We start from the raw sequence: 576,716 nt of genomic DNA, 5'->3' as shown, positions 1-576,716 counted from the left end.
ACGGGGGCTCTGGTCTGTGTGCTGTGCATGAGAAAATTTATGACTTAACTGCTTCTTGTCCTTCAACTTTGTCTGACCGTCAGCCCAGAGCCGGAGAACTCAGTCAATGAAAACAAAGCCAAACAAGGGAAGAAGTAAATGAGCGCTGAGCTCTCTGAGGGTCCCCCAGGGGGGAGAGTCAGGTCTCTAGGCCACTCCCTGGCCAGCCGGGGAGGGGAGCGGCCCCCATGCAGGTCCCTCCCAGGACCGGGCAGTTGCTGAGATGTGACCCTCCCCGTGCTGTCCTCTGCTGGCTGAGCTCCCAGGGCTGTGGATTCCTGGCCTGAAGTCTCAAGACAAGGCAAGCCCCCTCCTCTGTGCTGCCGGTTCCCCAGCCGCCATCCCGCCTTGTACCGGCTTTCTCCTGATCGGACCCACGGCCCCAGATCCCCCCAGCTCCTTGCTCTGCAGTGTCTGAGCCCCGAGAGAGCTGAGACAATGAAGTCAGAGAAGAGCTCAACTGGCCAGCTTCCTTGAACAGTTTCAGGGGACAGTTGCTGGCTGTCACCATGGCACCTGTTTCCCCGTCGCCTTTCTGACGTCCCCGAGTTTCAGTTTGGGAATGCCTATGGCCTTAGCGGGGGCTGGCTCTGCGCTTGACTTCGGGTCCGGGCAAAGTGGTGGCGGTGGAATCAGCTGGGGACCAGTCAGCTGAAGGGCTTACCAGAAGTGCTGGACAAAGTCTCTGCCTCTCTTCCCTTCTCTGGGCGTGATCCGTGAAATGTGGGGCTCCCGCGGCTGCTGGCCAGAATTTGGGGATCACAGTAGAAGCCGTTTTAGGTTGACTTAGCAGCGTGAAGACAGAGCTAAACCCCAAAGGAAGCAGCTCTTGGTGAACTGGTAAGCCCAGATCCAATGTTTCATGCCCATACTCACACATCCGAGTGCCTTCTGGATGTTTCCGCCTGCATGGCGCACTGGCTCATCAAACTCACAAGTCTTTCACGGAAAGACATATCTTTTTACCTAAAACTCATTTTCCTCCTGGTTTCCTGTTTCAGAGAAACCCAGTTCTGCTCCCTCCATGCAAGCCACGTCACCTCTTACAAGGGGGACACCAGCAGCCTCCGAACCCCCTGCCCCCAACCCTGCAGGACCGAGCTTCTCATCCATTCTAGAGGTCCGACTCAATTTCCTAAACTGTACATTGGATTACCTCCCCTTCTCTGTGTAAGGCCCTTGGGATACAGGCAAACACCCCAGCCTATCTTACACCAAGACCGCACCTAAGCTGATATCTCTTGGGGTGCCAAGAGCCTTGTCTCAAAATGACCTCAAGGTTTCCCTCTGGGTCACTGGCTGGACCTCTGGGTGAGCTAGGTGGGATCAAGGCCTCCCTGTCTCCCAGCAGGACAGCCTAGACCCTCACTGGCTCCAAGATTCCCAGGTGGGGCAGCCGGCTTTCCCAGAAAAGTTCCAGGGAGCAAGGTTCCTCCCCAGGATGAGAGCCCACGGAGGGCCCTGGCCCCATGTCTCTCCCTGGGGCCTTGCAGGGGGTGGTGCTGTAAGGGACCAGGGCCTTCTCACCTCTTTTGGATCCCTGCATTTCCCCCTCTGTATCTTAGGCTTTAGAGTAACACACGGCACTGTCTCGGCATCCGGAGAAACCAATCCGTCACACAGACAGTGTCATTTTGTGCTGGACCGCAGGCCACAACTTTTGCCACCAACCCCCGTGGGTGAAATGGTATCTTGCTAACGGTTTTCATTTGGATTTTTAATTCGGTTCTAATTTGCGTTTCCCTGATTACTAGAGAGGTTGAACGCCTTTTCATATTTCCTGGCCACCTGGTTTTCTTTTTCATTGAAGCTTTTCTAGCTCTTGACTGTTTCTGTTGAGCGGCTTGCCATTTTCTTACTGTCTTATAGGGGTTCTTTACGTATTTTTGGATATTAATCCTTAGTTGGCCAGATAAATGAAATATATATTTTCCAATAGATCTCTGGCTTTGACTTTGTTTATAGTCTCTGCCTCACAAAACGTTTTATTCTTAACACAGTCAAGTTTTTTATATTTTTAACATAATTTAAAATATAACATTACATCTGTATTTAGCATAATCAAGTTTTTTAGATATTTAACACAATCAACGTTTACACTATGCATTGTGTCTTGCTCAGAAGTTTCTTCCTTATCCTGGTGTTCCACAAGGAGCTGCCTGTATTTCCTTCCAAAAATTTCAGTCTGCTTTCACAGGTAGGTCTTTAATCCATTTAGAATACACCGTGGTGTGTGTGTGTGTGTGTGTGTGTGTGTGCGCGCGTGCATGGTGTAAGGTAGGAAAACAAAGGTGCGATTTTTCTGTAGGACAGCCAATTGTCCATTGAGTGGATGGTTCTCTACCTAATGAAATGCCACTTCTGGGGGCGCCTGGGTGGCTCAGTCGGTTGAGCGTCCGACTTCGGCTCAGGTCACGATCTCACGGTCCGTGAGTTCGAGCCCCGTGTCGGGCTCTGTGCTGACGGCTCAGAGCCTGGAGCCTGCTTCCGATTCTGTGTCTCCCTCTCTCTCTGACCCTCCCCCATTCATGCTCTGTCTCTCTCTGTCTCAAAAATAAATAAATGTTAAAAAAAAAAAAACAGAAAAAAAAAAAAAGAAATGCCACTTCTGGATAACATATGAAGTCTGTTTCTAGACTATTTTCTCCACTGGTTCATTTGTCTAGCCATATTTTAAAAACAAATGCTTCTGAGGATGCCTGGGTGGCTCAGTCGGTTAAGCGTCCGACTCTTGGTTTCTATTCAGGTCATGATCTTACGGTTGTGTGAGTTCGAGTCCTACATCGGGCTCTGCACCGACAGTGTGGAGTCTGCCTGGGATTCTCTCTCTCTCCCTCTCTCTGTGCCCCTCTCCCACTGGTACTGTCTCTGTCTCTCAAAATACATAAATAAAAACTTTTAAAAAATGCTTCGTTAAAACCAATAATACTCTGTTTTTAAGGTTCCATTCGCATGCTGAATGCCACCCACACATGACAGCAGGTTGGGAAATTACACTCTTGTGCCACAATGAATTACCTCTCATTTCTCAGTCTCGCTCATCTGGGTTGTAGAGAGGAGCAGGCGCATCATCTTTTGGTGAGGCTCTGAGTTGCTTGGGAGGTCACAGGACCACAGGACCAGCGCCATTTTCCCTCACCACCGACAGTGATCCCAGGAGGCATCGGGACGCTCCGAGGTCGCCCTTCTAGGCAATCAGTCAGCGACTATTTGATCGATAAGCAGTTTACTTTTATCTGCCAAATGAGATTTTTTTCTTCCTTAAAACCTAAAGGGTGGCAACGCCAGTCTTAAGGAATCTTGTCGTCCCGTTACCTGTTCACTTCCTTTTCTTTCAGAAACTCTCAGCGTTTTCTTAGTCCTGAAACTTAAGCTTGCAACCCCTTGGGCCGTTGAGAAGTATTCCCCTTCTCCAGAATTGTCGTGGGAATCATTGCCGCCAGGTATATGGCACATCTTGGATCCATTCTCTTTTCTTTTCTTTCTTTTTTTTTTTAGAGCTGTTTTATTTTCTGAAATAAGATATACTTGGCAAACAGTTGCTGCTTCTCCTTTTCCTACTTGGTATGTTTTGGGAACGACGTGTGGACAGACCCTCAGGCGTCTGCCCGCCTGTGCTCACACCTCCGCAGGGTCCCCTCTTTCAGGGTGTGGCTTGCTTATGCCAATGCAAATGGTCAAGGGGTTGGCCTGTTACTCTGTGGTCAGAGCGTGTTATTAAAGACTCTGTTGCCGGCAGGCTTGCCCTCCTGTCTCCGCTGCTGGCCTTGGAGAAGGAGACTGCCGTGAATCCTACGGCCTCAGGAGCACCCCCAACCAAGCCTCTGACGGGAACCCAACCCCAGTGGGCACCCCTGTTACCGCCTCTCTGACCTCAGACAAGGACCCAGCTCAGAGCGCCTGGACTTCTGGCCCAGAGACACTGGGAGGTAATAAGTGTGTGTCATTTTAAGCCTGTCTGTAGTGACGTGGTGATTGTTATGTAGCAATAGAAACTAATACATTAACCTGCAGATAATTTCTGAAAGTCACTCCCTGGCTAATGCGTATGCTGTCGATTGGAATGTTCCAACCAATTCCACTGAGTTTGTATTTACCCAGATAAGAGATACGAGAGTGTTTATATGACCTCTCTCCCAGCATAACAGTGCTTCAGAATCACGTAACATTTTCCTAATTTCCCTGCCCGTGAGTCGGGGCTCCGGAGCCGGTGGCTTTGCAGAAGGAAGGGGCCAGCGAGCGCCTGGTGCACAGTAGGCTCCAGAAATCCTTGTGGAATCAGTAGGTAAATGAACAGACGGCTGTCACCACCTTCTTCTTATTACTGTAGTTCTCCGTCTCGGGCTCTGTGATGTGTCCTGTGCGTCATCTTCTGAATCACTGAAATAGTCTCGTCAGGCAAGTGGAGTCACTCCCTTTTTACGAGTGGGGAAGCAGAGGTTCCGAGAGGCTGGTGATCGCCCCAGATCAAACAGGTTGAGTGGCAGATCGAGCTCGGGGTCAAGGCTTCCCCACTGGAAACACCGGAACACGCACACATGCACACGCGCGCGCGCACACACACACACACACACGTCTATGTCCGTGTATAAATTTTGAGTACAACTCTCTTTTATCTATCCCGATCACTCCCCTGGGAAGGGACTCGGGTTTGGGAGCTGGGCGAGCCCGGCCGCCTGTGACGGTCGCCGCGGCCTGTAGGTGGCGCTCGAGGGCTTGTCACCCGCGGCTTCAGCGCTGCTCCTTAGAAATGTGTATTGACTCCCGGCATCCTTGGCTCTTCGGAGAGCTGATTTTCTCACAATTCATACAGATGGGTGGGCCCATTATGGCCGATTCTTCATCTGTGAATTATTTAGTGCGAAGAGAAGTGCTTGCACACGCTTAATTTCCAATCACGATCGGATGCCTCTGTGCAAACCGCTAGGAGGGAGCGAGGGGAGCAGAAAGGTCCTTCGCAAGTCTGCAATTTTCCTCCCGAAGGTAACCAGGGACGGGGTTCGCATTTACAGAGTGCTTACTCTGTGACTTCAAATGACTTGCCTCGCCTCGTTAATCTCGCGGCATCCTTAGGAGGCAGGTACTAGTATTAGTCCTCTCACAAAAGAAGAGGGAGCAGATCGAGAGAGTGGAAATATCCTAAGGGAAGGGAAGGACAGGGTAGCGCGTGGTCCCAGACTGGCCGCGTCCCCACACCTAGTCCTCAAAGGCTACAAGGAGCCAAAGACCCCCTTGGATGACCTCCCCCACCTTGTTTCTGCGTGTTTCCTTTTCATTGTTGACAAGAGCCAGCCACAGAGTCATGGACATGAGCTCAAGCCTCATTTTGGACAGTGTGATCTAAACAACACTGTGTCATGGGGTCCCTGTGGCACAGATGTCCACACCCTGTGGTCACATCTCTCCCTGTTGTAGGAGGAAGGTGGGTGGAGAGCAGGGGTGAGGGGCACCTGGGAGGCAGGTGCTGGTGCCCTTGGGGGACCACGCGATACGTTAGGTGGGCATGGGGGAAGACGGACCGGGAAGGCGTCACGGAGATCCCTGCTGTTGAAAATAATTTCTATGCCATTTAAAGGATCACCCTTGGAAATATTAGATGAAACAGGATCCAACTGAACAGCACGAGCCAATAGGATGTGAGATGTGAGTTGCTCTATTTTAGGTCAAGGCCACCATAAAAAGACGGGAACTCTGGCTTTCATAGAGCTCCATGAAAAAGGGTTGGATAGGAGGAGGAAAGCCAAAGACCAATCCTTCCTGCAAAGTTCAGGGGACAGAGACCGCCTCTCCTAATTCATCCACTTCGGTAAGTTCGGGCTGCCGGGAAGGCTGGGCCGGCCAGTCTTCCCCAGGGCGTCTCAGAAGTCCCGTCAGTCAGCGCTGGCACGTTCAGAAATGCACCAGGATTTCTCATGGAGCCTTTCTCATTAAATCCACGTGTTTGCCAGAGCTAATACAGGTCACACTGAAATGATGAGACAAATGCTACGAATTGAATTACGCTAATTTAGTTGTCATAAAACCGCAAGCTGTCATTTGCAGGATGAAGAAACACGTATCGAGGCAGCGAGGACTTTGCGATTAGCTCGTTAGGTGTGGGGCCAGAGGCCTGACCCTGAAGTCTTCGTCAAGTGTCTGAATCTGATGTGTTGTCTCCCAGGCCCGAGCATTCTCCTGTGAAACCTCGGACTGTCGATCACGTACCCCGAAGAGTCTAAGTGACACTGTCGAGTTGGCTTCAAACCCAGAGTTCGCGGACTGACTCAACCAGGAGGATGCTTTTTTAGCCTCACAGATGTGGCTCCCAAAGGGACTTCCAACCACTTCTTTTCCAGAACAGGTGCCTTAGCACTGCTTTCTCACAGAGCCTTTCCACATGTTTTTGTCTCCATAACACATGACAGGGGCCGACACCCATCGTTTATCTAGCAGATCGGAGGTGAGGACTGTGTCACCGGTGTTCGGTTCGCATTTAGAGAGTGCTCAATCAGTGCGGGTGAGTGAAAATTTGAGATGAGTTTGATAACGTGGCCCAAAGGATAAATGGACCTCATTTTCTTCTGTTCCCGGGCCTGGAGGGCCCTTCCATATGCTTATTAGGATATAGGAGGCAGTGACTTATTGAAACTCACGAATGGGGCGGTACAAACATAGGAGAATCTTTAAGACCCTTTATTCTGCTGATTTTCTGGAAGCACACAGAAACTTCTAGACTTTTTTTTTTATTACTCATCAAATATTTTGTGGGTGTACATGTAATAATGAGCCAGGCAGCTGTGCTCAGAGCTGGGAATGCAGCAATCAAGGGACCAGGGACTGTGTTTTCTTGAGCCCATCAACCCCACAGGGAGGCAGCGACTCAACCAGCACTGAGTGGAGGGAAACCAAGAGTAGAAGAAGGCAGCAGGAGGTAGACCAGTAGTCTGGAGTGGGAACAGGCCTCTCCAGAAGGATCAAGACTTACCCAGGTGGCTTCGGGCCAGCCCCAGGTGGAGATTCCCAGGAGGGAATGAGAAAGGCGGGGGGGGGGGGGGGGGGATCTGAAAAAAGATGAACAAGGCCAAGGGGAGCACAGCCCAGAAGACAGGTCTGGTGAGGGGGGCGGAGAGACTCGGAAGGCCTCGAGAGCCCTGCCAGCCCCCGCCAGCATCACTCTCAGCAGCAGGAAGCTTCCGGTAAGCTTAGAGGCTCCCTAACGCAGCATGACCTGGGCGCATACTCGTGCCCGCAGGAGCTAGGAGGTTTGCAGCCTTATATCGTCCACGAGAGCACGCCCAGGGAAGGGCGCCTTCTCTATCTGCCTCATCTCAGGTTCACAAATGACTCGCTTCGCGTTCTATTGTTTGTCTATAATTTAAATTCATAGAAACAAACTTTCCACAGCTTCACTGCTAAGGTGGCGTAACACCATGTGTTACTTTGCTAGGGACGCCACAACGAAGTGCCACCGACTGGCGGCTTACACGACAGAAATGTATTTCCTGCGGTGACAGAGGCTGGAAGTCTGAGATCAAGGTGTCGTTTCTCCTGAGGCCCCTCTCCTGGGCTGTCGACGGCCACCTTCTCCCATGTCCTCACGTGGTCGTCCCATGGTGCCCGTTTGTGTCCTAGTCTCCTCTTCTTATAAGGACAGCAGTCATCCTGGATGAGGGCCCACCATATGGCCTCGTTTTAACCTAATTACCTCAGGAAAGATCCAATCTCCAAATATAATCACATTCCAAGGTTCTAAGGGTTAGGGCTTCAACATAGGAATTTGAGGGTCAGGGATAATTCAGCCCGTAACACTCCACTTAAGTAAAATGCTTCTTCCAAGATGTTACCGCCAACGAATTTTAAGAAGCAAAGAAGCTAACGAATTTTCTCTTGGGACACTGGAAGCTCAACCAGTCAAATTTAATTAAATTCATTTGCCAGTAAGTGAGTGTCTCGTACACCATGTACTTCCTCTAGAGGAAAGCCTATTGTCACCTAATCTTCGTAATTGAATCACAAAGCATTGCTCTTCCTCCCCACTCCCCCCCCCCCACCGCCCCCATCAAGTCCTTTTATCCCTTTGGAGTAAGGAAAGAAGAGGGCTCTTCTGGGCCTGTCTACAATTTATCTTGAAGCAAAAAGAAATAGAATCAGGCATCGTAGAGTCAGGCCTTGTTACGCGACAATGTCAAACGAAGACCTTCTCGGGCCGACTCTGCTCTACCTGTATGTTCTCGGTGTCCCTGAAATGGAACGTGTGTTTCGACACAAGGAGAAGTTAGGGGAGCCATCATAGTATATTTGTGAGGATAAGGGTGTTGTTACTTAAAAAGCCTTTAGTGCTTGTTATTGAATTTAAAAGGCCCACTTTGTCTTAACTACCGCTTTTCCCGATTTCGCTGTGATTTGCCTCATACTCGCTTACATAAAAATTACTCTCCAGCCCAGAAATTCTTTATTCCGACATCTGTCCAAAAATGTTCCTTCTGCAACTTGCAGTCGTAACTCCTTGTTTTAATACCACCACCTCCTTCTTCCTGCTGTCACATTCTTGCAGAAATGGCAAGTGAAAAGAAAACATTCCCTCCTGGGAGCCCAGGAAATGCAATGTAATTTCTCTGTCGAGTGATTTGCTATATTTATATAACCAGGAGAAAACAAACACAGACATGTACTACACTCAGGAAACTCCTGTTTGCTCTATTTTTAAAAATTTTGGTCTGCTTTCTCGAGGAGAGCCAGCTAAAGCCAGGGTTTATAGATTCTTTATCAACATGGACAGGCCAGGCAATGGTTGTCTTAAAGATTTCTCATTTAAAAGCAGCGACATAAGCTAGTAGACCAAGTGCCCAGTTAGCATGGTACATCCTGTAGGAGTTCATAGCCCTACCACTAGGGTGGAAACCTGGGAAAAGCTGAATTTTTATAATAGAGCAGCGTGATGTGCTAGAAAAAACAGAAGTCACTGAAGAGGACAGACCTGTTGAGGCAGAACTTTATGATCAACCGGTTACATATGAAGTGAAACTCTTCTGATCTTGGAACCTTCATTAAGTATACAGGGCTGATATGTGAACCTAAGATTTTCAGGCATTCTGATATGAGACCCTGGATTACTTACGATTTAGTTACTGAATATTCTACATACCTGGGTCACAGAGTCACCTTACATTTAATCTAATCTCAATGGGGATTTTAAGAGAGAAGTCAACAAGTTTATCCCAAATAGTCTCTGAAAGAGCAAAACATAATAGCCAATATAATTTTGAAAAATAAAGATGAGGAGTGCCTGGGTGGCTCAGTCGGTCGAGCGTCCGACTTCGGCTCAGGTCATGATCTCGCAGTTCGTGGGTTCAAGCCCCACATCGGGCTCTGTGCTGACAGCTTGGAGCCTGGAGCCTGCTTCAGATTCTGTGTCTCCCTCTCTCTCTGCTCCTCCCCCGCTCACTCTCTCTCTCTCAAAAATAAATACACATTAGAAAAAAGAAAAAGAAAGATGAATGGAGATCGCTTTTCTTTAACAGAAGGAGAACATGCTATAGTGACTTGTGCTGGGGAAATGAAGAAGGTGTACATTTCCCTACACTTCCCAATAAATACAACTAAAAACCTTAGAACTTATATATAAAACAACTATAGGATATATATACTCTGATTGGCAGACAGCAGAAGCAGACTGTTTAGGGACCTTGGAACCCGAGAATGACATGATGGTGAATTCCCTGGGTTTTCTCTTTGGCCTCGTATACCTCAGACAGGAAAGGAGCAGCACAGCAAGACAGAACTGTCAGATAGTAACCACTTTGTTCAGACCAAGCACCACAGGAAAGGCTGTGGCCCCAGAGCCATACTCACAGCTGGCAGAGAGGGGAGCCTAGATGTCCACTGTTGACAGGTCAACAAGACGCTCCAACTTCCCACTGGGATGGGGTCAGAGAAGGCAGAGTGAGGAACCGGGACTTTCATTCACACTGGGTGGCCATGAGCCCTTCTCCCACATCCTGTGGTGGCAGTGCAGATCAGATGGGGAGGTTAGACTTCCACCCCCACTCAGGATGCCCCTACTTCTCACAGGAGTGACATCAGAAGAGGCCTAGTGGAGAATTGGGGTGTTCACCACCAATCAGTAGTCAGAAGGTCACCTTCCCGACAGAATCAATGGAGGCCTCTTCTCAGCCAGGAGGGTACCATTAGAGGCCTAATTGGGATCATGAAATCCTGCCCCTGCCCAACAGTAACAAGGAACCCCTCCCTTCCCAGAGTCCATGGAGATCAAGAAGAAAACCTGGAATTCCGTCCCACCTGGTGGTAATGTGATACTGCATCCTTTACTTCACCCACCAGAGTGGTGTCAGAAAAAGCCTTCTAAAACGCTGGTTTCAACAAGATGTCTTATAACATCAAGGTCCAGCTAGGTCTCAATCAAAACCTCTTGGCAAACAAGAAGCAGGAGGATCTGAACTTGAATGACAAAAGACAATCAATAGACACCAACACCAAAGGGCACGTGTGTGGAATTGGATGACAAAGATTTTAAAGCAGACATCATAAGAGTGTTCCAACAAGCAATCACCAACACTCTTGAAGTGAATGGAAAAGTAGGAGTCTCAGCGAAGACATAGATGATATGGAGAACCAAATGGAAATTTCAGAACTAAACATACAGTGACCAAAATAAGACACTCCCCTGATGGGCTTACCAAAAGAATAGAGAGGAAAGAGGAAAGAAACTCGAAGATAAAATGATAGGAGTTAGCTAGCCTCAACAACAGAGAGAAAGCAGACTAAGAATAACAATGAAAGGAGACTTACAGACATGTGGGGCTTTAACAAAATATCTAACACTCATGTCATTTGATCCCAGAAGAGGAGAAAGACAGCGGGACTGAAAAAGTATTTAGAGAAACAATGGCTTTAAAAAATACCCATATTTAGCAGAAAGCATAAACCTATAGATTAACAAAACTAAGTGAACATTAAGTCTGATAAACTCAAAAGAAGTCCACTCAAGAACATGTAACAGTCATATGTCCCCAAATTAAAGACAATGAAAGAATCTTAAAGGTAGCCAGGGAGAAATGACACATTACCTATTAGGGAAAACAATTTAAATGATGGTGGATTTCTCACCTGAAAACATGGAGTCCAGGAAGAAGGGGCAAATTGTTTGATGTACTGAAAAGAAAAAAAAGCCTAAACCCAAGAATTCTATATCCAGCAAAAATATCCTTCAGTAATAAAGATGAAATAAAGGTAGTCTTAGGTGAAAGATTGGACGTTATTTCCCACATTCTTACCTGAAAATAATGGCTAAAGGAAGTACTCTAAACAGAAAAAAATAATAAGAGAAAGAATCTCGGAACATCAAGAAGGAAGGGAAAACACAGTAGAGCAAAATAATGGATAAATACAGTAGACTTTCCTTCTCTTTTTGGGTTTTCTAAATTATATTTGGTGGCCAAAGCAAAAATTACAGGGTTCTCAAAGTATGTAGAGGAAATATTTTAATCAACTATATTATTCACTATGAAGGGTAAAGGGGTATAAAAGGAGGTAATTTTTCCTCACCTTGCTTGAACTGGTAAAATGTCAACACCAACAGACTTTGTAAGTTTTGAATATATAATATAATGCTTAGAGCAACCACTAAAAAAGCAATAGAGACAGTCAAAGTTGTTGTAAACAAAGAAAGATGAATTCTAGAAAAGGTCAAGAAACCCAAGAAAGGCAGGAAAAAGAAAACAGAGAAATTTAAAAAGGGAAGAAAAGCTTGAAAAATAAAATGGCTGACTTAAGTCTTAATGTGTCAATAGTTAATTTAATGAAAATGTCCTAGATGTGCCAATTAAAAGACAGAGATCAGCAGAATGGATTAAAAAAACATGACTCAAGTATCTATTGCCTACAAAAACTCATTTCGAATATAATGATACTCATTGGTTGAAAGTAAAAGGATGGAAAAGATATACCATACAAATATTGATCAGAAGAAAGCTGGAGTGGCCATATTAATATCAGCTAAAATAGACCGTAGAGCAAAGAAAATTGCCAGGGCTAGAAAGAAACATTACATACGATGACAGAGTCACCTCACAAAGAAACAGCAATTCCAAAGGTGAGTGAACCAAAGCGCTGCCAAATATGTTGAGCAGAAATGGATAAAACTGGAAGGAGAAAGACAAATCCACACTGGGGACTTCCACACTGGTCTCTCAATAGCAGAGAACACTCCACTGAATGATGGCAGGATTGCTTCTTTTCAAGAGCCCACAGAACAGACACCAAGACAGATGGACGGCAACCTGGGCTATAACGTAAACTCCACAAATGTAAAAGAATTGAAGTGTGTTTTCTGACCACGGTAAGATTAAAGTGGAAACGACCGGAAGATAACTAGAAAATTCTCTTTTGGAGATACTTTTCTCCAAGTGTTTCTCCAAACACTTGGAATCTAAACAGCTCGCTTCCAAATAATCCGCGGGTCAAAAAGGGAGTCTCAGAGGAATAAAGAAACAAAAACAGAAACACCGCACTAAATGAAAACGAAACACATCTTGCCGACATGTGTGGGACACGACTGTCCCACTAAATGTCTGCAGCGAAAGAGAGTAAAATTCTCCAGTGAGTAATAGAAACCAGAAAATGAAGAGCAAAAACTAACTGAAACAAGAAGGAAGGAAATGATACAGAGAAGGGCAGAAATAGAAGACATTGTGGACAGAGAAACAATACAGAAAATCAATGCAACAAAAGGCTGGTTCTTTGAAAAGGTCAATGAGATTGACAAATCTCTGGCAAGACTGACAAAGAAAAAAAGAGAAGACACAAATTACTGATATCAGGAGTGAAACAGAGGATACCGTGACAGACCCTAGAGACATGAGAAGGGTAATAAGGAAATACCGTGAACAATTGTGCCCACATAAGTTTGACAACTTACATGAAATGGACCAATTCCTTAGAAAATAAGCTGCCACAGTTCACCTAATGTGAAATAGATCATCTGCAGCCATTTAACAATGAAAACAATTAAATGTGTCATTAAAAAGCTCCTGAAAAAGAAATCTCCAGACCCAGATGGTTTCACCGGAGAGTTATTCGAGTATTTAAAGAAGAATGATCACTAATTCTACAGAATGCCTTCCAGAAAATAAAAGCAAAGGAAACATTTTCACGTCATCCTATGAAGCAAATATTACGCTGATAGCAAAACAAGACAAAGATAGTACAAAAGAGAAAGAAAATCTAGAGTAGTATCTTCATAAAGATGCAAAAGCTCTTAATATGAGCAAATAGAATTCACCAACATGTGAAAAGAACTCCCCATCATGTCCAAAATATGCAAGAATGCTAGAAAACTAAAAATCAATCCATGTAATCCATGATATTCCCATGCTCAAGAAAGGTCACACGACTCTATCAATCGATAAAGAAAAGAAGCATTTGAAACATTCACTAATTTATGAGAAAAATCTCTGAAGAAAACTGGGAGTGGTGGGGAACCTCCTTAGCTTGACAAAAAATAAGTAGAAAAAACCCCACAGCTAAAACCATCGACAACAGTGGGTGTTTTCACTATGATCAGGAACGATGGATTTGCAGGAGATCGTTTTTTCAACAGGTAATGTTGAATTGGATATCCACAGGCAAAACACTCAAAAAAGAACCTCCACCTATATTTCACCCTTCATGCAAAAACTGACACAAAATTGAGCATAGATTTAAAAACAAAACCGTGTTTAGAAAAAAAGAATAGGGGGGCGCCTGGGTGGCGCAGTCGGTTAAGCGTCCGACTTCAGCCAGGTCACGATCTCACGGTCCGTGAGTTCGAGCCCCGCGTCAGGCTCTGGGCTGATGGCTCAGAGCCTGGAGCCTGTTTCCGATTCTGTGTCTCCCTCTCTCTCTGTCCCTCCCCCGTTCATGCTCTGTCTCTCTCTGTCCCAAAAATAAATAAACGTTGAAAAAAAAAAAATTAAAAAAAAAAAAAAAAAAAAAGAAAAAAAGAATAGGAAAATACATCTTTTGGGACCTAGGGCTGGGCGAAGCATTTTTAGTTATGACATCAAAAACATGTTGCATGTTAAAAAAAAATTCAAGAAGTAGACTTCATCGAAAATGCAAACTTTTGTTCTACAACGTACCCTGTTAAGAACATGGAAAGACAAAGGGATAAAGAAATACTTGCAAGCCACATATCTGACAAAGGACTCATGTTTAAAATGATAAATTCTCAGAAATCAAAGCTAAAAAAAAAATAATCGGGTCACAAAATGGGCAAAAGGCATGAAGAGAATATATGGATAGTGAACAAGTTCTTAAAAAGATATTTAATACCATTAGCTTAATTCTCATTAGGGAAATGCAAATTAAGACCTTGATGGGATATCATTATACATCTATTAGAACGAAAATGTAAAAAATAGTGATAATCCCAAATTCTGACGCGGAAGCAGAGACACGGGATCTCACATATTGCTGGTGGGGATGTGACACGTTACAGCCACTCTGGCAGAGAGTTGCAGTTTCGCAAAAAATGAAATCGTACGTGTACCAAAGAAACTCAGCAGTTGTACTCTTGAACATTTATCTCAGATCAATGCAAATTTATGTTCCCATAAAAACCCGTAAATAGTTGTTTCTAGCAGCTGTACTTGTAATAGCTCCAAAGTGGAAACAACCGCGGTGTCCCTAAACAGATGAACGGTCAAGCAAAGTGTGATACGTCCTACGTGGGGTAGACTGTTGATAGACACAGCGGCTGGGCTGGGTCTCAAGGGCGTTACGCCGAGCAGTAAAAGCCAATACCAAAGGTCACATACTGTATGATTCCATTTATACACCATTCTTGGAAAAACAAAATTGTAGAGATAGAAAACAGATTAGTGGTTGCCAGGAACCAGTTAGGGATGATGGGGACAGGTGTGTGTGTGCGCGGGGGAGGGGGAGAGGGGGATGCGTAACTACAAAGGGTCACACAGGCAAGATCTGTGTGACGATGGGCTATTTTTGTATCCCGGCTGTAGTTGTTGTGACACAAATTTGCACCTGTGATAACATGGCATGGAACCGTACACACACAGGGTACGATGTCAACTTCCTAGTTCTGAAGTTGCGTTATAATTATGTAAGACGGAACTACCGGGAGAAATGGGAAGGAAACGCAGGCTCTCTCTCTACTGTCTTTGATCTATAATTGTATTTTTTAAAGTTCCCCAAATGACAGAATCCAAAGTTATACCAATTAAAACCACGTGGTAGGGACCAAAGGATCAACAGAAGGGAGTCCAGCAACTCAAACACGTAAATATGGACATTTGGTACATGATAAGAGTCGCATTTCAAATCAGTTTGGAAAATATGGATTATTTGAGAAAATTGGCAATCTAAAACAAAACAAGTGAGATCTCTATGCCAAGTCGTAAGTCAATTCCAGAAAGCTTCAAGAACTAAAATCTAATTCTCAGTGGCAGAAAACATAGATACTTTTTATAATATTCTGTTGGAAGAGTCTTTCTGAGCACGATGTCGAATTGGAAGCCTGGAGGACCACAGACTTCATACTTAGTAAGCCATACCGTAAAGAAACCAGCAAGACCTATGTGAATACTTTTGGAATGATAATGAGTAACAAATCAAATACTCCTATTAACAGGAAAGAGATCGTGTAACTGGAACACAGACCAAGGAAATGAACAGAGAAGAGGAAAACCAAGATGTTCAACAATATCGGGAAAGAAACTCAGCCTTACCAATAACCAACGAAACACAAGTTAAATTAAAATTTAATTTAAGTTTAAATTAAAGATTAACCAGATTAATTGATCAAAGCTAGTGATGGAGCCCTCCGTTCTGAGGATATGAGGACGCGGACGCTCATGCACACAGTTCACAGGCCGGGTCACTATTTGTGTAGAAATGTAAATATGACCCTTGGATCCAGCGGGCTAGATTGTAGAAATCGATCTCATAGAAGTACCCAGGCACGAAGCGTCAACGTACGTGAAGGGAAGTTATTCGAAGCATTGTTTACAATTGTCCGAAATGTGAACCACGTTCCTATCTTTAACTCAATAGTTAATTGGTTAAATAAAATACGGTACTTCCATATATTGGAACATTGAGCAGATTTAAAAAACAGTGAACCAGAACTGTATGTGCTATAAACACTTAAAAATGTAGAAGGGTAGCAGTTCAAATGAAATTTGAATATTAGACAATAAAGGGTAAGGAGCTTTATTTAAGCTTCTACTATATATATTGGCAATTATATATGCTTATATCCATACATATCTATGTCAATATATAAAAAATACTTTTGTATATTCATAGAAGATTTATAAAAGGATACACAAGAAATTGATAAAACTTCCTGGAAAGAACAGTGGAATGGGGGAATTGGAGGGAGATGATTTCTTACCAAAGTGATACAGTTGTGTTTCTAAACAATGTCAAACGGCCCTACAGATTCATAATGAAAACCAGGCTTATGTGTGTGTTAAAGGTCTCCAGTTAAAGATAATTTAAAAAGGAGAAACCACCGCTGAAGAAACAAAATGAAAGAGAAGAAAGCATGGATTGGCCAACTCAAGTAGCCACATAAGCACGGACATACTTACCTTCCTCGTCTGTGATTCTTATGAACACAATACCGTAGACCTTTCATGATATTTCCAAGGTAATAGACCATCTGTGCTGACTTAGGGGACAGCAGGCCAGGTTCTGGGGGACTGCCCAGCATGCAGCCTTTGTCAGTATTTTAGGTATCTCTCGTTCACGTTAACAAGCAGCAGTGTTTTCTTTGTGGAATTAAACTCCGCGAAAACCTCTCTGCAAGCAGATTTGCGTCTTGATGACAATCTGGGGATGACTTGGGCTGAGGCACGCCGATAGAGTGTGTGGATGTCCGGGGAAACTTCCAGCAGATACGCATCAGTGCAGCCACATTCTTCCAGCCTTTACAGCCGTCAGGGCGGTGTCTGACCGTCCTGACAGCCGCCTGCCTCCAGCTGAAGGCGCACGGCGCCTGCGTTTGCCTTTCGCAGCAGTTCGTGGGTTACGATCACGCTCCCGCCTGCCTCAGTTTCTCTGGTGGGTTCCTGAAGACACAGGAACTTTACCTCTTCTTGTAAAAATTTTTTAAATGGTTTTTTTAAGTTTATTTATTTTGAAAAGAGAGTGCAAGCAGGGTAGAGGCTGAGAGAGAGAGAAGAGAGAGAATCCTAAGCAGGCTCTGAGCTGTCTGCCCAGAGACCCGAGCCCAAGGCAGATGCTTAACCGACTGAGCCACCCAGGCGCCCCAGGAAGTTTGCTTCTGAGGGATGCGGGGCTTATTCTGTTCGCCCTCCTTTCTCCAAAGATCCTTCCTGGTTTTGTCCAAGGGGGATCATAACGGGCAGAAGAAGGAGGCAGTATAACCTATGGTAGAGAACACAGCATTTGGAGTTAGAGCTCCATCTAAATCCCGGTGCTACTCTTTACAAGTACTGTGTAACCTGCACATCTGTTTCTTTCTGTGTCAAATGGGGCAACACTATTTTAATAGGAGAGTGTTTTCATAATAATAGAACTAGTAGGACATGTATATGAATACACACACACACACACACACACACACAATGGGGTTATTATAAGGAATTGGATCACATAATTATGGAAGCTGACAAGTCCCAAGATCTGCAGGATGAGTTAGCAGCTAGAGACCCAGAAAAGCCAATGGTTTCGATCTAGTCCAAAGGCCTGCTGGCTCAAGACCTGGGAAGAGGTGATGTTTCAGTTCAAATGTGAAAACGACAAAGGGCTGATGTCTCAATTTAAAAGCGGTCAGGCGGGAAGAACTCCCTCTTACTTGGGAGTGGGTCAGCTTTTTTGTTCTATTCATGCCTTCTACTGATTAGACAAGGCCCATCCACACTGGGGAGGGAGATCTACTTTACTCTGTCCTACTGATTTGAATGTTAAACTCATCCAAAACACTCTCACGGCCACACCCAGAATAATGTTTGGCCACATATCTGGACGCACCGTGGTCCAGTCAAGTTAATATGTAAAATGAGACATCATAGAGACTTTTGAGAATCAGAAGTTAATGTTTGGGAAATGCTTTGGTACAGGGACATGGAATATGGGATTTGGGAAGTTCTTAAATGATTATTTAAATTAGAAAACATTTTATTTATTGAATCATTTGATCCCCATAACAACCCAAGGAGGGGGGAAGGGGAAAGGTATTCCCCTCCTTTTAGAGAGGAAGAAATCAAGGCATCAGTCAGTTGTACAGCTTGATCAGGGCTTTCCAGAACATACCAATCCTTTACCTTCGGAATGGGGTGGGGCAGATGCGGAGGAGTGTGGGAGTGTGGGACGTATACCAAGGCCAGTGGAGCTTTCGAGACTCTGGGACCTCTGAAAGCCTTTGAGGGATGGGGGACTGGAGTCACTGGGGTAGCCAGAGGACTCTTGAACGCCCCTTGCCTGTCTTTTTGTGAGTAAGTCTGAGAATCGATGACTGTTGTAAATCCTCTTGTTACCAGAAGTGGCCACACTGCCGGGATCCAGCATCCGTGCGTGGCGAGCAGATGGTAACGGAAAAGACACACGCACGGGGACTGTTTAATTCCATATCTTGGAATATGTCATAATTCTCCCTGTGGGGGCTGCAGTTTAACTTTGCCCTGTCTTGTAAATCATAGACTCTGGAGATTGGAAGGGACCTTAAATTTAAGTTAATCGGTACAACTACCCATGATTCCATAGTCAGATAACAATACTTGCGTTGTAGTGTCTACATACATGTGGACCACTTTCAGATACATCCTTCCCGATGACCCGGACACACAGCATGACAGGAGATGTAAAGGATGTGCCCAAGGTCTTACAGTGTTTAGAGAAGAGCTGGGACAGAGGCTCCAATGACTCTGTCTACACACACCCCCCGGAGAGGGGGAGGACCAGGTCCAAGGAGTATAACACACTGTAACACCTATCTCCTTGGGTTGAAACTGTTTTCGCTCATTTCTCGTCCACTGGCCGTCAGTTCTTTATTTGAACTATATGTCTGTATAACTCCTGTTGGTGACTCATCAAACAGGACAAAATTCCTCCTCCAGAAGACAGCTCTTCACACGTTAAAGACAACGTCCGTGTGTCCCGTGTGCCCTTGTTTGAACTCGTCTCCTCTAGGCTACAGTCCTCGTTCCATGTGCCCCCACCGTCTAGTTGCTTTACTTGAGATGCGCCCCAGTAAAGGCCTTTATAAAGTGTGTTTCAACAACCACCATGGTGCCCTGGCATGGTCTTGACCTTCAGAGTAGAATGTGTTTGTCCCCGGACCTCTGAGCCCCAGATCCTGGCAAACAATTAGCAGCAGCAGCTAACACGGGTGGGGACGTTCAGCCCATCTCCACCCGAATTTTCTCAACCTCCAATGCTTCACTGTTGGTTTGGCCCCCGGCTTGGCGGCTGCTGAACCCTAGACTTGTTCTCTTCTATTTCGCTTCTCTCTTCCCTCTGCTTGGTAGGCGGGTTTGGGCGTCACCCTCATCTCCTTGGATTCCTGGGACCCTACAGAGAGGGCAGACACACAGGTGGAGGGACCTCGGCCATCTTTATTCTACATACGGTCACCTTACTAATGTATTCATGGCCACATTGATTCTGTTGAAGGGCTATTGATACTGAGTTTATACTCAGTTGAGATTGAGTTCAGCTACGCCCACTTTGTTTACATACTCAGTTTTGTATTGTGTTAATTTCTTGGATCCAAGTACAGGACCCCACGCTTACTCCTGTCACGCTTTCCTGGGTCATGTCTACTCTTTGCCCTGTGATTTAAGGCATTTTAATCTTGTTATCATTAGAGCTTGCCTTTCTTCTTCTCTTTTTAACGTTTATTTCTTTATTTTGAGAGTGTGTGTGTGCGTGTGTGTGTGTGTGTGTAAGTGGGTAAGGGACAAAGAGAAAGGGAGAGAGAATCCCAAGCAGGCTCCATGCTGCCAGCGCAGAGCCCGACTCAGGACTTGACCCCACGAGCTGCGAGATCACCACCTGAGGTGAAACCAAGGGTTGGACGCTTAACCGACTGAGCCCCCCAGGCGCCCCACCTTTCTTCAAAGCTTCCAATCACTCATTAAGCTGAACTCAATTTTATTTTGTTTTTTTCAATTTAAAAAGTTTTTTTTAATGTTTATTTTTGAGAGAGAGGGAGAGAGAGAGAGAGACAGAGCATGAGTGGGGGAGGGACAGAGAGAGAGGAAGACACAGAATCCAAAGCAGGCTCCAGGCTCTGAGCTGTCAGCACAGAACCCGACAGGGGGCTCGAACTGGCGAACCACGAGATCATGGCCTGAGCTGAAGTCGGACACTTAACTTGAGTGAGCCATCCAGGTGCCCCAAGATGAACTCAATTTTAAAAGCCGTCCCGTGGGTCCTTTCTCCTTTTTAATTTCTGAGAGCTTTTCTTATTTCTTCCTGTGTATCCACATGGTCATAAGCGTGTCCCTTTACTTCTCCTACAAGTGCACACACACATACACACGCACTTTCTTCACTTGGGGGTGTAAGAGGCAATGCTGAGGGAGAACCACGAGTGACCAGCCCTGAATTATCCCCAGGAAATTCAGCTGCTATATGAGGATTGTGCAGCCTGCTGGACACCCACCCAGACTCACAGCCCTTCAAGATGTGGACCCGTGGGAAATCTTTGAGGAAGAAGAAAGAGCTGGGGAACTCTGCCACATGAAACCAACATCCCGAAATCAAGGAAGCCTGCTGCATGCCAATCCATCGGGAATATGATGGAAAGGCTGGCGAAGTGGAAAGTTTCCACCAAGTGGCAAGGACGCTGTGTGTGAGATCGAGCAGAGCAATTATCTTCTGAGTTGCTGAGAGATCCAAGCAAGGAGGCAATGTAGGCACAGAGTCTGCGGGAAGCGCGTCTGGAACTTTCTGAGAGCTTTTCTTATTTCTTCCTGTGTATCCACATGGTCATAAGCGTGTCCCTTTACTTCTCCTACAAGTGCACACACACATACACACGCACTTTCTTCACTTGGGGGTGTAAGAGGCAATGCTGAGGGAGAACCACGAGTGACCAGCCCTGAATTATCCCCAGGAAATTCAGCTGCTATATGAGGATTGTGCAGCCTGCTGGACACCCACCCAGACTCACAGCCCTTCAAGATGTGGACCCGTGGGAATATGATGGAAAGGCTGGCGAAGTGGAAAGTTTCCACCAAGTGGCAAGGACGCTGTGTGTGAGATCGAGCAGAGCAATTATCTTCTGAGTTGCTGAGAGATCCAAGCAAGGAGGCAATGTAGGCACAGAGTCTGCGGGAAGCGCGTCTGGAAATTTCTGAGAGCTTTTCTTATTTCTTCCTGTGTATCCACATGGTCATAAGCGTGTCCCTTTACTTCTCCTACAAGTGCACACACACATACACACGCACTTTCTTCACTTGGGGGTGTAAGAGGCAATGCTGAGGGAGAACCACGAGTGACCAGCCCTGAATTATCCCCAGGAAATTCAGCTGCTATATGAGGATTGTGCAGCCTGCTGGACACCCACCCAGACTCACAGCCCTTCAAGATGTGGACCCGTGGGAAATCTTTGAGGAAGAAGAAAGAGCTGGGGAACTCTGCCACATGAAACCAACATCCCGAAATCAAGGAAGCCTGCTGCATGCCAATCCATCGGGAATATGATGGAAAGGCTGGCGAAGTGGAAAGTTTCCACCAAGTGGCAAGGACGCTGTGTGTGAGATCGAGCAGAGCAATTATCTTCTGAGTTGCTGAGAGATCCAAGCAAGGAGGCAATGTAGGCACAGAGTCTGCGGGAAGCGCGTCTGGAACTTGGGATGTGCGCAGCGACTTCTGTCACAAAGGATCCCCCAGAGAATGGGGCTTGCTTGAGACCCAGGACAGAATGTCTGCCGTCTCTAATAGGAGAGGAGAGCAGATTGAGTGAGCATTTCCACATCCACTTTTGAACGGACTTACATTCAATGTCAATGTTTTGAGGATTTCACAGATGTATTTTCTCTCGGTTATTATTCGCCATTTCAAATGCCTCCTGGAGGTCCCTGCTGCACGTCGAGGAAAACTGAGCACCCCCTCTGGGTCATTCAATCCATGTATATGAAATGTTTCAAATATATAGTACGCATTCATAGTTTACCGCATCCAGTGTGTAAGGAAGTGTGATATGTGGCATGAAATGCGTCAGAGATTGGCAAACCACGATCATGGGCTAGCCACCTATTGTGTCAAACAGATTTGTTTTCATTTGGACGTGGCCACATGCATTCATTTACAGATTGCCTATGGCTCCTTTTGCTACAACGGCAGAAGTGAGTAGTGACAACACCGTCCCTGTGTCCCACAAGCCTAAACTTTTTACGATCTCTCCCCTTAAGGTAAAATTTGCCCAATCCAGTAACATACAATATAGTATTTAATGTATAACATCCTACATAATATATAATGTGACGTACCAACATAGAATATACCATACACACTATATGTAAATATAATATATAATATATGACAGCATACATGATCATAATTTGTAAGCAGTCATTATATTTGTCCAAAGTGTGGGGATAAGGTATTTGATGGTTTGTACAATTAAACCATTAAAGCATTTCACTAATTTAGAGCGTTTGTTCTGTTGGAAAATCTGCAAAATCATCCCTTGGGGCTGGTTAGCCTACACAGAAACCGTTCTGCAAAAATAATGATTGATACAGCAATTAACAAACACGGCTTTAGTTGAGGTTTTCCTGTTTTCCAAATAAATTGCTAACAGATGTAGTAACTTCTAAGGCTGGTCCACATCAAGGACAGCGGTTCCAGTTGGGGTTGAGCGATTGATTCTCTGGGCCCTGCAGAGACTACACACGCTGGCACAAAATCAGTAGACTTGAGTATCGTGGCCCAGATGGACATACAGCTTTGGGGTCTAGAGCATTCAAGAGCTAATTTCGAGGGGTGCGCTATAACCGTCTAAATGTGCGGAACAGATGTATGGAGACTTGCGTACGTGTCTCGGACCCATTCGGTCTTGCCCAGTTTGCTCTTCGGCCGCCGTTAGCGCAAAGCGGCAGGGTGAGGTCAATTGGGTGCAGGCTTTATCCCCCAGGGTGGCATAAGACGTCAGGTCACCTAGTTTGCACAGGGCCCTGTGTGTGCCACGCCTCGCTTTCTGCCCTCTGAGTACAGCAGACAGGTGTCCCCGGGCTGACATCAGGGTCACCACGCGGCCGGTTTGCTCTGCTCCACGCGGTCGAGGCAGGGGCCCCGGTTAACACGCGCTGACCCAGGTATATAAACTCGGCCGACGTGCACGCCTGTCTCTGTTGACAAAGAGGTATAGTGTAGGCTTCCTAGAGCCCAAAAGTTCTCATCTGCTCTGCATGAATATTCGCTGAGTGCGCAGGAATTAAATTATAGAGGCCCCTGTGACACTGAGGGACCTAACCGCTACGTCGGGCCCTTCTGGTCTATTTGGAACATCCACAGAGAACCTTTTGTCCGAGTAAGACAATAAACCTCTCACTGTACGTCTGCTAAACTCAGACCATCAGGTTCCACTGGAGTGGCAGTGGGCATCGTGGGCCACCTGTGAGTCCCCTCGGGACAGAGGCCCCACATCAGACGTTGGTGGTGTTTCCTTATGGTTCCTGCTCACCTGCTTATGTTCCTTGCCTTCCTCTTCCCTTATGACCTTGATTCTTTTAAGGCATTTGTTTGTATCACAGAGGGTTGGAGACTGGCTTCGGTGGCCCGGGGAGTCTGCCTGTGACCAGAGGGGCAGTGTTAGAAAGCTTTTGCCAACAGGGCGCCCGGGTTGCTCAGTCTGTTAAGTATCTGACTTCACTCAGGTCATGATCTCGCGGTTCATGAGTGCGAGCCCCTGTGGGGCCCCGTGCTGACAGCTCAGAGCCTGGAGCCTGCTTTGGATTCTGTGTCTCTTCCTCTCTCTGCCCCTGCCCTGCTCACACTCCGTCTCTCTCTCTCTCCCTCAAAAATAACCATTAAACACAAACTTTTAAAGGGCTTCTCTGGGCTCCTCTGTTTTTCCACAGCACGTGCAGGGGTGTCTGTGTCCGCTCTACCTCGTGTCCCTTAGACAGTGGCTTCCAAAACACCTCTCCTAGGACCCTTGCCGCTGGCCCGCCACCCTCTTGGTTCCACAAGGTGGGTTGCCCGTCAGCCCCACCCCTGGTAATGCCCTCCGGGAATCTGTAAGCATGAACAGCTACTGATCTACTGATCGGAAGCCCTCACTCCCTACCCGTGGCACCATGGGCACCGGGACCCCCATGGGTCTATCTGAGGAGGGGAAGGGGGCCAGGAGAGGAAATGCCAGAGGCGGCCTGACCGTGTGGATGCTGTGGCTGCCACCTCGTTAGTGAGGGGACAGGCCGCAACGGACGGGGGAGAAGGATTCTCTCATTACCTGCGGACTTTTCTCTCCTTCCTAATTAACTGTTCTCCCGAGGGGGCAGCACCCGGCTCTCGCTGAGAGAAGAGATAACGATCTGCCCTCCCCGAGCCGTGTGCCCTCGCGCCGTTGGCTCCGGCATCAGAGAGGTGGCGCAGGCCCGGGCACCAGCCCCGCAGAGTGGTTCTGGCCCGGCCTGTCTACCTCGTGAAGCTTATAAAGCCACCGATGTTTCGAAATCCTCTTGAGCTTTGTTGTTCTGCTGTTATCCCCTCATCCCTTGGGGGCAGTGTGTGTCATCCGCTAATTATTCTCGAACGCTTATTATGCTCATCCTGCTGTGATGTAAGGAGGAAGGGGGGGGGGTGCCTCTCTGCCTGGACGTGGCCCAGGACGCCAGCTACTCGGAGTCCTGAGTGATCCAACCTGTTGGCCACTTTGTTTTCATACCCGGTGGGCTGTTTGTTTATCGACTCAGAAGATTTGGAAACTGCTCTTCCTTCTACGGGTGCTGACGGTCCCGGCTGTGTAGACGTGAGCGTCTCGTGCGTGGAGAATTCATCTCTGGTCTCCCAAAGCTGGAGCACGAACTGAGCTTTTCCAAGACGAGAGGGAGGCTGGGGTTGACAGGCAGCCTTTGTTAGGATGGTTCCTACAAGCTGGAGCCAGGTCTGTCTGGGTTCATCCGGACGGTCGTGGTTCGTGCCCATCGGCTGACTGACGATACTTCTCCCACTCTCAAGGGGGCCCCGGTTTGAATGCCACATCCTGTAGTTATCCTGGCTTGCGGTCTTCAGTGGTTCCAGTAGGTGAGCGTCTACACGGTGAGACATGAGGGGAACCAAACACTGTATGTACCCATTCCAGCACTAACTGCCAGCACTAAGTTCCAGCACTAAGCTCCAGCACTAACCTTCCAGCACTAAGCTCCAGCACTAACCTTCCAGCACTAAGTTCCAGCACTAACCTTCCAGCACTAAGTTCCAGCACTAACCTTCCAGCACTAAACTCCAGCACTAACCTTCCAGCACTAAGTTCCAGCACTAACCTTCCAGCAGTAACCATCCAGCACTAACTTTCCAGCATTAACCTTCCAGCACTAAGTTTCAGCACTAACCTTCCAGCACTAACCTTCCAGCACTAACCTTCCAGCACTAAGTTCCAGCACTAACCTTCCAGCACTAACCTTCCAGCACTAAGTTCCAGCACTAACCTTCCAGCTCTAAGTTCCAGCACTAACCGTCCAGCACTAAGCATCCAGCACTAACTTCCAGCACTAAATTCCCTCTTGTGTGGAGGGAGATACTTTAGATCTTAAAGTTTCTGTGTTCAAAGGGGCAGGAGAAGGAGGTAGACCAGTGAGCCACTGGCTTCCAGCTGTCTACACAGTACAATTCAGGGCTCGAACTCATGACCCTGAGATCAAGACCTGAGCTGAGATCAAGAATTAGACACTTCACTGACTGAGGCACGCAGGCGCCCCAGATATACTAAAAAATACCTCTATTAAAAAGAAAAAAAAGCAAGTTAGAAAATTCACGATCTAAGCTTCCGCTAACACAGGCAGTATTGCCACCCCCAATGTACCTTTGGGAAAAGAGGTTAAGAGGTTCTCCCAAAGGTGCAAAGTGAGTGGTAAGACAGGGGTTTCAGCTCAGGTGCGTCTGCTGTGAAGCAGGGCTGTGTCCACGCACTGGGAAGACGGGTTGCACAGGTAAGCCAGCATCAGTTGAACCTTTGAGGGTCGTCACAGGAAAGGGAGCAAAGCACTCCTTCTAGTATCCAAGCATTGTGGGAAGAGACAGGGATGGAGGAGGGCCAGGGACAAGGGACCAAAAGTTGAGAGGACAGTCGGTGATAGAGGTTCAGAGGTACAGCAGATACTACCTGCTCAGGGTGTTCTCGGGCCCATGCTGCTAGGTGGGACGTGGACGTCACTGTGGGGAACTTGGCGAGGGACCACAGGGGCGGGGGGGAGTGACCCTACACACAAAGAGTGGTACAGGTTCCCGGCTGCAGGACCAAAGGCGCAGGTTGAGGATGAGACCACGCTCCCTGCCGAGCATGAATGTGGCAGAGTTATGCTCTTGCGTGGAATGGAGACGGGGAAGGGGGAAGGAAAAACTGATGTCGGGAAAGTGGACACTGATGTCAGGAAGGGGAAACTGAGGAAGGGGCTACCGAGGTCAGAGAAGGGGAAACTGATGTTGAAATGGGGAAATTAATGATAGGAAGCCCTACGGCATTCACCGTATGCTTCGAAACAGGGCGCCTCAAGAGTTCTTAGTTCCGGGGGCCTCGGTCAGCCCCTCAGCGTGGGCCCCTCCAGCCAAGCGGGTCATGCCGTCTCGGGGTCCTACAAGGCTTTGCACTAATGGTCACGCCCATGGTCAGGCAGTAGGTCAAGGGCGTTCTCTCTACATGCCTGAGCACTGCACTAAGTAGATAACAAAGTACTGCTGAAACTCCCCAGTTAGTCTTTGGTTCATGGAGTCATGAAAGTCCCGATTCCTTGGAATTGGAAGAAAGCAAGGCCTTGTGCGGAAGGCAGTGCTAGCCCTAAGTGTCCTAGCTTGTGACTTCCTGTTCAGGAGCCCCACGCTCTGCTGGCAGCCAGTGTTGCCTCCAGTGAGTTGGCTTCCTCAGACTCTGAGAGCCTTTGCTTTTAGATTTAAAAAACCAAAAAACAAAATTGCGTTGAAATGATACTCTCGACCACATTGCAGACCTTATTTGGATTCCTCAGTTGTTAAACATGCACTTCTTATTAAAACGTGTGGAAGAACTCACCAGTGAAACTCTTTGGGCCTACTGATTTCTTTTTGTAGGTTTTAAATTACTAATTCAACTTATTGAATAGTTATGGGACTCTTCTCATGATTTAATCTCAGGTGAGCGTTAGTATGTGTGATTTTTGAGGACTTGGTCGATCTCGTCTAAGTTACTAAGCTTAGGCGTGTAGAGTTGTCCATAGTTTCCCTTACCCTTTTAATGTCTGTGGAATTTTAGTGACACTTCCTTTTCCTTCCTAACATGCGTAATTTTGGGGTCTTCTCCTTTTTAATTTGTCATTCTTGCTAGAGGTTAATCAATTTTATTGATTATTTCAAAAATCAGCTTTTGAGTTCATTTTATCTATTATTTTTCTGTTTTCAATTTCATTAATTTCTGCTCTTTATTATTTACTTCCATCTGCTTGCTTTGGGTTTATTTTGTTCTTTTTATGGTTTGTTGAAGTGAACGCTTACATCATTAATTTTCTAACGTGCTTTTTTTTTCCTAATAGAAGTATTTATTTAGTATTTCTGGGGCACCTGGGTGGCTTAGTTGGTTGAGCATCTCACTCTTGATCTCAGCTCAGGGCTTGATCTCAGGGTTGTGAGTTCAAGCCCTACATGGGGCTCCATGCTGGATGTGTAGCCTACTAAAAAAAAAAAAAAAAAAAAAGAAGAAGTATTTAGTGTTACTAATAGAAGTATTTATATAATAAAAGCATTTATAGAAGTGTATTTATATAATAGAAGTATTTTGTGTTACTAATAGAAGTATTTATATAATAGGAGTATTTAGTGCTATAAATTTCCCCAGATGTGCTGCTTTGGCTGCATCCCACAGATTTTTCATGTTGTAATTTTATTTTCATTCAGTTCAATGTGTTTTCCAATGTCCCATGAGATTTTCTCTTTGGATTATTTGGAAGTACATTATTTAATCTTTAAAGTTTGGAGATTTTCCTTTTTTAAAGTAAGGAAATGATTTTTCTGCTGTTCGTTTCTACTTTAATTCCATTATGGTCAGAGAACATTAATTTGTTAAATTTTGTTTTATGAGCCAGAATATGGTCCATTTAAATGGATGTTCCATGTGTGCTTAAAAAGAATATGTACTCTGCTAATGTTGGGGAAATCATTTTATAAATGTTAATTAGACCCCCTTGGTTAATGGTGTTATTCAGTTCATCTGTGGCCTTGTCGATCTTCTGTCTTGGTATTGTTTTTATTATTGAGATTGGGGTTTTGAGGTCCATAGTCATTGTTGTGCATTTGTCTATCTTTTTAGGTCTGTCATTTTTCTCTTCATGTATATTGAAGCTGTTTTTGGTGCATACACATTTAGAATTGTTACATTTTTTGGTGAAGTAATTCTTTTATCATTATGTAATGTTTCTCTTTATCCATGGTAATTTTCTTTGCTTTGAAGTTTACTTAGTCTAATATTAATATGGACATTCCTTCTTTCTTTCTATCAGTATTTGAATGTTCTACATTTTCCATCCTTTAACTTTGAACATACTATATAACTATATTTGAAGTGAGTTTCTTGAAGACACCATATAGTTAGCTCAAGTCTTTTTTAGAAAGTCCCTTCTGGGGGCACCTGGATGGCTCAGTCAGTAGAGCATGTGACTCTTTATCTCAAGACTGTGAGTTCAAGCCCCACATTGGGCATGGGGCTTATTTAAAAAACAAACAAACAAACAAACAACAAAAACAACAAAAAAACCCATTCTGCTTCTAATCGAGATGTTTAGAACGTTTACCTTTAATGTAATTGTTGCTATGCTAGTTTTTAGGTTGCACATTTTATTATTTTTTTCTGTTTTTTTTTTTGTTTGTTTTTCTTTACTCTGTTTATCTTTTTCTGACTTCCTGTGGATCACTTGGGGATCTTTTAGGATTCTCTTATTATTCATTGATAGTTTTGAGTATTTATTTTTGTATAGTGTGTGTGTGAGATGTGTGTGCGTATGTGTGCAGTCTAGACATTTAAAATCCATCTTAATGCATTACAGTGTCCTGATATCAGTATTTTACTACTTTCAATGAATTTAGAAAGTGACCACTATTTAGGCTCTTCTACCCACCTTCCTTTTCATAATTTTCTTAAATATTGCCCTACACACATTCAGAACAATACTGGACAATGTTACAACTTACTGCTTTGTATGACAATACATGATCTTGAAAAATTTTTTAATTTTTTTAATGTTTATTTGTTTTTGAGAGAGAGAGACAGAGGACAAACAGGGGAAGGGCAGAGAGAGGAAGACACAGAATCCGCAGCAGGCTCCAGGCTCTGAGCTGTCAGCACAGAGCCCGATGTGGGGCTCGAACTCGTGAACCGTGAGATTGTGACCTGAGCTGAAGTTGGCTGCTTAACCGACTGAGCCACCCAAGTGCCCCAACTCATTATTCCCTTTCCTTTCTGTCTGAAGAACTTCCTATAGCAATTTTTTAAAGTGTTTATTTATTTTTGAGAGACAGAGCGAGAGTGGGGGAGGGGCGGGGAGAGAGGGAGAGACAGAATCTGAAGCAGGCTCCAGCACAGAGCCCGACGCGGGGCTCGAACCTATGAACCATGAGATCATGACCCGAGCCGACGTCGGAAGCTTAACCGACTGAGCCACCGAGGCGCTCCCTCCTATAGCAATTCTTTTAAAGCAAGTCTGTGCTATGGATTCTCCTAGCTTTCTTTCATCTGGGAGTGTGTTTATTTTACTTTCATTCCTAAGAAATATTTTTGATGAATATGGAATTTTGAGTCGACATTTCTTTTAACACTTGAAGTATATTGTGCCGCCATCTGCATGGCTTTTCATGATTTATCCAGACTTATTTGAATCATTGTTCTCCTGCAAGTAGCGTTTCCTTTCTTTCTGGCTGCTTTCATTTTGTCTTTGTTTTTGTTTTTAAAGACACTGGATTAAAATATATTTAGGTTCTTTGGATTTTTCCTACCGAGGATTCTCTCAACGTCTTGAATTTGTAGGTTTATGTTTTCAGCCAAGTTTTGTACATTTTCCTATTATTTGGAGAAACCTATTATTTCTCCAAATATTTTTTTCACCCTACAATCTTTCTCTCCTTCTTCTGGAACTACCATGATTTGCACGTTAACTCATTTATTGTTGGTGCACAACCCTGACACTCCGTTCAATTTTTCAATCTATCTTCTTCCTGTAGTTTATTTAAATTAGATGATTTCCGCTGAAATATATTTAATTTTATTCACCGTTTCCTCTGTCATTTTCCCATCCAGCAAGTTTTACAATTTTGGTTATTGTATTTTTCAGTTTTAAAATTTTCATTGGTTCTTCCTTATGTTTTGTATTTGCTGAGGTTTTCTATTTTTCTATTTATTTGAGGGGTGTAATTCCTTGTTGGGGCATTTTTGTGATCACTGCTTTAAAATCCTTGCCTATTCATTTTCACATCTGTGTTACCCTGACATTTGTATCTGTTGATTCTCTTTTCTTATTCAAGTTGAGATATTTCTGGGTTTGGGGATGATGAATAAATTTGGATCAGTCCTGGATGTGTTGGGTATTACGTCACGAGAGTTCATTTCCTATTTAAGTATTGTATTTTTTTCAGGCGGTCAGTCAACCTGCTACCTTTGGAATGCACATCCTGGCTCAATTGTGTGGGCTTAGGTTCAGAGGTCAACTCAGTTTCAAGTGTTTGCAGTGGTATTCTGGATTACTCCGTGGTGTGTTACCCGGAGGCAGTCTGGAACACGGGCAGCATTTCGTGGCGTAGTTCAGTTCTCAAAGTCATTTCACACATTGGCTTCGCAGGCCCAGTGTGGGTAAGAGGGGTGTGACTTCCTTCGTGGTGTTTGGTACAGTCTATGTGGTCTCATTCTACTGAGATGACATACTTCTAGCCTCTGGGTGGAGATAGCAGGTTTGCTTTGGGGCACCTGGCTGGCTCAGTGAGTTAAGCGTCCCACTGTCGATTTCGGCTCAGGTCATGATCTCACGGCCGTGGGACCGAGCCCCACGTTGGGCTCTGCGCTGAGCACGGAGCCTGCTTGGGATTCTCTCTCCCCCGTCTCTGCCCCTCCCCCGCTCTCTCTCAAAATAAATAAATAAACATGAAACTATATACGTTAATTAATTACCAACTGCAGTGACAGACTGCATAACGTTTTTTCCTTTTTTCTTCCATTCTTCTTTGTTTTGTGACAACCCATCCTTCCTTTCATAAAAAGAAAGCGAGAGAAGTTGGAAGACAAAAAAAGAACTTGGGGGGAGCCCCCAAATACATCCTTTTTCTCTTTCGTTGGGCTAAGTTGGGCCCAAAACATTGATCTCTCTTTAGCCTGTGCCCTGGCCTAAGCTCTTTTTCCTTTACTCCTGGTTGGACCTCCCATAGGGAGAGTCTTCAGGAGATTGCTACACGTGGCAGGTGCCTCGAACAAACCAGCACGATGCACCCACCCTTTTCCCACACGTTCCAGCCTTTCCACTGACTTTGTAAGCACAGGGGACACCAGATGAGGCAGAGAGTGGGAAAGAACCAGAACTGTGAGCCAAGAGAGCTGCTCAAGTCACCTGCCGGAGTCTGGGAGGCCCTCCACGTCCCTCCTGGGAACCAGCACTCAGCAAGTGCCATGCAGCGCCATCCGCCAGCCTATGTCCCCTGAAGGCGGGGTTTTTCTCTGCTGCTGGAAAGGGAAGGGGGTCAGGCCTAGCAGGGGTATTGGCCTCAGGTCACTGATGAGACATTTGGAGCAGACACTTATAATTCAGGAAAATAAAACTGGGGAAGGGAGGAGAATTAACACACCTGGTTAATCAATTTCATCAAGAATAGCAAGAAAGGGGCCCTTCCTCCGTGAGAGGTGACGTTAATCTGGAAAGCTTTCAAGGAGACTGAGGACCTGGGGGTCGGTAGCACGGGGTTCTCGTCTAAGGACAATAGCCTCAAATCGTCGACGAGAAAAATCAAAGGGGTGTGTTTGCAGAATGGGGGGGGCAGGCAGAGTGGGGGTGCAGTGACTCACCGGGTTAAACCCCAGGCATAACATGGTAGGTGGGCCGACGCCGGTTGACAGAGTGGAGGCAGCGCCCTCTGCTCATGTCGCGGGATGTTGCTGGCGGTGCAACTTTCTCCGCTAGGTCTCAAGGACACGCTTGTATTTAGGCTTTGCCTTGACCTGTGTGGGAGGTGAGGCGAGAGCAAACTCAGCACCCCCTTCACCCGGGAGATGCACGTGGCTTTGCAGAGACTGAGCGGGTCCTGAAAGCTGGGGTTTGTGTCTCCGGAATGGTTCATTGCCAGGTCTCACAATTCAGTGGCTTGATCCCAGAGAGAAAAACACTGCCTTCCCTGGGAATCCCCACAGCCCCACCTCTGATGTGCACACACATACACACACACACACGCCCATGCACACACAAACGCACAAGCACACGCCACAGAAAACGTGAAGCAGTGGTTCCCGGGGCTGTTACGACTGTCACGTTTTAGAGTCAGCTCACACGTGTGTGTGAGAGCTGACAGAGAGCAGACGCCGTGCGTTTTAACATCGCTGCGCAAGCGTGCAAGGCGTGTGGCTTGATGACCGCCGGGGGGGCTCCCGATTTGCTCTCTGCAGGCATCTATGATTCTGGTAGCAACGCTGATGGGATGCAATTTTCTCTGCTTAATTTCCCCAGTGTGCTTGTAATTATTGATTTGCCAAATGAGAGAATTCTCATTTCAGCACGCAGTCATGACTGCAGCGAATCCCCTCTTGGCTCTGAACCCAACGTGCACCTTCAAAGGCCTGTCAGGATTTTCGGGGTCGCGTTCCTTCGTCCCGGGGCCCTTCCCCCAGGGAGCTGCGATGTTTATTTACCCGCTTACGGGCCTATTCCTGCGCGCGGAGCACGGGGTCTATCTGAGCGCTTTCTGCAGAACTGTAATTAATCTCCACTTTCACCGCGAGGTACCACACCGTGCACCGCGATGTTTGACCTCAGATGGTGTGATCCCCGGGCACGGGATGCGCGGCTTTGCCGCCACACCACACTGCGGGCGGCGTCTGTCCCTCAGCGGTTCTCGAAGTGGGGTCCCCGGCCCGAGGGCTTTAACCTCATCTGGGGAGTTTTCGACATGCAAGTTCCCCAGCCCGCCCCACGTAGGAGTTAGAACCGCAGAGATCTAGGGGCGCCCGGGGGGCTCAGTCGGTTGAGCGTCCGACTTCGGCTCGGGTCGTGATCTCGCGGTCCGTGAGTTCGAGCCCCGCATCGGGCTCTGGGCCGACGGCTCGGAGCCTGGAGCCTGCTTCGGAATCTGTGTCTCCCTCTCTCTCTGCCCCTCCCCCGTTCATGCTCTGTCTCTCTCTGTCTCAAAAATAAATAATCTCTGCTTGTCCACAGCAGAGATCTGTGTTTGACCAGGTGGCCAGGGTTTACTTCTGGAGCTTCTCTGAACCTGGTGGTGAGGCCAGGCAGTCATGTGCTCCCTCAAAGGCCCCCTCAGCTCTCGGAGCCTCATCCCCTCCTCCCAGGCAGGCTTCCTGAGAAGCACTGGCCTGGCCCACACCTCCCTGTCAACTAATATCGCTTCCTCTCTAGTTCCTTCTTCTTGCCAGAGAGCCTCTTGGCTCTTTTTCTCAGGCGTCTGTCTAGCCGGTCAGCTCTTCAGAGCCACCCGTGTCCACTCGCCACATGGCCCGCACGTGGAAGTCCCTGAGGCTGTGGCCAGCCCCTGTGACGAGCATGCACTGCCGACTTTTGCTTGCTGCTCTCTTTCTGCGAGGATGTCATGGGGACAGGCTTGCCCTGCTCCCTGGGAAGCGTGGGCAGGTCCCGGGACTCCTCTAGCCACTCTTGCGTCCGCTTGGAGATCGGAATGTCCTCCTGAGACGAGGATAAACCCCTGCCACACCTTCCACTGACAGGAGGGAGTGAACCGTGACCCGGTGGGGCCCTGCTCTGGCTCCCGCCGTCCAGGCCTGGCAGGTGCTGCCGCTAACTGAGCGGGTTACTTAACACACGAGCTGTTTCTCTTGCGGGGCCCTGTGGAGGTGACAGGGGGTGGCGGTGGGGGCTCGGGGCCCCTGCCTGGCACCTCTGACCCTCTCTCCCTGCCCCGAGCCCCTCCCCCCCCCCCACGGTGGCCTCGGTTCGCCCAGCCCCACTTCTTCTGCCGCGTACCTGCCTGGCCTGATCTTGGGCTGCCGTGGCCCCTTCCCGTGGGTCCTTTTACGTAGGATGAGGAATCGCCAATATTCTAGCTTCTTCTCTGGCTGAGGGTAGGGAATTTCCTCTCACCCCACAGCTGCTACAGAGCCATCTGTCCTGACCTCCCGGGGGCTGTCAGTTGTGAGAGCTGAGGAGTGCGTGTGTGCATTTACATGTCTGGACTTTTCTCTCTCCGGCCACCTGTCACCTGTCTGTCATCTCCCTACCATCTACCTTCTGTTACCTATCTAATCAGCTATTTATCTATCATGTGTCTCTATCTATCTATCTATCTTATCATCTATCTATTTATCTATCCATCTATCAACTATCTATCGATCGTCTATCTATCTCGCTATCGTCTGTCTACTTACCTATGTACTGAAAACCACGGATTTGTCCCATGGACTAGTTCCAAGTCCAGTGGAAAACCAGAGGGTTTGTTCTGGTTTTCTCCCTTTTAACTCCTTTTCTGACAAGTCGGAAACTTGGCTGCCATTATCCTTCATACATTTATGTGGCCGATTCCACGGTATAGAACTAATCTCTCTCTGCCACATCTGCCCCCTGTGATTAGTCTCCTCACCCCACAAAAGTCACCCCCGTATTAGCCGGCAAAAACACTAGCTTCAAATACAGTCCCACTCTGAGGTACAACTAGCACTTGGACATTTCAGTGGGGGAGGGGACACATCTCAGCCTGCAGCACCCACCCTCCTTCCCAACACTCTTCTTTGTCTATGCGCCAGCCCCCTCCTCCAGACTCCCCCCCCCCCCGATATCAGCCCCCGTGGGCAGCGTCCTCACCCTCCTGGGGTTCCGACACCCACTCTGGACCGGTCCCTGTTGGGTGCCATCCCACTCTGCGTGGGGGTCTGGCTCCTGCCCGAGGCCCTTCTAACCTCTAGAGCTCCCGTACTTGTTCTGAGCCCCTGTGTTCCTCTCCTCCCCTCCCACCCCCCTAGTGTGGCCCATACCCTGCTGACTCCACCCATTGACTTTAGGGTGGATTGTTCCAGAAGGAAAGTGAAGGCAAGGAGCAAGAAGAGGAGGGGCAGGGATTTGCGTCACAGGTTGGGGAGTCCAGAAGCAGATGCTGAAACGAGTTTGGGGTGCACGATGTTTTCTTGGAATCAGTGTCTGTGGAAGGAAGGAAGGAAGAGCCGGATGGGACAGGGGAAGCTGTGGGACTGCGATGTGGCTCCTACAGGTCCTTGGTCAGTGCGAAGGGAGCTGTGGACAGGGGCTGCCCATCTGCGCCCTGCGTCTGTCTTCACTTCCCTGCCCCGTCCTGTCAAGGGATCTGCGCTCCCCAGGAAGGGAGTGACCTCAGGGGACAGACCCTGAAGGACCCGCCAGCCTCCCTCCCCGCAGGGTAGCAGCAGGCCCTTCCCTGAGGGGGGTTAGGGTGGGGCACCTCCCAGTCTACAACATTTTGTGTTCATGGGTGCTTTCTATCAATTTCCCGCGGCACCTTCCTGGAGACTTGAAAATGCAGGGCTTCCTTTCAGCAGGTGAAAATAACCCAAAGAAAATTCCATTTCCAGTAATGGTAGTTAACCCTCTGGCTGATTGCAGTCATAAACCCTAGAAACAACATAAAAAGTAACTATTTGAAGAGAGGAAAAAAAACTGCAGTGGATTCAACCCTGAGACAGGACCCCATATGGCCTTTTCCCCGAGGGCACTCTCCAGTCTGCCTGGCACAGGGTTGCAAGAACTCAACAGGCACCTGACGTCTTATCACCTTCAGGTGTCAGAGGACTGGGTGACGGGCCCTCAGAGCAGCTGGAATTGAGCGGTCGCAGAGCGACAACCCCCCAGATCTGCACACAACCCCCTCAAACCCTCTACTTATCCCAGAAATGCTGATGTGTGGGGATGGGAGTAGGGGGGATCATCACTAAGATGGGCAGAAAGTAACATCTGGAAGCCTAAAGGAGCAATTATGTGTTTTTTCTGCTAAAGCTGAGACAGAGCTTGGGGTCTGAGTCTTATTTAGGTTGAGGGGCTTAGTGAACACCTTAGGTTTTTTATTGAAACCTCAGAAAAGGCTAAAATTAGGGGCAGAATCAGAACAGATCTGCCCTAATGAAGCATTGAACCAAATTACCTAGGGGAACAAACTGGTATAGCCACACGGCAGAACACTACTTAAGCAATTAAATAAAATAATAAACTACCAGGAGACACAACAATATGGATACATTTCCGAAACACAAAAGAAGCCAGACACAAAAGGGGACTCACTGTGTGTTTCCCTTAACATGAAGATGGAGAACAAGCAGTGTTTACGGATGAGCATAGACATCAGGACGTTGTTGCCCGAATAGGGTGAGGTGTGGGGGAGGAGGGAAAGGTGTACATCTTCAACAGGGTGGTGATTATGGAACCCCTTTTTAAAAACCACCCAATTTTGGAGCAATGGTAAAAGTGATTGTTAAGAATTGATTCCGAGAGAATTCCTCTTTTCCATCTACAGATCTTCGTCAATTTATAATGGGTTCGTGTCCCAATACACCCACTGTAGGTTGAAAATATCTTCAGTCAAAAATGCATTAATACACTTGACCTCCTGAACATCACGGTTTAGCCCAGCCTACTTTACATGTGCTCAGAGCACTTACGTTAGCCTACAGTTGGGCAAAATCATCGAACACAGAGCCTCTTTAAAATGAAGTGGTGACTGTCTCGTGTAATTTATTGACTAGGGTACTGAGAGTGCAGAACGGAATGGTTGCAGGTGTATGGGCTGTTCACCCTGGTGACGGTGAGGCTGCCTGGGGGGTTCGGCTCGCTCCCGCTGCCCAGCACCAGGAGAGGGGACCATACCGTGTATCACCAGCCTGGGAAAAGATCAAAATTCGGAATATGAAATGCAGTTTCTTTTTTTAAGTTTATTTATTTTGAGAGAGAGAGTGTGGAGGAGGGGCAGAGAGAGAGGGAGAGAGAGAGAGAATCCCAAGTAGGCTCCACACTGTCAGCACAGAGGCCAATGTGGGGCTCGAACTCACGAACTGTGAGACCATGACTTGGGCTGAAATCAAGGGTCAGATGCTTAACCGACTGAGCCACCCAGGTGCCCTTTATCTTCTGGTCTTCAGAGGGAATACTTTTCATTAATTAATCTTCAAGCTCACTTTGTTCAGTCATCTTCAACCCATTATCAATCTGTTCTTTGTATTATAATAACATTTACATCGTAATTGTTATCTCTAGAATTACCATTTGGTTCTTTCTGCTTTTTCCGTTTCACTCTGAAAAATATTTCCATTCATTGAATGCATTCATGTTCTTGAGCATAGTCATAAGAATTGCTTTATATTCCTTGTTTGTTACTTTTGACATCTGGGTCAATACGAGTATATCTTCTTTGATTGTCTTTTTCTTTGAAACGAGGGCTGTCATGTTTTTCTGTTTCTTCTATGTCAGGTAATTTTGGATTTTATGGACATTAGGAATAATATGTTGTTGAGGCTCTGGATTCTGTGTTACCCCAAAGACTATTGATTTGTGTTCGTTTTAGTAGGAGGAGCCTGGATGAACTCAAACGCCATGCTCTGAAGTCTCGGCTCAGTTCATCAGCCTTAGCCAAGCTGCTTGCATTCTGCCCCACACACACGACGTTCAAGAATCTGGGGTGCTCTCTGCAGCCTTCTCTTTTCTTTCATTTCCATGTGCCATGGTTGCTCTAAGCTCTTTTTCTTGTCTTTCAGGCCTATAAAATTGCAGAGTTTTTGTTTTTGTTTCTGTTTCTGTTTTTCAGACTTTCATCCATTCTGTGGTATCCGTTGGGGACTGCCCTCAGGCTAAGAACTAAACCAAATGGGAACAAACCCAGCTCTGTTCCCTTCCTCCATGTGTCCCTCTTCTTTCAGTATCTGTCTGCTCAGAACATTCTTCAGTACCTTCAGGTAGCTCTTTTCATTCAGCTGGTGACTGGTCTGGCTGTTCTTTCTATAAGGAAATTACCCAACGCAATACCAAGAGAACAAATACTATGATTAAAAAGTGGGAAGAGGACCTCATTAGACATTTTTCCAAAGAAGACATGCAGATGGCCAACAGACACATGCTCAATGTCACTGATCATGAAGGAAATGTAAATCAAAACCACAGTGAGATACCACCTTATACCTGTCAGAGCGACTCAAAAAGACAAGAAATAACAAGCATTGGTGAGGTTTTGAATGAAGGGGAACCCTCATGCACTGTAGGTGGGAATGTAAATGGGTGTAGTCACTATGGAACACAGTATGAAGGTTCTTCAATAAATTAAAAATAGAATTGGGGTGCCTGGGTGGCTCAGTCGGTTAAGCGTCCGACTTCGGCTCACGTCACGATCTCGTGGTCCGTGAGTTCGAGCCCCGCGTCGGGCTCTGGGCTGACGGCTCGGAGCCTGGAGCCTGCTTCCGATTCTGTATCTCCCTCTCTCTCTGCCCCTCCCCCATTCATGCTCTGTCTCTCTCTGTCTCAAAAATAATAAAATAAACATTAAAAAAATTTAAAAAAAATAATAAAAATAAAAATAGAATTATCATTTGATCCAGTAATTCCGCTACTGAATACTTGCCCAAAGAAAAGGAAACCACTGATTTGAAAAGATTCATGCACCCCTGTGTTTACTGCAGCATTATTTACACTAGTCAAGATATGGAAGCAACCTAAAGGTCCACGAGCCGATGAATGGATAGAGAAGATGGGGTACATACGCACGATGGAATGTTGCTCAGCCATGACGACGAATGAGATCTTGTCATTTGTAACATGGATGGACCTAGAGGGTATGACGCTAAGTGGAATAAGTCAGACAGAGAAAGACAAGTGCCAAGTGAATTCACTTATGTGTGGAATCTGAAAACCAAAACAAAGAAACCAGAAACAGACTCATAAATACAGAGAACAAACTGGGGGTTGCCAGAGGGGAGGTGGGTGAAGGGTGGGCAAAATGGGGGAAGGGGAGAGGGAGATAGAGGCTCTCAGTTATGGAATGACTAAATCATAGCATGAAAGCTACTGCATGGGGGTAGAGTCAGTGGTATTGTAATAACGTTGTATGGTGACAGATGGGGACGTAGCATACAGACTTGTCACATCACTGTGTCATACACCTGAAGCTAATGTGTAACATTATGTGTCAGCTACACTTCAACAAAAAATAAATTGAATTTTTTAAAAAATTGAAGGAAATTTTTAAGGCTGAAGGACATGAATGGACATGTTGTCTCCTAAGAGTAGTGAATGAGAAAAGACCCCATTTGGGACACATCCTCAAGAAATCTCAGAACACCAAAGAAAAAAAACAGAAGAAGTTCCTAGAAACTCCCAGAAAGAAGAACACAAAAAGTTCCTTTTTAAAGGATGGTATTTAAGTTGGCATTGGTCTTCTGACAGTGAAGCAATGCCTTCAGTGTTTTAAGATCAACTCATTCTAAATTTAGAATTCTATTTCCAATCAAAATTGAGTCAATAGCAAGGATTCAGGAACTGTTCTCTCCAACCAAACTATCAATAAAGTATGAAACAAAAAAAAATCACTTTAGCAAAATGAAAGAGTTGCTACAAAATAGGAAAATTAAAGATCTAACGTGGCTTCTGATGAGAACAGTGAAGGGACACCCCAGGATAACATCACATCTGGGTGATCCAGGACCAGTGCCATCACCCATTTGGGTACCATATTCCTCATCAATAAGATGGGGAGAAGTTGAAAAGACCTCTCACAGTGAGTATTCCAGAAGTCTCTGTTTTGGCTATCTATACCGTGTAATAAAAGGCCACAAAATTAGAAGCTTCCAACAACATACATGTATTATCTCAAAGTGTCTGTGGGTCAGGAGTCTGGGCACAGCTTAGCTGGGTCCTCTGCTCACAGTGAGTGTCACAAGGCTGCAGTCAAGGTGCCATCCAGGGCTGCAGTCTCATCAGGGGCTCAGCTGGGGAAGGAAAATCATGAAAATGTCACATTCTTCTTTCTGGAGCGTGTCTTATAGGCAGAATCTTGTTCAGACAAAGTCTTCATTGTTTTAAGGGGTCGTAACTCTTAAGTATTGTCATGCAAATTTTTTCTTATGCCTTTATTAGAATGAGAATGCAAGCTGATGCAGCCACTCTGGAAAACAGTATGGAGGTTCCTCAAAAAACTGAAAACAGAACTACCCTACGACCCAGGAGTTGCACTACTAGGCATTTATCCATGGGATACAGGTGTGCTGTTTTGAAGGGACACACGCACTCCCATGTTGATAGCAGCACTATCAACAACAGCCAAAGTATGGAAAGAGCCCAAATGTCCATCGATGGATGAATGGATAAAGAAGACGTGGTATATATACACAATGGAGTATCACTCGGCGATCAAAAAGAATGAAATCTTGCCATTTGCAACTACATGGATGGAACTGGAGGGTATTATGCTAAGTGAAATTAGTCAGAGAAAGACAACAATCATATGGCTTCACTCATATGAGGAATTTAAGAGACAAAAAGATGAACATAAGGGAAGGAAAACAAAAATAATATAACAACAGGGAGGGGGACAAAACAGAAGAGACTCATAAATATGGAGAACAAACTGAGGGTTACAGGAGGGGTTGTGGGAGGGGGGACGGGCTAAATGGGTCAGGGGCATTAAGGAATCTACTCCTGAAATCATAGTTGCACTATATGCTAACTAATCTGGATGTAAATTGTAAAAAATAAAAAAAAAGAATGGTTTATAAAGTAAGAGGAAGCCTATTGTTTACTTTTATGGCCTTTTCCCCACATGCTATACAACTTCTTTTCCTTCGCCTTTTTCCTTTCTTTTCTTTTTGTGCCATCATTTCCCTGCATTTCCCACTCAAGCGGCTTTGACAAAGCACCTTTTGTTGCTCAAACCCAGCCTTTTATCTCACTCGACAGACTAGCTGGAGAACATTTGACCAAATGCTCTCTGGAATTAGTCACCAAACGATGAAGTTACATAAAAGAGAATTGCTTTACTGCGACCTCATGTTTTGTGATTCTGCCGTCCAGAGTTTCCCTCTGGGTAAATTTTTTTTTTCAATGAATCTGCCTTTTTCTAGGTCAGTAGCCTATTGAGAACTTTGTCTTTAACACGTTGATGGGATGAAACATACATACAGACTTCAAGTTATAAAATAAACAGGTCTTGGAGGTGAAAAGGACAGCATAGGAAACATAGTCAACGATACTGTATTAATGTTCTATGTGATAGATGGCGACAACACTTATCTTGATGACCACTGAGCAATGCATAGAATCGTCAGATCTCTATGTTGTACCTCTGAAACCAATATAATATGGCATGTCAACTATACCTCAATAAAAGGAGAAATATATACGAATATTTCAGAATTACAAAACCAGAAAGAGAGCCCTAGAGGATACACCTAGAGTCACCAGGAAAGAAACGTGTATCTATGCTTGATAGACCCGATCTGCGCCTTCTTTGTGAAAAATACGAAGTAGTTTGGAAACATATGGCTCCCCTCTAATGCTTATTGGCAAGTGCTAACCTTGTACGAGTCACAACTTACTCTCTGCCTTGTCGCCTCTTGAAGTAGCATTTTGAAGGACAAAACCTTAAAACGTATTCTTGTAAAAAAAATTTGTTTTAACGTTTATTTATTTTTGAGAGACAGGGAGACAACACGAGCGGGGGAGGGCAGAGAGAGAGAGGGAGACACAGGAGCCAAAGCAGGGTCCAGGCTCCGAGCTGTCAGCACAGAGCCCGATGCGGGGCCCAAACTCACAAACCGCGAGATCATGACCTGAACCAAAGTCGGACGCTTAACCGACTGAGCCACCCAGGCGCTCCAAAACACATTCTTCATATTCTTCAAGAGACTGCCTTATGAATTCACATGGTAAAGCCACCGTTGCCACTCTTGGTGGTGTGTGAGAGGGACTGGGGAAATCCTTGAGGATGCGTTAGATGAACACAGCCCTGAGATGGTGTTCTAGTTGAGTCTAAACCATCAAAACGGGTAGCTGGGAAGGGCTGCACGGGCCCACGATCATCAGGAATGTGAGATTGGCCTGCACCCGTCTGATCGTGGGTAATGGAAGTGGACCAGGAAGGAACTAGAGAGAGACCCCCCTCTTCTCCCTTTACCTCTATTTTTATTTCCAACTCTTTGTGGGAGTAAGTAAGCCTGCAAGGATTATTTCATTTTTAGTCCCTGAGAACTCATGAGTCCTCTGTGATACGGTCTAATCCTTCCAGCCAGGTAAACGCATGAGTCAACCTTAATGAAAATCTTTGTAGCAGTCTCTACTTGTTATAGATAACCCGTTCTGTGTATGCAAAACAGATCATAATTAGCGTGTATCAGGCTGGGAAAGGTAGCACAGCCCTAAATGGGAAGGGTGTGCAGGTATAATGATGAGTGTGGGGGAGTCTCAGTCGACAGCAGGCTCTCTATTCCCATCACTCATCCGTCGAAAAGGAAGCGAGTTTCCAGCTAATCTCATCAGGAAACCCAGAGGCTCCTTGACAAGAGCCTTTTGACTGCCCCTCAAATGGACATGCCAGCTCCCACGACCCAGCGTGGCATCTCCCCTCCACCCACTTTCCCTGAAGGTCAGGCCGGCTGCGCTGGTGTGCCGTCGACGCTGGGCACGGAGCACCCGGAGGGGCCCGCTGGATGCCCTGCATTCCAGACCTCCGCCCAACCCACCTCGCAGCAGTGACCCCATCCTCTCGTGGCAGCTGAGGTCAGCACGTCCTTTCGTCACTTGCTGGCGCACGGGCAAGAGCGACCCAAAGCGTCCAGGTGTTTGCACGTGGACCAGGTATCCGTGGCCACAAGCGCAGCAGGATGCTTACTCGGTTCCTCCCGTGGAAACAGTGCCCGATGGAGCCAGGATTTCTCCCACAGCAGAGCCTCAGTTTATAGGACATGGGGCGTTTTTCTTCTCTTCTCATTTCTTTTTCTGCCTCCCTGTACTTATTTTGTGGTGCGATGTATCTGCAATAAAATGCACAGACCTCAAGGGGAGCCTGGGTGGCTCAGTCCGTTAAGTGGCCGACTCTGGATTCCAGCTCTGGTCACGATCTCACGGTTTATGGATCGAGTCCCACGTTGGGCTCCAGCGCTGGGTGGGAGCCTGCTTGAGATTCTTTCTCTTCCTCTCCCTCTGCCTTTCTCTCTTCCTCTCTCTCAAAATAATTTTTTTTTAAGTGGACAAAGGAATCAGAAAGTCCATGGCTGGGCGAGGTAAGGAAATCGGTTGGTGCCTCCCACTCCTGTCCTGCAAAGATGGATTCTGTCCCTGGGAGCGCTGATGTCATTTCTGGATGATGAAGAATCTTCTACTTGACCCTCACCTTTCTTGTATTCCTTATCTGCTCTCAAAAGTGAGATTGCCCTGCAAAATTTTGAAAGGAGGAGGGAAAGGAATCGGGGTTTCTTGTTCTTTAAACTTTTTCTTAATGTTTATGCACTTATTTTGAGAGAAAGAGAGAGATCAGGGGAGGGGCAGAGAGAGAGAGAGAGAGAGAGAGAGAGAGAGAATTCCAAACAGGCTCCGATGCTGTCAGCACAGATCCTGATGCGGGGCTTGAACTCACAAACCATGAGATTATGAGCTGAGCCAAAGTGAAGAGTTGGACACTTAACCGACTGAGCCACCCAGGTGCCCCCCCATGGGTTTCTTTTTCTTAAGTTTGCCTCTTAATCTCCCCACCTGTCACCCTCTGATTTTTCTAACAGCCTCACTTCTGCTCTCCACACTTCTCTATCTGCCACTCCTTTCCTTCCCCAGACAAGGGACCAACAAGGTGGCCCAGGAGGAGCTGGGAACCAGGACCGTCGGACTTTGTGCCGAAGGTAGGACTACATTTGAGGGAACCTTGAAGGAAGAGAGGGATGGATGATCCAGACTGGGGACGTTGCAGGAGCAAAAATGCAAAGATGGACGTCTAAACAGGACAGCCTGACGGCACAGGTCTGGGGAGTTGGACGGGAACTTACCGCTGGTGGAGAGACTTGGGCAAGTTATCTAATCTCTCTGACCATCAGTTCTCACATCTGTAAAATGGGGAATAATTAATGCCTAGGTTGAGGGGAGATGTGAGGAGCATTGCTGACATATGCGGAGTACGTATGATGTGGGTGGTGCTCATGAAATGATGCCACATGGTGACTATTATCATAATGAGACGTGGGCAGGAGCGATGAGGAGACCAGTCCGGTGGAGAGAAATGCAAGCATGTAGAATTTGGAGGATGCAGTGGGATTCGAACCATAGAATGTCATTAACTGATGGGGCGCCTGGGTGCCTCAGTCAGTTACGCGTCCAACTCTTGGCTTCAGCTCAGGTCATGATCTCACAGTTCATGAGATTGAGCCCCAGCATCGAGGTCTGAACTGACCATGGAGTCAGCTTAGGACTCTCTCTCTCTCTCTCTCTCTCTCTCTCTCTCAAAAAAGAATATCATTGACTGATATAATTTCTTTCAAAATCCCTCTCTACTTCTCAAAGCTTTCTAGAAATGGAAGTACACGGAGGCTGTATGGCACCAGCCACCTGCCTTTTGAGGTGTTGAGATAAAAAATAAGCTAAGGAATTAAATGCAGTGCTAGACTATGTTTCTTTGTAATGAATGGGTCTCGCTCTTCCTTATTATGACTCAGGCAGTGGAAGGAAAATGTGCTGAGTGAGTTCTGATCCTAATGCAGTATGACTTCCTGTTGTCATAAAGGGGTATTTATTACGGTTGTGTTGGGAGAGCACTAATGTTACCTAGAGAATGACCCTAGGGGTATGATGGGTACGAAAGTCACTTTCCAAGGGCGGTGGACTCAGCAAATATTGACTCAACAAACATTCACAAAGTATGCAGTGAATGCCAAGTTCTCCTCCTGGCGCCCTGCCCTCATTCTACACGTCTGCCTCCCTAGTTCACGACTGAATTCGTTTTCGTTATTCTGTCTGGTTTCCTCCGTCACTCGGTATATATGAGCTCTTCCTACACTAACTCTTTATTATAAGGGAAATATTTCCCCCTAGTTCCCCACCCCCTCCAGTTTGAGTTTGATTCTGATGTAATTGGCCTATAAGAGGCACGTAGGTTTATTTTGTTTTCAGTTATGTATACATCCATTAAATCATTGTCATCAACATCATGTTCGTCACATCCAAAAGTGTTCTCTTGTCCCTTATAATCCCTTTCTTTCACCCCTCACTGGGTCCTGAGCAAATGCCACTGGGAGGTGGGGGCTGCATATAGAAATGTCACATATATACCACATATTTGTCAATAGCAGCACAAAAGAAGTGTGTGGAACAAACATATATTGGGGTATAGAAATGACCAGAGATGGTAAAGTAATTATTATAACAACATTTGTTGGGTTTATAATGTTAAGAGATATAATATGTATAATAATAATACCACAAAAGGGGGCAGGAGGGAACAGAGATATATTGTACTAACATTTCTATATATCACTGGAAATAAGCTATTATAAATCTGAAGCTGATTCTGATATGGTAAGATGTGTAAGTAAACCCTAGCCTCAAGCGAATCCTATCAGGAAACCCAGGGGCCCCTTAACAAGAAGGCGTTTGACTGATCATCTCAACACACTCAGTAAAAGTATTTGGTAAAGTCCAACATCATTCCATAAAATACCCAGCCAATTAGGAATAGAACTTCCCTAGCTTGATATAGAGCCTCTATGCAGAACCCACAGAAAATATCATGCTCAACAGTGAAAGACTAGATGCCTTCCTCCTAAGGCCATAAGGAAGAAAGCTATGCCTGATCTAGCCACTTTCATTCAATACCATACTAGAGGATCCAGTCAGGGCATTTCGGCAGGAAAAAGAAGTTAAAATCATCTCAATTGGAAAGGAAGAAGCAAATCTTTTTCTAGTCCCAGATGATATGATGTTATATATAGAAAATACTAAAAACCCCACTAAAAACAGAACTGATGAATGAGTACAGCAAGGTTAGAGGGTATAATATTCATATATGGATCCATATACAAGATCCATATTTTTATACACTGACAATGAACAATGTGAAGTCAAAGTAAGAAATAAAACATACAAAAATCACTGTATTTTTACACACTGGTAATGAACAACGTGAAAAATTAAGAAGACAATTTCATTTGTAGCAGCATCAAAAAAAAGTTAGAGTTTAATTTCACAAACGCGGTGCAAAATGTATACTCCAAAAACTATAAAATATTGTTGAAAGAAATTATAGAATACTCACATAATCAGGAAAAAATCCCACGCTCATGGACCGGAAGACAACGTCGTTAAGATGGCAATACTAACCAAGTCGATCTATAGATTCAGTGCAGTTCTTATCAGAATCCCAGCTGACTTAGTTGTAGACACCGACAAGACAATTCTAAAATTCAATAATCGGAAGATGGAAACAACCCACATGTGCATTGACAGAGGGATGGGTGTGGGGAAATAGTTCTACTTACATAAATGGGTTAGAAAAAAGCTTAGGGTGGAAAACCACCACCACGGGGCCAGATACTGTAACGGAATCATGAGTAACTTGTTATATCACCTGCAGGAAATTACTGTCCCTCTGACGCCCACGTACTGATGTACTTTGATCACAAACTCCTCTTGCCCCCCAGACCCTTTGCTTCTTACACACACAAGTTGATGATTACTGTCTGATTGTTTTCTCCACGTTCACCTGTGTAAGATCTTGTTTTCTTCACATTCACCACATGGGTAATGTACTGTGAGCTCAGTAAATACGGAGACAAAACACCTGTTCCGGGCTCTTGTCTCCTCCCGACATTAGCTTCTCTCATATTCAGTTCTGTGTCTGCTCTCTTGCCGGACAAGAGAGGACTGCAGACTCATAGTTTGCGACAGATGGATGAGCGAAGTGTGGTCTATCCATACCATGGGATACTCTTCAGCCAGAAATGGGAATGACACCTGTTACATTGTGGATGAACCTTGAAAACATGGTGCCAGGTGAGAGAACTCCGTCACAAAAGACCATCTATTACACAGTTCCATTCATATGAAGTGTCCAAAACAGGGAAATCACAGAGATAGAAAGCAGATTCTGTTGCTCAGGGACTGGGGTGGAGGATGAGGTGGATATGATGGCAGAAAGCGACGGTCTTTTTTGAGGCGATAAAAATGATCTGTCTTGATAGTTGCATGTATCTGTGAATATCCTACAAACTGCCGAATTATACGCTTTAAATAGGTGAATTGCATGGCTTGTGAGTTATATCCCGATCAAGCTATCACGTTGTAAATATCCAATTATTCATTGGCAGTAAACAGAAGTACAGTTTTTGTTTTTTTGTGCTGATCTTGTATCCTGCGACCTTCCCAAACTCACTTATTGGTTCCAGGTGATTTCGTTTCTGTTGCTTTGGGCTTTCTTTTTCTTTTTCTAGTTTTTAATGTTTCATTTATTCATTTTGAGAGAAAGAGAGGGGAAAGGCAGAGAGAGAGAGAGAGAGAGAACCCCAAGCAGACTCTGCAACCATCAGCACAGTGCCTGACATGGGGCTCGAACCCATGAACCATGAGATCGTGATGTGAGCGGAAATCAAGAGTCAGAGGCCCAACCAACTGAGCCACCCAGACATCCCTATTGCTTTGGGTTTTCGATATAGACGATCATGTTATCTGTGAAGAAAGAAATTTTACTTCTTCCTCTCCAATCTGCCTGCCTTTCGTCTCTTTTGCTTGTCTTATAGCACTGGCTGAATCCCCAGTTGGATGGGTAGGATTGGAGGAGGAAACATCCTTATCTTGTTCCGTATGTCTGGGGAAAAGAATTCAATCGTTCGCCATTAAATACATGTAAGCTGTAGGTGTTTCATGCGTTCCCTTTATCGGGCTGAGGGCAGTTCCCTTTCATTTCTAGTTCTCTGTGAGTTTTTTTTTTTTTTAAATCAGGAATGAATGCAAAATATTGTTTTTATTTATGTTTATTTATTTCTGAGACAGAGAGAGACAGAGCATGAGTGGGGGAGGGGCAGAGAGAGAGGGAGACACAGAATCGGAAGCAGGCTCCAGGTTCTGAGCCATCAGCCCAGAGCCTGATGCCGGGCTCGAAGCCACAGACCGCGAGATCATGACCTGAGCTGAAGCCGGTCGCCCAACCGACTGAGCCACCCAAGCGCCCCTGAACGTAAGGTATTTTCAAGTGCTTTTTCTGTGTCGATTGAAATCATCAATTGTTTTTATTTCTTTTTTTATTGTGTTAACGTGCACCTGCTGCAGATCCCAGGATTCTCTCTGGCCCCTCCCTCCTGGAGCTCGTGGCCACGGCGGCCCCTTGGCATGCAAAACTCAGCATAGCAGGCCTGGCCGCTGTCCTCTGAAAGGTCCGCTTGGCAAGGCTGGCCTCGGGGAGCTTGGATTTCAGGAGAATTCCCAGCACCCTAACTGCTAAGAGCTGCCCGCTGTGCCTCTACTGTGCCCAAAGAGTGTGGTTTATCCTGAACCCCTGGGTTCTTTCTGGGAGTCTGGGATTTGGGCACAGGTGAGGCAGAGGGTTCCTGCGCCGACCTGTTCCTGGTAGCAGCACCGAGCCCCGAGTCTCTAATGAGCCTGCGTGGGCTGCACCATTTCATGTGCTGTCACAACTCGTCGCTGAAGGAATTAAGTGCCTCCTGTGTGACTCTACTGAAAACAGGCCATGGAAGCCTGAGCCTGGTCTCCTGCAGACGCTGTCCCACGTGACATTTCCTTTGCTTATTTTCCTTCGTATCTTTCCACCATATTAGATCATCTCTGTGACCGAATGCTGAGTCCCGTGAGTTGTCCTAGCCAATCATCGAAACGGGGTGGGTGGGGGTGGGGGCTCGGGGACCCCCAACACCCTTGGCGAGGCAAGGAAGAGAGCGGGCTGGGGGTGGCGAGTAATTAGCACAGAGGTGGAGTCCCTGCTTACTGGGCCCCTGGCTCTGGAGCCAAGTCCCTGGGACCTGCTGGGTATAGCGCCAGAGCATACAGGAAGCAATGATTTTAGAAGTTTAAGAAAGTGCACTTTAAATTTTAAAAATCAAAATACAGGGGCGCTCGGGTGGCTCAGTCGGTTAGGCATTCGACTTTGGCTCAGGTCGTGGTCTTGCAGTTCGTGAGTTCGAGCCCCACGTTGGGCTCTGGGCTGATGGTGCAGAGCCTGCTTGGGATTCTGTCTCCCTTTCTCTCTGCCCCTCCCCCACTTGTGCTTGCTCAAGCTCTCTCCCTCTGTCTCTCTCTCTCTCTCTCTGTCTCTCTTTCTCTCTGTCTCTCAAAAATAAATAAATAAACTGGGGACGCCTGGGTGGCTCAGTCGGTTAAGCACTGGACTTTTAGCTCAGGTCATGATCTCGCTGTTCATGGGTTCGAGCCCCACATCAGGCTCTGTGCTGACAGCTCAGAGCCTGGAGCCTGCTTCAGATTCTGTGTCTCCCTCTCTCTCTCTGCCCCTCCCCTGCTCATGCTGTGTCTTTCTCTCTCTCTCTCTCTCTCTCTCTCACTCAAATAAATAGACATTTACAAATTTTTAAATAAATATGTAAATAAATAAACTTAAAATAAAAATAAAAATACAACATTGGGAGCTATAGTTTGATCTGAAATTTTCCATGGATCTTCTTCCTTGGTTTCCCCTCCCACTTTGAAATACGTTTATCAGTCAGAAGTGCTTTCAGTGTCAATAAATTGTTTGAACATCACTGTTGCAAACGTCTCGTAAAATGACAGTTATGGGATTAATTTAGGAACTTTTCTTTAAGGAAATTCTGTGTCATAAATTTAATTATACATGACTTGCGTTTCAAGCAAGCCAGTAAGTACATTAGGCATTTGAGTGATATTGGCAATTTTCTCGGCCCTTGGTATCAACATTAATTCATCTGCACAGCAAATAGCTTTTGCATACTTACTCTGTGATATGCACTGAACTTCATATTTAGAAAATAGCAAACTTCCATTTCAAAAGCAGTTTTGAAACTGCTGGTTTTTGTTAGGAGGGAACAAACATGAGACCTGACAGAATCTGATACTTTTATCCCCTCAGAACTCTCTTTTGAACTGTAGGTGAAAATCTTTGCCTGCCTTTGCAAACATAAACTCTCATCTTTCATATTCCAATGCCCCTGCTTGGTAAATGACAATTAGATTAAATGAAATGCTTAGAGCCAGTATGAACTGTCCCTGAAGTCTGTGCTAATCAAATGCCTTCTGAACTGACCAAGAGGAATGAAAAGTCGTGAAAGATGTGTCTAAGAGAGGTGATACTCCAGATGGTCCAGAGGACATTTGAGGCAAGTACAATTCTGTGGCGTTACGTCTCTGTGTTCCCTGGCTGACAGCGGCACAGGAAGTCCTTGGAAGTTCCAAGTCAGAGGTCACGGAGTCTCTGCCTGTCAATCAAGGGCTTCCCTGTGAGTCTCCAGGGAGCAGAGGTGGGCAGTAAGGGGGCACGACTGTCACGGATGATGGCGTTGCTCTTGGGCACATCCCCCTTGCTGGTATCTCCCGCCTACCACCGTAGGCAACCCTTTGGCTCTTAAATATCCAGGAGGAAAAATGCTGCTAGAAGCTGGCAGGTACCCAGACCTCGGCGTCTTCGTTTTCATTGCCGCTGGAATGTGCAGTGTGTGATCTTGGCCGACTGAATCCATTTTTCCGAGCTTCGAGTTTTGCATCTGAACAATGGCAACAGTGGTGATGACATAACCCGAGTAGAGGCTCGGATAGGCCGCGTAAGTCGATTAATAGTGTGTGCCTTTCTCTACTCTCAGCTACGAAGATCAAAGCTATTGGGACACAATCCCTTGCACGTTACTCAGAGGCCTGAATGAAGACTTAAAACCCCCTACAAGTCTGAAGTTAATGTTTAAAACTTTGGACCATCAGTCAGTGTAACAGATTAGTAGACTCTATTGTTCCTGGCTTTTTTTTTTTTTTTTTTTTTTAGTTTATTTATTTTGAGAGAGGGGCAGAGAGAGCAGGCAGGGGAGGGGCAGAGAGAGGAAGAGAGAGAATCCCAAGGAGGCTCTGAGCTGTCAGTGCCGAGTGATGCGAGGCTCAAACCCACGAAGCTGAGAGATCATGACCTGAGCCGAAGTCAAGAGTCAGACACTTAACTGACTGAGCCACCCAGGCGCCCCTGTGCTTGGTTCTTTACAGAGCTGTCTGGATAGCTTTTCGACGTGCTTATTTAATTTTGTGATCTAAATGTTCAACAAAATCGCGAGTACCGTACAAGTAACTTTTTTTTTTTTCCTGAGCGATTTGAGGGTAAGTTGTGGCCAGGGTGTCCACCCCCCATCCCCCCAAATACTTAAGTACATACACTGATTAACAAGGACATTGTCCTCTGCGATCACAGTGTGACCAGCAGAAGTCGGGATGTTACACTGATGCCTTACTACCGTCCACTCCTTGGATCTCGTTTGTGTTTCACTAGTTGTGTCCCTTAGAGCTAAGCACGCATCCCAGGGTCACGTGCCGCGTTCAGTTAGCGTGTGCCCTCCGTCTTTTTCAGTCTGGAAGCGTTCAGACCTTGACGCTTGAAGGCAGGCATTTCATAACATGCGCCTCACCTGGGTTTGCCTGACACGTCCTCACGCATGGGTGCAGGTTATCAATTTTGCAGCAAAATAGTACAGAAGTGTGCTAGGGTCTCCCTGCCTTCTGCGGGGTGGTACGTGACGTCAGAGTGTCCCGCTCCAGGAGATGCTGTGTGGTCCCCGGGGTTAAGGTGTTCTAGCTTTCCGCTACAACACTGTGCTGTCTTTGTAAGTGGCATTGTGTGGAAAGGCATTTTGAGACGACGTGATTATCCAATATTCCTTATCAAACTTCCATGCACCGGTTTAAGCTCCCGGTGATACTCCTTGGCTGAATTAATTATTACTGTGATGTTTGGCATTGGTATTTATTACTACCATTAATTGTAAGGGAAGCTGTCTTTTCTCCCCATTTATTTGGGTTTTTGTCTCTTTGTTTATATTGTACGGACTCATGATTTCCTATTTTATTCTGAGGGCTATATAATCCTTTAATACCATTATACATCCTGATCAAATCATTCCTGACTTAGCCAGTGGAATCTCTTTGAGTGCTTGCTTCCATGTTTTTTTGCCATGTCTCCATATTTTTTTTAAGTTTATTCATTTATCTTGAGAGAGAGAATGGGTGGAGGGAGGGAAGACAGAGAGGGAGAGGGAGAGAGAATCCCAAGCAGGCTCCGCACTGTCAGTGCAGAGTCTGATGCGGGGATCGATCCCACGAACCATGAGATCGTGACCTGAGCCGAAATCAAAAATCGGACGCTTAACCGACCGAGCCAGCCAGGCACCCAGTCATGCCCCCCGTCTTTGGAAGCCCTGATCCTTGTTAGTGCAGAATGGAATTTTAACCCCAAGGATTTTCCCAGATTAAGTGCAGTCAAGTTGCTCGCTTGTTTCTCTGGATGTCGATGACCATGGGTTGTGAGTTCATACGTGATTGAACTTCACCTGAGAAAACCCCAACGTTACAACAGGTTACTTGGCAACAGACAGCTTTTTTGTGGCTTCTGCTGGGAAACTACCAAGCTCGAGCTGCACAGCCCCTCCTGAGCTCGAATTCCATTCCTAGGCCTGCGTGGGGTGCAAGCCTGGCCTTCTCTATGGGGACGGTCCTGAAATTTGTCTCTGGATTCTCGTGTTTCTCATGTGCTCGGCTCAGACGTCAGCTCACTCCTTCCCCTCCTTTCCCCCTCCTCGTTCTCAGGCTTGGAATTTCCCCGGGCTGTTTCCGGAGCCCAGCATGGCTGTCCCGGTGAGAGAACCCGTCATCGGACCTAGAACCCTGCGGTGCAGAAGCCCCTATGCCTTCATGAAAGTATTCGCAGCTGATACCCACACAGCAGCCAGAGAAATCAGATTACCCTCCTTCCTGGCTGCAGAGTCTCAAATGGGCCTCCCAGCATGCTGAGAACAAAATGCAAACACCTTAGTTTGGTGTCTGTGTGGTCTGGTCCCTGCCTGTTTCCCGGATTCTGTTGCTTACCATGAGAACACACGTACGGTCCAGAACATTCTTTCTAACCCTTCCACAGACCACCCTGGTCTCCACTTCAGTTTTGCCACCGTGTAGCCCGTTTGACGTCCTCCCTGGTTCCCCCAGCACCGGCTCTGTCCCTGGCCAGTCTCTGATGACCGGAGCCTTTTGTCCTCGATCCCAGCAAACGATGCTGTTTCAGCCTGGCTTTGCAGAGAGAGCCGCCCCAACACTGTCCCCCCTCACCTGCTAGTGACCCCGTATCACAGGTTAGCGTTCATCACCCTCAGAAATTCTTGCTGTTGTATTTAACTCTTGTCTGTTAATGTTCGCCTGTTTACTAGACTCTATCACCAGGAGACCAGACCTGCTGAACCCCAGTGCTGACACCTTGTAGCCCCCAGTCGTCGCTCCATAGTTCTTTGTTGAATAAATACATGAAAAGAAAAGGTACGGCTCAGAGATATTGCATCAGAATCCTGACAAAGCACACTCTCTTCTCTTGGGAGCAGGCCTGAGGTGGAGGGGAGGGATGGAATCAGGGAAGCCGAGGGGAGCGGAGGCAGGGCCCTCCCCACTCGTGTTTTCAGCAGGTAGCGGGACCCCACAGTCTGGTTCGTGAATTGACCAGCTCAGCATCCAAAGAGTCCGCGGAAGAAGGTCAGCTTTCGGCTTTTTTCTCAGACCAAAGTCGACCCTTTGTTCACTGACCAAAGTAAGGTGTCCTCCCCCCATTCTATAGGTTTTCTGTTCGTTTGGTGTTCATGACACTGGCAAGACTTTGGACACACACACACACACACACACACACACACACACGAGAGCTAAAAAGCACTTCACAAACACGCCCTCTCACTGACTCAACATAGACTTGCTTCCTCGTGGCAACGTACTAAAAGTCCCTTTCTCGGGATCTCATTCCGAAAACGCTAGGGCTTACCGGACACTCGGGAAATGAAAAATTCATGGCGCTTTTTTGGGGTGAAGCAAAGCTCAACTCTTATTTTCCGTTCAGCAGCACCCCTCGTGTGGCGGGCACACTGTGAATCTTGCCGTGGGCAGAGAGACTGCGGTCCAGGCTCTGTGCGGTTAACGAAACAGTAAAATACTTTCTCTCTGGCTTTTTCTTTTCCTCTCAGTCACCCATAAACTGAAAACGGAAAATATAAACACGTTGCAAAAAACTCAAGCGTTTGGAAATGTCATTGCCCCGGCAGATGTGGTTAGTCTTTTGAGCATGGCCAAATGGTCCTTTCAAAACTTCATGTTAACATTACCAGTGGGTATTTTTAAATGTTTATTTATGAGAGAGAGAGAGAGAGAGAGAGAGAGAGAGAGAAAGAGACAGACAGAGAGAATGCAGGGGTGGGGCAGAGAGAAGGGGAAGACACAGAATCCAAAGCAGGCTCCAGGCTCTGAGCTGTCAGCACAGAGCCTGATGCGGGGCTCGAACCCACGAACCATGAGATTATGACCTGAGCTGAAGTCAGACGCTCAACCGACTGAGCCACCCAGGTGTCCCTTACATTACCAGTGTTAACTGTCCCTGGAGGGGGCTTCTGCTGGCTCCTTCATATTACTTAGGCCTGGAATTTCCCAAGAGTTTTCTAGAACTTCCTGATTACAATCAGGCTTCCAGGAAGTATATGCCTTTCCTCCCCCTTGAAAACTATTTTCTGAAGCCTGGGGTGCCTGGCTGGCTCAATCAGTTGAGCGTCCGACTTTGGCTCAAGTCATAGTCTCACGGTTCATGGGTTTGAGTCCCGCGTCAGGCTCTGAGCTGTCAGCGCAGATTCTGTGCCTCCCTCTCTCTCTCTGCCCCTCCCCTCACACTCTGTCTCTCTCTCTTTCAAAAATAAGTGTCAAAAAAATTTTAAACTATTTTCTGAAGTCTGACTCTCTTATATTTAATGCCTTTCCCTAATTTATCGCCTTTAGGTAGAGTACAGTATATGCCCAAAAAGCAAGATAGACCATTGCTATTAGCTCATGATACGAGAGGCATCAGTAGCAACATCATCTTTTTTTTCCTGCAATACTATCTTTTTTCAAGGAAAAATAATATGTTTCATTGCCACTTAGCAATTGAAATTTTTCATGGGGCAGAATTTGGGGAACTCGTACACCAAAGGAGAAGGTATTTAGATTTATCTGGGCTAGTGAAACAAGATCCTCTCATCTGTGTTGGCGAGTAAGAGTCTCATGATGTAACTATGAGTAAGCTATTAAAGGTGATATAGTACAAAATTTGTCTGGTCTTTGTCACGGGCTCCTGGCACAGAGCTTCTGAGACCCTTGGAACTTCCTGAGTTTATGTTAACGAGGTGAATCGTAGTGGGTCTCCTATGGGTTCAGGGTGGACAGGGTTAGTCTCCAGAAAGAGCAACCATGTGATTAGAGGCTTGGGACTCTGAGCCAGCCTGACTCCTGGAGACGGGAGGGAGGGAGGGCTGGAGATGAGTTTAATCACCAATAGCTAATGATGTAATTAATCGTGTCTATGTAATGAGAGCCCGGTAAAAATTTTGGACGCTGAAACTCAGGGGAGTTTGGCTGATAAGTGTCTTGATGCGGCAGGAGCATGGCGTCCCTTCTTTCCTGGAGATTCTGCACTTGGGACCCTCCCGGACCTCACCCTGTGGTCCTGAGTTGTACCCTTTGTAATAAAGTGATAACTGGGAGGATAGCACTTTCCTGAGTTCTGGGCACCGTTCTTGTGAATTCCCAAACTGGATGAGGTCGTGGGAATTCCTGAATGTGTAGCTGGTTGGTCAGAAGCGTGGGTGGCCGGGCACCCCCTGAAGGTGTAGCTGGGGTCTGAAGAGGGGGCGGTCCTCGGGAGGACGGTGCCCTTAGCTAGTGAGATCTGGGCTGACCGGGGGTGGTCAGCGCCAGAATGGATTTGCAACGCACCAGCTGACGTTGTAATAGAGGCAACATGAAACGATTCGAGGCCGGCTGAAAGGCAGACCTGGTGCTCTGGATAAAGTACTTAAAGGCCTTCTGAGACAGAAAGGGCGATTGGACAGGCTGAATTCGCCTATTGGTCTCATAGAAAGTACCCTTCCTCTCCTCCATGACATGTGTCTGTCTCCACCCATTAATCTACAGTGTATGTGTCTATGGGAGTCTTAAGGGTTTTTAATTAAGGCAGTCGCCGTCGGGAAGAAAAGGAGAGATCGGACGATGGAGGGAATGAATGGTCTGCCCCCCACTCTGCTACTGGGCCGGTGGGGCCTCAGCGGTAGGAAGGGGGTGGGGAGAGCTGAAGGAGCCACTAAGCCAGGCCAATCTTCCTGCTGAGAGTGGGTGATGTCCAAGATCTTTCTCTGCAGTAGTGGAAAGGGGTATGCTGTGCCGTGCACTATGAGCCCCACTAGCCAGCCATAGAAGGCTTTAGAGCCCTTGAATTGGGGCTAGTGCAACAGAGGGGTTGAATTTTTAATTTGATTCCATCAATTTAGTTTTATTTCACCTATAGTTAAGTTTAAATAGCCACGTGCGGCTGGTAGCTACCCTACCACCCATCACGGATCTATAGGTTCCCGAAGTCCTAGGAAAGACGGGACGTGAATGCCGGCTAGGCACAGAGTCACAGGTCTTTCAGGGATGGATTTCCCTCTCTGGGTTCAGTTTCTTCCTCTATAAAAAGGGATAAAGAAAGCCCGCCTTATAAAACTCTTTCATATACGAGTGCCTGCACGTAACAGGCGTTCAGCAAATATTAGATAGAAAAATCTACAGATAATGAGTCGGAAACAACCTACATCAGTTTTGAAAGGTGAGTTTCATTGTCTTCAAAAACAAATACCGACGTGCACGTTATTGAATTCATCTATGCTTTTATTTGCTCTCGAAAACCCATCTGCATATTATCTTCGGAAAATAAAAACATATTTCATAACACAGATACTCTAAAGAAATGGCTTTCTCAGGGAGCTTCGCAAAATTAACTGTATTACTCAATAAATACCTCTTGACTTTACCTTCCAATGAAATGATCTGGGGCAGAAACATTTATTTTCCCACCACTCGGAACCTTGTTTTTTCCTCATGTTTAATAATAAGAAAAGTTAAAGAACAGCCATTTGCACAAAGAAACAGCACGGTGTGGCACACACGGCCTTGGGATGCCACTTTCAGAGAAAGCATCGGGGCTGAAATGGAAGCCATGTTTACTGATCCGTGGATGAGAAAAGATGGTCCCACTTCCCACCCACACGTTAGAAGCTTGCTTCTGATTGTGATTCACACTGGTCACCATGAGACACAAGAAGAACACAGTGTTCAACTACGTTTTATTATAAGAAAAAAATGATATCCTGTTATAATTATGGATGTTAGTGGGGCCGCAGCAAAGAAAGGAGTATCTGCTAACCTGCCGAGATCTTGCCAAAAAATTTCCACGTGTTACGGTAAAGTTCTCTGCACCAGACCGTACCATCCACAATTATAAATGACATTCCTTCCCTTCTAGGAAAGAAGGGGGTGTCTGGGGAAGTCACGGGAGAGGGTGAATGTGAGGATTTTTACCACCACCCGGCCACTTCACCATCAAGGTAAAGACTTGCCATCTTGGGAGTGCCCGATAGCACACCTGTGCTTACCCTTGGGTGCCTGAGAACTGGGGGCTCAAGGCTGGTTGTCGCCAGAATTTGAGTCACAGCCGGGTTCCCCGTTTCCCAGAGAACTGACAACGGACTCCTTTTCCAATGGATAGCATTGAAGAGCAATGATCCAACATTTTGAAGGGTGTCTATCCCAAGCAAAGAGTATATAAGATTAAAAATAAGTTTGTGCCAAGTTATGAAACAATCATAAAAAATGAGAAAAATCGAGACACCTGGGTGGCTCAGTCAGTTGAGTGCCTGACTTTGGCTCAGGTCACGATCTCACAGTTCGTGGGTTCGAGCCTGCTTCAGATTCTGTGTCTCCCTCTCTCTCTCTGTGCTTCCCCCACTTGCTCTCTCTCTCGAAAATAAACATTATTTTTTTTTATTTTTAATGAGAAAAATCATTAAAAATGCAATTTATAAATTCAGAAAAATTATTTTCTAATAAAAGAAAGTGTCACTTTTGCTGTGCTCTGGGCACTGTGATATAGAGTTTTATATATAGGAACCCACTAATGTGTACGAGAACCGTATGAGGGAAGTTCTAGAATCATCCCCGTTGGCAGATGAGGGAACAGAGCCAGGCGTGGTCAGCGACTTGCCCAGGGCCCCACGACTAGTAGCAAGGTGGGAGCTGAGACTCAGAGCCTGTACCTCCATTAGCAGAACAAGCACAATTGATAAAGCACAGCTGATAATCAGGTGCACGATGCTGGGTCTGGTGGTGTCCTGAGAGGACCATTTCCTCTGATGGTCCTCACGGTGAATCCTAGCAAACCTCCTGCAAGTCCTTTCTTTGAAATATTCTTCAAACAAGTTCATAGCAAAAGGAGAAGTTTGTCCAGGTCTGAGCTAGTAAAGCCCAAGGGTGCCTCTGGTTCCACCGACCATGCCCCTTCCAGGGACAGCTGGCCTCGTAGTCTTGGACTCTGAGAGACGCTGCAGAAGTCCATGAACTTCACGGACAGCCCTGAACTTGGCTTCCCTCAGAGGCCCTCGGGGAGCCGTCCTTCCCAAGTCAGTCAGGAGGGCTGCCTCCGCTTCCTCCTCTTCTTCCTCTTCCTCCCCTGGAACCCCCGGGTTGTTCTTTTCCTCCAAGACACTTATTCGTGTCACTGACGGCACGTAGCTCATAGCGTCGGCTGCCGAGAGCTGAACCAAGTCACCACTGCCTTCTGACCTGCCTCACGCAGAGCAACGAGGGTGCATTTTGAGAACTGATCTGGCCCCAACACCCTGACCTTAATCTCCCTTCCCCATGTCCCCTCCTTCTAGTTTTTTAATCTTAATGGTGTTTGCATTTTTGCAAGCTGCCTTGAGTCATTATTTGAACAAGCTAGCTATAAATATTTAAAATATATTTTTTTGTTTTACGTAGGCATGGGTGTCTGATTTTTTTTCCTCTTTTTCTGTTACTGGGTTATTTCCACTTAGGGCACAGACCACATGGGAACACTCCATAAAACGTTGCCACGCAGTTCTGCTAGGTAGGAATCAAAAAAAAATTGTTTTTCTGGGGTGCCTGGGTGGCTCAGTCAGTTAACCCTCCAATTCTTGATTTGGCTCAGGTCATGAGCTCCTGGTTCGTGAGTTTGAGCCCCACGTTGGGCTCCGCACTGACAGAGCCTGCTTGGGAGTCTCTCTGCCCTTTCCCCACCCTCATTTTCTCACCCTTTCTGTGTCTCTCTCAAAACAAATAAATAAACTTAAAAAAGAAAAGAAAAAAGAAAACATTTCTACCCTTGGCATAACTTCTGGCTTGTGGCTCTAGAAGAAGGCTTTTTCACCTGGCCCTGACCAGTTTCTCACAGGTCAGGATGCACCCTGAGCGCCCATGCGTCCAGTGTGCTTTTTACATTCTTAAGTTTGGGGGACTAATTTGAGGATAGGTGTTAATTCTTCTTTATGTGTTTGGTTGAACTCACCTGTGAAGCCACCCGGACCAGTGTTTTCACTCGTTGGAAGGTTTTTGATTATTGGTTCAGCTTTTTTGTTTTGTTTTAATTATTTTTCTTTTTAATGTTTATTTATTTTTGAAAGAGAGAGAGAGAGAGACAGAGCATGAGTGGGGGAGGGGCAGAGAGAGAGGGAGACACAGAATCCGACACAGGCTCCAGGTTCTGAACTGTCAGCACAGAACCCGATGTGTGGCTCAAACCCACGAACCATGAGATCATGACCTGAACTGAAGTCAGACGCTTAACCAACCGAGCCACCCAGGGCCCCAGTCCAGTCTTGTTTCTAGTAATCAGCCTGTTCAGATTTTCTGTTTCTTCCTGACTCAGTTTTAGAAAGTTGTATGTTTCTAGGGATTTATCCATTTCTTCTAGGTTGTCCAATTTGTTGGTGTATAATTGTTCATAGTATGTTCTGATGGCCTTTTGTATTTCTGCACCAATTGTAATTCCTTTTCTTTCATCTCTGATTTTATTTATTTGAGCACTTTCTCTCTTTTCTTCCTGATGACTCTAACTAAAGGTTTGCCAGTTTTATCTTTTTTAAAAAGCCAGCTGTTAGTTTCATTGATCTTTTCTATTTTGTTTTTTAGTCTTTACTTCCTTTCTGATCTTTATTGTTTCCTTCCTTCTACCTGTTTGTTCTGCTTGTTTGTTCCTCTTTTATTAGTTCCTTTAAGCATAAAGTTAGATTGCTTAATCGAGAGTTTTCTTGTTTCTTAAGGCAGGCCTGTACTGCTATGAACTTCCCTCTTAGAGCAGCTTTTGCGGCATCTCAGAGATTTTGGACCATTGTGTTTCCATTGTCATTTCCCTCAAGGTGTTTTTTGATTTCCTATTTGATTTCTTTATTGACCGTTGGTTGCTCGACTGGATGTTGCTTAGCGTCTATGTGTCTGTGCTTCTTTCTTTGTTTTCTTCTTGTGACTGATTTCTAGTTTCATACTGTTGTGATTTCAAGTTTCATACTGGATGTGATTTCAACCTTCTTGAATTTATTGAGACTTGTTTTGTGGCCTACCAGGTGATCTATTTTGGAAAATGTTCCATGTGAACTTGAGAAGAATGTATATTTTGCTGCTTTTGGATGGAATGTTCTAGGTGTATCTTTTAAGTCCATCTGGTCTGTTGTGTCCTTTGAGGCTGATGTTTCCTTATTGATTTTCTATCTGGATGATGTGTCCATTGATGTAAGTGGGATGTTGGAGTCCCCTACTGTTACCGTATTGCTGTCTATTTCTCCCTTCATTTCTCTTAATATTTGCTCTATATACACAGGTGCTCCTATGTTGAGTGCATAAATGTTTATGAACGTTATGTCCTCTTACTGGATGGACCCCTTTATCATTATGCAGTATCCTTCTGTATCTTTTGTTACAGTCTTTGTTTTAAAGTGTCTTTTGCCTGATGTAAGTATAGGCACCCCAGCTCTACTCCCCACCTCTTACTTGAGTCTGAATATCGCTTTCCAGACCTTTTGCCACGGACAGTTGAAGAGATCTGTCAAATCCATACCACCACGGGGATGTCATTCATTGCCACAGATGCAGGAAATAACGCAACATTACACGTAAAAAGGAAAATGACAACACGAAATCCTTTGTATCTTTTTTTAATGTTTTGTTTTTATTTTTGAGAGAGACAGAGAGAGAGAGGGGGGAGAGCATGAGCAAGGGAGGTGCAGAGAGAGAGGGGGACAGAAGATCCAAAGAGGGCTCTGCACTGACAGCAGTGAGTGCAATGTGGGGTTTGAACTCACAAACCGCGAGATCACGACCTGAGACAAACCTGACCTAACCAACTGAACCACCCAGGCACCCCCAAATCTTTTGTATCTTCTAAGACCGCTCCACTAAAGAGTAACAGAGTATCTTCCAAGGCAGACAGGCCAATCTCACTTATGAATGTAAATGCAAAAATCCTGAAACTACATCTATAATCTACATGCTTCAGTGTGCAATATCTTATGCATTAGCAAATCACCCAAAAATCGCAATGAGAGACCTTAGGAAATAATTGCGCATGTTACAGATCAAATAAGAAAAGCATGTGATTCTCAGAAGATGCAGGAAAAAAAACATTTGGTGAAATTTTGCTTTTATTCATCGTGAAACACATTAAGAAACCAGTAAGAGAATGATGCTTCCATAGCCAGGTAAACATCATCTTCTGAAAACCTACAGCAAATGTTGCCACTAAACAGGCAAAGATTAGAGACGGTCCCTTTAAAGTCAAGGGAGACATTCAAGTCTGCTTTGTGTTGAAGGCCTGGCCAGCAGGAGACCCAGGAAAGAGGCACAACAGTTGGAAAGAAGGTCCAAAGCCATTATTCGCAGATGATGTGTTGTCAACACAGAAAATGTAAAAGAAGGCAGAGACAGACATGTGACCGCAGAAGATAGGTATTTTCATAATATATGAGATTCATGCAAAACAGAAAGAAAAAGAAAACGGTCCTCGTCCATTGTGGCTCCCATAACAGAATACCACAGGCTGGGTGGGTCATCGACAGAAAACATCCGTTTCTCACATCCTGGAGGCTGGAAATCCAAAGCCAAGATGCCCGTGGATTTGGCATCTGGTGAGAGCTTCCTTCCTGGTTGATGGACAGCCGTCTTCTCTGCGTCTTCATGTGGTAGAGAGAGCGAGGGAGGCCTCTGGGTCCTCGTTCATAAGGGCACTAATGCCATCAGGATGGCCCCCTCCTCGCGACATAATCACCACCAAAGACCTCCACCTCCTAATGCCACCACATTAAGAGATAAGTTTCAACATATGAACGGGGGAGGGGGTGGAAGACAAACATTGAGTCTATAGCAACACTGCAATTTAAAAAAATGGGGGTGGAGTGGTGCCCGGGTGGCTCAGTCGGTTAAGTGTCCGACTTCGGCTCGGGTCATCATCTCGCAGTTTGTGGGTTCGAGTCCCGCGTCGGGCTCTGTGCTGACGCCTCGGAGCCTGGAGCCTGTTTCGGATTCTGTGTCTCCCTCTCTCTCTGCCCCTCCCCCACTTGCGCTCTGTTTCTCTCTCTTAAAAATAAAGATTTAAAAAACTTTTTTTTAATATTAAAACACATACGATTGCAGGATCATAAACTGGTCGTGGACACGTAATCATGAGGTAAAGGTATAAAAACATGAGTCTGGTAAGTCCCCACACATGTCAGGAGAAAGGGAGCTTCTGGGGAGGGAGGAGCACGGGCTGGGAGGGGTCTGGCCTGCATAAGTGGGGTTCACCTAAGGAAGGAAATAACCCGGCTAAGTGTGCAAACTTACAGTGCTGAGTAAATTAGACACATTCCGTGTCCTTTCGCTTCATTTACTTTCTGTAGAGGAAAAGAGAGAAAGAGACAGACTGAGGGAAGCAGGGAGGGGAGGAAGGTGGGGAAGGGAAGGAGGGAGGGAGGCTGGACCCCGGAGTTCAAGCAGACCTCTCGGGCGGGGGGTGGTGGGGGGGACAGGGAGGGAGGCCTTGCACGGGCTCTATTTCTCTGTAAGAAGAAACGACACAAGGCAGAAAACAAAGCAGGCTGGGGTGTGCGGTCTGTCCGAAGGCCCGTTGAGACTGGCTCTTCCGGGAGCCAAACTCTGCAACCCGAATCCCTAAGCCCATCCCGACAGCAGGGCTTTTCAGATGGAATCACCCAGGAACCTGGTGCAGGGCTTGTCCGAGCAGCGACGCTGGTTCCCGGAGGCCCTGACTCAGCAGGCCCAGGCTGGGCCCAGGGAGGTGCGCTTCTAAGAAGTTTGCACAGAGCGCTCAGGCTGCCGTCCCGGGGAGCACGCTGTAAGAACCACAGCTCTCAGTTACCCCGAAGAAGGCTGGCCTCTGGGGCCAGAGTGACAACACAAAGGGACAGTTCCAGTTGTGTCCTCTGAGCCTTCGGAACTGTTTTGGAATCCAGGTAGTTCAACGTTGTGCGGACTAGAGAGTCGAGATGCACCTACGCTCCCTTCCCCTTTCGGGCTGGGACGGAATAAGAGGGAGAAGGCGGGGGGAGGCGGCCAGAAGGCAGGCGCGCAGGTGTGGGACCGTGGGGTCCCTCCGAGCGATGCGAGCTTGCCCAGGCAGGAGAAGGGGAATCCGGGATTGCAGGCTCAGACCTGACCTCACTTCTGCGGCTTCGCCGTGACCGCCCTCGGACGAGACCTCAGAAGCTCGCATGTGTGAAGCGCACAGCTTTCCTTAAGCCTCCCAGTGTTTACTAGGATAAGCTAGCGTGTTGTGTCTTTCCCTCTTGTTTCTGCCTCTCGGCCAAGTTCTGGCTCGATGCTCTTTCTCAAGAAGTAACGAGATGGTCCCCAGGGTTGGTGGAGCACAGCAGCCAACAAGGAAAGAAAGATAAAAAAAAAAAAAAAAAAAAAAAGGAAGAAAGAAATTGAGCCAGTCTCCCAACCAGCTAGCCCCTCGTCAAAGTGCCTGGCTATTAGGAAATGTGGGGGTTTTGTTTATGTTCTTTTGATTTCCATTTGATGGCTGCCCCACGGGTGCAGAATTTAACTGTAGCCAATTCAATGGCATCTCCATGTCCTTTATCCTGATGGAGTTTCGTGTCTTCGTGACACTGAGTACACGACCGAGGTCCGCCCTGTGAGCCCCCGGGGTGGGGGCACAGGTGCTGGGTCTGTTCCCACCTCCCCGCCGGGTGCCCCTTGAAGGGCCGTGGCTCTTGCCACGCCTGGGGTGGGCGGGCACTTTGGGATGTTTGGAAATGCCCAGCGGAGCTCACTTCTGGGTATCAGAACTGACGTCTGACCCAGCTGAGCCTGGCCAGGGGGCTCGTTCACGGGGACACCGTCTGGCACACAGGGGCGTCGGCAGTCACAGACCCAAGTAGACAGGAAAGCAGTGATCAGAGACAATTCACTGCAACCACGTGTGTGGAACAGGCTGTCCCTTTCAAGGTTCTGCTCCCCTGTTCCCAGGGCGGGCGATGTCATCCAGAGCCCCGTGGGCTCTCCCTCCCTTCTCCGCACTCTGCCACGGCCCCTGCACACAGGCACGTATGTGTGGGGCTCTCGGGGTGATGCACAGGGAAGGGATCCGTAGTCTCCCCGAGGCTGTGACAATGACATCCCCTGAGCTCAAGCTCGGGCTCGAGCACACCTGTGCACTCACACACACATGCTGGGCACAGTGTCATGCACACGGTGCTCCTGGTTCCCTGCGTGTTGAGCCCGTGTGGTGACTAGAAATCGGCCAGAGGGGATCAGTTGTCCCTGTGGTGCCCTGTTCCAGACCAGCAGCCAGGGGTCCGTGTCATGACTGCACACAACCAGACATGAAGAAGAGGTCGTGCTCTCTGATGAGGGGACCCTCCCATTTCAGCAAACCAGCCGGGGGGCCGTGGGTCCCCACCAGTGCGGCCAAGTGGACCCAGAGGCCACACAACCTACGACACCAGTGGTAGACCTGCTATGCTGTTTGCAAAAACAAAAACTCATAGCAGCTCCTGACCTGTCTGCATAAAGATGGCTTTAGTCACGCACCAAGGAACCTCCTTCTCTAAGCAAGGCCTCTTGGTCACAAGGGAGAGAGAGCCACGAGGGGAAGACAAGTTAACCAGGCAAAGGACGCGGAGACCAAGGGGTAGAGGCCAGGGCGGGGAAAGAAAACACGGTCAGGGTAGCTTGATCTGCCACCGACGGGTTCTGACGCACCTGATCCCCAGCCCACGGCCCCCTTGTGAGAGTTAATTTTACATGTCAACTGGGCTGGGTTGTGGTGCTCGGATGGGGTCAAGCACAACCCGGGACATTTCTGAGAGGACTTTTTTGGATGAGAAGGAATTTGAGTAGAGCAGATTTCCCTCCAAAGTGTGGGTGGGCCCCACCTAAGCAGGTGAAGACCTGAAGAGAACAAAGACGGACATCCCCGGAGCAAGAGGGAATATTCTGCCAGCAGACTCCCACTGCAGCTCTGGTCCTTTCCGGGTCTCCTCCCTACCAGTTTGGGACTTGCCAGCCTTCGTATTCATGTCAGCCAACCTCTTTCCCTCTATGGACATATGTCCTACTGGCTCTGTTTCTTGAGGAAACACCTGTCCACCCCCCACCCTGCAGGGCCCGCATCACGCTCAGCCTCAGCCTCAGCCTGCCCTGCTCCTGGCCACCTGGGAGCAGAGCTGGGGGACGGCTAACGGGACGATCGAGGTTGGAAAGGAGGAAAAAACGTAAGGTAAGCGGCTCTTCGAGGCTCCAGCCGATCCCCATGTGTGTTTGTTCATCTTGCTGGGGGGGAGGCTTCATGTTTTGCACTGAATTTTCAGAAGATTCACCTGTGACCTAAAGAAGGTTCACAGCAAAGGTGAAGGACACACATAAGGGAAAGCTTGTGCGCAGGACAAGCTATTGGACTAGTCAAGGAGAATAAGGAGGCAGGGAGCCCGGGGTGCACATTGGAGAAACCATCCCACGTTCAGAGAGGTAATCCTGACTTCATTTCCTTCTCTCAGCAGGTGTAGGAACATCTCGTCGCTTGTTTAGAAACCCAGATCCTTAATCAAGACCGTAGCGGCATTTCTTTTTTGATTTTCTTCAAGTGTATTTATTTATTTTTGGGGGACAGACAGAGATGGCACGAGTGAGGGAGGGGCAGAGAGAGGGGGAGAGAGAGAATCCCAAGCAGGCTCCCCGCTGCCGATGCAGAGCCCGACACAGGGCTCGAACCCACAGAACTGTGAGATCGTGACCTGAGCAGAAACCAAGAGTCGGGGGCTTAACTGACTGAGCCCCCCAGGCGCCCCGTAGCTGCATTCCTCAAAGGCCTCCTGGCAACCCCTCATCTCCCTCCACCTCTGCAATCTGCAGGCTTCATGAAGCCAGGATCTACGGTTTCCTAAAACTGAACTGTTTGGTTTACGCCGAGGCATCCAGCAGTGAAGAGAAACGCCTTTCTCTTTCCCCTCTCCACCCAAACGGGATCAAACCTCCTTATTTTGTCAGTATCACACCTTGAAGCCCATCTGTTATTTGAGTTAATGTTTGGTTGACTAGGCAATACCCACATAAGAGAGATTTATCCCCCCGTCTACGACTGTTATCCGGGGCTCTTACACAGACAGTGAGAATCATCCGCAGAGCAATCAGCAAGACGGTTACTTAATTAAAGTCTCCAGTGAGAAAATGGAATTTAGAGTTTCTTAAATGTCAGATTTGTACCATCGCAGAGTCTCGTCTAAAACACCAAAGTGTAATTTCCATGCTGTGCCGGGCGCTCCGTAAACATTTCGCTGAACTAATGGCAGCAGTCAGTGCCCTGTCGGGACCAGGCCAAGGAGCAGAATGGCAATGGTACCCACAGAATGGTCACGATCCGCTCTCCCCAGAGCTGCACTGGCCAGAAGGATGGAACGGTTTTCTGGAAGTTTCGACGGCCGTGTCTAACCGCAACAACAGCAGCGTTTGCCACGCACGGTGCTACCCGTTGCACGTAAACACCAGTTTGCATTCGCTTTTCCTGCAGAATCTTCCCTAGAATCCCTGGAAACTAGCTCCGTGATGGTGCAGAGGAGGGCCTGAGCTCAGAGCCAGTGGGCAGATGCCCAGGCCCCAGTGGGACAGAGCCCCGAGAGGACTGGACCTGAGCAGCGCACGCCCAACGGAGCGCCCCTCGGGCTCGTGTCCACCACCGATCTGCGTGGGAGCACGGAGGAGAAAGAACCAAAGTGTGGGGCGCACGCGGGCTCCCCACAGGCACTGGGGGAACAAGTCAGAACCGACAGCCCGGCCTCGGTTCCTTCCCCGGGAGAGGCAGCTGCTCCAGGGGCCACAGTGTACGGGTTGGGGATGTAAGGCATTGCCTGACTGTTGCCAGCTTTCAGGTTAATTCCACCGGGTGCGGGGGGGACAGCTCCCTCTAAGACACCCCTTACGGCCATTGCCTTCCACACCAGAGTTTGGACGGCGTTTTCTTAGCTCCTTTCCTGTCTGAAATTGTTCTTTGTTAACAAGGGGGCCCCTTTGTTGAGGTTTAATAGTTAAATTAACATCTTTCGTCACTCTCTGGCAGCGTTTCCAGAATGTTCCGTCAGCTATGTTTCACTCCCAAGGCGAGAATGACACGATGGGCTCGGGCGTGTGCAGATGGTGCTGTTGATACTCTGTCAGGGAGGCAGCCGGGCAGCTCTGGCCAGAGCAGACCACATCAAAGCCGCCTTTGTGACTTGCCGTTCAGATCTGCAGGTCCTTGCCCCACACTGCGACCGCGTCACCTCCGGCGCAAGCGCGACGAGAGCTCCAAGGCGGACGAGCTGGGAGCACGCTCCCACGTCGCGGATTTATGCTGGAGAGCCTTGCTGTGAAGACAGCCCCCGTCTCGTGGACAGCAGGCTTCGGCGGGTCCTTCGGGGATCTGTGATCAAGGAGACCGGGGGGTGGGGCGGCTTATCGACACGGTTGCCCAACGGTTTCTCAGGCTGTGATGCCGTCGCAGTTCCCGTGCTGTCACCTGCACCCACAGCCACGGTCGGCGTCTGCCTCCAGCCCCGAGCTCGGCCATGACACACAGGTGGTCCGAGGTCCCTGTTCAGATCAGCTGTCCAGGGCTGTTTCCTGCGGGTCCTGACCATCAGGGCACCTTCTTTTTCTCCAGCGAATCCAGCACTGGCCGCCAGGACGGTGACAGCGAACCACCAGTCCGTTCTCATGTGTCAGGCCTTGGCTTCAGTCCTTGACACAAACTGAGTCTTGATGACCGCCGTATGAGGTTTAGGGATTTTGCCGTCGCTCCCATTTTATGGAGGAGAAACAGAGGCGAGAGAGGTTACGCAGCGTCCTTGTGTTCACAAGACTAAGCAACGGTAGAATGGCAAGGTGATGCCAGCTCTGATAAACCCAAACCTTGCACCTGCCTTTCTGGTGCCCGTGCCTCTGCCACGCCTCCCCGGGGTGGTGCTGGAGATCGACCTGAGACCGGGAAGTTCTTGCAAGCACCTTGCGAGCTGACCGCGTGCTGGAGAGCCTGTTGACTCCTGGCTTCAACCTTCAGCGGTTCCTTGCTGGCTGCATCTCGAACGAGATAGATATTGGAGGCAACGCAGTGAGCGTAAGCCAAGACACTTTGGACTCAGCCTCAGCTTGGACCCTGGCTTTGCCGCTCATGAGCTGTGTGACCTCAGTGAGTGTCCTCACTGGTAAAATGGGGACAGCCACAGCACTACACCCATAGGGTCGTCATGAGGAATAATTGAGAAAAAGCCCTTAAAACACCCCGGTGCGCAAAAATGGTGGCTAGACCTTTGGTAAGTGGCTCTGTCCTAAAAAGTGAATTCGTCTTGGGCTTAAAATCTTATTTTAATCAACAATTATTTAACATTCAAAAAAGAATGTTTAAAGGACTGTAACGTCCTTGTGACAACCCCATAGTTGTGAGAACTTTTGCAGCACCTCACAGCAAGGTATGGAAGGAAACCCATTTCATGCCTCCTCTGCTCGAATTTTGCTTCGATTTGGTTTTGGCAGGTGCCGCCCAGGGACACGCTCAGGGCTCCCACCCTCTGAGATAGCAGTCGGGGGAGAGCAGGGGACCAAGGAGCTCATGACACCCTCCTGCTCTGAGACGGTATCCTACAGTCACCCTTTCCACTTTACAGCCACCCGGGCAGTTGTCCGAGCCGACACAGAGCCCCTCACTTTGTCAGAGGAGGAAATCAGGTGGGTCAGCCAAACTCAAGGGGCACATACCCTTCTGCAGCAATTTCCCTCGTCAGTGTCTGCCCTCTGTCCCTCCCCTGTGCAAAGGAGCATGGAGGAACCGAGCATAGGAGCCATGACCACTTTTTCCTGCCTCTGTCGAAACCCATGGGTGGCTGCCTTTCTCGTGTGTCTGAGATTGTGTTCCCCGAAATAGTAACCATATGGTATTTTACAATATCCCAGATGACATGTTCCGTGCCTGATGAGACTATGTTTTATAGCACCTGTCAGGGAGGAATGTAAATAGGCCAGGCCAGGGGAGGGGGAACCCTGGAGACAGCAGAGCTCTAAGTGGGGAGGAGGAGCAGAACTTGGGTCAACAACAGAGGGCATTCAGAAGACCGCAGTTAGCAGCCAGGCTCCAATGTCATCAATGGAGGATGTTTGTAAGATCACAACTGGTGGCAGCCAAGGCTCCAGGAGGTAAGACATTCAGCAGATGGTGGGGTCCGAGACCCAGGAATAGGGAAGGCACAGTGATCCAGGCAGGCCAGTGGCAACCTTGGACCTTGGACCTTTGTCCTTTGACAAGGACAAAGCAGGGCCCACAAGTTGGTGGATTGTGGTGCAAAGGTGGGTGCTTTATTATAGAGACAAGGTTTAAGTAGGTCCTAAGATAGGCCCAAGGTCATAAGAGACTAACAACAAATTGATATATCCACTTACCAACCATTCATCCGTCTACTCAGCCATCCACTTATCTATCCATCCATCTATCCATCACCCATCCATCCATCATCTACCCATCTATATATCCATCCATCCATCCATCCATCCATCTTTCCACCCATCCATCCATCCCCCATCCATCCATCACCTATCCCTCCCTCCATCCATCCATCCATCCATCATCTACCCATCTATATATCCATCCATCCATCCATCCATCTTTCCACCCATCCACCCATCCCCCATCCATCCATCACCTATCCCTCCATCCATCCATCCATTCATCCATCATCTACCCATCTATCTACCCATCCATCCATCTTTCCACCCATCCATCCATCCCCCATCCATCCATCACCTATCCCTCCATCCTTCCATCCATCCATCTTTCCACCCATCAATCCATCACCTATCCCTCCATCCTTCCATCCATCCATCCATCCATCCATCATCTGCCCATCTATCTATCCATCCATCCATCCATCCATCCATCTTTCCACCCACCCATCCATCCCCCATCCATCCATCACCTATCCCTCCATCCTTCCATCCATCCATCCATCCATCCATCCCTCCATCCACCCATTATCCATTCATCACTCATCTTTCCATCTATTCATCCACCCATTCATCCATCACATTCTTTTTTATCATTTGGCATAGTACTGGGAATGGAAGAAAAAGAGAAAAAGTAAAATTTAATTTCTCCTTCGTGGAGTTCACAGTCCGGGAGAAGGGCAATGCTGAGTCGTCTGAGCCAAGGAAATAGTCCCTCCTGCGGTGGCTCCCACCTTTTGGCTCCCCATGGGAGCTGTAGGGTCTGTTAGAGTCTAAGTCCTGTCCACTACACTTCAGCAATCACAGAGAAGAAGGCTAGGAGGGTAGGAGCCAACGACTCTCCCTAGTAGAGTGTGGGATCTATGTGATGAGTGTCTTCACTTTTGCTGTCCATTAAAAAAGAAGCACCAGCGTATTGGTTTTCTATTGCAACAAAAAGGAAAATTACTACAAATTTAGCAGCTTAAAGCAATAGACGGTATCTCACAGTTTCCATGAGACAGGATGAAATTTCCTGCCCCATGAGATTCACAGAGCTAATGATAGTATTTCCTATGTATCGATCTTGAATAGATGTTATCTCTGACTGACCCAAGACACCGAGGTGGAAGCGAGGAAGGAAGGAAGATGTGGAGAGACTGCCCCCCTTGCTGATAAGCAGTCTTGCAAAGAAGGCCGAGTGGGTGACCCGTGGGCCCGTGGGGCACCTCGGGCAGTCAGGGATCGAGGGGAGCCAACCATCTTGTCAGGGTGTCGGGATTCTGGAGCCACCAGCCCTTTTACAACCAGTACGGTCAACGCCAATGTTGTCCTTTCTCAACCATTAAAACTAACTCCCTCCTTAAAAAAAAAATTAAATAAAAGGGGGTCACCTGGGTGGCTCAGTCAGTTAAGCGTCCGACTTTGGCTCTGGTCACGATCTCACGGTTCGTGAGTTTGAGCCCCCCATCGGGCTCTGTGCTGACGGCTTGGAGCCTGGAGCCAGCTTGGGATTCTGTGTCTCCCTCTCTCTCTGCCCCTCCCCCTCAGAGAGAAAAATCTCTCTCTCTCTCTCAAAAATAAATAAACGTGAAAAAAAAAAAAAACTAGCTCCCTCTTCCCTTTGGTATATGGATAATTACTACTGTTGTGAGAAGTAATTTGGCAACAAAACATAACATAAAGTGCCAAAGGTGGTAAACAATATTTTCACGGAACGTGTTCTTTCTCAACACAAGTATTTAGAGACCACAGGCAATGTCCTGTGACCTGGGTTCGTATCCTCTCCATGTCTGTAAATTCATGAAATGCGGGTTCGTTTCACCTGCAAAACTTACAGATCTTCTCTGTGCCAGGCTTTTTGAACCCTCTGAAGGGTTCTAACAGGAGAACATAGTTTTGAAGTCATGTTAATACACTTGTGCTTCTTGCCTGCTTTGGTGTGACCTTGTCCCTCTTCAGCCAGGGCCTTCCGTTATCTGGCGATGTGTAGACATTTCTGCACGGAGAGGAAAGAGAAAGGCAGTACTGCTCGGCACAGGGCCGTCCCTCACTAGTGGGCGGGGGAGGAGGGCTCTCCTGGCTGGGGGCGGGCGGGGGAGGTGGAGGAGAGTGAGAGGGGTTTGAAGGGAAGGCCAAGGCCAAGGTGAGGAAGATACAGGCCCAACATGGAGTGAAGGGGAGAAGCAGGCAGAGCAGACTTGCCCCTGCTTTGATGTGGGACTTTGCAGGAACCTTCCTCCCAGAGGTATTCCCTGCACCTCCGAGGGGCAGCCACAGCCAGTCCACGTGGCAGAAAGCGAGCTTCACGTGGGTGCTCGGCCAGGCGCCCCTTCTGTGGAATCAGGGGACAGTGCTTGGCCGAAGATCCCGGGTGGAGGCACACAGGGACCTCAGAGCAGGGGGCTGAGGCGCGGCCGGGCCGGCGGAACCCGGTGCGAGTCGAACAGAGACCTGAGGGTTCTGCACCCCCAGGGGGCCGAGGTGGGGACCTCCAGGAGGGACGCTGAGCCTCATTTGTGCAGCGGCTACAGCAGAGCCAGAGATCGGGGAGAAACCGCGGGGTGAGCAGGTGATCCCTGGACCAGCAACCATGCCACGTGGCCTGAGAGCGCACAGCCAGGCACCCTGGGCAGACGGAGCGAGCTCCAGAAAGAGCCGGGCCAAGCCCCGAGGAGCGGGTCAGACGGAGCCAACCGTGACTGGTGGGCTTGCTGGGGAGCCCAAGTTCCCCGTGACCACTGATTATGGGATCAACCAGGCAAGAAAGACAGTCACATTTGTTTGCTGCACGTGCGCGCCACGGCATGTCATTTTGAGGGGGGTGTGTGCGTCACGGAGAAGGGCAGGGAGGAGGCGAGCGTCCAGCCCTCAGCAGCGATCCTGGACCCCGCTGATGGACCACAGTGCTGATGGACGGTAATTCAGTGCTTAATCAGAGCCAGGACTTAAAGTCAGGTTTCCTGATTTCCCAGCATCTCCTATTCAGATGGCCCAGGCGCTGGGCAGGAGGATTAGGACTCCGATGTCACCTTCTCTGTCTCCCCCACCGGCTTGCTTGCTGAGTGAAGCCTATCCGGCTTCCTTTATCTGCAGGGATGAAAGTCAGAAGGAAACATAGTGTCAGACTTACGACTCCAAAGAATTCTCCAGCTGGTGGGAGTCCAGTCCCTCCGGTCCCTTTTGTAGCAGAAACCTTGTGTATGAAAAGAAACCTCCCAGAATGCAAGTCTGAATCAGCCTCGCCTCTGAAGTCGAGTTCTGGGCCACGGAGAGCCCTACCCGGCTCCTTGGACCAGCGTCTCTTGCCAATCAGGCATTGCTGTGAACAACGAGCTCATAAATGATCCTTGTGCGCACCGTTAATTACCCAGTGGGCGATTTTGGGCAAATGCGGGGATCTGACGTGTCCTCAATGGGAAGCAAGTGTTGGAACTTGCCCCCAAGACCTGGAGCCTGAGCGGCAAGTGAGGGGGGGAGGACAGCGGTGGATTTTTCCAGCCACGCTGCCAGGGACGGCCGGGTGCATCCCTCACGTGGCTGCTGTGCTGTGTGGAACCCTGTCCCGGCCTGCCCAGACACAGTGTCCTCCCGCTGGGGGCAGATTGCCAGGGGGGCAGCTCGTGAATCTGTTGCACCCCAGCTGGGACTTCCCCAGCCCCCCCCCACCCCCAGAAAGGCACAGAGCCCCATTCCGTGTGGCAGTCGGGAGTAGCCCTCACTGTCTTTTCTCTAAGAGAATAAGCACAGTAATACGACCGTGCGTGTTTCACATCATTATTCCTGGGGGCCCGGTGAGCCCTGACAACATTGGTGAAAGGGTCTGTCCTCGGGCCACGCTGTCCCCGGAGAGCTAGGCTCTCCCGCCCTTTACCGTCGAGACACCGAAGTGCCCTATTAAGGGGTGCAGAGCCCTCACATTTTCAAAGACAGAATATTTCCCCCTAAGAATCACTTTCCGGGACTACAGTATTTCTAAACACTCCCGAAACATGACGATTTGTTTGTCAGCAAATAATCGCTGTGTCTTCACATCGCCTCCCTCTCCCTCAAATATCTTCTTCTAAGAGCCACAGCAGTCATGCCGGGTTAGGGTCTAATGACCTCAGCTTAACTCAGTTACCTCTGTAAGGACCTTATCTTTGTGATGTCCCAAGCGGCAGGATTTCCTTCACTTTGTGGCCGAACAACACGCCATTGTATATTTATACCACATCTGCTTTATGCATTCGCCCGCTGACAGGCACCTGGGACGTTTCCATAGCTGGGTTACGGTGAAAAATGCTGCGGGCACCCGGGCGCGGACCTCTGTGGGCATAACGCTACGTGAAATACATCAGACGGAGAATGAGGAATACTGCATGTCATGTCTCATGCACAGGATCTAAAAAAGCCAAACTCGTAGGAATGGAGGGCAGAATGATGGTTACCAGGAGCTGGGGGGGGGGGGGGCGAAGTGGGGAGACGGGTAAAAGGGCACCAGCTCCCACGAACACCTTCTGAGGATCGAATGCACGGCACTGTGATTCCAGCTAACAATACTGCATTCTATGCTTCCACGTTGCTAAGAGAGTAGACCTTAAACGCTCTCAGCACAAAAAAGGAACGGTAATTACGCGATGTGATGAAGGTTAGCGCTGGGATGGTAATCGTACCGCGATACATAAATGTATTCAATTTGCTTGTTGTATATCTTAAATTTTCACAATGTCTTATGTCAATTATATCCCAATAAAGCTGAAAAAAAAAAAAAACCCCAAGAGCTCTCTCCAAATACAGCCACATTCTGAGGTCAGGACTCCAACATATGAATCTGGGGGGACACATCTCAGCCCATAACAGTTTTCTTACTGGGTGCAGCCGGTCCTCAGGACACATGCTCCGTAATCCATGCCAGACAAACACCTGCCGGAATAACGGAAGAGTCTGGAATTCTATCCTCTGTGGGGAGATTGGAATTTAAAGGGGCAGGATCCAGGTGAAGTTTCTGGTTCTAAGGGTGACATAGACTAAGCAGTCTCCTCAGTGTTTATTTTCATACATTTCTGTTTAGTAACATTTTTCCTTTCTTTGGAAAAAAAAAACCATCATCCACTTCCTTTTAGAGTTAGCCACATGTCACGCCACATGTCCCCCAACCCAGTGTCCCTTTCCACACCTTCCTCCTCCTTGGAGGTGACCAAGATCCCTACAGCCTTTGCATTCGGTTTGAACCACACGATTAGCCTTTTCTCTGCTCTTGAATGATGGTTGTCTTCGTCTATTGAGGCAGTTCTAACAGAATAACACAGACTGGGTAGCTTATAAACAACATTTACGTCTTTCTGTTCTGGGGCCTGGGAAGTCCAAGATCAAGGTGCCGGCAGATTCGGTGTGTGGGGAGACCTGGCTTCTGGGCTCACGGACAGCTCTCTGCTTTCTCCTCTCGGAGTCCTTCCGTGGCAGAAGGGGCGAGGGGGGTCTCTGGGGTGCCTTTCTCGAGGGCCATTATCCCCTGTGACCACCTCTCAGGGCCCCCTCTTTTAACACCTTCACCTTGGAGGTTAGGTTTCAGCGTGTGAATTTTAGAGGGACACAAATATTCAGTCTAGAGCAGTTGTCAATCTTGTTCTGTGTGCAAAGCAGGTGCGACTAATATATAAACGGTCTAATTTTCATGTGCTGCTGACAACGTAGTCCTCTCGTTTCAAGACTTGTCCTTTGCCCTTCGTGACACCATTAGCTGCCTATGTTTATGTCCGCTAGTCCAAGCAGGCTATTTGGGTAAACGAATAGTCGGTGTTCAGTAAATGTTTGTGGCCGTTCTCATGTTTTCAGGATCTGTTGTGCACGCTCTGTTTTTGCCACTCGAGGGACAGAAGTTTCTGCACACCGCATGGATCCACCCGCCTCCCACCTCCCTTGTCTGGCATCTGCAAATGTCGCGAGGTCAAGAGGGGAGATGCCCGCCAGAGACCTCATGTTCTGGAAGGCCCTGAAGGTCACTCACACACTCGCATTTAATAACCAACACTGGGCTCCTGGGTCTGGAATCGGTACTTCTGAGTTACAGTCATTTTCTGTAACGTGTTACCGAGTCACGAGAAGTCATACTTCCTAAAATGATCATTTTGTCTCATTTGTTAGGTAAGGGATATGGCTCTGAATGCTGAAGCCAATCCCCCCTACCTTGGACACTATGGCCCGCGTCATCTCTCCCCTTCCGTCTACAGGGCGGTTTCCCAAAGCGGCTTTCGGGTAACAAACAGGAGAACAAATCCAGCCTTAAATGACGGTTCTACCGCAAACACTTTCGTCACTATGGCCAAATGTTCTTGGCCCCCCGTCAGGATGTATTTTCTTTCCACATCTTTCTATCTTGCAGCTACTCATCAAAGCTGCCGTCATCTCTGGCCTCAACTACCGCAGCAGCCCTGCCTCGCTCGCAAAGCTCGTTCCACCTCCAGGAGCCGTGGGCAGTGTCGGCAGAGTAAACATTCGCGCTCCCCACCCGTCACTGCCACCACCTGGCGTGCAGCCCAGGCTCCTTCCCGGGGCCAGCAAGTCTGTCCTCGAGGTGGCCCCAGCCCCCTCTCTGGTCTCAGACCGGGACAGAGGTCCCAGCTCTGCCACCTGCCCCGCGGGCTTCACTCCAGTCCCAGCAGCCTCTGCCGTGTGCACCCGTCGGCCTGGAACTCACCCTGCCCCCTCTCTACCCCTTCACATTCACTCTGCGTGACCAGCTTGTGATCAAGCATCAGGTCTCTGATGGAAGGTGCTTTCCCCAGAGAGGCCCCCGCCTTCCTCGTAGCCACCCCACTCACCACTCCCCTCCTACCGCTCAGCGGTATTTACTTGCTATTTACTGCTTACTTGCTAACTGCCTCTCTTACCACCACCAGATCGTGAGCTCCTAACAGTACTCCTGTGTAACAGGTATTTTCAGAACGAATAAAGGGTCTTTGTTTCGATCTTTATGGCAAGCGTAAAGAAAAGTTGCACGGGCACACACGAACATGTCTCTGTGGGTTAAACAAACTACCTTCCCTGTCCAGTCCCTCCTCTCCTCTCCTCTTCTTCTCTTCAAAGGGAAGGACGGGGTGCCTGGGTGGTTCAGTCGGTTGAGCATCTGACTCTTGATTTCTGCTCATATCATGACCTCAGGATCGTGGGACTGAGCTCCATCTCGGGCTCCACACTGAGTGGGGTGGACTTAAGATTCTCTCCTCTCTCTCTCTCTCTCAAAAATTTAATTCAAAGAGAAGGATTTTAGGAACACTGGAGGTAACTTACTAAGCTCTCACATCTTTACGGTAACTCGAGAACCACCGTTGTCTCTCAGCAGTATCGTGTGCGCTGTGGCGGACGGAACGTTCCGGCATTCTCCCCGTGCTCTGCTCATGAACAACTTTGCTCTCAGGCTCACCGCTAAGTCCCTGTAATAAAAATGATTATTTATCCCACGGCAGGCAGCTCTTTTAAACAGAGCTGCTTCGACCTCTTTGAAAAATGCCAGACATGAGAACCATGGCTTCTGGTTCAAGGTCAAGGACAAAGGCTGGTCGGCTAGTGCTTATTTTGTCACTGGTTCTGCACTGGGGGAGGCTTCGTGGGTATGTGAGAGTCAAACAAATACTTCTAGCTATTTCTCTGTCTGGTCTCTCCAGTCTTTGCACTTGGCACTGACTAGGGGGTCAAATACAATATGGCAGCAAGACAGAAGACAGAAGACGGAATGTCAGAGGCAGGGTGATATTTTCTACTTGTTGATGAACTCGATAAAGGAAAATAACGGATGTGATCACTTGTCCCAGGTTGTAGTAAACACAGGAAACCGGCCTTCTCCTCAGGCCGGTGGTTTATTCAAGTCCATTCATCCTTTTGACAAAAATTCACTAAGCACCAAAAACGTGTACTCTGTAGGTGCCACTCGCCTCTGTTGGCCCCCGTGTGCAGACTCCAATGAAGAGCCATGCTCGTTAGGTGCTGAGTTAGTTTTCAAAAACTGCTGTCATCCTGAGTGTGACAGATGGAGAGAAGTCCCTCAGTCCCTGTCCACTGTTTCTTTGGCAGTAGACTCCCAACTTCCGGTTGAAAACCATGAGTTGTCTTGAATAAAGACCCCACTTCTCACTGTGTTCAGTGCGGCCGTGTGGCCAGGCCCTGGGCAGTAAGAGCAGACCAGCGTGTCAGGTGGGGCCTCCAGAGATGTCTCTATAAAGAGAGGGGGGGTCCCTCCCCCGTGTCCTTCTCTTCCTTGCTGAATGTGGCACAGATATGGCGGCTAGAGCTTCAGCAGTCATTTTGAGCCTGCGGTGGAAGCCGTGTGCAGAAGGTGATGGAAAAACAAGGGGTTTTGACAGATTTTTGCAAGCTAAGAACACAGAGAATAGTTTGGTAACTGATTTAGAGAGGGAAACCCATTTTCAACCTACGGTGCCTGGACAGGACAATGCCAATAGGCAGAAAATCACTTTCTGGGCAGAGTCTGAACAGCTCAGGGGTCTTATATACCGCGTGTGGGGCCGGGCTGGGTCCACAGATCAGATGGCTAGATCTGTGTGGGGACCATTTAGACCCCGGGATGCTCTTCCTCACCCTCCACACCCTCCTACCGCTACCTCCCAGGATGAGACAGCAGTGTTGCTCTGGACAAAGAAGCAGGAAGGACACGGGGCATGGGGAATCGAGGCAGGAAAGCGTGGAGATGGGGGAAGCGTCTGAGAAACAGCGGGGACTGAGACCTGTTTCTCTGCCAGAGCGTGTTCAGCAGAGTGCATCAGGCAGGTCAGCAAGGTCCCTCAAGGCTGTGAGAGACATGTTCTAGGTTCGTAGAAATAAATAAATGGATAATAAAAAAATGATCCTAGGGTGCCTGGGTGTCTCAGTCGGTTAAGCATCCAACTTCGGCTCGGGTCATGATCTCACGGTTCGTGACTTCCAGCCCCAAGTCAGGCTCTGTGCTGACAGCTCGGAGCCCGGAGTCTGCTTCGGATTCTGTGTCTCCCTCTCTCTCTGTCCCCGTCCCCCACCCCCACTTGTGTTCTGTCTCTGTCTCTCTCTCAAAAATAAATAATAAAACATTTAAAAAAATTTTTTTAAATGATCCCATACGTGCGTGCAGACAGTGGCCAAGGAGGACTGAGGTGGCTACCCCAAAATCGGACAAAACAGATTTTGAAATAAGAAATACTAGAAAACCAAAAAAAAAAAAAAAAAGTAAGAAGTAAAAACATCAGAAAGATATAACAATTATTAAGTATAAATGCATCTAACAATAGGGTCCCAAAATGCAAGACACAGGAATTCATAGAATTGAGAGGAGAAAATAGCCAATTCAACAATTAGAGTTGAAGATTCCAATAAAATCAGGAAAGACAAAGGGGCGCCTGGGTGGCTCAGTCGGTTAAGCTCCAACTTCGGCTCAGGTCATGATCTCACAGTTCACGAGTTCGAGCCCTTCATGGGGTCTGTGCTGACAGCTCGGAGCATGGAGCCTGCTTCGGATTCTGTGTCTGTCTGTCTGTCTGTCTCTCTCTGCCCCTCCCCTGCTCACGTGCTGTCTCCCTCTGTCTCTCAAAAATTAATAAATGTCAACCAAAAATTTTAAATCAGGAAGGACACAGAAAGCTTGAACGACACTATCAACCAACTGACCTAATGGACGTCTGTGAAACACCCCTCCCCTCAAAGCAGCAGGATACACATTCCTCTCAAGACCACGGGAACATCCTGTGGGACGGTCCCCCTGCCAGGTCAAAAAGCAAGTTGTGTTGGTTTCCTGTGGCTGTTGTAAGAGGTTGCCACGAATGCCAGAGCCTAAAATACCAGAGGTTTATTCTGTTCTGGGGGCCTGAGGTCTGAAATCAGTATGTCTGGAGGCCATGCTTCCTCCAGAGGCTCTAGGGAAGAATCTGTCCACACGACTTCCATTTTCCCGTGGCCACTGGATGCCTCAGCTGGGGCCTGCCTTGCTTGGGTGTTTGTGTCCATTCACATCACCTCTTCTTCTGTGTCCTCATTTCACAAGGACTTGTGTGACTGTGTTGTCCAGGATACCCTCAGATGCTTAATTTAATCACATGCACCGAGACTCGGTTTCCATTTATAGATTCCACAGATTAGGACCTGGGTATCTTTAGGGGGACCAGTAGCTTACCACACAACTATCACTAAATTTTAAAGACTCAGAAGCACATAAAGGATGTTTTATGACCAAAATAGAATTAAATTGGCAATCAGCCAGAAAAATGAATGTGGAAAAGGGTTTAATATTTGGAAGTTATACTATATCTTTTAAATGATTCACGGATCAAAGGAGAAGTCACAAACCAAATTAAAAATATCTTGAACTGAATGAAAATGAAAGCACAACATATGGAAATTGGCAATCATGTAGATTAACTCGGGTATCAGTGAAAACAATAAAAGATCAATACAGAAAATCAATAAAACAAATGTTTTCTTGAAAAGATCAACAAAATAATAAGCCCTTAGGTAGACTGAATAAGAAAACAAGAGAGAAGATACCAATTCCCAAATCAAGGTTTGTAAAAGTAATGTCACCACCGACTCTAAAGACATTTAACAGATTCTGGATTTATACTATAAGCAATTGTGTGTAAACAAACCCCCAAACCAGAATGAAATGGACACATTACTAAAAAGACATAGTCAACACTGATTGAAGAAGAGATGATCTAAACGGACCCACATCAAGTAAGGACATTTGATTGGCCAAGTGGTGTATAACCTTGTAAGGATACAGGTTGGGTTAGCATCTGAAAATCAATTAATGCAAACTACCATACTAACAGATAGAGTGAATACATACGATCATTCCAGTAGACACAAAGCATTTAACAAAATCAAATACTCTTCCGTGGTAAAAATTCTCAACCAACTCGGACACACAAGAAATTGCCAGCACCTCACAGAGGGTGTCTATAAAAATCCTACAGCTGACACGAGACTGTAAGATTAAATTGTGAATGAGCTCAACATGTAACCATGGCAATAAAGTGGGGGAAATATTAACAGTATACATATTGGGTGGAAAGGTGTCAAATTATCGTTATTGGCAGAAAACATTAAAGTTTATATAGAAGCCCTAGGAAATGTCACTAGATCTAGAAGTAATAAGTTTACCAAGGTTTCAGGATATAAAATCAATATGCAAAATCGTTGCACTTCTGTACAATAATATATTGAAGAATACACTTAACAAAAAAAGCACAAGACAAGCGCACTGAAAACGACAGAACTTTGCTGAGAGAAAATTAAAGTCTTATGTCAGGTTCATCGGTTGAAAGACTCGCAGTAAGAGTTCTGTTCTTCTTGAATTGATCTATTGATTCAATGCAATCGCTACCAAAGTACCAGCAGGCTTATTTTTTTCCATAGAAATTGGCATTCTCGTTCTAAAGTGTACACGAATATGCAAAGAATCTTGAATAAATACAATAATATTAAAAAAGAACAAAGTTCTTTGTGGGCGCCTGAGCGGCTCAGTCAGTTGAGCACTCAACTCTTGATCCCAGGATCCCAGGATCGAGCCCGGAATCAGGCTCTGTGCTGCGCATAGATTCTCTTTCTTTCTCCCTCTGCCCCTCTCCCTCCCTCTGTCTCTCTCTCAAATGAATTAACCAATTAATAAAAAAGAACACAAAGTGGGAGGACTTACATTACCTGATTTCAAAACTTACTTAAAGCTACAGTAATCAAGATAGCGTGGTATTGGAGCCAGAGCAGACATATCATAGATCAGTGGAACGAGATAGAGTATCCAGAAACAGATCCACACAGTATGTGTTCTATTGACTTTCAACACAAGTGCCATGGGAATTTGGTGAGGGAAAGGATGGTCTTTTCTACAAATTGTGCTAAAATAATTAAATGTCCATATGCAAAAGATGTAAGTTGGACCTTTACTTCATACCACACACAATTGGCTGAATATAAAGAGCTAAAACTATAACATCGACAGAGAAAAGCACAAAAAAAATCTTCGTGATCTCAGACTAGGCAGAAAGCTGGTAGCAGGATTCAAAACAGGAAAAAAAAATGTAATTGGAATTCATCAGAGTTTAAAAAGTTTCCTCTTCAAGACGCTCTATGAAGAAAATGAAAAGACAAGCCAGGGACAGGAAGAAAATAGGTGTGACTCATGCATTGATAAAGGACTTGGATTCAGAATTTATGAAGAAGTCTTAGAGCCAGACATAAGAGAAAAAACAACCCAACGAAAGCATGGGCACAGGAGTTGAGTAGATGCTTCGCCAAAGATAATATGTGCCAGTAAGCACGTGGAAAATGCGTCACATCACTAATCACTACAGACGTGCACGTTAACCCTACAGCAAGATTTCCCCAGCTACCTACCAGGATGGTCAGGATTGGAGAATTTCCACTACGTCAACGTGGAGAGACTGGAACCCTCAGAGGACGATGGTGGGAATGTGACATGGTGCAGCCACTTTGCAAACCATGTTGTTAGCTTCTTAAAAGGTTGGACACACTCCCCCGTGCACTCGGCCATCGCTCTCCTGGGTCTGGACACAAGAGAAATGAAAGCATATGTGCACACAAAGATTTGGACCAGCATTTCAGAGCAGCATTATTCAAATAGCCCCAACCTGGAAAAATCTAAATGCCCATTAACTGGTCAGGGGATAATGTGGTATTCAATGGGATACCATCCAAAAAAAAAAAAAAAAAAAAATGAACCAACCACTGAAACGTACAACAATATGGGTGAATCTCAAAGACATGCTAAAATGAAAAAAGCCGGATACAAAAGATGACATATTATGTGATCCCATTTATATGAAATTTCTAGAAAAGGCAAAATACTGAGGCATAAAGGAGGTTGGTGGTTGCCCAAGGCTGGAGTTTGGAGGAACAGCAGTCTGCAAAAAGCAATGAGGAAAATTCTTAGAGTAATGGAAGTTTTCAAAAAATGGATTGTGGTGATGGTTGCACAATTGAACAAATATACTAAAACACATCCAATTTACAGAAGTGTTTTATGGAATGGAAACTATACCTCAACAAGGTTGCTATAAAATATAAATTGAGGGGCGCCTGGGTGGCTCAGTCCATTGAGTGTCTGACCTCGGCTCAGCTCATGATCTTGCAGTCCATGAGTTCGAGCCCCGCGTCGGGCTCTGTGCTGACAGCTCAGAGCCTGGAACCTGCTTCGGATTCTGTGTCTCCCGCTCTCTCTGACCCTCCCCCATTCATGCTCTGTCTCTCTCTGTCTCAAAAATAAATAAACATTAACAAAAAATTTAAAACAAAAATTGAAAAATCCTACTGCTAATTAGGGTATGCGGTCCTCATGCACACCACATGCTTTGACTGGCACTTACCACATTGTACTGTGAGTGTGTGTGTATGTGTGTGTCTGTCTGCAGCAGGAGGACTGTCAACCCCTTGTCTTCCTCGGGCAGTTCCATGCTACCTCAGGCCCTACGGATGCCTGTCGATTCTAGATTTCCTCCTTCATTGAGACTGCCCATCCTTCTTCACTACCTTGGTAGCTCAAATGCCTTTAATTAGAGATCATTAATTATATCAGGTTTACTGAGGTAAAGCTTACATATAGAAATATTAATCAATGTAAAGTGTACTATTTAATGATTTGGGACAATTGTACACAACGTGTAACACGTGACCGCAATTACGATGTAGCACACCAGCACGCCCCTTTATAGCCAATCTCCTCTCCCATCCTCTGGCCCCTAGCACAAACTCTGATCTGCTTTGTATTGCTATAATGTTTCTCTAGAATTCCGTGTAAACGGACCCATGCAGTAGGTGTTGTCTTGTGTCTGACTTCTTTCACACCAATTAATTATTCTGAGATTCACGCCTGCTGTCGTGTGTAACCACGCCCCTTCTTTTCCATTGCATGAGTATGCCACAGTGTGTTTACCATTCCTTGGTTGATGGACACTTGGGTTGCATCTAGTTTTGCGTTATGACGAATAAAGCTGATACGGACTTTTGTATTTAAGTCTTTGTGTGAACTTATGTTTTCATTTATCTGAGGGAAATACCTAGGAATACAATTACTAGGCCGTATATGTATGGCAAACTTTACAAGGAACTGACAAACTCTTTTCCAAAGTTGTTACCATCCTCCACTGCCACCAGCAATGTCTGAGGGTGGGTTGCACTTGACCCCTACCATCTCCGACACTTTGTATTGCCAGTCTTTCTAGCCATTTCAGTGGTTGTGTATCTCATATTTTTAACTCACTGTTCCTAATAACTAATGATATTGAGTAACTTTCATTTTTTTAATTTGCTATTTGCCTATCTTTTTTTGATGGCATGTCTCTTGGGAAAATACCTAAGAGTGCAACTTACAGGTCATAGAAGTGTATGCTTAACTATAACCTATGCCTCTTGTTTGTTTGTCTTTTTATTTTTGAATTGAAACAGTCTTTATATATTTTGGATACAAATCCTCCGTCAGAGCTCTGTGTTGTAAATATTTACTCCCAGGCTGTGGCATGCTTTCATTATCTTAACTCTGTCTTTTGAAAAGCAATGGTTTTTAATTTTGGAGTCCAGTTTTCCAACGTTTTTAGTTTTATGGATCATTCTTTTGCTACCCTATCTTTAAAAACCACTGTCGATCCCAAGGTCGTGAAGATCTTCTTCTCATTTTGTAGTTTTAACTATTAAATTTAGGTCTATGATCCATTTTGAGTTAATTTTTATATATGATGAAAGTGTTCAGGTTCATTTGTGTGTGGGAGGGTATCCACTTGCTATAACGGCATTTTCTGAAAATGTTATTATTTTCCGATTAAATTGCATTTTGTAATGTTGAAGAAACGCAGACCCCATGGGTCTATTTCTGGACTCTCTCTTCTATTCCACACATTTCTGTGTCTGTCCTTTATGCCAGTTCCCCACTGTCTTGATTACTGTGGTAAGTCTTGAAATCGGGTAATGGAAGTCATCCAAATTCTTCTTTTTCAAAATTGTTTTGGCTATTCTAGACCTTTCCATTTCTACACAAACTTCAGGATCGGGATAACCATTACCACAAAAGAGTTTTCTGAGATTTTGGTAAGGATTCCATTGAATCTGTACAATTTGGGAAAAGTGACACCATAATAATGTTGAATCTTCCAACCAATTGACATGATATCTCTCTGCTCTATTTAGATTTTTTTTTTTTATTTTAGAGAGAGATGGACTTGGGAAGACAGAGAGAGAGAGAGAATCTTAAGCTGGCTACACGCTCAGCACAGAGCCTGACATGGGGCTTGATCCCACGACCCTGAGATCATGGCCTGAGCTAAAATCAAGAGTTGAATGCTCAACCAACTGAGCTACCCAGGTGCCTTTATTTAGATTTTTTAAAAATCTTTCTCAGCAACGTTTTGTAGCTTTCAGGGTACACATTTTGCACACTTTTGTCAGATTCATTTTTATTTCATATCTTGATGTCACCGTAAATATAATTATTATTCTGGCACAATTTCCCATCATTCATTGGTAATAAAATGAAAAACAGTTGGCTTTTTAAATTAAGTTCTTTGTTTAGAGATCCTTGTAGATATATGTGCAGCTGTAAGAAATAAAACAGGGATTCTTTCTACCCTTCACCCAGTTTTCTTCAATGGTGACATCTTGCAAAACTGTAGTTATGATACTACAACCAGGATAGTGACAGATATACAACTCACCAATTTGACTGAGATCTCCTCAGTTTTACTTGTACTCGCTTGTTTGTGTGTGGGTGCACGTGCATGTGTGTGCATGCGTGAGTGTGCACATGTGCGTGCACGTGCATGTCCTTGCCGTTTTATCACATATGTAGGTTTGTGTAACCCTCACCGCACTCAAAGGAGAAAGCAATTTTAACAGCACAAGGATTCCTTTGTGTTGCCCTTTTCTTGTAAAGGTTTTATTTTTAAGCGATCTCTACCCTCAACGTGGGACTTGAACTCACCATCCCGAGACCATCAGTTATATGCTCCACCCACTGAGCCGACCAGGCGCCCCTTTTGTGTTGCTCTTTTTTTTTTTAACGTTTATTTATTTTTGAGACAGAGAGAGACAGAGCATGAACGGGGGAGGGGCAGAGAGAGAGGGAGACACAGAATCAGAAGGAGGCCCCAGGCTCCGAGCCATCAGCCCAGAGGGCGACGCGGGGCTCGAACTCACGGGCTACGAGATCGTGACCTGAGTCGAAGTCGGAGGCTTAACTGACTGAGCCACCCAGGCGCCCCTGTGTTGCTTTTTTATAAGCACAACTACCTCCCCTCCCCAACCCTCACACCCAACAACCAGTATCAGTTCTCCATCTCCATAATCTTATTTCAAGAATATTATTTAAATGAAATTATTTAGTATATAACTTGGGGGGGGGTGGCTTTTTAATTATTTTTTAAATTTTATTCATCTATTTTTTTGAGAGAGAGTGGGTAAGCGTGAGTAGAGGAGGGGCAGAGGTAAATTTCGTCAAACGATTTTTCCACGTCAATTGATATGGTCATATGATTTCTCTTCTTTAGCAGGTCAACATGGTGGATTACAGTGACTGCTTTTTAAATACGAACCAGGCTTGCATATCTAGAATAAATCCCACTTGGTTATGGTGTGCAACTCTTAAATGTTGATCAATTCTGTCTGCTAATCCTTGTCAAGAATCTTTGCATCTCTGTCCATGAGGAATACTGGTTTGCGACTTTTCTTTTTCTGAACTGTCTTTGTCTACACTTGGTATCAGCCTCAGAGAATGAGGGGGAAAAGGCTTCCTCTTGTGTTTCCTGGAAAAGAACGTGTAGAATTGGTTTATACAATGTTTACTAGAATTCTCCAGTTAAACCAGCTGGGCCTGAAGTTTCCTTCTTTCAAGACATTTTAAATTATAAACTCAATTCCCTTCATAGTTACAAAACCAAATTACCTGTTTCATATTGGATGAATTGTGGTAGTTTGCACTATTCAGGGAATTGGTCCATTTCATGTAAGTTGTCAATTTTTTTTTTTTAATTTTTGTTAACGTTTATCTATTTTTGAGGCAGAGAGAGACAGAGCATGAACGGGGGAGGGTCAGAGAGAGAGGGAGACACAGAATCTGAAACGGGCTCCAGGCTCTGAGCTGTCAGCCCAGAGCCCGACGCGGGGCTCGAACTCACGGACCGCGAGATCATCACCGGAGCCGAAGTCAGACGCCCAACCGACTGAGCCACCCAGGCACCCCTGTAAGTTGTCAATTTTAACATACGAGTTGTTAACACTGTTCTCTTGCCCTTCTGAAGTCAGCAGGATTTTAATGGACTGAATGTCTGTGTCCAACATATGAATGCCCAAAATTCATATGTTGAAATCTTTGCTCACCATGGGATGGCATAAGGAGGGGAGATTTTGGGGAGGTGATTATGTCCTGAGGGTGGAGCCCTCATGAACGGGTGTGGTGTCCTTAAAGAGACCCCAGATGGCCACCTTGCCCCTTCTGCCCCACGAGGACACAGTAAGCATTCAGCTCTGACGCTGAATCTGCCGGCACATCGTGTTGGTATTGTTATTCTTCATATATCCTTGCTGATTTTTTCTTGGGTAGTTCTATCCGTGTCTGAGAAGGGGACGTTGAAGTCTCCTAGCATAACTTAGGATTTTCAAATCTGTTGTTTTTGCACTATATATTTGGAGGCTATGTTGTTTGGCGAGTGTACATTTAGGATCGCTGTGTCTTCCCAGTGGATTGGTCCTTTAATTATCATGCAATATTCCTCTTTTATATATCCCTCTTCATCTCTAATGATTTTCTGTGCCCTGAAATCTACTTAATTTGGTATTTGTATAATCACCCACGGCTTTTAAAAAATGATTCCATGGTATATCATGTTCCATCCTTTTACTTACAGTTTACCAGTGTTGAATTTGAGATGAGTGTCTCGGGTTTAGAGAGGGTTTGGGGTTTTTTATTCACTCAGTTAGTTCCTGCCCTTTTCTGAGGTATGTTTAGTCCGTTTACCTTAAAGGAAAATGGTTATATACTAGGGATTAGCTCTGCCGTTGTATAGTTTGTTTCCTGTTTATTTCTTCTCTTTTTTCTTTTCATGCCTTCTTCTAGATTACTTAAAATTTTTTAGGATTTCACATTGATTTATTTATAGTGGATCTGAGTGTATTTGGGGTATAGTTTTCTTATTCCCTCGTATAGTTTCCTCCGGGCATTAAAATATACATATGCGACTCATTGCGATCTGCTGGTTTCATCATTTTACTACTTTGGGTGAAGTATGGATATTTTACCTTCATTTAAGCCTTTTTGACTTCCCTGCACTTAAGTTTGATTGTTTAGAATATCGGATGATTTTTGTTTTGACCATTGAATGTAATTTCTAAAAGTCACGAGGAGGAGAGCCTATTTTATGTAGCCATTTTTTCTCCTATTTCTGTTTTCTTTCTTCCTTCCCGATCTTCCAATATTCCTTCATTTATCCTTTCCTTTCTGTTTCAAGAATGCTCCTTAGCCGTTTTTAAGGGTGGGCTCCTGATTGATCCCCCTTGCTGGTGCTTCTGGACTCACCTGGCATTACGGTTGGGAATCCCACTCTAGCCGGAAGAAGAATGGGTCTGCCTCGTGTTATGGCTTGAGGGTTGGGGAACACCAGGCCCGGGGCACTTTGTTTTGTTGGGTGAAGAAGGGGGTCAGGAAACAGCCTGCTGTTGTATTGTTCCTCCAGTCCCAGGGTTCCAAGCCAACATGACTTCTTTTTACCATATTTCAAGGTTCTCTTAGTTTCCCTTTCTGTTATTTACAAGGTCCTGATTGTTCTCAGTGGGCAGAAGCAGAGAGAAAGGAGCTTATCCCTTCTGGTCTGGACTGGAGACCAAGCTGGATAATTAATTTGTGTATACATTGTCCTCGCGTCCTATAATCTTACTAAACTCACTTATTCTGAGGCTCTTTTTTTCTACATTTCTTAAGACGTTCTACAAACACAGTCATGTTCTTTTTAAATAAAGACAGCTATACTGCTCCTTTTCTAAATCGTATGTGTTCAATTTATTTTTCTTCCCATAGTTCACTGGCCAGAAGAGCCAGTGAGGGTTTTAAGTGGTGACAACAGACATCCTTATCTTTGTCACGATGCATTATCCTGTTTTTTAGATTTCTAGATTAATTTTGTAAGGTTTCTTTTTTGTTTGTTTGTTTGTTTGTTTTGTTTTGTTTTTTAATTTTTATTTTTGAGACAGAGAGAGACAGAGCATGAACGGGGGAGGGGCAGAGAGAGAGGGAGACACAGAATCGGAAGCAGGCTCCAGGTTCTGAGCCATCAGCCCAGAGCCCGACGCGGGGCTCGAACTCACGGGCCGTGAGATCGTGACCTGAGCTGAAGTCGGACGCTTAACCGACTGAGCCACCCAGGTGCCCCATTGTTAGGTTTCTTAAGAGCATTTTTCATCTGCGATCATGAGGGAATTTGGTCTTTGGTTTTCTTTTCTCATAACGTCTTTGTCTGGTTTTGTTATAGGGTAATGCTGACCTCCTAAAATGCGTTGGAAAATTTCCCCTAATCTTCCATTTTCTGGAAGCGTTTATGGAGAATTAACATTGTTATTTTCTCAAATGTTTGGTGGAATTCACTAATGAAGCCATCCGGGGCTGGCACTTGCTTTGCCCGAAATTTTAACTACGAATTCAATTTTCGGTTCTTTCCTAGATGTAGCACTATTCCAGTTATCTGTTTCTTCTAAAGTGAGCTTCAGTAGTCTTTTGGGGACTTTTTCCATTTAATTTAAATGGTCACATTTATTAGTAGAAGTTTTCCATAATACTTCTTTATTGTATATTTTCTGACTGTAGAATCTGTAACGATGTCCTCTCTTCGGTTCCTGATGTTGGTAATTTATGACTTCAGTATCTTTTTTTCTTGGTCTGTCTGGCTAGAAGTTTGTTCATGTTTTCTATTGCCAAGTGCTTTTTCTACATTGATTGACATGATCATATCATTTTTCTTTTTTATCTGTTGATATGGTGAATTACATGATTTTCAAATGTCAAATCCACCTAGCGTTTCTGTTTTAATGGCTCACTGATGACAGCTCCCCCACTTTGTAAACACCACCAAGAGATTTTGACCATTTCACATCAATAGCAGCTTTAATGTGGGGTCTCCAAACCCCTTCCACAGTTGTGCATACAGACAGAATCTCTCTAATAAGTTGAAAATTAACAGTGGCCATAATTTTCAAGATTAAACCAAAATTACAGCGCTGTTCAGCAGAGATGACGGGTCAAAATAAAGGGAAGGATTTTCCTCGAGATTGTGACTTTCCTCCCGTGTCCTGCTATGCACAACGGCAACTCATATGAGGGCGGAAGGAAGCAGGGCCACCGACTTGGGGACTGATTCAAGCAGCTTTTATAAGCATAGGGCTTAATGAAAGACAATGGCTTTAGATCCCTGAGAAGAGTCAAGATTAACATATTTGAGTTCTCTAACTGGCGACAAGGATGAACTCCATCAAACATCAATTATCTACATTTCAAAAATCTGTTTACATCTTGGGAAGAGCTCACACAGGCACATTGAATGGCTTGAGTGCGTTGAATGGTAAATTGGAGAAAGGATGTTGCAATTCCACAATCTGGAGAAAAACAATCATCTTGGCTCCTGGGCCTTGTATGAAGTATTTCTTTATAGATGAATAGATTCATTGAAATAGAAGAATCTTCTGTGAATCACTTAATCCTGATTCTAGAAAGAGGCATTGTTTGCATGAACAACTTTAAGCATTCATGCTAAGTGTCTACTCCGGCACTGAACACACAGGCTGTCACCTTCAAAAATTGAATTGATTTGAACCCTTCCTGAATTGAACTGATCCTGCTTTTCATTCTTCTGGGGGAGGAGAAACCAAGAAGGAAGAGTTACATACTTTTCTTTAGCATTGCTAGCTAGGAAATCACCTGAACTTCCCCCTGTGCTAACCCGCATCCCTCTGAATGTGCTGGTCGCGCTATGCTAGTAAATGCTTAACAACCAAGTGCATCGAAAACAATTTGTGTCGTTGTCTACTGATTTCCATGGTGTAAATACCCACCCTGTGGATTACGAGAGCTGCAACCCTGATTTCACGGAGTATGGATGCGGAGAGCCATATGGAGTAGTACACCACGAGGGGCTCCTGGATGGCTCCGGGATGGGTTGAGCGACTGACTTTTGATTTCTGCCTAGGTCATGATCTCACGGTTTGTGAGGTTGAGCCCCGTGTCAGGCTCTGCACTGACAGTGTGGAGCTTGCTTGGGATTCTCTCTCTCCCTCTCTCTCTGTACCTCCCCTGCTTGCATGCTCTCTCTCCCTCTCAGAAATAAACAAATAAACGTGAAAAAAATGGATTCCTTTCCATCTACTTTTTCTCCCCCACCACCCCGATGATCACAGCAACCCTGTCTTACCCTCTGCATTTTAACATGTATGTATTTGTTCACACCTGTTTGGGGAAGCTTACCTGCCTAACGGTGATTTAATGAGACCACTAGGAAAGTAACTGTGCATTTCCGTTAAGTATAATTTGGAAAGGACCTTGGTCCAGAGGCGTTTCGGTGACAAGACATAGTGAGACCAGGATGAGAAGGGCTTTTGTGCAGTTTGCAAAATCTCCTGGGGCACGCACTCTTTAAGCCCCAGGGATCACTTTTGTGACTTGGCCAAATTCCCATTTGCTTTTTGATTCCTTTTCACACATGGGAACTCTCCCTTTGCCCCTGGCGACCCCTCCATCTTCACCCTCTGCCGTCTCTCTCTGTGCCAAGAGTGACAGGCACGTACCACATCGAGTGGCTTCCTGATGGGCTCTGCCTCATCAGCAGGGGCAAGCAGGAGGGGAGGGGACATAGATGCCCCCCCCCCCCGCGCATCCCCCCGCTCCCCAGGACCCCCAGCGGCCACAAGGAGACTTCGTAATGATTTTATGTTCCTATGTTTGCAGATCCCATGTGGTGATTTGCAGCAAACCCTTCATGACAGTGTATTTTCGTGAAGAATCACAGGAGGCTTAAGAGGCTGAACTTTAGTTTAAAAGCCCTTTTGGCGGGGAGAAGGAAGCAGAAATACAGAAAACTAATGGTGACTTCTCTGATGATGAGGGGAAAGCAGTTAGAATCCATTGGATAAGAACCAGAGGACCATCCAACTGGGTACATGCAGTGGCTTTTCTAAAGGGCGCCCTTTAAAAAGTGGGCAGGGTGGGGCGCCTGGGTGGCTCGGTCGGTTGAGCCTCCAACTTCGGACTCAGGTCACGATCTCATGGTTCATGAGTTTGAGCCCCATGTCAGGCTCTGTGCTGACAGTGCAGAGCCTACTTCAGATCCTCTGTCCCTCTCTCTCCAACTTGTGCTCTCTCAAAAATAAATAAAACATTAAAAAAAAAAAAGTAGGCAGGGAGTAGGCAGCATAATCAGTACCTGGGGGGGCAGAAACCACAATCAGTGTTGTCCCTGTGCACGAAGGGAGAGCGACCTCTGTGTTGGGTGGGGTTTCGATTCTCCAATCTCCTCCAAGGCCATTCGGCCGCAAAGTCTGAGAAGCAGAAGCATCACCTAAGGCATCTTCACAGAGCAACTCACCCCCCAGATGAGGAAACTACGCATTGCTAATACATTCTGAAGATCTGGGGACACATTTGTTGTGTCACCATTAAATGTTGTCTACATGTAAAACTGTAATTTCTTTTGTGCATTATTTAACCATTGTTTGAAGACGTCTGTGCGCTGCGAAATGTTTGTCATTCCAATATTTAATTAAATTTCATTTCATGGTTCAAAGCATTCCTTGATTTGACTCGTCTTTTTGCAGAAATGATCAACCCCACTTTTGCTTTCTAACTCAGTTACAACTATGCAAATGTTTTGATTAAATGATAAACTAAACAGTTTTGCCAGAAGCAGCTATTTCCACAGGAGGCGACGCCGCTGAATTAGCCAAGCACAATGGAATGATGCCAATTTCTGGCAGATGTAGGGAATCTAACGGAAGCGTCCAAATGTGACGATTATCCAGCAATCCAAAAAGAAGGAGAAAAAGAACACCTGCCCCCCCCCCAAAAAAAATCCCAAGAACTAAGAAAAAGTTGGCAGGCATGGTCACAGGAAGTCCTGGCCTATTTGTTTTATTTCACTCATTTCCCACCTAAATGGTCGGGCACAGAGGCAGCCTCAGTTTACACATCCCCAGACTGGGATTCCAGATTTGTTCTTTTCCCAGTGGAATTTACTTTCCTATAGAAACAGTGTTAAATTTGGCGGTTGGTGTCTCAGGCCAGCCGGTAAGACATTTTGGCATCCAGGGCACCTAGGTGGCTCATTCAGTTGAGTGTCTGGCTCTCGATTTTGGCTCAGGTCATGATCTCGTGGTTCATGGGTTTGAGGCCCGCGTGGGGCTCTGTGCTGACAGCGTGGAGCCTGCTTAGGATTCTCTCTCTCTCTCTCTCTCTCTCTGCCCCTCCCCTACTCACGTGCTCTCTTTCTCGGTCTCTCTCAAAAAATAAACATTAAAACAAGTTTTTTAAAAAGAAAGAAATTTTGCAACCCATATGTAGTTAAAACACTTCGCGTTTGCAATGAAAAGTATAGAAAACAAAAATGCAGCAACATTGGCAGTTCAGAGAGGAAGACAATAGAAACGAGGAAACTAATGAAAAATGTAAAACGTCCACCATGCTGTAAGTAAATTATACCTCGAATATTTGAACATGGAAGTTATTTCCATTTTTAATGGTAAACAGTGCTAACAATTGATACAGCCCTGTATCTACTTTTGTAGTCTTTTCAATTGTTTTTAAACGTTTATTTGTTATCGAAAGACAGACAGAGACAGAGCGTGAGCAGGGGAGGGGCAGAGAGAGAGGGAGACACAGCATCAGAAGCAGGTTCCCAGGGTCCGAGCTGCCAGCACAGAGCCCGATGCGGGGCTCAAACTCGCAAACCACGAGATCATGACCTGAGCCGAAGTCGGACGCTTGACTGACTGAGCCACCCAGGCGCCCCAACTTTTGTACTTTTTTCAAATCATTTTCCTTTTGATTTTGTAATTAAACATGTATGCAGACAACACAGGAAATCCTGAATGACACATTCCCGTCAAAGGAATTGCACGGCAAAAAAAAAAAAAAAAAAAAAAAAAAAAAAAATCACAAAGTCAAAGGACAAATGACCAACAAGGAAATACATTTGACATATAAGAATTAATATCCACAGCATCCAAAAACCCCTAAAAATTAATAAGAAAAACATTTTTCAATCTCAACGCGAAATAGTCAAAGGATACGAGTAGACCGTCTTGAGAAGAGGAAATATTAGTGATCCGTAAACATAGGTAATACCCAGAGAAAGGAAAACTCAAATAATAGTAAGATACTAATTTCATCTGATACCTGTGTTCAAAAATAAGAGAGGGACGCCTGGGTGGCTCAGTCAGTCAAGTGTCCGACTCTTGATTTCAGCTCAGGTCATGATCTCTGAACAGAGAGCTTTCTGTCTCTCCCCCACTCATGCTGTCTCTGTCTCTCTCAAGATAAATAAATAAACTAAAAAAAAAAAAAAAAGAAGAAGAGAAAGCAATGTCCCCTTCCCCCCCCCCCCCCCCCCCCCCCCCCGCAGTGCTGGCAAGGATTAGGGGAGAGAGCTTCCCCACTTTGTTCATGGGAACAGGAATGACTACAACCATTTCGGGAGGCCATCTGGCAGGACCTACTGAAACTCTACGGTATCGATACCCATTTTAATATCAGTATCCATGAAAGTATTAAAATACACTTACCCTTTGACTGAGCAGTCTCCCTTCCCGGAAACCATACTATAAAAGGAGGGTGTCTCTGGCCACACTTTTTGCCAACAAAGAAGTAGGATAAAAGGCAATTTGCAGACAAATGTATTCAGTACGAGTCCAGTTTTGAAAAACATACAATGGTTTTGTAAAACATCACCTCGAATATGTAAGAACATGGTGAAAAGTGTGGCTGTTGGCCTGGGCGGGGTGGGAGCTTAACTCGAAGAACCCAAGCCTCGATGACGCTGATTTTGACGATTTTATTGTGCACAAAGATCACTTTGTGATTGAATTCTTCTAAGGAGCTGATTAGTGTGGATGTGAACGGTGTGCAGGTTACAGGGCCCGGAGGCTTCATGGTCACCCCCAAAGGGGCACATGTGGACAGATGTGCAGGGAGACCACTGACTGCCTGTTTGCAGAAGGGCCGTGGGGTGTGGGCTGGCACCGCCTCCCTGGCTAGAAGACCTGTTGTCCTACATCCAGGTCCCTGTTCCTGTCCCTCTTCTCCCAGAGTCCCCTGGGAGTCGTCCCTGCTGGTTCCTTTCCAGGGTTTAAGGCTCTGCAAAGGCCACGAGAGGCTCCAGGGGACCCTCCCTCCAGGGGCTGCAGGCACACCAGGTAGGGAGCTGATGCCTCCGCGTCTCTCCTCATCACCCCCTGTCCTGTTTCCCTGACCCGCTCATGACCGCTCTACCGGGATCTGCTGTCGTATGCAGGGCTGGGCCCAGCCCCAACAGGATGAAGACGGAGCCTGGGCACCAAAGTCCTCACCCTACTCAAAATCTGAAAGCCTGGAAGCTGGGGGGGAGGGCCCACGTTCCTCCATCACGGGTGGACACGGCAGGTGCAGGAAGCAGCAGGGACGGGGCACGGTGAACACAGTTGTTTCAGTGAAGACAGGAGGAGTTTGCTTCTTTTTTGTCTGTTTATTATTTTTGCATTTTTATTCACGTTTTATTTATTTTTATCTCATTGCAACGCCAGTACAGGTAATCTTCATTGTAATATTAGTTTCCGGTGTACTGACAGTGATGGAACACTTTCTTTCTTTTTTTTTTTTTAACATTTATTTGTTATTAAGAGACAGAGCGTCAACAGGGGAGGGGTGGAGAGAGAGCGAGACACAGAATCGGAAGCGGGCTCCAGGCTCTGAGCTGTCAGCACAGAGCTCCATGTGGGGCTCGAACTCACGGACCTCGAGATCATGAGCTGAGCCGAGGTCAGACACCCAACAGACTGAGCCACCAGGCACCCCTGATGGAACACTTTCATATGTGGCCCTGTGCTCATCTCACGTGCTCTCCTTAATCCCCATCATGCATTTCCCCCTCCCACCCCCCCACCTCAGTTTTTTCTCTACAGTGAAGAGTCTGCTTCTTGGTTCGTTCCTCTTTCTTTCTGCCCCCTGCCCCCCACCTGCTTCGCTCATTTGTAAGGAGTCAGCTTCTTGCTCTCTTTCTCATTCCCCCTTGGCAGGTGGAGCCCGGCCGCCCGCATGGCTCCGCTGAGTGCAGGAGGGACGCCTGGGTGGCAGTCACTGGAAGCACAATATTCTGGGGTGACATTGGTGACCGAAATTAATTCCCCAGCCTGGACTCTTAAAACTCATGATGCATATCTAAACGAGAGACTCCTGCAGCCTCTGACCTTGAAGTGAAAACCCCAGAACAGCTAGGATGACTCACCCTTCAGAGTCTCCAGCCTGGAAGGAAACAGTGAGAGGCCTTTGAAAGACCCTGAAAGTATCTTTAAATAAAAATGTCTCCTTCTCTGTGTGTCAGCCGTGTGGCTCATCAGCCACTTTTCCTGGAGCTGTGGGGCTGCGGACAGCGGTCCCCCTGACCAGCCACCTCCATCACGCTCCATGAAGGGCTCGCAAGGATGGACCCCAGGCTGAATGAGTGACAAGCGGGACTCTCCTTCTAAAGGCAGGTCACACCCTCTGGAACGAGACCGCACCACTGAGTTCGAGTTCAGCCACAACCGTGATGCTCTGGGCCTCGGTTTTGTCGACTGAAAATGGGCCCAGTAAGCACGCTTCCATGAGTCATCTCCTGCGAAGCACTCAGCCCCAAAGCGTTCCAGGAGCCATTCTTGTTTCTTCACCGGGAGCGTATTTGCCTGCTCATTCGCGGCCACAGGTACCGGATGTGTGTGGCTAGGATGCCCTTGTCATTGCAGGATGTTCCATGGACAGCATCGTGCTCAAGCTAGGCAGCGTGACAGGGCAGGCAGGGAGGTGACCCCCCGCATCGTGGTTTCAGGATGTGGCGGTCTAGGGGGAATGCGGTCAAGGTGATGACCGTGGAGGAGGTGGCTTACACAGAGATATTATATGGATATGCTTTTGTCCTTCTGCAAACGCGTAATACCACAAACGTGTCTGCCTTTGAATACAACTTGTGTTCAGTTGGCATGACTCACAAGCCCTACAATCTTCTTCCTCCTCCTCCTCTTCCTCTTCGGTGTTGCCTCTGTCTTAGGTCATCAGTAGCCTTATGCCCTCTGCCACCGAGCCTCTTTCTGTGGCTCTGATGATCTGCCTGCAATAATGCATAACACAATCGGATGAATGGTGTTCCTAAGTGTAAAATCAACAGGTTCTTTTACGTTAAAAAAATTATACAAATTCTTGAACCTATGTGGGTGTTGTTTCCAGGCACTTTTCTCGATAAAGAACTAATGAGATGAATGGAAATTGATAGAAAGTAAGTAATCGATGGAATAAATACTGGTTTTACTATAACCCAAGTTCCTTTATTAAAAACAAGAAAAAGGGTTGTAGAATAACATTCAAAAGTAAAATATTAATAAATGAATGCATGATGTTTGGTTGGATCCCAGATTTAGAAAAATACAAGAACAAAAAGCAACAGCAGCAAACCCCAGCCCCAAAGGACATTATCAGCACAAATAGAAAAATGTGACTATGGACCATCTATTTAGGTAATGGCATTATTTCAGTGTTAACTTTCCTGAGTGTGGCAATTAATTGATTTTTTTTAAGAGACAGATGCCAAAGTATTCGATGGTGAGGTGTCATGATGTCTGCAATTAACTCTCAGATTGTCCATCAGAAAAAGTACTTATGTGAGCGTATGTGTGAGAGCGTGTGCGTGAGTGTGCGTGTGTGTGTGTGTAATTTTTGCCTGTGGACATAGGCATGTGTGTGTCACATACCGATAGATCTGGAACAAGCTTGGAAAAACATTAACAATTGGTTAATCTAGGTGAAGGATACGTAGACATTCATCCGATTATTTTCGCAACTTTTCTGTAGGTTCAATATTTCATAATAAAAGGCTGAAGAGAGGCTAAGGAATTTTTTAAATGACGTGGTAAGAGTATATTTCCATTTAAAAAAGGCCACGTCTCTAACCTTTCAAAATCAACTGGTGGGTAAACATCACTTTGTATATTTGAATTCCTTTGTTTCCAGTGGAATATTTTCTCCTTCTTTTCAAAATATGGGTCCCAGTTTACTAAACTGGATATATTTTGTGCTTGCATTTAAAGTGTACCGTCCCCTAGTGCTTTTGTATAAACTTATTTGCGAATGAAATCTTAACTTTGGGGATAAAACCTCAGCATGTCCGACTCAGACCCTTGGGCATCTCAAGGACAAATTCCGGTAAGTTCTGTCATCCCCTTCTGAGGGGCCAATGCGCTCCCACAGCCCAGGGGGACTTCCAATATTCTACACACATGCTGAGGGGCACCCAGCGGCGACACGTTTTGGCCTCATAGACAACACTGGGCCACAGGGACTGTGGAGAAGGATCTCTGGTCCTGGTACACACACAGGTTAAGAAGACTTCTCCCTTCCACGTGCATCACTTAGGATTCTTTGCCGCATGTGACGGAAACCTTGGTCAAAACTGGAGTAAGCAAGGACAGGAAAGGAATGGCTCCATTGCTGCAAAAGAGGAGGAGGACAGGCAGGTTCCATTGCTCACAGCACAAGGACTCCCTGTGGTTCTGCCTTCCCTGGAGCTCCATTCCCAGGTCCTTGGCCAAGCATACCAATATGGCGGCCCAGGCCCTGGGGATCCATGGAGGAGCCTGAAGAGCTGTTTCCCAGGGGTTCTGGGAGAGGCCGCCCTGGGTCTCAGGGCGTCACGTGCCCACCTCTGATCCATGAGGGAGGAGGCCGTTGAATAAAAAACACAGCCGTGAAAATGCCCTGAGCAGATGAAACCACTTTGGTCATACAAACAAAGCTTAATTTAGATTATTTTGCAAGACTGACTGGACCTGGGTCAGTCCTTTGCGCCTCTGGAAGTCACAAGCAAAACTTGAACTGTTTCCCAAGGTTGGTATGAGGTAACCACTGACCAATTCCCTATGACTTAAGAAAATTCTAGCGTTAGGACCAAACCCTGGAAGAACACACAGCCACTGTCTTCTCACCATATGAGCTGCTTTATAAGAATCCACCCCCGAGCCTCATGCTACCTTCCGGTTTGAGTGCTCCCGGTTTGCAAACTTCCTTTTTGGTGTGTGCATGATAAACTTTTACTAATTGCTACCACGGTGATTCACTGGTTTTACTTCTGTTATTTCTGAACCTTTGACAAAGTGAACGCTCTCGCTCCCGGATGCCGTGTTCGCTGGAGGAAACGGACGCACACAGTCACCCACTCCACCATCCAGTGTGCTGAGGTCAGGACCCGGCGGTCCCCAAGTGTCGGCCAGCAGAAGTGGGGTGCATGACGTTGGAGTCCCGTGCCTCCCCAGAAATCATCCAGATGACTTAATGGAGCATACGACCTGGGATAGAGAAGGAAGGGAGTTCAAGAAGGAAAAAGAAACATCTTACTGTTCTTTCTCATCTGAAACATTGTCAATCTGCAATAATCCAGATGCCCTCTGGGTGGATAGAGGACCCTCTTTGTTGAAGAGCCTCATCTGGCTTAGAGTTGGAACAAGAGATCTGTTGGAACCTCTTTCAGTGTGGACACACTGCAATAGAAATTCACTAACATTTCTGGTGTCCCACCCTGATCCCTACCTCCTGTGTCCTCCAGGAGCTCCTGATGGATGCTGTCTGGCTGGAACAATAGGTTTCTGGCATGGAAAATCTGAACAGGGGCCCAGGGACGACTGCCCTCAACTCTGTCAACTGCATTCCCTGAGAGAGCCCAGCAGTATGCTGGCTACACTTGGGATGCAGGGAAGGGGGCTTGGGGGGTGTCCAAGGTCAGTTCCTCCCAAGTCCACCCTGAGACTAGGGTCTGAGTCCAAGGAATGTACTAGGCGCTGTTCCCATCAAGCCCTGATAAGGAGCGCAAGTAACACAGAAGAGAAGCAAGCCAACGTGGGGTGTTTTACTGAAGTTATTGCCATGGACAGTGCTGAATCAACCCCGTCGGTCTTGAGATGGGTGGAAAGTGGACAACACACCCTAGCCTTGTCCCACCAGAGGGTCAAAGAGTCCAGGACCTTAATTTACCAACTTCTGTGGGTTCATGAGTTCAAGGTTATGCCTGGGGTCTTCAACTCCCTGCCACTTTGCATCAATCCTATGTGGGGGTCAGGCCCATAGGGTCCTCAGATGGACTGGTGTGGATGCTTCTGTAAGAACCCACCAGGGCACATGGCTTCGGTGACTGCCCGGGAGTAGGGAGGGCTGACTCAGCTGCAGGAGATGTCTTGTTAGGTGCTTGTCGGAAATAGTCTAACAGTCCCCCCACGAAGGGCTCATGCCCCAGGGCTGCCTTTCAGGTCCCCTGAGGGGGCGGGAACACCTGCTCTCACAGGCTCAGATGTCACATAATTCACAAGGAGCCAAATGAGATTAGAAACTGTAGGAGAGGGCAGGACGCAGGGCTACCGAGTACTGTAGCCACCTGGCCGTCTCAGCGGGGACATGGCGACCCTGCCCAGCGTTGGTCCCGAAGAGGTTCAGCCCACACATGGTGGAGAGATCGAACGGCCAAGCTGAGTGAAATCTTGAACATGTTTGCTTTCCTGCTCGACGGGGTTGCTGAGGTAGCAGCCACAAGGGGAAAGAGGTGCTAAAGGCAATACGTTCTTATACAATCGGGGCACCAAACCCAGTCTGGTAAAAGAACTTGGGGCCAAGAAGAAGGAGGTCTGGGTGTCTCTCTATTTACCGTCAAAGTACACAGAGCGGAATACTAGAGCCCTCTAGACAGACAACTGAGTTTAAAGCTCACCTCTTGTACTCACCATGGATCTTTGGGCAAAGGATATTCATCGTCTCTGAGCTTCTATTTTCTCATGTGAAAGCTCAGGATGACACAGCTTATCTTGCAGATTTGTCCTGGGGGTTACACGGGATGGCGCGAGGCACTCACGTTACGGGGACTCGGTCGCGGAGGTATCGGCTGGCTCGGCCCTGCTGTCACTAGACGGGCGCCTCGTCACAGGTTTTATAACTGCGTTACATGTCAATGACCCTGTTATTTCTGTAAGAAGGCCAGGGGAGAGGAAGAACAAAGAGGAAAAAATAGACACTCACAAGGGAAGAAACTTAAATCCCCCAGGGAGACAGTCGACTCTGGGCAAGCTATTAATACAGGAAAGCTCTCAACGTATGTGGAGCGTGTCCATTTTCTTGGCGTGAATTCAATTTGGTGTCCTCTCTAGTGGAATGCTAAGTGGACGGGGTGGGAGAGGCATAGAAAGGCCAAGAAAAAGCTTTTATGGATGAACCCCTTCCCACTTACCCAGAAAGACCTGAGGAACCGTCGGGGCCTGAATCAACAAGCCAGCTCAGCAGCTCTCCACGTGAACGTCTTTGGCTGCGGCCACAAAAATCTTGACTTTGTGCTCAAAATAGAGCACTGATTCAGAAGGCTTCCTGATAAGAGACCAAAATGAAACAGTAAATTGTACTGTCACAAAAGACAAGGGAGGGTTTTAAAGCTCTATTTTGGGGGCCCCTTCTCTCTTCCCTCTGCAGGCTGAAGTCATTATCTGCAGTGTGGGCCTGTGGGCTCCCAGCCCGCGTTCCGGCGGTTCTGGGGGGGACAGGAGCTTACTCACGTGGTGGGAAAGACTGATTGCTTGGTGTGCTTGTTGTTCATGAGGGCTCAGTGGCTGAAGACCTTTATTGTTGTTGCCATGTAAGACCTTCAGTCATTAGGCAAGCTGCGGGCTCTGGAATAATCTATTTCGGGACACTTGATACAGAATGGAGTTATGTGACAGCCCCACTGTCACACCCAGAAATTGGAATTTGGAGGCGAAAGCAATGAGCCGGTAGTAAGTTTCCTTGAAAACTAGCCTTTGTTGATAGGACACAAAGGCTTCGCCTTTGCGAACAGCACAGTAGAGAAATCTGCCTCTTGCCACATATCCCTGCGGGTCTGTTTCTGTCACAATGGGATGGAGCTGACTGTCCTGCAGCCTTAGAATGTCCCCAGAGACAAGACCCCAGGCCACCTTCCCCATGGGGTGCTTGTCAAATACAGCCATGCCGATGTGGCGCCCGGGTGGCTCGGTCAGTTAAGCATCTGACTTCGGCTCAGGCCATGATCTCAAGGTTCACGAGTTCGGGCCCCTCACTGGGCTCTGGGCTGACAGCGCAGAGCCTGGAACCTGCTTGGGTTTCCGTGTCTCCCTCTCTCTCTCTCTCGGCCCCTTCCCTGCTCTCGCTCTGTCTCTCTGGCTCAATAATAAAATAAACATTAATTTTTTTTTTTTTTAATACAGCCATGCCCACATAATCAGGTCATTTCGTATTCCCAGCACATTTTTAAAACTTTTTCATTTTGACGTCATTTCACGTGTGCAGAAATTTGCAAGAGACGTAAAAACGGCCCCCCCCCAAATGCCCTCCACCCAGATCCCCCGGATGTTAGCATTTCACCACACCTGCCATACTATGTGCTGTAGACGCAGAGCATTTCTCCTGGGCCACTTGAGACGGAGTTGTAGCTACTGTCCCCTCTATTCTGAAATGTTCCCGTGTGTCCTGCCTGGAGGCATTCTTTTACACAAGTACACACACACGCAATGACAAAACCAGAAACTTGACACGGACGTACTAATTTCACAGAATATCCAGGCCTTCTTCAAATGTCACCAGTTGTCCCAGCAATGTCCTTTAGAGGAAAGGACAAAGGAATCCTCGTCCAGGATCACACACTGCATCCAGTTGCTGGTTCTCTTCGGGCCCCTTTAATCCGGAACAGCCCCGCAGGTTGTCCTGAGATCAATATTTTTAAGGAATACAAGCCGGTTACTTTGGAAAACGTCTCTCCCTTTGGACCGAAGGAATGAATTACCCAGAACGTCGACTTCCGGCAACGATCAGAGTAACGATGGATTCGGATCGTCATCGGCGGACGCCAGAACGTGCAGGTGACGGTTCGACAGACTTAGCACGTTCACGCTGGCCGCGAGCTTCACCCCAAGAGCCAGCGCTCCTGGGTTACAAGGGGAGGAAGACCAACGTCAGGGCGGGGAAGCCTGGCCCGCCCGCCTGAACTAGGCCACGGGACGGAATCGGGGATGCGCTGACTTCAGGCACCTGCTGATGCGACGGGCTGAGAAAACAGGGCACTTGACTTCGGTCGGGTTCCCGCCCGGAATGCAGAACCTGGATGTGTTCGTGACCGCCCAGGTGAGCGCAGCAGAGCGTGAGCCCGGCGTGAGGCCACGTAGGGCTGCGGGCCCTTCCCGGATGAGGGGCGCTCTCGCCCTGGGGCCCCACTCACCCCGCGAGCTGGGCAGAACCCACCGGAGCTCCAGGCTCAAGAGGGGCCTTCCCGGGCTCCCCCTGCCCGCACGGGGCCCCCTTCCTCTAAACTCAGGAGGAACTCGCCAGCCCACCTATTTCCCAACAATCCTCGGCTTGGACTCCCTGTTTCATATCCTCCTTTTCCCACGGCATCCTGGAGACCATGAAACGCTTACGGTTTAATTAGCACCGTCAGGGCCAGCGTCATCCGTGACCCTGACTCAGCTTCCCCCGTGGAGCTGCGCGACTCCCCACCACATCCTTCCTTCTGTTTTCTCTCCACTGTGTTAAGAAAGAGCGTGCTCTGTTGGCTGAGTGTTAAGGGTTTCTCCCGAGCGAGCCATTGCTCAGGTACTGACTGCTCGCTCCCTCCTCACCGGCAGCTCCGACCCCTGGCTCAGCCTGGTGGGGATGCTTGGGGTCATGGTGGGGGGGGGGGCTCATTTCACAGAGCAGGGGGCGCTACCGGGCTCAGGGGAGGGCGGTTGATGGTCCCAGCCCTCCTGGAATATACTCGGGGAGGGGAGCAAGCTGGAGGTTAGCAGGCAGAGGGAGGTGAAAAGTTATTTGGGGGGTGGGCATGCAGGGTGCCGTGGAGCCCCCCGCGGAGATGCCCTGGGGGCAGCTGGCTGTTTGCACCTAGAGCTCAGAAGGGAGACCGGGCGGTGGGCGGAGGGCGAGGGAGAGCGCTGCTGGTGGACGTCACACGGGAGCAGGTGCAGGATGAGAAGAGCCCTCCCAGGAAGACGAGGTCCTGCAGAAACTGTCCCTGTAAGGACGCCCGGCACCTCATTCCCTTTCTGTGTTGTTTTCCACGGGGCTTTCCAACCATGACCAAAGGGACATGGGGCTTGAGTTGAGCTGAGAGCTCGTAACGTGACCTCCTGAGCTCAGCTACGACGTTCGAGAGCCCCAACTTGGTTTTGAAAGCTCCTTCCCCTGCGTCTGGTTGACTGCTGCTCCTTAATCACGTTCAGAGAATCCGGGACGGACGTTGTGGTCACGTGGACTTTGGGAGACGGAAATAGGACTCTCCGGCTCCCTCACCTGCTCCTCTCCGTTCCCCGTCGTCGCCAGGCCCACGCCTGGTCCACCGGCCACGCACCAGCCACAAAAAAATACGCAGACACAGGCCGTCAGCGCCTCATGTCAGAGGTCTGAGGGCGGGCACGGTCCCCCTCCCCCGCCCCCGGTCTTCTTCTTTGTCGTTTATGCCACCTCCCCCCCGACCCCTTACTAGTCCCCGTTAGCCAACGGGCCGTTTTAGGGTCGTCCGGCAGGAATATAAACATCCAGAGAATTTTCTGCAACAACAAGAAGAGATAATATGTCTGAAGCCAGCAGGCTAGTTGTGTTTAGGAAAATCACCATGGGATTTAAGATGAGGCCTTGATGTAATGCAATTGGTGGTTTATGAAAATTCCTTCAGACGAACCTCGGCCTTATAAACACGACCACATTCCTTGCTGGTGAATAACAGGCAGGGCCCAGTGGGATCATTTTTAAGTGTTCCATTTCACTTTCTACCTCTTATGGGGGGAGGGGGGCCGGGGGGGGGAGGGGGACTTCACAGCCACTGCTTTCTGTGGATGCCGTTTAAGGCTACAAGTAATAAAAGGGAAAATCCAGAAATAATTTGGGAAATTAGTCATCTGTCTTCAAACTGTGCTCAGTTACAGGGTGGTGTTCCATGTAATGTCCTTATGGATCTGAAAAAAAAAAAAAGTAGGAGTCTGGAAGGGTTAATAATCACTTGTATAAGGGTCAGAAAGGTCCAGATTCATGTCCAGAAACAAGGGTGGGGGGGGTGGGGAGAAAGTTCCCATTTGTGCAACTGTCAGAATAATTCCCATGATGGAAAATTATGTTCTGGGAACTGGGAAAACATCTTGACTTTCTCTACGGTTACTAGTTTTATGATGCTAAATGCCAATAATTATGCTGTACTAGATGATGTTTAACGTGGCTTATTTAAAAACAGGAACACAATCTATTGAAAGCATTTCCCAGTGCACACCTACACAAACGTTGCTAATATCCACTAATAAGTGCCTCTCTGATTTTTTCAAAGTGTCTAAAGGAGAATTAAAACGGGAAAAAAGTAGTCTCCAAATGTTTCTTATTTCTTTGCCAACTACTATCATGATCAGTTTAAGACAGTGAATTTTCTCTTTGATGTTCTGTTAGAAGGTACCTCTTTTTTAAAAAAAGTTTTTAATGTTTATTTTTGAGAAGGGCGGGGGGCAGAGAGAGAGGGAGACACAGAATCCAAAGCCGGCTCCAGGCTCCGAGCTGTCAGCACAGAGCCCGATGTGGGGCTTGAACCTATGAACCGTGAGATCGTGACCTGAGCCGAAGTTGGACGCTTAATCGACTGAGCCACCCAGGCGCCCCTAGAATGTACCTCTCAAAATAATAGGGGCTCTGGGAGGATGGGATGGGAGACCTGCTTCAGAAAAGAAAAGACGAAAAGTCTTTGGAGTCCTAAGGAATCGGCATGGTCAGCCCTGGAGAAACCTCGGGCTTAGTTAACAGGCCACGTCAGATTTTCCTGCAAACCTCCCGGCCTCTGACGCCGTGTTCCTCAGGCAATCAAATAGCATTTGGCATCGATGGAAAGTTCTTTTTGTCTGAGGACAGGAGCTCAGAGAGAGTCATGCAGTTGGACCGAAGGGGCTGCTGAGGTTTTAAAGACTAACAATGTGCCGTAGGGAGCAGCTACTGCACGGACAGGCAGACACCCGGGCTGCAGAAACACATCTGTGCGGGTAGGGTGCCTCTGGTCACAAGGTAGGGAACACTCAAAAGCAGTTTAAAACCAGTTGAAGAAGCTCACGCTTGTGCGTGCTCATAAATCACCAAGGCTCGGGGCGCCTGGGTGGCTCAGTCGGTTAAGCGTCCGACTTCAGCTCAGGTCACGATCTCGAGGTCCACGAGTTCGAGCCCCGTGTCAGGCTCTGGGCTGACGGCTCAGAGCCTGGAGCCTGCTTCTGGTTCTGTGTCTCCCTCTCTCTCTGCCCCCTCCCCCGTTCATGCTCTGTCTCTCTCTGTCTCAAAAAAAAAAAAAAAAAAAAAAAACGTTAAAAAAAAATCACCAAGGCTCTGGTTAAAACGCAGACGCCCGCCCAGCAGGTCTGAGCGGGTTCCGGATCCCAAATTTCTAAAGAGTTCCAGACGGTGTGGACACCTGCCGGCCTACGGGCCACCCTTGGAGCAGCAACAGTTTAAAATCCAAAATCCCAATTGTCTTGTACCCCGAGAGGCCTGGAGACTGGACGTTCCCGGGGTGGTTTCCAGGCTTCGTGCCGAGCCCAGACTCACCTCATCGCCCCCTCCCGCCACCCTCCGTGGGGGTTTCTCCCTTCTCGGTGGCAAGTGTCACATCCACACACAGCACCTTCGTTGTTGTCAGAGACCAGTTTTCCCTTCTTCTGCCTCCCGCTGACTTCCCCGTGGCCCCGATTGCATTACACCCACATCCTACCTTCAAGAGAGGCGGGAAAAGCGTCTCCTCGGCATGGGCACCTGTCCGTGGAAGGCAGCCTCTGGCAGCAGAGCCGTGGGCATAGGCCCATAGCAGAGCCGTGGGCCCAGAGCCGTGGGCATAGCCGTGGGCACAGCAGAGCCGTGGGCAGCAGAGCCGTGGGCATAGCCGTGTCGCAGTTGGGTCCCGGACACGCAGGAAGGAAAATCAAAGTCACGTAAAGCATATTTGAGGGGTTTTCTAAATTCTCAAGTTGGTCAACATACAGTGGTAGTTTTGGCTTCAGGAGTAGAACCCGGGGATCCGTCACTTATGTGTGACACCCACGCTCATCCCAACAAGTGCCCTCCTTAGTGCCCGTCCCCCATGTACCCCACCCCCACCAACCCTCAGTTTATTCTCTGCACTCAAGAGTCTCTTATGGTTTGGTTCCCTCTCTGTTTTTATCTTATTTTTGAGATTAAAAAAATTTTTTTTTCTTAACCTTTATTCATTTTTGAGAGACAGAGACAGTGTGAGCTGGGGTGGGGCAGAGAGAGAGGGAGACACGGAACCGGAAGCAGGCTCCAGGCTCCGAGCTGTCAGCCCGGAGCCCGACGCGGGGCTCGAACTCACAAACCGTGAGATCGTGACCTGAGCCGAAGTTGGACGCTTAACTGACTGAGCCACCCAGGCGCCCCCTTTTTTTTTCAGATTTTTAAGAACAGGTGTGCTTTTACCTAGGCAACTGTATTATATATAATGTTACCTAGCAGTTGGAGATGGGCTGCTAACATATTCTCTCTGATAACCACCAGCGTGTGGTTGAATCTCTTGAGATCTGCCACTCTCACCTGCACCAAGAAATGATGCCACCCTCCTCTCTAAATGCGATTAGAGTAAGTCGATTTTCTGTTAAATTATCCAGCTAACATTTTACTTGAAAGAGGGGCACATTTGGGGGAATGTGCCCCTCTTGAAATATTGGACTGGCAAATGTAACCTGGCAAAGTGACAGCAAATATTCCAACTCCTTGCAATAATAGTAGGGTTTTCCTATGGGATATCCTGTATATATCCTATCCTATATTTAGGACACTTAGGTCAGATTCCATGACAACTCAAGTTCGTCCTGTGTTACTAACTGTTACATAAAGAGGATGAAGACCATTAATTAACATTAAAATAATTCCACAATTTTGGCACAGGTCTAACCCGTGAACAAAGACATAAAGCAGGAAGAATTTGGTGCCGCAGGAAAATGGAGTTAATTTTTCTATAACAGCAAATGTGAATTTCTCTCTTGTGGTTTCACCTCTCACTTGGTTAGGTCTTCATAGAAGAACTTTCGATCTGTCATCTCATTTTCCCCTTATGTAAAAAAAAAATCTTATTTTTGCTTCTTTCTACAAAATTATTAACCCCATTTCCCCAACTCCAGAAGCTAATCTCCTTTGCCTAAAGTCAGTTAACCAGGAAGGAGAGATCCCAAAGTCTCCCGTCCTGGAACCTAAGTTATTTACAGCCAACCACCAAGGACTCCTAACTAATGATAACATCTTTCTCTCTATTTAAAATTTCTCTCTATTAGAGGATTTGCAGATCCTCCACACAATAATTTTCTACAGCCAGATCTACGCTGTGGCATTTTTAAAAAAAATTTTTTTTAATGTCTATTTATTTTTGAGAGAGAGACAGAGAGCGAGCAGGGGAAGGACAGAGAGAGAGAGAGGGAGACACAGCATCGGAAGCAGGCTCCAGGCTCTGAGCCATCAGCACAGAGCCCGATGCGGGGCTCGAACCCACGAACCGCGAGATCATGACCTGAGCCGAAGTCGGATGCTCAACTGACTGAGCCACCCAGGCGCCCCGAGGCTGTGGCACATTTGATAGTATATTGTATTAGTAACAAATATTCTCCACATGCCAGTATGTAAGAGTAAGTAGCATTTACTTTTTACATGGGAAAAGCAGTATGATTTGGAGATATGTATCATGAAACAGAGTCCATTTGAAAAGAATTTTATCAAGCTCATCGCACCCAAGAAAGAATAGCTAGAAGCAGATTCTGTTCGGAGAGCAGGTGACATTTCCTGGGAAAAATTGCATCATCACCTCTAATTCTGCTCTCTAGAGATAACCATTATCCACATTTGCTATGTACATCCTTCTGGTTTTTTCCTATGCATGATTTTGTATATATGGCCATTTCTCTTTCCATAAAAATGGTGTTAAACTGTATATACTGCTTTGTACCCTGTGTATTTCATGTAGAGGTACACCGTTAACATTTTCCCATGTCAATAAATATTCTTCTATGGCTTAAAAAAAATCTTATTTTTTCTTACGGTAGACTTGTGTAAGTATACCTGTCAGGAGCAAACAGCAGCCAGAGTGACTCTAAAATATTATTTCCTAAAGAAAAACAATTACATGATGATATTTTTGTAGTTGAAAGCATGGTGTCCTTTAAGGTATTACTTTGGGGGACCGCGTATTTTTCAAACGGTACTGAAATCGCTGGAAATAGGTTGAGTTTCTCTTCGGCGAGTCCATTGATACCGTTTTGTGGCCAATGTCTAGAACTGCAATCACGAAACCAAGATGATTTCATTTTGTTTGCAAATGCTTTGCAAAATAAAATTATATTTGTCCTAACTTTTGAAAGTGTCTATGAAATAAAATGACAGAGCATGTATTAGTTTTCCGGCTTTATGGAAGCATCAGCCATAAATAAAAGTGTATGTTTTAGAAATGTGCAATGTGCTGATTTGATGGTGCCCCTTCTTCCAACCTCTGACCATCCTCCGACCTCTTTTCCCACTGAACCCTTTGGAACCACGTTTTCTCAGGCATCCTCTGCTTCCAGGACCACCTGGTCAACACGCATGCTCCTCCTTCTAGGCTTCTGCTTTGACCTCAGTGATGGGGCTCAGGAGCCCATGGGCCACTTCTTCCTCCATTTGGCCAAAGAAAAGCTCAGGGCACCCGGCATCTCTTGAAGATGCAAAACCAGCATGGCAGCCGTGCCCTCTTCCAGGATGCACCAAAGTGGTCCCAGGATGAGTGGAGTAAAACCTTGGACGCCAGGGAAGCTGCCACGGCCCTAGAGAAAACTGAACCAGACCCCTTTGGATCTGCACACCCAGGGGTCTGCCCGCACAGACCCCCACGTCTGTGACTTCAGAGAACTGCTTTCTGGATAAGGAGGTGAAACTCATCAAGAAGACGGGCGCCACCTGACTCACCTCCACGGGCTGGTGGCCCCCAGGCTGGGCTGGTGGAGTATCTCTTGGAAAGGCTCAGCCTTGAGCATATGTAGGAGCCTCTGATCCTTGAAGTCCCCTCTGGCATCCCCCTGGTGTCAAGGCTCCTTGACACCTCTCCCTGTAGCCACTGGCAGCTTTTTGACCACCCCGGAGTCCTCTCCCAAGCTGTGGACCAAATGAAACAATAAAGCTTTTTCCAGTTAAAAAAAAAAAAAAAAAAAAAAAAAAAGACAAAAACCCGCATATAAGTGGATCCGTGCAGTTCAAACCCATGTTGTTCAAAGGTCAACCGTACTTATTTCCAATTGGACCACTTGCCTATTGGTGGAAAAATTAAGGCAGAGTCTCAAAATTCACTTTATAACACAATTAAGCTCTTAGACCCTGATAATGATGGAAGGTTTGGCATAGAGAATAACGGCTTTCATAGGTGATGTCTCCATCATAACTGCAGGCTGAGATATCCCGAGGATTCCAAGAGAGGCCCACGGGATTGCCGATGGGGGATGCCATTTCCATGAGCACGTTGTCGGCACTTTCCATCAAAGCATGATTCTTCAGGCTAATAAACCAGTAAATAATGTCCTAATGAAAGTTCTCCTAAAGACAGAAAGAGATCGTGAAGGTAAAGAAAACCCCGAAGCTTCTAACTGTACGAAATTATACCTAATCGTCTGCTGAGGGCTTCATAAAATTCACGCCTAAGCTTTCTGTTTACTATTTTTAACTGTACATTACCTGAAATACATTTCATTAACTGGTCTCTTCTCTTCTAGCTGATCGCGTTAAGTAGCCCGGGTGCAGGTGTTTAATGGCTGGTTCAGACCATTTTGCTGTTTACCAGGAGCACTTAACGTCTGAGTGAGTCTTTTCAAGGCTCTCCTGCGCTCTCTTCCCCCGTGCGTGCCAACGCCCCCCAGTTAATCCCCTCCCGACGATCAGAAGCAGCCATCCACCGTGTCTCTTTCTTCCCGTGCTCACCTGTTTCCCTCTTTCGAGCCCAATTACCAGCTCTCCACGAAGACTCAAAGGGCCCTTGTATAGTGACAGCACTTCAGCCTCGGGGAGAAATGACAGCCGACCTCCTAATAGAGCCAGAAGAGAAAAACCGCACGGAGAAAATTGCAAGGACTTTCTCACAGTATCACCTGGGCTTCCGAGCACCTGCTCCGGGGCGGGCACAGTCCCAGCTCAATAGCCACGCCCCCGATAAGCCACGTGTCCGTTGTCCACTGCTGTCCACTGCCGTATCCGGTGACTTAATGATCAACAGCCACTGCGTGGTTCTTGCTCCTGCAATCTGGGCAGGGCTGGCTGGGGACAGCTTTTCCCTCCTCTGCATTACACGGTGGGGGGACAGCTTGAGCGGGGGCCAGAAGACCCGCTTCCAAGATGGCCTGTGGGTGCCGGCTTTTGGCTGAGAGTTCTGCCACGGCTGTCTGTCCACCTCAGCCCTCCTCTGGCGGCCTCCCCTGTGGCTGTAGGGTGGGCTTCTCGCAGCACAGTGGTCTTGGGGTATACGACTACCGACTTCCCTCAGAGCCCCACGTGAAGCTGCCGGGATTTTTTAAGCCTTAGGCTTGGCAAAGCATCACTACCCTCTCTTGGTTAAGGTGAATCACAAGGGCACCAGATTCCCCAGGGGGAAGCTACATAATGGTATAAACACCAGGAGGTGTGACGGTTTCAGACTACCATACCATCTGAATCACCAAGAAAAGGTGATTCAGGCCCACAGGCTACCGGAAAAGGCAGGTTTATGTGTATTATAGTTGGATGTTTTTTCAACCAAAATACATGAAAATTTTCTTTAATGTTTATTTAGTTTTGAGAGAGATATATGGAGCGTGAGCGGGGGAGGGGCAGAGAGAGGGAGACACAGAATCGGAAGCAGGCTCCAGGCTCCGAGCCGTCAGCACAGAGCCCCACGGTGGGGGCTCGAACTCACGAACCGTGAGATCATGACCTGAGCCGAAGTCAGACGCTCAACCAGCTGAGCCACCCAGGCACCCCCCAAATGCTTACATTATTAAATAGAATTTACTGTTTCGGGGGCCACATTTTCAGGACCTTTGTGGCTGAATGGAATAACTCCGCTCTTACTGACTCTGGACGTGAGACATCGCTGTATGCTTCACCCTATGTGTACAGTTTGAGATTTGTACCTTTTGGTTGATTGGCAAATGAGCACAAGTTTCAGTGGAGAGGACCCCCGGCTTGGCCCACCCAGTATCAGGGCCAGACACGGCCTCGGTGGACAGCAGAGAAGGCTAGTGGGCCAACTACTGGAAGGAAGGAGGCCCCAGCACTTACTTCATGTGCTAAGCTCGATAATGCAGGTGGTGTTGGGAAAGACCAATCGGACCAAACTGAGGGTTGCAAGGCAATAAAAGAGGAAGGTGGGGCACCTGGGCGGCTCAGTCGGTTAAGCATCTGACTTCAGCTCAGGTCCTGATCTCACCGTTCGCGAGTTTGAGCCCCACATCGGGCTCTGTGCTGACAGCTCAGAGCCTGGGGCCTGCTTAGGATTCTGTGTCTCCCTCTCTCTCTGCCCCTCCCCCGCTCACATTCTGTCTCTCTCTCTCGAAAATAAACATTAAAAAAAAATTTTTTTTAAATAAAAGAGGAAGGAGACAAAGTGGGCAGCCGAGTAGAAGCAGCTGACTGTTGCTCTGCAGGATAGAAGAAAAAAGAAAGCTATGGATCTTCTTGTCAAATCGAAAGAGCTACACTTCTTTTCCTTGAAGGAAGGGTTTGAGCTTCACGCAAGAAGGCTGATAAGAATTCTTGTGTAAGGGCGCTGAAGCTGTATGTTGAAGGAAAGGCCTGGGCGTTTTATTGCCCTGTGTCCCCAAAGGGGATGCCCCCCACCCCTCATTGAATGACACACTCAGGACTCAGACGGTGGTGTATTTTACCTGTGAGTATCTTGGGCCTCCCAGAGAATTTGTGCTTTCCAAAATTTTCGGGCCCTTTTTTTCCTAGGATGCTCAGTGGACGTTACATTATGGGCGCCATATTTTTGCCTCCTCCAGTTCCACTAATTCCATGGGCCAAACTGGCAAACATAGTTGGGCGAAGATTTAGTACTGTTTCCAGGTTTGAAGCCCTGACCAAGTGGGTAAACTTCTACTGTATATATGTTAAAATGTTAGGGTAGCCAGGACAGTTCCCTCGCTTACAGGGAGACTGAGCCAGAGGAGGAGAATGTTTGAAATAGGGATCATCACCGGGAAGTCCACGCGAGGGGAGCACCTCCAGGGGTCGGCCTAGGAGGGATGAATATAAAGAAACAAATCACGGAAGAAGCATGGGAGTGAATTAATTTTGGGGGGTGTGGGATGTGGGGAGATAGCATCGCTGCCTTAGGCATCCTTCTCTGTAGGGCTGGATCCTTTTGCTCGCCTTCTCCTGATGTAGCCACGAGTCTCTTGTGGATGAGGACCAGTAGGCAGAGAAGCTTCTGGAAGGACTGGCTCTGCTAAGGACCGGCTAAACCTTGACTGATACGTCCTTCAAAAATACAAACGACATCTTAGAGGTGATTTACCTTCAGCAGAACTGCATTACACGAAGCACTAAAGAAATTCTCCAACCTGAGGAGAAATGTCACGACTACAATCCAAAAATGATTTCCTCCAGAAAATAGAGCAGAGGAAACACTCTGGGAAGAGGGAATGACTTCATTTTATGAGGTCAAATAACCTTGATACAAAACTAAACAAAGGCATTGCAAGAAAATTACCGACATCAACATCCCTCATGAGCACAGACATAAAAATCCTTCACAAGAATATCAGCACACCAGACCCGGACGTTTATAAACAGGATGACACATTTTGACTATGTAGGGTTATCTCAGAAACTTAAGGGTGGTTTAATGTGTTTTTTTTTTTTGTTTGTTTGTTTAAATCAACCCGTGTGTTTTACCACATTAATAGGAAAAAAGCAAAAAACAATATAATCAATCTCAGTAGCTGCAGAGAAAGCATTTAGCAACATTCAACAGTCATCGGTGGTGAAAACTCTTCGCAAACGGGGAATCTGTCGAGGTTGAGTTGTAGAAGGAGGGAAACCAAACCTATCCCATAGCAGATGTAACGTTTCTGGAATGCACAATTTACCTAAGCGTGAAGCAGGGTGGGGGGAGGCCTGACAGAGTCCCAGAGCCTGTGACCCCGGGACATCTGAGTTTCCCAGCAATCTTGAGGCAGACCATGGCTTTCATGTATAAGCTCACAGGCCCACAACCCTCCGGAGGGATTTCCAGCCTGTTCCCAGAACGTGCTTGGCTAATGTTTGTAGAACTCGTGGAAGTTCAGTGTGAGGAGGATGGCTATGATTAGAAACCGGAACCTTTGAGGTCGAGGTAGCAGGGTGATTTAACCCAGGCAAGAGTTGAGGACTGGCCTCATAAGGCTTTTCACCGTGGGAGAGGAGCCCAAAGGGGACACTCTGAAGACGAATGGGCTGAAAGGGCACAAGGGGTTGGGTAGTACTTCTCCAAACGGTAAATGTCTCCTGAAACCCTGGTTCGAGAGCCACATGCCCCGTCCCACTGGGCACATCCGCATTTTGAGGTGAGACAATGGCTCCTGTTGGATGGTTGTTACCAGCTAAGTCTGAGAAGCATCGATGTGAAGATACACCAAAAAATACTTACGGCCGCAAGGCTCTCAGAAAGTTTTTAGAACAGCTAAGTACGTTTAGTTATTCTACTGTTACTTACACTATTTGTCTTTGATTTTGATAAATACCCTTTTTGAAGGACAATCTCCACTCATTCTTAGTGTCCTGAAGTGTTCCTTAAAAAAAAAATCAGGGGCACCTGGGTGGCTCAGTCGGTTGAGCCTCTGACTCTTGATTTCGGCTCAGGTCATGATCTCACAGCTCATGAGTTCAAGTCCCACATTGGGCTCTGTGCTGTTGGAGGGGAGCCTGCTTGGGATTCTCTCCCTCTCTCTCTCTCTCTCTCTCTCTCTCTCTCTCCCTGTGCCTCTCTCCCCTGCTCACACACTCTCTCTCTCTCTAAAATAAAAAGCAAAATGGGCACCTGGGCAGCTCAGTTGGTTAAGCATCCAACTTTGGCTCAGGTCACGATCTCACAGTTTGTGAGTTCAAGCCCCATGTCAGGCTCTTGTGCTGACAGTTCAGAGCTTGGAACCCACTTTGGATTCTGTGTCTCCCTTTCTCTCTGCTCCTCCCCTGCTCATGCTCTGTCTCTCTTTCTCTCTCTCTCAAAAATAAATAAACATCAAAAAAATTAAAAATAAATAAATAAAATAAAAAACAAAACAAAATACTTAAAAAAATCAGGATGTTGAATTTTGCAAAATTCTCTTGGTTTCCATAGATATGATCATATTTTTTAAAAATGTTGTGTTAAATTAATACAATAAATTCATTTGTAGAAATTACCAAGACTGAACCATCCCAAAATACACTTGCTTTAAAAAAAAAAAAAAAAAAGGATCTTCCTTTTTTCTTAAATGTGTATTTATTTTTTTTGATATAATGAGAGAGAGAGAACATGAGCAGGGGAGGGGCAGAGAGAGAGGGAGAGAGAATCCCAACTCAGGGCTGTATCTCACGAACCATGAGATCCTGACCTGAGCTGAAATCAAGAGCCTGATGCTTAGCCAACCGGGCCACCCAGGAGCCCCCAAATACACTTACTTGATGGTGGTTTGCTATATTTTTAATAAATAATACATATTTAAGATCTTTGCACCCCTGGCCATAAAGTTGGATCATCTGATGGTTAATTTCCTGTGCTATCCTTCTCAGGTTCTATAATCGGAGTTACGGAAGCTACAGTGGAAACAAAAATCCCCAAACTGTTCTCTGCACAAACATAAGAAAAATTCGAGTAATAGGTTTTTCTAGAACACGTGCCTCAACCGTGTGGGAGCAGGTGTGGGACCCTTCCCGTCTCTCTGCTTCCGGGTCTGACCGAGTTCGTCTCCGGGTTCGGGAACTGTGACAGCCAATGGCGGAGAGGAGGGCGGTGGCTTGGCGGGCAACTCCTTCTTATCACCCAGGAGCCCTGAGGCAGTATTTCTACCCACAGACTTCACGAGCTAAAAGATGACATCTACCACCCGATTGCTTTCATTAAGGCAAAACAAATAAATTCTCCCCTTTTATTAATCATAGCTGAGCACACAAAACTCGGTAGCAGCAGACACGATAACTCACAGCAGTAAACGCAGATAAAAGCAGCATCAGGCTGGCGAGGTCCCAGGCTCGTGAAAAGAAACAGGCCATTTCAGTGAGCCTCTGCGGCCTTATTATTTGTAAATGTTTGGTTCCTATTAAGCTGCGGGAAGCATCGCAAATAACTCACAGAAGGGTTCAGATCACCATCGTGGCACTGTGAAAAGTCGAAAGCCGCCACGTCGGGGAGATTTGGCAATTCTGTTCTTTTAAAAACATAACCTACGCGTGAGGGAGCCCGTCGGCTTCGCAGGAGAACACCCTCCAGTTCCAGCAGGATCGACACTGCTTTGGGCCACCGTGGCTACTTGAATAAGTGACGTTTGCACAGGCTGGGTTCGCGAGGTGCGGCTACAGGTGCCCGACGGGGTCCCCTCGTCCCACGCGGCTCCAGCTGTTGGCTGGTCACCCCTTCGCTGTTCCCACGGACTCCACGAGCAAACCATACCCGTCCCCACGGACCCTGACTCGTGCAGCGCTGACCATCTCCTGCGGCAGGAGAGCTCGGTCCACCGCCTCTGACTGAACCTCCGATACCCCTCAGCTACCGTGATGATGGTCACGACCGACATGACGGCAGGTGTTTCTAGAGGCGCAGTTTTGAAATTGGGCAGAGTTTAAGGGGGGCGAATGTACATCCTTCCTCCCTCCTCCTCTGAAGCTGAGCCTTCCCCAGGGCCAGCCATCCCCCGATTGCTTAGTTGGAAGGACTCAACTGCATTGCTCACAACGAGATTTCCAAAGACGGGAAAGGCAAGTTTACGTGAATGTTTTTACAGCTATGTTTGTTAACTGGAGCCTCCAGGGTGATGGCCATTATTGTGAGCAGTGCATCCCAAAGCAAGCAGTCACCTCTGTGTAGCCAGACACTGCTGTGTCTGTCCCCAAAATGCTCACCCCAGAAAGAGAGTATTTTAGGGGCGCCTGGGTGGCGTGCCCGACTTCGGTTGAGTGCCCGACTTCGGCTCAGGTCATGATCTCACAGTTCGTGAGTTCGAGCCCCACGTCGGGCTCTGAGCTGACAGCTCTGAGCCTGGAACCTGCTTCGGATTCTGCATCTCTCTCTCTCTCTCTGCCCCTTCCCCACTCATGCTCTGTCTCTCTCTGTCTCTCAAAAATGAATAAACATTAAAAAAAAATTAAAAAAAATGCTTTGAACTGCCATTATAATTTCTCATCGGACCTATTGATTATTTAGAAGTATAATTCTCATTTCAAATATACAGGAAGTTTTTTAGCCTTCCCTTTGTTACAGATTTCTAGCAAATGGGACTGCGATCGGAGAACACGCTCTATAATTACACAGTTCTTGAAAATGTGGGGAGACTCATTTTAAGGTCAGCATGTGGGCAATTTTTGTGACTGTTCCGCGTGTGCTTACAAATATTGTATATTCTGGCATGGCTGGATACGGCGTTTTGCTGTATTCTAATGATCTTAAGGTGTATGCTTTGCACAGTTTAATGTCTTGAAAATTAAGAGGCATTTTGTAACCAGAGAGGGGCACGCGACCCTCCGTGATAGTGCTGTCATGGCCTGTGTGTATACATGAACACACGTGTAACTTCCAACAGGCAGATCACGTAAGGGCCGTGTGAGGACGAAATGCGCGTCCATAGTCACCTCCAGATAGGAGGTAGCACCAGGGTCTTAGAGATGGCATCACGGGGTGGACAGTAATGGAGCTCTCTCTCCGGAGCACCATAACCCCAACCCTCCTGACGTCACTGAGGATCCTAATGTGTGAAGAAACGTGAATATTGATGGCTCCTGGTCTTAAGTAGAGTCCAAACAAAAGAAGCCTCAAAGGTGTTATTTCTCTTATGTTTTCTGTTTCACGTATGCATAAGGACGACGTGATTAAATATGAAAGAGCGTTCTCAGGAAGTGTGGAATCACAATTCTAAGTAATGAGGAATCATTGTGCCACAGTTGACATTATTTTCTTTTTAGCGGCCCGTCAACTAACGGTGTGTGTGACAGTCGGCGGGTTCTCAGATTCCAGGAAATGTGGCATACAGGCCTGTCAGGTCAAGGTCACGATCAGATCTTCCCCTTCTGAATTTTCCGGTGGTCACGATTTGGCGAATTGTGTAATAAAATCTCCCACTGTGATTGTGGATTTTTGTAATTCGATTACGTTTCGCTTTACCTATTCTGAGGCTACGTTGTAACTCACGCAGGTGAATTCAGTCTTCTGTCATTCTGCAGTGACTTCTGCTGCCTCGAATAGAGCTCTTCTTCCTTAAAGTACACCTTGTCTGGGGTGGGCTGTACCCACCTGATTTTGTTCAGCCCTAGCTGGCCCTTTTCTCATTCTTGATTCCATGCCTTCTGTACCCGTGTGTTTGCAGGACCTTTTTCTGTTGTCCCACCTGTTCTGTGATTTTTCCTTCCTTTCTTACCCGATGTGTATTGACTGAGAACATTTTGTATTCTAGTTTTCTCTCTGTTGGTTGCAAAGTTACACATCATTTTCTATTCTTTGGATAGAATGAACGGCTCTTACAAAATGACACAATGCTTGGCTGCCTTACCTGAGTCCAACACAAATGGATACTCTGTCTCAATTGGACTCTTCTCCGGGCCAGCGCTGGGACCTCGGAGCACTTACCCCGCCCGCTCCTACCTCTGGCATCACTGGGCTCTTAAGTTTTTCACGAAGTGCTTCAGGAAGTCAGTGTTATTTTAGATTTAACGCTTTGACCTCCCATCCGGCTTGTCCTTCACCTGAAATGCGCTCTACAGAGGGCAGGCTTCTTGGCAGCCGATTCTCTTAATGGGAAATGTCTTCATTCTGGAAGCACCTCTTCACGGGGTGTAGGGTTCCCTGTTGTCACTTCTGTTTTCCCATCCCAGTGAAGCAGACTTTGCCACGGATTCTGCCTCCGTTTTTGCTGTGGGCTCGTCAGCTGGCGGGATCCCCGCATCCCCACTGTGGGGAGAGCCATGGGACAACGGTTCTCGGCTGCCCGCACTCTTCGGGGACCAGCTTGGTTGAAGATACCCCCGGGCCCCAGGTCCGAGCTCTTCTGGAGGGCAGGCCACCTTCACCGACTGATCGATGCAGGGGAGTAAAGCCCAGCCTGATCCCTCCCGCTCAGGCAGCTCCGAAGGGCCATGCTGTGCTGGAGAGAGCTAGAGCAGCTCACGCCTTTGCTGGGACCACTGTCACCCTGTCTCCCCCCCGCTGCCGAGCCCTGCTTCCTGAACTCCGTCCCCCGGGGGCTGATCTCAAGAGCTCCCCTAACCCCCCCCACGTGCCATTCTCCTTCTCAGAGGCTGCTCATGAGGGACCCCAATTTGTGACAGTGGGTATCAGGATAGGGCCCCAAGATGGGACCTAGGAGGGAGTCTCCCGCTGGATCACGCCCTGGCTGGCCAGCAACGAAGCCCGCGTCACCAGGGCAGGCGGGCACAGACAGGGGGGCACGGGGAGGAGCTGTGGGCAAAGCTGGCATCGGGGGTGTAGCAGGGGTTTGAGAAAAGTGGGGGAAATAGTAACTATGGGGAACATGGAATTGGGTCGACTGGCCTCTGGGAAAGAGAACGGAAGGCTGAGATAAACCAGTTTGCAACCAAAAGCTAAGCGAGAAGTCAGAGACTTCCTTCGTCACGTGTGAAGAGGTTCTCATCGCCTGTAGTGGAAGGACCGAGAAGGCCAGGCGTCAGGGCCGGGCTTTGCGGCGAAGAGAGCACAGGCCACATGCAGTCAAGGCCCTGATGTGCAGGACGGGGACATGGGGGGGCACGCTTCCCAAATAGCGACCCTCCCGACTGTCCCCCAGCTCTGAGCCTATGCGAGGGGCTCTCCCCTGCCCGTTAAGGGCTGGCCTGCACCTCTTGTCGAAAATGGTCCCGTCCCCCACGAACCCCGCGTGCCTCCCCCAGGGCTCACACCCACCTTCCCCACTGGCTCCCAGGCCGAGAACTCTGGCTCAGGCTAAGCACCAACAGCCTGGCATTGCCGGACCTGAACGGGAGGAAGGTGGCTGTGCCCACCGAGCCACAGGACCTGATGAGCAGTACCGGCAAAAGCTGACGAGTCCACGCGGGGTTGGGGGTGCTTTCGGGGGAACCAGAATGTGCAGCCGAGTGAAGGAAGCTGCTTGAGTTATTTAGAGTGTCAGTGCTATTTCCCCCAAGGAGTCTGTGGCACATCCTGGACATTGCTTCGGGGAGGATCCAAGACGGACAGAGTGCGTCCCCCCTGCCAACCACACGTCCTCCCCTTTCCTTCCAACGGGCTCAAGGTGTCACTGTCACTGTCACGGGGCTCGCGGAGCTGACACGGGGCTCGATCCCACGAACCACGAGATCACAACTGAGCTGAAGTCAAGAGTCGGACGCTTAATTGACTGAGCCACCCAGGTGCCCCAACTCAGGTGGCCTTTGGGAGGATTCTCTCACGACTCCACATCCTCTTGGTGCTTGCCTGCCCACACTGACTCACCTGCAGTGCCCAGCGTGGATGCCTCGGGCCAGGACCTCGGGTTGGACCCCTTGGGGCTGTGTTACCCCTTTTATGGAAAACCTTTCACGGAAAAGAGCTGTGGGGGGTCGCATACGCCTTTGGGTGTCATGTCTCAGTCCGGCCCCAAATTTGTTATATCTGGCAGCCACCCTTTGTTGGTATTTTCTTCTTTATTGCTCATTATTTTTGTTGCTTTAAGCTGGCCACGAGGGAGGGACATGAACTTGGACCAGAATCCTGAAATAAGTTCTTACCAGCTGGTTACATTTTATTTAAAAAAAAAAAATTTTTTTTTTTTTTTTACTTTAGCACTTCACACACTTGTAGATTTGCTCTATTTGAATTAGTACAAAAGTAACAACACCAATTACAGGAGACACAGCATAAAGGGAAAGGTACTTAAAACGTGAATTAAAATGTAAACACAGACTTCATTTTCTTCTCTCACGCATCAGAATGTGGATTCGGAACAACAAACAGAATCCACTGGGGATTGGCTTAGAGCAACAGGACTGCTTAAAAACACAACCGGTCGGGGCTCTGTTCACAGCGTTCCACACTGCTCATAAAAACTGCCGTCAAGGAGTGGCGATGATGTCGTCCTGGAGGGCAGGAAGCCAGTGGTGAGCGGCCTTCCCCCCCCACGTATGAAGTCATCCACATTGCGTGGCAGGATGAACATCTGCCACATAAACTCTGTGCTGACTGCAGTAAGTCACAAAAACATTCTTTGTTTCTCTCTGACCCTTGCTCTCATTTTGTTACATGCAGATTGGTTCACAAGCTGAGACTTCTCCCGAGGAACTTCGCCGAGGACATTCGATGCAACGTCTTTGCAGGCAATGCTAATATGTAATTCAGTGTCTTTGTCTCGGACGTGTTGTTAATCCAGCGTGATTCATCGCGGATTGTGGGGGAGAGGTGCGGGCGGAGCGGGTAATGGAGCACAGTGTCTCCGTGCTTTCTTCTGTGACTCTTATCAAGCGTCTAAAAATGCCAGCTTGGGATCAGCCCACGCGCCCGGAGATTTTTTTGGACTTTCGCTAGCAAAACGGCCAGTTTACAATGGAAGAACAATACCGGTGACTCAAGCCGGATTCAGTGCCTGGTTTGTAAATGAAGACACAGTTAACTCTGTCCGCGAAGGAGAAAGAAGCGGTGTGTGTTCCAGAAATGACACCTGTACGTTTCACAAAGCTACCAAGTTCTCGCTTCTCTTTAGGATGTGGAAAATGTTTCTGGTGCAACTAAAGCGAGAGCCTGTTCCAAGGACAAAACCCACAGCTGCATAAGCAGCAAAGTCCTCATTTGATTCCTGAACCTACCTCACAGGGCGGACTGAACAGCGGTCTCCAAAGATACCAGGTCCTAATTCCCAGAACCTGTAAATGTGACCTTACAAAAGAAAAAGGGTCACCCCAATGTCCTTTGAATTTTTAAAATTTTTTTTTAAAATTTATTCATTTTGAGAGAGAGAGAGAGAGCACAAGTGGGGGAGGGAAAGAGAGAGAATCCCAAGAGGACGTCGCATTGTCTGTGCAGAGCCTGACGCAGGGTTCGAACTCACGAACCATGAGATCATGACCTGGGCCAAAACCAAGAGTCAGACGCTTAACCGACTGACCCACTTATCACTTAATTAGATCATGGATATCGCAAAAATGAAAACATAAAACCGAAAGCCAATATTTTGTAGAATTTGACTCTTTTATCACTTAAAGCTTTTCTTTAGATAAGTGCATGTAAAAACTGACCTGTTTTCCCCCCAGTTTTACTGATACAATTGACATACATCACTACGAGGTCAGGAAGGTTTGACTCACAGATATTGTGAAATGACCACCACAATACTTTTCATTAACATCCATCATCTCATAGATACAATAAAAAAATTTTTAGAAGTGCCTGGGTGATTCAGTCGGTTCAGCGTCCGACTCTTGGTTTCAGGTGAAGTCATGATATCACGTTTCATGAGTTCAAGTCTGCCTTGTGCTCAGTGCTGCTGGTGTGGAGCCTGCTTGGGATTCTCTCTCTCTCTCTCTCTCTCTCTCTCTCTCTCTCTGTCCCTCCCCTGCTCTCTCTCTCTCTCTCTCTCTCAAAAATAAATAAAATAAACTTAAAAAAAGAAATATAAAAGAAAGAAAAATCCTTCCCCCTTGTGATGACAACACTTAGGATCTACTGTCCTCTACATCCCTCGGCCGTGCTGGCTGGACGCGTCACATGGCACATCCCACCCCTGGTTCCTATTTCTCTTGTGACCACAGATTGTTCCCTTTGAACCTGCCTCCAATGTCTCCTCCACCCCATCCCTGCCTCACAATTCTGACCTCTTCTTCTATGAGTTTGGTTTTTTGGTTTTTGTGTTTAGCTTCCGAATGTAAGCAGGATCATACGGCATCTGTCTTTGTCTGACTTACTTCATTTCGCATAACGGCTTCAAGGTCCATCCGTGTTGTTGCAAATGACGGTACTTCCTCTTCTTACGGCTGAATGATATTCTAGAACGTGCATATCTACTCTGTTTTCTTTATCCGTTCGTCCACCGGACACTTAGGTTTCCTCCATGTCTTGGCCATTGTGAACAACGTTGCTATGAACACGGGGGTGTAGATATCTTTTTTGAGTTAGTGTTTTTGTCTCCTTTGGATATATTCCCAGAAGAGGAGTTGCTGGATCATATGGTAGTTCTATTTTTAATTTTTTGAGGATCCTCCATACCTGTTTCTGACAGCGGCTGCACTCATTTACATTCCACCAACAGTGCACAAGGACTCCCTTGTCTCCACACCCTTGCTGGCACCTGTTGTCTTGTGTCTTTGTGATGATGGCCATGCTAACAGGTGTGATTTTGCGGTTTCGACTTGCATCTTCCTAACGACTGGCGATACGGAGCATCATTTCACACACACGCTGGCCATGTGTATATCTTATTTGGAAAACTATCTATTCGGGTCCTTGAGGATCTGAAGCAGGCTGACGTGATAGCACGGAGCCCGACGCGGGGCTCGAACTCACAAACCATGAGATCATGACCTGAGCTGAAGTCAGATGCTTACCTGACTGAGCCACCCAGGCGCCCCTGGATGAGTTCTTTATATATTTTGCATGTTGACCCCTTATCAGATATATGGTTTGTAAATGTATTTTCCCATTCTGTAGAATATCTTTTCACTTTGTCGATGGTTTCTATTACTGCCCAGAAGCTTTGTAGTGATGTAGCCCCACTTGCTTATTTTTTATTTTGATGCTTGTGCTTTAAAATCATTGCCAAGACCCATGTTAGAGAGGCTATTTTTCCCTGTATTTTCTTCTAGGAATTTTTTGTTTCAGGCCTGACATTGAAGTCTTTAATCCATTTTTTTTTAATTTTTTTTAACATTTTTTAAAATTTATTTTTGAGACAGAGCATAAACAGGGGAGGAGCAGAGAGAGAGGGAGACACAGAATCTGAAACAGGCTCCAGGCTCTGAGCTGTCAGCACAGAGCCTGACGCGGGGCTCGAACTCATGGACCGCAAGATCGTGACCTGAGCCGAAGTCGGACGCTTAACCGACCAAACCACCCAGGCTCCCCTAGGATTGTTTTTTCTACCTCAGTAAAGAGTGCCATTGGAATACAGATCAGGATTGCATTGAATCTATAGATGTCAGTATCAACGGTGAAGCAATACCAACTCTTCCAGTCCATGAATACAGGATGCCTTTCCACTTATTTGTGTCTTCTTCCTTCTTTCGTCGTTTTGTGGTTTTCAGAGTGGGGACATGTCACCTCCTTGGTTAAATTTACTCTTGAGTATCTTATTATTATGTGGTGTCAATGTCAGTTTCCTGGGTCTGACCACGTAGTGGCATTATGTATGCTGTGACCATTGGGGAGAAACTGGTAGACATGTGTAGAGGACTTGTCTATACTATTTTTTACAACTTGCTGTGCGTCTATTATTTCAAAACAAGAAGTTAAAAAAAAAACAACTTTGGTCTGTCTTTTGTTCTTTCACTTTTTATATTGGTCGGCTGCTGATTTTGTTGGTGGTTTCAGAGTTGCACGAGTGAAAAAAATAAACAGACCATTTGCTATTCATGGAAAAAAAATTAAGGAGTGGCCTATAAAATGACACAGGATTTAATATCCAAGCTTTCCAGACGGAACAGAAAAAGGTGGATAGAGAAAAAATACTGAGTGCCACGGAGACGTGTGCTGGTCATGGGGACACAATCCAGTCACGCGGCTCTCCCCAGCTCAGATATCATGGTGGTGACATTCACATGGCAGAAGCCAGTAGAGCAAAGAAAACCTCTCAAGAAGGGGCTGTGCCTTTCTCTTCAGAATCACCAGTGCCTTCCTCGGAAGTGGCAACAGGAAGGGCCTCAGGATGGGATGATACAGTCCCCAGGTATTCTCTTCCTATGACCAGATGCTGACTGCATCACAAAAGAAGAAAGTCTGGCGTTACCAGCCTCCAAGAGCACAATAAATCCAAACAGATTCTTGCCTGCAGAGGTACGGTGCGCTTGAAAGTAATCTGCGGCCCCCTCTCTTTCTCCTTCCTAACTTTGCCAAGACCCAGTCAAGAAGCCCAAACTCAAACAATATCCCATTCTTGGGGAAATAATTGAACCTTTTCTTTTGCGCTAACTTTCAGAAAATAGCCCAATGTGACTTCCCATGGCACCCTTCTTGGTACTGTATGCATTCATTCAGCAATGATTTATTGTATTCCGGAGACTATTTCAGGCACCGGGGATAGTCAGGGAACCAACTGACAAAGAGGTCTGCCTTCTGGAGCAACACGTCTAGTACAGAGAAGCACACAAAAATTATAAGCATAATAAATAAGAAACCTTACACTTTCCTATAAAGTGGTAAGAGAGGGAGGCGATTTGAGCAGGCTTTGAAGGAGGTGAACAAGTGAGCCACGTCAACAGCTAGGGGAAGAGCATGGCAGATGGAAAACCAGTGGGATGGCCTTCCAATGGAAGCGGGCTCTCGGGAGAGTGGCTAATCTACTGCACAAGTTGAAACCTTGGTTGTAGACAGCAACAGGGCAGTTCATCTCTGGCACAGGTTTGCAAACTTTAGTGGACCTCAGAAAAATATGAAGGGCTTGTTAAAACATTACTGGGGGCAGGACTTCGATATGGGGCAGTGAGAAGAGCTTGGCGAATCTTACCCTGCGTTGTCGAAGAAGAAGAAGAGGGAGGAGGAGGAGGAGGAGGGGGAGAAGGAGAAGAAAACTAGAAAAAAATGGTCAAAAATCACTATTTCGAGACTCTATAAATCAACCAAGGGCATACAACAAATTGAGGGAGGTGTATTCAGTAAAACCACCGAACCTTGAGTGTAAGCAGAGAGAATGTGGCACTTTTGCCTGGGACTGGTCCTGTCCCCAGCCCTCAGCTCTGTCATTGCAGCGCCTCTATCGGGGCATGAAAACTTTTGCTACCAGAGGGTGACGGCAGAGAGAGCAGAGAGTGGAACACTCCCTGGGACACTCCCAGGGGCAAAGGAATGAGAAAACCAGCACTCCAGTTAGCCTGAGGCTGTGACTCCGGTGGGGGTGGGAGGTGGGGTGGGCAGGTGACTGGCCGACTAAGCAGAAATTTAACCGGGGAAATACAAGGCATGAGGCAGCCACAGTGGACCTTGGTAAGCTCCCACATGCTTCTGCGGGCCTGAAAGGCTGCGCACATGCCCACGGCTGCGTGCTCACTCAGGAGAGAACGGACGGCTCCCTAGCATCCCCGCCATCTCCGGCTGAACTTGAGGCCGTGCACGCACAGAAAAGGGGACACAAGAAGCCTGCATAAAGAAAGCAAGAGTTAGGGGCGCCTGGCTCAGTCGGTGAGGCGGCCGACTTGGGCTCAGGTCTTGATCTCACGGGTCATGGGTTCGAGCCCCGCGTCGGGTTCTGTGCTGACAGCTCGGAGCCGGGAGCCTGCTTTGGAATCTGTGACTCCCCCTCTCTCTCCGTCCCCTTCCCAGTTCATGCTCCGTCTCTGTCTCTCAAAACATAAATAAATGTTAAAAAAAAAATTGAAAAAAAAAGAAAGCAGGAGTTAGAACAAATTTGTAAATGACTTGAACTCTGAATGGGCTTCTCCAGCCACAAAGAAGCCCTGCTCATTCAGGGTGTTGAACTGTAATCCCCGAGCTATCATTGCATGAGTCCTAAGGTATGTCGGTGCAGTGACTCATAAGAGGTCAAGCATACAAACGAAAGCAACGGTGGAGAGAAAGACTTTGCGGGACCGGTGTACGTGTGGATATAAGGATCAATGGAAGAGAAGGGAATGTCAGGACATAATGTTTACATTTATGGTCAAGTGATTTACAGCCAAGAACGCACAGGCAGTCCCATGGGGGGAAGGGTAATTCAGTCGGTGCCCACACAATTGGATGGCGATATGACCAATTACACAGGGAGTCGACAAGCTTTCTCAGTAAACGGCTAGACAGTCAGGTTTCGGGGTTTGTGTTACCACGGTGACTGCCACCGCTCGACGGTGCTGTTGTCGCGAATCCTTTCGTGTCCCTTTGAGGGGCAGGTGAGATTTCCCTCTCTGTTCATGAGTGATGGCGGTCAGGAAGACGTTTGAACACGCAGGCTTTGGTTCCAGGGCGCTGGAACCACAGATCACAACTGGAAACAGAAAACTAAGACCTCTGCCTGTGGGGGGCACCGCTGTGATTTGAAGACGTTATTTGGCATAACGCGCAGGGTGCATCAGTGCTCGCAAGGAAAGGAGCAGACAGGATCGATGCACTTTTATACTAAAGCAAACTTTAAAAAAACAGCCAAGGGGCGCCCGGGTGGCTCAGTCGCTTAAGCGCCCGACTTCTGCTCAGGTCATGATCTCGTGGTGCGTGGGTTCGGGCCCCGCGTCGGGCTCTGTGCTGACAGCTCAGAGCCTGGAGCCTGTTTCGATTCTGTCTCTCTCTCTCTCAAGATAAACATTAAAAAAGTAATTTAAAAAACCCCCAGCAACTCAGGTTTAATATCTAGTGCAGTGCGCACCTGTAAACAAATGATCAAAGCTCTTTGGGGTCCTCAGCGCTTTACAGGATCATAAAGGGATCTGCAACCAGAAAGTGTTCCAACTACTGGCTTAATCGATACATTCGGGTTCAAGTGGTTACTGTTAGAGGAGGGATGGGCCTCTGTTTTGTTTTCTGTCTCAGATGCAAAAAATGTTTTCAAGGGAAAGAAAGAAACATCAGTTCGGCCAAATTGACTCTGCATGAATATTTAGCACCGGTCAGGACGGATTTCAGAAGCGCCTGCCGCCCCCTGCCGCCCCCTCCCCACCCCACCCCCCGTGGGTGGGCGGGTGGTGCAGCTGGAAAGAACTCGGGAGTGGACAGGTTTTATAGTCTCTCGCACCCAGAGACCAGGCAAGCTCATAGCCGGTCTCCGGAAAGGTAGGGAGGGTCCAAGGGGAGGCCACAGGAAGCTTCTGGAAGCTCCTGATGGGGTCCTCTCAACCAGCTGGTGTCACCTAGCTCGCTGTCCTCGGGGGGACTTGCGGGCAGGCCGTGGTCTGCCTGCCCTGGGTGGACATCGTACGCCCTTTGCATCCATTTGAAGGATCTTGGCTGCCCTGTCGGTGCATGTTCAAGCCTTTCTGTCAACCACAACGCCTTTTGATAAGCACAGAGACTGACACGCTCCATCACAGAGCGATGACCCGCCCTGGGCAGAACGTTTCAGGCAAACTCGAAAACTGACACGGTTTTTGCAAGCAGGCCAGTGACCTCACCCCTCGGATGATCTCTTCAAATGTCCGAGTTCCTCCATCCGGAAAGTGAAACAACCCAGTTGGGATAAGGTAATTTTCAGGAATGCCTTATTTAAACAACAGCCCCGCCGACAGGAAGCCTTACACAACAACTAACAATAGATGGCATTTCAAAAGAAAAAGTGCTGTGGAGAAGCTGGGGAGGGCGGTACACGTGGGCAGGAAGCGAGCTGTCCCCTCCCTGCGGAGCCTCATCGACCCCGGCAGGGGAGACGGAGATAAGATTTCGCAAAGTCAGATCAGGGAAGACGTGGACGTCCAGAATCGCAACCCCCAGACAACTCTGGGTTCTGAGAACAAGCGAGCACTCAACGTGACGAAAAGTTTGGAAATTTAAAGGGACCAAAAGGCAGCAGTGATTGGTTGTCACTGAGCACCCACCACCGATCATCCACGAAAGGAAAATGTACCCCCCCCCCAGAAACACCCACAAGGGAGAGCTCTTGGCCACCAGTCCTACTCCAAGGGACAGGTCTCCTAAAAGCGAGAGCAGGTTGGTGGCCCAGCCACCTGGGTGGCTCAGTCGGTTGAGTGTCCGACTTCCGCTCAGGTCATGATCTCACGGTTCGTGGGTTCAAACCCCGCGTCCGGCTCTGTGCTGACAGCTCGGAGCCTGGAACCTGCTTTGGATTCTGTGTCTCCCTCTCTGTTTGCCCCTCCCTTGCTCGTACTCTGTCTCTTTCTCTCAAAAATAAACAAACGCTAATATATATATATATATATATATATATATATATATAGGCAAGAGCAGGTTGGAAGGTCACTTCTAATGTGTCACAGATTTCTACTACCTAATGGCGATGTGTTTTATCGGGCATTTATTCAGACTCAGAGGTAGCCTGCCCTCGAGGGAGGCTGGGGAGGCAGGCAAATAGACTGTGTGTAACCCGAGGTGCAGAGGCTGGAGGGGGAGACCCGCGAGCTGCTCACCCCTGCTCTGCACCCCGTGTTTAGCGTCCTGCTTGGTGCACAGAGGTGCTCAATCCATATTTCATGCATGACTGGGGACACTGTAATTAAATTGGATTTTACCCTAAAAAGAGAGAAACGGAACAGGTGTGAGGAGATAGAAGAGGAAGAAGGATACATTTAGCAATATTTTATTTTATTTTTTCTAGGATAAAACAGCCTCGAGTTGCTTTCTCAGCATCTAGAATATTCTACTCACTTGGAATATAGTCCCTGTGGCCACTCCCTCAGTCTTCCATGGTGCTCTTGGAATGTTTTGTAAAGAAATTACTTTGATCTCTTTCCTTTAAACTGTTCTCTTTAGGGGCAGCTGGGTAGCCCAGCTGGTTAAGCGTCCGACCCTCGATTTAGGCTCAGGTCACGATCTCATGGTTTGTGGGATCGAGCCCCACGTTGGGCTCCGAGCTGACAGTGCGGAGCCTGCTTGGGATTCTCTCTCCCTCTCTCTCCGCTCCGCCCAAGCTGTCTCTATCTCAACATAAATGAACTTAAAAAAATAAATCGTTCTTTTTAAATGTGTTTAAAAAGCAAAAGCGTCCTAGGAGTGTACGAAAGGAACTTAAAGCCAACTAATGGGTAAGTCAGCCAAATTAGATGAATATTGTGTTTCATAGTGGAGAAGAAGTGGTCAAATGAAGAAAACAGTCCCCTCCTGATTGGGAAAAAAAAAAAATCAGAAGATACACTCACGATGTGTCTGTCTTTCGGTTTCTACTTGATGAGCATCCTGCCTACTGCAATCATTGTGGGGGTTAAATGAGATCAGGAGAAAGTGCTGAGCACACCATTGGAACTTCACGAGTGTGAACGCCTGTCATTTTTTTCTCTGTTGGGAGATGCGGGTGGGGTCCTCGTACGCTTCTTAAAATTCTACCTTGCAGATTTTGTAGAGCAGTTCTGGGTTTAGGGGAAATCTTTACGGAGAGTTCAGAGAGCTCCCCATGTACCCTCTGTCTCGCGGCCACAGATCCTGCCGCTAACATCTTGCGTTAGTGTGGTACGTTTATTATTATTGATGAACTGATGTTGATACGTTATTAGTAACTAAAGGCTACAGTTTATTAGGGCTAACGCTGTGTTTTTCAGTTCTACGGGCTTTGCCAAATGTGTAAATACCACGTGTCCACCATTATGGTATCACACAGAGCAGATTCGCTGCCCTAAAAATCCTCTGTGCTCTGCCTGTTCATTCCTCCCTCCTCCCTAATCCCCAGCATCGCCTGAGCTTTGTACTATCCCCATAGTTTCGGCTCTTCCGGAATGTCATAGAGTCGAAATCATACCGTGGGGAGCCTTCTGAGACCGCCTTCCTTCACTCAGCAATATGTACTTCAGGATTCTCCGTGTCTTTTCACGTCTTGGTGGCTCCTTCCCCTTTTTTGCTGAATAACATTCCACATGCACTTTGAATACCAATCATCCGCTGTAGCTTTAAGCTTCGGAGTTAGGGAAATTTTGTCATTTTAAGCACTATGGTTAGGGAAATTTTGACATTTCAGAGAAGCACGGTAAATATAGCAGGTAAACACATAGCTTTTGCTATGAAACCTACCCGAGTACAGTAATAGTCAACATTCAACACTATTTATTGAGCACAGACTATAGCAAGTGTTGTATTTGAATCTCTCGACCCTGGGGACAAAGCACCAAATGTACAGACTCGGTCCCTGTTGTGTTGCCTCACTGTGTCACACACACACACACACACACACACACCCACAATCTGCTTCACACCCATCTGATACTTTCTCTGCACCACGACCTGATTTAAGTCCCTTCCAAATGTCTGCTCATTGAATCCCACAATGACGGTGTGAGTCAGTACCATTATTAGTCCCATTTTGCAGAGTAAGAACCAGAAGCACAGAGAAGGTAAGCAATGTGTTCCCTGTCCCACCATTACCAGGCAGTGGAGCAGGTGTCCAGACCCAGGCAGTGTGGCTTTGGGTCTAAATTCTTTGCGGTCAAGCTGTGCTGCCGTTAACCACCATCCGACCATCCGGGAGAGAGCAGAGGCCAAGCGAACGATCACAACACAGCAGTGGTGACCGGGGACCGCGTGGTTCCGAGAGTCAGGGTCAACTTCACCAGTCCTGATGGCAGGAGGGCCGGGGAGGTGGCCGGGAAATGCTTGCTTGAGGAAACGGCACGAGCAAAGCTGTCTGAAATGGAAGAAGGCCATGACCTCCACTTCCTGAAGCATGAAGGCGGCTGTTCCTGACTTCTCGGTGCCTCGGGGTCCCGCCAGATGATCAGAGTGGCCCCCGTGGCTGGTTTCGCGAGGTTTGGGGAGGGAATGCACGGTGCCTCTGAGAAGCCACTTCTTAGCCGCAGAGAGGGCAGCGATAGCTTCTGCGATTCCTCCCAGCTCTCACTTGGCCGTGGCCTTGAACCAGGCCATCACCCCTCTGCCCTCGCCTCCGCTCGGCTGCTCTGATCTCTGATGCCGGGGCGGGAGGGGGTTGGGTAGCCACACAACCCGCCTCTGGGAATCGAGGGCTTTTTCCTGACTCTTAACCCCCTTAACCTGTGACTTAACTCTTAACTCTTAACCCCCTTAACTCTTAACCTGTGACTTAACCCCCACAATCGAGCCTTCTTGAGGAAGAAGGAAGAGATGTGGAGAAAGACAGAAGCTGAGAGGCCGACTCTGGGGCTTTGGACTGTCCTCAGGCCGTGTTCAAGAGCACCAGTCTGCTTCTCTGACCAATAAACTGGCTCTGAAGCAGGTGTCCGTGTAAAGATCCAAAGTGGGTTTTGAGCAATGGCGCCCACCACGAAAGCACACACACAGACGTCCAGGACGTGGTGTGGTACAGAGCCCCATTGCCATGTGTTTGCAAAAAGAACAACTACCCGTCTTTGCTTGATTCTAGATTGCATACTAGGTTTACGAAATCACGCATCAAGGAAAATCTGCCTTCTTGCAATGCAGGAATGTAACTCACCGTAAAAACAGGAACCGTTCCCCTCGAGGATTCATTTCTGGTGTCCAGGAGCGATCTCAGCACCGTATGCCTTTGCGTGGGGCCACCTGTGAAGAGACGCCTGTTTACCTGCCCCCCCCCCCCCAATCCGCAGGAGTCCTCAAAGGGGCCTGAGCGTCCCTGAGCATCCCCTCAAATCTGCATGTGGAGACATACCCCCAGCAGTAAGTCTGCTCCCGTCCACCCTGTGATCTTCTGTATTTTATTTGCATGAAACAGGCCTGCAGTTGTCAAGAGGGGCATAACATATCTGAACAGCAATCGATAATGCCGTTGATATTGTTAACTCCTTGTGTCCTTGTGTATTGTGTTGTGTTGTGCGATCAATTCACACTCTGGTAAGCCCCGGACCTAACGGCCACGCCCCTCAGAGGGGAATACGTGGGGGTCCTTTGTGCTGACTCCATGAAGTCGGGCCGTGGGTCCCAAACTGAAAAAGTACAAAACGTTTCCATTAGAAAGACCAAATTTGGTAGGTATTTTTTTTTTTAATTTTGTGTTTAATGTTTATTTTTGAGAGAGAGACAGAGAGCAAGCAGGGGAGGGGCAGAGAGAGAGAGAGGCAGACACAGAATCCGAAGCCGGCTCCAGGCTCCGAGCTGTCAGCACAAACCTGACGTGGGGCTCGAACCCACGAACTGCGAGATCATGACCTGAGCCGAAGTCGGAGGCTTAACCAACTGAGCCACCCGGGCGCCCCGGTAGGTGTTGGTTTGACTTAAACGACTTGGAACCACATGAGCAGGAATCTCAGAAGAGGCTCATAAAGCCACGTCGTGTATGGTGTTGGGTCCTGGGTGGCTTCAGTCAACAGCATGTAGGGGAAACGTGGGTCTTCTCGCTGCCAGGACTAAAGTCTTCTGTCAGACGAGAGGTCTCCTTCACAGGCTGACTACGCACACACCAAGCAGTTCGCTCTCTCTGATTTTAGTGGTTCCCATAGAAAGCCTGTGATCTAGAAAAGTCTACAATTCGAGGTTCACTCAGGGGGCCTGGGCTAGGGGAGAGCAAGGCTACCTCTCCAGAGGCTCCAGAGAGATCACCACTGTGACAGGCAGGAAGTGACATCAACTGGGAAATCTTCCTGGAGCCACCCTGCTCGGCAGCGTCGCCCAGGTACGCTCTGTCGTCCTAATGAGGGTCACATTCTCAGCACGTGGCTGCATCTCACTGGCCACGCCACCCCTCCATGAGGCGATCGTCATTGGAGACCGCCCTTGCAGAGTCAGGTCCCCTATGGAAGCCACGTCAGTACCGATGCATCTTATTATCTTCTGAGACAGGGTCCCCGACGGGAGGGGTGCCAGGCGGCCATTGGGCAGGCATGGACTTGGCCGTCACGGGAGGGTCTGCGCTGACCTGACCGCACTCTCCCGGTGGTGAGGGCAGCCCGCGCCTGGACACGCAGGACCAGACGGCCAAGCTGGGTGGCTAAGTTCATGCCCGCTCTTGTCCCGGCTCTGACATCACTCTCTCCTCCCCTAAAGGTGGACTCAGGGCTTCAGAGGATGCATAGGAAAGCACAACCATTTCACCGGGTACTGTGGAAACAGCAAAAAGGGTAAAAAGATCATTCCAACAAGGGCTGAGGACCACAGTTTGACGAGGAGTGAAGCCAAGGGACTTAAGCAGCCACATTCTTCAGGACCCTGGAAATAATTATTGAGTAGATGGTGAAGACACCGCATCGGGTCACGGCTGGGGACTGCCGAGGCCCGTCAGTGGGAAGGACTCCGGTGACCCTGCAACTCATCATGAGTCCACCCTTGATGGGCCACCGTTGATGGGTGACAAGACCCTTGCTGTGTTTGGCGTCCCCTGACTGAAAATGCGAAGGGGACAGGAAATGCTGGGGACCGCCAGAGTCCCGAGCCATGGGTGTGAAAAGGTTAGCTGGGTCAGAGGGTCACAGTCTCAAATTGCTGTGATCCTGTCTAGACAAAGGGGGTCGTCCTGATGTTAGCAAGGCCACATGGCAGTGAGTACATTTACACACCCGGGGTCAGAGTGCAGGTGGGTGGGGCTCTTCCGGGGCCAGTGTGGCAGTAAGTCTCGGCAGCCACGAGACACTTACCCCCACCCCCGAGCCATTCACACCCAAGAATTTATGGGACACGTGTACAGAATTCTGTTCACTGCTGCGTGACATACGAGACAGAAAAGTTTGAGACAAGGCGAACGCCCAGTAACGTAGACATGCTCAAAATAGATTGTGTACCTCTAATGCTCTGCAGTCCTAAAACATCACATTCCAGAACACTGGATGGGAGAGAATTCCCGTGTAGGGTTAAGTGAAAAGCTTACCCAACGGTACCAGTCTCGATTCTGTTTCTAAATTGCATACGATGCCAAATTCAAGTTTAAAAGGCAAAGTGCTTTAAAATACCCAGACATGTGGTCGGCAGAATTCTAAGCACGTCCCCCAAGATTCCACCTGGACTGCTCAGGACAGGAGGGCGAGGTGCCACTCGGTGGCTCTGTGATGCCATAGACACGGGCACCCTGATAGGGAAAGGGCATCCCCGGGGACCCTTTGAAAGGAGCGTCTTTCAGCTCGGTGCGGAGAAGACGTCAGAGACATTTGAAGGTCCAGCGAGGAGGAAAGAAGACAGGGTAAGGTAAGGACCGAAGAGAGGCCGTTGCTGACAATGGCAAAGAAATGGGGCCCTCGGCCCTCCACACGCGACCAACTGAATTTGGCCAAGGGCCTGAATGTGTTTGGAAGTGGATTCTTGCCCAGGGCCTCCAGAGAAGAGCCCCTGCCTGAGGACAGCTGGACGCCAGCCTGGGAGCCCCTGAGCAGAGCCCCAGTCCGCCCCGTGGACTTCAGACCCACAGAGCCGTGAGGCCACATCCCTTCTGCACGTGTGACGGGTAACGTGCCACACGGCAGTAGAATACGTGTACAAAAACTGCGCCATAGAAAAGGCTGAAAGAAGAAAACCCCAAATAATAAAGCAGATGGGCTCAGCAATAGAACGCTCCTTTTACTGTGTGCTTGTAGAGGGAGAATGAGTTCCCTTTGAATTCAGGGGCGAAAAGATACCTTTAAGGAACAAAACGAAACAAAAGGGTAATCACATATTTGCCAAACAGGAAGGTGTGTGGCGTTCGTTAAGAAAGGCTGGATTTAAAAGGAGAAAACTTCCTTCTCTCATTTAGCAATTACACCCAGGGGGTTCTGATATAAAAGGTGACCGTAATTCGGGAAAACGGACGCCCTTTACGCGTGATGCCACATCGTGTGTGATCTTTTTCGTTGTCCCAAGAGGGGACACAGAGATTACTGGTGCCACCATAACGAAAAAATGTTTGTCTGTCAACAAAAATAATCTGATCAATCGTTTGGTGCACAAAAGAGTTACTTTCAAACACGGCACAGGCTTATCCTCGGGGGTTCCCCCCCCAAAGGTAACTGTAAAAGGGTTCCCCGTTCCTGCAAGGGCACAAGGGCATCCGGAGGAGACCCTCAAAGAGCTGCCCCTCGCCGCTCGCTTGATGGCCGACCTGGCCCAGGCACCACCGGATTTGCTCCCGTGCACACGTGAAGTCATGACAGTGACCCCCTGGACATCCTGGGTCACCGGCATGTGGTTACGGCCATCAGTTGCTCCCATCTTGGTCGTTTGCCCTCAAGCATCTCACTTGATTTTCCTACCAGCACAACTGGAATTAGGCAGCGTGACCCCACAGCTCTGACCCCACAGCCCTGACCCCACAGTGAGAAGGAGGCAGAGCTCCGCTGAGCGCACAGGTGTTGGTCACCCACGCCAGGAGCACATGGCTTGCACACTCCCAGTCGTCTCTCAGCCGGGGTCCGGCTGGGATTCAGCGAGCATTCCTCTGCTCGGGGGCGGGTGCCAGCCATTCCAGGGCGGGAGGGTTGGGGGGCTTTGGGCAGGGGCTGGCTTTCTGCAGATGTACGATGTCCTGGACCATTTCCTAGACACTGAGGTGGACACGGGAAAGACTGAGCACGGCATCTGTTCTCAAGGTACTGATGGTTTTGTCGTATAGAGGGACAGTCACCCATAAAAAATGTCATGAAAGCAGGTGAGCTGGCACGTGAAAGGCAGGGGGTGGGGGGGATGTGGGTGGAACAGGTCAGGGGGTGCTGGCAACCAGAGGTCAGTGAGGGTAGGAACCCGGGGGTCCAGGGGCAGTGGGAACGACGTGTGATCATTTAAAGGTGGGACTAAGCGTCCCAGGGCAGGGAGACTGTGGGCATCCAGTGGAAGGCAAATGTTAGAAACTATGGGAAACGCAAACAGGAATATAAGTGAGAAGAAGTCATCGAGACGGGACAGATGGAGAAAGTGTAGAGTAAACAATTTTCTCCACTTCTGCTGGGAGCTGTTACATGGCACCCAGATCAGATAAATTAGAAAAAAAAAAGTCCATTAAATATATTCATTCATTCACCAAGTATTTTTTTGAGTACACTCTGGGAAGCAGGCACAGTGTGTGGTCTGGGATAGGCAGTCGTGAAGAAAAGGCCAGGTCCTTCCGCAGACTCTGCTCCGTGGGGGCAGCAGACGGCACATAACTGAGGCTACGGTGACTTGGTGTCACTGTGGGAAAGACAACGATGAAGGGACAGACGTACCAGGAGCAGTGGGGAGCAGAGCTTCCTTTGGATTCCAGCATCAAGGAAGACGTCTCTGAGGAGGTAACATTCGACCTAGATCTGAAGGGGGATAGGAGCAACCTTGTGTGGATGTGGGGGAAGAACGTTCTAGAACAGGTGTGAAAGTGCCAGGTGGGGAAGGACTCTCAAGCCTGAGCGAAAGAACAAAGGCAAATGTGGCAAGACCGGGATGAAGGGGGTGATGGGGGTGTGAGTTTGTGGGAAAGATAGTCAGGGGTGAAGATGACCGTATGGTCCTCGTGCAAAGACAGATGCTCTTGAGAGAGGTGCGCTGTCAGGAATCGTGCAGAAGCACGCAGATAAAAGGGGGTGGCCCGGGCTGGGGTCTGGGTCTGGCCGCCTCGGCAGAGGCCTGCCTTGTAGGCAGTAGGGAGGAGTCTCATTCTGAGAATGATCAGATCAGCAAAGGGTCTCACGCAGGATGGCTCTGGCCCCTCTCTGTGCTGGGAATAGATGGGCTTTGGAGGGTAAGCGTATGCCGGCAGGGGAGGGGTGGTTAGAAAGGTTGGGAGGTGCAGGTGCCATGAATGGGGGTGTTTGGCGAGAGGAGAGAGAGAAAGGGACCCAAGTATATTTTGGAGAAGGAACGTAGGATTCAATTTTCTGGACGCGGACAAAGGAGGAACCAGGGATGACACCACAGTGTTTGGCTTTGACAAAGAGGTAGAGAGTGAGCTCTTTCCCAAAGTGTGGAAGAACATGGAAGGAGGGTGTCCGGGCGACAGGGATCCCAATTTGGTTCTGGCGCATCAAGCTCAAGATGCTTATCCAGACCCCTGGTAGTTAATATCAAGGAGGCAGTCGGCTGGCCAGGTCCAGAGCTCAGGGGAGAGACCTCGAATGGAGCACGTACATTCCAAGATAACAGCAACCACGTGAAGAATATAATAACATAAAGATTAGGAGGTAAGGGAACTGTTCGTTTCCTTGCGGGGAATCGATAGATATTGTTCAAGTCGTAAGTGTAAAAAAAACAATGGTTTCGGTAAGTTATTAAAAGTTGTAAGGCTAATCCTAGAAGAAACGAAATTGACTGTAAATCTTCCAAATTATCAAAAGGAAACTACTGACACACTCAAAAAGAGAAGCCATGTAGCAAGAGATAAGGAGAGAAAAAAAAAAAAAAAAAAAGATGTAGAAGACACAAAGAGTAATGAGGTGAAGAGTTAAAGGCAAATATATCTGTAATATCCAGTCACGGACAAACTGCTTTATTACAAGGAAAAATGATTTTCAGATTGAATCAAAACCCTTCTGAAAGCTGCGTATAAAAACAAATGACAAAGAGGGGCACCTGGGGGGCTCAGTCGGTTGAGCATCCGACTTCGGCTCAGGTCATGGTCTCACGGTTCATGCGTTCGAGCCCCGCGTCGGGCTCTGTGCTGACAGGTCAGAGCCTGGAGCCTGCTTCCGATTCTGTGTGTCCCTCTCTCTGCCCCTCCCCTGCTATGCTCGCTCTCTCTCTCTCTCTCAAAAATAATTAAACATTAAAAAGTTTTTTTTTTAAACGACAAAGAGAAAACAAGGCATAACACAAGAAGTTACACGAGAAAACAAGGCATAACACAAGAAGTTACACGACAAAGAGAAAACAAGGCAGAACACAAGAAGTTACAAAAGACAGGCAAAGATATCTGGCAAACACAATTAGAAGAAAGCAAGGTACCAATGGTAACAACAGAGAAGATTTAACCTGAGGCAAGGCTCACTTTGTAACAACACAGGCTACGTACACATGAGCCCTCATCAATTTTTTACCTCCCAAGTACTCTAGTATCAAAGTTCACAAAGCCAAAAAGGAGGAAAGCAGGGGGAGACGACCCACCTGTCAACAACTGAGAAAAGTGTTTTCAAGTAGAGAAAAAAATGAAGAATGTAGCAAATGATTTTGGGCATGCAGCGTGCACCAGAATGATAGGGGATGCTTCGAAGAATGCTGTTCGGAAGACTCTAGCCCTGTAGGTCAGGAGCACGGCTCAGGAATCTGAAGTTAATATGTTCTCCAGGTGATTCTGACACGCAGACCACACTATGAAAGAAAAATGATATCGAAAATCTGAATGGCACTCTGAAAAAGGCAAATCTAATTGATCTAAATACCATGCCAGGGGGTGCGGTGGGGGGGGGGGCGGGGAGAATACAGTTTATCTTGAATTGCTTATGAAATATTTACTGATTATATATAAAGCCCTAAATAAAACTTTAAAAAAAATTCTGTGAAGTAGAAATAATTCAGATAACAGTTTCAAACCAATATGCATTGAGGAGAAATACAAGAAAATTAGCAACCAGAAAAACTCAAGCATTGAAAATGTTTAATTTTCTATCATACAAGAACACAAATTCCGTCTCCAAGAGGTATTCAAATCAAAATTGCATAATACCTAAAAAGTAATGATGTTTTTTAAGTTTATTTATTTATTTTGAGAGAGAGAGAGAGAGAGAGAGAGAAAGGGGGGAGGGGCAGAGAGAGAGGAAGAGAAAGAGAATCCCAAGCAGACTCCCCCTGGTCAGCACAGAGCTCGATGTGGGGCTGGAACTCGTGAACCGTGAGGTCATGACCTAGGCTGAAGTCGGACGCTCAACCGACAGAGACGCCCAGGCGCCCTGGCAGGAATACTGATAATGGATGAAGCTGGGGTCTTTCTCACGTGATGTCCATCGGGCATGAGTCTGCTCCCTGGACACTGCCGTAAGCAGCCTCTGTGCACCCTGGCACACTGTGGGCTGTGGGACGGGCTGCGGCAGGACCGGCCCGGGGGAGACGGTTCCAGAAAGCAGGATGTACCTTGAGGAGGGGGGCGTCTGAAGGGTCATTAGGCTTTTCTAATTTAAGAAGTGTTTTCCAGTTTTCATCATGAAAGAGTGGTAAGATGATAAAAATAATAGTGTGTGGACATTATTTATGGGAAGGCTTGGAGACCCACACGTTCATCCTCACGACGAGGAAAAGCTTGGGCCTGTCAGAGATTTGAGGTGCCAGGGTGGCCCCCCCCCAATCTGGGAAGAGGCAGGTGTGAAGTGTCACAGCCCAGATCCTGCTCCTGACGCGGGAGCCACAGGAGCCCAACAATGGTGAGAAAACCCAGATGGAAGGTGTGATGAGTCCCCAGGGGGCACGTGGGCTGAGCGAGAAGTGTGGGGGGCTGCGGCCTCGGGGCCCACTTTCAAGGGCTCCCCTGCAGGAAGCCCAGCAGGTCCTCGTCTTTCTCACGGGAGCAGGATGTCCCTGTGCTGAGGGCAGGGAGGGAGGAGCCCTCACGGGGAAAGACGCCCCAGCCTGTTCCGGGGCAAGACTTCACGGAGCCTCGGCCTGGCCTTTCTCTCCTTCCCTGCAGCCCCTGCAGCCCTCCTGCCCCTCCACAGCGAGGGTAGCACTTCAGGGGACAGGCGAGGGGTGTGGCGGCCAGGCAAGGAAGCGGGACCGGGAGACAAGACAGCTCGTCCGTCGGGGAGACCCTGGTGAGGGTCACCGCACAGAGACACAGGCCAACTTAGACTGAGGTTCAAGCAGGCAACTGTAGAATACTCACACACACGCTAGTCACGTGCCACAACTTGTGCACACACACTCACACACACACCTATACATACACGTACCACAGACATACACCCCCACACCCCTAAACATATACACACATACCACACACATATCCACATATATACATATATATATATATATATATATATATATATACACACATATATATATATATATACACACACACACACACACCCCACCACACACGTATACATACACACGCACACGCACACACAGATACACCACCAGCACACCAGCAGGACTCCAGTATACCAGTGGGCTCCAATGGAAAGTGCTGTGCGATGTGGATTCTCTCTGAGAAAGAGTACTTAGTGAAGCCCAAAGTGAGCAGGGGAGATAAAAACAAGGACACTAGAGGAATCTGAAGCCTCTGGCACCAACAGTCACAGCAAACACTAAACGCTATTCAGCTTTTGCCCGGATTAACACAACTCCTCGTGCTAGAGCCCACCTACCTTCATTCCTATTGCACAACACAGCGTGTGAGGCTTCTCACGGAATATCAGAAGGCAAGCCAAGAGGAAATAAAAACACAGTGTGAGGAAACCAAGCAAGTGTCAGGGCCAGACTCAGATATGACCTAGAGATTGAAATGATCACACAGGATTAAAAAGAGTTTGATTCATATGCCAAGGGCTCTGATGGAAAAACAGACACCATGTAAGGGCAGGTGGGTAATGCAAGCAGAGAGATGAAACTAAGAAAGTATCAAAATGAAGTGTTATCAATAAAAAAAAAATTACCCCAGCAGAAATGAAGAATGTCTCCGAAGGGCTTACTTAGTGCGGCGAGGACAGAGTCATGCTCAGTGAAGACAGGTTAATCGAAACTCCACAAACTGAAAAGCAAAGGGAAGAAAGAATTAAAACAATAATAAAACCAAAGGACTTCAGGATAATATTGGAAGGTATAATAAATGTGTATTTGGAATCCCAAAAGAAGGAAGAAAGCACAGTGCAGAAGAAATGTATAAAGTAGTAATTGCCAAGAGTAGTAATTGTCAACACTCCTTCCAAAATTGATGACAGACACCAAACCACAGATGCATAACGTTCAAACAACACCAAGTACAATAAATATGAATAAAACCACACCTGGGCGTGTCCTATTCAAACCTAGAAAACCAAAGACAGGGAAATCGTGAAAAAATCCAGAAGAAAGATACATCTCACCTGCAGAGAAGCAAGGATAAGAATTATTTCACAGAAGATAAAACCCTTCTCATCAGAACCCAGAATTGGGAGCAGTGAAATATTCCAGATGCCACAAGAAAGTGCCCACCAGCCCAGAATTTTATACCCAGTGAAACGAGCCTTCAAATTGAACCAGAGTTAAAGACTTTGCAGGAGCAAGAGAAAGCTCATCACTACTCAACTGGCCCTGCAAAAAATACTATAGGAAGTTCTTCAGGCAGAAGAAAATGATATAATTCTTATATTTGGAAGGCTGAATGTAAATAAAGAGTGGAAGTGCATCAGAAAAGAATAAATGACAGTAACATAACTTTGTTTATATTTATGATTCCTAATGGATCTAAGAGAAAACTGTGTAAAGTCCTGGGTTGTCACGGCACCTGGCTAAGTGAAGGGAACAGCCTCAGTGTCACAGGGGAAGGGAGGAAGCAATTGGAAATCCTCCGTTGGGAGGTCCCTGTGTACCCGTGAAGGGGGAACAGCATTACTGAAGGTAGACTTACCTTAGTTTTAAATGTATATTGTTAACTGTGGGGCCACCTCTAAAAATTAATAAATTAATAAATAAATTAATTAATTAATTACAAGCTATAACTGATGTGCTATGAGAGGAGAGAAAATGGGACTATGTAAAAAGCTCAATTAAAACCAGAGAAGAGGGGTGCCTGGGTGGCTCAGTCGGTTAAGCATCAACTTCAGTGCAGGTCATGATCTGACAGTTCCTGAGCTTGAGCCCCACGACGGGTGAGCTCGAGCCCCGCTTTGGGCTCCACACTCTCTCTCTTGCTTTCTCTCTGTGCCCCTTGCTCACTTGCGTGCTCTCTCTCTCAAAAATAAATAAATAAATACATAAATAAATAAGAATTAAAAATAAAAATAGAGAAGAAAGTGGGGGCATGAACAACAGAACCAGCAAATGTAATGCAACAAAGTGGTAGATATTAATTCAACTATGTCCCTACCACCTTAAATGAGGATGGGGTAAGTACACTAGTTAGAAGACAGAAAGTGTTAGAGATGATAGAAAAAACAACTCTGTGCCATTTAACGTCTATTGATTTATTGAGAGAAAGAGAGCAGGGAAGGAACAGAGAGAGAGGGAGAGAGAGAATCCCAAGCAGGCTCCATGCTGACACCACAGAGCCCGATGTGGGGCTCAGTCCCACGAACCGTGAGATCATGACCTGAGCCAAAACCAAGAGTCGGATGCTTAACCGACTAAGCCCCCCAGATGCCCCCTCTTGAGCTGTTTACATAGAGAAATGAGAAGTCAAGAACGGGGAAAGTGATACCTCACTAACGCTCATGGAAGGGAATTTCAGATAAACCACACAGAATTATCAGGGTGAGAGAGGGGCATGACATAGTTATAAAGGGGTCAATTCTCCAAAACAACATGGCAATCCTAAACGGGCACGGACCTGACAACGGACCATCAGAACACGGGAGGCAGAACTGACAGAAAGAAAGAAGGAATGTTCTACTGTGAGTTACAGATGACAACACTCCTTCTTCAACACTTGACAGACTGAGCAGAAAATCATTAAGGACATAGACGATTAGAGCAGCGCTATTAATCGACCAGATCTAACTCACCCTTACACAGACTCTACCCAACAGTAGGACACACATGGACATCCACCGGATAGCACACCTCCGGGGCCCTTCTCAGACCACATTGGAATTAAACCAGTAAATGACAGCAAAAGGAAATCTGGACAGTCCCCAATATTTGGGAGTCACACGGCACACTTCTAAAGAGTGCATTTGCCAAAGAAGAAGCCTCAAGAGGCCTTTCGCGGTGGTGGTCCAGACCCAAGCCTGCAACGTCTCTGAGAGATGCCTCTTCATTTTGCCTTGACACGTCTTTCACCCGTCTGAAGACATTATTTCATTATTTTCTGACATCTAGCTTGTCAACTGTTTTTAGCCTAAGCACTATTCCCTTGTAAGTAGTCTTTGGTTTTTTTCCCAATAGTTTTAGACATTCATCTTTGCATCCCCGAAGCTTTAGATTTCACTCTGTATCTAGGTGGTGTTTGTTTCGTTTATTCCACTCAGTGCTCAGTGCACCTTCTGGGCTAAGCACCCAGGTCTTTCCTCAGTTTCTGGGAAATTCTTAGACTTTAAGTTTTCAAATATTAATTCTTCTTCCCCATTGCTTTGACTCCCTTCGTGTGGAGCTCCTTCCTAGAGGTGTAAACTGGGCCATTCAATGTCACATCGATGTTCCTTAACTTCCTTTTTGTGTACTGAAAATACTCGTCTCTCTGTTGGGTATACAGAATGAATTCTCTACTGTTATCTCTAATTTACCACTTTCCTATGTGTTCAGTGTAAGATGTTGCCTATTCAAGTTCTTCCTGTATTTCAAAATTACAGATCTGATTTTTAGGGCAGTGAAACTGTTCCGTAAGGTATTGTAATGGTACATAGATGACATTATACATTTGTCAAAACCCATAAAATGTACAACACGAAGAGTGAAACCTAATATAAACTAGAGACTTCAACTAATATGTATGTGTTAGTTCAGTTGTAACAAATGTACCACACTAATGCAAGACTTTAATAACAGGGTGGACAGAAGGTAATAGGTGTGTGAGATCTTTGGGTACTTTCTGCTCCTTTTTTCTGTAAACCTCAATATTCTCTAAAAAATAAAGTCTAGGGGTGCCTGGGTGGCTTAGTTGGTTGAGCGTCTGATTTCGGCTCAGGTCATGATCTCACAGTTCGTGGGTTCAAGCCCCTTGTTGGGCTCTGTGCTGACAGCTCAGAGCCCGGAGCCTGCTTCGGATTCTGTGCCTCCCTCTCTCTCTGCTCCTCCCCTGCTCACACTCTGTCTCTCTCTCGAAAATAAATAAACATTAAAAAATTTTTTTCATATAAAAAAATAAAGTCTACTACTTTTTAAGAAGACTATATATCTTGTTTCCCAGATTTCTCATTAATTTAAAGACTCAACACTTACTGTTTCATTCCTGGCTTTGTGTTTTACAATGTCTTGTTCCTTTTCAATAGATACTACTCTTTCATTTATATCTTTAAGGATTCTGACATACTTTTTAAAATTATTTAAAGGGTCTACTAAAAAAAAGTAATTTCACAAGGATTAAATTATTTTCAAAATTTTTGTTGGGTCCATTATTTGATTTCCTAATGTGCTTTAGAATTTTGGTTTGGAAATTCATTTTGATTCTGTATTTTCTCAAAATGTCCTCTGTGCTCCCTCAGTCTTGCGGGGCCCTACGTCTAGAACCAGATGTGATATTAATGATTCTAGCCCCCCGCCCTACAGAGAGAGTGGGGATATTCAGGCCCCTCCCCCTGCCAGTAAGCAGCTTGTGTCTGTAACTAATCAAAAGCCATATCGGGGTTTATGCGCCCGGCACCAGGCGCATACGAGCCCTGGACCAGGCAGTGCTCAGTAGCGGCTCAATCTCTTTTCACACCTGAGGGTGGCCATACAGGTCACCTGTATGGCCTGACATGGACAGCTGACATGGAGAGCTGCTGATATTCCCATGTCACCAACAAGACCAAGCTAGGACTGTCCTGAGCGAGCCAGGATGTCAAGTCTCCCTACCACTCACAGCCTCTTTTCTTTTGCACTCGTATCTGGTAAATATCTCAATTTTTTCTCATGGGTAGCCAGTTACAATTTATTCTTAAGTCCGTTGCTTTTTTCCCTCAATTTGACATGCAGTTTGTAGTTATATTATGCAAAATCCCAAACTTCTATGGGTCTGACTTAGGATTTCGTATTTTCCTCGGCAGATGGATTTGTCTATCCCTCTGTCAATATTAATAGCTCCTTGTGTTTTGTATCAGTTAGCACTGCGTTTGACTGCGTGTTACAAAATTCTGATAACAGCGGCTTAACTGGAGTCCATTATTCTCATGTAATGAAAATGCCAGAGCTGGACGGTCCAGGTCACGCACGGCAAATCCAAGATGGCATCCGTGACCCAGAGTCATTCTTGCTGCTGAAGCGGCCACTTGCCACCTGAGGTTTTGGCCCTCATGGCTGCCAGCTGGCTGAGGAACCCCATATCGTAGACAGAATAAAGGTGGAGGGGACAAGGCAAAGGGACAAACTCTGTCAGTATCTAATCTGAATGTGTCCCTCTTTGTCAGGAAAACTATACTTCTCCCCAAAGCCTCACGTGGCAAACTTTACTTAAATCCGATTGACCAAAACTATGTCACAGGGCCACTTCAAGAGCAGAGGAGATTGGGAAATGGAAAATACTACCACTCCAAATAAATTTAGGATGGTCTTAATAAATAAGGAGAGAGAACGGACATCAGATAGACCGCCAACAGTGTCTGGTGCAGCAAATTTGTAATATTTTTACACCTGTATAGAATCCCCATCTCTTTGTTTAACAGTATCTTGGGTGTTCATGCACATTTATGGTTCCATATGAATTTTAGAATCAGATAGTCAATTTCCAAGAAAACATTGGTTGAGATCGTGATTGTTATTCATTGCACTCAGAAATGAACTTTGGGGATGAACTTTCTCACTTATTAAATTGTCTTCTAGCTCACTCGGTAATATTTTACAGCTTTCTCTGCGTAGATCTTTCCCTTACTGTGTTAGGTTGATTCTTGCGGATATTAAAATTTTGCTACTGTTGATCATGTTTTTCTTCTACGGCTCTGTCGTGGATTATTGCCACCTAGGCAATAATGCTATTGATTGTGTGTATTTATCTTGTGTCTGACAATCTGCTTGAAGTAACTTATTGAAACTAATAGTTTATCTGTCAGTGCACTTTTTCTTAGGCGGAACTCACGACACTGGGAAAGTCATATTGTTAGGTCTTCCTCGCCGATGCTCATACCTGCTCTGGTTGGTTATTGCGTTGGCTCAAATCTCCAGCATAATGTTGAGGAGGAGTAGGGACAGGCCAGTTTTGTGTCTGACTTTCAGCAGAGCACGGCTGGTGTTGCTGCCAGCCCTTACCATCCTTTCCAGGCTTAAGCTGCTTCCTGCTACGACTAATTTTTCCAAAGCACACCTATTCTTTTATCATTAGTGTCAAATTGAAGATAATAAGATTTTGGCTTTGAATAGCGTCTGTATTGAAAACATTGACTGGCATTTTTCTATTTTTGAAACGTTCCCCGCTCCTTCTGTTAATTCCTTTTTTTTATATTCTAAGGACTTCCATCTACGCTGACAGGCAAGCAGCACTGACTTACAGAATTTTATTTCTGATGTTCTTTTCCTGTTTTGATATCAGATTTATGCTGCTGTCATAAACTCGGTTATTTACTTTTTTATCTTTGTTAAAAAGTGAACTGTTTGGGGGGCGCCCGGGTGGCTCAGTCGGTTGAGCGTACGAGTTCGGCTCAGGTCATGATCTTGAGGGTCACGGGTTTGAAACTGAGCTGTCAGCACAGAGGTTGGAACCTGCTTTGGATTCTGTGTCTCCCTCTTTCTCTGCCCCTCCCCCCGAAAATAAATAAACATAAAAAAAGTGAACTGTGTCCCCCCCCCAAATTTATATGTTGAAGGCCCCCCCCATGTGACTATATCTGGAGACAGGGCCTTTAAGGAGGTAATTGGGCTTACATGAGGTATAAGGGGGTGGTTTCCAGTGGGATAGGACTGGTGTCCTTATAAGAAGAGGAAGAGACACTAGAACTTTCTCTCTCAGTTTCTGCATGTACCCACAGAGAAAAAGCCAAGTGAAGACAAGGAAGAAAGAGGTTATCTGCCAGCCAGGTCTCACCAGGAACTGAATTTTTTTTTGGAGCCTTGATCTTGGACTTCTCACTTCTAGAATGATGAGAAAATAAACTTCTGGTTGTTAAGCCAACGAGCCTGTGTTATTTTGTGATGGCAGCTCAAGAAAATGAACACAATTTTTTTTTTCTTTTTGTATTGGAAATAGAGGATAAAATTTTTCTGTTCTTTGAAGGTTTGGTAGAACTCATCTATAAAACCATTCGACTATCTACTCTAGAAGCTATTTGACTACCATATCAAATGTTCTTTTAATGCATGGTCTACTTAGTTATACTAAGACTTTTTGAGCCAAATTTGGCAAACTTGAGCATTTTAGAAAATTGTCAGTATTCTTTAACTTTTTAAACGTATCGGTACACGGCCGTGCATTTTGTTATCCTGTAATTTTATTTTATTCTAAAGAGAATTTTTTAAGTTTATTTATTTATTTATAAGAGAGAGGGAAAGAGAGAGAGACAGAGAGCAGGGGAGGGGTAGAGAGAGGAAGAGAGAGAGAAGCCCAAGCAGGCTCCACACTGCCAGTGCAGAGCCCAATGTGGGGCTCGAACTCACGAACCATGAGATCATGACCTGAGCCGAAGTCAAGAGTCAGACACTTAACCGACTGAGCCCCCACCTGTAATTTTAAATATCCTCCGTATCTATAACCTATAATTACACACTTTTCTTACCCTATTGTTCTTTGGTTGTGCCTTCTTTTTTTTTTTTTTTTTTCCCCTGATCAGACTTGTCCAGGATATGCCTATTTTATGGTTTTTTTCAAACAATGACTGTACCGGGTTGAATGGTGACTCCACAAAGATATGCTTATATATTAATCCCCAGAACCTATGAATGTCACTTTATTTGGAAAAAGAGTCTTTGCAGATGTAATTAAGCACGTTGAGATGAGAAGATCATCCGGGATCATCTGTGTGGACCCGAAACCCAATCAGAAGGGACACAGGAGAAAGGCAGAGGGTGGTTTAAGACAGAAGAGGGGAGACTGAGGCACAGAAGAGAAGGCAAAGTGAGGATGGAGGAGATGGGGGTAGACACTGAAGGGACGTGGAGGACCAGTGACAGCCACCAGGAGCTCAAGAGGCAGGACGGGTCCTCCCTTAGAGCCTCTCGAGGGAGCACAGCCACCAGGAGCTCTTGATTTCAGACTTCTGGCCTCCTAAATTGTGGGAGGATGAATTTCTGTTGTGTGAGCCACCATGTCCGTGGTGATTTGTTGTGGGAACCTTAGGAAACTGACACGATTATCCCGTGATTTTTAATCGACACATTTTCTTCCTGTTTTATTACTTTCGCGTTCTGTTTTATGGTATCTTGGCTTTTTACCTGTCTTTCATGTTTAGTTTACAAAGCTTATAAGGTCAAACTACACTTCATTTTCCTGAGGGTATGATTTTGTTTTTCTGTGTATCAGTTGGAAAATTGTAAAGGTGTGGTACTGACACGGTAACTGAATTCCTTTATCGCTCTAAAGATGACGTAGCTTAACAAATTCTTCCCCATAAGCATCGCTGAGTAAATCTTCCACAAATCGGTGACCAGGAGTAAGTCTGTACCCAAGATACACGAGAAACCACACACATAGCACCGATTACAGGCTTGGAGGGCACAGCATGCGGAAGTTCCCAGGCGGGAAGATGATGAAATCAGTTTACTCATTGCTCTTATGCAGTGTTAACATTTCATTTCCATTCTAAATCTTTCTATATTGCCCATATGCTTAGGATGGGTGAGGTATTTTTGCAGTTTCCAGGATATAAGTAAAATAGTACTTTTGGATTTATGATGCTTTTCAGAGGGTGCCCAATGTACTCACACCATATGCCATGCATAATCAGCCAGATGCTCTTTTTTTTTTTTTTACTTCTCTATTTCATAACTAGATTTGAGTGGTGTTTGCTAGGTTCTTGCACATGCACAGCACAGAAGCATGGAGTAATTCCTCCAGGGAAAACCCTTGAACGATAAGGAGTAGGATCTGGTGGCTAGACATTCCCGCCTCCTGTCCTTCAGGTGGATAATTCTGGCTTCATGAAATGTCCGTTAAGAACCAAGCTTCCTAGGGCACCTGGCAGGGGGTGCTCAGCCGGTTAAGCGTCTGACTTCGGCTCAGGTCATGATCTCATGATTCGCGAGTTTGAGCCCCACGTTGGGCTGTCTGCAGTCAACACAGAGCCCATTTGGGATCCTCTGTCTCCTGTTCTTCCTGCCCCTCCCCAGCTCTCTCTCTCTCTCTCTCTTTCAAAAATAGACAAACAGAGGCGCTTGGGGGGCTCAGCCGGTTAAGCGTCCAACTCTGGCGCAGGTCATGATCTCACGGTTTGTGAGTTCGAGTCCCGCGTCGGGCTCTGTGCTGACAGCTCAGACCCTGGGACCTGCTTCAGATTCTGTGTCTTCCTCTCTCTCTCTGCCCCTTCCCTGCTCATGCTCTGTCACTTTCTGCCTCAAAAATAAATAAAACATTGAAAAAATAAAAAACACACACACACAAAAAAAACAAAAATAAACAAACATTAAAAAAAAAGAAAAGAATCAAGGTTCCTTGCTTAAAGTGGCCACCCCAGCAAAGCACCTTAAATTGACTTTACCTTCTTTCCTGTATACCTCACCCCGGGCCCTCACTCCTGTTCCAGGATTACTTCTCAAACTATCTTCATCTAAGTGCATGCCTCAAACTCCACTCAGGGGTGCCCCTGGCTCAGACATCCTCTTTCTAAAATGTTTAGTGAACAAAGGAACATATACGATCCCAATCTCTCTACCTTCCCCATCACCCTTACTAACATCTTCCTGTCCACACAGAAGCCTACAAAAGAACATCAGTAATAACCCAAACCAGGCAACAGCCCACACGTCCGTCAGCAGGTGAATGGTTTTAACACACAAGGCAGAGTAACACTACCCAGCAGTACAAGGAATGAGCTATTGATACGCACAACAACATGGCTCGATCTCAAAATAATGATACTGATGAAAGAAGCCAGAAAGAAAGTTGTGTGGTTTTCTTTACATAAATTTTAGAAAATATGAATGAATGTGCAGCAACAGAGAGTAGCCTGGTATTTCTCACTGGATATGGGGCGAGGGCAGGTAGGGTCACAGAGAACTTCTGGGGCTGGTATACACGTTTCTTAATTTGAAGGCAGGGATGGTTTCACGGATGCGTCCACCGTCAAAATGTTTCAGACGATACCATTTAAACAAGTGAAGTTCATTATGTGTAAAGTAGTCCGTGTTATCTCAGAAAAGCATTTTAGGGGCACCTGGGTGGCTCAGTCGGTTAAGCATCCGACTTCGGCTCAGGTCACGACCTCACAGTTTGTGAGTTCAAACCCCGCGTCGGGCTCTGTGCTGATGGCTCAGAGCCTGGAGCCTGCTTTGGATTCTGTGTCTCCCTCTCTCTCCCTGTCCCTTCCCCGCTCACACTGTCTCTCTCTCAAAAATAAATAAATGTTAAAAAAATTAAAAAGAAGAAGACTATGTTTCTTCTATAGGATGTCTTCAGAGACAAAACCCCATTTTTTGGTAAACAAACAAACAAACCAAATATTTTTGGGATTAAAAGCCTTCCTAAAAGATGACTTCCATGGAAAAGAAATATTTTCTCTATTCCAACTGTTTTGTTTGTACTTGGGGAACAAAAATTCTGAGTTATTTTAGCTGTTGTATTCTTCACTTGTATTCCTCAAAGCTCATTCACTTGAAATCTCTATTTAACATCAAAGGCTGATGTTGAATTCCACACAATAACAAATCATAATTAATAATAAATAATAAAACAAGACATGAGATATTACAAGCTAAAAGCAAAAATCCCAGGTCAATGTAGACTGTCGTCACGTTGTGATTACTTGTAATGTTTTAATTCTATTGTTTCTCTTGGCTAGATAAATATCTACCAACACAAAGTGTTCTTTATTCCTATGCTTTAATTTCATGGACAATTTTAAATTAATATGTGTAATAAATAATTGCTTTAGTGTAACGTCAGAAATATCTTAGCTGCAAAATACAGTTTCAGATGGTCAAAATGACTTATTAGTGTACCCACTTGAAGAAAGTGCCAAGTTTCAAGAATTTAAGAACAAGTTTTGAAATACCTAGGGAAAAATCAAGTTTGTATCTTTCCAAAATAGCTTTGACATCTTGAAGTTTCATTTTATAATTATTTTTTGTTGATGATTCATTACATACAACAAAAAAGGAGGGGGGAGGTTATGCTGTAAAACCTGATGAATGTCTGTATTCTGCTTTTGTTTATGATGCTTTTATGGGCAGAATTGTGTTTCTCCCCAAATTCATATGTCAGTGTCGGAATGTGACCGTATTTGGAGATAGGGTCTTAACAGAGGTACTGAAGTTATAATGAGGTCATTAAGGTGGGCCCTATTCCAGTATGACTGAGGTCCTTATAAGAAGAAGAAATCTGGACATAGATGTGTACAGAGGGAGGGTGATGTGAAGACACAGGAAGAAGATGGCCGTCTGCAAGCCAAGGAGGGAGGCCTGGAACATATTTTCCCTCAAAGCCTCAGAAGATTTCAAACCTTCCAACGCCTTCATCTCATTTATCTAGCCTCCAGAACTGTGGGAAAATAAGTTTCTGTTGTATAAGCCCCCAGTGTGTAATGCTTTGTTAAGACAGCCCTAGCAAACTAATACAGGTCTCAATTCCAGGTCTTGGTCTGAAAGCTAATAACTATCTCTTCGTGTTGTCAAGGTCAGCGAAGAGTCTAGGATTCTATTTTAGCTAATAAGTTAGCCTGTTGGCATTTTGTGTGCATGCTAACAGAAGACATGAGATTCCTGGATCAGAGATAACAGACTTCATTATCGATGGCAAAAGCGGCAGGTGTACATGGGTTTCCTATACCCCCACCCCCAATTCCACAAGGCCAACACAAAGGGTCCAGAATGGATGCCTGTATGTGCCATGAGTTGTGTTACAAAACAGGAACACACAGAGCTTAGGAGAGTCATCGTTATTCCAGTAAGTGGAAAGAGACCTGCTCTTTATCTGGGAGGAGATGCTACCTCATCTCTCAGGATTACTCACTGTAAGTGGCCCAGATAAACAGTGGCCGAGGTCTTCTATTCTTGCCATAGCCAATAAGAACACGCAGATATTCACGATCATATGTGGCTTGACTCGCCCAACACAGCTATTCTGTGCCAGGCACAATGCTAGAGGCTCTAGTGGTGTAGACCAACACACCGAGAAGTAATCCCGATATGCGGTACTAAGTACTGTGATACATGTCAAAGCACATGGGTGGAATTCTGAAAAAAAGGGGGAAGGGGCGCCTGATTTTGCATAAGGAAGTCAGCACACGCTTCCTGGAGGATTTACTAGCTTAACTGACACTCAAGTGATCAACAGGAATTCTCTACGAGAGGTGGAGGTGCAGAATGAGGGGCAGTCCTCGGCAGCACCAAAAAATTACAGCAAAGTCAGAAGGCTAGAGCAGGAGTGGTGCAAGTGGAAACACGAAACACTCATCACGTCTGGAACTGGAAGTAAGAAGGCAGCGTAAGGAAGGAAGGAAGGAAGAAGACAAAACTAGAGATAGGAAGCAAGGCCAAGTCACGGTGGGCTTTGAAACGACGCTAAAGATTTTGAATTTCTTCTGAGCCCAATGGAGAGCTAGGGAAAATGGTGTCAGGGTGGGAAGTGTTGGGATGAGTGATTTCAAAAAGACCACCTTGGCTGCTGTGTGGAGAACACATTAAATCAGAGTAAGGATGAGGCCAGTCGGATGCCTTTAGGGCGGAACAGGAACAAGTTTGGTGGTAAGGACGGATTCAAGAGCTCTTTGGTATTGACAGAGTTGAGGCGATAAACAGTGCCACAATAGTATTTGGAGACTTCCATACTCTACTTTCGGTAACGGATAGAATATTAGACAAAAGACGAATAAGGATACAGAGGCTTGAACAACACTATAAGCGAGCTAGACCCAACCTCTGTAACCTAGCTGGTACGGAGAACACTCAACCTAACAACAAAAGGATACGTGTTCTTCTCAAGGACACATGGAATATTCTCTAGGATAGACTATCTGACACTAACAAGTATCAATACACTTTAAAATCTTGAAATCATATAAAGCATCTTCAACAACGGTGAAATGAAGCTAGAAATCAATGAGAAGGAAAACTGGAGAATTCACAAATATGTGGAAATTAAACAAAACATTCTGATACCACCAATGGGTCAAAGGAATCACAAAGGAAATTAGATAATTAGAGGCAAGTGAAATGAAAACACAATATGCCCAAACTTATGGGCTATGCATCAAACACAGGGCTCAGAGAGAAATTTATAGCTGTTAAAAAATTAAAAAAATAAGAAAGATCTGGGGCGTCTGGCTCACTCCGTTGGGAGAGCATAGAGCTATTAATCTTGGGGTTATGAGTTTGAACCCCATGTTCAGTGTGGAGATTACTTAAAAATGAATCTTTAAAAAAAAGAGAAAGAAAGATCTCAGAACAATATCCTAATTTGCATCCTTGGGACATGGGGATGGGGTGGAAACAGTGAATTAAACTTAAAAATAATAAGAGGAAGGAAATAACATTAATAGCAAAGATAAATAAAATAGAAAATACAAAAAATATATAGAAAAAATCAATGAACCCAAAAGCCAAAAGTTGGTTCTTTGAAAAGACCAACAGAATTGACAAACTTTAGCTAGACTGACAAAGGAAAAAAGAGAGAATATGCAAATAACTAAAATTGGAAATGAAAATGGGGACATTACTACTGACCATAGAAAAATAAGAAGGATCATAAAAGAATTCTATGAGCAATTGTATAACAACAAATCAGATAATACAGATAAAATGGACCAATACCCAGAAACACAAATTACCTAAACTGACTTAAAAGGAAGTAGAAAATCTCAACAGGCCTACAATAAGTGGAGATTGAAACAGTAATCAAACACCTTCCAACAAAGAAAAGTCCCGGACAAGATGGTGTCACTGGTGAATTCCACTAATATTTAAAGAAGCATTAATCCAATTCTCAAACTTTTCAAATAAAGATGAAGGAACACTTCTTAACTCATTCTATGAGACTAGCATTATCCTGATTCCAAGGCTAGATAAAGACGTCACCAGGAAAGAAAATTTCAGACCAATATCCTTTATGAATAGAAATGCAAAAGCCTCAACAAAACATTAGCAAACTGAGTCCGGCAGCACATTGAAAGGATTATATCCTGTGACCAGTGGGATTATACCAGGAATGCAAGGGTGATATAACATAAGAAAATCAATGAATGTAATATATCACATTGATGCAATGAAAGAAAAAATCCATATGACCATCTCATTTGATGCAGAATAGTCATTTGACAATATCCAACATACGTTCATGATTAAAAAATAACTCTCAGAAAGCTAGGAATAGAAGGAATTTCCTCAACATGATAAAGGGCATTTATGAAAAACCCACAGCTAATATCATAAAAGAAAGACTTAAAACCACCCCCTAAGATCAGAAATGAAGCAAGGGTGCCCACTTTCACCACTGTTACTCAGCACTGTCCTATCCAGAGCCATTAAATAAAACAAAGAAACAAAACGCGTCCAAATTGGAAAAGAGGAGGTGAATTACCTCTGTTTGCAGATATTATTCTACATAGAGAAAAGCTCAGAGAATCCACCAAAAAAAAAAAAAAAAAAAGGCTACTGGAAGTAATAAACGAATTCAACAAAGCTCCAGGGAGTAAGATCAACATACAAAAATCAGTTGTATTTTTACACACCCACAATAAATAATCAGAAAAGGACATTGAAAAGCAATTAAGGAACAATAGCATCTCCAAAAATAAATACCTGAAAATAAATATAACCTAGGATGTGAAACATTTGAACACTGAAAATTACAAAACATTGCTGAAAGAAATTAAGACGTATGTAAATGGAAAGGCATCTCATGCTCATGGATACAAAGACTTAATAGTATAAAGATACTAACTAAACAGATCTACAGATTCAATGCTTGTTATCAAAATTCCAATGGCTCTTTTTTTCGCAGAACTAAAAAATCCAATCTTCAAATTTATATGCAATTACAAGGGACCTCAAATAGCCAAAGCAGTCTTGAAAACAGAAGACCGAAGTTAGAGAATTCACATTGCCTGGTTTTAAAATTTAATACAAAAGCTATAGTAATCAAAACAATGTGATACTCATGAGAATAGACATAAGACAAGGAGGACAGAATTGACAATTCAGAAATGAGCTCATACATCGCTGGCCAATTGGGTTTTGCAAGGGAGCCAAGTGCATTTAATGGGGAAAGAATAGTTTTTCAACAGATGGTACAAAAGAATGAAGTTAGACCGTCTACTTCACACCATATACAAAATTAAACAAAACTTAACTAAAAATGGATCAGTGTTCTAAATGTAAGAGCTAAGATCATAAAACTCTTAGAAAAAGCAGAGGGGTAAATCTTTAAGATCTTGGATTTGGCAATGAATTCCTAGATATAACACCAAAAGCAAAAGTAACAACCATGAAAAAACAGACAACTTGCCCTTCATCACATTTTAAAATTTCTGTGCATCAAAGGACATTAAGATAATGAGAAAGCAACCCACATAATGGAGAAAATAATTTGAAAACCGTATATCTGACAATGGCCCAGTATCCACAAAATATAAAGAATTCTTACAACTCAACAACAAAAAGACAAACGACTCAATTTAAAAAATGGCCAGAGGACTTGAATAAAATATTTCTTCAAAGAAGATATACACATAGATACATACGTGAAGAGGTGCTCAATATCACTAATCATTAGGGAAATGCTAATCAAAACCACGATGAGGTATCACTTCACACCTAATAGGAAGGCTATCACAAAAAAACATGGAAAATGACATGGATGTCGGCAAGGATGTGGAGATATTGGAACCTTTGCACATTGCTGGTGGAAACGTGAAATGGTGCAGCCTTAATGGAAAACAATTTGCTGCGTTTCTCATATTTTAGCTATCTTTAATAGCTAAATATTGAATCACCATATGAACGCGCATTTGCACTCTTAGGCGTACACCCCAAGGAACTGAGAGCTGGGACCCCAACAAATATGTGTATGCAGTGTTCACAATAGCCAAAAGGTGGGGCACCTCAAGTGTCCATCCACAGATGAACGGATGAACAAAATGGGATCTCTCCACGCAGTGGAGTATTATTCAGACATAAATGAATGAAGTTCTGAGGCACACTCTACCAGGGGTGGCCTACACTAAATGAGACACAAAAACCAGCCAGACACAAAAAGACAAATATTGTATGATTCTCCTTACAGGAAATCTCTGGGATAGGGAAATTCATAGACACAGAAAGTAGAGGAGAGGTGATCAGGAGCTAAGGGAAGGGGAAAAAGAGCGTTATCACTTATGATGACAGAGATTCTGTTCGGAAATGGGGATGATGGTTGGACGGCATTATGAGTGTAATTAATGTTACTGAATGGTATACTTAACATGGTGAAAATGGCAAGTTTTATGTTATGTGTTTTACCCCAATTTACAAACGTTCATCATGTAATATACCAAAAAACACTGAAGTGTACACGTTATTTATTTATTTATTTTTTTTGAGAGAGAGACAGAGACAGCACGAGCTGGGGCGGGGCAGAGAGAGAAGGAGAGAAAATCCCAAGTAGGCTCTGCACTGTCAGCGCAGAGCCCCACGCGAGGCTGGAACTCACAAACCGAGAGATCACGACCTGAGCTGAAACCGAGATCTGGTTGCTTAGCCGCCTAAGCCACCCGGGAGCCCTGAATCGTGCACTTTAAATGGGTAGATTTTATGGCAGGTGAATTGTATGTCAGAAACGCTGTTACAAAGAGAGAGGTTTAGGAGGTAGAATTAAGTAGGAAATTGATTCTGGACCTTCTATAGGTAGAATTAGTAACTGAGTACATATGGGGGACAGGGTGAGTATTTGTCATTCTTCATGGTCACACGGCAGCGAAACCTCTTCCTCTCTTGGACAACAGAGTCGGCCTCCTGTCACAGACGTTGAAAACTCATGTATTTATTTTCTAGCCTCCTGTAGCTGGGGCTCAGGCACGTGAACTAGACTCTGCCAGTCAAAACCACCTCTTTATGGCTCCTCGTCCTCAACTTTTAATCAGAAGACGGTGCTAGGAAGCCGTGAAGGTTCGTCCCCTGAAGGACAGCACCTGCGAAGGTGGCTGCGTCCAGTCTGCAGGGCGCAGAAAGAGCCAGCCGTGTCCAACAGTGTAGACAGCGGCGCCTTCAGGAGACCATTCTTGCAGTCTGATTCGGGCGACGGCCTCTGACTCTGTGGCCTCCGATCCGGTTTGCCAACCCTCCCGCGGATTCTGTGAATCGGCTGGTAATATTAAAATAAATAACCATGCTGTGTACATTACCCAGAATTGGTCTCTGTTGCTGGCAACCAAGTCCCCTGAATGATGTAAACGCTGGTCCCAGAGCTTCAGGAAGTTGAAAGAAACGTGGGGTGGAATTCTCTGGACACCACGTCATTGGAGGAAGTAAAACCCTGGCTGGAATCAAGGAGAGGAGTCCTGATGGCCCCTGGCACCCGTGAGTGAAAGGTGGCCCAGACCGTCAGCTGTGGAATAAATACTCACTGAAAACTCGCAGAGGGGTCTGACCGACCACTGGCGGAGACTGGGATGACAGGCACGAAGACACAGCAAAGGCCTAGCACTCCCCCCACCGGGGCAGACCTACCGACCGACACCGCCGAGGTTCCAGTCTGCCAGTGACTAAAACCACTCTGGTGCCAAGCAGGGCGGTCGTCCGGCCCCCTGAGCACAGAGAGATTGGGCCCTGTCTTGAAGGGGCGGAGGGGAACTGGCATTCAGGTGTCATTCCCACCCCTCTTGAGGGGCCCCGCGTGTAACGTGGAGGCTGAACTCTATCTGCATCTACTGGTTTGTCACAACCGGGGTTTTAGATGCAAATTGAGAGAGAATTCGACGGGCGGCGAGGCACATCTTCCTGCTGAGTGAGCAGCTGCCGCAGGCAAGGAGGTCCCCGAGATGTCAGGGGTTCCTGCAGCGGCATTTTCAAGGGCCTGAGGCTTGTATTAGCCTATCGGTCAGCTGTGTCATTGTCTTTCATTCAATCGTCACAGCTCTGGGTTCTGATCCTTTAGAGGACTTAATCCCCACGAGGAAGGTGCTCCCACCAGCTGGCAGGGCAACTATGCCTTTAAACTGGACGTCGAGAAGTCCATCTGGCCATCGGAAGCTTCTTGTGACCTTCAGGGAGCAGGGAATACAGGAAGGGCTAGGCCGTCAGAGGCAGGGGCCGAGCTGATTATCAAGGGGAAGGAGGGACAGTGGCACACTGGCACGGGGGTAAGGCGGAGAGTGTGCACGCACCCGAGGGATTCCCTGGGGATGCCCTGATGCTCCTGACTTCTCTTCCCCGATGACAACTTAGACTGCAAGTCTATAAAGGCAGGGCCGCCGAAGGCTCAGGCACATGAACTAGACTCTGCCAGTCAAAACCACCTCTTTGTGGCTCCTCATCCATACTCAGCCCACAGCAGAAAGGGTTAACTGAGGGATGTTAGGAGACAGAGGGAACAAGAATTTAAGGGGCTACTTGCTAGATTTGCTTGGTAGAGCTACAGGACGGTGAGAAAACAACAGCCACAAAAGCTCCCTGTATTTCAGTCCTCACCGCTTCAAGTAGAAGGAAAATTATCTGAAATAATCTCTCCCTTTTTTCTTCTACATCATTAAGAAGAACTTCTGTCTTTCCATTTTATTGAGATATGACTGCTATCGGGTCCTTAGATTAGAAAATATGGAGAGGTGATCGTTTCAGCAACAAGGGACAAATGGTCATGATACAGAGATCCTGGTTCTCAGAAAAGAGAAGATTCTGGACAGCTCTCGAACGGGCTTTGTTTTATGAGGGAGATTTGCACTATGTCAGACAGGAACATTTTTGAAGAAGCGTAAGCGTGTGTTGAGCGGACAGTGGGGTGGAGGGTGGACCCTGCCGATTCGTTTTCGGCCGCTTGGCATCAGAACCTCATTCCCAGGCTTAAGGCATCCACCGTCTTGTGACGGAGAACGAGGACTCCCATTCCCGAAGCCAAAACCGTTGGATACTTGGGGCGCCCGGGTGGCTCAATCGGCTAAACATCTGACTTCGGCTCAGGCCATGATCTCATGGTCCGTGACTTTGAGCCCTGTGTCAGGATAGGCACTGACAGCTCAGAGCCTGGAGCCTGCTCCAGATCTGGTGTCTCCCTCTCTCTCTAACCCTCCCCTACGTATGCTCTGTCTCTTTCTTTCAAAAATACACAATAAAGATTTTTTAAAAATTTAATGCAGTAGTTTCCCTACCCCCCCCCCAACCCCATCCTCTGTTCTGGGTTGTACACAGGTCATAAAAAGAAGCAGGTACTTAGAGACAGCATTCTGGTGGGCGTGGTAATGATGCATCGTCCGTGATTTCAGCAGAAGTGTCCGAGATCCAGGACCGGAAGGGTGAGTGATGGAAACAGCAGTGTCTGTGCCCAGAGTCGGCACCAGTTCTGTCCATTGACCAGGCATTGGTTTTGGCTCGTCTAAGACGAACTGTTGCCCTGCAGTCTTGCTGTAGAACCTGTGAGCTACTCAACACCCTTTCAGTAAAATCCTTCCCGCGTAGATTAAGCAGAGTTGGTGTTCCTGGCTTGCAGAAAGTGGCCGGAAATGGAGGGTGGTTATTGGTCTTTCCTCTGGAGACTGGAGCACACGAGGTCACCTCCTGGGTCTGAGCAGGGAGGGGATGAGGGAGGAGGTCTGAGGGCAGCGGGGAAAGGTTGTGGTCACCTCCCGAGAGGAGAAGACCGAGCGCTTCTGGGGGACCAACCTGTGGCTGGATGTGGTGACGGGCAGTCATTCTCCTTAAGTCGTCTCTTCTCCTCTCTCCACCTCCAGGGAGATGGCAAGAAGGACAAAGGGGGCGGGAGAGGAACCACCCACTGGAGGCTGAGGGCAAACTGAACGTTGAGAGGGGCTGGCCTTGCGGAGCCGAGGCAGGGCCGCCCCACAGGGGCCTGCAGATGCCAGATCCGTCGAAAGGGGCTCAGTTTCCATGCGCAGGTGCCGGGAGGCTCGGGATCAGTTACAGGGACGTGTGGGTGTGTGAGGAGCTAGTGAAAGCCTGGGCACAAGGTCACGTTCATTCCTCAGCGCTCCGCCTGTGCGGCCACGATGCCACTATTCCCACCCCATTGCTAGGAGGCCTGAAGGGCTCTTCCCCAGGGAAAACTAAAAGAAAGACTTTCACAGCTTTCTCTTTGTTGGACCTGGCGTGGCTTCCCCGCGTGAGCTCCGTGGAGTGTGGGAGGGATGTTTCCACAGAGGGAATGTGGGGTGCCGTCACCCCAAGAAGTACAAATGGGAAAGGATGTGGGCCGCACACCCCCGTCTCTTATTGGGGATGATACTGAAGCTGGATCTCATGAAGGAGAAAGAAGGCCGGACCGAACATTGGGTAGCGGAAACAGCATGGGCAAAGGCCCTGGGGTGGGAGACAGAGTAACATAGTAAAAAACAAAACAAAACTGAAGGAAGATTAGCTGTTTGTGGCACCTTGGGAACAAGAAGAGAGGTGTGAGATGAAGAGACAGAAGTGGGTGGGCTTCGTGGACCCCCATGGACCACGGTTAGCATGTGGCTTCTCCCCTGAGTGTGCTGAGAAGCCGCCAAGGCAGAGAAGCTTCGTGAAGCAGCATGGTCCTGTGTGCGGAACGGGCAGGTTGGGACAGGGTCACGCGGAGGGGAAGCTGGCTGGGGCCCAGTGAGGATGGCATGGGACGGGTTGCAGAGGCTGCCATCTTCTCCCTGGGCCCCTCTACCACCCACTCATCCCCCGACAGCTAGAAGGCTCTCCGTAACCTGTTAATCAGGTCAGGCTTGTCAAATGCTTTACTGATCGGATAATTGGGCAAAAATTACCACAATATTGTCTTAGTCAAGGTAATAGGCGCTCACATCGAACTTACCTATCGAGCAACTGAGGCCCAGAGACGTCAAGTGATTTGCCCAAGGTCGCACAGCAGGCTGTGGACGCACACTCTCGATCACAGACTCTTGCCTCTGTTCACAGCCAGGATTCGGCCATTCTGACAAGTTTGAAAGAAATGATTTTTTTTTTTTTTTAACTGAAGCCTCTTGGGTACTGAATCATCTGTTACAAAGAACCAAAGGATAGATTTACAAAAGAGGCTGGGTTGAAAATGTAGGTTCAAGTACAAAATTTCGTAGGAAATTTTGAAGCAATGTAACATCTACGATTGTATTCCGGAAATTACCGCAATAGGCCAATTACCACAGCTCGCACAGGCAAGCAGCAAGCCAAGATAAGATAAGGTGACCAAGTTTAAGCAAAAAAAAAAAAAAACCCAAAAACAAACAAATAATAATATGCAGATTGGGCAGGCAAGAAGCAGATAGTAAGAGCTGGAGGCAGTAACTGCAGGTGCTAATCCGAAGAGATATTCTGCACACAGCCCACCCCAAGGTTGCCTGGGAGATGCTGGTCCCACATACCCAGCCACCTTGGCAGGGAAGTTAATCCCCATAAGTCAGGAGTAGAAGGTGCCATGCAACCTTAAAATGCCAGGGCAGTCTTTGCTTCTGGCTTTAGAATTCGGAAATCGTGGCCTCAGGAATAATGCAATTCCTTCCAAGTGGCCTTGGGAGCAAGAGAAGTGCAAGTCCTAATTTCCACATCTATCAAGTGAGCTCGAGGCACCTTTTGACTTTAACGGGGTGTCAGTCACCTAGACGCATGCTTCTAGGTTCCATGGCTGAATTGGGGGTTTCGTTCTTTATGGATCTTCAAGTCTTTTCGTGGTGTTAAACCTGGAAGACGTACAGGTGGTAAAATATGAAAGTTCTGCCCACAGGAAGCTCTACTCATGTAGCCCAGAGGTGACCGCCCCCCCCACCCAAGCAACTGGGGTTGCACGTCTCCAGACCTGCTGCATATACAGTCCACATTTTTGTCTTTAGAAACAAGGGGATCGTGTTCCCTACTTAGATCTATTTCCGACTTGCTATATTATTGCCATCTTTCAATGTCCATAGAAATAGAGCTGCTTCTTTTTATTATTATTATTATTGTTAAGTCTATTTATTTATTTTGGGAGAGACAGAGACAGCGTGAGTGGGGGAGGGGCGGAGGGGGAGGGAGACAGAGAATCCCAAGCAGCCTCTGCACCGTCAGCACAGAGGAGCCCGACGTGGGGCTCGAACCCATGACCCTGTGAGATCACGACCTGAGCCGAAACTAAGAGCCAGCCGCTTAAGCGACTGTGTTCCCCAGGGGCCCCTAGACCTGCTTCTTTTTAACTGCTGCCTAGTAATCCATTGAGTGGATGCATCAGCATTTATCTGAGGAATGGCCCCTGGATGGGCACTGAGAGCTGTGGCCAGGCTTCCCTCCTGCAGGTAACACTCTGTCAACGAGCCTGCCAAATGCGTCTTTGCTCACTTTCGTGAGTATTTCCGTGGGGCAGATTCTGAGAAGGGTAGTGTTGTTCCGTGAGACAAATTCTAGGAAGCGTGTTGCAGGTTAAAAGGCGGGGACTGTCAACATCTGACACGTACGGCCAGACTCACTTTCAGAGTTTGCAGCCATTTGCACTCCATTTCCATACCGCTCCTGCCAACTGTAGATGTTATCAGTCTCCGGCGCGTTGCCAGTTGGCGAAGTAAAAAATTCTCATTGTAATTTCATGTATTTATTATTAACGAAGCTACTCATGTTTCCATATGCTTCAAAGGGATCTGCACTTGAGGTTTTAAAAAACGAGTCATTCCTGTCCTTTGCCTATTTCACTACTGGCTGTTGATCTTTTTCTGTGGATTTGTTAAGAACTCTAACAGATTAAAAATATTAACCCTTTGTCCAGAATAAAAATGATAGCGATTTCCCCCTTTTTGTCTTTTAACTTGGTGTAGGGTATTTGTTAGCAAACCAGAGCAGCGTGATTTTTACTCAGTTAAATATATTTATCTTCTCTTCTATAGCGTCTGGATTTCATGTTACACGTGGCCCCAAGATGATAGATCTGTTCTCCCATAGGTCTTTTAGTCATTTTATGTGTAATTTCAACACTTAAATCTTTTTAAAAATTCATTTATTTATTTTGAGAGAGAGAGAGGGAGAGAATATGAGCACAAGCAGGGGAGGGGCAGAGAGAGAGGGAGAGAGAGAGAATCCCAAGCAGGCTCCACGCTGTCAGCACAGAGCCCAACTAGGGGCTCGATCCCATGAACCGTGAGATCATGACCTGAGCCTAAATCCAGAGTCAGACAGACGCTTAACCAACTGAGCCACCCAGGCATCCATCAACACCTCAATCTTCAATCGCAAGGAAATATTTTTATGTTTGGAACGCAGTGATCACTTGGGAATGCTTTTATGTTTGGGGCGCGGTGGGGACCTGACCAATGACCCCGACGTGATGCTCTTTTCCCTTACGAGCAGACGCTTTGGATCAATTCTCTCAACCTTCACGTTATCTGGCTTCTACTTGGGGACACTGAAAGCTAGAGGAAACACTTCCAGACTCCCCTGAAACTGAGGTTCTGGAAGCAAATGTTCTAGCATCGTTTACACGTACTCGCGAGAGATTCTGGAAGGAAGGAGTGAACTGTCTTCCCAAGTCTCTTGAACCTTGCCACTGGCAAAACGTGAAGCTTCCTGGCATGGTGCTCCAGTGTCCATCCGCCAGCTTCCTGGAGGTCACGAAGCAATGGTAGTAGGGACAGCTTCTTAATGGGACTTCTATGCCCAGACCACAGCCTTGGACCCCATGGTCCAATTCCCTGAATGTGAGAGGCTGTTGTTTCTTATTTCTGGCTTGGTTTCTTGTTTCTGGCATAGCTTCAGCAACAATGTCTAGGTTAGATCCAGAGGCCCCTCATTGAATCCGTTCTATTTAGGCTGAGTCATTTCAGGAGATCCAGCCTAGGATGTGCTCCTGTACTCCCAATGGCGGTGAAAATAAATATCTGATTCCCTTGGGGCCCCTGGGTGGCTCAATTGGTTAAGTGTCCGATTTTGGCTCAGGTCATGATCTCAGGGTCAGGTCATGATTTCACAGTTTGTGGGTTCGAGCCCCGCGTCAGGCTCTGTGCTGACAGCTCAGAGCCTGGAGCCTGCTTCAGATTCTGTGTCTCCCTCTCTCTCTGCCCCTCCCCTCCTCGTGCTCTGTCTCTCTCTCTCTCTCTGTCTCAAAAATAAATAAACATTTAAAAAATTAAAAAAAAAAGAAAATATCTAATTCCCTATTTTAAATCACCTTCTGTCCAAAATACCTAAAGCGACCTATTTCCTGGGCTCAACCCTGACTGATATGCTCTTTGATGTAAATGATCACATTTATCATTTATCATATATGGTTTTATATTTATATGCGAATCTATTTCTAGAATTTCAACGCCATTTCATTGATCGATTTGTCTTTCAGTGATGCTACATTGTTTTAATTAGTGTAGTTCTAACATCTGGTTGGATGAATTGAATAAATTCACCAGATTTATTATTTTTTTTCAAGGCCAATTCAGTTACTTTGGGATATTTATCCTTCCAACGGAAAACGAGAATCAACTTTTCAACTCCCTCAAAATACCCACTGGAATGTTGACTAAGTGGGATAATCTTTATTGGTTAGTTTGGGGATAACTGTCATCTCTATAATATTGGCTCTTTTAGTCCAGAAATGTGCTCAATCTCTTTACTTATGTGTCTCCTTTTATGTCATTATTCAGCGTTTAATAGTTTTCTTTACGTAGGTCAGCTTGTACTTGTTTTTGTTAGATATAGCATGAATTATTTAACAGTTTTTTTATTAGGAATCAGACACTTTTCCGAATCGTATTTCAAATATATTTAAATATAATATTTTAAAATGTAAAACAAGCCCTGATTTATTAAGCCTCCTTTAGGCACCAGACACGTTACGTTATGCTTTCCATGTTATTCAGACACAAATGAAAATCTGTAGGTCACAAAATACTCACCCAGCTGTAGCTTAGGCGAACCCGGATTTGTCTTCTGCACACTCGAGAAGCTCAGAGACGCGGTAAGCCGTTGCTGACATTGACCTCTTCTCTCCTTGCCAGACGGGTGCCACAGTTGCAGGATTACACCCATTTTTAAGGCAGGAAGAAAGGAACCCAGGAGACATCTATGAGTTTGTCCATCTCTCTGGCCAGACTCATGTCAAATAGCCACCCTACCTCCAAGGAAGTCTGTGAAAGTATGGACACTCGCAAATCCAAAAAAAAAACAGGGAGGCTGGAGGGATGAGCCTGGGATTAGGTACTGAGGGAGTCGAACTATAGTGACTCCCTGGAACCTCTGAGGGCAGCGGGATCAGCACCCAGTTCACACGTGGGGAAGCAGAGGAACACGGAGTTTGGGTCATGTGGCATCACTCGGTTCCTCCTGCCTGCCGGATGCAGGAAAGCCACTGTTTATAAATAAATTACAAATCCTAAATCTTGTCCAGCCACGCTGCTGAATTCTCATGTTGTCCTGCCTCCTTCAAGCAAACGAACGTATTGGATCACATCTTCCCTGTCATCATGATAATCTGGATATTTCCTGCCTCGTCGCTCAGTTTTGATGTCAAAAATAATGGGTGTCCTTGGTCACTTTCCTATTTAAATACAAAGGCTTTCTTGTTCCCCTGCTAAGTAAATGATTACATTTGTCCGGGAAAAGAATGCTCTTCAAATAGTCAGTGGTCGAAGCAGATACTTTTCAGTAACAAGAAAGTCCTCCTTTCTAATCTACTCTTCAGAATGTTCCCCTTTATCACCAACAGATATCCATGTATCTGACTCCTCTCCAGTAAAGTTAACAAATGCATCTCAACCCCCCCCCCCCCAAAAAAAAAGTGGCTTCCCACATGCTTTCCCAAGAAACTTTAGTCTCATTTAGAAACTAAACGATGTTGCTGGAATGTGTAGGAGGCCCTCTCCAGGTCGGAGGTGGTCTGCCAAAGACAAGAACCATGGGCACCAGTTTCTGGGCGAGGCTCAAACACTCACTCCTTGCCCCTTCGCTCATTTCGGTGAGGCACATCCCATCAGGAACCTATTTGGGGGAATACCTTCTACGGTTTCTAGAAGAAAGAAGAAACACCGGCTATGTGGGATTCCTAGTTCAAAGTGCATGTGCTGAGAGGCTTTCTCGGGAGGTACAATCCCAAGAGTGGGCCAAAGGAGAGGCAGGCAGAGAGGTCGGGAATGTCAAGCAGGGGTTGTGTGAGCGAGCTGACCCCAGCTTCCCAAGCCCACAGGCCGTCCCTGCTCAGTGACAGGGAGCAGCTCACCCAGGTCCGGCCTCTCCCTGCTCCCAGCCGACCTGGCGGTGGACCGCCCCCCTGCACTTGGGGGTCCTGCTACCCGCCGCACCCCCCACCCGCGGCGTCGGGGAAGGGCGGGCCCCTCCGCGTCTGCGCCCTGCCGCGTTTCTGGGTGATGGAGGCGTCGGGGTGTCTGCGGGGCCTGCTGGGTCCCATCTGGCGCAGCCAGGAAGCGGGATGAAGCCAGCCACACGGGGCTGCCCGGGGCGGGGAGGTGCCCTGCGCGGGGCCTGGCCGCGCGCTCCACGTGGCAAGCAGCCGCGGCCTGGGGCGGCTGAGGCCCAGGCAGCTGGGGAGGAGCGCACGCGGGACTCGGGCAGGGGCGGGTTCCACGCGGGAAGAGGTTACCTTCTTGCGCTTTAGGAGAAAGTCCTGTGTGGCACGGGCAGCGGGCAGCGCCAGGCCTGCGTTGGGCACCACCGCACAGATGGCCGCAAGCAAAAGGCCGAGGTGCGGCACAGCCCGAGGAAGGACGCCGCCTGGAGGCCGGGGCCACGAGGGCCTCGGCTTCGGTTCCACCCGGTTCCACCCGGCCAGCCCGGCTCCGCGCCCTTGGTGCCCAGCCGAGCTGTCCACTGCCCCCGGCTTCCAACGTGGGCAGCTCGGGCCTGACTCCAGGTCCCAACACCCCCACCCTTCGCTGCAGGAGGGCGCAAGGCCTTGGAGCCGCGTGGGCACGGTGGGGAGCGGAGGGGGGTCGTTCTGGAAGTACCTGCTACAGGAGCCCCGAGCAGAACCGGAGCGCGCGAACGGCACACGCAGAGCCTGGCGCCGAATCCTTGCACGTCCGCTCCTCTCTCAAGGAATCTTCAGCCTTGGGAAAGTAAACCAACTTTTACACCAAGAGTTCACCTTCACATCTCCCGGTGAGTCCAGCAAGCTCAGGGCAGGCATCTGTCCCCGGGGCCGGGGTGGGGTGGGGAGGTGGGGGGAGGGGGTGGGGGACCCTCCCTGGGGACCGTGGCACCAGCACTCACCCACCGTTCAGGAGTCACACTGCCCCCTCCCCTGCCACAAAGCAGGAGCATCTGGGGGGTAGGGAGGAGCAGGAAGCCCACGTCTCAAAGTCCCAGATCGTGTGGCATCTGTCACCACCTTGTCACTGCACGTGACCATGATCACCTGGCCCCGCCCCGTGTGTCTCTGCCCCCTTCCTGCCCGCCGGCAATGGCTTGGGGAGGCCCGTCCTCTGAGACCACGTCGTCCTCCACGTTCTCGCCTTCCCATGCCCCACCACCTCAGCTCTTCATACCCGTATGAGTAACCGGGTTCCGTTTTCCCCCATCTGAGTTCATCCGGCTCCCCACTCCCAGCTTGCTGCATCTGCTGTGTGGCCCTGAGCAAAACGTCCTCTGTGGGTCTGTCTCCTTCAGAACCACAGCCAGGTCTGGCTATCTGAGAGCCGAGGAGGCCTGAGTGAGGCCTGAGGGCCTCTGCTACTCTGGGGCCAGAAAGCCAGCATGTAGACGAGAAGACCACGGCAGGGAACTTATCTTGAAGTTCTCTGACCTGAAGGGAGGCTTCTGTCCTGAGCAGGGCCTAGTGGCCAGTGCTTTCCATAGGTCAGCTCACTCCTACCCTCTAAACAACACTGCAGTTACATACAATATCACCGTTGTACTATTTCCCAGATGGAAAAACTGAGGCACCAGAGTCTCGGGTGACTTACCTAGGGTCATCTAGTATGGGGGTCCTAGGGTTATCTAGAACGGGGGCCCTAGGGTCATCTAGTACGGGGGTCCTAGGGTCATCTAGAATGGGGGTTCTACGCTCATCTAGAAAGGGGGTCCTAGGCCCATCTAGAACGGGGGTCCTAGGGTCATCTAGAACGGGGACCCTAGGCCCATCTAGAACGGGGGGGTCCTAGGGTCATCTAGAACGGGGGTCCTAGGGTCATCTAGTACGGGGGTCCTAGGGTCATCTAGAACGGGGGTCCTGGGGTCATCTAACAGGGGGTCCTAGGGTCATCTAGAACGGGGGTCCTGGAGTCATCTAGAATGGGGGTCCTAAGGTCATCTAGAATGGGGGTCCTAGGGTCATCTAGTATGGGGGTCCTAGGGTCATCTAGATTGGGGGTCCTAGGGTCATCTAGAACAGTGGTCCTAGGGCCATCTAGTATGGGGGTCCTAGGGTCATCTAGAAAGGGGGTCTCAGGGCCATCTAGAACGGGGGTCCTAGGGTCATCTAGAACGGGGGTCCTAGGTCATCTAGTACAGTGGTCCTAGGGTCATCTAGAATGGGGGTCTAGGCTCATCTAGTACAGGGGTCCTAGGGTCATCTAGAACGGGGGTCCTAGGGTCATCTAGTATGGGGGTCCTAGGGTCATCTAGTATGGGAGTGCTAGGGTCATCTAGAACGGGGGTCTTAGGGTCATCTAGAACGGGGGTCCTAGGGTCATCTAGAACGGGGGTCCTAGGTCATCTAGTACGGGGGTCCTAGGGTCATCTAGAATGGGGGTCCTAGGGCCATCTAGTACACGGGTCCTAGGGTCATCTAGAAAGGAGGTCCTAAGGCCATCTAGTATGGGGTCCTAGGGTCATCTAGAACGGGGGTCCTAGGGCCATCTAGTACGAGGGTCCTAGGGTCGTCTAGTATGGCGGTCCTAGAGTATGGGGGTGCTAGGGTCATCTAGAACGGGGGTCCTAGGGTCATCTAGAACTGGGGTCCTAGGGTAATCTAGAACGGGGGTCCTAGGTCATCTAGTACGGTGGTCCTAGGGTCATCTAGAACGGGGGTCCAGGCCTTCATCCACTTCCCCCACGCTGATGCTTCACGTGTGACATTTTGCATAAAAACACGTTGAAAACAGCGGGTCGCTTCTGGAGACCACGTTCCCCAAAGCAGCCGTGCTCCTTCCCGCCTGAATAACGCGCAAGCCTTGCTGGTGCCGCTGCGCAGAGTCCTGCGGCCTGGTCAGCCTTCCCACCTGCTCTCTCTCACCACAGAACCTCACACACTGAACTTTTGTCCCCAGCTACCTCTGCTGTGCCTTCTTGGAGACGTAAGCACTCACTGGGTCTATCGCACTGACACTGTGACGCAATTCATTGTCCACATCAATTCATAGGGACACACACTCAAGCACACACACCCAACGACACCCACGCCCACTCTTTGGGTTAATGATATTGTTTCCCTCGTGCGGGTTGATTTTTCATTGGGTTGATAATAATACCGAACACATCTCACTGTCTCAGCTCAGGCGCTTTCCCGAGCAGTTAGTAGCTCTTAGCTCATCTTAACCTTGGAACAACTTGTTGAGACGGACGTCATTATTTCTTAAATTTATTTATTTATTTTGAGAAAGAGAGAGACGGAGGGAGAGGGAGGGAGAGAGGGATAGGGAGAGAGAGAGAGGGAGAGAATCCCAAGCAGGCTCTGCACTGCCAGCACAGAGCCTGATGTGGGGCTCCAGCTCACAAACCGTGAGATCATGACCTGAGCCGAAGTCAAGAGTCGGATGCTCAACACACTGAGCCACCCAGACGCCCTGAGATTGGCGCCATTATTATCAATGGTTGCCGGAAGGGGAAACGGAGGCAGAGAGAAGTTAAGGGAGGTAACTTGTCCTGTCTGCAGAGCTCGTGAGCAGCGAAGCTGGGATGTGGACACACCATGGCCTGCTCCTCCCCCCGGGCTCTCCTGCCCATTTGCCTGGGTGACGACCGCCTGAGACTCTGCTTTGGCGGCATCCGGACGGCATACCTACGTGGCAGCCCTCCACACAGGTGCGTGGCCTGCCTGAGACGATCATCACATGCAGGAGCTGAACAATAATCTTAGGCACTTCTGCTCAGGCGCTCAGAGTCTGGAAGTTTCTCAGAAGACCAGAAATGCGGTCAGGCACCCAATTTCCGGGCTTCTTAGTGCATTTACCTAACTGATAGCGTCCATTTTCGTCTCTTGCTGAAATAAACCACCCCGAGGGAAGACGATTTCTGTCTCTCCGGCCGTCCGTGTGCATTTCACGGTGTAATTTCCTCCCTGCGTGTTGTAATTAGGCAGGGCGAGGGTTATGGGTGAGCCGGCTTTAACCGGGACCTGCTTCTCTGTAAATGCCAAATTTGCAGCTTTCTTTTTCTGCGCGGCTGTTTCTGAAGGATCACCCCAGGGCAACCCTGCGGGGTCCGCCTCAGCTCCCACGGGGCTCCGATGAAGAAATGAAGTCCAGACAGATGAAACGATTCCCTTCGTGAGTCGGGGAGGGGGGGCGGCGGTGGTGGTAACGAATGCACGAGAACCCCAGCCTCCTGGGTTGCCCCCATGGCTCTTTCCAACGGATGCCCTGTGCAGGACTTCACAGAAATGTCTAGATAAGGTTTGCCTCGGGGACTGGAGATGCCTAGCAGTGTGGGTGTGTCACCTCTAATTCTTAGTAAAATGCTTTTTTGTTAGAACACATTTCACAATTTTATATTTCACACTCTGGTCACCCTGCCATCTCCCCGTGGCCAGCTAACAGCTACCACAGGCCTTGCCCCATCACTCAAGATTTTGCAATGAACATAGTTGGCCCCTTCTGAAGTCTTGACCATTTTTAGTGTATCTTCCCCCGCCACCCGCCTTTTTGTGAGTTTCTTTTACTTTGACACCTTTGCTCACATATGCCATTTAATCTGAATGAACGAAAATGCTAACTGAAACGAAGGCCGACGGTGGCGGCCCAATTTAAAGACACGTTTCGGTTTTTGTGATGCTGTACTTGCAACATCTTCTTTTGCAAAACCACCTCTTTCTGGCCTTTTGCTGGGTCTTCTGGAAATGCTTTGAAATGTATTCAGGCCATCAGCTGCTTTTGTCTGGGGAAGCCATGTAGTCCGTGTAGAGATCTAATTTCTTTCTTAGCTTGAGCAACAGTCATTTAACAGGAAACATTTCAACTTCTCATACTTTAAAGCCTGTGCTTCTACGGGGAGTGTCATTTGGCTATCTTCTGTTACCCAATTTCCCACAAAAACTAGTTTTTGAATAATAAGGCCAAGCATGCTAATGGAATGCCTGCTGATGGAACCATGTGGCAGGAGCTGGGGAAGGCGGTGTGGAAATTTTAAACCCTCACAATGTCTGGGTTGTGGCTGGGATATGGGCGGGGGTGGGGGGCAGGAAGGGGAGGTGGGAGCTTGGTAGAGGAAGGAATCCAGAAGAGTCGTGAGGACTTGATGATTGGGGAAAGGCCGATGGGAAAACTAAGAATGCATCGGATAAGTGAGAAGAAAATACACAAGAAGAATAAAAGTCAACACACAGGAGCAGGTGGAAAAAGAAGGCACAGGAGTGAGCCCAGTGATTGGAAATTGCATCAAGCGTACAGAGAAAACAAAGAGAGCAAGCATGAAAGAAAGAAATACCATTCCAGGAAGTTTCTGCCTAAACATTCAATGACTCATTAGGTCAAAGCAAAATACCAGCATAAATTGCATACTGACGGGTGTGGGCAGGCCTCCTGTGGGTGACGAGCCATGCCAATCGGTGCCACGCTAGCTCCCTATTTAAACCCCAACCTGAAAACAAAATAAAACTAGAACTTACGAATTCCTAGAAGTGGTTTTCCCTTGTGTTCGTGAGGGTTAAATAAGTGGGCACCAGACCCTCAGGAGGCATAGCACGGTGGGAAGACTGTGGCCCTGGGCTCTGGGGCCCCAGTGGTGGCCAAAGTGTTTTAAGCTACGGAAGGTTTCCTGCAAAGAAATCCAGAATTCAGGATCTAGAACAGACATGCGGGAGCTGTCCAAGCCGGGTCACCCGGCGGGAAGCCTGCCTTCCAGCCTCCGATGGCGCCTTCCCTGGGCATCTCCATGGAACTTCTCGGTCAGAGGGCACAGCCTGTCTAGTCTCCAGCCTGCCAAGTCACAGGATCTTTTCTTTTTTTAACCAATGGCCTCACAATACTGGAAAAATCAGGATATTTTGCCAAAAAAAAAAAAAAAAAAAAAATCTAAATGTCTACTTGCTTTTGAAAAACTGGAGCCTGGGGCCCCTGTAATTGTCCTGGGGCCCCTGTAATTGTCCTGTGCAACAACAACCCACGAGAGCTGAAACGCAATTTGTGGCTCTCTGGCTGCCACGGGCCACATGCACCTAACTGAATTCTCACTAGGTATCTGAGGTTGCAGCCACCTGTGCCCGAAGAGGCCCCGAGAAAGGACCTCTGGACACACGTGGCCCCTTAGGTATCTTCCGGCTGGAATGTTCCACAAAGGAGTTTTCCATCTTAGGAAGGAGAGGCCACATTCGTGGTCATTCTGCTCTCCTTGTATTGGCTCAACCACAAAGGATATTGGGAGTGTAATCAGATATGGCTGAGTGTGGTCAACGGTCTGCTGCCCGTAGCCCCTATCACAGACCCTGCCTCCTCCCCCCGGGACCCCGCCCCCCACTCCAAGTTCCGAGAGAGACGGAGAATAAGGAAGTTTTGACCTCAGACTTCAACCAGAGCCTTCCTTCTCCTCCCAGAGACCTGGTCACAGCCCTGTTCTGCAGTCAGGCCCATGCTGACGTCTTCCTAGAAGCCTCCCACCTGCGGCAATTTGTTTCCAACGTCTCAGGTTTTATGCTCCGTTTGCTTGTGTTCACCTGCAAGTGCCTGCCTATTCGCGAAAGTTCTAGCACCTACTGGACACACCACCTCTTGGGTAATGGGGACAGAGCCCTCTGCGTATTATTCAGCGGTTTCCCAATCACCAGGAGGAGCTAAAGAGTTATTTTCTAAGCTGGTATCTCAGACATCTTTTACACTTCATCTGATTTCCAAGTAGGGTGGGGACAAAAACTGATGCGCGTAAATGATACAGGCACAATCTAGAAATACCCCCAAGTAATTAAAGGAGCCTCAGGTTTCAAAATTCGGCATAAAGAACCCGTTTCCAAGTTCAGAGAAATCACCACCCCCATCATTTCTGAGTGACTCCAAGCATGTTTTCTACCTTTCTTGAATTTCACGTCGTCCTTCTATTGAGACCATTTACCACTCATTCGACAACAGCTTTGGGAGTCTATGCAATTATTCAAAAAGAAGAACATGCTGTAGGTGTGGGGGAGCGGAGGTAATGTAGAGTGGCTCTGGATTTCTAGGAACCAGCACGCTTCTAACCCAGGAAAGGCAACCGGCATAGGGATTTGGTTTTACTTTCATCTAAGGGAGGTTTTCGAACTCTAATGGGCATTGCGCAGGTTTGGAAAAAGGAACGGAATAATAACAAATGAGAAAAGTGGAAATGACGAACCAAAATCAAGACTCATTTTCATCAGCAGAGTCAACTCTTTGGAATGAATGTCGACTAGAGGGGACAGACTCAAAAGCCACAGACAGAAGAGCTTCTTGAATTGGTGAGCACCTGGGCAGAGGATTTGGGGAAGATATTAAAACCCACTTGGCATGTCTAAATAGTCAGGGCCTTGTTGGTAAACGTACACTTTACCAGATGAGTTGTGAACAAGCATGTGTTCTGAACCACAACATTGTCCTTGGAGAATAGTTTGAAATGTGAGGCTTTCCAAACACCAAGTGATAAGTGATACGCATTTTTTCAGCATCACCCTTTGGGTGTTTGTAACTGTGTAATAGGAGAACGGGGAAGGTAGAAGAGACAATTTAGCGAGCAGATTAACGCTTGATGATGGGCACCAGTGATGGGAGCCCGGTGGTGGGGTGGGGCTGGGGGTTCAGTCTACTCTTCTCTTTCTTTACTTTGGGGTTTGGTTCAAATTTTTCTTCCTAAAGAAATGTGTCCTAGGGAAAAGAATGGGAAGTCACCGAAGGCATTCAGCCCAGCTCCCGCATAGTCCAAGTAGGGCCTGAGGTCCTTCTCCACCTGCCACATCCCGTATTTGGGCAAGTCTGTGCGCCACTGTAAGGAATATGGCTCCCTTCGCAAAGGCAGACTCTCTCTCTGTCTCTCTCTCATTCTGTAAACGCGCTGTGTGTGTGTGTGCCACGTGCCTTTACAGCCCTTAGCGCGATGCCTGGGGAACGCGCCGCGAGGTGCCATTTCCCCCATTTCCTCGCGTCCCTTACGTAGCCCGGGAATCTGGGGGAGAAGACCGCGTCCGATTAGGGGCAGAGATGCCCCGAACGAGCCGCCGGCGCCGGGATCACAGGAAGACTCCCCGCGCGGCCGAGCCCGGCCCCAGCGGCGCACGCCGGCCCGCCAGCCGGCAGGGCGCACCCGCGTTGGCCACCACTCGGCGCGGCCGAGGGCAGCCGGACCTCGGCGAGCCTCGTTCCCCGGGCGTCTTACGCAACAACTTCGCCTCCGTCATCTGCGCCCTAATTGCGCAGGGGGCGGTGTCTGCGCGCGGCGCTTTCTCTCCCGGCCGCGGGCCGTCGCGCTCCCGGGAGAGACGCGCGGGGGCATTGTCGCCGCCGCCTACGCAGCGCCCCCGCGGGGCTCCGGCCGGCCGGCGGCCCCCCTCCCCGCGGCGGCCCGCCCCGAGCGCTGGCGGCTCGCCAGCGCCGCCCCCCCCTCCCCACCCGCCCCCAGGAGGAGGGGTCCTCCCGGGGGGTGTGCGGGGAGGGGCGGGCGGCGGCCCGGTGCTGGGTGGGCAACAGGTAGCCGGGCCGCTGCGTGCTCGGGGAGACAAAAAGCGCCGCTGTGAGTGAGCGCGGATCGCCGGGGGGCGCAGGCAGCGGTGGGAGAGCTGGACGGCTGGGCGGGCCCCTCCCCAGCTCGCCCCCCGCGCCCCCCCCCCCACCCCGGGAGCGCCGGCCGTGGCGCAGCCCCGGAGCCGGGCGCGGGGCGCGGGTCCTCGCGGGCGCTCGGGCGGTGGCGCTGGCCCCGGCCCCGGGAGGGACGCGGGCGGCGGGGCGGGGGAGCGGGCGCGGGGAGGGGAGGGGAGAGAAGAGGAGGGGAGGGGAGGGGGTGGGGGCGGGCCGGGAGGGGGCGGGGCCGCGGAGAGCCCGCCCCCGCCGGCCGCGGCCATTGGCGGCGGGCCGGGGGCGGGTGCGGGCGCGGCGATTGGGGCCGCGGCCGCCCGTCACCGCGAGGCTGGCGGGCGGCGACGTAGCGCGGCGCTCGGAACTGACCTACTAACACACATCTCCCGGCGCGGCCACGGCGCCCGCGGACCCGGCGCGCCGCCCGCCTCCCGCGCCGCGCCCTCGCCGCCGCCCGCCCGCCGCCCCGGAGCCCCGGCCCGCGCCCCGCGCGCCCCGGGCCCCCCGCCCCCCCCGCGCTCCCGCCCGCCCCGCCGCCCGGGCGCTCGCCGTCCCGGGAGCAGGAACACGGTAAGCGCTCCGCCCACCGCCGGCCCGGCCCGGCGCCCCGCGCCCCGGCTCCCCAGCTCCCCGCCCGCTGCCGGGGGCGCGCGGCCCGGGCTGCGCGCGGGGCTGGCCGGCGGCGGCGAGTGTGCGCGGGGCGTTCATGACATAAACTTTTGCTGCTTTGCCGGGAGGGGACTCGCCACCTGAAGGTGGCCGCTTTGATTGCAGCGCCCTGGCGCCGGCACGTAGTCCGGGCCGGCTGGCTCTCCCCCCCGCGCCGCTGTTGCATAATGTCTCCTGATTTCAGGAAAATTGATGTTTTGGTGGAGAGGCGCGCCGGGGAGGCTGAGCCATCTCGAGCGGGGAGGGCAGCGCTCGCTGCCTCCTTTCTCGTCCCTTCTGCGGGGCTGGCGGCGGGGGTGTGTGCGGGGGGTGGGGGGGGGCGGAGGGGGGTGCCGAGTAAACGGGACGAGCCTTGATCTTCCTGCTGGGAAAGAGCGCAGCTCGCGTGAACCGTGACGGCATTCGGAGAATGCGTGCGCCGCGTCTGTTTGTGTCGGGGGCTGTGTCTGCACGGACGTCTTCCAGCCCGTTTGTCGTCAGCGTGTCTTACCAGCGCCCGAGAAGGTTGTAGGATTCGTCCTTGCCCGGATTGCATAATCTGCCCACGGTGAAATATTGGCTCGGGTTACGGGGCTGATGTGGGAATGTGCGCGTACGTGTGCGATGATTTGGAAATTGTGGCGCGGCGTTGGACAGGAGGTCGTTATTGGCACGTCCCGGATAAAGACGGAGATTTTGTACACACGCCTCCTACAAAACGCGAAGAACCCCTCGGGTTGTATTCTGATCTTGGATACTCCCGGGGTTTGCCCCGTAGGTGTTGCGAGCTATTATTTTTAAATCTGGGGCGAACCATTGTGGTCTTCACCTCCGTACCTCCGTGCTTTTAATGCGTTCCACTCCATCAGCCCTGTTTCTCACCTTATTGTCATTGCTTTTTCAGACACGACAAGACAGATCACATAATAGTTTCCTGGAAATGTTGCATTATGTAACTGCCGAATTTGCTGGCAGTCAGCATAGGAAGCGGGAGCTAATTACGTGATTTTATAATCTTGCTACAAAGAAAGTAGGGCAATGTCAGCCTTTAAAATGTCACTGTCACAGTTTTTTTTTTTTTTTTTTTTTTTTTTTTGAGGATATTTTAAACAGGAAAGTAGACAACCGGGTAAGGCATTGCGTTAGCTCCCGCCGCTGAATGTGTGTCTTTTGCCCTAAATGAAATGAGCGTTCTTCTAAATTTAGCCCCATCACATTTTAACAATTGTGGCCTTGCAATGCTATTTCTGGTGTTTTCTCCAGGGCTGTGTGCAAATACAAGTTCAAGGCCATTTGCTGTAGTTTCAACTTCACGCCTTCGGAGACCTTTGATAAGATTGTATTTTTAGGAAGGCATTTCGCCGAGCGCGGTGATTTGCTGGATGCTGGTTCCCATTTATCTTTATAAAGGACACTTTAGGAAAGTGCTGTGTTCCCTGGGAACAGCAGGGGATGGCCAAGCGTCATCTCTGGCCCTGGCTTTTGTAAATAACAACAGCGAATGAGGTCACAAGTATTTATTTCACATCGTGTTTTTTTTTTTCCCCCCTCCAGACCAGATATGATTTATGGGAAACAGATATAGGTTAGTAGATTGCATTTGCGTGTAGATACCCTAGTTTTTATTCGAGTGAGGATATATGAATATATAATGTACCCAGATTTTAAATTTCCTCCGGCACTCTGACGTAGTGTAATTATGTGTGAATATATTTATATGGTGGTGTCTATGTCAGATTTTTTTTCCCTGACGTAACATTTAAATAATTAAAGAGCAGGGTTTGGGTTTTTTTTTTTTGGGGGGGGGGGCGTTCCAGAGATTCATCCCCGGAATGAATTACATTACCCCAGATAATTGCAGTTGCTTTCCAAGAAGCTGATAGCGCTCCAGTCACCCCACCCCCCACCCCCGCCCCGGTGTCAGACCCCGACCTACTTTGGAGGTTGGGCTGGGAGCCCCGGGCCTGCTGGGGACCGCGTAGCGCCACCTTCCGATCGCGACTCCCAGGGGCGCGCCCCTCCCGCCTGCGGGCCCGCGGGGGACCGGGGCTGGGGGCTAGGATGCGGGGGGTGGCGCGTGGGAGGCTCGGGTCGGGACCCCGGAGCGCCCTAGGCGGCGCTTGGGCGGGAGCCGCTCCGCGGCCTGCGCGCCTCCGCGCCCCCTCCCCACATTCCTTTGTTCTGGCGAGGGGGTCCTGGCGGAGCCGAGGCCCCGCTGCGCCGCCCACCCGGTGGGGGCGGGTCCCGGTGAGGCGCCGCGCTGGGGGCGCGGGGGGACCTGGGCCGCGGAGTGCGGGTGCGCCCAGGCTTCGCCGGGCGGAGGGAGGGGAGCGGAGAGGAGCCGGGGAGGGTGGGGAGGGGAGCCGGGGAGGAGCGAGAGGCACCCGGGGCGAGGCGCGAGGAGAGGCCAGGCGGGCCACGGGGCAGCTCTGGCGGCCTGCCTCCTGCTCTTCCCCGGTGAGCTGCTGAGCGCCGCGGACACCTTTGTTCCTGCAGCTTCATTGTATTTTGGAGCCGGAGCCAAGTGCTTCTGGATTGGTGAAGTGAGAAAGACCGAGAAAACCTCCAAATGTCAACAGACCACAGGCACTGGGGGTGGGGGCGCTCCAGCATTGACGGTGGCGATGGGAAGGAGCGCCCCAGCTTGACTGTGGCTAGTCGAGTGGATGCATTTTTCTTTCTTTCTTTCTTTTTTTTTTTGAACCTTTACTTCTTGCGGTCAAAGGCTAGAGAAGAAAGAACTTGAATCCCCCGAGTTCAAAATAAAGTAGAAATCAAAACGCCCACGTAGACGCCGCTGTCCTACTGTAAGACTACAGTACTTTCATCCTGGCGTAGAGACTTCAAGAGAGTGAGCTCAACGGGTTCGCAGTGAATCCACGACCACATCACAGGTGTTCGCCGGCAGTCCACTCCGTCGGAAAGTTTCTTCTGTGGGGTCACGTGCCGCATCCCTGCCCCCAGTCGGTTTCTCTCCTGAGCTCCAAGGCCGCTGTCCATCGTTAGGGGCCAGCTTTGGCAAAGCGCTAGGAGCGCGGGCCCCGAAGAGCCGGGTCCAAGCCCCAGCCTGTGGTTTGGGAGGTGCTGGGATCGCCACTGGTGTCCCCGGTAAACCGAGCACACACAACCTGTCCAGCTGGGTAGGTGTGAGGAGCTCCGCTTTCCTCGTGTAGTTGACCAGAAACCGGGTTGTTTTGTTTTTTAAAAAAGATACTCCCCTTGATTTTTTTCCTCTGCCTAAGTCTCTGTCCAGTGATAGTAAGGAGGGAAGTTGGAGTTAAGCCTGTAAGTGAAGATCCTTCTTGGAATATGTTTTTGTTCTAACAACCGCCCCACCCCCACCCCCCACCAAAACTGTGCCATTGCGTTCCACGGTGATTTAAGTTTGAAGGGAGTTCTTGACGTAGTGTACAAGCACCCAAGTCGCTGGGTTAATATTTTGGGGAAGTGTTAGAAGGAACACAGGGGTGCGATGGGGGGAGGGCAGGAATGATGTAAAGAGTGCCACACAGCGCGGCCTTTTCCAGTTCCCCTCACCCCTCTGTGACGGTTTTCCTTGGCCTGGATCGTCCACTTGCAAACTCGTGTGGTCCGAGACCAGCCGCGGCTCGTGGGACCCCACAGATGACACGTCTGGGAAGGACTGGGTGCAGCCTGGGTGGTTGGAAACTGAGGCCGTGCTCCGTGAAGCCGGTCACGTTCAGCCCTTTTGATTAATTAAGAGAAGATTTCGCCGATCGACATGGGGCAGTGCTTCCCTAAGAATCACCAGAGGCTGACACAGCCTGGGACTCATCACCCTCCTTGCCTTGATGCTGCTCATTCTTCAGAAATGAAATTAAGAGCTAATCCTCCCTAGACCCTAGCCCTGCGTGTGCCTGGCCACTGTGCTGTGTTCCGTCACCGTCCCCATTTTATAGGTGAGGGACTGGAGGCACAGAGCCCGACCACCGGCCCGAAAACGGGCTGTCTCTCCCCCTCCCCAGAGCATGAGTGCAAGCTCACTGCAGCTTTTGAAACAATTTCCTTTTCTGTGTTAAGGGCTTATCTTTGCGAAGGGCAATTATAACATCGGTGTGATGCAACAACCTGAAAATTAAAAACCCTTTGTTAGAGCGCTTACCCGTGTTGAGCAACTGCCTGACTCACCAGCCCAGTGGATATTTCTAGTTGACCTTGCCTTGGTCCATAGTCAGTTCCGAGACGTGAACGTGATCGGAGCATGGAATGGAAAAGGTGCAGTCATATTGCCTCGGCTTTATTTTTACCCGAGCTAAAATCACACATACTTCATTATTTCCATTGTAATCCAGATGGCAGTGATGCTGTGAGGAGTTGTTTATTTTTAATTTGTATTGAGGGAATGAGAGCAACTTGGGATTCGGTTCAAAATATGACAGAAACAATGTAATTGAAGTTTCCTTTAATATGCATTTCTGGGTTTTGTAAGGTATGCCAGTATTTCACAGCATTAACACATTGTTTGATATCCTGTTATTTTCCTAAATTATATTTGAGTTGATTTTTATCCAGATCGGACTCGTGGAGAATGTCGAAAGATGTTGACCTTTGATCACAGACATTACATAAGAGCTTTTCAGTTTCAAAATGAATCTGTATTACCACTACCCCCAATTACCTCTCAAATTTCTTTGCAAATACTTTTCCTGTAGTTAAAAAAAAAAATACTGCTTCAAAAAAATTGCTGTTTTTCATACGGTTTTAATTAGAGAGCTTATGCTTGTTTTTATGATAAGAAAGTTTAGTAGGGATTTTCTAGATGCCATTCATAATAATCTGTTTTGAGGACTCAGTTTCTTTGGAGTCAGAATGATCTTTGTATTATAAGGCTCTTGGTTATCAGAACATGGTGTCTTTTATCAGTTAACTCTTAAAAAGAATCTGAAACTGCAATTAAATAGCCTTCAGGTAAACACCGAAACACTTAAAAAAAAAAAAAATCTGCCCTATCCATACGTTTGTAATCATCTTGCCCACTGTCAAAGAAAGTGAAATCAAATAGAAGAAATCGACAAGTCAAGCTGAGGAGAACTTCAGTGTGATTCCAGACATTCAAGAACTTTCTCTGCTATCATTATTCATCCCGCACGTGCTCTGCCGTGGCGTGCCCGTGGCAGAATTTCCTATAAGGGGGTTACCTCGCGATTGCCGGTGTCCCTTAGGATTTCAGATTACTCGTCGGACCCATCCATTATCTTTGGAAGTATCAAGGAAACGAATGTCCCCCTTTCGAAGTGACTGCGGCTTTTGAAAAATGTTCTACCATTCCACTCCCTGCCCTTCCCCCCCCCCCCCCCCCCCCCCGCCCCCCAGCTTCCTCTCCGTCTTCAGTGAGAGCCTTTGGTCTGTATTTCCCCGGGCCGTTCGGTTGTTTGTACACGTTAGCATCTCTGCACACGGTCTTCGGAGTATTTCTATTGTGCGCTAAGCTACAAACACGTCTTCTTTTATAAGAGTGTCAAACTGTACTATTTCATATTTCAGCTCTGCTATCACAAAATGCAGCGCTGTCCTCTTTATTCAGATTAAATCTGATTTTTAAGTAGTCCTTTGTTGAGGGTGAGAGAGCGAGCAACTTGACATATTTCCACGTATGGTAAAAACTCGTAAGCTCCATCAGGTTTTGACACATTTATTTACAGAGGCGCCCAAATAGAAGAAGTAGGTTAATTTGTTGCTACGATAGGACAGATTTTGGTGAAGTGTGAGAGGCACTTTATGTGTGTGCCTGTATCTGGGTCAAGTACACACTTCTCTCTAATGTTAGGGTTCAAGCCTGTGTTACTGGAGACAGAATTGTATTATTGAATGGGAGGCACTTCATTGGCAATTAGAAAGGCTTAACATAGTTTTATTAAAAAAAAAACCAAAAAACGATGCGGCGCCTGGGTGGCTCAATCCGCTGAGCGTCCGACTTCGGCTGAGGTCATGATCTCGCAGTTTGTGAGTTCGAGCCCCGCGTCCTGCTCTGTGCTGACAGCTCAGAGCCTGGAGCCTGCTTCGGATTCTGTGTCTCCCTCTCTCTCTGCCCCTCCCCTGCTTATACTCTGTTTTTTTCTCTCTCTCTGTCTCTCAAGAATAAATAAACATTAAAAATAATTAAAAGTAAATAGATATCTTTTTAAAAAAAGTCTTTGGGGAGCCTGGGTGGTTCAGTTAGTAGAGCATACAACTCTTGATCTCAGGGTCCTGAGATCCCACGTTGGTTATGGAGATTACTTTCCAAAAAAAAAAGCCTTTTGTTTTCAGCCCGATTAGCAAATCCCCTTGCAAGTTCAATGCCTCCTGAGTTCTCCCCGACCCCCCCCCCTCCCCCCGCCCTGTGATTGCATGTGTGTATTCTTTTCCTGTTCTATCTCTGCTCTTAAGTACTGGATTTTATTCTTGGCCAGGGAAAGAAGTAAAGCATTTTATTGAAACAATCATGTCCTGGACTCTGTCCCACCCACAGCAAGAAATGAAGGTTAACGTGTTGCTGGTTTTAACAGTTTAAAGGGCTGTGAATTGGTTAGCTTTATTCATTTACTTTTTCACTGAAATGGCACTCATCTTAAAAACAAGCAGCTGTCTGCTTCCTGGAGAGACCGTTTACAATTTAACGTGAAATAATTTTTTTCTTTAATGTCATCTCTGCTACAACTCTGAGGGAGTACATGGCACATCCAGAGAGTGCAGGAAAATGAGGTAATTCTATAAAAAATGCTTCCGAAATGGGGAGCCCATTAAATAGTATTTCATCTTGCACTGACAGAATTTTTAAGTCAAGATGTTTAATGCAAGCAGTTTGCAGTAAGACTTCCCCTTTAAAGAGACCAGTAATGACAAAATGTGTCGCGGTCGATCATAGTGGCCACACTACTGGTAAGGTTTTAGATGCTTGAAACAAAATTTTCCTTCTTGTTTTGTAAAGAGCTTGAATTGTCAACCATGATTTTCCTTTTCTTTTTTTAAGTCTATGTATTCATTTTGAGAGAGAGAAAGAGAGTGGGGGAGAGGGGCAGAAAGAGAGGGAGAGAGAACCCCAAGCAGGCTCTGCGAGGTCAGAAGTGCCCAATCGACGCGGGGCTCGATCCCACACACTGGGAGATCATTGACCTGAGCCCGACGCGGGGCTCTATCCCACGCACTGGGAGATCATCGACCAGAGCCCGACGCGGGGCTCGATCCCATGCACTGGGAGATCATCGACCAGAGCCCGACGCGGGGCTAGATCCCACGCACTGGGAGATCATCGACCTGAGCCCGACATGGGGCTCTATCCCACGCACTGGGAGATCATTGACCTGAGCCCGACGCGGGGCTCAATCCCACGCACTGGGAGATCATTGACCTGAGCCCGACGCGGGGCTCGATCCCATGAACTGGGAGATCATTGACCTGAGCCCGACGCGGGGCTCGATCCCACATATTGGGAGATCATTGACCTGAGACCAATGCGGGGCTCGATCCCACGCACTGGGAGATCATCGATCAGAGCCCGACGCGGGGCTCGATCCCACGCACTGGGAGATCATCGACCAGAGCCCGACGCGGGGCTCGATCCCACGCACTGGGAGATCATCGACCTGAGCCCGACGCGGGGCTCGATCCCACGCACTGGGAGATCATCGACCTGAGCCCGACGCGGGGCTCGATCCCACGCACTGGGAGATCATCGACCTGAGCCCGACGCGGGGCTCGATCCCACGCACTGGGAGATCATCGACCTGAGCCCGACGCGGGGCTCGATCCCACGCACTGGGAGATCATCGACCAGAGCCCGACGCGGGGCTCGATCCCACGCACTGGGAGATCATCGACCTGAGCCCGACGCGGGGCTCGATCCCACGCACTGGGAGATCATCGACCTGAGCCCGACGCGGGGCTCGATCCCACGCACTGGGAGATCATCGACCAGAGCTGAAATCAAGCGTTGGATGCTTACCGGATGGAGCCCCCAGGCGTCCCATCTATGATTTTTCTGACAGGTGTGCTGGGGACCAGGGAAGGTACAGGTCTGTCATGGTAAACATGGGTGACGATGTCACTCCTTGAGGAAGCATGAGGTGCAGAACTTCACATTGGGAACTTTTATTCTTTTGGAGAATTTCTTCAACCAGACTTTCGTCTTAATTTAAAACAACGTTTAGGTCACCTGACTGGAACAGACGTTGAAACTCTGCGTTCACAAAACAGAACTCCCGCCCATAGTGGATAGTGTGATGTTAAGAAGCCTTAACTAGAGACGGCACGTCCGTCCCAGGGATGGGACGGTGTGTGTCAACTGGAATGCGGTGTCTCCTGCCCTTCAGTGTCCCTTTTCACTCGTGTTTTCATGCAGCAGCCCGATTGCCCGGTGGGTGTGTTGAAGCTGAGCGCTCCGGGCATGCGAGTGTCACAGAACCGGCAGCTGGCGGCAGTCACTGGAGAAAGGAAATCGAGGCACACGCTCGTGGCGGTCTGAAAACACGATGCAGAGGCCAAGTCGGTGTTCAGTCAGTCCTGAGGGAAAACAGTGGAGTTTGAAATGAAACCATTAGTTGAGCATGTGTGCTGATGTGCTAGAAGGCTCGTAGTCGAGCATCCTTTACACTCATCATCCGGGGGTGTAAAGACAGTCTAAGGCCCGCCTCTGCTTTTCAGTGCTGTGTGACCTTGGGAAAGTCACTCAGTCTCTCTGTGTTCTAACTACGCACCTCCCCTCCATGTTGAAAATGGACACACTTTGGTTTAGTACCAAAAAAAACCCCAAAACAAAAAACCTCATAGGTGACAATGCCCCTACTATAATTTTTCTTTTTCCCTATGTTAGCATATAGGAAGGCCAGGAGATTAACATTTTAGCAGAGATGAAGGTTTAGAATGTTTTCTCAATTCATGAAATACTCTCCAGATAGGAAACAACTCCAAAGAAGCTGGAGAAAAGTTCCCGGGGGTACCTTTGTTGTCTTAAAGGAAGTTCTGGCAGCATCTAATAGTGGCTTTCTGCCCCCAACGTAACTTAGCAAACGGGTGTGTATGACTCAAGAGTGGGAGTGATGCAGAAAAGGAACCGTAGGTGCACAGAGCGGCCCCGTGCAGGTGTCGGAGAGGGTGCTGGTGGGGGAACAGGACCCGCATCTGGGCTGAGCCCTGCTACTTAATAGCTGTGGGACACTGGGCAAGTCACTTAACTTCTCTGAGCCTTTGTTTTCTCTTCCGAAAACGGTCATTGTGAGGGTAACAGAAATAAGAGAGGCTCCTGGTGCCTGCTGCGTAGTTTAGTCGGTGGCACCTGTTACGGTGGCTCGTGTTATCGCCACCCTACCAAGAAAAAAAGCGGGCTAGAAATGATGTACTGTGTGCACCAGGCCCCCCGTGGTCACGGCACCCCTCGAGCACGCCTCCTTCAGCCCTGTGATCTCCCGTCTGGCTCCCTCGGGAGACGAGGAGCTCCTTGACTCTTGAGAGTTTGTTTTTCCCCTCCCTCCAGTCTGGCTCCGTGCCTGGTCCACACAGTTGGTGCTCTGTGTGTGCCGAATAAATCAATTAATGAAAAAGAGAAGCTCTCTGTGAATAAGTATGATGTCTTTTTTTAGCATTTACATAATCATCTTCAGTGAAAAAAAAAAAACATGAGAAAGTTGTTTAGATACAAAACTTTCTGGGGCGCCTGGGTGGCGCAGTCGGTTAAGCGTCCGACTTCAGCCAGGTCACGATCTCGCGGTCCGTGAGTTCGAGCCCCGCGTCAGGCTCTGGGCTGATGGCTCGGAGCCTGGAGCCTGTTTCCGATTCTGTGTCTCCCTCTCTCTCTGCCCCTCCCCCGTTCATGCTCTGTCTCTCTCTGTCCCAAAAATAAATAAAAAAAAAAAAAAAAAAAAAAACACAAAAACTTTCTTAGACAAGGCAGGTGAGTGACTGTCAATCAAATGTTGGGCACCTATACATTCACTTTGTTGCTAGGACACAAAGGTACTACTTTGGACCCTGAAAATTTTTGCAGAGGATTTGGACACATAAAACAAACCTGTATTGGGATACGGTATACAACATCAGCACCTCTGTCTGCATTATCTCACACTTAATAAAAAAAAATTTTTTTTAATGTATACTTTGAGAGGGAGAGAGAGAGAGAGAGAGACAGAGAGAGAGACAGAGCATGAGTGGGGGAGGGGCAGAGAGAGAGGGAGGCACAGAATCCGAAGCAGGCTCCAGGCTCCAAGCTTTCAGCACAGAGCCCCAGAGCTTGAACTCACGAGCCCCGAGATCATGACCTGAGCTGGAGTCGGACGCTTAACCGACTGAGCCACCCAGGCGCCCCTGCGTTTTCTCACACTTATGATCAACTCTTTCCAACACTGCAAGGTTATTCGGTAAAAAATACTGCAGAAAGTGCTCTAAGGTAGCAGGCGGTCATTTGCCAATGGAGTCAGGGAGACGATTTATACTTGCAGATGAGGGGAGATGCCCAGATTCTAGTACACGTAGTACATCTCAAATCAGAAGAAGATTAAGTAAAAAGAAATGAGAGTTTCTGTAGGTGTTGAACGTGCCGACAAAGTTTAGAGATGACAGAGTGGACATTAGGCACGTAGACGGTGAGAAGCGGGGGGTGAAAGAGAAGTTAAGACAAGGGGGGGGTACTTGCGTTAAATGGAGGTGGGACAGTGTCCTTCGCACAGTGAGGGCTGCCTGCCCCACTCACCCACACAGCATGGGCAGCCTTTGGACCAGGAGGCTGAAAACGTCCCAACCCACTGGAAGATTGGAAACAATGAAATAAGGACAAGTTTAGGAAGAGTAACGAAGACAGAAACGTGTGGCATTTCAAAAGCCTAGCTGTGAAAACTCATCGGGGAGGCACATGTAAAAGGAATGTGACTTCTTTAAAACAAACAAACAAAAAAAAAAAAACAAGGGACACATTTTAAAATGCATGGGAAAGGGGCACCTGGGGGCGGGGCTCAGTCGGTTGAGCATCCGACTTCCATTCAGGTCATGATCTTCTGGTCCATGAGTTCAGGTCCCATGTGGGTCTCTGTGCTGACAGCTGGGAGCCTGGAGCTGCTTCAGATTCTGTGTCTCTCTCTGCCCCTCCCCTGCTCACACCCTGTCTCCCTACCTCTCTCTCAAAAATAAATAATAAACATTAAAAAAAAACTTTTTTAAACGCACAGAGAGAGTGGGTCTCCAGTGGAAAAAAGATATCCTTGAAAGGAACTATATGATGGCTCAAAACAAAACAAAACACCAGTAGGACCTGAGGATCCGGTGGCGATTTGAAGGGCTCCCCAGAAAAGATCGATGCACTTGTCCCCTGCTGCTGGAACTCTGACTCTTTGCCTCCACACTTGGTAGAGACCTAACCGAGCTGGGGATCAGAAGTCTCTCATAGCAGGGAAGAGCCCACCCAGTATGTAGAGGAAAAGTGGGTTTTCACGTCAGAAGATGAAACCTGAGCGGAACTACAGAAAGCAGTGTTGTTCTGCGAAGAGATAACCAGAAAAGATTTCCCTTTCTACAACATCCCTGCCCACTGCGCACACTCTGGGCCTTTGTTCCCTGCTAACGCCGTATTATCAAAAACAAACAGAAACCTGGTATTATTAATCACGGGTTTCACTACATCGCAACCGACTGTTTCCATGTTGGCTCAGTTTGATGGACAAAAAAAAAAAAAAAAAAAACAAAAACAAACCAAAAAAACCCAAAAAACAAAACATGGCAGTAAACCTTCTTTATGATCCTGAAATCATTACATCATTTCTTCTGTTCCTTCTGGAAAAGACACAAGAAGCTGGCACGCTTTTCCAGCTGATAGAATTAGACTTCATTTCATTAGTCATCACAATACTATGTACAAGAAAGAGAGAGTGACGTAAAACAAGAACAGTCACGGTTTTTAATGTGGCAAGGGAGCGTGCCATACAGATAGTGCTGAATGAACGGTTGTCTCTCCATATCTCCTTTATGAAAGTATTGCCTACTGGGAAATAAGGCAGAGAAGCCCCGTCTAGAAACACAGATCCAAAAACCACCACAAAAAGATTGTTACTGGAACCTAATATGGGTTTATTACCTCATGTCAAGCCAAATTCAGATGACAAATATCTCATCAGTGGAAAAGGAAGCCAGCTGATGGTTCTATTTTTGAGGGTTTATTTTTTTTTTCATATATTTTGTTTGAAACTCATTAGTAAAATGGAAAGAAATTCTTTCCATAATTATATTCTCTAGGTTTAAAATAACTTCAAGTTTCAGGAATGCACTGTACTTAAAAAAAAAAAAAAACCCTTTGAATAGTAACTGTTTATTTTCGTCCCAAACTACTGTCTAAATGAAATCTATTGTGGCAGACTTTTCGGGACCAAAAATAAAAAAAAAAAGCACTTAGGATGCTTCTATCTAAAGTGGAGGTTTGACGAATCAATTCGAAGGAACCAGAAAAAAAGAACATATCTATCTAATGGTGGAGCGCAGATGTACCAGGAGAGGTGGCTTCGTTGGGAAGAATCCTGGGCCACCTGGCACAATGAGCTGTGGACACGAGCCCAGCCGGCAGTCAGGGGTGTGTCCCCGTTGAGAGTCAGGTCGAAACAACTTCAAGTCAGTCGGTTTGGGTGGCTTCTGTTTTCATTTTTACGGAAACAAATTGGGCACCCGTTATATATTTTGTTCCGTGTGATTGCAGAATTTGTTTCCGGGTATCGGAGCTCACCTGGGAAGGTTCCTGGGAAGAAAGAGGTGGTCTTGCTTGCCTTGCGGTGATAGAGATGTCATCTGAAATTATTCGGGAGCACCAAAAACTTAACCCCCCCCAGAGGCCATCTGTCCTTCCCTCCTGGGAGGCCCCATGTCTGCGCGCCGGCCCCACACTTCTGCTGCTGAAACAGCCTGCCTCTGTTTCTCCCTGGGCGCGCGCGTTGCTGCACCCCTCTTCCTGGGCCACGTGTCACTCTGCTGAGAGGTCCCAGGGAGCGGGGGGACCTGTCCTGTACTACTTACCTATTTCCATTTCTGGATGGCAGACTCTTTGAAGCAAAGAGCTGTGTCTTTTTTTTTTAATATTTATTTTTGAGAGAGAGAGAGAGACGGAGCATGAGCGAGGGAGGGGCAGAGAGAGAGAGGGAGGCACAGAATCCGAAGCGGGCTCCGGGCCCGAGCCGTCAGCACGGAGCCCGACGCGGGGCTCGGACCCGCGAACCGCGAGATCGTGACCTGAGCCGGAGTCGGACGCCCAACCGACTGGGCCCCCAGGCGCCCCGGGAGAGAGCTGGGGCTGGCGCAGACCCACAGGCCCTGCGTGCGCAGCGCGGTTCCCGGTGCGCGGTGGGCGATGAGCATCTGCCAGACGGGTAACCCTTCCTTCGCTGTGTTGCAGGTCGCCCCGGGGACAGACCGCGGAGCCGGAGAGACTCGTCTCGCCCCGCGGACCAGAAGGAAGCCTGTTGATGGCTCTTCCACCGCCGCTGTCAGAGCACGGGTGGTGAGTGGCGGGGAATCGCTGGCGCGTGCTTCGGATGCAGCTGAGGAAGATGCAGACCGTGAAGAAGGAGCAGGCGTCCCTGGACGCCGGGAGCGGCGCGGACAAGATGACGGTGCTCGGCCCCGCCCTGGCCGACGTGTCCGAGGAGCTGACGGCCGGCGAGGAGCTGCTGCTGGGCGAGGGCAGCGTGGGGAAGAGCAAGTCCTCGGCGTGCCGGCGGAAGCGGGAGTTCATCCCCGACGACAAGAAGGACGCCATGTACTGGGAAAAGCGGCGGAAAAACAACGAAGCGGCCAAGCGCTCCCGGGAGAAGCGGCGGCTCAACGACCTGGTCCTGGAGAACAAGCTGATCGCGCTGGGCGAGGAGAACGCCACCCTGAAGGCCGAGCTGCTCTCCCTCAAGCTGAAGTTTGGCCTGATCAGCTCTGCGGCGTATGCCCAGGAGATCCAGAAACTCAGTCATTCCACGGCTGTGTACTTTCAAGACTACCAGGCGGCCAAGTCCAGCGCGGGCCCCTTCGCGGACGAGCACGAGCCCGCGATGGTGACGAGCGGCTGCATCTCGGTCATCAAGCACTCCCCGCAGGCCTCCCTGTCCGACGTCTCCGAGGTGTCCTCGCTGGAACACTCGCAGGACGGGGCCGCGCGCGGTGGCTGCGGGAGCCCCGACGGCAAGTTCCAGGCCATCAAGCAAGAGCCGGTGGAGCTGGAGAGCTACGCCAGGGAGCCTGGCGACGAGCGGGGCGCCTACCGGGCCTCCGTGTACCGGAACCTCATGGGGACCGCCTTCCCCGGCTACTCCCACTCCCCGCCTCTGCTGCAGGCCGCCCGGTCCTCCAGCAACTCCCCCAGGACGTCGGAGACCGAGGACGGCGCGGTGGGGAAGTCCTCGGATGGAGAAGACGAGCAGCAGGTCCCCAAAGGCCCCATCCACTCTCCCGTGGAGCTTCAGCGCGTGCATGCCACCGTGGTGAAAGTTCCGGAAGTGAACTCCTCGGCCTTGCCGCACAAGCTTCGCATCAAAGCCAAAGCCATGCAGATCAAAGTCGAAGCCTTCGATCACGAGTTTGAGGCCACGCAAAAGCCGTCCTCGCCCGTGGACGGGACGCCCAAGAGGCATTTCGAACTGGAGAAGCATAGCGCCCCGAGTATGGTACATTCTTCCCTCCCCCCTTTCTCGGTGCAGGTGACGAACATCCAGGATTGGTCTCTCAAATCGGAACACTGGCATCAAAAAGAACCGAACGGCAAAACTCAGAACAGCTTCAAAACGGGAGTTGTAGAAATGAAGGACGGTGGCTACCAAGTCTCTGACCCGGAGAATTTGTTTCTGAAGCAGGGGATGATAGCAAACTTGTCTGCAGAGGTGGTGTCACTGAAGAGACTCATAGCCACACACCAGATCTCCGCCTCGGACTCGGGGTAAACTACTACTGAAACGCTCTGGCTGTTTAGAAAGCCGTCATTTGCGATAGAGGAGGACGTTTTGTATTAGGCGGGAGTTTCACTGGACCCGTGATGTCATTCCACTGTATGTGTTCACATGCTGTCTGCTGGGTGTCTTTCTGTGCACAGGTTATTACGGAGATTAGATTGTGTTATCACTCTGCCTTGTGTATAGTCAAATAGTCTGTCGCAAAGGCTGTACATATTGAACATTATTTTTGTTGTTCTGTTATAAAGTGTGTCAGTTACCAGTTTCAATAAAGGATTGGTGACAAAGACAAAGACAGAGCTTCTGCTCCCTTGCACTTGACTTTACGGAAAAGAGAAGGCAACTTAAGTTGCAAGAGTGGGTATGAAAATCCTCCTCACTTTACTCACTGGGGGGGCGGGGCGGGGGTTTCTCCCCTGACTTGGGGAAAACCGAAATGTGTGTTAAGCACGTACTTTGTTTTTCTTCTAGTTTGGCCCAGGCGAGCATAAGTTTGGAAACTTTCCAAGGAGAGGGAAGCAGTAACAATTTTCTCGCATTTGAGACTAATTTACTAAATTACTCCCCATTATCTATTTTTCTTCAAGCTTACATTTTCTCCCTTTTTTTTTTTTTTTTTTTTTTGGTAGAAAAATCCAAGTTGGCTGGCATCAGGCTATCAGCCTCCTGGGTCATCTCCTTTTTGACACATTCATGTGGAGAGTTGAGTCACTGACCCACCTAATTAATTAAAGGTTCTTTTATTTATTTTTTTTTTTTTAAATTTTTTTTTAACGTTTTATTTTATTTTTGAGACAGAGAGAGACAGAGCATGAACGGGGGAGGAGCAGAGAGAGAGGGAAACACAGAATCTGAAACAGGCTCCAGGCTCTGAGCTGTCAGCACAGAGCCCGACGCGGGGCTCGAACTCACAGACCGTGAGATCATGACCTGAGCTGAAGTCGGAAGCTTAACCGACCAAGCCACCCAGGCGCCCCTAAAGGTTCTTTTAAAAGAGGGTGTGAAGATTAAGGATGAAGTCACTTTTGTGTGATTCTAAATCTTAACAGTTCTAGAGCACAATAGTCTAGGGGTTAAGCTCGTGAAATCCCATTTTTACGTAGTTGCCAGAATTCCAGAGAATACATCAGTTGTCCTATTTCAGCATGTATAGCCTAAGTATACACAATGACTTGATATTTTTACGGTTTGCCAGCGAGGAATACAAAATAATAGCCTCTACTGTAACGTAGAAGGCCAGAAGGAAGCGTCATTCTGGAAAATTGATGATAAGAGCATTACTGATGATTTGTCCAGGATCCGCAGTCGCCTGTGGAAGTGCGGACCAGATGTCTGCTGTTGTGCGGTGGGACTGGTCTCTGGGGGTGGGGTGGGGGGGGGGCATGAGGGGCTGGGCGGATGCCGGTCAAACCCAGCTTTCTCCAAAGCTACTGTCCTCACGAAAGCCCTCTGCAGACCCAGCTCGTTCCACACTGACCTCCTTCCTGTTCTGCATGGGTGGAGGGGCCTGAGGCATCACAGAGCATGTGCGGAGTGACTTAACCCTCATTCTGCAGGGAGGGGCCCGACCAGCATCCGTGCTAGCAGTCGTTTTGGCTGCCTGGTTTGAGTAAAAGCTGCCTCCCTTAGATTCTTAAAAGTGGCCCTTTGGAGGCGCCTGGAGTGCTCAGTCGATGAAGCGTCCGACTTCGGCTCAGGTCATGATCTGGCGGTTTGTGAGTTCGAGCTCCGCGTCGGGCTCTGTGCCGACAGCTCGGAGCCTGGAGCCCGCTTTGGATTCTGGGTCTCCCTCTCTCTCTGCCCCTCCCCCATTCACACTCTGTCTCTCGCTCTCCAAAATAAACATTAAAACAAAAGTGGCCCTTTGAATTATAGGCAATGCTAATAACGCACATACATGCTATCCACACTGTCCTTTTGGCCACAGAGACCAGTTTTCTCTCTTAAATGCCCTGGCTCTTAGAGGAGTGTGGTTGCTTAGAGGATTAGCCCTTGGCCTTCTGTCTTCATATTTTATCCGTGGCTGGGTGAGGCCCAGAGGCAAGCCCATCTCATTTTCAGAGCACACAAGAGCACTAAACTATTACGTGGCTCTTGGGATCCCAAAGCACCTGACAGCCTGGAACGGGTGAAATGAACCTAACGTGGATTACAATAGGGATAAAGTGTAAAGTCAGATTCCCATGTTAAATGAAAACACAAGTAATGCCGTCCACGTTCACAGTTGGGAGAAAAGCAATACAATAAATACATATTGTGGGGAGAGGGGGGGAAGCTTTAGTTCCTTCCCGCCAGCTTATGAAGTCAGCTCCCAGGGGATGTTGGGTTGTGTCCATGCAAACGATGTCCAGACATGAAGACAATGGTCCTGTCACACCTGGGTGGATGTAGCTAGGGGTGGCAGGAGTAAACACTCCAAAGGCACCTAGCGGACGTGGCCAATCTCAAGGCCACAAAGTAGAAGGTATTAAGAAACCTTGAGAAACTGCCCCGAAAAGAGGTGAACCTTCTATAGTGTGTGGTACTACAAGGGGATTAAGAACAAGCAGATGATAGCAAGAAAGGTCAATCTGGTGGCTCAATCCGCAGGGCGTGCGACTCTTGATCTCCGGGGTCGTGAGTTTGAGCCCTGGGATGGGGGTAGAGTTTACTTAAATAAACAGAAAACAACATGTATATTTAAAAAGGAAAGGTAAACCCGAGTCATTTCAAGGAAGGAGGAGGCATTTGTGAGAAGCAAAGGGGCCTGCCTGGGGCCGTAGCATCTTCCGGGTCAATTGCTCCTGTCAGTTGTCATGGAGAATACTTGGATTTAAACACGGAGGCCTTCTTCCTCCTTATGATCTCGAGCGTCTAAGATATGGATGGGACGATGTCTAGAATGTTGAAGAATGGTAGGGGCACTCAGTCTGTTAAGTGTCCGACTTCGCCTCAGGTCACGATCTCACGGTTCGTGGGTTCGAGCCCCGCCTTAGACTCTGTGCTGACAGCTCAGAGCCTGGAGCCCGCTTCGGATTCTGTGTCTTCCTCCCTCTCCGCCCCTCTGCCACTTGCACTGTGTCTCTCTCTCTCTCTCTCTCTCCCACCCAAAAATAAATAAATGTTAAAAAAAATTAAAAAAAAAAAAGAATGGCAGAAACAAGGAATTCCACGCTCACTAGGAACCAAAGAAACCGAGCGTGTTTGCACTGTGACACTTCTGTTTCATGGCGCGTGGCGTGGGAACTTCCCACTCCCAAAGTTCCAAAAAATGATACAAAATGCTTATACACCGAATAAATCTTTAACGGTTCTCCAAAAGCCAGGATGGGAAGGCTCGGACCACCGTAGTTCCTAACAATTCCCAGAAAGATGGTTATCGGGTAGGGCTGGATAGGGAGGAAGCTGTGGGAGTCTCCTCCACAGCCACCAGGCATAGGACAGGGACGGGAGCCTGCTGGCCAGCCGGAGACAACGTGGTCCCGTGACCATCCACTGCTGAAAGATGGGGAAGGGCAGGAGAGCGGAGGCGCGGGGTGAGGTGAGGATTTGAGGGAGGCCAGGATGAATCTGGGAGGGATGCGTGGCTGGTCTGTAAAGGCAGCAGAGGTGGCCTGTGGGGACAGCAGATCCGGAGGCCGGAGTATTCTGCCTGAACTCCGGGGAATCGTTTTGCCTCGGGAATGCGGCGGGACACGGCTGCACTCTCCAGTGAGCGCATGGGCACGGGCTTCGCGGTGCTCTGGGCTTCTGCCCAGTGCCACTAACAGTGGCTATGCCTTGCGGAGCTCTTCCTCCATCCGTGATGCAAATGTAAAGTTACTGCGCTGTATTAGCGTTCCCCAGAGACACAGAAGCACGGGATAGGAGGATATTTATACATAGAGATATACGGAGGGAGACTGAGATATATTATGAGTAATTGCCTCATGCAATTATGGGGGCTGACAAGTCCCACAATCTGTTTGCAAAATGGAGGTCCAGAGAAGTCAAGCCAGTTGTATGACTCAGTCCAAGTCTGAAGGCTGGAGGACCAGGTGAGCCAGTGGTGTTTACCCAGTGAGATGTGGTGTCTCAGCCCTGGCAGGCAGAGGGGGAATTCTCCCTTCCTCCACCTTTTTGTTCTATTCACGCCCTCGCCGGATCGGACGAGGCCCACCACGCTGGGGAGGGCATCGGCCTCTCTCGGTCCTCTGATTCAAATGCTAACCGTGCCCCGAAAGGTCCTCAGACACGCCCAGAAACACGCTCGATCTGGGCATCCCGTGGCCAGCCAAGCTGACACATGAAAGTAACCATCACACCTGCCCAAGCTCACTGAGCCGGCAGGCGGGGGCAGGGATGTGATGTCCGAAAGCCCTGCTGCTAACCACAGCGTACCCCCGCCTTAACTAGCGGTGCCTCGCAAGGCAGAACTCGGAGAGGAAGGGGAAGAAGCACAGTAGTTTGTCCCCTTCGTTTGGGCCTGATTGCCTCGTGACTCATGTTGGGTCTGTTCATGTTTGTTTTTCTGCTGCCGAGTGAGCACCCAAAACCCACATCGAGTCGCGTCGCTCGCCCTCAGTAGACCCTCCCGTTAATAAATAATAACGGCCAGGCTCCCTTGCCTGGAACTCGAGGCGCTCGTCATTTTAGCGGACACCAAATTTGCAGACACCCCTCCTTTCTTCACCTGTGAGTTCCGAACCGGGGGCTGCAGCCGCAAGGGAGCGTGGTGCGAACTTGACAGAGACTAGCCACGCGCTGTATGTACACGTGTGGCTGTGGCTCGGTGAACATTTAACCTTATGTAGGTTTCTGCTCACGGTGTAGAATGGGTCTTCCTGTAGGACACAGTCAAAGCCGTATGAAGCCACAGCTTTGTACCACTGACGTCTGCTGTTTTCCCTGGAGCCCCGGTGTCCCATGAGGAAGCTTCGGGGACCCATGGGAGGCCAGGGGAGGGGAAGAGGCCGCTGCTGGTAATCAGCGCCCTGCTCCGCTTTCTCTTGGTTTCGGGCTTTTCTGCCCATCCTCACTCTGTGAAGATATCCTCCCTCCCCCAGACCTGGGTGTTCTTCTCCCTTTGAATTTCTACCGCATGTACCTGCCCGGCCTCAACCACGTGCTGTCTTGTACTATTTGTCTTTCCTCCAGCGGAAACAGGTGGTCGCCATTCAAGTAGCATTGTTCGAAGTAAGTTCTGATACAAGAACATTAGAACAAAGGTTTCAGGACAACCGTTTTGCAGATCAAAATGCATCTGTTCCATATTACTGGTGTCCCTCAGTCTTTCAATCCAAAAGTTAGTTTTCGTCGTGTATGCCTAAAACACATGCACTCTTGTAAGTCGATCACGTCTCAATTTAAAAAATAAATTTTGTTTTGAAAACATAAAGATAAAACTCTGTCCTCTGAAATTGTACCCTTTAAGGACAGCTAAGAATAACTTGAGTAACCCGACCGGGCTCTGAAAATGCAAAACAAAATGGTCCTAGTTTTTTTAGACCAGAGAGTTGCAACTTTTGCTGGGTTATCCCACAGTTACTAGCTTTTAAAAAAATGGGTCCATCCATCCATTTATCTTCTCATCCACCCATCAATCCTGAGAGAGAGAGAGAGAGAGAGAGGATGCATATACTAAAGTCATTTAAAACATTAAACATTAGTAAAGGTTAATATCTCATTTTTGGAAAAATAAATATCAAAAGAATTTCCAATATTGTTCTCATATCGCAGAGGATAATATTGTAAACATCCTGGGCATTAGGACCCCACTTATGACCACAGCTCTGTGTGAGGGGCTCAGAGGCTGTGGGGTAATAGCTCTTTGTACATTTGATGAACTGATTGGGAGCCTTTTTTTTTTTTTTTAAGTTTATTTATTTTTGACAAAGAGCAGGGGATGGGCAGACAGAGAGAGAATCCCAGGCAGGCTCTGCATTGTCAGCGTGGAGCCCGATGTGGGGCTCGGACCCACAGACTGTGAGATCATGATCTGAGCCAAAACCGAGAGTCAGGCTTAACAGGCTGAGCCACCCAAGGGCCCCAGAAATCTCTTTTTTAAATTTTTTGAAAGGTGTATTTTAGGACCTCAGCTCAAAGCTCTTAGATGTTTCTGAATTTTAAAGATACAGCCACATCCTTAATTTATTCTTCCCCCATCTCTTTTCACCAGCCTGGAATTGAGTAGGTGATACAGCATTATTGATATTTTCCAGTTCTGAACTATTTTGCACACCTCTACTATATTGGCATGGAGCCTGGGTTTTCTAAGGTGTCTAAAGACTTGCCTCTTAGAAAAGCGGGCAGGAGAGTCACAGGTTGGCTTGTGTGCCTTCCAGCGGTCAGGGAAAGCTTACCCTGCACACCACCCAGCAAAGTCTAACGACACAGGAAGCTGGGCTCTGAACCCATCAGGACCTGTGCTTATTCCAGGAACCAGACACCCCTGTATGGGATATAAGACCCCCTTTTAAAGGCAGTAAGTCCTCTGAGGGCTGGTGTTCAAATAGGCTTTGGGGAAACCATCACCTGTTAAAGTTTTTGTGGGGAACATCTCTGGATCAGTCTTTTAAGGAATACCATCTGGCCTCTGAACTTAGAGCTTCTTTAAAATTACTACTGACCCCAAAGTCATTCTATTTTGCTATTTTCCGCTTTGGGTTCTGGCTTGAATGAATCCTGTCCGATATTTTTACGGTATTTATTTGTAAGATTCACCAATTGCTACCATTCACTATGTCTTGGGCTTCCAATGGAATAAAAACATTATTTAAAAAATTAAAAAAAATGTTTTAATGTTTATATTTGAGAGAGAGAGGGAGACAGAGTGCTAGATGGGGAGGGGCAGAGAGAGGGAGACACAGTATCCGAAGCAGGCTCCAGGCTCCAAGCTGTCAGCACCGAGCCCCACACAGGGCCAGAACCCACGAACCATGAGATCATGACCTGAGCCAAAGTTGGATGCTTAACCAATTGAGCCACCCAGGTGCCCCTAAAATATTATTTTAAAAGGTACACTTCTAAACTTCTTATCCCCTTTTATGAATGTTTCCTAATGAATCCTCATTAAGCCATTAAAGTAAGTATGATAATTTATTATTACGTATTTGTTTTTCTATAAAATGAGAACAGCTTGTCTGTAATGGTCACAGAAGCTTCCAGAACATCTGCTTTGAAGTTAACTTCCAAAGGCCTCGTGTGGAACAATCTGTTCTCCGCGTACGGGACTCAATCATTGCTCAAGTCCCTGAGAAGCGATGGCAGCAAATCAACTCCTGCTGGTTCGATTTGTACTATTTTTAAGCCATTTTATTTTTGGCAGTAGATACTCTGTTTCTTGACACATACTAGTTACTTAGAAGAATTCCACCAATATTCCATTTCTATACTAAGACTAAAGGTTAAGTCGGGAAGAGATACCCAGAGTAAATTCGAAGAGCGCAGATACAAAAACACGGGAGTTGTGAATGTTTGAGGCTTCCCGAATTTTGAATCTTTGAGGTGTTCTTGTGATTTGAGGCGCTCCTGAGATGAGTCAGAGGATCGGAAAGCCAAGTTGGAGTAATCTTGCACAACCCGTAGGATCTGTATCCGCTGAGATTTTGTTGTGTGATTCACTGTAGGAGCATCTCGCTTCCCACCAATTTTACCTGCGGTTTTCTGGTTAACTTTTACTTTATTTATTTATTTATTTATTTATTTATTCATTTATTTATTTTTAAATTTTTTAACATTTATTCATTTTCGAGAGACAGAGAGAGACAGAGCATGAGTGGGAAAGGTGCAGAGAGAGAGGATGACACAGAATCTGAAGCAGGCTCCAGGCTCTGTGCTGTTAGCACAGAGCCGGATGCGGGGCTTGAACTCCGAATGGCGAGATCATGACCTGAGCAGAAGTCAGATGCTCAACCGACTGAGCCACCCAGGCGCCCCTCCGGTTAACTTTTAAAAATACAGATGGGATCCAAGCCAGTCTTCTGGTTTCTTGCCGCGTAGACTCAGCTTTGCTAGTCAAGGTGTGGTCTGAGCTCCAGCGCTGAGAACCTGACACAGAGGCTTCTAGAAACACAGAATCTCAGGCCCCGCCCAGAATTAGAATTAGTTTCCATATCTGTAAGGCGAGAATACCTGACTTACCTCACTTCACTGAATTATCCTGCTGATGAAGAGGGAAGAATTATGGAAGAACTTTGGAAAGCTAAGGCTGAAACACCAAACAAAGGCTTAGGTGTAATTGAGTGCCCACAGGCGTGAAGACGTACCCGAGCTGAATGCCTAGAAACGGAGAGCAGAATGGTGGCTGTCAGGGGCCGCGGGTGGGATAGGCAGGAAGAGTCTGGAAACAGGACACGCACTCCAGCTCTGAGATGCATGAGGTCTGAGGATCTGATATAAATCACGATGACTACAGCTGATGACAGTGTAGAGCTGAAATTGGCTGTGAGAGGAGAGCTTACAGGGTCTCCCCAAACAAAAGGTAAACGTGTGAGGTGAAGGATATGATAACTCATCGGGGGATCCTCTCCCAACGTGCACATACATCACATCATCACATCATGCACTTCATGTCATGGTTTTGCCAGTGACGCCTCAATAAGACGGGAGGAGAAGGAAGAAAAAGGGCATAGCGTATAGAGTATCAGGCGACTGTGTTAGCATGGTTAGCACCACAAAGCACCACAGCCCGGCAGCTTAAACCACAGATACTTATTTTTCTTAGTTCTGGACACTGGAAGTTCGAGGTCAAGGTCGGTTTCTCCTTGGGGGCACCCGGGTGGCTCAGTCGGTTGAATACCCGACTTAGGCACAGGTCATGATTTCACGGCTTGTGGGTTCGAGCCCGGTGTCAGGCTCTGTGCTGACAGCTCAGAGCCTGGAGCCTGCTTCGGTTTCTGTGTCTCCCTCTCTCTCTGCCTCTGCAAAGAGCCTGCCTCCTCTCTGAGGTACGGGGGGTTAGGGCTTCCACATATACATCTTGAAAGGACACAATTCAGCCCGTAAGTGACTCATGTAACTTAGCATAGTAAGTAGTTGGTGGTAGTTTTATAAAGCAAAACTTAGCATAGTAAGTAGTTGGTGGTAGTTTTATAAAGCAAAAGTACCTCCTTCATGGTTTATCCACTCCACAAATGCGGCCAATTGTTAGGGTTTCCAGTGCTTTCCAACAGTCACTTCAGAAATGCAGGCACCATTAAACTGACAATGGCGAACCAAGGCGCATCACCCCTGGTAAGTGGGAATTGACTCCAATGCACCTCAAATAGATAAAGATGGGTCTACGGTATTTTTCAAGTTATAAAAATATAAAAGGAACATAGTATATAGAAGTATAGAAAGAAAATTTTAACGTTTCCACTTCTCCCATCCGATCCTCATCAGATGACCAGTGGTAAGCATTTCAGTAGGATGTATTTTTCCATGTTAAAAATGCCTGCAGGGGCGCCTCGGTGGCTCAGTTAAGCGCCCGACTCTTGATTTTGGCTCAGGTCATGGTCTTGTAGTCGGTGGGATTGAGCCCCACGCTGGGCTCTGTGCAGACAATGTGGAGTCTGCTTGGGATCCATTCTCTCTCTCTCTCTGATCCTCTCCTGCTGTCTCTCTCTTAAAATAAATAGACTTGGAATAATAATAATAATAATAATGCCTGTATATGAGAACTGACACTAAGGCACACGCAAATATGGGAGTCCACATGGAGGTATTTTCACACCCACCTCACTTTTATCAGAAATCCTTCATCATATCTCAGCTTCGTGATATCTTTCAGTGGAGGTAGATTTAACGGCTCAACGTTCTATGTCATCAACACACCTCAGTGGGAGGAGGGGTGCATAATGCACCTTCCTCTTGCTGGTGACAGCAGGAAGTCCCAGCGCCCGACGTCTTTCTTGAGCAGAACTCGCCCGTTGGCCACCAGACGGCTCTCCCCGGTGCGCTGTCCTCTTGCCGCCCTCACAACAGAGAGCTTAGGAACAAGACAGATGTCCACTTTCCTAGACTCCCTTGCAGCGAAGGAAGGAGATGTGACCCCCATTTTTCAGCGAGATATAAGGGAAGTCAGCTGTGGCTTCCAACAAAGATCTCTCTCTCCTGACAGAAGGAAAGGCGTCCACAACGCTCTTCTCTGCCGTGACATAAAGTCACGTGGGGCCACCGAGCCCATGGGGGAGGGCCAGGAAACAGCAAGGGTGCTCCTCCACCCAGAAGAAGAAGAGCTCCCCAGGAATTGGACCACGTTGACATTAGGGACTTTCAGTCATCAAAATACACCACAGGCTGGAAGATCTCTACCAGCGCCTATAACCAACCCGAGAGTCATGATCAGATTATACTAAAAACTCCTACTAATCCGTACGTAAAGGGGCACGCTTCATCACAGAGGATATCCAAAGGGCTAGTAGGCATATGAACAAGAGCCCAACGTTCTTGGTTATCAACAAAATGCAAATCAAAACCACAGTGAGATCCACCATCCAGCCACCAGAAGGCCTAAAATCAAAAGGCCGAAAATACCAAGATTTGACAAAGATATCGAGCAAGTGGAACGTTCAGACGCTGTTGGTAGGAATGTAAGTTGACATAATGAATTCAAAAACTATTTGTCAGTATCTCCTAAGGATGGACATATCCGCAGATCTCAGGGGCATCTTCCCGCCGTTCTGGTCACTGCCACCTCAGAGAGGCATCACAGAGGGGACAGTGCCGTGGGCAGGAGCAGCAGACCCCGCACCCTCAAGATCTCTTCCTCACCTCCACTGTCCCTACTCATCATTTGCTTGGTGTCCCCCTGGCCTGGCGGGAGGCGGCAGACACGGCCTCTGGGTAGGAGACCCCCGCCCAGAGCCTCAGTCTCACGGCAGAGCCGGACTTGCCGTGTGTCTCTGTCCCGTTAGGACACCTGCTGTCTTGTTGTCTTTCCATCCTGGTGTTTGTTACAACCGTCAAAGGAACGCCAATCTAGCAGCTACGAGACGCAAGCAAATATAGAGCCGCATAATGCAGCGATCAAACAGCCGCAGCAGCCACAGCGGGGCAGACCGAAATGGCCCTTCTCGAAGTGAAAGCGGTCCGCAGACAGCAGTCCCGATGAAGTAAGGGTGCACGCGTACATGCACAGCCTCGCCCAACTATGAGGAGACAGCCGGGGAAACCTGGGATCCAAACATTCTGCAGGACACCTGGCCCGCTGGGCTCTTCAAAAAAGGGAATGTTTTTAGAAGGAAAAGAAGAAGCGGGGACTGCTTCAGATTACAACCAGCCTAACCAGTGCAACGTGTGAATTTTACATAGAAAAAAAGTTATGGAAGACCTACCGGGAAATTCTAAGTATCGGTGACTTTGCAGAATACTTATCAGGTATTAGGTGTGATAAAGGTATTACATAGAACAATTTCCTTATTCTTCAGACATACATATTTAAACATGTGGGAGTAAAATATGATGTCTGCAAGTCCCTTCGAAAAACAACTGGTGAGGTTACCTTTTACCAGTTACTGGTAACAAACATAGTTTTTACCAGTTAACAAATTGGTAAAAGGTATACACGTGTTTGCTGTACTCTTTTTTCAAGTTTTTTGTATATTTAAATTTTTTTCAGAAGAATTTCAGGAAAAGTCTCTAAGTAATGAAAAATAAAACTTAGTTTTATTATTGTTTTTAATGTTTATTTATTTTTGAGAGAGAGAGAGTGTGCGAATGGGGAGGGGCAGAGAGAGAGACACAGAATCCGAAGCAGGCTCCAGGCTCCGAGCTGTCAGCACAGAGCCCCGATGCAGGGCTTGAACTCATGGACTGCGAGATCATGACCTGAGCTGAAGTTGGACGCTTAACCAGCTGAGCTACACAGGCATCCCTAAAACTTAGTTTTAAATATAAATTTGATGCTAAGGGGCGCCTGGGTGGCTCAGTCAGTTGAGGGTCCGACTTCAGGTCAGGTCATAATCTTGCGGTCCGTGAGTTCGAGCCCCGTGGCAGGCTCTGTGCTGACAGCTCAGAGCCTGGAGCCTGCTTCAGATTCTGTGTCTCCCCCTCTCTCTCTACCCCTCCCCTGCTCATGCTCTGTCTCTCTCTCTCCTTCAAAAATAAATAAACATTAAAAAATTTTTTTTAATTTGATGTTAAAACAATAGGGACCATAACACCCTGCTCCAGAAATGTGTCACGTGGCAAAATCTATGGTTTTGTTTTACATTCTGAACATTTACTGCAGCGAAACGCAGAGAAATAGGATATGAAGCCGCAAAACCCAGAGAAATAAAGACATGGCCAATAGCTTTGATAAAGACCCAGGGAGAGAGTGAGCACAGATCCCAAATGCACAGAGAGACACAGAGATGCTCTCACACGAAGTGGCAACAGCACCCACAGAATGCCATCCTCTTGGAAAACAGCCACTAAACAGGTTGAAAAAGTGGAAGCAGAATCATTCGGTCAGGAGCTCAAGCAGCAGCCCTGGCTCTTACTAGCTACAGGACACTGGGTAAGTTTCCCTTGTAACTATCCAGGTTTCCACTTCCTTATCAAAGGTGATGATTAAAATACAAAGATGCATCGGTTGCAAAGAGAATTACGTTCAACACTTAGCAAAGTGCCTGGCCGCTCTTATTATGATCACAGACATGCTTCACAAGGTTTTGGGGGGGGGTGCCTGAGAACTTAAATAATCATCTCAGGGCGCCGGGGTGGCTCAGTTGGTTAAGTGTCCGACTCTTGATTTTGGTTCAGGCCGTGATCCCAGGGTCACGGGATCCAGCCCTGCATCAGGCTCCCAGTGGGGTGTGGAGCCTGCTTAAGATTCTCTCTCTCTCCCTCTGCCCTTCTCCCCTGCTCATGCTCTCTCTCTCTCAATAAAATGAAAAAAAAAATTAAATAAAGGTCATACGGAATAAGTGGTGGCTGTTTTTATTAAAGTCTGAATAGATACGTGTAAAACATTCTGCATGAGGTCATAATATTTAAGAAGAGATGCTCTAGACTGGGTAAGAAATTGTACCTTCGTATAGAAATTGCTAAGATGTTTTCTTCGTGGGGGAGCAAGGCACAGATAAGAGATGGCCTCTGCCTCAAATCTGTTTTATTTAAAACAAAAACTGGCCAACTCATCATTAGATTTTTCAGTGAGAAAGATACTGAGAAGATAGGAAAATGCATTAAGCGTGCCACTGCATACCTTTGACCTCTGACACCCTGATCACCTTTCTCTTCAGGTTTTGGGGTGTTTAGCCTTTTTCTCCTTAAATTTCATTATATTTTAGAGGAGATGGGGTAGCCTACAGCCATGTAGAGTCATCCAGGCGTGGCTGCCCCTGAAATAATGACATGTCGTTTCGTGCTCAATCCTGTTTCTTTTTCCTCCAAGAAGGAGCTTAGGAGGTCCGTGGGGAACCTGACAAAACACGGTAGAAGCCGCGGGTGAGCAGAGAACCTGCCCCAGCCACCCTCACACTTTCTTCTTCCATGACTTCTAGATACCTGTCACCTCCACGCCAGGTGTGAGGAAGGAGGAGATGGTCACCCAAGAGATGGAGAAGAGCTGCTCGGATGATCAGATGAGGCCAAGTTTAGCATGCAGGAGGGACTTCTCGTCCGTGTTTTCCCTAACGGCAGCAAGGAGCGCGAGAGAAACGGCTGCACAGTTGTACACAATGTTAAGGAGTATTCTTGGAAAGATCGGAGGTGAGAGTGAGTTAAGCTTTGCAAGCCGACGTTGTTTCCAACACGTTGAGGACAGAGGCGCCGGCACATTAGCTGAGCGGTCAGGCGTACCGCGTGTGGTGCTTAACTTTACGCATCAACTTGCTGGCTCCCAGGGCACCCAGGCGCTGGGTAAATGGTATTTCTGAGTGTGTCCGCGAGGGTGTTTCCGCAGAGATTCACGTTTGGGTACGTGGACTGGATAAAGCAGATTGCCCCCTCCTCAGTGTGGGTGGGCCTCAGCCTGAATAGAACAAAAAAAGGAAGGGAGAATTTGCTCTCCATCCGGCTGCTTGCACTGGGATACACCCTCCTGCCCTTGGGCTGGGAATTCTGCCATCAGCTCCCCGGATTCTCAGGCCTTTGGACTTGGACTGGAATGTACCCCAGAGGCCCCTGGGGCTCCAGCTTGCACACAGCAGACCTTAGGACTTGCCTATAATTGCATGAGCCAGTCCTTATAATAAATCTCTCTCTCTCTCTCAATCCCTCCCTCCCATATATGAGATACTGTGTACATGTCATGCATAGATACACATGCATGTATCTCTAAGTACATATACATCCTACTGGTTCTAACCAATATACTGAGATTTATGACTCACGGCATACGGACTGCAGCTGAAGCCGTGGATGCGGGTGACATCAGCCCAAGAGGGCATGTCAGGAGCAGAGAGGACAGCACCTAGGACAGCATCCATACTTAGGAGCAGGAAGGCATCTCTAAGGAGAAGCTGAAGAGGGAGGAGCAAAACCCAGAAGCCCTGGTGTCACAGACCCCGGGGCACAACCACAGGAGAATCCTGGAAGGAGAGGCATTTTAACTAGGACTTGGACACCCCCCTTGCCAACTTCAGACATTCAAATAGCAGATTTTCTACACTGACTTGTTGCTTTTCGTTGCGTCTCTATATTTATTTGCAATGTCACTGCCGGGGAGAGTTGCAAGTGGAAACGGCTATTGCTTCTTAAAATGTTTTTCTTCGAGGCTCGGCGGGGAACTGACGTGTGCCAAAATATCACTGCCCAGACCCCTTGTTGCTGGCAGGGGCACAGGCAGCCCGCGTGGAAGAACCACGTGTGATCAGCGTTAGTGACACCGACAGTGGGCGATCAGACCACGGCTCCTCCTTCCTGGAGCCAAGTGGACTTTATACCAGCACCTAGGAAGCATCTTCGTCCCACAGGGTTAGCCTGAGTTGAATGAAGCCTTTCTGTCCACCTTCCGAGTTACGGACAAATCCAGGATAAAGGAGACAGGTAAAATCAGGAGGTGGGACGCTGACACTTAGGACCGCATTCAGTACATAGTATAACTGTGCCTTCAGAAAGTCAGGGTCGTGTAACAAGGCTCGGGCATGCACAGGAGGGGACTACGTTTTATTAAGAGAGATTACACTGGACATAGTAATGCGGTGCACAGTCCTTAACTGGAGCCTGGTGTGGACACAAAAAAGCAAGTCCTGAGACAACCGTGAGACAGCTGGAAAGCTGAACTAGGACTTGACATTGGAGATACTGGGGCATTATTCATTTGGTCAGGTATGATGGTGATCATGTGACTATAAAGTAAAAATTCCATTTTTGAAATGTTTATTTATCTTTGAGAGAGAGAACACGTGAGTGGGGGAGGACAGAGAGAGAGGGAGAGAGAGAATCCCAAGCAGGCTTTGCACTGTCAGAGCAGAGCCCAACATGGGGCTCAAACTCACGAACCATGAGGCCTGAGGCAAAGTCAGACACTTAACCAACTGAGCCACCCCAATGGCCCTAAAAGTTTCTTTTTTATTTTAATATTTATTTTTATTTTTGAGAGAGAGAGAGAGAGAGAGAGAGAGAGAGCGAGCTGGGGAGGGGTAGAGAGAGACACACACACACATACACAGAATCCGAAGAAGGCTCCAGGCTCTGAGCTGTCAGGACAGAGCCTGACATGGGGCTTGAACTCATGAACCATGAGATCATGACCTGAGTTGAAGTCAGACGCTTAACAGACTGAGCCACCCAGGCACCCCCCTAGAAGTTTATTTTTTTTTAAAAAAGAAATGCATACTGGTGAAGCATTTAGAGGTGAACTGTCATAATGTCTATAACTCACATTGCAAATACGGTAGAAAAAATGTGGGAGAGGGATGTCTTTCTTTTAAAGAGATACACGACACAATATTTAGGGGTTTAAAATGTTTCACACACACAAATTAATGAAACAAATAGAACAGAATTAGACATTACTAACGTTCACCAACATCTGGTCCCCCCTCCTTTCTGATGGCCTGGGTGGGGGGGGGGGTTTACACTCCGCCATGTTCTTGAAGTTAGTACCCTAACGGACAGGTCATCAGATCTGCCAATGGAGCATGAGCAGAAGTAATGAGGAACTTCAAGGGCAGCGTCTCCTTGTCTGCACTGGCTCTCAGCCTGCTCTGGGCCTGCACCATGGAGCACTCAGAAGTCTCTTGCCTTGATGTTGGAGCCTCTGTCAACCCGGGTCCGCACGCAAAGACCCTTGCCTTCCCGCCGACCTATGCTGGACACAGAGCAATACATTTTGTTGCTTTAAAAACTGCTATGGGGCACCTGGGTGGCTCAGTCGGGTAAGCCTCTGACTTCGGCTCAGTTCATGTTCTCTGCGTTCATGAGTTCTCTGTGCTGACAGCTCAGAGCCTGGAGCCTGCTTCGGATTCTGCGGCTCCCCCTCTCTCTGCCCCTCCCCTGCTCTCTCTCTCTCTCTCTCTCTCTGTCTCTCCAAAATAAATAAATGTAAATAAAAAAATATTAAAAAAAAAACTGCTGTAAGGCCACTGAGGTTGTTTGTTACTGAGGTATAACATAGCCTTTCCTGACTGATACAGTTAACAAGTATTGAAGCTGGGTGACAGGTTGATTTTACGATAAAATCAATACAATTTTTTACAATACAATATTTTCACAATAAAAGATTCAAGAAATGATTTGCTTTGAAAATGAGTCTCTATCTCGCTGGCATCGCATCGAGACTTCGGCATGTTAACGTCTTCTTTGTGGTGCTGAAGCCAACTCTACTGTCAGCGTAACTATTTTGATACAGTGGAAAGAGTCAGGACTCGGTACTATTTGTAACATTTATTCTGATTGACAAGAATCAGGTTCTCTGGATTTCACTTTCCTTCCCCCATAAAAACGAAGAGTTTAGATGACACAGCTTCTGAGCTGCTTTCCACTTCTAAACTATAAAGATTAAGTAATTTACGTATGTATCCGATTATTTCTAAATGCATTTAAACATATATGATAGGCAGCTGATTTTAAATCTATTTGCTTTTTCTTTGAGCTTAAATTTCTTTCTCGATCGAATTAATTTTGTTTCTTGTGTAGATACACTGCCAAGGAAAACATTTTTAAGAAGATGGTGACTTTGAGGGTGAAAGCAAATAAATGTCATCTTCCCATCCCAAAGCATTTGCCAAATAGTAGCCCATATAAGGACTGAGTAGGTACGAAGCACCTTGAGGAGACCCAGGGCCAGAAGGGGGAGAACTCAGTGTATGGTAAATATACATTTATAGAGATAAGACTGTTTACAACTCTTACTCTTACAAAGAAAGCTAGGGCTATTTTAAGTGTCAGAAATTGGGACTTTAGTGCTATTTTAAGGCAATAAATTCAATACTTAAATAGACATAGTAATCAACAAGATACCACCCAGGAATAATATACTTTGAGAAGATTCCCTGGTGACTAAGGGCCAGAGGCTGGGAGCAAACACTTCCTTACGTCACTCTTCTGGTTTCCACGTGGAAGGATCTCACTGGAGTGACACTCTGGGCCCCTTCTACTCTCTGCTTGCCCCATGGAGGAAAAAAGGGCTCATATGACTGATTATCATCAAAGTCAGGACGGTGGTTCTGTTACTGCGGTGGCTACTGAAGGTGGCAGGGGACATACAGAAGAAGCTTCCAGGTTGGATGGCCACTCTCGGTTTCTTGACTTGGTTAGTGCTTTCCAGTATATATCTAACAACAATGCCCTTACGTCATATATTCGTCTTTTGTGGTTTTCTGAATTTTCACTTTACAGTAAGAAGAGTCTGACTGGTCATTTGGGGCAAGGGACGTAAGGGTCAGTGGCTTGGCCCCTTCCTTTCCCATCTCTCTTTGGGGGGGTACCTATCTACAGAAGTGGGCCTTCTCCACTCCTCCATGCCTTGGGCCGTAGGGCACCAGGTCCCCCAAAGATGGGGAGGCCAACAGTTATGACAGCTCCAGTAGCTGTTCAGTTCTGTCGGTGACTGAGGAAGTGGGTCTTGTTCTGGAGCCTGGTACCGGGAGGTCCATTTGGCTGCAGAAGGAAAACCCCGTTTGCTAACAGCCAGGGCTAACGGCCCTGACACCAGGGATCAGAGGGAGAGAGGAAAACGCTTGAAAACACCAACATGGATGTTGACTCTCCCACGCCCACACCCTTTTCTCGACAGGTTGGGTGGGGGGGTAGCATAGGGCATTTTTTATTTTTGGTCTTATTTGTTACCAGCCAACAGTGCTATAGAAGACGAGAAAACAAGACAAGGGGAAAGGTGTTAAGTCGGATAGGTATCCGCAAGTAGAATGAAAGCCATCGGCAGCATTCCTAGGATGTGTTAAAAATAAATTCGCAAGCAGAGCATGTGTGTGTTAAACACGGACAGAGAGGGAACGGAAAGACTAAGAGGTACCTGCAGCTCGTGACTCTAAATATTCATGAGGTTTTCATTCGACCACCCTGTCTGGCCCTCTGTGTCCTCAGTCTAAGAAATGCAAATAGAACCCCGAGCTGTGGAGCTGCTCACAATAGAGAGCTGGCTGGCAACAGTGATGGGGACAGGGGTGCCTGGCTGCAGGCACCTCTCCGGATTGGGTCTCGTTGTTCAAACGTCCATCTGGCCCTTGTGACAACAAGGCTGGCATGGTTCACGCAGCAAAGACAGACACACACACAGGTGACATTAACACAGCGTATCGAGGATTCAGGGAGTGAATCCCCACCCACCTGCTTGCACCCAGCCCTGAGACCATTAGTGAACCCTATTTCTTTCCCTTTGCTCCTCCCTGTGTGTCTTAACTGACTTGATCTAAGTGCTTGGAGCGGCTTAATTCGTCCTTCTGTGCTGGGATGTCCGGGGCCGCTTGCCTGGACCACCTGACTGGTGGTGTCCAGCAGGCGATGACTATGGGATGAACCCCAACTAAGTGCACGGGAAAAACCAGGTTACACTGCAGAAATGCTCTCTGGCATGAAAGCAGTATTTAAAAGGAAGACCTCCAACCTAGGAGACTGAGAAAACTGACGAGTTTTTACAATTAGAAAGGCTTTAGGCAAGAGATTAGGAAATAAATCCAGGCCAAAAATTCAATGGAAGCCTGATCAAATCTAAAGAGAAAAGACAACCCAGAAAACCCAAAGGCGAAGGAGATGTCCCCGGGGTTGGTGAGCTGTGAGGAGTGTGGGCAAGGCCGAAGTCAGCCGGAGCAGGGCCTGGGGGCTGACCCCAGATGGCTCCTGCCTACCCCACCTTCTCCCCGACTCTGCCTGGGGAGAGAAAGAGGATCGCCATGGTCGAGGGCACAGAGTATGACCCGCAAACCCAAAAATACTGCTCGTGGCCCGGTCACCGATCACAAAACCGAGGAACTTACACCAGGTGAGACTAAAGAAGTGAAGAGTTTGATCAAATCTTAGGAAAACATAATGAGTTAACAGAGGGAGAGAAAAAACAGATCCTGCTCTGAGCCACTTGGTCACTGTAGTTTTGTCTTTCCAAGACTGTCTGACAAAGGGAATCACGTCACCCTTGACGCCCGCAGCCAGGCTTCTTTCTCTGGGCGCCAGGCCCCCGACGTGGACCCTGGGTGCCAAACGTGTCAGTTGTGAGTCCCTTCTCGCTGCCGGGCATAACCCCGTGGAATGGTCGCTCATCCTCTCTTGTGCCAAAGGACACTGGGCGGTGTCCAGTGTTTGACAATTACGGCTAAAGCTTCTACAAGTTTCTGTGTGAACAGAATGTTTTATTTCTCGAGGGTCAAATCCCAGCAGTGGGACTCCCAGGCATCCACTAAGTATATGTTGAACTCTGGGGACACTAGTGAGCCCCCCCTCCTGGGGGCTGTGCTCCGTCCTGCACCCCCAGGATGCATGGGGTTCCTGCTGTCTCACATCCTTGTCAGCACTTGGCGTCGTTGGGGTTTTTATTTTAATCATCCTAATAGGGTTGTAGTGGCTCCTTCTAATTCTTTTTTTCCCCCCTCTTCTTGGGAAACTTTGGGGACTGACTGATCATAAAAACAAACAAATGAACAAAAACCAAAACTCTGTCACTTATTACAGACCTGGAAGAAAAAGTATGGAAAGTGGCTGAGGGGGAAAAAAGATCTGAAGAGCCAAAGAGCAAAAGAACTTTTGGACATCATCCGAAGAGGGTTTTAGGACCAGATGTTGTACAGGAAACATAAAAATAATGGCTCTCTTTCTGACAAGACAAGACGACCACGCAAAGCCAATGGTGCATTAAGGTGTTGGGGATACGTGTTCTCGCCTCCGGCAACCCCTCTGTGAGGTTGTGGAAAGACCCAGGAACCTAGAATGAGCACCCTCACAGCAGCAAAATGGCCTGTGAGCGAGCTACGCGAGCCCTTCACTCTCTCCCACTGTCCCATCCTTTTGAAGTTGCTATTTTTGATAACCATGTTTTCTTACCCCTGCTTCATGTCGGCAAGCAGGCTTTGGGGCTAAAAGTGTGTTCCAGTCTGGATCTAAATAGACACCAGTTTCATGCATGCACATACACACGCACGTGTGTGTGCTCTGACAGTGTGTTGAGTGTTACAACAACCTGGAAAATACTAACTAACCAGACTTGGGGGGACCCAAGTCCCCTATAAAACAAAGAGGTACAGCACAGAGCAGGCTGACCCAGAACCCGCGGCACGCCATTCCTGTGGGAAGACACAACTTCCCCAGGAGGGGGCTTGCTGGCGGTGACAAGCTTGGATGGGGGAGGCGGGGACCTGGAGGGGATGCCCCTGGGCCCTGGGGCATCCCTGTCTTGGTGCCGTGCTGATACCCGGGTTGCCTGGAAGGCCCCCATTCTTCACGTGCCGCTACAAGACCACGGTCAACCAAAGATTGGGGAGATAACAAGTTGGCTCCATTCCAAGCTGCAGCTGAAAACATAATTACAACGTATTTTACACGGAGTCCTAAACAATACCAAAATTTCGTCTGCAAGCCACTCTGGAAAACAGTGTGGAGGTTCCTCAAAAAATTAAAAATAGATCTACCCTATGACCCAGCAATAGCACTGCTAGGAATTGACCCAAGGGACACAGGAGTGCTGATGCACAGGGGCACTTGTACCCCAATGTTTATAGCAGTGCTTTCAACAATAGCCAAATTATGGAAAGAGCCGAAATGTCCATCAACTGATGAATGGATAAAGAAATTGTGGTTTATATACACAATGGAATACTATGTGCCAATTAGAAAGAATGAAATCTGGCCTCTTGCAGCAACGTGGATGGAACTGGAGAGTGTTGTGCTAAGTGAAATAAGCCATACAGAGAAAAACAGATACCATATGTTTTCACTCTTATGTGGATCCTGAGAAACTTAACAGGAGACCATGGGGGAGGGGAAGGAAAAAAAAAGTTAGAGAGGGAGGGAGCCAAACCATAAGAGACTCTTAAAAACTGAGAATAAACTGAGGGTTGATGGGGGGTGGGCGATGGGCATTGAGGAGGGCACCTGTTGGGATGAGCCCTGGGTGTTATATGGAAACGAATTTGCCAATAAATTTCATATTAAAAAAAATAAATAAAAAAATTTGGTCTGCAAATTGACAGACTATAATCTGAGAAGTTGGGGTGCCTGGGGGGCTCACTCGGTTGAGTGTCCGACTCTCGGTTTCAGCTCAGTTCCCGATCTAAGTGTCATGGGACAGAGCCCCGTGTTGGGCTCTGTGCTGAGTATGGACCCTGCTGAAGATTCTCTTTCTCTTCCTTGGCCCCTCCCTGAGCTCGCGCTCGCTATCTCTCTCTCAAAAACTAAAAACAAACAAAATAAACTGACAAGTTGTTGGCGAAAGGGTAGAGCAATACGACCAAAGATCACAACATTTCCAAGCGATGGGGGGGATACGGCCCGATTCGTATCTTAAAGCAACCATCTGGAGCTGTGTAATAGGTCACGGGCGACGTAACTCAGATGGCAGTGCACCAGTTGGACGAGAACACGGTATGTCACGGAAGTGGCGAACTGCGTTCCTGAAACTTTAGAACATCAAGGAAGACCTCCTTTGATAATAAGGGCTAAACAAAGACATGTTCCCTTAACAAGGAAGCCATTTTAACAGCTATCCAAGGGAGCGAGCCTTTCATCCGACAGGGGAGAGATGCGGTTATGAGAGGAGGTAAAGAGAGCCAGTGATGGTGGATGGGTTACGGGCGAAGGAGCACGGCCATGGATACAGACTGGGGGTTAGCGGCTGCTGTTCTGCCAGACCTGTGACGCCAGCTGTCCAGCCATGTCTCTCCAGTGACAGCAGCTGACCTGGCTCGTGCCCCTAGGGGGGCTTCTGCTCCCCCTTCTCTCCAAGTGGGAAGTAGAGGAAGTTCCTTGGACTCATTCGGCCTAGAGAGAGTTAAGAAGCATCAATTAAAAATGGGAATGTGAACCGGTGCAGCCACTGTGGAAAACAGTATGGAGGTTTGTTAAAAAATTACAAACAGAGGGGGCGCCGGGGGGGCCCAGTCAATTAAGTGCCTGACTCTTGATTTTGGCTCAGGTCATGATCTCATGGTTTGTGGGTTTGAGTCTGCTTGGGATCCTCCCTCTCTGCCCCTCCCCTGCTTGTGTGCATGTGTGCATGCTGGTTCTCACTCAAAAATAAATAGATAAACTTAAAAAAAACTAAAAAGTAAACAAAACAAGTGAACAAACAAGCAAATGAAACAACAAACAGACTCTGAAATACAGAGAACAAACTGGTGGCTGCCAGAGGGGAGGTGGGCGGAGGGATGGGTGAAACAGGTGAAGGGGATTAAGAGGCACAAACTTCCGGTTGTAAACTAAGTGACAGAGACGAAAAGTACAGCATTGGGAGTAGAATCAATAAGATTGTAATAACCTTATGTGGTGGCAGGGCTACCTACATTCATCATGAGGAGCACTGAGTAATGGAGAGAATTGTACAATCAGTACGTTGTACACCTGAAGCTAATATAATATTGCACGTCAACTACACTTCAGTAATAAATAAATTCAGTAATAAATACTGAATAAAATACTTCAGTAATAAATAAAGCTTAAAAAGTAAACAGAACCTCGATCCGAGCACGACAACAACAACAACAACAACAACAACAAAATAGGTTGCCTAACAAAATAAACTCCTAAGGTTTTAAGGGTGCTGGTGTTTCAACATAACTCCCTCTCTTAGGAAAGTGGCCAAGAGGAAATCTGTCACAATGATGAAGCGTCTGCATATCTGGACCGCCCAAAATGCAGAAAAAGTTCTTTTAGAAATCAATACTATTAGATGTAAGTTAAACAAGTTCAAAAATGTTGTTGGTAAGTGCAGAGGTATATAAATTGTATTAAAAGCTGCAGGAGAAATATTGCTGTTTTATCTGAATTCTTGGGCAAATTATATCAGTTTGGCAGTTCTGAGTTAAAAAAGGGCTGCGTATCTTCTCTCTGACCTCATTATTTTACGTTTTTAAAGTTTATTCATTTTTGAGAGCAAGAGAGTGAGCACAAAGAGGGGAGGGGTAGAGAGAGAGAGAGAGAGAGAGAGAGAGAGAGAGAGAATCCCAAGGAGGCTCCTCGCTGACAGCACAAAGCCCGATGCGGGGCCGGAACTCACAAACCGTGAGATCACAACCTGAGCAGAAATCCAGAGTCGGCATTTAACCAACTGAGCCAGTTAGGTGCCCCTAACCTCATTATTTTAAACCTTATGAATATCCTCTGTTGGTTTTGTGGGTCAGATAAATTATTCTTTACATACGATATTTTCAGGCATGAAAATACAAACATGTGCATTTAACTAAATTAAGAAATAACTCCTGTTTTATAAAAACAATGGGTTTTTGTACACTCCAAAAAATAATGCAAATTGTTTTAACATGGTTATTTCACTTCTGCTATCTGCATGTGATTTTTTAAACTATTTTTTTAAATTTATTAATTTTGAGAGATGGAGAGCAAGTGGGGGAGGGGCAGAGAAAGAGAGGGAGGGAGAAGATCACAAGCAGGCTCCATACTGTGAGCGCAGAGCCTGAGGTGGGGCTCGATCTCATGCACTGTGAGATCATGACTTGAGTGGAGACCAAGAGCTGGGCACTTAACTAAATGAGCCACCCATGTGCCCCTCTGCGTATGACTTTTAAACATCACCTCTTTGTTTTTAAAGTTGAGGATTATGTTACACTTTAGATATAATTCTTTTTTTTTTTTTTTTTTTTTTTAATGTTTATTTATTTTTGAGAGAGACAGAGACAGAATGCGAGTGGGTTGGGACAGAGAGAGAGGGAGACACAGAATCCGAAGCAGGTTCCAGGCTCTGAGCTGTCAGCACAGAGCCCGACGCGGGGCTCGAACTCACAAGCTGTGAGATCATGACCTGAGCTGAAGTCGCGCTCAACCGACTGAGCCACCCAGGCGCCCCATAGATATAATTCTTGAGATCTTTTGATTTTAACCCCTGGGACTAATATTAAGTTAATAAATAACATTGTCATCTGAAATCTTTGGTGATTAAAATGCATACAGATTACAAAAATGATCGATCACCCTATGAATACATACTTGCTTCTGGTGAAGTTCCAATTAAGACGGTAAATGTAGGTGGGATATATACTGCCTGTTACCCTACATTTGCTACTGTTAATTTGTTTTAAAAGGCTGAAATTAAGACTTTAAATTGTTATCTAACTACACATATGTACATTTGTGTGTATTTAAATAAATAAACATGCACATTAAAATGTGTTTGACTGAAAAAGCTTATGAATGATAAAGAGAACAAACAGTTCAGATAAATATTACTTTGATCTTTGAATATACAGTGTGCTCTAAAGAAAACAGGAAACAACAAAAGAGTCCTTTGTCTCCAGTGGAAGACACAACCCCACAGTTAACTCTTATCTACTGAAGAGCAGAGTTTCAGGAGGCTGTTCTGTTTGTAGCACTGATTTCTTGAATTATTTTATTTTATTTCTATTATTATTATTATTATTATTTTACGTTTATTTATTTATTTTGAGACAGAGAGAGCACAAGTGGGGGAGGAGCAGAGAGAGAGGGAGAGAGAGAATCCCAAGCAGGCTCCACACTGTCAGAGCAGAGCCTGACGCGGGGCTTGAACCCATGGACCGTACGCTCAGGACCTGAGCTAAAATCAAGAGTGGGATACTTAACCGACTGAGCCAGCAGGAGCCCCATCTTGAATCATTTTAAACAAAAGTTCCTCATTTCTAAACAGCTATATTTCCTTACCAGTATGCTTAGTTTAAACCTTGCTTTTCTGGTTTTAATAATTTCTTATCTTTAGAAAACTCTGACATATGTTCATATCTTGATGTGATTAAATGTTTGATGACTCTTTTGATATTGCCCTTCCCTGATCTAGGTCTACAGTGAAAACAAAACTGGCAGCTCAAAAAAAGAGAAAGTGATTAATTACATGGTGTTAAAATGTCATCAACATGAGTGTTTCAATTATTGTTTGCTTTTCCAGTTAAACAGAAGATACTTGGGTTTGTGTATAATGATTGAGGCAAAACTGTTCAAGAACTGATGTTTGTTCTTAGATATGAAACCTTTTTAACTTGGTGGCAATGATAATACATACTCTACAAAAGAAACCAAAGGTCCTGGGCATTTGTCAATATCCTTACTGAACATAACTTCCTTCCCTCTGGACCATCATTGACTCAATATACCCAAATGGAGGGTTCCACTCTTCTCCATTCTGATTAAATACCAAGGACTAATCAGAGCTATTCAGACTTATCATTTTCAGGTGGCTTCATAAACTACACAGCAGAAATAGGGTTTCTAGAAGTGGGGGAAAAAAAAAGAACCTCAATACAAAATGGTACCAGATACCAAAGAGACTTCCCAATGTAAAATGATACCAAACAGATGCCAAACAGACCTCCCAAGGGACAAAATTAGGATATCCAGTCCTCTGTTTGGGAAGAGATGACTGCATAGACATGTGTATTATTATCATCATTATTAGTTAAGCTTCCTAGGTAATTGTATTGTTTTGCTAGGGGCTGAGAACCACCGGCATAAGGTGTGAATTACCCATCAGTTCTGCAAACTCACCCAATACTTGAGAGTGGAAAACCATTCACAGTATCAATGATACAAGTGGTGTTCCAAGCTCTTGGAGCTCTGTACCTGGGTACGGGAGCCCTGTGTTCTGATTGCACACACAATGTCGAGATGATTAGTTGTTACATTTTTAGCAACAGAATTCTAGCAGAACTTCCTGGGCAACTCAATCTTATTCCGAAAGTTCACATTATTAAATGAATACCACATTGCTTGCAGAAGAATACACTGATCATAGCATTTAAGTCTGTCACACACACTTATAGGTAGCGCAATCTGTGATATTTAAGGTAAAAAGTCGAAATAATCTTTTAACTAAAAAACAGCTTAGAACGTGTAGATATCTCAGACATCTAAAAATATCTTTAAATATTGTCATTTTATTCATGGACCCCACTGAAGAATGAAATGTTTAAAAAATGCTATAATTAAAAAAACAATAATGTAATTATTTATACTGTGAGAATTATTACAACAGTAACAGGTCAACACTATATCCTCTACAATTCTAGCTTAAAAGCCTATTGTTGTGTGGGGGGTGTGCCTGGGTGGCTCAGTCGGTTTAGCGTCCGACTCCGGCTCAAGTCACGATCTCGCGGTTCACCGGTTCGAGCCCCGCGTCAGGCTCTGTGCTGACAGCTCGCAGCCTGGAGCCTGCTTCCGATTCTGTGTCTCCCTCTCTCTCTGCCTCTCCCCCACTTGTGCTCTCTCTTTCTCTCTCAAAAATAAATAAAAAAAAAATTAAAAAAAGTTTAAAGCAAAATGTTGGGTCTTGAAATACTACTAAAATTAAGTAATTTGGGGGGCATGGGGTTCAGCCTAGTTCTGACTTCATGGGAAGCCACAGACCTTATTTTCATTTGTTCAACAAGAAGAACAAATATTTTCAAGCATCTAATTTGTCTCGGGCACTACAGAGGACCCCGGGATACTATGGCCTGTATGAGGTACAAGGGACAATGCTCCTGGATCTTACAATCTAGCAGTAATCAGGTGTTGGTCCCGAAGAGCCAGAGACATTCTTCGACATAATTTAGAAATCAATCCTGGCCTACAGACTTGAAAAAGAAGAGTGTTCGACCCCAAATAATGAAACTCGGTATGTGTCTCTGGGTTACATTTTCCCCAACTGACCCATGCACCAGCAGCATTACAGGGATGTGTCTGTTAAAAATACATGTTCTTACTCTCATATTTAATAGGAGATACAATTGCCTTTCTCTTTGGGGCTGAAAATGACTTTGGGCTCTAAAGGCCAGAAGATTCCAGGACATTTGCTGGGTTATGATACACTGTCATCAATCACAAGGATTCCAGACTGGGCTGTCTGGCCCTTGGGCTCTACACCCCAATGCATCTAGTACTTGAAGGAGACATCTCGGTTGTTTAAAAAGCAATCGGTGTGATAAGCAGGATATTGGGGGACTTTCTCCTCTTTCTCTTTCAATGTGATGATTACCCCCCAGCGAAACTTTGACATTGTCTCTCCTTTCTCCTAACTACTACCATGACCTGTTTGTAGAAAAAAGACAAAGTCTCCAGCGTGGTGCGTGCCCTGCATCCACCTCCTGAGTGGCAGCCAATCGCAGACATAACATGTGACAAATGTGTGGGGAAATACAGAGGCTTGCGCTGTTGTTGATGAATGGGGATTAAAAGTCAGGTCTTCCTTCCATGTCTCCCAAGCCCCCATTTAACTTAACTGGGCTTTCTAATTTGGAGATACATAATTGTCAGGTGACTTTAGATGAGATGACATACATAGTTTTGCTATTGGGCACGTCTATAGGAATGTTGCTTATTCAAACAAAGTCTGTCTCATTTCCTGAATTATTTATAAATTTGGTTGCTTAATATAAACTAAGTATCCCAGGCAACACGCTGTTCTCGATTTGGGGATTTGACAAAGGAACTTTCATTGACTGCTGGGGTTGCAGATAAATGTAGCACACTGGCTTTTTGGACCACAGTCCAAAGTGGGCATATTCCCATCCCCCAGGACAGGTGGGCAAACTTAAAATAATTAGTTAATGATTTAAAGATATTTTGTGGTCTCCAATGAAAGAAGCTTCATTTTGAGAATGAAAATGCTTCTTGGAGAGTATAAATATGCTTCTGGGTTTTGATTAAATCTCTGAGCCAATAGTCTCTAATTTTTTTTTTTTTTTTAATCACACATGCCATCAGGAAGAGGGCAAAAAATTTTAAGCATATAGTTCCATGTGTGTGCACATAAACACGCACAAGTAAAAGTTATGGAAAGGGGTAAGATATAAGCAGAAGTCCTAATATTTTTTATCCTACCTCAATGTATACTGCCTTAGAGATCATAGCTCAATGCTAAAGAAACTGTGTCTTAAAAGTAATAATAATCACAGCTAATACTTACAGAATGTTTGTAACATAAAGCACTCGGCGCTTTATATATGTAATCTCACTTAATCCTCAAACAACTGTAGAGAGGGAATAATACTATTTTCCCCGTCTTACAGATGAAGGTCCATTGCTCAAGCTTGCACTGCTAACAAGAGGGATCGCTGCTGGTGAAACTTAGATAGTTTGAATCCAGAGGGCATGCTCTTGCCATGCTGTTACTGAAAAAGTGACCTTAGTTTCTGCAATATACATATTTTAAAGTTTACTTATTTATTTTGAGAGAGGGAGAGAGAGAGAGAGCAGGGGAGGGGCAGAGAGAGAAGGAGAGAGAATCCTAAGCAGGCTCCACACTGTCAGCACGGAGCCCGACGTGGGGCTCAAACCTACGAACTGTGACGTCATGACCTGAGCCAAAATCAAGAGTCAGATGCTCAACTGACTAAGCCACCCTGGTGCCTGTCTGCAATATATTTTCAACTTCTCTTCCTTTTCTTTTTTTATTGTTTTAAAATGATCAAAGAATCACTGAATATGGTTTAAAGAATTAAATGGTAAAAAAAAAAAAATGTACAAGAGGAACGAGAGAAGTCTCCCGTCCCTGCTGACTCTATTTTCTAAGTAACTTGCTAAAAGATCCTAGGTATTGTGATATCAAATACAGGAAACATTTCTTTTTCCCCCTCAGAAGTACAACTGAGTCATTTCTGCCTTCGTTTGGAGTTCTGTCCCGGTATTGGCAGAGTAACTCACACGGGGCAAAATTTACAGAACAACCGTGTGGAGGCACTGCAGAGGCGAGTGCAGGAAGGAACTGGAGGGGAATTGACAGTTAGAAGAAAGGTACAGTTCTCATGAGCTTCCCGCTTTTACAGCTTTTTGCGTGAGGACGAGCCTCGGTGTGCACTATTCATGGAGGCTAAAACTAAGACACCTGCAGATGTACTGGTTGAGATATCGGAGGAGAGACTTTGGGGCAACCACAAAAGCTGGAAAATAAAGGGAGAAGTCTCAGGAAGGCTGGAGCTACGGAGCAGGTGCCCCAAATTATGTGTGTAAACGCTGCCCAAATCTCTGGCTGGCCCTTGATGCATGAGCATGGATGATTCCAAGCAACACAGCTAAGGCTAAAAGAACCAACGAAAGATCTCAGCACTGCCCACTGTGAGAGAGGCAGAGTTCATGTTCAGATAAGTTAACCACCTGCTAAAACAAAATAATCATACTATTCAGGTGAACGACAGAATCCAGAGTCTATAGTCTGTCACATAATGTCTAGAATATAACCCAAAATTATTACACACATGAATAGACAGTAAAACATGACCCATATTGAAAGCAGTATCTCTCAAACTTTTTGAACGGAGGGCCCCTTTACATTCAAAAATTACTGAGGATCCTAACAGGATTTTGTTTTGCATACTGTATCTATTGATATTTACATTAGAAATTAAAAGTGACAAAATCTAAAAGTATTTATTAATTCAAAAAAAACCAAGAACAAATCTCATGTATGTTAACATCAATAACCCACATTCGTGGAAAGTAACTATTATTTTCCAAAACAGAAACAATGAATGAAAAGAGGGGTGTTGCTTACATTTTTTCAAATTTCTTTGATGTCTATCTTAATGGAAGGTGAGCAAGACTCCTAAATTTGTTTCTACATTCACCCTATTGCAATATTTTGGTTTTGTTTAGGTTATGAAGATAATGTGGCTCCCATGGTTGGAAAGATAGAAATATTTTAATAGCCTTTCCAGATAATTGTGGATATTCTTTTATACTATGCTAAAATTTGACAAGTGCTAGTTTCTTAAATGTTTGTTGCAGTGTGGAATTTGAAGCTGTATCACAGTCTGCAATATTTCACATTCTATTCTATTAAAATCCATTATTTTATACTGCACTTTTAATGGGGATCTTTTATTCATGCACAGTTTACAACATTAGCTTTGGCCATTTATAAAATACTGACTCATTGAGTTATGTAGGTCTTTCAAATATTGGCACACTTCATTGTTCAATATTAAAAAAAAAATAACTCACTAATATCATTACTGATCTCATCAGGCAAATCTTTACATATCAGGAAACTCTTATGCTCATGATAGTGGATACAAGTTTTTCAAAATTCCAATTTTCATTTGAAATTTCAAATTTTATTGTGGGCAAAAAATATTGTCACTTTCTTTGAAGTTATACACTCACATGACTCTTTTTTTTTTTAGAAAATATCTATCAAATGCTAAATTTTGAGAGAACAGTGGGACTGCCTGTTGTTCTTTTCTTTTTTTAATGTTTATTTATTTATTTTGAGAGAGAGCCCCGTGGGGAAGGGGCAGAGAGAGAGGGAGAGAGAGAATCCCAAGTATGCTCTGCACTGACAGAGCAGAGCCTGATGGGGGGCTCAAACCCACAAGCTGTGGGATCATGACATGAGCAGAAATCAGGAGTCAGATGCTTAACCGACTGAGCCACCCGGATGCCACAACCTATTGTTCTTTCAATTAGAAATGATGTTTCATGAAAGAGTCAGCTAGTTCTGCTGAATCAATCACATAAGTACTTTTTCTATCTGCTTCATTGTGCAGCAAAAGTGACTCATGCATGAGTCACATCTTGTGACAAAGAATATTAAAAAAATGTGTACTCAAAGGTTGAGATTCAAAGAAACTAATAGTTTATCTGGCTTTATCAAAGAAATTCTTTTTTAAAATATTTATTTAGTTTTTGAGAGAGGGGTGCAAAGAGGGGGACAGAGGATCTGAAGTGGGCTCTGTGCTGTCAGCACAGAGCCTGATGTGGGGCTCGAACTCATAAGCTGCGAGATCATGACCTGAGCTGAAGTCAGACAATCAACCAACTGAGTGACTCAGGTGCCCCTATCAAAGAAATTCTTAAGTAACTAGCCAATAGTACAGTTTAGTGCTACTGCCTTGATTCATGCTAACGTGCCAGTGGTTTTATGGACAACTGCTTTTGCACCATCAATGCCAATGTCAACACATTGAGACAGATAACATCTCAGTATTATTATGAAAATGGTGTTGACTTTGCAGTCCCCCAGAAAGCATCTTGAGGAACTTCAGGAGCCTGCAAACCATACTTTCCAGAGCTTCTGCACAAGCGAAAATGTAAACTATGGAGACAGACCTCAAGATGATCCAGATGTCTGAATTAGCAGACAAGTAATATAAAAACAAAGATGGGGACGAAACATAAGAGAGTCTTAAATGTGGAGAACAAACAGAGGGTTACTGGAGGGGTTGTGGGGGGTTGTGTGGATGGGCTAAATGGGTAAGGAGCATTAAGGAATTTACTCCTGAAATCATTGTTGCACCATAGGCTAACTTGGATGTAAATTAAAAAATAAATTAAATGAATTAGCAGACAAGCAGCTATTATAAATATGCTCAAAATTTTAAATGGAAATGTGCTCAGAATAAGTGATTGATTAAGAAATCTCAGCAATCTACAGCTCTGAAGTTTAAAAAATTCACTGGATGGGTTTAACAGCAGAATGGAGAGGAAGTGTGCAGCCCACGTTTAAATAGTGGTTACGCTCCTCCTCCCCGGGGGCAGAGTATCTATTTAAGTTATTTGGAATTCTGCGTTGGAGATCTGTCTCTTCTTTCCTATTTGTTTATTCAGGCATTTATTTATATCAATGGGATTCATGAATACTTATTTTCCACTTTGGTTTATAATCCTACACTCCTTTATTTATTTATTTTGTTTCAACTTGTTCCGCATCTGGCCATTGGGGACGTCTTTCACTTGGTTTCTGAGTCTCTTTGACATAGTCCCATGATTGTGGGTTTTTGTTTTGTTTTGTTTAGCACTTTCTTACTTTCTGGCTCTACAATATCCTTCAAGCTCATCTTGTAAATGTTCTATAATGCCCCATCCTAAAACCAGCCATTTCTCCAAGGAGCACTTTTACCGAAGAATGGTATTAGAAACCAAGATCTGGGCACTAAGTGTGCTCATTGCTACTGAGCTGCCATTGCTTCGGGGTCATCTTAGCTGAGAGCAAGGACATATATGTGTACATACTAACCAATGTATACGCACTTATCTCAATATTTCTATTGTAATCATCTGCATCTATACTAAGCTAAATGTGAGTTTACACTGATGTTTCCAATGCCATTCCTTTATCACATGAGTGATCCTAGCAGCAGCCCCCCCTTCCTCCCCCACCCCCCTTCCCCCCCCTCCCCCCACCTGCCTGCCCCATTGGCTTATCTGTGTTCTCCCACTCCAGCAGGGAGAAACTGGCCTCCACCATTTACTCAATTGTCCACTGACTTAAGAAAAAAAATCTAAATGTTAGTATCCATTGCTGGCATTATTCATACCGAAGCTCCACTTGTCCCAGATTTGGCCAGAAGGATCGCTTTCAGTCTGTGTCCTTTCTCACCGCTGCCATTCTTTGAGCATTTCACTGTATTCTCGCACAATAAGATATTCTGGGCTTGCCTTGTGTTTTCTCTGTCTCAGATACAGAATCAGCCGTCTATTGAAGAAGCCATAATCCATATCCTCTTTTTATTAAGACATAATTCTCATACCATACAATTCATCCATTTAAAATGTACAATCCAGGGGCACGTGGGTGGCTCAGTCAGTTAAATGTCTGACTCTTGGTTTCGGGTAAGGCCACAATCTCACGGTTTGTGGGTTCAAGCCCCACGTCAGGCTCTGCGCTGACGGCTCCAAGCCTGCTTGGGATTCTCTCCCTCCCTCTCTCTATGCCCCCCGCCTGCTCTCTCTCTCTCTCAAAATACGTACATAAATTAAACAAATAGAATGTACAATTGAATGGTTTTTAGGATATTCTTACAGTTACGCAACCATCGCTATTCAATTTTAGAACATCTCCATCACCCCCAAAGAAGCCACGTATACTTGATCATCCCCCAATGTCCCCATCCCTCCCAGTCTACATGGTGGCCTGTGTCTTCAGAGCCTGGTGTACATGTACACGTATGTTTGTGTGTATGAGTCACACAAAAATGGCCACTAAGGGATTGGCAGGAGGAAGAGGCAGTATCTGGGAAATTATGACCACAGAGGATCTAATGCAGAGGGTAAGCTTTCCAGAGAGGAGGATAACGGAGGAGTTTGGTCAAGTTCCCCACAGCTGGCAGTGGGGGGTGGGAAGGGTAGGGCAGAGCCCTGAGGATCACTTGAGAAAAGCAGATGATACAAGGTAACAATGAGTAATTCGGATTCTAGAGTCGATTATTTGAGGTTTCGCTCTGTAATGTATAGCTATGTAACTCTCAGCAATTTAAAGCCTCAGTTTCCCTGTCTTTTGCCTCGTAGGTGGAGGGAGCTCATAGGCACATGTGGTCATTGTTGGTACTTATAAGTTGAACCTGCAAAATCTTGGTAGGGTGTGGAGTGCAGTGTCTGCTCAAGAGGCCTTCTCAGAGGGTGTCCCCTACCATACTGTTTCTGTGGGGACAATGTCCTCGGGTGAGGCTTACTGGGACCTTCCAAGACTTGGGGCATGGGGTTTACTGGGTTTGCCATTCAATCCCTCCCTCTTGGAGGTGAGTATTCAGGGTAGGTGGGAAAGGGAGAGCTTTTGGAGGAAATCCACTCTGGAGACTTAGAGAACCCTTGAAAAACAAGACTATCTAAAAGCATTAAAAAGAGGCCCAAAGAAATTCAGAGGGGCTGTTGTGATTTTTATTTTGGTACTAAAGCATGCGTAAAATTTTCCACCCCTCTTTGAATGTACCGTGACCATTTTTTGTGCCTTAAAGTTATAAATACTTAAAATGCCTCTTTAATACTTAAAGAGCTTTACATTAAAATTATACAACCATGTGATCTCGAACACAATCGTATACATATTCTTTCTATCATCTTCGCATAGTTTTATATCATAGAACATGTAGATTACAAGTGTACCTGTGTGTCACTGTGTAGGTAGGTCATTAAGATTTAACAGGGTATACACAGTTTCTTTTAAAAAAACTTTTTTTTAATGTTTGTTCACTTTCGAGAGACAGAGAGAGACAGAGCACGAGTGGGGGAGGGGCAGAGACAGAAGGAGACACAGAATCCGAAGCAGGCTCCAGGCTCTGAGCTGTCAGCCCAGAGCCCGACGCGGGGCTCGAACCCACAAACCATGAGATCGTGACCTGAGCTGAAGTCGGACGCTCAACCGACTGAGCCACCCAGGCGCCCCAAGATAGTTTTAAAATATAGTCTCGTTTTCCAAAAGTCCAGAGTTCTGCTTTGTTCCTCACATAGCTTTTGCTAGACTAGTTTGTCTCTCCACCTGTGGTTGGTAACATGTTGGCAAGTGTCCATTTTACCAGGGACACCTACGTTCTCCTGCGTGTTTTGTGCAACAGAGCTGGGTTCTACAAGGGGTGGCTTCTGCCATTCAGGCCTGGCTGTATTCTAAGAGCTCAGGGTTGGCCACTCTGAATCATACCCATTTCATATTACATAGAAGTAAGCCTTAGAAAAATGTCAAGGATGTGGCAAATCAAAACGACTGTCAGCCGCGAGCTTGCTGGAGGCCAGGGGGCCAATCCTATGGACAGATGGGAAGTAACAGTAACCGGATACCCAAAACTCCGGCCCTACCTTCCTCTCCCAAAGTGATGCTTCTTGTGCCTGGCTCCTACTCTGCTCCTGGTGCACATCTTTTACTGAAAAAGAGAAAGGAACAAAAGGGAATTAAATTTCATTGGCCGCCTTAGCATTTAGGGAGAGACTGTGCAAACGGTGATTAAGAACATGGGGATCGGAGTCAGATACATCGAGGTTCAAATTCTGGCTTCGCGACATACTAGCAGCAGAGTTTGATTAAGTAACTTGATCTCAGTGCCCTCATCTGCAAAATGGGGGTAATAATACCAACTTCAAAGTTGTCTGGACATTAAGTAAAATAACGTATCTAAATGTCTGAAGTGGACTAAGAAGGAAGCTGATAAGCGGCAGTTAATAGTATCTATTCTCTTCTCATTTCCTCATGCCAAAGATTTTGTATGCTTATTTCATCAAGCCTATAAAACATGGGCACAATCCCTCCCATTTTACAGATGAAGAAATTGGAGTTAAAGAACTCGTGAGTGGAAACAGATATCATACTAGCTGCATTACAAATGGAGAAATGGAAGCACAGAGTCTTTAAGTAACTTGTGAAGCAATTATTGAGATCGGATCCAAAGCCGAGTGCGTCTGACTTGACATGTTGTAACGGTCATGGTGATATCTGTTATTTGCATCAGCTTTGAAGAACCAATCCTCACAGACTGGGACATGCTTACGACTGCTTTCAGTAAGAACCAGAGTCACAACCGTTCAGGAAGGAGCTGGAGTCTCTACGTTGCGTTCTATACCTTATGCCCTGCTCACCACAGTATAGCTACCATGTGTCACCACACAACCCTCCTCCAGGACCAGCGACTATTATTCCCTACGCTGTGCAGTGTGGTAATTTCAGTGTGTAACATTCCTGGTTCTACAATAAAATCTTCTAGACGATCACTGTAATTAGATTCAATTATTGGGGCAAAAGAGAGATTACATAGCTCTTTAAAGCAACCAAACAGTCGTTCTCATCTACTTGCTTCTTTTTAAACAATTTTTTAATGTTTGTTTATTTTTGAGACAGAGAGAGAGAGAGAACACGCGTGAGTGGGAGAGGGGCAGAGAGAGGGAGACAGAAACTGAAGCAGGCTCCAGGCTCTGAGCTGTCAGCACAGAGCCTGACGCGGGGCTCGAACCCACAAACTGCGAGATCATGACCTGAGCCCAGGTTGGACACTTAACCGACTGAGCCATCCAGGTGCCCCTACTTGCTTCTTTAACAATATTTTATTTAGCATCATAGCACTCAATTAAAATTTTTTTTATCTGTCTTTTAAAAAATGTGATGTTAGTTTCAGGTGTAAAACATAGTTATTTGGCAATTATATGAATCACGAAAGATCACCACAGTAAGTGCAGTTACCATCTGTTGCTATACAATGTTACTACAGTATTATTGACTATTATCCCTGCCCTGCACTTTCTGTGACTTATCTGTTTTACAACTGGAAGTTTGTATGAGGTTGTATTACTTTAAAATTTATTTATTTATTTATTTTGAGAGAGAGCAAGAGCAGGGGAGGGGCAGAGAGACAGGGAGAGAGAGAGAATTCCAAGCAGGCTCCAAGTGGTCAGTGCAGAGCCTGACGCAGGACTCGATCTCAGCAGGAGAGATCACCATCTGAGCTGATATCAAGAGTCAGACGCTCAACCGACTGAGCCACCCAGGCGCCCAAGATTATATTATTTTAAATAGCATTATGTCAGGTGTTCTGGAACACCTGTATTTGAATTTATAATCTGTTGATGAGCCAACATAAAGATATCAAAGTAATTAGCTTCTAATAAAAGTGTACAATAATTTAGATTGTACAGTAATTCCAACAGCTGAGCTATAAATAAAATCCCTGAGTTTCTCAGCACCAAAGTGAACATGAGTATCAGAAGAGGGGAAAGATGAACTTTTTATCATTTAGGATTTTTTATGCTTACCAAAAGGACTGTCAGATATACATTTAAAAATCATACATAACTTTTACACATACATGAAAAATCACTTAAATAAATTGATCAAGGTATTCCTGAAAAAAAAAAAAAAAAACAAAAACAAGGAAAGGGGAAAGATATAAGAAGAGGCAAAGTTTTTCCTTGTCCTCTGCTTCAAGAGAAATTTCAGAAGTGGCACTTTACAGAAGGCAGAATAAACGTGCCCTCAACAGCAGCCGCACAGCAGATGCACTCATGGGACCCAGCTGGCTTTTTCTTTCCACTTTGGGCAGAGCTGAAGGTATAACATGAAAGAAGGTTTTGCTCAGGATCCAAACGTGTGGTCGACCTACGGCAGAAACGTGCGTGGCAGTGGGAGTATGCTCATAGCAGCATACTTTTCAAACAGTCCTCCTAAGCCCACCTTGTCTTGGCTGAGATCGGAGAGAAACCACGCAGGAGAACATGTCAAACTCCTCTGATGAACACCTACACAAGGGATTGACATTCTGCGCTTGAGGCCGAGGGGAGAGCCATAGGCTCTCTGTCCCGCCTCAGCAGATGGTTTGGCTTGAGCCCATTTTGTCAAGACCACGGTGCCTTACCAGGACTCTGGACTCCGGGCAGGCGAGTCCACCTGCTGTTCCCACCCCCTTCCTGAACTCCGCGCAGCATGCCCTGAGGATGTTCACGGGCACGTCTAACGGATGACCTGTGTCTCTTACGTACACGGGTAAACGGGAGTCCGGCGCAGAGCTGCTCCCCAGCCAGCCAAACGGGAGCTCAAACATTTCAGCTCACCTTTGCAGCTAAGCTGGGACCCCAGGGCGTATGCCGGGGAGAGCGTGGAGTTCTTATGGAACACGGCCTCCTAAACCGTTCCACAGCCTGGGAAAACTACTTCTTCCTGCCTTTGCTGGATGAGCCTTGACCGCGCGCGCCAGGCCGGGGAGGCCCGGGCCAGAGGCTCCCGGAACGCTCCGTCATCCGGTCTGGGCGGGGCGAGGCGGTGAGGGGGCGGGGCCTAGGGCGCGGACGGGCACCGGAGAGAGGCTCCGGGGGGCGGGACGTGGGCGTGCCCGGCGTGCGCGCGGCGGCGAGCGCGCGGCGGGGGCGGGGCGGCAGCCGCGGGCCCACGCCGTAAACATACAAGATGGCGGCGGCGGCGGCAGCGGCGCCTGGGGCCTTGGGCGCCTTGCAGGCCGGCCGCGCTCGCTTGGTGGCCGCTTGCTGTGCGCGGCTCGGCCCCGGGTGGAGGCTGCCCGGCTCCTTGACGGGCCCGCGGGTCGGCCCTGCGATGTGGGCCCGGGGCTGGGCGCCCGTGGCGGGGGGCTCAGCCGCGCGGAGGGGCTACAGCTCTGAGGTGAAGACGGAGGACGAGCTGCGGGTGCGGTACCTGGAGGAGGAGAACCGAGGTGAGGGGCGCGGCGCTGGCGGCCGCGGGTCCTGGGAAGGGGTCGCAAGGTCAAGCGTCCGGGCTGACGTCAGCGCCTGTTGCGCGGCCCCGGTCGAGACCCCTCCCCTCCCCCACCCCAGCTTTGCACCCAGGTAGTGCTTTCGGTGCCTAAAGGTGTGCTACGGAGCAGCTTACCTGTAAAAGTGGCCCCACTCAGCGCCGAAGACAGAAATGCAGCTTGCGCCCTCATCTCTAGACGAGCCAAGGTCAATAAACCGGGTGTGTGATATTTGCTTCCAGGTTTTGTGCTGGCTGTGCAATCTGTCAACTCAGATATCGGGGGTGGAGGTGGTGGCGGGCGGGGGGGGGGGGGCGGGGAGAGTTCCAGGAGCTGCAGTGAGAATGCACTTCATTCTGAAGAATCTCACGTGTAAAGCTGTTCAGCCGCAGCAGTTTCTCCCCTAGTTTGTTTGAGAAAGTTAGTTTGGGGGACTGGATTGCGATTCCCTTAAACAATTTTTGGGCACGTTTTTGTGTTCCGGGTACCGCGCTAAGCCCTGGGGACCCAGTTGTGGGTGGTAACTGGTCTTGCCCTTGAGCTACCTGCGGCGGAGGGGACAGATGCATTGGCCATACAGTACCGCGGGGGGGGGGGGGGGAGGGGTGGAGGAGGGGGCAGGAGGGGGCGGGGAAGGGCTGGGAAGGACGGAACTGTCTGCCTGAGCTCGGTTCCTTTCTCTTGCCCACTTGGGTCGCGAAAGGTGGAATAGCGGCTTGCCAGAGGACCAGTCATTTATTTCGACGTGTAGTTATCGAGCACCCATCATCTGTTAAGCAGACGTGCAAAGGGAGTTAAGTCATGATTGCTGTTAGCGTCTTCCAGCAGAGTGAGGGAGATACTGCTGACCCAAAGGCTTTGCTGACTTTGAATTTGGGGAGAGCTGAAGGGCTGGAATACCCCCAAGAGGCTTGTGATCAGTAACGTTTGGGGATTGGAGGACTTGACAGGGGGATTCTGAGCATCGAGTTAGGATTTTCCAGATGAACTGGGTTCCCAGACATTCCTTACTAGGCAATAGAATTTGGGAGTAGTGCGGGTTCTTAGGCAAACTCTCTCTGTGCCTCAACTTTCATGTGCTCATAATAGGAAAAGTAATACCAACGTTGTATGGTGGCTGCGAAGATTAGATTAGGATGCTAATACAGATTGCCCACTAAGTGTCTAGCTCACAGTGGATGCTCATGGTGGAGTATGATGAGTTATTTCATTTGTTGTTTCTTACTCCAGCGACCAGAGCACGTTCAAACACGTGGAATGGAACGTGTTGTGCTTTTTTGGGGGGAAATAACGTAGGGCACGTGGGGCCGTAGTGTAAGGACAGGCAGAATATTGAGAAATTTGGCTGGAAAGTAGATCGGGGCTGGGACGATGAGAGCGTTTTTGGGTAAGCTTGGTCTCACTGGCATTTCAGTTATGTTAGGTGTACCTGCAGTGCATTAGGTACAGAGGTTGTCCGTTCTGCCAGTAAGGTGCATCCAGTTCTGTATCGTCTGTGTGATGGGGGAGCATGAGGCAGGCGGAGGGGCAAAGCCCAAGGTAGCACCCCTCTGTCCCCACCCCGGGTGGGATCTGTGTGATATTCCTTGGACACTCCCAGCTACCCAAGAACAAAGGAAAGGGGTTTCAGTGCTTGCCATGGTGATGTGGGAAACTAAGGCAAATGAAAAATGAAATTCCCTTTGACAAGTCCTTGAAACCGGCAGAGTGACCTCCCTCTACCCTTTGCGAGGGGCAAAAGAGAACCTTAGCTTAACATTATCCCAACCTCGAGGATCCTGTAAGTCTACTTCCTTTATCTCAACTGCCCCAAGATGTATGCTGGCAATCATACTCCCAGCCTATACCCCCCCTTCCATATAGGTCTCATGACCGAAAGGTCTCATGACTGAGGTTTTATTGAATAGTAATAAATGGCGTTTCCCTAGCAACAGCTAGCCCCTCAAGGTCCTGGAAACCTTGCTTCCAAAATTCTTTAAGAGACTTACTCTATCCCTGACCCCCTCCCAACCTGAGGGTGTATAATGAGTTACCCATCGGGACCCCAGTGCAGCTCTTTCTGCCCATGGGTTCTGTCCCCATGCTTTAATAAAATCACCTTTTTGCACCGAAGATGTCTTCAAGAATTCTTTCTTGGCTGTCATCTCTGGACTCCACAAACCCCCATCACCCCAAAACTTCATCATATATGACTTAAATGAATGCAAGTTGAAAGTAAACTTTCACAAAATGACTGGAAAGTCCTTAAATTAGGATCAATTGGATTAAGGAGAAGAAATCAAAGCATATGAGAATTCAAGAAATTCAGATGTTTACAGTTACCCAAAATGTAAAGATCCACTATTAGGAAATCATGGCTTCTTAAGAAAATGGACCCCGCTTCCTTCGAAAGTTGGCAGGGATGACCACTCAGGTTTGGCTAACATGATAAATGCTGTGCTTTACTGGTGAACCCGCAATAACTAAGCAGTGCAAAGAAAAACATGAGGTCAAGGAATCCTCAGGTCGAGGAGTCTCCTGATGCCTTTGCTTCTCTTGGAGGCTCTCAGCAGCCTCTGACACGAGGAGCCGCAGATTGTCCTTTGCCCTCTTGAGGCTGGTGGCGGGGAGTGAGTGCAGAATATGTGAGCTATATTAGCACTCCTCTGCTGTCTGGGTTCTATGTTTGTTGGGGAAGCGCGGTTATATAATCACGTTTCCTTAGCAGTGATTTCTTGTACTGTCGTCCGGGGCACCAGGAGTTCTAGAACATCAGTCCTCGCCCTGGTCTACGAAGGCATCTCCTTAGGCCGGCTTCTGCCAGTCATTCTCCTTCCCAGTTTATTGTTCCCACTGGTGCCTGGGGTTCCTGTTTTCTAGGCCAAGGATGACTGCTCTGCTCCATTAGAGACTTCCCAGTTGCCTGCAGGCTCCTCTCCAGTCTGCCTTTAGCTGCGTCTAAGCTTTGACTTTTCCCGCTCTTTGCTTTCTGCTTTTGCATGCACCTCCTGGAATGAAATAACCTCTCTTCCCCTTTCTAAACTTCTCCCAGTCTGGCAAGCTTCTACTCATAATTGTGACCCATTTCAGGTTTTTTTTTTTTAATGTTTATTTTTGAGAGACAGAGACAGACAGAGACAGACAGAGACAGACAGCGGGAGCAGGGGAGGGGCAGAGAGAGAGGGACACACAGAATCCGAAGCAGGCTTCAGGCTCTGAGCTGTCAGCACAGAGCTCCATGCGGGGCTTGAACACAAGAACGGTAAGACCATGACCTGAGCCCAAGTCGGACGCTTAACCGACTGAGCCACCCAGGGGCCCCCATTGTGACCCATTTCAGAGATCATTGTGAACCGCGTTGGAAAAACTTCTGGCAGAAATAGAACAAATAAGCAACTGTGTCATGCAAGGCATCCTTGATGCCTGCTCCTTGCTTACCGTTCGTATCCAGGTTATCAAGACTTCCTGAGTGTCTTTGAAAGCTTTCCACTTTCCTCCACGTGCTTCCTTACCAACACGGCTCTTGTCCGAGCCAGCACCTTCTCCCAGGCGGACTGTCGCTGGGGTGGGCTGGCTGGTCTTCCTACATCTACTTACTTTTCATTTTCAGCAGATTGATTTCTGTCATGTATTTTTCTCATGTTTTTAACAACATATTTTCATACGTTTTATGGCATGGGAATTATGTTGATAAACACGTATATTAAGATGTATATATTTTTAAATCTTTACTGACCCATAGTCCCGTACCACAAAATTCAGAGTGTACAGTTAATTTCAGTGTGTGTAGAGAGTTGTGCAAACATCCCCACAATCCAATTTTGCAACATTTTTATCAGTCCAGAGAGAAGCCCTGTTTTCTTTAGCCACGACTCCCCATTCTCATACCCTGTCTCCCCCCCCGAATAGGACCCATTTGTCTATTTTCTCTCTCAGTAGCTTTGTGTATGTTGGACATTTCATATGAGGAAATAATTTATGGTTTTTTGTGGATTTTTCCACTGAGCATTATGTTTTCAAGGTGCATCCCTGCGGTAGCATGTATCGGTACCTCATCTCTTTTTATGGTTCGATGACATTCCATTTTTTGGGTAGATCAGACCACAATTTGTTTATTCATCATTCATACACATTTCGGTTGTTTCCACTTTTGGAGTATTGTGGACAACGTTGCTTAGAAAATTCGTGTACGGTTTTGTGGACGTTTCATTTCCATACGGTGGAATTGCTGGGTTCTCTGGTAATTCTGTGATTAGCATATGGATGAACTACCAGACTTTTCCAGCGTGGCTGCGGCATTTCACATGCCCACCAGCAAGGCCTCAGGACTCCCCTTTCTGTGCATCCCGGTCAATACTTGTGGTCATTGTGCTTTTTGATTGTAGTCCTCCTGGTGCGTTGGAAGTGATATTTCCTTGTGGCTTTGTTTTGGAGTTCTCTAATGGTGCATGATGTTGCATATCTTTTCATGTGTTTATTGGCCACGTGTGTATCTTCTTTACAGAAACATCTCAAATCTTTGCCCATTTTTTTTTTTTTTACCTGGGTTGTTTGCCTTTTTATTGTTGAATTGTAATAGTTTTTAATATATTATGGATACAAGTCCCTTATCAGATAAATGATTCGTAAAAAATTGTTTTTTTTCACTTAAATGTTTTATTTCTGAGAGAGAGAGAAAGAGAGAGTGTGCGCAGGGGAGGGGCAGAGAGAGAGAGGGAGACACAGAATCTGAAGCAGGCTTCAGGCTCTGAGCTGTCAGCACAGAGCCCAATGTGGGGCTGGAACTCACCGTGAGATCATGACCTGAGCTGAAGTCGGACGCTTAACCGACGGAGCCACCCAGGTGCCACCATTTTTTTCACTTTTTAATGGTATATTTGGAAGAAGCTAGGTTTGTATGTGGTTTATCGGAGATATTCTTTCTGTCACTGGTTTTCAGTACTTTGTGTATTACATGTCCTGTAATTACATGTCCTGTTTAGTAACAATAGCTAAATTATTGAAGTTTACAAAACTTCTAAAGTAAAAATATATGCACATGGTGGTAAAATTAAACAATGAAAGCACCATGGGAGGGTCCCAGCCCTTTGTTTTCAAGACATTAACCATTTCTTGCATTCTTGCTGTGAATGGTAATCTTATCCACCGTTCTTACTTTTTAGTCCATCGAATCGATATGCCACATTTTGTTTCTACTTTTTAGATACGAAGAATGCTGCTGAACACCAGTGTATAGCCATTTGTTTGAACGTATGTGCTCATTTCTCTTGGGTGGATACCTAGGAGTAGAATCAACGGGCCGTGTGTCGTTTTTGGAGGATCTGCCACACGGTTTCCCACAGCAGCTGCACCATTTTCAGGTGTCACCAGCAGTGCCCCAGGGGTCCTGTTTCCCCACACCCCCGCCAGCACTTGTTTCCACGGTTTTGCATCGTGGCCGACCTGCTGGCGGTGAAGCGATGCCTCGTTGTGGTTTTGATTTGCTTTTCCCTGATGACAAATGATGTTGCTTGTTGGGCGTTTGTGTATCTCCCTTAGAAATCTGCATTTAAACCTTGTGCCCATTCGTTTATCTTTTTGTGGTGGGTAGTAAAAATTGTTTTATAATCTGGCTATTAACCCCGTGTCAGATGTACGATCTGCAAATATTTTCTATTCTGCGCGGTTTTTTTTTTCACTTTTTCTTGATAGTTTTGATGAATTATGATTTATCTGTTCTGTTGCTTGTGGTTTTGTTGTCAAATCTATTTAAGACACTGTTGCCTGGCCCAAGGTCCTGAAGATGTGGAACTGTGTTTCCTTCTGAGAGAGTCACAGTTTTAGCTCTCACACTATGTCTCAGGTCTGTTTTGAGATAATTTTTACACGTGGTGTGAGGACAGGGTCCAATTTCATTCTTTTGCGGGCTAATACCTAGTTGTCCCACTGCTATTTGTTGAAAAGACTGTTCTTTTAGCATTGAATGGTCTCTGTACCTTTTCCACAAGCCAGTTGACCATAAGCGTAGGTGTTTATTTGTGGACTCGGTTCAATTCCGTTGGTCTGTATGTCTGTTCTCACGCCAGTAGCACACTGGTGTTTTTGTTTTTGGTTTTGTTTTGGCTTTTTTCTGTAGCTTTGTAGTAAGTTTTAAAATTAGGAAGTGTCCTGATTAAGTCCTTCAACTAAGACTTCAAACTTAGTTTTTCTTTTTCAAGATTGTTTTGACTCTTTGGGGTTAATTCCAATTCCATTTTCCTCTTTCCAATTCCATTTGATTGGTTTTGTATATTTTTTCAAATTATTGATATGTGCAAAAATTCATATACAGAGGGAAGGACGTGACCTTGTGTAGTTCAGATATGTAATTGGAAAGAAAATGTACTATTTCTCAAGTTTTTAAAATTCTGAAGGTTTCAATATTTACATCTGTCCCTAATTCCGTGTGTGTAATTTTGTATTCTTTTACTTACAGGGGCTCCTTAAATTTTAGAAATTTCAGTCCCTGCCAACCCTGGATTCCACCTGGTCACAGTTTCAAGATGCTCCTTTACATTTTCCAAATGTCTTCTAAGAGGTTTTTCATCCCATTGAGGTCTGCTGTTGTGAACAAACTGGTATTAGTGCTTTGGCCAGGCAGTTAATAGGGACGATATTTTTTAGGAGTATCTGTTAAAATTAAGAATGCGCACCTAGACTTTCTACTTCTTGATACTTGTCAGAAATACTTACACACCTGTGGAAAGGAAACCTTGAAGAATGTTTATTGCAGCATTGTAGGATTTAGGAAAATTCAGGATTGTAGGACTTAGGACAGTTTAGGAATGGTTTGTTTTATTTTATTGCTTTTCTTTTCTTTTTTTAAGGAAAATTCAGAAACAGTTTAAATGCTCATCAAATGAAACTAAATAATGGAAATTCATTTCACAGAATGTTATTCACTAAAAAGAATATCTTGATAAAGTTCTTTATGGCTGAATGAAGAAGATAAAGGAAATATGTGTGACCCATTTATGTAGATCAGCACCAGCAGAAGATACTCTCCGATCTCACTTATGTTCAGTATCAACCATGACCAAAGCCGTAGCACACCACTCTTTATTTCTGTATGGAAATACATTTTCTAGAAGCTTCCGTATCAACAGATCATGGTAATACTCTACTGCATCAAAGCGTGTTAGGAGGAACAATAATCATTGAACGCTTACGTTGTAAACTTTACGTCTGTTTTATCACTGATCCTCACTCACACCAGTCCCACAGAGTTGGGAACCATTCGTATCTCAACAGAGGTCAGGGGGGTTAGTTAAGTAACTTGCCCAAGGTCACACAGCTAGTAAGCATTGGCCTGGGAGTTCAGCGCTAGTAACCAGACCTCAGAGCCTGCGTTCTTAGCCTCTATGTACCCTTAAGAGTTGATACCTACGTGGATATCTCAAAGGCACGTCAGATTCACTTGAATTCGAAACCAAATTCGTGAACTCTCGCCCTTTCCACCCTCACCTTGGTTCTTGTTTTTTTATGGTTCTGTCTTGAAATGTCATCTGTCATCCAACAGCTGAAGTGAAAACCTCGTAGACGCTCCTAACACGTTCCGGTGCGGTCAGTTCTCAGTCCGGTCAATCACTAACTCACTGAAATTCTACTTCTTGAACCCTCTTGCTTCCTGTCCTGACTCTGTTGACCTCAGCTAAACCTGTTCTCTCTTGGCTGGACTGCAGCCCCCGTATCTTAACGGTTCTGGTTAGAAGTTACTGGAGCACCATTTACAGCATGTAAAGCATTTCGAATTGTACGTTTTTTATCGTTTGTCGTCCCTTCCTAGACTCGAGTTCCCTGAGGGCTGAGCACCGTAATGTGTATTCGACACAGCTGAATAAATGACGTGTCTGGTCTTACCCGGTGGGTTTCGTTCGTGAGGAAGCGGAAGCTTGAACGCTGTAGCCGCGTCATTCATTCAGCTGTGGAGGTGGTTGGCGGTCTAGCTTCCCCGAGGCCCAGTTTCTTCCTTCTCTCCAGTAGGATGAAAGCAGTGTCCACCTCTTGGGTTGTGTGGGCATCACGTGACTCGATAAACATAAGGCCCTGGGAACAGTGTCAGCAAGTGCTCGGTTAGTGACGGCTCTTGTCCTTGAGTGGGGGGCCTACCCGAGGTCAGTGTGGGGTTTCATGCAGAGCCTGCCCCACATCCAGGTTCTTTCTGATTTTCTCCATGCTGAGAGCATTTAGAATTCTTGAAAATTTATTCCGTGAGTGAAGTTTATCTTTGCACTTTCTTTGCAAAGTAGGTTTGCACAATGTCTTGCATAGAGAAGACGTGTGTACATGTTGTTGTCTTCAGTGTAACTTAGTAACAAATAAGGGTCATACCCCCCCACCCCCACCCCCAAAGAGTTGGAAGGCATTCCTGTTACACAGGGAACCTTTGTGCTCACTCCGGGGACAGGCAAGGTCAAGTACAGGCTCTGTAGGGCTCTGAACGCAAATGTTTCGGAAGCAAATAAATAAAGGATTTTAAGCAGGGGGTGGATTCTATGCATAATTGTTCTTGGGAAATTGATCAGACTGAAGCAGTTGGAATGGGAGGCTGGTCTGAGTCAGGAACCTCAGGAGGGAGAGCGCAACTTCCCGGGGAGTGAACTCTGCTTTTCTAGACTGAGGCTGAATCACTGGTTGGACTTGTAAGTGGACGCGCCTTCGGGTTGAGTGTGGGGGACAGAGTCAGGAGAGAAACTGGGATGGAGATACTGGGGACGGGATGACAGACAGCGTGAGTGAGGATACTGACGAGCCGAAAAGCTGATCTGCAGGGCTTGCCTGTGATAAGGGTTCGTCAGCTGTTTCTTCCGCATGTACTTGAAGGTGATGAGACCATATTTTAGACAGTGTTCTGTAGCGGAGGATTCTTCTCACCCATGAGTGAATTTAGTACAATGTGCGGATTATCTTGGTGGTGCTTAGGAAGGGGTGAACTGAAAGCATCACGATGTCGTAAAGTTCTCCTCTAACAGGCAGAAGAGGTGGGCATTGATTACTAGGCTGATTTTACAGGTTACGTACATCTACCACCGTCTTTAAAAATGTGCTTATCTTGAAAAGGAGGGTAAACACAAAAATCAGGACGAAGCTGTTGGTGTGACCCTCAAGGAAGGGGCAGATTTCCTAAGTCCCAAGTCTACTAGCTGTGTGTGTGGGAGTCTGTGCCCTGCGAGTTCACTAACTCCGGTGTGCCTTTTTTTCTTGACTAGGAATTGTGGTGCTTGGAATAAACAGAGCTTATGCCAAAAACTCATTCAGTAAAAATCTGGTAAAAATGGTGAGTGTAAACATTAAACTGTCTGCTTCTAATATTAAGATGCAGTGTTGACGTCAACCTGAAAGTGATTTTTCCTCTTTGTTTCTCCTTGCCCTCCCTGTATCTGTTTAGCTCTCAAAAGCTGTGGATGCTTTGAAATCTGATAAGAAAGTACGGACCATAATAGTCAGGAGCGAAGTTCCAGGGATATTCTGTGCTGGTATGTAAATAAATCTTATTATGAAATTGACTTTCCCTCAGTGATCACCTGTTTTCCTTTAAAAAGTGTTCTGTGATTTAAGTCGCATTACCGACAATTTCTTTGTTTTTACCGTTTTACAAGAGAAAAAATGCTTTGTCTGTATTAGTTGAGAAACTTTGGCAACATGTTGATTGTTGGGGAAGTTGAAAACATAATTTGAGCCATTAAAGTATTTATAATAATGCATGGTACTTATGAAAGATCAGCTGGGAGGGAAAAGTTGAGTCTCCTCCCTACAACAATGTGCCCTGTATTTATTTGTTGCTCAAAAAATGCTTTGAGTAGCAGAAGCCACCTCAGTAAAGAGTGTTAAATGTAGACATGTGCTTTGAAGGGTGTTTGAAGTAGCACCTACTTAAGTATGTGTCCACGGATTGTATTTTTAGATTGGCATCCACCGCAGCAAAAGGTATGATTTTTTCCCCCCGGTTGTACTGTATTACCAACAGCTAAAGGTTAAGTCGTCCTGCATTTTTCGTGTTTGTAATTATTTCTACGCCCTGAGAGTGAATGAATCTTTTCCAATTAGTAAAACTAGTAAAAGCTGCAGACGATTAAGGCAAATGCTGATAACGTGCAGTATCATTGTTTACCAACAAGCAGATGAACGTAGAAGTTGGCCGAAGCATCAACAGTTTTTTTTTTCTCCAGTAAAAATAGAAATGAGATAATCCCCTGCAGATAATTAAGCATTTGAGGGAATGACCTACGGTGCTTCATTCATTCAGCAAGTACCAAACCCGTCGAGTACCCCCAGCACGATGCTGGGAACACAGCACTACTTCAGACGACAGGTTTCGGGAGGTGTCTTTGTTGTGGCCAGTACTCATCAGTTTCGTTCTTAAGAGTCCTCGGGCGTTCGGGCTTCAGCCTCTGTGGCTTCCACCTTAAAGTACTGCAGAACTTTGTGGTATTGAGGAAACATTCCGTGTAAATGAGTTCTGTTGTGTCTTTCGGTGGAACGCGGGACACCTGACAACGTTAGTTTGACTGCACTTGGGTAGTGGCGGGGGTGGGAGGGGGATGGTTTTCCCGAGCTGCCTGGGTGAGGGCCTGGGTGAGGGCGTTCTAGCCGTCTTCACCCCGTCACCGCAGGGAGCACTGTCTGCCAGGGAGGGGAGGGTGGGGGAAGCTGCCCCCCCCTCCCCCGCACACTGCGGTGGCCGCTGCACCAGAGCTGCTTGTTTTTGTGAGGGCTTCGCGTACAATTAACCAAATGTGGAGGACTCGCCCTGAGACAGTTAGGACCCTCGTTATCTGTGAGTCTAGGACCAGGTGAATATGTCTCCAGGTGACTGAGGCTCACACGTGGCGATGGCCGTCCCCGCACTTAGGACCTCTGAGGGCTGCTGGGGCCTCGATGGGAAGAAGGACGCAGAGCGGTCTGGGGGCCTCCGAGGAAGGCGCAGTGGTAGGAACGTTTGAGCGGTGACAGTGACACTGTGAAGGCAGGAGGGAAGTGGTGTTACCGTCTCCTGGTAATGGGCCTAGTCACTGTAACACTGTGACTGCTGGTAGATTTCTTCGTATTTTACCTGTTCGTTTGCTGCCCATTTGTTTTGCTTCACGTCATTAATATTCTTTGGAAAAGGCTTGACGTTTAGTACAGTTCGCAGCTCTTTTTTTATAGGTCGACTTTTTGGGGACGTACGAGATCATATACCAAATGCTTCTTACCAGATTAACAAGTTAGCCTTGAATACTGTTTTTTTAAGGGTTAATCAGATTTATTTTCTCTGCTGTATGTGCTTTGCAACTTTTGCATGATCAGGATAATCTGTATATTTTAACTCATGAGATTTGTCACTCGTTTTTTTAAGTTTATTTTGAGAGAGCAAGCGAGTGTGCAGGGAAGGGGCAGAGGGAGAGGGATGGAGAGAGAGAGAATCCCACGCAGGCTCTGGGCTGTCAGTGCAGAGCCTGATGCGGGGCTCTGTCTCATGAACCATGAGATCGTGACCTGAGCTGGAATCGAGTTGGACGCTTAACCAGCTGAGACACCCAGTCGCCCCTGTGACTGTATTTTGTTAAAAAAAAAAAAAAAAAAACAAAAAACAAAAAAAACCCAAAAACCAATGTTTGAATTGTAGGAGAAATTGGGGCAAGTCATTTATTTTAGTAACTCAGTGTATATAGTGGAGCTGTTCGTTCAGATTTCTCTGAAAGGTTTTTTTCCCTACGTATATTTGAGAGATAGGTCTGTCATTATTAATGTGTTATTATTATGTCATTATGGTAATGATATGTCATTATTAATATGGACGATAATTATAAGTCCAGATAAGTAAAATGTTTTTGCATAGTTAAAATGAATGCTTAAATTTATCCTAGTTTTATCACCAATATAAAAGTCTGAATTTAGTCAGGCCTCATTTATTATTGTTGAAGAATACAGACTTTCAAAAATGAGAGGTTTAATTTCTGTTCTGGAGTAGTAACATTCTAAAACAAAATGCTTGAAAACAGTGTCCTCGTTTACTGATTATTCTCTTAGCCCCCCCCCCCCCCGCCGCCTTGCCGCCCAGTCCCTCTGTCTCCCTCCCCTTTTTTCCCCCCTTGGAGGTTTCTGTTCTCTTCTCCATCCATCTGTATCCCAGGGGCATGTGTTTGTTTCCCAAAACCTAAGGCTTATGAAGTGGTCTTGCCTCCGATTTCTTGAGGACAGGAACTCCTTTTTTTTCTTCTTTGAAGGTCATCGTTGTGCTCGGGGGAACTGGGCCGGAAGGGGGACTCAGTGTGTACTTGCTGAGATTAACCCACCTTTTCCCCGTGAGTCAGGGGCCGCTGGATGGTGTGCGGCTTCTCTGAGTTGTCTTCCACCGCCCCCTGTGTCCTGATCGTGTCTCTGGCCCCTGACTTCTGCTCATTCTTTTTACGTCCTTTTCCTTTTTAAAAATTTTTTTTTTAATGTTTTTTTAATTTATTTTTGAGACAGAGAGAGACAGAGCATGAACGAGGGAGGGTCAGAGAGAGGGAGACACAGAATCTGAAACAGGCTCCAGGCTCTGAGCTGTCAGCACAGAGCCCTACGCGGGGCTCGAACTCACGGGCCGTGAGATCGTGACCTGAGCTGAAGTCGGCCGCTCATCCGACTGAGCCACCCAGGCGCCCCAATTTACGTCCTTTTCCTAATACGCCAGAAAGCAGATGAGTAAACACCATGAAAGCAATCCCCAGGTGCCCTGGAGGTTGGATGGAGTGATTTCTGACTTCCCCTTTAAATAGACTCTTTTAAACTCAATAACCGTATTTCGCTTACATTCCAATTTTTAAAATAAAGTTTTATTTAAAAAAAAAATAGGCAGTAGGTCAAAATGCATACAAAATGTATGAAATGTATACAAAGAGAGAAATCCCACCCTTACCCCCTGCTCATTCTTCTCCTAATAAAAATATGAATTTTTATTAGATTCTTTTCAATCCTTCCCGTATTTCACTGTACAGACGCAGGCAGATATGCACACTGATACAAGGAGGCACTATTTAAAGTGACCTGGGGACTGTGGTAGCCCGTGGGAAGCGCGTGCTGAGAGAGGCAGCGGCGTGTGTAGGACGTCAGGCCGTTACACTGGAGCTGTGCACGCGGCTCTGGTGAGATGGTGGCCGTGGCCTAGGAGCCCTGTGGTCTTGTCGCCACCGCCACGCTGTCTGTAAAATAATTATCTTACAGTAGCGAGTTGTATCAAGCAAATTAATATATATAAAGTAAGTAAATTTGGAAAAAGAAACCACCAGGTATGTTAGTATATTTTGGTTTTGGCTCCTGAAATTGTGACATTAACTGAGTTTCTGAATTATTGTTACAACAATAACAGTACTGTTACTGGAAAATTTTTAGAATAAGAGGACTTGACAGAACAATTCCGATGCCTTCATTGTACAGAATCCCTGTGAGGTTAAGGGCCTGGTTGAAGGTGGTGGCTCAGCTGGAACTACTCCTGACCCCTAGGGCAGGTGGTGGTTGGTGTTTTGACCATACCGGTGATTTCTAATCCTTTGGAGCATGAGGTCTCTCTTTTAAATTCTGAACATTTCGTGTACACAGGCCTCATAGTGGTGCTACGTTGATTGAGAAGTTCTGTGATGTCAGAATGCCACTCTGGGTTTAGCGCTGTTTTTAAGTGAATCTTCTGTTATTCACAGTGACGTCTAGATAGAGGAAAAAGTGTGATTATCTTGGCTGTGCACGCCGTTTCCGGTACATGCGTGTTTTCAGATCCCATGCCATATCCTCAGCACGACTCCAGCTTGGGAATCACTGAAGCATACGCTTCCGTGTGGGTTAGACACCCCGCTTCTGGGTTCACAGCTCGCCCGTTCTTCTCTTAGAATACTGAGACCTGTCATCTTGATAGTCCAAGTTCACGTGAAGCCCGGGCTGTGTAGATTAGATCAGAGATCGGCCAAACTGTGTGCTGTCTTCCCTGCACAGTCTACATATTATGTGTTCATTTAAAATGAAAAAAAAAATTTTTTTTAATATTTTTATTTTATTTTTGAGAGAGAGAGAGTGAGCATGGGAGGGACAGAGAGAGAGGGAGACACAGAATCGGAAGCAGGCTCCAGGCTCTGAGCTGTCAGCACAGAGCCCAACCTGTGAACCACGAGATCATGACCTGAGCCGAAGTTGGACGCCTAACTGACCTAGCCACTCAGGCACACCCCGTTCATTTAAAAAATGTTTGTCTTACACACATACACACACAAAGGAAAGCGGAAATACTTCTGTTTCACAATTTTAATATATTGCCTCTAATGAAATTGTGAAAAAGTTCTCTGGGTACGGAAGTTGATGTGAATGTGTAACCCTCGCCATTTATCTTTGTTCTGGTGTTCTAACACTAGGTACTAAAGGACATGTGTACTGGTTTTACCATCAAATTTTTGAAATGAGATTTTATGAGAAATTACTGAGAATAAGGATTTAAGGATTCTTTTTTCCTTTGAAATTACTAAAATAGATTATAACAATTCTTGGTAATTGATCTTATATGTAGAACTCTAAATTGAGTGTTTCGCTGAATTATACATACTAGTGTGGGATTTTTTTTTTTTAAAGTAAAGGTAGTTTTGCTTCTGCTTTTGAATTCTACTAAATTATGATTTGACTACAAACTTCTCACTAAAACTGTCAACATGCTTTGTTGAATGTTGTGCGTATTGTTCAAGCAGAGACAGATGTCATGTGGGGCCTCTGACTAGTGAAGTTCTCTGTTTGATCCTGTTTCAGAATATCAGGCTACGTTGTATTTATGTGCTTAAATGTCAGTCCCCTAGGAAGTGTGATAAATAAAGTAAAAGGGTAGATGCCCACAGATTCCTAATAGTGTAGCATAGGGTTCTGTTGTTATCTAGCAGTTTTTTTGAGTTAAAATAATCTATTTTATTGAGATACGGAATTACTTGCAATAAAGTGCCAATTCTAGGGGCCCCTGGCTGGCTCAGTCAGTGGAGTGTGTGACTCTTGATCTTGGGATTGTGAGTTTGAGCCCCACTTTGGATGTCGAGATTACTTACATAAAATAAAAACTTAAAAAAAAAAAAAAAGTACTGATTCTAAGTATGTAGTTGCTGAGTGTTGGCAGATATTTAGACCGTGGTCGTAGTATGGTCTCTTGAGGATGTTCATCACTTAAAAATCTTCCTCGTGCCCGTTTGTTGTTAGTGTCTTCCCCAACTCTGACCCCTTCGACCCCTCTTTCCCTTGCTCTTCCGATAGTTTTGCCTCTTCTCAAATGTCTTCTGGGGTGCCCAGCTTGGCTCTGTAGGAAGAGCATGTGACTCTTGATCTCAGGGTCATGAGTTCAGCCTCATGCTGGGTGTAGACATTTAAGTTTTAATAAAACTTAAAAAAAAAACCCCAAACAGTGTCTCCTAAATGGAATCCTACTCTAGGTGATGGTTGCTTTTGGCTTCCTCACTTAGCATAATGCTTTGAGGTTCACTGTGTGATGTGTTGCAGTAGTCTTGTTTCAGTGCGGTGTGTTTGTTGTATGTGCTGAGTGATCCGTTGTATGCATAGCCCACGGTTTATCTACTTGTGGGTTTTTCCAGTAGTTTGGCTTTTGTAAGTACTGCTTCTGTGAACATTCACATACAAGTCTTTTTATGGGAACAGTTTTTATTTCTCTTGGATAAATACTTGGGAGTAGAATTATTGGGTTTTCATACCTGTGTTTCACTTTGTGAGAAACTGCCAACTGCCTCCTAGTTCATACCTGTGTTTCATTTTGTAAGAAACTGCCAACTGTCTCCTAGAGTGACTGCCACTTTGCATTCCCACCAGTAATGTATGAGACTTCTGGGTGTTCCACGTCCCCGCCGGTGCTTGATGCTGTCCGTTTTAAGTTTAATTTTAGGCATCGTAATGGGCATGTGGTTATATGTCACTGTGGTTTTAGTTTGACTTTGTGTAATGGCTAATGGTTGTGAGCGTCTTTTCCGGTGCTTTTTTGTCACATGTATTTTGTTTGTTTGTTTTTGTTTTTGGTGAAGTGTTCAGCTAGATCTTTTCCCCTTGTTTTTATCAGAATGTCTTGTTACTGAGTTGTAGACTTCTTTACATATTCCTGCTACAAGGCCTTTATCCCATGTATGTTTTGCAAGTATTTTCTGCTACTCTATAACTTGCCTTTTTCTTAACAGTTTGTTATGAACAACGAAAGTTTTTATTTGAAGTTTTATTTATCCATTTGTATTTTATGGAGCTTGTACTTATTTTGTGAATTAAGAATATTTTCTTCCTCCACAGCACAAAGACTTTCTCAAACTATGTTGTCTTCTAGAAGTTTTTTTAGTTGTTATATTTTACATTTAGACCTTTGATGCATTGAGTTAATTTTCGTTTATGTTGCAAGATGTAGATTTAGGTATTGTGGTATAATAAAATATGCATTTGGTCTTTGCCCCAGATTGCTGGCACAGAACTCCTAAAACCCAGGGAATTTCCTGAGTGAGAAGAGTGCCTTTCGTATACTAAAGAGTTGATTCAAGTCTGGGGTTTCAGGGGTCCTAGATAGCTTTAGGGTATGGGCTGGTTGCCAGGAAGATCAATCATGGGATTAGAGGGTTAGAACTTTCAGTCCTACCCCCCCCCCCCCCCCGCCCGCCCCCAGTCTCTGGAGAGGGGAGAGGAACTGGAGATTGAGTTCAATCACCAAAGGCCAATGATTGAATCAACTGTGCCTATGTAATGAAAACTCTATAATACCCCATAAACAATGGGGAGTTTCCAGGTTGGTGAACACATCGATGTTTTGGCAAGGTGGTGTGCCCAGAGAGGGCATGGAAGCTCCATGTTTCCCCTTCCTTGTACCCTGCTCTGTATATCTCTTCTGTTGGGCTCTTCCTGAGGCGTATCCTTTTCAATAAACTGGTAAATGTAAGTAAAGGGTTTTCCTGAGTTCTGTGGATCATCCTAGTGAATTAGTGAACCTGAGGAGGAGTTTTTGGAGACCCTTGAATTCATAGCTTGTCAGTTAAAATTTTGGGTGCTTCCTGGGACAGGTGACTGGCATGTGATGTGAAAGCAGTCTCGTGGGACTGAGCCCTTAACCTATAGGGTCTGTACTAATGTCGAGTTAGCATCAAGATTGAATTAAATCGTTGGACACTCAGTTGGTATAGCTAATTGGAGAATTGGTGTGGAGACCCTCCCCTCACCCCCTAATTTGGTGTTGAGAATATGTCCCCTTTTGGGCCTGCCACCCTCCTAACACATGTGTTCAATAGTTTGAAAGCTCCCTGAACCCCATTGTTTATGGGTTTCTATGGAGGTTCCATTACATAGCCATGATTGATTAAAACCTTGGCCTTTGGTGACTGAACTCAGTCTCTGGCCCCTTCCCTTCCCCAAAGGTTGAGGGGTGGGGCTGAGAATCCCAACCCTCTAACTATGGCTTGGTCTTTCTGGTGACCAGCCTCCATCCGGAAGCCATTTAGAGGCCTTCCAACAGTCACCTCATTAGCATAAACTCAGGTGTGGTTGAGAGGGGCTCATTATAAATAAAAATAAAAACACTTCAAAAAAAAAAAAAAAAAAAACACTTCTATCACTCAGGATATTTCAAGGATTTTTAGAGCTCTGTGCCAGGATCCTGTGAAAAAGACCAAATATATTTTGTATTATACCACAGGGTTAAAAAAAAAAAAACACACAACTTTTTTGCATGTGCATATCCAATTCTTCTAGCACCATTTATTGAAAAGGTTAACTTTTCCTCCATTGAATTAACTTAGGACCTTCCTAAAAAATCAATTGACCAGATACATGTGATTTATACCCAAGGCTGTCTATGCTGCTCAGTGTCAGTTACTGTGTACATGTCTTGGACATATTTGTTAAATTTATTCCCAAGTATTTCATGTTTTTTGGTGCTACAGTAAGTGGCATTTTTTATTTAGACTTCTGGTTTTTTATTATTAGCATGTGGAAATGCAGTTGATTTTCATATATTAACTATGTATCCTGCAACTTTATTAACCTCGCTTTTTAGTTCTAGGAATCATTTTTTTTTTGTAGATTCCTTGGGATTTTTCTATGTAGATAGTCATCTGTAGCCAGTTTTACTTCTTCCTTTTTAGTATGTTGGCCTTTTTTTTTTTTTAATTACATCAGTTGAGACCTTCATTACAGTGCTGAATAAAGGTGATGAGAATGTCCGTTCTGGCCTTGTCTCAGCTGGGGAGGGAAGGCATTCAGTCTTTCACCAATAAGTATAATGTTTGCTGTAGTATTTTCATAAATTTGCTTTTAATTGGGTTGAAAACAGTTCTATTCCAAGTTTGTTGAGGTTTTTTTATTTTTATCATGAATAAGTGTTGAATTTTGTCAAATCTCTTTCTTTTACATCTATTAAGATGATACCTTTTTTCCCCAGTGTTTAATGGTTACTTATCGATTGATTTTCAGCTATTAAAACAACCTTGTATTCCTGGAATGAACCCTTCTTGGTCATGATGTGTTCCTGTTTTTATATATTGCTGGATTTGGTATGCTACAGTTTGGTTCAGGAATTTTACAACTGTGTTTAGGAGGGAAATTGATGAGGGGTAGTTTTCTTGTAGTGTCTGTGTCTGTTTTTGGTGTGAGGGTATTGCTGGTCTCATCAAATGAATTGGGAAGTGTTCCAATTTCATTTCTTCTGTTTTGCTGGAAGAGGTTGAATAGAATTGGTATTATTTCTTATTTAGTTATTTGGTAAAATCCAAGTCATCTGGTCCAATTTTCTCTGTGAGAAGATTTTTAACTGTGAATTTAATCACTTTAGTGGTCATATGGCTGTTCAAGTTGTCAGTTTCTTCTTAAGTTTGGGTAGTTTGTGTCGTAAAGAAATTATCTGTTTTTATCTAAGTGTTCAAATTTATTGGCATAAATTTCATGATATTCCTTTATTATCTTTTTAATATCGACTGAACTTACAGTGATATCTTTCACTTTTGATATTGATAATTTGTGTCTTTTTCTTAAACTCTGATAAAACATTTATTATTTTTGTTGATCTTTTCAAAGAACTGGCTTTGAGTTTCATTTTTTTTTTCTTTCCTCTATTTGCTTTGGTATTAATTTATTCCGTATTTTCTAGCTTCTTAAGGTGGAAGCTTAGTTCATTGATTTTTAAACCCTTTTTCTTTCCTAATATAAGCTCTTAATGTTATAATTAATTTTAAGTTTTTCATTTGAGCATGCCAGAGATGCCATTAAAAAGGACTCAAGAGTACCCACGGCCTTTCTGAAGAAGTAATTTTTGGCTGTTGCTAATTCATTTCTAACCCTATTTCCATTAAAAAAAATTCCCAAGTAATATTTTAGGCTCTATAGATAGTATTTCTTTTGAAGAAATAGGAAGTATGTATTAGTAGTAATCTGCTGATATATCCCTGAGTCCACCCCTGTCCCACTGTAGCACGTTAGCATGTCCCCCCACAACACAGCCCAGTCCTGTTTTAAATAATCCTCAGGAATAAAGTGTGTGGTGGGCTGGATAATGGCCCCCCAAAGTTGTCCATGCCCTAACCCGTGGAACCTATAAATATGTCTGACCTTATGTGGCGGTAGGGGCAGATCACCCTGGATTGTTTGGTGTGCCCAGTGTAAGGATAGAGTCTGCATAAGAGGGAGGCAGGAGGGTTGGAATCTGGGAGGAGAGAGGATGATGGGAAGGCTGTAGAGGTGCAGGGAAGGGGCCGCAAGCCAAGGAGTGTGGACAGCCTCCAGGAGTTGGGAAAGCCTCCAGTTTACGCTTCCGACCCAGACCTGTAGGATGATCCCACCGAGCTGGCAGTTATTTGTAGGAAACTGATACCAAGTCTATACGGTCTTGCCGCTCTGGCCACTCCCCCCCGCTGCCCCATCTCCCACCTTCTTTCTCCCTCTGCTCCGCCCGACCTTGGCCTGTGCTTGACAGAACTCCTCCTGTCAGACCCTCTGTTCCCTTAGCTTGGAAAGACCTCTGCACAAATGTCATCTCCTTAGGGAGCTGTTCCCTTGTCATTTTGGCCCAAGCAGCCCTCCCTGCTCCCCCCACCCTCCGCCACAGTTTCCTATTTTAGCTTCTTCTTGGCGCTTTTCGGTTCCAGAATGTATTTTTTTTACTTGTGATTTTGTGATTGGGCCGCTTCTGCAGACCCTCTGATTCCCTGGAATTAGGGCAGGGACCCATTATCAGAACAGTGCCTGGACCGTCGAAGGTACTGAACTTATGGGACCAAGAACTGAAAGATTCTGGTTGTTGAGGAGGTAAAACTGGCAGAGTGTCACGGTTAAGTAAAGTGAGCTTATGTTTTGATACAGTCCATGTGTAGGTGGCTTGTGGGGAAGAATAGTGACTTGTTCAAGTTCTGTTATTAAGCTGACCTTTCTAAATTGCAGGCATGTCTCAGAGGAGCAGAGCCTCTCTTGGGGAGAGGGGAGAACGGGCCCCTGCAGAGGAGGCTGGCCCGGGCCGTTGTCCTCAGGCCCCTCGCCAGCCCTGCCCAGTGAGGTCCCGCTGCCTTGGCGCGGACGAGGGCACCGGGGAGCTGGGGGGGTAATCGAACCTGTAACCGTGGCTGAGGCTCCGTGCGGCTGCAGAAGCTGGAAGGCAGAGCTTAAACTTAGAAACAGATGCAGTGTTCAGCAGTCTGCTTCTGGCTCCTGCCGTTTAGCACCCCAGCTTGGTTTCTGAGGGGTTGGTTCCCTTGGGAGCCAGACTTGGTCTAGACTAGGGTCCAGCAAAGTTTTCGGTAAAGGGCCAGATATTTTAGGCTTTCTGGGCCTCTCATAGTCTTTGTCTTAGGTATGTATATACGTCTGTATATATATATATATACACGCACACACACACAAATATATGACAGTTCTTTAACGTTTATTTTTATAAAGCTTTAGAAAAAAGGAATGACCAATTTTAACTCGAGGGCCATAGAAACACTGGGTGCAGACCGGCCTGCAGTCTATAGTGAGCTTCCCCCGCCCTGGTCCAGACTCAATTTCTTTCTCCCCTTTGCTGGTCCAAGTCCGTTCCCCGAGCCCTGGGCCCTCACCTACGGCTAGAGAAGCCAGGCTGAGGTCCATTGAGCTCCACGGGAAGATGCTACATGCCTGGCCCATGGAGGCCGTGTCTCTAAACATGCAGTGAAAGTGCCCTTTTCTCTTGTGTGGTGGATGAACGATCCTGCAGAAGGCTCTACAATGCGTACTTCTCGTACCAATGTCATGTGCAACAATGCAGTCGCTTGGGTGAGCGCTGGGTTCCCCAGCTACGACCAGTCAGGGTCTTGACAGGGTCTTGACGTTCAGGTTCCTGGAAACCCCTTGATTAGAGTTTCCATTTGAATAGCTTGGGATGTTCAGGGCAAAATAAGGTTTGAGAGATGGCGGTAGCCAATATTTTCACATTCTCTAAAATAAAAGTAAAGGCAACATGAGAAATACACTAAATACCGATATAAAGTATTCATTAAAACGTTTGTAATAGTATCATGTGCTTTCACTTGTTATCTCTTCCCGACTATAAACTTTTGTTGACTTTCTGCTCTCGAATTATGAAATATCTGAGATTGGTGAATGTTTGCAGTAGGTGGGCCCGTCCCTACTTGGTGTTTTTCTTAAACTCTTGTTTTGTCGCAGCAGATGACCGCTCTCCTGGAGGATCTGCCTGACCCTTTCAAGGTTTCTTTGAAAAGCTTCTGATGTCTTTACTGGGGGCCCGGGGTGTTCTGTGCAGTTGCCAGTTCCTTCTGTTGGAACATGGACAGTTCTTTCCTTGGTAATTGCCTGTGAATGGGCATTTCAGCTTAAAGCTTGAGGGAACCTGTGCAGATTATTGGGGCGCTTTCTCTGAGTGACTCTTTCCTGTCTGGTTTCCTCTTCTGTAAATATCAGCCACCCAGTCTGCCTGAACTCCCGTCTGCTTCTATCAGCCAGATCAGTCTGCTTGCTCTGTTGAGGTCCCCCTGCCTTGCACCCCATCCTCTAAAGTGTCCTGAGAAAGCTGGAGCAGTCACTGGCCTCCCCTTCACTGTGTCGCTACTTACTGATCGGCATCTGAAAGAAGTTTCACGTGTTTGAAGGGCTAGTCCAGCATCACTTACTCCAGCATAGTCAAAGCTGGCAGTTTTCGGTTCCCTTTGGTGGGGATGGTGTTTAAGAACCAAGAGCTGGGTGCTCACCTGTGCTCATTGTCCCTTGGGCTCTTTGATTCAACGCCCTTGCGCCAGATAGAGCTAAGATCCGTGGGTAGAAAAGTACCCTTACGTTACACACACGTACACTCATACCATCGTTTGCGCTTCTGTATCCGAAGCCGCAAGTGCGTGCTGATAACTCCAGTTCCTGTTCGTCACCATGGGCTTCACGCTCATCTCTACACTTACATTATCTGAAATGTGTTTACTCATTTGCTCAAGTGTGTAATAGCAGAAAATAGTTTCACAGTGGCTAGATCGATACCACTGGGATAAACACTTTCTAACTAGAGCTTAAGATTTAGAGCGTTTATATCTTTAGACTGAGGGTGTAGAGTAAAAACACTATTGGAAGTTATTTGTGTTACTTCTTGTTCAGTGTAATTAATGCTTTATTCATAGGAAATAAAGTTAGGTTTCCTCTTGTTTCTTTTACTTGGAATATGTGAAATATCAGCGTGATTTCAGAAGTCAGAGCTGTGCACAGAAGTGTCACTGGCCACTTCCTCCCTCCAGCCCCTTCCACCACATTGCCACTCGCGAGGGCGTTAATGAATCTCATTAGTTCCTAGTTTATGCGTCACGTGTTTCTTTTGCAAAATTAAGGATGTGCCTGTGTTGCTACTTCCATTCTGTCTTAGGCAAGTAGCATTCTATACATGGTCTTTGCACTTTTTCAGTTAGTAGTATATCTCCTGCTTCTCATTCTCTTTGGCAAACAGCTCTTCCTCTGCCTGCCCTTGGGGACTCCTTGCTTCCTAAGGTTCTGCCCGTGGCCAGTGGTTTCCACTTTTCTGCCAACACAGGACCCACATAAAGCCAAACACAGGACCCACATAAAGCCAAACGCAGCCCCCGATGTCGCATCCCCTATGACAACACAGCAGTTCTGAAGAGTGTGGGCTTTAACGTAGCAGTCAGGTAGCCCAGGGCAGGGGTTCTCTGGGGTTCCCCGGGAGCAGGTGCAGAACCTGGGGCTATATTCCGAAGGGAGGACAACAGGAACTGCTGATTGATTGGGTGTGAATAAAGGGACAAGAGAGATCAGAGATGCCTCCTAGGTTTTTGCCTCAGCTATTAGGAGAAGAGAGGTTCCCTGGATTGAGACGGAAAGGCCTGGGGGAGAGGGAGGTTTTGGGCAGCGATGGTTGGAGAGAAATCAAGACTTCTGTTTTAGACCCATGAATCTGGAGATGCCAGTTAGAAATCCAAGTGAAAGCCTCTGTTGGATGGTTGCATACAGAACACTGATGGCCCAGGAAGAGGTCAGGCTGAGGAGAAAAGTCTTGAGCCTTCGGCACAAAGGTGGCTTAAATAGCACTAAGAAGGGATAACACTATACTACCCAAGGAGAAATATTAAAGAGAAAAGAAGGGGACGCTACAGAAAACTTCTAAAAGTAATACAAATGAACAGATTTTCAAGAAATTATTCCATAATAGTTCATAGGAATGTGATGATAGTTGGAAGTACATGAGGCGTTGATGAGCCCTTCTGAAGATGGAGATCTTACCACGGTGGGCGTGGAGTGTTGGCGCTGCCCGCGATTCTGCAGGGGAGACAACAGTGGCATCACCTTAGGGGAGAAGCCTTCCAGTAAGCCAGAGAGCCTGGGACGCTGGGTAGAAGGGAAGTTTTGGGTTTGGGCATGGTAAACGGACATGTCACTCTGAGGAAAAATGAAGGCCGGAAGGAAGGAACTGAACATGAGCCTAAACTTATGACACGGAAAACGCATAGTAAGTAGTGAGGATAATAAAGCCCAAAGCTGGCTCTTTGAAAATTCAAATGGTCAGACTTCCAACAAGATTAAAGCAAGGGTGAGAGAACAAAGAAACAACACTCAGATTGAAAAAAGAGGCCCCGGGTATATATAAATTCCACAGACATTAAACTGGTAAGATAATGTTAAGAATAACTGATGCCAACAAATTTGAAAATTTTAGGTGAAATAGATAAATTATCGCAAATAAAACTTAACCAAAATTGACTTAAGAAGTAGAAAACTTGACTGATCCCAGAACAATGAAAACACCTGGCCAGGTGACTGCAGGAAGACGTTCTACCTAGAAATTTATGGAACAGAGCATTCCAATCTCATGTACATTCTTTGAGGAAATAGAAACACCCAGACCCTTGCCTAGGTCCCGTTGTGCCTCCAGGCTGACCTTGGCACGAGCACCACCGGGGAGGCTCCCGGTGTGTCAGAGGTGTCAGAGGGAACCTCCCGGGGTCCCTGGGGGCCTCCGCTCTGTCTGGTGCCGCGGGGAGGTGAGGACACAGGTGCAGCTGCCTGCACATCCGTGGGCATGTTGAGCCCACGTTTGGTTGAATGGGGGGAACGAGAGCCCTTTTGGAGTGGGGGCGGGGAAGACCGCGGCGTCTGGATGGACACAGGCGCGTGCCCGCTAGAGCAACTGGGAGATGTCGGCTTTGACCGCTGTCGGCCACGCCGTGCAGATGGTGAGGCGTTGCGTCTCTTGGCGTGGAGGGCAAGGCAACGTCAAGCTGCCGTTTCTTCTCCGTTAGATGGGCAGAACGTACCGGGGGTGCCGGGGCGGGGGGGGGGGACAGTGCCGGGCACAGGCGATGGAGTAGAACGGCGTGCTGCCGCCGGCAGGGTGCGCAGGTGGGAAGATGGTCTTCTCCATCCCTGTGGTCCAGCCACCGCGCCGTCGGGACCGCGACTCCGCAAGGTGAGCCACCACACCGCGGCGGGGGCGTTTCTGGGCACTCGGGAGGCACAGCTAGTTTTCCACTGATCTAGTTGGTATGTGTTCCTCCGTGAAACTTTTCAGGCTGCTCTGTGGGTCACAGTTACTCTCTACCGTCGTTCTTTCCTGCTTGCCCTTGCGTGGCACAAGTCAGTGCTGATCTTACTTCGCTGCAGCTGATCTTACTTCGCTGCCTCGCTCCAGATGGGGAGAAAGCTTCCAAATTGCCAAAAAGGGGATTTTTAAAAATATGACGGCCGCCTGGGTGGCTCGGTCCGTTAAGGGTCTGACTCTGGACGTTGGCTTGGGTCATGATCTCACAGTTGTGAGCGTCGGGCTCTGTGCTGGGCTCTCCTTCTGCCCCTTCCCCTCTCGTAAACAAACAAAAACACGTTTAAAAAGCCAGATTGTTCTAAACAATAACAGTCCATGTACATATTTTGTTGCAAAGAGATGTGACAGTAACCAGTAGAAGTGTTTCATGCATCCACACTAATTACATCAGAAAAAATAATTACAGGAAAGTGGGGCAGACACCAGTTCCTAAAGAAACGATGTACTATTTCTTACTGTAAAGCAAGGGTTTGTTTGCGTGTTTTAGACCCGGATGGTTTCTGCGAATCCAATCCCTGTGGGGTGTAGATTCCGCTGGACACACTGACGGTGATCTAGGTTCTCCTCTGGGATGCATGCCAGTGCTTAGAAGCACACTGCCGTCTTTGCAGCTGCTTAAACTCACATGATGAAAATGTGTACATGTCTCTTTTTGGCTGTATTGGGAACCAAACAGGTTGAAGACCATTGGCTTACTTAAAGCCTCAGCACTCGAGAGGGATGGTGCCACTCGTTGGGGAGCATGTTGGAGTTTTGAGAGAGACTGAGGGGCTTTGCTGTCCTTTGGTTATTGAGGCCCAAGGAAGCTAAACATCCTAAAATGCAAAACAAAGAATATTAGTGTTTCTCATAACTTCTGTAAAGGCTCGCAGGACGAGTCCACTGCAAATATAAACAAGTAGAAATTTATTTATTTAAAAAAAAAATTTTTTTTTTTACATTTATTTTTTGAGAGTCACAGAGAGACGCAGCACAAGTGGGGGTGGGGCCGAGAGAGGAGGAGACCCAGAATCCGAAGCAGGCTCCAGACACCGAGCTGTCAGCACAGAGCCCAACGCGGGGCTCCAACCCACGAGCCGTGAGATCATGACCTGAGCCAGAGTCGGACGCCCAACTGACTGAGCCACCCAGGCGCCCCTAAACAAGTAGAAATTTAATGTGTAGTAATCTTAAAGCATATTTAAAGGACAGAAGTTATATAAAACAATAAGCAAAAAATTCATATAAAATTTATATAAAACAATTAGGAGAGGACATTTTAGGGGGCAGTATTTAAGTAAATAGATACTTTCTCAAAATTGTTTAATAATAAACTCCGTGCGTTGTCTACTCGGTGTATTACCTATCTATATATTTAGATGAAAGGAATTTGCAATAGAACGGAAACTGCAGTAGCACTATAGTATGATTAAAAATATGTAACATACCTATTGGGATGAGCACTGGATGTTGTATGGAAATCAGTTTGACAACAAATTATATATAAAAAAATAGAAAATAAAACAAGGAATGGGAACAGAAAAAAATAAAAAAATAAAAATAAATTAAAAAAAATATGTAACTTAGAACCAAATACTGCATTTTCAGTAACGTGAAAAGCAGATCTTCTTGATTTATTATACTTTCTCAGCAACGCCAGTACGATCACCCTATTTAATACCGTAGCGTGGTCCACACCCTCATTAGGTCGACGCTTTCCTGTTCTTTTTTTCACCCAAGGCGTTTACCACTTCCTTTGGTGGTTATTTCTTTAGTTTTTTGCTGTCTCTTTGTCTCCTCTGCTTGAAAGACCTAGTGTAGGAGGCGAGGGTAGGAGACAGAAAGGGCAACCCTTTTGAAGGCTTTGGCTTTGACAGAGAGAGGAATTGGAGGTAGCTGGAGCAGGTGGAACATATGGGAATTTGTTTTAAACAAACTTTTTAACTGAATTATAATATACGAATAGGAAACTGTACAAGTCTCAAGTGTAATACAGATCTGTGAAATGCACTGGGCTGGGCAGTCACCACCCGGCCTAACAGATGGACGTCCCCTTTACCGCCCTGCCACAGTCCATTAACCATCTTTCACCCAAGCGTACCGGGGATCCTTCTGGTTTTTATCACCAAATACTAGTTTTGCTTACTGTCAAACTTCACGCGACTGGAATTACCCGGCGTGTAGTCTTTTGAGGTTGATTTCCGCTCACCGTGTTGGTGGGATTTGGTTTACGCTGTTCATCTGGGAGTGGGTAGTACAATCCTGTTCCTTGTGGGAACGTCTCACAATTTGTGTGTCTGCTGTCGACGGGCTTTCGGAGCGTCGCCACGGTTGAGCTGTCCCGAAGCGTGCTTCCGTGAACACGCTGTGTTGTACGCAGCCTGCATCTCGGTGGGCGTACACCTCTGCGGGGGGCATTTTTAAAGTGATTTTTACGAGTTTCTACTCCCAGCAGCATTAAGTCAGAGTGCCACTGCTCTCGACCTTCCCTAACACTTTAGCTGTGGATTGCTTATAAAGCGGTCTGTGTTTTTAATTTGCGTTTTCTAGATAATTAATCCGGTTGTGTTTCTTGTCATCTCTTCATCAGCCAGTTGGACGTCCTCTTTTGTGAAGTATTTGCATCTTTGGCCTGCTTTTTGTTCCTGGGTTATCTTTTTCTTTCTGACATTTATTTAGGGCTTTCTATGTGGAGGACTTGTGTTTCATTCTTTCATGTGCATATTCATTTTCTTAATGATGTCTTTTGATGAACAGAAGTTTTTTTTTTTTTAATGTTTTATTCATTTTTGAGAGAGAGAGAGAGATGGAGAGGGTGAGAGACGAGCGTGACAGGGTGAGGGGTGGAGAGAGAGGGAGACAGAGAATCTGAAGCAGCTCGAGACTCCAAGCTGTCAGCACAGAGCCCGACGTGGGGCTTGAACTCAAGGACTGCAAGACCATGACCTGAGCCGAAGTCGGATGCTTAACCGACTGAGCCACCCAAGCACCCTGAGAAGTTTTTAATTTTAATGAAGTCCGGTTTTTTCCTGAGTCTACGGAGAAATCTTTTAAAACTTTTGTGTATACCAAAGTGTTGAAGATATTTTTATTTTTTAAATTTATTTATTTACTATTAAAAATATTTTGTAAGTTTCTTTAATTTGAAAGAGAGAGGGAGCTGGGGAGGGGCAGAGAGAGGGAGAGAAAGAATCCAAGCGGGCTCCACGCTGCCAGCACGGAGCCTTATGTGGGGCTTGAACTCATGAACTGTGAGATCATGACCTGAGCCAAAATGCAGAGTCGGATGCTTCACCGACTGAGCCATGCAGACTCCCTGAAGGTATTTTTAGTTTTCATTTAGAAGTTGGATCGTTTTACTTTTCACATTTAGGCTGCATAATGTACCATGAATGATTCCTTTGTGTGTGTGTGGTGTGAAGGGTCAGGAATCTTTTTTTCTCGCATGAACATTCAGTGGCTCCAGCCCCATGTATCAGAAAGTCCATCTGGTCCCTGAAATGTCTGCCACAAATCAACCGGGTCTTTTGGGGACTTGCTGTTTGTTGCATTGGTCTTTAGCTTTGAGGCAGTATCACATTTTCTTAATTACAGTAGCTTTATAATAGCACCTTTCTGTTGTAGTGTAAACCCTCCAACTTTTTCTTCTTCAGAAGTATCTTTACTTATTGGCCCTTTGCATTTTCAGCTTGTCATTTTCCAGGCATGTGGGGATTTTGATTGGAACTTCAGTGACTCTATTAATTTGGAGAGAATTTACATATTTTAGTACGAAGTTTTCTAATACATGAGCATGATATGTTCCTCCACTTACTTAGTTTTTAATTTATCTCAGAAGATTTTTCTAGTTTTTTTGTGTCAAGATCTTGTACATCTTTTATTAGATGTGTTCCTTGGCTCCTTGATTTTTGAATGTTATTATAAATAGTGTTTTTTTTAAAATTTCACAGATTTCTTTCGTGAGTTTATAAAGAGACAGTTGATTTTTATATGTTGAACTTGTATTCAACAACCTTACTAAATTCTTTTGTTTCCATGATTTCTAAATTCTTTTGGCTATTCTTCACGTATAGTTAAGCCATCTGCTGATAACGACAGTTTCATTTTTTCCCTTTGATCTATAATTAAAAAGTTTTCTTATTATACTGACTCGTACATCTGCGACTGTCTTTAGAAGTGATAAAGGACATCCTTGATTCACTCTTGATCTCTGGGAGGAAGCTTACAGTAATTGGCCTTTAAAGGTGATGTTAGTTACAGATGTTTTATAATTACCCTTCAGATTAAAAAAGATTTTCTTTTTTTTCCTAGTTTGTTATGAACTTTTATTTAAGAATGACTGTTGACTAGATATGACAGCAAAAGCACGTGTGATGAAAAAGTTGAGAAATTGAACTTCATTAAAATTAAAACTTCAAAAAGCATCAAGAAAGTAAAAAGACAAGCCATGGATGGGGAGAAAATATTTGGAAATCATATTTCTTTCTTTTAAATATTTATTTATTTTGAGAGAGACAGTTGTGAGGAGAGGGGCACAAGGAGAGAGAGAGTCCCAAGCAGGCTCCATGCACGGACCCCAGTGCAGGACTCGAACCCACAAACTGTGATTATGGCCTGAGCTAAAATCAGGAGTCAGACGTTTGACTGAGCCGCCCAGGTGTCCCTATAAATCATATTTCTGAGAAAGGACTCATATCCAAGATATTACTCTTACAACTCAATAAGAAGGAAACAAATTATCCAGTACAAAAAAAAAAAAAATGAGCAAAAGATTTGAAATGACATTTCACCAAGGACCTGTATGAATGGCTAACAAGCACATGAAAAGATACTTAACCTCCTTAGTCATTAGGGAAATGCAGATTTACAACCGTAATTGATACCATTTCACACCCACTAAAATGCTGTAATAAAAAAAGAGCAGACTGGTGTTGGTGACCATGTAAGGGCACCAGGGACCCCTGCGTATTGCTGATAGGAAGGGGAAGGGGTGCAGCCACTGTGGAGAAACAGGGACAGTTGTTTTTTTTTAAGTTAAATAGAAATTTACAATATGACCCAGCAGTTCCACTCCTTCGTGTCTACCCAAGACAAATAAGAACGTTTGTATACACGAAAACTTGTACGCGAATGCTCTTGGTAGTATTTTTTCATAACAGCCAAAGGTGGAAAGACCCCAGTTTCCACCAGCCGATGACCAGAGAAACAAAGGTTTTCTCTGTCCCTACAAGGGGATACTATTCGGTAATGAAAAGAAAAAAAATACTAATTCATAGTGAAAAACACTATGCTTGCTATGTTGAAGACCATGTATTGTACGAGTTTATTCACGTGAAATGTCCAGAGAAGACAAAGTTTTAGGAGAATAGTGGAAGGCAAAGTTTTAGGGGGTGGAGGTGGGAACGGGGAGTGCCTGCAGGTGAGTGTGAGGGGTCTTTTTATGATAATGGAAACGTTCTAAAATTAGATGGCTGTACAGCTCTGTAACTTTAATAAAAATTATTGAATTGTGTACTTAAAATGACTGAATTTTACTTCATGTCAGTTCTACCTCAAGAGGCTAAAAGAATGAGTGTGAATTTTAACTACTTTTTTCTGCACCTGCTGAAAGTTTGTATGATTTTTCACTTTTATGCTATTAACTAAAAAAAAATAAAATAAAACACTTATTATTAACCCTTAACATTAAACCAGTCTTCAGTATTGGACTGAATATAACTGGGTCTTGATATATTGTATTTTATTTATGTTACTACTAGGTATGATCTACTTATATTTTGTTTAGGAATTTTTGAGGCTATGAGAAAGATTAGCCTGTCATGTTTTTTTCTTATAATGTTCTTATCGAGTGTTTGTTTTGCAATTCTCCATGTAAATGTAGGATTGATGTTAAATTTTTTTTTATTTAGGTTTTCACTTTCTTAAAGTAATCTCTACACCCAGTGTGGGGCTCGAACTCACAACCCTGAGATCAAGAGTCGCACACAGCACTGAATGAGCCAGACAGGTGCCCCCAGTTGTTTTCATTATGTTTGGGAGAATATACTGTTGGAGCCACAGGGGCGTGTGGTTTTCTTGTAGGAAAGTTTTGAATAAACATATTCAGTTTCTTTAATATGTGTTTGTGTTTTCAGATTTTCTCTGTCAGTTTTAATAAGTTGTGTTTTTCTCGAAATGTGTCCATTTCATGTACCTTTTTGAATGTTTTGGGCCAAGGTTGTTACTAATACTCTTATTGTTTTAATGTCTGTAAAAGCCTTAGTAGTATTCTCCTTTTCATTCTTGCTGTTGGGGTTTGTGCCTTCTTGGATTTTTCCATGATCAGTCTTTTTTTATTTTATTTATTTTATTTTTTAAGCTTTTTGATGTTACTTATTTTTGAGAGAGAGAGAGAGAGCGAGCAAGGGAAAGGGCAGAGAGAGAGGGAGACACAGAATCTGAAGCCGGCTCCAGGCTCGGAGCTGTCACCTCAGAGCGTGACACGGGGCTCGAACTCATGAACCATGAGATCATGACCTGAGCTGAAGTCGGACGCTTAACCGACTGCGCCACCCAGGCGCCCCCACAATGATCAGTCTTACTAAAAGGACTGTCATTTGTTTTAGCTTTTTTTTTTTTTTCCCCAAATGAGCAATTTCTTTGATATTTCTCTCCTGCATGTTTGTTTTCTGTTTCTTAAAACAATTTTGCTCCAGGGTTGCCTGGGTGGCTAGGTCGGTTAAGCATCTGAGTCTTGATCTCAGCTCAGATCGTGATCTCATGGCTCACGGGATCGAGCCCCGTGTCGGGCTCTGTGCTGTGTGGGGTCTGCTTGGGGTTCTCTCTTTCCTTTTCTCTCTGTCCCTGCTCTACTGGTTCTTGTGAGCACACGTTCTCTTTCTCTCTCTCTCAAAATAAATAAACATAAAAACTTTTTTTTTCTTGTTCCAGTTTTTGCTCTTTCTTCTACTTGGGGATTAATTCTTTTTTTTCCTATTTCTTGGTAGGGATGTTCAATGAGGGTGTTTGCTTACTTGGTTTATTGATTACCATGGGGGTTTGCTGACTCCACCGTGATTGTAGACGGGTCAGTTTTTCTTTTTGGCTCATCAGTTTTTGCTTCATACATTTGGGGCTGTCTTATTTTATGCCAGTTTAGAATTCCTATGGCTTTTAGTGGGTCATCGTGTTTATTATCATAAAGTGAACCTCTAGCTTGAATGGTATTTTTTGCCTGAGGTCTCTTTTGTCAGGTATTAACAATGATTTCACTTCCTTTTCGGTTAGTGTTTGCCTGGTTTTTAACCTTTCACTTTAGCCATTTTGTGTCCTTATCTTTTAAGGTATATCTCTCAGGAGTTGTATAAAATAAGATTTTAGGGGCGCCTGGGTGGCTCAGTCGGTTGAGCGTCCAACTTCGGCTCATGATCTCATAGTTTGTGGGTTCGAGCCCCACGTCGGGCTCTGTGCTAACAGCTCAGAGCCTGGAGCCTGCTACAGACTCTGTGTCTCCTTCTCTCTCTGCCCCTCCCCCGCTTATGCTTTGTCTCGCTCTGTTTCTCAAAAATAAATAAATAAATGTAAAAAAATTAAAATAAGATCTTAAACTCCACTCTCATAATCTGCCTGAAGAAGCCCCTGTGGTGTTTCTGTCAGTGTGTGCCTGCTGGTGACAGATTGCCTGTGTGTGTCATGTTTGGGGGATGGGTTTGCTTAGTTTAAAATTCTAGGTGGGTAGTTATTTTCTTTCCCCACTTTGGAGATATCACTCATTTTCTGTTGAGAAGTCAGCTGTCAGTCTTCTTCTTTTTGGCAGCTTCTAATTTTCTTTTTTTTTTTTTTTTGTCTTTCGTTTTTAGCAGTTGGTCTTCATATGGTTCTCTTTGTGTTTACTCTGTTTTATATTTAACTTTGAGAGGTCCCAAGTGAAAGACTGCAGTGTTCCTCTTTGGCAAGCCCTGAGCTCCGATCCCCCCCCCCCCCCCCCCCATTCCCGTGAGATTGTTTAGAAACTTACACTCTGTCTGCCTTGGTTGTTCTCCGTTGCCCTCAAACAGCTGTCTTAATGTGTTTTATCTAGGATTTCGTGAAAGAATTCGTCTGATAATAAGCTATTTCTTTAAAGCTGGCAGAGAAAGTCTACATAATTTTCTTTGCTTTTTTGAGATGAGCAGTGTTACAGCGTTAATGCAGCTGATGGGAACAGTTCTGTAGAGAGGGATATTATTGGTGATGTCAGCCGGGAAGAGGACAGCTGCTGGAGTGATGGCCCTGAACAGACAGGAGGGGTGGAATCTAGTGCACGGGGTGCTTCGTCACGGGTTAGGTCATCTGTAGGAACAGGAGGGAGGGCAGAGTGTAAGGGCTTAATCCTGGTGGTTAGATTTGGTGGTGGGTGTGGGTGAAGGTTTTCTTCTGAATACTTCTGCTTTCTTAGTAACCTGGTGTCAGGATTGGGTAGGAGGTTTGAGGTTTAAGGAGAGAGAGGAGTTAGGAAATGGGCTGTAGATGAACACGACAGTGGACGGTGTAGGGAGGTACAGTAGGATTGCCTGGCAGCACAGAGGCTCAGCTGAGGTGAGCGGTCATGGACTTGGGGGGTTTAAAAAGTGAAAGCGCTGAGACACGCCAGCCCTCAGATAAAACTGGATGTTATCAACCGAGGAACTTGTCATCTGGGGGGATAGAAGCGAAACTGTACTTTTAGGTTCTGAACGTTCGAGATTGCAGGGCACGTTTCTAAAGCAAAACCGAAGAGTGGTCTCTGGGTCACAGATGTTTAATGTCCCATGGAGAAGGGTGATTCTTTCTGAAACAAATTGTGACTCCCAGGGAAGTCTCCCACAGTTGTGTGGGTTAGGGCTGTGCTCGGTAACCAGACGGAGGCTCCCAGCTCTGCTGGGACTCGTGTGCGTGAATGGGCTCCTCGGGTGCGGAGGAGGTCCCCTTGGCTCCCCTTGGCCGAGGTCCCCTTGGCTCCTGGCATGGCCTCCGCACCCAGGCTCGGAGAGCTGGGTGTGAATTTCAAAGCGTGGGTGCCGCTGAGAGCCCCCACTGCCAAGCCGGCCGGTGTGCCAGAGGGCCCCCTCGTGGCGTAGCCCACGCCGACGTTGGAGGTTCTGGTGGATCCCGCGATGCGGTTCCCCGGGGCTCCTTCAGGACCGCCTCACGCAGAGCCCCTGTGTGCCCCGTCGGCGCCCTCCTCTCCGCTGCCTCGGCCCTTCTCTCATCTGCTCCGCTCCCCGACACGGCACGGGGTTCGGCCGCTTTTCTTAGCCGATGTGGAGTAGCCAGCCGGCACTGAGCAACGTGTAAATTATGTTCTCAGGGCTAAACGGCAGTGAGTCCGAACGGTTTTTTCTTCCGACAGATACATCCTACTGGTCTAGAGTTTTGCCCCTGCAAACATTTTTCCTTGATGCTAAATGTTAATTTTTCCTGGAAAAAGTCAATTATGAACACGTGTATCAGGCAGACAGAAATGTTTAAAGGCTGACCCTGAATACTCACCACCTAACGTAGACCATACAGTGTTACAAACAAGATTGGAGTCTTCTGTGACCTTTGCTAGTCACCTCCGTCTCCTTCCCTGCAGAGGTCCCCACCAACCAAATTTGGTATTTATCATTCCCTTTCATATTTTATGTCCCGAAGTAGCATTCTTTACTAGTTTTTAACTCGTGTACGTATATGTGTACGTAAGTAAACTGTATGCCCAACGTGGGGCTTGAACTCACGGCCCCGAGGTCAAGAGTCTCATGCTCCACCAACGGAGCTAGCCAGCCGCCCCCCTAAATAGCAATTCTTTTAAAAAGAGTTATGCAGGGGTGCCTGGGAGGCTCGGTCGGTTAAGCGTCCGACTTCGGCTCAGGTCGTGATCTCGCGTTTGTGAGTTCGAGCCCCGCATCGGGCTCTGTGCTGGCAGCCCGGAGCCTGGAGCTGCTTTGGATTCTGTGTCTCCCCTTCTCTCTGTCCCTCCCGTGCTCATGCTCTGTCTCTCACTGTCTCTCAATAATAAATAAACGTTAAGAAATTAAAAAAAAAAGAGTTGCGCAAATGGTTATCCTGTGTCTTTCTGTAAATATATAATAATTTATATCGTTAAATATATAAATATAATATATGTTAATGTTCTATATTAATTGCATAATTATATGTTCTTCAACATCCGGATTCATCCATATTCATGCTCTGATTTCTTGGTCTTCATGCCGAACATGTATTATTCTGTTATATAAATACATCTTTTATTAGAGATCCTGCGGATGGATATTGAGATTAATTCCAATTTTTTTGCTATTTTATACATGTTGCACTGAATGGTGCTGCTGTACTTCTTTCCTTGGGCATGTGTTTGAGGTTTTCTAGAACCGATGGATTGTGGGGCATGTGCTGTGTGCATGGTAGTTCACACTCCCACAGGAAGTGTATGGGCTCAGAATGTCCAGCCTGGGCTGGGAACTGGTGCTACATCCAGTCACGATTACTTTATAATGGATGTATAAGAGAGTCAGTCGCTGAGTGTAAACCTTCTGTGCTGTAATTCTACTTTGTTTTGTATTTGTTCATTTAAATGGGGGCCTTCCTTTTCTCGTATGGTTTAACATCATTAGGAAGAATGCCTTTGTTGAGCCGCAGAGTAAGGGATCCCTTACGCATTTATTTTTTTCTGTTCCAAATGTGTGATTCTGTGATAAGCTCATAATTATGAAATTGTCACTTTGCTCCTACGTTCATGCCAGTGATTCTGAAACATGATCTGCGGTCACCAGGGCGGGGATCCATGAAGTCAGACTGATTCTTACAGTGATTAGCCCTTCTCACAGGGTTGACGTTTACCCTGATGGGGCAGAGGCAAGGGGAGGGTGAAAACTGCCAGAGTCTTTGTAAGAGCGGAGGGAGTGCCCCAGTCTTTAGTCATTTATGTCAATATGAATGGGTTTATTTGTATCCTTCAATGAGTGGATAAATATTTAGGACACTTCATAGTTTTAGTTTCTGATAGAGTAACTATTGGTAGATATCATCTAAAGTAGGTCTCTTCTCAGAGCGTGGGGCCCTGAGACCGCGGAGTGTGAGAACCACTGCTTGAAGCACATGGTAGATGTGTGAACGCACATTTTATTCCTCCTCATGCTGGTCTCTAAGTTGATATTCAAGTTACAGATGAATCTTAAGTAAGTTTTCGATTCATTGCCTTGAAACTTTGTGTATAACTCGATTGTATTTGTAAATACAACACTTTTTGCAGGTGCCGACCTTAAGGAGAGAGTCAAGATGAATCCCAGTGAAGTTGGTCCTTTTGTCTCCAAAATAAGAGCGGTGATTAATGAGATCGGTAAGCTCAACTACGCTCCTTTTGGCATGCTGCAGATGACCTCAAATGTCACATTTAGAAAGCCGCACATTGTCTTTATGTGTACACTTTGGCCAAAATACTTACGTGATTAGATAACCAGGGCCTGTAGCCGGTTGCTGTAAAACGGCATGTAATATGTTTGATTTGACAAATAATGAACAATATTTTGTAATTAAAAATGCCTCCTATGTATGATGACGTGGCATAGGAAGGTAGTTATTGGAAAACAAAGAGAATATCTCCTAGATAATTGCATAGACACACATCTATTGATCCAGAGTTGTTTTGTTGTTTATATAAATAGGATCGTACCGTTTTCTTAGAGTTATAGACTTCTGGGTAATATTTGTGTCTCGGTACATATCAACTTTATCGTTAACACTTTCTAATATATTGTGGTGTAGTAGTCCGTAACATTGTGTTATCCAAAACTGTAAATTACTTTATTAATGTGTAGGGGTTTTATTTTCCATTTTTGTTATTTATAGCAAAGCAGTGGATGTCTTTGTATTAAGTCTTTGAGAGCGTTAGTACATGTATCTGTAGGGTAGATTCCCAAACGTGGGATTGCACTTCTAAGTATCATGTGTTTCTTTTACAGTTTTAATCCTTTTCACCACGTTATATTCCAAAAAGATTGTAATAACTTACATTCCCATCAATTACATGACAGGACTTGTTTCCTCATAATTTGCCAGCATTTAATGTTGCTACTTTTAAGTTTGCCACGGTTAAAAAAAAAACAAAAAAAAAAAAGACATGTTAGCATTTTATTTTATTTCATTTTGTTTTAATTAATTACTTTTTTGGACATCTTAGCATTTTAATTTGCTTTTCCCCAGATGCTTGTGTGATGTTCTTTCTTTTCAAATTAGACCTGCCTCTTCCCTTCTGCAGATGCCTTTTCACATCCATACTCCTCTTTCCTGTAGCATTATTAGCTATGCTTATTTATTTAAAAGCCACTTTGTAGTAGTCTTTTGTTGTTAAGTGTGTTACAGATGTTGTCTCCTAATGTGCACCCCTGATTCAATTCTAGTATTTAAATGGAAAACTTTTAATATCTAGAGGGTACTAAGTTCTCTTCATTCTTCTTTTGCCTTTTTCCTTGAGGAGTTTCTTTGGTAATTGCTACACATCAATTCTTCCAAATGAATTTGGAATTATTAGTTTTTAAAACAAGGAGGAAAAATACTGTCATGGGACTGTGATTGGGATTTCTCTAAGTCTTATTTAGAAAGAATTAACATTTTTATGGTATTGAATTTTTCCATCCATGATGTATGTGTATGGGTTTCATTTTGTCTGTGTAGGGGTCATTTGGTTTTCTAGTGTCCTTCAAGAAAGTTTTTTCTGCTTTGGTTTTGCTTGGTCTCGTGTCTTCCTCCACCCCCAACCCCCCAATTTATTCTTTCTATTTTATACCATTTATTCCTTTGAATGGCACTTTTTCTCTTATTTCTGTTGAAGTCTGGTTATTGTAGTTCTGTAGGAAAGTTACTAAATTTTAAGTGCTTATTTTATATCCTACCAGCTTGATGATTACTTTTACTGGCTGTTAATATTTCCCAGTTAATTTTTTTGTGCTTTCCAGATGAAAGTTCATTATCTGTAAGTAATGCTGTTGTTGTCTTTACTTTCCCAACCTCTTAATCTTACATATTTTCCCTGTATTTTTACCTTGGCTGAACCCTGCGGTACAATATTCAGTCGCTGGACTGTGTTCATCCTTATCTTTATTTTTTTTATTTTATTTATTTATTTATTTATTTTTTATTTATTTTTGGGACAGAGAGAGACAGAGCATGAACGGGGGAGGGGCAGAGAGAGAGGGAGACACAGAATCGGAAACAGGCTCCAGGCTCCGAGCCATCAGCCCAGAGCCTGACGCGGGGCTCGAACTCACGGACCGCGAGATCGTGACCTGGCTGAAGTCGGACGCTTAACCGACTGTGCCACCCAGGCGCCCCCATCCTTATCTTTATTTGACTTTGATGAATGCTTTTAATATTTTGCCAGTAATTATCAAGTTCAGGGAGTTTCCTTCCATTTCATCGTATTAGGAATTTGTTGCTGTCTTTTGATCAGGAATAGGTGTTAAAATTTGTCAAATGCTTTTTTCTGATACAGCTGACCCTTCAACAATGTGGGGATTAGGGATGTTGACCCCAACATGGTAGAAAATCTGTGTATGACTTTTGACTCCCTCAGAACTTAGCTACAGTAGCTTACTGTTGACCGGAAGCCTTACTGGTAGCATAGTCGATTAACACATAGTCAGTATGTTACATATATATTCTCACAACAAAGTAGTAATACTTTAATAATAATATTCCTAATATTACTGTAATAATAATATTCTTAGAATAAAGTAAGCTAGAGGAAATGAAATGTTATTAAGGAAATCGTAAGGAGGAGAAAATACATTTACGGTACTGTACTGTATTTATTGAAAAGAACCTATGTATAAGTGGACCAGCACAGTTCAAAACTGCTGTGTAAGGATCACCTTTAAGTGGTATATATTAGAATTTATCTCATATGTCATGTAATAATACAATTTATAATGCTCTACTGGCCTTGTATGACTAGAATAAGCCCTACCTGGTCGTTGTGGTTAGTGGTTATAGTGGTTTTTGATATACACTGCTGGGTTCCATTTTTATATGTTTTGCTATCATCATAAATGAGATTGATCTTCTGCTTCTTTTTTTGTGTGTCATCCTTTTCTGGTTTGATATCAAGGTTGTTGAACTTCACAGAACGACCTTAGCTTTTCTGTGCTGTACAGGGAAGTCCTCTGTTATTTCAAAGGTTAGTGGAACTTGACCGTGTAATATCTTTCTGGGGTCTTGTGCGGTTTTGTTATTGTTTACTTGGATGTTTGTTTGTTTTTGGAGCTAAGTTTTAGGATATATTTGTGTATTGTGTGTGTTTGTTTTTCATCCCGTGCTGCTGTCACCGGCGGCTCTCCTGTGCTGCTCTCTCCAGCTTGGGCCTCGTGGTCAGATCCCAAGTCTCCCGAGGCAGACCATGGACTTGGTTTCCATGTTGGTCAGAGAGCACGGTCTTGGAGGTGGAAGCCGACCCTGTCTTTAACTTTATGTGTATGCTAGGAGGAGTGGCTGAGGCTGGGCCAGTTGTGAATATCACCTTGATGTTTCTTCCAAGCCTCTTTCCATTTTATTAATTTTGAAATTAGAATTTTTCTGGGACTTTTAAAATGAAGACTGGTTCCTGTTTTTGCAGTGGCATTTTCTTCTCAGTGACTGACCGTAGCTGTGGCATTTCCGTTTTGGATTCTCATCCAGTCTATATTTTTCTGTCCCATGAGTTTTCCAGTATTTATGAGTGATGGTTCTTGTTAGAACATTACACTGGACATGACATTTTAAGTTGTCTTTTGTGGTGGCTTAATGAGATTTTGAGGGGCAGATGGAAGCTAAGTGTTTTGATCTAATCTACTCATTTAATATATTAAACCAGGGCAGGCAGACTTAAAGGTACAGATAATATCTTAGGTTTTGCAGAGCCATGATGGTTTCTTTCATAGCTGCTCAACTTTTTTTTTTTCCCCCCAGAGACTGTTTTTCTAGAGCAGTTTTAGGTTCACATCAAAATCGAGGGGAAGGTACAGAGATTTCTCTCATACTCCCTGCCACCACATACCCACGGCCTCCCCTGTTGTCAGCATCCCTCGCCGATACGGTACATTCATGACAGCTCGTGAGCCTCTGCTGATACGTCCTAATCATCCAGAGTTCACAGTTCATATGAGGGTTCACCGGTGTTGTCCAGTCTGTGGGTTTGGACGCATCCATCATGACGTGGATCCGGCATTCTGGTGTCACACAGAGTACGTCTGGCACCCTAACGCTTCTCTGTGCTCAGTGCGTTCTCCCCTCTCTCCTCTCTGACAACCTGTTCTTCCGTCACTTCCAGAATCTCATATTGTTGGAATCCTACGGCACGGAGCCGTTTGAAACGGGCTTCTTTCACTTAGTAAGACATATTAAAGTTTTCTCCCTTTTTATGCCTTGCTATCTTATGTGCTTCTAGTGCCGAACAGTATTCCATTGTCCGGATGGGCCACAGTTGATTTGTCCATTTACTTACTGAAGGACAGCTTGGTTGTTTCCAAGTTTTGACAGTTATGAATAAAGCTGCTGCAGACATGTATGTATCGGTTTTTGTGTGGACGTAGGTCTTCTAGGAAGATACCAAGGAGCATAAATGCTGAATCCCACGGCAGGAGTGTTTAGTTTTGTATAAAAACCTTCCTGACTCTCTTCCCAAGAGAGTGTGCTGTGTGCTGTGATGCGTCCCCAGCGGCAGTGGCTGAGAGTTTCCGCTGCTCTGTATCCTTGTCAGCATTTGGTGTTATCAGTGTTCCATATTTTGGCCATTCTGACAGGTTTGTAGTGTCATCTCGTTGTTTTAATTTGTATTTCTGTGATGACATATGATGCGGAACATCTTTTCACATGCTTATTTCCTATCTGTATACCTATGGTGAGGTGTCTGTTAAGATTTTAGCCCAGTTTCCGATTGAGTTGTTTGTATTTCTTTTCTTTTCTTTCTTTCTTTTTTTAATGTTTGTTTCTGAGAGAGAGAGAAGGAGAGAGAGGAAGAGAGAGAGGGAGGGAGGGGCAGAGAGAGAGGGAGATACACAAGCAGCTCCACGCCCTGAGCTGCCAGCATAGAGCCTGATGCGGGGCTCGAACCCAGGAACCGTGACCGTGAGATCATGACCTCAGCCGAAGTCGGATGCTTAACCGACTGAGCCACCCAGTTTGTATTTCTTATTTTTGTTTACAAAAATGCATAGTTTGTATTTCTTATTTTGTTTGTATTTCTTGTAGCTTAGTTTAAGAGTTCTTTGTACGTTAGATAATAGTTCTTTATCAGATATCAGAATATTTTGTAAATATTTTCACCCAGCTTGTAGTTTGTATTCTTTTTCTCCTGACATTTTTTTGTAGAGCCTAAGTTTTTCACTTTATTAAAGTCCATCTTATTTTTCCTTTCATGGATTGTGCTTTGGTGTTATACCTAAAAAGGAGTTGGCCATACCCAAGGTCATCTAGCTTTTCTCCTATGTTATCTTCTAGGAATTTTATAATTTTGTGCTTTACAGTTAGATCTGTGATCCATTTTGCACTAACATTTGTGAAGGGCGTAAGGCCTGTCTGTCTAGATTCCTACTTTTGCATGAAGATGTTACTATTTCAGCACCATTTGTGGAAATTTATCTGTGTTCCAATGTATTGCCTTTTTCCCTTTATTGAAGATTGGTTAATTTTTGGGTGGCTGTGTCTGGGCTTTCTGTTCTGTTCCTTGATCCATTTGTCTGTTCTTTTGCCAGTAACCGCATTGTCTTGATTATTGTAGCTTTATAGTAAGTCTAGACATTGGGTAGTGTCAGTCCCACAACTTTGTTTTTCTCCTTCAATATTGTGTTGGCTATTTTGGGTCTTTTGCCTCTTCATATAAACTTTAGAATCAGTTTGTTGATAGCCACAAAATAACATGTGGGGATTTTGATTGGGATTGCATTGAATGTGTACATTGAATTGGGGAAAACTGACATCTTCACAGTATTGAGTCTTTATATCCATGAACATGGACTATCTCTCCATTTAGTTACTTGATTTCATACATTAGTTTTATAGTTTTTCTCACAGAGATCTTACACATATTTTGTTGGGTTTATACCTACAAGTATTTTATTTTGGGGCATGTTAGTGTAAGTGGTATTGTGTTTTTAATTTCAAATTCCACTTGTTCATTGTTGGTATATGGAATAGTGATTCACTTTTGTATGTTTACCCTGTGTCCTGCAACCTTGGTATAATCGTGTATTTGTTTCGGGAATTTTTTTGTTAATTCTTTCATATCTCCTGCATGGTAGACAGTCATATCATTTGCAAGCAAAAACAGTTTTATGTTTTCTTTCCCAATCTGTATTACCTTTTATTTCCTTTTTTTTGTTTGTTTGTTTAATAACATTTGTAAGGACTTTTAGCATCATGTTGAAAAGAACAAGTGAGAAGACACATCCTTGCCTTGTACTAGGCACTCAACTTTTACATGTGCTGAAACCGCCACAGACGAAATGTAAACAAATGTGTTTCTCTGTTCCAGTAAAATTATATTTACTGTGAAATTTAAATTTTGTATAGTTTCCGTGTGTTATAAAACAATATATTTAATTTGTTTCTTTTTTTTCCCAGCTGTTTAAAAGTATACAAACCATATTAGCTTACAGGTTTTACTAAAACAGTCACTGGGTCTGATTTCCTTCCTTCTCTTCCTCCCTCCCTTCCTTCTTTCCATTTATTCATCTGGTCATCCATCTCAGATGGCTTTTTCTTCTTTATTTCTCCTGTTTTTTGGAATTAATTGTAGTCTTCCACTGTTGTTTATATTTAAGAAATCTACTGACTTGCAGTTCTGATTTGGACAACTCCCTTCATGTTTGGCTCAGGCCTTTTTGGTTTTTGCATTTTGGAGATTTGAAGGTTTTAAGGTCTTTGTATCCTTTGCTAGAGAGTGTGAAGTATTATTCAGAGAGCAGGAATGGAGCCATAAGACTTACAAATGAGTTGGAGGATGGAGAATGGAGTAAGAAAAATAAACAAAACAAAAACTGAAACGAAGTTCATCAAATCCTAACAAAGTGTAAAGAGGATAGAAGAGGCACAACCTCAGGACAAATTAAGATGATGAAATAAGTCCAGTAATTACCATTGATGCCAGTTGACTAAACTTGTTAAAAACATAGATGTTCAGATTTGATTAAGAAACTTAATTCAACTGTATATTATTAATAGTAGCCACATCTGTTGTAGCGTTTTTCAAAAACCATTACTAGTAAGAGACAGCATGTTAAGTTTAAGGTTAAGTTTTTCATAAGACTAAACTTACATCTTCCTGAAAAAAAAGAATGAAAAATATACAAATAAAATTATATTAGATATATACAGGATAAATTGGCAAATCCTTCATCATTGTGGATGAGTTCAGTCCCATCTGTCCCAATTAATCATGAGATATACAGAAGATAAAAATAAAGATTTGAACAATGTATCAAGTTGATTTAATAGACTCTTAACCCTAAATTGGAGAATATGCATGCTTCTCATCAACATATGAAACATTTACAAGAATGGATCATGTGTTGGACCCTAAAATCTCTGTTAAATTTCAGAAGTTTAATATATAGAGACCACGTTCTCTGTTCAAAATGCAGTTAACTTAGAAATAAAAATACACGTAATATAGATATTTAAAAACCATATATTGGTAAATTTAAAAAGGACTGTTAAGTCACTCATGACTCAAAGAAGGAAGAATTATGGGAAAAAATACTAAGACTGAATGAATATAAAATTGCTGTATGCCCAAATTTCTGAGATTTGATTAAAGTAATAGTTTGAGGGGGAATTCATAACCTTAATGCCTATGTTAGCAAGGGGAAACCACTGGCCATAAGTAGCTGAGCATTACCGTAAAAAGTTCTGTGTCCAAACAGAGTAGAAGGAAGGCAGTGAAATGAGGATCTGAGATCAGGGGGATCGAACTGCAGTTGCAGAAGGGAGAATCTGCAAGGGGCAAAGGACACTCAATAGTAGGTGTTACAGGTGAGAGGAGGGTTGTGGTTGCAGGTATAGCAGAGATTATAAAGCTTATAAGAAAATACTATGAGAATCTTTATGTCAATAAATGTGAAATTTCTGTCTCAAGAAGTAGTCACATTCTGGAGTAGTCCAGTAAGGACTGAGTAGTAGTTGAATGTTTCTTCGCCGAGGAAGTGCCAGGCCCAGCTTTTACGTGTTAAATGATTTGCTTGCAGATGTTTGCCCCAGCCTGTAAGGAACAGATCATTTCAGTCTTATGCAGACGCCTCCACACAACAGTACAGCGAGAGTTTATTCCTAAACTCATGATTTCTGATTAGCGTGACCTTCATATGTAAACAGAAACAATAGAGGAAAGGAGAGGGGCCAGTCTCGCGTATCAGGAACATGGATGAAACGGTAGGTTAAAAAAAGAAAAAAAAAAAAAAAAGACCAAGTTGGATTTTCCCAAGAATACAAGGGGGGAGGAGGTTCCCATTTGAAAATATTAAATTTCATTTGTGACGTTAGCCAGTTAAAATAAAATGATGTTTTTCCTCAACAGATTGATGAAAAGAATTTGAGAGATGTCAAGTCTGTTCTTAGAAGGAGGTCAAGGCAGACTAGAAATAGAAGGGAACTTCCTTAGCTTGATGAAAGGTGCCTGTTTTTTAGTAGTAAAAAGTAAAAGTAGTCTCCAAAAGCCAGGAAAACGACAAAAGACCCACTGTCACCAGCTTTGTTCAACAGTGTTCTGAAAATCCTGGCCTGTGTGGAAAGGCAGGAAATGGAAATAAAAGAGTGACACAGAGAAGAAAGATAACACTGCCTGTCTCACGTGGTATGATGGTCTCCACTGAAAATCTAAAAGGATCAACAAATTATTAGGAATAATGAGTGTCTCAAGATAGCCAAATGTAAGATCCATATTTAAAAATAATCAGTTACACTTCTTTACAGCAGTAGCATCCAGGAAACGTCAGTCAAGAAAATATACTATTACAACAGGAACAAAAATGGATTTAGCAATGTACACAAGCCATAGGGAAAAATTATGAAACTTCTCCTAAGACATTAAATAAATTAAATGGAGACTCATTATCTCCTAGAATAGGAGGATTCAGTATTAAGAAGATGATTCCATTGTTTTTTTAATGTTTATTTTTGAGAGAGAGAGGAGAGCACGAGAGTGAGTGGGAGAGGGTCAGAGAAAGAGGGAGACACAGAATCGGAAGCAGGCTCTGGACTCTGGGCTCTGGGCTCTGGGCTCTGGGCTGTCAGCACAGAGCCTGACACAGGGCTCAAACTCGTGAATCGTGAATTCATGACCTGAGCCAGAGTCAGACACTTAACCTACCGAGCCACCCCGGGCGCCCCAAGATGATTCTCACAAGTGATTCAATATATGGATGCAAAGTAATTACCTTTACATTCCTAGCATTAATTTTGTGAGGAACCTGATGAGCGTAATGAGGCCCCAGAATAGCCCAACATTCCTCAAGAAGAAAGTGAGGGTCCTTGCTTCATCAGCACTCAAGACCTTGTTTAAAGATTTGTAAATTAAGATGGCATGTTTCTGGCTTTGGGATAGACAAATGGACCCCGGAGCGACTACAGAAGGACATGGATAAATAGGGCAACTGCCACAGGAGAGAGCAGGTGTTCACTGGGGACGGCAAAGACTCGACTACATGCATGGAGGAAGATGAACTTTTATGATCTTGATGGAGTGAAAAAATTTGTCAAACATATAATACAGCCCATAAAAGGAAAGGTGTATAAATTCTACCTTATTAAGCTTAAGAAAATTTGTTCATTAAAAGGTGCTGTAAAGAAAGTAGAAAAGGCGTTAAGGGGGAAAAAATACTTGAAACATATAACTGCCCAAGGATATGTGTGTGTGTGTGTGTGTGTGTGTGTGTGTGTGTGTGTGTGTGTGTGTGTGTGTATAATCAGCACATGAGCGCGTGCATGCGGCCTGGGAGTCTGTAAGACAACACAACAGAGAATCATGTTTCACACGTCTGTCAGATAAGCCACATATTCTTACGCCTGACCTTACAGACAGTTAGGGAGGAAGTGGGTCACTGAGCAGATTTACTCACTAATGAGAGTACAAAGTGATGTGAGTGTTCAGGAAAACAATTTGGTATTGTCTTACAAAGTTGAATATTCACTTCCCATAAGACTTGATAGTTTACTTTTTTAGGAGGCATTTACCTAGAGGGTAAGCCTTTAACACTGTTTTTACTAGACCCATAGTAAGAAACACACACACAGTTTAGCCCAGTGAACGCATAGGGTGGGCATCAAAGGTTCATGAAATAGTCACCTTCCTTTGTGCACTGTATTTGGATATTATACTATTTTATTTTTAAAAATACCTGATTTTGACCCAATGAATGGATTACTAGTTGGAGTTTGAAACTACACTAGTCTATAGGCATTTTGCATATATGTCCTAGGGAAGCTTATACCAGGATATAAGAAAAAGACTGTTTATAGTAGCATATGGTTAATAATAAAAAGCTGAAGACAGCCAAATTTCAGGGGTAGGAGAATGGATGAATGTTTTGGTATATTTGTGCAGTTGTACTGTAGATAGCATTGAGCGTACATGAATCACTTCCATGTGTAACAACACGGATGAGTCTTTGAAACAATGAATTAGAACAATGTAATCTATTTTTTATAAAACTAAAAGCGTAGAAAACAGCATGTAGTTTAGAAATGTGTGTATACTGAAATCACATACCCACACAGTACAAATATGAGAATGATAAACATAAGAGTTCATGGTAGTGATTACCTCTGGGTTTGGGAAGGCAGGTTGAAGAGTAGGTGAGAACACCTGGCCAGTAGGGTGTTAGTGCTGATCTAGTTCTTACTTTGGTGATTTTAAGGCAGTTTTTATTATTATGCTTCATTATGTGTGTATGCTACATACATTCTTTGTATTTACCAAATTAGAGCAAACAGTTCTTAAAATCTTCCTCTATCTTGAATCCTGCAAACATTTCTAATGGTATTTCTCAAATAATTTTCTGCGTTTCCCTCCTTGATTCTTATTTTTAATAAAGCGAGGCCAGAATTCCAGATTCTTAGAAAATAACGCCCACTTTTAAGGGTTTTCAAGGGAAAGGAGAAGAAGACGACCCTTTGAATGTCAGACAACCTTGGTTTTGGACCAGATTCCTCACATAGGCCTCCGGCTTTCTGGCTGGCCCCTCTCCACTAGGTCCCCTGACATAGCTGATTTTCTGTGGAGCAGGGTTTCCAGGGGTGATTGTTTCCATGGGAGGAGTGGTCTTGTCTGCTGGAGGTGAGTGGATGCGGTGGGTGAGGACCCTGCATTGCACTCATGGGGCTGTTTGTAGAGACTCTGGGTGATGGTTAAGATCCCAGGGATTACTTGTGAGCTGGTTGTCACAGCCGCTGTGGCGTCATCAGTAACCGTACGAATCAGTGTGTTTCGTGGCTGTCCCGTACCACTTTGCCCTCCTGCCCCCCTTACGTGTGCATTTTCCACCCCTGGGGGATCTTTCTCTGGGGTCTCGAGGGTCATGGAGTTTCTTCCTGGCCCTGGTGACTACTGTTGACTACTGTGCTCTGCTTGTTTTTAATGAAAGAGTCCGTAAGGGACTGACTTACAGGTACCGAACTCACGGGAAAGCTGTTCTGTGTTATTAAACTAGAGATCAGAAAGAAGTTCTGTATTTTATTCTGAGTCACTAAGGGCCTTACTTGACTGTTCCTAGCTTCTTAGAAAGCCTCTTCTTAAAAAGTAATTCCAAAATCCTAGAACAAATTTAGTTCTGTTGCTCTTTTCAGACAAAAAAAAAAGGTCTTATGACTCTTTTTGAGACGTTTTGTTCTAAAGAAACGGCGAGTTCTCAGACATTGTTCCAGGCCCCCTCCCCTTTTCAGGTGTGGGGTGCCTAAGGTTGACAGCGGTAACGGCTTATTTTGAAATCTTAGGCCTGAGCAAGTTATCACAGATGCACAGACATGAGATTATTTGCATCTACTAAAAGCTGCCGTTCCTTAACTTACACCTCCTGGCCGTGTTCACTCGTGACAGTGCTCCTGCCACGGTTGGGACTCCTGCCGTGCAAATTAGGGATACGGAGTGCAGGGAGCAGAGGTGTTCATTCCCTCCTGGTGGCCAGTCTTGTCCCATTAGGTGCTATTTTGTGAAGAGCTAGAAAACGTTTTGGAATTCTCTCTCAAGTGGAAACTGCGGGCAAGCCTATGTACTTCTCGAGTTGAGGCCTCAAAGAATTGCCATCTGATGATAAAAAGGTGTTTAAAATAGGTTTTCACCAGAATTTTAAATTACAGAACCTGGTGTGATACAGATTTTTTGTAAATGGTACTCCATAGTAATTGTTTAAAATGCCAGGCATTTCCAGCTTTCTTATCCTTTTTTTCTGATGAAATAAAATTGCAAAAGCTTTAATTTAGTTATGTAAATGCAGAGCTGAATCTGCATTGAAATATAGGTAATTATGGTAAAAGGGACATAAATAAATGAAAATGTATCCATTTAACAAACATCTCTTTTTTAAAGACTTTATAATACTATAAAGTGTTATAGAAGGAAATAGTTTAATTTTGCAAGTTTTCCAATTCTCTGATTAGCTTTTTTCCATGTGATTGAAAGCCTACTGTTCAAATGCACTTTTCTATCAGAAAAGTCTGTCAATTCAGGTCACATGCATAGAAGATATTTTTGTACAACAGAAGAGCAGAATTCTGTATGAAAACACTTATGTAAACTTCATGGGATGAACTTCTTCTCAAGTAGTGCTTCTCATTTATTTTACTTTCCTTAGCATGTTTTTGAAGTTCAGGATTGAGACACACCTGAGTTTTAGAGTTGACTCAACGCATTACAAAATAAGTCACTAGTAATTAAAAAGAAAAAAAGAACCCATCATAGGATGGTAGAAGTGCACTCGTACCAGATTTTTATCTTGGCTGCCCTTTGGCAGAGGCTTGTTACTAGAACCAAACTCTTCCCACCCCAGCCCGGCTGATTTTGTACAAGAGAATATTTTTCCCCCGAGAGAGCGAGTGAGAGAGAACGCGCAAGCAGGTGGAGAGGGCGGGAATCGTAAGCAGGCTTTGTGCTCAGTGTGCGGAGCCCGACGCAGGGCTTGATCTCATGACCTGAGCTGAAATCAAGAGGCGGACGCTTAGCTGACTGAGCCCCCGGGTGCTCGAGAGGACTCCTTGATATTTTGGTAACCGGGTGATCTTTCTGCCATCTTAATCTTAAGCTGGAAGCACCTTATATCTCATCGTATAAACTTGCTCTTACGATGATGTCAGAACATCGGCTCAGCTTAACATTTTCCCAAGGACATTGTCGTAAGATGTTAATTTTGTTGCAACAAAGTCAAGTTTATGTGTTACCAATATGTGGTGAGCTTCTGGGAATAGTTTTGATCTCAGTTTATGGAGGCATACGGTTTGGAAATCTCTTGAAGTCGAGGCAGAAGATGTGAATTCTAGTCTTTCTTTAACCATCCGGTACTTTCCGTGGCCCCTTCCCGCTGTGAGAACACAGTGGGTTTTTCTCCATCTGTATACCTGGTATCTTGCTTGGCAGCTGGCTGGTGGGTCCATGATTGGAAAGGGAAAGTGACTGGGGTCCATTGGTGTAGACAGGAGAACCTTCCTGTCTCCTCCACAGTGGGTCCTCTAGAATCCCTTTCTGTTCGCCTCTATTCCAGATCCCAAGAATCATGCCCGCCCTGGCCTGGGTTTCTCTCGTCCCCCGGTTCACATTGCTCGTAGGATCTGACCGAGGGTGATAGAGCTGACTCTATCTGTTTTACTGTGATTCATCAAATAGGAGAACTGCCCCTTTGCTCGACGGCTGTGGGAGGGGTAACTCAGGAGTCCCAGTGTGAAGCGTGAGGGTTGGTGCCTAGTGGACCTCCAAGTGGTGTGGTCGAGCAGGCAGCTAGATAGGAGTTTGCAGTCGGGGCACGTGTTCTAGGCTTGCGACATAAATTGGGGAGTGCTCAGGACACTCACCTTACATGAATGAAGGCTTGATGCCGGGCGAGGCCCTGACGGAGTTACTGCAGAGAGAAGCGTCTGAAGCCCTGTGATGTGTCAACACCGGGATGAAAAAGAACCAGAAAGGAGACTCCGAGAGATCCGCCAGGGTAGGGAGGTAGGAAGAAAACAGCGTTCCGAAAGCCCGGTGAAGAAAGTCTTTCACGAAACAGGCCTCGATCACGCGCTGCTGACCTGTCCGGGAGGGTGAGTGGAGAGAACGGACGACTGCATTTTGCGGCACAGCCGTCGCCAGCGTCGTTGACGAGGGCCCCTGTGGAGAGGCGTGTTGGGGCTGCCGGCAGCCGCTTCCTGGGCTGGCCCAGGACGAAAGGGATCCATTCCTTGGACAACTGTGAAAGGCCCCCTATCTTACCGTTGGGCTTTTTGGTGTAGGTCCGTCTAGAAAAAACTACTTATCTGGAACTTAACTTGGTTATGGATAAAAACTTCCCATAATTTGATTTCTTAAAAAAACAACTATCAATGATAGTGTTTGGGAAGTTTTTTCTCAAAAGTAGTATATAGCTTTCTGTGAAGCATAGTGGCTGATTTATCATGGCTTCATAATACTCTCTGAGGTCAGATGCAGAGCCTTTAAATATGAATAACATTTTATGAAAAGGTAAAGTGTTGTATTTGTCACTTCATGCATTTAATTGTTCTGTTCTTGTTAATTACATAACCCATTACACTAAGGCCTGTGCTCTGTAAAGGTATAAATAAATACCTGTAAAGGTATACATAAATCCAGTTGTAACTCCCTAGCGTCCCATCTTAAGATGGAGAGATTGAGTAATGAATGCAAATGGGTATGCATAAATTCCAGATATGTTCCTTTTAAGCTTTGCATTTGATTTAGAAGCATGTGATACTTACAAAAAAATCCAGAGGTGATTGATTTTTTAAAAAATGTTTATTTCTGTGGCGTGTGTGTGTGTGTGAGAGAGAGAGAGAGAGAGAGAGAGAGAGCGCGCGCGTGAGCATGAGCAGGGAGGGGCAGAGAGAGAGGAAGAGAGAGGATCCCAAGCAGGCTTCATGCTCAGCACAGAGCCCGATGTGGGGCTTGATCTCACAACCTTGAAATCACGACCTGAGCTGAAGTCAAGAGTCAAACACTCAACAGACTGAGCCACCCAGGTGCCCCATTGATTGATTTTTTTTTGTTAGAGTTTGGTAATTTACCATCATTTGACAGTTCAGAGCTTTTTCAAATACTTAATTTGTGTTTTACTTGATCTGAAATAAAGCTTATTTTGAAAATAATTAGTGCCACAATGAGTTATCACATATAATTTGAAAGATTATGCACTTAGTATATATTTTTGCTGTCCCCTGATTATTTGACTTTTATTTAATTATTTATTTTAAATGTTTATTTTTGAGAGAGAGCAGAGAGGGGCAGAGAGAGAGAGAGAAAGGGGGGGGGGGATCCTAAGCAGGCTCCAGGCTCTGCGCTGGCAGCACAGAGCCCCACGCGGGAACCCAAACTCACAAAGCGTGAGATCGTGACCTGAGCCGAAGTCGGACATTTAACTGACTGAGCCACTCAGGCGCCCTTGACTTTTATTTTAGATGTGTTAAGAATTGTTTAGTAAAGAACATCTTTAAAGTTTGCAGAATTATTTGTCAGTCTGCCCGGTTGACCCGAAATGTGTGTGTTCATTATGCTTTTTTCCTTTGTTTGAAGTCAAGGAGATTTAAAAAAAATTTTTTTTAAATGTTTTTTTTAAAAATTTATTTTTGAAGGAGAGAGAGAGATAGAGCATGAACGGGGGAGGAGCAGAGAGAAAGGGAGACACAGTATTCAAAGCAGGCCCCAGGCTCTGAGCTGTCAGCATAGAGCCCGATGCAGGGCTCAAACTCACGAACTGTGAGATCATGACCTGAGCTGAAGTCGGGCGCACGACGGACTGAGTCACCCAGGCGCCCCAAGGAGATTTTTGAAATAAGGAGTTAATTTTGTTAAATTGGATGCAGTCTAGCTGTAGTTTACATTCCCCCCCCCCCCCCAGTTTGATGTAATAACTAGAAATTGAAAGTGCGAAATTACGGTACGCGGACTGACAGCACGCTCTAGTTGAATGTACTTAGTTTTCCAAATGGTAACTTCCAGATCTCACTTTCCAGTTTCTTTATCCTTTGGCCAGGAATGATGGAAAACAGTAAAATGAGACAGTATCCAGGAGCCTGTTGTTTTTCCTCAGAAGTGCTAACATCCCCCGCCTATTGTGTCATAGTTTCAAATAGAGCTGCACTTCCCTTTGCAACTTAGGATCTCTGTCCTTTTGTCTGTGGGATTTTACTGCCTTTGCTGACTTTCACTGGGTGTTAATCATGTTATGATTTTGGATGGTCGTGTGGAAACTATACTGTTTTGCTAAATATAGCCAAAGAAATGCGCTTATCAACCAAGCTCTGTCACTTTAAAATATTACCCTGGAATATTCTAGAATTTTGCAAGACCAAAAAGGGAAATCACTTCAATTCTTTTTTGGCTTTTTTATGTTTGTTAGCTTTTAATTCCATGAGGAGTATCTGAATGTGTGTTTAATGTGAAAATTTGGAACTTTTTAAAGCAGCTTTCCTCCATTATCTTTCTGTCCACCCAGGTTATTATTGCTAATTCCCTGACTTAATATTTTCATTAATATTTAATTGTTTTAATATTTTTAGACCTTTTCTTGGCCCTTGTGTGAATATATATTTGTATACATGCATTGATACATACATTATATGCAAGTATATATGTGAAAATAACCACATAAACAAGTTTTCTATTTTTTAATTTTATTTTTGGAAATTAATAATTCCCTAGGAATTCATCCATTTCGTCGAGACTTTCAAATGCATTGGTATAATGTCATTCATAACATTCTCTTACTGCTTAATTATCTGAAGAGTCAACGGTGATTGTCCTCTTTTCTCCTGGCTTTGCTTACTGGTGTCCTCTTTCTGTTTTCTTTGGTCGGTCTCTGAAGAGCCTTAGCAGTTTTTGTGGTGCGTTTCAGAAATCTCTTTTGGGCCTTAGTAATCCCCCGTATTGTTTCTGTTTTATTAACTTCCACCCTCATTTTTATTACCCTTTTTCCTTCTGGTTAGATTTGCTGCTTTCTTTTAACCTCATTAAGGTGGGTGTTGGTTTCCCACATTTTCTGCCATGGAGGCACGTATCAGACGTTCTCACGGCGCCCGTACGCACCCTCTTCCACCTGGCCACCTGCCTGTTCCTCCTCACCCCTCTCTGAATGGTGTCCTGTCACCACACACAGGCTCACTGATTTTTCCTAAGCTGTACCTAACTCGGTGCACACATTGAGGTTTTTTTATTTCATTTAAATACTTTTCGGTTCTTTTAGAAATTATTAAGTCCCTCTTTATAGTTCACAGTGTCATGCTTGGCTTCATGTCTTGATACGAGAATCAGTGTTTGAAGATTGTGGATCTCAGTTTTGGATGGGTATTTTCTTATGGTTTCTTTCTACTGGTTCTTACCGCATCTTGTATCCTTCTTTTCCTTCCCTTTCCCTTCCCCTCCCCCTTCCCCTTCCCCTTCCCCTTCCCCTTCCCCTTCCCCTTCCCCTTTTGTCTCTTTCCTTTCTTTGATGTTTGTTTTGAGAGAGAGTGTGAGCTGGGGGAGGGGCAGAGAGGGAGAGAGAATCCCAGGCAGGCCCTGCACTATCAGCACAGAGCCTGATAGGAGATCGTGACCTGAGCCAAAACCAAGAGACGGAAGCTCACCCCACTGAGCCACCCAGGTGTCCCCTGTCTTGTTTTCTTGGTTATCCGTTGGCTGAGTGGTCGAGATTGTATTTGAAAAATTCTGGGAATATTTGGAGTCTAGTTTTCTCCAATGTGGAATTTTTTATCACTGCACTTTAAAAAATTGTTTTCTTGTATTATTCGCTAGAGACATGCCATAATGCATATAATTATATTTTTCTGATGGGCGTTTAGGTAGTTTTTCGTTTTTTACTATGACAAACAGCAGTGCAGAAAGTATACGTATCATTATGGGATCTGAGGGAGCTTTAATAAATAGAACTCCTCCTTCTCTCTAAGGTTTGAAATAAATTGAAAAATAAAATGTAGAAAAAGGGGCAAACTATTCCCTTAATTACTGATGTGAGCTCAGTTGAAGTTCGTGGCCTTAGATCTGTTGATGAGGGGATTGGCCTGTTTGGATCTGCCACGTTGGGTGGGCGTCGCCGTCACAGCCAGGCTGGGTGGGCGCCGGCTGCCTCCTGCACCAGTTGGCCCAGCACCCACATTGCACAACACTGCAAAGCAGGGTGCTTTGCACGTAGGCATATGGAGGAGAACCCGTGTTCTGGGAAAGAAGAAGGAGCTGAGCTAAGGATAAGCCCATTTCGTATTTTTAACATTCATCCACTTGAATAAATAAAAAATTTGTTGGGGTAGAAGGAATTGGGGGCCAGAGTTACAGGGGCATGGGACCCGCTTCTGCCATGCTGTACATAGGTAGCACCTGGGGGAGGAGGAGAACGTCTGTACCTCCCTCTGCACTGGACACGCTCCGTCGGGAAAGTGGCCTTGTCGGAGGGTTGCCTGTACAGGTGGGTGGCGGGAGCCTGTGCTTCTGCTGGGTAGATCCTCACTGGGGCCCCACTCTCTGCTGAGCTCCTAAGTGGGAAAGAGAGTGTGCCTTCGGGCCATCTTTATTTTCTATCCCCGGCTAGCTAGTATTTTTGTTGTAATTTTCTAGTTCAATTACTACATAATGGTCGGAGAATGGCTGTAATATTTGTGCTGTTTTGAATTTGTCTATTGCGTTTGTGCTTCGCGGACGCTGCCGTGTTGGTGCGTAGATACTTTATTGCTCCTAGATCTTTGTTGTGGCCTCCTCCTTCATCAAGTTTACACAGTGCTGCTTCTTTGCCCATTTAAAATGCTGCCTTTGCTTAGTAAGATTATGAGATGTTTTCTTTGTACTTGACTCGGAGATTTACCATACGTGTCCTTCAAATTAAAAATAAATTCTTTTTTCTCTTTTGCTTTAGATGTTTCTCTAGTGTTCTGCTTATAATTGGGTTTTGCTCTGTGATCCGTTTGGAGTCTTTTCCTTACTAGTTGATCACATCTTCTTTAAATGTATTGATATGTTTGGTGTTTATGTCTGTCATGATTTTTTATGCCTTCTGATTTTGGTGGCTTTACGTTTAAAAATCATACTAAATATGCTATGTAGTTTTTGTTTGTTTTTTGTTCTATTTGTGGGTTTATTCTAATAATGGGAAAGGGTTGTTTTTTGGACCACCTGGTTATTTTTATTATAACTTTACATAGTGTACTCGATCCTTTCCTTTGGAAAGTTCTGTTGACGTCTTGCTATGAGCAGTTCCAGAACTGGTATATTTCCAGTTTAAATTCCTCCCTCCCCATTGCCCTGAACAACATATTCATGGGTGTGTCTCCTCAGGCAAGGGAAAGGAGGAAAAGCAAACTGTTGGGATTATATCAAAACAAAGAGCTTTTGCACAGCAAAGGAAATCATTGACAAAACAAAAAGGCAACCTAGTGAATGGGTGGACATATTTGCAATTGATATGTCTGATATGGAGTTAATATCCAAAATATATGAATAACTTCTGTGACCCAACACCAGAAAAGCAATCTGATTAGAAAATGGGCAGAAGATCTGAATAGACAGTGTTCCGAAGAAGACACCCAGATGGTCAACAGACGCCCAAAAGATGCTCCACACCGCTCAGCCTCAGGGAAATGCCGATCAAAGCACCATGAGATGTCACTGCACACGTGTCAGAACGGCTGGTATGAAAGAGGCAAGAAGTAATGGGTTTTGGTCAGGATGTGGTGAAAAATCCTTGTGCACTGTTGGCGGGATTATAAATTAATGCAGCCAGTATGGAAAACAGCGTGGAGGTTCCTCAAAAAGTTGAAAACAGAACTACCGTATGATCCAGCAGTCCCCCTACTGGGTATTTACCCAGAGAAAACAGAAACATGAATATATCTGCCGCCCTGTTTGTTGCAACATTATTCACACCAGCCAAGATGTGGAAACAACCCAATTGTCCATCAGTAGATGGATGGATAAAGAAGATGTGGTGTGTATATGCCATGTGCCCCCCCCCCCCTCCGCCGCCCCACACACAGACACACACGAATATTACTCAGCCATAGAAAAGAAGGAGGTCTTGCCGTTTGCAACAACATGAATAGACATGTAGGCTGTGATGCTAAGTGAGATAAGTCAGACGGAGAAAGATAAATGCCATACGATTTCACTTATATGTGGAATCTAAAAAATCAAATGAACAAACAAACAAAAACTGGATGCTTAAATACAGTTATTTAAATATATACATATTAAATATGAGAATAGACTGAGGTTGTTGGAGGGTGGGATGAAGGGATCAAGAGGTACAAGCTTTGGGTTGTGAGTGAGTCGTGGATTTGAAGCGTACAGCATAGGGAATGGTAATATCGCGATAATGTCGTGTGGTGACAGATGGTGAGAGCACTTAGCGGGTGAGCACTGAGTGACGGACAGGGTCGTCGAAGTGCTGTGTTGTATACCTGAAGCTAATATAACATGGCGTGCCAGTTGTATTTCGATTAAAACAAAATTCTTCCCTTTTACTTTTCTCATCATGTTTCTTAGTGTTTTCTTTATAATTTTAAATTGACTCGTATCCATGTTACCTGATTTGTCAAATTTGAATTATCTCCATATAAATATAAATACGAATAATTGACCCCTGTTTATAAAAGATCAGGAAACTAGTATACTTTCTTGCATTGGATTTATCATTTTCATATTGTTCACGTCCTAGATTTTTAACAAAGAGGTCTGTTGAGGAATACCTAACGTATAGTAAGTTGCACGTGTTAACACGTACAGTGTGTTGACTCTGACCTGTGGAAACATCACCACAAATCAAGATGGTGAACAGGCCATCACCCCCAGAAGTTTCTTCATGGCCTCCAGTGATCCCTTTCTTCTGCCCCTGCCCCTTCCCTGCCTGTCCCCACATAACTACTGAGCTGTTTTCCATCACTAGAGACTAGTTTCCATTTGCAGACGTTTTCATAAATGGAGCACAGGATGTATTAATTTGCCAGTTGTCTTTCAGCGTATTTTTGGAGTCATCGATGTTTCGCACGGGTCGGTCAGTAGTTGGTTCCTTTTTATTGCCTCGCCGGTGGATGTACCACATACGGCTGCTAGACGTCTGTGTGTAAGCCTTTACCGCCTTTACTGTTACGAGTCTTACCCAAAGAATTTGGTTCTCAGTGCTTCCTCCGTCCACGTAGGGGTCGGTGGGCCATCCTGCGGGATGGTGAGCTGGTGAGGCTCCCTGTGGGTTAGCTGGGCATCCAGAGCTCCGCTTGTGGCTCTCGTTAACGGCGCAACTGCTGGTCGGGTAGTTGTGGGCTGGGACCTGGGCTTCTCCATTTCCATAGGCTTCCAGGGGATGCTAATGCTGTTGGGCCACACTGCTTTGCAAAGCAAGGACACAGGGCCTGAGACTTTGCGAAGCAAGGCAGGAATGGCGTATTTTTTCCTACCAGGTGAATGTGGACTACTTCTAGAGAGGTTTTCATCAGAAATTGAAACAACTACATTTGTCAGGCAACATTTCACGTGCCGAGAAGTCTTTCTTTTCTTTTCCATCGCAGTGAACACCCGGAGTAGCGGTGGACAGTGGAGGTTCCCGTCCGGTTATGTTGAGTACAATCTTCCAGACGGGGCTGGCGGGGAGTGTGGGGGCCTTGACCTTGCTGCTCTCTCTTCTCTGTGTTGCCCCGGGGCGGCTTTACTTGATTGGGAATTTGGGGAGGAAGGGGTGATCTGGTGCTGACTTTCTCTGATAACCTGCAGTCAGGCTCTCGGGACGGTCCGGGTCGGAGGTTTGCAGGGAAGTCTCAGGTCAGAGTCCTGCTCCAGCCAGCTGACCGTTGCCTTGCACCCGGTGCCCTTGGTTGCCTTGGTCGGGCTGCGTGGACTGCACGTTGCTCTAGGGCTCCCGGAGTTCACAGGGCTCCGAGCAGGTGTGCTGCTCAGACTTTGCCGGGGTGTCGGCATTTCCCTTCCTTCAGCTTCATGGTCCCCGGGTCCTTGAGGAAGGACGGAAGGTGGCCTCGCAGTGCAGAATCCTTCCCCACGGGCTCGGGGTGCAGGCCGTGAGAACTGGTGAAGGGCAAGTGCCTGGAGTCAGGCCATCTGTGCTCCAGCGGTGGCCGTTCCCCGCAAGTAACGGCAGTTCCTCTGCCCCATGTCCCCGTTGGTGGTGAGGGTCATAACGGTTCTGATGTCATGAGGCTGGCCGGAGGCCTCAGTAATATTTGTCGGGTGATCAAGACAGTGCCTGCATGGAGTAAGCACTTTCTCGCACCTGCTAGATCTGTAGGTAGCTAGATGGGAATTGATGAAGGCAGGTACATAAGAGGTTGGCCTAGAAGCATCCAGGATCTTCCCTTAGATTGTACAGCGAGCGCTCCCTGACGCCCGGGCACGGTGGCTCCCATGTACAGACCTCCCCCCCCCCCGCCCCCCTCCCACCGTGGGGCACACAGCCTCCTGACCCCTACCCCCCGCCGTGGGGCACACAGGCCCAGCACCTGCAGGCTTGGGCAGGAGCGGTTTTGTGTCTGTGGTTCCTTGGAAATGTGATGATGGGAACGGGGGAGGGCACTTTTGGCTGAAGGTGAAAGTTTTAGTTGGAGTTAGTGATAGTAGGAATTTATTATAATTTTCAGTTAACCTTGACTTTATTTTTAATTTTTTTTTGGAATGATTTCAATGAAGTCAGATTTCATGTATATTATGTGGGCATTTCTTTTGAAATATTTGATGTCTCTGTTTTATATAAGAACCGTATTTAAAAATTGTGACTGACGCTAGCATTTTCCCTTGATAATCGGATTATTTTTTTCTGGAAACATCTGGAAATTTCCGTCACCTGTGCTATCTCTCTCAGAGCTGAAAGTAGGCCTTCGCTGCTCCTTCCCCTCATTTGTGGTCTCCCGACTCGAGTGGCCCCCGTCATTGGGCGTCCTCCTGCAGGCCACTGAGGTAGGCCAGAGCCTTCCTGGGCACCTCCTTTATTTTTCTCTTAAAATAGCAGAGCTTTAATTGTTTGCTTTAATTACATTTTTAGGAGCATTTCAGAGGATTGCTATCTTCTTTGTCACACCTGGCCCGTTTCCTGTACTGAACTCAAAATAGTGTCTGAGCCTGTGGGTTGCGCCACGTCGGGTCATGGGGTCTCGCCTTTGCGGTTGGCCAGGGCCTCTGCTCCTGGCCGTCCGGCGTCGTCCAGACACACACTGCCGTCACACGCTGCCATTGCCGTACTGCTCAGTTTTGTGAGGTGGGGAGTTGGGCCTTCTGCAGTGTCTCGGCGAGTCCGCTGAGATTGTGAAGTGCTCCCAAGCAGAGAAAGTACTGGATGTAAAAACAAGCGTATGAGGTAACCGTGAAACTAGTGTGCGCTTGGGGATGACTCATCTTTTCCTGAAGAAAATTTGCTAAGAGAAACGTCTCTCAGGGAAAGATTAGGATTATGTAAAATTGAAGATTTTTTTTTAAATTTAATTAAAAAAAGTTTTTTTAATTGAAGTGTAGTTGACACACTAGAACTTCAGAATTTATAATCTTGTCAAATGGTTGAAATTCAGTTACTCATCGAAAGCTAATTAAGCTGTTCTGCTTGAATAATTCTTTAGTGGGAAAAATTTTATAGACTGCTTTATATAATGCTAGTTTATGTTGATCAGCCTTTGAAAGTAGCAGGTAATTTACCTGTTTAATGATTTGAGTGTGCTAATACTCTATTTTCCTTGTTCTTGTTTTGCATAAGGACCTGACGTTTCCTGTCATTTTATCTTATATATTTCACATAAGATGTGATGTTCAAAACTTATAGCCCCTTGAGAAAATTTCTGAGGTTTTTAACTATCAAATTCGAAAATAATTTGCATTGCATCCAAAGAGTATAAGCATGTAGGGAAAGTGTTTATTATCTACCTTCAGAATTAAGAATACATGCGCACGAGACTCATTTCAGCGCCCCCCCCCCCCCCCCCCCCCCCCCCCCCCCCCATCCACAATCAGCACATTTATTTATTCCTCCTTAGTTCTTACCTGTTACTCCAGGTCAGGAGGAACCAGAAACCTGCCTGTTGCTCCGCCCTCTCCCCCATCATTTTATTTTCTCAACATAATGTTTATGGCACCTCTTACAACGCGAGGGAGGGTATATTGACTAATCCGTTTCGTTTGTGTCTTTACCTGCATTACCTCTTTTTTTCTTCTTAATGACATTTTATCCTTCCAAAAAAACGATAGCTTTTTAACTTTCTTTGGCTACGTGTGGTTTTTAAGGATGATCTTTCTTTGAGAATATTCACTAATAAAAATGTAGAGCAAAGCCTTGCCAAGTCTTTCCGAGGCAGCCGTCCCTGATGCGGTGTTGAGGACGTTACAGATGGCCAGGAGTCATAATCTTGCTGTATGCTTCCTGTTGTGCTTCAGGGCCTGTGAAGTTGTGGAATATTACTTTTGGAATTTGTGGGCAATTTATTCCTTCGACCCCTCTACTCAGTCTACATTTTCAGCGCACGGTTTGATGAGAAGAAAAATTCCTCTTTGCGTATGAATCTGTTCCTAATTTGGGAGGGTGTCTAAAGACTATGAGACAACCTCCGTTAGCTAAGAGTTGGAATTCTCAGGAACTGGAGCTCAGTAGTATGTATATTTCAGACCTGGGTTTGATTCCTTTAAACTCACCTTTGTGGTTTCTGTCTCTGACGAGTCGGCTTCCCGCAGGTGGCCGGCGAGTGCCTGTGGCATTTTCTTGTGGCCAGGAGGGGACACGGCCACTTCTTCTCTCTCCTGGTCAGGAACCTTTGCAGCTTTTCTTTTCCGTGTAGCTCCCTCGGGCTACATGTCTTCGTGTTATGTCTTTAAAGTACTAAGTGAAAGAAGGGGATGAAAAAAAGCCAAGTAGGGAGACTACGGGGCGGCATGCGCTAGAGACAGAAGAGGCGGTCCCAGAGTAGAAAGAAGAATGTCATCGACCGGCATCGGTGCGACGTGAACGTCCGTTCCAGAACGGGCGGTAGGGTGGTAAGTGCTCTGATGGACAAGCGGGTACCGAGCCCCCTGGAGTGCAAAGGAAGGGGCTGTGAGCAGTGCCTGGCACGGCCCGTCGTTGTGGGCTGGGCGTTCAGGGCACAGGCCAGCTTGTCCGCAGGTATGGCTGGGACAGCTTCTGCAGGTGCTGTAAGTAGGATGGGGCCAGAACGTGGACTATGTGCCTGAGGCTGGAGAAGAGGTCGGGCTGGTGGACAGAACCTCGTTTATCAGGTGTCTTCTGTACCATGCTAATTGTTTCCTCCGTCTTTATCCCGAGTGTAGAACAAATCATTGTACAGTTCTGAAGCGGGTAGCATGACGGCGTTTGCCGTTTAGAACGATTGTACTGCAAGAAATAGGGAAGACGCACAGGAAGGGGCCAGCCAGTCGCAGGTCCAGATGTACGCCGGTGAGAAATGAGGGGACCCAGAACTCCGGCTGCAGGAAAGGGGGGGACTTGCAGATTTGTGAGCTGTGGAAAGGAAGCCTTCCGTGATGACTTCTGGGTGTCTGTCTGGGGGAGGTTGGTGGATGGAAGTAGTGCCAGGTGTGAAAGAGAATCTGGAAGAAGGATTGACAAGCTGGCTTGAACATGATAAAGCATTCAAGTGGAGATGTCCCAACAGGCAGGTGCTTACAGAGATGCAGTTGAGGCTGAAGTTTGGGTTCGAGAGGGACATCTGGCCATCACTGGTATTGTAGGTGGTGAAGGTTACGGGTGGGAAGGAGACCTCCTGGGGAGCTTCTGTTGAGAGGGAAAGAAGGCTGAGGAATAACCAGAAGGTGAGGGAAAGACAGGAAAGTTGACAGGGACTCGCCAGGCAGTCGAAGAGAGGAACTCACGGAGGAGCGCCCGGCACGAATGCCTGATCATCGGAGGCAGCAGGTTTAATAGGGACCAGATAGCGCCCACTGGTTGCAGGACAGCCACACAGTGTCACTGGCAGGCAAAGCAAGAGCGGGTTTGGAGAGACTGGCAGAGGGGACTGAGGCTCTGCGGTGGGGGCGAGGGACGGTGGGGGCATCATTTACTGTCCTTCCTCGGGAAGCTGGTCCTAGAAGGACGTGAGCCGAGGCCGGAAGGAGGCCCAGGGAAAGGTTCTGATGGCAGAGACAGGAGACTGGGGAGGCGGGAGACTAGAGGAATCGAGAAATACCCGAGGCCCGTAGGAAGAAAGGATTGAGGGCCGCGTAGCAAAAACTCCATTTGGCTTGTCGTGACTTGAGGTGACCTTGGAGCCACTCAGATTAGCTTTCTGTTATATTCTTGATCGATGTTTATTTGTTTGTGGTTTTTTTTGTCAGATAAAATTAACTGGATCCTGGTTTTCCATTAAATTCATTTCCTGACTGTAGACCCTGACGTGGCTGTTTCTTTCGTCACCGAGTGTGCCGTGAAGTGCACTCTGGGGAGCACGTGTGAGTCTGGCCTGGCCTCTCGCACCCTCACTTCCCCCCGAATGCGTAGACAGGTACAGACAGGTGGAGCGCACCTGTTCCACAGCCCCGTCCGTCCCTGCGCTCCCGGGAACATCCTGGCCTTCCGTGGCAGCCTGGGAATGGGCCCCGTCCCGGCCTGGTCACCCTTTGTTCTTAAAATAAAGCCGATAAATTCCCCCACGTGTGAATAACACTCCGTGGGCTTCAACAAGTTTGTGTATTTTAAAAGGAGTCAAAGAATCAACCTCTCTGACTGGAATTTCCTATTTCAGAATACCTGCGGAAGAGAGATCTTGAGGGATGGTACTCTCTGTGTGTCTATTTACTTCCTTGCTTCCTTCCTTATGTTTTATTTATTTTTAAAAACCGAGCTAGAATTGCTATATAATATCATGTAAGTTTAAGGTATGTACGTGTCGCTGTGTTTGCGTGTTACGGTATGACTGTCCCTGTAGCAGCAGCTGGGACACGTGATTATTATTTCTTATTCGTCGTCAGAGCAGTAAGAGACGTACCACGTTCTGTTCATACCATAAGAAGTTTGGCCGGCCTCGCTTCACATTCCCATCGTCAAAATTAATAAGGAGTCTGCTTCGCAGAATAATTAACCAGTCAGTTTTTGAACCAGTTATGAAAGAGTTCTGTACAGAAGCCTCCTGAAAGCAATACTCGGGGCCAGAGAGAGTCTAGTTTTGAGCTCTGTGGCTGGCTGACGGCTCCCCAGCCGTGCTTCTGGGCAGGGTCTCGGAACTGAGAGCCTCTTCGTGTGAGTGTGCCCGTTGGTGGAGCTGGTCCTTTCCTAGCTGCCCGGTTGTGCTCGCTCCTCGGCGGGAGAGGTGCCCGGTGCCCCGGCCGCACCCGCACAGCCGCTGCCTGCTGTGAAAGGCTTCTGAGTTTGGTTTTCTTTATGGTGTAATTATTTTTAACATTTTATTTAAATCCAAGCTCGTTGACATCTAGTGTAATAATGATTTCAGAAATATAACTTAGTGATTCATCGCTTACGGACAAAACCCAGTGCTCGTCACAAGTGATGCCCATCCCCCCACCCTCCCTCCAGCAGCCCTCAGTTTGTTCTCTGTGTTTAAGAGTCTCTTACGGTTTGCCTCCTTCTTTCTTTTTATTTTTCCTTCCCTTTCCTTATGTTCAGCTGTTTTGTTTCTTAAATTCCACACATGAGTGAAATCATATATTTATCTTTCTCTGACTTCCTTCACTTGGCATAATACACTCTAGTTCCATCCATGTTATTGCAGATGGCAAGATTTCATTCTTTTTGATCGCCGAGTAATATTCTGTTGTGTATGTATGTATGTGTGTGTAATATACATCGTGTATGTGTGTGTGTGTACGTATACATACATATACACACCACATCTTATTTAATATCCATTCATCAGTTGATGAACATTTGGGCTCTTTCCATGCTTTGGAAATAGTGCTGCTATGAACATTGGGGTGTATGTGGCCCTTGAATCAACATTTTTGTATCCTTTGGATAAATCCCTAGCAGTGCTATTGCTGGGTCATGGGGTAGTTCTATTTTTAATTTTTTGAGGAACCTCCACACTGTCTTCCAGAGCGGCTGCACCAGTTTGCATTCACATCAACAGTGCGAGAGGGTTCCCCTTTCTCCACATCCTCGCCAACATCTGTTGTTCCTGAGTTGTTAATTTTAGCCATTCTGACAGGTGTGAGGTGGTATCTCATGGTGGTTTTGATTTATATTTCCCTGATGATGAGTGAGTTGAGCATCTTTTCATGTGTCTGGATATCGTGTGTTAACCATCTGGATATCTTCTTTTAAAAAAGTGTCTATTCATGTCTTTTGTCCAGTTCTTCACTGGATTATTTCCTTTTGGGTGTGGAGTTTGATAAGTTCTTCATAGATTTTGGAAACTAACCCTTTATCTGATAATGTCATTTGCAGATATCTTTTCCCATTCGTCAGTTGCCTTTTAGTTTTGTTGATTGTTTCCTTCACCATGCAGAAGGTTTGTATCTTGATGAGGGCCCAATGATTCATTTTTGCTTTGGTTTCCCTTACCTCTGGAGACATGTCTAGCAAGAAGTTGCTGCGGCCAAGGGCAAAGAGGTTTTTGCCTGCTTTCTCCTTGAGGATTTTGATGGTTTCCTGTCTTACGTTTAGGTCTTCCATCCATTTTCAGTTTATTTTTGTGTATGGTATAAGACATTGGTCTAGGTTCATTCTTCTGCATGTTACTGTCCAGTTTCCCAACACCATTTGCTGAAGAGACCATCTTTTTTTCTATTGGACATTCTTTCCTGCTTTGTCAAAGATTAGTTGGCCATGCATTTGTGGGTCCATTTCTGGGTTCTCTATTTTGTTCCATTGATCTGAGTGTCTGTTTTTGTGCCAGTACCATGCTGTCTTGATGATTACGGCTTTGTAATACAGCTTGAAGTCTGGGATTGTGATGCCACTAGCTTTGGTTTTCTGTTTTAACATTACTTTGGCTATTCAGAGTCTTTTCTGGTTCCATACTAGTTTTAGAATTGTTTGTTCTAGCTCTCTGAAGACTGCTGGTGTCATTTTGATAGGGATTGCATTGAATATGTAGATTGCTTCGGGAAGTGTCGACATTTTAATGATATTTGTTCTTCCAGTCTGTGAGCATGGAATGTTTTTCCATTTCTTTGTGTCTTCTTCAGTTTCTTTCATAAGCTTTCTATAGTTTTCAGAGTACAGATCTTTTACATCTTTGGTTAGGTTTATTCCTAGGTATTTTATGGTTTTCGGTGCAGTTGTAAATTGGATCAATTCCTTGATTTCTCTTTTTTTGCTTCTTCATTATTGGTGTATAGAAATGCCACAGATTTATGTACTTCGATTTTATATCCCGTGACTTTATTGAATCCATCTATCAGTTCTGACAGTTTTTTGGTGGAGTCTTTTGGGTTTTCCACATAGAGTATCATGTTGTCTGCGAAGAGTGAGAGTTTGACTTCCTCCTGGCCGATTTGAATGGAGAGGCATGTTACCGCTGAATGAGACTGTCATTCCGAGTACCAGGGTAGTTCTTGAAGGATTCGAAATTTCGCAGTCACACCTAAGTCATTTCGAATAGGAGTGTGTATGAACCAAGCGTCTCATAAAAGACTCCAGGCTCTAAGATTACAGCCAGAACTGTGAGTGTGTTAATTTGACAAGTATTTAGGAAAGAATTTCTGTAATATGGGAGGAGTTAAGATATTAGTGCATGTCTATATGGTGGAACTCTCTACAGTCAGTGCATGGTTTTGAAGAATCATGATGAAGGAAATGACTCTTTTGTTGAAGGCAAAAGGGATGCAAAGTTCTCTGGACAGTATCCCAGTTAAGAACAGGTAACATAGATTGCATCGTACGGTGACTGTCTTCCTGAAGAAACATAACCTCTTTCCTTCTGTTTCAGCTAATCTTCCAGTGCCGACGATTGCAGCGATAGATGGACTTGCTCTGGGGGGGGGCCTTGAGCTGGCCCTAGCATGTGACATACGTGTAGCAGGTGAGAATTAATCCCGGCGGTTATCTTCAGATAATTCCAAGTGATGTGTTCTGTTCTTTTCCTCTCGTTGAGTAGAGCATTTAGAAAAAGTCACCCATTGGGCTTAAGGGAGTGTTGAAGATCCCCACTTAAGGAGACAGTCTGGTCCAGTCTCTTGTTAGTCTCGGCCAGGGAGGGGACAGCCGGAATTGGGCAGGCAGACCTGAATTTGAACCGCAGGGCCTGCCCTGCTCAGAGCCGTCGGCTCCTCTACAGTGGGGGACCGGCAGGGGCCGTGGTGGAGATCGGGTGAGCTGACGTGTGGCACGTGCCCGGCCCCAGCACTTACCTCTGGTTCGCTGCGTCATGACAGCTTCACCGCCCTGAGGTCCACTTCTCGCTCGGTCTCCTGAAGGATGGATGAGGTGATCATGAAAATGACGGGGAAAACAATTAATGCTGACCGTGTGCTGAATGTTGACCCTCATACTAGTCTCGGCACTTGACCTGCATTAAGTCGCTCAATCGGCCAAGTGGCGCTGTGCGAAGGGTGCTTCGGTCCCTGCGGAGGCTCGGGCCCAGAGAGGAGACGCAGCGCGCCCAGGGTCAGTGACTGAGCTGGGACGCCAACCCAGGCGCTCCCGTGCCGGGGCCGTCACGCCTGGTGTCCTGCCAGAGCCCTGGAGACTGCTGCCGCCAGACCGTCACTTCGGGGTGACGGACAGGGGCCCCAGGCCCAAGGACCGGGCGAAGCAGGCAGCAGATATATGTCACCGACCTCTCCTGGCTCCTGCTGTCACTTCTGAAGCAGCTGCCTGTTAAAAGTAGGGTCAATATGATGATGTTTTTAGTAAGTTTTGACTGTTCCTTGGGGTTGGTAGCTGCTGGTCCACGAGGACTTTCCCCTTCAGATCCCTAATTGTCTCAAATCCTGAGTTTTAAATGGAGAAGCTAAAGTCCGTGAAACCCTTTTCTGAAAGGGTGCAGATTCTGGGAATTAGGATAAGGGAAGTGGTCCAAGTATGTTTGGATATGCAAATAAATAATTAAGATGTGTTAAAGTAGTCGTGCAAGCAAAATGCGGAAAGAGGAACCCTGCCCGGCTGTCAGAACAGTAAAACCATTTGTCAGAAGTGACTGGAGATCTGGTCCTGAAAAGGTGCCGTATCTGGTGTGATGTATTAAGCTGTTTGGCTTCGAGGACTCTTCAGGCAGCCGAAGAATGTTCCTGCTTGTCAGAAGCCTCTCTCCTCGTCCTCAATCGTTAGCGGGGTCTGAGCCTTCAAACGTGACTTGGCAGCATCCGGTCAAATTATGTAGTCACAGCCCTGGCCTTTCTGCATCAAAAATTAATTCGCTGCCGAGCAATTTTTAACAGAAAAGGTTATGTGAACCTCTTAATATATTTATCATTTAGAGTGTTTACCTATTTCCGTAACCAAATGCCTTCTGAAGTGACTTTTTAAAAGATTTGTGACACGAGTTTAATTAGTAAACAGAGTATGTGTAGCTTATTTTACTAACTTCTTCAAGTCATAATGTTTGAATATATGATCCGGATGTTACTTAATTTTCTTCCTTCCTTTTCAGCTTCCTCTGCGAAAATGGGCTTGGTTGAAACAAAGTTGGCAATTATTCCCGGTGGAGGTATGAATTGTTCACACCCATCTTGATTTCTTCTCAACAACAGGGCATAAGGCAAAAATACGTTAATTGAAGAGGCAACATTTTGGATAAAGGGACTCATGCTGTACCGTTTGCTTTTGTAGCGAAGTCCCCGTTCACCACGTGCTCTTTTAGCTTAGGTAGGCAGGAAGATGGCGGGCGTGTTGGCCGTTGCTGTCTGCTTGCGGGGTCTCCTGTGCTTTTCTGTACAGTTTCTTAATTTTTCAATTATTGCATCAGTCACATTAGTCTTGGAGATTGCACTGATAATTTGAAACTTCGTGTGGGTGTATGAACGTACGTGCCCTCAGAGAGGTGCCCCCACAGACCCCATGGGAGGGGCGGCGGGGATACCCGGGCTTCGTGCCGGCTTTTCTGAGTTGCCCTGCAGCAGGGCAAAGGTTGGGGTGAGTGGATGGCCTGAATTTGGAGCTGAGGTGTTTCTTCTTTTTTTGTAAAGTTTATTTATTTTGAGAGGTAGAGAGCGAGTGAGTGGGGGAGAGAGAGGGAGAGAGAATCCCAAGCAGCCTCCATGCTTAGCACAGAGCCCGACGCGGGGCTGCATCTCACGAACCGTGAGATCGTGACCTGAGCCGAACGCTTAAGAGTCGGACGCTTAACTGCCGGAGCCACCCAGCCTCCCCAAGGTGTTTCTCCTGTCACTGCAGAAAAAGATAGGTGAACTGCTTCTTTCGGAAGACTCACTGAAGAAAGTAATTTTTCTGACAATGATAATGAAATCTCGCATCACCCGGTAAATCGGAAATTTTGGTTCTTTTGTCTGATGAGAGAACTTGGAGCTGTTCCTGTCTCGTGAAGTCGCTCTCCGAGAATGTAGACCTCATTTGAGATGTGCGTGTTGGTGATTTAGCAGCATGTGAATGAGATAACAGTAACGGTGTAAAAATTAAAAGCATCGTTTGAGTAGTCATGTTTGTACCTGAATAGATGAAAACTGTGTGTTTAACCTGATGCGTATAAGAGTATACTGATTAGGTGTATAAGTAGGAATTAAAACACAATTCAGTGAAAGTGGTGACCAGTAGGTCAATGTGTCAGACTCACTAGAAGGTTTCCACCTCGGTAACCCGTGAAAATGCTGTTCTTGCAGCATTTAAATACCTACCTGTTCCACCAGGCCAGTCTTTTCCACAGTGACTAATGAAAACACTCACAAAAGGATTTATATGGAAATGGATCCAATTGAAAAGAATTATCAGATAACTAATACTGGAAAAAAATCTAAATCTAAAAAGATTTAGAGAAAGGATGATATGATATGTTTCTAAAGTTCTTTTAAGAAGCATGCATTTATTGCTAACTAGGCTGCAACCAGCCCTAGAAAGATAGTAACTATAGGGGAGTGGCGACCCCCCAGAGACAGGTCAGCGTGGGACCTGTGAATGTGACCTTATTTGGAAAGGGGGTCTTTGCGGACAGGGATCTTGAGATGACCTCGGTCTGGATTATCTGAATGAACCTAAAAACTAACAAGTGTCCTTACAAGAAGAGAAGAGAGAGGAGAAGCGGGAGGGCCGCCTGGAGACAGAGGTGGGAGGGAGGCGCCTGCGAGGGCAGAAAGCCCAGGGCCGCTGGCTGCCACAGGACGCCGGGATGTCCTTCCTCCAAGCCGTCCGGAGGAGGCCAGCGCCTGGATGTAGACTCCTGTCCCCTAGAGCTGTGAGGGAAGACCGTTTCTGTGGTTAGAAGCCAGCGAGTTTGTGATCGTTTGTTACAGCAGCACCTATAGACCAACACGGTGGTGTCTGATGTTTCGGTTAGAGGGTGGGAGGAAGGTGAACTCGGTAACGTACTTTCTATCTGTCGTGTCTTGGAGAGGAAATATTTTGTGTTCGGACCCCAAGAAGGTCGAACGGTTGCACCAGAGCACCCTTGGGACGGGTTAGACCCAGGAAGCCTGATCACCGTGGCATTGGTGCCTTCCGTCGGCACTCACACACGTCTGTGTCTTTTGAGGGTTAGAAAGGAGCATTTTCTTCCCGGCACACTCAAGTTCCTTAGGGTCCTCCTCAGTCGGGGCCCGTGAATTAGGACCCACTTATTGCTAATTTGATTTGATTTGGACTGTGTATCCTCATGGTTACAAGTATTTCTAAAGTTTTTATTAAATGAATTTGTGTGGCATAAAAGTCAGAATGCTTGAAGACTTTCTTGTCTGTGTATAAAGGATAGCTTTCTGTCTCTTTCTTTTCTCCTGAGTCTGAGGGAATGTATTTCAGTTGCTTAATATAATGAAGCTTTCCGGTTGGTAGCTCGGCATGTAAGGCCGTGCAACGTCGCACGGCCCGTGTAGCATAGAACTCCACGGCGGCCACGTTCACATTCACGTGAAACAGATGCAGGCACTGGTTCACTTGTGCGTTCGCGTTACGGTCACTAAAGCTCCCTACATCATGCCTATTTTTGATCTGTGTTTTGTTTTATTTTATTTTATTTTATTTTATTTTATTTTATTTTATTTTATTTTATTTTATATTTTATTTTATTTTATTTTTTAACTTTTTATTTATTTTTTGAGAGAGAGAGACAGAGAGAGCATGAGGGGGGAAGAGCAGAGAGAGAGGGAGGCACAGAATCGGAAGCAGGCTCCGGGCTCTGAGCTGTCAGCACAGAGCCCGACTCGGGGCTCAAACTCACAAACCGTGAGATCATGACCTGAGCCAAAGTCGGATGCTTAACTGACTGAGCCACCCAGGGGCCCCTGGCTTTGCTTTTTCAATTCAGGATCCAGTTAAATGTCAAACCTGTTGCATTTGGTTGGATATATTGGCGGGGAGGGGCGGGGGTGGTTTTGTTTTTTAAATCTAGACAAGTCTTCCATTTCTTTGTTTTTTATAACAATTTTTTTTTTTTTTTTTTTTTTTTTAAGAATTTAGGCAAATTATGTTACTGACATTTGCACATTCTGGATTTGACTGAGTCATTTCCTCAACTTTAGATCTAGGTTAAAATATTTTGCCAAGAATACTCAACGGGCCATGCTCTGCTTTTCATTTTCATTTTATTTGATGGCACTTGATATTGGGGTATCCCGCTTTGGGTGACAGTAATTTTGATCATTTGGTTCACATGGTGACTAACATTCTTTTCTTAGAAACTTTTCAGGAAAAGAATGCTTAATAATTCCTACTGGCATTGACCATTCCCTACATTAAAAAAGAGAGAAGGAAATTAGAGCACTGAGCTGTCCTGGGAACAGGCGAGGGGTAGAGGACATCACTGGTCGCCTGGCCGCAAGCTGCGTTTCCCAGTAAGGCAGTCTCTTGGCGTGGTTACCAGGAACCGTATTTAAGGTGTGTCCGTGAAGTAATGTGGATTTTTAGATCCTGCGTGCGTGTTGTCCTGAACACGGTAGTCATTTTGGAAAGTTTTGTTTGTGACCTTTGTTGAAATCCTCTCAGCGTTTACATCAGAATGTGAGCTTATTCTTCCGAATATCCTCCGTGGTGAGTCATCTTTATCCTACGAGGGTGAATTTGATTTTCATAAATAGCAAAAGACCTTTCTGGGCCAAATCTGATTAAGAAGGTCATACTATTTCAGGAGGGAGAAAAGCGTAACAACAAAAATAAGACTGTTTTTCTTAAGAGGCTCATGTAATGACACACATAAATGACACATTCACCCGTGTCGTGAAGTGGACCGCTTCCCAGCTGACCTCTGCACAGGCCGGCACTCCCTTCTGCTCTCCGAAGTCAAGTACGTTTATTAACACGCTTCTTATGCCGCAGAGGCTCATTTCTTTTAACTTTAAAATGTAATTCAGTGACCACTTCTAACTAGGGTGTTTTGGAAGTTTCTGTTGACTTTACGCCGTTGACAGACCATTTTGGGTCGCCGTGGAAGAAGCGTACGTATGTCTGTGACTCAGCAGCGCTCCCTTCGAGTTCTCCATCCAGAATCTGGCAGGGGAGCCAAGATGGGCGAGTGTCATAGCTGCCCTGTTAGAAGAGTGTTGGAGTCGAGCAGGAATGAGGCAGTTCACGGCTGGGAGCTGGGAGCCGGAGAAGCGAGCGTGGATTCCGTCAGCTGTGATCGTCAGTTTAGGGGCCTGCGAGGGGGTCCTCAGCCCTTCCCTAGGCCTCTGCCCTCCCGCCGTGTGCTTGGCTCACGGGCTTGTGCTCGGGGCTGTTCTTCCACTCACCACAGCACATACTTGTTGGGCCGCGCGCTGGTCAGGCACTGAGCGCACAAGGAGAGATCGCCGTGCCGGGCGGGTGCTACTCCAGCAGAGGGGCGGCGGGCGGGCAGTCGGTCGTGAACTAGGCGGGAGCGCAGGTGCTGTAGAGGAAGAAACAGGGCTGGGGGCTTGCACTTTGAAATAGGGGGTCAGGAGAGGCCTGACCGAGAAGGTAACGTTGGAGATCAGACTGCCAGGAATTGGGGCAGTCGGTCGTACAGAGAGGAGGAAGAGCGTTTCAGACAAAGACACACGGGATACAGGGCCGGGACGGGAGCACCCACAACCTTCCCCCGTCACTGCAGCCAACAGACGGGAGGAGAGTGACGGGGGATCGTGTCATTGCAGCCAGCAGATGGGGGAGAGTGACAGGGGACCGCGACAGAGACGCAGGGCGGGGGCCCACACAGGGCCGGCCCCGCTTTCACCCTGAGCGAGAAGGGCCCGCAGCAGCTAATCAGCAGAGAGGCACGCGCTTAGGCGTTTAGAGATTTGTCTGGGCACCATGTTGGGAGTCCACATCGCTGGGGCCAGGTGTGAGGCCGGAGCTGTGGTTCGGGTACAGGCTGTGGGGCCGGGACTAGGATACTGCGGTGGTCGGCGTGCTCCGATTTGGAGAATCTCCCGACCGATCGGATGAGGAGTATAAAGAAGGAACCGTAAGGATTCTGGCTGGAGTGACTGTGAAGGAGTCCCCTTCAGCTGAGATGTGGAAAGCTGTAGAAAGAGAAGGTTCAGAAGAGACAGTGAGGAATATCGTTTGGTTAAAAATAATCGTTAAACATCCAAGCGCGGTATTAATGAAGCAGTTGGTTGTGCAAGCGGGGAGTTTAGGAGAGTGGTCTGGGCTGAAAATAAAAGTGTGAATTAGGTTTTTTTCCTGGCATCCACTGGCCTGGTCTAAAAATAAGCCCAGAAATGGACATTGGCACAGCCAGAGAGAACTCCAGGAGAATCCCTCTAGTTCAGGCTTGGGAAACGGGAGACCGATGTCCTGGTAGTAAGCATGGTGGCCGCCAGGACCCCAAATACCAGGAATTGGGAGGGAAGAGAACCTTCCTCAGTCACGAGAGCTGTTGTCTCAAGGGGGTGGGGGCAAGTTCCCGCTGCCTGTCTTTTTTCTGCCTGTCTGCGTTTGGCCTTGGACGTACGTGTAGTTGTTGGAAGTGAAAGGTAAATACAACCCCAGTGTTCTGGACGGCGGTCCCAAAGAGGGGGGTGCAGGGTACCAGAAAGCACCAGGAGATGGTTGAGAGAGGGGACCTCAGGAGGGGATCCCATTAAGTCGTTTGTCAAGTCCCGACTTACCCCTGGACTGTGCATGTGTGTCTCTGATGCTAAACAGCAGACCAGATACCGAGAATTTGAACCAGGAGTTGGGCCACTGCCCAGATCTGAAACTGGCCAAAGTCCTCGCAAACCCGGCAACACTGAAATCACAGTCCACAGGAGTTTGGAATGTGCAGTCTGGAAACATTTAGCATTGACTCAGTGCTGAAACAAAAATGTCCAGGCCAGAATTACTCAGCATGTGAAGAGCCCGAAGTCTCAACTTGCAAGGGAGAAGACATTCAACAGGTGGCCATCTACGATGACGGGTGCTAGAATCCTCGGAGAAGGACGTAAAAGCGGTTACTGCAGAAATGCTCCGGGAAGTAAGGGCGAGCCGTGTCAGTCTCCGGCTGTTCACCTGGTTGATGCAGGAGGGATTCCTGTTCTAGGTTTCTGGGGATGACGGACGCCTGACACCTGGCCCCAGACGGATGTGATCGACGGCAGTTCCTCAGTCACGTCGGCTCCCCGTGCCAGGGTAGGGGGACACTGCACGCACCCCGCGGGGCCGCGAGGAGGGTGTGGTCTGGAGCAGAGTGATCCAGCATGTCTGGGAGGGGCAGGCTGTGCAGGGACAGGACGGTGGGCTGTCCCCTGGGTCCCATGGGAGGACGTGACGGCCTTGTTTTTTTGTTTTGTTGTTTTTATATATATGCGTGTGTGTGTGTACGTATACACGTATATATAAAACATACGTGTATACATATATACACATATGTATATGTATACATACGTATATATGTATATGTGTGTGTATATATGTGTGTGTGTATATATATACGTGTATACATATGTATGTATATGTATATATACGTATATATGTACATGTGTGTGTATATATGTGTGTGTGTATATATATACGTATATACGTATAAATTCTCCTTTTTTCAAAAGTAGGCTCCATGCCCAACGTGGGGCTTAAACTCACGACCCTGAGCTTAGGTGTCACATGCTCTACTGACTGAGCCACCCAGGCTCCCTGATGTTTGAATGATTCCATGGTCTGGCAGGGAACTGGAACCCATCCCCCCAGGGATAAGTAGGAATCATGCCTGGTCTCTTTGATGGGGAGAGTTGTTTGTCTAGGGGATTAACCCATGGGAACAGAGTGGGGAGGGGAGCCTGTGGTCAGGCCGTTGTGGTTCACCTGGTTTCCCTAGATATTAGGAAGCACACGATACTGGGCCTTTATTGTAGGCCTTGCACCGCAGGAGCAAATGGAAGTATGGCAAGTTTCAGAAAAGAAAGAAAAGGGCCGAAAAGTACATTAGCCAAAATAGGAAGCACCCTGGATGGACTGAATACAAGGTAAGGATGACAGAAGAAAGAGGGCATGAACTTGAAGATGGCTCAGTAGGAAGTATTTCGTCTGAGTGTCAGAGAAACGAAAAAGCCTTGTCTGTACGAACTGAACCTCAAGGAACCTCTAGGATAGTACTGAAGTGTTTAACACTTGTGTCACAAGGAGTCTGAAAGGAAGGGAGAAACTGTGGTTCAGAAGAAAAATGTTTAAAGAAATAATGGCTGAAGACTTCGCAAATTTGCTGAGACATAAACAAGGATTTAAGAAGTGCCTGAACCCACTCAAGATAAGCCGCAAGAGATCCCTGACCAGACACATTCATAAGCCACTTAAAACCACCGACCAAAAACCAACTGACCCACAAAAAATACCCTGGAAAGTCAGAGGAAGATGACACATCATTTATAGGGAACCAGTGATTTGAATGAACTAGATTTCTCATCAGAACGATGCAGTCCAGAAGTCAGTGGAACAGCATCACTGAAGTGCTGAAAGGAAGGAATTGTCAACCCAGAATTCTGTGTTTGGAGAAAATGCCCTTTAAGAATGAAGGTGAGGGTGCCTGGGTGGCTCAGTCAGTTAAGCATCTGACTCTTGATTTCGGCTCAGGTCATGATCCCACAGATTGGTGAGTTTGAGGCCCACATCGGGCTCTGTGCTGGCAACGCGGAGCCTGCCTGTGGTTCTCTTTCCCTCTCTCTCTGCCCCTCCCCCACACTGTGTCTTTCTCTCTCTCTCTCTGTCTCTCAATACATAAATAAACAGTAAAAAAAAGAAAACTGGGGTGCCTAAGCGGCTCAGTCAGTTGAGCGTCGGACTTCGGCTCAGATCATGATCTCACACTTAGTGGGTTCGAGCCCGGCGTCGGGCTCTGTGCTGACAGCTCGGAGCCTGGAGCCTGCTTCAGATTCCGTGTCTCCCTCTCTCTCTCCGCCCCTCCCCCACTTGTGTTCTGTCTCTCTCTCTCTCTCTCTCTCTCTTTCAAGAATAAACATTAAAAAAAATTTTTTTTAAATACAAAAAAAACCTGAATTTGCTTTTCACCAAACACTCATCCTGGTGACTAGTTTTTGAAGCTGTAATGCCCGTAAAGTGGAATAGAAGGTGTGGAGCATTCAGGCACCCTCCGTGCATGTCTCTGAGCAGGCGGTAGAGTCCGATTATATTCGTTTCACTTACACCCACTTTTATCCACCCAGCAGCGGTGCTCATGGTTGAATGGCTGATGAGCAGCTGTCCCTGCCTGTAGGCAGAGTCGTAGTTCAAGGGAGAAGCCCTGGGCTGAGCGTCTTTGGGCTCGAACCCCACCTCCCTCACTGCATCGTGTTTCGTTAGGCACGTTTCTTTTTCAACGTCGTTTCTCAGTTTCTTCTGTTGTGGAATGAAGGTGATGACGTCTGTACCGCACGGCCGCGGAGAGAACAGGTGAGGAGATTCTGTGTGCGTCAGACGCTGGCTGGCACGTTGGCTGGACTCACACTCACTTTATTATGGTCTGTGTTGTTCTCGGTGCTGATTTGCTCTAATTTTTCTTCTTTCTGAGATAGGTTTAGCAGCTCTACGTTACAATCGGTGTACGATATACTGCATGGGTTTTTAGCAAGAAAACTTGGCAAGCTTTGACGTGTGGACACCCGTGGAACCATAACCAGCCAGGATGGTGAATACATCTATAGCTCTGTCACCCCCTAAAGTTTCTTCGCGCAGCCACTGAACCACTGTCTGTCACTACAGGTCAATTTTCATTTTCTGGAATCCTGCAGAAATGTTATATGCTGTGTAATCTTTGCTTGCTTTTTACATTCTGCGTAATTATTTTGCTATCTATCGTTTTGTAGTGAGTTCCAATACTTAATTCCTTCTTACTGCTGAATGATACTGCAGTGGCTGGGTGTACCACAGTTTGCTAAGCTGTTCACGTGGGTAGACACTTGGAGTATTTCCAGCTCGGGGGTCTTATCAGTACAGCCACTGTGCATGTTTGCGTCGCAGCTTGTGTGGGCATATGCTTCCAGCTACCTTGGGTAAGTGCTTACGAGCGGAATGGCTTTATATGGTAAGTGTCTGTTTCCGTTGTTACTGCGTGACCAGCACCTCTGAGAATTCCCACCAGCGGTAACGAGAGTTCTCTTTTCTTCTGCGTCCTCACCGAGGCTTGGCATGGGCTTGTTGTGGATGTCGTTTCCCTGGTGTCTCATGATGTTGAGCATCTTTTCATGTGCTTACTTGCCATCTAGCTCTGTCTCTTTTTGGGGGATGTATTTGTACAAATCCTTTACCCATTTTTTAAAAAGTTTGAGACAGAGAGAGAGAGATAGCGAGCGAGGGAGTGGGGGAGGGACAGAGAGAGCGGGGGGGGGGGGGGGGGGGGGGAGAGAGGGAATCTCAAGCAAGCAGGCTCCACACTGTCAGCGAACCATGAGATCATGACCTGAGCTGAAACCAAGAGTCAGACGCTAAACCGACTGAGCCGCCCAGGCGTCCCTGGATCTTTTACCCATTTTTAACTGGGTCGTTTTATTGCTGGGGTTTAAATTATTACTGTGTTTTCTTCATAGTATTACAGATACGAGTCCTTTATCCAGTAGATGCTTTGCAAATATTTTTTTCCACCTGTGAGTTGACTTTTTAGTCTCTTAGCAGGTCTTTCGAAGAACAGTAGATTTTAATTTTGATACGTTCAGGTCGTCGACTTTTCCTTTCATGGTTTGTGATTTTGGTGGTGTGTCAATGAAATCTTTCCCTAAACCAAAGTCACAGATGGTTTTCTTCTGTTTCGTTCTAGAACTTCTATGGTTTTGGTTTACAGTTAGACCTATGATCCATTTTCAGTCAGTTTTTGTGTATGGTGTGAAGTATGGACTGATAGACATCTGGTTACTCCAGCAGGATTTGTTGAAAAGAATGTCCTTTTCCTCTGATTCGCCTTTGCGCCTTTGTCAAAGGTGAGAACTCCGCTCTGTGTATGTTTATTTCTGGGCTCTTTTCAGTTCTCTTACTCTATTTGCCTATCTTGGTACCAATTCCATACTATCTTGATTACCGTAGCATTAAAATAAATCTTAAAAATAGGTATTTTTAGTCCCCTTCTTTGTTTGTCAAAGTTGTTTTGCCTAATCTAGATCCTTTGCATTTCCATATGAATCAGCAGGCCAATTTCAAGAAAAAGATCCTGCTGGGATTTTTTCGTTAACATTGTACTCGATTTATAGGTTAATTTGTAGAGATTTGACCTTGGCTTTATTGTCTCCTCAGACCCATGAATACCATCTAACTATTTCCTTAGGTTGTTAATTTTTCTTACCAGACCTTATGTTCTGTTGTTTGGCAGAACATTCTGTAAATGTGAATGAACTATAATTGTGAATTTTTCTGTTTCTCTTTTCAGTTCCATTAGTATTTGCTTCAAGTATTTTGAGACTCTGTTACTAAGTTTGGAAATGTTTAGTTTTGTCGTGTCTTATGACGGATTGCTCTCTATATTATCTTAAAATAATCCTTTTTATCCCTGGCAATATGTTTTGTTGTGAATTGGACTATGCCTGGTATTTATGTAACTACTCCAGTTTACTTTGGTTTGGTGTCAGCCTAATCTGTCCTTTCCTGTCTTTTTATTCATAAGCCTTTATGTCTTTTTACTTAAAATGCATTCCTGGTAGGCAGCATATTGTGGGGTCCCGCTTTTCCATCCATCACAATGACTGCCTTCAGTTGGAATATTCAGACTGTTTACTTTTAATATGATTATTGATACTGTTCTACACAAATCTCTCATATTCTGGGCACCTGGGCGGCTCAGTCGGTTGAGTATCTGACTCCGGCTCCAGTCATATCTCATGGTTCTTGAGTTCAAGCCCCATATCGGGCTGTCTGCGGTCAGCACAGAGCCTGCTTCGAATTCTGCCTCCCTCTCTCTCTCTCTGCTCCTCCCCCGCTCGTTCTCTCTCTTTCTCTCTCTCTCTCTCTCTCAAACATTAAAAAAAATCTTTCTCATTTTCTTACTTGTTTTCTGTTTCTTGTTTTTGTTCCCCTTTGTTTCTTTTTCTTGGCCATTGTTTGGAATTGAGTGGGGTTTTTTTTATTCTATTTCATGTCCTTTATTGACTTATTCACTATTATTCTTTACTTTTTTTCATTGATTGCTTTAGGACAGGTACTGTATATCTTCCATTAGGACAGTCTACCATCCCATGAATAAAACATCTCATACACAAGAATGCAGTAGTAAGTACTTGTATTGTTTTCTTCTGCTCTTTGTGCCTTCGTTGTTATGCACTTAAACTTTTACATATGCTTTCACCCCACGCTTCATGATTAATTTTGTTAAAAAAAATCAATTATTCTTAAAAGAGATTTAAGTCATCAGGAAAATGTCACGTATTTACTCCTGTGGTTGTTTCCTCTCCCGATTCTTCCTTTGTGTAGACACATACTTGAATTTATTACCAATATCCGTCTTCCCGTAACAGTTCTGTGTGCATGGCAGCAGCTGCTGCTGGGCTCCTTCGGCTTTGGGAGATCTAGAAAAGTCTTTCGCTCTGTATTTGGAAATGTTTTTGCTGGGTGCAGAGCTCCAGGTTGGTAATATTTTTATCTCTCCTTATGTGAGCGATGTCGCAACACCACCGTCTTAGCTGAAGTTGTTTCCTTGACGGGAATCTGCCGTCATCATTTTCTTTGTTCTTTTGAAACAGTGTGTTTCTTTGCTAGACCTGCCTTATGATTTTTCTCCTTATCCCTGGTTGTGGGCGACTTGAATTATGGCGTGCCTTCGAATAGTTTTCGTCATGGTCCTTTTGCTCAGCCTCAAACTCCTCGACCCTCTCCCCCTTTTAGGTGGGTCTTTCCCGAGTTTCTTCACACGTGTAGTGCTCAGTACTCTGGTGAACACTCAGGAGGGAACCCCTCCAGATTTCTGGAGTCTGCCCCCCATCCTGCACACTAGTTACCTGTGTCCCCCTGGGCTCACGGCTCCTCTTTAACTGAGAGGGCGCTGGGCTGGCCTGGGGTCCACCTCTCTGCTCTGTGTCCTGGCAGCTCTTTCTGGACCATACGCTTGTGCGGGAGTCGGGCTCACCTTGCTTGGTCTTGAGTCATCACTGTCCCATGTTGCCTCATGTCCAGCGTCATCAATACTGAGTTTCGGGTGTATCAGGCAGAAGGTAAATCCAGTCTCTGCTACCTTATGGCTGGAAGTGGAAGAGCCATGATGTCGTGAATGAATACGTAAGCATGCGTCCACTCATTGTATTACTTATTATTTATCTAATCTTTTACCGATTAGATAAATAATACTAGTTTCAGGGATACAACGTAATGATTCTTTGTATGTATATGTTGTAAAATGGTCACCACAGTACGTACGTATAGTTAGCATCTGCCACCACACAGTCACAAAATGTTTTTTCTTCTGGCGGGAGCTTTTATGATTTACTCGTAGCAACTTTTAAGTGGTCAACACAGTATTATTAACTGCAGTCACCATAAAGTTCGTTATATCCTCAGGGTTTATTCATTTTGTAGTTGGGAGTTTGTACCTTTGACCGTCTCCGCCCTTTACTCCCAGTCCCCACCCTCACTTCTGGCAACCACCAGTCTGTTTTCTGTATTTATGATTTTGTGGTTTTTTCCTTTTTTCAAGTTTCTTCATATAAGTGAGATCATCCGCTGTTTGTCTTCCTTGGTCTGACATGTTTTACCTAGCATAGTGCCCTCGGGGTCCGTCCGCGTTGTGGCAGATGGCAGGATCTCCTCCTGTTTATGGTTGCAGAATATTCCACCCAGAGCTTCATTATCCATTCATCCCTCAGTGGACGCGTAGGTTGCTGGCTTGTCTTGGCTGCTATAGTTAACGCTGCAGTGGACGTGAAGGTGTGTGTTTCTTCTCAAGACGGTGTTTTCATTTCCTGCGGAGAAGTGCCCAGAGTGGAGTTGCTGGGCCGCAGGGTAGTTCTGTTTTGACGCTCCTGAGAAACCTCCGTTGTGTTTTCCACGGTGGCTGGACCACGTCACATTCCCACCAGCCGTGCACCAGGCTCCCTCGTCCCCACTCCCCCGCCGGCACTTGTCATGTCCCGTCCTGGTGACACTAGCCGTTCTGACCGGTGTGTTGTGACACCTCATTGTGGCTTTCGTTTCCAGTCCCCTCATGACGAGTGATGTTGCGTGTGTGACCTTTGTGTGACCTGTTGGCCATCTGTCTGTCTTGCTTGCAAAAATGTCTGTTCAGAACCTCGGTTCATTTTGTAATCTGTTCTTTTGGTGTTGAGTTGGGTGAATTCTGTATATATTTTGGGCTATTAGTCCCTTATCAGTTCCATGATTTTCAAATATTTTCTTCTATTCTGTAGGTTGTCTTTTCATTTTGTTGATGGTTTCCTTTGCCATGCAGAAGATTTAGTGTTTTACTTTTTATCTTTTGAGAAGAGAGCATGCGCGCATGCTAGGTGGGGAGAGAGGTAGAGGGAGAGAGAGGGAGAGAATCTCGAGCAGGCTCCACACTCAGCTGACGTGGGGTTCGATCCCATGACTGTGAGGCCATGACCTGAGCTGAAATTAATTTGCTTGATCCACTGAGCCACCCAGGCGCCCCCGAAGATTTAGTTTGAGGTAGTTATGCTGTTTAGTGTTGCTGTTGTTAACTTTGCTTTTCGTGTCAAGTCCAAAAGTCACCGTGGAGACCATTGTGAAGAAGCTTTACAGCCTGTGTTTTTCCTTCAAAAGATTTATGTTTATAGATATTCTCTTCACGTCTTTAATCCATTTTGTCTCGATTGCGTGTATGGTGTAAGAAACCGGTATATTCTTTTGCATACGGGTGGTCAGTTTTCCCAGCACCGTTCGTTGTGAAGAGACCGTGCTTTCCCCATTGCATATTCTTGGCTCCTTTGTCAGATTAATCGGCCATATATGCATAGGTTTATTTCTGGGCTTTCTGTTCTGTTCTGTTGCTATATAGGTCTTTTTGTGCCCAAACCATACTGTTTTGATTACTAAAGCTTTGTAAGAAAATGTGGAATCAGGAAACGTGATGCTTCCAGCTTGGTTCTTCTTTCCCAGCATTGCTTGGGCTATTTGGGGTCTTTAGTGGTTTCGTCAAATTTTGCGAGTCTTTGTACTACTTCTGTGAAAAATGCCCTTGGAATTTTGACAGGGATTACATTGGATCTGTAGATTCCTTTGGGTAACATGGCCATCTTCACAGTGTTGTTGCTTTGAGTCCATGAGCTAGAGTATCTTTGTATCTGTTCTGTGTCTTCAGTCCCTTTTACTCATGTCAGATACTTTTTAGTGGACGGGTCTTTCACCTCTTTGGTCAGATTTATTCCAAGCATTTTATTCTTTTGGATCCAATTATAAATGGATCGTTTTCTTAATTTCTCTTTCTGATAGTTGTTGTTGTGCAGAAATGCAGCTGATTTTTGTACATTGCTTTTATATCCTGAAACTTCCCTGAATTCATTTATTAGTTCTAACATTTCTACAGTGGATTACTTATGATATTTCATATGCAATAGATCATGTGTAAATAGTGACAGTTTTATTAGTTCTTTTTTTGTTTTCTTTCTTCTAGATTTGGATGCATTTTAGCTTTCTCCCTTTAATTGTTCCAGTTAGGACTTCCAGTACCGTATAGCAAGAGGTGACGTGTTGCTGAACGAGGCAAATGTTGTCTTGTTTCTGAACGTAAAGGGAAAATTTTCAGTGTTCCACCATTGAGTATGGTGTATCTGTGTATATGACCTTTCTTAAGTCATGTTTCCTTTATACCCACTTTGTTTAGAGTTTTTATCTTGAACGAAGGTTGACTTTTGTGATGTGCTTTTTCTGCATCTGCTGTGTGGTTTTTATCCTTCATTTTGTTAATGTGGTGTGTCATATAGTTTTGTGGCTGTTGAACCGTTCTTGTGTCCCTAGAATGCAGCCCACTTGATCGTGGTGAACGTCCTTTTAATGTGTTGTTGGGTTTGGTTTGGGTATGTTTTGTTGAAGATTTTTGCATCTGTGTTCATCTGGGGTCCTGGCCTGCAGTTTGTTTTCTTTGTGATGTCCTTGTCTGATTTTGTTATCAGGATGATGCTGGCCTCATCGAGTGAAGTTGGAAGTGTTCCTTTCTCTTTTATTTTTTGGAAGAGTTTGGGAAGGATTGGTATTTTTTTAAAGTTCTCGTGTAAATTCAAGTTACTTAACCTACATAATATTTGTTTTAGTTTTAGGTGCACAAAGTAGTTATCACCACTTTCATGCATCACCCAGGGCTGATCACACGTGCCCTCCTTAATCCCCTCCCCCAGCCACCTCCTCTCTGATGACCATAAGTTTCTTCTCTAGAGTTAAGAGTTCTCTTTCTTGGTTTGCCTGGGAAGGATTGGTATTAATGCTTCTTTAAAGGTTTGCTAGAATTCACCAGTGAAGTCAAATAGTCCTGGATCTTTGTTTGTTTGTCTGTTATTGATGACTCATTCAGTGTCCTTACTAGTAATTAGTCTGTTCAGATTTTCTGTTTCTTTATTGGTTCAGTCTTGCTGGGTTGTATGTTTCCAGAAATGTATCCATTTCTTCCGGGTTGTGCAGTTTGTTGACTCATAATTTTTGGTAGTAGTGTCATGATGTTTGTATTTCTGTGGCATCTGTTATATCATCTTCGCTTTCATTTCTGATGTCATTTGTTTGAGCCTTCTCTTTCATTTCTTGTGGGTCTCACCAAAGGTTTATTTTCATAAAACCAGCTCTCAGTTGCATTGATCTTTTCTATTGTCTTTTTAATTTTAGTCTCTATTTCACTTATTTTGACTCTGATCTTTGTTATTTCCTTCTTCTAACTTAGGGCTTTGTTTGTTCTCTTGGTCCTTAAGATTAGATTGTTTATTTGGCATTTTACATGTTTCTTGAGGTACATTTATTGCTATAAACTTTTCTCTTGTAACGGATTTTGCTGCATCCCGTAGGTTTTGGTATTTTTGTATTTCTATTTTCTTTGACACCCTCCCCCCCCTCCCCCCCACCAATATCTACACATTCTCTCTCTCTCTCTCTCTCTCTCACTCACACACACACACACACACACACACACACTTTTATTTGAAGTATAGTTGACATATAATGTATTAATTTCAGGTATATAATGCAGTGGTTTCTGCAGTTACATATGTTACAAACTGCTCAGCATGGTGAGTGTGTCACCATGTTAAGTTACTCAAATATTATTTACTGGGCTCCCTGTGCTGTACTTTTCCTCCCTGTGACTGACTTAAAACCAGAAGTTTGTGCCTCTTAATCCTTTGGCTAGTTCTCCACCTGTTCTTCTCTGGCAAGCGCTGATCTTCAGTATTTAGGAGTCTCGGTTTTCCTCTTGATTGCCTTAGTATTTAGATTCCACACCGTAAGTGAAATCATACGGTGTTTGTCGTTGTCTAACTTACTAGTTATACCCTCTAGGACTCTCTATGTTGTAGCAGATGGCAAGATCTCATTCTTTTTTGGCACTGAGTAACATTCCATCGATCCATTCCCCTCTTGGTGGACACGTGGGTTGCTTCCATATCGTGGCTTTTGTAAATAATGCTGCAGTAGACATAAGAGTGCATATATCTCTTCAAATTAATCTTTTTATTTTCTTTGGGTAAATATCCAGTAGTAGAATTACTATATCATACTTTTTTAAAAAATTTTTTTGTTAATGTTTGTTTATTTTTGAGAGAGAGACAGACAGAGCATGAGCAGGGGAAGGGCAGAGAGAGAGGGAGACACAGCATCCGAAGCAGCTCCAGGCTCCGAGCTGTCCGCACAGAGCCCGACGCGGGGCTCGAACCCATGAACCGCGAGATCATGACCTGAGCCCAAGTCAGACATCTAACCGACTGAGCCACCCAGGTGCCCCTCGTGTTATTTTCATTTTTAAGTTTTTGAGGAAACTCCATGCTGTTTTCCACAGTGGTACCACCAATTTACGTTCTCACCAATAGCACCTGAGCATTTCCCTTTTTCACATCACTGCCAGCACTTGTCATTTCTTGTCTTTTTGTTAACGGCAGTTGTGACTGGTGTGGGCTGATTTCTCACAGGTTCCTGCCCCCCCGGTGCCCGCCCTGAAGTCAGTCAGTACATCTCCTTCCCGTAGAGCCCAGACGGTTTCCAGACTACTGCTTCTGTGCTGGCTCTGAGACCACGGGAGGAAGCTGGTGGCCCTTTGGAGGCAGTTTTGGTTCTCGGTAGTCCTCAGGCCTTCCCGGGGGTGAAGCCCTGCTGGGTTTTAAAGCCACACGGTGCTGGGACTCTTCTTGGTGCAGGTCCACAGGGCCAGGGGTGTGCAACGTGGGGCTCGATCCCCGGGCTCCTCAGGGAGGATCTCCTGGCCTGCGCTGTCCCTCCTGCGGGGGGGCATCGTGCTGGAGGCTTGGTTCCCTGCTCCATCCCTGCCTTTCTGGATGTGGCTTTTGGCTGTGAGTGATCCGTTCTGCTAGTGTTCAGAATGTTTTCAGAGAGCGTTGCTTTATATGTGGCGTTTATCTTGGCGTGTCCACGACAGGAAGAGAGCTCAGGACCCCTTGCCCCACTGTCTTCCCCCGCTGTCTGTGACCCCACAGTCTTCCCCCACTCTCCGTGGCTCAGCACAGCTTGTGTGGTTTAACCTCCACATATTTATGAATTTTCCAGTTGTTTGCTTTAAGTGATTGCTGATTCCATACCATTGTGGTCGGAAAGATGCTTGATCTGATTTCTGTCATCTCCCATTCATCGACCTTTCTTGTGGCTTAACGTATGATTTGTCCCAGAGAATATTTCATGTGTGCTTGAGAAGAAAGTTCCTGCTGTAGGATGGAATGTTCTGTAAATGACTGTTAAGTCCATCTGGTCTAATGTGTCATTTAAGGCAGTGTTTCATTATTGATTTTTTTGTCTTCATTATCTATCCATTGATGTAGTTAGGTGTCAAAGGACCCTCCTGCTATACGGGTGTCTGTTTTTCCCTTTAAGGTTTTTGTTTTTTTGGGTTCTTTTATAATGTTTATTCACTTATTTTGAGAGAGAGAGAGAGAGAGATTGAGAGAGAGGGGGAGCGTGTGAGCAGGGAAGGGGCAGAGAGAGGGAGAGAGAGAATCCCAAGCAGGCTCTGCGCCGAGCTGATCGATGCAGGGGCTCAGTCCCACAACTATGAGATCATGACCTGAGCCGAAATCAAGAGTCGGACGCTCACTGACTGAGCCACCCAGGTGCCCCCCTCCCCGTTAAGTTTGTTAATCTTTGCTTTATATATGTATGTGCTTCCGTGTTGGGCCCATAGATATTTACAAATGTGATATTGTCTTGTTGGATTGACCACTATCATAATATAAAGACCTTCTTTGTCTTTTATTACGTTATTTGTCTTAAAGTTCATTTCGTCTGATGTAAATATACTTCTCCCATCTTTTGGTTTCCATTTGTGTGAAATACCTTTTCCTGTCTCTTCACTTTCAGTCTGTGCGTGTCCCTCTGATCTGAAGTGTCTTTTGTGGGCAGCATATGTTTTGTTTTGTTTGAATTCATTCAGCCATTCTGGGTCTTTTGATTGGACATCTAGTTGTTTCACATTTACAGTAATTATTGAACGTAGGTATTTACTGCCATTTTGTTAACTGTTTTCTTGCCATTTGTAATTCCTTTATTTCCTTCTCCTTGCTCTCTTCTTTTGTGATTTGATGGTTTTCTGTAGTGGTGAATGTAGCTTCATTTCTCTTTATCTTTTGTGTTTCTGCTGTGTGTGTGTGTGTGTGTGTGTGTGTGTGTGTGTGTGTGGTGTGACCATGAAGCTCACATGAAAGAACTTATACTTACAAACATCAGCTGAAGTTCAAACGCATCCTACATTTTTATTACCCCTCCATGTTTAGTGTTTTTGATGTCACATTTTACATCCTTTTATCTTGTGTATCCGTTAACAAAATTGTAGTTACAGTCACTTTTACTACTTTTTTCTTCATGTTAGTCATATAAGTGATTAGCTCGCCACCTTTACAACATTAAGTTGTTCTGGATTTTGCTGTTTATTTACTTTTATGAGGAGATTTATACTTTCATATATTTCCCTGTTACTAATTAGCACCCTTTCATTTCAGCTTAAAGCAGCTTCTTTAACATTTACTTTATGTGAGGCCAGTCTAGAGATTTTCCAAAGCTGTCTCCTTCAGTTCTGAAGGACAGTTTGCCTGGTTTCCTCGGCTGGAAATGCCTTTCTTTGAGCACGTGGATCGTACCACGCCCGCTCCGTTCTGCCGTGGAGTTTCTGCCGAAGAATCTGCTCCTAGGCTTGTGGAAGCTTCCCTGTTTACAACGAGTTGTATTTGTCTTGCTGCTTGAGGTTCTCTCCTTGTCTTTAACTTTTGGCACTTTAATTATATGTCTCGATGTGGGTTTCTTCGGCCTTTCCTCACATGGAGCTCTCTGGACTTCCTGGAACCTCAGGCCCTTAATCCCCCAGGTTTGGGACATTTTCAGCCATTATGTCTTCAAAAAGTTTTCTGCCCCTTTCTCTGTTCTCCTGGGACCTCTATCATGTGGTTGTTAGCTTTCTTCCTGTTGTCTGATGAATCTCTTAAGATTTCTTCACGTGTTTTTATCCACAGCTCCCCCCCCCCCCACCTTTTGCTTTGATTGTATGCACCCCATTGGTCTGTCTTTGAGTTCATGGCTTTTTTCTTCTGCTTCATCATCTGTCTTGAACCCCTCTGTTGTATTTTACAGTTCAGCTCTTGTGATTTTCAACACTGTGACTTCTATTTGGTACCTTCGTCTATTTTCTTTGTCAAAACTGCCACTTTGTGGGGCGCCTGGGTGGCTCAGTCGGTTGAGCGTCCGACTTCGGCTCAGGTCATGATCTCACAGTCTGTGGGTTCGAGCCCCGCGTCGGGCTCTGTGCTGACAGCTCAGAGCCTGGAGCCTGTTCCCCGATCCTGTGTCTCCCTCTCTCTCTGCCCCTCCCCCAGTCTCACTTTGTCTCACTCTGTCTCTCAAAAATAAATAAATATTAAAAAAAAAAACAACAAAAAACTGCCACTTTGTGCATGGATTCTTCTCCCGTCTTCACTGAGCATTTTTATGATCTTGATTTTGAAATCACTCATATCCATTCATGGAGGTCTTTTTAAGAGGATGAGGTGTCTTCTTCATTTTTTGTTTGGAATATACCCTGTGGTTCTTCATTTTCCTTGACTCTGTGTTGGCTTTTTATGCATGAGCTGAAGCAGCCACCTCTCCCAACCTCTTCCAGGGTGCTTGGAAATGAACCTTGGCATTCACCTCTGCCCTAGCTCTTGGTTGTCTCTCAAAACATTGTTTTTGTCTTTGCATCTCGCTTCATTCTGAGTGGCTCCTGGCTCCTGGTAATTGAGGGTGTGGGGAGTCCTGTCAGTGTCCCCAAGGGGAGGATCTTAGCGTCTGGATTCAGGCTGATGGGAAGCTACAGGAGCTTTTAAAGTCTGCAAACGGACGTCCCACAGGAGGACCGGGAGATGGGTGTTTCTGTCTGCTTCCTGAATTCTGAACCCCGAGGCGATGGCCAGGCAAGAGCTGTTTCTTACTGCTGTTGTCCTGTCGGTCCTGTTAACGTGGCCCAGCTGGCCTCCCTACCCAGGCTGTCTGGACAGAAGCCGCAAAAGCGGGGGCTCCAGATGTGCACAAGGTCCTTTCTCAGTGACCTGGGGCAGGACAGATGCAGAGCTCTCAGGTGGCACCTGCTGGTTTCTGTCTCTGGCAGGGAATGTAGTGGCTCCTTGACGTGTGGCCCCTCACACCACAGCCGGGAAGATGAGCGGATGGGCCTCTGTCACCAGAATCCTGGGCCTTGCGGGCTGCCGCCTGCACTGCTGTGGTCGTGTGGAACCCAGGAACGTGGGGCTTGCCACCAGAGCCGCGTGATCGGGGGTGTCGGCCACAGCAATCGGGGCGCCATGTGTGTGCACAGGCTCGTTTCTGGGGGACGCCGGTGACCTGGAGAGAGGCGGGGGAGGGCGCATCGGTGGTGCCCGTGGCCCCTTAGTCTTTGAAGAGGATTAGAGGCTGCTGGGTGTGTGCTGAATTAGCTGCCTGCCCCCCAGGATGGACCTTCCACAGGAAGACCCGGCACTTTCTGGTTGTCCGTCTCTCCGTTCACCCTAGCTTGTGGGCCTTCTGCCATGAAGCCTGATGACTTTCAAAGCTGGACATTTTGTGCTTTTGTCTGTCAGGGTGCAGGTCTTAAAGTTTGGGGTGCCCAGTATGAAGTTCAAACCCTTGTTTCCTCGGGGGCAGCCTGGAGTCGAGAGCTCACTCCCGGTTGTATGCTGCTATGCTGGGCTGAGGTTTGTGGGGGGAGTGTCCCAGCCTGTCCTGCTGCTTTGACCTGGGCTCTTCCCCTTGGCCCCTTGGGGACGAGCTGCTCAGCTGGCTCCTGAGCGTCCTTCACAGGGAACTGGTGTATGTTTAGCCGTAGATCCGACGCATCCCGGAAGAGGCCATTCAGGGCCCTGTAGTTCACTGTCTTGACCTGGAAACCTGGCGTGTTGTTTTTATGAAACAACTGACGGTTTAATCAGAAAAGTCTTCTTAATCTATACATCCAGACGGCCGCTGTTTCTTCGTCACGGACATCTCACCAAATTACTTCCAGGTCTGTTGTCTCCAGAGGTGAGATCTTAAGAGCGCCAGTCCTAAAAGGCGTTGCCATGAGTTCTTCAAAGGAAACAGGCTGTTTGTCACCCAGGCGAGCGCCATCTGTCCTCATTGTGGCGGAGCTGAAGACCGTCCTGTTAATATTCAGACTTCTCTGTACGTAAAACTGGCCTTTATTGGATCAGCTTTTTGGTGCCTGTAGGGTCATATTGCCAAGCCAGAATGGGATTTTATAGTCAAGTGTCTCGCCTTTGCATTTTGCCTAATTTTTCATTTCAGTGGCACTTTGTGAATATGTATTTGGACCCTCGTGAACCACCGGCCACGGCCGCCTTTTGTGGTAGTGCTGCCGTGTGATCCTGTTGTGCGTGGCCCGTGGCCGGCGGCCAGTTCTGCTTATTGCCTTACGCTTCCTTCCCCTGGTCTTCTGCCTTCTGTTGTTTCTCTCCGGATGGCTCACCACTAGAAAATCGCCTGCCTTCTCCATCATGACCCTTCCAGTGGGGGAACCAGGGCCGCCCTTCCCGCAGGGCCTGTGTCACCCTGGGAGGTCTTCTGGAAGAAATGTTGTAACCGCAGTTAATCAGAAAGTGATGGTGTGACTTGAAAATTTACCTTCTAGAGCATCTGAATACAAAAGTAATATTGCTGGGTTTTAAAAAAGGAAGACAGAAACACTAACAACGTATGATGAGAAATACAAAATAATAACAGGAGCCAGTTTGGGGGGAGTTTCAGAATTAATCTTTCAGTAATAGAATTTCTTAAGAGCAGTTGCTGATGCCGTGTACTGTCACTTGATTTTGCTTCAGTCAGTGTTCAGCTCATAAGTAACCATGATTAATGGTTTGAAGCCTGTCACTTCAGATTTAAAAATGCATCTACCAGTGTATTAATGCAGGCTATGCATAGATTTGTTTTACCTAAAAGTATGATCATATTACACATTCTCTTCTGCAACTCGCTGGTTTTGATCTAATGGTAGAATTTAGATATCTCTCCTTGTCTTATTTGTAATTCTGGTAGAAAAGCTCCCGGTGTTTTCACCATAAAGCAGTCTCCTGGTCTTTACTTTGAGATTATACATCCATAACCTTATGAAGGAAATATTATGACATGCTAATAATGTTGAATTTTCTTGGTGTCCTTGAAATATGCAGATTTTCTGTTGTTGAAAGATTCTAGCTTTCTTGGAACGACCCATTCTGGCAATGGTGTATTATTCTTTGAAATGGTAATTTTTTGCATCTATTTTGATAGATCAGATTAGCTTGGAATTTTGTTTCATATGTTGTCTTGTAAGATTTTGGTAGCGGTTAAATATTAGCATCTTAAAATTATTTAGAAGATTTATTAATCTAGTTTCTGGAATGGTTGAGATTATAATGGCATTAACGTGTCTTAGAAATTTTGTTCTCATTTTGTGTGTCTTGATATATTTTGACATTAAAAAAAGTTTCCTTTAATAAATGACATTATTGGAGAAGTATAGTTACCCAGATTTTCAGATATATTTATCTTATATAGACCTTTTTTTAAAAAAAATTTTTAATGTTTATTTATTTTTGAGAGAGAGAGGGACAGAGACAGTGTGAGAGGGGGAGGGCCAGGGAGAGAGGGAGACACAGAATCCCAGGCAGGCTCCAGGCTCTGAGCTGTCAGCACAGAGCCCAACGCTGGGCTTGAACTCATGAACCGAGAGATCGTGACCTGAGCTGAAGTTGGAAGCTTAACCGACTGAGCCACCCAGGTGCCCCGAAAAGAAAGTGTATTTCTTTTTGTTTGTATAGTATAGGTGAGGTTTTATAAAGTGTATTTTATTAATTATATATATTTTTTTAGTTTTTGTGTATTTTATCTGTCAAATTTAAAAGATGTGTCTTAGGGGCGCCTGGATGGCTCGGTTGGTTAAGCGTCCGACTTCGGCTCAGGTCATGATCTCACGGTCCGTGAGTTCGAGCCCCGCGTCGGGCTCTGTGCTGACAGCTCGGAGCCTGGAGCCTGCTTCTGCTTCTGTGTCTCCCTCTCTCTCTCTGACCCTCCCCCGTTCATGCTCTGTCTCTCTCTGTCTCAAAAATAAACAAACATTAAAAAATTAAAAAAAAAAAGTTTGTAGCTGTTATAAAATGAATTCTGAGAGGTAATTCTATCCTGTTTACCACATTCTTTATTTCAGAAAGAAAACCCCATGGTAAACGTGTTTCATAGTCCTGATGTCTTTCACGCTCGCTTCCTGCCCTGTCTCTGCTAAAAGAAATTGTTCTTGCCTCTTGCCAGTGTCTGCTGTGCCAGATTTAGTTCAGTAGTTCTTTATATTTTTATGTAGGTGTGATATACTTAAAACAGTTTTGTTACTTGCATTTTTCTTTGGAATTGCCAGAGTTAGCAAATTATCTTTGTGGAGTTTCTCAAAAAGAATGCTGGTCTACTGGTGTGGCCATTATTAGATGTTGAAAATACTTGCTTATGTAATTCTCCTCATCCTTTATTTTTTCCAAGATTTGAAAATAGAGCATCGTGAGAGCGAGCCTTAACATATGGGGTTACACAAATGAAATTCATTATTTGATATTGACTCTAGCTATTTTTCTTGCTCTTGCATGGAAAAATTATTTACAACTTTTTAAGAGCACGAAGCTCTGCTTTAGGAAGCTATTTTGGTACTGGTCTCGAAGGACAGATTGCCTATTCCTTTCCCACCCTAACGAAACTAGGTCACTAGCTTTTGGCACATGTTCATGATGTGAGATTTATTTGATGTTCAAGTGTGCTGTCTAGAAATAGTGACGCTATGTCAGCAAGGCCACTGTTCGTTTCATGAACATAATTTCCAGTGCCCTGGAATTAATTTATTCCTTGACCTGTTAATAATCACATTTGGTCATGAGCATTTCAGAGGCAGAAGAAGTATCTGGAAATGGTCCTGGTCCCCCTGTTAGATGACAAGTTACGGGGTCTCTGTTCAGCTTGCAGGTTTGGCCTGTTGAAACAGTTATCTTAGGGAAGCCGAGTGTTTTTATTAAGCAAACTTCTGCCTGATGCCATGACAGGATCCACGGCTCAGGCAGTTCAGAATATTCACCTAATATGTGTATTTTTGAATTCTGCCTTACTGTGGCCAACTTTAAACATGATCAGGGAAGTTCCCTGTTCATTCACAGCCAGAAGCCATTACTTGAAAAAAATAGGGAATAATCAGAGGACTCCTCTAAAATTAATCATCTGTGGTTACTAAAATACCTGAGAGTTAAAATGAGCTTCTTTGAAATCAGTCACATATTAATTAGTTCAGTGTTTCAGAAAGAGATGGAGAAAATATGAGCTATTGTAAAACCTCACCTAGCGTGGCCCTGGAGTGAGCTGAATCCTTGCTCTGTGGCCTGGGGAAACTGACTTGCTTGCTTCTCTGTGCTTCTGGCTCCTAATCTATAAAGTGTGATAATAGTCCCGAGTATTCGATTATGGTATTGCGCTGATGGAAGGAATAAATGGCGGCAGTTTGATTGTTTTTAATGTTTTATTTTTATTTTTGAGATAGAGAGAGACTGAGTGCGAGAGAGCGCGAGCGAGCGGGGGAGGGGCCGAAAAAGAAGGAGACACAGAATCCGAAGCAGGCTCTAGGCTCCCAGCTGTCAGCACAGAGCGTGATGTGGCTCGAACCCACGAACCACGAGATCACGACCTGAGCTGAAGTTGGCGCTCAACCAACCGAGCCACGCAGGCACCCCGATTTTGTAATCTTGAGACACTGATGGGCTTAGGTTTTGGTTTGCTTACATGGGCTCCCAGGGCTTTGGAGCCACGTCAGTCACATGGCCTTGTTTAGTTGATTTAACAAATTGTATCTCTGCTGGTGTGATCTTGCCCTCCGTGTGTCCCCGCACCCTGCGTGTGTGTGCCCAGGGAAGGAACTGGTCCATTTGGTGGGCTGGCTGCAGCCCCATTGTGTGCTAAATGGTAGGTGTTTTTAGTAAATGTTCCTTGAATGAAGCCAAGCGAGTTTTTGTTTTTGTTTTTGTTTTTTTAATGTTGTATTTTCTAGGAGTTTTAAGAGGCATACCCCGAAATTATGTTTACATGTTCTTTGGATTAGTTTTTTGTTCTTTGTTTGTTTGTGTTTAGCACATTTGTATTCTGTGTCTGTTGCTTTCCTTGGTATAGTTTGTTTTAAACTAGGCCTATTTCAGTGCCCACGGGGATACATTCTTGAGATTCCAGGGAGCGTGTCAAAACCGTTGCCCCGCTCTGCAGACCTTGAGAGGGCTTTGTGTGCACATCACTGGAGCCTGAGGAGGCCGAAGAAGAAAGGAACAGATTGTCTTTCTTAAACTCAAGTGTACCTGGCCAGCCCTCTCACACTTCCTAGAAGAGAGAAAAGAGAGTAGAGTCAGATTCAGGAGTGACTTTAATTTGTGGCTGCACAAAATTAAAGCTGTAGAAAGAGTGTTAGTGCAAGAGCTCAGACTCTTCTTAACTGCGAACAGCCGAATTTGTGTGAGTCAGTGATTGCTCTGTAACTGGAGCTGTCACCCCCTCCCAGTCCCCGTTATCTGGGTCGCCGTGTGATAATTTTTCGATGACTCGCTTCACGAATGGACACACATTCATGTCATTTCTGATGCTTTAAAAACCTTTCTGTTGAGTTACGAAGACAGGGAGGGTTTAAAATATTTTAGTGGTACCTTTATCTTGTGCAACCTTAAGTAGGTGTAGCATTTCTAATGCCACTTGAAATGGCCATTCAAACACGTGAAGTTTAGAATATTGATTTTCATTCTCCCGCCCGGTGCAAGAATGAACTTGTCACTACTCTACTACCAGTCGAGTATGGCAGAGGCCTTTGCAGTGCAGATACTGGGGCACTTACGCGTTCCAAGGAAGAACTTCCTCTTTGCTAGTTCCACTGACGGAAGTGTGTTTTACACCTCTATCGTGATGAACCTGTTTTGCTTTCGTTTGGCTTTCCGGGCGTCTGGGTCCCCCTTCCAAGTCTGGGTCCCTGCTCTATGGGTCTGAGAGGGTGTCTGCTAGCTGAAGTTTCTGCTCAAGATTTTGTGTTGAAACCTGATCTCAGAGGTTGGGGCAGTGGATGGGGGGTTTCCTTCCAGTGCTGTGGTCTTTGTCCAAGTCCCAGGCAGCAGAGTTCTTACTGGAGGTGGCCTCTGGTGTGGGGGGCTGTCCTCCTGTGTAGGGTAGTCTTGCTGCCTATGTGTTTTCGAACGTCATCCTTCAGCATTGCTGGTAATTCTTGGAGTCACTCAGAAACCTAGTAAATTTCTTTTTTTGTGTTGATTTCCATTGCCAACAGCCACAGAGCCTGACCCAACCGACCATTTATTCTGTCCATCAACCTCCACGTCAACGGACGAAGTTAGTTGAGGTTCAGGTGCAAATGTTATGTACTCAGAATTTTGTTCTCCTTTTTCTTTAGGGTATACTGTGTGCCTAGGATGTCTGAACTGATTTTCCAGTATTCTTTTTGGTTGACAAGTCTGTGACATGTATTCATCTGTCGTTCGAGTGTTTTACTGAGTACTTACCGTGTATTCGGTGCTTGTAGTGGCTGGAGAAATAGAGCAGGAAACAAGAGACCAGACCTCTGCCTTCACGGATTGTAGTTCGAGGAGGCGGACTGACAAATAAAATACGGAGTCGCGTTTGATGGCAGTAAATCTGATGATAGAATGAAGTGCGGGGAGTGCTGAGCTGAGGGCCGTCGGCGTTGGGAGGTGAGGGACGACCCGGGAGGATGGCGGAGATGTCCCGGCGGTCTCACGGCAGAGTGGGGACAGTGCTGGTGTCATGGGACGGTCCGGAGGCCCAGGAAGGAGTGAGGCTGCACAGAGCGCTCACAGCAAGTGTGGGGGTAAGGGGATTAAATACACACGCGTTTGTACAGTCTCCATGAGGACGGGAGAGTTAACACTCCAATGCGTGAAGAACGCCGGCACATGCCTGTGAAATCCGGGCCGCATGCTCGCCATCCTCACGCCTCCTTGAGTTGTCCTGCCACACCACAGCCGTGTGGGAGCACCGGGTTTTACGGTAGCACAGCACGGGGGGCAGCCGCCGCGGCTCTTCCTTCCTGGACCCGCGAGAGCAGGTCACCCTGATGCGCACACATTGGTGCGGGAGACGTCCAGAAGCCTAGGAGGTGCGGAGGAGCGGAGGCCCCGTGAAGGTTCTGTCTCCCTGTCAGACGGGGAAGAGATGCTGTCCTGCAGAAAGCGTGAGGACCTCGATTGTGGGGATGGCCGTCGGGAGAACCCGACTGAGCACCTGCCCTCGTCGCTCGGTGCCCGACGATTGAATGTCTATTTCTGTCAGCATGGAGATTAAAGAAAAGCTGAGCAGAAGCGATCTTAATATCTTGTTGATTACATTCCAGAACGAAAAGAAATAGCAGCACATTAAGCCCAGCCGCCATTTGCTCTAATTACCCCGTGCGAACTGGAACTGGTAGCTGTCAGGCCTCGATTGAAGCTTCGGGAAGGTTAGTGCCGGCTGCACGCAGTAACGTGTCTGCGAGCAAATGCACATACCGCAGCCACCATTTGGAAGCACGCTCTTTTGTATTTAATGTGTTGCAGAGTATTTTACGATAGGGTTTGGACGGATGCTGCTGTGAGTTCACATTCACTTTTTGCATCATTTCCAGCAGACAAACAGAAGTGCTTTCCGCTAAATCCCGAGTCCCTCTATGTAAGTGGGTTTCTGGGTTCTGTAGAACTGAGCATTTGGAGGTGGGAACTTAGAAACGTTATCGTTTTAGACAAGTGTTTTGAGACATCCTTCTAATAAAGATTTATATATGTGTACATATATCCTTTTTGAACTGTTAATATGTAGCTTTTTTTTGATCTATGAATTTCAATTTATACATTAGTGTTTTTACATCCGATTTATACATTAGGTTTTTCTAGATCTGTGAATTCCAGTGTATACATTATGCAGTTTGTTCATGTTAGAATGTTTACTTTCTCTTTCCTTTTTGATTGGAAGGATTGAGTTTTCTATAATAATATTTAATCTTCATGAAATTTAGGTCTTTTAAAAAGCATTGAGACAAGCGTGTTTTCTGTATCACGGTGATGAATATCAGTTTGCAAATTTATTTGGATCGTACGCAAGTCTATTTTCGTGGGTGAATAACGACAGTGTTTGATTTGACAGTTAACTACATATGGCACTTGGTAGGCTACCCCTGAGTCTGTCCCAGATTGGTTCTTTATTCACATGGATCACAATCTGAATTGGACAAAAATTCTAGGTAGAGCCCAAACAGAAGGTGTTTATTCCTTTACTACCCTGTAGGGAGCATCTAGCTTGAGTCCTTTGAGAGCCATGGCCGTGTGAATATGCTTACGTGTATTGATTTACTCACACTGAGAAACATTTCAGTATTGCTAGATGTTGATCGTCGATAGTAGACATTTGTTGCTTTCAGCTGCTTGGTATCCATTCCCCTTCCTGAAAACACCCCAGTTTCCAGTAGAACATTGGGCATGTTTGCACTAAGGAGGGAGCCAGAGGGTGCTCGCTCCCCCTCCCCCCCTTCCCTGCCCCCCACCTCCATAGGAACCTTGAACTCCAGGGTGGGGCAGCGGGGGGAGGCTCTTCCTCAGGACTCTCCAGGGACCGGTAGAGGCACCCCCCCCCCCGCCCCCCCCACCCCAGCATGGGTCTGACTGTGTCATTGCTGGTTGTGTTTGCCTGGTGACTGCCTGTCACCTTCCAGAGTCCTCGTTGATTCTCTGAGATTCTTCCAGAAATCCCCCCTGTTCTTGTGCTAATCAGAGTCCATTTTAGTTGCTTATCACCTTCATGAGAACATGGCTTGGCTAATGAAGCATAACCTTTACTAGGCTGAAGTGAAATTTTATTTTTAGTGGAAGTGTCCTTGTGGCTCCTACGGCTTGTGGCTCAGATCCCTTCCACTTGCCCGTGGGCCCCGCCTGACAGACACTTGGTTTCCCTTGTAATTTAGTGTTGAAAGATATGGTTTGGACAGGTCTGGAGAGCAGACCTGAAAGGCATTTGTTTGCTGACTTGTATGTAAACTCTTAGGAACTCTTCCCAGTGCCCCAGTATTTAAAGCCAGATAGTTGTTGGATGGTGTGTGTTGTGAAGGGGCTGCTGAAATCAAGTGTTCCCTCCACCTAATTTCTGTGTAATGTAATTGAAAAAATAAGTACAATAAATACTTCATTTTCCCTCTTGTAATTATAAGTGACAGTTTTAGGGCTAAACCTGTAAGGTGACTGAACCGGAAGCATGACATTTTAATATTCATCACATAGAATAAAATATACTGTTATCATTGAAGGCGTTGGTGTCCAACTAAAACTAAGGTATTGCTGGAAGAATTGTGTGTTGAAAAGAAACAGTGTTTTTTGCAGTCGTTATGAACGAGTGGAATGGAAGCTGTGTTTCTGTTTAGCTCTGTCACTGCGTGGTTTAGTACCAGGTCACTGTCCGACTGTCTCACAGCCCTCTGCATTCGGCCGTCTGGGCAGATAGCCACTCCGCTGGCCAAGCCGTCTCTTACGAAGGGGCTCGGGGGAATAGTTTCTCAGACATTCGGGAAGAGTGTATTGTCTGAGTCCTGTCACCTCTAAGGTGACCCGGGTGGAAGAACGCCCAGGGGAGCGTCTCCTGTCACGGTCCGTCTTATTCCCAGGCGTAGCTGTTGGATTATGCGCGGTGTCTTTGGATATAGTTAGACTCCTCGCCACTGAGCGAGTGTGGAGTTTTCGCAAGACCTAGAATGCAGCAGTGCCTGCGCTGGAGAGGCGCCCCGGCCTTCAAACGAAGACTGTGACCTGGTGGCAACGGGTATAATTGCCTAAAAATAGAAGCTTGGGGTTTTACGACAGTCCGCGTATGAAGTGTCCCATTCTCAGCGTGAACGTGTACGTGTGGGCTCTTTGCACATTCGTGAGGTTTGCAGACACTTCGAGTTTTGCACCCTTCCCAGTGCAGGAGTGAATTAAGTCGGTGAGTTGACTGTAAGCAAAGAGGATGTTTTCATTATCGAACTGTTACACGGGATGGAGAGGCTTGTGGATCGTGCTGGAGCCCCACTTAATTCAAACCTTGGGAAGCAGTGTGTGCTGTCTAAGAGAAAGAAACCGTGTTCTGCATGAGGAAACCCTGATGGTGATATTGTTAAGGGGAGGTTGGCTCCGTTGGTTTCTGGTCTGATCCTCATCCTACCTTCCTGGAGGGCGTCCTCAGAGTCAGCTGGCGTCGATGTCTGAAAACCAGGACAGCGTGTCGCTGAAGCTGGGGGACGGCGGGACCGACCTGTGAGTCCAGGATCAGGGCTTCTGGGCAGGAGTGTGGTATTTGGGTGGAGGGGACAGAACCAGCCATTACCACACTGCTGTCCTTCTAGGGCAGTGGCCCGAGGAGGAGGAGGGGAGCCTCCAGAGTAGGGAAGAGAGCAGGAAGAGGAGGTGGAGACATTCACTTGCCTCTTCTCTGTGAACCAGTGTGAGACACAGGCTTGTTTGGGCACCACCTGGAAGTTGAAGGTGCTGATCTCTTTAGTTGCAGCCACGACCGAGAAGGGAGGGTACACATGCCCACCGGTAGCTTCTCATCCACTCTCCGCTTGGGGAGCACTGCGGGGGCAAGTAGGTGAGGCCCAAAGGAATTGGAAAATGCAAGCAGCTGAAAGCACACATATGAAAACCTTGGATTATTCTCCTTGCCTATTACGGCCATCAAACAAGAACCAGACGCCACGCAAAGGGAACAGGTGAATGGTCAAGGCAGGAGACTGGCTGCATGCTGCACTGCGAAAGTTTGGGCGTAATCGGGACTGGGCTTAAGTCATTTACTAACTGTGGCAGGTTACTCATGATGGCCAGCTACTTAGGTCTCCGAGCTTTCCTTTCTTTGTAAAATGAGAGTGATGATAATATCCATATGCAAAGCTGTTGCAAAGTTTATTATCTTTGCCACCTTTTAACAACGGCTTTGTAAACTGTGAAGTACCAGATAAGTGTTCGTTTCTCCGTGGAGTTTTACATCTGTAAGCTGGCGAACCTTCCTAGTGTTTGCATTACTGAATCTAGGTCTTGGTGATGCGTCGGTGGGTTAAGCTGACACTTCCTGTTCTGCTCTCAGGACTTAGAGTCCAGAGACCAGGATGATGGGGCTGGAAATCCAGTTTTGCTGCTGACTAGCATTGTGTTTCTCAAACTTCCCACCAAAGCACACCTAAAAAGGAACACGTGCGCATAGGGTGTTCAAGCAGTCTGCCACAGGCTCATGGTTTTTCTAAAATCACATTTTATTTTACAATCTGTGTGAAGTTTGCAATCTAGCCTAAGCAATATTTATATTAAATTGCATATACCTTTTAAGTTACCTATCAGTAAGATGTTAAAAAGAGGGAGGGGGTTCTGGCGATTGCTGTTAACTTGGTGGACAAGATGGGGTTGCCCTAGCCGGTGACTTCATGTGCCTCTAGACCTATGAGCACATACACCTGATTCCTGGGCCGCTCTTACTTGTTACAGAAGAGGATTGACTGTGTCCTGTGTCCCCTTCTGGGCAGTTTTTCTGTGAGAGCCCATGTAACAGATACTGCAAGGAACTCTTGACCTGATTACAAAATCAAATTATACAACACACTCATTCTTACAAAGCAGTTTCTACATATTGTGTAATTCTCATCCTTATAGGTCGGTCACAGAGGACTTTGCTCAATAGAGTTTATTGTTGTAGAGGCCACAAGTTATCAAATGTTACTTGCTTAAAATATTCTGGAAAGTTAGTCATTAGCACATGACATTTCATTACGGTGTCCTATTTTTGTGTGTCATTGTAACTTTCCATTATAAGCTTAAAAATGATGAAGGCTTCCGGTCAAGAAGGTAGGCTAGGCACTGAGCACTGTTAATTGCTCTCTGTCCATTTTAAAGCCTCATCAGAATGAAAGCACAGAATGTTTAAAAACAAAAAGAGACGAAAGGTACAACCATCCGCCAATAAATAGCAAACCAAAGGGAGAGAGGTCATCAGCCAACGAGATTCAACAAAGTTTTTGGGGTTTGGGAGATGAGACGGGTTGCAAAGCGCTAGCCTGTGTGTATTGCCAGGGGGCCTGTGCAGATGCGGGAGGCATCGTCCCCTGCAGGGGCTCAGAGTCAGCAGCTGTTTTAGAGCTTAGAAACTTAGACATGAGGTTTCCCAAAACGAGGTACAGTCGAAGGGCTGGGTGTACAATTGTCGCCCACCCCAGTCCCCCACACCCCACCCTCCCACCGCAGATGTGCGCACTCCTGGAGGCAGAGGCCGCTGGTGTGCAAGGTCAGGCAAAATGGGCAAAAGCCGATTCTTCCATAGATAGGAAACTAACTTCAGAAAATAGGACTTCTGATGGGGAGTTTGGTTCCACTGCAAAGCCCTCCTCCTTCTTTGGGGTCTGCTGCTCACCAATCAGGTTCTTTTCTGCCTATGCCAAGTAAAGCCTATCTTGGTCACACATAAGCTCAGAATTTCCAGTCAGAGAAGAGGCCTTCCTAAAATACCCAGTGACGCAAGAGTGAAGGAGAGCGACTCTCGTTCTCCTGTGTTCCCGTCTCTAGTGAACATACAGACCCACGGGTCATCGAGTGTATGACACTTGACACATGAAAGAAAAAGGTGGGCCTTAAGGAGAATGGCTAATGCAGAAGCAATGATATTACATAAAAGGGCTATTAGATTCATTTTTAAAAAGAATTGCTGAAATGGAAATGTCAGTAAAAAAATACGAGGGAATAAAGTGAAGTAATCTTCCCAAAAATGGAGAGCCAAGACCAACAAAATGCAAGAACAGAGACATGAGAAATGAACCTGTGAGGTTTGGTATTTGGCTTAATAGAAGTTAGAGAAAAAGAAAGAGAGGAAATTATCAAAAAAGTAAAGGAAGATAATTTCCAGAGGCAGGAGAGGTATGTGTCTCTGTATTAAAGGGACCCACCGAGATCCAGCATGATTAATAAAAACAAGACACCCGTGGGTATGTTTTTGTGAAATTTCAGTGCTTTAAGGAGGAAGGTAAGATTGCAAAAATGTTCAGAGAGGAAGAAAGACAAGTTCTCCATGTGTGAAGGAACGTCAGACTGGCGTCAAAGTGTTCATCAGTGGTACTGGATGCCCTAGGTATTGCCCACGGGATCCGAAGGTAAACCGACTCAGTTCAGTATCTGACAAACTACTGTTTGTTATGACAGCAGAATAAAGACATACTGAGATGTACGAGGACTAGATAAGTTAGCTTCCCAAGGACCCTTCTTGAGAAGATGGTTGAGTGTGCACCCCAGCAAAACGGGAGAGTATCCAAGAAAGACAGCCTTGGCCCTCAGGACACGGAGTAACCAACCTACCTGAGCAGCCAGTGCAAGAGCACCGGCTGTGAACCAGGTCCAGACGACAGCGTCCGAAGTGGAGCTGGGGCACAAGGCTTCTGAGGGCCCCCCCAGCCCTGCCTTCCGAGACTTAGGAAGAATTCCAGTTGGGGCCTGTCAGAAGAAAGGCCATGGTTTTAAGTGATCAGTGGGAAAAGTAGGTCCCCTCAGTCCTAAAACTAGAATTTTTTTATTCTTGGAGTGGTCAGGAGGTCACGCCGTTGCATTTGTTTGTAAAGAATTCAATGTAATTTTGACGCACCCCTTTGCTTGGCATTAAATGATATGTATATATTATAATGTAGATGCTGGTTGTGGATTGTCAACATTTAGAACAAGTCTGCGATACGGAAGGTTTGGGTGCTGTTTACTTCCAGGTATGAATGGTTACCGTCTTCACACTATTAGAGGAAAAGTGTGGCGACTCCAGCATCCAGAGCCGGCTTGTCGGAACGGGAATTTGTATTCCGTTTACTTAAAATCGCAGTTAGTGTTACAAGGGCTCAAAATTGAGAGTCATAGTTGAAGGTCGGTGAAGATGAGTTAAATTCTGATTTTTAAATCTAGGAAAATCAGTAGACGTTATGTAAGGTTATTCAATCTGGAAACCTAAATATGTTCATTTTTTTGAGTTGTAGAGATAACTGTCAGAGGAACAAAAAACGGTCAAATTTTTTTCTGGAGAATGGGACTCAGGGTGGGCAGGAAGGGTGGAAACACATCAATTCTTTTGTGTTAGATTTGTTCTACATGTGCATATTTTGAGAAAACAAAACATTTAAAAATATTTCCCAATTTAGTGTTTCACTAATCCAGACCTGTAGTGAAGTTTTACCAAAGAGACTAAACCGTTTAAGTAATTGACTGAATTAGTGTGACAGTGACCTTAGCAAACAAAGTAATATGAAACTTTCGCTTTGCTCCTGGCTTTTTAAACTGAGTCATCACTTTGGACCACAACAACAGCAACAACAACACATTGAGTGAGTAACTCTTGTTTCCATTACTAACCCTAACAGTTTTTTCCCCCTGAAAACATTTGTGCTTCTGTAACTGTCAGTTGTGCGGATAGCGTATAAGCAAATTCAGCCTACTTTTATTGTAATAGATTCGAATTTCAGCCCAGAATCCGGTAGACTGAGTACGCCGATGACAAATAATATCCTGTTTGGTAAGCAAGGTGTTGGGAGTGAGGATGGGCCACAAGGTCCTTTCCAGGTTGACTCAAAAGGGAAGATGTGTTTGCAGTCCTGGTGCTGTTCGTTCTCCATTCCGAAGATAAACCTACGTCACGTTAACCAGAAAGAACATGTGGATAACCTCAAAACGTAGACACACTGTGCAGAAACATCAGCACAACCGAAGGGCCTCCAAGCACTCAGGAAAGACATCTGTTGCCATGGCTGTACATTTCTTATGTTCCCTTACTTGGGATTGATGAGTCCCACTTGTCCCTCCCCAAGCAGAGTTCTCGTCGGGGCCTTCTTACTTTGTGACTCTTTCTAAAAGCTGGATGTATTCCCTCATCCTGGCCCAAACAACTTCTTATGCACAAAATAGGCAGCTGGCCCGCAGGCCACGGTTTGCCAGTCTTTGTTACAGTAATTAAGAACATGGACTCTGGAACTGGACTACCTAGATTTGAATCTTAGCTTCCCCACTAATTGTGGGACTCAGTTTTGTCATCATTAGCCGAAGCTCGTGGAAGTACCAACACCACACTGTTTTGTGAGAGTTAAACGACGTAACATATGTAAGGTGGTTCAGAACAGTGCCTGGGCCATGCACCTGCCCTTTACGTTTGGCTGTTATTTGAAATAGGGCACGAGTGGCTATTAAGTTGACTCTCATGTGCTGACTTACCGTGGTGAGAGTCCTGGAGGCCACCTCTATGTTCGCTGGAAATAATACTGTCTAATTAACTGTGTTTGAGGGGAAAAAGACCATGGCAACCAGCCCAGGTCTTTGCTACTTCTTGTAAATGACCCTTCTATCCTCAAGTAACCTCTCCGTGATTAGGAATATAATGCTCTGTTAAAATGTTGCTTTTGGGAAGTAGATTCAACGCAAATTGTCTCAGGTTACACTAAATTTTATAGGAACGTGACTAATACAAATTTAAGGCTGGCAGGCAATCAGTATACGAAGTACCCTTTAAAGATATTTCAGGTAACTGTGATGTATTTTGATAACATTTTGCAAAAAAATATATTTAGAGGACTAAGGAGTACGTTGAAAAGTATGAACCCAGTGGAATATAAGCCGGACATGCTTGTATTTCTCTTTACTTTTGGCCTTACTGAGCTTTTTAAAATCTTCTTTTCCATCTGCTAATGAATTCTCGATTGATTCAGTAACTTTCTAGTCACTTTTTGTTTCTTATAAGAGAAAGACTCCTCTCAGTTTAGCTCAGTTCAAAGCTTCAGTCGTATGTCCAGTTCAGAGTGTATCCTTGTTCTGTTTCTAGCCACAGCGGGAGTAACAGAGACCAGATTTCCTTAAATAAACCACCTTAAATAAACTAGAAACTTGGGCAGATAGATGAAACAACTGGATATAGATAGTACACTATCACTATAGATTGTGATCCTGAGATAAAACAGTCAAGGAAAGCCCTAAAATCACCGCAGCTTTCTTCCTAGAGGCATTTTCTAGACTCCAAGCAGTAAAACCCAAGCAGTCTGAAATGGTCTTATGGGAAGCTGAAATGGATTAAGCATGTGGGGAACAGTACAGGAGAGGAAGTGATTACACAGAAGAATAGCTTCAGAAACGGGTGACCTTGAGTTTGTTGCTGAATACTAGGATGTGCTTTCATAGGCCAGATGGAGAATGACCAGGTAACTGGTCTAATTAACTAATTAAGAAGAATAATTCCCAGACTTCATAAAGAGAGACTGGAAAAGTTCCAAATTCTGAGAGGCTTTGTAGGACACACTCTGAATTAAGTGGATATCTGGAAGGATTATGCTGTAGGAGGGCCAAACTAGCCGTAAAATAACAAGTTTTCTACACCTGCCCTAACAGAGCTTAAAAACAAACCTTGCAAAGACCCACCAGTTTTGCAAAGAACTTAATTGCCTGTGGTACAAAGCCCAATATGCTTTAAAGGAAAACAACAAAATGTGGGACACAACTTAGTCAAATAATGTCTAGCAACCAATCAAATATTAGTAGACACAATGAAACAGAAAAAAATGTGATGCAGGAGAATAAGCAGTGAACAGAAAGAAACAGATTACAACAGAGGTGATGGAATTTGCAGAAAAGGACTTCAAAACACTTGTTTGTATTGGTCCTTAAGGATTTAAAAGAAAAATGAGCATAATGAGAGAATTGCAAGGTATAAAACAGAACCATGTAGAACTTTAAGGGCTACGTATTACAGTCTCTGAAATGAAAAAAAAAATGGCAGAATTAATAGCAGAGTAGATATTACAGAAGAAAAGTTAGTGAATTTGAAGACACAGAAGTAGAAAATCAAAACCAACGCACACAAAGAAATGAAAAGTGTAGGAGCACCTGGCTGGCTCAATCCGTGGAGTATGCAACTCTTGATCTCAGAGTCATGAGTTCAAGCCCGATGCTGGGTGTAGAGATTGCATAAATAAATAAAACTTTAAAAAATGGTTTTTTTTTAAGGTTTAAGAAAATGAATAGAAGCTCAGTGTCCTGTGGAGTAGTATCAGGTGGTCTAATAGATTTTACCTGCAGTCACAGCGCAGTGCAGGTGGGGAAAGAAGAAATACTTGACAAAAGAATGACCAAAGTGTTTTCATATTTGATAAAAACTAAAGCTCTTTATTGTATCTTCTGTTCTTTGCATCTAAGAGCTATATACTGTCATTGGGATATTTAAAAATACTCATTCATATCATTTCCTGTTAGCTTTATTCTCACAAAACTCTATTTGAGAAAGGCTACTTGAGATCAACCACTAAAAGAACTTTACATACAACGAATGAGCCAGTAGTGAAGATAAAATGGAATACTTGAAAGTGATCAATCTTGGAGACAGTAAAAGAAGAACAAGTAAAGTCAGATGAGAAAAATGGAAAACACAAATCAAGATGGTAAATTTAAACCTAACCATGTTGGTAATTATATTTCATGTAAATTTTTCCATACAGTGTAATTAAGAAGCAGAGACTGTCAGAGTGCTTAAAAAAGTAAGCCTCATTTATATGCTATTTATAAGAGACACACTTTAACACCCAGGGGTGCCTGGGTGGCTCAGTCTGTTAAGCATCTGATTCTCGATCTGGCTCGGGTCACGATCTCACAGTTTGTAGGTTCGAGCCCCGTGTCCGGCTCCACGCTCACAATGCAGAGCCTGCTTGGGATTCTCTTTCTGCCTTTCACACTCCAGCCCGTGCTCGCTCTTGCTCTCACTCTCTCTGAAAGTAAATAAATAAACTTAAAAAAACACGCACACACTTTAAAGATACAGATAGGTTAAAACGAAAAGGATGGAAGAAGATAAGCCGTGCTAACGGTATGAGCTTAACATCCCATAAAACTAGGCTTCAGGACCAGGAATCTTAACCAGTCATGGAGAGACATTTCATCGTCATGCAAGAGTGAATTCAACAAGATGTAAAAATCCCGAACCTGCAAGCGAGTATAATAACACAACTTCAAAACACACAAGGCAAAATTTCTTAGAACTAAAAGGAAAAATAAAGAAATCCGCTATTTTTGCTGTAGATTACATAGTTGATGGAGCAAATGGAAAGAAAGTTAGTGGGGATATAGAAGACTTGAACTTCACTATGAAGTAAGTTGACCTAATGGATCTTTTCAGAGAACTCTACCCAACAATAGAATTCACATTCTTTTGAAGCTGTACATGGAGTATTCATCAAAATAGAAATATGGGAGGGGGGCCTGGGTGACTCAGTTGGTTAAGTGTCAGACTCTTTGATTTTAGCTCAGGTCATGATCTCACGGTTTGTGAGTTTGAACCCCGTGTCGAGCTCTGTTCTGTCAGCATAGAGCTCACTTAGGATTCTTTCTCTGTCCCTCCCCTGCTCGTGCTCTTTTTCTCTCTCAAAATAAATAAACATTTAAAAAACCCAGAAATCCCTAAAATTCTAAAAAAAAAAAAATTAGAAATATGGGAGTTAAATACATAAACTAAATCTCAATAAATGTTAATTTAAATTTGAAAGATTGAAATAATACATACTGTATTCTCTTACCCCAACAGAATTGAATTAAAAATCAGTAACTGAAAACTATATGGAAGTTTCCAAATACTTGGAAATAAAAGAATATACTTCAAAGTACACCTGACAGTCAGTGAAGAAATCACAAGAGAAATAGGAGATATTTTGAACTTAGTGAAAATGAAAAAACATTAAATTTTATGTGAGAAAGTAATGCTTAAAGAGAAATTACAGCTTTAAAAGCTTACATTAGAAAAAAAGAAAGATCTAGGACCAGTGAACTAAACCTCTATTTTCAATAGCAGGGAATTAGTTTGCTAACTAACATGAATATGAAAACAAAGAGCAGGGAATTAATTAGTGAAAAAGGACTATGCGCAAACAATACAGAAAACTCAATAAAACCAGGGGCAAAAAGGGAAAAAAAAATGTTTAACAATGCTAGCTAACCTGATAATTAAGAAACAAACAAAAAAAGGAAGACCTAAATTATCAATATTCTGATTAGAGGATAGGCCATCACTACAAATCCTATAGCTATTAGAGGATAATAAAAATATCATGCATGACGTTATGCCAAGAAATTCACCAACTGGAAAGACCTATGAGAACCCAAAACTGATACTAGAAGAAATAGAAAATCTGAATACTTCTGTATTTTTTTTAAGAGGGTGAATTTGTGATTAAATGCTTTTCTTAAACCAAACGGTGGGCCCAGATGGCTTCACTGATGGCATCTATCAACCTTTTAAGGAAGAAACACTAGCAATCTTACCTGAGTCCGTTCAGAAAACACAAGAGGGGAGAATAGGTCTGGACTTATTTTATGAGGTCCTCATTACTTTCTTGCCAAATCAGAGAAAGGTGGCTAAAAGGAAAGAAATCTACAGACTAGTATCCCCCGTGAAGACAGATGTTATGATTCCTAACAATTTCAGCACATCAGACCCAGTAATCTGTAAACAGGTAAGTTGGGTATGGGAGGTACACCCTCACAGGAGCCCCTGACGGATGTGCATTCAGGAACATTACTGTGAGCGCTGGAAGGAGGGGCTGCGGGAGGGAGCTTCTGCTTCTCGGCATCGGGAGCCTGCGGCTGTATTTCTCCTTGTGTCTTTTGCTTTCTTGTGTTTGAAATGCCAGCGGGCTGGGGCTAGAGGCGGGGGAGTGGGGGGTCATGACTGACTCGGGCATCACTGATGTCACGCTACATGGTAGGAGCTTGAAGACCTCCGTCTGGCCGTGCTCCTGCCACTTGTTTGTTGCATGCACCCTCGCTCTATCACTTACCCACCCCGATTAAATTGTGTCAAAGCGTATTAAGTGCCAGGGGCTGTTCTGGGCACCACAGATCCAGTCCTCAGTCAGTCAAAAATCAATAAACCTCTATAGCAAATAAAAAGAAATTTAAAGAAAGATAATACATCACAACTAAGTAGGATTTATCTCGTTTGTGAATCCGTATAATTAATCATATAAACAATAAAAATTTGTATGATCGTCTCCGTATTTGCAGGTATGCAGCATCTGACAGAGTTCAACATTGATTCGTGATTTTTAAAAAGCTCTTAGTTAAATTTGGTAAGTAGGGTACTTCCTCAATCTGATCAGATGCCTTTATAAAACACTGATAGCTAATCCAGTCAGTGATGAAAAGCTAAACCCTTTCCCACTAATAATGGAGACAAGGCAAGAATGTCCACTCTGATCACTGAGACTCAACACTGCATGGTAGGCTCTAGCCAGTGCCGTGAGGCAAGAAGAAATAAAAGACATGCAGATTGGAAAGAAGGATTCAAATCCTGCATTCACAGGTGTCACGATCATGTTCAGAGAAGATCTTAACCAAAAACCGTTAGGACTAGTAAGTGAACCCGGCAGCGTCTCTGACTACAAGGTCAGACGTAAAAATGGGTTGTACTTCTGTACACACTAGCGATGCACGATTGCAAAATGAAATTTTATAAGTTACTCTTTTGTACAATAGCATGAAAATATGACATGTTTAGGAATAAATGTAACAAGATGTGTGTGAAACCTGTGCACCGAAAACCATCAAACATGGCAGAGAGAAGTGAAAGATGATCAAAATAAACGGAGAGATGGCACTTGCTCATATGTCAGAAGGTGAAATAATTATAAAATTGTCAGTTCTCCTCAAATTGATCGATAGGGTCAGTGCAACTTTAGCCTTTTTTGTGTGAAGTGGCCAAGTGATTCCGAAATGTCTACGGAGATTCAAAGAACAAAGTTGGCTGAATTACAAGGCCTGATCTCAAGACTTAGCATAAAGGTAAAGAAAACAAGTCATCATGACTCTGGTGTGGGAACGGACCGCGGGAAGAGACTCAGGCATGTGGGGTCAGGGAGCAGAAGTCGCAAGGGGCCGGCAAAGGAAGTCCCACTTCTCTCCTTGCAAGAAGTGTCAGAGTTTCACAGTAATCTGGGTCATAGTTGTATTAGCAAATGTTAATTTAGGGTGAGTTATATGAAGTGTTATTTTATGCCACTAAATAAAACATAAGCTTAATTGGCGCAATCTGGGTAGATGTGTATTTGTTTTACAGTTTAGCCCCACTCACTGATTTTAATAGACTAGCCGAAAGCAATTTCAGATACTTCTGTATATTACAGAGAGATCGATTTCTGTTGTTTCTAAAATGAGAGAAACTGCAGCTAGATGTTTTTATGACATGATTTAAATTTAATTGTATTTAATTCCTATAAATAGAGGATAACATGCCAGAAGTTAGACCTTGTTCTTTATCTGTGTTTAAAATAGAGGAACATAATTTATAGCGCCTTGCTTCATGAGCGTTTAGCTTGTTTTTGAAAATTAAAATAAGACTTCTAAGTTAATTCTCATTATACGTACGACTTTAAATAATAAAGGCCATTTATAAACGATTTCTGTGTACCAAGTTAGCAATTGAGTTTAAAATGAAATGCACAGTTTTATGATTCTGTGACGTCGTAAGGGGATATTATAAATAGCTTTTATGTAAAACTATGCATATGCATGTATAGGCTCATTTAATTATTAAAAATCACTTGTCAGGACAGTCATGGAAGTGTCCTCTGTGACAGTTTTTCTCAGATCTATTTCAGACTTCTGCATGTGTTACTATATTTATCTTTATCTAATCAGCCTTGCTCCGAGGTTTGGTTATTTTATTACAAGCAGCTGTGCAAAGCTTTTTCTTTAAAAACGACATTCTTTTGTGGTGTTGCCATCACTCACATATTACACATTTGGGCAGCAAATTAAAAGCGAGTAAACTGTAGCACTAGATAAAATATATGATGTCACTGTATTTCAAGATACCTTCATGGAAAAACTGCTCTTTTGAGACCATTTAAAACGGAAATATTAAAATTTTTTCAACCATAACCAAAGATATAATCAGCAATGTGGATTATCATTCGTAGGTTTTTGAATATGAAACTTGTTATTCTGAGTTTAGCTGGGACTATATTTAGTATCCTAAGGGTCGATAGCATGCCAACATTTTTAATTAGTTTGCTCTAACGCTAAGAGATGTATACATACTGGTGTGTACATTTAGTGAGTTTGTATTACTGTCAGAAGGCTACCCTTCCAAACCCGTGACCCAAATGGGAACTTAGGGAATATGTAAACTCTTTCACAAGCCTAAACCTAGGACTCACTGCCACTTTCCTGCGACACTTTGGAATATTTTCAGTTCCAGGATATAAACTGATTCAGTTGACCTTTGAGTTTATTCTGTACGCGAGGTCCTGCGATGGGCATTATCTCATTGCCTTGTATTTCTCCATTAAGCCAAAAGAGGTAGATTCGTCCCATGTCACGGTTGTGGAAACTGAGTCTTTGAACCTTCTCCAGGGTCCCCATAGCTATTTCAGGTATTCGATCCCGCTGATGGATTGATGGCCCCACTCTACTAGTCAGGATTGTTGTTGGTTGAGAGAAGTGTTCTGGTGGCAGGAAGATACTCTTCACTTGTAAACGTGCTGCATGACAGCACTTACGTGGTTGCTAATATAGGTAGTTGTTTCCTTTTTCTATTAACTGAGGAGATGCTTGGACACGTGGCTTAGATTAACCGTCTCTCGTTTAGAATTCATTTTTGTTTCCTCTACTACTCTGTTAATCCAGACTTCATTCCCTGCGCCCTGAGCACATCTGGCGTCTTGTAACTGGGCTCTGGGATTCTGTCCTCTCCGTGGTGCATTTATGTCCCTATGGTGATTGCCGAGTTAATTTACTCCAGAACCTTCAGCAGCTGACCTCACCAAAGAAAGCATCACCTCGCCCTGGCATCGAAGACTGGAGCTTTCTTCCCAGCGTTGCCCTTTGGGCCCCGGTGCCCACGCACCCCCGCCGCCCCCGCCAGCCTCTGGAGACCCTCCCTGTTGTCGTGGGGCTGCGGGCCGAGCCGCACAGGTCTGCTGCCTTCAGTCCCCACCGCACCCCTCCTCTGCGAAGGCTCGCCTGGGTCCCGGCATGCCACTTGGTGACAGCACTTAGAATACCTTGCCGTTGTAGCCCCAAGTCACAAAGTCGAGGAAGTTAAGGTGAGCAGAGTAAGTCTGTGCACACCATCCAGAAGTGACCTTCTTAACACTCTGGCAGATTTTCTTCCGTCTGGTCTCCGCAGTCGTGTGTTCAGGACAACCCACGCTTATTTGTTATATTCTTGCCGCTCTTGTGTTTGGATACGGATCTTTAAGTGTGCCAAAATGGACGTTGGTTTTCTTTCCATTTTAATTACTTTGAAATGTAGTTCTGTTCACTCCTTGCTGATTTTTTACATAATTACAGTTTCTTGGGATCATGTTCTATTTAGTACCATGAAAATACGGTTTATATGCAGGAGAATTACTTGTTGTAACGCTTTGAGGAACACAGAGATGATCTGCTGCAAAGAGACCTGTTTAGCTTACCTTGAGGGACTAGTTTCGGAGAAGGTTCTGGAGTGTCCCTTTGCAAGGCGCCCTAGGGGGGTGAGGAAACGGCTTCAGGGAGCCACCCGCAGCCCTCGAGTTTGGGGATCACAGAAGAGCCATGAGACCACGAGAGCCAGCGTCTTGCCACACTTGATGAGAATCGCAGTCCGTGGACACAGAGCGATGCCTGTTGCGGGTGAGGGGGCCGCACGGCCCCCTCCGTCCCGTTAGGAAGCCCGCATGTGTCTCTGGAGTCTTCTATCCCAGGCCGTAATTTAGTTTCTGCTTGCACAGAGGGTCTGTGGGCCATGCTTGTGAACTCAGCACCATACAGAGGAGCATACTGTGGACAGGTTTAGTTTTGAGCGTATGTCATGACTTCCTGACAGGTATGGAGTCTGAGCGTCTGCTAAACCCAGAGAGTCGCAGTCGTCCGCTTCACTTCTCACTGTTCTGTGTAGAGAACCCCTGAGTGCGCATTTTAGTAAGTGTGAACATGGCTACCGGACTGCGCTCTCCGGAGTTCTCCTGGATAGGAAACAAGTCGTTTGCATATCATCTGAGGTTGGAATGTATATTCGATACTGGCTTGCTTTAAACTTCCTTCAAGCAACGAGAGGATCTTGTTGAAGAAACTGTATGAGGAGTCGTTTTCCAGAGGGTAATAGACCTTAGTGTACTTCTAAATATTCTAACTCCTAAATTGGATTTAAAGGAAAAGGGAAATAAAAACAACACTAGTAACAACTGGTATAGGAGCAAGAAGTTTTCTCATTAAATGTTCATCCATTCTCTCTGTGATTTTGGTCCAGTAGTAAGAATATGAACGTTAACGGATTGTTCTGGCACCTCCATTTTAAAGGCCAACTTTAATGGCTTTGTTTCTTTGCCTTTAGGGTTTCATGATAACTTTGTTCCAGTTTAGTCCAGACATGTATTCTATCGATGTCGAGAGGTATCTCACTGCTTTTTGTTTCCAGTATGTGACGTCCTTGGTAACCCAGGTGTCCCCTACCCTTCGTGCTCCCACAGCCCATGGGGTTGGGTTTCCGTGAGGTCGGCAGTCTTGCAAAGTAGTGATGCCCGTGTATGAACACGTAGCCGCACTCACGATCGCCTCTGGGGCCCGAAGTGGGGGTTCTGGCACCACCCCACAGACTCGGTGTGAGAATTAAGTGAGCTTACAAAGCACCTAGAACAGGGCCAGGCACATCCGAAGCACTAGGTAAATGTCCCCTTGCTGTTTTATGAATGCTCTTTCACAAGGCACCGTTATTCTCATGTAACTCTCCCTTGATCACATGGTACAGTTTTCAAAAATGACTTCTGCTTCTCTCCCCCTACCTGTCACCACCCCTCAAAAAAAAAAAAAGGGAAGAAAGGAAAGATTGGTAGATGGGTAGTTTTCCTCAACAGCTTTTGTGGCTCAGCTAGACACAGAAAATCATCGAAAGGCAGAGAGGATTCAAATCCTCCCTTCAGAGGAGAGGGACGGTGAAAATAGTTACGTAAGCTGCCCCACAGTGCAGTCAGACCACCCCCGTGCCGAGGGCCCTGTGCAGTATCCCGAACTGTGTGCTGAACTGAAGGACAGCTCGGGGCCGTGGGCTTTTCAGGGAAGGAAGGAGGTACGGAGGAGGCGCGGGGTGCAGGGCAGCCCCTCTGTCCTGGCCTGCGGCCACACTCGGCTCCCTTTTCCTCTTTCTTTTACAGGCTCATTGGGAGTTTATATCAGTGGAAACCACAGCTTCTGGCTTTGTAGTGAACACACGGTCAGTGACTGACTTGTGTTCTGCACCCTCCAATGACTCCTCTCAGAAACCCAGCCACTTTGTAAGTAGTACAGACCCAACAGGAGTAAGCGTACAGACACTCGCACCCCAGAAACCCCACCCCTGTGCCGCTGAAGGCCCTACGAGAGGAGAAAGCTCCCTACTGACACTGGAGCTAGCTACCAGAGCTCGCTGTCCAGTCCTGGCAGAGAGCCCAGCGCTCGGATGTGTGTTCGTGTACTCCCGGCTCCGGGAAGCCTGTGCGGCTGCTCCGGAGGGACTGGCTGGAGCCAACGGGCTCTATCTTGCAGAGGAGTCATGGCGCCAAGGTCATCCAGCCTCCTCCCCTGCAAGATGATGACACTGATTTACTACAGAGGCCAAGTGGCATCCCTGCGGGGACCTCAGCCCCGCCCCCAGACTCTGGGGCCGCATCCTTCCTCTTAGGCCACGGCAGGGATGTCGACGGGCTCATGGCCTTTCCATGCGCTGAGGGAAGTTTCCAGTTTGTTCACGAATAATTTCTCTTTATCAGGCCTTTCTGTGCCTTCGCAACTCCCGGAAGGGTGTGTTGGTGTGTAACCAGGAGTCCTCCCGGTGGGAAATGTGGACGGACCCCTGTCTGAGTCGGAGGACACAGAGCCCCTGGGTAGCTAGTCCCACATCCCAGCAGTGCACGGTCTGATAGGACGCCGGGCAGGGACGGGCTGCAAGAGTAGAGAGTCTGCGACTCGGGAGACCCCGGAGCCCTCAAGTTCTCTTCCTCTTAGTGAGATGAAAATTATGAGCGCTGTGTTCCAGAGAGAAGAAAACATAATGAATATGCCTTCAACATTTTGTTTTAAGGTTTTGAACCACCAGTTTAGAGTCAAATACTTGGAAAACACGGGACTGCAGCTAATAAGTCACGCATCCTGCAGCTCCCTGGGGGTACGGGGGACTCTGCTGTGTGCATGTGTGGAAACACCGAGGAGGAAGTTTCCTTGGTATTCCCGAGCCCTACGCCAGACCTGGCAGAGAGTGAGAACTCTGAAAACATCCTAAATGTTTGCCAAGTGATGCAGTGACCTTTATGACCCTGACAGGGCTGTGGTGATAAGACAGCTTCTCAAGGAGTGAGAGGAATGTGCTCACCAGGACAGGCTGTGGGGGGCCAGTGGGGTGGTGGGATTTCACAGGATGCCCCGGATCACCAGAGGGCGGGTGGCCACGCGCCGCCTGCTTTCTCTGGCGCACGCTGGTCCTTTTAAAGCTTCTCTGCCCTTCACTCTGGACCTGGAGACCGTTTATCTCCTCAGTTTTTTCTGTTTCCCAAAAGAAGGGGTTAGCACAGACTACAGTTTCCAAAGAGTCTCTGAATTTAAGAAATTTTTTAGTTTAAAATTATTTTTAATTTAAAACTAAGAAAAAGAGTGGTTGATAAGCATATTCTGAACGTACTCTTTAAGTCTACTTTTATCTGTCACATTCCTAGTTATGAGGAAAGGTACAAAATGTATTTGGTCACTAAGTATGTATTAGTGTATCTGTTTTATGGTTGATTTTACGTTACCGTACAAAAAACCTGAACAAACATTCTTTTGTGCAGTCAGCTAAAAGAACAGCTGCAGGGGTGAGGTAGCAGGAAAAGGAGGCTGACACGATGGTTTGTGAGACACTGTTTCCTCAGTGAGTCCCGGGGCCACGTGGCCTTCCTATTCCCGCAGCCACCAGAGCTGTCAGAGAGCTCCGGGCCAGCGTTCAGGAGTCTCGCTTTCTCGACCTGTTTCTTCTAGTGTTCTCTCTTTCGGCATTTACGTGAGCTCTCTCCTGCAGACATAGATGCTTTGTTATACTGTTGACCGTGAACAGAGAAATGCCATTAGGCTAGCGTACGAATTATAGCAGTGCTCTGGTGTGTGTGCGCGTGTGTGCGCGTGTGTGTAACTGCATCTTAGTGGGGATCAGTAAGCACGCATTAGTGTTCTGTACGTGAGAGGTGGCCAGAGTGTAAGGCTTGCCTGCCAACGCTTGAAATTTCCGTGTCCCAACCCGTAGCCCCGACCGTGTCCTAGGCCATATGTCCAATGCCTCTGGAGCCACTCGCCCGCCCTTGGGCTTTCTTTGTATTCCAGCTTTTAGGCTAGGGCGTCCCTTGTCAAAAATCCAATGCTGTTAAGAATCTGTGCCTTTAGTTTTTCTTTGTTATAGAACTAATACTTTTAGACATTTTGAGGAAGAAGGAATGTATTTTGGGACATGCTCAGCAGGCCCCTGAAAGACAAAAAGAATGAATAATACAAATGTAACACTTATTGTTTTAATTTATTAAAAAAAAATTTTTAATGTTTATTTTTAGTGGAAGAGAGAAACACAGCATAAGTGGAGGAGGGGGCAGAGAGAGAAGAGGGGAGACACAGAATCCAAAGCAGGCTCCAGGCTCTGAGCTGTCAGCACAGAGCCCGACACGGGGCTCGAACCCATGAATCCCGAGATCATGACCTGAGCTGAAGTCAAGCACTTAACCAATGGAGCCACCCAGGCACCCCCAAATGTAAACATTTAAAAATAAAGCTTGGCATAAAGTCTAAAAATTAGGGGAAAGAATAATCTTTTCAACAATTGGTCGAACATATGCAAAAAAATTAACTTTGATCTGTATCTCTCACTGTATATAAAAATGAGCTCAAAATGGATCATAGACATAAATGTGACACCTGAAACTATGAGACTTCCGCACAAAATTTAGGAAGAAAATCTTTGTGCTCTTGGGTTAGAAAGTTAAGATTTCTTAGAAAAGAGACCAAAAGCACAATCTATATAAGGAAAAAATGAAAATATTGGGCTTGATCAATCTCTTGTCAAAAGACACTGTTAATAGAATACAAAGACAAGTCCCAGACTGGGAAAAAATAGGGGCAAATCACATATCTGATAAAAGACTTGCAGCCTGTAAAATATGTAAAGAACTCTCAAAACTCAGTAATAAGAAAAAAATGAAATCTTGTCATTTGCAACAACATGAATGGAACTAGAGTGTGTTACGCTGAGTGAAGTAAGTCAGTCAGAGAACGACAGATATCATATGATTTCACTCATCTGTGGCATTTGAGAAACACAGCAGATGAACATAAGGGAAGGGAGGAAAAGTAAGATAAAAACAGAGAGGGAGGCACACCATAGGAGACTCTTCAATAGAACAAACAGGATTGCTGGGGGGAAGGGGGGGCTAAATGGACGATGGGCATTACGGAGGGCACTTGTTGGGATGAGCACTGGGTATTATATGTAAGAGATGAGTCATTTGGGTTCTACTCCTGAAGCCAAGACTACACTGTATGTTCACTAACTTGAATTTAAATAAAAAAAAAAAAAAAACGAATTAAAAAATAGTCAAGAGATTGGAGAAGACATTTCACCAAAGAGGACCTATGAACGGAAAATAAGTACATGACAAAATGTCCATCATGAGGGAAATGCATACTAAAACCACGATGGCACACCACTGAATACCAAGCTGAGTGGCTCAAATTAAGAACGTTGACTGTACCAAATGGTGACAGGGATGTGGCTTCTGGAACTCTCCTATACCACACACAGGATTGTAAAATGGTACAGCCAGTTTTAGGGAGCATGTTGGCATTTTTAAAGAAGTTGTGCGTACACCTGCCATGTGACCCATATGACCCAGGCATCATCTACGCAGGATAGCAGTGTGTAGACAGCAAAAACCCTTACTTCTATGCTCGCAAAGATGTCTTCCTCATTCCTTTTTTTTCTGTCGTGTAGATGTGCTGTAATCCACTCAGCCTGCCCCTACTGATAGGCACTTGCCTTGTTTTTGGTCTTTTGTAATTATGCAGTCACTAGGAAAAACTTGTCTGTGTGTCACAGCATCTCATGTCATTACTGGTCTGTCGTTGAGTAGCGTCCGAGAAGTGAGAAGGCTGAGGGTGCTGTTCCCAGGTCCTGCTGACCTTCCTGCACAGGGGTCAGCACCCCTGGCACCTCGCTAACACAGTTGCTGGTCTTGGGATGTCTGCGGTGTCACAAGTCAGGAAGGACATTCCATGGTTATGTAACTTTCATTTCTCTTTATAAGGGCCTTTAGAGGAGGGCGAACACTCCTCTGCCCTCTGATGTTCTCTGCCTGGGGTCTTGGAAGTTATGCTGACAGAAGACAGACTAACAGGGAAACTGTGTTACCGTGTGCCTTTACGTGGGAGAAAACTCAGTGATTAGTAACTCCAGGAGGTGGCTAGAACTCAGGGGCTCAGATGCCATCTTAGGCGAAACGAAAGGAAAAGGGTTTGGGTTTCTGTGAGAGGTAGGTTATGGAAATGTATGGGGAAAGCCTTGTCTAGGGAGGCTCACAATGCAGATTTGTGTTGCTGCCTTCTCCGCTGAAGAGGAGTGTTGAGTTGTGCTCCTCCTCCCAGTGCTGGAGAGGGAGACGCCGTTACAAATGGAAATTTCCTGTACAAATGTACCTTGCTTTTACAAAAGGAAAACTTAATGCTGTTTTAGAGCTTTTCCTGTGTCTGCTGTTTCTCAGTTGCTTTCAGCTCAAAATAATCCTTATGCCAAAGTGGCAGTTTTCAAAGTAGCATATTCTGGTCCCCTGTGGACTATTTGAATTTTCCATTGTCTGCTCACAGCTTTTGCTTTTTTCCTTTACTATTAAATTGTACTGAAACTTGAGTTTCAGTAGTTTGTTGTGTATTAAGAATTAGTTCTTTGTGCCTTTTTTTTTTCCCAATTGCCCATTTACCCCCACTTTACCAGTTTCCCTCTTTACTAATTTGTCTTCAAACTTTGCTTAGTGAATGTGCCCCCCGCCCTGTGAGCTTTTTAAAAATGCATTAATCCTTTTTACTACCTATAAGTTTGGGGCTATAGATCCACATTATTAAGGATTTTTCTCATTTTTGTATGTTTGTTTTTGAATGGCTTTGTTTCAGTCTGATATTGCTATGAGAAATGGACAGAGTTTTATCTTCATGTTTTTGCCTTCATTCTTGAAGAATATGTTCATTGGGTGTAGACTCTGTTAAAGAAGAAATTCAACTGAGTAAATTCGAACATTAATTGGCTTTATTTAGTGATTCGTGAATTGGACAGCATTCCATTTTATCAAACAGAACAGAGCTCCAAGGAGCTGTATAAAATGGAAGGCTTTACAGGCAGAAGGGGCAGAAAATGGAAATTTCTGGCAAAGAGTGGGTTGTTTTAGGCAAGGTCACCTTCCTTTGAAGGAAGAAGTGGTCTGTCAGGCAGGTGGCCTCACTAGTGCTGACCAGGCAATCCCAAATTGATTGGTTAGGGGTGACGTGTTTGGGAGAGGCCGAGGCTACGGTTAGGTTAGGTATTAAGTCTTGGTTGGTTGATGTGGGCTTGGCACAAGTGACTCCCATTTTGGGCCCATTGTTGCATTTTTTAAACAGTTCCTCACTTTTGATTAGACTCTGAGCTTAACTGAGAGAGATGGGATCAAAATTTAAGGCATTAACTAATTAATAGCTTGGAAGGCACTTTTGCCATAAAACATTAAAAAAAAACCCAACTGGTTGACAGTTTCACTTTTCTGTCAACTTGGTGCTCCCATGTTTAATTTCATATAAACCTTAGATCTCGTAGCGGTCTATACGGTGATGAGTCGATGTGGCGGTCCCCAGATGGTGGGTGACGCCGTAGCGTGGGGTGGGAGCGTACAGCCAGACTGCGCACTGCGCCAGAGTGATAGCCTGTCGTCTGCGGGTCCTTGCCCAGCGCTCCTCCCCTCCCACTCGTCCAAACCAAAAGCTTACTGAGCTATGGCCAATATAAAGGATGCAGCTGATTTTTGAGAGCATTAATTACTGCCTCTTTGCCTCATTGAGACACAATCGCTTGTTCTCCAGTGCTGTCTTTACCAATTCACTCAGCAGTATCTGTAGTTGCAGCAAAAGAAGAGTCAAGTTCCACTTAGCTCCTAAAAAGAAATGGTTGTGTCATTCCTGAGGAGTATGTTTCTGGAAAATGCTGAAAACTTTTTGCTGTTTGGTAGCGGAGAACGTGGTATAGGCAGAATTCCGGTATTTACACAGAATCTGCCTTTGATGATTAGGTGAACTCTAAGGGACGGGTCACGTGGTGGAACGTTGAAGCGTATGTCGCACGTAGCGATCAGTAACAGTAGTGGCTCTTGTCTGTTCGAATTACCTCCGGGAGCAGACTTTTTTTGTACACTAAAGCGCTCAATGTTCAAGAGTAGGCCCCGAGGCCCTAACGGTTGACTTTGAGGAAAAAGTATTGTCTCTTCCTTTAGAAGAATACCTGGATACCACTCTAACTGGCTGTTTGTTTCATGTGGCAAAAAACCCTGACCCCAAAACCACTGGTGTCAGATAGAAGTTGTGCTGGCAGACAGAGGCTGAATTTAACAGAAAATCAAATGCATCACAGCGTTAGCGTTCCTTCCAGTTGGCAACGTGACGCGTGGCTTCGTGGAGCCGACGTGTGACCCTGACCTGCCGGACCTGCGGCAGGCGCTCGTTTCTTATTTTGAAACCCTGGATTGGAGGAGCAAGACTGAGGGACCGGAAGGCGCGGAGGTGAAGCCACATTTCCCACAGAACTTTGGAACGTCTGTACACGGACACGTGGGCAGTACGCCAGGAACACGCGACGGCACGGAAAGCTTTGGCAAGACAACACAAAGCTCAGCGACAGATACGCCTCCTCGCGTTTGGAAACGGATATTCTCTTAATGAAGGGAGAAATTTCATCAAGAAGAGAAAACGTACAGCACAGAACGAGGTAACAAATCAACAAGCAAAGAATCTATATATATACTGCTCTGAACAAAGGACTTTAGAACCAAGTGCTTACGTACAGTCCACAAAATAGTATCACATGTTTGCACAGTATTGCCATGAATCCACACACATTTAAATGTAATGTTTTGTATGCGTGATAAAATCTCTTTACTTTCGTTACTTATTTTTCATGCTTCATTATGTCCTTTTTCACAAGTGTCCCTCTTTCACGTTACTTTATCTTTTATGGCAAATTGCTTTATGGGCAGTTAGTTACGTGGCAAAAATGTTGGTGGCACAGATGCTTGTGGCAAAGATACCAGACACGGGTTCTTATGACCCAAACCAGTCAGAACCGAATAAGCCATAGAAAGACCCCGTTGAAGGAGTACTTTTCTTAAGCCAAATGGCTCTCTCAGTGATCCGATGTAGCTGAGTTTCAACTTCCCCAAGAGTGTTAATCCAGGTACAACAGGTGGTGGCTGCCACAGCCCAGCCAAAAGCAAGTCAAGGTCTGTCCTGTTTTCAAGAACAACTTTGGCCAGAGCGTCTCTGGGTTCTTGTTGGGCAGCTGTCTTAGCGGTGGATTCTGCAGTACTTTCACGAGTTCAGGAGAGGTTCCTGATGATAGCCTTGTTTACATTTACTCCCAACCAGGGAAGTTGGGGCCTGCCAGAGGATTATGAAAGGAGCTGGGAGGTTCCTTTTTAAACTCGATGATGTAAATCCTGGACAGTTGACACGTGAGGTGTCTCCATTCATTTGTGGTCAGGTGCAGTTAGAATCCTAAGAGGCATTGCCCAGTTAAGCGCCAGCCTTCTAGGTATTCACAGGTCCGAGGAGAACGATAACTACCGCAGACAAAGAGAAATCATGTCGGTGCACAAACCCTGCCCGGTACCGTGGCACTGTTAATGGAGTGCAGCATCATGGAGAGATCAGTGTCTGATTACAAATCCAACAGTCCGAATGGTCATTTCATTCAGCAATGGCCTGGGGAATATGACTGATAGCATTATCTTTACAGGCCAGTGTCAGAGTAAAGGAAAGACAGAGAAGAAAAAAAGAGTTTCACGTTTAGTGAAATTACGATGTCTTGATCTGACGTCTTGGGAGGAAGCAGGCTACCTTGATGTCGGCTACTTCTCTTCCGAGTCAATTTTATTTGCAGGTCTCTAGCATCTACACAGGACCAGATGTCAGGTGGAGCTTTCTTCAGCTGTGAGATGTGTACCCAAGGTTCCAGTCGCTAAAGCTCGGCTGCCATCTGAGTAGTGAGGAGCTCCCGGTATTGCACCTTCCAAGGAGATCCAAGGGCAGTCTTTGTTCCTCGTCATTCCAAATTAGAAGGATGGGAGAACACTGGACATACTAGTTCAGAAAGTCATCCCCAGACATTTGAGGAAATCAGAAGAGTTCAGGATCCAGCCCAGTTTACAGGTATATAACAAAACCTGGGAGACAGTTGACAGGACCAGAATCTGATATTTACAAAGGTACAGACATAATTTTTCTTTCTCTGATCACCCCTACATTTTTACTAAAGATAATCACAGTGAAACTAATTTATTTGCATTCAACTTGGCCAGGTTATTTACGTAAGTAGAAGAATACAGATTGACCACATAGCTCTTTTTAAAGACTGCTTTGCTGAAAATTATTTATTTGTTTTGAGAGTGAGAGAGCGTGAGTGAGCAAGGGAAGGACAGAGAGAAAAGGGAGGGGCTGGGGAGAGAATCCTCAGTAGGCCTTGCACTGTTAGCCTGGAGCCTGATGTGGGGTTTGAACCCACGAACAGCGAGATCATGACCTGGGCCGACATCAAGTCGATGCTCTGAGCCACCCTGGCGCCCCTTTGCTGAAAACTTTGATAAGGAACCTTTCCCTGAGGCCAGGAAGCCATGCCAAGGACTCCCCATCAGATTTTTTTTTTTTTTAATTTTTTTTTTTTCAACGTTTTTAATTTATTTTTGGGACAGAGAGAGACAGAGCATGAACGGGGGAGGGGCAGAGAGAGAGGGAGACACAGAATTGGAAACAGGCTCCAGGCTCTGAGCCATCAGCCCAGAGCCTGACGCGGGGCTCGAACTCACGGACTGCGAGATCGTGACCTGGCTGAAGTCGGACGCTTAACCTACTGCGCCACCCAGGCGCCCCTCCCCATCAGATTTTACCTGCAAATACCATTTCAGTGAAAGCTTTGGTAATATAGCCAGTGTTTCCAATTGTGTCCTGTACGAGGAAAACAGATTACTGTTGAACTGGAGCAAATAACTAATTACGTTGCCATGAAAAGAATACTCAAGAGTTTCTAAAATCTGGATGGATCAGAGAGGGGGGGAAAAGGTAAATGTTTCATGTTTGTTTACAAAGGTACATGTTATTAAATTGTTAAAAAAAAGAATTCTCATCATCCTGCTAATAAGTTCAGTCCCATGTAATTAATCTTTTCTTGAATCTAGTTTTTCCATTAGTTTTGGAAATTCTTACCCAGTAGCTTTGTTATCTTAAAGTTTTCAGAATCCTGTTGTCCAGGTCCTTTCTGTGGATCTTTCTGAAGATGAAGCACGTTTGCAGGAACACTTTTGTGAGAGCATCTAAGTGCAAGTACTCTCTGTAAACGACAGAAACTTGCAATGCCCACTGTTAAAGGTCTGACCAGAGTTCATTTGATAAGGAAACGTAGTTATTTCTGTAATACAGTATTTTAAGATCATGTCTAGAGGCACCTGGGTGGCTCAGTTGGTTAAGCCTCCAATTTGAGCTCAGCTCATGTCATGATCTCATAGTTCATGAGTTCAAGCCCTGTGTTGGGCTCTGTGCTGACAGTGCGGAGCCTGCTTGGGATTCTCTTGCTCCCTGCCCCTCCCTGCTCACTTAGTCTCTCTAAACAAACAAACAAACAAACTTACAAAAAATAAGATCACGTCCAAAATATAGAATATTTTAAGATACATACAACAGAAAAAGGGCTCAGTATTCTTCTTGGAGGATGCGTCCCATGTAATTTAACATAAGCTTAATTAGATTAACATCTCCATTTTCATAAGGAGAGAGAGCAGATCTCTTGAGCTGTTTGGCCCTTTGGAGAATCCCAAAGCTAGTTCAAGGTCAAGAAGACTTGATTTAGAATCTGATTTATTTGTCAAAACTACCTAAAGGCTTTAAAATACTTGGTCAGATAGGATCGCAGGGGAAACAATACTTAGTCATGTATTTAACTGTAGTGACAGTTAAGGACTTTAGGGGCAAATCCAGGAAGTTAAGTCATTGTAAAAAATAAACCTTGGCTCTTTTAATTGAGAAGTCTCAGTAAGTCAAAGAGATGATGGTGACAACATGGAGTGTAGGAGATTATTTTGTTAAAACACAGACTCTGCTTTCTAGGAAGATCGCTTTAAAGAAAACCCTTCAGAGTCCCTAGTCAGGAGCAGACCAATAATCTAAGAAAACTTTGTCCTGTTGACAGAAGAAAGCCAAGTGTAATTTTGTGCCAGTGTAGTTTTGATAATAAAATTCATTTACTTTTTTGAATTTAATCATTAGGTCCATTTCAAACTTAGCCAGCTTGAGCTACAAATCTACCACTTTGTAATTTGTGTTCAGATTTGGGGTTTTTTCTCCCCCCCCCCCCCCCCATTCTGTAGTCTCCTCCCTTTAGGACAAAATGACTTTCTTGTCCCTCAATAAAAAATAGATCTCCGTTTCTCACACCTTCTCTTACCAGAAACCCACATCCTACTTTTCCTTCTGTGATGTTTCAATGTTAGCCAGCCCCTTCGTGTTTTCCAGGATCCCGTCTGCAGGCTGCAAGTGAGGTTTGAGGTGGAGAGGATAGCTCCGCAATCTACCCGAGTTTGGCCAGTTCTTTCATTCGTTTTAATATGTAGTTACCCCTTTGCTCTTTTAAGGGGATTACTGGTAGCAGTTCATCCGAGAGTCCTTTGGAGTCTGTCAACTGGAGAAGCGGCCCATATGGGGCTCTTCTTTAGGGGCACAGATGTTGAAACGTTTGCACAGGCCGGTTGAGGACAGTCTGTTTTCCCACGGCCCTGGTTGATTACAGTAGAGATGCTGGACCCCCTGGGCCAGTGTTTCCATGATGGACCCCACCGTAGGAGGGATGAGGCAGGACCCAGGTATCACTTAGGCCTCTGGCCTTGGAGCTGTAAAGTTAACAGTTTAGCGGACTTGTGTTCATGATCTCGCATTTTTAAATATTCATTAGCCTTTTGCAAAGAGATTTTTAATGAAGCTATTTGGGACTTTTGAAGGCTTTTTAACATTTCAGTATACCGGTAAAAAAATTAGGTGTCCCTTTCAGTTTGTCTAATCTGGGAACCCTTGCTCTCCAGGGCACTTCCGACGTGAGCGATCTCGTCTGATTAGAATGGTCCTCATGACGGCCGTGGTAATTCTGGGTTGTCGTTAGTGCTGGAAAGTGACCCGCTCAACTCTTTGGAACTTAAGGATTCCGTTCTTCTTCTTATTAATTAGTTCAGTTTCGTTATTTTTAGCTAAGCCAAACTAGTACCAAAAAGGGATGTACCGTGGGGAGGGAATGATGTGATGTTTTGCAGCTTACCTTGTTACTGTAGGTGATGAGAGGTTTTCACGAGGTGAACAGCTATTGTCAGTTGAACCTGTTCCACGTACAACTTACCCTGATTGAGTTTTAGGCTGGATGGGGAGTAACGTAACAGCATTTCAGTGTTGCACCCGTGTCTGCCGGCCCTTGTGGCTTTCTAGCCTCTGAGACTCGCCAGCGATAGCCTTTATGTACACGACGTAAGACACACGTGTGTCCCACAGTTACTCAGGATGTTACTGCGGCCCGGCCTAGGGGAGGCCCGGCGTGTACCTCCGATTCCTGTGGAGCCGTGGCCTGGGGGAGGGGCAGAACCAGAGACCCCAAAGTGGGGATTGCAGACGGATTCCCAACAAGTGGGGAGCGACAGCTGCCACTGGCTGTCCCCAGTATGGAATCCGGGGTGTTCTAGTCAGACGGTGAACTGTGGTCTGTATGAAGCACTGGTGGCTTCGGTTCCAGATGGAACTGCCTGGTGTCTCAAGCTGACCTGCCCGGACTAGAGAGCCGATCAGATCGAGAGCTTGATGCCAAGAGAGCAGACCCGGACCCTCAGGGAAGACAGGAATGGTAGAGAATTCGTGCCCAGGTGCCATACCTGAGCTTCTTGTTGTTCTCAAAGCTGACGGAAGTCTCCTTCGATCCCACCGCTGCCACTGAATCTGTTAAACGACATTGAACCCGGTTAGTTGGGAGACACAGTCGGCTTTGCCAAACAGCTCGTGACTCGGCAGCCTCACATCCTGGCTGACGGGAGCTCTGAGGTGCTGTGCAAAATGGAAGCCTTTTGTAGGCAGAAGGGGGCGGGAAGAGGATTGTTCCCGGCAAGGTCCCTGGCCTTCCTTCCCGGGAAGGTGGGGGTCTGCCAGGCAGTTAGTTAGCCCACTGGTGCCGGCCGGGTGATTCCCGTGGTCCGGTTCAACAAAGGTCACGTTGCTGGGAGCGGCCGAGAGTGCACGTGCGCTGGGGATTAAGTCTCGGTTTGCTCAAGCTGGGCTTAGCGCAACTAACTCCATTTGAGCCTGTCGTTTTTCCCTTTGTTAACAGCTCCTGGGGTGATGTTATGTCCTTTCAGCCCTGTGACAGTATCTCACTCTCTGCTGGCATCTGTTCTGCCTGAGAAGTTGGCTCTAGTGTCATTTTTGGCTCTTTGAAGAAATCTGTTAGGGTTTTTCTTTTCTTGTTTGTTTCTTTGGTTTTGTTTGCCTGCTTCCTTTACATTTTATTTTCTTCCTCTCTGGCTTCTTGGATTACCATTTTATTTATTAAGGTATAGATTTAATTTTATTTATCTCGCTAATTCACTGGTACTCTTAATAGGTGAATTGGTTCCCCTCAGTGTTTAGCAATATCCAGTGAGCACCTCTTCAAATGTTGTCTTTGTCTGTTCCTTCTTTCCTTTCATCTCAGAATCTGCTAAATTTATGCAAGACCGGATCGTTGTTTTTCCTCCTCTGTATGCTGGATTTGGGATAATTCTAATTTACTTATGCTGTGTTCAACCTGCTGCTGAGTATATCTCTGAAGTGTTTCATGTTAGTTACTGTGTTTTCCCTTTCTAGAAACTCTGTTTAGTTCATTTTAAAATCTCTAAATCACTTCTAGTTTTCTTTTTCCTGCAAATATATTTAAGTTTGTCATTCATTCACCTATGGTAGATGTATTTGTTCTAAAACCTGGACCTGATCATTTTGTTTTTGGTCTTTGTGAGTCTTTTTTACCCTCTTTATTGTTTCTATTGGTTCTCGCTCTTGTCTTTTTCTTTTTGTGTCTGAGTATCTTTGTGTGCCGGTCATTCCTGGGAAAATTTACTTGCAGGCGCTCTGACGAGGGTTGAATGTGCCCTGCCCCGGAGAGGTTTGTATCTGTTCTGCTCTTGGCCCAAGGGCAGGGCTAGTTGGATTTCTCATCAGTTCTTCAGGGTCCGTGGGTGCCCAGGTTCTGTGATGCTGGGAGGCAGAACTACACAGTTGCAGTTCTGTGGCTGTAACTCCCCAGTTTTCCTCTTTCTCTTTAGCCCTCCTCTGGCTCTGTTTAGCACGAGGACAGCCTTTTATGCAGTGCTTTGTGGTTGTGAGGTTGGAGATCTGGTTTACCTTCCTAGAAAGGAGCCTCTGTAGTCCTGCACGATGGGTGGGTCTCCTTTAGCCTCCCCACCTGGATCAGGCTCTAGCTCTTGACTCCTTGCCTCCAACCCTGTGGCCCTGGAACCTGGATCAAGAGCCAGGGTTCAGTACGTGTGACTTAGCCTGGGGCGTCCGTGACTGAGGGGCTCCTGTATTCTGCCCACTTAGGTGATTTCTGGTTTCATCCGTAAAATGGCCGTTCTTTCAGATCTCTAGTGCTTATTTTACATATATATGTATATAAATACACACACACACACACACACACACACACACGTATTTTTTTTCTTTAATCTTGAAACCCAGCATTCCTTTTGTTTGTTTTCAAAGGGAAAATTGTCTGATCCAAATATCTTATTTCAAAACTGTATTCAACTTATTAGACTTTTTTGCTTTTCATTAAACATAGAAATTTTAGGATTGAGATATTTACCATATTAGGTGCTTTGTTATAAGTCACTTGTTTAGAAATTGTATCTGTATTTTGACTGTTTTATTTAGTATACTTATTTGTCATTTAGCTTATTTGTAGATTTAAAAAAAAATTTTTTTTAATGTTTATTCATTTTTGAGAGAGAGACAGTGTGAGCGTGGGAGGGGCAGAGAGAGAGCGAGGCACAGAATCCAAAGCAGGCTCCAGGCTCTGAGCTGTTAGCACAGAGCCTGACGCCAGGCTCGAACCCATGAACTGTGAGATCATGACCTAAGCCAAAGTTGGATGCTCAACTGACTGAGCCACCCAGGTGCCTGTGTATGTTTTTAATATGGAAACGTAGCTTTAGAGACTATTTTTGTTTGATATCTGGTCTCCGTTACTTTGTGGACAGATTATCTAGTACAAGTTACTTTGTCATTGCGGAGGTTTTCTCTCTGACCGAGGGCACAGTTAGCATTCATGCATGTTGCCCAAATATTTGAAAGTAAGATGGGGTGCAGGGTTCTTTAGATCAAACTTGTTATTTGTATTTTTCCCATCGTCTGTATCAGGGTGGGGAAACTTTCTGTAAAGGACCGGTTGGTAAATTTGTCAGGCTGTGGGGGCCATTAGTAGTTGGGGGGCCAACTCCTCATCTCCGCGGCTGCTGCGTGGGGCTGCCGTAGACCACACACCAGGGTGGGTGTGGCTGCATCCCGCCACAACAGTGTTTGAAGCAGGCAGCAGACGGGCCTCATCTGTGTCCTTACAGCGTCTGTCTGTTTCATGTACTGGATTCTGATACGAAGGATCAAAACTTCCCTTGCTCGTTGTGGATTTACTGTCTGTGTTCTCAGGACACGTTGCAGAAGATACCAGTACAGTTGTGTCTTTCTGTTTCTAGTCATTGTTCCCTATGAGGCATTTTGTCAGTGCTCCAGCTATCTGTTGCCACCATATTACTGTTTAACAGTCCACTCCTAGAGTCAGTGGCTCTAAATCAACCACCATTTACTTCGATCTGGTGCATATGCAGGAGCGATTTAGGCTGGGCCCATCGAGCAGGTCTGGTCCTCCTGGGCGGCCCGCTCACCTATCTGGTGGCGGCCCATGTGGCTGGCCCAAGATGGACCCCCGGGATAACTACCATAACTCAGCCTTTCCCCCGCCCTTCCTCCTCCTGCAGGCTGGCTGGTTAGGGCCTGTTCTGAGTGTAGGTGGAGACCTGTAGGTGTTGGTGAAGCCCCTGCTGTTTGCACCACTGACTAATGCAGTTCACCTGACTGTCCTTGCCGGGGGCAGAGGTGGGAGCCCCAGTGCAGCCCTTGTACTCAGGGCCAGGGAGGATAGCAGCTGCAGTCTGGTCTTTTTCTTCTCAAAAAAAAAAAAAAAAAAAATACACACACACACACACACACACACACACACACACACACACACCATTCTCGGTTTTAATCCAAAATTGATGTGTTACTTTGTTTTGAGGGAAACTTTTCAGAATTACTTGAGAAATATAACTTAAAATGTTAAAAATGAAAAATCGCCATCTATTCTATAGCACATTTTTTCCTTTCCCTAAAATGAAGGCTTTTTCGACCAGAAGTATCTCATGTGTCTTGTTACAATGACAAATCATTTACTACAACGAAAATAATAAAATGGGTAAAGTTAGTTTTTCTCAAATCAGCTTACTTAAATGAGAACGTGTGAGATTCCCAGTCGATGGCACAGTAGGATCCTGAGTTCACTTGCTCTCACAGACACAGCGAGGCTGCAGACAACATATAGAGCATCTCTCCTTGAGAAGGACCTGAACAGCTCTTCCAGGGACTGACATACAAAGAGAAGGCCACATCAAGGAGGGCAGGAGAGGCAGAGTTGAGGTCTGATTGGGACCCACGTCCAGCCCACAAGAAGGAAGGATACCACAGACCTGGAGAAAATACGTAGTGCATTTAGAATGTGTTTGAACCGAAGCCACATCAACTTAAAATAGACTGCTGTATACATAGGGTGTTACATGAATCTCACGTAACCAGAAACCAGAAACCTATGATAGCTACACAAAGAGAGAACAATCTAAACATAACAATAAAGAATGTCATCAAATCAGAAGAGAGCAAGAGAAGAAGAAAGGAACAGCGAATTATAAAAAACCAGAAGGCAGTGAACAAAATGGTCATAAGTATACCTAATCAATAATTATTTTAAATGTAAAGAGAATAAATAATACACAAGGCAGAGGGCGATTGAATGGATAAAAAAGTAAGACCCATCATATGTTTCCTACCATACTCCCTTCAGACCCAAAGACAGACTGAAAGTGAGGGGTTGTAAAAAGATACTCCATGCAAATGGAAATGAAAAGAAAAGCTGGGGTAGTAATACCTATATCAGACAAAACATACTTTAAGACAAAAACTAACAAGAGACAGCATTACATAAAGATAAAGGAGTCAATCTAACAAAGTGGATATAACAATTGTAAATATCTCTATATCCAACATAGGACCACCTAAACACACAAAGCAAATGTTGTAGACATAAAGGGAGAAAATGACAGCAGTACAATAATAGTAAGAGTCTTTCATAGCCCACTTACATCAGTGGATCAGATTATCTAGACAGAAAATCTAGACAGAAAATAAGGGAGGAATGGCTTGGAATAACACATTTTACCAGATGGATTTAATAGATATATACAGAATATCCTATCCAGAAGCAACAGAATATATAGTATTTTAGTGCACATGGAACATTCTGTAGGATAGATCACGTTAGGCCACAAAGCAAGTCTCGATAAATTAAAGACTGAAATCCTATCCAGCATCTTTTCAGGACACAGCAGTGTGAAACTAGAAATCAGTAACAGGGAAAGCGTGGAAAGAACACAAACACATAGAGGCTGAACAAACACATAGAAACTGAGTAACCAGTTGCTCAATGAGGAAATCAATGACATAAAAAAGGCCTTGATGAATGAACATGAAAACACGATGTTCCAAAATAGCAAGATGCAGTAAAAGCAGTTCTACGAGGGAAGTGTATAGCGAGACAGGCCTGCCTTGATGAACAAGAAAAATCTCAAACTGATCTTACACCTGAAGGAGATGGAAAAAGAACAAAAAGCCCAGTGTTAGTAGAAGGGGGAGAGGAAAGTAATAAAGATGAGCGTGCAAAGAAAGAAATACAGACAAAAAATACAATAGAAAATATAAATGATACTAAAAGCTGGTTCTTTGCAAAGATAAGCAACATTGATAAACTTTTAGCTAGACTCATCAAGAAGAAACGAGAGAGAACTCAAATAAATCAGAAGCGAAAGAGAAGTTTACAACTGACACCACAGAAACACAAAGGATCATAAGAGATAACTACCAACAATTATTACCCAACAGTTGGACAGCCTACAAGAAATGGGTAAATTCCTGGAAATCTGGAAATCTACAATCTTCCAAGACTAAATCAGAAAGAAATGGAAAATCAGAATAGATGAATTACTAGTAGTGAAATTGAATCAGTAATAAAAACTCCCAACAAACTAAAGTTTAGGGTTAGTTACCTTCACCATTGAATTCTTATAAACGGTCAAAGAACAGTTAACCTATTTTTCTCAAACTGTTCCAACAAATTGAAGGGGAAGGAACACTTCCAAATTCATTCTATGAGGCCAACATTACCTTGATACCAAAACCAAACACACCATTAAAAAAAAAAAAAATTATAGGCCAATATCTCTGATGCTAGCAAACCAAATTCAATATAGTCAGAGGACCATATGCCACTATCAAGTGGAATTTATCCCAGAGATATAAGGATGGTTTAATGTAGGCAAACTAATCAGCATGATATACCCCATTAACAAAATGAAGGCCACAAACCATCTGATCACCTCCATAAATGCAAAAAAGCATTTGACAAAGTCAGTGTCCATTTATGCTAAAAACGCAGCAAACTGGATGTAAAGGAATGATACCTCAATATAATAAAGGGCTATATGTGAACAAACCCACAGCTACACATATTCAATGTTTAAAAGCTGAAAACTTTTTCTCTAAGATTAGCAACTAGACAAGAATGCCTACTCTTGCCATTTTTATTCAATGCAGTACTAGAGGTACGAGCCACAGCAATTAGACAAGAAAAATAAAAGGCATCCAAATTAGGAAGAGGTCAAACTGTCACTGTTTCCAAGTGACATGATATATATAGATATATACATATATCTATATATATATAATATATATAGAAAACCCTGAAGACTCCACCAAGATGCTATTACAAGTAATAAATGTATGTTGCAGCATACGAAACTAATATATATCCAGAAATCTGTTGCAAATATATACACTAATAATAAACCAGTATAAAGAAAAATCAAGAGTCCCATTTACAATAGCAACAAAAAAGAATAAAATACCTAGGAATAAATTTATCCAAGAAGGTGAAAGACCTATACTCTGAAAACTCGAAGACATTGATGAAAAAAATAGAAAATGACACAGATAAATGGAAAAACATACCATGTTTGTGGATTGGGAGAATTAGTACTGTTAGATGCCCATACACCCAATACAATCTATAGATTTAATGCAATCCCTATTAAAGTAACAACAGCATTTTTCACAGAACTAGAACAAACGTCCTGAAATTTGTATAAAACTGGAAAAGACCCTAGATAGCCTAAGGAATTTTGAGAAAGAACAAAGCTGAAGACCTCACACCTACTGATTTCATGATATACTACAAAGCTACAGGAATCGAGAACAGAATGGTACCAGTGCAAAAACAGACACATAGATCAGTGGGACTTAATAGAGACACCAGAGCAAAGCCACACTTTTGTAGTCAATTAATCTATGACAAAGGGGATAGTTAATCAGTGACAATATACAATAGAGAAATGACAGTCTCTTCAACCAAAGGTGTTGAGAAAACTGGATAGCTACATGTAAATGAATGAACCTGAACCACTTTTTTTTTTTTTTTTTTTTTTAAATTTTTTTTCAACGTTTTTTATTTATTTTTGGGACAGAGAGAGACAGAGCATGAACGGGGGAGGAGCAGAAAGAGAGGGACACACAGAATCGGAAACAGGCTCCAGGCTCCGAGCCATCAGCCCAGAGCCTGACGCGGGGCTCGAACTCACGGACCGCGAGATCGTGACCTGGCTGAAGTCGGACGCTTAACCGACTGCGCCACCCAGGCGCCCCCTTTTTTTTTTTAACCCCATACAGAAAAATAACCTAAATGTTAAGACCTCTGAAACTCCTAAAAGGAAACGTGGGCTCTAACGTCTTGGATATCAGTCTTTGCATTGTTTCTGGATCTGTCTCCTTGGACAAGGGCAACAATAGCAAAAATAAACTATTGGGACTGTGTCAAAACAAAACGCTTTTGCACAGTAAAGGAAACCATCAACAAAATGAAAAGGCAGCCAATTTACTGAATGGTACAATATATTTGCAAATGATATATTCCCTAAGGGGTTAATAGCCAAAATATATAAACTCATACAACTCAACACCAAAGCAACAATATAATTAAAAAATGGGCAGCAGACCTCAGTAGACATTTTTCTAAAGTAGACCAACAGATAGCCAATCTATACGTGAAAATGTGCTCAACATCACTCATCATCAGGGAAATGCAGATCAGAACCACAATGAGATACACCTCACACGTGTCACCATGGGTAGTGTCGAAAAGAAAAGGGAACCTTCCTGCACTGTTAATGGGAATGTCGATTGGTAGAGCCAGTGTGGAAAACAGTATGGAGGTTCCTTTAAAAATTAAAAATACCGTATGATCCAATAATCCCACTCGTGGGCATCCAAAGAAAATGAAAACACCAATTTAGAAAGGTATCTGCACTCCCGTGTTTGTTGCAGCATTATTTACAATAGCTGAGATATGGAAGCAACTCGAGTGTCCATCAGTAGATGAATGGATAAAGTTCACCGATAGTTGAATGGATAAACACTGGCTATTAGCCATAAAAAGGATTGAGATCTTGTTATTTGTGGCAGCACAGATGGACCTAGAGGGTATTATGCTAAGTAGTCAGAGTTAGAGAAAGACATCTGCCTTTTACTTAGATGTTGAATCTAAGGCACAAGGCGAATGAACAAACAAAACAGAAACAGACTCACGAATAGAGAGAACAAATGAGTGGTTCTCAGCGGTGGGAAGTGGGAGAAGGGATGAAGTCAGTGAAGGGGATGCAGATGTATAAATGTCCAGCTATAAAATAAGTAGGTCATGGGGTGTTACGTACAGCACAGAGAAAACCATCGATAATGTTATAATAATTACGTATGGTAATGGATGGTCACTAGACCTATCGTGATCGCTTCATCGCGTGTGTAAACGTTAAGTCATGATGTTGCATGCTTGAAAGTGACATAACATTGTATGTCTCCGACTTCAATGAAGAAAACATAATAAAAGGGGGGGAAAAGGGAATGTGTGATGTTGCCATCAGTAGACAGGCAAACACTATTTCTGAAATGTTGATTTGTGCTGTTGTACTTTAAGTGTTTGCCGGGTGCCCTGTAAAGAGCCAGTGTGTCAGTGCAATGAAAGGACTCACCAGCAGAAAAAGTAGACCCCGTAAGCAGGAGGGGTCCACAATACCGAGAGAATAAAAACAATACGGCGATCCAACGTCTCCGATCCTGGAGGAAATAGAGGGATTCCTTTCAAATGAGGAGTGTGGCCTCGTTCTGAGACCAGCGTTGTGGGCAGATGGGGAAGGGGGTGCGGGAAGTAGACAGGACCCGTGCGGATGGAGAAGCTGTGAATTGTAGTGTTGCTGACTGCCTACGTGAGGGCTGGAGAGGAGAGCCGCCTTGTAGACACGGGGTACAGTGGCCGTGCCACCAGGGTCGAGCGGTCGGGATTGCAGGAGAGTTCAGTACTCCCCAGGGCTTCCTGGGCCAGGGTTGTGCCCTGGCCCTGGGGGCTGAGCTCCGGGCGGCCTCATTCTCCAGACCTCGAGATTTCCTGCAGCCACGTGCCGCAATGCAGATGCGGCATCAGGGCGCGCAAGAGGGTCGCATGCAGAGAACGACTAAGGGAATGGCAAGGTTAAGTAGAAGGTTGGAGATCACCGGCCCCCGCCCGGACGTGGCTGAAGACCTCCAGCGGCAGGAAGACCAGACTGCGGAGGATGAGGAGGCTGAAGGACTGGGTGGGGGGGACGGACGGGAGGAGCCTGGGAGATGGGTGAACCCAGCCGGAGTGGGGCTGGTGCGTCCCTCAGGTGAGAATCAGGAAGGCGGTTGCTGGCGTGGACGGAGAGGGGCCCAGCCTCTTCCCAGCCTTCGGGTTTGCCCCCCTCCCGAGGCTTTTGGTGCTCAGCCCTGGCGGCTTGAGTTCCTTGAGGAACAGCCATCTGCCCCGTGTTTGCTCAGCCTCGAACTTACCCAGGTGCGTGTCGTACCTTCTTTTGCCAGCATTTTGCCTTCAGCATGATGCCTTCCGCCTTGCTCCTTTTATGCTGTGCCATTGCTGACTCCTGTGTGAGTGCTGGAGTAGTGTTATTTTGGTCCTTAGCGCTTTTCTTAGCTGCAGGGCTCCTTTACGTTCTGGTCTCCTGATTTATCTTCGCCCCTTTGAGTCTCACGTATTGATTTCACGTCTTGTCTAAATTATGGGAACTTTCCCATTAGTTCTTGCACTGGGCTTCCTTCCTCGAAGAGTGGTGTCTCAGGCACGCCCCGTGCTTTTGCTGTCCTCCGCGGGTGGCTTGTGTGGTTTGCCTGGAGGAGCGAGGAGGCTGGCGGGTTTCTGTAGCGTTACCATGCCGGGTCTCTTTCACCGCCCAGGAGCCTCTGTTGGGATTGTTGCGCTGCACAGGGAGGGACGGTTGTGTTGAGGGCTGAGTATTGCCTGTGCTCCTGTCATCCGAGAGCACGGGAGGAGGGAGCAGGGGTGGCAGGATTCACCCCCCAGGGGCTGGAGGTGGTCCGCTTGCGGCTGTGTAGAAGGCCTTCCCCAGGCTCCCCTCCCCCCTTATCAGGGCCATACCTGTTTCCGTTTTATCACTTGTTCCCCACCTAGGGACAGAGGGCAGGGCTCTGCTCGTGCCTCACCCCCCGCCACCCACGGTGTCCCACCTGCAGCCCCTGTATCGCTGTTGGCAGCTTGAGATACAAAGGATGGGCGGGGCACCTGGGTGGCTCCCTTGACTGAGCCTCCAACTTCAGCTCAGGTCATGATCTTGTGGTTTGTGAGTTCGAGCCCTGCGTCGGGCTCTGTGCTGACAGCTCAGAGCCTGGAGCCTGCTTCGGATTCTGTCTCCCTCTCTCTCTGCCCCTCACTGGCTTATGCTCCATTTCTCTCTCTCTCAGAAATAAATAAATGTTAAAAAATAAAGGATGGGCACATTCCATGTGTGCGCCTGTGTGTGCCGGGAGGGGAGGGCTGGGGAGCCTTAGAATGAGGGGGGCAGGGGGAGCGGCCAGCTGGGATCGCGTGCTGGCCCCGTGTCTGCTGACCCTGACTTGGGGCCTGTTTCCCCGTCTGCATGAAGGGGGCTGAGGGTCCTGCTTCCTAAGGGGTGAGAAGGACTCGATGTGCTAATACCTGTAAGTGACACGGAACCAGGTTGCTGCTCTTCAGGGCCGATGTTTGCTCCCTGTAGGGATTCTGTAAACCGCTCCCTTGGGCACTTCTCCCACTCACTTATCCTGACCCCTCTGATCTTGTTTCCTTTATGTTCACATTTGCCTTTTTGTTCATGGAATTCTTGTGGATCTTTGAAGGTAATTACTGGTTAGGTAATCAGGATCATTTCTGCCTTCTGCCTCCAGATTGCCTCTCTCCTCAGATGCAAGCCAGAGTGGCATCTCACTGCTCTGTGGGACAGGCAGCTGAGAAGAGAGGCCTGGCTCTCAAAAAGTTTCCGCTTTTTAATTTGCCACGGGGCTGCCTTCACACTCCTGTGCTCATGTGGAAGAGGGGCTGTGACAGCTCTGAGGTCATCCCGCCTGTGCAACGCTGCGGGCTGCGTGGCCCGCAGGTGACATGTGTCGTGTGCGTCCCCTGGCCTGCTGCGTCGTGATCACGCCGTGAGGTGGTGGTGCTGCTTCTGCCTCAGTGCTGTTCTCTCCTCGCGTTTTCTGCCCCCTCACTGAGCTTTCCGCTAACTTTTCTTGCGTTTTAAAGAAAGAGTCTAGGAGTTAGCCGTGAGCTAGCCAAATATCTGTCCTAGAAAATTCTGCTGCATGTATTTGAAATGTGTTATCAATGCATATGATGTTCCCAGTGTTTAAAGAGTTTTCCATTTAAAATACTGACGAAATGGCCTAATTTTAATGTTTGCATCTCCGACTTAATTTTCCCAAGGAACATCTTTGTCAATCCATTGTTGACATAAGCCATATTTCACACGATTGTAAAAGAACTTTGTTCTCTCTAGGAGGGCAGTAATTAACTGCTGTCGTGTCTGAAAGTGCCGTCCGCCTGTTCTACCGGAAGGGGGAGAGGACAGGCTTGCCCCTCTGGAGCCTCCCGTGTGCGGTGTGTAATGAGCAGGACTCCGGGAGAGGGTGAGGGGAGCCGCTAGCCCAATTCTCTGGGGACTTCACCTACGTCCTCGGCAGCGTACCCGGGAAGCCAGATGTGAGGCTTGGGGAGAAAAGGAAAGAGCATCGGCATTTAGCCAAGTTAATTTCACATACATTTTACATCCATCTGAGCCTCAGTGTAGTTTAAAGTACGAACCTGTAATAAATATATAAAACCCTCTGGATTAAACCTGCACCTGACGTTTCTGTGCATTTGTGAGCAAGCCAGCGACCAGGAGCGTCGCGCGTAACCAGGAAGTCTGTGGGTGTGGCGTTGGGGTGTTACCCCAACATTTTGTGACGGTTTTGTCATTTTAATTGGTATTCTGTTAATAGGATACAACGAACGTTGGGAAAATACATAACAGATAATTGTCATGAATTAGCCCAGCCGAACACGGCAACGTCAGAGCTGTGGGCGAACGCACGTGAGCTGCTACGATGTGCTGTGGGTAGTTGTTGCTGGTGGAGGAAGGGGTTGTGGTCGCTGGGTAGGGGGTTTGTTTTATTTTGTTTCGGGTGTAGGGAGAAGGTTGCTTGTTTCTGACAGGATTTCTGTCTCGCAGCAGGAGTTAGAGTTACGAGAACCCGAACCGGGTATTGGATACATCTTACAAAAATAATGTGTTTCCAGTAAGTCAGAGTTGCTTCATCCTCCTCGGATATGCGCTCAAGAATGGCTCATTCCCCTTTGTTAATAGGAAACAGTTGTCAACTGGTTCCCTAAGTAACAAAATCTTTCTGTACCGTCATTTCACGGACCGCTTGGCTGTTCTCCCGATAAGGAGTAATAACGCTAATTAGTTATCTTTATGGTTTCAGCCACTGTGAAACACCATGTCTGTTTTATTTTGCTGTTTGTTTTCTGTTCAAAATGGAAAAAGAAGCAGCTGTTCCTCCCAGGGGACCTCAAAGTGCAGGGGTGAAGGGCTGGCCGTGCTGGCCCAGCACCCTCCTCGCTGGATGTGTGCCGATGCTCACCCCCACCGGTCCCGGGCGTCTGGCCTCTTCCTGCCGGGAGAGCCCTGAGGCCCGCAGGGTCAGGTGGCGGCGGGCCCGCGTCGGCCGCACAAGGGGAGGGGGTGGTACCTAGGTGGAAGGAGGGCCCGAGCCTTCGGTCCGGGGACCTTGACGGAAATCCGTTTCCCCGGGGCAGCACGGTGCGGTGGGAACTGTCTGCCGTGCACTCTTGTTCTGACGCTCCCTGCCATCGGTCACGGCCTGGTACCAGCAGCTGGTCTTTCCTTCCTTCCGGTCATCCAGGTGCATTCCTGCGCTAACTCCCTCCAAGACTTTGCCCTGCCACAGTTAGCTCTTCGAGGAGCCCTGCCTCTTCTGTCTCGGAGAGGGGGCGGCTTGCTGTCGGGAGAAGCAGGTGGGCCGCAGGACCAGACTCCCCTCGTTCACCCACTGCTCTGCCTAGTGGGCATGAGTTACCCTTCTGAGCCTTTGGTCCTCCCATTTGTCAGATGAGGACTGATGATCGTTGCGGCCTCGGGATTCTTGCGAAAGTAAGTAATGATGTGTCAAATTACGCAGTGCCTGATGTGTTCTCACTAAATGTGGTTATTTATTCCATCAATCATGGTTCTGCTGTGCCGGAATCTTTAAATTTTTACCACGTGACTTGCTTTTGATGAGGGAAAACAAAGTATTCGGATCTTTGTGCCCACTCCATTATTTAGTCATTTTGTCAAATATTTGTGTATGTTGTTTCATTTATCAATAAGAGTTTACAGGGTCCTTATCCAGAGAGAAAACGTGTGCACATTGAGGATTCTTGTGTCCTCAGCCCTTTCTGAGACCCTCATCTAATGAAGTGGTCAAGGTGCAGTTTGTACGAAACACCAGAGTGTCCTCTCTTTTTGTTGATACAGTTAAATTAACACTTTTTAGAAAGGCTAGAAGCACCGGTGATGTGTGGGTGTCACTCGCTCTACTTCTGACCGTAGTTGGCAAAGACTATTTTTCACGGGATGAGCTTTCCAGAAGGAACGTCTTCCATATTATACTCTCTCCACTTTTTGCCCCCTTTGTTATTTTTTAAAGATAATGGTTAACATGTTCTGTTCATCTCTTCCTTGAGTTTGAAAGACTGGAGGATGATTTTAGAGTTTTGGAAAATGCTGTGTGAATGTGCTCTGGAAAAATGCGCCTGTTGCTCATGGGCAGATGGGCAGAAGAAGAGATGGCTTTTACATCACGGGCTGTGCACTCGAGCCTCGTGCCTGTGGTTGGCAGCCTCTAAGTGCCCACTCCACGTGGGGCCCCTTCCCTCGTGAGGCCTGGGCATATCGATGGCCCAAAGAATGTGGCAGAAGTCATGGGAAATCGCCTCCCAGGTCCGTCTTGTGTCTGCTCTCTGGAGTTGTCACCCTGGGGGAGCCACTTGCCAGGCTGAGAGGAAGCCCCACGGAGTGGCCGCTGGGGAGCGGGACCCACGGGCCAACAGTGGCTCGAGTGAGCCTAGACCCCGTGGAGTGGCTCCTGGGAGGCGGGACCCACAGGCCAGCAGTGGCTCGAGTGAGCCTAGACACCCGGGGCTGTTGCTTCCACGTGATCACGTGACGATGCCTGGATTCCTGACCCACAGAAACTGCACACGACTAAATGCTTGCTGTTCTAAGCCACTGAGTTCTCCGGTAACTTGGAACATGCATTTAACTTTTAACCGTAGTTCTTACGGAATCGGTGGCGGTAATGAAACAGTCTCTCCTAAAGCACAGACCGCGTGGTTTATGCTTTGCCACATTTGCCATTCTTTTGCCTTCGGGAATATTGTCACGTAACTGTTTTCCATATATAGGAGGTTTGTTTTAAAGCATAATATGGTAAATACAACTCAAAAAGAGGTGGAATTTAGTGGTATCTTATTTCAGTAATCACGTGGCTCACCGCAGGGGGTGACCATGACACGTTGTATTTTTAGCAAATATCGCTACGTTAAAGAAAACCAGGAGTTTTCATTAGGGTGGCCATGTCTGTGCATACATGCGTGTTATTCTCACTTGACGCCATAATTACATACCTGTGAGTGGTCTCAGAAAGGAAGGGATACGCAGCCCAGCTGTAATCCTTGCGATGTACTTGCACTCACATGACTTGAACCGACTGTATTTATCTTATATAATATATCGTCTGTATAATTAGCCGGGGATTGAAGCAGAGAAGAGGTAACCTTGTACAAGGTTGCAGCGTCCTATGACGGATAGCGCAGAATATTCACCGTAGGGAGACTTCTGTTCCCGCAAGAGTAGTTAATTTGATACATGTCTGGACGTCAGCGTAGGGAAGAGTCCGCTGGCTCGCTTCTTTCCGCGGCCTTCGTTTTCTCTGAGCAGTCCCCGGGTTTAACTTCAGGCTGACCTGTGGTGTTTCCGTCCGGTTTGCGGACACCCACTTTTCTTGCAGGTGGGAGGATCGTGTAGTCTCCGGCCGTCTCCCTTCTCACTACCGAGACCGTCGCTGGGCGTGGGCTGCCTCGTTTCTCCCTTTGTGCGAAGCCCGGTCCTCCACCCCGACGGGTGAGCCGGGGGGGCAGGAGTCGTGCCGACCGGGTGCCCGTGCCGCGGCCGCACTGCTGCCGAAGGCGCCGTGCCCGTGCAAGTGAGCCGCAGATCCTATCACGGTCTCTTGGGTTTTGCAACCGAAACAAGCGTCGCGACCGAAGAGGGGCTCCCGGGAGGCCGAAGGGACAGGGGAGCCTGACCCGCGCGGTCCAGGGCCGTGGCTGCGGACCGCGGGTGCCGGTGCCGTTGCAAGTTGGACGAGACGGACGGCGCCTCGAGCCTCGGCCGCGCCCGTCACGTCACGTCACGTCACGTCACGTCACGTCACGTCACGTCACGTCACGTCTGGAGTGCGGCGGCGCGCTGGGTGGCGGGCGACTCCCGCCTGGGACAGCCCCGACGCACGCCGCCTCCGCCGGCGCGGGCGGCGCTGTCGGGCAGCGCGCTGTTGGCGGGCTTGCCCGAAGTCCCGCCCGAGTGGGGGAGCCCGGCCGTTCCCTTCTTTCTTCCGTCGCTCCGCGCGGGACTCGGCTGGCGGCCACCTCCTTGCTCTGGCCGGAGCCGGTTGCCGGCCGCTCGTCCGCGCCGCGTTCGGGGACGCCCCTCGGAGCCGCCCCTGCCGCAGGCCGAGCGAGCGCCCGGGCTCAGAGCCCCCGGGCTCAGAGCCCCCGCGGCTGCCGCGAGGAGCCGAGGGGCTCGCGGCGGCCCGACGTGGGCCGATGCCCGCCGTGGCCGCCTTCAGGTGGTTTCGCAAAGTAAGCTCTTGCGTTTCGTCCGCTGTAGCACGACACGGTCTTTAAAAGTTAAAAAAACTCGCGCTTCAAATATTGGTTGGAAAAATTGCACGTAAACACTGAAAAGAAACGTAATTTTCTTCAAAAAAAATTTTTTTTGAATGTTTTTATTTTTGAAGGAGAGAGCGAGAGACAGAGCATGAGCGGGGTTGGAACAGAGCAACAGTCAGACACAGCATCCGAAGCAGGCTCCAGACTCTGAGCTGTCCGCACAGAGCCCCACGCGGGACTCGAACTCACCAACCGTGAGATCGTGACCTGAGCCGAAGTCGGACGCTCAACCGACTGAGCCACCCCGGGCGCCCCTGTAATTTTTTTCTTCATGAAAAAAACCTTTGCATCTCTGTGTCTCTAACAGTGATGGACTTAATTTTCAGGACAGCTTTCTAGAATGCATATTAATGAAAGCTTTATCACAAAGGTTTTAATTTGTTGCCAGTCAGCTTAATTGGCTCTGGAAAACTATTTTTGATACCCAGCCTTTCTTCCCTGACCCAGTTCTTAAAAGTTTTAAGCTTTGGGGTTCCTGGGTGGATCAGTTGGTTAAACATCTGACTTCAGCTCAGGTCCTGATCTCACGGTCCGTGGGTTCGAGCCCCACGTCGGGCTCTGTACTGACAGCTCAGACCCCGCTTCAGATCCTCTGTCTCCCTCTCTCTCTGCCCTTTGCACGTGCTTTCTCTCTCTCTCTCTCTCAATAATGAACATTAAAGAAAAGTTTTTAACTTTTGCTAAATGCTCCTTTAGGATAAACCACATACACCCCAAACTGATGTATTTCTGTTAGTTTTTGCTCGGCTTTCCCTGCTTAGGGTTTTCTTCTCACTTACCCCTTACTTCTTCCAGTGTGTGTGTGTGTGTGTGTTTTCTCTCACTACTTTACAACATGCTAAAAATCCTCAGAGAACAGGGGCGCCTGGGTGGCTCAGTCGGTTGAGTGTCCACCTTCGGTTCAGGTCATGACTTCGCGATTCGTGGGTTCCAGCCTCGCGTCGGGCTCTGTGCTGACAACTCAGAGCCTGGAGCCTGCTTCGGATTCTGTGTCTCCCTCTCTCTGCCCCTTCCCCACTCATGCTCTGTCTCTCTCTGTCTCTCAAAACTGAATAAACATTAAAAAAAAATTGAAATCCTCAGAGAACAGAAGGTTTTACCACACTGCAAATGTTGGTCACCAATTGAAGGATAAATATTTTTATGGTTTTTGTATGATTGTGACATGGTCCATCATGAGACCAGTAAACACACCATGTTTGTTCACATAGTGCGTTCCTCTTTGACCTTGATGTTTCATTATGAAAGCAGGAGGAAGTCAGTTTTGTAAACATCTAGCCAAGATCTAGCAAGAAAGCTCTTGCCTAAAGCCCTCTGACAGAGTTGCAACAGGAATTATAATCCAAAACTAACATTCTCCTGCAATGTGTCTTGTACAGTTCAAGGAAAAAGTAACCTTAATTGGCTATTTCTGAGAGGGGGTTTAGACATAATTCAAAAGTGGTATTTACTTGTAGAATTCTGAGATCTCTTCTCATTATAGCAATAAATGCCCTTAATGTGGTATCTACATAACTCTTGAGAACAAAAAAACCTTAAGAAACAAAAACAGAAAAACTTGACATTTTCTACCTTGTAAATAGTACTAAACTATAATTTATAATCCGCAAACTGTGGCTGTTCTTTACGTATTACATTATGCTTGGTGGTGAAATGCCACATAAAGGTTGCTTTAAACTCTTTAAATTATGTAAATATAACAAAAGGAAGGTAGCATCTGTGTCTGGTTTATTTTCGACTTTGAGTTTGGGACTGTGGTCTGGGAGGAGAAGGATCGCACCTCCAGATTGCAGCCAGCAGCTCCCCATGGCACTGGAGGTCAGCACGAACACAAGGGAGCGGGGCGAAAATTTTTGCCTCTTGCCCTTGTTGGCGAAAACACACTTGCTGTGTTTCAGCCATCGCTAATCTAGAGGTTGCTCCTTTAAAGTAAATTTAAGTGGTATTACCCCAGAAGAGATTACATAGGGGAAAAAAATTCTTGACACCTTCTTAAAATAATAGAGTAATGATGGAATATAACATTTCCAATATATTTTCAATCCAAATAATAGGTAAACATGAAAACATTTTGGTATGTGATTAACACACTTTTACCACTTGAGGTAGCAACTGCTAAGTGCACACCTGTTTTCATTTTGCCTTAGTAGTAAGAGCCCCGGGTTTCCTTTACATGCTAAGGCAAAACCCTGAGCAAGAAGGTGACCTTTCACGCCCCTGCAACTACGTGTGCCCAAGTTCTGGCCAGTGACGTGGAGGCACAGTTGTTGGCTGGGACTTCATCAGTGGCTCTGAAAACTCAGCACTCTCTTGCCCTTCCTTCTGCCTGGTTTGCAGTCGTGATGACAAGGCTGCTGCAGCCTTCTTGGACCATGAGGTAACACGGAGGACAGAATGCATAGGGGGAGGGCAACAAAGGAGGAACAGTAGGGACCTGGGTTCTGACTTCTTAGGGCAGCCATCTGTGGTCTTGATGCAGCCCTGAGAAAACTGCCCCAGACTTTGTGATTGACTTCTAAGGTTTCAAGGATGTGTAATAAAATTGTAGGTCTTGTGAAGGAGGCTGGATTGAACAGAGTGGACCGGGAAAAAGTTGAGGTAGCATCACATGGCAGAGTCCTCACGGACAGAGGATTTGCTCCCCATGTTCACATTAGCACCCGTCCTTCACACTCATGATTCGTTGGAAGAACGGAGTCTGGAAACTCAACACAGAATCACTAAGAGAATATATAGAACATGCATTCGAAAGCATGGTTGTTGTTAAGAGTGCTAGATCACAATGTGAGCGGAAGCGTCAGATTTTCCAGCGCAGCCCCAGAGGGCTGTGGGCCAAGTGGTCGATGTGGGGCCTGGGGAGGAGAGCTACAGGATGATTCTGGAACATTCCGTGGTCCTGGGCAACAAGAAGTCACCAAAGACTGTTACGGTCACATCAGAAGGACGCTAGAGCCAATCTCATTAAGTTCCACCAGCCAAGGATGGGGTGGTCGACCGTCTATAAAGATAAGAACTGCACTGATTCTGATGCATCAGACAGGTTAAAATCTGTAAAATTATGATGGTTCTCGAAGATTAAAAACTTAACTCGTCACCTCTGGAGGATGCTAGGGAACCACCTTGTTATTTTGAAAATCAGTAGGTAAAGGAAAAGACTCAACTAACTAAAAACTGCAGCCACACATTCATTTTTGTCCCGTTGATAGATTACAAGCAAAAGCAGCAAGACAAGACAGACTCCATTTTGAGTGTTTTCATCCTGTTATTTTTGTCTGTGGCTTCAGACGTGGCTCACAGCTGCCTGCTTCCAGGATACGACTGCCGGGAGCAAATTATATTCGGATGTGAACAAATCCTGGGTGCTTGTGGTTCCTCCTCTGTTGCTGACCTCCCCGCTTCGTCAGGTGGGGGCAGTGGCTCCCCGCTCTACCCCCCCCCCCCACACTGCCTGCCCACCCTGCTCACCGCTGGACTTATCAGTGACTTTACTAGAAGCTGTATCGTTCTGTGTTTGTTTATTTTCATCCTATGCTTAATGTCATGAAGGAGGAAGTGTAATTCATAGGTGACAGATTAGTTTTCTGCATATACACTCCCCCAGTGAATTCATTTTGTGTTAAATAATTAGGTAATTGGCATGGTGCTGCGCTGAGCTTTGACTCCCCTGACGAGCACAAGTGTTTTGTCTAATTGTATTATGTCAAATAGCTGTCCGTAAACAGAAGTACTTCCGAGCTGGCGTAGAATGTTGACATAAAAATACTCTCTATTTAGGGTGACTATCCCTGAGATACTTTTGGATATCTGAGATCCCTCACTGATCATGTGTAGCGTTTTGTGTCATAATGCCCCGTGGTTTAGTAACCTCCACGTGCACGGCTCTTTGCTCAAAGCTGTTCATATTAACTGAGAAAGGCAAACCAAACAGGTCACGTCATTTTTATAAAGTTCGAGATCACAAATTTTATATGATTGGGAGGAGCATGGGGAAGTCGCCCCCAGCTCCACCCCAGTCTTTGCCGCAAACTGATTGCAGCATAGGAAACTGAGCTAGATAAGTTTTCACCAGATAGTTTTCCTAAAGACAGAATTTCTGTGGGAGTGAGTGAATTAAATAATGTATTTGTGTAACTATTTAAGAGTGCCTCTTTCAGCAAATGGTACTTGGAAAACTGGACAATCCACCTGCAAAAGAATGAAGCTGGACCCTTACCTTACACCGCGTATTAGAATTAGCCCAAAATGGATCAGAGACCTTAATGTCAGTTTTGAAACTGTAAAACTCTTAGAAGAAAACAGTGGAAGAACTTTGTGACATTGGATTTGGCAATGATTTCTTGGATACAACACCAAAAGCACAGGCAATGTAAGAAAAAAAAAATTGGATTTCATCGAAATTAAAATTAAAAGCACTTTTGTGCTTCAAAGGACAATCAACAGAGTGAAAAGGCAGTCCATGGAATGAGAAGAAATATTTGCAAATCATCTATCTGATAAACGGTTACTATCCAGAATATATACAGAACCCCTTCATCTCAACAACAACAAAAAAACAACCCATTTAAAAAATGGGCAAAGGACTTAAATAGATGTTTCTCTGAAGAAGATACACAAATGGCCAATAAGCAGATGAAAAGAAGTTCAACACGACTAGTTATTAGGGAAATGTAAATCAAAAACCACAGTGAGGTACAATTTCACACCAGTTAGGATGCTTACCATCAAGCCCTCCCTCCCCTCTTCAAAAAAACCCAACACCCCTGAAAATTGCAAATGTTGCTGAGAATGTGGAGAAATTGGAATCCTTGTACCCTGTTGATAAGGATGTAAAATGGTGCAGCTACCAGGAAAACGGTATGGCTGTTCCTCCAAAAAGTTAAACCTAGATTTACTGTATGATCTAACAACTCTACCTCTGGGTATCTACCCAAAAGAATAAGAAAGCAGGGTCTCAAAGAGGTACTTGTCGCGCATATGCATAGCAGCATTACTCTTGATAGTTGAAAGGTGGAAGCGACCCAAGTGTCCATCACCGGGTCAGTGAATAAATAAGACGTGGTATTCACACAGTGGAATATTACTGAGCCTTAAAAGGAAACGCGGACACACCACAGCAGGGTGAGCCTGGAGCACGGTATGCTTTAGTGCAGTAAAACCAGACACAGAAGGACAAGCGGCCGTCATGGCCCACTTACACGAGGTTCCTAGGGCAGATGGCTTGCGATGTCCCCCCAAAGGCTGAGTCTTAGATGCAGGGTTAGTCGGTGAGCCAAGGTGCGGGTTTTCCCAGCTCCTCTGATGCGTCGTTTCCAGCAGGAACAGAAAGCCCCCTTCCCCTTGTCTTTCGACCCTCGCTCAGGCCACGACCTCCAGCAGATCGTTCTGGCCCTCGCCCGTGTCACCGAGCAGAGCTTGAGTTATGTGCCGTTCAGCTCAGGGTGGTGGATGCGTTTTCTGGTCTTCGTTTCATTACCGTTCCTGTCTTTAATTTCTACAAAGCCCTCGTTCCTGGAGAACGATACTCTGAATGAAATGAAATAACGAATGGGTGTAAGCTTGGCCGCCTTGCAAGACTCGAGTTTCGGTTGCATAACAAGTGCGGCATTAGCAACGATCCCTGAAGCTCACATTTGTTCATTTTGACCAGTCTACATCAAACTTTCCACAGAACGTGAAAGAGAATCATTTCCTAGTGTTGTGCTCATCATGAATATGATGTCCATACATTCTCGTGAATCCATCTCATGGAAGTTCCCATCTGCTCCATGAGTAAATACTGGGTTGTATTATTGATATCTCTGTTCTCATCAGCTGCCATTGGAAACGCCATAGATAACTTGCCCTTTTCCCTGGTGCTTGTCCCGTGCGTTCTCAGACCTGTCTTTACCAGGCCAAGCAACGTCGCTGTTTACAGTTAGATTCAAGGTTGTCAATGCTTCATTTTTTTTCAGACGCACATTTTCTGCCTTATCAAGTAAAACACTTATAAAATCACCATCTCTAATTGAACAATATAAACAATAACTGTATTCTACGGAAGCCCTACTCATTTTATTTACACTCAAAACCAATCCTTATTGAAAATATCAGTCCTTCCCCAGTTCATTGAAGCTTGTGTTTGTTTCTCTTTTTTTCTACATCACCCACATTTTCTAAATAGCTGCACATGGTTCTTAACATAGTTGCTTAATAATAGCATCTTAAGTTGTGTTCTTCCAATGCGGACATGCTTTGTTCGTTAAAAACGTAGGAAGATACTTCATTACTGAAGGGAAACATGCTTTCTGCAACTTGTGATCTTTATTTTTCATGGTGCCACTTTTGATTGAGGTGAGAATAAGAAAGATCTTGGTTTCCTTTTAAATTTTATTTATTTTGAGAGAGAGAGAGAGAGAGAGAAGATGCACATGTGAGTGGGGGAGGGCAGAGAGAGAGAGAATCCCAAGCTGGCTCCAGGGGGTCAGTGCAGAGCCCCATGCGGGGCTTGAACTCACAAACCATGAGAGTGTGGCCCAAGCTGAATTCAAGAGTCGGATGCTCAACTGACTGAGCCACCCAGGTGCCCCTCCTTTCAAAGTTGTCTCACAGAAAGCAGAGCTTGTCACGCTAAAGTCCTGGCAACAGAGGAGAGGGGCTGTGGCCACATGGATGCGTTGTGTCTCAAATGGGCCTCCCGGTGGAAATCAGTTCCCACCTGAAACCTCCACCCATTTTTTAAATGTTGGCAACTAATACATAAAAATAAAATTCTAGACTTTGCGGGCCAAACAAAACACAGTGACCTCGTCTGGGTGGCAGGCCGTCACCTTGCTTTTTCTCTGCAGCTTGACAGTCGCTCCGCTCCCCTGCTTCCTGGCCACCAGTGCCCTTGGGCAGCCCAGCGGCTGTCTTCAGAATGAGATTTATGGGAATCCTAACGTAGCTGCTTCCATATTCTTCTTGGTAGAAATGAAAGCTGCCGAATAAGAACGTTACCTGTTTTTGCCCAGCCTTCTTTTCAACGAGATCCTGGCCTCGTCACGAGTAGGTAGCAGAGCAGAGCTCTAGATGGATCTGGTGGGTAGTGCGCCAGGAGTGACGAGGACTCTCTACCAGCACCGAGTTGTCTCACGAAGAATTATCTAGCTTTATTTTTATTAAATTAAAATTAGTTTGTAATTCGTTTACTGTCAGTGATTCCTTAAAAAGCACATGAGTTATGGGGCACATGGGTGGCTTAGTGGGTTAAGCATCCAACTTCAGCTCAGGTCATGACCTCACGGTTCGTGGGTTCGAGCCCTGGTGACAGCTCGGAGCCTGGAGCCTGCTTCGGATTCTGTGTCTCCCTCTCTCTCTGCCCCTCTCCTGCTCACGCTCTGTCTCTCCCTCTTTCTCTCTCTCTCGAAAATGAATATACATTAAAAAATTTAAAAAAAAGAAGCACATGAGTTAGATTTCAGGCTTGGACAAGTTTTATCCAAACTTAATGAAAGGTGCCCCGCCTTATGGACCTGTCATCCCTCTGGGTGAAATGCGCTAAGGGACAGTATTGCTTGCCCACCGCTATGCGTCGTAAGGCCCCTGACGTGGTGATGATTGTGGATTCGACTTGGGAACACACCAGCTGTGTTACAAGGAATAAATGGAGCCAGAATCCCTTAATAATTACAGAAGGTGCTCTAGTTCTTTTTTGGGGATTTTTAATTTTATAAACTAATTGCATTCTGCTTTGAAGTAGTTTTCTACTTACTAATTTTGACATGTAAGCTTCTGGCCCTGGTTTGTTTGATAAATGAAGAAGCGAAACACCAAAATGCTAAGACTACAAGGTGCGAAATCATTGCCCGCATTTCCCCCATTCTCTCCGCAGGGGGGACGCAGCGCCTGCCGCGCGCTATCGGGATATCGCTGGCCAAAGAGCTCATCTTCTCTGCCCGCGTGCTCGATGGCCAAGAAGCCAAAGCGGTGGGCTTGATCAGCCACGTTCTAGAACAGAACCAGGAGGGGGACGCTGCGTACCGCAAGGCCTTGGACCTAGCAAGAGAGTTTTTACCTCAGGTATTTCTAATTGCATTTCCGTTTTCTCTCTGTTTGAATAACTTTATAGCAAATTGACACAACAGTCCTCTCACATGCCTGTGATATGCTTGTCGCGCGTGCCAAGTAGAAGAGTACGCGGTAGCCTTAAAACCGGAAACGATTAGCCGCACACGAAGAGCCTTCGGAATTCAAGGTCGAGATGTGAAGAGAAAGTGGGGCCCGTGCTGCGGCCGCGCTCCGACGACGCGTCCCACGCGCGTCGGCACCTGTGACGGAACCTACTGGCGGCTTCTGAGCTGCGCCGTGTACCTGGACCGATGGGGGCGAAGCCCGTGGGGACACCCGTGCCGGGGAGACCGCGGCTGAGCACGGCAGCGTGGGCCGCCCTGGCCACGGCCGGGTCGGGGCGGCGGGCCCGTGCAGCGGCGGCCGTGCGTCTCCCCGGGCGCAGCGTGTGGCGGTGAAGGCTGCGAGCCTGGAGCGGTGCGCGTGCGCTCGCAAAGGACGGCGCCGACGCGTCACGTCGGCCGCTGCGTCGCGGGGCTCGTTCTGGGTGGCTGCGTTCTTTCTCTCCGGTGTGTTTTTCGCCTACGCCTCGCTTCTGAAATCGCGGATGAGAGGGCTTGTGCTGTGTAAGCAGGTAGCGATTTGCCGTTGAAACCGAGTGCGGTTTCAAGTTTGGTAGCCGCCTCGCCGGCACCGCGGGCACGATTACTTCCTCGCCGACCGCGCCGCCTGACGCAGACAGGTTGCAGAAGCCGTTTCGGGGGCCGGGGATCCTTCTGGGAATCTCGGGAAGTCTCCCTCCGGAGAGAGGCGTCCTCCTCCCGTGTTGGCTCAGAGCTTTGCCGCCCGTTTCGGAGGGCGGCGCCCGGGTGGCCCGTGGCCAGACGAACGCCCGTCCCCGACCGCGGGCGGGCAGGGCCTCGTGGCGCGGTCGCCCTCTGGAACCACACCGCCTGCCGGGGACCCTTCCCTGCTTCTCACGTGGCTGGCCGTGGGCTCTGTCGGGACGGGGCCCCCGCGTCGTCTGCTCCCCGTGTGAGGAACACGCAGCCCCACGCTCGCAGTTGACAGCAGATAGGAAGGACTTTCGGTGCTTTAAGGGAAAACAAAAAGGCTCTCACTGAAACCTTGGTGTTAAAGCTCTAAGATCAGCCCACGTCTGCGCTGAAACAAGGGGTGTGGTTAAGAAAGGTCAAGGTCGTGGTGTCCTTCCTGCTCTGCCCTTCACAGCCTCTTCTGCTCATTGGACAGCGGTGCTCAGCTCCCTCCCTCGGCGGCTCTGTGCCTCATGGCTCATCTCCTGCCGCCCCCGCCCCACCCCTGCCCACGCCTCTCCTGCCCGAGGGCACCGCCTCCCCACCCGCCATCTGACCGCGTGGCGGACCGGGGGTCCTCACCCTCTGTCCCTTTCCTGCGAAGGACGTACCTCTGAGGACTTTTTCCTTGGGCCAAGGGAGATGCTGCGTGGTCCAGAAAGTGTGTAACTGGACGACATGCAAAAGTTACAGAATAAAATTTGAGGGACGATACTCTTCACGTTTGGTTTTTGTCACTGAATGATGAGTCTTCCAGATAATTGGACAGCTTCTCTAAAATTAGCATTTCCGTTTGATTTCTGTATTGGACGTCACTTCCGTTTTCCTGTTTGAGAAAAAAGATGTCCAGAAGAAGTGCTGGTTTTGTATTTTGAAAGAAGCCGGTTAAATAAGCATTATCATCTACTAGCCTTTCCATTTTCCTGTTTCTCCAGTTTAGGCAACCTTGCTGCCCAGAGTGTGCTCTGTAGACGAGCAGCCCAGGCGTCCCTCAGAAGCATGTCCCCAGCCCCCGCTGGGCTTTCACGAGGGGCTGGGGGTTCGTGCGCACGGAAGTCAGACAAGCACCTGGTCGGGGTCAGCGGCGAGATACCAGGGAGTAGAGAAGGTTCTCACAGACGGGAGCACCCTGCTTAAAACAACAACAGAAAGGGTTGACGATCTTAAAGAAAATGGTCCTAGTGTGTGTTCCACACGTGCAAGTCACATCGTCAGGAATTCTGAGATACTTGTCCAACCCTTGAAAACCTGTGGTCTCTGAAAAAGATTATTAATGAGCATGTGACTTCGGAAGGGGATTCAGACGGGTTAAAGGTGACCATTGAAGGCCCTGCTAGGGGAAAGCGACCTTTGCCACGCCTCGTGCCGTTATTTGTTCATTTATGGGTGTCCCCTGTTGCGCCTGGTATTTAGAGCCCATTTTGCATTTTAATTCAAAAGACACTTAAAAAAAAGATACACTGAATTCTAACTCATCGCCCACGAACAGTTTTGAGGAATTTCAAATGTGATCAAACAGCTAAATTCCGTCTGGCGCGTTGTGGTTTTCAAAAACGACAAAAGTTAACGTTCTTCTCACAGAGGACACCTGGTCCTTCCCTCCGTGACCTTCCCTCGTCCTGAAGGACTTCTCTGGGCTGTCAGCTTCCGTGTGGTGTGGGGAACTTGCCTGGAGGGCACATCATCGTCACGCTGGGTCACAGGTGCCCACAGAGCTCCGGTGTGGAGCCAGTGTCCAGCACGGGTGCTGACACCAGCTGGTCCCCTCCAGCCTGCGCTCCCGTCGTGCACCCGGGGCCGTGGTGTTTCGTCGCCTCTTCCTTGCCCTACCTCACCTGTTGGGAGCTTTGCCGGAGAATGGTCAGCCCACTCCTGGGCACACGGCCCCTGCTGGCCTGCAGGCATGTACAGTTGTCCAGGCAGCAGACTTGTGCCAAGGCCCAAAGGAAATCCCCCCGTTAACCGTCTTATAGCTTTTGTTGCATCTTTGCCACGGGCCCAGCGATGGGAATTTCTGAATTTTACTGAGCTGTACAACATACTTTGCATAAATAGTAATGAAAATCTGTTTCTTTAATTGAATTTTAGGGACCTGTTGCGATGAGAGTGGCAAAATTAGCAATTAATCAAGGGATGGAGGTAAGTGCCTTGCTGCTTGAGATTGCTATTGGAGTCGGTGGTGGAGACTTAATTCCGTTTATTTGTTAATGTTGTAAATCCAGCTATTTCAATGCTACCGTTACCGTAAGCTACCGAGGGTATCTTTAGCTATATTATCGATTTCGTTCTGCCTTAGCTGTTGCCGATCCAGTATCTTCATCACAGAATTAGGGAATTTCACTCATGTCCTGCAGCTTGTGACATGCTGGCTGTTTTTGCCATTCAGCGAAGAGACAGATTTATTGGCTAGTGGCTCATACGAGACCAAAAGAAAAGGGTATCCTGTGTATTCTCAACACCAGTGCTGCATGACGAGAAAGCATTCTAGGAACAACTCCCAAGCTCAGAGCGGAGCCCGGCTCTCTCTACCTATAATTTCTCCACGTGCTTTGTGCAAGGACCCCTCATTAACAAGGCGAGACTTTGGGACGTCCTGGGGTTACCCTGGGGAGGTGGTTTCCCGGGAGTGGAGGCCCCAGGCCAGAGAGAAGCAGGCAGGGCAAGGAAGCAATGCAGGTGCCTGTTTACAGCAGGCGTTCGTTGCAACAGATGTTTGGGCTAAATTATGGAATTGTGAAGAAAGAAAGATACTTCTTCCTTGCGGACTCAGAGACCACCATGTCTCTCTGGGCTTCGTAGCCGTAAAAAAGAGATTGAATTTGTTAGCAATAAACACAACCTAAAAAATTCCCCGAGTGTTTGGTTTTTAAGACTTCTTGCATAATCATAACAACACTAATAGCAGATGCCTTCTCGTGCCGGGCCATACCAGGGTGCTGTATAAAGCCTTCCCCTAGATTAGCTTATTTAATTCTCCCAGTACCCCCACCTGGTAGATGCTGTGGTTAGTCTCTTGTTCAGATGCGGCTGAGGCACAGAGAGCTTATCACCTAACTTACCCGAGGCTACACAGCTCCTACATGGTAGAGTCAGAATTTGAACCCAGGCAGCCTGGTTCCAGAATTCGTATGCTGGTCATACTTTTGATTTGTTGTCTTACATCAATTCTGTTCTTTTGGAAAAGCGTTACTAGTTTGAATTTATATGGAGTGTTCCAGATTTTAAAAAATAATTCCTGCTGAAATTATATTATGTTTTTATTCTCAGGTTGATTTAGTAACAGGATTAGCCATAGAAGAAGCTTGTTATGCTCAGGTAGGTAATACAGCCACTAATTCAGTGAGGACACCTCTTACAAATTCTCTGTACCTTCTGCATGAGTCAGATGAATTGTCTCTCTGAACAAGATTATACTCCTGCCCCTTTCGAAACCATAAAAATGGGTTGAAATTAGCTGTGTTTGCTGTTTGACTATTACCAGCTCTTATCCCTGATTCCATTCGATACACTAATGTCTCTTGTTTACGTAATTCTAAAAACTCTTAATTAAGTTAGTATCACTCATACTGTAGATGTCTCTCTGGCTCACGTTGTATTTTGTGGAGATGGATTTGAACCCTCACTCTCGTGTAGACAGGTGGGAGGCGGGCAGTGGAGCGAACATGGGCCTGCTGGGGAACGTCAGTGTGTGAGATGCATTGTTTCTGAGCCTTCCTTCCTGCCCACTGACAGTGCCCTGATTCACTGTATGCAGTTTTCTGTTCCATACACAAATTAGTAGGGCTTTGTATAGAGGAACAAATCTTCCTTTCCTCTCCTTTCCTCCCCTTTCCTCCCCTCCCCTCCCCTCCCCTCCCCTCCCCTCCCCTCCCCTCCCGTCCCCTCCCAAAAGATGTAGCTTTGTGTAGGGCATCTAAAGTAGCAAAAGAATTTTGTTGTACCTTTAGTGAGAATTGGAAATTGCTTCACCTCCCATTTAATCATGGCAGTGTCATAAATTAGGAGGGACAGATAGAGTGTTCCTCTATGCCTGGTCTCTGTATAAATTACCACCTGTTGATGCACATGGTGGTGCTGGTGATGAGCATGCCATGAATGAAGTAAATTGCACACTTACAAATAGCCTTAGCATCTGAAGAAAACTTTTTTAAGTATATTTTGGCCACAAATCACACCTTACAAAATGTAAGGGAACAGTAATCCTAAACATTCTGTCAAATCACAATGGAATTAAACTAGAAATCATAACAAGAGGATAGCTGGGAAATCACATCTATTAATGGTGGGATTAATCTTTTTAATGCAGGCTAGACAACATACTTCTAAATAACACGTGTCAAAGTCTCAAGAGGAATTAAAAAATATTTTGAATTAAATCAAAATGAAAATACAGTACCAGACTTTGTGGGAATTTATCAAAAATACTGCTTACACCAGCATTTTAGCATCGAATGCATGTATTAGAGAAGAAAGATCTAAAATTAATAATAACTTTGCACTTCAGGAAAGTAGAAAAAGGAGAGCAAATAGAATTCAAAGTAAGTAGAAGAAAAGGGATAATAAGCTTTAGAACAGATATCAATGAAACTGAAAATAGAAAAACAGAAGGAAAAAACCCAACAAAACAAAAAATTGGTAATTGTAAAGATCTGTAAAATTGATAAACTTCTAGGCAGGCCAACCAAGGAAAAGAGAAGATAAAAATTACCCATATCAGAAATACAAGAAGGGCCATCCGAAGGGCCATCCCTAGTGATCCCATGGACATTGAGAGAATAATAAAGGAATACTGTGAAAAACTCTGTGCCTGCAGATTTGATGACCTAGATGAGATGTACCACTTCCTTGGAAGACACAACATACGAAAACTCACACGAGGAGAAATTGATAATCTGAATAGCCCTATGCTTGTTAAAGAAATTAAATCAGTAATTAATAAACTTCCAAAATAGGAAGCACCAGACCCAGTTTCTCGAGTGAATTCTACCAAACATTTGAGGTAGAAATTATATGAGTTTTTAATGATCTTTCCCAGAAGATAGAAGAAGAAACAACCCTTCCTAATTCATTCTGAGGCCAGTATTACCCTGATAATCAGAACCCAACATTACAAAAAAGGAAAACCACAGACCTTTATCTCTCATGAATGTAGATATAAAAATTCTCAACAAAATATTAGCAGATCGAATCCAGCAATGTATAAAAGCAATTGTATCCCACAACCAAATGAGATTTTTTTTCTAGATGTGCAAGCCAAGTTTAACACTGAAATCACCGTAATCCATTATATCAAAGCCCAAACAGGAAAATCACATGATCGTATCAACAGACTAGGGGGAAAAGCATGTGACAAAATCCAGCACCCATTTGTAGTGAAAACTCAGCAAACTGTGATTAGACAGGAGCTTCCTCACTTGATAAGAACTTCTACAAAAGAACCTACAGCTAACATCATGCTGAATGAGCAAGAATAGGGCAAGGGCATCCCTCTCACGTGTCCTTTTCAACATCTGCTAGAAATCATGGCTAATGTAGGAAGATGAGAAAAGGAAATAAATATATACAGATTGGGAAGGAAGAAACAAAACTTCATAGAAGACATGATTGTCCATGTGGGACATCCCAAAGAATCAACAACAACAAGAACAAAACAGTCATAAGCAGTTAGACCAACGTTGCATGATAGAAGGTTAATAAGCAAAAGTCAGTTGCTTACCTATATACCAGCAACGAAAAATTAGAATTTGAAATTAAAAGCATAACGTCATTTACCTTAGCACAAAAAAAATGCAAAATACTTAAGTGTAAATTTAAAACAAAGTACAAGGTTTATAGGAGGAAAACTACAAAACTGGTGAAAGAAATCAAGATCTAAGTAAATAGATATCCCATGTTCATGGATAGTAAGACTCATTACGAAGAAATCACTTCTTCCCAACTTTATTTATAGATTCAGTGCAATCCCAATAAAAATAAGCAAGTCTGTATTGACAAACCAGTTCTAAAGCTTTTATGAAAAGTTCAAAGACTTAGATGAGCCAACCCAGTATTGAAGAAGAACAAAATTGGAGGAATGACACTACCTGACTCCAAGACTTACTGTAAAGCTACAATGATCAAGACAGTTTGGAGTTGGCAAAAGAACAGGTAAATGGATCAGTGGAACAGAATAAGGAGTCCAGAGTGTATTCATATAAAATAGTTACATAAGTGGACTCCTAGAAAGTAAAATGATCTTTGGGGCACCTGGGTGGCTCAGTTAAGTGTCCAACTTTGGCTCGGGTGATGATCTCACAGTTCATAGATTTGAGCCTCACATCAGGCTCTGTGCTAACAGCTCACAGCCTGCTTCAGAAACTCTGTCCCCCACCCCTCTCTCTGCCCCTCCCATACTTGTTCTCTGTCTCAAAAATAAATAAACAAAATAAAATGATCTTTGACAAAAGAACAAAGGCAATTCAGTGGGGGAAAAGATAGTCTTGAAAACAAATAGTACTGAAGCAGATGGACATTGAGCTACAAAAAGATGAACCTGGACACCGACGTCACAACCTTCACAAAAATTAACTCAAAGTGGGCCATAGGCCCAATGTCTTCAAGATCACCTAGAAAATGTAGGTGTATTTGGGTTTGGCGATCGCTTTTTTAAGATACAACACCAAAAGTATAATATCTATGAAAGAAAAAATTGTTTGATTTTATTAAAATTACCAACTTCCACTCTGCCAAAGACACTGCGAAGAGAACAGGAAGAGATCCTCACAGCTGCCTGATAAAGGACTCGTGTCCAATACATACAAGGAACTTTTAACACTCAACAATATGAAGATAACCCATTAAAAAGTGAGGGAAAGATCTGAACAGACACCTCACCAAAGTAGATACACGGATGGCAGATAAGCATAGAACATGCTCCACATTGTGTGTCATTAAGAAATGCAAATACAGGGGCACCTGGGGGGCTCGGTTGGTTAGGCCTCTGACTTGGGCTGAGGTCATGATCTCACGGTTTGTGGGGTCGAGCCCCGCATCGGGCTCTGTGATGACAGCTCAGAGCCTGGAACCTGCTTTGGATTCAGTGTCTCCCTCTCTCTCCGCCCCTCCACCGCTCACACTCTGTCTCTCCCTCAAAAATAAATAAACTGTAAAAGAAAAAAGAAATGCAAATACAAACAAAATACCAATTTGCCCATCTCTTAAGAGCTAAGCGTAATCTTACCACATGACCCAGCAATCATACTACTGCGTGTTTACCCCAGTGAGTTGAACCTTACATCTGCACAAAAGTCTGCACACTGTTTTAGCAGTTTTATTCCGAATTTCCAAACTTGGAAGCAGCCAAGGTGAATGGATAAACTGAGGTGCATCCATACACTGGTGTCTTATTCAGCGATAAAAGGAAATGAGCTATCCTGCCACCAAAAGACACGAAAGAGCCTCAGCCGCATACTGCTCAGTGAAGGACTTCCGTCGAAAAAGGTCACATACGGCAGGATTCCAAGTCTCTGACCTTCTGGAGAAGGCAGCGAAGGGCAGGGATGAGTGTGCTTAGGGCAGGTCAGCTGTTCTGTATGATCCTGTAGTGGTGGGTATGTGACTGTGCTTTGTGAAAATCCAGCACAGAAGCAGCACGGCGGCCCCTGGAAACTGGACTGTAGGGAATAATACTGGATCAGTACTGGTTCCTCAGGTGTGACAAATAGACCCCGGGGGCTTGAAGGAAGTGTATGGGAGGCTGACCTTTCTGCTCAATGTTTTGTAAACCTAAAACTATGTAAAAGATAAAGCCTGTGGTTTTTTTTATGTACATTTGAAATGAGGGTGGGGGGCATATTTGGAATTAGAATGGTCAATTTGGTAACAATTCTTCAAATGATTAGTAGGATTCAAATTTTAGATTATTTTCTGTTTTTTGTTTTGTTTTTTTTTTTACATAAAGCTTGTTCAACGTTTACAGTTTTTATTTTTTGGTTTAGGTAACATAATGTTTTGTCTCTCTAGACTATTTCAACAAAAGACAGGCTTGAAGGTCTTCTTGCTTTTAAAGAGAAAAGGTCCCCTCGCTATAAAGGAGAATAGAAGAAACAAACCTTTCAAATGCCAGTGTAAGACGTGTACGTCTGGAAGTATCTTTCAGATCCACATTTGCCTCAGCACGTGGAATCCCACTGACCAAAGTGAAGAACGCGCCCTCCGTCTAGTGAATTAGGCATCTGGAGCGGACCCATCTGTGTACTTTGTTCAAACGTGTCTCATGTCATATTCATTCAGGTTTATAAAGCTAGTAGTCTGCGCTGTCAGAAACTGATTCAAAGTTAGGTACACAGTTTTAAATATTTCCTGCATACGAGGCTTTCTGTTCTTAATTTTTTAATGTGAATAATTTCTATATTGCACACTCTAGGAAATAATATTGATTGTATGTCTACTGTGCTGCAATACGAAATAAAATTATTTCTATATACCAAAAAATGTGAAGTCATACCAAATAAAGTTTCTAAGGGAATGTGTATACACGCACACATACATGCATCTCTGACTGGAAGAGGAATTGATAGGTTCTCTGAGTGAAAATTACCAAATATAAATAAAATCGGTGAAAAGAAAACTTGGGAATTTCTCTCTTACCCCATTCTTTCTGAATTGAATAAATCATCGCGTGTTGGCTTTTAGAGGAAACCAGCTTTGCATGCCCATTCTGTGAGGTGACCTCTTGAGTCTTAGAATGCAGTGCGGATGGTGGGACGGTAACCCGGTCAGAGACGGGGGCCCAAGGCCTCGTGAGGCGCACTGGAGGCTTGGCGGTGGCGCGCTTGGACGACCGCCGCGCAGGCGGCCCCATCCCCCAGTCTGACTGGGGGACAGAGCCGTGCCGCCGGGGCCGGGCTGTCCTAACGGGCCTGCGGCCGTGGAGTGTGTTTCCCGCCCCTGGCTCTTGCGCATCTGGTTTCAGTGAGGAAGGAGGTGAACACGGCCATCCCGTCTCCCGCTTCTAACCGCTGGCCAGGCAAAGTGAGGAGATTCGGAGGGGCTCGGGGGCACGTCTGAGCGGACAGCCTCGCCGGGGGAGGGGGCAGGTACCACGTGTGCAGGGCACAGTGAGCTGTAGAATTCAGTGTGTGGTGCAGGGGGAACGTTCCAGCTCCCTAAACAGATTCCGGCCAGCTTTCTTTTGTACGTTATCAAACCAGGCTGCCTTCCCCGAGCCTGTGTCCGGGCCCGAGGCTGGCAGCACCGGGGAGGCCCCGCTTTCCCGGGACGGGCACCGCATGACGAGCGGACCGTGGTGGTGCCCCACCGTCCTCCCCGATCCCACACCCGTGCTCTGTTGCTGTCGAGTGCGGTTGGCCACGTGGGTGACCGCCTGTCTTGTGCATTCCCACGCTCAGCACCGATGCTTCCTTGCTCTCGGGAAGCGCATCGACTTTGAAAGTTTTATTATTATTTTTCATTTTGCGAAACTGAACTCTCCGCCTCCATTTGAAAAGCCTTGAGATAGGCAAGCGTGGACTTGCCACGTGCCAGAGCCTACCCGGCCAGGCTTTGGCCGTCCCCACTCTCTGTGTCCTGGTGCCGAAGGACAGCGCGATGTTCCCTGTCACTTGTGCGGCTGGCCCTGCACGTTTGGGGGCAGCGCTCAGCTGGTTGGCCTCATGTGATGGGGACTTACTAAATTCCACGTTCCGCCCTGGCGATTGTATCCGGCGAGGTGCATGCTTTGTTTTCTGATAAACTTGCGCCGCTCACTTCATGCAGGATAATTTGCAAGTAAAGTACTGTTCCTTATTTTCTTAAGATTTCAGCACCGTGTTGTTCTGCCCGTGACACGTTCAAATGCCAGTTCGTTTTCGCGGAGTGGGAAATAATCACGTGAATAGCGAAAATATCAAGCGTGTGCCGAATGACTGGTCTCTCCCCACGGATGCGTGGTCTATTGCTGATGGAGCACCATTTAATTTCCTGCAAGTTTGGATGAAGTCACCAGAGCGGATCTGAAAGCAAAGAGCTCCTCCCCTTGTGACTGCAGAGATCACAGACTCATGTATGAGAGCGAGGGGAAAGTGCCCACTTGTCTGCGAAGTTTGCCTTTCCTGTGGTCTTTCTTTTGGCAGAGCTAGGGTGGTCCTGACGCTGTGCCCGAGTCCGGTGGCTCCTCGAGGGGGCTGCCCCTCACGGGGCGGGCTGCTGCCCACGTTGTCCTCTGGCACACAGAGCGTTTGTGCGGCCTTACTCAGAACCACGGCAAGCTGACACACGCTGGCCACGTGGTGGCGATCCCCTGATGAAGATGAAGAAGACCTGGGGGGAGGGTGGTTAACTGAGCACAGTCCCCGTTCAGGGGAAAAGCGTTTCACATCATCTCAGAGCAGGAGACACACTGGTTTTCAAGGACGCTTGTGCTGGTTAATCTATAACCTTTCTGGGAAAGAAGAGGCCTCGCGAGTCACAGAAGCTGGGAGACAAGGAGAGTTGCAATAATCGCCCAAAGAAAACGCAGATTGTCTTGACTCATTTCTGGGAGTTAACGGATCATTTCAAGTTTGTTAAAAACTAGACAGTTTTCCTTAGTCCTTTTCCCCCCCTCCTCTTCTGGCTGTCAAAATGGCTTGTCACAGAGTATCACTTTTCTGGCCACTTTTCTTAGAGCTTTGTAGGTAGGTGGACCCAAGTAGCTGGGTGTTGCTCACGGATGCCATGCTCCATGGGAAATGCTAGTGTCTCATGCGGGCTTGTTGGTGGCAGGCCATTGACCCTTTGTGTCCCTGGACCATGGCTCTCTCTTGTGATAGGTCCTACAGTCGCTCTGATCCGGGGTCTGAAACTCCTGGCAGGCAGACGCTTTCTCGTATTTAATTGTGCCATTGTATTTCTTCGTCCGCCTACCAAGTTAACTATTAATGTATGTGTAGGTCAGCGTTATTGGGCTTTATCAAAACGGCAATGAAATCGATTTCTTATATTACAGAATAACTGTATATTTGTCCCAAAAGAAAAACTACAGCATTTAAAAGTTCCTTGGTAATGTTTTGGTAAAACGGGAACCATTTTTCCGCATTGACGACACAGGCTGTACACAGACTGTGCTTGGAGGTGTTTGGGGTGTTAGGGATTGAACCCTCTGCTCAAAATACCTGTGGGTCCCAGGCCCTGAAAACCCACCGTCCCTTTGTACTTTCGGAGTCCTTGGCTTTGGGAGACCCCCCCCCCCCCCCGACAGATCCTTAGAGGGCAGGCTCCCCACCCTCAAGCACGTGGTTTGGGGCATCTATTTTTCAGGTGCATTCTCCAGGCAGTGAGAGAGCAGGGTGCCCGGCAGGGGGAATTGAGGTTGCCAAGGACAGCCCAAGACGCGGAGCTCGAGCTGTTGGGGCCAGCCCCCATCGTCCTGTTCCTGCAGCGCGAGGCCAAGAAGACAAGGTAGGAGGAGGCCATCCTCAGTGAGCTGACTGTCCCCTGTGGGGCAGCAGAGTGAGCTCAGCCACCAGCTTGTCTGTCCCGTTTTCAAGTGTGTGTTGCCTGTTTTGGTTGGAGGGAACACGGACAAGATCACTGCAGATGTGAATACGGACAAGATGAGGGAATTTGGGCTGGTCGTTAGGGTTAATGACCACTGCGTGTGAGGCCCCAAACCTCTGCGGCTGTTCCCGTGCTGGGTTTACAGGGAGAGTTCCGGGTGACTCCCGGGGGGCAGAACCTGGAGCACAGAGTGAGTGCAGGAGGGCAGTGGGGTCGGGAGCTCTCCCCCCACCCCCACCGCTGGGTCCCATAGCTGCGTGTTCGCAGCCAGCGCCCAGAGATCCTTGGGAACGGGTTTGTCCCTTGGCGGGCCGAGAAAGTGGCGGGCTGGATCAGTGGCAGGTGCCGTGCCCAGAGCCCCAAAGTCTCATCACTGCGCTCTGGCGGGACATGGGGCCGGCCACGGTGCTGGGAGCGGGGCATTGCCTCCCTCAGCCGGCGACCAGAGCGTGAGTTTGGGGACTCGTGGTTTGTGTGATACTCACCAAAAAAGGAAGCCCGTGTGGCTCGAGAGTCCCCCGTACTCTTGGGGCAGTGTGGCGAGCACCTCGCTCTGCTCTGCACTCTCACCCAGAGCCCCGCGTTCAGTTCGAGCGTCACGGGTTCGCTCTGCGTTTCTAGAGAGCACCCAGGAGCCCTTTGACCAGGTTTCTTAGAAGGTCAGTGAGGAGACCCACCTCAGGCAAAGCGTCTCGTCATCTGAGTCTGCTGGTTCATTTGTAGAGAGGGCTGTTACGTGGTGCTCGTGACCGGCTGTGCACACAGATCGGACGTGTCTGCCTGGGAGCGGGAGAGCCGTCTTCCACGGCTGTGCTGGCACCTTGTTTCACGTTTCAGAAGAGCCGTGCTGGGACAAGGCAGGGGGCTCGGGGACGATTCAGAAACCTGGCGTTCACCCTGGGAAAGGGGAGTCGGGGACAGCTGGGAGACGTGCAGTGTGAATCCGGCCCCGGTGACACTTCTCCTGGCGGCCCTGCGCCGTCCACATGAGGCTGAGGACCACGGTCAGCAGGGGAAGCCGCTTGGGCTCTTCCGGGCCTAGGAGTTGCCCCGACCCCGGCGGCTGAAGCAGAAGCAGAAGGCGAGCAGTCCCGGCAGGGCCGTAAGAGCACGAGGCGGGGCAGAGGACAGCTCTCCTAATGTGGCCGTGCTGTGTCCCCGGTGTCACCGGGATCGCGTTCCTTCTGCTGACGCAGGCTGAGGACGCGGGAGGTACACGGCTGCCCAGTGCCGCTGGCTGCCGTGTTCCCGGTACCAGTGTTGAGGGCGGGGGGGTGGGGGGGTGGGGGGCGGGAGGGGGTTCTCATGCCCGATCGGCCCTCCCCAGGCTGCCTGGCTGTACCCCGCCATCACAGAGGAGAGGCTGGGAGGGGTGTGACCAGACCAGGAACAGAGCAGGCTCCCCGCGGGGGCTGCCGCCCGCACCTCGCGGCCGACACGCAGCCCTGACGCGCGGCCCGGGAGACCACCGTGTGACACGTTCATCACATGCGGCGAACCCGTGGTGCAGAGTGGGATCGAAGGCCGCCGAGGGGAGTCGCGAAATCACCGCGGCATCCCCCCGAGGCTCGGGGCCAGACTCCCGTCGCCGTGATGTTCACAGGCAAAGGGTTCAGAGGAATATGAAGGCGGGCGAGTGCACTTTCCTGACCTTTTCAAAAACAGTCAGGCCACTTTCACTTCCAGCCTCCGAGCCCAGTTGAATGAAACCTTTGTGCAGTTTACAGAAAGTGAAGCGCGGGTCGGCGAGCCGGAGAAGCTCAGACTCCTCGCGGCCTCTCCTGCCCTGAGTCACATTTCTTCTGAGTTGTCTGCTAACACTTGCCTGAAACACACTTTCTCTGAACCTCAGAACTTGCTCACAGGCGGCCCTCATCTGAGTGCTTTAAAAATACAAGAAACGTGTGACGCGCCATTCAAGACAGGAAATGACAGACCACATGCAGCCTGGTGCAAAGATGCTCCGGTTATGGTGAGATGATATTGGTGGGAGTTGTCAGGGGCTCCTCCGTTGGATGCTTACGGAACACCAGCCGAGGTCTGCACACAACGTGAAAAGGCACTTTCTCTGCGTCCAGTCTTTGTGGGGAGTATGCGTGGCATGGGACTGTCAGTCCCCCCTGTTAAACACGAACAGTTTGGGGGCCGTCAGTTAAGTGTCCGACTCTTGATTCCTGCTCAGGTCATGATCTCACAGTTCTTGAGTTCGAGCCCCACTCCGGGCACAGTGTGAAGTCTGCTTAGGATTTGGTGTCTCCCGATCTCTCTCTTTCAACATAAATAAATAAAGTTAAAAAAAAGAAAAAGAAAAAAAAGACAAACAGTTTTATCCAGGCCCATCCACTGTGCTGGTACTTCTGAGGTCAGGTAGAATGGGTGACTTCTCACACACTGTGTGCATATTTTTTACAGACTTTAAAAAAATTGTCATTCAACATTTCATCTGTTTTTGAGAGACAGAGACAGAGTGTGAGCTGGGGAGGGGCAGAGAGAGAGAGGGAGACACAGAATCCGAAGCAGGCTCCAGGCTCCCAGCTGTCAGCACAGAGCCCAGCGTGGGGCTCGAACCCATGAACCATGAGACCGTGACCTGAGCCAAAGTCGGATGCTTACCCGAGCCAGGTGCCCCATGCTATGTGCGTATTTAAAAATGATTGCAGGTAGAGGGGCGCCTGGATGGCTCAGTCAGTTAAGAGTCTGACTCTTGGTTTCAGCTCAGGTCGTGATCTCACAGTTAGTGGGTTCGAGCCCCGCTTCGGGCTCTATGCTGACGTTGCAGACCCTGCTTGGGATTCTCTCTTTCCTTCTCTCTCTGCTCCTCCCGTACATACTATCTCCCTCTCTCCCTCTCACAATAAATAAACTTAAAAAAAAAAAATTTGCATGTAGAGATAGGAAAATTTGTGTTGAATTTCTTGTAAAAGTTCAACAGAACTGACATTTTTAGTTGTATCCAGTCTTCCCCAAGGATAAGCTAGTCTTGGAAAGTGAATGTGAGGAGGAAAGTCATGGTCAAGGGAACCAGGAAAAAGAACTGAGTCCTGGCCTGAGACAGACGGGTCCTACCTCTCTCACCCCATGACCTCCAGCAGATACAGAATAAAGGTCACATCTGCAAGAAAAAAGACCTCCTCTAGTCTATTTGTCACCCCTGAGAACAGAGTTTTCCAAAGCTGTTGTCACCTGGGGAAGTTACCTGTTGATGCCTTTGGGGCTCTATTTCATAACTTTTGAATTGGTTCTGGGTTTGGAGCCCTGACATCAGAGTTGAAGGACAAGACACCTTTGTGGGTTTTGTGGGGATTCTGTTTTATTTTGTTTTTTAACGTATAATTTACATACCAAAGGAGTCGCCCTTTAAGCTGCACAGTTCAGCCGTCTTCATTTCTTCACAGAGTTGTACAACCATGACCACCGTTTAATGCCAGAATATTTTCATCAGCCCCCAAAGCAGCCCTGTACTCATTAGCGGTCTGTCTCTTGCCACCAACTTCTGGCAACCACTCAGCTGCTTTCTGTCTCTGGATTCGCCCGCTTAAGACATTTTATCTAAACAGGTTTATACAATATGTAGCCTGTGACGTCTGACGCTTTTTTTCGCTCGGCGTTATGTTTTCAAGGTTCATCCATGGTGTGGTACAAATTGTCCCTAAATCCTTTTTGTGGCTGAAGATACTCCATTGTGTGGACATTCTACAGTTTTGTTTATCCACTCATCGGTTGATGAACTTTTAGGTGGCTTCCACTCTTCGGCTATTACGAACGCTGCTGCTGTGAACATGCATGTACAGTATTTGTGGGGGTATATTTTACCATTTCTCTTGGGTGTTCACCCAGGAGCGGAAGTAGTGCTGGGTCACAAAACAACTTTATGTTTAACTTTTCAAGGAACTGCTAAACTGGTTTCCAAAATCAGGCACCATTTTACCGTCCCATTGGCAATACGTAAACGTTCCCATTTCTCAACATCCTCATCAGCACTTGTCATTGCCTTTTTTTTTTTTTTTTAATCTTAGAAAATTTTATGTGTGAAGTGGAGAGAGAGCGAGCCAGGGAGAGGGGCCGAGGGAGAGAGAGAATCTTAAGCAGGCTCCACACTCAGCATGGAGCTTGACACGGGGCTCGATCCCACGGCCCTGGGATCATGACCTGAGCCGGAATGAAGAGTCAGTTGCTCAACAGACTGAGCCACCCAGGTGTCCCGGTGTCAGTGACTAATGGTGTTCAAGATCTTTGCGTGTGGTTGTTGGCTATTTGTATATCTTTTGGAGAAATGTCTATTCAGACCTTCTGTCTGGTTTTAATTAGGTTCCCATTTTTTTATTGCGTTGTAACTGTTCTTTATATATTCTGGATACTAGTCATTCCAGATACAAATTATCTTATTGGATATATGATTTATAAATCTTTTCTCCTGTGGGCTGTCTTTTCACTTTTTTGATGGTGTCCCTTGAAGCACTAACGTTTTAAATTTTGACGAAGCCAAGTTTATCTGTTTTTTCCCTTGCGCATTGTGCTTTCAGTGTCCTCAGAAACTATTCCCCACCCCAAGGTGATAAAGATGTGTTTTTGTCTAAGCATTTTATAGTTTTTAGTTTTTACATTTAGGTTTTTGATCCATTTTGGTTAATTTGTATATATGGTGTGAGGTAGGGTCCAACTTCCTCCTTTTGCTTGTGGAAATCCAGTTGTCCCAGGATTGCTTGTTGAAAAAACTATTCTTTCTTCTCTTGTATTATCTTGGTAAAAGATTTATTTCTAAACTCTTAATTCTACTCCATTGTCTCTCCTTGTTGTGATTTGATCATGCAGTTGTTATTTTTTATTCTATTGATACAGTTATTACATTAATTGATTTTTCTTTTTTAAATCTTTTAATGTTTGTTTATTTTTGAGAGAGAGAGAGAGAGAGAGAGAAAACTCAAGTGGGGGAGGGGCAGAGAGAGAGGGAGACACAGAATGTGCAGCAGGCTCCAGGCTCGGAGCTGTCAGCACAGAGGTCAGCTCGGGGCTTGAACCCAGGAGCCGTGAGATCATGACCTGAGCCAAAGTTGGATGCTTAACCAACTGAGCCACCCAAGTGCCCCCACATGAATTGATTTTTAGATATTAGGCCAACCTTGCACTCGTAAGATAAATTGCTTGGTCATGGTGTATATTCCTTTTTGCTGGATGTGGCTTACTAATACTATGTTCAGGATTTATGGGTTTAGGTTTAGAAGGAATATTATTGTGTAGTTTTCTTTCTTGTGATGTCTTTCTTCAGTTTCGGTATCAGGGTAATACCGGTTTCTCAGAACAATTTCGGAAGTCTTTTTTTTTTTTAACAAAAGTGTTTGTGTAGGATTGATGTTAATTCTACTCTAATGGTTCAGTGAAATTTATCCGTGAAACCGTCTGGACCTGGGCTTTCCTGTGTTGGAAATGCTTTGATTGTGAATTTACCCTCATGTTTTACCTCAGTACAGACCTTCTATTTCTTCTTGAGTCAGTTTCAATATTCTCTTTCTTTTTAGGAATTTTAAATTTCATGTAGGTTATGTAATTTCACATACAATATGTATGTGAATTTTTCACCATCCTTATTTCTATAAGATCGGTAGCAGTTTTCCCCCCTTTCATTCCTGATTTTAGTATTTCAGGCTCCTTCCTTTTTGTCATTGTTCATCCCGCTCGATTTACCTGTTCCGTTGCTTTTCAACGAATCAGCTTTTCATTTTCTTGTGTTTTTTTCTCTATTACTTTTCTGTCCTCTTTTTCATTTATTTTTAGTCTAATCTTTATTATTTCCTTCCTTCTACTTACTTTGGCTGTAGTTTCCTCTTGTTTTTCTAATTTCTCAAGGTAGAATGTTAGGTTATTTGATTTGAGGTCTTTTTCCTGTCGGCACATGCCACGTACATGCCTCTCCGAGCACGCTTTACTTGCATCCCGTAAGTTTTGATATGTTTGTGGAAAAGAGTTAATTAACATGACAGGTCTGAATTACTATTCTTGGGAAAGACTGGTTGCAAGATGGGCCCCTGGCCTACATTTGGAAACTTACATTTGGGGAAATTCCCATTTCCAGAACTGGTAAGAGTTATGCCTACACTGTACAGACAATATGGCTTATGCTTTCCTTTTTGGAATATGGGATTTGGATTTTCGCCAAGCAGAGTATGCCTGCACGTCTAGCCCCAGCAGAAGCCCTGGGCCCTGAGTCTCTAATGAGATATTGGTGACACTTCACACGTCTGATTATACTTTGTTGCTGGAGGAATTTAACTCCTCCTGTGTTACTCCACTGGGAGAGGACCCTTGGAAGCTTGCGGCTGGTCTCCCCGACAGCCACCCCTCCACCTTTTCCTTTGCTGCTTTGCTCGGTATCCTTTTGGTTGTAGTCTATTTGTTGAGTGCCATGAGTCCTCTAGTGAATTACCAGACCTGAAGGTGGTCTGGGGACCCTGACACGTGTAGTTTTGTGCTCATTCATCTCAAAGTATTTTTGAATTTCTCTTGTGAAATTTTTGTCTTGCTGGTCTTTTAGGATTGTGTTCCTTAATTTCCACATGCTTGCGAACATCCCAGATGTCCTTGTATTATTGGGACAAATTTAATTTCAATTTTGTTGTGCTGGCAAATATACTTCAATCTCATCATTGTATAATTTCAGTCCTTGGCATATGTTAATGAGGCTTTTTTTTTTTTTATGGCCTCAAATATGATCTATCCTGGAGAAGGTCCCATGTGCATACGATAGGAATGTGCATTCCGCTGCTGCTGGACAGAGCGTTCTACTAGGTCGGGTTCATTTGTAGTCTCGTTCCATTCTTTTATTTCCTGTTGGTCTTCCACTTCTTCTACCCAGCATTTAAAGTGAGGTATTGAAGTCTGCAACTACTGTTGTTGAATTGTCTATTTCTCCCTTCAAATGCTGTCAGGTTTTCCTTCATGTATTTTAGGACTCTGTTGTTGTTAAGCATATGTATTGATGATGATGATGATGATGTCTTCTTGTTTAATTAATCCTTTTATCATTATAAAATATGCTTCTCCATCTATAGTAGGTTTTTATCTTTAAGTCTGTCTTGTCTGACATTAGGATAGCTACTCCAGTTCTCTTGGTTGCTTTTCTGTGCTATATTTTTTCTATCCTTTTGCTTCCAACCTATGTAGGTCTTTGAATCTAAAGTGTATTTCTTGTGGACAACATAAAGTTGGATCATATTTTTTTAATTCATTCTGTCCATTCTGCCTCTTGACTAGAGTGTTTGGCCATTTATTTACATTCAATGTAGTTATTGATCAGGTGAGATATACATCTGCCACTTGCTCCCGTGTAGTGTTGTACCCTTCCCCTACTGCTATGCCATTATTGTCCTGTAAATTAAATCTGTATGCATTCTAAGTCCATGAGAACAGCTTGATAACTATTGTTTTATGCAGCTTTTAATTCTGATTGGAGGAAAAAAAGTTAAAGATGAAAAATATATTTATAATTTTTTATATGTGTTGCTACCTTTACCAGTACACTTAGTTCCCCCCGCCCCCAGTGGTTTGAATCACTCTCTAGTGTCCTTTCATTTCAACCCAAAGGACCCCCTTTATAGAAGTTATTGTAAGGAAGTTCTGCTAGTGACAATTTCTCTGTTTTTGTTTACCTTGAAATGTCTTAATTTTTTCTTCATTTTTGAAGGAAAGCTTATTAGGTATCTGCTTCTTGGTTGACAGTCTTTGTATTTCAGCACTGTGAATATGTCATCCCGCTGCCCTCTGGTCTGTGTGGTTTCTGGTGAGAAATTGGCCATTAATCTTTTGAGGGGCCCTTTGTGAATGACAAGTCACTTCTCTCATGCTGCTTTCACGATTCTTTGGGTGGCTTGTGGCAATTTATTATAATGTGCCTTGGTGGTGGATCTCTTGGGGTTCATCCTGCTTGGATTTCATTGAGCTTTTTGGATGTGTAGATTCATGTCTTTTTTTCAAATTTGGGAAGTCTTTGACCATTAGCTCTTTAAGTATTCTTTCTACTGCTATCTCTCCTTTCCCTCTGGAATGCCCATTATGTCTATGGTAGTACACTTGGTGGTGTCCCATGGGCCTCTGAGGCTCTGTTCATTTTCCTTTGAACTTCTTTCTCACTGTTCTTTAGATTTGATCATTGCTATTGATATGTCTTCAAATTCACGGATTCCTCTGCCATGTCATAGCTGTTCCTGAGACTACTAGTGAGTTTTTTGTTTTAGTTAATAGAATTTCAACTTTAGAATTGGTCTTTGGTTCTTTTTTTTTTACAATTTTTCTTTACTTATATTCCTTGTTTTGTGAGCCATTGTTCTCATACTTTCCTTTAGTTCTTTGAAGATAATTAAAATAACTTTTAAAACCATTTCTGGTAAGTTCAATGTCTCGGGGTTTTAGGAATAATTTCTATTAGTTGCTTCTTTTCTTTGTATGGATCACACTTTCTCGTTTCTTTACATGTCTTAACAATATTTTGTTGCATAGGTATTTAAAATAATATAATATGGCAAAAAATAAATAAAATAATATGGCAACCCTAGAAATCAGGTCCTTGCCTCTCCTGTCCCAGGTTTGTGGTTGCTGTTTATTATTGTTGCTATTTGTTTATGCCTTAACTTGTCTGAAATAGTCTGTATTCTTTATTGTTTGTGATCCCCAAAGTCTCTGTTTAATTTAGCGATCAGCTAAATGACCGGACTGAGACTCCTCTAAATGCCTTGAAGCAGTGAATCTCCAGGTCTTGGGAAGGGGCACTGTGTGCATGTTGGGGCTTGCCTCCGATGTTTTGTTGGGCAATTGGCAACCTTGCCTCAGCCTTCACTTCCTTGCAGAGCCTCGGGGTCAGCCAGAGATGAGAGTTAGAAAGCCTTCTCAGGTCTTTGCTGAGCGTGTCCACAGCCCTGAACGTGCATACTGCCTTCTAGACTCCTAGGAACGTGTCAGAGGTTTTTACAGCCCACTATAGGCATCTCATCCCCCAGCTTCTTTTTTGTACCAGCTGCTGTCACCGCCTCAGGTGACTTTGGTGCTAAATTGTTGCCACCGATCGTTTCCCACAAATACCCTGTAGAAAGCTGTTCACAGGAGGGGTTTCTGAGTCAGGTCGGATAAAGACAAAGCCTGTGAGTCAGGGTTTTCCTTAGTAACTGGGCCTCCAGGATGCTGCCGGACAGGCCAGAAAATGACAGAGTCCCAAGAAGAGAGCTTTGGGGGAGGCTACAGACACAGTGGGGGTTGGGGCAATGGCTACCCTGACTTTCAGATGATTGGGTTTTAAGGAGTTTGGAAAAGTGGGTGTATGGCAATTTAAACCTCCACAGAGCTTGATGTTCTTCCTGAGACTCAGCCATTTTTCCTGAAGAAATGCTCATCAGATGGTTACAAGCTTTTGGTTAATTTCCAAGGGTTTTGTAAAAAACTTGATCTTGAAAATGACTGCTTATACAGAGAAGCAGGTTCTGGAGGTTCTCACTGCACTTTTCCTACTACATGACCCACCCAGCCGGCTGACTTTTTTTTTTTTTTAATTTTTTTTTTTTAACGTTTGTTTTTGAGAGACAGAGAGAGAGAGCACGAGTAGGGGAGGGGTAGAGGGAGAGGAAGATACAGAATCCGAAGCAGGCTCCAGGCTCTGAGCCGTCAGCACAGAGCCTGATGTGGGGTTCGAACCCACGAACCGGGAGATCATGACCTGAGCCAAAGTTGAACGCTTAACTGACTGAGACATCCAGGCGCCCCCCAGCCAGGTGATTTTAATGCAACCATGTGTATCGCGGATGTTGTTATTGATAAATAACATCTGACTTCTGGTACATCAAAACTGATGTTTATTGAATGATAATATATTAACCATTAGTACTAATACCATGATATTAATTATCCACAATATTATGCTATTTATTGTTGTTATTACAGCCCTCAATATTTAATATACCTTACTTCCCAAATGTAAAGTTTATTTACAGTCAAAGAAGTATGGGGTTTACTGCTATGTTGTCTTTTAAATGTGTGCTCTGAGCACAGGCCCAGGACATTTGCCGTTCTGGCTGCAGCTGCCCCTGCCTGGTCATGACATTGGCTCGGTCTGTGGAGCATTCGTGTGCACTCAGCCACCGGTGGCAAAGCTAACGGCCATAAATCAAAGCAAATCAATGCACAAATGCAGAATTCAAGTGGTAAAAATCAAGAGTTAGTTATTGAAATCCTGGCAGGTACATGTTTTGTGTTTCAGGAGGAGTATAAACTTTCCTTCCATCTGTGAAGTTCATGTTCCACTGTTGGGCATTAACACTATGATGACAGAGCAGTTTATTAATTCAAAATTGTCAGATATGGGCCAGGATTTCAAGTACAGTAAGAGTTTGCTAGTGGGATGGAATCCAAGAGAGTCCTTTTGGGTTTTTTTTTTTTTTGTAATTTTTTTTTTTTTTTTTGGAAAGAGTCCTTTTCTAAAATGCAAACAAACAAACAAAAAAGAAAATAATAAAGAGGAAACTTGACAATTTATTGTTCGTAATATATACCAGGGAACCAGATACACTCTGGTCGGCTGCTAGGATGTAAAATGGACCCTTGGTGAAGTTCCAGAAGAACTGTTTGGTTAAGGTGCCGTTGGAAACAGCAGGTTGGCACGGGGGGCCCCAGAGCTCCTTGGACACAGTGGCCGTTGTCGTTGCCGGGGCTTAATTACGGTTCTGCTCCCCTCGAGTCTGCGTGGATGTCACAGATGCAGTTCACACTACACGGGCTCTTTATTCGTGTAATAATGAGAGCATATTTATTTGCCTTGAGTATTTCACAAGTGTCCTCTTTGGAGAATACCGGCAAGATTAAGTAAGAGTTTCTCGCTAACACTGTTGCTCAAGAACATCAAACATGATGGGCTGAGAGTGGATGGATGACGCGTCTTTGGCTCCTGGCGTCTTTGATTTTTTTTTTTTTTGCTTCCCTTTTCTTACGTATAAAATAATCTTATTGTGGGGCCATGGCTATTGTTTCTAACACAAATGCCAGGAACCACTTAGCAAAATATTTTATTTCAACTTTAATGGGTAGTTTTGGTAACGATCAAGAGTGACGCGTTCAAGTCAGCCACAACACGGAGCCACAAACCAAGGACTTCAAAGAGAGTCCTTTTTAGAACTCTGAAGGAACTGCAATTTCTATTTCTACTTCTCCACATTATCCAACTTAATTATTGGCAATAAGTGGCTGTTGGCAGGAAGCACACATCACGTGGCTCCAGTTCTGCTTTGGAAAAGGTCAGCGAGAGGCAGAAACGCTGGGCTCCGATCCCCGGACACGTGTTCCAGAGCCCATTATGCAATGTTGCCCTCACTGATTAATGGCCGCTTGCACAAGAAGTTTCTCATTACCCCAGATGCAAGCATCCTGGGAATGATTAACTTTGTGACATAACTCTCCACACACAACTACGAAAGATTCACACAGAGCTTCAAAACAATGTGCTTCAGAAATAACCCAATGTGTTTCGGCTTCTTAATGTGTGCGTGATTAACAACTGCTTCACAGCCACTGAGTGAAACGGAGAAACCTAGTGGGGAGGTTTTTGTTCTGTTTTGTCTTGTTGGTTTGTTTGGAGGAGTAGGAGTTTCCTGAGACTGGTTCACGTACGAGCCCTCCTATTTTAACCTTACCTTCACGTATTCTAATTTGCTGTGGAAGGCGCAGGTCTGTTTTACAGCGCTCCGTCCTGTGAACTAATATTGGCGATACAGTTGCTTTTCTTAAACACTTTTTGGGCCAGAGAGACAGAACGCTCATACGCCCACGCGCGATGGAGAGTTAGTGTGACGGTTGGTACTGATTTCCTGGGGCCAAAAGGATAAAGTTTAATTCTGCATCTTGTTAAGTATTTTCAAATCTCACCCAGTAGAGTGCAGTCTGAAATGCTTGGCGTAATGGGACTTTTGTTGTAAGTGGCAGGAAATCAACCAGAGTGGCTTAGGTGAAGGGGAGCTTTGTGACTCTCAGCATGGAAGCCAGGCGAGACAGGGGAGTGGCATCCTTGGATGCCGCCGGAGCCACGGTCTCGGGGCTGCAGGGACACACTCCGATTCTTGTCACACACTGTCTGGCTTGTAGCTTCGTCCCCTGGAACTGGTCTCATAGACTGGCTTCCCTGATGGCAGCTCCCCGCTGCCTGGCTCGCCACCAGGGAGGAAGGGGAACTCTCTTCACTCAACACCGACTCAGAACCCCCCAGGAGAGGCCTCTGCTGGGTGAAGTAGACCACATGGCCTCCCTGTGGCTGTGGGAGTAGGCACTGTGATTGGAGGGTGACTTTTCCAACAGAAGGGAGGGCTGCCGTTCTGGCCGGAAAATTCATAGCGGCCATGATGGCCAACCTTGACCCAACCAGCCATCCTTACCCCCACGGGCCCCCCAGTCGTGCAAGGCATCCCTCCCTGCGTGTCCGCAAATGCAAATGTTTGCCCTGAGCCCAGCTGTAAGCGCACGCCCCCCAGGGCTCATCTACCGGCTCGGGGCCAGGCATCGCTCTGCACAACCAGGTAGACGGTGGCCTCCATGCTGTTCAGCCATCTCAGCACATCGTGCCAGGGAGGGAGGGAACCTTTTGGAAACGGGGATGAAGCACAATGAGCTCTCTGGTCCCCAAAGCCCCCATGTCAGAGGAAGGGACGTGACAGGGCCAGTGGATGTCAGACGTGCACGGTTGACCTACTTTCCCGTAGCCAATCTCGGTACCCAGGCTCCCGCTGATCAGGTTTCCCCTGAAGGATCACTGGAGAGACCTTTGTGGGGATCTTTCCGCCTCACTGGTTCGCTTTTGTTGCTGCCCTTGTAGAGGGTCCTGGAACTTGTCGTGGGCTGAGGATCCCCTTACAGCCGCATCTGGCTGGCTAGTGCAGGGGTGGCAGTCCGTCGTCCGACATCCAAGGACACGATCCTTCTCAAATTCCCAGTTGTGACTCTGGACTGGGAGTGACTAAAGGGCTTCGCCGCTTAGCAGCATGCTTTGCCATTGGGCCCTCTTTAGACCTCGGCTTAGGGGCACCGGCCTTCGTGCAGCGGGACCTAGAGGGCTTGGGGAGGTTCCTGCTGTGCCCCAGCGTGCGGCCGTGTCCGCAAGGGCCTATGCTAGCCGAGGAGTACCGATGCAGCCCGCCTGGGGGGTTGGGGTCAGCCGGTGGAGGGGCCTGGTCAGGGTAAGACTCCAGGCCCGTGTTGCGTCTTTTTATGTGGCAACTGACACAAACTCAGCCTGAAGTGAGCCAGACCGCCAGAGGGAATCCGCCGACCGGCCGGCGCCAGGACCAACCAGACCTGCGGTCCCGTCTTCCGCCAGCTCTGCCTCTCAGGACGTGCTCCCTGGCAGTGCCCAGCTTGCATCTTCCGGAGCCTTCCCACCACGGAGCGGGGCAGTCTTCCCTCCGCTCCGCCCGGCGGTACTTGGGGAAGGACTTGGGCCCCGTGGCCGGGGCTGAGGACTCCAGGCTTGGAGTGGAGAGACCGGGCGGGAGGCGTCCGTCGCATGCACAGATGGCCGCGTGGAGTGGCCCCGCGCAGGTCTCTGCGCCCGTGTCTCTAGGTTACTTGTGCACTCGCCCACTCCCCTTTGGACCTGCACTCGGGCCGGAACTCCCGGGAAACCACTCGGCGTTCGCGGGCCCCCTCGAATCTGCGTTGCCACCGACTGAGCCAATGCACGGGCCGCAGGCTTTTCCCAAATTTGTAAGAGTTGTGTTGAGCGGTGCTGGTTCCCCTCGCCCCACCACCCAAGCCACGTTTGTGATTTATCCTTTTGTTTTCTCAGAGGGTAAGAAACGTCCGGTTCTTCTCACGTAGGGCCACTCAGAGTACGTGGGTGTGCGCTAAGAGGCACCGTATTCTCTCGTCCGCGGAGCAAGCAGTTCTCCAGTTTCCTCCTGCCCGATGGGCAGGGGACACCAGGCGGCTTTTCCTAAATACCACATCTTGTTCCCTAAAGAACACTTGCAGAGAGGGTGACGCTTGGGCCTCTTTTTTCTGAACAGTATACACGACGCGGTGCCTCTGTTGGAAGTGAGGTGAGATCACTTAGCCTCCAGCGCTGCCGGGTGGCCCCGTGAGCGGCAGAACGAGAAAGGGGCAGAGTCGGGAGGGGGGGCCACCACACACGCCTTCCCATGCCCTCAGGTCTGGCTGGCCCCGAAGCACACCTTACGATGGCCTGTCTCCACGGTGCTTTGCGTTGTTTTCTGCACAGCGGTTGCAGGCAGGGGTGCAGTTCAGGCTACCGCCCTGCCCCAATGGCCCTTCTCTGGCTCCGGCCGCAGGGTGGCCATTAGCTTCGTTGCTGAGGGTCCAGCCTTCAGAGTCCAGGCGCTTTGGGGATGTCCCCGTCACCCCTCGCCTCCCACACTCCGGCCTCACCGAAGGCCAGTGGTGTGGGCGAATGCTGACCGTGGAGCTGTCCTGCAGCCCGGCCAGAGCCGCAGGAAGCAGGTCCCCGGGCGGGCGATGCTGCCTGGTCCCTGCGGGGCGGGCAGCCCTGGGAAGGGCCGTGACCCAGGGCGGACCCGCTTCCTGGAACCGGGCCTGATAAGGGGCGGCGCGTTGTCTCCGGGTTTCAGGTGAACTCCCCGAGAGTTACCAACCACTTCGTCCTAGCTTCGCTTAGGGGTTTTTTAGTACTGGTTTCCCCAAGAAGGACTCTGTGTGTTCGGGGATGGGAGAGAGAGAGAGAGAGAGTGAGAGAAAGAGCGCATGTGTGTATGTGTGAGCAGCATGATTTCCTTTTGGTAATTATTTTGGAAAACGTTCAGAGAGGCCTGAAATAGTGACCAGCAGCAGGGGGAGGGGTGGGGCTTGCTGTGCCCTGGGTGGGTCACACGGTCTCCACAGCGGACACTGCCCTCGGGCCGGGTATGTGGGCAATTCTGCAGAGACAGCCACGGCCAGCGCGTGCTGTCCACGGTCCCGGAATCCTGCCAGGTCCTTCCCGAGGCCGCGGGACTCCCTGGGACAGGCCTATTACCTCCTTGTAGCGCGTTAAATGCCTGTCACTGACCACCTAAATCTTCCTTGCAGAGTTCTTTGGACCCGTAGGAGAGGAGTGGTGTTCAGATCTAAGTTATTCGAGAGGGTGGAATGAGCTAAGTTTAGTGGAGGCTAAAAATAGAGCACGAGGGCGGGTCAGGCCCGTGGGCTTAGGGGCTGCCTGCCCAGCCCCTGGCCCTCCCCGGGCACCGCATGCGAATGCTGGTTCCAGAAGGTGCTCGTAGCCCATTACTCATATGTCAGGTCCCCTGTCATGATGTATGTCATGCACCAACTGCATTTCCATAGAAGAGAGTGAGTCACCAGCCGGTGGGGCCTCTCTGTGAGCTTCTGGAAGGAACGGGCTGCAGAGGGAGGGAGTGCTTGTCACAAACCGGAAGGCAGGGGAAGGGGCCTTTTATAGCATTCTGTGGTGGCTTTTTTTCCATAGGTTAATTTTTATCTTAACGACCAAGATAAGGTTGGATGGCCTTTTTATGAGAAATCTATTTAAATACGAGGGATTATTTGAGCTCCATTTTTAAAAGCCAAGGGCATTTTTTCATGGTGCTCGGTGTATAAATAAAACGTATTCATAGCTGTTTGAATTGAATTCATAGCTGTTTGAACTTAACAGCGCTCGCTGCCTGTGACGTCGTTGGAGTGCCCCCTCCACACGCCGTGGACACAAAATGCCCCTTTGTTCTCGTCCGTGGGGACAGCCGCGAGCGGCCAGGCGCGCCCACCCCGGACCCCGTGAGCTGGGGCTCGCCGCTCAGAACAGATGGCGATTCTCAAACCGAATGCTATTCCGATGTGCGCTCACTGAGGACAAAGATCTAAAAATAGACTTGAATGGGCATAACCTGCAAAAATAAGTTGTCAGCTTCTTTTTACTCCTGCTGGGTTGAAAACAAAGCTGTCAGCAATTTCTGCGAGTTGAGGAATCCGTGTGCTTTCCTATTTTAGAGAAAGCTTTTTCGGTACGACTGTAATTGAGTCTCCTTAAATCCCTCAGTGTCAACAAACTCCCATCTGCTGTTCTAGAGCCTCTAAGTGAGCGATGAGACACTCGCCGCCTGGGGGCGGTCAGGCCCAGGGCGGGGGGACTGTAGGACAGACTCATGGGGCCAGGTGCACAGGGCAGGGGTCCGTCCTGTGAAGACACTGGGCTCCCAGGCCGGGCTGGGGAGGGCCGGCTGGGGGGGGGGGGCCGCCCGCACTCTCACACCTATTGTGGTGCAGGCTGGGCTTTGGGGAGCCTCCTTCCCAAGGTACAGGGTGCCATCTGGCCGTCTGTGAAATGACCCCCATGCTAATGGCGGGTGGACCCTGGGCAGGTCGGGGGTGGCTGGACTCCTTGCCTGGGGATGCGGTCCCTCTTCCGGAAGTCCCCGGGCTCGGCCCCGAGATCCCTCTGAAGGCTCGCAGTTTGACCCGGACCTTTGGGCCCCACCAAGCGCAGTGTCCCTGCCAGGTTCTGGCCCTGAGTGGGACGGGCTCTGGCCGGCACAACACGCAGGGGGCCTCCTAGAGCCACCGCCTGTTTCCGAAACTTGCCCCCAACGCAGGCACCCCAAACTCAGGCTGCAGCTTCAGTTCTGCTCGGAAACGGTCACCACCGTTTCTGTCCTGCTTAACCTGCACACGCCCTCTGGGCATGATGGAAACAGCCCTGGGGCCCACCTCATGTAGGCGCACACACACACACACACACACGCACACACACACACACACACACACACACACACACACACCCCACACACACCACATACACAGTGTGCTGAGGAGAAGCCTGATTTCTCCTGGGGCGGGGTTGGTGACGTACCTGAGGATACCAAGGAACGAGGGACATGCCAAGGGGCTGGGGCGGGGGGGGGGGGGTGGTTGTGGGGAGCAGAGCTGGGCCAAGTCCGCAGCGGGCCCTGGCTGACCGCCAGGCGCAGACAGTGTTGGAGGCTCTGGGAATCTGCCCGGAGTCACAGGGCCTCGTTACCCGGTGAATTAACCTGATGTAACCTGTGCGCATCGAGGCGGGGTTGGGCTCACCACTCCGGCTTCTCCCAAAGGCTGAGCTGGGACGGAAGCCGCCTACCCACCCCACCCCCGCCTCCACCCCTGGGTGCACACTCGCCTGATACCGCCAGCCGGGGCTCCGGGCTCCTGGGGGAGCTGGGTGCTGTCCGTGCCCCCAGCTTCCAGCCCACCACACTGAGACCACAGGGAGCCTCGGCCTGGGTTTCTGACCCCGCATGACCGTGCTCACAGCCAAAGACACCTCAGACAATCAGGGCTTTGAAAATACTTCAAAATAATTGGAAAGGATGCCATGGACAGGCACAGGTCCCAAACGCACCATCCTTAAAGGAAACGGAGCTTTGAAAGGAGTAGAAAGAACACGGGACTTCAGAACCAAAGTGAGGTAGACTGCGGAAGCCCCGACGGCCTTTGAGCCCTTGGAACAATGACCGTCTCGGTGGCGGTGAGGTGAGGACGGGCTCCCTTGATCCCCTGGTCCTGACGGCCCAGCCGCCCGGCTCAGCCAGCCGTGCCCGGGCGACGCCACCCCCGAGAGAAAGCGCCCGGCACCGAAGATGGAGGACTCCTTGGAAGAAACCACCCCGCCGAGCCCCCGGGAAGTCGTAACACGGCGTCACGACCGTGTTGGAGAGGGTCCCCGGCGCAGCGGGGGCACTAGACGCCAAGTCCCGCGCGTGAGACAAGGCAGCTGCTGACCTCTGGCAAAGCAGCTCCAGTGGTGGGAATTGGTCCTGAGGAGCGGATCGAGCCCGTGCACCAGCCTGTTGGTCTCTGACACCAGCCCACGAGCGCCTTCGCGGGTGGCAAGTCGGGGTAAAGGCACGCGGCGCTCTCCAGCGGACGGCACCCCCCGGCAGCTGGAAGGGTGACGCAGATGCGAGCACAGAACTGCAGGGAGAAGCGCTCCCCGTGCTCTCAGAAGAACAGGCCACGACTCCCTGGGTACGGCTCACCCCCGGGTTCACGTGATATGCCTCTACTACACGCGCCTTTTCCAGTTTTCCTGCAATTGTGTTAGTGTTTCTACCGCGGCCGTAACAAACTTGGCCTGGGAAAGTCGAGGCCTCGGGCCGCACGCACGTGTAATCTGACGGCTCTGGGGGTCGGGAGGCCGACCTGCAGCCCCTTGTCCGTGGGGCTGTTTCCTTCCAGAGGCCGCAGGGGAGGGTCCCTTCGCTGCCTTTCCGGCTGCTGGCGGTGCCTGCGTCCCCGAGTCCCCGGGCCCGCGTCCCCAGCCCCACCTGCAGACGCATAACCACACGCAGTCTGAGCTCTCTGCCCCCGGCTGGGACCTGCGGCCACACTGCATGCATTCGGGCTGCCTGGAATCATCTCTCGGTTTTCGGTCCGATGAGCAGTCTTGTCTTCCTCCTAGTTTCCTTCGCTTCATCTGCTACCCTATTTCCCCCCTCTGTCAGTAACCCAGCGATTTACAGGGTCTGGGGATGAGGACGCGACATCTCTGAGGGGCCGACGTTCTGCTCACAATGAGATGTGTGCACTTTAATTAGCCAAGAGGACCCGGACAACCAGAAAGCTCTGGGTGCTTCGTATTCACGTTCTCCGGCTTTACCGACTCCTCCCTGTCATTTCTGTGCCCCGTTGTCCGGTTCTTGGCTTTCGTTCTGAATGTGCAGTGATCCACTCTCAGCATCCTTCATTTCACACCACGTTTTCCATTTCTGGGATCTGGATTGCTGGGGCAGCGCAGAGGAGCCTGAGCGTGGTTCCGTTAGGGCCGTGTTACAAGCCGTCCCCCAAATTTGCTGCTCGAAACAACACCACCGTTTTTTCTTGCAGTTGTGCGGATCCACTTGGACTGTGCTCAGAGGGGCAGGTCTGCCCCACTCGGCATCAGCTGAGGCTGCTCCTGTCCCCAGGGAGCTCCTGTCTCCACGGGGCCTCTGATCAATCCCGTGTCCAGCCCGGCCCCCCGGCAGCGTGGGAGAAGGTGGATGCCCAGACCCTCCTAAGGACAGGGCACAAGACCCTCAGGGGGGCGCTTCCCCTGCAGTCTGTGGGCAGAACGACAGTCAGGCCTGTCCAGTGTCGGATGGGGAGGGAACAGGCACGAGGTATTCAATGGCACCACATCTGTGCACAGCACAGCACACGCAGGCACTCAGTATTCCTTACCGTGTCTATCGCCGGGACCCCCTTTGGGCCTCAGCTGGCACATGCGGAGACAGGGCACTCGGTGTGTGCGAGGCAGGACGGCCGGGTACCTGTGGTGCCCCTTGGTCACTGGAGACCTAGAAACAACTGCCTGCAGCCCACGCCCCACACTCTGGAGAAGGCAGCCCCTGGCCCTAAGTTCTGCCAGTCCACGGACTCCCCCAAAGACGTTCAGTCTGTAGGGACCGCCATCTTGGTTCAGGCTGTGTGGACCACCCCTGCCCCGACACCCCGCAGGTGTGCACAGGTGACCTTGCTCAGGTGTGCACCTTGAGGCTGACGCACGGCTGCCCTGTCGCCGCCCAGCTGCAGGGGGTCCCACTCGTGCCACGTCCCTGGTCCGCTGGGACTTAGGATGCCGCCCAGAGAACACAGGGGCCCCAGAGTGGCCGGAAGGGTGGTTGACGTCATAGAACCGCGAGCCTGTGCACCTGCTGGTTCTAAAAGGTTCTGAGGCACCGAGCCTCCGTTCTCTTTGCTCCGGCCCCCACACGTCCCTCATTTTCTGAGCAGAGCTGTTCATCCTTCCGTTTACCGTCTGAAGATGTGCCACCTCCCACCCCCTCCCCCAGCACTGCCCTCTGTTTCTGTGGGCACATCCGGGGGTGCCCCGGGACACAGGCAGTACGTCTCCCGGGGTCTCAGGTGGCTGCTGGTGACGCCAGAGCTCTTCACCCCGGACCCCAGTGCTCCAGGAGGGCATCCCCGGGCCACCACCCCGGGACAGACCGTTCACGTCTGTTCAGACACAGGACTGACAGCGTGCGCTTCTCTGACTACATAAGGCGGAACTGGGGACGGGGACGGGGCGGGCAGGTGTTCCTGTTGAACTTCGGACACTGTTGACTGGCCGGGCGGCGGGCGAAGCAGAACAGCTGTCGACACGCCCGTGCTTACGTTTGTGGCGGTGACGCGATGGTGGCACTTGAACCCTGAGTGCGTCTCGTGAATTACGCAGTGTACACTCGCGTGCCGTTTTGGAAGCAGCGCTGCAAATAGAAGTTAAAACGCCCGAAAGAGCACGAAGCGGCGAGGAGGCAGCGGGGGAGAAGCCACGGGCGTTCGTGGAAATTTGTCCCGCAGGTGGACAGCTGAAGTCACGAAACCAGACACGCCTCGCTTCTTCCTAATTAATGACGGGTTGTAAAGTCAGGGTGTGGGCGGTGTAGCCCTTCTGTCCTTCAAACCCGCTTTGACGGCTCTCGGCCACGAGGATGTCGTCAGGGTCTCCAGGTGCGTGGAAACTTGCGTGGAAACGAAGCCGGGTTGCATAACCCCGCGTCACTCCTGCTGCGTCTGCATCCGTCTCCCCGGGGGGAGGAGCGATCCCACAGCGCCGGCTCACCCCGGAGCGGGTGGCGACTTCTGAAAATAGTAATTCGAAACACAAAACACTTTTAAAAAGGCAGGAAAGGAAGACTCATCCATACTCCCCACTGAAAACGTGCCACCGTCTGCCTTGCCTTTCACGTTTTGGGGCACGGCTGCAGACCAGAATGAGTGTGGGCTGGATTTTGGAACCAGGTCTCCTGGGTTCGGATTTGCTTCCTTCCAGCCGTGGGACCTCAGGGAGGTGACTTGGCTACTCCCTGCCTCGGTTTCCTGGTCTGTGAAGTGGAGGCACAACTCAGCACTCTTCACAGCAGGATACCCGTACCGTTGTCGTGATTCTTCCCGACTGCTTCCCGTGCTCCCAGGAGCAGACACAGGCACACTCACGTGTGAACATATCAACACATGTGCACACTCGGGCGCGCACACTCCTGCACGGGGAACACGCTCCCACACGTGCCTGTGAACGCACACATACCTGTGCCCCAGAAACACTAGCGTCAGACTCTCCGGCCGGGCCTGTGGCCGCCTCTCGTGCACCTCAGAATGAGCGCGACCGTTTCCCCTGTCGCCTTCCTGTGGGGCTGCCCCGGCTCCTCGCTGCTCCCCTCCTGGTGGGCGATTCGGTGGTCCTGAGGTTTCCCTGCGGCGGGGCCTGCCCTGGGGTGAGGACGCAGTTTTAGTTTTCCCAGAGACTGCCAAATTGCCGGCCCTGATTCCTGCCGCTCTGCCTTCCCCCTGACGGCGGGGGCCCGATTTCTGCACCTCCCAAGAGGAGGGGACGCGGCCGCTACCCTCCGCCAGCCCCATCCTCGAGAAATGCGCTGTCCTGATTTTCATTTGCTTTTCTGCAGTTCTTAGGAGAGTGACGGCCCCTCCTTTGTCTTGTGCAACGCGCAGGCATCGCTGTGAACAATGTCAATATATTCTTTGGCCTTGATGGTTTGTTTTACGGCCGATCCCCGTTTTTACAAACAACAACAACAACAACAACATGTGCAGATGATCAAATAATTTGCCAAATGAGCACGTTTGGGTAAAGAGGAACTCCACGTCTGGACGCTCGGTATTGTTGCCGACAGGCCTCTGCGTGTGGTGCACGCTCTACGAACGACCCGGCGTTGACTCAGTCATTCGTCCACGACCTGGTTACTGGACACCCATCACGTGAGGGCCACCGTGTCTCAGCTTTGTGCTTACATCAGAAAACGAATCTGTGAACAGCCTGCCGTGTGGGATTTAGGATCCATCCTGAATCACGTGGGAGCTGAGATCAGGGCCGCGTGGCGGAAGGTGGCCGCTCTAGGCGAGAGCCCAGATGGCCCCTGGGGGTGGGGCCGCCGAGCGCCCTCACGTGCCCCTTGCCGGGGGCCGTGACGGAGGACACACTCAGCTGGCAGGCAGACCTGGCTGAGGGCCTGGCCTCCCGATCCCGTAGGGGCTACACGGCAGGATGGTCGGGTGGCACCTGAGTTCTCCTCCAGGCAGGTGGGAGAATGAAGCCCAAAGGGGCTGCCCGGCCCCTGAGGCACGCCCACCCTTCCTGCCTTGTTCTGAGGGAGTCTCCAAGGCCGCCGGTCACAGGCCTGTTTGAATTTGCACGCACCCACCCTTTGGCTTGCGGAGTCCGATGGAATGGAGGGGCAAGCTGGGCCGCGGTGGGGAGCCCGGGCCTCCTGTGCCCGCCTCCTGAACCAGTTAGCTAGTTAGTGAGATACCCACAGCTGGCCCTGTGCTCCCAGCTCCCAGTTGAAAGGACTTTGGTGGCTCGTCCTTGGCCAAGGCGCTTACCTCTGACCCAAGCAGCTGTGGTCAAGAGGGTGGCCCTTAACACTGGGCCTGCCGGTCGCTGGTGGGGCCGTGGAGCTGTGGGCGCATGGTGTGACCAGGGAAGGGACACGGTTCCCCATGTCCTCAGGGCGTCCCCCTGCACATAGAGCCAAGGCACAGGTGTCCACAACGCCCAGCACAGCAGTGACTGCTGGTCCGTGGTGAGCATAGGAGCCACTAACCCCTGTGCATGTCGAGGCCCAGACCTTCTGTCACAGAGCCCGAGCCGTGGGGGCTCCACACGTGCTCCGCACAGCTGCCACGGCCCCTGGGGGAGATGTCGAGCTTGTAGGGCCAGGCAGGCCTCTGAGGGTGGTGATGGGCGGCCTGTTCGTTTCCCGGGCCGCTGTGACAGTCACCACTGACTTGATGGTTTATATCTTTTTTTTGTTTAACGTTTATTTATTTTTGAGAGAGAGCCAGAGGGACAGAGTACGGGCGGGAGAGAGGCAGAGAGAGAGGGAGGCGCAGAATCCGAAGCAGGCTCTACGCTCGGAGTGGTCAGCACAGAGCTCGAGGAGGGGCTCAAACCCACAAACCATAAGATCACGACCTAAGTGGGAGAGAAGTCAGACGCTTAACCGACTGAGCCACCCAGGCGCCCCCTGACTTGATGGTTTAAAGCAGGGCACGTTCGCTTCTTGCTGGTCTGGCAGCCAGAATTCAGTCCCACTGGGCTGAAGTCAAGGGGTCTGCAGGGTCTGCTCCTTCTGGAGGCTCTGGGGCAGGATCTGTGTTTCCTTTCCCGGCGCCCAGAGGCTGCCCGCCTTCCCTGGCCCTAGCCTCCCTCCTGGTCTCATACGCACAGGCCCCAGGCTCCGCACCCGGAATCCACGATCACGGCACTTTCTCGTTGTCTTCCGTCCATCTCCCCTGTAGGGACGCCCACCTGGACAACCCTTAGCCCATCACGTCGGCAAGGTGACGTTCACAGGTTCCGGGGTGAGGACGTGGACGTCTTTGGGGGCCGGCCGCAGGAGGGGAGCCCCTGGGAGGACGCTGCTGATCCTCTGGGCAGGGGTGCCGGGAGGGGGTTCCGGGCAGAGAGAGCAGAACGTGCCACCCAGGGCCCACCCCTGGCCGGCAGGTCGAGCTCCGGACCCACTGCTGGCCCAGCCCTGATCTGCACTCGTCACTTCCGGAGCGCGGTTCACTCCGCAGACAGCGCGCGTCCTCGCGGGAAGTGATGCACCAGCCAGCGTGGCCGGAGTGGGCGCGGAGCAAGCTGTAGTCGGAGGGGCGGCGGGCACTGTAGGCGCCCAGGAGGAGCACAGAACTGGTGACCGAGAACTCAGGGTGACAGTATGAATGGGGGAGAGGCCCCGAGTGGGACCAACATCGGGAGGTTAAGAGTCACCAGCCTGACCCTGGATCCGCTGGGACCTGGTCCGTGTTGAGTCCTCCGCAAGCTGTGGGGTGTCGGCCTGCCCGTCTGTCTTCTCTCATGGCCCTTCTTCCCCGCTCATGTTGTGACCACCTGTAGTTAGTGATCTGATCCTCTGTTTGTCTCTCTCTGCCCCTACACCCCCCCAAATACACTTAAAAATGATCTCCCTTCAAAGCTCCTTGAGGACCGTGGCTGGATGAACTCTCGTCTCTGTCCACCTGCACGTTCCCCACCCCCTCAGCCCCACCTGCTTCGTGGCGATGGGCAGCTTCCGGGGATCAGGGTGAGGGACATGATTGCCCCTGATGCCAGGGGATGCCCAGCACAGTGAATTTCCGGTGGTACTGGGGAGGCCTGAGACACCGTAGCCCAGAGACCACGAGTGACCACTAGTCCTACCCCCCACCAATGCCCCCCACAGCTTGTGTTATCTTTACATAAATAATGTTGATTTCAGTGGCTCTACGGCCCTGATCCTATTGCTGTCCGACAACCATAAGCCTTGGGCTGCCCGGTGACTTCCCCTTTGTGACAAACGAGCTTTCCCTGCGGACTGACCTGCCATCTGTCTCCACCCCCACACACCCTGGGGAGCAGCAGGGGCTCACCTGCCTCTCCTGAAACGCCACCGCGGCGTGTCCTGTCCGAGAGCCACCCTGAGATCCCAGGCAGGTCCGGGAGGCCTACCGGGTGAGGAAGGGTCAAAGGGCAAATCCCAACTGTTAGGCGGGGAACGATGCAGTTGTGGGTCCCCATGGACACAGGCCAGTGTCACTGGGCCTCGTGTCCTGTTCTGTCCGCTTTATACCCTAAAGAGCCCGGTTCTCCCTTCTTTTGGGGGTGTTTAGCCCAGGGCTGATAGGAGTAGGGGGCGCTGAGGGGCCACCCAGGGCCTTGGCCAAGGAGCCGTGCAGGTGCATCCGGAGTCTTTTCTGGCCAGGACCCTGTGGCTGCCCAGGCCTCGGCTGGCCCGGCTGAGCCCAGGACCGTACCTCGGCATCCTTTCGTATCAGCCAGACCTTCTCCGGGCCTGAGTTTGGTTCCTTCTTTCCCCAAATCCACCCAGCTTGGAGATTTCCCTGCCAAACCACAGAAACTAGACACGGCTTGTTTCCTGGCAAACACACCTGCGGGCAGGCCTGCCGAGCCCCAAGATGCGTTTATCCGGAAATCACGTATCACAGCGAAGTTCACCGGGGTTTGACCGTCCTTGAAAACGAGAGGGAAAGAGGGGCCGTGTGTGGCAGGGCAGTCTATGCAGGCCGCAGTCTGTTAGCCTTGTAAAATAAAACCCCTGGGACGCGGAAAATCGAGCCGATCGCCAGGGGCTGTGTGACCCCAGGACACGGGGCTCGCACATGCTCACTGCGGGGATTGCACAAGAAGAAAGAGCTGCGTCATTTCCAGTTGGTGTGTGTGAGTAACCACATTTAAGTGGAGCGTGGGTCTGACTTGGAAAAACAAACGAGTTTCAGGCTCTCTCGTGAGATTTGACGTGAGCCGGGCCTCCGCGCCCCGGCCTCCCGCCGAGGACCCTGCACAGTTACCCGCGCGGCAACTGCCCGGGCACGGTTGGTGAGGGGCTGCTGACCCCGTGCACACAGCGCCCAGCCCGCCCAGCCGTGTACTGCCTCTTTGTCGTGGTGCCGGTGACGATGTGACTGCAGCCAGCTGCTCAGGTGCGCCCCAGGCGCCCTGACTGGGTCCACAGCCCCTCTGTACACCCCAGAACCCGGGGGGAAGGCAGAGGGGTGGATGAGCAGGACTTCGAGGGGCAGCTCGGCCTGCATTCAAGCCCGTTCTAAACACCAGTGTGTCATTAGACGCTTCATCATCACATTACCTGTGGTCCGCCCCCCCACGGCCAGAGGACCCCACATTCCGGAACAGTGCCATCACACCCAGTCCGTGTGGAAGGGCCCGTTCTCTGCTTGGATGAGTACTTCTGTAAAACACAACAAGCCTGAATGATGAAAAAGCACGCCCGCATCGTGATGGCACAGCAGTGTCAGAGCGCTTCAACAGTCCTCAGCCCTCCTCTCTGCGTCCCGTGGTCCCGTCACGGAGTGGGTCTCGGGCCCCAGGCCACGCGGTGGTGACGCCGGCCGCCCCCTGTGCCGCGTCTCCGAGCCTGTCGCTGCCTCAACCGCAAACGAACCGTCAGGTTCTCCTGAACCGCCGGCGCCCTCAGACTGCCAGCCACCAGGTCCTTTGTCAGAACGGGGTCCCGAATTTCCAATCAGAAACCTGGTTCCCGTTGGTTTTCTGCTGCTGCTGTGTCCCTGTCTCTGGGGAGTGACTCCCGAAGGGGTGATTCCGGGGAGGCTTGTTGCTGCACCCTCGCGGGGGTCCCGTGGGCCCCCGGGGATGCGCACACGGTGGGAGCCGCCCGTGGCCACGAGCCTTGTGTTCCGGGTGACCTGCTCGTTCTGAATAACTAGGTAAGAAAGTTCTCAGGTTTTACCGTCGCGGGTCCTGTGAGCGGAAAGGTCACTTAGCTGTGCAGTGGAAACCACACTGAGAACATCTGTCAAAATAGGAGTTGCGGTGCTTTCTTCAAAGAACCCACTGACACACACGTAAGAAATTCTGCACCACATGCCAATTAAAGGGAGCATGGGCCCATTTCGCTCTTGGACTTTTCCATGTCGTTCTTCTCTAGTTCCCCTCCGAACACAGTTTTTCTGGAGTCCTTGTTACCATATTTGGATTTCTGCTAAGCCAGGAATATGATTTTCTGCGTTTCTTTGCTCAGAGTTATTTCTTTTTCTTTTTCTTTTTCTTTTGTTTTTTAAGTTTTTTTATTTTGACAGAGGCAGAGAGAAAGTTCAAGTTGGGGAGGGGTAGAGAGAGGGAGAGAGAGAGCGAGAATCCCAAGCAGGCTCTGCACGTGTCAGTGCAGATCTCGATGTGGGGCTTGAACTCACAAACCATGGGATTGTGACCTGAGCCACAGTCAGACGCTTAACCGACTGAGCCACTCAGGTGCCCCATTTTTTTCTTTTAAAAAAATTCTTTGGGGGGCGCCTGGGTGGCTCAGTCGGTTAAGCGTCCGACTTCAGCTCAGGTCACGATCTCGTGGTCCGTGAGTTCGAGCCCCGCGTCGGGCTCTGTGCTGATGGCTCAGAGCCTGGAGCCTGCTTCCGATTCTGTGTCTCCCTCTCTCTCTGCCCCTCCCCCGTTCATGCTCTGTCTCTCTCTGTCCCAAAAATAAATAAAAAATGTTGAAAAAAAAAATTAAAAAAAAAATAAAAATTAGGGGGGCGTCTGGGTGGTTCAGTCCGTTAAGCGTCCAACTCTTGATTTCAGCTCAGGTCATGATCTCACGGTTCCTGGGATCGAGTCCCACACCGGGGTCTGTGCGGTCAGTGCAGAGCCTGCTAGGATTCTCTGTTCCCCTCTCTCTCTGCCCCTCCTCAGCTCTCTCTCACTCTCTCCCTCTCAAAAATAAAGAAAAAACACATGAAAATATTTTTTAAACATAAAAACGAAAAGACTCTTCGTTACCAAACATGGCCAACTCTCAAAAGACATCGTGGAACGAAGTTTAATATCATGACGTCAGGAGTTGAAGTTCGTTCTCATTGGCTCGAGTTAGTCATTTGTGTTGCAATATGGGGCTGGGCAACTCTGAGACTCTCCAGAGCACTACCGTGTTGACTTTAGTGCTTTAAAAACAATCCTTGATCTTTGGTAATGTTGTGTTATGTTTTGGTGTTGATGTTACGCTTGCCTCAGAAACACAGTGGGATGTGTTCCCTCTTCCTCTGTTTCTCTGTTGCATACGTTTGGTGTTATCACTTCTTTGAACATTTGATGGGGTTCATCTATGAAACTGAGGGGGCCTGGGGTTTCCTTGCTGGGAGGGTTTATGACACCAGGCTCCGTATCTTTCATGAATACAGGGCTCTTCCCATTTTCTCTTTGAGCTTGTCCAAACTTTGGTAAGTTACATTTTTCATGGAAATTGCCCAGTTCATGAAGTGAGCAAGCTGATGGGGAGAAAGTCATTCACAAAATTGGCTTCTTATCCTTTTAATATCTATCCTATCCTGGTCATCCAAGTGATAACCAGTCTTTTATGCTTGATATCAGTGGTTTATGTTCTGTTATAATGTTTTCTTGATTGGTCTGAGTATGAGCTTACCTACTTTGTTGCTTTGAAAACACTAGGATTTCGCTTTGGAACGTCTTGCTAATGTCTGTTTTCTGTTTTGTTGATTTCTGCTCTTTATTATTTCTTTCCTTCCACTTGTTTTGTGTTTACTTTGTTTACTTTCTTTTTTAGGCTCTTGAGGTGGACGCTTCGATCATTGATCTCAGACTCTCCCTCTTTTCTAACGCAGGCATTGAAACCTGTAGAAGTCCCTTTCGCCACGGCCTTCGCGGCGACCCATTTTGATATGATGGATTTTCACTACCACGTGGGCTTGAGATATTTTCTAAGTTATTTGCAACTTCCTTTTTTGAAACGTGTGTTATTTAGAAGTGTATCCTTTAGTTTCCAAATATTGGAGGTTTTCCTGGATACCATTTAGCTACTGATTCCTAATTTAATTCAGGCGAGATCAGAGAATCTGCTTCATGTACTTACAGACCTTCTGCGTTTTTTGAGACTTGTGCCATGTGTATGTAGGTTTTTATGTGTACCTGAAAAGAATACGAAATGATGTAGAAATAGCAATTAGGTTGAAGTAAATGGCACTGTCCAGTTCTACGTGGCTACACTTTTTCGAACTGATCGACACACGGCTGAGAGAGGAAGGTTAAAATCTCTTACTGTGATTGTGCAATTTTTTTTTTCTAGAAAATTAAGCAAAATAAAAAAAGAAAGGGACTTCTTTCATCTGATAAAGGGCATCTGTGAAAAACCTAGAGTTAACACAATACTATACCTACCGTTGAAATAGTGAGTACTTTCTCTCTAAGATCAGGAACCAGATAAGGAAGCATGCGCTCTCTTATCACTGTAGTCATCTCCCTAAGAACTATGGCTGTAAAACAAAAAAAAGGATGTAAAAGACATAGTTGGTAGGGGAGAAGTAAAACTGTCTCAACTTAAACATGGTTTAAGCATGATTACACCGAAGAGCTCAAAGCATCTACCAGTAGAAAGCCACTAAGTGTAAGTTGCAGGATACAAGGCTAATATACAAAATTAAACTGCACATGCATATGCTAGCAGCAAACAATTGAATAATGACATTTTTAAAAAATTCCATTTGCAACAGCAAATGAAATAGTTAAAAACACATTGAACAGAAGATGTGCAACTCCTGTTCACAGAAAACGACAGAGCACTGTTGAGAGAGACATTTGAAAAGACCGGAATACATGGAGAGATGTGCCAAGTTCCTGGATTGAGAGACCCCATTGCCCAAAGGCGCACGTTCTCCTCAAATCGATCTATAGATTCAGTGCAATCCCACTAAAAGTTCCAGCAGGGTTTTGTGTAGAAATTGAGAAGCTAATTCTAAAATGCACTTGACAGTATAATTGACCCTTGAACAACGTGGGTTGGAACTGCATGGGCCCACTGAGATGCAGATTTTTTTTTTTTCCAATATAGTCTAGTCCTGTAAATGTATTTTCTCTTCCTTATGTTTTCCTTAATAGCATTTTCTTTTTCTTTTTTTTAATTTTTAACGTTTATTTATTATTGAGAGACAGAGAGACAGAGCATGAGCAGGGGAGGGGCAGAGAGAGGGGGAGACACAGACTCCGAAGCAGGCTCCAGGCTCTGAGCTGTCAGCACAGAGCCTGATGTGGGGCTCGAACTCACAAACTATGAGATCATAACCTGAGCCAAAGTCAGACGCTCAACAGACTGAGCCACGCAGGTGCCCCCTTAATACCATTTTCTTTTCTCAAGGTTACTTTATGGTAAGAACACAGTATATAATACGTATGACATACAAAATATTGTGTTAATCAACTATGTTATGGTAAGACTTCTTGCCAACAGTTGGTTATTAGCAGTTAAGTTTTGGGGGAGTCAAAAGTTCTTTGTGGATTTCTGTACAGGGGGCTGTCACCCCTAACCTCTGCATTGTTCAAAGGTCGGCTGTACAAAGGACCTAGAATGGTCCAAACAATTTTTAAAAAGCTGGAGGACAGACACCCCTTGAGTTCCAGACTTCCTACAGAGCTACAGGAATCAAGTAGTGTGGACGTACAGATCAGATGGACGTAACAGAGAACCACGCTCAGCCGGTCAGTTGATTTTTAACAAAGATACCCATTCAATTCAGTAGGGAAATGAATGTTTTTTAAACAATCCGTATGGGGGGAAAAAAACACAACCCTTCCCTTGCGCTGTATACGAATTTATAGACATGAAAGTCCTAGAAGAAAATCTTTGCAACTTGCTTGTTTTTCCCTGAGGCAGCATCTCTGGCTTGTGGTGCAGAAATCTAAGAGGGTCCCATGACCTGGCTCCCCCGGTGTTACTCCCAGGGCTACGTCACTTTGCACAGCACAGGGATTTGCATCAGTTGACCTGAAAATAGGGAGATTATGTGGGTGGGCCTAAACTCATGGCAATCTTTTAAGAGCAGAGTGTTTTCGCTGGCTGGTCATGGAAGGGGACATTAGAGATGTGAGGTGAGGGAGGTGTCTGTTTCTGGCTTTGGGACAAGGACCTGAGAGTGGCTTCTGGTTGCTGAGAGCAGTGCCCCCCCGCCCCAACCTCTGACAGCCAGCAAGAAAGTGGGGAGTCCTGTTCACAGCTGCAAGGCAGTGGGGAGCCTGGAAATGATTCTTCCCCGTGCCTCCCGACAGCAGCCTTGAGCTGACAAGAGCCTTGACTTCACCCCGTGGTGAGCTGGCCAGCCCGCTGGGACTTGTGGCCTGGAGAGCCACGGGTTAGTAAGCAGGTATCATCCGATACCGCTAAGTTTGTGACTGTCATGAGCTATAGAACACTGGCACACAGCGCTGATCCTACCATGACGGCAGTAAAGCATGTAATTTGTTCCTATTTCATTGCTGTTTCCTGGAACAATGAATATAATTGTATTTGGTTTTTTTCCCCCTTTTATGCTGGGGAAAAGCCTTCTGCATTTGGGTAAATGCTGGCTCATCTTCTTGGAGACGTCCTCTAAATCCTGGCTGCTCTAGGTATGGCTCCTGGGCCAGCGGCAGCACTGATGCACCTGGGAGCTTGTTGGGGACCTGGACCCATCTGGGGCCCCCCGATGCGGAAGCTCCCTTTTAGGTAGACCCCGAGGCACTGAAGTTCCCGAAGCGGCACCCCACCTTTGCCCAGAAGTGTGGCTTTTACCGGGTGTAAACCCAGCGTGTCATGGGTATGGCCAGGTTAGCCATCTAGACCTTCATCCCCCCGCCCCTGCCCCACGGTGGCGCTGCTCCTGCCGCAGGGTCTGGGTCTTGGCTCAGACACGGGAGCTTCCATTCCAGTGAGCTCTCCTCTTGGCCTGCAGACGTCCTCCGGGACTCGTGCCCCAGACGGGACACTGGGCGGCTCCTGTGCCTTTAGGTGCCCAGTCTTCCGCACCGGAGTGGGGTCTGTGTGCCCCATCCACTGTCTCAGAGAGCTCGGCTAAGGAGCGCTCGGAAGAGACCGGCACACGAACGCGTCGCCGGCTGCTGGTGTAGACACCCGTGGTCTCCGTGAGTCAGAGACGTCAGAGCTGGTGTGACCACCCCGGGGCCATCGAGGGCGCTTCTGCCATCCTCCTAGAGGCCCTGGGTGATGGCTGGGTGCTCCTTCTCGTCCGCAATGCAGTCTCAGCCGAGCCACATTCCGGAGCGTCTCAGGCAGAAGCTCATGTCCGCCAACGTCTTCACCATCCGCCCTCTGTCCTCCCAGGGTCTGTGCATCCGCAGGAAAACGCGACTCCCTCTCCCCGCGGGCCCTCCTCCGCTCACGCTGTTTTCTCTTTCGCAACATCCCACCCACCCCCATCTCACCCCCTAAGATACTAGGTCTTCCAGGAAGCCTTCCTAGAATTTCCCATCAGGACACCCAGGAAAGTGTCCCTGAGACTCACGCCCTCAGTACTTTGGTCATCTGTTGCAGCACGAAACGGCCCCGGGGTCAGCGGCTTAAAACAACCATTTAGTTTTGCCCCCAAACCCACAGGTCGGGAATTTGGGAAGGGCCGCGGCGTCTCCCCAGCACGGTTCTCCTCCACCAGGCACAGGTGGAACGAGTCAAATACACGTTGGCAAAAGTAGGGGAGAGGCAGGTTTGGGGATGGAGTAGTGCCTCCTACGTGCCGTGTGTGTGTTGTGTGTGCAACACGGCTCGAGATACACACAGAGCCACCCACCGGTCAGTCCCAGTGTGGGGCCAGCCGTCCACCGGAGCTCTTGACGTAAAGAATCCTGAGCCCCAACCGCGGAACTGTATGCGGTGGAAGCCGGTCACGACAAGACCTGGATGCCAGGGTCCGGTTGGCCAGTGGGGGGCACAGCACACAGATGTGAGGAGGAACAGGCTTGCTGGCCCGCCCAGGGAGAAGCTTCTCCAAACTCCTCGGGCTCCGGCTCCAGCCCCGGACAACACCCCTCATCACAAAGGCACGGGAGCTCTCCGCAGGAGGGGTCACCGTGAGCTCGTTTCAGGAAAAGAGCTTTCTCGGCAACATACAGGCTAAAGAAGTTTCTGCAATCCTCAGCTCAGAATTTTATTTACAGCAAAATGTTGATTTGCCCACAAACATCCTGCTTTGCTAAATATACCACCCGGCTCCTACAACAGGGCTGTGGTTTTAGAGCGTGGGTCCTGCCCTCCCTTCTCGGCCCTGGCACGTCGAGCCTGGTACCCAATTCCGTGGTCACGGTGCACCAAGGGAGGCGAGTGGGCTCCCTTCCTGCGCGGGCTGCAGGACAGGCCTTGGTCCGATGGGTCTGTGACGGAGGGCCTGGCCACGGGCAGAGGACTGGCGGCAAGTCTGGTGCCCGCTGCGGGGCGCGGCCCGATTGTTGAGCGTCCTCCTCCTTTTTTAGGGTCACTCAGGGTATGATCGCACTGCCGGGTCTCTGTGGCCAAAGGAAGGACTTGGGGCTCATCCAGCCACGAGGGAAAATCCTGACCTCCCGTGACAGGCTCTAGAAGCAGAGGCCGGGACCGCGGGGTGGGGGAGGGGGCTGTGGGGGGAGCCTGAGCTCCAGGAAGTGGCCAGGGAGGCCCCTGGTAGGGAGAGACGCGGGGCCCAGCAGCACAGCACGATGGGCAAACAAGAAGGGCAAAGATCAAAGGCGCCCGGTTGTTTCTGCTCGCGCAGCAGGAAGGCGGGAGGGCAGGAGGTTCTGGAGAAATGAGGCACGGCTCCCGGGGCTGCCGGGGAGCTTGGGCGGGGCTGAACTGCAGGAACCCTGTGGGAGAAGGGATTCGGGGGTGGGGGGAGCACACCAGCAGAGCGGAGCAGTGAGGGCACCTCCAGCATGTGTCCCCATCTGGCCCCGCGGCCCCAGCAGCAGCGGCGGGCTTCCTGCCCCGAATCGGTGTGGCGTCCGCCGGACTTGGAACGTCTCCCTTGGCTGTTAAATTCCCAGGGATCGTAGGCACCGGAGGCGGGTGGGAGGCCTGTGCCTGTCCCCTACCGCTCTCCTGCCCCCTGACCACCCGAGACCCACAGTCCAGCAGCAAATAGGGAAGGAGGAGACAGACCCAAGGGGCTGAACGCTAATGAAGGCACACAATGAGGGCGGTGACAGGCTGCCTGGCAGACTGGGGGAGGTTGGGGGGTACGGGAGTCTGGGCTCGGGTCCAGTGCCAGCTACCTGCAGGGACAGCCGGGAAGAGGGTCGGGCAGAGGCAGCCCAGCCACTCCGTCGCCCAGCTGGGTGACATCACAAAAGGACACTGCTCTTGTCCGTGGCGTGGTCTGCCAGGAGGAGAGGTTTTATTGCTCTGCGCAGAGATCAAGAGACGTTTGACAGGAAGAAGCTGAGTTCACCTGAAGGGGCACAGCGCCGGTGTGGACATTGGCGCCCCAGGGAGCGACACTCACGGGGGTGAATGAGCCACCAGCTCTCTGATCTGAGTGAGGCTCAGAGGAGTGCAGGGGCCTTGTGCGTAATAAGCACAGAGGAGCCTCCACGGCTCGCCCCACGCAGCGGGTCCCCAGATGATGGGGGTCCTGCCGTGCTGAGGGTCTTGGGAGGTTCTCGAGTGTGGAGGGTCTAGCCAGGTGCCCTTGGGTTGCGTTCCCATTTCTGCTTCCTGCTCTGGGCTCTCCGTGCTGTTCCCATGGCCAACACCTCCTGTGGGCAACTCAGGCTGCGAGAGCTGCTTTGCTGGAGGCACAGAGCACAGGAGGGGCCGGGGGTCTGTGTCTCCGCTCCCTCCCTCACCCGTGTCCTTGGCTGGCAAGGCTCGTGGAGGTGCGGAGTCTGCCTGGGTCCCCCGAGGGTCGGGCTGAAAGCTCCCCACCGCCGTGCTGGGGACTGGCCCCAAATTGTCCCCTGTTCTCGATTCTTCTCCGTCCCGCCACGGTCTTTCCTGGAGTTCTTCTTCGTCGATCCTTCCGTGGACCTTCATCTCAGGACCTGCTTCTCTCTGCTTGCCTGCTTAGCTGGGACCGTCCACTCCCGCCTCGGGACGGGAACGTGCACCATCAGCCCTCCGGTTCAGAGAGCCACCCCACCGACTTCCCTGGTCTGCAGTTTGCAGACAGAACGCAGGACTCCCAGCCTCCGTAATCGTGTGAGCCATTCATGCACACCACGTTTTACACGTGAAGGGCCTGCCACACAGATGGTCACAACCCTTGTGTTCTGCCATTCTCTACCCACACGCCCTCCCCCCTTTGTATGATGCAAAGGGCTTTGTGTAAAACCAGCGGATGAGAGCATTCGAGAATGCTAGTTGATGGGGATCACATGGTGATGGCATCGATGAACTTGGGGCTGGATGCTCCCGAAGCTCTGAGCTTAAACATTCACATCGCGTTAGGGTAGGTGTGCAATTTGCCGACTCTTCTGCAGAAAATTGTGCAAAGCTACACAACTGCCCGGTATGCCCAGGTAGGAGGGAGGGCTCTCCAGGCCCTGGCAACAAAACATCGTCCCTGGACCGGCAGCATCATGGGAGCTTATCAGAAATTCAGAGTCTCAGGCCTCACGCTGGCCTCCGCCATCCATCACCCCAGTCACTGGGACTGATTAGTGCACCTGGATGAAATAGTAATATCTTGAGTATCAAAATACCTAGATAAAATATCCTATTAATATGAATGTCCCTTGTTTCTTTTAACTTTTAAAAACCATTACCGTCAGGAAATTTTTAAATGCACTTAAAAAAAAAAAAAAAAAAGACAGCATTGTGCTCAGACTTGCTTGGTCAGAATCTTCGTTTTAGCAAGCTCCCTGGGTGACCCGAGGCCATCAGAGTTTGAGAAGCACTGCCTAAGCCAAGAAGTGGCAAACTACAGCCTGGGGGCCAAACGTGGCCCACCGCTGTGTTTTGTGAATAAAGTTTTATTGGGACACAGCCACAAGCATTCGTTACACATGGTCTTTGGCTCTTTCCATGCTTCGGTGGTGCAGTTGAATGTCGTGATGGAGAACTTGAGCCTCGTCTGACGTCCCTCCTCCCTTCCCTCATGCCAGGAGGAGCCCTTTGTCCCCCTGGGTCCTTGGGTGGCCATGGTGGGCCAGCCCTGAGCCTGGGGGCTGCTTGCAGACCTGGCCCGGCCTGATGCTGGGCCTTGCTGGCCATGTAGGGGGTGGCGCCCACACATAACCAGGGTCATTCAAGGCCTGTCTGGCTGTGGCCCTCCAGGTCAGGACAGACCCTCACTCTGTTCTCACCCAGTTTTCTTTTTTTTTTTCCTTAAAAAAATTTGTTTTAACATTTGTTCAATTTTGAGAGAGAGAGCAAATGGGGGAGGGGCAGAGAGAGAGAGAGACACACACACACAGAATCGGAAGCAGCCTCCAGGCTCCGAGCTGTCGGCACAGAGCCTGGCTCGGGGCTCAACGAAAGATCATGACCTGAGTGGAAGTTGGATACCTGACCGACTGAGCTACCCAGGTGCCCCTCTCCCAGCTCCCATTCCGACCGCTCTATCACCCACTGTCAGGGAGGTCAGGGGCCCTGCTGGTGTCCAGGCTTCTGTCCTGCCCTGGGTCCTGCTGGGCACCCCTTCCCCCAGGATCCCGAGGCAGGAAGGGCAGGGTGGCCACACCTAGTCAGTGCCTGGGATGGGGGCAGGCAGAGAGCCAAGGCTTGTTGGTAGGAACACAGCACTGCAAGGCGTCAGCCAAGCACTTTCTGTGACAGCCACCGCGGGGCGGAATGGTCCTCCAGAACCCAGAATGAGTCCCCGAGGGAACCCCAGGCGTCCACAGCACCCACGGTGGCCACCCGCGGCTCAGGAGGGAAGCCCTGGGCCAGGGTCACTGGGGCAGTCACACTCCGGCCCCCCTGCCTCCCGGGGTCTCTTCGGCTGGAGCCCCTGCTGCCAGGAAGCAGGGGCCAGCGGGGCTAAGATATTGTGAGACAAACAGCGTTAGAACAGAGCTGAGCCCTGGGTGTGAGACAAGGTCTACATGCATTTTGAGGTACTATGATTTTAGGTGGTTAATTGTTCTTTTTTGCAGGAACTGATTCTTTCCCCTCCAGCATATACTAGTAGGTGAAATAATAGAGGTTCTACAAGAGTAAAATCCAGCGTTAACTGTCCTGTGTACCCAGCTCCCTCCCGCCCTCTCCTGCCCTCCTGCCTCAGTTTCCCCCAAGGGAGCTCAGTGCAGGCCCGCTCGAGGCCTGATCCAATGTTTACAGACGTGCGACAGGGCGACAGTTGCCAGGGCGCCTCCTTGTCCAGGCAGGTGGGGGGACAGAGGGTTCACCTGTGGTGGGTCAATGCTTACACAGCCGCCCCCTGTCCATCTTCCATCCGCTGGGCCCAGGAGGCTGCATGGGAAGGGTGAAGGGGGCACCCTGTGAGCTGGGAGGCAGCAAGGGACAGCCGTGGTGGGCAGGTGGCCGGGCAGCGGGAGAGGACGGGACACAGACCCAAGAGTATGGTGGGAGCTGCAGCATCTGTGCGGTTGAGTCAGTCGGAAGGCCTCTTGGTTGCCTGGGCAACAACAGCCCTGGGCTCCAGAAAAGGGACTGTGATGGCTTCCAGTAATGGTGTGGGGACTGTGATGGCTTCCAGTAATGGTGTGGGGACTGTGATGGCTTCCAGTAATGGTGGGGACACCGCGATGGCTTCCAGGGACAGTGGGGGGACCGCAGTGCCTTCCAGGGACGCTGTGGCCGCCACCATGCTGACCAAACACTGATAGTTTACAATGGTATAGGATGGAAACTTCTAGCATAAGGCACACCTTGGTGAGCAGAGGAATGCAGACAGGCATTGCTTTGTGGGTGGGTGTGCAGTGAAAGGGGGCACTTTCTTTTTCCCTGAAAGAACTCACTCATTCCCGAAAACCGGAAGCATAGGTGCTTGTGGACTCCTGGTGATGCATCTCCGTAGGAGGAGACGACAGCGTGACGAGAAGCAGAACTTTCTTCAGTGGGGACCAAGGGGCCCGGAGACTGCGCTGCCCCACAGGGACGCTGGTCAAGCCTTGCTCGGGGGACAGTGTCCCAGGAGCCCCCCTCTGGCCCGGGAGTGCCTTGTTCATGGGCCTGTCCTGGTGGCTGGGGTCCCCCCCGACTTCCTCATGCTACCCCGGCCTCTCCAAACCCAGTCGCTGTCACACTTGGCAATTTCTGAAGCCACCTTCTGTCACACGTTTGCGCCTCCAGCCAGAAAGAGCTTTCTGGGTGTCAGGGGGGTGTGATGGAATTGGGCCCTCCCAGAAGTCCGGGATAATCTCTACTGAAGTCTGTAACCTTAGGGGCGCCCGGGTGGCTCAGTGGGTTGAGCGTCCGACTTCGGCTCAGGTCATGATCTCACGGGTCACGGGTTCGAGCCCCGCATTGGGCTCTGTGCTGACGGCTCGGAGCCTGGAGCCTGCTTCCGATTCTGTGTCTCCCTCTCTCTCGCCACCCCCCCCGCCCCCGCTCGTGCTGTCTCTGTCTCTGTCTCTGTCTCTCAAAAACAAATAAACATTAAAAAAATGCCTATAACCTCAGTCATGTCTGCAGATTTCCCTTTGTCACACAACATGGTTCATGTGGTTCTGGCCTCGAGGTGCATGCGTCCTTGGGGCCTCCTGCCTGACCCGCCCTCTGGGGAGGGGGCCGACTGTCCCGGTGGGCAGTCGTGCTGACTACAGGCGTCCCCTGCGTCACCCACCACGACCTGCCATTTGCCTTTTGTAAGCAGCGGCTTCTCCAGCAGGAGGGAGAGGGCACTGAGCCTCTGTCAAGATGCTGTCGAGGAAATGCGACAAGTAGAGTGTGTTCTGATTGTCACTTAGCCGGGAACAGGTGTAACTGATGGAAACCGAGGCTGGATTCATGGCGCTTCTCGTCTCTTTAAAGACAGGTTCAGCGACCGGCTTGTCTCTTTAAGAAGACATTCTAGAACTGGGTGCAAGGAGCCCACGTGGCTTCTGTGTGTCAGGGGAGGAGTTTCCGTCCTGGGCGACCCTTCGGGTACCCGTACCGCATTCGTAACGATAAGATGCATTTAAAAGGCAGGAGCCCACAGACCAAAGTGTGGTCAAACTGTTGCCGACGGTGGGGATGACGTACGGGGTGAAGGAAACAGAAGTGTGTGGTTTAGAGCTGGTTTCAGCATGACTTGCTCTGTTTCTCCAGAAAAGCTCCGCGGCCACTCAGGTGTCCTATTGGGCGGTGCCGGGAATGAGTGTCCAGCCCCGCCTTGTGTCTGATCTCGTCGTCCCGTTTCACGGCCACAGCCTGACCGTCCTGGGGGGCGGGGGCGGGGGCGGGGGCGGGAGGAGGGGTTCCAGTTAGAGGTGGCTGTGTAACCAATTGCCCAACATAGTGACTCAGAGCTGCCGTTCTCTCGCCCCTGCTCCGCGGGGCGTTCTGTCTTCCTGGAGACCAGTCCCCTGGTGCTGTGACCCGTACACGGAACCGCTGGGCCTCTCCGTGTGGTAGGTGGGCTTCTTACGTTAGCGTTTGGCAGGCTTTTCTGGAAAGGGCCAGAGAGCAGGTATCTTACCCTTTGGGGCCCCACGGCCCCCATCACAAGGACTCGGCCCTACTGTCGTAACCACAAGCAGCCACAGAACAAATACGTGGGCCATTAGGCATGGCTGTTACAATAAAACTTTATTTACAGAAACACACGTCAGGGGCCGGATTTGTCTGAAGGCCGTGATTTCCCGTCTCCTGTCTCACACGGTCAACAAGGACTCCTGAAAACACAAATATGGACTTTGCCGGGCCTTCTAGGTCTAGACCCACCTCTCGAGTGGGTCACGGGGCCTGCCCTGGCATGATGTTGGGGTGGCCGCAGAGGGCAGCTGGGGGCGGGGACCCTGGGCGTCTCTGGAGACACACTCCCCACCCCCCCCGGGGGAAGGGACACGCAAGGTTCCATCTTGGTGACTGATTTGCAGGGAACGTTAGGGTCTACAAGCCGCGCGTTGAAAGCAAAGCCTGTAATTCTGTGACGGGCCCGCAGCATACGTGACTCACTATGCGTGACTAGACGAAATCCCAAGGCTTGATTATTCCCCGGTAAATGCTATGCCACCAAGACCATCGAAAGGACCTCCAATCACAGAAATTTGCAGTGAAGACTCGATCTCCTCCACCCACATCCTCTCGTCGGTTGTCTTTGTACTCGGAGACGGGAAATAGAAACACCGTGTGACAGTCACTCCCAGAGATGCTGGCCGTTGGGACCGTTTTGTTGGGGTCCGGATGGACCGTGACTGGGGCTCTGCCCCCTCCTGGTTCACCTGCCGGGCTGTCACATGGATGAGGGCGTGTCCGTGGGTAGCTTCTGGAGGGCAGGGGGCTCGGGGCACTCCAGTCCCCTAACTGTGGCCCATAGAGTTTGGTAAGCCACCCCCATCCTGCCTCCAGCTGTCCCTGCTCTATAGTGCCACCAACATGCGTGTTTTGTAACACAGGGGTCGGCTTGCTCCCTTTGGATAATCTCCTAACTGCTCCTCACTGCCCACAGATGGAGGCTTCCTCTGGGCTCGGGCTGCAGCCCTCCTGTGTCCTGTGTTGCCCACGTTCCCACCACCCGTGCATGCTGCCGTGACCCGGGACCTTCCCCTTCCCAAAGGAGCCGCCCTAAGTCCTCCTGCCCTTCCAGGTTTTCCTCAAAGCCCGAAACGCTTCCCCCACTGGAAGTGATTCTTCCAACCCCAACCTAAATGCCCCTTCCTCCAAGAGGCTCCTCCTAGTTCCCCTTAGTTGGACCAAACACTCCTTCCTGAAAGAACGCAAGCACAGAAGAAAGAGAGGGAAAAGAGAGAGAGAGGGAGACAGACACAGAGAGAGAGAGAGGCAGATCCTAGGGATTTTCCTGAGACACGGCCCCGGGTGCCCCATGAGTGCATTCCCGTGTAAACCTATTAGAACACGCTTACCTTCACACCAGGTGCCTGGGGGGGGCTCAGTCGGTCGAACAACCGACTTCAGCTCAGGTCATGATCTCATGATTCGTGGGTTCCAGCCCCGCGTTGGGCTCTGTGCTGACAGCTCAGAGCCTGGAGCCTGCTTTGGATTTTGTGTCTCCCTCTCTCTCTGCCCCTGCCTGTCTCATGCTCTGTCTCTCTCTCAGAAATGAATGAATTTCAAAAATTAAAAAAAAAAAAAAAAAAAAAAGAACACACTTGCCTCCACAGAATGCGAGATACGTCAACTGAAAATCTCCAGGCATCATTTCTGACCCTTAATGACGATCCTCTCCCGCCTGGTGAGCAGTTCGGTGCCGGACGGAGGAGGGTCCGCAGTGGTTCCCAAGCTGCCTGCTGTCATTTCCACGGAGCCTTGTGTGTGCAGCGCGTCGGCCACCAAGCCGGCATCTAAGTTCCACGCTGCTTTTCGATTTGCCCAAAACGTTCTTGTGGATCGACGTCAAGCTTAAAACAAAAACGGAAACAAAAGAAAAAACGCGAAGGCAGCTGGATCTCGGTCTGCAGCGGAGCGGTTCCGCCTCGGTGGGGAGAGGGCCCTTGCCCGGGGTTAGGGAGCACCCAGCCTCCTGTTTGTGCTTTGGTTTGTGTTTTGATTTTTGTTCTTTTATATAAGGAGGTTTGGGCAAAGGGCTGCAGGAGAAGGGAGTCAGGCTCTGGCAGGTGGGCGGGTCCCTGGTCCCTGCTCTGCAGGGTTTGGAGCCAGGACAGGCTCTCCCGGTACCTCAGGGAGGGGGCTGAGGCCACCTGGGGCACACCGATGAGCGTGAAATGGTACAGCCTGGTGATCTCAGCTGGAATAACAGCACCGAAGGGTCCCCGGACCCGGGGGTCAGTCCAGACATACGCACCCTTTCCTTTCCGCGTCGCCCTCCCCCTCCTCCCCAGGCACAACAGACCCAGCCAGACCACCTGCCTATTTCTGCGGATTTGCCTGCACGGGAGGACAGTGCTCACAGGAGACCTTCAGGCGGAAGGGGGTGGGGCAGGCTTCCCTGGTGGTCTGGGGATATACCCCAGTGGTGTTTTCCAGAATGTGGATTTGGGTCCATGATCGGGCCATGAAAGTAACTTACGGGGTGTGACTTACATTTTTTAACAAAGGGGCAAAGGATCTGAGGAGGCGTTTTTCCAAAGAAGACACGTGAGTGGCCGATGGGAACGTGAAAAGATGCTCCACATGAGTAGCCACGCGGGAAACACAGATCAAAACCACAGTGAGCTCTCCCCTCGTGCCTGTCGGAACGGCCATCACCAGAAGGACAAGATATAAAAATTCCTGGGGAGGATGTGGGAACGGAGCCCTCGTGCGCTGCTGGTGGGAACGCAGGCCGCCGCAGCCGCTCTGGAGACACTCCGGGGGGCTCCTCAACTACCCTATGACCCCGCTGTCCCATCTCGGGGTGTACGTCTAAAAGAAATGAAAATACGACTTTGAAGCGATATCTACATCTCCACATTCACAGCAGCATTACTTCCAAAAGCCAAGATGTGGAAACAAACCTGTCCATTAATGGATAAATGGACAAAAACCTATCTGTCTGTCTGTCTCAGCGAATATTATTCAGCCATTAAAAATTGAAATTCTGGCCTTTGCGACAACATGGGTGGACCTTGAGGGCATTGTGCTAAGTGAAATAAGCCAGACAGAGGAGGACAAATACTGTGTGATCTCTCCTATGCGGAACGAAAAAAACCCCAAAACAAACAAACAAACGAAAAAACACCAACCCCCCCCCCCACTCCCCTGCCTCCAAAAACCAAAACCAAACAAACACATAGAAAAAGAGATCAGAATTGTGGTTCCCAGAGGCAGGAATGGGGTGGAGGAGACATCGGAGGCAGATGGTCAAAGGGTACAATCTGTGGTCATAAGAGAAATAGGAACCAGGGGTGGGATGTGCCACGTGAGGCGTCCAGCCAGCACGGCCGAGGGATGTACAGGACGGCTGGTATAGGACAGTAGATCCTAAGTGTTCTCATCGCAAGGGGAAGGACGTTTTTTGCTTTTCATGCTTTTTCTTTCACTGTATCTATGAGGTGATGGATGTTAACTGCCCTTGGTGACCACTCCACAGGGTATGTAAGTGAAACTCCCACGGTGATGCATGTCAATTATATCTCAATTTGGAAGGGGAAACATGAAGTAGAATTTAAAAAAAATTGCCCGATGGTGAGGTTTTTTTTTTTGGTCTTAAAATGTCTCCACTCTCTCTGTCATCAGACCCATCAGATGGTATCATAAAGTCTGCTTCCAAAGGACGCAGTCTCAAAGCTTTGTGCTCCTGGCATTCTCTTTTCTGTCACTTTGTCTGATGTCTCATCCTCTCTTGGGTGTCCACCTCCTTGTTCATAAAATAAGCATGTCCAGAGCTCTTACTCACCCCGTTCACACAGGCTCCCTGGATGCCTTCTGGAGCCCTCTTCTCCTTCCCAGCTTTGCTGCTCCCGGCATCTGAGCCTCCTGGCACACACCCCACGGGTGTCCCCCGGGGGCTGCACCTGAGCACCCCCTCCTCCAGGCCCTCCTGCTTCCCTCCTGCGCTCTCCAGCTCAGCCAAGGGCCACACCATCCATCAGTCTTGATGCAACTAAGGGGTTTTATTTGCATTGCTGAGTAGAAGGCAGTTTTTAGCTGGTATGTCAACAAAGTACAATATCAAGGCTTTATTTCTTTGGCAAACAAGGAAGACACCAGTGGAGCAGGAGGACATGTTCGTGCATGGATGGGTGGGTGGATGGATGATGGATAGATGAATAGAAGGAAGGAAGGAAAAGGAGGGAAGGAAGGAAGGAAGAAAAGAAGGAAGGAAAGAAGGAAGGGAGGAAGGAAGGGAGGGTGGGAGGGAAAGGGAAAAGAAAGAAGGATAAATGGATGGATGGATGAATGGATAGTTTGATAGAGGGATGGATGGATGATGGATGGATGGAAGGAAGGATGGATGGATAGATGGAGGAGGGGTATATGTAGATATAGATACAGATCCATGTATATTAATGCTGGATGTGTTGCTTCCTATAAGATGAGAGGATATCTTACCTACTGACTTGAGTCTGAGCCCTCTCAATGAGCGTCTGAAAATCACCTAGTTTTCTAAAGATAATTGTTTTGCTCAGATACCATTTCATGATGGCCTAAGCTCAGGCATATCTCAAGAGTCACCCTTTTGGGATTTTTACGGCTCGAGAATGAAGTCCCTGCATTTGAGATTATTGTTGCTTTAGCTTTAAAATCTGTGCCTCTAGTGTGACAGGTTGGCTTGTGGGAATGATCAAGTTAGAGATCCTAGGATGTCCTAGCTCACCACCTGAGGCTCATATATGTGCACCAATGCATATCTGATGGACACGTCCAGCGTTAGGCCCGGGAGCAGGAAGGTGAGGCTGAGTCCTCCGTCTCCCTCGTGGTGGGGACAGAGCCAGGATACAGGGGACTACGAACCTGACTGCTGGCTCAACCGGCACCACTGTGGCCCATCCAAGGAAACTGGCCCGAGCAGGGATGGAGGGGAGGGTGGGGGGCCAGGAGCGAAGGCTTTCCATGAGTGGGGGCGGGGCATTGGTCAGGTGTAGACAGAAGGACGGGAAGAGGGGGCTTCGTAAGGGAAGACGTACACATCCAGGGAGCTGGGGCTTTGGCGGTAAGCAGGAGGCGTGTTTTGGAGGCTGTGCTGGTAGTTTCTGGGTCACCTCGGCTCTAACGCCGGCTTTTCGGTCAAACCCCCATCTAGGTGTGGCTGTGACGGTGGTTAGTAGATGCCGTCAGCCTCGGCGTCAGCTGACTCCCAGGAAGGGACGTTACTCTCCGTGGCGTAGGTGGGACTCAGTCAGCCCCCGAAGGAGTATGAGCCAAAGCACTGAGGTTTCCTGAAGAAGAAGAAATTCTGTCCCAAGGCTGCAGTGTCACCTGTTGCCTGAGTCCCCAGCCCGCCCTCAGACAGCAGACTGGCCAGCCTCACAAGCACGTGAGCCCATTCCTTCTGGTAAATTCCTCCAACCCCCACCCCCCCTCTCTCTTATCTACACCTGTATTTGTATCACGTATCTCCTATTGGTTCTGTGCAGAGCCCTGACCAAATCTGAAAGGGGCCTCTCTCCTGACTGCAGGGCGTCCTGTGGAACACATCAGAGAGCAGTCTGAACTTGGGGGCCCGTTCTTTCCCTGAGCAGCCCCCACCCTTCTGAGCCCCAGCCCTTCCACGGGCACCTCACCTGTCCTGGAATTTATCGGTCACTCTGTGCACCGGCCAGCGGGCCTGGAGCGGGCTCTTCCTCCGTGATGGGAGCTTTGCTGGACAGTGGAGATGTGTCACAGAAACGACGCCAGGAGCCATCCTGACCCCTCTGTCACACTTCTCGGCTTGCTCATTGAGACCCCGTCCAAATGCCGGTCCCCAGGAGACTTCCCAGCCCTCGGCCAGTCTCAGACACTACGGGACCCTGCCCACTTTCTCTTCTGGTGCCCATCAGCCAGCATCCTGGGTGCCACTTTGTGTGTCTGCCTCCTCGGTTCCACTGAGCGGGACTTTCCTCTAGAAGTTTCCTAAGATGGAAAACTCCGTCTTAGGAAAGGAAAACTTCCCTCCCTTCCTGCAACGCTATCCCATTCTTGTCACCAGACTTCTGTGCCAGTCAGTAACTGCATATGTATGAACTCCCTTTATTTACATGTACATTTTCCTTTAGGGAACCATTAGCAGCTGCAAAGCAGATAGATACTGGGTCTTTCTTGTTGGGCCAGTCAACGTATGCTGGTGACACTACGGTGACAAGAGCCCCTTCAGAGAGGAGACTTCTTTTCTTGCTCATGCTGTGTGTCCGCCATGGGCCGTGACAGTCACTCAGTCACCCAGGCCGATGGGACGGTACTGCCTCACCTGGGGCCATCGTCAAGCAGAGGGAAAGGGCCTGTGGAGGACCTCACGCTGGCCCGCTCTGTCTTCAAGGCAGACACACTGCTCTGCCAGCAGCCCAGGAGCCAGAGGCAGTCATGTGGGCTTCCGTCTGGAGGCCTCAGGAAGTGTCACCCTACACGTGCTCAAGGCAGACAGCTGGCGATATTTGGTGAAGAGCATCAATCCCTACCTACTTGGTTTGGTCCTAGGAACTAGCAAAGTATCTACAAGTACCAGCTACGTTAACCCGCCAGCATCTCAAAAGCGGAACCAGAAGCAATTTGTGCGGCCCACACATCTGGCAAGATGTCACCTAATACATGTTCCGTCAATCGTTGACTAAGTGGATGATAGGAAGCGTATGTTAGTGTCTTAGCTACGCCAGGGTTTCCGAGAAATAAGTGACTTCTGTCTACTGTTGGGGGGGAAGCCTCTCTCTCTCTCTCTCGGGGCTCTTGGCGACTGCTTAGCTGTTTGAACTTCAGTATTCACCTCTGGGGAGGGGTGTCCCCACGACACCTGGTGGCCAGTGCACTGCAAGCCGCTATTTCCCAGGGCCCTGGAACAGTCAACCCCTGGCATTCCTCCAGCGGCTGGCTCCATCGTGGCCACGCGGCATTTCTCCACGAGTGTCTGTGTCCAAATGCCTGTCTTCCTGTAAGGACACCGGTCACGTTGGATGTAGGGCCCGGGAGGACGACAAAGGAACTTTTCCCTCCCTACCCTTCCAGTCTCCCACCAGCGGCTCATCAGGAAGCTGGAAGCATTTCCAGGACACTCTGTCTGCAGACTTCCAGCTCCTTGGCTGCAGAGAGGAGCTCGGAAAGGTGGAAATGGACAGAGAGTCCACAGAGGAATTCCTGGCATGGGGAGGACAGTGGGAATGGAAACCAGCCATCAGCTCGGCTCAGCTCGGCACTGAGGGCGGCAGGAGAAAGCCCACCTCCAGTCTGAGAGCATCTTTCAAGACGGCTGCAACATGCATCTGGGCAGAGGCTCAACGCGACCTTCGCGAGGGCATTGAATTGTGCCAGACGCGCTTTCTGTACGTTTTTCTCATTTGCCTTTCCAACACGGCAGCGGGTGCAGATCTAACCCGCATCTCCCTTGTTGGCCCACATTAACTCCGTGCGTGTGTCAGTGTTGGAGTGACAGGCAGCACGCTGCCGAGGAGGGTCACTTCAGTGCTGGCTGGCTTCTGGTCCCCCGGGGGTCCCGCTGTGTCACCTGCCCACCCCCCCCCCCCCCCCGTCTGCTAAGCTCTGCCTCCCTTCTGAAAGCACTCCGGTGATCTGTAAATGCAGACACAAAAATTGTAGAAGCGTCACACGGGAGCCAACCCTGAAGAGTGACGCAGTTCAGGGATCAAAGTTAAAGGAGGCTCTGGGAGCCATGGCTATAACGCTGTTTTTGTAACTTTCCATTATGTAAATGGTCCATGTTGACTGACTATTTTGAAAATTTCAGAAATGAAAATTCAGACTCATGCTTAACATACTGATACTTTACTCCTACCTCCAGATGATTTTTCCAGTGCTTGGTAATTAAATTTTTTTTTTAATTTTTTAAGTCTATTTATTTTTGAGACAGACAGTGTGAGCAGGGGAGGGACAGAGAGAGAGGAGAAGAGAGAATCCCAAGCAGGCTCTGCTGTGTCAGCACAGAGCTTGACGCAGGGCTTGAACCCATGAAACCATGACATCATGACCTGAGCTGAAATCAAGAGTTGGACACTTAACCGACTGAGCCACCTAGGCACCCCATCTAGTACTTGGTAATTCAAAAAAAAAAGTAAGTAAGTAAGTAAAGACATGAAAAAAAATTATACTACCCTTTGGGGGGAAAAAAAGCCCAAATCTGCTGACAATTAATGGAGAACAGCAAGAGATCCAGCTGGAAACATGTTGGAAGGGGTCAAAAGTGGCATACTAGAAAAAAAAAGGAGTAAATAGAAATTTTATAAGCAATTTTAGAACTTCAAAGCTATGGCCATTAACCAATACTGTTTAAGCAAAAGGTAAATGATATACCCAGGATTCACTTAGGAATAAGATTAATCCAAAAATGAGTAGGAATACCTTACTCATTTGAGCCATCAATTCAGGGTCTCTAAGATCTGTCTTCTGATGTTTGTGCATTTTTTTTTTTCAGTCAGAGGAGATGCCCTTTTGATCCTCATTCTTCAGGCTGGATTTAGCTCATTTTCGGCACATTTCTAACAAGGCTCATGTTAGGGTCCTACAGTCAGAAGTCACAAACTGGAACAGAGAAACTCCACTCAGCTACAGGGTCCTTGGCAGTATTCAGAACATGACAGTGAGATAGCCCAGGTAGACGATAAAAAAACAAAAACAAAAAAAACAAACAAAAAAAACCCAATAAATAGCACTAAATAGCAAAGAATAAATAGCACAGGGGCAAGAAGATGCACCCACATGCCTGAGCACATGTTCCCAAAAGAGAAAGCAAAGAAGGCAGGTAGGCGGGGTCCCTCCTTCACCAGGGAATTTTAGAGAGCAGGAAACGTGATGGGGCGCCTGGGTGGCTCAGTCGATTAAGTGTCCAACTTTGGCTCGGGTCATGATCTCATGGTTGGTGAGTTGGAGCCCCACGTCGGGCTCTGTGCTGACAGCTCGGAGCCTGGGGCCTGCTTCCGATTCTGTGTCTCCCTGTCTCTCTCTGCCCCTCACCCGTTTATGCTCTCTCTCTCTCAAAAATAAACATTAAAAAATGTTAAAGGAAAAAAAAAACAAGAAAGAAAGCAGGAAATGTGAAACATTCTGTCTTTTATTCTAGCCACCCTGGCAGATGTGAGTTTGATGTGCATTTTTCCTAATGACTCGATGTTGAGTACCTTTTCATGTGCTTACTGGTTGCTTGTATGTATATTTTTTGGACAGTGTGTAATTAACTCCTCTGCTTATTTTTCAATCAGATTGTCTTCTTATTGTTGAATTGTAAGAGTTCTTTATATATTCTGGATAAAAGTCATATATATATCATATAGATATATATGATATATCTATATGATATATATATAGATAGATATAGATATTTATATATATCATATATATATCTATATCTATATATATCATATATATATGATATATATATATATGATATCTATATATATATATCATATATATATATATATGATCATGTCCCATTCTGAGGATTGTCTTTTCACTTTCTTGATAGTCTTGTTTGCTGCACAGCAGTCTTTCGTTGGATGAAGTCCAATTTTTTTTTTGTTTTCTTTTCTTTTGTCACTTGCTTTGGTATCGTATTTAACAAACCATTGCCTAACCCAAGCTTGCAGAGATGTACTCCTATTTTTCTTCAGACAGTTTTATGGTTTTAGTTGTTACATTTGTACCCATGATCCATTCTGAGTTAATTTTTGTATATGATGTGAGGTAGGGATCCCACTTCATTCTTTTGCTTGTGGATATCCGATGGTCCCAGCACCGCCTGTGGAAAAGAGTATTCTTTCCACTGCTGAGTTGTCTCGGTGCCCTTGTCAAAAACGAATTCACCATAAGTGTAAGGGTTTATCTGTGGACTCTCAATTCGCTCTCATTAAACTGTACCTTGCTCTCTTGGTTGCGGTAGCTTTGTAGAATGGTATGAAACAGAGAAACGTGAACCCTCCAAGATGGTTGCGAACATTGTATCCAAAAATCTAAAGAAAATTAGTTATAGAACAATCAGACGAGTGAGCTTTTCCTATCTAGAGAATTAAGTGGCAATAATTGCACAAAGACGTGAGATTCCAGTGGTTATCCTATGTGTCTTCACAGCCGCAACAGCGGGCATTTGTTTCCGGAGCGTCGTGTGGTTAGGCATGGTGCTAGGAACTCCACATGAACCTTGGTTTATAAATTCCACACAAGAGTCCTAAGATTCAGAGGGTGAAGTAACTTTCCCAAATTCTGAGACCGACTTTGAAGTATATGTTTGGTCTCCGCCCCCAGTTCCTGACACAGAGCTCCTAAATTCCTTGAAATTTTGTGGGTGATAAGACGAGGCAACCCTCGGTGGGCTTCTGAATAGTTTCGGGATGGGGTCGGGTCACCAGAAAGACCAAGTCATGATTAGAAGCTTGGACCTGTCAGTCCCACCCCCAACCTCTGGGGAGAGGAGAGAGGCTGGAGATTGAGTGAACGATCCATCATGCCTACTTGGCAGAGCCTCCATAAAAATCTCTGAACTAGAGGGTTCTGGGAGCTTCTGGGTTGGTAAACACCTCCACACGCTGGGAGGGTGACATACACAACTACAGGGGAAGAGCAGTTCCTGTGCTTGGGACCTATTGGACCTTGCCTACATACCTCTTCATCTGGCCATGCATTTGTATTCTGTACAATGTTATTTGTAAGACATTGGTAAACATAAGTGTTTCCAGGAGTTCTGTCATCTATAATGGCAAATTATTAAACCCGGGGAGGGAGTCGTGGGGACCCCCAATTCAAGTTGGACGGGAGTGTGGGTGAACTGGGGACGCGCTGTTTACAAGCGGTATCTGAATCTGAGGTGGGGGTGGTCCTGTGGGTCTGAGCCCTTAACCTGTGGGGTCAGCATTCACTCTGGGTAGTTAGTGTCAGAATTGAATTAAACCGTAGGACACCCAGTTGGTGTCCGTGGAAAACTGGACGACTCGGTGTGGAAAACCCACCCACTTGGTGTCAGAAGTGCTGTAAGTGGAAGACAGTTGCTTGTAGGTCGCACAGCCGAGAAGCAGTGGGGCCACCATCAGAAGCCCGTCTGTCTGCCTGTCTGTCTGTCTGTCTGTCTGCCTCTAGAGCCTATACTCTTACTATGTCGCTCTCCCGTAGGCTAGTGCTGACCTTCAACTGGCAAGGGGGAGGCAAGACAACACTGCCATGGTTCAAAACCGGTTAAAATGTGTGTTTTTTTAATTGCCATCAAATTGACATCAAAACATAAAATTTTCCATTTTAATCACTTGTAAGTGTACGATTCGGTGACATTCAGCACATTCACGTTGTCGTGGCACCGTCACCACCGCCCGTGTTCCCAAACCGAAACCACGAAACACTGCCTCCCCGCCCCCCTCCCCGGCTCCCGGCGCCCCACCCCCTCGACTTTGTCTCTAGGAATCTGACTCGTCCAGGTGGCGCACACAAGTGGAACCCTACAGTGTTTGTCCTCTTGTTTCTGGCTTGTTTCATTTAGCAGAATCTCCTCGTGGTTCATCCACGTTGTAGCAGGGCTCCGTGTCTCCTTCCTCTTTAGGGCTGAATAATATTCCAGCGTGTGGATAGACCTCATTTTGCTTATCCCTTCATCCGCGGATGGACACTGGGGTTGTTTGCCCATGTTTGCTGCTGTGAGTCATGCCGCGATGAACGCGGGTGTGCAAATATCTGTCCAAGTCCCACATTTCACGTCTCTTGGGTGTGTGTACCCAGATGTGGAACGGCCAGATCATATGGGAATTCCATGTTTGATTTTTGAGGGAATGTTCGAACGGTTTTAAAATGCTACTTTTGAAAATACTTCCAGGGCTACTTTTGTTTTGACTGTGCTCCAGAGAAGACTTTGTCATCCTGAAATGGAGTTGTTGTTTTTTTTCTCTTTAAAACAATAAACTCATCATTCGTAAGCAAATCTAGTGAATAAAACGAAGGGTAACTTTGCGGGTATGATTTGTGGAACAAAATTTAGGTGTAAGGTTTCTTTTTTGTGTGCGCTTGTTAATTTTTAGGGATTGTTAATTCCAATAAAAGTGGTCACCAGAGGCAAGAGTAAGGAACACTTGAGAACCAGAATATCTAGCTCACAGGGTTTTAGGAGACTTGAACGGACGACTCGGAAAATTCACCTAGTACAGTGCCAGGCACAGAGCTCAGCCGACGGCGGCTTCTCTCCTCCCTTATCCCAGAAGAGGGAGATGCCGGCGGGGAATCTGGGGGCAGGAGCCTGATCTGGTAGAGGAAACGGCCCCGGTGTCGCCGGAGGCGTCGTGCGGCTCTCCTCTCCAGGTTAGAAGCCACAGCCCCACATCAGAGATGCCTCAGTGACAAATTATCTATATCCTGTTCGGACAACTTGTTAACACTGAGCAGGAAGCATCTCATCTGGCAAGGAAATATCAAAGCCCTTCTCACCCTGCCCTCCCTCCTTCTTACTTCCTTACTTACTTCTTACCCCCCTTCTTACTTCCTTCCTCCCTTCTTATCCTCCCTTCCCCCTTCCCTTCTTACCCTCCCTTCCTCTCCCTCCCTTCTTACACTCCTTTCCTCCCTCCTCCCTTCCTATCCTCCCTTCTTACCCTCCCTTCCTCCCCCCTTCTTACTGCCTTCCTCCCTTCTTATCCTCCCTTCCCCCCTCCCTTCTTACCCTCCCTTCCTCTCCCCTCCCTTCTTACCCTCCTTTCCTCCCTCCTCCCTTCTTATCCTCCCTTCCCCCCTCCCTTCTTACTCTCCCTTTCTCCCCCCTTCTTACTTCCCTCCTCCCTTCTCACCCTCCTTTCCTCCCTCCTCCCTTCTTATCCTCCCTTCCCCCCTTCCCTTCTTACCCTCCCTCCCTTCCCCTTCTTACTTCCCTCCTCCCTTCTCACCCTCCTTTCCTCCCTCCTCCCTTCTTATCCTCCCTTCCCCCCTCCCTTCTTACTCTCCCTTTCTCCCCCCTTACTTCCCTCCTCCCTTCTCACCCTCCTTTCCTCCCTCCTCCCTTCTTATCCTCCCTCCCCCCCTTCCCTTCTTACCCTCCCTCCCTTCCCCTTCTTACTTCCCTCCTCCCTTCTCACCCTCCTTTCCTCCCTCCTCCCTTCTTATCCTCCCTTCCCCCCTCCCTTCTTACTCTCCCTTTCTCCCCCCTTCTTACTTCCCTCCTCCCTTCTCACCCTCCTTTCCTCCCTCCTCCCTTCTTATCCTCCCTTCCCCCCTCCCTTCTTACTCTCCCTTTCTCCCCCCTTCTTACTTCCCTCCTCCCTTCTCACCCTCCTTTCCTCCCTCCTCCCTTCTTATCCTCCCTTCCCCCCTTCCCTTCTTACCCTCCCTCCCTTCCCCTTCTTACTTCCCTCCTCCCTTCTCACCCTCCTTTCCTCCCTCCTCCCTTCTTATCCTCCCTTCCCCCCTCCCTTCTTACTCTCCCTTTCTCCCCCCTTACTTCCCTCCTCCCTTCTCACCCTCCTTTCCTCCCTCCTCCCTTCTTATCCTCCCTCCCCCCCTTCCCTTCTTACCCTCCCTCCCTTCCCCTTCTTACTTCCCTCCTCCCTTCTCACCCTCCTTTCCTCCCTCCTCCCTTCTTATCCTCCCTTCCCCCCTCCCTTCTTACTCTCCCTTTCTCCCCCCTTCTTACTTCCCTCCTCCCTTCTCACCCTCCTTTCCTCCCTCCTCCCTTCTTATCCTCCCTTCCCCCCTCCCTTCTTACTCTCCCTTTCTCCCCCCTTCTTACTTCCCTCCTCCCTTCTCACCCTCCTTTCCTCCCTCCTCCCTTCTTATCCTCCCTTCCCCCTTCCCTTCTTACCCTCCCTCCCTTCCCCTTCTTACTTCCCTCCTCCCTTCTTACCCTCCCTTCCTCCCCCTCCCTTCTTGCCCTCCTTTCTTCCCTCCTCCCTTCTTATCCTCCCTTCCCCCCTCCCTTCTAACCCTCCCTTCTTCCCCACCCTTCCTCCCCCTTCTTACTTCCTTCCTCCCTTCTTACCCTCCCTTCTTCCCCCCTCCCTTCTCACCCTCCTTTCCTCCCTCCCCTCCTTCTTACTCTCCCTTCCTCCCTCCTCCCTTCTTACCCTCCTTCCTCCCCCCCCCTTTTTACCCTCCCTTCCTCCTTCCTCCCTTCTTACCCTCCCTCCCCCCCTCCTTCCTCCTTCTCTCTCTCCCTCCCCCTCCTCCCTCCCTTCCTTGTGAATATTTATGGAGAGTTCACTGTGTGCCCAAATGGGGATATAATGGAAAAATGAAAACACAAATCCCTGCCCTTGTGGGCTTATAGCTGGTGAATTAACATAAAAAATGATAGGAAACTTGATCCTTGAATTGCAGATTATGAGATGACATATTTAGAAAACCTAAGGGCTTTTGCCTAAGTAAATAATAGAACATTCAAAGAGGTGGCTGGAAGCAAAGTTAACTTACAAAAATCAACAAAATCTTCTCCTTTTAAGTAGCAACTGGCTTTCTCCTGGTAGTGAAATAAAACATTGCCCACAACATAAAATCTCTGGAAAAAAACAAATTTTATGAAAAAGATTCAAGACACACATGAAGGAAACTATAAAATCTCTTTGTAAGATGTAAATTGATTCTCAGATAAAGGAACTCAGCACAAGTTTCTGGAGAGGAATATATCAATCTTAAAAGTACAAATCTCTTCCAAACATATGTGTATATCTACCTATATATACTTTAATACAAAACTAGATTCTATATGTATATATTATTTATGTGTTTAACCTACTGCAAACATTAATGCATCTTACATATTTATTTTATAGATGTGATGCAACTCCAAATATAGTTCTAATGAATTTTATTTGAATTATCAGAAGTTGTTTTCTTTATTTTTTATTTGTTTTGGACATTTTTTTAATGTTTATTTAATTTTGAGAGGGACAGCACGAGCAGGGGAGGGCCAGAGGGAGACAAAAACCGGAAGCAGGCTCCAGGCTCCGAGCAGTCAGCACAGAGCCCGACGTGGGGCTCGAACTTACGAACTGCGAGACCACGACCTGAGCCGAAGTCGGATGCCTCACCGACTGAGCCGGGAGTTATTTTAAATTTCTGAAAGCAAAATCAACACGTCAGACTTGCCAAGAAAACTTTGGAAGATATACGGTATGGGCTGCTTGCTCTCCCTCCCCGGAGAGAGCCTCGTAGAATAGAAGTAACGGGGAAGAAATGAAAGAAATCAGTAGACCAGAAATAGACCCAAATACATATGTGGAAACCTCATACACAACAAAAGAAACACTTTAATGGAGGGGGCACATTGGCCTTGCAATGAAGCCCTGCTGAGTGCACGAACGCACGTGAGGGGTTGGGACATGGGGCTCCATCCGTCGCCGGTGGGGATGTGACCGCTAAACCCACTATGCGGAGTCATCCGAGGATGTTTATTAAAGTAACCATGTTTGCGTCCTTTGTCTTAGCCATCCATTTAGGGGCTCTTCTTCAGAAACGAGACTGCCGATAGACACGGACTCATTGTTTCTGCGGCAACATTGGCAATGGCGTGAGTCCATCCGTAGGAGCGTGGCCGATAGACTCTAGTGCAGTCATAATGTAGGATGTTGAAATATCCTGCAGCTATTTGCACACGGGCAGGAGTTACACATCTATAATTCTAAGAAGTGCCCGCGAGGCATTGTTGGGTGAGGAAAGCCCAGTTTCAGGATAACACCTGGGAGACGACCCCGTGTCTTTGCAAAGGTAGGAGAGGAAGCCACATGAACCTGTGCACCTGCGTTTGCAGAGCGTGGAGAAGCACAGGGAAGCTGGCCGCCCATTGGTACCTGGTCGCCTCTGGGGCGGGAATATATTGGGGGAGGCGAACTGTTTACTGCTGTTTCTCTCATTCACGTGCTTTCTTTGACTTTACGCAATGAGCACTCACTCCTTTTCTCATTTAATAAAACCTAGTAAGGACTTCGCTACATGCCCCCCAAATAAACAACCCATCTCGGCTCTCCAGAAAGTGGGACAGAGGTGGCCGAGTGCTCCTGACTCTGGCTGGCCTTGGACAGGAGCCTGGGGGTGAGACGAGGGGCGCACAGAGCCGGCGAGGTTGGGCTTTGTGCCGGTGGCCAGAGAGCGGCCCGAGTGGGTCTGACCTGGGCGCCTTTATTTGTATCCACTCGTAAGTTTCGATGTAATTTGAGGCTTACAGAAATGTTGCGGAGATAGATGACGGTAGTTGTATGACCTTCAACCACTTGCCTCCCGTGGCCACACCTCCCCTCGCCGTGGCGGTTCCCCAAGGGTAAGAAGGAACATCGGCCCCATGCTATCAACTGGACCGGAGTCAGATCTCACCTTGCCACAAAGCATTTAACTTTTTCTCTTTAATTCCTTCCAAGATATGACAGCTCCTCGGTCTTTCCTTTTCCTTCGGAACTTGACACTTTTGAAGAACACGGGTCAGGTATTTTGTCGAAAGCCCTCGAGTTCAGGTCTGTCGCTCTCACCGGTAGATCGGAGGTGATGTGCGTCCTCTGTGCCGCGTAGCAGGGGCACGACATCGGTATATGTTATTATCGGTGGCGTTAACCTTGATCATTTGGCTGAGGCAGTGTTTGCTGGATTTCCTAGTTAAAAAAAAAAAAGATATAGACTAAATGTTATAAGGTAAATACGCGTAAGAAATATTACAAATGATAAGGCAAGAATAAATAAGAAAAGGCAAAATTACTATTTTTGCCTTTGTAAATAATAAATACCTTGGGGGAAATACTTTGTCAGGATTGTACCTTATGTTTATTTTTTAACATTCTGGAACCTGTCGCCATACCTTGTGTAGAGCTGGTCACTAAATGTTTGTCAATTAAGTAACTGGTTCCCTCTGGCCCAGTGCTGTCCAAGAGCCATAAACCGTCACATCAATCATCTTCAATGTGCTAGTGGAATCTTTATAAATAATTAATAAATAATAACAAATAATCAGCACATAAATTTAAATGTATAAATATTCTAGTGGGAAAAAAATGTACACGTAAATATAAAGAAACAGGTGAAGTTGATTAAAAAATTTTTGTTGAGGTCAAATACACATAACACAAAATTTACTAGTTAAAAAATTTTTTTTTAATGTTTATTTTTGAGACAGACAGAGGCAGAGCGTGAGCAGGGGAGGGGCAGAGAGAGAGAGAGAGAGGGAGACACAGAATCCGAAGCGAGCTCCAGGCTCCGAGCTGTCAGCACAGAGCCCGACGCGGGGCTGGAACCCACGAACCGCGAGATCATGACCTGAGCTGAAGTCAGATGCGCAACCCACTGAGCCCCCCGGGCGCCCACAAAATTTACTATTTTAACCACTTTAAGTGAACGGTTCGGGGGCATCAGGTGCTTTCACGCTGCCGGGCAACCACCACCGCTGTCCGTCTGCAGAACTTTTCCTCTTGCCGGAGTGAAACCCTGTCTCATTCTCTCCACCATAACTACTCGCCTCTGTCCTGCTTCCTGCCTCTGAGGCTGGCGACTCTCGGTCCCCTCGTGGGAGGAATCACACGGCCCTCGCCCTCTTGTGACCCGCTCCCCTCCCTCCGCACACCGTCCTCAAGGGCCACCCGTGCTGGAGCGGGTGGTGCAGTGTCCTTCCTGTGAGTGAATCCGCTCCACTTTCTTCAACCACTCACTCGTCACTTCGAAGCTGATTTTAGTAGCGTGTGTTTTGTTTGACCCCACATCCCCCCCCACCCTCCACGATCGTGTCAACACGTACCCAGTGTGCACGGCGTTCGTGACATGGCTCACGTTCCTCATCGCAGGCGGTCTTCGGGGACTGGTGTGTGTTTCACGGCGAGAGCGCATCCCATTCAGGGGCACGGAGCTGTGTGTGGCTACCGGCTGCCACGCGGGTCCCCTCCGCTGAGCACTGCCCCCCGGAAGTCACTCTAGCATCCGGGTGGGAATGGGTGGTCCCCAGCGGGGCAGCACGTCTGTGTGGCTCCTGGAGAGCCACCCGGGTGGGTCAGCTGGGTCGGCGTGGACCTGCACGTCGTGTTGGCCCGGAGGACAGAGGCTGGGAGGCTACCACCAGCTTTGCCTAGGCGCCCACCCTCCTGGGGCTCCAGGGGCTCCCCGCAGCGTCAGAAGCAGAAGGAAACCGGCTGTTGTTGTTGCCCGGCCAGCAGAGAAGAGTCCGGTCTTCGTGGCAGTGTGGGCGAAGGCCGGCTTGCTTAGCGCTTGCCTCGCGGGGTCCCGGGCAGAGCGTGGTGACGTGTATCTGGGAGCCATACTGGGGGCTTCCACGTGGGACGGCGTGCTCTGGTTCCTTTCGTGAGGGGCGGCAGGCTGCCTTAGGCAGCTGGCTCCGAAAGCTAGGCACGAACCCGTCGAGCAGTCGGTATCCGGTCCTCCATCCATGCCGACGTGAGGCACCTGGAGTGAAGTCCGCTCTTTGTAACACGGACAGACCCCACGGCAGTCCCGGGCCCTATAATGGGCTGAGTGTTTGTGTCCCCCCAAATTCACGTGTTGAAACCCTACCCCCATGGCATGATGGTAGTGGGAGGGGGGCCTTGGGAGGTTCCTGGGGTTAGATGAGGTCGTGAGCGTGGGGCCCCCACAATGGGATTCTCGGGAGGGTGCTTGCTTCCTGCCTCTGCCTGACCCTGTGCATCCAGCCTCCAGAACTTCGAGACATCGGCCACCCAGTCTGAGGCACTTTGCTGTGACAGCCCCGAATGACTAAGCCGGAACCTTCTGTCGGCATGAAGGTCCACACCTGCACGCCAGCTACACAGTTTCCCTAAAACACCAGTGAGACGGTGGCATCTCAGACAAACCTGCCTACTTTGTGCGTTGATCTGGGTCGTACTTAGGATGGAAATACACCTGCTTGGCTGAGCGAGCCCGTGCCACTAAATACACGCTGAACCCTAACCCGGCAAGTTTGGTCTGAGTCTCCCCGGCACCTTCTCCAGTTACAGAAAGTACTGACTAGCGGCGCATAATTCCACTTTACAATAATTTCAGGAGAGTGACGATCAGTGGGGACAGCCCTTAACTCATGCCAACTTGAAAAGCTGATGGGAGGTTGAGGGAAAGAAGGTTGATTATGGCTCGAGAAGGACACTAATGTTATGGAAGGTGTTTAAAGGACAATTTCCTCTACAGGCCATAAAGCAGTGTAGGCAACTGATACACAAATATTTCAGGAATCCATCTTTCGTTTAAGAAGAAATGTGGACCTGGGCCTCCCATCCCGCGCTGTCAGTCGCGTAACTGAGCTGTCTCCGTATTCTCTTTAAATGTGGTACCCGTACGTCGGACGTAAGTGTTTCCAGATCGCGTCGCAGAGTCTCTTGAGAGACAAGCGCATTCTAACTGGTCCCACTAATGTAATACTTATGCTAATGCAGGCCCTGTACAGGCGGCGGGCACATCCCTCTGGACGTCGTGCCGACAAGAGCGCTTTAGCGGTTTCTGTAAGCGGAGAAACCCGGGTAGGCTCGCGCTGGGCTGTGGGAACCAGACGCTCCCTGCCGTCCCCCCACTTCCGCCCCGCCCGGCCCCGGCCCCACACGCGATCGTACGCCTGGCACAGACCCACGCCCACACGCGGATGCGTGAGCACGTGAACGCAGGCGACGACCAGGCACGCGCGCACTCACACACGCACACGTTCGTGTACGCGCGTGAGCGCACGTCCGCAAGCGTACGCGTGCGAAGACGCTGTTTAGCGTGGGGAGCGTGTGTGTGTGCGCGTGGCTTACCCGTAGCCCGGCTGCGTGCAAGGCTTGTGCCCACGTGGGTGCTCAGGTGGGTGGCTCGCGAAGGCTGCCGGTAGAGGCGTCGGGGCTTCACTGCGGACCGCGAGGCTGGTCACCGGGACAGCAGCGAGTGTGGCCCCCGCCCTGAGCACGGTGCCCGGACGCGAGGGGGACGCCACGCCTCGGTCACCTCACCGTTGACGGGTGCGTGGCTCGGAGAGGCCCCCCCGGCGGCCGTGGCCCCCACCGGGAGGGTGGGCTGCAAGCCGGGACTCGCTCAGCGAGGCGTCTTCAGAGTCCTGCCCCTCGCAGTCCGGGGCTGTCTGCTTGAGAGCCTCGGCGGGGCCAGGGCCACGATGCGGGCCTCTGCGGCTCCGTCGTTTGGTTCCTTTACGTTCCTCACTTTAAACGAGAGCTGCCTGGGCTGTACCTGTGACGCCAGATTTGTACTTCAGGAAAATAGTGCCTGAGAACGGAGACGGGCGTCCAATGGCCGCAGTCGAATCTACGCCGAAGGGTTGCCAACGCCACGCATGCGCTATGGGCTGGGGTGTGTGTTCGAGCCTCCCTCCTTTGTTTGGGCCAGGCACGTGCTTACAGGAAAGCATGTATTAAAAAAAATTTTTTTTTAACATTTATTTATATTTGAGAGAGAGAGATAGAGCATGAGTCAGGGAGGGGCAGAGAGAGAGGGAGACACAGATTCCGAAGCAGGCTCCAGGCTCTGAGCCATCAGCCCAGATCCCAATGCGGGGCTCGAACTCATGGACCGCGAGATCATGACCTGAGCCTAAGTCGGACGCTTAACCAACTGAGCCACCCAGGTGCCCCAGAAGAAAGCATGTATTTTAAATGGTACAGGACAGTCCACAGAGAAAGGAATGTAAAACATAGCTGGGGAACAAGAAAAACACAGAATCACAGTGTATTCCTGAGCCCAAATGGAATCATTCAAAGACCATTGTTTCCCTATAAATTTGTAAAGAATAAAGTATTGATTTTTGTGTTAAAAGTTTTTGATACTGAATTCCAATGACTGCCTGAGCTCACACATCTGTCCTCACTTCAGACCCAGCTTCCACAAAATGACAAAAAATTTTTTTTCTAAAGAATCGGCCCTTGGGAATATAGGAAAACAAGAGTGCCACCAGCATGGGAGAGCTTTTGAACAATTTGTGGAAGACAGAATGGGGGTAGATGGATCGGATCCCATACAAAACCGGAGCAAAATAAATGCAGGTGTTGTAAAGGCAGGAGGGTTTGGGGAGCTCAGGTCCAAGGTCCGTGTGAAATAGTGGGCAAACATTAGATGTTGTGTGGGCTCCAGGAACTCAGAAAATGTCCTGCCCATGGAGCAACTATGAGGGAGTCCTTAAAAAGAAATATATACCAGCAAAATAGAAATAAATACAAGAGAACCATGAAGACAACACAAAGAATTGTGAGCAAACAAACTGCAAAATGGATAGAGGCCTAATGGTCACAATATGGCTGCCACGGCTCTAGATCTTATGCTCTTGCACCAGCATCCCAAGCAGAAACAAAGATGTCAGCAAAGCCTCTGTTGACCAGTGCTCATCTAGACTTAATCATGACTCATCTGCCAGCCTGGCCATATTGCTACCCCTAAAAAACTCAGGGTGTGTGGACAAGTATAATTGGAGTGGAATGGCTGGGTGAGCAGTTACCTGAGTATGAAAGGGTAAACAAAAATAAAGAAGGACAGAGAATATTGGAGTAGAGTAATTAACTGGCTTGATTTTATATCTATATCTATATCCATATCCATATCCATATCCATATCTATCTCTATATATCTATATCTATCTACATTTATATATGGATATATCTATATATTTGTGTGTGTGTGTGTGTATATATATATATATATATATATATATATATATATATATATATATATGTATATGTGCACCCAGACACATTTCTTTTTGTTTTTTAATTTTTATTTATTATTGAGAGACAGAGAGACACAGAGTGTGAGCAGGGGAGGGGCAGAGAGGGGGAGACACAGAATCTGAAATAGCCTCCAGGGTCTGAGCTGTCAGCACAGAGCCCGACGCAGGGCTCGAACTCACAAACTGAGATCATGACCTGAGCCGAAGTCGGTCGTCCCACCAACCGAGCCACCCAGGCGCCCCAGTGACACATTTCTTTTATGCCAACAGAGACCATGCCTTCTTTTCAAACACAAATGGAACATTCACAAAAACTGTTGCTAAAGTAGAAGACAAAAACATCTTAACAGACTGCAAAATGCCGAAATTACATAGGCCACATTCTCTGAACAAGCTGAAACGAAATTAGCTTTGACATCCAAAGTTTGGTAAAATGGTTCTTTCAAAATTGCAAAACACCCTTTAAAACAAAAACAACATAAAGACTGAATTGGTATGTTTAATGGATTTAAGAATGAATGTCCGTGAGAATACCATGTCAAACAATTGTCATAGAAAAATGTGTGGCTCTCAGGGCCAGTGTGAGAAAACAAGAGAGACAGAACGAGAATAATAAGCCCAAAGATAATGGAAGTGAGAAAGTCATGAAAATAAAACTAAATATTAGCAAGAGGAAAAAAAACAAACACACACAAAAAAACACCCAAAATGTGAGATAGGGCTTTGAAAATGAAAAAGCATTTAAATCCGTCTCTGGCTACCCTGAATGAGCAAACAAAAGAGAATGCAAAACGAGACACAAATAAAAATGAAAACGTTAGAAATGTAACATGCCCATGTCGGTAGTTTTGAAAACGATTACAGTTGAATACCACTCCATGTCAACATTCCTGAGACTCTAGGTGAAATACAATGGTAATCTGGGAAAGCAGAAATTTTAGTAGAACCCCTCCTACCCGATACGGTCCAGATTGTAGTTGGTTGGTTCAGTGAAGTGTGTCAAAGCTGGGAACCATAAATGTCAGTACAGACCTCAGACGTTTCACTTTAATCAAAAACATGAAAACCTATTCACTTGCCGGTCTTTCGATGTAGGTCAAAGTCTTTTCTTTGAAAATGAAAACGGGTCCCCTGACTGGACGCCCGTAGCATCTTTCTTGCATAAACCACACCTACAATTCCATCGACAGTTTCCACTTTCCGTTTTCCAAGTACGGAGCGGGAATGTTGACAGCTCGGGTGATCTGACTGTGGAACCTTATCCATCCGAGCTCCTCAGACCTTAGTGTGTCTGATGGTCTCTTGGGGATCTTGTCCAAATGTACAGTGTGGCTCAGTAGGTCTGAGTGGGCCCGGTGGTCAGCATTTCTAACGGGTCCGCAGGTGCCTCCGGTGCTGCTGGTCCACGGACCACATTTTGAGTGGCGAGGATTCGGCTGTGCATGATTTCTGCCCCGGCCCGTCATCTCCCGTTGTAGGACATTTCAATCTAAAGCATTATCTTAGTAACTCCACTCTCGTCCTCCTAAAGCTGCAACTTTACTTTAAATCGAAGGAGCAGGAGAAAGTGTAGCAGTCAGCAGCCTCCGAGAGCCTCCAGCTTATCATGAGAACCCTTCTTTCAAAAGCACCCCCTGATAAGGTCTGAATGCTTGTCTCTCCACAAGGTTCACGTCTTGGAATCCTCCCTTCCAAAATGATGGTATCGGGAGGTGGGGCCTTGGGAGGTGATCAGGTCACGAGGGCGGAGCCCCCACGATGGGATTAGTGTCCGTATAAAAGAGCACCCACAGAGCTCCTTCACCCCTTCCTCCTTGGGAGGATACAACGAGAAGCCTGTGACCCAGAGCAAGGCTCTCACCCGGCCATGCTGGGAAGCTGATCTCCCACCTCCAGCCCCCTGAGCTGTGAGCAGTAAATGTCTGCTGTTTCTAAGCTGCCCATTTGTGCTGTTATGTTACAGCTGCCCAAATGGACCAAGACACCCTTCACAAAAACCTAGATGGTACATATGGGTAAAATTATCCCCACCTCAACACTTCTTTCTCCAGTCAATAGTGAATGAGACATACACCCCAACTGTACGAAGCTAGTAGAATCTGTACCCAAAACTAGATAGAAACAGGACAAGAAAAAAAAAAAAAATCACAGACTCATTTCACTTATGAACCGAAATGTGAAAATTCTAAATAAAATGCTTGTGATTGTGTATTACAGAAGTGAAGTATCATGAACACTTAGGGTTTATACCTGGAAAGGAAGGATGTTTCAATATGAGAAAATCTACTGAAACAGTTTACTCTTTTAGCAGACAAGGAGAAAAACCATGTAGTCTCTCAACAGATTCAAAAAAATACTTAAAAATAGTCAACACTCTCTCCTAATTAAGTGACCAAGGGAGTTAACAGAAAATATTTCCTCGACCTGGTAGAGGCCGTCTATCAGAAATCTACACTTGAGCCTTAAAGAAAAACATTAAAAATTTTGAATACACAGTGAAAATACCATTCTTCTGAAAAGACATCTCAGTATCATAAACTTTTCAGTTCTTCTCAAGTAACACAGATTCATTTCAGTCAGAATCCAAATAAGATTTTTTTTTTGAGATTGGCACGCTGAATCTCACATCTCTGTGCAAAGGAAAGTACAGAAGAAACATTCTGAAAAATCTGGAGAAGACAAGTTAACAGACAGGAAGAAAATATTTAGCAAACAAAGGAATAGTATCCAGAATATATAAAGAGTGCCTACAAAATCATCAGAATAATGCAAGTAGTGAAATAAAAAAAAAAAAAAAATGGGCAAGATAAGAAGGTGATTCACCAACAGTAAAATAAATACAGGTGGATAAAAAACATGTATGGAAATACCCAGGTCTTAGAGAGTTGCAAATTCAAATGAGAGTTTGCGTTTTGGGGCCATTGGTTTGGAAACAACTTTAATATTTGTCAACAGGAGAAATTTTTAGATAAATGCTATTCCACTCACATAAGGAAGAACATATGTACATACATGTAGCATGTAGTGAGAGCCAAGACAGATAAGCAAGCAATCATGAGGAACATTATGTATAAAGTCCACGCGTCTAGGGGTGCCTGGGTGGCTCAGTCGGTTGAGCGTCCGGCTTCGGCTCAGGTCATGATCTTGTGGTCTGTGGGTTCGAGCCCCGCGTTGGGCTCTGTGCTGACAGCTCGGAGCCTGGAGCCTGTTTCCGATTCTGTGTCTCCCTCTCTCTCTGCCCCTCCCCCGCTCATGCTCTGTCTCTCTTTCTCTGTCAAAAATAAATAAGCATTAAAGTCCATGCGTCTATACACGCCAGTGCCCAGCCCAGCCCAGCCCAGATGCTCCAGATGCTTTACTGTGACCCAGAGGCCAGCGGGGTGGGCCAGGTACAATACCTCTTAAATTTGCTTAGGACATTAGTATTCTACCTGAATCTTGGGCATGAGTACCTATTAATAGCTGTTTGTTTGTTTTTTTTAAGTGCCCTTCTATGCCTTCCAGAAAATGAAAAATATCCTTTAGAGAGCTGCTCAGCATCAAATGTAGATGTTTCTTTCTAAAACATATCCAGGAACCGTTCAGCTATCAACTTTAGCCTTCTGGCTCCACAGAAAAATAACAATGCTAGATTACGTTCCCAGTGCCAAGTAGGTGGCCAAACCGTATATGTGACAGTCTTAGTTTCTCAACAAACTAAATATGCCTGAGGCACATTTCCTGAATGCTTCTTCCAACAGCAGAAGCATGAAATTATCAGCCACGCAGCAATTGACATCCCCAGAATGGCAGTTTGCATTCCGTGGGGGGAAGAGGCTCAGAGGCCTGGGGCCCCTTCCCCGCTGTGGGGAGAACCATTCTAGGCACATCCGGCCTCTGGGACCTGCTCTAGGACCCGTGCTCTGGTGGGGAGGATAGGGCTCCCCAGGAATCGATAAAACGAATTTGAAAGGGACAAAGGAAAAGACATGATCCAACGTTAATCCTCATTGTAGCAATTTGTTTTTGACTCTCTTGGCTTTCCCCACCTCTAATTTTAGAATGGAATGAAATTATTTTTGAATGTGAGCTTGTGAATTTCCTGGCCACGTTAAGCCTTTAAATATGTAGCACTTTCTCTCTCAAGAAAGAAGAAACTCTAGTAACATGGCAATACATAGCTCTGAATAGACACAAGTCAGTGACTTTTTATATACAGAGGGTGCCAGACTCCCGTTTGAAAATCTCCAGCAGCTTATCGTCAAGCGAGTTGAATCCCATCGCTTCCTGACTCACTGTCTCGTCGACAGGCGCGGTGTTTGAAGAGAAACCCTCTGAGCCACTTGCCCGAGGGAGGCCTGGCGGTGGCGTGTGGGGCTTCCCTGACCTCCGTCTGGGGAGACCCCGGAAAGCCAGCGGAGAGCGGGCGGGACTTTGGTTTTCGCCCCTCTTTGCTTGGTTTTCTGACCAAGTAAACTTGGAACGGTGTCTGCATATCAAGGCACAGTTTATTGTTTGTCTTGAAGCCAAGGAAACCCAAAATGGCGTTTACTTTGTTGCTCAATTCAGTTTTAATTTGATAATCCACCCGCACCCCCAATCAGACGGATGCCAAGGGAGTGCCAGGCAGGGTCCCTAGAGATTGAAATGCCCCTTTTCCACAGGCTCAGAGGTTAGAAAAAAGGCAGAAACATATTACAGAGCCTCGTGGAGGGGAGGAGGGGTGGGAAAGAATATGCAAAACATCTTTAAACGTGTGAAAAATCCCGAGAAGTAAGGGTGCGCGGAGTTCAGACCATTTTCCCGTCGGGGCCTGCAGGAGGCCGGGCTGGGCCGTCGTGGGGCCGCCACCGGATGCTGTGAGGTCTCGGGCTGCGTTTTGCTCCCCTGGCCACCCTATCCATCAACCTCCCAGCCTCGCCTGGTCGAGGGGCCTCTTGGGCTGTGGGGAGCCCGCATTCCCAAACGGAGCCCAGTCCTCCGAGCCAGGCTGCATTTGGTAGCTGGAGGGCAACACCAGACACGCTTTATTCCCACTTACGGGGCCGCCTGTGGTATTGACCGTCACTCCTGGGAGCTTAGCCCCGTTTACAGGCTCCCTTTCCCCTGCATCCCGAAGTCACCCAAAGCCGCATCCAGCCATCTCCTCGACCAGTGCGCCTTCCTGCCTCCCGGGCCCTGGGGCGTCGGCTCCGCTCCCAGACCCGGAGGCCAGGCCCGAGGACGAGTGATTTGTTTCTACCGGCGTGCGCCTGCCCCCAGCCAGTGTGACCGTCCTGTACTCGGGGTTTTACAACTGGCACGTCTCAACATTCCTAAAGTCCCAGAGAGAATCTCAAAATAGAGTAAGAAATGAGAAGTTAAATTAGAAACAAAGGACCCTGCAGAGGCTGCCAGCTTTGGGGGCAGAGGGAGTCTTGCCTCCTTCCCCGCCACCCCTCCCCTCACCCCCCCAGCTGGGTCCTGGTTCTCTGCCACGTGGGAGCCACGACTCAGGGCGGCCTGTTTGGGAAGCAGGTGCCTAGTGGCTGAGGTTGGAGCCAGTGTCCCCGTCCGTGCCATTTGAGGAGGGAGGACCCCTGGCCCCTCAGCAATCGTCAGTGCAAGGGAAGGAGGTGCCTTCCTTCCAGCCGCCTAACGGGAGGAAAGGTGGATACGGGCGGAGGAAGATCAGATTGGCTGATGTGCCTTCTCCTCTTGGGTCCAGGCTGTTTCACTGTGAACTGAGCCTGGGGAGGAATTCTAGATGGGTCACACCACAGGAGATAGTCGCCTTTGCTGCCGGGAGGGGAATATGAAACTCTCCCTCCACGAGTGGCCGTGTTGCCGACTGGCTAGTGGCAGGTGAGGCCCCACAACAGGGGCCATCTGCGGGAAAGGCGGGTGCCCGCATCCTCTGCAAGGTGGCGCCTCCCCACCCCGCCCCCCAGCACGGGACCCCACCTGCACCTGCGTCTGGCCGGGGCCCAAGCCCCCTCCCCCGGGGAGGCGGCCATCGCCCCTCACTGGGGGTGTCAGGGCCGGGGGCTCCTCGAACTCGAGGTAGAAAGTCTCCTCAATGGATGGCACAGCCCTCCTGTGTCTCCAGTTCTCACCGCCAAGCTTGGCTTCTCTCCCGTGCACACTTGGGAAAGGGCTGGCCAGCTTGATGAAAACGGCTGAGCTCACTGGGCCGCCCCGTTCTTCCTCGCCTCCTCTGTTTTCGGAGCGCAGACCCCACATCGGCGCGAAGCATAGAATGAGGACTCAGGATGCCCAGATGGGTCTTACTGGAAAAATCAGACTTTAATTCTGTCCCGTGTGTTCAAGGAATCACCGCGGGCAGGGAAGACAGCCCTGGCCCTGTGCTGTCTCCCCGCCCCCGCCCGCCCCCGTCCCCACCCCATCCCACAGAGGTCCTAAAGAATTTCCACAGGCACAAGCGGTTGAGCAGAGGTGTCCTGGGTCCCCTCCCAGCTAGAAGTCCGGCCTCTGGCCTCGGGGTGAGTGCTGGAGAGAAGTTCCCACGGGGTCAGGGTCTCCAGGATGTGTGCCCACAGACCCCCCCCTCCCTCCCCAGGCCCCTCTGCCCCTACTCTCCCGTTTCCTGCCCAGACCAAAGGCTGCAGGAGCCACAGTGGCCACGGCCGATGCTGACGGAGCAATTCCTTCCGGTCAGTCTCTGTCCTCCAAGCTTGCAGCCACCCCCTTCTTTCCTGGGCGGGACCTCTTGACTCACACGTTGTTAAAAAGAAACAAGCTCAAACGGAGTCATTTGCCCCCAGTGACGGCAAACCAAGGCTTAATTACCGTTCTGACCTCTCCCGGGAATGTGACCTTTTAACAATCAGACGATTCCCAGAGCGCACCGGGTGAGGGGGTGACGTCGGCTGAGCTGGGTCCCCACCCCACCCCCAGAAGACGTCCTGAAACAGTGCTTTCTCTCGCTAACCAACTTCTTCCCCACCCTGCTGCCTCCAAAACCGTTCATTTCCTAGAAGCTTCTTACACAGCCTCCCTGCTTGCTGGATGGGATGCTGCCTCGTTCATGAATCGTTTGATCAAGCCAGTTAGGTGTTCATGTTTCCTCGGTTGACTTTAACAGAATGGATACTGCACAGGCAGTAAGGTGCATCCGCCAGCACCCCTCTCCCCCAAATTAGGGACATCGCCTGCAGCCGATGTTCTGCAATTCTGTCTTCCCCGGCAGGATCTCAGGCTTTACCCCCCGCCTGAGTCCCCTCCTCTGGCTTCCAAAAGCTCCCCCACCCTGGATACGACTCTTGAGTTTTCTGCAGTGGGTCAGGGGCTGCGGTGTCCATGCAGCGCCCTTCCCAGGCAGCACCCTTTGCTAGGACACACAGGATATCGGGGGCCGCAGGAAACACATAACACCCCCGGCACCAGCAACGGGCGTGGGCTTGGGGGTGGTGCTCTACGATCCACAGCATGAAGATGACTGGAGAGGCTGAAGCGTCCCCGCTTTTCTTAGATCGTGCTAAAAACGCCTGGCATTGAACGTGCCTCAAAATGCGTGGTCACTGGCTGTGCGTTACGGAGTCGCGGCAAGATGCAGGCTGCACGGGGACGTCTCAGCCCTTCACCTCCGTGCGGTTTTCGGGAACGCGTGTAGCACAGCTGCTGAGTGAACCCCGATCTGAAAGACGGGCTTGGTCACGTCCGTAAACCTGAATTTCCTTAGCGTAACACAGGGGAAACGGTGGCCCGAAAATGGAAGGCGCGTAGCCCAGCGCTTGACCAAGATGAATCTTGACAAAGGTCCCTTATCTCTAAGGTCTTTACTACTGATGTTTAACTTCCTTGCGTAATGATCAGGAGCTTTGGTGTTATTGTCTTCCAGAAAAGTTGGCTGTGCGCTCTATCAAAACCCGTCTCTGTGACCTCCGCGCCCTTCTTCTGAGCACGGAGTGAGCGGTTTTTCTCTGGAGCACACGGCTCCTCAGTTCTAGAAAGAGGGAGAGGAGGCAGAGGGTTCTGTGCACCTGCAGGGGTGCGGGGGCGCTGGTGGCGTGTCAGGAGCCTTCATGTGTCTTCTGTGGAGGCCACTAAAAGCTCCACGGTTACTACTGAGTCTCCTCCAGCATGTGGTCAGTGAATACTTGCAAAGAAAGCAAAGGAATGAATGAATGAATGAATGAATGAATGAATGAATGAAAGAATGATTTTCTTCTTTGTTGTCTGTGAGGGAAGAGAAGCCAATGGTCAGAGCTGGATGTCTCCCCGTTCCGGATGCCACGCCTGCTGCTGACCTTGAGCTAATCACATGGCCCATTGTGTCTCCCCAACCCCACTTACCTAGTTGTTGTAACTCCCATGTCCCAGGAGCGGCAGGTGCAGAGAGAACACAGGTCACTCGGTGCAGGTGTGAGGTGTCCTTCCCAAGCCCCACCTAACCCTCCAAGCCACCACCAAGACCCTCCCTGGCTCACATCCTTGTGCCTGAACTGCCTGCTGGGTGTGAATGGCGGACGGCGTCCGAGCAGCTACGGTCCTGTCTTGTGTCCCAGACAGCAGTGGCGGTAACTGCACGTCTTTATTGGCTGGCCGTATTCGACAGAGTATCTACCGACGCTGATGTTTGCATCTGGGTGTCTGCGTATATGTCTCGTGCAGCTTCTTGGCCCCTCCGTGGACGTGTCTTGTGTATTTAGACCTCTTCCTGCCTTCCACGTTTCTCGCCAGCGAGCGTCTCCCGTGCCTGGTCCACATGGTTTCAATTCCCAAGGCTTTTGAGTGAGCCAAGGGCACCCAGGTGTCTTTCTCTTCTGTCGCGTTCCTCGTGGGGGAAAAGGCTGAGCGATGCCTTTTTGAATGTTCGGAAGAGAAGTCATCTCCAGGCTGAGAGGTGGCAGGGGAGTGTCAGTGCAGACATTAGTTAGGGGGACGAGTAACACTGCGGACCAAGAACAGGACCCCAAAACTCCGCCAGTGCCGGACGCGAACCCCTACCCCTTCGCTCCCTCTCTCCCCCAAGCCCTGCCTGTTAAAACGTGTCCGAGAAAAGAACTAAGACTCGAGATCGTGGGTATATGTGCACAGTGATGGGCAGAAGTTCGCACTCGGGGTTGGAAATGCAGGTGGCGGGTTCAAGAGAAATGAACCGTGTTCTCTCTGGAACGTGGGAACGTGTGGTCTCTCCTCCGAGGGCTGCTCTCTCCACCCGGCACGAGGGGGCTGAGACAGCGAGGGGGCAAGATGGGGCGGTGCTCCCCCGGCCACACTGAGGGCATCCGGGGCCCCACCGGCCTAGGAGCACCTCAGGGCTGTCCTTCCCGAGTGCTGAGGGAAATGATTGGCGAGTCCTGGTGTCGCCCCTCGTGACCAGCATCCTCCAGCTACCTCAGCTCCCGCTACCCTTGATTGTTATTATTATTATTATTATTTTAACTTTAACATTTATTTATATTTGGGAGAGAGAGCACGCAAGCATGAGCAGGGGAGGGGCAGAGAGAGAGGGCGACACTGAATCCAAAGCAGCTCCAAGCTGCCAGCACAGAGCCCGACGCGGGGCCCAAACCCACGACCCGCGAGATCGTGACCTGAGCCGAAGTCGGACGCTCAACCGACTGAGCCCCCCAGGCGCCCCAACCCTGGATTATTATTTGTTTGCGCAGGAGACCCGTGCCTTCCCTTCCCTGCTTGCTGTTGCTGGGAACCCAGAAGCATCCTGGGTGCTCACTAGATATGTGCTCAGTACACAAGTAAGCTGTCCATCGTACCTCGTATGAAAAATAAGCTTTCCATGGGACCGGCGACTTCATTGGGGAAATAGACATCCTCCTAGAGATCGTAGTGGCAGTATGTGATTGTTTTGGACCAGATAGTTGATTTCAAACACAAAAACGCTTGTGCGCCTTGTATAACCAGCGTAGTGGTTGTTAGCTCCCACAATACACGTCGTCGGGGCCGCCCCTCGGAAGCAGGCACGGCTGGTTTCCACGTGCTGCTCTTACTATTTTCAAAATCTTAACGATTTTGGAAGATCAGGCCCCATATTTTCATTTTGCTCCTGCAAATGAGACCGCTGATCCTGAGGGTAACACAGGGCGACATTCCTGAATACAGACCAGCCCAGCATTTTATCCCTTCGTGCGTCTTTTCTGGGGGGTCAGCCGCAGGGTCTGAGCGAGGGGCCTGAGCACTGACTGGATGTTTTCTGGGGCCAGTTCATGGTGCTAATTCTCACGTGTGGCTACGGGGCTGCCTTGGGTCTGTTTTCCCGGTCCCCCGTCCAGTACCCACGGTGAGCATTTCTGCTGCTCTGGAGGCCCGTGACCTGGATCCCAGCATGGCGGTCAGAGGGCGTGAGACCCGCAGCGCTGTTCTCAGGCAGACGCTATGGGTTCATGGGGTGACGGGCAGAGGTGGGCCTGGTTATGTTGGGATGAGCTTTCCCGTGGCGACTTCTCTGCAGTGTTTTTAGCACCCACATTCGCAAGAACTGCAGCAGACCTTTGGAAATGCAATCTCTCAGGCTTCACTCCCAGAACCTCAGAGGTGGGCCTGGTGGGTTCAGGAGTAATTTTTAACAAGCTCCTTGTTAAGGACGAAGCTGTGAGGGACACTGGGCCACAGGCTTTCTCTCTGACACTTCATTATGGTAAATTTCAAACATATGGAAAAGTTGAAAGAACTCTGTAGGGACCATCAGTATCCTCACCACCCAGATCATGCAATTAACATTTTTCTACATCTGTTGTATCACGTCAGTCCATCTGTCTGTCCATCCATCCATCCATCCATTCACCATCCACCAGTCCATCCATCCATCCATCCATCCATCCATCCATTTACCATCACTCCATCCATTCATCCATTTCTCTATCCATTTAACATCTATCTACCATCACTCCATCCATCCATCCATCCATCCATCCGTCCATCCATTCACCCATCCACATCCATCCATCTTGTAGTCTTCATAATACTCCACTCACAAAACTTCCTGCCCGGATCTCTGATTTTCGGTGAATAAGCAAAATGTGTCTAGGCAGCAAATGTTCATGAATTCATAAGATGCAACATCAGGCTCATAGGCTGACCACCCCTCCCCCACCCTGTTGCATCCTAGTGAAGAGCTGACATGTTTCTCTGCCTCTCTGGGCTGTAGTCATCAATCTCTGATATAGATTCCTTTTTGGTAGGTAAGTACTCATTTACCACAAATAACTCCAATTCGTACATAAGTAAATATAAAAAGACATAAACACATGCATTCTGTAAAAATAACCTGACTGGTTTTGAGCGTGCTTTGCCTCATTCTCTGCGACCCTCTTGCCCCTGGCTGTCTGTCTGCGGTTTCTCCTCTGTCCATCCTGGGCTTGGGCAGTGTGGGCTCACCCCTTGACCCTCCCTCAGTGTGGTTCTGGAGCTGTGGCGTTTGCAAAGGGATGCACCAGCGGCCTCGTCTGTCTGGAGGTCCTGAGCCCTTTGCCCCATTTCAGAAATGCAGGGAGAATGTAGGTCCCCTGAGAATTTGAGGGCAGTGGGAGGTTTGACAAACCAATGCTTGGAGCCAACCCATTTTCGCTCACCCCGAAAGCTCTTGTGGGAATGTGGCATAATTCAGTTGAGCTAAGAAAACTCATTACCAGGAAGGTTCGTGGAAGGACTGCCCAAGGGCAGGTGTGGTGCAGCCTCACCGGAAGGAGAAGGAAATCTTAACGAAACTCTAAACATGAGCCGAGCATGAGCTCCTGCAGTTTTCTAGATGATTTCGCGGTCCTACCAGCAGAGGACGGGTACTGCTTTCTCCTCGCCTGCTGCCCTGCCCAGAGCCCAGGTCCGTGCTGTCCTCGTGTTGGCCTCTGAGCTGGGTCCGAGCAGGTGCTGCCTCTGGTTCAAACTCCAGCACCCGTTTACAAACACGGGGCTCGATCTGTCTGCTCGCACACGGATTTGAGGTCCGCCTCTGTCCTGAAAGCCCAGGGAAGATGATCACAGCAGGGTTTAATATTTGATAAAGAACGTTCTTAAAAAGCAGTTCTCAAACCCTGCATTTGAGCGACCAGAAGCTGTAGGCACATACACACTTATATACCTACATTTCTTCAGGCCACTGGAGACTGAATGGTTGCACATATATTAAAGTTTCTGGTAGCACTAAATTGCATTTAAAAATTAAGCACCTTAGGAACAAATATTTAAAGCCTTTTCTTTCCTTCTTAAAAAGAGTTTTTTTGAAAACAACTTCACCTTTTCTTAGGGACTTAAATCATTTCCCAGAAGAGATGCCAGATGAACTCCAAACCCCATGGCCACGAGAAACTCAGAGGTGCCTCCACAGAGAACTCCTAAAGGCTGGCTCTGCCCTCCCCCAACCTTCACCCCACAGCCACCCCACACACTCAGATATAGAGCAACCAGAGAGGAAACTCAGACTCCCGTGGACACGTGTCAAGGTATCCCCACAAACCCCCCAAGCAAGTGGGCAATGAGAAACCACCAGCGACCAGGGTCCATGGCATCGACATCTGTGTGGGTAGATAAGGAGGAGAGAGAGGAGACGATCTAAGATCTGAGGCAGGAAAATTACAAGTGCTCTAACAAGTTTATGTTGGAGAGGATGCCCAGCTGCTGGAGAACAGCAGCCATAAGCACATTGAGTCAGTGTATAGGCCCCCCGAGATCGCCCGGGTGGGCGTACAGGCCCCCCGAGATCGCCCGGGGACGTCAGTCCTTGCCATATGGGTCTCTCCCCGGGCAGCTGGTCACACAGGCCTGGCCCCACTCAGAGGGAGTGAGCCAGGACGGGAGTGAGGGTGTGTGCCCCGAATGGCAGCCACAGTCCTTTTAGGACCTAACACTACTGCCTTCGAACGAGCTTCCTCTGTCCGGAGCAGCCCCTCCCTTATCCCTGTCCGTGGCTTCCTTTCCCCGATCAGGTCCGGTCATGGACCACCCGCTCCCATAACCACCTGCCCCCCACACCAGTTATTTCGTGTGTCAGCAGCCTGTTTGCTACACTCATAACGTGTCTTACCCTTGTCAATCATTTTGTTTATAAGAATGTAGTAAGGACTTGGGGCGCCTGGGTGGCTCAGTCGGTTAAGCGTCCGACTTCGTCTCAGGTCACAATCTCGCGGTCCGTGAGTTCGAGCCCCGCGTCAGGCTCTGGGCTGATGGCTCGGAGCCTGGAGCCTGCTTCCGATTCTGTGTCTCCCTCTCTCTCTGCCCCTCCCCCATTCATGCTCTGTCTCTCTCTGTCCCAAAAATAAAATAAACATTAAAAAAAAAAAATTAAAAAAAAAAAAGAATGTAGTAAGGACTATAGTATAAACACATATAATATAATGTAATATGATATAGTGTAATATAATATGACTGATATGATATATAATATAATTAATATAGTATAATATAACATAAATAACATAATGACTGCAATATAGTCATATCTAATATATATGCTATAATACAGTCATATGTTATATGCAGTCATATAATATATGACAGTGAGGACTGTAATATAGTCATGTGTAATGTAATGTAATGTAATGTAATGTAATGTAATGTATTAAAGACTAGGAGGCAAGGAGCACGTTTTGGGTACACACAGCCATGTCCTACATGCCTGGCATGGTGCTGGGCACGTAGGAAGATCTCAATGACTATTTGAATGAATGGATACATTTGAATTTGGAATGGTCCCTGTGCACAGTGTATTCTGACCATCCTAAGTAGCCCGAGGGGTGGTGGGGCCAACTTGGAACCCGGAGGTGCCCTGGCACACCTGGGTCAGCAGGAAGGCGAGCGGGCCCTGGGAGCCCCTCGGGAAGGTCCAGGACATACCTAACCCTTTATAGCAGAGCTCTGGGGGACAGCCCCGGAGTTCTCAGCTGCATAGTTCTTAATGCCTCCAGGGTAAGTCCAGAAGCAGCCAAGGTGGAAGGCCACTGAGGTGTAGAGAGAAAAGCACGCTTTTGGAGGATTCTTCCCAAATAAGGTGCTTCCTCCGATCGGTTCCTTTTGGTTAGCACCTGTGGTTGGAGGAGACACGTGTGTTTGCCTTGACCTGAGTTCACTCTCACGTTTACTTCAGGAAGAAAGCAGACTCTGAGCGCCGACCAAAGGCCACATACTCCAATCTAGACTGGGGGCTCTAGACCCGAGCTACTCGCTGAAATCCCCTGGGAGCTGTGGAAAGTTCCAGCAACAGTGTCACCCCCTGAGAGCTTGCTGTGATCTCTTTGGGGTTGCAGGTGGCCCAGGGGGTGGTAACATGCATCCAGGGCCAGAACCATGCCCTGGGGACCCTGGACATTAGTAGCCTCCTCCCAGCGGAACAGCCCGGGGACCCTGGCCATCAGTAGCCTTGTCCCAGTGGAACAGCCTAGAGACTGCCTTCAGGGCACAGCTGTTCAGGCCATACGTCCCTTGGGCTGCCCTGTATCCCCCCGTGCAAGCCACTATTTCATACAATTGGCACACGTTCAGACTGTTTCTCCCCAAGGTTAATCCTTTCAGTTAGTTAAGCCGCCACACGGTACGAAGCAAACACTGACCCCTCAGCGGATAACCGGCAGAACTGAAACGCTGTGATTTCCCCCCGGAGAGCTTCCCGCAAAGCCTTTGTAGCAGCGGGGGAAGAGCTGGCCGGCCCTGGACGCGGGTGACCGTGGTGGGTGAATGTTTGCAGGCCGCTCCGTGGCGCCTCTGGAAGAAGGGTTTCCTTCCGTGCTGGGTCCACTGGTCACCTGCAGCTGTCCTTTGTCGTCCGGACTCCGGGGTGGTGGAGGGACGGACAGGCGAGGGCTGTCTGCACCGTGGATGGCTCGAGTTTGGTGACACCGGCGGCCGCTGCTGTCCTGGTGGAGGGCCCGGGGGGCGCGGGGCCTGGTGAAGGTGGCCCTGCCACACCGCCATCCCTCCCACGGCCGCCACTCATGCACCCCGCACAGCACCCACGTAGCCGCTACTCACCATGGGAAGAGAACCCACAAAGGACCCGGGCTCCTAAACACAGGGCGGGCGAACAGCACGCACTCGAAACTGCGAAACGCCAAAGAAAATATCCAGCCCATGTTTCTCCAGGAAACTCAAAGGTAAGAAATGTCGTGTCCTTTTGTGCGAGAAGCTCTCAGAGAAAACACCGGAAGGCGAGGTGTGGTAACGCGAACACCGCCAACTCGTCAGAAGTCAGAAAACCGCAAACAAACAGGGTCTCCGCAAACGTGGCACTGGGAGCCCTGCTGACCGCGTGCGAGCCACCACACTCAGAAGCTGGGGTCAGAGAGCTGGCGGCCAGCCCCGAGCCCGCTGAAATACAGGGACGCGGGCGGCGTGTGTGTGCAAGTTCCAGACAGGGGGCACGATGCGAATGCTCCGGCGTGAAGACTCAGAGATAATTACACAATTAGCAAGAATTTAGAGATGCGGAGAGAGCAAGAAAAAGGAAACGGGGGTAATTATGCTGCTTCCCTCGCCTTTCCCAGCGTGAGGACGACAGACAAGGCTTCAAAGTTGGAATTCAGCACGTGCTGATTTAAGCATATTACATAAGGTTTTAAAGATCGTCGTGAAAAGGCTAGAAGCATCGCCACCGATCAGAAACCCCATAATGTTGCCAAGACTGTGCCGGCACGGGGGTCCGGCCATGCTGGCACGGCTGGCCTCTGATCCACCGTGCCTGGCACCTCGGCTGCAGGACCCTGAGTCTGGGGCCCGGGGGTCACCCGAAGCCTCCCTCACTCACGTGTCTGGTGCCTGGTGCCAGCTGTTGCCTCGGGGGCCTCGGAGCTTTTCCGTGCCGTCTCCCCACGTCGGCCAGCCGGAGCCCCACAGGGGCCGGCATCCGGGAGACACAGGGAGCCGGTCTAGCCTTGGATCCCTTGCATTCTGCCGGGGAGGCGGCTGCAGAGTCCCCCCAGGCTGAAGAGGAGTTTGCTAACGCTGCCGGAACCCCCACACCCTGCGCGGGGTGAACAACACACACTCGTTGCCTCAGTCTGGCTCTGGAAGTCCGAGAACAAGGCGTGAGCAGGGCCAGCTTCTTGGGAACTTTCTGTCGGCACGTGGGTGGCCGTCCCCACTCTGCGTTCCCACCTGGGCCGCCTTCTTCGTCTGTGTCCCGACTTCCTTTCCTCATGAGGACGCCAGTCACCCTGGACCAGGGCCCACGCTAATGACCTCATTTAAACTTCCTGACTTATTTGAAGAACCTGTCCCCAGACACATTCTGAGGTCCTGGGAGTCAGGGCCTCGACATACGAATGTTGGAGGGGGCCCACTTCAGCCCGTCACAGATGGGGGCCTGGATCACCCCCCTGGAGCGGAGGCTGGTGTCACACGGCCAAAAGACCTGGGAGGGGGTGGCTTATACCCACAGGTGTGGCCCCGTCTGGAAGATTCGCTCTGCCAGCATGATTCCGGTCTCTCGATACGATCTAACTGGAGACGAAGCTGGTTAATAATGACGCCTGGTGTCATTTACCGGGTGACAACTTACCGGCCTCAAGGAACAGGCCCTCTGGTGGTAGGGCCCACCCACGGACACGTCATCTCCAGTGGGACGACCTTCGCGCCTGCTGTGTGTAAAAGGGTGCACGGCTGAGGCTGGGCCACGAACGGGAGGGTCCCATCCCCCTGACCGGGGGCTCAGACCTAAGCTTTGAACAGCACTTTAGCCGATGAACCCTTGGCCGCAGTCGCTGGGACTGCACACCCCCGCCCACCGGCAGGCGTACCTGCAAACTCCCAGCCTCCGGCACCTGCTTCTCCCACGGTGGCGGGAGGGGGGACACCCCGACTCTTGAGCAGGCCCGGACGCCTGCAGTTCATGCCCCGCCCGCACCCAGCAGCGCACACACACTCCCGGCCCCCAGGGGTCCCGACTGCGATCCGGCTGAGTCACCCCAGAAAAGACTGTGGCCGCGGGCTCTCTTTCTGCTTCCCCATCCCGCGCCGTTTCCTTGTCCTCCCTCTGCCCCCGCCCCTGCCCTGGGAACGACCCACCAAGCGTGCCGCCTGGACGGCAGCCTTCCAGGGGTGGCTTTTGGGGGAACCCGAACTAAATCAGATCCAGAAACACAGCCGAGACCCTCCCACTTGAGGGAAACATTCAGTTTTTCCCGTTGCCTCTTGTCGGAGCCCGAGTGAATGGCCGGCCCCTGGCTGTCCGCTGGGCACCCCCGAGCGAGCTTGGCCACATCACAGGAAGCCATGAAGGGGCCTCTGCGCTCCCCTCCTGCGGGCTCCAGGGGCGAATGAACATCTGTAGGATTTCAGAAGCAGCCTCACTTCAGGCACCTGGTTAATACAGTGGCCACAGTCCTCCTCCCTGAGAGAGTTTGTCTTCCCGACAAAAAGCCAGCACAAGTGTTTGGCTCCAGAGGGAAGCAGGTGGCGTGAAATTTTCCCACGAAGCACCCTGGCTGGTGTGGAGATGCTTCTGGGATGACAGGGCAATCATGGCCTCTGGTCAGCAGGGAAGAGGAGGGAAGGGGTGACTGGGCAGTGCTGGAGGGCCCTTCCATGACCTCGGCTGTCCCCCGGCTCCCAGCCCTGCCGGCTCTCCAGGGTCCTCCAGCTGGGTTCTTGGGTACCTACCCGGGCACCTCGTGAGGCGGTCCCCTCCGTGGCGTGCTGGGAGAGTCCAGGCCTTGCGGGGGCCCTAGCCGAGACGCCCCTGCCCCCCAAGCCTTCCCCACACGCTGCTCTCCCTGGGGCCCAGAAGAGGAGGGTCCCCTTCCCTGGAGTGAGGGAGGGGGCAGCACCAGGGCCCCCCTGCCTGCATGGAGTCTGTCTCCATCACAAAGGCAGCTCCGTCCTCGGGCCTTTCCCAACTTCAGGCCTGGTTGGCCTCCCTGGATCGATCGCCTGTGCCCACGGAAGCCCCCCGCCGCCCCTTCCTGGCTGTTTACAACTCTGCAGTCTTTCCCTCTGGAGCTGGTATTTGGGGAGGCTCAGCATCCATGCTGGTGGCATGGGGGCATGCCCGACACGGTGGCCGTCCCTGGGAGCCAGGATCAGACCGCCGACCCGGACCTCGTCGGCCCTGGGGGGGCCGGAGCCAGAACCACACAGGCTGGGGCCGCAGCCAAGGAGTTGAGACCCCGCTGGACACGGCCCTCAGACTGAACCGCCCGGACACCAACCCAGGAAGCCATTCTGGAAGGGCGTGTATGCGATTCTCAAGTGGCAGGAAAAAGAAACGAGGCCACCAGGGCAAGCTGAGGAAGGCCTGGCCATCGAGGGTTGTGCTCACTTTAAGTAGATGAAGAATTTTGCAACCCCGAGCCGGGCCAGGCTTTGGAGGCTGAAGCGTTTGACAGAATGCTTTTAAAAGGGATTAAAATAACGTTGCGGAATTCGCCCGGAGGAGGGAGAAACAGCCGCCGTTAGGTTCTGGACGTGGGAATTAAAATGCATTTGTTGGCACTGCTCGGCCTGAGAGCTGAACCCTCTCTTAAGGAACCTGTAAATCTTTGCCACAGTCCGCGGGCACACATGGATGATTAAACGTTTCATCAGAGGCCTGATACTTTGTTGTGAGTTCATTGTGGCTACAGGAAGAGGTCTGTAACGGATCTTTAAATAGCAAACTGCGGCTAAATTTCACTTCATCCATCAAAAGCCGCTGCTATGCGATGACCTAATTTTAGCTGCTTATCAATTCCCCAGTGCTTGTTGGTTGATGTAACTGTGATCCTCTGATGTTACATGACTTTTGTGCTGAATATAGCTAGAATTTAATATGAATCATTTGGACGGCTGCCCAGCTGAGCTCAAGTGTGCGAGGGGTGGGGGTGGGGAGGAGAGAGACGGAGACACAGAGAGAGGGAGGGACACAGGGAGGGACCACGCGGGCCGGGCGAGGTGGATGACAGTTCGGCCACGGGCTCCCTGGATCCTGGGACGATCGGCCTCACATCTCTCGACTCTCTGGCACAGCACCGTGTCCTCGGCTATCATTTTACTCCCCCCTCCTCATCCACCGGCCTCTTCTGGCTGCCGACGCACGCGGGAGGCAAGGGCGCCCTGCTCCTGCCAAGATCTAATGAGACTGTCAGTAATTGCAGGACACTTTTAAATGAATGTTTTCTAAGCAGATCGTTGCCTTTTCAAAGGGCTTTCGTTTCTGCCGAGGAGAGCCGCTGAGTGGCTCAAGGGAGCAGAGAGCGGTTTTGCCAGCCCTCCTCCTTTTCCCTTTTCTGGATTAGCAGAGATGCTTTTCCACCTTTTCTGCCGTCAGGAGTACGGGCCGGCTTCCGTCATCCTCGCTTTTTAGGGCCCTCTGCGTGTGCCGTGTCATTGCTGGCTGTGCGTGGCTGTCTCGCCATACCTCTTGACTTGCCCTGCTTGGTGTAATTTCTTGCCACAAGGCAGAGCCACGTGGCTGGTGATCTCCATTTTCTGAACATTACGGGTGCAGCTGAGGTGGGGGGGGACGGCGGATGCCGGCTGGATGCCCCCCAAGGCCGCCGGCCCAGTCTGCCTTCTCACCCAGGCTGGGAGGGGCTCTCTAACTCCTATTGGCTTCTTCTCCCAGGGTTGAACCCCCCTGGCTCATAACCCCCTCTGCCCTCTGGGTCCCGGGCAGCTCCCGGCTACCCTCTCACGCCTGTCCTCCAGGCAAGGCCTGCTGCCGTCGGAAACCCAGACATCCCTCTATCCTGCGCTCCTCCAGCAGAACCAGAGAGGAGTCGGTGGCGGGAGCCCTGCTGTGCAAGCCCCACGCCACCCCCACCCCCTTAGCCGAGTGCCCAGGGGAAGGCACGCTCTGTCACCTCTTTTCCTTCCCTCTCGTGCAAACGCGTAAGGTAGCTCGGCTGGGCTGCTGACCGCACAGGGAGTTCCCAGGTAGAAAAAAGGAGGCCCAAGAAAAACCACCCTCCCATCCGCCTGCCCATGGACCCTGCCCGCGCCACACTCCCCCCGGCACCCCAGCAGGTGGACAGGTGGGTCCAGGGGCCGAAGCTCTAAGACCCAGCAGGAGAGCTCACTGGGATGCACCTGCCCCTGGTGGATGTTGCTGCGTCCGATTTAACTGGCCGGTGGCAGCCTTGAGATGCGCTATGGAGAAGTCGCTAAAAGACCCAGGAGGGAAGAGGGGACAGGCAGGCGCAGGCTTTGAGGGTCTCGACGGGAAGAAAAAAGAATCTTGCAAATTCACAAGCGGGTGAGCGGGCCAGAACTTCACAGAACGCTGCACGACAGGAGCTGTTAGTGAACTGGCTTAAATGATACAGAATTAGCGATGTCCTTGGCAACCGAGCGTGATTTACGGTTTGGAGATGGTTTTTTGGCTCAGTTCCTCAAACGGTGAAGGCTGATAATGATACTATTGACTACAATAGTAGAAACGATTTCAGACTTTGAGGATGATATTCCTTTAAGTTTTGGGGGTGACTGAAAGCAATGTTGGTGACTGCCAAATAGCAGTGACTGCCTGCATCTCTGGCTTCCGTAATCGTTTAAAAATTCTTTTCTACTGTTACTTAATGTGCATTGCTATTTAGTAAAATATTTGCCTTTACGCACGAACATGATGGTGAAATTCGTTCAGGTCAGTTTTATTAATTTTTTACCTAATCATATCATTTTTTCTGCGTGTGTTTGTTCCATTTTTAAAGGTTGAATGTTTTCACCTTGAGGTAATTGTAGATTTGCATCCAGTTGTAACAAATAACACCCAGATTCTGGATCCTTTATCCATTTTCCCCCAGTGGTAACACCTTGCAGGACTACGATACAATGTTACGACCAGGATGCAGACGTCCGTGCAGGGAAGATACAAGTCATGTTCATCGCCACCTGGATGCCTCACGTGGCCCTTAAATAGGATGCCCCACGTCCCTCCCCAGCCCCCCAGCTCCTCGCGTCCACTCATCTGTTCTCCATCTGCATAACCTGTGCCCTATACAGGACACCACTCAGTACATAACCTTTTGAGACTGGCTTCTTTTCACTCAGTGTGGCTTCCTGGAGATCAATCCACATTCTTGCGTGGGTCAACTCCGATCCTTGCTATTGCCGAGAGGTATAGAGAGGTGTGGAGGCACCACCCTTGGTTTAACCATTCGCCCTTGATGGACATTTTGGTTGCTTCCCATTTGTGATCATTACAAATAAAGCCGCTGTGAATATCCACGAACAACTTCTTGCGCGGACGTACGTTTTCATTCCTCTGGAGTAGATGTCCCCAAGTATAATTGCTAGGTTGTATGTTAATTACACATTCAGTTTTATAAGGAGCTGTCAAACTTTTCTAGGGTGGCTGAACGATGTTCCCTTCACCCTCACCAGCCGTGCATGAGTGATCCGGTCCCTGTGACATGTCATCATGTGTCAGGGTCATAACCAGCTGTCCGTGGCCACCTCTTGGTTTGCATTTCTATTATTGTATGATTTTCTGCTAGTCTGAACTTTGAATACTTTACAGCTGATCACTTCATATGGACTTAGCCCATTCTAATGCGATAACTTTTGTTTGCTTCCCTGGCCTTCATTCTTTAAAAAAAAAAAAATTGTATTTTGATGTTTATTTATTTTTGAGACAGAGAGAGACAGAGCATGAGCAGGGGAGGGGCAGAGAGAGAGAGAGGGAGACACAGAATCCGAAGTGGGCTCCAGGCTCCGAGCTGTCGGCCCAGAGCCCGACGCGGGGCTCGAACCCACGAACTGTGAGATCATGACCTGAGCCGAGGTCGGACGCCTGACCGACTGAGCCACCAGGCGGCCCAACCTAGCCTTAATTCTCAAAGACCAGACCAACTCAAACACCTCATCGGGAGCAGAGGATAGAGAACTTTAACTAGAAGCTTGGCTCTGAGTTTGGTTTCCTCCATGAGCACGGCCCGAGGTAAGCTGGGCTAAGTTGTGTGTTTGGGTGCTTCCCTCCTGGAAGCATAAGTGAGAGAGAGAGATGCGTGGACGGAAAAGCCAGTGATGGGCAGTGACCAGGGTTAATCACCATGGGGGGTCAGGGGGGCCCTCGGGTGAAGGGAGCGGAGTGTTCACCCGCGGCCCCCTCCCCTCTTCGGCTGGGGGCCACCCCTGGAGCATCCGGACGGGGGAGGCCCCGTGGGCGGGAGGCGGGCCGGAGACGCACGGGTGACGGGAGGCGGCTGCGGCGGGCGTCGGCGACAGCTGCTGTTCCTGGCGAGTGCGCTAGGGCGTCCTCTCCACGCCCGCTCACTCAGCAGGGCGGGTGCGGGACAGGCTGCCTGGCTCGGTCCTCTTCCTGGTCCAATCTAAGTCATTACTTCGATTGCAAAGCATCCCAGTGCAAAGGTCCTGTGTGCTGTTTCAAACGTCCCCCCTCAGAATGCGGTAGAGGTCCACACAGATTCCAAAGCCTTGGGGGCACAGAAATGTAGGAACCCTTGGCCCGTTCTCCCGCAGCCTCCCCCCCGGATGACCCACTGGTCCTTTGATTCGGGCTACAAGGAGGAATAATTCCTGTCCTCGACCACGCGTGTGTGGTCAGCTAGAGCTGTTGGTGGATCTGCCTGGAATCGTGGCACATTCCTGGGTCCCACCCCAGGACACCTGCCTCGGTGGATCTAGGAGGGCATCTGCAAACGCCCCAGGGAATCCTCATGCACTCAGGGCCCTCAGGCTCTTGCCCTGTGGCGCATTTACACCTCCCTGGGTTTCTCTTCTTACCCCGCACCCTGAATCCGCTGGGACCGTCAAAGCATCCCATCGTGCACAGCGACTGTTAACATCTCTGGTCATGCTTACCATGAACTCAGTTCCACTCACAAAATCAGAAGCTGATTATGCTCCTGCTAAATAGAGGGGAACGGAAGGAGGTACCCCGAGAAAGGGCTCGGCTGTGACATTCACAGACAGGCTGGAGGGGCCACCCCGCGGGAGTGCGTCATCCCACTCCTGGGAGTGAATTACATCCTCAAAGCTTGAGATGTTATTTTTCTGCCACTTCCACAAAGCCACAAGAGCACTTGACATTTCAAGGAGGCTCTGAGCAGAGGACATTAGTGGTTCTTGGTCACGCCGCTCTTTGCCAGAAATCCAGGATGCCGTTCAAGTCTTAACTGCATTGCCATCTGACAAAGAGAAGAAACAGCCAGAGAATCCACAAAGTGACATGTCCCACAACATTTTTAAAACCTGCCAACGAGCAGAGCTGGGAGCTTTGGCCGCAAGGAGCTTGCCCCATTCACAGGCGCTCAGGATATTTTTCCTTATTAAATCAGAAAACACTAACGGCAACGTAACAACCTCTCCACCCTTCCCCCCTGCACGCTGCAAGCCTGGTGTGTTAATTAACCTGCGAGTTCTTGTGAACAGCTTCATCTGATTTTTCCCCCCACCCTGTCTTCTCGACTTGTTTAGAAATCTGTGGATCGGGACAAGCCGTGGGAGCAGCCTGGCGTCTTTGCCTCTGTTGGGTACGTCCCAGGCGGAGTCCCCATCTGCCGTGGCAGGAGGCCTCCGACCAGAACGAGCGCGTTCCCACCAAGAGGGAAGAGTTGGCTGAGCGGGAAGAACCAGTTGCGCCCACAGGCCGGAAACATCCAGGAGCAAGAGGGGAGACTTGTAGGGGGGAGTGTGGAGCCCTGCCGCTGTGCTGAAGGGGCGACCCCTCCTTCGCTCCAGCCAGGTGTCCTATGTGAGCCAGCGACTACTCTATGACCACGGCATTGCTGCCCGCAAGTGGCATACCGGGGCTTGCATCTGGAATTTACCAGTATCCGAAGTACCACTTGGACCGGGATAAAAACAGAAACACCCCACCGCAGCTAAGATCTAGGGACGTGGTCTGCCTTCTCTTCTCCCCAGGACTTTGCTTCTCCCCAAATTATGGAACGGTTTTATTTTAGCTCCTCTATTCTTGTGTCTTCGAATTTTAAATTACACTTACTATCGAGTAGGTAGTGTGTGCCCGTGGGACACAGTTTAAAGGGAATGAAAAGGTAGACAGTTAAGTGTCTTTCCCAGCTCTGTCCTCAGTCACTCAGAAACCTGCCCGGAACTATCTGCGCATATGGGCTCTGTATGTACATGGGTATCACATCCCCAACCTTCTTCCCACCGGCAGATTCTGACCGTTTAGTAGAATTCAGATTGACAGAATAATTGAGCAGATAGTACATAGAGTTCCACAGACCCGGTTTCTTCCGTGATGAACGTCTCGCATGCGTGTGGCCCATTTGTTACCATGAATAAGCCAGTGTCGCTATGGCGGTATCAGCTCACGTTCGTCATTCACGTCAAGGCTCACTCTTGGTGCCGAACGGACCTCCACCCGCACGTGTGTCCTACCCCCACCCCTGCGGTCGAGGAGGGCTTCCTTCGCGGGACCTTGTCCTGGCTCACCATCTCAGCTCAGTGCATCTCTGTGGGGGGCATTTACCGAGCGACCCCAGAGGGATCGGGCCCTGGCGTGGGGTCCCAGGCCTTGCCGGGGCAGGGTCTTTCCAGACATCGCCTGTGGTCACACTTGTGGTCAGTAGCGAGTGGAGGCCGGCCACGCAGGGACCCCTCTCCGGTCCGGTGGATCCACGCGTGAGTCGTGCGTGACCTCAGGTGCCCCGCAGCGTATCTGAGAACCCGCATTGGCCCAACGGAAAGGACGTTTCTATGAGGCGAGCCTCTATCTTCTGTAGGATCTGTCCCTTCGTGCTAAAATGCGGGAGAATGCTGGACAAATTTCCCGCCTGCTCTGCAACGTTCCTCCCTTACTCCTCCTGAATGTCTGTATTTCAGACCCCGAAGGATAACCCCTGGCTTGGAGTGGAATTTACTGGAAAGAAAGGAAAGTTAAGAGCGCCTTTGGCAAAAGCCTCGATATGCTTCCAGAGCTAGAAATCAAGGTCCAGGACGCTCTGTGGGCCCAGCTCTGTGCAGAGCGGGGAGGCCGAGCTCTGCGTCCCCGCCCCGTGCTTCTGTTCCTTCCTCCACGTCGGCCGGGAGGCGCGTCTGCACAGAAATTGTGCCGGGGGTGTTCTCCCATGCTTCTGTCCTGCACGCGCCCCGGCCTCAGCAGGTGGTAGCCGCTGGGCCCCGCGGGGTTCCCTCCCGCAGAGCCTCTGTGGCTGGACCCACACGGCCAGGTTGCCCTCGCGGATCACCAGGGATCTGGGCCAGGGCCGTGTTTATTCTCCAGTTCGCCGTTCTTGACTTTGGAAATGGATGAGCCTTTCCAAGAAAGCCCTTCCTGGATGTCAGGTGTCCCAGGGTCAGGGCCAGAGCCGCTTCGTATGCCTCGTCCCCAAAGGACACGTGACGGAACCACGTCTTTGTAGCCACCACACCCGTTATTCGAATGCACACCCGCAGACCTTCCTGTTCCAAACAAAGAGCGAGATGAACTTGTTCACATGTATGCTGGTGCTCCCGTATAGAGTGCAAACCAGTGCATTTCCACCGTCCGTTCTTGCAGCCACAGTGTCCAATTCCCTCCCACCCTTCTGGAGTCTTTTGTGGGATGGCACAGAGGAAAAAGTGGGGAAGAGGTTGTGATGTGTGTTAATTTTATGTGTCAACTTGAGGGGGCCACGGTGCCAAGACGTGCGGTCAGGTGTTATTCTGGAGGTGTCTGTGAGGATGTTTTGGGAGGAGGTTAACATTTAAGTTGGTGGGCGTTGAGGAAAGCAGATCGCCCTTTTTAATGTGGTGGGCCTCGTCTAATCAGTCAAAGCACTGGCTAGCACAAGAGACTGAGCTCCAAGGAAGAGGGAAGCAGGCCAGCAGATGGCACCAGGACTCGGGCGATGTCAGCTCTTCCCTGGGTCCCGGTCCACTGACTACCCTGCAGATTTGGGGTATGGCGGCCTTTAGAATTCCATGAGCCGTCTCTGTCGTAAACTGTCCTCCCCGCGCACACACACCCTGTTGCTTCTGCTTCTCTGGAGAGCCCCGACGAGTGCAGGGGAAGGCAAGGCGCAAGGGAGCGGAGTAGTTTGTGCTCCTCTGCAGCTGAGGGGCTGGCGACACACACCAGCTGCCTCGGGGGCCAGGAAAGGAAACTATGCCCGCAAACCGTATTTTCCGAGATACAAAGAACGCCTGCTTTACCTCCGTGTCTCACTTTCGCCACGCGGCGGGTTTACTGGGTCCTTGCTACAATTAAAGGCAGAGCCGAGGCATTTGATGCTTCCTAACTAAAACTAAGCAAGTAAAAAGCAGGGAAAGCAAACGGACCGTGGGATCCTGGGCTGCGTCCTGGAACAGGAAAGAACATGGCGAGCTCAGGGGAAAGTTTGGAGTTTAGTGGATAGTCACGTTGGCCTCTCAGAGTTGACAGGTGCATCGGCGTTAGGTGAGACGTTGCCAATGGGCGAGGCTGGCAAAAGGGGCACTGCCTTTGCAACTCTTCCGCAAATAGGAAGTCACTCCCAAACTGAACACTCATTTTAAAAAACTAGGCGGTGAACAAGGGTCCGCGGGAGACGAGGGGCAACGCTTAACAGGAGTGACGGGATTGCAGGCGATACCACTGTCTTTCAGTTTAGGGGAAAGTAGCAGCATTAAATTGTTAATTTGCATGCTCACAGATCTTGAACGGTCCTTAAGAGAAATGAAATGTTACTGTATCCTAAAATGATGTAGAATCACCACCTTTCTGCGGCTGAAGCAGAGGAGAGGGTGTCTGCGGAGAGGCTGGGGGCCAGATTCTGTCTGTTGTCTGGGAGCCCTGGCCCTGGTTGTGGTGACCATGCATTATGGGGAATGAAGGGGGGGCTTTATCCGTGCCTCAGGGGGTCCTGGGAGAGAGACGGCAACAGGAGAAGTCGTGGGCATTCTGTGACCCACAGGTGCAGGCAGAGAAGCCCAGGGCAACAGGTGACAGGAGACAGCCAGGACGGACGTGACCCCACAGCTCTCCACGGACAGGGTCAGAAATCGAGGCCGGCCCTGGACACAGGCGGTGAACTTCCTGCAAGGGGGCCGTACCCTTGCGGGAGGGGGGTGGTCAGGTTGCATGCATGTGCTTTTCCTGAGCGGCCACCACGTTTTCGTGGCTCCAGGAGTCAGGGTTGGGGCCAGATTAAGAAAAAACCCAAAGCCCCAAGTGCTGTTAATTTCAAGCTTGGTTGGCAATTTGGGTAAGAGGTAAGCTGTGTTTGGTGTGCAGGGCGGGGGAGAACCACAGGGCTGTCACCGCAATCAGAGCGTGAGCCCGGGAGAGAGAAAGAAACACTCGAGAAGGCACTTGACCTTTTCAATGCTGAGCTCTAAAAATAGGGGTGGGGCGTAGCGATGGCTTTACGGAGGTGGAGGCGGTGAGTAAGCCAGGCTCCGCGGCCTGTTTGTGCCTACAGGCCTGGCTCCTCTCCCAGACGTCAGCCGCCCAGCCCTGTCACCTGTGCCAGGCGAGCCGGGGAGCCGCCCGTCACCTGGCCCGGGTCCAGGTCTCCTCCTGGCCGGAGGAGCGGAGGCCCGGGACCTCTGGTCGAGCGCAGCGTCTGTTGGGTTTCACCTCGATGCTCTGCCTCGTGACCACGTTAACCTTCCCTCCACGTTTCACCAGGAAGGACGCAGACCTTGCTGGCCAAGTCGGGCTTTGTCTAAACATTTCCTTTAAACTTCTTCCAGCTATTTGGTTGGAGCCTCCGGTTTCGGGGTCCGTGGCAGAGCCCCCAGAGCCACCGTGCTCGCTGGGTCCCGGAGGAAAAGGCAGGGCCGGGGCGGGGTCCTCCGCAGCAACCCCTCGTCCGTCACCAAGTGCCGGCCGGACCCCCTGACGAAGCGGGTTCTCCGGAGCGGATCCGGGCGGCTGCGCCCTGACAGTCACGTGGGCCTCAAGGTGAGAGGGCCTTCGTGAAGTTTCTGAGCACAGCGCCCTCGCCTTTCCGTCCTCGCTCTCTCACATTTTGCTAGAAAGTCCTGCGTGACCCCTTGCCGGCTGGAAGCCGGATTACGTGGCGAGGCTAACGATACCCTTCTCCCCAGCTAAGCCACAGCCCCTCCGTGCCCTCACCTCTCGGGGAAATCGAAATTGCTGGGATCTTGTCACCTCTAGGTTTCTCCCTGGGGCAGTCAGGTCAAAGACCGTCTGTCCCCTCTCTCTTTTTCTCCAGCGACTTTAAAAGCAAATCAGATGGAGGAGTTTATCTTGTTCCTCGAGGGCCGGGCGGGCTTTGCTCCCTCCGGCTCTCTGGGGAGGGGTACCCGGACCCGCATCCGGACCCGGCAGCCCCTTCCCTCCTTTGCGCTCCCCGACGGCTTGGGCCAGCGAAGCGAGCCCTCCCTTTGGCTCTGCAGGCTCACGTGACGCGAGGAGGGGCGGTCCGTGCTCACTGTGGCCGTTTGGCTGGCTTTGTGGCCCCACCGTGGTGGCACAGAGCCGCCCTCCTTCTTACCTAACTCGAGAAGCTGGGAGAGCGGCTGAAAACCCTTGCTCAGAGCCCAGGGACTGACGGAGCCCTTCCGTTCTGTGAGCCGAGCGGGGCCCTCTGGGTCCACTGGCGTCCTTGGGTTGGCTCCCCACCGGGACTCTGGGAGACAGGCAGTGCGATGTCATCCAGACCGGGAACTTCTGGCCCCAGGTGTTTCACCCGTCTGCAGACAGACCCCTCCCCGAGGAGGGCACCCCATGTCCCACCGAGGGCACCGGCCAGGGTGGGTGACAGCCCCCAGCGTCGGCAGTGACTTACCACCCGGAATGTTCTCCAAGCAGGCCTGGGTGGTGCCCTCCTCGGGAGGCCTGTGGCCTGGCCGCCAAACAGGCGTCCGTCCTAGGAAGCCATCTGGCAGCTGCGAACTAGGGGACGGGTCAGGATGCGATGTGTTCCCCGAGCCCCTGTTTGCATTTTACCCTTGACCGAGACTCCCAGAGCGAGCCGCTCGACCTCACAAAGAGTTCAAGACGGCCGGCACCTCACAGACCCGCCGGGCGGCCGGTTCGGATGGCGTCTAGTTCAGCCAACACGCAGCTTACAGGATTTCCTTCCCCGTCCCCTGATGGAGTAACCGGTGCCTCGGCGGAGGGCTCTTAGCCTGGCCGTGCCCTCGGCCTCCTGGGCATCCGGGCGAAGGCCACACGGGCGCGGTCAGACGGCGCTCTTAATAGATGAAGGACAGGAGGGGTGGGCACAGTGGACTTTCCAAAGACAGGCACAGTGTCCCTCCAGCCCCACGCTTTCCTTCAGAATCACCTTGTCACACACCCTCCCCCTCCACGCTCCGGGGTCCCTGCCCCCCCCTCAAGTCTGGGTGGCCTGACAATACTTGGCGTGACAGAGTAAGGTGGACGCGGCCAGCGTCTCCATCTGCCTCTGCTTCCCAAGGGAAGGCAGCCGGGTAGGAGTGCGACCAGAGACCAGGCCGGGGGGTGCGGCCTGGGGTGCCGTGCTCGGACGACCTCTGAGAGGGCGGCGAGCTGACCTGTGAATCCCCCCAGCCCGGCCTGGGCCACACGGGGCAGGTCAGAGCTGCGCGGCCGGACCGACCCCCCCCCCCCCCCCCCCGCCCTCCCCCGATCTCCTGACCTCCAGAATCGTCAGCAAAAGAAAATGGCAGTCTGGGGCTGTAAGGTTGTTTCCCTCTCTTTTATTTACTTATTTTTTGGTGTGTGGGGAGGTGTTGTTACTTAGTAATAATAATAAAAAAACCCAGAACATGAGGTTCCTGAGGAAATTATATTAAAATACTTAATATTTTAGCATAGGTTAGGATGGTTAATTTTATGCGTCAGCTTGATGGGGCCCTCGGAGTGCCCAGATATTTGGTCAAGCATGATTCTGAGTGTGTCTGTGAGGGTGTTTCTGGATGAGATCAGCATTTGGTTTGGTAGACTGAGTGAGGCAGGGGGCTCCCTGCCCCTGCCGTGTGGGTGGGCCTCGTGTAATCAGGTGAAGGGCCTGACTAGAACAATTAGCTGGACCTTCCCAAGAATAAGAGGCAATTCTTCCTGTCTGGCACTCTTTGAACTGGAACATCAGCCCTTTTCCTGCCTTTGGCCTGGAACCACCCCATTGGCTGTCCTGGGTCTCCAGTGTGCTCACTTACCCCACCGACCTTGGGACTTGCGGGCCTCCACAACTGCCTGAGCCAGTTCCTTATCATGAATCTCTCTCTCTCCCCATCATGTTTTTAAAAATTCTTTTTCAGTGTTTATTTACTTTTGAGAGAGAGAGACAGAGCGTGAGTGGGGTTGGGGCAGAGACAGGGGGAGACACAGAATCTGAAGCAGGCTCTGGGCTCTGAGCTGTCAGCACAGCGCCTGGCGTGGGGCTCGAACCCACAAACCGTGATATCGTGACCTGAGCCGAAGTCGGACGCTCAACCGACTGAGCCCCCCACCCCCACCCCCGGGTGTCCCAATCTCTCCATCCTATAGGTTCTGTGTCTCTGGAGAACCCTCACTAACACACAGGCCACACCCGCGGCAGGACTCCTGGAGGTTAAGTCACAAAGGCAGTGCACTTTGTTCGCACGTGTCCGCATGCCAGGACAGCTAGAAAACACTTAGCAAGCACCCGGGATGCAGGGAGATGACACAAGTCCTGGGGCAATAGAAGGAAGTCGAGGGAGCAGGACCCCTGCCCCCCCCACCCCCCCTCCCTGCCCCGGGAGCTTCCACTCTGCTTGGAAGACCCTCAGAACGTGAGCTGATGGGCAATGGAGGGGCAACGGGCCAGCCCCCGGGTGGGCCCCGTGGCACCCTAGATCGGGGAAGAGTCCGCTCAGATCCCCCAGGAAAGTGAGCGGCGGTCTGTTTGCTTGGGTGACGGCCTGTCCACGAGCACAGCAGGACGTGCCCAGCTTCGGGGCACCCGGGCGGCTCAGTCGGTGAGCGTCTGACTTTGGCTCAGGTCGTGATCTCTCTAGGTTCACGAGTTCGAGCCCCGCGTCGGGCTCCGTGCTGCCAGGGCAGAGCCTGCTTTGGATCCTCTCCAGGATGCAAAGAAGCCAAGGCCCAGACCTTCCGGAAGGCCAGGGGTGTGTCTGCCGTGAACTGGGAGCATTGAAGTTCCTCCTCGTCGACACGTCTCGGCTCCTGACCCGGCTGCCGTCTCCCCCCCCAGACAGGACCCTCTGGGCACGGCCCCCTGGGGGGGGGGCGCTGTTCCCTGGCCCACGCTCCCCGTTACTCTACATGCGGGGCCTGTTCTGAAATACACTTCCGTGGCCTCTGTTCCTTATTTGTCTCTCAACGGCTCCTGAACTCACAGCACACTAGTAAGAGGATTTGATTACATACCGAAGGCCTGAGAGCCTCCCGTGCAGTATCCTGAAAATACCTGGAGTCCCGGCCGGACTTTGCTGTGTGTGTCTTGGGGGCGGGGGGGGGGTGGCTCTGGCTACAAAGGGCACATGCCTTGATTCAGAGGTTCCCCAGGGTTGTCTTGGTCTGAGCTCGCGGTCGAGGGAGGCCAGCCTGGTGCCGGCTTCTACCTGACCTTGCTGGGGAGTAAGAACTTGGCGTCCCTTCCTGCAGAGTGACAGAGGGTCCCAGGGGACGTGTGCTGAGTGAAGGGACATTGTTCCCTCCCGTGGGATGTCCAGGCGGCTGGCCGGATTCCCTCCCGTCCTCATCTGAGCACCGCTCCCTGCCCCTAGAACGCCTGGCTCGGTGATTCTGGGAGTTCCTGGCTTCTGTCCTGGCGAGCCTCCCCATCCTGGGTCCTGCCGTGGGCACCGGGTGCCCTGATGGTCCGCTGGCTGTCACGGCTGGTCCTGCCAGCACAGCAGGGCCATGGTGCAGGACACGGAGACGTCGGAGCGGCTGGGCAAACCCCTGACTGCACCCCTCCCCTGAGGACGAGGTGTGGGGGGATGAGCCAGAAGGGCAGAGTGCTGCAGTGTGCCACCCCAGCACCTGTACAGTGCAGGCTGCAGGGCCAGCAGAGCGCTGGGCGTGGACTTGGGGGCAGCGTGCGGGCCGCCCCGGAAAACCACGACCCGCAGGGACCAGTAGCTGCTTCTGCCTCACGAAAGCCCTCTGTGGGCCCCCTCTGTACCTCAGAAGGGGGTTCTGGGAACGATCATGGAGGCACGATCACATCTGGTTCTGGTCAATCCTAACACAAAGCACCACGGTTAGGTCTTACGTCTCATCTGTGCCATGCCATTTCCTGTGTCTTGCCCAGGCTGGGTGCTGACCACGTGCTTTTTGAGGGACGGGAGGGAAACGGGTGAAGGGGGTGGATCAGATGCGGCCACAGACCCCGGCCTTCGTTTCGGGGGCACCAGCCGGTCACTGTGATGGCAGGTGCACGACCCTCCCCCAGGAGGGTTTTTGAATATGACAAAGTTGCTGTGGACGTCCCTGGACGAGCTTCCGTGCCACCTGCTCTCCTGTCTCTGGGATAAACGCCCACGTACCCGACTCCTGGCTTGTGTGGGGCTTGTGTATTTGCTTTTATAAGAAACGGCCTGGGCGGTTTTCAGAGCGACTGTAGTATCTTACATTCCTATCCATACACTTTAGTTTTGTTTGTTTTTTCAGTTTATTTTGAGACAAACAGAGAGAGAGAGAGAGAGAGCATGAGCGGGGGAGGCACAGAGAGACAGGACCTGAAGCAGGCTCTGGGCTGACAGTGCACAGAAGAGCAGGAGGGGGCCTGAACTCGATAGATGGACTGTGTCAGTGTCAAAGTTGTCACTGTGATAGTGTGTTATGGTTTTGTAAGATGACACCGTTAGGGAGACGGGGTAAGAGCACCTGTGTGTGAATCTACAATTATCTAAAAAAAGCAATTAAACAGAATATATGGCATCACTGTAAGAGTAGGCCTCTGGGCCCGTGCTGATGTCGGTACTGGATTTTCTGATTCTGGTGGCTGAGCGTCGGTGGCTAAGAGTCCCGTCTGCTGGTGAGCTGGTCCTCTTCTAAAGGTCGACCCTCCCTCACGCACCTACGAGAAGAGGCCTTTCATTTTTTTCATTGGTTTACAGTTTATTTATTTATTTTGAGAGCGAGCACAAGGAGGGGAGGGGCAGAAAGTCAGAGAATCCCAAGTAGGCTCCGTGCCATCAACGCAGAGCCCGATGTGGGGCTCGATCTCACACACCTCGAACCAGGACCTGAGCCAAAATCGAAAGCTGGAGGCCTAACTGGCTCAGCCACCCAGGCGCCCCAAGAAGACCCGTCTTAAAGGCAGACCCAACTCCACCCCCTCTCCGGCCCATTTTGGGGCACAGAAAGGTGAGCTGGGGAGAACCGAGGGAAATGCATCCTTGGCGGCTGGGCGCTGCTGAGGGCTGTCCGCGGCGGCCGAGGGAGGACGGCGAAGAGCCGCGTGTGTCTGGGAGAAGGGAGACCCAGCGTCTCCCAGGCTGGAAGTCCGGGGTGGACTCCGTCGCTCCCTCGGGCATAAAAGCCAAGTGTGAAAACGCACTGCAGACCCAGCCCAGGCGGTGGTTTGCAGTGTCCGTGGGGCTCCCCACGCCCGGCACTGGCCGGGATCACTGGTCTCTACGGACGCTGAAACTCTACGAGAGAGCCCCGGGCCGGCCGGGAGTTCGGGCTTGACCCAGAAGGCCTGTTGAGTACCACTTGTGCCCTGGGGCTCCTGGGCTGGCGGCGTCCCTCCAGGGAAACGTTGACCTTTATGATGAACTATCTTATGACCGAATGCTTCGCAGCATTAAAATGTGATCCATCTCATTAAGTTGTCATATGAAGCCTATTAATAACTCCAGAAATGAGATTCCGTGAAAGCCTTTCACTGTTATTATTTAAAACAAATATTGGTTATTTATAGCCAGGTCACCAACGTGGTCATTGCTTTCCAAAGTCTCTTATTTCCCTTAATCTAACCTGAGAAGCAGGGCCTTCGAAACAACCCAGGTGGTGGAGAGAGGCCTCGCAGGCTGCTCCCCTCCTTGGAATGTGGCCTCGCCAGGGACAGCAATCCCCCTGCCGTTCATGCCCTGGTGGTCTTCCTGAAGAGCCTACCGAGTGTCTTCTGCCTTGACGTTCTCACCTGTCCACGATGGTGTCTCTCCTGGGCCGTCTGGAGACATGCAAGAACCATGAAGGGTCCGAGCTTTGCCTTCCTGGCAAAATAACGAGTTAACCTGCAACATGTCTTTCTTCTCTTGGGCAGGAAGACAGGAGACTCCCGGGTCAGAGACAAAGGACACTGTGCTGCTTCAGCAAGCATGGGAGCCAGAGGATCAGCGTTTTCATGCTGGTTCTCTGAGCCCCCGCTGGAATTCCCAATCCCCCCGATTCCGAGGGTCAGGTGCTATCTGCACACACAGGGGGTGGCATTGCCGGAGAAGCCCACGCTCCGGGCACATGACTCCTCCGTAAACATGCCTGCCTCTGTTCTGCAGGGAGGCGTTATCTTTACCCGGTCGAACAGTAAGCATGCCTGACGTCTGTTCCAGAGGGAGACACTATTCCTCTCTTCCTCTAATCCTTGCAAAGATAGTCTGGAATAGAGGGCAGTCAGCATTTCCTTCTTGATTCACGCACGGTCGCCAGAGACCCCAGAGAATTGTCTCCCAAAGGACCATCGAATCAATTCTTACTTAGTTAAGGTTTTTAGTTTTTTTTTTTTCCTGAATTAACTCCTCTCCGCAGTTTTGCAAGTGATGGCCTGTTCTCACGGCTGCTAAAAAGTCACGTGGCCTTGTGTGCGGCCGTGGAGAGGGGCGGCTTGGCTCTCCCTTCAAGGTAGACAAGAGGGGCGGTCGGCCGACAACCTTCCCCGGCAGTGCCTTTGGGATCCACAGCAGCGTTGAAGCCGGGCCATCTTCTCCTCAACCCCACAGCAGTGGCAGAAGGCTTCTCTCTCCGCACGCTCTGTGCCCCCCACCCCTTGATTTCAGTCCAGATGAATCTTTCGCGCGCCCGGCTCTGTCTTAAAGCGCCAGCAGACACACCTGTTTGGACAAAGGTGATCTGACAAATGTGAGGCTGGTGCAGGTTTCCCCCGAGACCGTCCACGGTTCAGGAAATCTGGGATTCTGTTGTAAGGCTCTGGAGTATTCCCCATCCCGGGGACATTTCAGTATTTGCCCCCGTTTTTCCAGGAACCTGACCACAGTCCACCAACTCCTCCTGGGAGCCAGAGACAGACTCTGCTCCAGCCCATCAGCCTCGGCCGGACCCACTGAGTACCCATGGCTCTTGCCTGTGTCGCAGGCTCAGCTAAAGACCGCCTCCCGACCAGTTTGCCGTGGCCTGCCTTTCCACCACTCTTTCTGTGTTTGCTTGTTGATGAAGGTCTGTACCCTCCATCCGATGGCAAACTTTGTCGGATCCTTATCTGTTCCCAGTGGCCAAAGCAATGCCTGGGACATAGCAAGCACGAAACACAGATTCACTGACTGAATAACGAATAGCAGATGCTCCGAATTATTAATACGCTGCATCCTGAGCCTGATTCCTGCCTCCCAATATTCTCTAATTCCTTGTGCTCCCTCCTCTCTCAACTACACGTGGGAAGTTATCCTCTAAAACGCTGTTACCACTGTGTCTAGAATGATCAAACTGACTTTGTGCTGACAGTGAATGTATCAGTGGTCACTCCTGCCATGGAAGAGCGGGACAGCGACCTCCCCGCTGGTGTCCTTCAGGAGCGGTGCGCGTCCCACAATGGCGTTGATGCGTTCCGGGAGGTGCTTACGAGTATCTCTGGGGAGTCATCCCAGCTCCCACTGTGTTAAGAAGTGGTCTTCCTCCGTGGTCACCCCTGAGAAAACCCGCAAAGACGAGAGGGAAGGCGTCGCCTGGGGGGCGTCCCCAGAAAGGGAAACAGTTGGAACCGTTGAAACTCTTAGTTTGTCGTTGAGACACAAGAGTGTTCTCCGATCCGCCTTATGGCCGTTTCTGGAGACACGGCGCTCCAGCCCCCTCCGCTGCCTCGTCGCCCCTGCAGGGGGCCCTGGTGGTTTCAGAACGTCCTGGTGTCTCTGCGAGGCAACACCTTTCCTAAGCACGCGATGTTCCTGGTCAGCCCCAGTTGGACCTGTTTTTCAAAACTCCCGGGACAGCAAGTCCCAAGATGTCTGTGCTGTTACACGGCATGCCCGGTAATTCACCCTCCAACAACCGGATCGGAAGGGTACCTTCTGGCCCCCGCCTGCCTGTTTCAGGATCACCCGGCCTCTGTTTCTCTCCCTCCGCCATGACCAGCCGCCCCGGGGCCTGAGATTAGGGTGACCGCTGGTGAAAATAAGGGCAGGAATGAGTTGGCACTGGGCCCCATAAACTGATCCCGTCAGTACTGATGGGTCAACGAAACCCTCCCCATAACCAGCCGTGACTTATTCCCTCTCTGCTCTTGTGGGTTTGGACCACAGTCCTTACCTCCCTTTTCTGCGTTATGTGAAATAGCATCTTCCAGCTTGTCCTCAGTGCTCTCTCTTTATAAACTGCCCGATGGCCATTTGTGGATCCTCAATTCTGTGTCGTTTCACTGCCGCGACCGCGACTGACATGATGGTGATTGTGCCTTATTTTTTCCTCCGAGTTTATATCAACAATTTAAAAAATTGTTTAAGTGTTTATTTATTTTTGAGAGAGACAGCAGGGGAGGAGCAGAGGAGAGGGAGACACAGAATCCCAAGCAGGCTCCAGGCTCTGCTCTGTGCTGTCAGCGCAGAGCCCGATGCGGGGCTTGAACCCACGAACCGTGAGATCATGACCTGAGCCAAAATCACATGCTCAACTGAGCCACCCAGGCGCCCCTATGTCAACAGTTTTAAATAAAAAATGTGATTATACCATATGAATTCTTTAATAGTCTGTCTTTCTCCCTCAATATTTCATTGTGAGAACACCCCTCTTGCTTCTAGAGATCTCCAGCACGTAAGTTTTCTTTGTTGTAAAGTATTCATTCCAGTGTTAGACCACTAGCCGTAATTTCTTTAGCCATCTCCCATTTTTTGACATTTAATGCTGTTGTTAAAATTATACTGTTATAAGTAACGCTACTATGAATCTCATTTGGTATAAATCTTTGTGTATTTGTCAGGCTCATCCAGGCTTGAGCCAATAGTAAACAACTCACGAATCCCAGCGGCTCAACACAGCAGAGGGCTCTGTCCCGTTCACTTACACGTCCAACCACGGGAGCCCCATTGTGCACAGCCGCACCGTGACAGAGGCTGTGGGGTCCGGCACCACACGCACCTCCAGAGTTTGCTCTGAGAGAGCCCAGAGCGTGTGGGAAGCTCGAATGCTCTTCTGGGCTTGGCCAGGATGTGAAAAGCATCATTTCTGCTCACAGAGCCTCGGCCCGAGCCAGTCCCAGCGCCCAGCCGGCCTGCCAGTGGGGTAGGAGCCCAGCAGAGGGGAGAGCTGGCTGTGGACGGGCAGTGGTAATATCCCCTGCAGACGGAGAAGAAAAACAGCCAGAAGACACAGGTCGGCAGCAGTACACATGAGAGACAGCAGGTCACTACGGATAGAGATGAAAATAAGAGTATACTAAGAAGGTAAAAAAAACCTGGAGAGATGGTAATTATCCCTAAAAATGGAATGCAGCAAAATTTAAAAGAAGAAGATGAAGAAGAAGAATCTGAATAGACCTTTAACCATCAAAGAACTGTTACATCAGTTTAGAAGTCCGCTCTCCTTAACAGTATACACAAGATGCCAGGACCAGCCAGTTTGATAAGAGAATTCCACCGAACAGTCAAAACAGGTACCCCAATATTGTGCAGAATGTTCCAGAGAATAGAAAGGAGGCACTAATCTCGGACTCATTTTCTGAGCTGAGGTTCCCCTTCTACCAAAGCAGACAAGGACACCATGAGAAAGAAAGAGATTCCTCTTCCTTACAAATGCAGACGTGAAAATCCCTGGCGGATATTAGGGAAGAGCTCAGCAGTATGTTAAAACAAACAGATCATGACGAATCTGGGTTATTTAAGGAACGCGAGATTACATTTGAAGATCTATTTATGTAATTCACCACAGTAACAGTTTAAAATTCTACGTACATTCACAGCACAAACTCATAGGAAATTGGAAATAGAAAGAAGTCTCTTAACACAAAAAATCACTACAACACACCTGTAAGCAGCCTGCAGTGGTGAAGCCTTAGAATGAGTGTGTCTGAAGTCCAAGACTAGCTGAGAAGGTCTGCCATCACTCTTTATCCAATATTTTACAGGAGCTACTTGTTATCATAATATGTCGGGGGGAAAAAATGGCAAATGCCAGGATTCCCAAGAAGGAAGCAAAGCTGAAGTTATCTATAGATGAGAAGATTGTGTACACAGAAAAATCCCAAGGGAATCTACAGATGAAAAAAAAAATCAACGAGGGTGTTTAGCTGTTTTTCTGGACACAAGATGAGTCTACAAAATCAACGTGTTATTCACAACAATAGACAGCATAAAGCGCAATTTAAGAACTATGCCATTTATAGCGAACAGCAACAGAAATACATGGCAAGTATTCATGAATCTAACAATAGCTGTGAAAGGCATTTATGGAGGACACTTCAAAGTGTCACTGAAGCAGACTTGTGGCCAAAGAAGACTGGGATAGATAGAGTAGTGCCAGGTATCGAATGATGGCAAGACTCCACAGCGTAAAGATGTCCATTGTCCCCAGATTAATCCAGGAATCCTTGATGTCCACCAAGTATTTGGGAGAAATTTAATAAGCTGATCAAAAACTCACATGAAAGAAGAAATGGCATAGAAAAAGCGAAATTAATCACGGTGGGAGAATTTGCTTATCAGGTGTTTGGACTTTTTAGAAAGCGATAATAACAGATCGATCAGAGGAAACAGAGAACTTGGAAGCAGACCCCCCCCCCCCGAGTATGAGAAGGATTTATACATGAGGGAGGCGGTCATGTAGATCAGTGACACGATAAATAGTTCAGTCAATACAGCTAGGAGAAGTGTCAGAAAACATAAAATTTAATCTCCCTCACACACCACAGCCAAACAACTCCAGGTTGATTAAAGACCTACATGTGAAAAGCAAAGTTACAGGATGTGTACACAGGAGAAGCTATTTATGATCTCAGATCGTCAAGGATTTCTCAGAAGACAAAAGGCAAGAACATAACCCAAAACCTCAACCCACGGACCCGTTGGGCTACATTAAAGTTAGAAACAAACGTGGAAGACAATGTTGAGAAGTGAAGATGAGCTGCAATCCAGGAGAAACCATTTGCAAACATGTAACTGACCAAGGATTAGTATCCAGACTACATAAAGCACGTTCAGTTTCTAAGAACAAGCAAATGACCAACGGCACAAAGGACGAAAGATAGAAACAGGCAATCCACAGGAAACATATCTCCAAAGACCAACAAACCTGAAACTGTGCACAATGTCACTAGTAACTGGAAGGTGAAAATGACAATAGCCAGCAGACTGGAAAAAGGAAAAGTTGGCACTTAAAGGTGGGATGTGAGGGCTGGCACGTCTGACCTTGATGGTGGGAGTACAACGAGCTGACCTTGGTAAAGAACAACTAGGAGAGGATGTGCATCCCTTGTGATCTGGCGTTTCTGCTGCTGGTGACTCCCTGGAGAAGCTCGTACAGACACCCAAGGAGTCATGCATAGCAGCGTGGCTCATAATTGTAAACACATGAACGGTTTTAATGTACATATTCAGGAGACGGGAACAATCCACTTGGGTAAATGCCGTCTAATGTGGATTATGAGTTTTTCTACTTAATATGAACGAATGAATTGGCATTGATAAATCTCAAAAACATAATGTCGACTAAAGCAAGTGATTTACAGAGGGGTAGCTACCATATGATAACATGTATACGTAATTTTATAGAACGAGAACATACTGTACATTGTTCATGGAGACATAATAAAGAGGGTAAATATAAAAATATGTGTGAGACTTACGAGCTCCACATTTAGGATGGCAGTTCCTTCGGGGGGAAAGATTAGTAGGGACGTGGTTGGGGAGGGGGATTCAGGGGTCTTTGGCTATAATGTAAAATTTTATTTCATACGTAGTAAACGATTCACCCGATATGTGACCAAATATTGAGGTCTTAAAAAGTTAGGCAGACAAGGGGCACCTGGGTGGCTCAGTCGGTTAAACGACCGACTTCGGCTCAGGTCACGATCTCACGGTTTGTGAGTTTGAGCCCCGCGTCGGGTTCCGTGCTGACAGCTCAGAGCCTGGAGCCTGCCTCACTTTCTGTGTCTCCCTCTCTCTCTCTGCCCCTCCCCCACTCATGCTCTGTCTCTCTGTCTCAGAAATAAATAAACATTAAAAGGAACATTAAAAAAAATTAAAAAATAAAAGTTAGGCAGACGATCCATGGATTTTGTTATGCTTTTTCCTGTCATTTTCTGCATGCTTGAAATATTTCAAAGTCGTAATATGCAAAAAGAACATCTCTTTTGATCATTTTTCAAGTATAGTGTGAGATTACATCCTCTATAAAAAGAGAAATCTTTGTCACCCCTTATTAACACTTTAAAGCAAAATCTAACACCACAAACCTATGTTCAAACTTTGATCTGCAAATTAAATGTTGCCTTTGACATTTTAAAAACCTATAAGTGTTTTATTGAGATATAATTAACACACCACAAAATTTACCCTACAAATCAGTGGTTTTTAGTTTTTTCACAGAGTTGCGCATCATTATCTAATTTTAAAACATTTTCATCACCCCAACAGGAAACCCCGTACCCAGAAGTCACACCCTACTCCGTCTCCCTCTGCAATCTACTTTTTTTTTTTTTAACATTTATTTATTGTTGAGAGAGAGAGACAGAGAGAGAGCAGGGGAGGGGCAGAGAGAGAGGGAGACACAGAATCCGAAGCAGGCTCCAGGCACGGAGCCATCAACACAGAGCCCGACGCGGGGCTCGAACCCACGAACCGTGAGATCATGACCTGAGCTGGAGTTGGACGCTTAACCGATTGAGCCATCCAGACTCCCCTGCAATCTACTTTCCAATTTCTACGGATTTGCCTATTCTGGACATTTACTATCCAGAATAATGCAACTCATAACCTTTCATTTCTAATTTATTTCACTTAGCATGTTTTCAAGGTTTGTCCATGTTTTTGCGTCTCGGTACTTCATACCTTTTAGTTACTAGACAAGAATCTGTTTTGTGGATATGCTACATTTTGTTTATGAATTTATCAGTTGATGCACATTGGGATGTTTTCACTTTTTGGCTATTTTGAATCATGCTGATATAGACGATATCTCACCAGTTTTTGTGTGCCCCCATGTTTTCAGTTCTCTCGAATATGTGCCTAGGAGTAGAATGGCTTGCTCGCACGGCGGCTCGGCATTTTCCATTCTGAAAAACTGTCCAACTGGTTTCCAAAGTGGCTGGGCCGTGCTATCTTCCCGCCAGCAGCATGCAGAGGTTCGAATTTCTCCAGTCCTCATCAGCACTTGTTACCGTCTATCTCTTTAATTTTAGTCATCCCCGTGTGTGCCACGCGGTATTTCACTGTGGTTTTGTGTTGCGTTTCCCAACGATTAGTCACGTTGAGTATCTTCTCAGGTGCTCATCAGCTGTTGGTGTATCTTCTTTCGAATGTCTTCCGAATTCTTTTCAACTGGGAACTATGAGCTTTCCACTTGTTTTTCTTTTTCAGGATAATTTTGGCCATTCAGCCAGGTCCCTTGGATTTCCTTAGGAATTTTAAGACCGGCCTGTCATATTAGAGGGGGGAAAAGCCGGCTGGAACTTTGATAGACAATAGTAAGCTTTTCTGATCTATGAACACAGGATGTCTTTCCACTTACTTACTTTATTTCCTCTTCTTAGTTTATTTTAAAAAAATTTAAGGTTTATTTATTTTTGAGAGACGGACAGAGTTTGAGCGGGGGAGGGGCAGAGAGAGGGGGACACAGAATCAGAAGCAGGCTCCAGGTTCCGAGCCGTCAGCGCAGAGCCCGACGCGGGGCTCCAACTCGCGAACCGCGAGATCATGACCTGAGCCAAAGTCGGACGTTCAGCCGACAGAGCCACGCTGGTGCCCCTTTGTAGTTTCTTTTAATAATGTTTTGTGGTTCATAGTGTGAAAACGTCTCACTTTTTTTTTGTTAAATTTACTGGTAGGTATTTTATTCTATTTGATAATGCTTAAACATGGCACTGTTTTCTTAATTCCACTTTTGAATTGCTCTTAGCTAGGGTACAGAAGAACAATTGATTTTTATATATCGATCTTGTATTCTGCAATTTCCCTGAACTTGTATATTAGCACCAGTAGATTATTTTTGGGGGTGACTTAGGATTTTCTGTATACAAAATCATGCCATCTACGTGTGAAGATAGGTTTACTTCTTCCTTTCCTTTCCTTTCATTTACTTATTTATTTTGCCCCATTGTCCCAAAGGAATATCTTTGTCTTTTTTCTTCCAAGAAGCACATTCAAGGGTAAGCTAAGAGTAGGCTCATCCCTCATTGACTCAGAAACGAAAGGCATCTTGGAAATCATGCATTCGCTCATTCCTCGATTCGTTACGTATTTACTCACTGTGTCCGGCTCACCACAGGCTGGATGCTGGAGTCACAGCAGGGAGGAGGGCCCTGCCTTCGTGGAACAGACAGGCAGGTGGCAGCGGAAGTAAAAGAGGCCAGCAGGTAAATCAACAAGACGATGAGGCTGGATCAGATGGTATGGAGGAGACAATCATGAGGACACGAGAGACGGAGAGCACCCGAGGGCGAGGGGTGCTATTCTGAGAAGGTCATTCAGGTTAACCGTTTATCTGTTCTGTGAGTTCTGCCTACAAATCCCCCAACAGGTGCTTATCAGGACTTGACCCCAACACCTCCTGGGAGAGGTAACCCGTCACCTCCTGCGAAAATCCATTCTGTCGTGGGTCCGCTCCACTTGTACAAAGTTCTTTCTTAGGCTTGGACCCGAATCCCCCTCTTGACCCGGTCCCTACATGGTTTCAGCCACTTCCTCTGGAGGCCGGTTCTCCGCGTCATGGCGCACAGCCAGTGTGGCCTCCAGGTGGGGACCGCCTGAGGAGCAACCAGGGAGCTGAATGCCCTTGGCCTTCTGGAACTGGCAGAGTTATCTCTGCCCCAGGGTAGAGACGGGAGCCTCCGGCTTGCGGAGGAATGACTCTAGCCAGGACGAGGGCTCACGGCGTCCACCTTGACTTGTGTGATCCTGAGGCCAGTTCTGTGCCGTGCCAGGTGCCCCCCCCCATGCTGGCAAGGGTGAGTGGGTCTGATTTGCGACAACCCGCTGATGCGCTTTGGCAACATGTCTTCTCGTGCCACCCAGTTAGACAGTTAAAAATCACTGATAAAGCACAAGGGATTTTTGCACAGTTTTTAAAGAGGCTCGAAACTGAAATTGAAGTATGGTTAAAGAGAAGAAAACCAGAGTATCATTTCCTTCCTTTGATGCATTAGACTTGAAGTTTGCAACTAAAGGAAACCAGTTTGGCTCGCTCCTTCTGAAGCCTCCCTCACCGCTGCGTGCCGGTGGACAGGGTGGAAGTCCTCTCCGTGTGGCCACGGAAGCGACGCTGGGCCGCGCACGGGATCCCCTGCCGGCGACACCGGGCACAAACTTGTGTTCGGTTCCCTCGCTTGCGGTGGGGGTAATGGCCCTCCTGAGGGTTAGTGTAGGAAGGAATGAGTTTAGGGCAGGGCCGGTCACAGAGCAGCACTTTATAAACACGCGTCATTATAATTTCTCCCCCAGCGATGGGACACCAGCCGACTGAAAGTCGAGTTTTCTCATTGTTCACACTGGGGGTGAGTGAGACCTTTTATAATATTGCCCTTTAAAGGAGGCACCTCGATTCTGTGGAACAGATGGGGAAGCTAGGGGAGGGAGGAAGAGGAAGGAGGCGAGGAAGGGAGGGGAGAGAGGGAGGGGAGGGAGGAGGGGGAGAGAGGGAGCTCCCACATACACCTCACACACGCTCACACCGTTGCACACACACACTCACACATGCGTTCACAGCAGCATAAACACACACACACACACACACACCGGCCCTGGGTGAGGCCACCCCAGCCGCACAGCACGCACCGGGCCGCAAAGCTGGCTGCCCGAGGGGGACACATACCGGTGAACCCGAGTCCCCCACCCGCTGGACTGTAAGGTGCCGCTGACACCTGTTTGCCGCGACTCCGGCCGGCCCGGCAGCGCCACTGTTCCCACACTGCAGAGCCCTTTGGAAGGTTCCGGGCCGCCAGGGCCCTACAACTCGCTTCTTCGGACCTTTTCTTGGCCCCGCCGCCGTCCTCGGGACCGAAAGAGCTCCAGGCGTGTGTGTGCAGTTCGCGGGGCCCCGCCTGCCACGGCCCAGTCGCCCCTGTGTTGGAACTGACGGAGGGGGGCCCTTCCCCACCCCCCACCCCCCACCCCCGAATATTCGGGCTTCCCGCACACCCCGGCTCACCCACGGCCGGCCTCGCCGGCCACGGCGGGACGGAGCGGGGCGGGTTGAGTCCCCGCGCGATCCTTTGCTCGGACCCCTGGACGCCAGGCCGGCCGGGCGCGTGCCTCGGTGCGAACGGACTCACCCGAAGGCCAAGGCGAGCGGCGTACCTTTACGAGCAGACAGCGCCCCCTCACGCCTGGGCGGGGGGGGGGGGGGGGGGTACGAAGAGGTCACTTCCACCTGCCGCCCGTGTCGCCTGGAAGGGGCTGCCTGGAAGCCAGCCGCCCCTGCGGACGTCTCTCCCCGGGGTCCCGCGGGCGCTGAGCGTCCCGAGCCCGGCTCGCTGACCCCAGCGCTGCGGCCGGAGGGGCCACGGCCATGGCTGAGCACCGCCCGCCGCGCCCCGCGTGCCCGCCGGCCTCGGGCTCCAGACGGGCCCCGGGTGTCTGCCCACCCCGACCGCTCCTGTCCCCTGAGCCCCTGGCTGCCCCCGCGCGGCGCCCGGAGGCCGGACCCTCGCCTCCACCCTCGCCTCCTCTGGGAAACCGTCGCCACCTGACGCGGGCTCAAGCCCGGGAGAGGCTGGTTGTCATCCTAGGCTACTTCTTCTCCCCCTTCCCCTGGTTGATGTCCTCCTCGCCCTCCTCCTCCCCCCTCTCCTCCTCCTCCTCCCCCCCCTCTCCTCCTCCTCCTCCTCCTCCTCCTCCCCCCTCTCCTCCTCCTCCTCCTCCTCCCCCCTCTCCTCCTCCTCCTCCTCCCCCCTCCTCCTCCTCCCCCCTCTCCTCCTCCTCCCCCCTCTCCTCCTCCTCCTCCTCCCCCCTCTCCTCCTCCTCCTCCTCCTCCTCCCCGGGGAGGAGGGCCGGGGAGGGCCCTTCTTTCCTTGCCCTGCCAGGTGCCTGGTCCTCGGGCTCTCCTCATCCCGTAGGGTAATGAGGAGAAGCGGGGGCTGAGGGGGTCCTGGTGGTCCTGTCACCATCACTGGGGAGGCCGTGGGAAGGAAGGGCACGCCCCTGACCGGGGAGAGCGAGGCACCTGCTGCAGACAGAAGGGGCAGGGGACGTGGGGAGCCTCCCGGCTGGTCCACAGCCGGCCACGTTCCATTCCCCGGGCCACCACACGTGCGGGTCCTTAGCCTCCCCTGTACAGGACACGCGAGAGCAGCCTGTGCTCCGGCCCTCGCACCCTCCTTCCCTCCGCGTGCTCTGGGCACGAGTCCCGGCAGGAATCACCCGGCCGGTTGGAGATGTGTCCATCGGCCTGAGCGTGTGCACACACGTGCACATAGGCACACACAGGCACACCTTCTTTCTCTCTGGGCTTTCAGTTGGGCGTGGACCCGAGCACGTGCTCACAGGAACCCCTGCGGAGCTCAGCGAGGTGGGGTCCCTATCACGAGGCTGGCTTCGTCCCCGCCCCCCCCCCCCCCCGCCTCCGCGGGGTGCGGCTGGGGCACGGGGGTGGCATCCCCTTGTGAACGGATTCCCTTCGTGCAGGCGCGTTGCCGGCGCACGTGATGGGCGGGCAGCCCCACGTGGGAGGGAGCCCCGCCCTGTGGCAGTACCCCCTCTGCTGGCAGTTTCCAGGACGCCCGAGGTGCCAGCGCCACCTCGTTTGCGAAAGTCGCCTCCGAAATCCCACGGGGGACCCGCCGTCGTGACGTCTCCCGTCGCTCGGCTTCCTTTGCACTTGTGCGCACGTATTCGCTGCTTTGAACTTGCCGTTTCGTCGGAAAACCGTCTGCCTCTTAGTGTTTTGCTCCGAAGGTACTCACACAACTGCCGTGTGCGTGTTTCTCCGACTCTGCTTAAAACAACACGACTCAGGATTTGTCCTCTCTTGCCACCGACCCGCCCTGGGGAGGGACGTGATTTAGGAGTCCTGCGGCGGGCAGTCCCACACTTCCCTCCGAGAGGGACCTGCAGCCGGGCGGCCGGGGTGTGTGCGTGTGTGTGTGCATGTGTGTGCGCGTGGTGTGTGCATTGTGTGTGCACGTGCGTGCAAGCCCTACCCGGGGTTTTGTGGGGGGGTGAGGCTCAGGTTGTGTGTGTGTGTGTGTGTGTGTGTGTGCGCGCACGCATGTGTGCGAGTGTGCGTGTGTGTGCATGCGTGCAAGCCCTACTCGGGGTTTTGCGTGGGGGTGAGGCTCAGGTTGTCACAGAGCCCCCAGGAGAGGCTCCGTTCGCACGGCCAGGTGAGCAGGAGCCAGGCAGAGGACAGAGTGTGTGCAATGTTGAATGACTGCCCCCAAGTGTCCTTCTGTGGGAAGAGACACGAGGCTGCCAGGGGCCTCTGTGGGCGGGGACCTCGAACCTCATGGGGCAGGTGCCGGGAGAAGGGGGCTCAGTGGGGGCTGTGCCTTCCAGGAGCGGGGCGCCCCAGCCACCGCTTCCGGGGTGCGGCCGGTGCCAAGTGTCTGCACCACCCCCTCCGTGCGACCGGCACTGCTGCGCCCGCCAGGCTGGGTCCCCGCCGGGTGCCATCCACGGCCCAAGCTGCACCTCCGTGGAGGTGCAGCCGTCAGGCAGCTGTGCCTCTGGGGACCCAGGGCTGCCCTTTCCCGGTGCCTCCTGTCCCCCCCGTGGTGCAGCGCTGCGTGAACTATAAAGAAGCGACCTGCCCTGGGGAGGGGGACCCAGCTGTATCAGGGCCCAGGTGAGCAGACCCCAGGCTGGGTCAGGACGCCTTGCCCCGGGGCTGGGCCAGAACAGAACAACCTTCCGCCCTGGCACTGCAGATGCCTTGCACACCCGCATCGTCTGCCCAAGTCGGTGAAGGATGAGACCCTCCGCAAATTCTAGAGTGTGGTGGGATTGTGCCTCCTAGCGCTTGGGGCGCGTGGCTGGTCCACCTGCGCCCGGGGTCCTCCTGCGTCCCGGCGGGCTCAGGCCACGCTGCGCGTTCTACAGTCTCCTCCTCCAGACCCAGGTTGTGTCACCCATCACACGTTTAATCCCCAGGGGCCCTTCTTAATCTTTCATTGTTCCTTTTTATGGCCACCTTTCTTGATGTATGGACGTAGTGCCTTCTCGTATGTCTCTAAAGATACCAATGACAATTTTTCCAAGGCTGCGTTTTTTTCTGTCTTGTGTCTATTTCCCCTAGTTTGATTTTCCTCCCTGCCTCCCCTCCCTCCATCCCACCTTCCCTCCCCCTCTCCCCTCCTTCTCTCTCTCCCTCTCTGCCTCCATTCCTTCCACCTTTCCTCCTCCTTTCCTCTCCTCTCCTTCCCCTCTCTCCCTCCTCCTTCCTTACCCCTCTCTTCCCTCCCGTCCTCTCCTGCCTCTCTCTTCCCCTTGACTCTTTCATATTGGAAGGTCTCCACTTGGGAAACCCTTGTCTGTTCCTATGAAAGAGAGTGAACAGAAAGCAGTGTGTTTCAGGAGCGTGTTGTGCAGAGACGTGCACAGACTCTAGTTTGTGTGTTCGCAGATGGGAACCTGCACTTCTTCCCCCCCCCCAGAGACGATGTGCCAAGGCTAGCTGGACTAGCCAGAGTGCCAAGCCTCCAGCAGCAGTGGGGGAAGGGGAAGGGGGCTGCAGCAAGGGTGGGTGGGTCTGTCTGGGGAAAGGGACGGCGACAGGCGGTTCGTAAAAGCCTTCAATCCAGCGCCCTGCATTTATGCCTTCCAACATCCCTGGGTGCAGCAGATTCCCGAACTTTCTGCTTCGTGGAACATTTGTTCAGTTTGGGCAGCATTTTCTGCAGGTTTACGGCTTGTGGCTTCATCTGCCCTGCCAGTCAGTCACTCCTTCTCTGTCTGCTCCGTTTATTTTTTTAAACAGCTTTACTGAGGTGTAGCTGATATACGAGGACGCACATATTTAAAGAGTGCAATTTGATGAATTTGACTGGGCATGCACTCGTGAACCCATCACCCCAGTCAAGATCAGGAGCATATGAAACATCCCGGAAGTTTCCTCCCGCCCCTCGGAATCCCTCCCTCCCTCCTTCCCCCCCCCCCCCCCCACCCGGCGATCACTGTGCTACTTTTGCTCTACAGTAGCTTGCATTTCCTAAAGTAGATGGAACCCTACAGCATATGTCCTCTCTTGTCTGGCCTCTTTCACCCGATGCAATTATTCTGGAAATGACTTTTGCTCTAGTCTATCATGCCTTCCTTCTTGTTGCTGAATAGTGTGCTATCATATGCATGTATCAGACATTTGGGTTGATGTCCAAAAACTGCACATTGGGGTCGCTTCCAGTTTTGAACTCTTTCAAATAAAGCTGCTGTGGCCATTTGTGTACGTCTTTCCATGGACATAGGCTTTCTTTTGTCTGGTGGAATGCCTAGAAGCGGAATGGCTGGGTTATATGGCTTAGCTGTTTGTATAGGTTATATGGTTAATTGTTGGGAAGCTGCCCAAGGGAGTCCAAAAACATGGTGTCATTGTACACTTGCACCCGCAGCTTAAGAAAGTTCCCGTTGTTCCACATCCTCGAGAGCACTTGACGGGGTCTTTTAAGCCTTATCTGCTCTTCTGGTGGATGTGCTGTGGTATCACTGCAGTTTTAGCTTTTATTTTCTCAGTAACTACTGACGTGGAGCATTTCTTGTGCTTGTTGTGATTCGCGTATCTTTTTTTAATGTTTTTATTTATTTTTGAGAGGGAGGGAGAGTGTGAGCAGGGGAGGGGCAGAGAGAGGAAGGCAGAGGATCTGAGGTGGCTCTGTGCTGACAGCAGAGAACCCGACACGGGGCTCGAACCCATGAACTGTGAGATCATGACTTGAGCCCAAGGCAGACGCTTGACTGATTGAGCCACCCAGGTGCCCCTCCATATGTTCTTTGGTGAAGTATCAGCTCAAATCTTTCACCTGCTTTTTCCTGGTGGTTGTTTATTTTATTATTAATATTTTTTGTGAGCTCTTTATCTATTGTGTATACTAGTCCACTTCATTTCTAAAATTAAGGAATACTTCAAACCTGAAGAAAATCACAGATATAGATACAAATAATGATATAAAAATCTTATGTCTGTCACCCATATTTAATACATGATAGCATGTTCTATGTTTGCTTTTATTTTTATATATATATTTAAACTTTTTTAAATGTATATTTATGTTTGAGAGACAGAGAGAAACAGAGCATGAGTGGGGGAGGGGCAGAGAGAGAGGGAGACACAGAATCGGAAGGAGGCTCCAGGCTCCGAGCTGTCAGCACAGAGCCTGATGGGGGCTCAAACCCACGAATCGCGAGATCATGACCTGAGCCGAAGTTGGACGCTTAGCTGACTGAGCCACCCAGGAGCCCCTGATTTTATTTTTAATAGGATGTTACAGATAAGATACGGTGGAAACCCTCTTCTTCTACCTCCCAGATCCTCTCCTCTTTATCTTAAAACGTAAACATTAATCGGAAAGTGTTGATGTATCATTTCTTACCCTTTTGGCTAAGATCAAGTGTAATCTGAATGTGAGGTACATCCACGTTTTTGTACTTTTACTACACACACACACGCACACACACACACAAACACACACACACACACACAGTTAAAAACATGTTGTTATCCCTCAGTTTTTGCCTTTTTTTGGACGTTATACCCATGCAGACATACTGTATATATTCTGCGTGACTTCCTCCGCTCGCACTGTGTTGTTGACATTCATTCGTGTTGATGCGTGCAGCTGCGGCTTGTTTCATCACTATCGAATTTGATCACATGACGACACCAAATTTTATTTTCCATAGTGTCATTGATGGATATTTTGGTTATTTTCAGGTTTTTTGTTATTATCAGCAACTCCGCTATACACAGGCTTGTGTATGCCTTCTGGGGCAGGCCGGCAAGTACTGCCCCGGGAACAGCCAGGATGTGCGATGGCGTGAGCTCTTGGTCCACTTCACGCTAAACTTTGCCTTGCTGGTTGCACAAGTTTACAACCCCACTGGCAGCGATGAGTGTTACCATTGGCTCACATTCTCTCCAACACTTGGTATCATCAGACTTCGTGGTTTTGGTCAATCTGGCAGGTAGGGAATGACATTTTAAACACCTTCGTTGACAATATGCCCAGCTTAGATCTTTCCTTTCCTCCGTCCTCTGGATCCTGTGGTTGCTATCTTTTGTAGATGGCTGGGGTTTTTTGTTTTTTTTTTTTTTGTAAACGATCTGTTCTATTTCTCATGATGCCTTTAAATGCCCTACCCTGCCCCGGGGTTCTCTGTCACTCTGTGACACTATGTCACTGTGTCTACATGTGTGGGAGGATTATTGTTTTTCAAATTTATACTGGAAATTCATTGAGCTTTCTGGATCTGAGCTTTGGTGTCGTACCAATTCTGGAAAATTCTCAGCCACCACCTCTTAAAAACATTTACTGTTCCCCATTCTTCATTATTCATTTATTTTTCTAACTCCAACCAGGCGTATATTAAAACTTTCCACCAACACTTCCATGTCTCTTACCACCTCCTGTTTTTCCTGTTTCTCTGTTTCTTTGGATTATATTCTGGATGATTTCTTTATTTCTATCTCCTGCTCCTCTCCCAGTACTCTCTCCAACTGGGTGTTATCTGATGTTTACCTGTCCACTGAGTGAAATCCCTTTCATTTCTAGAAATTCTTTTGCATTTTTCCCCAAAGCCGTGAGATATTATTCATAGTTTCTTGTCTCCTGATCGTTTTTTCTAGTTTCTTTTTGAAAAAATTACTTTATAATACGGGGCAGCTGGGTGGCTCATTCGGCTAAAGCATCCAACTCTTGGTTTTGGCTCGTGATCTCATGGTTCATGAGTTCAGGCCCCATGTCAGTCTGTATGCTAACAGTATGGAGCCTGCTTGGGATTCTGAAGGAATAAACAAACAAACAAACAAACCAACCAAAAATGAATTACTTAATAACATAGTTACTTTAGATTCGATTTCCATACATTTCAAAACCCGTGGGATCCTGGAATCTGGGTTTTTATCGATATTCCAGGTGATTCTTATCTGACTCTTCTTTAGGACACCTCAGAAAACATGTCTGGGACTTAAAAAATGTAAAATACCCACTTTACAGTATAATCACCAGTAGTGGGTGTCTCCATCTTTGCCCCTCCCCACACACAATTTAATAGAAAAAAAATCATATACTGAGACCAGTTAAGAATGAAGGTAGGCTCTTCACATTAGGAAAATGCTAGAATTTTCTAAATTTCTCCTATTCTTCTTTTGCTGGCAAAATTTGCATTCCATAGTTCTTGTATCTCTAAGAATGTTGCATGTGAATTCCTCTGTTGTATCTTACTAAACTTTGGTCAGAAAGTTAGACTTTGCAGCTAGCAGGCTGGAAAGACCAAGGCTTCCTACAGAAGCACAGAAACGCTCGGAGTTCTAACGTTATGGGGCTATGCGGTCATTTCTTTTGGAGTTTCAGGATGAAACGATTGTAGGACCTCTATAAAATTAACTGCCTTTTATTCCCCATAAGTCAGAGAGACCAAAAGACACACACAAATCCACAGAGCATTGAAAAGTTGCCTCATGTGTCTAAAATATTTTTTTGTGAAATTAAATCCAGACTCATCTTGGGCACAATGTGGAAGTCAATAACATTGACGTGGAGTGATTAGCTTCTCTACCAGGGGCCTAGAGCTTTCCTGTGTGCTTTGTACTCGCTGACTCGTGACCTCTTCACAACAGTTCTATGAGGCAGGGGTTATTATTAGTCTTATGTAACAGATGAGGGAACTGAGGCACAGAGGGGTTAAGCAACTTGTCCAGGGTCACGCAGGGAATAGTAGAAAATCCAGGATTAGAAATGGGGCAACGGGGTTCCAGCCTCTGTGCTGTTAACCACTCTGTGAGAACACACGCTTTAATATTTTACCCTCCGTATGCTGCTGAGATCTGCAAGGTGTGTGGGTAGCATGTTTAAAGTGTCAGTAATGGGATAGGGTATATATAGCGCTACCTGGAAAATTATCAAACTAAATTATCAGAAAGCTTATCATGTTTTGCTTTTTAATGCAAGAGGTTGTCGCTACGTAATCGGCTACAAATTAACTTGAATCACATGACACTGATCTAAAAAGACAGAAATCACAGATTGCAAATGGCGGCTGTCAGTACAAAATGGCTGCCTCTTGGCAGTTTTATGTGGTTCAGTCAGACACAGAATTTACATCCCCATGGTGCTCCATGGTTTACAGGACATTTTTATCCACTCTTCTCTTGGCTCCCTGCAGTCTTGAGAGGTAGGTGAGGGTGTTGTGAGGACCCTGGTTTACCGAGGAAGAAGCGAAGGTGGTATTGAGGGACCCGCCCCAGTGGTACACAGCTCGGGGGGGTGACAACACTGATCTTGGCCCCACTCCTCTGGGGACCTCATCTGCTGCTCTGTTCTTGTTACCGTGTTCTTGGTGCCCAGCCAGTGGCTGCTAAGCAGTGGCTAATTTGCAGGGGGTCTGGGCATCCCCTTTCCATGGACACGTTTAGTTCATCAGATACAACTTTTTGGGAAAGTGAGCAGCAGACATAAAAGGGAGGGTGCTCCCTATAAGAAGAGCAACAGCAGCTCCTCACATGGTTATTTTTTTTTAAGTTTATTTATTTATTTTGAGAGAAAGAGACAATCCCAAGCAGGCTCCTCACTGTCAACGCAGAGCCTGAGACGGGGCTCAAACTCACAAACTGTGAAATCACGACCTGAGCCCAAATCAAGATTTGGACGCTCAACCGAATGAGCCCCCCGGCCACCCTGATTGTATGTTTTTTTTTTTTTTTTTAATTAAAAAAATTTTTTAATGTTTATTTATTTTTGAGAGACAGAGACAGCGTGAGTGGGGTGGAGGGGTGGAGAGGTGGAGGGGCAGAGAGGGGGAGACACAGAATCTGAAGCAGGCTCCAGGCTCTGAGCTGTCAGCCTAGAGCCTGACATGGTGCTCGAACCCACAAACTGTGAGATCACGAGCTGAGCTGAAGTCAGACATTCAACTGACTGAGGCACCCAGGTGCCCCTCGATTATGTGTTTTTTAAAAGTAACGGATTGAGCTGACTTTCACCTCATGTGAAATTAACTACCTTAAAGCAAACGGTGGCTTCTCAATGGCATTTAGTATATTCACAATATTGCACAATCCCCACCTCTGTCTGGTTCCAAACCATCTTCTTCACCCCAAAAGAAACTCTACCCACTAAGCAGTCACTCTCTGTTCCTCTTTTTCTGCAGCTCCTGCAACCAACAACCTGCGTTATGTCTGTGTGGATTTGTCGATTCTGAACATTTCCTATAAATGGGATCATACCATCTGTGTGACCTTCTGTGACTGGCTTCTTCAACTTAGCAAAATGTTTTTGAGGTTCACGGAGTTAGCATCATGTTTGTAGCATGGAGCAGACTTCATTCCTTTTTAAGGCTGAATGATAGGCCACTGTGTACATTTACCGAAGTCTGTGTATTCATTCGGCCGTTGATGGACAGGTGGGCTGCTTCCACCTTTTGGCTCTTGTGAATGGTTCTGGTATGAAAATGCATGTACGTGTATTTGTTTGATGCGTATGCTCAATGCTTCGCAAATAGGAACGTAGGAGTAAAATGGAGGGGTCATATGGTGACTCTGTGTTTAGCTTTTTGAGGCATTCCCGAACTGTTTTTCAAAGTGGCTGCGCCGTGTTACGATTCCACCTGCAGTGTTTGAGGGTTTGGGTTTCTCCATCTCCTTGCCCATAGCTGTCATTGTCCATCTTTTTTATTAAAGCCATCCTGGTGGCTGTGTGGTGGCTTTTGCATGACAGTTTTGACTTGCATTTCCCTGACGACTGAAGATGTTGACCATCTGTAGGGCGTCTTTGGGGAATTGTCTTTTCAGATCTTTTGCCCATTTGTAAACCGGGTTGTCTTTTTATTGTGATGTATAAGAAGTCTTCATATGTTCTACATACAAATCCCTTATCAGATACATGACTTGCAAATATATTTTCCCTTTCTGTTGGTTGTCTTTTTCACATTCTCGATGGTGTCCTACGAAGCACAAAACGTTTTAAATTTTCATGACATCTAACTTACATGGTTTTTTTCTTTTGTCATTTGTACTTTTGGTGTTATATACAGGAAATTGCTTTCTAACCCAAGGTTAGAAGATTTACATTTTCTTGTACAGGTCTTTTCTCTTTACAATCTCAATTCTTACATTTAGGTTTATGATCCGTCTTGAGTTAATTTTCATATAGGGTGTGAGGGTCTAATTTCACTCTATTTTGGTAATAAAAATTGTACATATTTAAGGTGTACAGCAGGACGATTTGATATACGAGCATAGAGGGAAATGGTTACGACAGTCAAGCTGATTAACGTACTATTTCATCGCTCATAACTCTATTTTGATTTTTATGTTCTTCCCATAAGCTGTAGATGTTTCGATAGCAAGGACCACTTCTATTTGCTCACCACTGTTTCCTCAACCTTTTGTGTTCTTTCTTGTGTACTTGCAGAATAAATGAATCTCGAACAAATCATTTCACCTCGAGAATCAGCTTGTATTCTACGAAACAATAGATCTAGGCCACGTTATTCTATGTGAGCCTTCTAGCGTCATTCACAAAATTATATAATTTTTTTCTCAACTGGGATAGCTTAGTAATATAATTATCTGTGCTTTAATAATTGATTTAATATCGTACAATTATCATCTCGTATTAGTTTGAGAGCCCTCTTGAAAAAGCCTACTGTTTTTCTGGTACCTGGCACCTATTGAATAATTCCATTTCAAAGCAGAGCCAAGAATAATAATGATTTGTCATAGCTGAAGCCGTTGCAAACACCATAACTGGCCAAACCTTCTGGTCACCCTAGAGATAGGTCATTTTTAAATTGTCAGTCTTGACAATAATGGTGATTATACGGAGAATGCAGCTTCCTTTGAAACATCCTGACGCTTTTATATGGAAATCTTTTTTATCTTCACCCTGCCCTTGTAAAGGAGGAAAGGGATGAGTAATTGTTTATGTCAAATGACCATTTCCTTGGGCTGAGTGAATTGGGCTATTCTTGTACATTTCAGCTACACGATTTCAGTTTTATAGTTTTATTGTGGCCCTGGTCACTGTGATGGGCTCTGTGAACCCTTTTAGAGTGTAATAAGCACATCCCTTCAGTTGATACTGGAACCCTTAGAGGATATGTCTTAATTAACAAAGTGTCGTTTCATGTTATTCAAACAAATAGAGCAAACCATAAGAAAAAGAAGAAAATTCCTCATCTATTTATATTTTACCCACTCTAAATGTAATACCAATTTCTGACTTTAGAGAGTACAAAATAAGAAGAAAAACAATGAATCCATTCCATTTGTGAATATAGATGCAAAAAATAAAAATCCTATAAAATAGTAGCAAATCGCATTCAGCAGTAGATTAGAAAACACATTTTGCTTGGCCAAATCGAACTTACTGCTGGAATGTAAAAATGATTCAGCATGCTTAGCAACACACTACATAAACGTTAAAGAACCGTGTAATTATATCAACAGATTTAAAAATAGCATCTGAGTAATTTTTAGCTATTTGTAACATAAGCTGTAAATAAAATCGGACTAAGCCACTGAAACACAATGAAGGTAGTTTATTAGAAATCTGCATATTAAATGTAGATGCTAAAACGTGGACCCTGACTGCAACACCCTCTACCATCACTTTAAACATTATTTGGGGGGCCTTGCTAATGTAATAAAGTAAAAATGAAATAAGTCCTACCAATGTTTAATAGAAGAATCAACATTATCTTTATTTGTAAATCGTGGAATTGTTGGCTTGGAAAATACAACAGACCAAAATAAAAAAAAAAACCCACTACTGCATTAAAAAGATAATTTCGTACACAAAATTAATGCATAAAAATCCATAGCTTTAAAAATAATATTGATAAATAGACATGAAATGGAAAGCTACCTGTTTATAATAAACAGGAGAGCTATAAAATAAATAGTAACAATTTTTGAAATGTTTATTTATTTTTGAGAGAGAGAGAGAGAGAGAGAGAGAGAGAGAGAAAGTGTGAGCCAGGGAGGGGCAGAGAGAGAGACACACACACAGAGAATCTGAAGCTGTCAGCACAGGGTCTGACTGGGGCTCGAACCTACAAATGGTGAGATCATGACTTGAGCCGAAGTCAGACGCTTAAGTGACTGAGCCACCCAAGCATGCCTTAAATAGGAATGATTTTAACAAAGACACGTCTTGCACAGGAAGGAAGATTATTATACTGTCTTACAGCAGACTGTAGGGTCCTTGCAGGACCACAGAGCTGTAGAGATTTACGGTCTTCAGGATCCGCACCACCCCCCTTGGCTCCAACCTCCTGTGTTGGCCTCCTCCCTGCAGGTGGTCAGATGCTCTAGTGACAGCCTCTTCCCCACTCAAGGCCACTCCCAGACAATGAAGACACGGTAACTTCTGGGTGCTGACCCAGCTGAGCGAGGCTGACCTCTTCCACAGCCGCAGCTCAGCTCTCCCCGCATCCTTTTGGCCAGAATCGGGTCACATGCCCACTTGTGAACCGATGTCTGGAAGGAGCTGTGGGATCAGGCAATTGAGGGGGTTTCTGGAGTAGAGCGGGGTCAGCTTCCTATGAAGGACATTGCAGAAAGCTTTGTTTCCTGGACAGGTCTGGAAATTCAGTGGTAATAAGGAAGTGGAAAGGGATTATGGCTGGGTAAGTATCAGTCATTCGTTTCGAAGAAAACAAGCATGGATCCCTACTTCATTCCCTATAAATAAATCCCAGAAGGTTTAAAGAGCTAACTGCGAGACCAACCCATACTCATCAGAGAAGAAAATGGAGGAGGATATTTGTCGAACCTTGGACTGAGGAAGGTCTTCTCGAAGAACAGACAGATCCCAGGGCATAAAGGCAACCAGTGACAGATATGCTGCAGAAGTTACACATTCCGTACGGCAAAATACACTTAAAAGAGTCAAATCTCAAACGATAGACATTCACGGTGGAGGTGGACCAAGGTTTAGAATTGCTCGCATGTGAAGAATTTCCACAGAAAAGGGAAGAACAAAGATCCAGTCGAAAACGTAGCAAAGGAGACGAGTAGGCATGTGAATATGCCTAAAGCATGTAGTTATGAAAGCTCTCGACTTCACTGGCAGTGGGAAAATTAAAATCGAGCGAACAACACACCAAATTTCCTGACAAATTCTAACGATTTAGAAAAAAGGTGTCAGGGGCACCTGTGCTCTGTAATGTGACTGGTGGAGTGTGAGACGCTATAACTTATCTGTGAGCAACGATGCAGAAGCCTTCTTTACAAAGGTAAAGAACGCACACACAGAAACGTATGTCCAAAGATATTCCACTCTTTTGTAATAGCAAAACGCAGGAAACCATCTAAATATCCGTCCACAGGGGATGAAAAATCTATGCCACACACGCGCTGTGGACCAGCGTCGCACTGCAAAGACACGCATCAGACCCGTGACGGAAGCTGGTGGTGGCATAATTGTGGAATGTCCCTAAACACCTCAGCGAATCCAGACAGGACACAGAAGCTGGGAAAAGAACTCCACTGTGCATGGACAGCATCCGCGGCAAAACTTAGTGATAAGGTGTCCCCAGAACAAGTAGGTGGGGTCAGACCACGGATCGCAACAAGGTCTATGTGATACAGGTAACTGTGGGGGGACGCTGTGGAGGGAAGACAAGGTGTGTGGGGGCCAGATAATCCAAAGCGAGTACCAGCGGATATGCACCGGCATCTGAGAGTTTTGCAGGTGCCAGTTCCCAGCTGAGGGCAAGGACGCTGGGGAACAGCTGAATGACTTTGGAGTAGTGTGGTTTTGGGGTTCTATGAACTCTCCAAACTAACCCCTTCTGCGATACGAGGAGTCTCCTGCCCTCTTGCTCGGAAAATTCTTCCACGGATATTCATGGGGAAAATCAACCTGTACATTTGTTTTGCTAATAATGATCTTATTTGGTTTTGGAATCAAGGTCATCCAGGTTTCATAAAACCAGCTGGGGGGTTTCCACCGTTTTCTCTTCCCTGGAAGACTTTGTGTGAGATCAACATTGGTTTTTCACTGGTGTAGCCATTTGGACCTGGAGATTTCCTGAAGGGAAAGTTTTACATTATAGTTTTAGTCCCTTTAATATCTATAGGACCACCCGTGTTTATTATTTCTTCTGGGGTCAGCTTTGGTGGGTTGGACTTTTCTAGAAGTCTGCCTGCTTTTGTCTTAAAAATGCAAATTCGTTTGAGTTGTATTGATTCAGTGTTGTAATTACCGTCTCACAGCCTTGCAATGTGTCCAGGGTCTGCAGTGACGCCCCCCTTTCTGCTCCTGATTCCTGTCATTTGTGTCCTCTTCTTGTTTATACTAGAACCTCATCAGGAGTTTGAAGAGCTGGCTCGTCCAAAGAATGAGCTTCCAGCTCTACTGAGCCTTTGCATCAGATGTTTGTTTTCTATGGTTTACTTTTTTCTTCTTTCCTTTTTATTTCCTTCCTCCAACTTTGTCCCTTTGTAGTTCTTTTATTTTTGTTAATTTTTTTAACACTTATTCATTTTTGAGAGGGACAGAGAGACGGAGCCTGAGCGGGGGAGGAGCAGAGAGTGAGGGAGACACAGAATCTGAAACAGGCTCCAGGCTCTGAGCTGTCAGCACAGAGCCCTATGTAGGGCTCGAACCCACAAACCACAAGATCATGACCTGAGCTGAAGTCGGACACTTAACCGACTGAGCCACTCAGGAGTCCACCTTTGTAGTTCTTTAAACTTGGGGTTCTTATTCTGTGTTTCTTAGATGGGTACTGAGGTCGCTGATATGTAGTCCTCAATCTTCTCTAACACATATGTTCACATTTTTAAATCCCCCCAAGAGTTTCTTTAACCATATCCCATAACTGTCCGCATTTTTCTTATCAATAAGTTCAAAAAGGTTTTGAATTTCTACTATGACGTCTTCGCTGATCCTTGAGTGATTGAGGAATTTATAAATCTAGCAGTGATCAGACCGCATGGCTGCTCTGATTTTGATCCTTTGGAATTTCCTGAGGCTCGTTTCATGGTCCAGTGTTTGACTGGCTTTCGTAAATGTTCTCGTATTCTAGAAAAGAGGTATGTTCTTCGTGTGTATATAGGTTGGATCAAGTTTTTCACTTGTTTTTTCAATTCTGGTTGAATCATACAGATTTCTTGTGCCAAATTTGTTCTAGCAATAACCGAGAGGTATATAAAAATCTCTGTCTTTTGTAGCTCTTCTTCTACTTAGTAGATGGTGAGGCAGTTTTGTTACGTACATAAAAACGAAAGTGTTCTACTTCCTCATGACTCGACTCTTATCCTTTTCTCTGGAATCTGGGTCTGACTTTGTAGTCTGTGTTGTCTGACGCTAACATGGCGTCTCCAACTGTCTTTCCCTCTCCTGCATTAAAACTCTTTCCATCTCTTTACCTTCAAACTTCATATCATTCTGTTTTAATTAATTTATTTATTTTGAGAAAGAGAGAGAGAGAGAGAGCAGGGGAGGGACAGAGAGGAAGAGGGAGAATCCCAAGCAGGCTCCACACTGTCAGTGCAGAGCCGGACGTGGGGGACAATCCCATGAACCTTGAGTTCATGACCTGAGCCGGAAACCAAGAGTCGGACGCTCAACCTACTGAGCCACCAGGTGCCTCTGTATCGTTCTGTTTTAGAAGCATTTATTTATGATTTGGGCTCTTTTTTTAATCATGTCTAATAAGCTTTGCCTTTTAGTTGGAACATTTAAGTTACTTACATTTGGTTTAATTATGGACATATTTAAATCATTATCTTTTACTGCCTGCGTCTCATTGCTTCATCGTTCTTTTTCTCTCCCTCTTGTGGGTTGAAGGTTATGTATTGTTATTCTATTTCCTGTCTCTATTAGCTCAGTTACATAATCTCTTACTGTTCTTACCGTGATGATCTTAGAGACAAAGCAGACATATGTGTTCCTATCACATATAATTTTACTGGCTATGCTTTACCCTTTGCCAATAATTCAGGGATCGTAGGGCACTTGAAATCTATTTGCCCTCTCCTGCCTTAAGTCTTTTAGGTGGTCAGTATGCTCTTAGGTTTAGCCAAATTTTTACCTTTTCTTTTTTGCTTGTATCTGTTATCATTTCCCTGCACCTTGTAGCACACCCCTGAATAATTCTCTTAGGGAGTTTCCTCTGGTGAGACATTCTCTAGCTGATATTTATCTGAAGGTGTCTCTCTTTCACCCCCACACTTGAAGAATATTTTCACTAGACACAGAATTCCATTTTGGTATTTTAAAGAAAATAGTTTCAATATCATGATACTGTATTCTGACTTCTAATATTTCTATTGGAGAATCAGATATATGTGTATAATTAAGCTCCTCTGAAGATAATTTATATGTTTTCTTTGGATACTTTTATGACTTTCCCTTTGTTATTGATTTTCGGCAGCTTTGTCCTGCACTCAGATGTGTGTGTGTGTGTGTGTGTGTGTGTGTGTGTGTGTGTGTAGTACCGTTTGGCATTTACAGGCTAATTAACTCTGTGCTTGATGTCTGTGCAAGTCTCAATTTTCAAGAGAGATTCGAAGGTGAAGGGAGAGACAGTCGCAGAACATTGAGTGTGAAGGACACATGAAGGTCAAGGCAGAGAAGCAAATGCCAGAAAGTGCTGACTACAGCTTAGTGGAGAGACACAGCCGGGCATTTGTTTGTCCGAGGTGTGGCAGGCAGGCTGACCAGAAAGGTGTTTTCTAGAACAGTCCATCAGAAGAAGGGCACTCTTGCTTCTTGTCTTCTACTATCAAAGGCCCCTCGTGGGTGTGACCTCCCCATCCCCCTGTGTCAGCTGCCCAAGCCCTGGCTGAGCTGATAAGTGGTAGGGAGCCAGAGCCTCAGAGTCTGGTCCGGCCGAGCCTGGGCACGGGGCTGTTGTGGTTCCTGCCACCATGGCTGCCATGATGGAACGTGGGGCAGCCAGGTCTTCCCCAGAGTGAGGCTGTGACAGCCTGGCTTCTGGAGGTGAGCTGGTGGGGCCACAGCTGGGACATCCACACACATGGAGCTCAGGTCCTTGGCAGCAGGAATCGATGGGGTGAATCTGACAAGGGGCGTAGACCGTGCTCAATAAAATGTCTCTCGTCAGCTTGGGGAAATCATCCTCTGGGATCTCTTTACAACGCCAAGCTCCGCAAGAATTTTCAACTTTGTCATTAATGTGCTTGAACGTATTGAGGGTAGTTATTTTAAAGTCTGTGACTCAAACCAAGTTTTAGATTCTATTGAGAAATTATCACTAATCATGTTGGGTGTGATGATGGTATAATGGTTAGGTTGTTGGAATTACATACCGAAGTCCTTAGAAGTGAAGTGATATTATGTCCAGGATTTTGAATGCCCCCAAAGTAAGTGTGTGTGTGTGTGTGTGTGTGTGTGTGTGTGTGTGTGTGTGTATAATGGCTGAAGATGAATTGTTTGTACATGAGGGTTCATTAAACTATTCTTTCTTTTTTTTAATGTTTATTTATTTTAGAGATAGAGACAGAGAGCGAGTGGGGGAAGGGCAGGGAGAGGGGGAGACACAGAGTCTGTAACAGGCTCCAGGCTCTGAGCTGTCAGCATACAGCCCAACATGGGGCTTGAACTCACAGACCGTGAGATCATGACCTGAGCCGAAGTCAGATGCTCAACCAACCGAGCCACCCAGGTGCCCCTTGTTTTTTAAAATGTTTTAATGTTTTATTTATTTTTGAGAGAGAAAGAGACAGAGTACAAGCAGGGGAAGGGCAGAGAGAGAGGGAGACACAAAATCCAAAGCAGGCTCCAGGCTCTGAGCTGTCAGCATAGAGCCCGACGTGGGGCTCAAACTTGTGAACCTCGAGACACGACCTGAGCCGAAGCTGGACACTTAACCGACTAATCCACCCAGGTGCCCCTGGCAGGTTGTTTTTATAAATAATATTTGCCAACTATTCCAGCTGTTCTGAAGGAGAATGGGGCCACATTGGCCCAGCCCTTCCCCCACCCACACCGTCTGCCTTGTGCCTCTCTGTTCTGCCTCCTTAGACGGGTCTCTCCCTTGCCTTCACCGTCTCTCCTACTCTGCTGCCCGGTGGTGGGGACAGAAGGCTGCCTGGCAGTCCTCAGAGCAGATGGATGCCCACAAAGCCCTTGGAGGCCCAGCTGTGTGACTCCAGACGGTTTGCATCTCCTTGCACCCAGCCCGTGTACCCTCCGATGGGCAGGGGTGACTGAGCCAACTGCACGTGGGGACAGAGCTCGTGGCTTGTGTGTGGGGTCCCCCGAGCTCAGAGGAAATGTCTGGCAGATAACATCAGACTAGTCTTCAAATTATTCCTATCATACTTGCCACATACACTTTTTGCCCCTCAGTCAATGGAACCGACTGATAGTCCGGGACTCTCCCAGAAAAATTGATGAAGGGGTGGGCTCACCATGGGTGACTTTGCCGGCACAAATCACATTTCCTTTGGGGGTCACTGTTTGGATGCTTTTAGGGAACGTGGCTTGAGTTCAAAGTGTTTCAGACACTCTAGAAGATCAGTGTTAGAACTTTGGCTGGGACTCAGTTGAGCTCTGCAAACATCAAGAGTGGGAGGGAGGAAGGGAGCAGGGGAGGGGAGGAGGAAGGAATAAGAATGTGCAGGTCAGTGGGATGGGCTGTTCTCCCACCTGCCAGCCGTGGAGACACCAGCAGATCCAAGGCTGAGATGTCTGGCGTCCGGCTTAAGAGTGGCCACAGCTCAGATACCCGGGCCTGGAACAATTTATCTGGCAGGAATCCTCCCCGCCCCCCACGCCACCACCCCCCCCCCCCCAACCTCTGCCCTGGGCAGGAGGGAGAGCTGGAAGGTTCCTGTTGTGCTTTTTGCCTGAGAGGCGAGTCTGGTCTTGAGCTGCGTGTGCCTTCACCGCCCCCACTAGTGGTTCTTTAGAGACAGAAAGCTCGTTTACAGAAGAAAGGAAGGGTTGACAGATTTAGCATAATCCCATGGAAACTCCACACAAGGGCAGGTGAAACCCAGGTGAGTAAGGTAAGCCGTATTTCATTCTGTCTTCACCTTTTGGACCACAGTCCCTCTGTACAGCAACCCCCCACCACCCCCCCCCCCCCCCCCACTGATGACGCGGCCATGGTTCGGAGCTTCAGTGCGTAGTCATGTCTATGACGCTTTCCGGGAATTCGATGATTTAATCTCTGAAACAATCCTGTCAGTGAGGAACTCTCCTGTCGCTACCGTATAGACAAGGAAGCTAAGACACAGCATAAGCAACTTGCCCAGAAAGTGGTGGATGTGGGACACAGACTTGGGCAGTTTGGTTTCAGAGTCTGTACTTTTCTGCTAGACTCATCTGGGCCTGGGCACAAAGCTGACCTGTTGCGTGGACGCCTTCCCAGGGGTGGGTGTGAGTGGGCTTGTGCCCATCACTGCAAAAGAATCAGACCCCCACGATGCAGAGGAATCAGACCCCCCACCCCCTGCTGCCTCCCTCGCTAACTTCCAAATCGAGTCTCCTGGAATCTGGAATCACAGACAAACGGCCCCAAATCATGAGACTTACAAAGTATGTCAGAATTTGCAATCACAGCGGTTACGGGGTAGGATACCTTAAAACTTCAGCTAAATGTTTATTAGTTTTCTGATTCACAAAGCGTGTTTAATTTGGTCGCTGCACTGGTTCTGGAAATGCCTCCCTCAGGCCCACTGACACCTGCTTTATCATCAGTCCCAGCAAAGAGGCACAACTCCAAATGGTGCCAACTCAAATAATTCCAAACTTTTGAGTTTGCCACGAGCACTTAAGCACAACAAACACACAGGTTTTCCTGGATATCAGTCAACTGTAAGGAGGAAAAGAAATCAAGCGTGAAGTTTGCATTAAACTCATCACAGTTGTTTTACTGAAGAAATTAAAAAGCCAAATGCTGGCTTATGTTCTCGTCTGGATCAGCTGAGTGGTCAAGTGTTCTGTGGGTGGTCTGGAAAGAAACGTGACCAGGCCCAAAATCCAGTAGAGGGACAGAGCAGGGGACCTCCACTTAGAGACAAGACGAGGGTGTCCGCTGTGATCAGCAGCAGAACCAAGCTGTGATCAAGATGTCGGGGCCCACAGGTGTCCGGGGTTCACTGGCCATGGTGCCCCTGAGGTAGATGGGCATCCTGCTTAATCTTTAGAATGGAAAGGCACTCATTCTGGAGCCTTGCATGAGGAAGGCTTGAGGAGCCTCACATGGGAAGGCCTTGAGGGTGGATCTGGCTCGTTCCCTTGAGCTCATAACCCAAGTTCCTGCCATGCAGACATACCGTGTGAGTGTTCTCCTACCTTCCCGAACGTGACTGGCAGCCGTTAACCAGGGACACTGTGCATGAGGGAAAGGGACGCCCGGATTTTCGGGGAGTAATAAACAGGCTCTAAGGTGAGAAAGCCCACCCCAGAATCAGGACATAGGGGGTACAAGGGATGAAGGACAGGAGGGTTGGGAGATAAATGGAATTTTGGCCCAAGTTTACTTTATAATAGTCCCAGTGGCTCTGGAATCCCACCTTGCAGTTATTTTCTTAGTTCCTGGATGTAGTTAAAGCAGAAGTACTCAACAATGGGCTGCATGCTCACGTTGAATCCCTTGCTCATAGGGGGAGGGGCCCTCTGCCAGAAATGATCAATGTAGCTCCCTGGAACCTCCCCTCCATGTAAAACCAAAGTCAATGCAGCATCTCTGGGAGAATGGCAAAGACAAGAGCCATTGTCAAAAACTTGCAAGACGCGGAGGTGGAGGCTACCGTCTTCCCTCTGTTACTGACTCATGCGGAGGACGGACAGTTCTTGAAGAGTCACAGTAAATTATCGTAAATGTAACCGCGTCTGGCTATAACTGTAGATATTCTTTAAGAGGTGGTCGCTTTACTAGAGAAAATTGAAATAGCCCTTGATGCCAGGGGTGCATCCCTCCTTCTGGCTAGAGCTCGTTCCGTATTTACACAAGTAGGAGGCTGCAGAAACACGTGCTTTCAGCAGGCAGGAAGGCAGGTCCTCCTTCACTGTCTTGGGCCATTTAATTCAGAAACAAAAGTTACATTTTCTAGACTCCCTTGCAGCTAGGGTTCTTGAGATAAATTAGGTTCCACTTAGATCCCCTAGAGTGAGGCTTGGCCACATCTGGTGGCCCTCTGGTTTTGTAGACAAGAGCACAGAATTCACATCCTATACCGTGCTGGCTCTCTGGCGGTCTAGTTGAGTAGTTGTGACAGAGACCCTATGTCCCACAGAGCCCGAAATGGTTACTCACTGGCCCTTTCCAGGAAAAGTTTGCTGAGCCCTGGTCTGAAATTTTGGGAAGGCCATGTTGAGGCTAGGTGCTCTTCCTAAGGCTTCCGTCTCTGCTTCTTTCTCCTCCAAGCTGTTCCCCACCCCGTGTTCCCACTCTGATTTTTGAACATAAAAAATGTCACTTCTTGATGTGTTGGGGTATTAGCCCAAACAGCTCTGAACTTGGCCTGGTGTGGCTCCAGCAATGATCTCAGAGGCAGTAATTCTCCCACTGGGCTGGTTTTTACTGTTCCAAAAGTCATTCAAAGAATCCCAACTTAAAACGTGTTCCTTCAGTGCTTTTTGATTTTTAAAACACTTAATTGCAAGTATTAGACCTTTTCCCAATCAAGCGCCTACGACACTTTTGGTCTCTTCTGCCGAATTCTGACCACTACATACCTCGAGTCTGTGCGCCAACTGTTGGTTGGCAACAGGCACAAACAGTTCTTCCTATGTATCAATCGTTTATAATTTATAACATAAATACACGTGCCACATGAATAAGTCAAAGACAAATACATCACCACATTTTTAATTTAGTAAACTAAAGGCAAAGACTAATGGTTATCGGGGCGCCTGGGTGGCTCAGTTGGTTGAGAGTCCAACTTTGGCTCAGGTCACGATCTCACGGTTCACGGGTTTGAACCCCGCGGTGGGCTTCGTGCGGTCAGCGCATTGCGTGCTTTGGACTCTCTGTCTCCCTCTCTCTCTGCCGCTCCCCCCTCTCAAAAATAAACATTAAAATTTGTTTGAATTAAAAAGAAAGAGAGAAAAGACTAACAATATCTTACAACGCTAACAGGTTGGGTGGAAAACGCCCCGAGGGTGGCTTGGTTAGAGACAGTGACAGGCTGTGGTGATTTTCCAGTGTCCCAGGTACACTGCCATCACTGAAGAGATGGCTCAGCTTTTTGCTGTCAGCTCCATCTCATCTCCGAGACTCGTCGCCCAAGAGTGGAGGTGGATGAGTACGGAAGATGTTTGTTATGCCCCTCAGCTCCATCATTAGACCACCTCTGACGGTCAGGCTTGCTGTGCTTAATTAGGACATACCAGGTCTCAAGGGAACCCTTGTCCGTGCAGAAAAGAGCTGATGGTGACACCCTGGAAGTCAATTAAGGCAAGATAACATCGTAGCTTCCAGTACAGGTAGACTATCAGTCCTTCTCTTTCTACGATGATCTAATTTTGTTTTCTGGGTTACCCTGGGGCTCTGCCATGATGCCGAATCTCCAGTGCAACCCAGCTCTGCTCTGGTCCTTGAGTCAGAGGACAGGTCTTCCCTGTTCCTCCTGGTCCCAGGCTGCTTGGTCACCGAGGAACTCACAGAGAGCCTTTGGATGTGGCCGGACCCCTCATTTGATCCTTGTGCAAAAACCTATGGGTTACAGTTCAAGAGTCCAGGCTTCTTTGTTTTTCTCCCCATTCGTTTTCTTTCCTTCTGTCTTGCCATCTGACGTCCAAGCTCCCCTTAAAGCTTGAGGGGGAAAGATGAGTAAATTTCTCCAAGGTCATCACTAGAGGAAGCAAATAAAGACTAGTTTTGGAAGGAGAGATGGCAGGTTGAACCCTAGTCTGTCAGCGCAGTATCTATATTTAATCCAGTATCCAGTGCTGACACTTTGGGACACATAATAATAGAAATACACCATGTGGCAACTTGGAAATGAAATCTGTACTTAGCATATCCCATCAGAGAGATTCCAGAAGAGACTGTTGCCAACTGGGACACATTTGGGTCACTGAGCAGACATGGTTTTCCAGAGAGAAGAAAAAATGAGAGTAAGGTTCCCAAATGGCTCTGGTGATTGGCAGGCAATTTATACACGATGGCGGCAGAAGGGCAGGTGTCTCTCCTGTGAACTCCTTGGACATCGCCTGTAATTAGAGCTTCAGAGTGAAAGCCCTTCCTAAGACACAGAAAGGGGAGCCTGGAAACCTGAAATGCAAAAATGGAAGATGCAGAAGAGGGGTCGGAGAAAGGACTTCATCCCTGCCCTGCCCATGGGGTTGTTGGTACACCATGCGTCCCCGCGTCTCCAGTCGGCTCTGTGAGGGCCCTACGGCTGTTGGCATGCTGAATTCTCCTAAGATGCTTTCAAACAGAGGGCCGGAAGGGGCCGAATAAATATTCAATGTGGTGACTTTGTTTGGTGAGCTGCAGGTAAAATGGCACACCTTGTAGTCGGTTCCGGAGGATTCCACGACCGGGCTCGCTCTCCGGAGCTGCTGTCTCAACCCACATTGCTTCCAGGTAACGTTAGGCAAACAAGAAGCCAGCTATTTGGAGGATGAGGTTTTTGCTTAGTTCAAAGAGTCTGAAAACACGTCTGTTGGATTTCTCTGTCGTGTTCTGTGCCTGCCGGTGACTGCCCCGTGTAGAAAACATGGCTTGTTCCGAACATAACGTGCCAAGCCGAGGCTGGTTGGAGGGAGTGGGGCCAGCCTTGCGCTCTGCTGCTCGAGGAAGGTGAAAAGACACCGGATGTGTAGACCATCCTGGATTCGCTCCTTCACAAACGTTTCCTCGGTGCCCACTGGGTGCGGAGCAAACCCGAAGGGTTAACATCCCCTGTTGGTTTTTGCTGAAAGACAAGCGCACTGTCCCTCCGCACAGTGACGGGCCCTGGGGTGAGGCAGGCAGGCACATGGCGCTCCGGCAGGTGTCTGCGAAGCCTGGGCTCAGGCTCCCCGGGGGAGGGGACCGTGAGCCCGCACCCCCTTCACACATGCGGGGGCCCTGGACTAAGTTGTTCCTGGCCTGTCCGTCTGTCCAGTCGGAGCCGGTCATACCACACACAGGTGAGCGACTACGAACGTCCCTGCCTGCTTCGTCTGTTTTCCTTTTGTACACACACTCACACGCATCACATACGTGCACACACACACATACACACACACATGCACTCTCTTCCCCAGGCCTCTGAGTCTAGAGTAACGGTCACTGACTAAGCCATCTGGCTTTTCCTCGTACCCTCCAAAGATACAAGGGTAAATGTGATGTTTTGCTACAACCCACCAGAGCTAAGTTGGCAAAGGAAGTTGGCTCTGCACAAAACCCACTTAGAAGACAATACGCACGACGTCACTTTTTAAGGGATTCCCGAAACTCTTTTCTTTCCAGGCGTGATCTGAAAAAGCACCGACTGTCCACGGATTCTGAGAGGCTCTGACTCATGGATTCGAGGCATTTGTGCTGTGCCGTGGCTCCACGGCGGTAGTTTGGCACCTGCCCTGGAGACCCCTTCCCCGGCCACGCTCCCTTGGCCTGCACAACCGTTATGGCCACGGCTTTACCCCAAGCTCTTGCCTGGGCGCTGGGCAGATTGTCTCTTGCAAAGATGGTCATGCCACCCTATGTCCCATCCCGTGGACTCTTCTTACACTGCGATACTGACCTCCTCCATCCAGAGGTGAGATGTGCTCACCCCTGTATCTGCCTCGACCAACAGCTGCCAGAAAAGTGACGTTGTAGGACTTTCCAGGCTGGGCCCTAAGGGTAGGATGGCTTCTGCCTGGATTCCTTGGGTGCCTGTCCTTGAATCACAGCCACCTTGCTGGGAACAAGCGTGGCCACGGGGAAAGGCTGTGTCGGTGTTCCAGCTGACGGCCAGCAAGGACCACCAGACTTCCCAGGGATGGCCTTCAGGTGGCCCTGCCCTGCTTCGTGTCCCCCCCCCCCCCCCGCCGCCCACCGCTCCCCGTACGAATTCCTGACCCACAGACCACGAGAGGTCATAAAGGATTTCTTCCTGCAGGTGCTAAGTCAGCAACAGTAGATAAGCAATATAGGGGCCTCTGGGATCTCAGTGCTGGAATCAGCTGCCGTTGGCGGAAAGTGTCAGAGGTCACCGAGCTCGGGACCCTCCAGCTTATTCCCAGTTTCCTCTTTACAGACGGTCCCTTACTATGCCTCTTGCTATCCTGTGATGAAATTCATTCATGATGCAATTTACCTAGATATGTAATATGCATATGTGTGCATGATAATCATATTCATGTATATATTTACATACCTAGCGAGAACATGGAGGAGTAAAGGAAAATAATTCTTAATAAAATGAGTCTCAGTATCTGGCTGTTTCTCCTACAAAGCGGAATATGTGCTCCCAAAAAGCACTATGTTTTGGAATTTGGGGTAAAATAATGAGAAGGGATAATGGCGAAACTAAGGTGAGCGATGAAATGCTGGGCACCTGCCTCATCTTGTAGATAATTTCTTACAGAATAAACGGGAAACCTGACTGAGATTCTGCCACGGAGTGGAACAGCTTAAATTCTTCGTAAATAAATAAACACACATAAATATGCCGTGGCCCTGACAAGCACGTGACGTCTGGCTGGCAGGAGTGGTCTCCAGAGACGGGGTGGACGGAAAGGCCTTAGCGTTCGCGGGATGATGTGTCACCGTGCCCGAAGGGGTGGCTGGCTCCCTGCTCGGGCCTCCCTGCTGACTCGTCCTGTTCCCTCGGGGTAGGAGTCCTCATCTCCCACCCGCTGCACGTGATTCTCGGTTGCACCGGACGCAACAGATCCTGTAGTGTTTCATTTCATCTTAAATTATTCTATTGCTGCTTGTGATGCCATTTCTCGGCTACTGTGCAGGGTGGATACAGGGTGTCCGTGTCTCCCCAAATATTTCACTATTTCCAGCTTGCCCTTGAAATAGCTTCAGGGCTGTCCTTAGTCATTCATACTTGGATTCTTCCAGCCAAAATGCTTGCTCATGTTTGGGACTCTGTTATGGATACTTCTGTCAAGAAACTCTGACAGGGGTACCTGGGTGGCTCAGTCGGTTAAGCGTCTGACTCTTGATTTCGGCTCGGGTCATGACCTCAGGGTTTGTGGGTTCGAGCCCTGCATCGGGCTCTGCGCTGATAGCGTGAAGCCTGCTTCGGGTTCTCTCTCTCCCTTCTCTCTCTGCCCCTCCACACTCTCTGTCTCAAAATAAATACAAGAAACTCTGACACTCAGGAGACCAGCACGGCACCCGCAGGTGTCATGAGGTGTGGCTGTCTGCGGCCTCCAGTTTTGAGACGGGCCGGGCCCTTCTCATACACATGGCTGGGTGTTAGAGCCACACAGAGCCAGCCTGCGTCGTGGAAAATGGTTTTTTGTTGGTTCCATTTTTATTAGGTGACTTTATTCCTCAGTTTATCTGTTGGGATTGTTGTGGGTTAAGGATGGCTGTAATTCTTTGCTGTGCCATCGTTCTTTTTTTTAAGTTTTTTAATGTTTATTTTTGAAAGAGAGAGAGAGAGAGAGAGAGAGAAAGTGCAAGCAGGAGAGGGGCAGAGAGAGATAGAGACACACAGAATCTGAAGCAGGCTCCAGGCTCCAAGCTGTCAGCACAGAGCCCAGCGTGGGGCTTGAACCCACCAACCGAGATCAGGACCTGAGCTGAAGTCAGAAGCTCAACTGACTGAGGCCCCCCAGGTGCCCCTGTGCCACCCCATCTTTGAGAAGTGGAACCCATTTCCTTCCCCTGGAATGTGGGCTGAGTCTGTGACCTCTCTGAGCCACAGGGTACAGGGGATGGGGTGCTGTGTGACTTCTAAGGCTGAGCCATTTCACACGTGGGACACGGTGTCTTTGAGCCCAACCCTAGTATCAGGAGATGCCCGGGCACCATGGGGAGGCCAAGCAGAGGGCAGCCAGACTGTCCAGCTCACAGCACAGCTAAGCTACCAGCAGACACAGCTGGTAATTGCCATAGGCACCATCGTGGATGTCCCTTACCAGTCAGGCCTTCGGCTGTCTGTGCTCAACACTGAAAAGGTCAGAAAACCAACGCCATCCACTCCAGTGAGCTTGCGGAATTTCAAGCGATGACAAAGAGTTTTGTTGTTTTAAGGTACTATTTTTTAGGGTTGTTTGTTATACTAGGGACAGAAAATTGGGGCGCCTGGGTGACTCAGTTGGTTAAGCATCTGACTCTTGATTTCAGCTCAGGTCACCATCTCACCGTGCGTGAGTTTGAGCCCCATGTCTGACTCTGCGCTGACCGCACGGAGCCTACTTGGGATTCCCTCCACCCCTGCCCTGCTCTCCCTCTCCCTCTCCCTCAAAATAAATACATGCACATTAATAATAATAAAAAAAAAGAAACATAATTGAGATGGAGTGTGAACAAATTCAGTCCCTAACAGCAGGTGCTGTCACAGAAGAGATGACCCCACTGTGCTAGGAGACAAGGAGGTCAGGGACATAACGGACTATTCATAGCTACTTAGACAAGATTGGGTGTGAGCGAAGGAAGTCAGTATTCAGCTGAAAACTTTTGTCTCTGTATTTGACATTTTGAAATAATCAACACACGCACGTGCACGCACACACACACACGCACACGCACAGGGCATCCCTTTGAAAGCCCCAGCACAAATGCAGACTCGTGATATAGGTGTTGTTTTTGTGACTCAGATACTGTAAGTGGTTTGTCACCAGGAATGTGCTTTTCTAAGACGATGAACCACTGTTGTAAAGTTCCAGACAACATAGAGAAAAATCTCGTCTTAATTTACGCGACAAATACTTCCACGGAAGTTTCAAGGCATCATCATCCTGTGTTAAAGTATCTCTTTCCACGTAGAGTAGATTATAGGCTCAGATAATTATCAATAGGTCTGTCCACCTTGGGACTTGAGCCTCTAGATGCCGCCATGTTTTCTTCCAGAGTTGTGTCGGAAAGAGTTACCGTAGAAAGGCCTGCTTGCAAGATTGAGCCTTAGTTGACTTCTGGGAATTTGGACATTGGAAAGGTTCCCCCGTTCCCTGAAGACAAAAGTGTCTCCATGTGCCCAACCTGCCTGAGCAAACGATGTTATTTAGGCAGAGACCTGTTTTACTTCTGGGACTGAAACTTTGGGATGCGCTAGGTAGAAGGCGGTCGTGTGACCAGCCCCAGTAAAACCCTGGGCAGCGAGTCTCTGCTTCCCCAGCAGACACCCTTGTACACATCAGCGCAGCTGGTGGCCAGAGGAATTAAGCGCATCCTGGGCGACCTCCCTGGGAGGGGAGTCTGGGATGCCTGTGTCTGGTTTCCTCCAGACTTTGCCCCGCCCACCTTTTCCCTTTGTTGATTTTGCTTCCTATCCCTTTGAGGTGCTAAGTCATAGCAGTGAGTACAACTGTATGCTGATTTCTGTGAGTTGAATGAGAGGTGGCCTTGGGGACCCCGGCAGCCCTTCTCCCTGCCTGGGGTTAGCCCCCCTTTGCCTGAAAACTGGTAATGGTCTCCCCGAGATAGTGGCTCTGGGGCACTGCTGAGTGTCCTCGGGTCCCACCCCGCACCCCCACCCCCCCACTTTCCTTCTCGACCTGCAACGAGACTCCTCAGCAGGTGCTCCAGGGTGGGGTGCACGCTGTGACCCACGCAGAGAGGGGTGCCTTCTCTATACTGACAGAAACCGGGGAATGTGTGTAGGAACGGGCGTGGCATCAGGTGGGAGGAACACCCAGGGCCTCCAGGTTGGAGCAGCCCACATGTGTTGACACAGGTTCTCTAAGAAGAGGTCCTGGGCACCGTGTCTCAGCCTGCTGGGTTCAGGCGGATCTAACAGTTTGGTTGGTCGGCTGAAACAGGATGTCAAAGACTCTGCCGGTCAAGGCGGAGGAGCATTATAAAGCCAGAGTCACTCCGGACACATTATTAGCAGAAGCTGGAGGGAGGCACATGCTTGTCTCATGGCTGTGGAGAGCTTGGAGACATGGCGTCCTGAGGGTGGCCGAAAGCAGAACTTGCAACCTGCAAACTGGATGTACAGCTAAGGAGGTTTCGCTGCCCTGCTGGGTTTGAGAGCTGCTTTGCACGCGTGGCTCCCTGCACCTTCTGTTGTCCCCTTTTCTGGACTGAGAAAAGCCACCTGGTCTCTGGTTCAACGGGTCCCCAGGCGACACGGGATCTGCCCCAGGGTCTGTACTTGAAAGCTGCACCCACACCCGACTTAGATGATGATGGTGACAACTTTTGGGCTTTTGAGGGATGGATTTCTATGAAACTTGGACTTTGGCTGGCATGTTCATGGGCTGAAACTACTGGGGACCCTAAGAGGGGTGCGAATGTGTTTTTCCAATGAAAGAAGGGTCACCTCGGGGCCAGAAGTTGCACTGCGACAGACGGACCTGCAAGGTGGCTCTCATGACCTCTGCCTCCAGGGTTGCCCCCATGGTGATGTTAAGTTTCACAGCAAAGGAATTTTGTTGAGCTACTAATCAGTTGATGTGAAGGTAGGAACGTGGCCAGGTGGGCCTCATCCGACCACAGTCGCTATTTAAGTGTAGGGTTTGGGGTGCCTGGGTGGCTCAGTCGGTGAAGCGTCCGACTTCGGCTCAGGTCATGACCTTGCAGTTCATGAGTTCGAGCCCCACGTCGGTCTCTGTGCTGACAGCTTGGAGCCTGGAGCCTGCTTCGGGTTCTGTGTCTCCCTCTCCCTGCCCCTCCCCCAAATCACACTGTGTGTGTGTCTCTCTCTCAAAAATAAATAAACATTTAAAAAAAATTTGGAGCCTCTTGGCTATATGAAATTGATCATCTTTTCCTATGTACTGTGGTCATATAAAGTCTGATGGCCCATGGAAAGAACAGAATGAAATTGCAAAATAATAGCCTACTGTAATAGGAAGACAGACAGCTAAGAGAGATGTCCTGGACCTTACACAAGGACCTATTCCAGTGAGTTGCTGCATAAGAAACATTCCAAACTTAGTGGCTTAACACGCCAGCCGTCATTTATTTTGATCACAGTTCTGTATCTTGGGGCACCCAGCCTGTGATAGGTATCACCCGGAATAATGAGGGCTATCACCCTTTCATAATGAATTAAAGGTATCCCGGAGGGCTTAGTAAACCCCTAGCAATGGGTTAAGATGCATTAATAGAGACTGTGCCATGAGAAGGACCCTGTGACGGCATTTATCATGTACTTTGGATTTCTGCACCCAACCTCAACTTCAGAGAATTCTCTCCATTTTTTAGTAAGTGTGCCCTATTAATAAGGCGTGGCTTCTGCTTTGGGGTCTGAGAAAATATTTTTATCTGGGTTCATGAATGGGCTTGGTGGGCATCTGCATGGCCATCCCAAATAGCACCATGGTGCAGTATGATGAAGCTAAGCGTCTGCTAGAGATGTTTGGAGGGGCGCGCGCGTGTGTGTGTGTGTGTGTGTGTGTGTGTGTGTGTGTCCAGAGCACTCTAGTTTGGAAAAGAGTCTTATTTGTTCAGAAATGAGTCTAATTTGGTGGTAGCCAATACGCTTATGTAATAGTCAATCAGAGAATAATTGGTTATGTTGAGAAGAAATTTGATTCTGTATCAAGAAGGATGTTAAGAAATAAGGAATCCTCAAAGAAAAATGAACGTAGAGAAAAATACTTTTTCCCAAGCACAAGGAAACGCTAAGAGGTTGATAATGGGCTAACAAGGTACATGAAATAAGGAAGCACGTGTCCGGGGCAAACCCAAATTATAGGTTACAACCCTGCTTCTTTTCTTGGCTTCTGTGTCTGTATGCCCAATATGGTTTCATAAAAATGTATCTCTCTCACCAAAGTTACACAAAAATTAAATTGTTGGTTCTCATTGTCTTCTGCCCTAAGGCAAATAAAAATAGATTGTCCTCTAAATCACGCTGTATCTGAAGAAGAAACACAGCTGGACTTTGGACTCGTGAGGGCAGGTCGGTCCAGCCAGGGCAATGAGCGGATGAGATCATTGTTTTCTGCACATTCAGGCAGAAATCGTGGGTCCGTGGATCCACCATGAAAAAGCAGAGAAGGGAAGTCATTGGCCCAGACCAAGGGCGTGAATCACTGCCCAGGAAAAGGTGTTGCCAGTCCCAGAAGCTGTAGGGACACGTAACCCGTTTGGGAAGGACTGTCAGATGGCCAGATTAGACCAGGGCGCCTGTGTAGATGTTTACAGAAAGACCTACTTAAGGAAAAGTGGGTGGGCTCATCCTTTTAGGAGGGACAGTACAGCTGCAGGGGCTGGTGTGTGCACATGTTGGCAAAACAAGTCTGGGCTGTGGCCTGGACCACGTACGTGTTGGTCCACGGAGAAGGTCTTTGGCCAGTTGTCTACCACGCGTTTAGAGGCGGGCTTCGCTCCACGGGGGAAGGCAGAGGAAGGGACCCTCTGCTGGTGCCGGTTCCCCCTCCTGCCGTATCCAGAGCAGTTCTGCTCGGCCTCGGACGTGCGTGCGGCTGCAGGTTCCACGTTGTCCCCGTCCATCCCTTTATGCTCTAACACGCCTCCCGCAGTCCTTCCTAACAAATGTCCTCTGCTCTTCCTAAGGGAAGTTCTGCCGATAGTGTTTTCTCCATCTGTTCATCTCGGGTGATATTTTGGCATCCACGGCGTCTGGGTAGGAACCCAAGGAACTTCTCCGTGAGCCTGAGCTCCCAGACAACCATAGAAGTTGTAAACTCGGGGAGGAACGAATGGGTCCAGTTGGGATGTGTTCACCGCTGATAGAGGGCGACTGTGGATTAAATAGGTTCTAGAATCCCTACGAACGTGAGATGCCCAGGAAAGATTACCAACAGCTGGTTTGGGGGATGGGTGAGTGTGTGTTTCTGCATTTAAGGCTGGAGACACAGGGGGCTACTTCATGGGAAGAGTTGGATGACATTATGTCTTGTGCACCTTTACTTTAACTCTGCGATACTAGAGCAGCAGTTACAGATATAACAAGAGAGAACGGATGGTATTCCGGGACCAAAAGCTTCATTTACCCCCAAATACTCCCTTCTGGATGTTGTTGGTATCCATTGAGAGCAGTGCGCCGGCAAGATCCCTGCACAAAAGGGTGGCGGTGGGGGTTCGGGAGGGACACCTGGTCCAGCTCAGCCGGGCCACCATCGCATACCTGCGTCACCCGCCTGTATGTTGGAGATCAAATAGCATCCTCCACTCGAGGAATGTAAGTGCTGAGAAATCACAAGGTCGCGTTATGCTTCTTCGCAATTTCGCCCACAGCCAATGTTATTCAATGTAATTGCCTTTGGTGCCCAGAGAAGCTGCAATTCTGGGAATAAAATGTGTATTCGTATGTATGTGTGCACACGTAGGTGTGTGTATATACGTGTCTCAGTCTGTGACGGTGCTGGTGTCCGGGCGTGCGTGCGCACGTGTGAGCGTGTGACAGTGGTGGTGTCTAGGTGGTGTGAGAGGCTCAACTTGACAATGGAATACCAAGGGGGAGCCTGGCCAGCCGAACGCCCCTGTGATTTTAGCTCCGGTTGGACACACGCGATACCAGCCACGGGCGTGAGAGCCTCTCTAGTGTGCCCGACTGGGAGGCCAGTGCCTTTGCAGGAGTCCCACCCGTTCTGTGTTTCCCAAAGGCAGGGATGGTGTGGAGAGGGAGCCAAGAGAGACTTTGGACCCAGACAGTCCTGGATGCAGTCCCTGCTCTGTAGCCCAGGGGCTTTGGGCAGTCGTGCAACACCCTTAAGCCACAGATGTCTCGTCTGTCCATTGGAGGTAACAGTACCCCTTTTTGGGGCCGTACTGGGCACCGGGTACGACATACCTACTATGCCTGTCGTGTGTGGGGGGCTCCGGGACCGCAAGCCAGGAAGCGACAACGATAGGGAAGACAATATCACTACTTTCTTGTCCTGCACATCCAGTTTCCAAGCGATGAAAGGAGCCAAGAATTTATCTGTAACTGTTACAAATAATTTGTAATTAGTGAGACTCAAGAGTCGCTGATCAGATATCAGCCTGCCTCAACCTATCTTCCCCTTTAAACACACACACACACACACACACACACACACACACACACACACACACACCCTGCATGCATACTATCACACAAGTAGTACAGTCTCACTGAAAAGAGCCAAGCAATACAAAAGGAAAGGGTACAAATTTGGTTCCTGAAAATGACCCCTGTTTATGCAGCCTCAGTCTTCAAGATATCTTCCTCTGCACTGATAAACCTGTACACGAGCAAATACACGGATCATCTTGGCAAGGAATACACAGTAGTTCATGGCTCTCTTCTTTTTTTTAACTTTTTTTTTTAACATTTATTTATTTTTGAGAGACAGAGAGAGGCAGGGAATGAGCAGGGGAGGGGCAGAGGGAGACACAGAATCCAAAGCGGGCTCCAGACTCAGAGCTGTCAGCACAGAGCCCGATGTAGGGCTCGAACCCGCGACCTGTGAGATCATGACCTGAGCTGAAGTCAGACACTTAACTGACTGAGCCACCCAGGTGTGTCAACCTCTCCTTTATTGTTTTAAGCAGTTGAATAATATTCTATGCTATGGATATATTATGCTTCATTTAGCCTTCCTCCTCTCCATGAACACTTAGATATTTTCAATTTGTAATACTATAATATTTGTGCTTCCACAAGTTTTGTAAGTATACAAGGCTAGAAACCAGAAATAGAACTGTAGGTCAAAGGGTCTGCCCATTTATAATGCTGGGTTTACTGATTTATTTTCCTGCAAACAAAATAGATGAGTTCCCCAAATTCTTGCCAGGACTGTTTATTTTCAATTTGAAAAGCTTTGTCAGTGGATGATCTTTTACTTGCAATTCTTTATTTATGAGTCAGATTCAACATTTAAGGAAAGGCTGCATTTCTTCTATGTTTGTATTCTTCCTTGTCATCGACACCATCCGCTTCATTTGCTGAGTTTTCTAGAAGTTTTCTTATTCTTAGTAATTTGCAAGTGTTTTAAAAATTTTTTGAAGGATATTATCCTTTTTATCTCCAATCTAGATCTTATCTTTTTAATTTTTATGTTTTTCATAGTGCTGAGGGTTTTACATTTTCTGTGGTTAAATTGCTTCATTTTTCCATTTATGGCTTTTGGGTTTACACTTTCCTTGGGAAAGTCCCTTCCGTGTTCTCTTTATACTTTCCTTTTCTTTTTTTTTCAAATTTGTATCTAATCCATGGCTGATAAGACGCCCACTTTTATTTAAACACATTTCTCTTATATACATCAACCTGTTTCTGGATTTTTAAATTCTATTCTGTTGATGTATTTGTATTTTTGGTGCCCAAATCCACTCTTCTCAGTATTATAGCTGTGGAAGGTGCTTTCATATTCAGTTGGGCAAATTCCCCCTTCTTCCAGAGATTTTTGCTTGGTCATTGTCGTACTTTCCCCTCCCATGTGTATTTTAGAATGAACCTGCCAAATCCCACTTAAAAGCTGGTTGAGATTTGCCCAGGTACTCATCAATCACTGAATGGATAACCAACACCCTGGTTCATTTGCACAGTGTAACGTCAGGCAGAAATAGAGAAGGCTTGAACTATGGATAGATATATATACAACCGCTTGGCTGAATCTCAAAACAATGACACTGAGTAAAAGACATTAGACACAAAAGAGCGCATACTGCAAGAATCCATGCATATAAATTTCTACAAGAGTCAAAACTGACCCATGGTGGAAAATGTCACGAGTTTGCCTCGAAGTGGGAGAGGGGATCTGTTGGCAGATGTGTGGGAGGAACTTCCAGGGTGATGTTAATGTTTCGTACTTGATAGCAGTTTGTCTTACACACTCGAAACTTAGGAAATGTTCACTTAAGATTTGTGCATTTAATTGTGTATAAATTATCCTTACAAGTATGGGTAGTGTTTGGGGTGAGATATAATGATGCCTGGAACTTTGATATGCGTCTAAAAAGATGGGTCGATGTGTGCCCAGAGGAATGGAGAGACGGATAGCTGGTGATAAAGCAAATATGGTAAAATGTTAGTACTAGAGTCTAGGTGGTGTGTATATGGGTGTTCACTGTAAGCGTCTTGCAACTCTTCTTTGCCTGAATCTTTTCCTAATAAAATATTGGGAGGAAATCCTGTGGGATTTTGATTAGACTTCTGCTGAATTTATAGATTCCGTTCAGGAGAACTGGTATCTTTATGATCTTGATTCTTTGTTAAAGTATATGTTGTGTGTCTCCAAATATTCAAGGATTCTTTTTGCCTTTAAGGTTCATGGTGTGTGTTTTTTGTTTGTTTGCTTTCTATGTTTTGCACAGTTGTTGGTATTATATGTTTTTACTACTATTGTCCACATTACAGTTTCTAATTGGCTGTCACTGTGGTAGAGAAAAGCTTGATTTTTATTTATGCATCTTTCACCTGGTGAATTTATTGAACTCATAGAGTTTGATGATTTGTCAAGGTTTATCTTGGATTTTCTAGGTACACAATCCTTTTGTCTTCATGTTGCCTTCAAACGATGACTATGTTTGACTGTATTAATTTGCCCTGTATTTTTTTATTTTCTAATACTGACTTTTCATGCTTTTTCCTATCTCCTTGATGAGAATGGGTTCCAACAGCAGTGCGGAGGGCATTCCACATGGGAAGGCAGGGCATGAAGCAGGGTATGCTGGCACCATGTTGGGTCCCCAGGCTGTGGGGAGGATCTCGGCTCTAAGGCTCCTTAGGGTCTCTTCGTGCTGGGCAGGTGAAAGAGAACCCGCCGTCTGCTGTGACAGCCCAGGAGAGAGATCATGGAGGCCCGGATTGTGGTATTGGCATGTAAAGGAGGGGAAGGGCCCAATGTTTTCAGCCTGAGCAAGTGGGGGCCGTGGCATGTGGGGAAGACTGGGGAGCGAGTATAACGGGGATCAGGTTTGGGTATGTTTGTATCACCCATTTGACATCCAACTGGGGATGTGGAGTTTGAGGTTTGGAGACTGGGCTGGAGGTCAGATTTAGAGGCCATGAATGTGAGGATGACACCAGGAGGGAGGATGGGGCAGGCCAAGTGCACTGGGGCAGGTCAGGACTTGGAGTTGGCACAAACATGGGCCCAGGAGGGCACTCAGCACTGGGCCGGTGGGGGGGATCCCAGGGTTTGGGTCTGGAAGCCAGGTACGGAGGCCGTTCAGCACGAAGGGGTGAGTCCTTGTGCCCAGTGCTGGGCTAACTTCGAGGTCAAGGTCATCCTGGTGGGGTGGTGGATGGGAGGGGCTAAGGAAAATGGGAAAAGGGTAGCAGGGACAGCAGAACTCCTGTTCAGGGTGTTGTTCTGTTAGTGGGGTTTGGAGGAACAGGACAATAGCAGGGGGGTTGTGAATAAGAGGAGTGCTGTGGTGTCCTGCGTGTTGACCGAGGTGCCTGCTGCTGGCTGCTCCCCTGACACCTGCCCAGGATCGGATGTGCCCGAGGGCCCGGCCTCACCGAGCAGTGACACATCCCCCTGACTGTCCCATGTGGGAGTTGTCCTCTGTACCCCGGAGGGTATGGATGAGGCTAATGTTAACCTGGTTTACTTTTTGTTCTGCTAATTCTGTTCTTGGGTGTTTTCTTGTTTGTTTGTGTGCTACGTTGGTGCCTTTTTCCTGAAGTTCAAGTCCCTTAGCCGTGCGCCGTTGGTCAGCTGGTCGTCCCTTTCCAGGTGCCTGATGGGACGAGTCCTGCTGGTTCCCAGGGAGAGTTCCGGCTCCGGGAGCTGGCTCTGTGGCAGTGGGGGTGACGTCTGCTCAGGGAGGGGCACCGCCCACCTGGTCGTGCGTCCTTCTGCTCTGACCCGGTGACCTCGGGCCTGGGCTGGGAATCTGTCCTCGGAGGGGCCGTGCTCAGGCCTCACCTGCTGTCCCTGCGTCCTGCTGCGTGGGGCTCCCTGTTCAGACCCCACTCTCCTCCGCTGGTTTGACAGGATATCGCCTGCCCACGTAGATTGGTCTTTGCCAACATGGATTCCTTTTTCTTTCTAGCCGGCGGGAATCATTATTGCTTCTGGCTTCCTGACGGCGGGTTCTTACTTCCTGCCGCATCTTATGGATTTATTCTTGTGAGTAGCGCTTTCTTGTTTCCTCAGATACGCATGTGAGCAGAGCCTGTCCCCTCGGTCGCATACCTCCCCGTGGTCACTTCCTTGGAGAGCTTGTGTGCAACTGGGGTGTTGGCTCGTGCTCCCTACCAGCATTCCCCCCACCACCTAAAAACCGGGGTCCCCAAGTCATGTTCACCCTTATCACCACCAATCACACCTCCTTCCTTCTTGGAAACTTCCTATTTGGGGAGCGGTCACTGTCGTCCACTGCCCTCCGTCCATCTCAAGCTCGTGTGTTCCTTGCTTCATCCTGGGGCTCTTTCCTGGCCGGTCTGTTGCCCCGCACGGCACCTCTTGCCCTGCACCAGCTGCCAGCCCCCCTCTGTCTTCGCCCCAGGACCCCCAGCCCACCCTGAGGTCCCCTTCCTCCCTCTGGTGGCCTCCCACCGGGCTCAGGGCGTGCTCGGCTCTGCGGCTCTCCTCCAGAAGCCCCCCGTGGTCCCGCACTGCTCCTCCCGCAGCGCCCCGCCGCCCACAACCGCATCCTAACGGCCAGACGTGCGCCAGACGCAGACGGAAGGGTCCTAGGAAGCTCCTGGAGCGGAAGGGGTTGGGAGGAGATGTTACTCTTCCAAGAGAGTATTCGTGAATATCTGGTCCCCAAAGACATTAGTGAGGATGTGTCTTACGTGCACGGAGAACTTGGAAAAGGAACCGTGTTCGGGGCGTGCACGCCTCAGCTGGGAGTGCGAGCCGGGTGCGGGCCGGGTATGGGCCGAACCGAAACCTGAAACTGCTCCTTCAGGGAAAGGTAGGAACTGGTCCCGCGGGTGTGGGAAAGCCCGTTGGGACCCAGGGAAGTCGGTATTTCTGTCCTGCTGCCGGGAGGAAGCTGGTGGCCAGGGCGACCGTTGGAAGGCCGGACAGACAGACCCGTCTCCGCCCGCACGTGGCACGTCGGCCCGAGACCCTAAAATTAGGAAGCCCAGATGCCGCAGTCTCCCCCTCGCCCACCACACGCGGGCCTCCTGGTCACCTCCCTCCCGGGGTATTTCGGAACCGGGGGATTTCGATTTTATTTTTATAGCATGAGATTCACCTCGGATGGAGACGCCAGGCTTGATTGATGGCCCGCGCCGCGCTGCCTCTCCCAGGCCTGCCCTGAGGTTCAGGCCACCGTGGCTTCAGTCAACGGCGGCAGGACGCCAGCTGCGGCGGCTGCGGAATCCCACAGCCGGGCCTGATTTCCGGCAGATGTCCCAGATACCGGGCAGGAGAGCATACCACAAAACTGGTTGCGTAAAGCAGGTCTGCTCAGCGTGACCTGCCAGCCACAGGACGGTCACACTGGGCCGAGAGGGTGCAGAGATCCAGGCAGATGCGAGCCCACAGCCCAGAGCCTCCCTCCTTCCAGGATAGCCGGCCCGGGCCGTCAGGAGAAGCCTCTTCTCTGACTCCTGCGGCACCCGGCCCCGGGACCGAGCAGGCGGGCCGCAGCAGACGGCCCCCCGCTCCATTCCGGGGCCCGGTTTTGCGCCGAGGGCAGGACCTCAGAGACATCAGGGTTGATGGCCTGCAGACGCGCCCACGGATGCCCGCTGTGCGCTCCGTGCCCGAGTCCGTCTGCCAGCCACTGTGGGGGGGGACCCCAGGCTGCAGGGTCCAGGGCAGGGACGTGGCAGGGTGCATGGGAACTGACGGGTCTGCTCTCCCGTGGAGCCCGTGCTCGGGCCAGAGGACCAATAAGCAGATAAGCAAGGTGATACACAATATGTCAGATGATGCCGGGCCCCCAGAAACAACGTGGGGGCTGTGGGCCGGGCAGGGTGCCTCTGGTGAGCTCAGGGAGCTGCTGGGACAGGAGCCGGGACATGTGTGCAGACGGGGGCCGGGGCAGCCGACGGCCTCCAGGTTCACACGTGCTCCTGCCTCATGGCCCTGCCGTCAGAGGGGCTGTGGCCCCGCTTCCCCCTCCCTCAGGCCACGTCCATGGTCAGTTCTGGCTCAGGCCTCTCCTGCCTCCTGTGCACCCTCCCTTCTCCCTACCCTTACTGCCTCCTCTCCCTTCTGTCCTGTGGGGGGCCCACCCCGGGAGCAGCCGGTGCCTTCTCGCCTTGGGCGGGAGCTCGCTGACATGCTCGTCTGGGGACTGGGGTGCCGAGATCCCCCCGGGGAAGCCATGTTCTCCCAGAAGGGTGCAGGGGGTGGCTGGGAGGACTGCCCGTGCGCGGGGGGATGGGGGGTGGGGGTGCCAGTCCCGGGCTCAGAGAAGGTCGGCTTCCTCGGAACAGTCACACAGCAGACAGAGGCAGCAGGGCCGCCCCTCACCTCCACCTGCAAGGGGCTGAGCGTCTGGGGAAGGGCCATGGTTAAAAGAGACAAAGTCTCACTTTGCTGCTCGATGGCCATGTGACCTTGGGCGTCAGTTCTGTGTCTGGGGCGCTCAGGGTGACAAGACCCGCCCGCTCCCTTTGCCTCCCTGGTCCCCGTGATTTCCATCACAAACGGCGTGTCCTTGCATTTCCAAGGGCACCAATGCTTTTGATGCCTGGGGCCTGTTGCCTTGATGCACTCTCACCTTCTTGGCCCAGGGACTGACTCCTTCGGCTACATGAGGTCTTTGGACTCCTTCTCAGCATGTTTCAGATGTGTCAGGGGAAATCAGTTCTCTGCGTGTCTGTCTGGGACAGCTTTCTGTGTCACAGACACAGCCGAGATTTCTAGGGTGACCGGGCTGTGTGCTAACCCACGTTCGCAACTGAGGCCGATTTGAGATTTCCATTAGGGGCGAGTGAAAACGGAGACCGTCTCCACCGTTGGCGTCTAACCCAACGCACACCACGCGCCATGGGCCGAATTCACCTCTTCCTCCCTGGAGCCCACCCGAAAGGCGCGTCCACAGACCACAGATGCAGACCGGAGGGGGAGACGCATTTGATGGACGTTCCGGGCTTCTCCGCGTGTCCTTGTTTGAATGTTATTTTGGTTTTTCCTTACGAAAGAGAAAATTCTTGGGGCGCCTGGGTGACTCCGTTGGTTAAGCGTCCACCTTTGGTTCAGGTCGTGATCTCACGGTTTGTGGATTCGAGCCCCATGTCAGGCTCCGTGCTGACAGCTCGGAGCCTGGAGCCTCCTTTTGATCCTCGGTCCCCCTCTCTCTGCTCCTCCTCCACTCATTCTCTCTCTCTCTCTCAAAAACAAACTTAAAAAATGAAAAAAAGAGAGATAATTCTTGATCCCTAAACAGCTTATAAAAATGCTACCAAGACTCATGCCACGATGCCTTTCGGAGAAAGCGCTAGGTCAGTATAACGTGTTATCCGTCTGCTAACAGCTGTCCGTGCGACGAGGTAGCCTGCTCTCTCGGCATTTCTGGATGAGTCACATCAGTGTCATTCTTGCCCCTCTGCTTACGGGGCTTTCTGAGCTCTCGGTGGTGGTGCCCTGGGCCGCCCAGGACAAGAGCGCCAAAGAGAGAAGATGCCGTCCCCCTGGGCGGCGGGAGCAGAGTTCAGCCCTGCCCCACCCCCCCGGGCTCCCCTTGGAACTGCACTGCGCCCCTGCTTCTCCCAAACTCCTTTTAGCCTCCTGCCTCAGTTTCTCTCCTGTGACAAAACCACTCACAGTCCTAGTCTACTGACAGATCATGGAAACAGAAGAGGTGAAAGGCTTTCGGTGGTCTGTTTGTTGCCTTTTCTGGTGAGACAGTGTCACAGATGCTGGGGGCTGAGTGGGGGGGGGGGAGCATTCTTGGGGAGGGCACTTCTGCTTTTTTTTTTTTTTTTTTCCAAGCTACAAAATAACTTAGTTTCTAATTTCTGGTAGAAGGGTCTTTCCCCCGAGGGAAGGCCTCAGCCAGGACGTTCCCTCACCTGCTGCTTCGGGAGGTGGTCCCTAGCCTTGCCCGCAGGAGGGGCACCTTGCAGACGCCCGGGGCCATCCACCCCGCAGCTTGTGGCCAGGCGGGTGAGGGTGGGACCCGGGCACGGGAGGCTCACACTCTGGGGGGCTGTGCAGGACAGCCGATCTGAGGTCATCTCCCAGCCTGCCATCTCTTCAGAGACACCTGTGGGACGGGGGCTGCGTCCCCACTCTGTTCTCAGACCTCCACGCCTCCCGTTTCCTGAGTGCTTCAAATGCGGTGTCTGCCCACTTAAAAAAGCTGGATTTGGGGGGAAAGAACCAGAAGCAGTAATTAACTTTGAAATTTTTTTAGTGTTTATTTATTTTGAGAGAGAGAGTGTGCAAGCACAGGGAGGGCCGAGGAGGAGGGAGACACAGAATCCGAAGCAGGCTCCGGGCTCTGAGCTGTCAGCACAGAGCCCAACGAGGGGCTTGAACCCGTGAACCGTGAGATCATGACCTGAGCCGAAGTCAGATGCTTAGCCGACTGAGCACCCCCACCCGCCACGGCACCTCAAACAGTAATTACTTGGAAAACCAAGAGTCAGTAATCAATTAACTAGATTTAACCACTTATGAAAACTGAGCTGCATTTTCAAACGTGGTTTGATCAACCACTTTTGAGCACGTGTATTTCCAAATGACGGGGACGGGGGCTGTGTGGCTGCCTTCTGACCTATCTTTGTGGCCAGCCGTTCCCCCTCAGATGAGGAAACTGACAGACGGCGCCTGGCAGGTGGAGCTGGGCCGCAGCAGGACCCTCTGGCCAGTCAGCCGCTCGGGGCCTCGGAGGCTGGCCCAGGCCCGGGCTGCTTATCTTCTTCCTCCTCTGCGTCTGGCGAGGAGAAGGCAGTAAAAGGAGGACCCGGTGGCCGGCTCTTTCTGCCACCTCTTGTTTTCTCCCTCAAAAAACCATGTTCTCCCAGACCAGCCGCTTATCCCCGCCTCTGCTGAATCCACCAATGGACTGACTTTTTTTAGAGCGGTTTCAGGTTCGTCGCAAAATTGAGGGGAAGGGACACAGATTTCCCATATGCCCCTCCCTCCTCCCCCACAGCCTCCAGCACCATCGATGCCCCCCCGCCGCCAGTGTGGGGCACCTGTTACAAGTGATGGACCCCCACGGACACATCGTCATCACCCAGAGGCCACGGCATACGTGGTGGTCACTCTTGGTGTCGTATATTCCGTGGGTTTGGACAAATGTATAATGATGCATATCCACCACTGGAGGGTCAGGCAGAGTAGTTCTGCTGCCCTAAAAGTCCTCTGTGCCCCACCTCGCCATCCCTCCGTCCTCTGTCTCACCTGGCAACCGCCGATCTTTTCACCGTCTGTATAGTTTTGCCTTTTCCAGAATACCCTAGAGCTGGAATCGTACAGCCTCGACTGTTCCCAACTAGTGCTGTATATTTAACAGTCCTCTCTGAGTTTCCCTGGTTCGATAGCTCGTTTCTTTTAGCACCGAGTAATACTCCATTGTCTGCACGGACCACAGTCTGCTTATCCGTAAACCTACGAAGGGACATGCTGACTGCTTCCAAGTTTGGGCACTTTTGACTAAAGCTGCTATCAATACGGGTGTGCAGGTTTTCGTGCGGACAGTTTTCAAGTCCTTTGGGTAAAAACCAAGGAAGGTAGTTGTTGGATCCGGTGGGAAGGGCATGTTGGATTTTGCAAACACGCTGCCAAACTGGGCTCCGCGGGGCCGTGCCGGTGCCCCACGGGCAGCACCTCCTGTCGTGAAGCAGTGGGATCCTGTCGTGCCTGGGTCGCGGGGCCCAGAGCCGTCCTGGTGCCGAGGGAGCCGTCAGCAGGCCTGGCTCTGAGTGAGTTGAAGAATGGTGACTGCACCCAGCTGGCAGGAAGGAGTGGGACCTGTCATGTCCAGTGGTGTCCCCTACCCACCCTGGGCCTGGGAACTGAGGGCTCCTTGCAGTCTTTCTGTCCTCTGTCACTCCTGCAGACGTGCAACAGTTGGTCTCATGAACGTCTATAGGCCTGTGCCCTCTGGCCCCTCTTCCCTGAAGAACATGCCCTTCGTCCATCCCTCTGTTTCCATGGGGCAGTGACTTGAAAGAAAATGGTCATGGTGACACACAGACTATGCTTTCTGATGGCTACTCTGCGGTGGCATTTACCTACTCGGGGGACACCAGGTTTCTGTGAAACTAGGTTTACGTGAAAATGAGTACTGACACCTGGGAATCGCACGTATGATGGCAGTCGCATGTATGATAAACCGCTTACGAGAAACACACAGTTCAGGTGCGTTCACGTGCCTACGAATAAAGGGCGAATTCCAGCCCATCCTTTCGGATTCGTGAAAGAAGTTTCTGTAAACTTATCTCCTGATTTAGATAGGTCTCTTAAGTGATTTGAATCAGCAGTGAGGTGGATCTTTCTGGAGAAATGCTATATGGCTGAATCCTTTTCCGGAGGCAAGAATTTGAGCAGGGGCTGCCTGGCGGGGAGGGGACGGTGTGCGTGAGGCTCGTGGCCCTGGCCAGGTGGAGTAGCAGGAGGGATGCCTGAGGTTCAGAAAGCTGGCATCAGAAGCTCATTCATTAACTGTGGGATTTTGTTAATGATTCAACTTCGCTGTCCTCATCTGTAAAACGCGGACTGGAGGGTTCTACTCCATTCTCTACTGATTGAAGCGACCACAGGGTTTGAACAGGAAATGTATGTAAGTGTCTCTGCAAATAGCAGATAATCAGCAGGAGTGATTGCTGTTTTGCGTGCGTCCGAGGGAACACAGGCCCACCCCTGCGGGAAATACAGGAAAACAAGAAAACAAGGAACAGAATCCCCAAAGAAGACGTGTGTGATTCAGTTTTCCAGCGTTTACCCTATTCACCACTTAGTTCCTGTAATGCAGCCGTCGGACTTACCCAGCTGCTAGAGAAAAATGACTTTGGCTTTGCAGGGGAAGAGATGCCACTTTCCCATTCAGGTTGAGACTTGCCGGCCTTCTGTGGGCGCAGAACAATGACTCGGGAGGCTGGGGTGCCTAGAGCAGGCCGCAGCAAGTTCCGCGGCCATCCCGGGGGCAGGGGGTTGGTCAGGGCTGGTGTGTCACGTCTTGATGAGGCAGGAGCCAGACGCTGCCCTCCTTGGATCCTCTGATGAGTGCAGTGCGATCCCTTCACGTGGCACCCGGTCTCACAGGTTTGCCTTCTAGAATTTCACCAGGCGTGGGCCAGAGCTGGCGTGAACCAGCGCCGTGATGAGCTCGCCATCATCCCCATAATATTAACACCCTCTGCCTTTCCAGAATTTCTGAGTCGCCCGTAAAATTTGGCTACAGATAGTTTTGCCCCCCAGAATGATTTATCTCCTCTGTGCCCATTAACTCTCAGGTGCATGTTCTATTTTCCATTTTTAGAATGAACCACACAAAAGACATTGAACTTGTTATTCAGAGCAAAGTCTTGGCCTTCCCTTTAAGATACACCGTCTTTTCCACTCCAGACACGTGGGTTTTTATGGTTTGTGACTTGTGAGTGCTTTGCCCTTGTTTGGTAGCTGGAGAGGCCGGGGAGGGTGGTCAGTTTGCTTTCAGGAGCCATGGCCGCCCTCTGCAGTAGACTGAAGCCTGTCGTGGGAAAGCAGGACAGGGCGCTGGTTGGGGGCAGGGGTGTGTGTGGCCATGTGGCCTTGTCTTCCTGAGGTTTTCACGCTCAAGTTGTCACCCATCCACGTGGGAACTAGAGAAGTGGGGCCTCCGGGGGGATGGCAATTGAAGCTGCTGGTTGTCATTTAGGACCCTCGGAGGTTGTAGTTCTTGTCTCAGATCCTGCACACGTGGTGGCAATGAGCCACTTTGTGGATAATACATATGGGCAACCTGTCAGTTCCATGCTACGTAAAACCCCCCCTTTTTTTTTCTTTTTGGCATTTTGTTATTGTGCTGGTCAGTGAACAATAAGCATCTGTCCCGGTTTAAATAGCCCACGAAATAAGAACCTCCGGGTTGCGGCACGTTCTGTCTTTTCCGCGTTTACAAAATGGGAAGGACAAAGCTTGTCTTGGGGATGTTATGGGCACTAGACAGACATTAGGGGTGGGCGTTGGTTACAAGCAGGACCAGGAATGAACTCGCCGGTGCCTACTGAAAAGGCTGGCAAGAGTCATGTGCGGGTCCACACTTTGATTTGGATGCCAGGTTGGATCGGCCCTTTTGTGGACACCAGCCGGTCAGTGGGCTGGGCCTCCCTGTTTGTCAGTCACGCCAGGCTTCCATGGCTGTCATGGAGACCGGATGCCCTTGCACTGGCTGAGGTGTCTCTTAAAGAAGGGAAGGCCAGCTGGGGCCCCCAGACTCTACACCAGGACTCCGTAAGCGCTGAAGAGGAGAAGCCCCAGGTCCCAGACTCTTACAAAGGCAGTGCATCTCGCCAGCGCCACCATAACTGAGCATGCCTCCCCGTGACTCGCCTGGACACGGAACCCCGGGACACTCCTGGCTGGTCTCTTGTCTAACTATACCCCGAAGCCAGGTGCTGGCTGCCTGCTGTGTTCTCAGGATGCTGGTCTTAGAGCCGAGAAGGGTCAGTGTCTTTGGGGCTTCTACAAACTAGAAGGTGAGAATCAGGCAGAAATTAATCAGACCTTCCCGGTGCACCCAAGCATTTCAGTGGGTAAGACACAGACCCAATACATACCAGTAGCATCAGCCTGGGAGAAGGGTCCAGAAGAATCCTTCGGCACTCTGGACACAAACTGCTTATCACACTGGCTCACTGAGCTCTTATTACACGTTGTCCTGTCCGGGAAAGATAATAAAGGCTCTTTGGTTGAGTTTTGTTATATGCCAACACTGAGCTTTATGTACGTCCTTCCGTCAGCCCTCACACTCCCCCAGGGGTAAGTAAGACGATACCCAGTTTTGAGTCAAGAAACGAAGCCCCACGCACAGTGGGTGGAAGATCTGGGATTTGGCTCCGGAGCTCAGGGCTTTGTGCGTCTCACAGCAGCAGGGCTGAGTGGGCATTTTCCAATAAGTGCTCGTCAGCCTGTGTTTTCAGCTCAAATAAATTGGACAACCGCGGGATGGGAACCTCTATCAGGTGGTTTTCTTTTTCATGGAGAACCTCTAACTTTCTCTGGCACATTGTGTGTGTCTAAGATAGAGGGTACCATTTGCATAGTTATATGACAATAAATACTTTTACTTTGGGGTTTCCATTAGCATCTGACAAAACAGTAGTCCGCACAACACAGCTTTCTAGGCCGTCCGGCAAAGTGGGAAAATGCCCACTCAGCCCTGCTGCTGTGAGACGCACAAAGCCCTGAGCTCCGGAGCCAAATCCCAGATCTTCCACCAGCTGTGCGTGGGGCTTCGTTTCTTGACTCAAAGGCACTTGTATGTACCGAGCGGGCAAGGTGTGGGTAAATAATGATGGGCCAGGATTTGAAAAGGGGGAAAAAAAAGAAGGACCCCCAAAACAAGAGACAGGGTCCAGAGTCAAGCTTCACTCTTCCCTCTATCCCCCAACACACACACACACACACACACGACCTGCCACAATCGACTCTACACGCGTGTATCAGCTTTCATCCAGAACCCTGGAGAGAAAGATATTAGTAAATCACTGTTTTTAAATTTTTTTTTAATGTTTATTTATTTTTGAGAGAGAGCAAGAGACAGAGTGTGAGCAGGGGAGGGGCAGAGAGAGGGGGAGACACAGAATCCGAAGCAGGCTCCAGGCTCCGAGCTGGCAGCACAGAGCCGGATGGGGGGCTCGAACTCACGGACTGCGAGATCATGACCTGAGCGGAAGTTGGACGCTCAACCGACTGAGCCACCCAGGCGCCCCAGGAAATCACATTTCTGTTTCTCGTGTGCAAATCACATTCCAGTCACAAAGAAGAAAGATCGAGACTAACAACGTCAGGGACAACCAAAGACCAAGAAACAGTAGGCATTCAGTCCACAGGATTTCTTTCTTCCCAACTCGCGTCTTGGTAAGAAGTCGTTTATGCCCAAAGATGCATAAGAAAAAGATGGCCTGGTGGACAGCAATCGACCATTCAGTGTGGTTGCTGTGGAAATCAGAACTAGCGGCCAATAGCGAAAGCCTCCCCAAGTCCAATGTCCAGTTTACGGCAGTCCCGTAAACTCTGCTTCTTCTAAGAGAATCTGCAAGGGGAAAGAGGAGAGGAGGGCAGAGACAGCCAGCACCCTTCAATATCCATTCTTTCTTTCCTTCTTCCTCTTGGAAACCCTCAGAGTTTTAACTGGGCACACGGACTGGAGACTACATTACCCAGCCTCCTTTGCTGTTGGATGGCACCATGTGACCAAGTTTGGGCCAATGAGATGGGAGAGAAAGTGGTTGTCCACGACTGCCCCGCCCTCCCCCTTGCCAGCTAGGAAATAGGACAGTTGGGGTCACTGCCTGAAACCCAGAGACGGAAGCCGTGAGTTAAAGTGGCAGAGCTTTCACGTCAGCCAGAGCAGTTTGACGTCTTGTAGTAGAGAGAAAGAACATCATTTCTGCCACTGTTTTTCTAGGTGTTTGTTATAAGCGGGTAGCCTATAGTCTAACTGTACAGTCGGCTAAAGGTCGGCTTCCAAAGATCATGTGTAGAATTTCCTGCCGCCTCCTCTGTCTGTCTGTCTCTGTCTGTCTGTCTTCCACATGGAGGCTGCTCATGGGTCTTGCTTTCCACACTGCGGTCAGTTCAGCAAATGCAATCTTGAAGGAAAACATTAAGGAGGTTCCAGAAGGAATACGGGACCTGACATCACCACCCTGTTGGCAACCCAAGGGTGCCATTTGACTCTCACTTAGAAGATAAAATCCTACCTTTCCTCCTCCCTTTTACCTTAATCACGGAGCAGGCATTGTATGCATCTAGGACATAACGGGAAGACATTCATTTGACCCAGGGGACCCAAAACGACAGAACAAAACATCAGAAGAGCGGACACAAGGGGAGCCCGGGTGGCTCAGTCCGTTGAGTGTCTGACCTCGGCTCAGCTCATGATCTCGCGGTCCGTGAGTTCGAGCCCCGCGTCGGGCTCTGTGCAGACGGCTCGGAGCCCGGAGCCTGCTTCTGATTCTGTGTCTCCCTCTCTCTCTGCCCCTGCCCTGCTCTATCTCTCTCTGTCTCTCCACAATAAATAAACGTTTTAAAAAATTAAAAAAAAGAAAAGCAGACACAAAATGGCTTCTCTCTGAAATGTGAGTGGGGTTTGCAGAAGGAAGGAGGAAGTCCTCGTGCCCTTTCCCGCCTCACCATCGTCGGGCTGGGAGGCAGCTTGGATTTTCCAAAGATGGCTTCCGTGACATAAGCTTGTCTGCAGGATGGCCTTGATGTGACCCCTCCCCTGGAGAGTCGGGGTCCAAATCCCTCCCTTGGATCGGGCCTAGCCCCGGAGACTGGCTGGTAGCCACTAGACGGTTTGGAAGCCATGATGGAAGCTTCCACGTGGTGCCCTGGCGGGGGTCATACCTCAAGAAGCCCCAGCCCCAGGCGACTCGACATGCAGGCTCCCTGGGGGAGCAGTGCCGGGTGGGCTCACCTCCAAGTCGTGCGGGAGAAGCTTCCAGATGATTCCAGCCCGGCCGTTTGAGGGTGCCCGGCTGCAGCCCAGGCCCCATGGAGAAGAGTCGCCTTCCTCTGTAACAGCCTCAGCGCTGACCCCTGACCCCCAGGCCCTGCGGGTGCGAACTGTCACTCCACACCACGAAGTTTGGGGTGGCTTGTTAGACTTCAGTAATTACTGGAACAGAGTGTAATACCCTTCCCGCAGGGTATGGTTTCACAGTGAAATGAAAAGCACATCTTGAAACACATGCTTTGAGTTATTAGTCATCTGGAAACTTCCTAGTTAAAATATCGGGGTGGAAAAATCATCCCACGCGCAGAGAGCGGGTGGCTGGAGGAAAGGTCGTGGAGCAGAGGCATCGACGAGGCTCCTTTGGATGAACGCAGAGGCGCAGCACCCTGGAGCCCAGGGCAATGTGCCTCCTTGTGCTCCGGGGCGCAGCGTCGTCTTTCCGGAACGTGGCGGCAGCGTGACAGGCTGAGGGTTGGGGACCCACAGTCTCTGTGAGGGGGAGAGGGAGTGACGAGTTTGGGAACCAAGAGTTTCCATGTCTTCCCTTAAAACATACTGGTCCTCACCCAAGGCGATTCCCTACGTCTTCTGCCTGCCTACCTTCCAGAGCACCGGCCCGGGGCGGGGCACAGTGGTCAGAGTGGGGTCACGTGCGGAGGTCATCCATGTGCCTTTCCCCAGAAGATGCTAGGCCTGCCACTGAGGCCAGGGCTGTGAGATGCAGAAGGCCCCCAGGTGGTCTCAGTCCTGCACAGGCCAGAGGACCAGGGGCGTGTGTGCGGGTGGGTCAGGCCGCTGCCGGTCAGGCCCCCCCCACCCGCCTGGCTGGGCCCCAGGACCTGCCCGAGCCCAAGGGCAAGTCCCGATCATTTGGGGCTTCCCACATCCTGCTCCCGCTTGCTAAGGATTGGTGCAAACCTCAGCTTCCAATACTTTGTGTGTTGTGAGTACTCATTTTGCGGTTTTCTTCCCCCTTAGGATAGTTTCAAATATTTGGGGGCGCAAATCCTCCGTTGGAGAAATGAGAAGCTAGGGTGTGCTGAATTCTCTGGAGCAGTGATTTGCCATAAAAAGTTTTGTTTTTGGTTTTTGGTTTTTTAAAGGAGGGATTAGGTTCTGTTTGATATTTTCTGTTTTGCTAAAGAAGGGGCACACTCACATGGCTCCTGGGGCCAGTCAGTCCCTCCGCTTTCTCTGCCCCCCCACCCCCAACGCCGCTCCCCTCCGGTTCTGGTCTCCACCTGCAGGAGCTTTGCCGGAACCTTCCACGGTGTCTGTTGACAAGCCCAAGCACCTGCAGTAACATCCTCTTTATTTTCTTTCTTTTGCACAAAGAAGCTCAAAGTAGCATTCTCTGCCTTTGCTTTCAAGGCAGCGGGGGGCGGGGGGGGTAAGTATTGAACCATGGATTTCATTGAGGTCATTATTCAAATAACTATCACTTCTAATGGTCTTATGATTGGGATAGTTAATGTTGTCACTTTGGTTCAGCTACAGAGCCCAGCTGCTTGGTCAGACACCAGTCTAGAGCCCCGGGAAGGTATTTTTTTTTTTTTTTTTAGATGTGATGAACACATCAGCAGACGTTGAGGAAAGCAGATCTATGTGGGTGGGCCTCATCCCATCAGTTGAAGGCCTTAAAAGCAAAGGCTGAGGTTTCCAGAAGAAGGAGTTCTGCCTCCAGGCTGCCTCATAGAAACCCCGCCCGAGTTTCCAGTTGGCCGGCCTTCCCTGCAGGTTTCAGATTCAGTCCTGCAGAATCCACTCTTAGCTGAATTCCCAGGCCGCCTGCCCCCACCGACTGGGTGAGCCAGTTTCGTAAAGTAAATTCTCTACACTCGCCCTGCTGGTTCCATTTCTCTGGAGCTCCCCACCGAGCGCAGTGGCTGTGTGTGTGTTCTTAGGGGATGCCTGCTGAGGAATTTAGGGTGAAGTATTGAGCCCGTAACTGCTTTTCAACCAGTTCGCTGAGAGACAGAGGGGCAGTGGGGGGAAAGGGAACCGGATAGGTGTAAAGGGATGTGAGAAAAGCGTTACTCGCTGAGCCCAGGAGATGTTCACACAGCGCGCACCGCACGGCCTCTGGCTCCTCTGCTTGTGCAAATATCTTCCTAACCCTCCACCTGCGTTTCCACTGGGGGCCCGTGGGGGAGGGCGGGGCGGGCGCGGTCGCCGGGTCACACACGTGTGCTCGGCGTCCCCCAGGCCGCAGCAGGGGTGAGGGCATGGGGGTGGAGGGCAGAGTGGTGTTCTCGAAAGGCCCCGGGCCTGCCGCGTGTTTTGCCCACAGGGCTCTCGGTGACACCTCCCCGACGGCCAGAAGACCAGTCTTCGTCGCCCATCCTGCGGCCCTGAGCCTCCAGCGCTGAGGAGGGGAGCAGAGGCTGTCCCGTTGGATCACGGGGAGGAGGCGAGGCCCCTCTTCCGGCCCCACTTGTCTGCCTGTCCTGGCTCCTCTGCGCTTGACCCAGTTGTCATTGGGGTGAGCCGGGCTTGTGGCGGGAATCTGAAACATGACGTCGTCACGTGGGAAGCAGATGCCACCCTGGGCAGCTCTGTGGACAGGGGACGATGGTGGCCGAGAGGGGGGACCAAGGAGCCCAGCCAGACCCCAAGGTGGGGGCGGGGCCTGAGAACACACACAGCAAGCCCACACCTGCTTGTCCGGGGCCGGGGAGGGACGGCAGAGTGACCTCCACTGACCACGCTGACGGCCTGGCTTTCCCCAGCTGTGGACACGTGACAGCTCCCAGGCCGGGCCAGCTGGGCACCGTCATTGGCCATGCCACCGGCAGAACCTCCAGAGCAAAACCTAGAGCCTCGGGGTCCCGGGGACGGGGCGGGGCCAGCAGAGACGATCCGGGGCAGAGTGGGCTTTTGTGTCTCCCTCCAGGTGAATTCTTACAGAATCTGGCTTTCTGTTTTTATTTTTAAATTTGTTTAATGTTAATTCATTTTTGGGTGAGAGAGAGAGAGGGAGAGACAGAGCGTGAGCAGGGGAGGAGCAGAGAGAGAGGGAGACACAGAATCGGAAGCAGGCTCCAGGCTCTGAGCCATCAGCACAGAGCCCGACGCGCGGCTCGAACCCACGAGCTGTGAGATCGTGACCTGAGCCGAAGTCGGACGCTCGACCGAGACCCCCAGGAAATTTGGCTTTCTTAAAAACGACACACTTTGGCGGGATCTGGACACGGAGAAGGTGGTCATTGCCCTGCTGTGGTGGACAGAGGGCACGGCTGCCTTGTCAATCATTTTGGTTCTTGGTTCAGGGGATAATCAGTGGGGAGAGGGTCCTGTGATTGTGGACAGGCTGTCGGCAAAGACGGGGGCACCTGTCACGGCAGCTCTGGGTGGAAACGGTGCAGGGGGGGGGGTGATCTCGTACAGATGCTCCATTTCAAGGAAGGAAAGACCATGATACCCGCCCGTGTCTGTGGCTGCGTAACAAATACCATCTACTCCACCGCACGGAGCCCCACAGATGCCCCGGGTCACATTTCCGGGAGGAGTCCGTTACCTGGGACCTCTGCTTGGCGTCTCAGAAGCTGAGACCGGGCGGCAGCTGGACAGTGGGACCGAGGTCTCACTGCTTCCTTAGTAGTGTCCGTGGGAGCCACTCCTGGCTCCGGAGCCACCGCAGAGGCAGTCACCGGCTCAGCGCCTCCTCTCCCGGCCAGCTGGAGTGCCTCTGCTTCGTCCTCTGCACACAGCCAGGAACGTTCCGTGCTTTTAAAAGCCTCGTGCGTGGGACGCCGGGGCGGCTCAGTCGGTCAGGGGTCCAACTTTGGCTCAGGTCACGATCTCACAGTTTGTGGGTTCGAGCCCCACGTCGGGGTCTGCCCTGACAGCTTGGAGCCTGGAGCCTGCGTCGGATTTTCTGTCTCCCCCTTTCTCTGCCCCTCCCCTGCTTGCAAGCATGCTCTCTCTCAAAAATAAATAAATAAACATTTTAAAAAAATAATAGAAGCCTCGCAGGACTAGATGGGACCCAGCCGAGTAAGGGACCACAACCACAGGTCTGACATCATCACATCCCCGGCTGGCCTTGGGTGGCCCAGAACCCTGCCCGCCACAGTGGGACTGGCACCCCCAGGGATACATCTGTTTTGTCCGGTATGGCCAGATTCAGTTGTTTGCATTCCCCCAAACATCAAAACACCTGTTTCATATTTTTGAGCTTGAGGAACATGGAATCACTAAGGTTGTCTATGCTCAGAAAGAAAAACTCAAATCTCTGCCCACAGCCTGGCCCTCTGTGGGGTTCTGCTGTGTTGTATTTCAGGACCCCCTACGACCCGAGGCAGGTTACGGCCTTCACGTGATTCTTTCTGTGTCCGATTATAAAGAACACTTTACATCACTACTAAAGTCACAGGTGTGACGGGCTAGTTATCTTTTGTTTCCATAACGTGCTCTAAAATAAATACACAGCTTTTAGGTTACAATCTTTGCTCACTTCACATCTTGGATCACCCTGGGAAATTCTGCTTTGCTCTAAAGAAGAGATCTGTTTCGGCAAATTTCATGGAAATATTACTCTACGGGGAGAGGATTTTACACTGCTCGCTGTATCTAATTCTTAGATCAGGTGCGTGTTTTGAAAGCGTTCCATGGAAACTTCTTTCCCCAGGAGGTGGGGTCTTACAGGCTTGGGGGTCGGGCCCAGCTGCCAGCTCTGGTTGCCAGTTCCCCACCAGACCTGGAGGCATGCGTTTGGGAGAAGTAGCCACCACCTTCAGGCAACCCTGCCACTGCTAACGGGTCTGGCAAGTCTCGCGCCCGGTGCCGTCCCTGCAGGGGTGAGCGCTGAGATCGGCCCACGCGGATTAGCTGAGCCCGGGACGGGGACTGCCTGGATGTTGACTGAGTGCAGGCACATCCTGGAGATACAACAGATTCCTTCCAGACCGCTGCAAGAAGGCGGGTACTGCAGTCGTGCAGGTCGGGTGAATTTCTGGGTTTCCCAGGGCATAAAAAGTCCTATCTGGGGGCACCTGCGTGGCTCAGTTGCTTAAGTGTCCTGCTCTTGATTTCAGCTCAGGTCATGATCGCACGGTTTGTGACTTCGATCCCTGCATCAGGCTCTGCACGGATTGCACGGAACCTGCTTGGGATTCTCCCTCTCCCTCTCTGTCTGCCCCTCCCGTGCTCATGCTCTCTCTGTCTCTCTCTCCAAATAAATAAATAAACTTCAAAAAACTTATGGCTGTACTCTCCTGTAGTCCAGTCAGAGTGCAATAGCATTATGTCTAAAAAATGTACATACCTGAAGTACATGAAATATTAAAAATATTTTATTGCTAAAACTTGCTAGCCATCACCTGAGCTTTCAACGAGTCGTAATCACGGATCACAGATGGCCGTTAACAAATATAACAATTAAAGCATTTGAAATGTTTTGGGGTGCCTGGGTGGCTCAGTCGGTTGGGCGTCTGACTTCGGCTCAGATCATGATCTCACAGCTCATGAGTTCGAGCCCCGCGTCGGGCTCTGTGCTGACAGCTCGGAGCCTGGAGCCTGCTTCGGATTCTGTGTCTCCCTCTCTCTCTGCCCCTCCCCCACTCACATTCTGTCTCTGTCTCCCCCAAAAATAAATAAACATTAAAAAAGGAAAACATTTGAAATATTTTGAGAATGACTAGAATGTGACACAGAGACGCTAAGTGAGTAAATGTTGGGAAAACGACATGGGGAGACTTGCCTGATGCAGGGTTGACACAAACCTTCCCTTTGTAAAAAAACGAGATATCTGTGAAACTCAGTAGAACAGGGGATGCCGGTAAGACCGAGCCCCCGGGCCGACGTGGGTCCGGTCCAGGAGCCGAGCCCTCCGTGCCCTCTACTCCTGTTGGAGGGACGGAGATCCCGGCCGGGTCAAGTTTCTGGGATGCCGCACGGTCTCTTTCTGAGCTGAACGCTTGGCTGTGTTTGTGGCCCAGGTGAGCCCCACCTGCCCCCCACGTGAGTGTCAGGCTGTGATTGAATTTATTACTTATACCCCGTGGACTCTGCGTGACTTGGAAGGGCCTGCCGTGCTGATGGTGCAGGCGTTTTGTGGTGTTTAGGGGTGTAAGGAGCGGGTCACATCCCTACCCTGGTCTGCAGGCTCCTTCAGGAGGTCTGGAGTGGGGAGGGCGGGGGCTCTGTAGAGGGTGGAGGCGGGCTTCTGAGATCGCACCAGACCCGAGCTGCCTCGACCAGTCTGTTAAGTCAAGGCAAATTACTCCCTGGGCCTCAGTTTCCTCATCTGTGGAATGGACGGGTAAAGGATCACGGGGCAGGTGGTCAGTATTACATAGGGTAACGTGGAAGCTTTAGAGCCGAGCTTGGTTGGCCCACGTCTCAGATGAGCGAGTGGCTCCCAGGGGCATCTGCACAACATTATAGTTCATCCTGTCGATTGAATCATCGTTTCTGACACATCGAGAAAGACAGGAGTTTCAGATTTCATTGTTCACACTCTCCCCAGTATCTGAGTAAAAAAAAAGGGCCCGTAATCAAAGGTGGGCAGCCCTCCCTCCCCTAACACACACACAGTGGACTTGACCTTGGAGTCAATCTCAGGGCTCCGTGAGAAGAGCTGACCCCAGACTCACATCCCACATACTTTGACCGCAGGGGCCCCTGCCCTCCCGACGGGGCACCTGGATGGGCCCTCACCGTCTTCCCTTTGGATTAAGGCAAGACTGGGAGGGAGGGGGACAATTCCATGTTGACACCCCGTTCATTTTCCACGAGCAGGTTCTGGGTTGGACAGAAGTTACTGTGCCCTGCTAACACTTGCTAGGGATTCTGGGTGGACCTCACCTCGGGGATAGAATCCGATCTGCGTTCGCTTCTAGGACATTCTCCCATCAACTCAGGATGCCAGGAAAACATTTGAAATATTTTGAGAATGACTAGAATGTGACACAGAGACGCTAGAGACACAGAGACGCTAGTGACACAGAGACTGGGCCATACTGGCGGCCCAGTCTTTTGAACTTTCTGCTGTCTGCGCACCTGCTGGTGGCTGGAAAAGTACCCCCCCCAGTTCGGTGACGGGCCTCCCTTTAATTTCATAACATCAAATGGGGTCCCTCACGTTTCCAGCCGTCCACTCACATTTCCTGGTCCGTTCATGTCTCGTCCTAGAGCCTCCTGCCCATCTTCTCTCTCAGCTGATCACCTTGCTTCCTGTTTCACCGAAAAAGAAAAAAGGGGAAAAAAAAGAGCCGTCACGACACGTTCCTCCCATCCCACCAAGCAACACACAGGTGCATCTGACGACAGATTCTGTCCTCCCTCCTGTTACCATGAACCGTCCGCTCTCCCATCTAGACAAACTTCTCTTCTTGTTCGTTAGATCCCACGCCTTTAGCACGCTGGTCCGGAAACGCTCCCCTCTCTCTCCTGCATAGTAAAACTTCTCCGCTCTTGTGGAACACTAGCATCTGCGTAGCCACGCACGGTACTTTTACCATTTAGAAGAAGAAGAGTAACACAGAAACAAAGTTTTGACTTCACATCCATCTCTAGCTACAGCCCTGTGCTCGATCTTGTCTATGCTTTTCCTCCCCGTATCAAAGGACACGGATGCCTAGAACTGCGTCTCCCCAGATGCCTGCGGCCAGCATTCTGGTGAGATTCTTCATGACACGTGGAGGACAGAGGGATGTAGGGCTCTCACTTGGGAGCAAGTAGCTCCTGGGCATCCTGACCTCCTTATTCATGCCTCAGGGCCTTTGCACATCCTGTTCCCGCTGCACAGGAACCTTTTTCCCCCAGAGAGACACATGGCTCACCTCCTTCTTTCCAAAAATGCCGTCATCTCACCTGGGCTGTCCTGACCATCCTCTTTAAAATTTCAGTCTGCAGCGGTCCTGGGTGAGTCCGTCGGTTAAGCATCTGACTTTGGGTCAGGTCATGATCTCATGGTTTGTGAGTTCGAACCCTGCCTCGGGCTCTGTGCTGACAGCTCAGAGCCTGCTTGAGATTCTCTCTCCCTCTTTCTCTCTCTGTCTGTCCCTCCTTAGTTCGTGCTTTCTCTCTCAAAATAAGTAAACTTAAAAAAAAATACTAAAAATTTTTTTTAACCTGTTCCTTCTCACACCCCCAAGGCTTTCTAGTTCCCTTTCCTAACTTACTTTCTTTTCAAATGTTTATCACCTTCTTATGCGAATTCATATTTCTTTCTTTATTGTTTGTCTTTCACGGGAACTTACACGCCTTTGGCAAAGGGCTTTCCGTCTGTTTTACCTGCTGTTAAGACAATGCCTGACATAGACTTCCGATTTCTTGCTGAGTGATCCAAATGAATGAATAAGATGTTATTCAAAGCACTTTGTGAGGCGTAACTCTTAGGTTCTGGTAAGTCGAACTTTTATTATTGTCATCGTTTAGATACCCTGTTTGTTTTCATTTCCTATTCGAGTTCAGAATGGGTGAAGAGAGGGGCGCCTGAGTGGCTCAGTACGTTGAGATTCCGACTTTGGCTCAGGTCGTGATCTCATGGTTCATGAGTTCGAGCCCCACGTCGGGCTCTGTGCTGACAGCTCGGAGCCTGGAGCCTGCTTTGGATTGTGTCTCCCTCTCTCTCTGCCCCTCCCCTGCTCGCACTTTCTCTCTCTCTCAAAACTAAATAAACATTAATTTAAAAAAAAAGAATGGGTGAAGAGGTGGTGAAAAATGTCCAGATTGTGGGGGTGTTTGTTTGCTTATGGCTATTTCCTTTGTCTCTTGTGTTTGTTACGGATTTCTGTTTTTACTTTAGTTTGCCTGGAGTGTGATGTTTGCCCTTGTTTACCTTCTCGAGTGTTCCACGGCTCTCTGTATTCTCCATTAGACAGTCGATTTGTCTGCATTATTGTCACTTGGAAAAAGTGACTCATTATGTTATTTTGGTCTTCCAAAATTTATTTTTTGTCCCCTTACTCCGTTACGAACTGAGTGGCTCAGCTCTCTGTTAGTACGCCTTCTGTGTATCTTTCCTTGTAGGGCTGGTTTTAGCTTTTAGGAAGAGTGCAGCTAGTGCATTGGGGGGTGGAGATTCATGACTGTCAGGCACGGGCACCGTTGTGTCTCAGCTCCGGACTGTGCCCTTGTCTCTGGGAAGCGTCCTCCCTTGTCTTTCTTGACGCCATTTTCCTGAACCCTCTCCTCGTTAGACTGTGACCTGCTTTCTTTCCCTTCTGCATTCGCTGCTGTACCTCTGCTCACCCTTCCGCCTTCAAAGATTTTGACTCTTTTCAGGTGTATTTCTAGCACACAGCACACTGCTTGGTTTTGCTTTGTGACCCAGTCGTAGAGTGTCTTTTTCTTTATATGTTAATTTAACGCATTTACATCTGCTTGTTTGACATCGTTTTATTTCTATTTCATATTATGCATTCTGTTTTTAATAGCATTGAAATCTTGGAAGCCTCAATGTAAAGGCTTCCTTTGATAACTCGTTAAAGTTATAATTAAATCCCAAGCCCTTAATCCTCCATTTCTCTGGATAAAATCCACTGACTTCTTATCATAAGCAATGACAAATGTATTATATTTCCTTCCCTTCCCCACCGCCAACAAGCCATTTTAATCTTATTTTTTTCCCTAATAGTTCCTCTTGTATTTTTAAAAATGTATTTCTCAGGGCACCTGGGTGGCTCTGTCGGTTAAGCGTCTGACTTCAGCTCAGGTCACGATCTCTCAGTTCTTGAGTTCGAGCCCCGTGACGGGCTCTGTGCGACGGCTCTGAGCCTGGAGGCTGCTTCGGATTCCGTGTCTTCCTCCCTCTCTAACCCTCCCCTGCCTTGCACTCTGTCTCCGTCTCTCTCTCAGATATAAATAAACGTGAAAAAACTAAAAGAAGTAAAAACGTATTTCTCTTTCAACTCATTCATCAGTTTGAGTGATCTGTCCTGATCTCTGGCTCTCTAATGAGGAAGCCACCATGCCCACAGTACCTATCAAACTTTCTCGACCCTCCTCTCTCAGTTACTGTTATGCAGCTGTTACTGCATTGTCACTCTTGTCCTGCATTCTGTTCAGTATCCAAAGTCCTAGCTTTGTTTTCCTCTTCGCCCAACAGTTAGGTAGGCGGTGCTCCCAGCCTGCCCTCCGCTCTGGCTTCTCATCCATCTGCCCACGGTCTCAAGTGTCTCCTACAGAAGTGTCTCAGATCATTGCGTATTAACAAAAATACCCCTGGCCTTTGAATTGAACAAGAGCCTGCTTGAGTTCAGACGGCCTTGGCTCTGTTCTCTGTCCTTGAGGACTCCGCGGGCTTCACTGAACTGCCTTCCAGCGTTAGCCAGCTGCTGTTGGAGTCCAGCTGAAAGCTTCTCGGGTCCAAAACCACGGTCGTCTTGTAGGATGTGCCTCACGTTGATTGCTCCGTGCTGGTGGCTCCTAAGACACTAAGGGAGCGTAAGTCTTTGTGAGTTGAGGAAAGTGATCTACGATTATATTTTAAAATATTTATTCCATCTCGGGGCGCCTGGGTGGCTCAGTCGGTTAAGCATCTGACTCTTGGTTTTTGCTCAGGTAATGATCTCACGGTTCATGAGGTCGAGCCCCACATCGGGCTCTGTTCTGACAGCGCAGAGCCTGCTTGGGATTCTCTGTCTCCTTCTCTCTCTGTCCCTCCCCGACTCATGCTGTCTCTGTCTCTCTCAAAATAAATAAATAAACTTAAAAAAAATTGTTCCGGGGTACCTGGGGGGGGGCTCAGTCAGTTAAGCGTCCGACTTCAGCTCAGGTCATGATCTCACGGTTTGTGGGTTTAAGCCCCATGTCTGGCTCTGTGCCGACAGCTCGGAGCCTGGAGTCTCCTTCGGATTCTGTGTCTCCCTCTCTCTGTGCCCCTCCCCTGCTTGCACTCTGTCTCTCTCTGCCTCTCAAAAATAAATTAAACTTGAAAAAAATTTAAAAGATAATTGTTGCATCCTACTATTTAAGCTCTCTGCCCTAGGGACAGTGTGCGTATGTTGGATTCCCACTGTCGGTCTTGCCCATCTCAGACTTTCTCTCCAGTCCCTCAGCTCTCACCTCATTTCCTTCCTTCCTGTACTTCATGCCCTTCTGATGCAGCACCCATGTTCCTTGTGTTTCTTCCAAGGTGGCCTCATTCCGGGAGAAATGCGCCTTTCTCGAGCTCTGCTGGCCCCTGGTTTACTCCTACCAGCCTCCTTGTCCTTCCTGGAAACCTTGTATCTTCTCTTTCCCATTTGCTTTACCAGGGCAATTTCTTCATCGCTGTGTTGACTTCATGGCGGTACGTTCCTTCTCAGTTCATCAGCTCTGTATCAATATTGTTTGGGGGCGGAGGGGGACGGAGAATGTTCTTTGTCTGAAACTTGATTTTTCTGTTGTGTTCTTCCTTTCATTTCATGTAGTTTAACTGATTAGATCCCATATCCCCATTTCATTATATATGTTTAAAAGAGATGAGTTCTTCCCGGAGAAGTCACTGCAAAGTATTTCCCAGAGGAAGGGGGACGGGCTGTTCCTCGTTTGCAGGGCGTCCTTTGACGACGCGGGTTCGGGTGCGCCATGGGGTTATTTTGGTCTTTGTTTGCGCCATCAGCAGAGATTGTAGTTCGGAATCCTTACTCTCGGAACCCATCCTTCCTCACCAACACACAGCTCCCAGCAAACATGCTGTGTTTCTCTGCCTTTCCAGCTTCGTAAGCACTTGCACAAATTATGATACGGCAAAGCACACCTGCCATCCGGTTTTCATGGTTGCCAACGAAGCAATCCAGGAGCATCACTGACTCTGAGACGGCTTCTCCACCGGGTTTTCTGGTACCTTCCCTCCCACGTCTCCAGATGCCCTGTTCGACCACCGCTGGCTCTGGGCAGTGCCCCATTCTGTCTTACAGCTTAGGGTTTTGAATCTCTCCAGAGTCACCAGAGGGCTGGTTTCTGCTTCCCATCTTCCTCGCTGCTGTCGGATCTCGCAGAAGCCACGAGAGAAACAAAGATTTTTTTGTGCCGTCGTGTGAAAACCAGATACGGTGGCGTTCGGACCAAGCTTAGAATAACTCGTTTGGGGTATCCCTTACCAGGTTACATCTTAGCACTCCCCAGACAACTTGAAGACCTGCGGTAAACCTGTTCTTTGATCTGCTTTTATCAAAGCTACTGTTTCTCAGAAGAAATGGATTTGCAAATGCATCGTAGGCACCGAGGGCTTCCAACCACACTCCTTCACTCCAGCAGGTCCTCTTGGAAGAACCGCCCTACCTGCTGGAGCCATAAATACTCGGCGGGAAGATTTCATCAAGAAATTACAAACGTGGGTGAATAAGAGCAAATAAAATTTTTTTTTTTCCTAAAAAACGCCCACTCATAATAAGTAGCAGGCGTATGCATGGCTATCGTCATATCCGGAGATGCAACTAAACAGACACGCGGGAGTTGTCAATACTTTAAATAACGAGGACGGCTGTCCGGCCTCAAAGCTTATTTTAAACTCGTTCGGGACAGCATCATTGTATCCACGGCACAGGAAACCCCGCGCGGGGGTAGTGCTCACCAGGTAAACGTAGCCGACTTCTGTCCACGATGGTGACAGGTGCACGAAGTCCGTGATGGTAACAGGTGCGTGACTGCAGCCTTCTCCAAGTCGTGCCGTAGTGCCCCACAGTGTCCTTCTCCCTGGGGTGCGGCCCCCAGGCTGGCACTTAAGACCTTGCAGCCACTTTGTGCAGACGCGTTCACTGCCTGTCTCTCACCAGCCTTCGTCTCAGACTTCCCCGAGTGGATTGAAAGAGGGCTCCCGGGGCACCTGGCCTCCTCAGTGTCGGGAGACCGAGCAAGTCTCGACTTCACGCCTCAGTGCTTTCCAGTTACTCTTGTCTGCCTGTCACACCGAGTGGAGGGAAATCCCTGGAGAAAACACAGCAGGTACATTCAGCCTAATCATGGTCACTGAGACTGTTTTTTCCCTAATCAGAATCAAAGTCGACCTTCATTAGCCTTCTTGGTCTTGCTTTGTGACACCAATTGTGTCTCTATCTAAGGATGAATAATTCATATCAAATATCAGGTGGGTTTTCTTTCCTAAAAATAGTTCCCAGCGTCAAAAACAACAACCACCACAACCCATTTTCTTTCTTAGATTCCAGATCAGCAGGCTTTCTCCTCCCCCCACCTTTTCTTCTTTCAAAATAATTCAAGCATTTCAGGCAGATCAGAACATTTGTCGGAAACATTTTCAAGTGCGTTTCTCCCCACAGTATCAGGACTTTAGGGTGTTTGCATGAATGGAACCCTGGCGGCTGGAGACAACCCTGCCTGCAGCCCATTCTGGACTGGAGGCTTTGTGAACATGTACTGGGGGTGGCAGATTACTTTTGACTGATTTCTATCATATCTGATTTTTTCCTCCTTGTGCCCGCTCACGCCCTTATGTGCTTTGGAGAACAAACACATCTTTAGAATTGACATAGGTTTGAGCACGTTTTGAGAAACCATGTTATCTCAAAGTACTGAACCTGCGCCATCCAGTGGGGTGGCCAGGAGCCCATACAGCTGGTGATGTGTGAAATGCAGCTAGTCCAAATCGAGATGGTTGTGGGTGAAAGAAAGAAAGAAAGAAAGAAAGAAAGAAAGAAAGAAAATGAAGTCTCTTACTAGTAATTAGCTTACATTGGCTGCATGCTGAAATAATATTTCCTTCTATGGGGTTAGATAAAATATATTATTAAAATTAATTTTACTTTTTTTTTTTTTTCTGTAATGTGGCTACTGGAAACTTCGAAATTTCATAAGTGGCTCACACTGCTTACAAGAAGCATTATATTTCTTTGGGACAGTACTGATCTAGACACTAGCCCAGGCAGATTTCTGAGTTCTGGGTGATGTGTGGGGTCTAGAAAGGTGGGAGAGAGAGGGGGAGTGTGGGGGGGGGCTCCTGTTCAAAGAAAGGCAGCCTTAGTCCTTCTTCCTGTGCAGAGTCACTGGCTGTGCAACCTTGGCCAAGTGACCCAGCCTTTCTGCACCTTAGTTGGCAGGGCTGTGAAAATGGGTACCATGATGCCTCTTTCAAACATCGTGAGGGTTAAGTCAGGTGATAAATAGAGCATCTGGCGTAGAGTAAGGCCTCACAAATTTGGCAAAACGAAAGGACTTTTAAAGCACATTTCTTATTTAAACAGTTCTGGCAGCACCATTCATGAAGCATCTGCTCATATGGAGCACAAAAAAAGACGCCTGTGGTGTCCCCGGGGGGAGAGCACCGCATCTCAAACAGGCGATCCGACACACCTCCGGCAGGAAGGCAGGTGCACCTGGCGGCCGCTCCACAGCACGTACCGCCTCCCGCACAAGAGGTAGAACCCGTCAGCCCAGAGCTGCCTGCCAGCCAGCAGAGTTTCCCGTCACCCCCGGGCGACCGCGGACTGGCAATTCGAAGTTTTGTACGGCCCCGGTACTTTCCGCCCAGACTCCGCCGTCCCCTGGCCTGGGCATGAAGCCTTCGTGCTGGGCTTTCTCACGTTCTTATTTGTTCGGGCGAACGTCCTAGCAGTTCGCACACTTAGAGGCGTTTCACTTCACGTACCGAGGCAGTGATTTCCAACAGTGCGACAGGGCCATCGTGGAGAGCGATCTGAGAGGGTCAGGAAAGACGCTGAGTCAGGGCCAGGCTTCAGGGAAGGTGCCCAGCGCCCCCAGACCTCAGCGAGGCAAGGGCGTCTTGATCTCTGAGGTCACCACGAGTGTTCTGGAGGGGCTGTGTCCTTTCTGGTACCTACATGGGACGCGAGACCTCCCACTTAAAAGTCCCACCTTCTGGACTTTATGACAGCCACGGTATTCACGAAAACGCCTGCTCTCGGAAAACTTTCTAACCAGTGATGCTGCGAATGCGTCCTTAACCCACAGAACTTCTCTCTAGTGAGTTGTTGGTCAAATCGCCCAAGAAGGAAGAAGCAGACGGAAGCAGACACCTACGTTAATAAGTCTTTCTATTGCTGTACGTGTTCCTGAATATATGTATCTGGCTGTTCTCACGTATTTGTGTTTTTAAATTTACTACGATGTATTTACTACGAGGAAGTACACGGAATTGTGCTTGCCCCGATGAGCCCTGGTGTTCACATCCTTGTGTTGTCCCCTCTGAATGAACTTGACCGTATGCCTGGCTTTGGCCAATGGGACGCTAGCAAGCAAGGCAAAGAGGCTTTCGATCTTTCTATACTGCATTAGTCTTTTGGGAACACCGTCTCGTGGAGCCCCAAGTCTCACGTCAAGAGCCGCGGCTGTGTTGCTGAGAAAACCACGTACAGGGAAGGGTGTCCAGGCGGCCCCAGCCGGGTGTAGAGGCCGACCTGGATGTCCCATCCCCAGCAGCTCCCAGCACCCAGCCCAGAGAGCTGACTCAGGGGGAGTGCCGTCACTGTTTGCACTCGTTAAACGGCAACGCTGCTGGCCGTACGAGATGGAGAATCGAGACAGTACCACTTACAAACACTGCTGCAAGATGCAAGAAGATAAAGTTGCTCATCAAAACACATGCAGTAAGGGCGGGTTGAATGAATCACCGAGGAAGTCCACAGAAAGACCGGGGGCGGGACAAATGACAAAGCCCCCGGTAAGGCCGGCTTCCAGAGAAATGCTCGGCATGGCGTCCTGAGCGGTGACAGGTGCACTCAGCTTCGGGGACCGGAACCGGAGACACGAGACACGACCGGAGACACGAGAGCCAGGAGATCCACGGCATCCAGAAGGAAAAGCACAACGGACCGCCGCTCCGAGCGTGGATACCAGGCAGGGAGAGTCGGAGGCCGGGCCAGCCTGTTTCCCGCAGGCCTCCCTGAGTGGTGCCGAGTGCAAACGTCCTCTTACCTTCCTTAGATTGTGAGTGATGGAAACGCAATCAGAAAGTTGCGCAGAACCGAGATACTCTATCGCCGCCTACGTACCTGCACAGCCAGGACCCAGGTCCGGAAGGACCACTCTGCCAGTCCCTGAGGACCTCCCCCACTCCTGTCGCTGCCCCTGAAGATAGCAATTATCCTGACTTTGATGGAAATCACTTTCTCGCTTTCCTGTTACAACTGGACGCTGTGGAGTGCTGTCGCCGGGCTCGATTTTTATCTTAATAAAAGCGTGCAGCGCGTACGCCTCGGTAAACGCCTTGTTGTATTTAGCTGTGGATCATTCCTTCTCCTTCCTGTCTAGTTATGCACCTTACAAAGACGTCTCTATCTTCGAGGTACTTTTATTTTCAGTTTGGGGCTGTGGCAAATACCGCAAGAATGCGTATCGTCAAGCCGACCTATTGGTGCACGTGTCCGTGCAATGCTGGCGGGAACGTACTTAGGGGTGAACTGGCCGGCTCCCACGTGATCGGTGTCCTCGGCTTTAATACACGATGCCCAGGCTGTCTTCCAAAGTGGCCGGCTGGCGGAAGGCCCTCGGGCAGCTCCGGGAGGGTCTGTCCCTTCCCGTCCCCGGTCTCTCCGGCTTTCCGTTTCGGCCACCGTGTGCGTGGCAATTCTTGTTTTCTTTGATTAAGCACCTGTTCATCGGTTTCTTGTCCCTTTGAAATTTTCAGTTTTCGGCCTGATCATCATCTTCTTCGTTAATCTGTAGGAGTCCCTTCTGTACACTGGGGAAGGGCCCTTGGTAAGGTCGACGCCCTGCAAATCCCTCCTCTTTGCTTCTGCCTCGTCACTTTCCTCCCTGCCAGCGTCTTTGGGTGACCAGAGGACCTTGCAAATACTCTAGGACGATTTATCAAGTCTTTCTCTTTGCAAGTAGTGCTGTTTGCATCTTGTTTAATTAATCCTTCTCTGTCCCATGTTCAAGAACATATCCTTTCCCGGTTTTGTCTAAGAGCTCTGTGTTCTTGCTTTCTTTTTCAGACCTCCAGGGAGTGTGCACGGGGTGAGGTGGCCCCTGATTGCCCATTAGCTCCCCGTGGGTCTCCGGTGACCCAGCCGCACTTACGGAAAAGACTTTCCTTTCACTGAGGCCAGGGTTTCCTTAGCTCGCGTTCCGTTCACACCTCGACCTCAGGGACCACTTTCAGGTGTGCAGAATGTGCACGCTGCCCCTCAGCTGCCCTCTGCGATGTCGGAAGGCGTTCCCCCTCCCCCTCTCTGGGAAAAAACCCACCCAGCTGCGCTCCCCTGTGGGGCCTTCGTCGTCGCTTGGATCTGACTGAGCAAGTCTCGGTCGTACTGTGAGGTCTCTGATGGCCTGGGACCCATGTTTTCATTTTGTATTCGGCTTGTCTCTTGGGCTCAGCGGAAGTTGTGTTCCAGATGGCCTGGTTCACCACTACCAGAGGCAGACATTTGGTGGCTCGATTTTGAATACATGAGGTTTACCTTCGGATCTGGCGGGAGAAAGGTGGGGGGCACAGGCCAGGCGAGCATGAGGCGTCTCGACGGGTCACATGCTCGCTACGGGGTCAGGGGCGTGTTCGCTCAGGGGGTGGTGTGCGTATCCCCACCGGGTTGAGGGGAAAGGGGACAGGCCACGACTGGGGGCGGGGGCCATGCCCGGCACAGAGAGGGGGTGTTCCGTGAGGTGGCAGGCACTCCAAGGTTTAAGCTCAGGTGACGCGAGCTGCAAATAACACTCAGATGAACTCAAAACAGCTTCGAGGACAAGGAAGTGTGCCATCTCAAATATGGCAAGTTTGGGAGTCAGGGTGATTCCAGAGTTGATTAACTCCTCTCCTGATAGCATCAAGATCGCGGGCTCTGTCTGTCTTCCCCTGCATGCTGGCCTCCCGGCAAGCTCACCCCCCGGCCCAGGCACCACGGCGGGCGAGGCAGCGGTCAGGCTGCCCCCTCCTCTCCGTGTCTCTCGTCAGCAAGGACCCGCTTCCCCAGAGGCTCCTGGAGGACACCCCTCGCGTCTCTGCTGTCAGAGTGGCCTGGACTGCCCATCCCGATCCAACTGCCGGGAAAGCTGGATAAGACTCATCCTGTGGGTCCGGGCCGTGCCTACCACGTCCCGCAGACAGCCGCTGGGCTTCTGGGAAGTGGGGGGTGGGGAGGCACAAGAAGGTTTGAGTGCGGCCTGGTGGGACAGGAGAGGCAAGAGAGACCCACAGGCCCGGCGGCGTGGGTGTGTTTGGACCCAGGGAACCACCCACCCCTGAGCACGGTGTAGCTCTGCTTTGTCAGGACCTGGGGGCAGATCTTCGGGACCTGCGTTGAACTCGTTCTCCGGACTCGTGCTGGCTGGAGCGACGGGAGTCCCACCCACACACTCTCCACCCGGGGGTCAGCTTGGTCTCCGTTCTCCCCCTTCAACTGGGCAACCACTGCGCCCGGGCCCGGTGACCTGCTTGCGACGTCCGCCTGCACAGGCTTTCACATCTTCATGTCCCAGGACCTTCTGCAGAGCGCGGTATTCCAGGGTGCAGGTCAGGCCCCTGCGAACTTACCCTGTAAAGGGCCGGGTGGAAAGTAAGTCAGGCTCGAGGCCAGATGCTCTGCGTTTTAACTTCTCAGCCCTGCGGCGACAGCATGGAAACGGTCACAGACAAATGGGAAGGGATGAGCGTGTTCTCATAAAACTTTATTTACAACGGCAGGCAGAGCGCTGGATTTGGCCCACAGGATCATAGCTCACCGGTGCCTGGTCTAAACCGATCAGTAGTGCTGTTTCCCACGGGAGAAAGAAGTCGGGGGAAGTTGTGTCGACTCGTTCTTTTGTCTCAGTTCACCGTGTGATTTAAGCACTTGCTGATGACATTTTTAGAGCTAATGTCATTTATTTATTCTTCGATATTTATTTATTTTTGAGAAAGAGAAAGAGAGAGAGCGAGCCAGCAGGTTAGGGGCGGGGGCGGGGGGGGGGGGGGACACAAAATCCAAAGCAGGCTCCAGGTTCTGAGCTGTCAGCACAGAGGCCGACATGAGGCCTGAACCCACGAACCGTGAGATCATGACCTGAGCAACCATCAGATCGTGACCTAAGCTGAAGTCGGGCGCCCAACCGACTGAGCCACCCAGGAGTCCCACGATGACATCTTTGATTGCCATTTATTTAGTAAGCGTGATGGGCTCCATTTTAATCTCTTTCTAGTTGGCCAAAAAAGGGGAAAGGCTGGCTTGAATCCTTTTCCCTACCATATAAAACGTCTGCTCTTTGGGTCTGTTTTGCCGCCTACGCAACCGTACCGGAAGTTTCTAACGGAATGACACCGTGGGTGGGTCAGACTCCAGTAATTCTTTCTGTTCCTATTTGTACCATCTCTGAAAGAGCGTGGACCTTCCTGTTTGTCAGCCACTAGCTTCAGATCTGCCCGGCCTTGCGGTTTTCGCCATCACCGAGAGGCAGAGCCCCTACGCAGCCATGAGGTGCGCGAAGGATGCCGATGGAGTGTCACCAAAATAGAACAAAAAGCCTGCCGGCACCACATGTGGTGGGGAATTCTATTATGTTCGAGCCAGAAGCACCGTGATGCTCGTGCGGCATCGACATTTCAACCAAAGCCGGGTGATTTTGCTCAAGAGAAACGCCCTCAGCTGCTGGGTCAAGAAAGGGAAGGGACCAGGCTTGTGCGGGGAATTTCCTGAGTGGTGAGATTAGGGGGAAGAAAACTCACGTTCAAGTCCCTGTTTGAGCCCCACGTCCTAAGTCGCTGAATTTTCTCTGAGCCTCCCTTTTCTGTAAAATGTGGACGGGAGGGATTGATTGCAAACCTGGCCCCAGCTGTCCCTCCCTCCACTGCACCTGTGCCCTTTCCAGTGCGCGCTTCAGCTCTGCCACGGAGAGGTCGAGCCGTGAGCCGGGGACCCTGTGACTCGCTCTGGCTTATCCAACGCAGCGGTGGCAGCGACAGGGAGCCCGTTTGGAAGCTGGGCCCCTGGAGGCTGGTGCACACGCTCTCTCCTGCTTGTTTGTTGTTGCCTCAGAGCAAGTCCTCTTGCTGTGCATCATGTCACCCCAAAACTTAGTGGCTTAACATACAAATGGTCGTTTATGACCTCTCATGGTGTCTGTGGGTCAGGAATTTGGGAGCTGCGTGGCTGGCTGGGTCCGGCTCTTTTGCCATTGCAGGCGGGTGTTGGCTGGGACGGTAGTCATCTGAAGGCCCAAGCGGGGCTGGAGGCTCCACTTCTGAAGTGGCGGGGGTGGGGGGTGTGCCCAGCTCCTTCCCTGTGGGCCTCTCCATGTGGCCGACTGAGTGTCCTCATGACCCAGTGGCCAGCCTCCCCCAAGCAAGAGATTCAAGAGACCAAGTAGGAGGCTACAGTGCCTTTCGGGGGTGGCCGTGGGAGCCGTGGACCATTACACGTCAGCCTTGATGCAGTGCAGGGGGAGAGGGCCACAGGGGGAGCGGGTCTTGGACGCTGGCTACCAGAGCGCAGTTGCACTTTCCTAAAAAGCAAACGACGTTGGTGACTGCTGCTGGCCAGTGAGTTCGAGTCAGGCCATTCATGTCCCATGCAAGTTCCTCTCCCTGGAGGAGGCGTGTCTGGCTCCTCGTCCATAAGCGGGCTCTCACTTCCCCTGGTGTGACATGAGAGTCGGGTCCAGAGCCTGACAAGTGCCCCTTTCTTTCCCTCCTCGTAGCCATCTCGTATCTGCTCGGTGGCACGCATGGGAGCAGTGGATGAAAAGGGGACTTTGATTACTATAGACCTTGCGTGACATCCTCAGAGTAGGTCCACACTGGAGAAAACTTGGCTCAGGGTGACCCCACCTCCAGGGCAGAGGCAGACACTGGCGCCCAGCTGCCCTCCACTCCCGGTGTTTGTGGTTTAAAAGTTAGTGCCCCCTCCCCAGAGGGAGTGCCTCTGTCAGTTCATCTTTGACGAGCCCCACAATCAGTTCGTTGAGTTCTTTGCACTCGGCCCCAGTCGTGTACTGATGAGCCGTCCAGACAGGTGCTCAGATGAAGTACATGACCCTGGTCAGCCGTCTGAAAATGCGCTCGGGACCCCAGTCCACAGAGACGCAGGTGCGGGGGCAGCTAGCTCGGATTTTTGTCGAGTTTCAAATATGCTTACAGGTTACACGTCAGTTACGTAATTTGGTCTAAATTATTTTCATTCTTCCGAAAATCAGCTTTATGTTTCAGAAGCAGGTCTTCTGTGTTCTACAAACGGGGGGACAGTTCAGGGTAACACAATGAGTTGATGCATCCCGGGCATGAGTTGGTCACTGGCTACGTTTCTCTACAGCAATTCATCGGTAGGGCTCCCCACGTGGGAGGTTGTTTTTCAGACAGCTCGGCTGGGTCCTTGTAAGTGAGATGCGGGAATGTGTCCTTTTCTCCCAGTCGACAACACCAGGCTGGGCCAATTTCAGTGAAGTGACACTCTTGGGTGGACAACGGGGCCTTACGGGGGCCAGCTGCCCTCTGCCAAGCCCCCTCCCTTGGCCTCAACAGCCCTCCTCCCGACGGCCTCGTGAAACCGCAGCAGGGGACGGACGAGGTGACGTTGGCACTGTGGGTTCGTAACGAGTTGGTTGCGATGGACGTGGCCTCCAACACAAATTCAGATTAGGCACTCCGGAACCATCTTTATCGTGCCTTACTGTTCACAGCAAATATATTCATGCATCTAAGGATAAGCTATCTGATCCGGGGGCCGTGCCTTCTTAATTTATTTAATTATACAGCTGAACTCATCGTCCGAAGTGGGTGCGATTATGTGAAAGTTGTCACGGAGTGACTCCCTTCGCTCACAGTGTTGGGGAACAAGCGCTTCCGTGCCGTGGGTGTGGGGTCCGCGGGCTCGTTACATCTTCTCCTTACATATTATTTAACTTGGAGGCTAGCTGCCTCTCATGGAGTGTTTTGTACGTGGGCGTGTTTGCTCCGTGTGGCATTTTGCCAGGGCCGCTGTGACAAAGCACCACGGAGCGGATGGCTTAAACGTCCAGAGCACATTGTCTCGCGCCTCTGGAGGCTGGAGGTCTGAGACTGAGGGGTTGGCGGGGCTGCTTTCTTCTGAGGGTCCGAAGGATCTGTGCCAGCCTCCCCCGCCGACCATGCGCGGCCAGCCTCTCCCGGGGTCCTCCTGTGCCCGCCTGCGTGTTGGCATCTCCTCTCCTTAAAGGACACCAGTATCCTTGGATTAGAGCCCACTTTAATGACCTCCTTTTCTTTCAAATACCTCTTTGAACGCCCTATCTCCAAATACAGTTGCGTTCCGAAATTCCTGGAATTAAGGCTTCCACGTGTACATTTTCGGAGGACACAGGGGCGCCTGAGAGGCTCAGTCGGTTAAGCATTCAACTCTCGGTTTCACCTCAGGTCATGATCTAACAGGCCGTGAGTTCGAGCCCCTGTGCTAACAGTGCGGAGCCCGCTTGGGCTTCTCTCTCTCCCTCTCTCTCTGCCCCTCCCCTGCTCACGCTCCCTCTCCCTCACGCTCTCTCAAAATAAATAGATAAACTTAAAAAAATGTTATAAAAAAAAATCTGGGGGGGAGGGCACAATACAGCCCATTCCCCTCTGCTTAGGGCAGTTCAGCGCTGTTTCGCTAACCATATAGAGAATAACTTCCAGGGTATTGTCTTTACACAGAGAGTAAGACTATTGCCCCTGCATGATTTGGCGTCTGATGGGCCCTGTAACTGGGGTGTCCTAGAGCGAGGAAGAGATAGACTCATGTAGACCGCGGAAATATGAACATAGGGAGACCCTGGAGGTCAGTGCTTGTTGAACCTTAACAGCCACGAGAATCACCAAAAAACTTGTTAAAGCCCAGATGTCCGGGCTCACCCTCCAGAATGTCTGCTTCGGGGGGTGTGGGAGGGGCCCGAGAATTTTAATGTCTCGCTGGTTCTCAGCCGTTGCGTGCTGGTGCGCAGGCTTGAGTGGCGTTGGGACAGTCCATCCGGGGGGCCCCCAGGGCGCCCCACGGCGGAGTAGTCAGGTGAGGGGGCCTTACGCAGGGGAAAGCAAATGGACTTTCTCCCCCCTTGGGGTATTGACTCTATAGTCAAAAATCTTGTGAGCGATGGCAGGCAGGAAAGACGAAATGAGACGGGTCTCATTCCCGGGAGATGTGCATCACTGAGCGGGTTTCAGGCATGTCCCTTTGGAAACTTAAATGGTACCTGCGGCTCGGCCGGGACTCTGAACCACTTACGAATGAATGTCATTGAGTCCTGGTGGAGAGTAAGCTCCGCTGTCATTTCTCAGGGTCCTTGATCTGCGCCGGGACATTTGTGGGCTCCCTACCCGTGCTGGGAGGGGCACGGGGCAAACCCCACTCGGTTCTTCCCCCCCCGAGGTTCACCCAGCACATGTGCGTGAGGGTAAGATTTTGGAAAAATCTCATCCCCCCTGGACCCAGGCGTTATCTCCAAGAGCAGCTAATAGCACTGACGGAAGTATCAGAGTTTTCTGTTGTGCTTGAGGGCTCGTCAGGACAAGTGGTTAATGGCCTTTCTGCCCAACTTGGCCAGGACGCGGTCCGTCAAGCCGTAAAGCAAGGGGCGTTGTCCCTGCCGGTGACAGAGCCGGTGCCTGTGTAAAGCATCAACCACTGTCGAGCACGGTGGTGTGGTGGGGTGCTCACTCGTCGGCAGGGTCTGTGCCGATGCACCACCCTGGGCAGATGCACCCTCGGGACTTTGAGGCCGGACTGGAGCCCTCTTCACTTACAGGTCCCCCTGGAGGGCTGGGTCCTGGGGCGCGAGGGGGTGTGAGTGGCACATCCCACTCACGTGGGAGCCAGGGAAACGGAACCAGCATCTAGACCCCACGAGTCACGAACTCCCCAGCCCTCCAGCCTCTCCGTATGGCGGGAGGGGGACACCGAGGTTCTGGGCGCCTGCAGCACGGTCTGCAGCCCTGTCCTCTGCCCTGAGTGTGTCACCAGGGCGAGGAGATGACCCCCTCCCACGTGTGACGGAGCAGCGAGGCTGCAGGCGCCCGGGCCTCCCCGCCTCGTCCCCCCAAGGCATCCCATAGAGACCCTGCTACGAGAAGGCCCCGCTCACAGAAGCGCCCCAGCCACGTGCCCTGGACTCCGTCTACTTCAAGGACGACACCTGCTGACTCCAGGAGGAAGGACATGTGAGCCGGACGTCGCGTCCAGCCTCCTTTCCCCGGAATGCGCGTGGCGTCCAACACGTGTGAGGGGACGCCGGTTACTCAGGACAGATGCTGTGGCCCAGCGTCCGGGCCCTGGGACCCTCCTGTGGCCCGCAAGGGAGCTCCGGGCAGGTGTCTGCCCAACCATGGGCCTTCCTGATTCTACACGCCTGGCGTCACAATCTTTGCGAGCATCGGGACGGCTGCAGGACCCATGAGAGCCCACACCCGAGTCCCTGAGGCCCGAGACCGTGCGTTTCCAGGCAGCTCCCAGAGGGGGCAGAGGCCACTGGCCAAGTCCCTTGCCTCCCCCCGACCCGGGTGGGGTGAGCCAGCAGCCTCTCTGGTCTGTGGTCTGCGCGCCCGTTAGAAGGCACGCGGAAAAGGCTCCGCGACCGTCAGCCGCTATTACCGTGGTTGCCTCACTTATAATACAGAGGGTGAGTGTCCCTAATCCGGATGCAGAGAGTTCCGTAGATGTGGGGACCCAAGTCCTGCGCCAATGTTATGGTTAAACCGTGCGTGAACCAGAACCTGCCTGATTCTCAGTCATCCGAGATCTGAGGGACCTTGCTCTGTGCACTGGCCACGCACTGCTGTGCGTCACCTCGCCAGGTCTTCATGGGACGTGGTCGAGGTGGGGGCACGCTTCCGGGGCGCTCAGGGGAAGGGGCTCGGAGACGGGACGTGCAGGTGGTGCCGGGTTGGTGCGTCTGTGCCGCGGGTCCCGTCCCCGGCAGAGGGCGCCGACATGCGTTCTGTCCCGGTGGCGCAGGGCTGGCGGCGGCCGCGACCAGGCCACGTGCTAAAGGCCTCTGTCCTCACACGGCCTCGCGTTCGGCGGCAGCCTAGTCCCCGCTAGGTGGGAGAGGACGCTCCCACGCCCCGCGGGCGCCCAACACACGCTCACACGCGTGCCCACGCCCACAGCCCACACTCGTACATGCCACATGCACTAGGAGTTCTACACAGTGCCGGTGACGACACACTCTTGTCCCTAAAGTCTTCCGGGTGCGAATCCCAGCCAACGGCGTCCCCAGACCGCCGATGACGAGTACGTAAGCTGCAGATGGGCGCACGGCCGTCCCCCACGCGTTCACAGGCTCCGTGCCAGTTCCGAGAAACTTCAAGGGCACGTTCTCAACCGTCCCGGCGCTTCAGGCTCCCCGCAGGTCCCCAGCGCTCACGCGCTCTGGTCTCCGGGTGGCCACGGCAGGTGGGAAGCGCCCCAGGATGCAGGGTGACGGGAGAGGCGGGGCAGGAGCGAGTCCCTCAGCGTGACCGGCTCCCGCCTGCACTTGGGTCTGGCACCCAAACAGGGCCGCACGTCGGACGTGTCGGGTGCAGCGTTTTGTCTGGCGTGTTCGGACTTCGGTTCGTATGTGACCTACATTTCATTTCATGACTGTTGCAGACGGTGGTTTTCAGCCTGGCCTGGCGGGGGCCCGACTCTTGCCTCCTGTGCTGCACGGTGGGCTCCACGCGGACCCCCCACGCGGCTGCAGGCGCCCAGCTGAGCCGCCTCGGGAACCGCCTGATGCCCGCGGGGCTCCACCCTGCGAGCACTCCCCGCTACACTGCCCTGCACAAATCAGGGTCTCTTCGGGGGGCTCTGTTATGATACCACCCACCTCCTCCACCCTCACCTTGTGCAGGTCCAGCCCTCGGGCCTGTGTCTTGATCCCCGAAGGCACACGTGGGCTCCCATCGTGGCCCCGGTGGCAATCAGTGCGGTGTACCCAATATTCCCACGGCTCAGTCTTCCCGGCTCCGGGAGGGCTTACTTCCCGGCCCTTGTTATCGGCCGATACACCCTGGGCAGAGGGGATGACGCGAGTCGGTTCACGGTGATGGTTTAACTGTCTCCCGAGTCCCTCCAGAGCTGTCTCTCCTCCGGTGGCGATGTGGGTCCCCTCCTCCCTCGGTCCTCCCTGTGTCCCTCCTCCCTCAGTCCTCCTCGTGTCTCCCTGATAGCCGGGAGCATCCACAGTGCAGGTCCCAGTCTGAGGCAGGAGAAGACCAGTGTCCCAACTCCAGGACAGCCAGGCACAGAGCAAATTCTCCCTTCCTTTGTCTTTTCTTGTCTTTTCTCTTCTCTTCTTTTCTTGGTTCTTTTTCAGGCATTCAACTGATTAGATGCGGCCCACCCCCACTGGGGAGGACAATCTGCTTTACTGAGCCCACTAATTTAAATGCTAATCTCCTGAAACACCCTCAAGGAGACACCTGGAATCACATTTAATCTGGGTGCCCTGTGGGTGGTCAAGTTGACACAAAATGAACCGTCACCAGGATTTGTCTTTCCTTCCATAGCTTCATCTTGGGGTGCCTGGGGTCTCTCTCATTGTTCTTGGTGGGGGGGGGGCACTCAGAAGCATTCTCAACCCCATGGGGCTGCTGAGAAAAGCTGAGGATGGTCTCTGGGCACGCCTGAGGGTCTCTCTCGGGGGACAAGCCCTATGAGGGCGAGGAGGTGTGCCTGCTGCTTGGCAGCCAGAAGGGTGTGAAGGTCACTCCTCATCCCAGAAAACGTGCTCCAGGCTCCCCGGAGGGAAATGGAGGCTGGCAGGCAGGGGCCAGCCCCCACAGGACTGATGGTCCGGCCACAGACTGGTCCCTTCCTGTCCCACAGGGCCACCAGCCACCACAACCCCATGGTCCTCCTCCTTGGACAGGTCGAGTTCTTCCCCTGCTATCTTTCCGGTCTATGACACACGGACGGTGGTATGGCCCCCCTCGTTCGTCTTCGAGGGGCAAACTCTCTTCGGTGATTATTTTTTATGTCGACAGGCTCTTCTCTTACGGATGAGAGCTTTGACCGCGGATACTATCGTCCAAAAGCGGGCTTCTCGGTCGGAAGTCAGAGTTCGCACATGGCTCTTTCTTCTCTGCTCAATTCCTTCTGCAATAACCATCTTCCTAGAGAGCCTGCCTGACACGAGGGGAAGGGACAGGAGGAAGCGGGAAAGGAAGGCACATCTGTTCGTACCGGAAGGTGGTCTTCCCACGGGAGGCTGGGGCTGGGGATGCTGCTGCCACACGGGACGGGGAGGGCTGTCCAACGTGCAGCCAGCCCCCTGCCCCCCTCTGTCCCATTACGTACTTTGTGTTTCTATTAAGGGCAAATCCTGTACACAGTTAGGGAAAGTTAAATCGGAGTGATAAGCTTGCCTCCCCGGAGCGGTCGGGAGCAGTCGCCTTGTACACTCTGGACAGGTTTTCCCATCTCTGCTCATCGGAACTGACAGCACTTTGGAAATGATTTCTGCACCGCCCCCCACCCCCGTGTTTAGACTGTCGCCCCATTACTTTCTCTCCTGATCGTGCTTTTAACGATCAGAGCGTGCCTTCCTCAGAGTCTCCTGTTCTTATCGGGTGGATGGTTGGACCCTCCCTTGGTTTTTAGGAGGCCGGCACCCTGCTGCTCTCACTCAGAGGCTTTCAGTTCATTAGGTGTAGAAGGAAAGGGGCTTTTCGATCCTTCTGCAACGCCACCCCCTTTCCTCAGCTGTCACTGTTGGCTTGGAAATCAGAAAAATAATCAAAACGCTTTATTTTAAAATCTGAAAACACTACTCTCTGTCAATCATCTCAAACTCTGGCTTGGGGTCCACGGAGAAAAAGAAACAGTGTCGCAGAGACAGGAACGCGGTGGCTGGACTAGACGCGCAGGGACCAGAGGACCGCTAGGGAGCCGGCCAGCCCTGCACCACGTGCTCTGGACGAGGCACCCCCTCAGGGAGTCCTGGGACGTCGCTGTTGGCTGCAGGGGAGGGGGGCGGTGAGTGCGTGCTCCCAAAGGACAACCGGGTTCCTGCATGAGCATGGGGCGCACTCCTGGGACAGGGAGGCCCTGGCAGTGAACCTGAGACTGCCTGGCCTTTGGGGCGGGAAGTGAATCACATCTTCACGGTCCCCAAATTTCCGGCTGGAGGTCGGGTGAACCTGGGAACATAAACCGCCTCCCTCCTTAAGCAGATTCACTTACAAAATGAATGAATGCTCCCCTGGTGGAGAAAAACGTCCTGGAGCCTGCAAGTACCAGTTAATACGGTGTGCATTATCTACTGAATGCATATTAATGATGCATTCATGCATATTAATATGCATTCAACAGAAGTGGTACTAGGAGGTTATGTTTGCACCAACCAAAGAATACAGACACTCAGTCTTTTGAATTTGCTCCGGTGAAAGCCTCCTGGGATCTACTAGCTTTTGGGGTTTTATTCCCCTCGTGCACTGATTGAACTGGTCGCTCATGGGGGCTGGGTTTGGGTGGTTGCTTGCGTTCTTTCGACAACATTAGCTGTTTCACGGGGAAAATGCCCCTGAAAGCCCCAGCCCCTCGCCCCGGTGAGCAGGAGCCCGACACAGGCACCATCCACAGAGGAATGCACAGATATATCGCGGTACGGTGCCCCCCGCAGGGTAAACACTGGGTGCGGCCAGGACGGGGTGAGCTCCAAGTGCCTGACAGCATAGATGGGAACCTTGCACACGAACCTGAGCCCGAGCAGCTAGGCAGCAAGTACAAGCCGGGTGACTCCACTCATGCACAGTCGAGGGAAACTGAGCACTGTTAGGAGTTGGGGTCGGGGTGACGCAGGTGCGGTCACGTAGCCAGGTGGGGGCGACCTTCTATGTCTGCTGCTGGTGTCTGCTCTCGTCCGGGGGCCGAAGACGTGGGACGAGCACGTGGTGAGACCCAACCAGCCCCGCACTTAGGAACCGTGCTACATTGGTGCGCGTTGAGTCTTAGAGTCAAGAATAAGAGGAGTGAGGGTGGGCTCTGTCGGGTGAGCAGATCAGAAGACCCCCCCCCCGCCCCCGCCCCGGGGGGTCTGTAGCAGGGAGAGGCCTTCATCAGATGCCACCTTCCTCTGCCCAGTCATGCTCTGGGCTGTGTATGCTTTCTGCACGTGCAAGTGACAAGCTTGGGGACAGGCGGGGACGGCCGGCGCAGACTGAGGTGGTATCCCTGAGTGCCCCCAACGTGGGCTCATGGCTTTGAGGTCACCAACCAAGGGGGAGAGAAAAAGAATATCTCTGTTGTTGTTGTTTCCAACAGTATGACTCTGTTGGAAGGATCCTGTCCGGACAGGATTGTCCAGAACAACAACCACTCCCAAGCTCATCTTGTCGCTTGAAGTGGAAAATCCAGGGTTCTCCTAGAATGTATGTAACGGGGGCGCCTGGGGGGCTCAGGTCATGATCTCATGGGTCATGGATTCAAGCCCCGCATCGGGCTGTGCCCGACAGCTCCGAGCCGACAGCTCGGAGCCTGGAGCCCGCTTGGGATTCTGTGTCTCCCTCTCTCTCTGCCCCTCCCCTGCTCTCTCTCTCTCTCTCTCTCTCTCTCTCTCTCTCAAACAACTAAACATTTAAAATAATTAGAATGTATGCAACAAGACAAAGGGAACAGCGTGTAAGGAGGCAGAGGTGTGAGGGGCGGCCCTGGTCCCACGGCTCTAGGAGGAGAGACCCCGGAGGGAAAGACAGCTGCGAGCCTCCCAGAGCCCGGGAAACAGGCTTCCAGCCGCAAACGTTTTGGGGGTTATATTCCCGGATTTGCTATTATTATCCGTGGTAAGGGGTAGTTATAGTGGTAGCAGCAGTGGTTTAGTTCAGGCAAAAGTGATCCTCTGAATCTCCCTCTCAGAAACCCTAAAAAAAAGAACCATCCTCCCCCGATAAAAGAGGACAAACCAATTCAAAACTCTCACTTCCTCATTCCTGTGCCGAATCTCAAGTGCCCTTAAGGAAAGAAAAAGACCACTGAGACACCCAGACCTATTTTAAGAACAGCAGGTATTTCTACGTGGGTGCTCTGACTTATTTGTAGGTCAGAAATGGGATCGCAGGCTCGCAAAGCCCTCCCCACCTGGCGCTCTCTCTGCACGGTGGCTGAGAAAAAGCAGCCACAGGTCTAAGCAGAGAAGGCCGTTTTGTCCTTCTTATGATGAGATGCCAAGAATTGACTAATTTATAGCATCTATGTTGATATTATACACAGAGGCCAAGATTGGAGCTTAGCCCGGTCTTTTCTGGAAACGATTCCTTTGAAATCAGGAGGTCCACTTAAGGAAAATAAATGTTTTACGTGTTCCCTAGTGATATGAATCACCACTGCTTTGTATGGCTTCCTTTGCCGAGACTTCATTGGAAGCCGCGGACTGGAGTTCCGTTCCCATCCAGAGTGTGGTGGTGTGTGAGTCCCCTCCGAGAACCGTGGGATTTCACAGACATTCAAATCCGGGGATTCCCCACGAGCAGTCATTGCAGTTTTGGAGGTTGAATTGACTGTCGGGATCATCTGGTCCATCAGCTGTATGGGGATCAGGTCACCTGGCCCAGGAGCCACGGGGCAAGACCCCCCTTAGAAGTGAGGCCGCCGGGGGAGGGGGGGAGTCCCAGGGCTTTGCACCAGGGTTGACACCTGCTCTGATTGTTGCCGCCCCCCATATTCACACGCTGCGTTTCAACAAACGTGTTTGCACCTGGCAACATTTACCAAAGCTAAAGAGAGTTGAGAACCACTGACCTCCGGGAGGTCTTTCTTTTACAACTGAGAAAACGGGGGAACATGCCAATCAGGGGGTCCCAAACAGACAGGTGAGCGGAGCATCCATAGCAGTCAAACATCGGAGCCAAACGCTTTGAATAAGTGGTGATCGAATTCAACCCCGTGGAAAAGCCCGTACGGCAGAGTCAAGTCTTCAGGTTGGTTATCACGAATGTTCTCAAGGGGGTTGGAGGATATAAACGATCCATAAAGCAGGAAAGGCTTTAATAATAGAAAATAGAAAAATAACCAGAGGACTTTGAACTTTGTCAAACAACCATTAGCAGTCGAGAGGCTCCATGCGAAAACAGACGCGACAAGAGAGCGAATTCGCGAACGGATCAGGCGCTCACAAGGACAAAGAAACGAAAATCGAAGACAAAAGTGGCCCCCCCGGGGGAGAGCTCCTATCTCGGCTCCTATTTGCCGAGATTCCTGGAGACGAGAAAGAGTCTCGGGGGATATAGCCAATTAGGGAAGAGAAAAGCATTGTGAGAATGTTCTCCATTCTCTGCAGGGCTGGCCTCGCAGCCATAGAGGTGAATGCGAAAACTCACGCCAGTAATCTAAAATTTTAGTTTTTCTTTGCCGGGAATGGCATTAAATCACAAGCACGCCACGACAGGTCAGGAAGGACTGTGAAGGCACGTGTTCGACTTTGGAAGCGTTGAGCACGCTGTTGCCCGGCTGTCTGACAAGGGTCGCACGTTTCACGTCGCACGGGGTCCTGTAGGCGAGGAACGCCTGGCAAATTCCTAGCAGCAGGCATTTTAACATCCTTGCTTTGGAATTTCAAAGGTAAAGAGGGCTTGCTGAGGTTTCCAGAGAGAGAAACAAGAGTCCGTTTACAAGAAATGGACGTGTTGGCCGAGCGGGGTAAGCATCCTGTCACTGACCGTGGTCAGGAGCGCTGAGCACTTTGGGTGTGCGTGCGGGGGGCCTGCAGGGCTTGGGTGTGGGCGGCTGGTTGTGAAATCCTCCCCCCGCCCCCGGGGCGTCTCCTTACAGAACCGGCGGGGCAGGGCCGGCTCTGGAGCCAGGCCACGCTCCTGGGATGTGTGTGCAGGACCGTCCATCCGGTAGGGCTGC

The 576,716-nt window shown here is 48.1% G+C and overlaps 2 protein-coding genes and 6 long non-coding RNA genes across 29 annotated transcripts; 3 read left to right on the top strand and 5 right to left on the bottom strand.

The window, feature by feature from the left end:
- Nucleotides 1-96,551: 96,551 nt before the first annotated feature.
- LOC122205397 lies at nt 96,552-104,091 on the bottom strand. 3 transcript variants are annotated; one of them, XR_006196034.1, is made up of 5 exons: nt 103,020-104,091; nt 101,870-102,003; nt 101,370-101,608; nt 99,633-99,947; nt 96,552-97,720 (listed from the first exon to the last, which is right to left on the bottom strand). It is a non-coding gene; the product is annotated as an uncharacterized LOC122205397 (long non-coding RNA). The 3 variants fall into 3 exon arrangements; XR_006196033.1 differs by lacking the exon at nt 96,552-97,720 and having other exon boundaries at nt 97,746-99,947; XR_006196035.1 differs by lacking the exon at nt 96,552-97,720 and having other exon boundaries at nt 97,746-99,947; nt 103,193-104,091.
- Nucleotides 104,092-160,625: 56,534 nt separating this feature from the next.
- LOC122205227 lies at nt 160,626-168,801 on the bottom strand. Of its 5 annotated transcripts, XR_006195972.1 has the most exons (5): nt 168,617-168,801; nt 168,352-168,453; nt 166,288-167,396; nt 162,258-162,377; nt 160,626-161,991 (listed from the first exon to the last, which is right to left on the bottom strand). It is a non-coding gene; the product is annotated as an uncharacterized LOC122205227 (long non-coding RNA). The 5 variants fall into 5 exon arrangements; XR_006195973.1 differs by lacking the exons at nt 168,352-168,453; nt 168,617-168,801 and adding an exon at nt 167,988-168,314; XR_006195974.1 differs by lacking the exons at nt 168,352-168,453; nt 168,617-168,801 and adding an exon at nt 163,010-163,119 and having other exon boundaries at nt 166,288-167,976.
- A 7,410-nt stretch (nt 168,802-176,211) lies between these two features.
- On the top strand, nt 176,212-192,133 carry NFIL3 (nuclear factor, interleukin 3 regulated). Of its 2 annotated transcripts, none has more exons than XM_042913418.1 (2): nt 176,212-176,230; nt 190,301-192,133. In XM_042913418.1, the coding sequence occupies exon 2, from the start codon at nt 190,440-190,442 to the stop codon at nt 191,829-191,831; it is 1,392 nt and encodes a 463-aa protein (XP_042769352.1). In that variant the 5' UTR covers nt 176,212-176,230; nt 190,301-190,439; the 3' UTR covers nt 191,832-192,133. The 2 variants fall into 2 exon arrangements, with proteins under 2 accessions (XP_042769352.1, XP_042769351.1); XM_042913417.1 differs by lacking the exon at nt 176,212-176,230 and adding an exon at nt 176,805-176,862.
- Nucleotides 192,134-204,612: 12,479 nt separating this feature from the next.
- On the bottom strand, nt 204,613-230,449 carry LOC122205226. Of its 6 annotated transcripts, XR_006195970.1 has the most exons (6): nt 229,575-229,766; nt 226,839-226,903; nt 224,588-224,745; nt 214,008-214,136; nt 205,275-205,740; nt 204,613-205,188 (listed from the first exon to the last, which is right to left on the bottom strand). It is a non-coding gene; the product is annotated as an uncharacterized LOC122205226 (long non-coding RNA). The 6 variants fall into 6 exon arrangements; XR_006195967.1 differs by lacking the exon at nt 229,575-229,766 and adding an exon at nt 230,365-230,449 and having other exon boundaries at nt 204,613-205,740; XR_006195968.1 differs by having other exon boundaries at nt 204,613-205,740; nt 229,503-229,766.
- On the top strand, nt 229,913-438,281 carry AUH (AU RNA binding methylglutaconyl-CoA hydratase). 10 transcript variants are annotated; one of them, XR_006195964.1, is made up of 12 exons: nt 229,913-230,188; nt 239,434-239,501; nt 239,613-239,700; nt 266,446-266,532; nt 296,223-296,315; nt 297,885-297,941; nt 379,377-379,564; nt 382,456-382,506; nt 383,635-383,682; nt 391,645-391,785; nt 435,886-436,137; nt 436,262-438,281. XR_006195964.1 is itself a non-coding variant. In XM_042913421.1 (11 exons), exons 1-11 carry the CDS (start codon nt 229,927-229,929, stop codon nt 435,895-435,897), a joined length of 1,095 nt encoding a protein of 364 aa, XP_042769355.1. In that variant the 5' UTR covers nt 229,913-229,926; the 3' UTR covers nt 435,898-438,281. The 10 variants fall into 10 exon arrangements, 9 of the variants coding, with proteins under 9 accessions (XP_042769355.1, XP_042769354.1, XP_042769353.1 ...); XM_042913421.1 differs by having other exon boundaries at nt 435,886-438,281; XM_042913420.1 differs by lacking the exons at nt 435,886-436,137; nt 436,262-438,281 and adding an exon at nt 423,100-427,488.
- Nucleotides 336,935-343,662, top strand: LOC122205229. Its single transcript, XR_006195977.1, has 3 exons — nt 336,935-338,576; nt 342,821-342,879; nt 343,638-343,662. It is a non-coding gene; the product is annotated as an uncharacterized LOC122205229 (long non-coding RNA).
- Nucleotides 414,813-416,903, bottom strand: LOC122205228. The gene is made up of 3 exons (XR_006195976.1): nt 416,785-416,903; nt 416,266-416,340; nt 414,813-415,789 (listed from the first exon to the last, which is right to left on the bottom strand). It is a non-coding gene; the product is annotated as an uncharacterized LOC122205228 (long non-coding RNA).
- Nucleotides 438,282-445,967: 7,686 nt separating the features above from the next.
- On the bottom strand, nt 445,968-450,944 carry LOC122205504. Its single transcript, XR_006196099.1, has 3 exons — nt 450,449-450,944; nt 447,523-447,638; nt 445,968-447,319 (listed from the first exon to the last, which is right to left on the bottom strand). It is a non-coding gene; the product is annotated as an uncharacterized LOC122205504 (long non-coding RNA).
- Nucleotides 450,945-576,716: the final 125,772 nt, after the last annotated feature.

The sequence above is a fragment of the Panthera leo genome, chromosome D4, assembly GCF_018350215.1.
Source record: "Panthera leo isolate Ple1 chromosome D4, P.leo_Ple1_pat1.1, whole genome shotgun sequence".
Classification (NCBI taxonomy): domain Eukaryota; kingdom Metazoa; phylum Chordata; class Mammalia; order Carnivora; family Felidae; genus Panthera; species Panthera leo.
The sequence above is the reverse complement of the archived record's forward strand: the minus strand, read 5'-3'. Positions and strand labels throughout refer to the sequence as shown.

Excerpts from the sequence above, each read along its gene's own strand:
- NFIL3 (XM_042913418.1), top strand. The coding sequence starts at position 190,440 with ATGCAGCTGAGGAAGATGCAGACCGTGAAGAAGGAGCAGGCGTCCCTG.
- AUH (XM_042913419.1), top strand. The coding sequence starts at position 229,927 with ATGGCGGCGGCGGCGGCAGCGGCGCCTGGGGCCTTGGGCGCCTTGCAG. Across the intron at positions 296,316-297,884 it reads ATGTGACATACGTGTAGCAG|CTTCCTCTGCGAAAATGGGC; the intron begins GTGAGAATTAAT and ends CTTCCTTTTCAG. Across the intron at positions 383,683-391,644 it reads AAGAAGCTTGTTATGCTCAG|GTGCATTCTCCAGGCAGTGA; the intron begins GTAGGTAATACA and ends TCTATTTTTCAG.